The sequence below is a fragment of the Leuciscus leuciscus genome (genome assembly GCF_965113295.1).
Source record: "Leuciscus leuciscus genome assembly, chromosome: 22".
In the NCBI taxonomy this organism is placed as follows: Eukaryota; Metazoa; Chordata; class Actinopteri; order Cypriniformes; family Leuciscidae; genus Leuciscus; species Leuciscus leuciscus.
In genome coordinates this window covers 7,875,661-8,407,906 of record NC_138746.1, presented here as the reverse complement: position 1 = coordinate 8,407,906, position 532,246 = coordinate 7,875,661, and the positions used below count along the sequence as shown (strand labels likewise).

General features: G+C 37.4%; 25 protein-coding genes and 3 long non-coding RNA genes across 56 annotated transcripts in view; 11 read left to right on the top strand and 17 right to left on the bottom strand.

Moving 5' to 3' along the window:
• Positions 1–3,354: 3,354 nt before the first annotated feature.
• On the top strand, positions 3,355–12,575 carry sfxn3 (sideroflexin 3). 2 transcript variants are annotated; one of them, XM_082154696.1, is made up of 11 exons: positions 3,355–3,514; positions 4,266–4,441; positions 5,630–5,800; positions 6,359–6,457; positions 7,730–7,805; positions 8,462–8,547; positions 9,324–9,451; positions 9,630–9,679; positions 9,774–9,823; positions 9,927–9,974; positions 10,054–12,575. In XM_082154696.1, the coding sequence occupies exons 2-11, from the start codon at positions 4,278–4,280 to the stop codon at positions 10,148–10,150; spliced, it is 969 nt and encodes a 322-aa protein (XP_082010822.1). In that variant the 5' UTR covers positions 3,355–3,514; positions 4,266–4,277; the 3' UTR covers positions 10,151–12,575. The 2 variants fall into 2 exon arrangements, with proteins under 2 accessions (XP_082010822.1, XP_082010823.1); XM_082154697.1 differs by having other exon boundaries at positions 3,369–3,514; positions 4,246–4,441.
• An 898-nt stretch (positions 12,576–13,473) lies between these two features.
• Positions 13,474–18,461, bottom strand: selenou1a (selenoprotein U 1a). 2 transcript variants are annotated; one of them, XM_082154692.1, is made up of 7 exons: positions 18,308–18,425; positions 16,748–17,133; positions 15,757–15,936; positions 15,556–15,647; positions 14,741–14,881; positions 14,162–14,326; positions 13,474–14,065 (listed from the first exon to the last, which is right to left on the bottom strand). In XM_082154692.1, exons 2-7 carry the CDS (start codon positions 17,064–17,066, stop codon positions 13,970–13,972), a joined length of 993 nt encoding a protein of 330 aa, XP_082010818.1. In that variant the 5' UTR covers positions 17,067–17,133; positions 18,308–18,425; the 3' UTR covers positions 13,474–13,969. The 2 variants fall into 2 exon arrangements, with proteins under 2 accessions (XP_082010818.1, XP_082010819.1); XM_082154693.1 differs by lacking the exon at positions 16,748–17,133 and having other exon boundaries at positions 18,308–18,461.
• Positions 18,462–19,640: 1,179 nt separating this feature from the next.
• LOC309487157 lies at positions 19,641–27,432 on the bottom strand. Its single transcript, XR_014201788.1, has 3 exons — positions 27,155–27,432; positions 20,815–20,941; positions 19,641–20,655 (listed from the first exon to the last, which is right to left on the bottom strand). It is a non-coding gene; the product is annotated as an uncharacterized lncRNA (long non-coding RNA).
• mat1a (methionine adenosyltransferase 1A) lies at positions 25,871–34,251 on the top strand (the record flags this gene model as incomplete). Of its 2 annotated transcripts, XM_082154690.1 has the most annotated exons (9): positions 25,873–26,226; positions 27,431–27,508; positions 27,799–27,921; positions 28,020–28,132; positions 28,219–28,362; positions 28,865–29,083; positions 30,201–30,383; positions 30,580–30,713; positions 31,788–34,251. In XM_082154690.1, the coding sequence occupies exons 1-9, from the start codon at positions 26,151–26,153 to the stop codon at positions 31,888–31,890; spliced, it is 1,173 nt and encodes a 390-aa protein (XP_082010816.1). In that variant the 5' UTR covers positions 25,873–26,150. The 2 variants fall into 2 exon arrangements, with proteins under 2 accessions (XP_082010817.1, XP_082010816.1); XM_082154691.1 differs by lacking the exon at positions 31,788–34,251 and having other exon boundaries at positions 25,871–26,226; positions 30,580–30,717.
• Positions 34,252–34,490: 239 nt separating this feature from the next.
• On the bottom strand, positions 34,491–67,947 carry LOC309487156 (transmembrane protein 150A). Its single transcript, XM_082154698.1, has 8 exons — positions 67,649–67,947; positions 66,975–67,177; positions 61,685–61,732; positions 59,434–59,520; positions 56,175–56,242; positions 50,708–50,835; positions 38,700–38,877; positions 34,491–37,187 (listed from the first exon to the last, which is right to left on the bottom strand). The coding sequence occupies exons 2-8, from the start codon at positions 67,037–67,039 to the stop codon at positions 36,943–36,945; spliced, it is 819 nt and encodes a 272-aa protein (XP_082010824.1). The 5' UTR covers positions 67,040–67,177; positions 67,649–67,947; the 3' UTR covers positions 34,491–36,942.
• Positions 67,948–71,142: 3,195 nt separating this feature from the next.
• ftr14l (finTRIM family, member 14-like) lies at positions 71,143–75,205 on the bottom strand. The gene is made up of 6 exons (XM_082154689.1): positions 74,565–75,205; positions 74,147–74,242; positions 72,740–72,973; positions 72,480–72,639; positions 71,930–71,989; positions 71,143–71,829 (listed from the first exon to the last, which is right to left on the bottom strand). The coding sequence occupies exons 1-6, from the start codon at positions 74,961–74,963 to the stop codon at positions 71,309–71,311; spliced, it is 1,470 nt and encodes a 489-aa protein (XP_082010815.1). The 5' UTR covers positions 74,964–75,205; the 3' UTR covers positions 71,143–71,308.
• Positions 75,206–76,452: 1,247 nt separating this feature from the next.
• Positions 76,453–81,307, bottom strand: LOC309487149 (toll-like receptor 4). 2 transcript variants are annotated; one of them, XM_082154685.1, is made up of 3 exons: positions 81,188–81,307; positions 78,840–79,006; positions 76,453–78,742 (listed from the first exon to the last, which is right to left on the bottom strand). In XM_082154685.1, the coding sequence occupies exons 2-3, from the start codon at positions 78,992–78,994 to the stop codon at positions 76,525–76,527; spliced, it is 2,373 nt and encodes a 790-aa protein (XP_082010811.1). In that variant the 5' UTR covers positions 78,995–79,006; positions 81,188–81,307; the 3' UTR covers positions 76,453–76,524. The 2 variants fall into 2 exon arrangements, with proteins under 2 accessions (XP_082010811.1, XP_082010810.1); XM_082154684.1 differs by lacking the exon at positions 81,188–81,307 and adding an exon at positions 79,636–79,944.
• On the bottom strand, positions 79,951–82,877 carry tlr4al (toll-like receptor 4a, like). Of its 3 annotated transcripts, XM_082154687.1 has the most exons (4): positions 82,568–82,877; positions 82,319–82,485; positions 81,639–82,233; positions 81,071–81,244 (listed from the first exon to the last, which is right to left on the bottom strand). In XM_082154687.1, the coding sequence occupies exons 1-4, from the start codon at positions 82,634–82,636 to the stop codon at positions 81,212–81,214; spliced, it is 864 nt and encodes a 287-aa protein (XP_082010813.1). In that variant the 5' UTR covers positions 82,637–82,877; the 3' UTR covers positions 81,071–81,211. The 3 variants fall into 3 exon arrangements, with proteins under 3 accessions (XP_082010812.1, XP_082010814.1, XP_082010813.1); XM_082154686.1 differs by having other exon boundaries at positions 79,951–82,233; positions 82,568–82,870; XM_082154688.1 differs by lacking the exons at positions 81,071–81,244; positions 81,639–82,233 and adding an exon at positions 79,951–80,430 and having other exon boundaries at positions 82,568–82,857.
• Positions 82,878–89,489: 6,612 nt separating this feature from the next.
• Positions 89,490–103,362, bottom strand: LOC309486487 (toll-like receptor 4). Of its 3 annotated transcripts, none has more exons than XM_082153807.1 (4): positions 103,164–103,362; positions 94,235–101,438; positions 93,983–94,149; positions 89,490–93,898 (listed from the first exon to the last, which is right to left on the bottom strand). In XM_082153807.1, exons 2-4 carry the CDS (start codon positions 94,301–94,303, stop codon positions 91,687–91,689), a joined length of 2,448 nt encoding a protein of 815 aa, XP_082009933.1. In that variant the 5' UTR covers positions 94,304–101,438; positions 103,164–103,362; the 3' UTR covers positions 89,490–91,686. The 3 variants fall into 3 exon arrangements, with proteins under 3 accessions (XP_082009933.1, XP_082009932.1, XP_082009934.1); XM_082153806.1 differs by having other exon boundaries at positions 94,235–101,435; XM_082153808.1 differs by lacking the exon at positions 103,164–103,362 and adding an exon at positions 102,311–103,157.
• A 1,974-nt stretch (positions 103,363–105,336) lies between these two features.
• Positions 105,337–123,039, bottom strand: stox1 (storkhead box 1). The gene is made up of 4 exons (XM_082153602.1): positions 122,553–123,039; positions 108,654–108,806; positions 106,254–108,549; positions 105,337–105,792 (listed from the first exon to the last, which is right to left on the bottom strand). The coding sequence occupies exons 1-4, from the start codon at positions 122,863–122,865 to the stop codon at positions 105,645–105,647; spliced, it is 2,910 nt and encodes a 969-aa protein (XP_082009728.1). The 5' UTR covers positions 122,866–123,039; the 3' UTR covers positions 105,337–105,644.
• A 9,291-nt stretch (positions 123,040–132,330) lies between these two features.
• Positions 132,331–157,172, bottom strand: ccar1 (cell division cycle and apoptosis regulator 1). 2 transcript variants are annotated; one of them, XM_082154224.1, is made up of 26 exons: positions 157,093–157,172; positions 155,949–156,106; positions 155,497–155,669; positions 152,891–153,040; positions 149,650–149,682; positions 149,292–149,488; positions 148,253–148,379; positions 148,019–148,132; positions 146,505–146,691; positions 146,275–146,416; positions 145,557–145,712; positions 144,616–144,841; positions 144,413–144,526; positions 141,894–142,060; positions 140,962–141,172; positions 139,886–139,969; positions 138,850–139,038; positions 138,572–138,763; positions 137,971–138,189; positions 137,450–137,585; positions 137,220–137,308; positions 136,984–137,130; positions 135,677–135,800; positions 135,387–135,572; positions 133,581–133,786; positions 132,331–133,471 (listed from the first exon to the last, which is right to left on the bottom strand). In XM_082154224.1, exons 2-26 carry the CDS (start codon positions 156,058–156,060, stop codon positions 133,415–133,417), a joined length of 3,738 nt encoding a protein of 1,245 aa, XP_082010350.1. In that variant the 5' UTR covers positions 156,061–156,106; positions 157,093–157,172; the 3' UTR covers positions 132,331–133,414. The 2 variants fall into 2 exon arrangements, with proteins under 2 accessions (XP_082010350.1, XP_082010351.1); XM_082154225.1 differs by lacking the exon at positions 148,019–148,132.
• Positions 157,173–158,188: 1,016 nt separating this feature from the next.
• On the bottom strand, positions 158,189–161,912 carry LOC309486045 (NFU1 iron-sulfur cluster scaffold homolog, mitochondrial). 3 transcript variants are annotated; one of them, XM_082153121.1, is made up of 8 exons: positions 161,763–161,912; positions 161,215–161,303; positions 160,915–161,050; positions 160,655–160,721; positions 160,450–160,561; positions 160,283–160,346; positions 159,400–159,574; positions 158,189–158,808 (listed from the first exon to the last, which is right to left on the bottom strand). In XM_082153121.1, exons 1-8 carry the CDS (start codon positions 161,816–161,818, stop codon positions 158,737–158,739), a joined length of 771 nt encoding a protein of 256 aa, XP_082009247.1. In that variant the 5' UTR covers positions 161,819–161,912; the 3' UTR covers positions 158,189–158,736. The 3 variants fall into 3 exon arrangements, with proteins under 3 accessions (XP_082009247.1, XP_082009248.1, XP_082009249.1); XM_082153122.1 differs by having other exon boundaries at positions 161,719–161,771; XM_082153123.1 differs by lacking the exon at positions 161,763–161,912 and adding an exon at positions 161,620–161,644.
• A 3,051-nt stretch (positions 161,913–164,963) lies between these two features.
• On the top strand, positions 164,964–171,864 carry LOC309486683 (transmembrane protein 150A). Its single transcript, XM_082154061.1, has 7 exons — positions 164,964–165,230; positions 166,355–166,402; positions 166,484–166,555; positions 166,645–166,712; positions 167,026–167,156; positions 169,175–169,352; positions 171,039–171,864. Exons 1-7 carry the CDS (start codon positions 165,166–165,168, stop codon positions 171,224–171,226), a joined length of 750 nt encoding a protein of 249 aa, XP_082010187.1. The 5' UTR covers positions 164,964–165,165; the 3' UTR covers positions 171,227–171,864.
• A 4,124-nt stretch (positions 171,865–175,988) lies between these two features.
• eif4e1c (eukaryotic translation initiation factor 4E family member 1c) lies at positions 175,989–183,814 on the bottom strand. 2 transcript variants are annotated; one of them, XM_082154023.1, is made up of 7 exons: positions 183,698–183,811; positions 182,313–182,416; positions 179,749–179,844; positions 179,593–179,656; positions 179,267–179,380; positions 179,046–179,185; positions 175,989–177,155 (listed from the first exon to the last, which is right to left on the bottom strand). In XM_082154023.1, the coding sequence occupies exons 1-7, from the start codon at positions 183,713–183,715 to the stop codon at positions 177,041–177,043; spliced, it is 651 nt and encodes a 216-aa protein (XP_082010149.1). In that variant the 5' UTR covers positions 183,716–183,811; the 3' UTR covers positions 175,989–177,040. The 2 variants fall into 2 exon arrangements, with proteins under 2 accessions (XP_082010149.1, XP_082010148.1); XM_082154022.1 differs by having other exon boundaries at positions 179,046–179,380; positions 183,698–183,814.
• Positions 183,815–187,190: 3,376 nt separating this feature from the next.
• Positions 187,191–226,173, bottom strand: tet1 (tet methylcytosine dioxygenase 1). 3 transcript variants are annotated; one of them, XM_082153716.1, is made up of 12 exons: positions 225,699–226,173; positions 224,455–224,590; positions 222,357–223,920; positions 199,589–201,704; positions 199,408–199,498; positions 198,307–198,400; positions 198,011–198,219; positions 196,978–197,128; positions 194,767–194,856; positions 194,117–194,254; positions 193,679–193,991; positions 187,191–190,979 (listed from the first exon to the last, which is right to left on the bottom strand). In XM_082153716.1, exons 3-12 carry the CDS (start codon positions 223,746–223,748, stop codon positions 190,063–190,065), a joined length of 5,511 nt encoding a protein of 1,836 aa, XP_082009842.1. In that variant the 5' UTR covers positions 223,749–223,920; positions 224,455–224,590; positions 225,699–226,173; the 3' UTR covers positions 187,191–190,062. The 3 variants fall into 3 exon arrangements, with proteins under 3 accessions (XP_082009842.1, XP_082009841.1, XP_082009843.1); XM_082153715.1 differs by lacking the exon at positions 224,455–224,590; XM_082153717.1 differs by lacking the exon at positions 224,455–224,590 and having other exon boundaries at positions 222,357–223,916.
• LOC309486416 lies at positions 210,241–211,170 on the bottom strand. The gene is made up of 2 exons (XR_014201536.1): positions 211,072–211,170; positions 210,241–211,022 (listed from the first exon to the last, which is right to left on the bottom strand). It is a non-coding gene; the product is annotated as an uncharacterized lncRNA (long non-coding RNA).
• Positions 226,174–226,762: 589 nt separating the features above from the next.
• On the top strand, positions 226,763–234,017 carry slc25a16 (solute carrier family 25 member 16). 5 transcript variants are annotated; one of them, XM_082153598.1, is made up of 11 exons: positions 226,810–226,917; positions 227,856–227,899; positions 228,046–228,167; positions 230,375–230,467; positions 230,592–230,725; positions 231,492–231,555; positions 231,640–231,761; positions 231,839–231,905; positions 231,997–232,159; positions 232,343–232,411; positions 233,011–234,017. In XM_082153598.1, the coding sequence occupies exons 3-11, from the start codon at positions 228,092–228,094 to the stop codon at positions 233,165–233,167; spliced, it is 945 nt and encodes a 314-aa protein (XP_082009724.1). In that variant the 5' UTR covers positions 226,810–226,917; positions 227,856–227,899; positions 228,046–228,091; the 3' UTR covers positions 233,168–234,017. The 5 variants fall into 5 exon arrangements, with proteins under 5 accessions (XP_082009723.1, XP_082009724.1, XP_082009726.1 ...); XM_082153600.1 differs by lacking the exon at positions 226,810–226,917 and adding an exon at positions 226,925–227,234; XM_082153597.1 differs by lacking the exon at positions 227,856–227,899 and having other exon boundaries at positions 226,763–226,917.
• Positions 234,018–235,880: 1,863 nt separating this feature from the next.
• On the top strand, positions 235,881–249,516 carry alox5a (arachidonate 5-lipoxygenase a). Its single transcript, XM_082153572.1, has 14 exons — positions 235,881–236,166; positions 237,063–237,261; positions 237,356–237,437; positions 239,762–239,884; positions 241,476–241,582; positions 241,960–242,132; positions 242,236–242,382; positions 244,185–244,388; positions 244,489–244,575; positions 246,968–247,146; positions 247,252–247,373; positions 248,179–248,279; positions 248,373–248,543; positions 248,641–249,516. The coding sequence occupies exons 1-14, from the start codon at positions 236,017–236,019 to the stop codon at positions 248,818–248,820; spliced, it is 2,025 nt and encodes a 674-aa protein (XP_082009698.1). The 5' UTR covers positions 235,881–236,016; the 3' UTR covers positions 248,821–249,516.
• Positions 249,517–250,716: 1,200 nt separating this feature from the next.
• On the top strand, positions 250,717–271,758 carry washc2c (WASH complex subunit 2C). Of its 3 annotated transcripts, none has more exons than XM_082153976.1 (32): positions 250,717–250,862; positions 252,056–252,195; positions 252,297–252,461; positions 252,761–252,829; positions 252,961–253,134; positions 253,655–253,748; positions 253,840–253,901; positions 254,126–254,179; positions 254,693–254,794; positions 254,892–254,976; positions 255,099–255,164; positions 255,520–255,641; positions 255,750–255,819; positions 256,476–256,526; positions 256,632–256,829; positions 256,911–257,077; positions 257,148–257,255; positions 260,715–260,813; positions 262,532–262,627; positions 262,707–262,808; positions 263,055–263,221; positions 263,302–263,416; positions 265,935–266,150; positions 266,302–266,511; positions 266,610–266,732; positions 266,817–266,915; positions 267,691–267,759; positions 268,109–268,165; positions 268,866–269,084; positions 269,815–270,390; positions 270,483–270,657; positions 271,133–271,758. In XM_082153976.1, the coding sequence occupies exons 2-32, from the start codon at positions 252,067–252,069 to the stop codon at positions 271,279–271,281; spliced, it is 4,188 nt and encodes a 1,395-aa protein (XP_082010102.1). In that variant the 5' UTR covers positions 250,717–250,862; positions 252,056–252,066; the 3' UTR covers positions 271,282–271,758. The 3 variants fall into 3 exon arrangements, with proteins under 3 accessions (XP_082010102.1, XP_082010101.1, XP_082010103.1); XM_082153975.1 differs by having other exon boundaries at positions 250,747–250,916; XM_082153977.1 differs by lacking the exon at positions 268,109–268,165 and having other exon boundaries at positions 250,747–250,916.
• A 148-nt stretch (positions 271,759–271,906) lies between these two features.
• zfand4 (zinc finger, AN1-type domain 4) lies at positions 271,907–289,680 on the top strand. 2 transcript variants are annotated; one of them, XM_082153991.1, is made up of 10 exons: positions 271,907–272,193; positions 273,724–274,024; positions 278,587–278,662; positions 279,417–279,484; positions 280,989–281,178; positions 282,584–282,731; positions 284,139–285,221; positions 286,106–286,151; positions 287,379–287,496; positions 288,646–289,680. In XM_082153991.1, the coding sequence occupies exons 2-10, from the start codon at positions 273,841–273,843 to the stop codon at positions 288,779–288,781; spliced, it is 2,049 nt and encodes a 682-aa protein (XP_082010117.1). In that variant the 5' UTR covers positions 271,907–272,193; positions 273,724–273,840; the 3' UTR covers positions 288,782–289,680. The 2 variants fall into 2 exon arrangements, with proteins under 2 accessions (XP_082010117.1, XP_082010116.1); XM_082153990.1 differs by having other exon boundaries at positions 271,907–272,451.
• Positions 289,681–291,519: 1,839 nt separating this feature from the next.
• marchf8 (membrane-associated ring finger (C3HC4) 8) lies at positions 291,520–394,879 on the top strand. 5 transcript variants are annotated; one of them, XM_082154019.1, is made up of 8 exons: positions 291,520–291,695; positions 317,486–317,667; positions 368,003–368,053; positions 376,602–376,681; positions 376,993–377,823; positions 382,484–382,664; positions 386,908–387,043; positions 391,971–394,879. In XM_082154019.1, exons 2-8 carry the CDS (start codon positions 317,572–317,574, stop codon positions 392,273–392,275), a joined length of 1,680 nt encoding a protein of 559 aa, XP_082010145.1. In that variant the 5' UTR covers positions 291,520–291,695; positions 317,486–317,571; the 3' UTR covers positions 392,276–394,879. The 5 variants fall into 5 exon arrangements, with proteins under 5 accessions (XP_082010145.1, XP_082010141.1, XP_082010143.1 ...); XM_082154015.1 differs by lacking the exon at positions 376,993–377,823 and adding an exon at positions 360,675–360,794 and having other exon boundaries at positions 291,538–291,695; XM_082154016.1 differs by lacking the exons at positions 291,520–291,695; positions 376,993–377,823 and adding exons at positions 292,433–293,546; positions 360,675–360,794.
• On the top strand, positions 349,416–357,333 carry LOC309486646. The gene is made up of 2 exons (XR_014201628.1): positions 349,416–354,965; positions 354,999–357,333. It is a non-coding gene; the product is annotated as an uncharacterized lncRNA (long non-coding RNA).
• A 3,472-nt stretch (positions 394,880–398,351) lies between the features above and the next one.
• vdac2 (voltage-dependent anion channel 2) lies at positions 398,352–406,463 on the top strand. The gene is made up of 9 exons (XM_082154021.1): positions 398,352–398,508; positions 400,827–400,898; positions 400,994–401,043; positions 401,253–401,405; positions 401,496–401,548; positions 403,330–403,557; positions 404,017–404,167; positions 405,204–405,261; positions 405,602–406,463. Exons 2-9 carry the CDS (start codon positions 400,832–400,834, stop codon positions 405,691–405,693), a joined length of 852 nt encoding a protein of 283 aa, XP_082010147.1. The 5' UTR covers positions 398,352–398,508; positions 400,827–400,831; the 3' UTR covers positions 405,694–406,463.
• A 1,403-nt stretch (positions 406,464–407,866) lies between these two features.
• On the bottom strand, positions 407,867–414,799 carry LOC309486620 (uncharacterized protein). 3 transcript variants are annotated; one of them, XM_082153974.1, is made up of 4 exons: positions 413,364–414,799; positions 412,699–412,823; positions 408,830–411,440; positions 407,867–408,694 (listed from the first exon to the last, which is right to left on the bottom strand). In XM_082153974.1, the coding sequence occupies exons 1-4, from the start codon at positions 414,360–414,362 to the stop codon at positions 408,194–408,196; spliced, it is 4,236 nt and encodes a 1,411-aa protein (XP_082010100.1). In that variant the 5' UTR covers positions 414,363–414,799; the 3' UTR covers positions 407,867–408,193. The 3 variants fall into 3 exon arrangements, with proteins under 3 accessions (XP_082010100.1, XP_082010099.1, XP_082010098.1); XM_082153973.1 differs by having other exon boundaries at positions 407,867–411,329; positions 411,414–411,440; XM_082153972.1 differs by having other exon boundaries at positions 407,867–411,440.
• Positions 414,800–415,864: 1,065 nt separating this feature from the next.
• On the bottom strand, positions 415,865–418,247 carry ifit8 (interferon-induced protein with tetratricopeptide repeats 8). Of its 2 annotated transcripts, none has more exons than XM_082154010.1 (2): positions 417,771–418,247; positions 415,865–417,525 (listed from the first exon to the last, which is right to left on the bottom strand). In XM_082154010.1, exon 2 carries the CDS (start codon positions 417,396–417,398, stop codon positions 416,100–416,102), a length of 1,299 nt encoding a protein of 432 aa, XP_082010136.1. In that variant the 5' UTR covers positions 417,399–417,525; positions 417,771–418,247; the 3' UTR covers positions 415,865–416,099. The 2 variants fall into 2 exon arrangements, with proteins under 2 accessions (XP_082010136.1, XP_082010135.1); XM_082154009.1 differs by having other exon boundaries at positions 415,865–417,401.
• A 135-nt stretch (positions 418,248–418,382) lies between these two features.
• On the bottom strand, positions 418,383–423,224 carry LOC309486643 (catechol-O-methyltransferase domain containing 1). The gene is made up of 7 exons (XM_082154024.1): positions 423,067–423,224; positions 422,567–422,679; positions 420,152–420,257; positions 419,955–420,073; positions 419,262–419,316; positions 419,052–419,185; positions 418,383–418,877 (listed from the first exon to the last, which is right to left on the bottom strand). Exons 1-7 carry the CDS (start codon positions 423,101–423,103, stop codon positions 418,725–418,727), a joined length of 717 nt encoding a protein of 238 aa, XP_082010150.1. The 5' UTR covers positions 423,104–423,224; the 3' UTR covers positions 418,383–418,724.
• A 73,755-nt stretch (positions 423,225–496,979) lies between these two features.
• On the bottom strand, positions 496,980–499,815 carry znf503 (zinc finger protein 503). The gene is made up of 2 exons (XM_082154060.1): positions 499,243–499,815; positions 496,980–498,846 (listed from the first exon to the last, which is right to left on the bottom strand). The coding sequence occupies exons 1-2, from the start codon at positions 499,501–499,503 to the stop codon at positions 497,431–497,433; spliced, it is 1,677 nt and encodes a 558-aa protein (XP_082010186.1). The 5' UTR covers positions 499,504–499,815; the 3' UTR covers positions 496,980–497,430.
• Positions 499,816–503,646: 3,831 nt separating this feature from the next.
• Positions 503,647–532,246, top strand: part of lrmda (leucine rich melanocyte differentiation associated) — a 294,340-nt gene continuing 265,740 nt past the window's right edge. Inside the window, exons 1-2 of the mRNA XM_082154025.1 lie at positions 503,647–504,190; positions 504,856–504,956. Coding sequence (XP_082010151.1) covers positions 504,149–504,190; positions 504,856–504,956 — 143 coding nt within the window. The 5' untranslated portion in view covers positions 503,647–504,148. The remainder of the gene's footprint in view (positions 504,191–504,855; positions 504,957–532,246) is intronic.

Here is a 532,246-nt window from a genome sequence, read left to right as displayed (position 1 = left end):
ACACCTCATAAAGTTGATTTGAAAGAATGTCCGGAGTGTGAAAAAAAAAAATCTTATTATCAAGACAATGGTTGGTTGAGTTTAAAAATTCTAAATATTTTTTAGGATTATAAAATGTGTAAAAACACCAATAATAAAGAGTCAGTTGGTGTGACCAGTATGAAATATCTTCCCTCAGAACAGAAGAAAGCAGCCTAGAATCTCCCCAAAATGACAGTGCAGACTTCTCTCTGGAGGAACGAAAAGTGTATAATCAAATTCCTAAATTAATCCATTACCCTTGAAGTAACGATAAAAACAGGATTGGTTCATTTTCCTTAAAGAAATCCACTGTATCCAAAACGCGTCATCCTGACCCCCCTAAGCGTTTGTGTAAGTTTTTGGGTCATGCATTCTATGTTTAAGATTATAACCTGATGTTGTCATGTTGTTAGTTGCTGTCGACTGACTGTGTCATCATCAGCACCTCGGACAGCGACAACCAACAGGTTGCGTAAAGCGCGAACAATATAAGACAACATTCACAGAGATAAAGTGTTGACTTGCTCTTCGAGAGTAAATAGCCTAGTTTAAATGATTCTGTGTGAGAATATCACACAAATGTACAAAGATCATTCTGTGAAATCCTTAAGCAACAGATGCAGTCAACAGGTTAGCAGGAAATTATTTGCATTATCAGTAAGATTCATTCTTAATAAAAGTGATTTACTTTATTTACTTATTATGTTGTTAATATGATGCCTTAATGCAACAAAAACAAAGTTCGATGAAGTAAAACGCCGTTACCTGTCTCCATGTTGTGCCGCATGACCTCACCTGAGACAAAGACAATATTAGCCTTCTTTAAGCCCGCCTCTCAGGGCAGGTGATTGGATTATGGAGCAGCTCAGAAGGACACTGCACAAACTCATTTGGACCAGTGGTTTACAATCGTCACTCATAGCATTATAGTATTATATGAACAGTGGTCTTGTGGAACAAGATCCAATTAGTTATCACGTTGGTCTGCAGTTTAGCGCGCGTTGCCATCAGTCATAAAATGAAGCACATTTCAACACGTTGTATGCTTCTCTTCTTTTTGTGATTACATTTTCTATCTTGATTAAATGTTTGCAATTATGAGTGTTTGATCTACTGCCAGAGAACTGTCTTTTGATCAAATTGTGAATGTGGATTTTTCTTAAGGATAAACTGTAATTGAATCCCCTTCATAGCATCAAGGATATTTGAGCATCTTTCATGACACTATACTGCCATATAGTGGTCATTTAAAAACATTGCTTTAAAGGAACACTCCACCGTTTTTTGAAACAGGGCTTATTCACCTTCTTTCCTACATTTAGATAGGTGGGCAAATGCATTTTTGTCTCAGTGCATGCATTGTTTTAGTTTGACAGAGTCGGCGCTAGCTTAGCTTAGCATAATGAATGGAATCCTTTGTTGCCAGCTAGCATGTCCTGAGTAAAAGTGATATAAAAAATTTAAAAAACCCACCTAATTACTTCTTGTGGCCTACATATTCACAACAAGTACAAATAGCGATGCAGATTAACACTAGGCGATTTCCTATGCAGATATTGACTTGGGACTATATTAGGGGGAAGCACAGGTGAAGCACTGCTACTTGGGCGCAGAGATATCACGCCCAAGTAGCAGTGCTTCGCCTGTGCTTCCCCCTAATATAGTCCTTAATATATAAGTCAATATCTGCCTAGGAAATCGCCTAGTGTTAATCTGCATCACTATTTGTACTTGTTGGGAATACGCAGGCCACAAGAAGTAATTAGGTGGGTTTTTAAATTTTTTTATATCACTTTTACTCAGGACATGCTAGCTGGCAACAAAGGATTCCATTCATTGTGCTAAGCTAAGCTAGCGCCGACCCTGTCAAACTAAAACAATGCATGCACTGAGACAAAAATGCATTTGCCCACCTATCTAAATGTAGGAAAGAAAGTGAATAAGCCCTATTTCAAAAAACGGTGGAGTGTTCCTTTAAAGGGATAGTTCACCCAAAAAATGAAGATTCTGCCATTAATTACTCACCCTCATGTCGTTCCAAACACGTAGCCTAAGACTTTCGTTCATCTTCGGAACACAAGTGAAGATCTTTTTGATGAAATCTGAGAACTTTCTGTCCCTCCATTGACAGCTACACAACTACCACATTGATGATTCAAAAAGTTCATAAAGAGAATGTAAAACTAATTCATATTAATTTAATGGTTTAGTCCAAATTTTCTGAAGAGACATGATCATTTTATATGATGAACAGATTGAATTTAGGCTTTTATTCACATATAAACATTCATCAACTCACTCACACATCAGTTGAGGTAAAGGAAAGTTCAAGGATGTTCGCTTGAGGTGCGAGAACCAATGAGGTTCATTTTCCTGTGTTACACAGCAGTTTGAGCTTCAGCAAGAACCAATGAGGTTTGTTCTCGCACGTCAAGCAAGTTCGGCTGACCTTCTGTTTATGTTTGCTGATCAATGTTTATATGTGAATAAAAGCCTATATTAAATCTGTTCACCATATAAAGTGATCGAGTCTCTTCAGAAAATTTGTTCTAAACCGCTCAATTCATATGAATTAGTTTTACGATCTCTTTATGAACTTTTTGAAGCTTCAAAGTGTTAGTTGTGTAGCTGTCAACGAAGTCAACAAAGGGACAGAAAGCTTTTAGATTTCATCAAAAAGATCTTCATTTGAGCTCTGAAAAAGAACAAGTCAAACGGTTTGGAACGTCATGATGGTCAGTAGGCTAACTAACAGAATTTAATTTTTTGGGTGAACTGTCCCTTTAATTCTTAGCTCTAAATTTGGTTTGAAAGTGGGTATGAAGGTATAAAGATTTTATTGCAGATTTTACACCTACAGATTTTATTGCAGAGCAAACTGAATTCGCCACAGAAACCGAGAATTTATTTTCGAGTATGTATCCATCCATGTAAAGTCAAGATTTCTGATTTTTTCTGCATCTTTTCACCAAATAGACCCACAGCTCTTTAATCAAAATGCAAACAAGGACAACATTAGAATATATTACGTGTGGTTATAGGAATGAAGCCGTCTTTTCAGTGGGTAAATCTGGCGGAAGTTTGCAAAACGGCTAAAGAAACACTTTTTTCACAAAGCTAAAAATCCCCATTAGAGCAACTTTGTCTGTGTACAGGTTAGCGCTCTATCTCAGGAAATCACGAACCAGATAACCAATCATAACGCAGCTCCTATCCACGCCCCGGTTTAGAGCCATCTGCCAATCATAACGCTGTTCTCATCCACGCCCAGTATCTCGAGCCAACTGCAGATCTCTCTGTTCCAAACACCGCCTTTTCACACAAAAAAACGCACGTTCATCATTTCAACCTTCTCGCGCAGGTTTTCAAGGCTAGCTAGTCAAGCAGACCGGAAGTGCGGCCAGTATACTGTCATCACGCAGAGGAAAGCAGTCAGCGCTGAGGTCATCTGCTTCAAGGTGTACCTGAACGTTACCTGTGGTGTTTTAGCAAGGTCTGTGTCACATACTTTACTGAATGACCCTTTGAACAAAAATGCACGTTTGTCTATTTCGATATGATTGTTGTGTTCATGTGAGTGTGAGATTATGCTGTATGTAAAGTTAGCTAGCTAACGTTATCTTAGCAGGTTGAAGGGGATATGGGTGCTTATAATTACACTGCTTATTTTTTAAGCGCAAAAAGCACATACTGAACAGCGGAACAATTCACAGCTTCAATCAAAATAAATGAATCTCATGTCATAGGAAATGTCTTTATTTTACATTTCCTTGTTAGTTTACATCCCACCAGCATAGCAGCTAGCATTAGCTACAAAAGCTGTAATTATGCGGTTTATGTCGCTCGCTTTTCCATGGTAGATTAACGGTAACATTTTCTGTAGTGGTTAAGCAGTTTAGTTATATATTTCTCAAATAAACATCTTTGTAAATTAAACAGTCCGGCTAGTCCTTGCTGTTTTGACATGTATTGCTAATCTCGCATGTTAATTTGTCAGACATTATTGTTTATGGGCGTGCATGACTGCAAGCCTGTTGATATGCATCAATAAAATTGTCTATTAGTACACAGGGTTTAGTCATATTTTTTTTCAGTCATAAATGTTCTTAGTTTTACTTTCACCTTTGACTTGCTTTCACTTTTCACACTAACTTACTTTCATTTTTTTTCTTTAGTTCTAAACCATATTTTGTTTCTCAGTTAATTGAGTGAGTTTCTCAGTAGATCATCTGTGATCTTCACAGAAGGCGAATAGGATGTCTGGAGATTTGCCACTGAATATCAACATTAAAGAACCACGATGGGACCAGGGCACATTTATGGGCCGGGCTCAGCACTTCTTCATGGTGACGGACCCCAGAAACGTGCTGCTGTCCAGTGAGGTTTTGGAGGATGCCAGACTTACTGTGGAGGACTACAGGTCTGTAATCCCAAAGGGCTGAATTGTTTCTAGTCTATGAACTTTTGGGGTGAAATCCTGTCCTTTATGATAATGTGGAAACTGTAGCCGTGCCAATCATTGGAAATGTTTTAGGGAGCAATATATATATATATATATAATAAATGTTAATTCGCTTTTCTAAACGGAACCTTAAAACATTTCAGCATGGATTTGTTGATTGAAACTAAGTGCTTATCCTACCTCACATCTTTGCAACCAGGGTTGCTACATCTGTGCGGAAGGCTCCTTTATGAATACATTATGATTTTTATGATTACTAACTACTATATAGTGTTTTAAAGCGACACTGACTGTAAAATGGCATTTTAAATACTTTAATTCAGCAAGAACACATTAAATTGATCAAAAGTGACAGTAAAGACATTTATGAAATGTAACAATATTACTATTTCAAGTAGCCTATATGCTGTTTGTTTTTTTAATTTTGTTTTAATTTTATTTTGTATTCGTCAAAGAATCCTGAAATATAGTATCAGTTTCCACAAAAATGTGAAGCAGCACAACTCTTTTCAACATTGAGAATAATAAGAAATGTTTCTTAAGCAGCAAATCAGCATATTAGAATGTTTTATGAAGGATCATGTGGCACTGAAGACTTGGAGTGATGCTGAAAATTCAGCTTTGTCATCACAGGAATAAATAAAGTTTTAAAATAAAAAGTTATTTTAAATTCTAATAATATTTTACTATTTTTACTGTATTTTTGACCAAATAAATGCAGCCTTGGTGAGCCTAAGAGATTTCTGTCAAAAACATAAAAAAAATTACTGACCACAAACTTTTATGTGAGTTTTCTTTTTTCTTTTTACCAACTCTAATGCTCTGTGAAGTCTTATTATTGGCTGTTTTCAAACACTCCCCCCTCTCACGTTGGTCAGACAAACAGATCCCAGTCCCACCCCAAATGCCATTGGCCAGTGTTGCTGGTTGATATGCTCAAACAAAAATAGCAATGTTTTAAAAACGCCACAGAGCTTTTCGTAGGAATCAACCTATGAATGGCTTACTTGTAAATGTCTCTGCATATTAAGCAGGGATTTAAAATCCCCCAAATAACACACTTTACCTTAAATATTGTTTCTTCTCTCTATGCTGTTATCAGTTTGTCTTGAATAAAATATCTTTCTGCTGTGCCCTCTTTCACAGGTTGGGAGTCGTGAAGCCTGGGCTAACAGAAGATCAACTATGGAGGGCCAAATACATCTACGACTCTGCTTTCCACCCAGACACAGGAGAGAAAATGCTGCTAGTTGGACGCATGTCTGCACAAGTACCCATGAACATGACCATTACGGGTTGCATGCTTACCTTTTACAGGTAAGAAGAGCACTGTCACTCTTGATCATTCATCGTTCTGAACACCATATGGACAGGAAGTGTATTTAGACCTGAAAATGTTATACATTTGAGCTATAAAAGGAAATGGAGTAAATCTTTCCATGGCTGGGACAAACATCCCGCTCAGTTCAGGGAATATTTCCTGAATGAGTCATCATGGAAAAGACAGCATTCCTACTGAATGGCTAAGTTTGGTGGTTTGATTCAGGGTTAGAAGGTTGACTGTGTTTAACGGTAGTATTTTGTGCTCTTAAAACGTAGAGAGTAAAATAATACTTTGAATAAGATTGAGGGGAAAAGTGCAGTTCTTTTTCCCAGTTTTGTAGACACATTATTACCGTACTTGGATCAGTGAGTCATCTGCAAATGAGTCATTTTTAGTAAGATCAACATGTGACTCAAATTACAGTTTTGTGTGGGAGATTCTTATGACTGCAGGATTGTGCAAGAAGTCTCATAAAAAATGTCTTTTATTTATTTTAAAAAAAATACACGTTACATTTTTCATTAAATTCAAGTTTCTCTCTTTGTTTTCAGGACAACCCCAGCAGTGGTGTTTTGGCAGTGGGTTAACCAGTCCTTCAACGCCGTTGTCAACTACACTAACCGCAGTGGAGACGCGCCACTTACCATGAAGTATGAAGGCTAAGATCACTACTAGAAACAGTCTAGCTGCAGGTTTCTATAGGAGGCCTCATGGCAACCCACCTTTTGATGGTGTGATGGTGTGTTTCACCCACACCTTATTGGTATATTGCACCATTAAAGCCGGGCGTACACGCTATGATTTTTGATGTCGTAAAAGCTTTTCTTTTTTTTTTTCTCGGGAGAAATCGTGTAGAAATCGTTGATGCTCGTATGGTCGCGGCTTGCATTGTGTGAGAAATTACGAGCCAAATCGAGTAAGATACAAAGCACCTCCCGATAATTTTTAAACATGTTTGAAAAATTGGGGGAGTCTACCTGATTTTGACCAGTGCACATAGGCTGTCCCCTATTGCCAAATCAACCATGTCACATAGGCAAGATTTATGAACATTATTTATTATAGTCCATGTGGCTGCAACCACAGCTTGCGCATACACTGACACACACACACACACACACACACACACACACACACACACACACATACAAATACACTCTAGTTGTTTTAGTTAAAAGGAATGGTTGTGCTGTTCGCAGACTCATCTTTTTATTTTATTTCTTTTTTCTATCCAAAGCCATAGCATCAGTTTTGAAAGCTCCTGTCTCTGTTTAGTGCGACAGCTCATGCGATTGCCGCCAGCTCGCCGTGCAGTACAGTCATGCTGTGTACCAGCTGCTTTTACATGATTATCAGGCTAACTGACTTGCAACGTGTGCAATGGCTCACCGCCTCCCGAGTGTCCGAACTCGCACGGTGTACGCCCACCTTTAGTGTCCTGAAAACTGTTGCATGAGCCATATGACACACATGGTGGAGTCTATTCCACCTGCACTTCATGAACTTCCCATGGAGCAGAGATGTCAGTGTTTCATGATCACTACACTTGCTGAATACTTGCAGATTTAAATAGCATGCTCATTTATTTATGTTTCCATTCTGATCATGTGTTTATTAGCAGTTTATCATCTAACGATATAAATGCCTGTTGCATTCTTTCACCAAGCATCAGTTGTTGGATTTAGGAGTTACGTAACGAGGCTTATATTGTTTTAATATTGTTTGTACACATGTTTTAGGGATGAAATCACTACTCAACAACATTGCTCTTTCTGAACTATAGTCTTGGTAAAGGAGAAATTCTGTAATGTCAGTGTGGCAGTTATGAGCTTCATGAGAAATATTTATATAGTGATCTGCTCAGTAACGCATAACAATACATAATACATAATACTTAATGCAAATTATTTTCGCCTCTGCAGTCAGCTTGGTGCAGCCTACGTCAGTGCGACCACTGGAGCTGTAATAACAGCCCTTGGCCTGAAGTCTCTAACCAAGGTCTGTCCTTTCCTTTAACTGTCTCAATATTTATAGTTTATTAGAGTGACTTTTGAACATTTCTTTAAATTCTTTAACATTTTTTAAGATATTTTACTACTCAATATTGTTTCCATTTATATATTTTTGTTCTATATTCCATTTATATGTATGCTAACAAGACAAGAAAAAAATTACAGTGAAATATTATTAGAATTTAAAATGACTTTTCTATTTTAATGTATTTTAAAATTATTATTTTTCCTGTAATGGCATATGAAAGTTTTTTTTTCTGAATTCTTTGATGAATAGAAAATTCAAAAGAGCAGTATTTATTTGAAATAGAAATATTTTCTAACATTATAAATGTATTTACTGTCACTTTATCAATTTAGTGTCTTTGCTGAATAAAAGTATACGTTTCTTTAAATTTATACTGTATATATTAATAAATCTTACTGACCCCAAACTTTTGAAGGATATGTGTATATCTGTTTTTCCCCCCTTCAGACACATAAACAAACCTGTAATACAGCAAAAGAGTTAAAATATTTACTGCTTTCTAGGCTTAATTGTTGATCTTGTGTGTCAGTACCTTTTGAATGACTTTTAAATGCTGGTTTATATTTTGTGGACAGTTTTTGTCAGTAGTCACTCAATGTCTTATCTCTCTCCAGCACTTGCCTGCTATTATGGGGCGTTTTGTTCCATTTGCTGCAGTGGCAGCAGCAAACTGTATCAACATACCCTTCATGAGACAAAGGTTAGTGAAAAAAAGACTGCCTTCCAGAATTTGAATTACTTAAAATTGAACCTAATCTAAGAAACGCTGTTGAAAGTGGATCAGATAGAGCACCAGAACACACTCGTAGCCAATCAGCAGTAGGGGGCGTGTCCACTCATGATGGGGGAGGAGAGAGATTGAACAAGAGGGAGATTTGAAGAAAGACTGGAGAAAGAGAGATGGCTGAAAGACATTACAAAAGAGAAAGTCAGGAATATCACTGGAAAAAGAAGGAAAGAGCTTTAGGACCTGTAGTAATATTAGAACAGATTTCCAGTGCTGGAGACACCAGAGCAGGACGGCCTGAAAACAATGTTGTTTCTGCTCCATACGTGAGGAACATTGGTTTTGCTATGTTTCACGGAACCAAAATATGCTGCTGTTGCAATGTTAGCTATAGTAACAGGACAGTTTTGAGTGCTATTGTTTGTCTGGAGCTGGAGTGCTGCTGGCGACTAACAACCAACTCTTGCTTGTATACTCTTGTATACTACATTTAAAAATGTGTAGTTCCTTGTCGTTCGTCATCTTAGCTTTATTTTTCACAAAGCATTTTTTTTGCTTCGCTCCAGCTATGATACAGAAACATCCATTCTTGCATTGCGTTCGTGCATTTTAGGGGCAGAGTAAAGAAGGGAGGAGTGTGTTTGTTTGTTTGTTTGTTTCTCAGAAATTGCTTACTGCACCTTTAACTGGCTTTAAAAATGTTGAATTGACCATTGAATGAGTTCTCTCTTTTCTAAATACTTCTACAGAGAGCTGAAGTGTGGTATCCCTATTACTGATGCTGAGGGTAAACGTCTCGGAGAATCAACTAAAGCTGCTCAGCAAGCCATCGTGCAGGTGGTGGTGTCTCGTATTGGCATGGCAGTGCCAGCCATGGGTAAGCTTTTGTAGATTTATTTTTAATTTTTATGTTAATAGTTTCTCTATATATTTTTATTTTTATTGATTGATTGATTTTAATAACGTCTTATTCACAGCCAAAAAAAGTGGTAAAATATGAAATTAAGAGTGTTCCCCTTGTATACAAATTTTTTTGCATTGGTTTTCTCAAACAGCTATTCCTCCAGTTATTATGAATGCCTTAGAGAAGAAAGCTTTCATGAAGGTAAAGAATCAGACTCATTTCAAGCATTTCTCTGAATCTGGAAGCAAAATGGATGTTTTTAAAGTGCATCGCAAAATTTCTGTCCATTTCTCAGCGGTTCCCGGTTCTCAATGCCCCTGTACAAGTTGGACTTGTTGGATTCTGGTAAGTTTTTTTTTGTGTGTGTGTGTGTGTTTATTTGCTATACACAGCAATCCTGGTTTAAAACAACGAATGAATGATTGATTTTAAATATCCATCCCCACAGCCTGGTGTTTGCCACTCCGTTGTGCTGCGCCCTGTTCCCACAGAAAAGGTGAGTGCTACTAATATAATCTATTTTCCCCTAGTTTGTTCGATGTGCTGAATTGTGATGTCTTTCTGTCCCTGTGAAGTTCTATGAAGGTGAGCAGCCTGGAGCCGGAGGTTCAAGAGAGTTTACGACAAAGCAATCCTCACACCACCACTGTTTATTTCAACAAGGGTCTGTAGTGCAGTCTAGGTTGCAGCCCATTCTGATGTCTTCCATTGCACTGGAGGTTAGTGGGCACAACTTGAAAGGTAGAATTTTTTTATTTTTTTTTCAAGTTATATATTTTTGTCAATTTTTCCCATGCTATTGCACAATCCTTAATGACTATCACTATATGTACAATGAAGGGCAGAATTTGCTGCTGGATTTAGTTAAGAAGCTTGAATGTTAACTTGCTGCATTGATGTTTTAAACCCCATCACAAACATGTTGACTTATTTACCAATACATTCATCACTTTGATTTATTCTAGATTACCATATGCGTATTGTAAGATTTTTTGTTTCATTAGTGTTCTTTAGTTAGTGTTCTAAGTTTTCCAGGTTTGTGGCTCAAAGGTTTCTCTCACATGCACGTTCTTAATGAAGACAGTTCCAGAAATTGGGTTTTCAACTTTATTCTGCCAGGAGTATTTCCACCTTACATGCTCCATTATGTGCCCAATAAGTGCACTTATGCGGTAAATGCAGTGTGCTTTACTCTCTGTACTGCAAAAGAAGCCCTAAGATGTGCTAACACTCCTTCATGAGCACATCAAAATGCTAATTATTAGGTGACTATCTCTGATGTACATCTTTACTTCCTGCAGGCCATACTTCATCATTTCTGTTTAAGCCTTACAGGCCTGTGTGGTTTTAAGTCATTGCAAAAGTCTCCGAGATATTTGGTTGTGTGGATTGTAGTTTGTGTGTTATTGAAGAATTGTGAAGAGGTCAAAATAATATCTATTATTATTTGCATTTGTGCGATTGTAAAAATAATTCCCCCTAATGGGACAGAATGTATCTGGGCTTAAAGACAGAAGCACTACATCTCTCAGACAGCAAGAGCTATTTATACGAACAGAGTTCACTCATGCTCGATAGTCGAAATATGCTCATTCAGAGGATGAAGAAAGAGTTGCTTCATATGCCCTGCTTTGATCATCTATCATCTCAGACATTAACAGTTATGGGAACAACAATCAGATTTATTTATTGTTGTCATGGGGGAGTCTATAAGATGTTGTATCAATTATATATATATATGATGTCAGTCATAGTGTCTGTAGTGTATGATATAACCTAACCTTTTGTAAGTTAACGGCCTCCTGTAATCTGAGCGAATAAGATCAAACTTGTTTTCCCTGACATATTGTGGTAATGTTACAGTGTGTAGTTTTTGTTGCTTGGTTCCTATTGTTTTTGTGGATGAAGTTAACAAACCTTTACAGTGTTTCTTTGCCATCAGACTCTCGGAACTGAGAATGTTATTCTCATCATGTCCTCTGAGAGGCAACAGAGATCTGTTTGTTTTTGACTTGAGAACTCCATGTAGGCAAATATTATTTAGCCTAATTTCTTAGCACATTATATGTTACATAAGTATGCGGTTGAAAAAAAAAAAAAGTAGTGTCGTGGAAACCAGTCAGGAATTAATGCACAATTTCCCTGTTACTATGATTGATAGAGAGAGCTGTCGGATATGTTATGCAAATAAGACTATGTGATTGTGATTTATACAAAAAAAAAATTCTAAATTTCCTTTTGGAATGTCCTGTTACACCATATCTCACGGAAAAGTTTAACCACATGCTGTCAAGATTTATTCTTCCTATTATAATGCTGTGTACCAGCACAAGTTCAGTCGGTCGTGTAATAATGCACCATCGTCACATAATATAATGATGTACAGTGATGCTCAACATAATAGACACAGAGTTCCAAACTTAAACAAGGGTGTTACTGTCTTTCTCAACAGACATTATGCTGTCATATCCTCTTTAATCACAAAACTGTTTGTAACATTTTACTAGAGGTACACCAGGTTACTTAGTAAGTTCTCTCAGATGTTTTATGATTGTAAATTGCACTAGACCACTGACAATGTTTATTGGAGATCTCATGAAAAAGTGTTTTATTGTGTACAGATGTATTAATTTAGTGAACTTAATGAATAGAAAACCATTATGTTATAATTGTTTGTTAATGAACATACAATGGTCATTGTGTTTTCTATTGACAGTTATAACATTATGGTTGTCCATCAATATGTGGATCATAATTAAATTAAAATTAAAGATTGTCACACCAAAATACATTTGACATGTCACAAAAATGAGACCTTACCAAAGAAAACAATTCTGTTACTGCAACATATTCTTGATGCTTAGAGCACATATTTATTGATAGGTCTCCCATAGCATGGAAAGTGCAGACAAATGCAAGCACAATAAATGGTGTGGTGTCATGCATAAAAATGTCACTCCAGGAAGACCCACTTTAGCACAGTTATTATAGTTATTATTGGTGCTCATTGTGTTTTATTTTTCCAGCATTTTATATTGTTTTGTTAATCCTTGTGTGTATTTTATCTGGAACAATGTAATAAAGATATTAAACTAACTGTCTGAGACTGTATTTTGTCAGCGCTTGCTATAGAGGTCCCTTGGCTCGTACTTAAAATAAACTAAATATTTGGCTTATAACAGTTGATCAGTTAATCAGACGTTTTTCTAACCGGATGGCTTACTCAGATGAAACCCATGTTTTAACAATAAGCTAAATTCTTTATGAGAGCAGTTTCAAAGTCCCTGCCTTTAAAATGCAAGCATAAAAGTATGTGGGCTTAGAAAATAACTGTTACGTATGCATATATACTAATCAGGGATTAGAGATGAATGTCTCAGTAGATGCTTAAGAGTAGTACACAAGTTGTGTTGTGGAGAAATACAATGTAAAGGACATGATACATGCAGTTTCTCATGAGAATAAATGGTTTACTGTACATACACTGCCATTGGAAGATTTGGGTAAGTACAGTTGTTTTAAATGTTTTTGAAATGAGTCGTTTGTGCTCACCAAGGCATTTATTTGATCGAAGAAACAGAAAAAACTTGTAATAATGTGAAATATTATAATTGAAAACAACTTTTCTATTTAAATATAGTTTAAAATGTAATTTATTCCTGTGACGGCAAAGCTGAATTTTCAGCATCAGTAATGATCATGATTCTAATATGCTGATTTGCTGCTCAAGAAACACTTCCTATCATCAATGCTGAAAACAATTGAAATGCCTAATATTTTATCAGAAAACATTTATTTGAAATAGAAATCTTTTGTAACATTAATGTATTCACTGTGACTTGATCAATTTAATGCATCCTTGCTGAATAAATGTATTTCTTCTCTTTTTTAACTTACTGATCCTAAACTTTTGAACAATAGTATAAATAGTCATGTAAATTAATGAGAATTCAAACATCAATACTCAAAAGCATGTAAAATACAGACAAACTGAATATTTGGAGGTGGCATGTTTATTATTCATTGTGTCCACCCGCAGCTGAACCTCTGGCTGCTCACTGACCAAAAACCAGAGGGTATCTAGGCATGTGTTGGCATCAAATCTGCTCTTTCAACATGGAGTTTGGAGTCAGACTATCATTAAAACACATACCAACAAAAACCACGTGGCACATGGCAGCAGGCAACCAAAAGGAACGCAGTAAGGTGAAAAACAACAATACAATGGTTCATGACAAACTATTTCTTAAGTGCAAAAAAATATTACTTAACACAACATTACTCTCATTTGTAAATACTAAAGCACCAGAATTAAAATGAGGCCACATGCAACTCTGTGACGTTATCACTTAGCTCTTAAAGTGTACCAGTCAGTTCTAACAATTAAACATAACCTGAGCTTTTCCACATTCACAGCATTAGTAGAATTAAGTGAGATGAGGTGGATTGTGATGAGGGAGAACTGTATTTTGATCAAACTTTAGACAACATTTACTTTTCTACCACAATTTTCTTAGCGGCTTCCAAAACAGACTCTAAGCTGACTTTATCTCCAAACTCCTTTTCTCTGTGCTCTAGGAGAACCCCCTGAAAGTGGAAAAAAACTGGATGTATGAGGACAGTCAAGTTGCTAAATCTCTGAATTGGTTTGTAATGATTTAATGAAATATCTATATATATTACCTGTTCACCAGATCCAATGACAAACACCCCTCCCAAGATGAAACCTTCTCCATTCATGTTGCCCTGGTAACCCGACTTCCAGGCTCTTATAAAATTTTGCCAAACTCCCAAGCGAATGAAACCAAGCCCACCCATCTTCCTCTGTTGTGGCCCATAAAATGCTTGCTGTGCACAAATAAGACACACAGGCAAAACAATGTATGAATGAATAAAGAATTACTGGTAGTTTTCTGCATTATTCAGTAAAACTTTTCATGCAAGCACATTTGAGCTTCCATTTACCATGTTTGATGTGCTCTATATATGTGCGTTGACCAATGTTTATATATGATTAAAAGTGTAAATGAAATCTGTTCATCATATAAAGTGATTGTGTCTCTTCAGAAGACTTGGATTTAACGGCTTGATTCATATGGATCCTTTTGCAAACTTTTTGAAGCAACAAAATTTTGGTTGTGTGGACTTTCAATAGAAATCTCTCAGGTTACATCAAAAATGTAAATATATGTACCGAAGATTAACAAAAGTCTTAAGAACAACACAAGGGTAAATGATGGAATCCCTTTAATGTTTACTAACCTTTTCATCCAAGAAAATTTCCCCTGCGAACTGAGGCTTGAAGCCCTCAATCTCCGTACCTACATTCTCCTTCACAACGGCATACAGAGGAACCCCGAGCTCATCCAGCTGGGGCTTCAGAGAGGACAGCTCAGAGGCCTCCTGCAGATACACAATCACATCTTCATGTATTCAATGTATAGACTCAGTGTTTCCCATTCATTTCCCACCATAGTTTAATAATGTGGTTTAATAATGAACTGAAAATATTTGTACACTTATAATAACATGAAAGGTCTCTTGATGTTGTATTTTGCACGATTGCTTTGGCAACCCTGCTGAAGAATCCATTATTGCTGGTCACCGGCATATGGTATGTTTGCAGGCTGGTACCCTAGGGATGCTCGATTCTGGTGTGCTGGGGCCTCATTTATAAAACTTGCATACGCACAAATTTGTAACATTTGAACGCTAAAATCCGTGCCAAAGTTCAGATTTATAAGAACAGTCTTTGAAAAGTGATTTGATACATTAACTTCATAGACATACTTCTCTGATATATCCATTCTGCTCTCTGTTTGTTTTTGTGTCACAAGCTCTGTACTGTAAACGCAGCATTTTAATGAGAATGAGCACACAAGCACAGTATCGGTGCATCCCTAGGTATAAGACTAATGTGTTTTCAGCAATTAATAGAAGTGTAGTACTCATAGCTACTTTAACTCAGATTTCCACCCAAAATTAGTGTATAAAATGCAAAAATAGCTCAGATTTTGTTTGGACAGTGAATGGGGGCCTTTGACTAAACTTTATTATGAGGAACATGATCACTTTACCTCTCTGCACAAAAATCATCCAGGTCGCCGGACAGCCATGATCACTGCACCAGATCTCTCCCAGAGAATTTTCGCTTTTAACGTCCTCTCATCTGAACGGATACAGATGGGAAAACATTACAATAAATATAGTGACTGCTTTTCTTAATTATGACAGCAATTGGCCAAAATGTAATTTCTTAATTTCAGTTCATTTCTTACCACTGTCGATGGTTTTGAGGTCAGCATTCCCAAGATACTCTACAGTAGCAGGTGCCGGTTTAGTCAGCAGGAAGTCCGTGTTTGCAAGTATTAAGCCGGCGATGGCGGCCCCCACAGCTCCAAGACCTAGTGACCACATGCCCATGGCAAGAGTCTCACCCTCCAGGATGGATGATGACACTGCAGTGAAAATATATACAGTATTGTAGGTTACAAACATTAGCTGATTCCCAATTCAGAGGCTGCATCCTTCGAAGGATGCGCACTTCAAAGGCCACGTCGGACAAAGCGTTGTTAAATGGGACAGTCTAGCCTACAGAGGATTGTTCTTGTCGCCTAGCAACCGGGATAGCTGTCGTTAACGAGTGGCATTAACGTGTGTACCGGGCTTCACAAACTGTCTAAATATGTTCACCATGGTCCATTCCTGTATATAATAAAGAGTATGAACTATATATGATCGCATCTTAGTAAGATGTCAACATTTGAATCGATTTAAAGGTGGATTTTTTTTACTTTTACATTTGTATTATTAGAGTAAGCTAAAACCCAACAGTTACATTTAAAAGTGAATTGGCAATATCTATAAAAAAAATCCTGTTGTCATTGGCACACAATGAATTCTGGGGTAGGCAAGGCCATGAAGGATCCATCTTTTGTATCCTTCATTGCACGGGAAATGAAGGACGCATTTGGAGGACTGATTTGAAGGAGTCTTCAAATCGGGACAGCCTTCGTCACGCCTCTGTGACTCAATCAGCCTTTGAATGCGGCCTTCGAAGGATGCAGCCACTGAATTGGGACGCAGCTATTGTTTCAATAACAAAAAGTAATTTGTTGAAGCTATATTATTATATATGAGCGTGACTGAGCAACCCAATTGAAAAGCTTTCATTGCACGCATTGAGTTCTCACATTTTTGTACAAAAGGCAAGCATGTAATTGCTATAATACACCAATATACCAAGACATGCTGGGGCAGGAGCAGTACCTTTTGTCTTACTAAAGGAAGACTGGCTGTTCTGGCTTTCCCTCGAGAAGTGCCGGTTTGTCGAAATAGCACGAATGCATATAGTGTTGACAGAAGTGGGAAACACTAATGTCTTGAATGGTGGTTGGCATGTAGAGATGGTCAGTGGGAGATACTTTGGAGGGAGGTTATGCGTTACGACTATCTTATTAATGGCTAGATGCCGGGGAGATTGGGACACAGAAACTCTGTACTTGACATTGCAATTTACACTAAGAGAAATTCTTCCTCTTGGCGACAAATAGGTCAAACACATGGGCCGTAGTCGCATGAGGGCCATTGCAACGTCCAGGGTGAGTTTAGCCAACCTTTCCCAATTGGGTAAAAGTTAAGTTCAGTGGAAAGCCCTGGAGAGGAAAGGAAAACAATGCTTAACCTCTCAATGTAGGCTTTTTTTTAATATTTAAAATAACCCTCAAAACAAAAATGAAGGACTCTGTGAAATGGAAGTACACTTTGCTATACTTTTCAAAAGAGTTCATAATACAGAAAAAAAGAATATAGGCTACTTCAAAACAATATAATTAAGTGTGAACTGAATGTAATGTTTTTGACACTCAACCATGTTAATTGCAATTAAATGAAAATGTATTATAGGCTATTAAATGCACTTAGTTAACAACACATTAAAATAAGTGTAGGCAAGTATTAAGTGTTAAGAAACAGTCATGAAATTGTACTGCAAGTACACCTACAGTTTACTTTTTATTTTATTAAAATATTATCTGCAAGTAGGCCTACAGTTTTTTCTTCTTCTGCTGAATACAAAATAATTTATTTTGAAGAATAATGGGTAACTAAACAGTTGATGGGCCCCGTTGACTTCCCTAATTTGAAGAAAAAGAAAATACTATCGGGCCCATCAACTGTTTGGTTACCCATATTCTTCATAATATCTTCTTTTGTGTTCAGCAGAACAAATAAATTCATACAGGTTTGGAACAATTTGAGGTTGAGTAAGTGATGACATAATTTGTATTACTGGGTGAACTTTCCCTTTAAGGATTTGAAGGACACATTTGCGCTGATTTCTGTCATGTAACGTTACAGGAAAGGTACACACACACAAAGCTACCAAACTCAGCGCTACCGAGTTATAAAAACATCTATCCTGTCTACATTTGGCGTGGAAGTGTAGAGGATTAGAAATTACTACTATTTCATTGAATACGTAATAACTTCGTTGTTAACATTCATTGTTAGCCGAAGTTTGTACCGGTTTCAAAATCGAATAAGATGTGTAACTGTTACATATGCTTAAGTAAATTAACGTAAGGATAACTATTACAGCAATGCCGAGCCAGCATTGAGATTATTTTATATTTTGCACTGCTTGCACAGGAGGCTAAAGTCCATGAAGCTAACACTTGCTGGTTAGCTTGTTTGCCTAGACAGGGAGTTGTTACAATGCAAGATACAAGCACTGACCATTTAAGAATATTAACTATCATTAACTTTAATATCTGCATTAAAGCTCTGCTTTCAAGGGTTGATAACACAACAAAAAGGAATAATACTCACAGCTTGCAGTTCTTCGGTTCTCTTTCAGTTGGTTGTCAAACTACGCGACCGTTCAGTTGGAGGACTAGCCTGTCTAACCTAATCTCTTAAAGAGACAGGCAGCAATAAATCTGTATTGCGTCTGCGCAGAAGTTTTATCCATCCTTCGTTCATGTAGTTTAATAGGCTATAAAAAGGATTAAATATAGTTTTTATTTAAAGTGATTTTCACATACCTCATTGTCACCATTCTTATGATTGAAACGTGTTAGCATCAAGCCTGGTTTTCTCAAAATGTTTAATCACAAGCACTCAAACACAAATTTAGCCACAGAGACATAGGCTACAATGGCTGCAGAAAGGCTCTATACGTTTTAAGTATTCTAAAATGGACAACAAAATGCATAGTCTCTATTAAAACTAAGGCTTATTAGCACTGGGTTGGTATACGTCCTGGTTATGAATTTGCAGAGCAATATAAAAATGTGCTGTATTTCCGTTGTATGGATTTCAGCGGATCCATACAGACCAGACACGTGTCAGGCACAGGAGGATGAGGATGAAGGCTCATTCTGGACAGAGAAGGACAGAGTCTCTTTCTTCCCAATAGGCTCAGTGGCGGAGCCAGGATTTTTTCATAGGGGTGGCCAGGCAAGGGCCAGCAACCAGTCTGGGGTGGCACAGAAATCTGAATTATTTTATCATAAAAAATAATTTGATAATGTATTGGACTGTTTTAGTGCCTACCTACACAACTGAATAAAGCTAATTTGTACTTAATTGTAATTGAGATAGTAGTGAATTGGGAATCATGGAATAATGAATGAATTTTATATTTTTTTATTATTACCCACCACCTCATATTAAAATTAATTAAATAGTAATAAAAGGGCACACACTATAGCTAAAATTCAACTTGCTCAGTTAGCCTGGTTCTGGTTCTCAAAATCTCCAATAGCTTGTTCTACATTGTTGCATCTTCATGGATGAGATAACATGCAGATAACTACTGTAGTCCAAAGATTATTCAACCTTCAATGCGTTTTATATAATCAATGAACTCTTCAACCAATTCTGAGTTTGTCAAAAAAAAGTTTAACTTTCTATATTAGTTGTCATAATAAATAATTGCAACAGTTCTATCATACCTAAATTAAAAAGGAAAACAAAAGTTCTCCTTTGAATCCCCATGTGCAAGAATGTGAACAAGGCGGAAGTCAACAGCACATAATGTAAAATGTTATGTTTTTCATAATGTAATGTTGCCAGAATGTAAAATTAGTTATTTTATGGATTTAAAAATTATCAATTTTTGTTTGTCCTTTACAAATAAACGCAAAATGAATGCCTATCGTCTAGTACAAATGCACAGTGCTCACATTTATTTGGACATTAAAACATTACATATCAGTTTGTGCCTTATATTGTGATCTCACATAGCAGAATATTTTAATCCAGACACATGTGACGCATATATAACAAATACATGCATGCAGTTTTTTTTGACAGCTTTAATCGCCTTTTTGATTCAATCAGTTAATGGACGACAACTAGCCTACGGCTACAGCACGCCGCATTTGCGCGTGATGTGCGTACCGCAAGCACAGGTATGACAGGAAAGTTAGTTAGTTTTACTGACATTTGGCCTGACAACATCTCATCTTACCGAAGATAGCCAACTGAATAAGGACAACGCCCTTTTTCTCAGCATCTGACAGAAGTGTCACAAGCTTTCACACACATCTTCTAAAATAGAAGTAGCATCAGAAAAAAAGAGATGTTGTTTGTTGTTGTTGACTGCACACTATTCGACTTACTCAAAACGGTCTTGTAACCCACCAGTTGAGAAAGATTGACTCTATATTTACTATGTGCATATCACTGTGTCTGATGTTCTGCTGAAGCTCATTCGGCACTTGCTCCTTTCCGCACTCGTTTGACTTGTGCCTGGCGCTGAGGTGAAGTTGGAGTGTGCGTCTGAAAAGTCTCACGTTTTTTGTGGTCTTAAAGAGACGGTTCAGCTTCAGCGTTTTAAAAAACGCAATTTTTGTCAATAAAAAAAGAGACAGAAACAGCAGTTGTGAGAGGTGTGGCCAAAGGGGCGGCCAAGCTTAGACCAAGGGTGGCCCCGGCCACCCCTGGCCACCCCCTAGCTCCGCCAGTGATAGGCATCACTGAGCAGATAAAGCACAAAGCACAGACTGTGAGATTTTAACAAACAGTAGAACATGCATTAATTCCAAGTACAGTATACTCACGCATCCATAATGGGAATGATGTATTTCCCACTGCGGTCCATCATGACTCGCTTTCTGTCAGGATCATCCACCAGACACCAGGCCAGAGACACACAAACCTCCTGGAAGAAGCTGCTTAGTGTGTCATTGTATATAAGAGGGAAGAATAAAAGAAATTAACTTGCATCCTCAAATCAAACCATAAAATATTTCAACATGCAAAACCATTCTATGGTCCATTAAAATTTTGTCTTACACAAATTTTTGTAGCTTTACAATTCTCTTACTTGCCTGTTACAAATAGTCGTGGTCAGTGGATACCTCCTCCTCTGCAGAGCTGGTCACGCCAGAGAGCATCACTGGCTGACTCCAAACCATGCCAAGACATGTTGTGGAGGATGGCACAGGCTGTTATGACCTGAAATTATAAAAAATAAACAAAATTATAATTTCTGAAAAAAAGTTCTTCTTTTTGTTGTTGTTGTATTTTTTAAATGTCTTTTGAAGTCACTTGTACAGTACAAAGGTGTGGTGCACTTCCAGTGCTTGCAGGAAGATGGCCCTGAACCCGGTTTTCATCATCCCAAAAGCACCGCAATAACAAGTCTACTAATGATGTAAGCTCAATGGCTAGACAATACCCATAATGCACTGTGAGGGTCATGCCTGCAGCTGAATCATCCATCCATCAATTTTCCCAACCGCTGGTCCAATGTGGCTACAGCGAAATATTGTATAAATTCTTTTTTAATTGATTAATAAATTGTTTCATTAAGGTTTACACATGCTAGTTTCCATGACAGAGTTCAAGATAAATCTTTTCATTACCACTAGAGCTGCCAGTTTGCTAAGTTTCAAATGATTATTAAACAGCAAGTACAAACTCAGAGTACGAATTCACTTACTCGTTTTAATTCACTCCTTCAAGTGGACTATATTAGTGCAGTATAGGGAATAGTGAATAGGAGGCGATTTCGAACACAGCATTTGTTTGTTCTGAGTGTTTTGAGTTTTGGCAAATGAATACAATACTGAACCGATACTGAACAATACTGTTGCGAAAAGATCCTTTTCTCACCTTTATTGCAACCTATTGTGACAGTAAGGTTATCCTTTTGACAAATAAAGTGAACGTCATACACAGACCTTTTTTTTTTTTTTTTTTTTTGCCCTTCATGAGTTCCTCAGCTCTTTTCCATTACATTACATAGTCAGTCCTGAGTGAGTTTGCTTACAAGTGAACTTGATTATGTAAGACGATACAGTTAGGTTAGCGGATCTGGGCTAGCTCTGTTTTGGTGGTAATGGTTATTTTTAGGGGAGGGGGGCAGAGGCCAGTTGCTTCTGGCTGCTGTAGGCTGGAATGTGCTGAGATGAAAGTTGTCCCAACATCCCACCCTCTCCTGCAGCTGCTGCATTCCAGCCGACTACCGAGGCAATGTGGGAAACCTCCTTTATTTGATGGTGGTAACCGTAGCTGCAGTAAGTCTAGTTGATTATTACAGTAATGATGATGAAAAATATGACAATTAAGTAGTAACACTGTTTATTGTATTTTTAAATAAAATAACTGGTGTACTTCAGATTTAGTTTGAAGGTTCTAAACTGGCAATGAAATCACAGTGAGTGTCGGGGTGGAGACTGCATGAGTTTATTGATCTATTGTGCTCATAGTGAAAGGTCATAATTAGAAGGTACAGGCTCATATCCATCTGGCGCTTAGGTTTCATACCCAGCAGCACCAGCTGTAAAGTTCACCTAGGTCCACCTCACTGGAGCACTCTCAAGAGTTTCTGTCTTACCCATTAGTGTGAGCGTGTCTGTTACGGCCCAATCAAAAGTAAGCATCCGTACCCCACCTACTAAACGTTCTAGTCTCAGTTAGCCATTGGCTGAGGCACTTCACTCCTCCATGCTTATCAAAAGATTTTGAAGGCAGGGCAGGTAACTAGTTGTGTTTATCACTGGACACCAACCAGCAGCAGCCACGTACATTTATACAGAGAGAACTGCTACAAAATATAAACAGATGCATGTCACCTTGACTAACATCAACCTTTCAACCTTTGTATTTCCGCCACAATTACATCACAATCTTGATACAAAAACTGACCTGCCTTACGTAAAAAAGTCAAACAAATCAACAATAAAAGTGTTTTATATATTTTATTTCTACTTAACATAATTTGGTCACACTTTATACTAGGTGTCTTTAACTACAATGTACTTACATGAAGAAAATGTATACAAAATTTTGCATGAACATACTATGATCTTATTGTAGTAATGACACTGAACCCTGAACCTACCCCAAAACCTTAACTTTACCCTTGTAGTTACCTTACACCACTCAGTACTTTTGTGGGTAAGTACACTGTAAGTACATTGAAAGTGCACATACTGTATAATAAAGTGCAACCCAAAACACTTTTGCTGCTATTGAGGTGGGATACGAGGAAGGTTAGGAACAGGTTGGGTGGTCTGGTTAGGTTTAAGAGTGGGTTAAGGTGTAAGGGAAGGGTCAACAGTGTAATTATTACAGACATTATTGAAGCTGTAATTAAGTAAATATAAGTACATATTAAAAACATGTACAGTATGCACACAATAAGTGCATTGTATAAAATTTTTCATTTTAATGTTGGTACAAAGACACTCAATATAAAGTGGGACCTAATATTTTATGCAATAACCGACATAATATGTTTTTAGGATGAAAAAAAGTATTAATTTCCTTTTCTGCTAAAGCAGAAGCAACAATAACACCTTCTGAGGAAACGAAAAAGAAGCACTTCACCCTCACCAACTGAAATTATATTCTGGATAAAGGGATACAACTAAATGCACCGCAATGCCAAGGTTTCTCCTCCAAACTCTTCCAAGAATCAGAAAAACATTTGTAAGCAAAGACACAGAGAATTCACTTCGAACAAGCCAGAAACCGACTACCCTGTAAAGGTGCACCAGTCAACAAAGCTTTGCATAACAGAGGCCTGTATGAGTGAGTGATACAAAAGAAGCCAAATCTGAAGTTTGCCAAAAAGCCCATTAGCATTGCTGGATAAGCCATTGTGGTCGGATAACCACAAAATAGAGCTTTGTAGTAAAAAATCTTCTTAGTCAAAATCCAACAATGCCCAAATGTCTTAATTACAATATGGCATCACATTTCATAGTAGGACTATGTGTCTTGTTGAATGGATGGAAATACCAGAATTAAACAAGGTTCATTAAAATAAGAAAAATGTAAACTTTTAATTTCAGAATTACCTGAATTCATTTATATAAAAAATTCTTTAAAAAAAGGTTCTGTATTGGCATCTAGTTCCATGAAGAACCTTTAACATCCATAGAAACTTTACATTCCACAAAAGGTTCTTTAGATTTTTTAAATGTTATTCACGTTAATAAAAAAAATTTTATTTTAAGAATTGTTCACTGAAAGGTTATTTGGGGTACCAAAAATGGTTTTTCTATGGCATCGCTGTGAAAAAACGCATTTGAAACCTTTATTTTTAAGACGACAACAGGAACAGATCTTTAAATCTATATTTTTCTCCATGTGATTTAAAAAAACAGCTATAGCTGTCGATTTTTGGACATGAAATAACATGTCATAGGTGTATTTAGCAGTGGAACATACATACTATGCATGACAGGGCTGGTTACTATCAGCCATGAACTTTTAAAATAGCTCATTGCCCCGCTTGCATCCGTTCAATTTCTGTATCTGATCCTTTTTGGTCAAGTTTGTTTTCAGACACGATTGGGACAATACTGAACAGCTATACCACTCATCTACTTGCAGCTGAAGGATCATAGTCCAAAAAGTGTGGTCTCACGTGCTCACCTGTTTGTCCATGTGTAGTTTACATGACATGGGGAATCAATGCTATACTGTTCAGAAAAGGTTTAAGTAAAATCCCTTTAATCATTTTGTAATTTAACAATAGTTTAAAAAAAGTTTAAAAACAATTTTCTTTAATTGTTCAACTTCATTAGTAAAAAAATTGTCAATAGATGTAATAATCTGATTTTTCTCTCAGAGTTTATCTCATATGCCACGTCACAGGTTGAGAGTTCAACAAGAAATTGACTTTTGTCTCACCATCTCACTTCATTGACTTATTTGTTCAGTCGAAAATTCTCCCCTAAAAATTCATCCGCCATGTGAAACATCAAATTTCTCCACTTTTACATTATAATGTTTATGTCAAACAAATCTATTCAAAGATAAGCATCAATACATTTATTCAGCATCTACGAAATCCACTATCACATTTTAGCCAATTCAGTAAAGTTATATAGGTCACTCCTGTATAGGTTCCTAAAGATTTTGTTTGTCTTTTCTGCTCAAACACAAATGTTGTAGGTTTAACCCCATGTGGGGGCGCCTAAAGAACTGAAAAGTAACTAAGATCACAATCCTGCCCTGTCACTAGTGCCTTTGACAGAAAGGCATACGATTATTACTTTAGGGGAGGGCCCTGCAATTTCTGTACAAAAGGTTTTGTAAGCATCTATGACAATAAACTATTAAACTTGCCTTTATTAGCCGTTATGTATTAGAGCTCCTCAAGTATTTTGAGAGTGAAACACTCATCACAACCCAGATCAAAGAACGAAGCATCTAAACAAAATATAGGGAAATAATATTCACATTTATTTTGCAATGTTTTGATCCAGTGGATCTGCCTAATTTGACATTTTGACCCTTTGATTACATCCTGGCTTGACCCATATTACTGAATCATGAGGTACCTTGAAGGAGCTCTTTTATTTGAGAATGTTGAAACTGACAGAAGAAAAATAATTATAAAAAGGGGGCATATCATGATACATATTAATCCAAACCTAGAAGATGACAAAGACGTTACACATTATAAGCACCGTCTGAGCAGACAGATCAAAATTTAACAAAGATTGCCACAACACGTCTTGGAATTGTTATATGTTAAACTACAGACAAAACTGCAAAGAGTTTTGCAATGCGTGTATTACATAACAACAACAAAAAACACTTTATGAGAGTAGTGCTGTATCATCCAATCACATCTGCAGTAGACTTCACACCTCTTCAGATCTGACATTTGTAAGCACTCTAACACTGATTCGGATTGGAAGAAATATATGACGAGGGTTTCTAACCCAAAAGTGTCCATTGACACCAGCAGTCGAGTCCATTGACACCAGCAGTCGAGTCCTCCCACCCCACAAAACCCCTTCCAATGACAGAGCTGAGCACACAAGGGGTTAACAGAGAGTTTCTGAAAGTTTGAATCTCCTCCCCCCAAATAACACCCCATGGAATGGTCTGCCCCACTCGTTCACATGACACGTGTGTGTATGTGTGTATGTTTGTGAGTGAGAGAGTGAGTAAAGCTTGGTGTGTGTGTGTTTTCTTTCTGCCATATATAGGGGCAAACTTGCTTCGAGGCGAGGTTGTGTGTTATATAGTCTGTGATCTATCAGCAAACCTCTCTTTCTTTCTATCTTTTATGCCCTCGGGACTATAAGGAGCTCTGCATACTTGGCCTGCTTCTGCAACAATTGGAGGAAAATTAATGAGCCTTTGATAGATTATTTTGTCCTGTTGATTTTGAAGATCTGTTCAGTTGCTGGAAAACATGGAAGGACTGAATGACGTTCATGATGACGGATCCTTCATGTTCACCTCAGAGTCTGTGGGAGAAGGACATCCAGGTGATTTTTCAATCTTTCCCTGAACTTTTAAATGAAACTCTCAGAAATGTTGGCCTACTTTTAAACTATTATACAGTAAAACTATTTTTTACTATGTTGCACTGTTTATTGATTCGGTACCTGTGTACTTGCATGGAGAGAAAAAAAGACATCCACCTATAGACTAATTCACCTGCCTCGACAAGTCATTGGAGCATATACTGTAGAAGTGGGAAGCTGGTTAAGCAACAGTTCAGTAGGGTAGTTCATTCAGTTCATTCACACTTAGTAACAATACTTCCACAGTACCATGTGCTCAGCAGGTATTTCATTGAGTAAAATTGTAGTAGACAAAAATAGTCAATTGGGGTCATGACTTTTACAGGGGGTGTTCAATTGCAGCATATCACTAGGAGGCTTTTCTCAGTTACATATTTATTGTGCAATTTATTTAATAATGAACTTACTGATGCAATGAACAGATTTTGCTTTAGTTTTTTTTCTGTCTCATGTGGGAACTTGCCAGACCTCACATTTCTTATCAACCATATTGAGGTTCTCTCACGTCATGATACAAGGCCAAAGTGCTATAGACAGTTTCAAGAGTGAAACATCAAGTCATGTCAGATCAGATGTCAAGTGTGCTTTCCCAATATTACAAAGCCGCTTTACAGAAAACTCTTAATGATTTTTAATTACTCTAAATACATAATCTCCTAGACAGATTTTGCAACACTGCAAACCAACCTGTTTGGTTCACTTGAACAAGTTTTGAGTCTTGCTAAACATCTCCCATCAGCACATATTTCAGCAGATCAATCAATAGACGCTCATGTTCAAGACAGAAAATTGATTCCATAATGTTCCAGACCTCATAGATTTGACTTGTTTGTTTCGTATTATCACCTGAGATGTTGTTTTTGACAGCATAGTTTCTGATGTAACTCACCTAAGCGGTTGCCTCAGCTAGCAGCCCAAATATAGACTGAGTGAATGATTCTGAAAGGAGAGGACCACTTGTATTGTCCTCCAGCTGCTCAGCTGTGGTTTTGCTTTGTTGGGATTCCTGTGTCCTATAGAGAGTCTTGCTATAGGAAAGACATCAAAACTCTTAAACTGAAACTTTCTGGTGTTATAACACTAAACACACACTTGAACCTTAATCTGAGCCATTACATAACTTTGTTTTTGTAATAGTCTGAATTTATTTTTATTTTTTTTATAGATAAAATCTGTGACCAAATCAGTGACGCAGTTCTTGACGCACACTTGAAGCAGGACCCGGATGCTAAAGTGGCCTGTGGTGAGTGAACTTTTGTAATCCCAAACAAAATAAACATGTAAAGACTTTCTGTATAAACACGACTGTCAAAATATTGTTTGAAAGTTCATAGTCCAACAGTTGGTCACTTATCTCGACTCTTGTTCGGTTATAGAGTGACCAATTTCTTACACCCTTTCTATCCCTAAAGTTTAACGGCATTTAAATGGATAACATCTCCATGTCCAAATTCAAGTTCGGAATAAATGATACAGTGGCGATTTCCCTTTGTCATGGGTTGTTTGACTAATTAAGATTGTTTTAATCATCAGAGACTGTTTGTAAGACTGGTATGGTACTTCTCTGCGGTGAGATCACATCTCGTGCCAACGTGGACTACCAGAAAATTGTGCGTGACACCATTAAACACATTGGTTACGACAACTCTGAAAAAGGTCAGAATCATTATTTGGATAATTATTTGTACTTTAGATCTTTACTGACTCATCCACCAAATGTTATTCTTCCACGCTTTGCTCTTACCTCTGTTCAGGTTTTGACTATAAAACCTGCAATGTTCTGGTGGCTCTCGAGCAGCAGTCTCCGGATATAGCGCAGGGTGTCCATGTTGACAGACTTGAGGATGATATTGGGGCTGGAGACCAGGTCCGAACACAACGGAAGTGTAAAAATGTGTTTGAGCACATCATTTGTGATAAACATCTTCATGTTGCATTTCCGTTGTGTTGTAGGGGCTCATGTTTGGCTATGCCACTGATGAGACGGAGGAGTGCATGCCGCTTACCATTGTCCTCGCTCACAAACTCAACTCCAAAATGGCCGAGCTGCGGCGGGACGGCACCATCCCATGGCTCCGCCCAGACTCAAAAACTCAGGTCAGCAATATGAGAGTTAAAATGTTCAGAAGGAAAACAACTTCTTTTTTGCACACTTACAATTGCAAGTTGATATAATTGTGAGTGTTCAGAGCTACAATGTGCAGGTTCAGACTTCAGAGCCCCTGACTGACATTGACCATGCTATCTTATCAGTGTTCATTGAACCAGTACATTGGCCAATAGGTGTGACGGCTGTTGAGCAAGATAGTGACCATGAGGCGGCCTCTTTTAACACTTATTAGAAAATGACCCCCCGCATGACATCCAGGGCCCCTGATCCTTACTTTTCCCAGTGGGGTAGAGGACACGGCTGTACACCCGTCAATCTCAGGAGCATGCCAGCAACTGGAAGTTGAAACCTCTGGTCTATTTTAGAGTTCTGCCATTTTCAGACCATACAGCAGGAAATGTCCAAAGTTTGTCACATTCCCTATGTTGTACATGTCAATTGAAACTATTACTTCAGATGACTTCGCCTATATGTTTTCCACAATTCCAGGTCACAGTGCATTACAAGCAGGAGAATGGCGCTGTGATTCCTTTGCGTGTCCACACAGTGGTCATCTCCGTCCAACATGATGACTACATTTCACTGGAGGAGCAGAAGCGTATCCTGAAGGAGAAGGTCATCAAATCTGTGGTGCCAGCAAAATATCTCGACGACCAGACCGTCTACCATCTGCAGCCGAGTGGGCGCTTTGTCATCGGAGGGCCTCAGGTGAGCACCCTCTGTCTTTCTATGGTTTAATATGTTGTATGTATAATGCACTTTAACTATTTTCCCGCCATATACAGAAATTTTCCGGTTTTCCGGGCGCTATTAGGGATCTTCTGAAAGAGTACAGAATCTCTAGATCAAAACACAGGCGAAGAAGCAGCAGAAACAAGCGATAGCATATGTAAGCAGAGGCATATGTAAAATAATGCAATCATCAACATTAAACAGCATATGAATCAAAGCTACCTAATGTTACCAAATGATATGTCAGCCCAGGACAAGGTATAGGACTGAGCAAAATTTGGGAGTGTTGATGGACTCGATCTACTCCATCTGTTTTGATCATTGTTCTGAATCTGATCGAGATGTAGTCTTTTTTTTTATTTTTTTTTTATTGAACTTTCATTCAAGTGTTGCTAAAAAAGAATGCATGAAGCTAGAATTTTTTTTTTGTTGTTTAAATATTGCATTTTGATATATTGCATGCTCAGATATTCATACAACAAAATATTCTGAGGGCCATGAAACTTTTGTGAAAATGATCAAAAATACGGGCGCTTATTGGCAACTTTTTTCAAAAACTCTGGTGGGGAAACAGTTTAAAAGTATTTGTTCTCTTAAAATGAAAATTCAGTGATTACTTATTGACCCTCATGTCGTTCCAACCTTAGAATTTTTCATAAGAATCTTCATGCATCTCTTGTCTTGCAACAACAGATCATCATAAAAATAAATCATCATAGTAGAAGTAGTCAATATTACTTGTGCTCTATCTTCCAAGTCTTCTGAAGCAGTGTGATAGATTTGTGTGAGGAGCGAATTATATCATTATTCATAAAAAATATGCACCTGCTATATGTCAAAGCTGTCGTGTCAACGACATTCACTCTAAAACGGCACTGGTTCTCACGTTTGTTGTAGCCGTGGTGTGCCATTTTGCATGTAGGCACAAGCGCAGACTAGACGCAAGCTTCAGTAGAGGTGAAGAGATGTTTCATGATTCTTCTCTTTCTCTCTAACTGCCAACTATTTTGAACATGAGGATCAGATATCGATTGGCAGAGTTTTCATTTTTGGTGAACTATTGCTTAAACCAAATCATAATCTTTGCTTTCAGGGAGATGCTGGTGTTACAGGTAGGAAGATTATTGTGGACACATATGGTGGATGGGGGGCTCATGGTGGTGGGGCCTTCTCTGGAAAGGACTACACCAAGGTGGACCGCTCTGCTGCCTATGCTGCACGCTGGGTGGCTAAGTCTCTGGTGAAGGCCAAACTGTGCAGAAGAGTGTTGGTTCAGGTGAGATGAAAGTGTAGACATCTTCCATAACATCTCACAAAGAAAAACTGAAAAATGCATGAGGTTGTACCTAGACAAAAAAGTTTATCCAAGCAACTCGCCACATTATTGACCAATTTAATCTGATCTGGATTAAAACTGTAATGGATGAGCTGGTGTCTGGAGCAGGGTCGTGAATAATTAATGTGTTCTGTAGGTGTCTTATGCCATTGGAGTCGCCCACCCTCTTTCAATCTCCCTCTTCACCTACGGCTCATCGGCAAAACCAGAGAAGGAGTTGCTACACATTGTCAACAAGAACTTTGACCTCCGACCAGGTGTCATTGTTAGGTAAACAATTAATAAGATAATATGTTCTTATTATTGTTCCACTTCAGGCAAAGTAAACCAACATTTCAAGTTTTTCAGTTTAAAAAAAAACAAATGGTTACGGTACGTTCAGTACTTTGTATGGGTGGGTTAAAATTAAGGCAAATGATTAACATTATGTAGTTTAGGATTCACTCAAATAAGAGGGAATAAAGGGAAATTCTTAGATATTACATTTGTCCATGAGAAATAAATGCCATGTAATATTAAATCCATCTAAAACATCATCTACTTTTAGTCGATGAGAAAGTGCAAAACGAAACCAAATTTTAAAAATATATATTAATTTAAACATATCAACATTTAACAAAAACAACATGTGGAAACTTCTTGTGAAACCTTAAGCTCTTATAATAACACTATAATTAGTACACTGTTGAAATACAATATTGTGAATTATTTACACTTTAGTCATTTATTGTGTTTTAATGTGTTATGGAAAGAGCGTATTTTTTTAACATTTTTAATTACAATCCTATTCTATCTTCATAGTTATATAAATATATAAAGCATGGCATTTCCCAATTTTTCCTCCAGAGGGAGTACCGCTACCATCAATATAGCCTGGCACTACTTTATATTAAGTTTCTCTTGAAGGGATAGTTCACACAAAAATGAAAATTGTCATCATTCACTCACCCTCAAGTTGTTTCAAATCTGTGAGAATTTCTCTCTTCTGCCGAACACAAAAGAAGATATTTTGAAGAATGTCATTAACCAAACAGGTGATGGGCCCCTCCATACTATGGAAGTCAATGGGGCCAGTTTGGTTACCCATATTCTTTAAAACATCTTCTTTTGTGTTCAGCAGAAGAAAGAAATTCATACAGGTTTGGAACAACTTTAGGATGAGTAAATTACAGAATTTTCATTTTTGGGTGAACTATCCCTTTAATTCAAATTGTTCAATTGTGCAGTTGTAGTATAATATTTAATAAGTACTGTTGCACCTAAATTAGGTACAGCTTTGGTTCAAGTAGGATTGAGGTGTCGGCTGTTTGTTGAAAAGCTAAATAACTTAATTTCCACTAACAGGGACCTGAACCTGAAGAGGCCGATCTACCAGAGCACAGCCTGCTATGGTCACTTTGGCCGATCAGAGTTTCCATGGGAGATGGCCAAGAATCTCAAGGTTTAAAGAGAGAGGCGTGCAAGCCCTACCTTCAGTCATTCAGTCGCTTTTTCCTTCTGTGCTCCTCTCCCTTCTGATTTTGGTTCTCCTCTGGCATACGCTATATTTCAGATTAGACAAATATACTGTAAATGTCGTGAAAATCCAGTCTTTTATTTTGAAGTCTGTCAAGAAAAGATCCCTCACAACATCAACACTCATGACAATCAATCATTCCTTAAAGCTGAATTGTCTTTTTTTTTTCTTTTTTTTAAGGCGATTTCCTATCCGAGGTTGGCATATAGAGACAACTTTTAAGTGATCAGTAAACCTGAAAAATGTAAATACAGTGACTCATCTGTAGTGCTACCAAAACACATTACTCTTTCAGCAGCAACACTCTCAGAACATATGAGTGAAAAACAGCTTTTCACTGGGGCAGTACCCTTAAAAGGACATCTTTGTACCATTTTTTTACCCCTAAAATGTGCATACTAGCACCTTAGAGTAGCAATATGTACCTTAAGGTACTACTGTGAACTTTTTAGGAGTTGATAAGGTAACCAAGTTGTGAAATTAAGGGTGCTGCGTGTAATTTGGACTGTACTAAAGCAAAAAAATACAATATTATGTTTGCAGATATTTAGAACACTGAAAAACAGTGATGTGTTATTCTACTTTGAAATTGCGTGCCATTTCGGAATGTCTGTTTTTGTTTTGGTCTGTGTGATCCCACCCACTGCCAGTTTACCCAATAGTATTTCTACACGCCGTGAGTTTGACGCAGAAGTATAGATTGGGGTTAAGGCTCAAAGCTTTCCATTGTCAATTACTTTGTTGCGTGTCCTCAATTTGGCAACCTGCATGAGTGTGGAGTCTGAGAAGGAGGGGGAAGGGAAACAACTCTCCAATATTTTGAATTTGGACTACAGTACCCATTTCAACTAGCCTGGAAATCCAGACCCTGATCTAAAAGATTAAGGGCCTGGCATTGAGTAATGAAAATCGCACAACTCGAGGGGCGGTAACAAGCATGCATTTGAAAATCTCACTGCACGCAATTGGATAGCACTACGACCAATCACTGTTGTGATTGCGCTGTCACTAGCACTGTCGTCATCTGTTTAGCTCGCCTCTGGCCCGCCTATATCAGATACACCGATGTGATTGGTGCAGCTCGGCTACAAGGGCATAGTTAATAAGCATCATTACTCAATGCCAGAGTAACTCGCTGAGCAAATTCAAATTGTGCTCTCGCAAGATTTCTGGATTTCCAGGGCACTTTTCAACCACTAGCTGTCAATATTACATACTGCACTTTTAACTTAAAAATTGGAAAATGGCATAAAACATCAGTGAATAAAGCACCGTTTCCATCCCACGTGTTCGAGAGAACAAAATAATCACTTCCTGGGAAAAATGGAAGTTGCTGCAATCGGGGGAAAACCACTGTGGCTCTTTTTTGTACATCATAAATTAGAGGCCGTTTAGACAACACCGTTGCTAAAAATGGACAACTTATTATGTGTTTTGGCTGTTCATTTACATGACTACAGCGTTTCGGGGGCTTGTGTGAGGCAAAACTTTTGGAAACGGGATTCAAAGTGCACGTTTTTGAAAACGATACCGTTATCGTCTCTGTGTAATCTACAAAAAAGGCAAATTTGTGAAAACGGTGAAGTCATGCGCATTGTGTTTAGTTTATAGGCTTGTAGTTTCTTTATAAAGTGATATCGCCAACTACTGGCCTGGCAGCATACTACAGCAGTTTTTTTTTTTCATACACAATTCAGATTTATATTTCAAATAATTTAAATCATAATTTTCCAGTTTCTTACTACATAGTAATTTCCTTTTCTCTGTCTTGAGCCAAATGAACTATTTCATTGCTTCTTCATCGTGGCTGTAACCTGCTAGCGTTTCAGGAGGAGACATGAAATTGTGGACCATTACAAGCTTTAGGCTTTTTACATGTCCTACGATCCGAGAATCATATTCCTCTCATCACATACTTACAGTCTTAAAAGGGTCTAATTTTTGACTGCATCATCTCATTATTGTTGGATAATGGCAGGGGGATATTAATATGAGAATATTGATGTTTACATGTACAGATCCTATGCTGGTCTTACATTGATTGTCACCACTGGAGAGTGAGCATGTGTATGTGTGTGTGTAAGTACTTCTGTTATGAACAAAGCCAGATTATGTTGTACACTTGAGATGTGTGTGGAAGCCACTGTGAAATCTCATTTGTTCAACAGAGGCATTAATCCTTAAAAACACTGTAAACATTTTATTATTACAGTTTTCTTTCAGATTTTTAGCGTTTGAATTTAAGATCTGACATGTAAATAATTGTGAATAATTAAAGTGTGGAAAATTCTTCATATTTGTCCAGTGTCAGTATGGATGTCTTTAAACACAGACTCATTTATTTTTGGATAGGCCAAACAATTTCACTATGTTGCACATTGAAGTTTCAAATGCATAAAGAATATGTTTACTAGCCTATATTCACAATTTTACAATAGGTCACCAAAATCTGAATCACAACACCTGACAAGTCAAACAAGAATAACCAAATTCAAAGTTCATTGCTCATTCACAGAGAGAAAAAATTAGAGTAATGTTCGATTCTGCTTTATTTCCATACATTTAAGGCAAATTTACAGCACAATCAAATGCATTCTGTCAAAAAAACAAAACATTTCTCCAATGAGTGAGCCAATCCTTGGTTGAAACAAAGGCACATAAGGGTTTTATTTTTCATTTGCAGCATGCCACTTAACGCTGATTTGTGAATGTTTGTTGAATGTAGACAGCAGATTTGCAGTATTACGCTTTGAGCAAACAGGCTAGATAATACATGGAAGAACACGAGTCTATGCAAAAGGTAACACATAAAAGTAACACTTTGGACCTTTTTTAATGGAACAGTCCAAAATGACAATTCTTTCATTTGTATTCTCCCTCATGGTGACCTATTTTTTCCTGTGAAACATAACATGAGAATGTTTGCCTTTTTTTTTTTTTGCTTGTTACTTCAAAAATCCAGTTCATGTCTGTTAAGCTCCAAAAAGCACAAAAATGTGTTCTGTAGTACGACTTATGTGCCATATATTACAAGTCTTCTGAAGCCTTATGATACAGGACGAACCAACTGAAATAGAAGTCATTATTCACAGAAAACCTTCCCTTATTCTGCATCACGCAAATCCCATTTGATGGCACTGATGGAATGATGCATCATCATGGCTTTTTGAATGCTGATGCGAATGAGATTTCAGAGCTTCAAAGGGGAAGATTAACAGTGAAATAACTTAAAATTAACCTGTTCTTTACACATAGCAATTGTATGGCTTCAAAAGACTTGAAATACACCACACGAGTCTTATGAGCTACTTGGTTGTCACTACTTTGAATTGTCATGTGTGGAATAGAGCTGCCTAATGATTTCTTCTTTTGACTTCCACAGGGAAAATAACAGCATGAGTATAATGATTTTTTATCTTAGGATGAACTATTCTTTTAAGCGATATCAGAGGTACATCAGATAATGGTTTAAACAACAAATTAAACCAAATGACGGGGTTAACCCGGTCTCCTTTTCAAGATAATGGAATGGCTACATGAAGGAAATGATCTAAACAAGTAACTGAAATGGTAAAACTTTTTCTCATATCTGGTTGATCAACGCAGTCTTGAACACAGAGGGAAAATATGTGACGAGACAGATCTGAAATTCCTGAGCGTAAAGAAATAGTAAACTGAAATGACATTGGACGGCACTAGCAACTTCAGATGTTGATAAGCATAAATATGGCTCTTATCTTGACAAATGAAATGACAAAACTCCCTTGATAATGATTAAGGAACCATATGATTTTTTTTTTTTTCATGCTGGTAGTATGAAAACATTTGACCAATGTAAACCAAGCCTCATCTGTTGTTGTTTTTCTCTCAAAACAAACAAAAACAATTATGATCTTGCAGTCCGGCTGCATGTCATTTTGTCTGCAAACAGCTCACATGGAACTACTGTACATCTGTGAACACATAAACTAGTCATTCTTCACCTTAAAGGGCATCTTCTTTCACAACTAGACGTTTCCTTGTAACAAACCTTGACAATTCCACAGTGACAGAGAAAGAGAACCTTATGAACACACCGAGCTCAAGACAAACTAGAGCTGTTCTCAATTGTATTTGGTCACAATGTACAGCAATACTCATTGCTTCTAACATGACTTCTAGAACTTAACTTGATAAGCTTATGCGCCGGTTTTGCGAGAGGTTTTTGCTGATCTCGTTCAGCTTAGCTGTTTATACTGTCAGCATAAACTTTTGCTGCATATGAAAAAATACATGCCCCATATATACAAGGCAGTTTTCAGATGCTATGTTTGGCTATCGACATACAGGTCTAATAAATATCTGTATTTGGTTTTCAGTATTAAGGCACGCTGGTAATGACAATCTCCTGAACAAGACGTTTCAGCATTTGGTGATTAAGGCAAAAGATATGCAACAGCAGAGATATGCAACAATAAAATATATGATTTAACCATCTCTGCCTTTGAAAACAACTAAAGGCACAGAAAACATCAGCATTTTTGGATTTATTGTCTTGCAATGTCTGGAATTGGCACAATAACTTTTGTTTTGAGGCACCATGTTAAAATGCCTGCAAAAGGCTTCGGTTTAGTTTACTACAGAACTGATGTAGCGTTCCTCTGGCTTCACCAATGGATGCAGACATTTTAGCCAACTAGCAGTCTGTAGTTCCACAGATACTTAAAAATCCCAAAGAGATCTAACGGAAACTCCAACACATCCAGGCAATGAGCTTTGTTTTTCCCAGCATGGAAGCTGATGGATTCAAAAAGGTCCCCAGAGAGTGAAGAAGTCTCTCAATGTGCAAAATTTGAGCTGGATTCTTTGGCAAAGGTAAGCCGATTGTACGCGCCATGTCCAGTTTTCTGTTCCTTTCCCTCTGCTGTTGTAGTGTTTTTTTATTTCTAGCATAGAAAGAGAGAGAGAGAGAGAGAGAGAGAGAGAGAGAGGAGGACACTGAAGCTACAGTATAGAAAGGTTCTCAGGCTGGTGCTGACTGGCTCCACCAAGAGACTCCATTTTGTGGTCTCGGCTTGCAGACTGTAGCGATTTCCCTCGGGCCAGCACCATCATCGTGTCACTAGATATCCCAGCGAATTCAAAAGCGAATGTCCCGTAGAACAGCATAATGATGACACAGAAGACCCACTCGAAAATGGCTGATGCATGTTGCAGGACAAAACTTTCCTGGACAAAAAACACCCCGCCTGAGGAAAGTTTCATCAAGGAATCATAAGTGAACACTGTAAACTCATGCTCAGGCCTGTCTGCATTACAGGAAGAACATGCATGAACTCAATGACTGAGAAAGAAAAGTAGAGCAAAACCTAAAAGCTGAACACTATGGGATATTCAAACATTCTAGGAATATGTGAGATCTGAGAATATTGTGACAATAATCCTGACCAATGAAAAAAATAACAGATACAGATTAAAGCTGTTAAAATTAAAGCATCTCAAGTATGGGAACACTGTTAAATTATTTAATTACATTGCAGATTAGCAATGTTTGCATTTTTTGTGCATTTTAACGAAGTTAAAACGAATCGGACCGATTTTTTTCTCTCCAAAATTCCTATAGATATTTCAATATTATCTTTATTGTAAATTTGTGTAGTGGAAATGGTAACACTTTACAATAAGGTTTCATTAGTTAACATTAGTAAACTACATTGAACTAATAATGAACAATACTTCTAGAGAATTTATTAATCTTAGCTAATGTTAATCTCAACATTTACTAATGCATTACAAATCAAATGTTGTATTTGTTAACTATATTTATTGCACAGTGAACTAACATGAACGTTTTTATTAGATTGCAATCTGCAAGCAATCACATCATTACCACATGGCACAAGCTGATTGGCCTCTGCTGATCCAGTAACCAATGAGATTGCTTGCTCAAAATTTTCACTGTAAGCTAGTCCTACTATCAGAGTTTCTCTGAAACCCTCCACCTCCCCCAGCTCCACCTGCCTAGATCTGCTACGGGATTTATATATGTTTATGCAGCAGCATTTCTTACGTGCTCACAGCAGTGTGTCTGTGTATCTATTAGCAGTAGCATGTCCATACTTGCACAGCAGGAGCAGTAGCGTAGCACGTCAAGACCAAATACATTAATATCGCAATATTTAATAATATGCTAAAACGATTCTGAGAGTTGTCAGGATTGAACATTAACAAAGGTTAATAAACACTGGAAAAATATATTGCTCATTGTTAATTCATGTAAGTTAAAGGTGCAGTGTGTGATTTTTAGCGGCATCTAGTGGTGAGGTTGCGAATTGCAACCAACAAAAGTTACGGTGGCCAACAGTTACGGTGTATCGTCGTCTGAGACAGCACAGAGTAGCCAGTTAAGCACTGAGGTTTCTTTACAAAGATAAATTGAGAAATGATGTTTACTTTATTATTCAGTAAAACAATATGTTATTGCGAATATTATTGTTACTTGTTCATCGTCTCAGTATTTTAATTTCAATGTAAAAGGACATTCATTAAGTAAGGTCTTTATACACCTCTGAAAACATAGTTATGCATATGATCTTGCATTTCTGTCAACAGATCCTCCTAAATATTACACAATGCACCTTTAATGCATTAACTAATTTTAATAAATGAGTCGTGTTACCATGAAAATCTAATATTGTGACAGCCCTAATCCAAATATATAATATAAAAACAATATGGATGAGTGATACTGTAAAGGATACTAAGCACCAGGGCTACAAAAGCCAGAAGGGTCATAAAGAGGCGCAAATGACCCATATTATATTCTCCCTGAGTCTTTGCCAGGCGATAGGTCAGTGCAGACTGCAGACACACAAACAGCATACTGGTGGGGAAGGCCACTCCTGCTCCAACATAGTGAAGAACCTTGGCGTTATCCACCTGTGAGAAACACAACGACAGGAAACAACAGTGAGTACTGATTCACCAATCAAAACTACAGATGTCACATGCTGGGGAAGTAGTTTAGTGTGTGTGTGTGTGTGTGTGTGTGGGAGGGAGGAGATCCATGGTACCCATTAAGGGAAAAAAAGTTCTGCATTTTTTTCTTTATTTGAAATGGAAAAACCACAAACGAACTTTATGGAGTGTATTTTCCCTATCTAAAAATAGCCACATCTCTAGGAAATTTCTCCTCATTTTAATTTTTCCCAGCTGTGGAAAGATCATATTTACAGAGCCCTAACTGTCCAGTACAAATCAGTTTAGGAAGGACTAATTAAAACCACACAAAATTGCACATATTGCAACACAGACTCATGTCGACATATTTTAAAACATAACCTGTAATCAGTGTTACTCGGTTTTCACATGCATAAATAAGTACATTCAACACATTTTTGTACTTGAAACAATGAAGGCTGGATTAAAAAATATCAAAGGAAATATTTCAGTACATTAAGTAAGTGGATCTGGTCAGTTACAAAATCACATTCCCAAAAAGGTCATGTAACATATTTTGGGAAATTCTGTTTATGCAGTATTTCCACTTATAGCTGCAAGTTTGCTGTGCTCGCCATACATGACTGTGGTGTGCTATTATGGTCTGAGTGCTCACAATGCCACATCACATACAACTCCTGAGCCAGATTCTCACCGCCAGCAGAGGGCAGCAGCGCACCCACAACAATCAAACCCATTAACTCTGTAAGTTATTACTCATTTATTAACCCATAAAGGTCTGTAATACCTGGAGAATGGCAGTCCATAATATCACACTATTATAGTACTACAATAGTAGTAATGTATAATGTTTTTTTTTAAAGAAGTCTCTTATGCTCACTAAGGCTGCATTTATTTGGTCAAAAATACAGTGAAAACATTAATATTGAGAAATATCATTACAATTGAAAATAGCTGTTTTAATATATTTTAAAATGTAATTTATTCCTGTGATGGCAAAACTGAATTTTCAGGATCATTACTCCAGTCTTCATGTGACATCCAGTCCATCACATGATCCTTTAGAAATCATTCTAATATTCTGATTTATTATGAGTGTTGGAAAAAGTTCTGCTGCCTAATATATTTGATGAATAAAAGGTTGAAAATAACTGCATTTATTCTAAATAAATGTTTTTTTAATAATAATATAAATCTTCTTTACTATCACTTTTTATCAATTTAACACATCCTTGCTGAATAAAAGTATTGATTTATTTAAAAAAAAGAAAAACAATTATTGACCCCAAATTACTGACCAGTAGTGTATATTGTTGTTACAAAAGATTTCTATTTTTAAAACTTTTTATTCATCAAAGTATCCTAAAAAAGTATCACATGGTATGAAAAAATATTAAGCCAACTTTGATAATGAATCATTATATTATAATGATTTCTAAAGGATCATGTGATAGACTGGAGTAATGAGCCTGAAAATTCAGCTTTGCATCACAGAAATAAATGATCACTTAAAGTATAATAAATTGAAAACCAATTATTTTAAATTGTAATAATATATCACACTATTACATTTTTTTCCTGTATTTTTGATCAAATAAATGCAGGCTTGATGCAAGCAGAAGAAACTTCTTTCAAAAACATTAAAAATAGTAATGTTAGAGAGAGGGACAACAGACAGATAGACAGACAGATAGACGGATAGATGGATAGATGGACAGATAGAAAATATCACTGTCCCTAGATCTATCCCTTTCAACTTCCTTATAACTTCAGGTTATTTATACTTTTTTCTGTCTTTTTTTTTGACACACAAACAAAAGAAAAGTATCTAGTGTTGCAGGAGGAACTTTGGAAACCATAAATCAACTCCAGGCTTTGTCAGCGAACTACTGATTATCTCAGCAAATGATATCCTGTGTGTTTCCCTAAGGCAAAGACTTCCCCTCCACTTCTGTCCAAATACTGAGCTGCAGTTCCCTGTGCATTAGTCGCACTGTCATTAGGACAAGGTTCTCAGCTCTGTAATGTGCAAGGTTTGTTATGGGCATCTCAGGCTTAAGGACAGGGATCAAAGCCGCCATAAGCTTCCCAGTCATGTGGGAAAAAAGCAGAGTGGATGAGACTGTGATCATGTGACCTGTCTATGGAAATACACTTGATGTATTATTCTGCACAGACAAAATTCTGGCCACTCATTTCACCTTCAAGTGTACACCTGAGTTTACAAAGAAGTTAATAACTTCAATAGTCCAAATAAGAAATCCAGGCAAACACATGGGGCCTCCTTTATAAAACACATGTATGATCGGGTTTAATCTTAAATACCATGGATTTTATCCTATGTCAAAAGAGAGAAACAAATCAGGATTTATAAACTCAGAAACTGACGTGAAAATGTTCTTATGCGTACAACAACTGAAGAGCATGCATGCAAACTTTTTGGTGCTCAACTGCTCATATACCAGTAATTCAATTAATTCAACATTGTTTATAAATGTTTAATAACTATTGTTTAATAGTTAGTCGTTTATATTAATGATTTCCAAAAAAGGGCAGCGGCTACTTGCACTAAGTGCAAATAGCGATAGTGTAAATAGCCACCAAAAAAATATTTCGTGCTAGACAGCTTCAACAACATTATGCAGTGTCTATTTTTAGGCTGTCACTAGATAAAAACTTTTTAACCAAAAAAAGTGTTAAACAAGAGAACTTGTGTATGCTAAATTCCTTGATAAGTATGTAATTAATCGCATACTTATCATGGAATTCAGCATACATCAATTATCTTGTTTAACACTTTTTTTTTAGCGCCAAAATAGACACTGCATAATAAAAGTATACGCCTACACCAACACATTGAAAACGGCAATGCCTACCACACCAGCTTATAGAAGCTATAATACAACCTTTTACAAAGATTTTGTTTTGGGGGTTTACTAGAATAGGTCTTAAAGGAACACTTCGACTTTTTGGGACTTTAGCTTATTCACCCTATCCCCCCGAGATAGTTAAGTCCATACATATCTTTTTCATCTCCGTGCGTGCTGTAAGTCTGTCTGACGCACCCACCGCTAGCCTAGCTTAGCACAAAGACTGGATGTAAATGGCTACAGCTAGCATACTAATCCCAATAAGTGACAAAATAACACCAACATTTTCCTATTTACATGTTGTAAATTGTATAGTCACAGTGTGTACAAATAACAAGGTCATATGAGACACAGCCATTTTTTAAACGTTTAAATACTGGGAACTATTTTCTCAGAAGGCGAAGCACTGCTACTTGGGCGGAGTGATTAGCGCAGCACCCGAGAAGCGCCGTGGTGAGGAGCAGAGAGTTCGCTCAGAGTTGGAGTAAGAGTCAGCAATTACTAGATAGTAAATGCAAAGTTTACAATCATGGGTGTTCGCTGTATTGTAAAGAGCTGCGACAATAAACAGGGGAGACCAGGTAATACCATGATGTTTCATAGAATTCCAACCAAAAACGTCCAAACACACCTGTAGACATCATCAAGGACTATCGCGTTTGCTCAGAACATTTCACTGAGGACGACTATTTTGAAAAAATGGAATTTGCCACACGGACCATGAAACGTGTGCTGAAGGATACGGCCATCCCATCGATAGTAAAGACAGGACAAAGTGGATCACCTGCGGCTGCGGTAAGTGTTCCCTTATGTTTTTAGATGACTAGCCTACTGTTACAGTGCCATTAGCTAGATGTAATGTAACCTTAGTGACACTATTACATGAATAGGGTGCTCACTACTATTACAGTTGTTCCCGGGCTCCATAACGCACTCTATCGCCCCAGTAACAAATAAGTGGCGCTAAAGGCAACTTTCAGGACTGTAGCCTTCAACTTGCTAATGAATTGGAGGGGGGAGGGGCAGTTTTCATTTTTGAGAAACAGTGACCTTGTTTGTGAAATAGTAGGCTACTCCCGTTCTGATTCTCCCCTCGACCTCAGTCTGTTCGGCATCTTGTCTATCAGCTTCCAAAGTTTGTAACTCCTCGTCTGTTATTCTGGCTCAAAACGATATGGTTCTGGATCTTGGTTTGATACCAAATAAAAATCCTCTGACAATTCCTCAAAGTCAGCCATGATCACGAATCACGTTCGCTACTAGCTAGTAAGTCACGTTGGTTTTGTTGACGGAACGGCGCTTCTCGGGTGCTGCGCTAATCACTCCGCCCAAGTAGCAGTGCTTCGCCTTCTGAGAAAATAGTTCCCAGTATTTAAACGTTTTAAAAATGGCTGTGTCTCATATGACCTTGTTATTTGTACACACTGTGACTATACAAATCAGAACATGTAAATAGGAAAATGTTGGCATTATTTTGTCACTTATTGGGATTAGTATGCTAGCTGTAGCCATTTACATCCAGTCTTTGTGCTAAGCTAGGCTAGCGGTGGGTGCGTCAAACAGACTTACAGCACGCATGGAGATGAAAAAGATATGTATGGACTTATCTAACTCTGGGGGATACGGTGAATAAGCTAAAGTCCCAAAAAGTCGAAGTGTTCCTTTAACACTTGAAGATTAAAAAAAACATTACTTTTCAAATATTTTATTTTGTTGCAGCACCTCTCTTCCCAGTCTGTCAGTAACGCTCTGTTTAGTTTCTGTCTCAATGAAGCCCCTCCTTCCGAAAAGCGCAATGTGCTCTGATTGATCGGCTGGATCATGTGTTGTGATTGGTCAACCGCTTCGAGCGTGTTTCAGAAATATCACACCCCTTACCATAACTGCAAGTTTCACACTTATAACGCAAGTCAACCTCCCCCTTTGTAACTTTGCAGACCTTTTTCATGCTCAAACAGCAACATTACACTAAAGAAAGTTAAAAAAAATGTGAAAAAGCATAACCAGTCCTCTTTAAGATGCTGTGAGAAGTTAAAGTAGTTCAACTTTGAAATTTGTGTTCTGCTTTGCTTTGTCTAGCTGTTATTCAATAGAAACATGTCCTTTGTGAAAAGCTCCACCCATTCTGTGTTCTCGGTATGGTTTGGTGAGGAATGTTGCCTGTAGTAGCAGTAATAATAGACTTCACAAAAGCATAGACGCGATACTTTAAACTTGATTTGTTCTGACAATGCCAAAAAAAGAATTTTGTGTCGGGGGGCATGATTAAATTAATAAATGTATCACTTTTTTTAATTAATTTTTTTATAAATCACACTAAATTACTGTGGTAATTTGAGAGGTCTAATAATAAGCAATGGAATCTGAAATAGGTATTTTATTCATCATGCGTATATTTTCCTTCAGGGGCCACTTTCTCTTCTCTGGGAATGCAGAAGAAAAGATCTTTACAGGCTGGTAGAAGGAATCTACAGTTTGCTTTGGCAGCCTGTAGCTGTCAGACCATCAGGACCAAGAGCAAGCAAGAAACTATGCACAGAACACACACAACGACACACACTTAAACAGTCTAACACAGGAGGAGCACCATGCTTCATTTATCCAGGATGATTCATCCAGTCAAATTCGAAGCAAGAAAGTTTGGCTGTAGCTAAACGTTTACAGAGGACCAGCAAGAACACATATGCTCACATGCACACATGCTTACAGGAACTCTAGTAGTTCTCAGGAACTCTTGCTTAAGCATTATTCAGATGAGATAGGGATTATAAAAAATTAGTATGTGGTCTGAAATAACACTTGGATACGTTATAAATATATTCCATGTGTAAATAAGGATAGGACAAAGTCGCAATGTTTTTCTATATTGCGACATACATCAGAGTCAAACGGATTATTGAAAAATTTGAAGAAATTTGATTTTGGTTCTATTGTTTGTAGTTTTGATGAAGGCCGATCTGAATGCAACTGTAAGAAAGCAGTGGGGTTTAAGCAGACAAAAAATTGGTGAAGTCAGGCATATGCCACCAGAGAGAAGTCTGCATAATTGAACAAATTACATTTGTATATGGATAAATTGTTCACATTATGGTCAATGAGATGTTTAAAAAATAAATAAAAATAAACGAATTTCCATTTGATGCCAGCTTTAAGGTGAAGATCATACCTGATGCTGCTACCACAAAGGTTGTTTTGAGAAAATGTCGGAATCTGACTCTTCTTATTGATTTTATTCTCTTTTTCTGATTGATACCCTGCTAAAAAAAATCCATCATAAACCAGTCATGATGTTCTCAAGCAAAACTGAGATGCGCTGGTGTAACTGGTCCACCATAACTCCCGATTCCAATGCTGGGGAACCAGCATTCAAAACATACTATACGCTGTTGCATGAAGCCAGTTTCAGTTCTTACCCTGGTTACTTTGAGATTCGTTTGAGCAAATTTCCGGCTCAATATGGTGGATTGGTTTTTAGCTGTGTTCATTGCCAAAACTGGAGCAAAACTGTGAGCAAAGTGACAGATATCTGATGCAATAAAGCCTGGCCATATGCTATATATGTGCTATATATATGCATATATATGCTAATATATACATATAAATAAAATCTTATATATGCAAATCTTTTAAACTGATTAAGGTTACATTGATATTTTCTTTCAGCTACCTTCTCAAAATTTTGCTCCAGCAGCAGTGTTTATTACTGCCTTGTAAATGCATTTAAATTGATGACATTTTTCTTAACTATCTCTAAATATTCAATAGAGAAGTGAATTGCACTGGTTCTCTCACAAGAAGTGAAACTGACGCCCTCATGTTCCATGTTTCCAGCACGTGTCACACTTTAATGACAAACTCAGGATCAAACCCTGAGTTGACAGAGAACGTTTATACCGAGCGCCGTGAGCCCGCTGAACCTGATTTAAATGAGTTTGGAATTGTATGGTTTTGTCAACTCTAAACCTACACTGAAACTAGGAGTTTGTTCAACCAGCTTTATGCAACAGGCCTCAGCCATGCTATATTTTTCAGGAGGATAGGCTGCCAAAAGTACCACCAACAATTACTTTACCCAGAAAGTTGACAACTGTACCAGGCAGAGCAACAAGACATTTAGTTTTAGTTGCATAATTCTACAAAAATCTAAATAAATTGGGGGAAGTGATGTGGAGAAATAACATACCGCAAATCACAGACAGTCCTGTTCAAACGGAACTTAATTTCTCAGAAAACTCCTAAAAACTGTAGCTAATTTGCCATGTCATTTTTTACCATGCTTATGTGAGAAAAACATTCGATTTGGACAAGATTAAAATGAAAAAGTACATCTGTGAAAAACTAAGGAATACTAAATTCATCTGAATAGGGCTTGAGTTATTAAGAAATACAATGCACCTAAGTATAGCTCTTTCAGCAAGCTCAGACAGGTTTGCAGGAACAGAGTGATCAGACACCTCTACCTATCAAAACAGGACACACTCCAAAAAGCTTTGTTCTTTGCAATCTAGTTCTGTGGAAACACACCATATCATTCCGAAACCAAACTTAAACTCCAAAACCATCAGGACTTTCAAGTTCTATCAAATCTGGGAAACTGAAAAAGCACAGCCAGAGTTACATAACGTGACTTCCCTTTTTTCTGATGGTAATAATGAGAGTCTGCTGGCGCTCTTGTTATCCTACACCGCAGCGGTGGACAGCGCCAGAAGGGCAGGCAGGCCTGCTGATGAGGCGCAGATGTGGCGTTCAGGCCACGTGCTCATTCCCGCCTCTCCTGCCTGTCAGATCATGGTAACTCTGGACTCCGTACACACAGCACATGGTGCACCGTGACTCACTCACCCACATTTCCAGTAAGCTTCCTTCCATTTCATAGAAAACAGGAAGGATGGAGCAATCCCTTTTTCTTTCTAAACGAATGTGCCTATTTTGGTATTGAATGTTGGTGACGGGAATGGAACTAGTACATCTAGATTTTCAAATGTCTTAATAAAACAGTTAAAAAACAAACTACTGAAAGACCATTCAATCATCTGCACTTAAAGTCAGTTTTAAAAAACAGTCCTGCTTATTTTTGTACATTTTCTTGACCTTAATGTGCATGATTCATTGGTGCACATTATTCTAAGAAAACATGTCAAAATATTATAATCTCTGAAACAACTGTCCTTTTTGGTCAAAGATTCCAAGTCCTCTTATCTCTCGACTTCTTCCCTTCAACCATATGGTTCTATTGGAACACCTCACAATTCAATCAATTTCCGATGGATAAAATCCCCAAAGTCCCATACTACAAATTTTTCTTGTTAAATATTACATTCACTTGAAAATATTTCACATTTAGGAAGTAAAATAATTAGCAATTACCACTTCACGACTTTTAGGACCCCATGAAGTCACGTTACGAGTGCAGTGTTATTTCCTGTGTTGACATATTTCCTACTGAAACTAGAAGCAGGGTTTGTCACTTAAAAAACTAAAAGACTTTAGTAACATCACAGCCATGAGCCATAATTTGCAAGATGCTAGTGTAGTGCAGGAGTATATCAATATTTTTGGTCTGTTTTTCCTGAAAGAGAAAGTCTATACATTTAATTAAAATGTACACTACAGTCCTTTAAAAAAAAGAAAAAGTATACTTTTTTTTAAACAAGGATGCTTTAAATTGATCAAAAGTGACAGTAAACACATTTATAATGTTAGAAAAGATTTCTATTCCATATAAATGCTGTTCTTTTGAAGTTTATCAAAGAATTATGGAAATATTTATCAGGGTTCCCATAAAAATATTAAGCAGCACGTTAGTTTTCAACATTGATAATAATAAGAAATGTTTCATAAGCACCAAATCAGCATATCAGAATGATTTTTTTAAGGTCATGTGACGCTGACCTTGGAGTGATGATGCTGAAAATGCAGCTTTTTTATCTGCTTAATTTAGTCAACTTTAAGGAGCACACTAGCATACAGATGGCATTAAAGACTAAAAGCCACAAAACTCTCATTTTGATTTCATTGGTCTTTAACATTTTCTCTACAATCCAGTTAAAAACAAGTCACTACTGCAACAGCTTTTATTCCTCTCAAGTCAAGGGAGTTTTATTTGGCAAACAGCATCACTGTAACGTTTTAGCTCATCTTAATGAAGGCCCGACTGGAGCACAATGTGGTAGGTGGTGGGCAGGAACATTCCACACACATGTTCCTTACAAAAACATAGGAGAAGGGAGGGACTTCAGGAGCAGACTGCTGTTGTTTTATTATTATTATTATAAAAAAAAATGTTTTACCAACTCCAGACTACAGATGGAGGAAAACATCAGAGTAGAGTGGGAGGGGCCTGGCAAACGTGACCTAATGGACTGCAGACCTCACATGTGCAGGATCTCTCATCCCCCAAACATGGATCTCTCTGCTCAGTACACAATGCAGCTCCACACAGCATGGGTGGTCCTCGTATCATTATAATGGCTTAAAGCGAGGCATTAAAGCTATCTTCCCTGCTGAAAAGACTAGGTTGGACTAGCATGAATTTCCATGAAGGCGGGTTTAGGCTAGAGATGCTTCTCAGATATTATGATCTTTCTAATAGACCCAAAAATAAAAATTAAATCATTAGGAAGCATGGGATTAGTTTTCACTATTATCCTGATAAGAGTTTCTAATGATTGGACCAAAAACCTCCGCACGTACTAACCTAGAATACTGTCTAACAATGGATGGCTTCTCTGTCAAGTCTTCGTCGTCGGTTAGGAAACTGGGTGTGCTCTTCGATACCAATCTTTCATTTGAAAGCCACGTTTCTAGCATCTGTAAAACCGCATTCTTCCATCTTAAAAATATATATAACAGTTAGCGAATGCGTTCATGACCTCAAGGCTAGATTATTGTAATGCTCTTATGGGTGGTTGCCCTGCACGCATAATAAAACAAACTACAGCTGGTCCAAAATGCAGCACCTAGAGTTCTTACTAGAACCAGGAAGTATGACCATATTAGCCCGGTTCTGTCAACACTACATTGGCTCCCTATTAACATCGTACACATTTTAAAATATTGCTGATTACTTACAAATAACTAAATGGTTTAGCTCCCCAGTACTTGAGCGAGCTCTTAACGCATTATAGTCCTTCATGTCTATTGCGATCTCAAAACTCTGGCCAGTTGCTATTTAGCACCTAATCTCTGGAACAATCCTCCTAACATTGTCCGGGAAGCAGACACACTCTGTCAGTTTAAATCTAGACTAAAGCACATCTCTTTAACCTGGCATACACAGAAAATTATACATTCCTATTATTCAAATCAAGGGAACTGGCCCCCAACTGAGCCTGGGTTCTCCCAAGGTTTTTTTCTCCATTCTGCCACCTGATGGGAGTTTTTGTTCCTTGCCACTGTCGCCTTTTCCCACCTTTGTTGCCATTGGCTTGGCTTGCTTAGTTGGGGACATTAAATGGACATTTAATTTAATATTCAACAATAATATTGATCTGCCTGCATTGACACTATTATACATAAACTGAACTGAGCTGGACGATGACATCACGGTTTACTCCAGAGCAGCATTAATAACAAAAAAAATAACAAAAAATGAAACATCACTGAACTTACTTAAGCTGGACTGCGACGCCATTTTCTTCTGGAAACTAACTTTTTTGCATTCTTTCCTGTTATCTCTGTAAAGCTGCTTTGAAACAATCTGTATTGTAAATTGCGCTATATAAATAAATGTGACTTGACTTGACTTGTGCATTGATTAATGTTTATATGTAAATAAATGTACAAATTAAATCATATCCACTTTATTTTTAAAGTACAAGTGGGTGCAGCCATTTGTAACATGAATGTGCGAAGCTTCCGGTGTCATTAGCTTACACTGAAAAAAAAAGACTTATGGGATAAGATCGACATGAGGGTGAGTAAATTATGACACAATCCTTTTTGGGTAATCAAACTAACCCTAAGTCAGTCCTCAGGACGTAACAAACAAAAATGTGTCCATGGCCAGCTAGCTGACTAAGCTTAAAGAAATGCAAGGGAGTAGCTTTGCTTGATTTTCAAAACATTTCAAATATGCAAGGGGAGCAGAACCAAAATAACTAAGTGAATAACAAAATTGCTGATAAGATGAGTTAAGTTCATAATGCTGCAATGACGAAGGTTCATGCCTCTTTTATAACACCTGCTGCCTATGAAAGTTTATAAGACATTACTACAGACTGCTTCAGTGAGGGATGGACAAACAAGTCTGAACCTGTGCTGTCTCCTGCACACACACACACACACACACACACACACACACACACACACACACACACACACACACACACACACACCTTCTTATGGAGTACATAGTTAAAATTTGGGTGCTTACATTATCGGAGAAAGGTTTGCCTCTCCCTCTTTCTCTATGGCAACCAGCCCATAAAAACCTGTGATGCCCCCATTGGCCGACCTCCCCACATCGCTAGCAGTCTGGGCACTCAGCCAAACGTCCAAACATATCAACCTGCAAAGACCCTGTCGCCAAGGGCTCACACCGATTCATGAATAAAGGTAAAGGATGTTGGTTTCACAGGGCTTGTGGCTCCACATGAGAGGATTTATGGAGTCTGCCTTTCATCTAAACACTGTGGAGGTGGATGCGAGGTAGAACGGGAGTAAAGTATCACTCATGCATGGATGAAACAGGTATTCGCAAAAAAAAAACACTAATCCAAACAGTCTAATATATACACATACACTCAATTGCAAGCTAAGATACACTCGCAAACACAAACATAAGCAAGCACCAAGGTTTGGACACACCGGACTGAATTTATGTTTCTTATGACCTTAAAATATTTCCTCTTCTGCTGGCACATGTTTAAACTGGGCCGCTGTGTAGTGGAGCAGTTTGTTACAGACGAGTAAGATAGTACGGTTTATGTAATCTGTACCTGGAAGTTGCCGACCATGATGAGTCCTGCAGCACAGATCCATCCAGTGGAGAGACTTGCTGTATTTAACACACAGTTCTGGTGCTTCTCTATCACATGGGCGTAGCGTAGGAACACAATCACCATCACTGAGAGTTGGAAGAGAGAGTGAGAGAAACAATCTGTCATTTATAAAGAAATACCACCATTAAAATATTGCATTGCAAACAATTGACATGCAGAAATTAAACAATTTATTTAAAGACACTGAATATGATTTTTTTAATTATTTTTTTTTATAAAAAGATTACATAAACTCAAATGTTTTTATTTCTTAAAGGCAAAAGCTTAGCAGGCTTTAACAATGTAGTCTTAAAATAAAAACCATCTGGACAACTTGCAACAGTCACTAAGATGTTCCCTGTTGCATGTTATAGCAACATATAGCAGTTGTTTTTCTAATGGTTAAGATTCCTAAAAGTATGTGAGTTCATATTTATGTTCACATTTGGCAAACACCAAAGTTCATTCAAGTTCTGCATGTTATACACTCAATAAGAGCCAAAAGAGAGTAAAAACGGCCTTGGTGAGTAAAAGGTAACTTTATCAAGTACTTCAGCATTTTATATAGTGTAAATGTAAGAAAGATAGCCAGCCCCTCACTGATATAAGTGATGTATGCAATGTAAAACAATAAAATAAAAAAAGCATCTGTTGTGACTTGCCCTCATCTTCAAATTTTCATTCACTGAAAATCTTCCACTGAGATATGATATCTATGAAGTAAATCAAAAAAAATTCTCCAGAACTCTAAGTAGTGACACATATGTCAAATATTAATTTCATAAGCCACCAAAATTAAAACAACAACATAATGATGCATCCTCTCATATTTATGACAGTATGCACTTTCACAGAGAGACTAGCTGGCTCATTTCAAGTGACACATAAAAACAGCTAAGTAGTCAAGTTATCATAATGACAAAAAATCCATTAATCTATTCTTTAAACCGCTTGTCCTCTTAAAGGATCACTGTGATGCTGAAGCCTACATAGCCAAAATATATTAGAATATATTACAACTTATTTCTTTTCATATAAATTTGTTCTTGAATTAAGTATCTTATGCTCACAAAGGCTGCATTTAATTGATCATAAATGCAGTAAAATATTGTGAAATAATTGTGAGTAATCTTGTGAAATATTATTATAAATTAAAATAATGGTTTTATATTTAAATATATATTTTAAAATGGAAATTATTCCTGTGAAGCAAAGCTGAATTTTGAGGAGCCATTTCTCCACATGATCCTTCAGAAATCATTCTAATATGCTGATTTGGTGCTCAAGAAACATTTCTGAAAACATTATTTTCCAATGGTGAAAACAGTTCTGCTGCTTAATATTGTTGTCAAAACTGTGATACAGTGTTAGTTTAAAAGAACAGCATTTATTTTTACATCGCAATATTTTGTAACATTATAAACTGTTACTTATTGTATTAACAATTGAATGTGTCCTTGCTCAATAAAAATATTAACATTTTTAACAAAAATTTGTACTTGCCCCCAAACTTTTTAAGGGTAGCCCATACCTACATATTTTAAAGGAATTCAAAATTCAGCATTAGCTATTATTTTAAGTTCTGAAACAAGTTAATTTGCTCTTTTCATGTTGTTTTATCAGATCTTTGTATAAATAGGTCTTGATGGCATACAGTAGATTACCTTACTATGTTAGTGTGACTACTGAGACAGAAGCAGAATAGTATCTTTACTCATCTCCAAACTAGTCAGACTCACTTTGACAAAACAACAAGTTCAGTATTGTTTTTTGGTCAAGAAAATCTTCTTGTTCTTTCCATTGTTTTTCTGGAAAGTCTAAAGAGGCAGGCAACGTGGAAAGATGAGAAGTGAGAGAATAAAAGAGGGGCTTCATGGTGAGATCTTGAACGTAAATCAAGCTGCTGCAATCTGTTCAACTGTTTTACTGCTGGGTTAATGCTTAATGAAAACTGACTGTGGCAGATGTGGCCTGTTAGAGTGGCAAAGTGTTGGGGAGAGAGGACAGACAATAAACCACCCCTCCTTTCTCAGCCCAATCCACCAACGAGAATGTTCCTGGATGTACTTCTGAGTCAACATTACAGCTATCGTGACACATTTACCAAAAGAAACGCTGCAGAAAGGACCAGCATGAATTTTCAAGCTGGTAAGTGCTGGTCTTGCTTTCGGATCACTGTAGCCATGTTGCTGACCAGTAGCTGATGATGCAGGTCAACCAGCATGGTGGAGGTGGTTGATCAAGAAAGTCTTGCTGGTTAAGCTAGATCAAGAGCCCACTAAGGACCAGCATCCAAAACACAACATGCTGTGTAACCATCCATGCTGGTCTTTTCAGCAAGAAACAAATTTTACATATAAGAGGCTTTATGTAACTTTTGAGATAGCAAATAATTTAAGATGTTCGATACAGCGTGTTGTTGGAGAAGTTACGAGCATGGAAAACCAAACAACATGTCTGCAGATGAAGTAAATTAACTCGGTTTAATAAAATCCAGCTGAAACGGCACAACAGCGACAGCAAACGTGGACCATAATAGTTGTTAACTGCATTAGACTACACTGTTAGCTGCAGTCTTCCTTCCCAAGCATCTACTGTTGCCGTTTCGCTCATGAATAGGCCCTCAGTTGATACGGGCACAGGAAACAATGGGACTTCAGCGTATGCAGCAATCCGCAAATAGCTAAAAATACCTGCTTACTGCTGACTTTAACTTCTTGTGCTCAGGACAAACCCAGATTCCCTAAACGCAGGGCGTAACGAAAGCCCACAAATGGTCTTTCCAACTGCCTATCTGTGTATATGTTTGTGTGTAGGTGTGTTTGTAAGCACAGTTTCCTGGCTCTTGGCCTCAGAATGCAGAAAACAAGACTGGGGACTCAGAAACACATGGTGTCCATCAGACATGTGCAATTATTATTTCTGCTGTGTAACTACCACCACACTTAACAGACAAACAAAGCTATGTTCAACCCCAATCAAACTCACTCCACATTAAATGGCAATGTTTAGCCTATTAGCCCTTTACATTAGTATTTCGTTTTCATTTTCATAAGCTTTACAACAATTTTTTTTGTGTTTTTTTCAGTTAACAACAACGATTGTTAATAGTTTTAGTTTACAATACCAATGTTGATTTAAAAGAGACTCGTTCGCCAAGAGTCCGTGGAAAACCCCTTGATGTGCAGTGAGATGTGAAAAGTACTGTAGCTTGAGAGGAATATTGTATGAGGACTCTAAATCAGCGCTCATACAGTATCTCAGTCACGCAATCTCCCCTAATTTCTGTGTATTCACAGAGAAGGTTCCAGTTTGTAAGGGGTGAAATGTGGCGGAAATACTGCAGTCCAAACACATTAGCGAGACAACACCTGTGTATTTATGGATCACAGGTTTTCACTTTGGTGTAGCATTCCCTCAAGAGAACAAAAAACAGGAGATAAAAGTAAACAACTGCCCTGTCACAAGGTCCTCGGGAGCCTAAACTAGCTTCGGTCAGTTCCTGCTGTGAACTCTCTCCACCCTGTTTCCCTTCTGTTAGAGCGCAACACCGCTGAAAGATGTTTCCTCTAGTGCCATGCTGACTTCAAAAAGAGCTCAGATTTGGGAACACTGAGTATTATATAAGCCACGAGAAAACAATGCAGCCCTGGGGAACTGATGGTCACCCTTGATCGAACAGTCGGCATGCAATTTTTTGGCAGGTGTGCATTTCGTTTTATAAACGTTTTAAGAGTAAACAAGTGCATTAAGATCCTATTGTCCTGGGAACAGTGATGCAATAAATCACGTAGCATACCAGGACGTTTCGTTTGATAGTCGTGTTATGTAAGACGCACTTTCAAAAAAGAACTTTCTTGTATTGTTGGACGAACAACGAAAATGTCCTTGAGCAAACAGGCAGAGACAGAGTCTCCCAGCAGGAGAACACTCTCACTTATAGTTACACAGGGTGGAGGATTGGACACAACAATACAGCCCTTCAGCTCTCAGCATGGACACCGTCACCAGCCCCAGACGCTCAGGTCAGAGGTCACGCTCAACCAATGATTCTCTCTTTTCACAGACCTGCTGTATAGTTTGCACTCGGCTGTAACCGACAGTATCTGCAAGGAGTACAGCACTGTTCACAATACAGCTGAATTTATGTTCGGGGAGCACCACGAGCAAGACTTATGGATATGACTCAGCAGTTCTTTTAAAAGACAAGATGTTTTGTAATTCGATACAGCTCAAATATCAAAATGTTAGCTATTAACATTTGTATTTTAGGGGGATTTCTGTTCTTGTTTATCTGTTTTGAAATAGCCCTCTGGTCATTGTTTTTGCTGTGATGTAATTCAAATTCAATTCAGATAATTTCTGAAGATGATTCATCCTAATTCAGATAATTTCTGAAGATGATTCATCCTTAGCAACTCACTTGGTGTCTGATGACAATGTTTGGTAATGTGCAGTGACCGCATTGACCGTTCAGTTTTATAAATGCTTGAACACGCATATCCACCCACCCAGCTTTTTTGAGTTGTGAAATATCAAAATGACACTCAAAGCTTTTCCGGGCAAGTTTAGAGAATGAGCAGTGTACATCGTCAGCTTTTAGACGATAATGTCTTCCTCTAAAAATCTGACATCAGTGAACATAAACACATCCGTATTGTTAAAGATAGTTGGCCTTGTATAGTTCGTCAACCAGTGGCAGTGATATTCCACATACACAAACGCTAAGCCTGTGGTTTCCTGAGCTGATTGCAGCCCAGACAGTGAATCATTGTGCCACAGATGGGAATCATTTACTGGGGAGTGAATTATAGATTGATTTGAAATTCCAAAATCAAAATGTTCAGGAATGTTGTAATAAATGAGAGGGAAAAATGAAGTTGATGCAGTGAGCAATTTGCAAATGTCAACTTTCTCCTATCCTAGCTTAAAATGCAGAGAAAACTATACAGTAAGTAACCTATCTGCAGGTTGATTTTCCTGCTCTCTATGTTTGAGCATCCCAACCAGCCCGACACAGCCAGTTTTAGGGTGGCACTTTCTGTTTGCAGATTGTGAGAGTGTTTAAAACTTGTTTACATTTTTTGACACCAAGGATTTTTCACAGCCATTATTTGAAATTAAAAGTTTGGGGTCAGTAAGTTTTTTTAAAATAAATTAATACTTTATTCAGCAAGAATGCTCAGATTGACAGTAAAGACATTTGCAATGTTACAAAAGATTTCTATTTCAAACAAATGCTGTTCTTTAACTTTCTATTGATCAAAGATTCCTGTTAAAATGCACAACGGTTTCCACAAAAATATTAAGCGGCACAACTGTTTCAGCTGTTTTAACGTTTTTTTAAAACATTTTTATTTAAAATATATTTCACATTAAACTTTTGAACAGTAGTGTAAGTGGCAGATGCACATTGTAAACTCACCCATAAAGGATCCGGTGCTGCAGATGAGACTGAAGAAGCAGCTCTCTGGAGGAAGTGTGCCGCATTTACTGCAGATCAGAACATCAGAACAGAGGTTAGATGCCCAGGGTTCTCACCACATGAATAAACACACATACATACATACATGCTCATTCCAAAGCAAAGGGTCCTGAGGGATGAACTCCCATTGGCAGTTGACTAAAATAGGACACTCTGGCTCTTGGGAGCACACTGGCAGCTGTGGATTATTGGGAAAAAGACGGATGGAGCTAGAAAAGGGCTTGAGGACCCTTGGCTATTCTCCCACAGCTGTCACACTGTATGGGAAATGACAAAAGATAAGCAGAGATAGGGCCTCCACTGATGAAAGACTGTGCAAGCGCCTCACCATGAAAGGAAATCTTCCTCCTTAATGCATAGATTTACTGAAGACCAGTTCAGCTTTATATAACATGTCACCATGGTATGAAGCTTTCAAAAGAAGATGCAGCTGTAAATATACAGTATGGAGTAAACAAACTTTAATTTAAACTAAAGTCAAGCAAAAAGTTCTGAGAATGGCTGGCTTCCAACTTTCCAACATCTCATTGAATTCACTGTCTTAAAGGGATACTTCAAGTGTAAATTCTGTCATTATGTAATCACCCGTATGTCTTTCTAAACCTGTATGACTTTCTTTCTTCTGTAGGCAGATTGAAGAATCTTCACACAGGTCTTTTCCAAACAAACAATTCATGGTGACAAAATCGTAAAAAATTACCCCCAAAAAAGCATTATAATAGTCTCATAAAAGTGATACATATGACATGTGCACTTTATTTCAAGTCTTTTGAAACCATACAATAGCTCAGTGTGAAGACTGAGAACATACCAAACAACATTCAAATCAACCAATCAGATTTGAGGGACAAGTTTACAGTTTATGTCAAGTTTAGGCTTAAAACCAGGGTTAAGTGCTTCTACATCAGTGTTATGCACCTATCATTTCCCTCTTATTTTAGGGATAACTTATTGGTAGAGTTAGGTTTAGGTGTAGGAATAGGGTTAAGACTAAATTTTCTTATAGAAATGTTGTTCCAGGATCAACAAAATATGTTGGTCCAGGAACATGTCTCGCTTGACAAAATCATGGTAATCGGTTTGCACTAGTCAATTTACTGGTATTTGCACCATTATTTAACGTCCCAAAAAGCATACCAGACACAAATTTGCACTGCTCTTGGTAGATTGCGTTGGTCATTATGGAAATGATCCGGCTGCGTCTGTGATCTTTCATTTCAGAACTTTCCACTCCCATCGGCACTTTTATGGGATTGCGCGCTCATGCTAATTTTCCCTGTTTAGTAAATATGGCCCTTAATTTCTACAAATTCTCTGAAGCAAACTCAGCTACCCTTAACCAATTTTCTGCCAAATGAGCCTCGACTGGATAACATATAGCAGTGCTTTCTATAAATACATCACTGAGGTGTTAAGCTCTATAATGATAAGCTAAAAAACGAGTATGCTGTTCCAAAGTTTTGTGAGTGTGTGTGTGGATTTGACCTTTCACCCACTTCAGATACCTTAAGGCTAAGAACCGCAGACTATGCTGGGTAGCAGTCAAAATAAACCCACACACAAACACACACAAAAACACTCACGCTGCTGGTAGTGGAAATGCAGATCATGGACACACCCAAAGACATTTCGCATATAACTCAAGTTCTCATACTCCATAAACCACACAGCTCTGAAGGCAACGGAGACAGACGGTCTATTGAACAGCTCGGGTCAAAGATCCCACAAGTTATTCCAGAATCCACAATATATGCATTGTCAGATTTCCTTTGATGAGAAAATGCCTAGAAAAGTCAAATATATCTAAACAATCTCAATGTTCTTGACATTTCTGTCAGTATGGTTTTGTTTTTTCCTCAGTAATTTGGGAAATTCCTTTGTGTGGTGGACAAGTGGTAGTTCCTGAAGAGTTTTTCTCTCAGCAAGAAAAATATCTTAAAGGGATAGAATTTATTCTGTCACCATTTACTCACCCTCAAGTTGTTCCAAACCTGTGTGAATTTTGAAAGCTGAAGAAGATATGTTGAAGAATGTCAGGAACCAAACAGTTGTGGGGCACCATTTCCTTCCATAGTATGGGGAAAAAAAATACTATGGAAGTCAATGGTGCCCCACAAATGTTTGGTTACAAACATTCTTCAAAATATCTTCCTTTGTGTTCAGCAGAAGTAAGCCTTATACAGGTTTGGAACAATTTGAGGGTGAGTAAATAATGACAGAATTTTCATTTTGGGGTGAAATTTCCCTTATACTGAAACTGCTTGTTAAAGGTACAGAGTAGGTCACACATAACAATGTTTCAAGATTCCTGTTTCTCCCTGACCCCTCAGTCTTTAGATGGAGGAAAAGAGGAATTACACACCAGAGAAAGGAAGGGGTTGTTGAATGAAGAATGTGCTGACAGTCACAGACCACTGCGTCAGGTAGGGAGGGAGGCTGGCTGAGAAGGGGCACTTTCCAGGAATAAGGTGCACTTTGGAGATTTTTTAAATGAAACACAGATTTCATATTTTTGGTAGTGGGAATTATAAGGGTGCTTTCACACTTGGATCAATTGTCTGGTCCGAACCTGAGTTTGACTGCTCCCCCTGCCCCCACTGGATTGGGTTACCGCTGTATTATTTGGGTCCGAGCAGCAATGCGTTTGCATCATCAAAGCAGCAGCTGTTTACCCCTGTTGCTTAGTAACAACGACGCAGGAGATGATTTCATTGGCTGCATGTGAACAACATCTACTTTGCCCCACCCTTAAACACTGTAGTTGTAGCTGAGACCTGGAAGAGTTTGGTTCATGTTGTCAACATGTCGAGAAGATGCTGTTTTCTGAAACCACTTTGCATGCACTTCCAAAGGTTGAGGACTCAGGCTCGAATTGGTACGGTAAAACTGATGCCACAATTACAGTTCACATCACTGTGTATACAAGTGCTGAGGAAGTGCTTTCTACAGCATGACAAGGAGTCATTCAGCATGGCATGTAAATAATCTCCATAATAACCATTTTCTCAATGCTCCACAAACTGTAGTGTTTCCTCCATTTGTAAAGCTCAAGCAATTCTGTTATTGCATGAAAAAATATTAAACGTAAAAAATACAATACAACTACAAAAGATATGATGTCACTAAATTTTAATTAAAGCTAAATCTACATCCCTGTTAACCATTGTCAGTGTTTTTCTTACAGTTACTTCATACAGACCTTATGAGAGGAACGTTGTCCAGAGTACAGCATAGGGTTTGTCCCCTCTGCATTGGCAGATCCACCTCACATGACTGGTTATACATCCTGCAAGAAAACAAATACACAGACCCCCACATATAAATACAAAAACATATACATTATGGAGTTACAGTATAACTAAGTCCCTCAGGTTTGTGGGAGTCTACTTTAAGATCTTGCTCACTTGCTATAGATACAGTGCTATGCATAAGTTTAGACACCCATGCTAAAGTGGACTAAAAAGAGGAATAAAAAATCATCTTTTGGAAATTGAACTTAATGCCTTAATTAAAAAAATTATGAAAAATCCAACCTTTAAGGACACCAATTTTCTTTGTGAATGAATCATGTATCGTAAATAAATAAATGTTCTTCCTTAAAATACAGGGTGCATAAGTCTGGACACCCCTATGTTAAATTCCCATAGAGGCAGGCAGATTTTTATTTTTAAAGGCCAGTTACTTCATGGATCCAGGATACTATGCATCCTGATAAAGTTCCCTTGGCCTTTGGAATTAAAATAGCCCCACATCATCACATAGCCTTCACCATACCTAGAGACTGGCATGGTTTTATTTCAGTTAGCCTAATAGCTGGTTTGATTTGCATTGAGAGATTATCTTATGGAAAGTACTCCATGCCAATCTCTAGGTATGGTGAAGGCTATGTGATGATGTGGGGCTATTTTAATTCCAAAGGCCAAGGGAACTTTATCAGGATGCATAGTATCCTGGATCCATGAAGTAACTGGCCTTTAAAAATAAAAATCTGCCTGCCTCTATGGGAATTTAACATAGGGGTGTCCAGACTTATGCACCCTGTATTTTAAGGAAGAACATTTATTTATTTACGATACATTATTCATTCACAAAGAAAATTGGTGTCCTTAAAGGTTGGATTTTTCATAATTTTTTTAATTAAGACATTAAGTTCAATTTCCAAAAAAGGATTTTTTATTCCTCTTTTTAGTGGACTTTAGCATGGGTGTCTAAACTTATGCATAGCACTGTAATAGTCAATCATACCAGACAGACCTGAGTATTAGCTGCATCTGTCTGTGAATTTGGACATGTTACACAGGGCTGCATTCCTACTGTACACTGGATGATATGATCAGAGTTACAACTCACTTCCATTAATATAATCGTGTTTTGACATCCGCCATAACTTCGATTCATTCTACACCGTGCAGAACTCAAGGCAAACATAATGTGGCTACACTTCATTACTAAAGCAAACACATCCTTCGCTACAGGACTAATGCTCCTCCCACCAGGAGGAAAAAACTGAAAGACCACTGTTGTTTCCAGAGTGTAAAAATTACCCAGGAATGCAAAGCACCTGAAAAGGTAAAAGCAGCCTTTGGGCTGAATTTCATTAAACAGACCGAATTTGATCTTGTTAGCTCAGCTTTAGCTCCACTATCCAATATCCAATATTAACAAAATAAATGTTTTATTTGATCTGCACATGACACCTAAACATAAAGTACACATTTTTCACTGATATTCTGAGACAGTGGGTTTTATTCATTAATTCCTTTTATTCACAAGCCATATTAATGAGTAATCCTCCCCGACTGCTTCTGCTCATGGACCCAGACGCCATTTTTACCATTTTAAATAATTAAGGTACAGAGTAAGCCCAACAACAGCGCTAACATTCAAGTTACCTAGACACTGCTATGCTCAGTATGCTAATGTTTGACTAAAAGCACAAGTTAACCTGCAATTTTTCATTGGCTGACACGTCCTTGAGCCATACAAGTTAATAAGAAAGGATTTGGACACTCGCTCAACATCTCATATCAAATACATTACTCATTAGTGCAGATGACGCAGAAGTGTATTAGACACAATGCCAGGAGGTCTTTGTCTGATGTGTGCATTTTAAAAAGGTGTTAGTTCAGTATCGGTAAATGGTTAATATCCTTAGAGCTCAAATGAGCTCTCTTCTTTCAAAAGATGAAAATATGCATATTTCAGTTACCAATATATTAATAAACATATACAAATAAAAATACTTGTGTGAATGCTTAATACATTTATTTTTAAATCTTTTTCATTTTTATATTTTATGTGCATTAAAGTGTTATTGTACAGTTTAAAATATTGAATATATTTAATCATTAAATTACATATATTTAATTAAATCTTACAATTAAAAATCAAATAAATAACTTCTGAAAAGTGGACACAATGATATTTAGTTTAAAAAGAAGACTTCTTACCAGTTGTCCACAGGACAGACATGTTGATTATACAAGGCCATGGCATACCTGGAGAAATAGAAATGATGGTACATTAGCAACATAATGTAATCAGCAACATAATAAAAAATTAAAAGGAGGATTTAAACTTGCATTTAATTTTTACTTGCCTCGACTTGTTTAAAATAGATTGTGAAAAGTGAATTTTTGATTCTGTACACCAGTAACACTAATAAGGTCTTATTTGTTAACCTTAGTTAAAGGGATAGTTCACCCAAAAAAGTTGGGGGTTCACCCATTTACTCACCCTCAAGTTGTTCCAAACCTGAATGAATTTATTTTGAAGAAGATACATTGAAAAATGTCAGGAACCAAACAGGCTCAGGGTTTCATTGCCTTCCATAGTATGTAAAACATTATATGGAAGTCAATGGGGCACCTCAACTGTTTGGTTACTGACATTCTTCAAAATATCTTCTTTTGTATTCAGCAGAAGAAAGAAATTCATACAGGTTTGGAACATCTTGAGGGTGAGTAAATGATGACAGAATTAGAATTTTTTGGTGAACTATCCCTTTAATGCATTAGCTAATATGAATTAAACAATGATCAATATATTTTTACAGAATTTTCTAACTAATGTTAACAAATAAAACATTTTGAAAAGTGTAACTGGTGTAGCTCATGAAAACACCACCTAAACAAAATGGACACAAACAATTCATAATAAAAACTGTTTTCTAAAAGAATCTGTCCTTGAATGCACCAATGATCATGTCAAAATAAAAACTGTTTCAAAGCGGACCACAAGAGCAATGTAAACTGGTGTCTGAAATTAAGCAAAGAGATGCAGTATGACTCATGAGCCCAGAGCTTTAAGTGCTGAAACATATAAGTTACTTTATCATTAGGTTCCTCATATGGACATAAAGAAAGGATTATCAAAAATATGCTTCTCCTTCACTACCGCAACAGCCTGTATTCATAGATAAAATCAGAAGTGCATGTCCTTTTGACGTGACTTTCTGTTAGCATAGAACCAAAAACCGGAGAGCTCTGGAAACTTAGTCAACTCAACCTGTGCATCTTCAGCTTACCCTGGCGTTATGTGTCATTCTTTGCTCACACTTATGCAACAAGGTCAGCACACTCGTGGTCCCGTCACACTGACCCTCATAAGATGTCAATGAACACAGGACCATCAGATAACGGTTAAAGCAAACGTTTGCCTACTGACTTTTACAGAATCTGATGAAAGAGAATTTCCAAGCAAGCAAAATTTGCTTACTATGGAAACTTATTTCCACCACTTTTTTTTCTTTTTTTCACAATTTGGACCGTTTTTCTCATAAGTTTATATCTTGCAAATTGCAAGTTTATATCTCACATTCTGCAAAAAAATAAATAATTGTGAGTTATTCTGACTTTTATAACGAGCAATTTTGACTATATTTCTCGCAATTTTGACTATATTTCTCGCAATTTTGATATAAACTCGCAATTCTGACTTTATTTCTCGCAATTGTGAGATATAAACTTGTAACTGCAAGTTCTAAAGTTTGAATTTTGAGATAAAAAGTCAAACTTGCAATTCTGACTTCATTTTTCACAATTGTGAGGTATAAACTTGATATAAAGATATAAAGCAGTTAAAGGGAAGTTTAAAAGTTCAAATAGCAAGATATATACTTGCAATTCTGAAGATAAAAAGAGATTTATTCCAAGATTACATTTTGAGATTTATTCCATGGCGGAAACAAGCTTCCATAATTACAAATGGACAATGAGACAAGAAAAGACTATTAAGCACTCTGTGGAAGGTAAACACACTCGGCACCTGCCGATGGATACGTATTTCTCCCATGCAGATCTCACTGTTGACATACACACAAACACATTTGCATTTGTCCAACGTAACTGCATTTGACAGCACGCAGGGTCAGATGTGGGCTAAGCAGCAATTAGGTTTGTTTTCATCTCTAGTAAATAGTGTGTGTGTGTGTGTGTGTGTGTGTGTGTGTGTCCACAGACAGATCACCTGAGCCTTGCACTACACTTAGCACAACGCTGAGAGAAATTACATTTGGTAAACAAACATTCTGCCATCTGCCCTGGCTGGTGTTGTGAATAATCACGCAGACTGTTACCAGGTCACTTTCAACATCCCAGAGAGGCGCACAAGACATGCACACAGTCTGGCTACAGAGTAACACAGCACAACTGGAGATACTGGAGACCATCTGTTCACCATAAGATTTGGATTCGCTCTCTGAAGTAACTCGTGACAGGAGTCCATCGTGAATTTTTTGGCTGAACATTTGTAATTCTTCATTTTTTATTTTGAGCAGGGCACCACAAACTTCAAAGCATTTAAAGGGATAGTTCAACCAAAAAAGAACATTCTGTCATCATTTACTCATCCTCATGTGGTTCCAAACCCGTATGACTTTCTTTCTTCTGTGGAACATAAAAGAAGATATTCTGAAGAATGTTTGTAACTAAACAGTTTTGGTGACCATTGACTTCCATTGTATGGGCTAAAAAGACAGAAAGTACGTCTTTGTTTGGAGTAAATGATGACAGAATTTTCATTTAAATTGAATTAAATGATGACGGAATATCCCTTTAAATAAAAACTTGGCTTAGCTCATGAATATTTGCCATCAAAATTACATTTTAAAATATATTAAAACAGAAAGAGTTATTATAAATTGTAATAATATTTCACAATCTTGTTAGTGCTTTCACTGTACATTCAATCAAATAAATGCAGCCTTGGTCAACAGAGACAGAGAGAAAAAAATCGTACAGACCCTAAACTTTTGAACGGTATTGTACATAATAATTCAATTTTAATTGTCTTAAGATACAGCACTCCGAATAAAGGCTGTTTAAGGAAGAGTCGAGGATGAATGCTTCATAATCTTGTTTTAATTAACCTTCTTGAATTGCTTACATTTTTACAAACAACCTCCTTAACAGTTGGCAGACTCCACCAGTGTCCATATCCCCTCCATTCCACATCATGTACTCCAGTCATTCACAAAGACACCTTTTGCTGTGCAACCACAGCAAGTGTGAGAAATCAAAGTGTGGAGCTTTATGTCCACTCAAACCAGAGACCAGACCTGATCTGAATGGATAATTAGGTTACATCTCCAACCAGAGAGGCACAATGCTTGTATTGTACCACCGAGGACACAGATGTAGCACTGACAGTTTCAGCTGCTAAAGGCAACAAGCTGTAAAATATAAAGCCTTTGTTATGAATAAATATGCTCAGTGTTGTTTGCATAAACAGTACGTTCAACGTTGCAGGGAACAGCACATCACTGCGGGACTATGCAAGCATGTGCGACGTTACCATAAACAACAGCCTCAAAGTATAGAAATAACGTTCAAATGGAAACACTGGCTTGGAAACTTGCTCTTGCCTAAATGGAAACTTTTTTTTTTTACAATGCAGCCTGAATAATTTAAACAACCATTCCACTGGGGTGTAACTGTGGGCTACATACTCATCAAAAACTGACTCCAATGAAGACTTGCATAACAAAAAACTTGCATTATGAATCAATTCGATGAGAGAAGAACATGCCAGTCAGTTTCAGTCGTGCTTTGAACTGTTGATGTTGTTGTTTTTAGTAACGGTAACAGTTCTTATACAGGTCATAATTAGAGGTTCCATATTCAGCTATGAAAACATGCCATTTCTTGCATAGATACAGGGCACGTTTAGTCCATGTTGTATTGGGAACTTCTCCCAGACCTTCACTACAGGAGTCATGGAAAGAATAAACCAAACATTCTCTCTCTGGCATAATAGATGAGAAGTCACTGATGCTGCTCTAAGTTCTGCTGCTCTCCTCTGTTTTACTCGCTCCTCTCCTCACAGAGGCTTATGTAACCACCCCTGTCGCTTCAAACTCAAGGCTCTACAGGAGAGGAAGGGGATCTTGAACTCCCTGTAGAAACAGGGCGCCTGCAAGCTCTCCACAGGAAGGAAGTAAGGACAACAAGCAATGAGACGCCAGCACCTTCAAGCAAATAAAACTGCATAAAAGGTATTCCACAGCCCCTCGAGTTTTCCAACAACTTCAATCACACATGAAGGCAAAAACCTTTTTTCTTAAATATTACCTTGAACTACAAGTCTTATCAACCGCATGCCGGTTCATGCAAAGCTCTCTTCCTGAAGATCCATTTCTGTACCATCACAAAGTTACTAATAATGACCTCAAAGTCTTCAACATTTTTCAGGCAAGTTCAGACGAGTCAGTTATATGGGCACGCTTGTAGTTTGATGTATAGCCCACTCCCCAAAGAGCAGGTTCAGGAATACTGAGAATGACTGCGTTTCAGATGTTTTAGCTCGTAATTTTATCTTTGCACAAATAATAAACCTTTCCATAATGAATGTCGTCACACTGAAAATGCATGTTTCAGAAGCAGCTTTGAGGTGCCCCAAAAAATTAAACCTTGAGACATAACAGACTTTTCTCCACAGCTAACAAAAATATGTTCTAAACATTTTTTTGCTAACATTCTAATGCTAATAGCTAATGTTCTCAAGGTTCTCTGAAAGTTCAGCTTTTTGAATGCTTTAAAAAACTGTTTTTTCTTGTTTAAGCGAACGTTAAGGGAACATTCCATTTTATCATTTTGAAAAAATTATGGGAGTGTTACTTTTTAATGTTCTCTGTACCTTTAGAAACAAGTATAAACCAAAAAAAATTTGACAAATGTCCAACTAAAACATTTAGGAAAAAACGTTATATGAACGATGAAATAATGTTTTTGTGCTAACGTTTTGAGAACATAATTAAAGACCAGATCGAACGCATGATCTATTAATGTTACTGGAAGAAAGTTTGTTCATAACTTTAAGAGAACCTTGCCAGAATGTTAGCCAAAGTTTTAAGAACGTTAGCTGGGTCTTGGTAGGGAGAGAAGGCAACCATTTCAATGCAGGCCAAACCTAAAACTGTGATTTACTTGCATAAAGTGCACTGGCTTCAACATATTCTACATGTACTGGCTACATCACACTATTAAAACAATCTGTGACATATACAATTACAACTACATCAATTATTCTTCTTATAGACCATAAAGTTGGAATTTACCAAACAGACATATTGTGTCTATATCCCTCCTAGAACTGTTGAATTGGTGTGCATCGAGTTAAAAATCAAACAAGTCTGAAAGTGATGTTATCTTAAATCAGAGCATACATGACATCTGCACAGGTTTTATCCATACCTATTCAAAGCAGGATTGTTTCATTTGATATGAAATAAAATGGACTTACACGACCCATATTCCAGTGATGGTCAGAGCTGGGAGGCTGACAGGTAAGATCATCCACAGAGACATCTCCAGCAACACGATCCTCTACTGCTCCCCTCAAAATCATCCACTTCTTTCGCCTTCGCCAGCCTGTCTCCCTCGGCTCATCAATGTGCATTTATACTTGTTGCATGACCCCAAACCGGCTTATCTCAAATATCATATCTGTGACAAAAATGAATAAATAAAAATCTTTACAATGACAACAACTCTGATAAACAGATTAAACTGTTACCTGTCATTTTTACATGATTTTGTATTGCACAATGCATTCCTGTTTGCAAAGCATTATTTTGCATTATTATAAGCACACTGTTTTTGTTTTTTCACTTTTATACTCTACATATATTGTATTTTTCTATTTGTTTAAGCATTTTTAACTCTCAGTGTATATCTGTGATTCTGTCTATGCTTTTTTCTGGACCTGTAGAAACAACAGAACATTCATGCCTGCAAATTCTGCTCCATGACTAACTGGTGTTTGTATTAGACTATATTGAACACTGTAAAAGCCGCTTTAAAAGCATGTGGAAGAATATCCTTTAGGTTACCAGGCAAAATGGCCGATTGAAGTTGCAGTTTAACGTAAGTGTAATAGCCGTGTGTGTAGTGTAGAGAGTGGACACTGTATCTCACCTTCCCCCCTGTGATAGGGGACAGCAGACGTGTCTCCCACCTTTTGTTAAACCCTCAGACAGAGCGCAGACTGTTCAGAAACGGTAACATCAATCACCAGTAACAGCTACAGGTTTCTCATTAACGTTACTCCTCAAGCGTCCAAATGACCACGGCTGTGTAATCTTCCTTTGCTCTCTGTGTTTCTCTGAGCTCTTCCAGCAGAATTCTAGTGCCTCACTCCTTTCGGAATATAAGCGCTGTCTCTCTCTCGTGTCCCGCCGTGTGGACTCACTGAACGCTAACGTCCAGCTGTTCCCGGAGCTCCGCCTCCCACAACACACGCACTGATGCATCCTGATGCACTGAACAAAATGTTTGTAATTTTGATGTAAAAACAACATACAACAAGCTCTACAGAAAAAACAAACAAACTAAGAGTTGAATTGGTTTACTGTACCTTACATTGAAACAAAAATGTAATTAGTAAAAATCATATAATAGGCCTACACTGTGAATTTTTTTTTTAGATCAATCAGTAATGACAACATATGTTTTTACATTGCTTTAACTCATCAAAATAAGTTAAGCAATTTTCAACTTTTTTATAAGTTATACAATATTCCCAAAAAAATGTAAACTCAGTTTGATGTAATTTAAGTTGAAATGACTTAAACATCCAGTTTATTGTACTTAGAAATGTAAGGTAGCAACTTATTTTTTTTTATTTTTTTTTATTTTTTTTACAGTGTAGTACATTCAACGTGTGTTTGTCCAGTGAAGTGTTGTTACAATTATGTTTTTGTAGGCCTAAGTTAAAAACATTTTTTTTTTATTCGCCTACTTGCTTGAAAACGTCACCAGAATATTTGATCTAAATAACAATTTTATTTTGTATATTTTTGTATCATATCTCTATGTACAGCGAATTTTACGTTAAATGTTGTTCAGGTAATATTTACTTAATTAGTCAAATTTTGTGTGTTACCCAGATGGTCTTTTGTGTTAACACTTTTAAACATTCTTAATTATTTTAATCATGGTTCATAAAAAGCCTAATTTAATAACATTTAAATCAACATGTCGTTTATGTCGTTACATATTAAGGTAGGCTACGTGTATTCATTAATAAGTGTAAGTGTAATTCATTAAAGTAGCCAGATTCATATGTAGGCCTATAAGTGTTGTATTTGTTTGATGGAGAAGCCATTGTACATCATGTGAGATAGCTTGAAGTGATCATTTGACGTAATGTCCCGACGTACTTGCTGAAAATGATCTAAGTTACTGAATCATTGTTTTTGCAGTTCTTATCATCTGTGATAGGCTAATACACAACCCAGACTCTTTCTGCCATCTTCAAATGTTAACCCAAATTCATGTTAATGTTAACTAAAATTAAACTTGTTACACTGATAATATTATTAGTAAACATACAAAATAATTTTTTTTTTTTTTTTTTTTCATTAGTGGTCACAGACTTTGAGCAGTGTCTTAAATAAGATGCTTAAACCAACTATTTTAATGATAATTTGCTTGTCATCAGGATCTCTGCTTATTCTCCTTTCAAACTTATTTAGCACCAGCAATGTTTCTGTTTGAAAACGTGGGCCTGACTGGCTGATGTCTTGAAAAGCTGGTGTCCGATGAGTGCAACAAAGTTGAGATACCTTTACATTACAAAACATTAAATGTAAGTAAATAAAAAATTATAAAATATACAAATAATCTTGCTGTATGAACATATGATTATCATAATAGTTTAACAAAATGTGCTACTTGTATTTAATAAAGAGGTTGTACATGCTGATATGTTTTGCCAGACAAAATGTACTTCCCATGATTTAAAACAATTATATTAGAGTTGTAGTACGTTCTGATATGAGTTCCCTTCTGATAAGATGTGCTACTGTTGTTGTAATGTTCAACACATTGCTCATCTTGTTTAAGAAGCAATTTTTATCCAACAAGCATCACAGCTGGCACTATTATCCTGTTGACTGGGTTGGTCAGATTTTCAGAATAGCTGTTACCAAACGTATTCTGTCTATTTGTCAGTCATATTGAGTATTTATTATCAGAGAGCAAAAAAATGTAGTATAGAGTTTTCACAATGCACAATTTGTACTTTATTCAGAGCTATACATTTCACAGAATAGCCTATAAAAACAAAACTCATCAATAAATTTGGGCTGTATTTCACAAGTAATTAAAAACAGTTCCTTTTTCTACTATTTCCCACAACAGCCAATCAGAAGACAACACACTTTCATAGATGTGCAACTGCTGAAACAGTATCTCAGTCCACTGCTGCATAATAGCAATCCTTATCAATGTTCATGTTTCTGCGTGTTTCTTCACCATCAACATGTTCTTTGTTCTTTTGGTATTCTGACATAACCGGCTGATGATATTGTGCGTATGATGAAAATAATATTCATGGATAAGAAAGAACATGTGGTCAGAAGAATGAGTGATGTATGAGTCATAAAAACAGACTTGTGAATGTTGATATTGATTGTGAAAAGTTTGTCTCGTTCTGAGCATATAAATATTTCTTAAGCCTCACAATGATGTAGACTTAGTCATATCGGTCATTGCAATCAATTTTAAAACGTGCAAATTCAAGATAAAACAACTCAAAACACACGAGTTGCCTAGCTCAGTATTACTGTGAAAATTAGTATAAAAATGTATAACTTTCAACAAGTTTGGAATGGCTCCATCTAGTGGAGAGATATACCATATGTTTCCCACATCTGGACGTTTGACTAAAAACAGAAGGCCAATGCATAGGTTAGGCTACATGTACTTACCATAGTAATAAGATTAAATTATGCATAATCCTAATCCTACCCTAACCCTAGTAAGTACATGTAGTTAATTATTATTACTCATTACTTAAATATACACTGGAACAATGACACCTTAAAATAAAGTGTAACCACGCATTTTTTTGTTTTTGTTTTTTTGTTTAAAATGATTTCAGAAGTGTAATAAAAGACAGTTTGTTTTTTGCCCTATGATAAACATACTGTATTGTTTTATGTAGTAATGGGATCATAAAACAAGTAACACATCATAGTGAAGGATTCACAGGTGATACTTGTCATTGTTAATCCTTATATCTACTATGCACACAAAATATACCCAGTCTCTGTGTTTTTGATGGGGAATGGAGTGGCAGTCCAGAGGGGTGTCCAAACTCGGCCCTGGAGAGTTTAGCTCAACTTGCCTGAACTCACCTGCCTGGAAGGTTCCAGAATGCAAGACCTTGATTAACTGGTTCAGGTGTGTTTAATTGGGGGTGGAGCTGAACTCTGCAGGACAGTGGCCCTCCAGGAGCAGGATTGGACACGCCTGGTCTTGAGTATTTGGAACCAAGACATTATAAATAAATCAATAAGCTAATTTCCGATTTATTTGGTGGGGGAAAAAAATCAACGTTTTGCTATTTTCTAAGTTGGCCCACTGCTGATAGTGATAACTGATATAGCGACTGATACATGTCAGAATGAGGTCAGTGATTCATATTTTATTTCGATGCAGATGTCCAAAGAGGGAAGCAAAGTGACTCACTTCCTGTTCTCACTGAACTGACTAAAATGATAAATTAGATAAGATAAATACGTGACCACCACATGCTGATCAAACATTCAGCAAACAAACGTATCTCTATATTTACAGTCGAACTGTCGTCCCATATCCCCAGACTCCAAGGCCAGGGTAGAGGGGTTCAGTAAATTTAGTTTGAACCTTATACAGAAGCTTCATTTTGTCAGACACACTATAAAATGCCACTGTTCCAGCCTCATAGTCTACATACACCCCTATCCTGGAGGAACTGGGGACAGATATAGTGGTGCTTTTGTTGTTGTGTACAAAGGAGTACTTGGAGTCAGAGCAGTACAAACTCCAAGACTTGTCATTCCCCCCAAAGCTGCCAGCTTTGTCATTTCCTTTCCTCTGAATTCCTCTGTAAGTCACAGCAATGTCTATTTCTGTGCCACTCCAGTCCACTTCCCAGTAGTAGCGCCCGCCGGCCAGACCTTCCTTACACAGCACCTGCTGCCAGAATTGGAAGCGATCGGGATGCTCCGGGTACGACTTCGGCTCGTTGCTCATCCGCACCACTGTGTTTTTGTCTGACAGGTGCAGGTTCGGGTGGGCTGTTGAAGGATCTGTTGAGGGCTGACAGAAATCTAGATCGAGAAAGGGTGTTGTTAAATTAACCACCATAAACAAATGTTTTTCTATATAAAACTACTGTCTCACTGTTGATTATATTGATTATAAACTTACATTCTAAGAAGTCCTCCCTTTTTGCTGGGTCCACAGTCTGGAGAATTTTAACCTCCTTTACTGCAGATGAAAAACACATGTGTAAAAAAAATAAAAAAATAAAAAAATAAAATATATATATATATATATATATATATATATATATATATATTAAATTGAATTTAATGCATTGATTTCTGAAGGATCATGTGACACTGAAGACTGGAGTAATGATGCTGAAAATTCAGCTTTGCCATCACAGGAATAAATTACATTTTAAAATATATATATTCAAATAGAGAACATTTTAATTGTAATAATATTTCACAATATTGCTGTTTTTACTGTATTTTTTTTTATCAGAAAATTGCAGCCTTATGAGCATAAGAGACTTCTTTCAAAAACATTTTAAAAAATCTTACTGACTTTTGAATGGTAGGCTAGTGTATATATACATATACCTGTGTATGTGTGTGATATATATATACACACACACACACACACACACACACACACACACACACACACACATATTATGTGCATATATTTGTAATATAAGAGTTTTAAGCACCTGCTGATGAGATTTTGATCATTTCTTCCTTGCTTATGTCTTCTAATTGCACTTTCAGGTCAGAGATGGCTTTCTTTGCATTGTCAAATGTGTGGTGAGGGGTTAATGTCACCTTGGACAAGTCCTCATATCCAGAAGGAGCAGAAAGAGACTGCCAGCTCTATAGAGGGGGGGAATGTTATTTTATCGTACTATAGTAGGGAACAGTTTAACAAAAAAAGCAAATGCGCTTATGGGTCACAGCACTTTTTCAACAATACCTGTAAGAAGTGGATATGATCATCGGATTGGGACAGCTGCTCCAGGTCATTATGTTTCTTTCTTAGTAATGTAATCTCCTCCTCCAGCCTGGCCAGGTGTCCCTCTGCACGTGTCAGCAGAAGGGTTTCCTGGGCTCGGATCATCTCCTTCACTTCTCCATGCCTCCTCTCTAGCGCCCGCAGCAGCTCAGTGAAAATACGCTCGTTTTCATCCAACACACTCTGAGATGAGTGCTGGAATGAGAAAAACACCATAGATGAGATAGGGCCTGCACATTCACAGATCTCATTTACAATACCAGTCAAACAGAGATGGAACAAGTGCAGAGCACCTTTTTCAAATTTGAGGTCCTGTTAAATAAGAAAATAGCATTTTGAGATCATTTAATTGTAACACTTTACAATAATGTTCAATTTATTAACATAATTAATGCATTAAATATCACAAACTAACAATTTGTAAAAGTATTCATTATTGATTTAATTTATAAAACGTACTATTCATCAATAATTCATGTATATTTAATTAATGTTCATTTATTAAACTAAGATGTTAAATATTTAAGATAATATGTAGAAATGAACAGGGAAACTGTTCTACATTAAACTACATTAGATTTTTTTTTAGCCTACTTCTCTCACTGCAGATGAAAAACATATATGTTTAAATATGTTTTAAATATATATACACTACTATTCAAATGGGGTCAGTACATTAAATAATAATAATAATTAAAGACGTCCATCTAGCGGGTGTTTGTGGAAAAACGCGTTCTGTGTGAACAGCCCCAAAGTATAAATTAAATTGATCAAAAGTGTCAGTAAAGACATTTGTAATGTTACAAAATATTTCTATTTCAAATAAATTATGTTCTTCCAAACTTTCTATTCATCAAATAATCCTAAAAACATGTATCACGGTTTTGACAACAATATTAAGTAGCACAACTGTTTTGATAACAATAATAATAATAAATATTTCTTGAGCATCAAATCAGCATACTAGAATGATTTCTGAAGGATCAAGTGACTCTGAAGACTGGAGTAATGATAGCCTACTTAAAATTCAGAATATTCAAACAGATTTTTACATTTTTATTAGCCTATACTTATTCATTTTAATTTTATATTTCTATGAAAATAATTAATTATTAGTTTTCATCAACTCTCAAGCCCCCAGCAGTTTCCTCGCTGTTTTGGAAACCCTGACCTAAAGTATTAACTAATTGGAATAAATTGAACCTTATTGTAAAATGTTTAATTTAATAATATAAAACAGAAATACACATGTAATATAGTATTGTACATTGCTGTGGGCAAGTCAGCGTAACAGCATTTTATGAGTAATTAAGTGACATAGTAGATATAAACAGAGGATTCTTCCCAATTATTTTCTAAAATTCTTACTTTTATGGATGCCACTGCCTGCCTGAGATCTTGCCATTTCTTCGACCTTTCCTCAATCTTCTGCTGTGAAGTCATCAGTTTCGCTCCAAGCTGTTTCTGTTGAAAAATTCGTGACACACTGGACTGTCAAAGGGATAGTTCACCCAAAAATGAAAATTCTCAAATTTTCTCACCCTTAAGTTGTTCTAAATTAATATCTTCTTTTATGTTCAGAATTCATACAGGTTTGGAACAACTTGAGGGTGAGCAAATGATGATAGAATTGTCATTTTTGTGCTATCCCTTTAATCTTCCAACCAAGTGAAAGCACTAAATATTGACTTCTTCTTTATCAATGATCATCATGATTAAGTTTAAAAGCATATACTACGGTTCTTCATGGCATGAGTCATTTTGTTTTCTCTGTTGATAAGCTCACCTGCTTCTCTGTCCTTTCAGCTGCTGCTGAAACAATATCATGTTTTTTGTGTTCCTCCATGATACACAAAACGCAAACACATGCTTGATCAGTACGACAGAAAACCTCCAAAAGTTTATCATGTTCAGCGCAGATCTTCTCACGCAGTTGCCCTGTTGCTGCCACCAGTTTGTGCTTCATGAGAGCTGGATACTCATAATGAGCCTGGAGATGCGTCTCACAAAATGAGGTTAAGCACGTCAGACATGACTTCACTGCCTTGTTCTTCTTTGCCAGACAGAAATCACATAGCACTTCTCTGGAGCTGTTCCGGCTGCTGGAGCTGCTGTATCTTCCATTGCGTCTGGGTTTCTCCAGAGTGCCGTATCGGCTTTGGTTTGCTGTACTGCTCCGAGACATGTTAAAACTCTCTCGGCATAATCCAAAGACTAGCTTGTGGGGTAAAAAGTAGTTTCAATGAAACTGTACGAACACATTCATTATATAGAGGAATGTGAACCGTGTGTGATAAACCAGTTTAGCAGGTTAGATGATGACATCTCCTGAGACAGCTGATGTCAGAACAAAGAAAAGCAAAAATGTGAATGTTGTAACATAAACATTGTAAAACATCTTTGTACAAAGGCCCTTTTGTTGACAGTAAACCATGAGTGAAGTGTCTGTAAGTTTCCTCCAGTGGTTAAGTAGGGAAAAATTGACGATGGTCCGATTATTAGAAAAATAATGTGACGAGCGAAGCATATGCTGTTTGTGTGTGTATATGTGTGTGTGTGTATGTGTGTGTGTGTGTGTGTGTGAGAGAGAGAGAGAGCTGGAGAAAGAGAGCGTGCTTTCAATAGATTAATAAACGAGATTTTGAGGGTGAAACATTGACATAGCTTGTCATTTGTATCATATTGTTTGTTATAGCCTATATTTGCTTGGTCAGTGTCTTTGTGGGTTTTGGTTATTTTGCTGTTGTAAGCTGTAAGGACCTATGAAATAACTAAAATAATGATTTAGCGAAGTGATATGGAACTGTAATGTGGTCAAGACCTGCCTGGAACTACTTTAGCAGCATTTACTTAAATAATAAACTTCAATAATTGCACACCTTAGAGAACATTCATCAACCAAGAATAAAGCATTCAATAGCCACGTATAGTAAAATAAAAGCTACATTTCCTTATATAAACTTAATAATATTTTATTAATAAAATTGTCCACTTAAATCATGCCTACATGCAACAGTTTAAAGTCATTTTGATAACACAGACCAGAGGCTCTGTAATTTAATTTATTTCCACATCTACATCAAATGTCAAAGAAAATTGAATTTATACAGAATTGCATCCAGTTTCAAAATGTGTGACACGGTTTCCTGTGAGAATCAAAGTAGTTAAATTGCTCACAAGTAGCCTACATCATCATCGATATAATGGACATTGAAATGCCAAAAATGTAAAAGATTTTTAAAAGTTAAAATTCTTTCATTAAAATTTGTATGTGAACTTTGAAGTTCAGATAGAGGTAGAGATATGTGAAACTATTACGTAATAAGGAGAAAAACAACAAACGACAGTCAGAAGATTGGAAATTCAGCTATAGAGTCATCATACACTAAACTAGGAACTTTTCTGTTGCTATTTATAGAATTTTACTTTACAAATGTACACATCAGTGTTTCCAGTAACACATTCATGAGATGTGGGGCTTAAATCTATATTGACCACAAAGCACAGTAGTGTTTGATAAAGATCTGTTTACACTGTATTGTGCATGCAACTTTCACTTCTCCCTTTTGCTTCAAGTGCATTGCCAAGATGATCTAAAAGCCTATATGTGCTGTTTTCACAGCAAACAATAGCGTTACAGCCCTGTGAAAAATGATTGACTACGAAATAAAATGTGACGTCTTCTTTAGATTCTAGTTTATTTGATCAAATTCAATACATTCACATGTACGGTATACATGCACAGATTATTGCTTTATAACAGCTCCCCTGAGCCGTTTCCAGAATCTCATGTTACTCAAAGGGTCCCTGCTCCACTTCAGGTACGTGTTCTTTTTTAGATGCTTATGAAGACCAAACACTTTCTTAGTCTTCGTCTCTTCCACATCTTCCAGAATGACGATGATGATGTTGGCATTGCGTTCCATCATAAACCGGGACTGAGCTAATTCAAACTCAAAGCGACACCAGGCGCTATCAATGAAGTGTTGAGACACAACCACAATGACTTTACGACTGCCCATTATTCCTTCATCAATTATGTTGGAGGCGATAGACTTCCCTGCTTGAAAGTCCCGCATGTGAAGGCAAAGATGAATAGGTGGAACACCGTTCTCCAGATTCTCCATCAGTTCATTCATGACCCAGACTTCATCATAGCTGGAGAAAATCACAAATGCATCGTAGGAACATTCTTGTTGTCCAGGTGATCTGTAGCCTCTCAGTAGAATACAGCAATACTGAAGATAAAACTGGAACCTATAAGCCAAGACTGATAACACAACTACTAATAAAACAAAACATAATGATAGAACAATTGTGAGTCTTTTCTTGTGCACACAGCTGTCAATGTCAAAGTCCACTGCTCTAAAATCTGAGCTTGGTGACAAGGTTTTGCAGAAAATATTTTCTGATTTCTTCAAAATGTTCTGATTTTGGATAATCCACAATATAAAATCAGTCTGGGAGCAGGAACAATCGATGGGGTTGGAGGACAAATCAAACTCTGAAAGGTTTGCAGGCAACTTTTGGAGAACATCAAGTGGGATGCTAGTAACGCTGTTCTTATCGATATAAATTGATGTAAGATGGTTCAGCTCTGGTTGGGTCAGAAAGTCCAAAATCATCAACTTGTTTTTACTTAAATATAAATGCCTGAGTTCCTGTGTGCCGGTAAAAGATGTCCTGGAGATTTCTCCGATGCCACAGTGTGAGATGTCAAGAACTTCCAAATGTGTAAGATTTTGTAAGAGATATCTCAATATATCTCCACCGAAACTGATTCCCGCCATTTTAAGCACAGTCAAATTTTGCAGGTCCCGAAAAATCATGTACCTTGTTAAAGTAATACTTGTGTAGGAAATATCCAAATACTTTAAATTTTTTAGACCTTGTAAAAATCCAAAGTAAAAAACTATGACTAGTTTTGTATGGTGGAGGTCCAACACTTCAAGCAATTCAAGTCCAGAAAATGGCTTATTAACCATCCCTATCTCTGAGTTTTGACTAAGATTCAAGAATTGAATATTTGGTGCCCTTGGAAAAAATTGGTAACAGCAGTCCTTCAAAATCAAAAAGTTTCTACTCAAATCTACATGAAGAAGAGACAGGTCACTGACACCAATACCAATACCAATAAAGGATATAGGCATATTATTATTCACCACCAGTTTTTCTAAGCTTGGTATGTGTGAAACAAATGGTACAGTAGATAATTTAGTGGGACCTAAATACAGTTCCTTAAGACGGTGAAATGGAACATGTTCCATTATTTTGATATATCCAGTTTTCAGTGTGATTTTTGTTGCATTGATCATACAACGGAACAAGTGCATTTCAGAATCAGAGAATTCTTTCTGAACAAGATATATTTCATTGAAATTAACTGAACAAAGACCATCAAGATAATTAGAATCTGACACCTTGATTTTCCATTGCATTCTGTAACTTCCAATGAACAACTTATCCACACTGAGACCAGTAAGAGCATTTAGACACTCATTTTGTGTATTTAATGAAACAAAGGCAGCTTGTATGTGAAGTTCTCTGAGAAAAACATCTTTGAAAGCTCCTGGTTCAATGTGTAATAATGGATTCCTAGAGAGAATCAAAGTCATGTTTCTGCCAATCTTTCGCAACACAACAGTGTGATCAGTTTTGATGATGGATATATTATTGGCATGTAGATCAAGTAAACTGAAATCTTTAAAGGAGCTCATGAATGGAGGGAGAGACACGGACTGGATGTTATTTGTTCCAACTTTAAATTCCTGTAGCTTAGTAAGGTTATTCATTTGAAGCTGTAAGGACGCAAGACCAACATCCACAAGAACTAATCTCTGTAGATTATGTAAAAAATTCAAGCATCCAGGTCCAAAATATGTAACAGGGTTTCCAGTGAGAATCAAAGTAGTCAAATTCTTCACATTGTAGAAAGTATCATTTTCAATGTGCTTGATGTGGCATCTGAAAGCCCAGAAGATTAAAAATGAGTACATAAAAAAATAGTTAACATGTTTAAATTGTAATGCATTATGATTAATGATCAGTAGCATTAGTTTACCTTGTGAGGTCCAAAACTTGCAAATTGAACAATATAGGAAATACACTCTTATCTAAAGAGTTCAGTAAATTGAAACTGAAATCCAGATAAGTCACAGTGAAGGGAAGACTGCTGGGAATGTGAGTCAGATTTCTCCCAGAACATGAGTATTCCATGTTCTTTATTATCTATTAATGAAACAAAGACACAATAATACCCTTTTTTATTTTTTTTAAACATACTTTTGGTATTTCTGATTTTTTTTTCTGTCTGAGAGATCCTAAGGCCTGTTTACTTTTCTATAAGATAAATAGACAGACAGACAGACAGACAGACAGATAGATAGACAGACAGACAGACAGACAGATAGATAGATAGATAGATAGATAGATAGATAGATAGATAGATAGATAGATAGATAGATAGATAGATAGATAGATAGATAGATAGATAGATAGATAGATAGATATAGAACGATCAGAATTTTCCCTTTCCCTTCCCTTAGAAAATGAGGCTAATTATAAATGACTAATAATATAATATAATATAATATAATATAATATAATATAATATAATATAATATAATATAATATAATATAATATAATATAATATAATATAATGAAAAGAACCTGAGCATCAAAAAACACAAAATAAGTTCAGAAGTCCAGCATGTTAATAATACTATAACCTTCAATCAAAATAACAATACATAAACACTCACATAAACAAATAGTATTTTCTAAGAACCTAGCCTTAAAGCACATATATGAACTATATTAACAATAACTATATATAAACTATATGTATTGTTCTTACCGTAGTACATTCCTGTCCTTCTCTAGCATTCACAAGAATCCAGATTGAGTTTAGGAAAATAATCTGTTCACGATATGATAAAATCATTGTGATGTTAAGCACATACCATTTAATATAAATCTGTTAATACTCTATTGTCGAAGTACTGCATGCTTGCAAGCAACTCTCACTTCTCCCTTTTGTTTCAAAAGGGAAGTTATTAATATTCAAAGTGCATTCCCATGGTGAATAGAAAGCCCTTTACTTGCAGTATTTTTAAGGAGCACTAACTTTAATCTGTGAAAAATGGTTGAAAAACATAAAATGCAATAAATCTTCTTAAGATTGTGCAAAAGTTTATTTATTCAAAACATAATATATCCAAAGTAAATGTAAAATTATTGTTTAGTGGAAATAATAGCTCTCCTGAGCCGTATCCAGAATCTCATGTTACTCAAAGGGTCCCTGCTCCACTTCAGGTACGTGTTCTTTTTCAGATGCTTATGAAGACCAAACACTTTCTTAGTCTTCGTCTCTTCCACATCTTCCAGAATGACGATGATGATGTTGGCATTGCGTTCCATCATAAACCGGGACTGAGCTAATTCAAACTCAAAGCGACACCAGGCGCTATCAATGAAGTGTTGAGACACAACCACAATGACTTTACGACTGCCCATTATTCCTTCATCAATTATGTTGGAGGCGATAGACTTCCCTGCTTGAAAGTCCCGCATGTGAAGGCAAAGATGAATAGGTGGAACACCGTTCTCCAGATTCTCCATCAGTTCATTCATGACCCAGACTTCATCATAGCTGGAGAAAATCACAAATGCATCATAGGAACATTCTTGTTGTCCAGGTGATCTGTAGCCTCTCAGTAGAATACAGCAATACTGAAGATAAAACTGGAACCTATAAGCCAAGACTGATAACACAACTACTAATAAAACAAAACATAATGATAGAACAATTGTGAGTCTTCTCTTGTGCACACAGCTGTCAATGTCAAAGTCCACTGCTCTAAAATCTGAGCTTGGTGACAAGGTTTTACAGAAAATATTTTCAGATTTCTTCAAAATGTTCTGATTTTGGATAATCCACAATATAAAATCAGTCTGGGAGCAGGAACAATCGATGGGGTTGGAGGACAAATCAAACTCTGAAAGGTTTGCGGGCAACTTTTGGAGAACATCAAGTGGGATGCTAGTAATGCTGTTTTTATCAACATAAAATGATGTTAATTGTTTCAGGTTTGGGTGGATAAGAAAATCTATAGTCATTAAATTGTTTCCTCTCAGATTCAAAAGTCTAAGTCTTGTAAGATTTTTAAAAGAGCTTGGGTGTAACTCTACCATACGACAGTATGACATGTCAAGGTGCTCTAGAACTGTGAGATTATTAAATAAATATCTTATTACATCACCCTGAAAATGATTGCCAGCCATCTTGAGAACATTAAGACTGCTCAGTCCATAAAAGCAATATATGTTAACAAAAGTGATACTGGAATAAGAAACATCTAGATACCTCAAATACTTTAAGTTAGACAAAAGTGAAAGGTATCCCATACCTACAACCCTTGTATGATGGAAATCTAGAATTTCAAGGGAATCAAGTCTATCAAATGCTGGAACAGAAAAACCGATTTGAGGATTTAAACTCAAGTTTAGATACCTGATTCGATGAGTGTCCAACAAAATTTCTGAGCAGCATGATGTTAATGTAATTTGGTTTGAACTCAGATCCACATACTGAAGCTTAGGCATGTCTATAAAGGATTCAACTTGGGTTGCAACGTTGTGTGTAAATACTACTTTTTCTAAAGTATGAAGATGTGAAAGTAGTTTACCTGGCACAGTATCTAATTGATTGTTAATCAAGTAAATCTCCTTAATTTCATTAAATGGCACATACGCAATATCACGAATTAGACCACCCTTTACAACTACAATTGAGGCGTTAATCATACAGCGAAAGATATTAATTTGCCCACTAGGCCTTTCTTTTATGTAATAATATACCTCACGGAAATAAATAGAGCAAAGGCCATCTAAATAGTCTGAATCTGATGGGAAAATCTTGTTATCATCCCTGTTCTTTCCGAACATCAGCCTTTTGACATTAAGACCATATAGAGCTTTTAGACCAACTTTCTGAGCAGCAAATGAAACAAAGGCAGATCGAATATCCAGCTCTCTGAGATAAACATCTTTGAAAGCTCCTGGTTCAATGTGTAATAATGGATTCCTTGAGAGAATCAAAGTCATGTTTCTGCCAATCTTTCGCAACACAACAGTGTGATCAGTTTTAATGATGGATATATTATTGGCATGTAGATCAAGTAAACTGAAATCTTTAAAGGAGCTCATGAATGGAGGGAGAGACACGGACTGGATGTTATTTGTTCCAACTCTAAGTTCCTGTAGCTTAGTAAGGTTATTCATTTGAAGCTCTAAGGACGTGAGACCAACATCCACAAGAACTAATCTTTGTAGTTTATGTAAAAAATTCAAGCATCCAGGTCCAAAATATGCAATAGGGTTTCCAGTGAGAATCAATGTAGTCAATTTATTTACATTGTAGAAAGTATCATTTTCAATGTGCTTGATGTGGCATCTGAAAGTAAATACATAAATTCAATATTATTTATAGAACAAGACATTGTACAACAAGACATTTAGATGGGAATAACATTGCTTACCTTGACAGATCAAGGACTTGTAGAAAAGACAAAACCGGGAATACAGTCTTCTGTAAGTGTTTCAAAACGTTAAAACTGAAATCCAGAGTTTGAACTGATGGAGAAATAGTTGGTGGTATGTAGCTGAGGTTTCTTCCCATGCATGAGTAGTGCAGATTCTCAGTAATCTAAGTAAATGGTTAAGTAAATGTTAACATTTCACAACAGTAATGCAGAACAAAGATTTAAATTCAGATTTAAAAAACTTACCTCAGTGCATGATTCTCCAGCACCTATGGAAAAAAATATCATGAAAGCACTTACAGTAAAGAAACTCATCTTGAGAGTGATCTCATCCGGTCATAAAAATGTGAGCCAGCCTTGTTTGAGATCATTGAATATGAGGAACAAATGCCATGGTTTTCAATAATGGGGAACTATGGGCAAAAAGGATGTCATAGAGAAGTAAGCTTATGCATAATTAGTTAAATCTTGAATGAAGAAGTACCTTTCTGAATAGATGTATTGTAATTGCCTCTGTAATTCATATAAGTTTAATAAGGACAACTTTATGCATGTATTTGTATAGGCAACACTTTAATTCAAAGCATTCTGGATCCTCTGAGCCTAGAAGGCCAGCAATAACAGTATTAAAGAAGAGTAGGTTTGACAGGTGACAGGTGTGTGGGCCAGTACTTCCGGTGAAAACTTTTGGTGATCTGACAGCGAGAGCGGGAGACAGCGAGAGCGAGAGACAACAGCGACCGAGTTCCATTACCACAGAGATATTTTTCACAATGAGTGTTTTTAGGATTCAAGAGAGGTGACTTGCCTTTCAGAGGCTGACAGCCTCAGCACTTCATCGTTGTGTGCCGTTATGTACCATTTCGTCACGTTACAACAGAGAAGTCAGCTTTCATGCATTCCCCGTTGACGCTGCGGTACAGGCTGAGTGGATACAGAAGATCCGGAGGGATGACTTCAACCCGACCAAATTTTTAAATGCATATAATTTTCAGTGTATTTCACCTGTGCGTTTATATGCTTTCTATTACTGCATTTATTTTGTGAGATGAGTAAAGATCTGTTTCATAAATCATTATCTGTCTGGTGTTTATAAGCAGCACATACAGTATTGTACTACGTGTAAAATATACACAAACTTACCTATATAAAATTGTTTGTGGTACCTACAGTTAAAAATGTAAATGTAAAATATGTGATGATAATATTGATCGAGCAATTGATGCAAGTAAAAATATATGCACAGAATTGAGAAAATAGTATTTATGGAGATAAATTGTAGCCTATCACAGGGCAAACGTGTGAATGTTCACGGTGCATTTTATGCAAACAACTCTAATCGTAGTTGTAACTCTATATTTACAGTAGGCATAATTGTCATTGTGTATGTGTATGCAGCATGAGTCAAATACAATCTTCTGTTCGTGAACAGTTGTATTTCATTCATTAATCTGACTATGCATCCGTGCATTTAATTGCCATTGGCTCGTGTGATAGTAATATGGATCTTAGTAGTATTTTAAGTGATAATTGATTCTATAAACAACTATAAAAGATCATTTTTGGCTTTCTCCGGCTCCCTGCACCGGGCGTAATGCGAAACCGGAAGTGTCTAACCGCACACTCGCTGATCCGAAATCCAAAATGGCGGCCACGTGCAACTAGCCTATTGGAGTGCAATGTATTTAAAGGCATTTTTCCTATCACCGAAAGAAGAAAAATATTCAGCTTTGGGTAAAACACGGTGTTCGTCACTGCCAATTTTTACCCAGCCATCCAATAACAATGGAGGAGGGGCAGGACAAATACCACACCAATCAACTGTCACATTCTACTTGTAAAATGACTTTAATTTAGCAAGAAGTTAATATTGCAGGTCTCAGAGTATCCATGTCTCGGAGACATTCAATATTAATATGAAAAATAATGCTTGGAGGAACATTGTGTTTGCCATCAGTCTACTAAGTAAGCAGCAGTCATGGCAACCAAAGCAATCTTAAGCACCCCTAGATGGGTTGTCAGAAGAGCTTGCTGAAAAAGCTTTGGTGGACATATGGCCTAAAGCAAGCCAGCTCAGTTGAGAATCTTGGGGTAGTATTCAACAACCAGTTCAACATTGCAGAATCCTGTCATGCAGACTCAAGTTATAACATCAGGAAAATCAGGCCTTACCTCTGCACAGCTATAGTCAGACCAGCTGTCACCCATCTCCACCCAGATCTTCAACAGATCTCTGGAGCTGTGCAAAATCCCTTCCTACTTTAAATGTTCCACCATCATCCCCATCCCAAAGAAACCCAAGATTACAGGATTACTGTTGCTTTAACATCTGTGGTCATGAAGTCATTTGAGAGACTAGTGCTGGCCCACCTGAAGGACACCACTGGGCCCTTGCTAGACCCCCTTCGGTTTGTTTATCGAGCAAACAGGTCTGCACTACATCCTGCAATATCTGAACAAACCAGGGAATTATGCAAGCAGCTATCTGTAACCTTAGACTAGTAGCCCACTGAAGCTAAGCCTGGTCAGTACCTGGGGAGTCTTCCTGGGAAAACTAGGTTGCTGCTGGAAGAGGTGTTAGTGAAGACAGCAGGGGATGCTCACCCTGTTGTCTGTGTGGGTCATAACGCCCCAGGCTGGCAAAGAGTATGGGTGTAAGCCTATTGGCCTCTGTCCATCATCATGGCCTCTTAATCATTCCTATTCTGTCCTCTGCATGAGTGTGTGTTGGGCATGCATATGGTAAAATCATCACAGACTCCTCTCACTCTGGCCACAACCTCTTTGAACTGTTGCCGTTCGACTGGCGACTCAGAACACTGGACACTAGAACATCTAGGCACAGGAGCAGCTTCTTCCCACAGGCCATCTCCTTCCTTAATAGTTAAATGCCTCCCAATGCCTCTCTTAGTGCAAGACTCCTACTGTTTAGTGCAATATCTTGTTAATTCACTTCTATTTATTATCCAAAATACTGTAAACTGTAAATATGTTCATATCTGTAAATATGCTTATTCTGACTTATCCTAACTCTGTCTATATATTGTTTCATATTTTTATTCTTTAATTTGATTATTATGGGTCTTCTTGTTTTATTTATATGTGTGCACTGGAAGCTTCATTTACAAAGAAAAATGTCCTGTGTGTGCAAGCATACTTGGCAACAAAGGTCTTTCTGATTCTTCTAGTTGTAAGGTGATGTTGTGCTCAGTTGATGAAGTGGCCCGCCTCATCCTCTGGATCCACCGGCTCTCCTCGGCCCTCCAGCTCTATCAGGACGACCACAGCCTCTTGCTCACCCAGATCCACAGGATTGGGGTCCTCAGAGCTCCAACCATTCGGCTCCACCTTGACCCTCTGAGCCCAAGATTCTGCCTCTGTCCCATCGGCTCAATCGTGGCCTGTTATCCCTCCGGCTACAGCACGGTCCCTCGTCCTACCATCTCCACCTGGGTTCAGCACTGTGGTTGTGCCTGATCCCTCCACTCCTTCGTCTCCACCAGACTCCTTCATCCCCTCAGCTCCATTGTTTTCCTCACTACCTATGGCTCCATCTTAGACTACATTCACATTGTTAGTTCATGACTATTTGTGTATCCAATTGGAGTCTGATCTAAATGATTGACAGTCACTACTCTCTACATCAGATCTGTTCAAATCTGATGTCCAGTATCTCTTTAGTTTTCTGGAATATCTGTGTTGGTTTCCATGGCAATGACATTGTGTTGGTAGGACTACGCCAAAAACAACATGGAGGGTTTGCAATGTTGTCTTAGAATATGACAATATGTAGCCACGGCGCTGGACAACTAATAAAGCAGTGACAGAAACGGAGGCTGGCATGAGCGGCTTTATTTCCGTGCTACCATCTCTGCCGCACAGTGAAAGAAGTGAAGACACCTAATTTACATTTACAGTCATTTAGCAGACGCTATTGTCCAAAGCGACTTACAAATTGGGACTAAATTAAGTACTGTAAATTAAGTACTGTCACCTAATCACTAGACCACAGAGATGTCTCCATTATAATAAACTTTTCTGTGTGACCTGCACATTGACAACAACACAATGCAACCTTTGTTTTCTGTAGGGGTACTGTCACAGATATGTATTTCTGTTCCCTTTGGTTTCTGTTGTTACTTCTCTGTTTACTTTCTGTTTCCCTAATTGCCTTAGAAACGGATTTGTTCCTTGTTTTCTCCCTCATTGGCCTGTGTATTTATTGGTGCGTTCAAGTCCTCCTGGGAAGTTCGTACGTACGAGGTGGGAAGTCGTGTGTTTACGAAGGCAGGTGCGTTCAAGTCACTTTCGTCGGAGTAAGAGATGGCGGAGTACTTTCTCTTTATTAATTAATTACACAAAAAATACAGTAAGGTTCTTAAACTCTTGCTCTAGAAAATGAAGAACAAAGAAATGTGCATCATGAGTACTTTGTTTTTTTTTATGTTTTTAATTAATTTATGAAGCCACTGCCAACTTTATCGTTAGGCTACATGTTGCATTGTTATATTATAATGCCATCATATTCTGTGCAGGCAATTAGCTTACTGCGCTTTAAATAGAAAAGCCTGACAACTAAATACCTTTAAGTATTGTGGTATTCCGCCATGTTTCTCAGTGACACCCCCACAACTCGTAAAGATCGGGCCGAAAATCCCGAGCTCCCCACTGGTATTTACGACATTGTGGTGGCGTTCATGTGCGTTCAACTATACGATCTATACGAGATGAAGTGAACGCACCATATATCTCGTTTAGTTTGGTTCTTAGTCTGTTCTCGTCATTATTTAAGTTGGTTTGGATTTGTTCTTGTTCTTGTGTTTGTTTTGTTTTTGTTAATAAAAGACTGCTGCAATCCAATCCATGGCTTTTTTCGCTTTGATTAAATCAACCGTGACACAATGATTATGTTTACACATCTTGCACAGTTTTTCCCTTAGGCAATCTTCCACCTGAACAGTTAAAAACTGCCAAAATGATATCTTCATTGTTCATAGTGTGACTATAATATAAATATATTATAAACCTATTATCTACCTCTGTACATTCATTCTACTTTCCATCTACTACACTTCCATTTTGCACATAACTGTAAATCTGCATATAGCATATCTGTATATATAGAATTCTGTTCATTGTGTATATTCTAGATTTTTTGATTACTGTATTGTGTTTTATTGTATTTAAATGTATTGCCTTTTAATTATTGTGTGAGATTCCATTTTACTGTCTATATCCCTATGAATGTCTGTACTTTTTTTTCTGCACTGAAAGATCCTGTCACCAAGACAAAATCCTTGTGTGTGTGTGTGTGTGTGTGTGTGTGTGTGTGTGTGTGTGTGTGTGTGTGTGTGTGTGTGTGTGTGTGTGTGTGTGTGTGTCTGTGTGTGTGTGTGTGTGTGTGTGTGTGTGTGTGTGTGTGTGTGTGTGTAAACTTGGCATTAAAGCACATTCTGTTTCTACTGATTGTGGTTGATTTTTGTAGATTAGTTTAAAGCTTCTGCTAAGATAAATAGTCCATTACAACAAGTTGAATGCTGAAACAACATCACAATATTATCAAGGGATCAAAGGCTTTCATCAAGCTATTACAAAACTGAAGTTCTCTTAGGCTAACTTAACTATTGTGATAAGCAAGGTGGCGCCAATTACCATTATAGTTGTGTTTGTATGAGAGAAAGAGGAAGAGGCCGCGCAGTGATATGAGACACTTAAAAGTAGCACCGGTGAGAGATCGGTTTCTGTTTCACAAGCCTACAGCATACCCTGCATCCAAATATGCCTACTTCCATACTAAATAGTTTGGAAAAACAGTGTATACGCAAAGTAGTACTATGTCCAAATTTATAGGATTAAAGGGGTGATATAATGCCCTTTTCACAATATGTAAAATAAGTCTTTGATGTCCCCAGAGTGTGTATGTGAAGTTTTAGCACAAAATACCCCCACAGTTATTTTTATATAGCATGTTATAATTGTAACTTTTTGAGGGTGAGCAAAAATGCACCGTTTTGTGTCTGTTCCTTTAAATGCAAATGAGCTGCTGCTCGAGGCACAGAGGGCGGAGCTTCAACAGCTTGCACTCACACAGACATGCACTGAAAATTTCAAAAACGTTTAGCCTTATGTTCAAACCGGAGTCAGACAATGATGTAGAGACTCAAGAAGAAGTGACAACATGTAGAATGAAACAGGACATTTATGTTGTTGTATGTATGGTTAGTTGATGAATTTATGTAGCTTATGTGTAGTTATCTTCTAGTCATTGATTAGCATATTCTGTCTTGATAATCGTGTTCAGGGGGCGGGGTTTATGTAAATTCTAGGGTTGGTGATGTCACTAACCCAGGAGGAATGTCGTGTACTCCCTACCAGCCTTTGTAGTCCTTAAAAAGCAATTTCTTTAAAAGATAATATCTCCCTTTGGTTTGAACTTTGAATATTGTAACTTTGCAGATGTTTTAATAGCAGCATATACTAACTAAAGTAAAAAAAGTGAAATCATAATCAACCACCCCTTTAATAAAACAATAGGCAAGACGTGCCCGGATGACCTACTACTTCCGGTGAGATTAAGAAGTGTGCATCCACTGGACATTTACTATCCCATGAGGTAACTGGAGAGGATGTGAATAGCAGTGAAGTGATGCAACTGATGCTGTTGGTCACATGACAGTGACAATATGGCAGATGTAGTAAGTCTGGATTGCATTCATACACACATTCATACTATATATTATAGAACACTTATTTAACGGTTGCGAAGCAAGTTTCAAATTAAATGTAATACCTACTAGTAAAAGTATGCAATTTCAGACACAGAGATAATGTGACCACGACTTAAATCGGATGATAAGTGTTTATTCAGGAATATTTTACTGCAAATTACCAATCAAAATCAAGCATTCAAGAGAGCCGTGTTATAAATTAAAAAACTCACAGTGCAGAACTGTTTCAGACATTTAGCACCTGGTTAAACTTTACATTGCTTGTGGTTATGAGTAACAATCTTTGATGCAATGATTGCAATTAAATATTCTGTGCAAAATCTATGGAAAACTTTCAAAAAAGACGAAAAGTGACAAAGAACAAACTACGTAGTCAGGATGGAGGAAATTCAACTATCATAGTATCATCATACACTAAACCATGTATTTTTCTATTACAGTTTTTCTCAATTGGTTTGGCTCATTTCTTGAAACAGAAATTACATTCTCAAAACTCTAAGATCATTTGGCAAAACAGTCTTACAGTTCAGCACAACATAGCTCACTTGCAAAAGCTCATATCTCTCCCAAAACTGTTCACTCATGCTTCAAAACTAAATTTGTTTCCCATATAAAGAGTCAGTGCCACGAAAATGGCATAGATCCTTCCCAATTGCTTTGGCTCATTTCTTGAAACAGACCGGACGTTCTCAACTCTCTTGGTGCTTTTGCCAAAATAACGTGGATGGTTCAGCACAACACCATTGTTGACCTGCAAAAGTTCATACCTCTCCCAAAACAGTTCACTTATGTGTCAAAACTAAATTTCCTTCTCATTTAAACAGTCATGCCCCCAAAATGTTTCGTCCCTTTGGCATTGTGTAAGCACTGCAAGTCAAAATGTTTAGATGTTTTGTCACTATGGCAGAGGACCATTGAAATATCCCTCATGTACACCTTTCAGTCTTGGCCCAGTCCTTCATTGACAATGGTTACTGTACTGTTTTTTGTCTAGCTAACAGAATACAATTGTGTATAAAACTGAAAAAAAAAATATAGGATTTTAGGGTAAGAGTAGCCTCCAAGGTTTGACATCACACATTGCACTCATACTGCCAAGGAAATTGTAACCATTATCATTCACACACATAAAGTAACTTCCATACATCAGAGTAAAAAGAAAATGTATACAGCATAATATACTGAACACACAAACAAAAAACAATGAAAATGATGCAGCCTACAGTGCTGTAAATAAAGCTGGAGTTTCACAACTAACAGTTCTTCACTGGTCGCTGTCCTCACCCTCCCTCTCCTGGCCACCGTCCTCCTCACCCTCCTGGCCATCCACACGCTGCTGTCTGTCTGGCCACAGATTCTCGTCCACATCACAGCGTATATCCTCCCTTGCGATGCAACGAGGGAAGAAATGGTGTGCATGTCGCAACCATCCCCTACACTGATCTCCTGTAATATCCTCACGCAGCGTCCATTGCATGGAGCAGGGACCTCTGATCTTGAGCCCGATGCTCATACACTCTCCACCTCCAAGTGGAGAAATACTCCTCAATAAGATTGAGGAAAGGAGAGTAAGGTGGTAGGAACACCATGACCATCCTTGGATGAGTAGTGAACCAGACCCTGATGAGCGGGCCATGGTGGAAATTCACATTGTCCCATACAATGACATATTGTGGTAGGCGAGGCCCTACGAGGCCTCTCTCATTTTGAGGGATCAAATCAAAACGAAGGCGGTCCAAGAAGATGAGGAGCTTCTGTGTATTGTATGGGCCAAGACTGGGGATGTGAGTGGCCACACCATTCTCAAATATGGCAGCACACATAGTTATATTGCCCCCTCGCTGGCCAATAATATTATAATATATTGTATATATACATATATGGTATTCATGGTATTATGTTCTTGACTAATTTTGACAGTTGAACAGACTATTGTGCATGTAATGACTTATACAATGAAATGACGCTGACACGTTTTGGAGCGAACAACCATTAGACTGAGAATCAACAATCAGTTTAGATCAACAAGATCTATTCACTTGGAAATTGTGCTAAATGTAGGCTACCTGTACTTAATCATTTGCAAAGATGTACTGAGACATTGAGACATGTACTTAGACATTTGCAATTTGATGAAAATAATGAGAAATTCAATTCTGTTGTGAACAATTGCCAAGTGGTTTGGAGGTTTGTCCATGTTGTTTTGAGAATGTCATTTCTGTTTCAAGAAATGAGCCAAACCAATGGAGAAAAACTGTAACAAATACACATATCACTGGGAATGGAGCTTGAATCTGTTTCACTGTAAAGCAAATAGCATTTGAAAAATATGTATACACTCTATTGTTGTAGTTTTTCATGTTTGTTCCAAAAGGGAAGTTGTTCATTTCTGAAGCCCATTGTTTGCAGTATTTACAACGAATAATAACATCTTTGCCAAAAATGGTTGAATACATGATAAAATGCAACAATACTTATTTAAATACATGGCTAAAAAATGAAGCACCAGTTTATTTAATAAAAAATTAATTATTAGAAATGATTAGAAGCTGTTACTAAAGCATCTATAAAATGTATCATGACTAGAAAGCTGTACTGACAAACTATCCATAGGAATGATCTATTTTCGAAACAATATTATTGTTTAGTGGAAATAATAGCTCTCCTGAGCCGTATCCAGAATCTCATGTTACTCAAAGGGTCCCTGCTCCACTTCAGGTACGTGTTCTTTTTCAGATGCTTATGAAGACCAAACACTTTCTTAGTCTTCGTCTCTTCCACATCTTCCAGAATGACGATGATGATGTTGGCATTGCGTTCCATCATAAACCGGGACTGAGCTAATTCAAACTCAAAGCGACACCAGGCGCTATCAATGAAGTGTTGAGACACAACCACAATGACTTTACGACTGCCCATTATTCCTTCATCAATTATGTTGGACGTGATAGACTTCCCTGCTTGAAAGTCCCGCATGTGAAGGCAAAGATGAATAGGTGGAACACCGTTCTCCAGATTCTCCATCAGTTCATTCATGACCCAGACTTCATCATAGCTGGAGAAAATCACAAATGCATCGTAGGAACATTCTTGTTGTCCAGGTGATCTGTAGCCTCTCAGTAGAATATAGCAATACTGAAGATAAAACTGGAACCTATAAGCCAAGACTGATAACACAACTACTAATAAAACAAAACATAATGATAGAACAATTTTGAGTCTTTTCTTGTGCACACAGCTGTCAATGTCAAAGTCCACTGCTCTAAAATCTGAGCTTGGTGACAAGGTTTTGCAGAAAATATTTTCTGATTTCTTCAAAATGTTCTGATTTTGGATAATCCACAATATAAAATCAGTCTGGGAGCAGGAACAATCGATGGGGTTGGAGGACAAATCAAACTCTGAAAGGTTTGCGGGCAACTTTTGGAGAACATCCAGTGGGATGCTAGTAATGCTGTTTTTATCAACATAAAATGATGTTAATTGTTTCAGGTTTGGGTGGATAAGAAAATCTATAGTCATTAAATTGTTTCCTCTCAGATTCAAAAGTCTAAGTCTTGTAAGATTTTTAAAAGAGCTTGGGTGTAACTCTACCATACGACAGTATGACATGTCAAGGTGCTCTAGAACTGTGAGATTATTAAATAAATATCTTGTTATATCACCCTGAAAATTACTTCCTGCCATCTTGAGAACATTAAGACTGCTCAGCCCATGAAAGCAATATATGTAACCAAAAGTGATACTTGAATAAGAAACATCTAGATACCTCAAATATTTCAAGTTAGAAAGTGAAAGGTATCCCATACCTACAACCCTTGTATGATGGAAATCTAGAATCTCAAGGGAATCAAGTCTATCAAATGCTTCTACATCAAGATCAATTTCTGCATTTAGACTCAAATTCAAATACCTGATTTGAGGGGTGCCAGATAAAAGTGTTGTGCAGCATCGTTTTAATGTAATTCGGTTATCACTTAGATCCATATATTGAAGCTTAGGCATGTCTATAAAGGTTACAGTACGAATAAGATCATTGTTGTGTGTAATTACTAGTTTTTCTAAAGTATGGAGATGTGAAAGTTGCAAAGAATCTAAGAAATCGGAAATCAAGTAAAGCTCCTTGATTTCATGAAAAAATACATTCTCCATTTTACCAATTATACCATTCTTCACGACCACATTTGTGGCATTTATCATACAGCGAAAGACAGAAAATGGTTCACTAGGCCTTTCAGTAATATAATAATATATTTCATGGAAAAAGATAGAGCAAAGGCCATCTAAAACATCAGCATCTGAGAACTGAAATGTGAAATCTCCCCTGTACTTTCCAAATAACAATCTTTTGACATTAAGACCATATAGAGCTTTTAGACTAACTTTCTGAGTAGCAAAAGAAAAAAAATCAGATCGAATATCCAGCTCTCTGAGATAAACATCTTTGAAAGCTCCTGGTTCAATGTGTAATAATGGATTCCTAGAGAGAATCAAAGTCATGTTTCTGCCAATCTTTCGCAACACAACAGTGTGATCAGTTTTAATGATGGATATATTATTGGCACGTAGATCAAGTAAACTGAAATCTTTAAAGGAGCTCATGAATGGAGGGAGAGACACGGACTGGATGTTATTTGTTCCAACTCTAAGTTCCTGTAGCTTAGTAAGGTTATTCATTTGAAGCTGTAAGGACGCAAGACCAACATCCACAAGAACTAATCTCTGTAGATTATGTAAAAAATTCAAGCATCCAGGTCCAAAATATGTAATAGGGTTTCCAGTGAGAATCAATGTAGTCAAATTCTTCACATTGTAGAAAGTATCATTTTCAATGTGCTTGATGTGGCATCTGAAAGTAAATACATACATTCAATATTTATAGATCAACACATTATACAACAGCTGATTTTTGGATGGTAATAACATTCCTTACCTTGATAGATCAAGAACTTGCAGAAAAGACAAAACCGGGAATACAGTCTTCTGTAAGTGTTTCAAAACATTAAAACTGAAATCCAGAGTTTGAACTGATGACGGAATACTGGGTGGTATGTAGCTGAGGTTTCTACCCATGCATGAGTAGTGCAGATTCTCAGTAATCTACGGCAAAATAATAATAATAATAATAATTATCAACAGTAATAAAACCAGTAATGAGAAACAGATTTAAATTCAGAAAACTCACCTCAGTGCATGATTCTCCAGCACCAATGGAAAAACAAATCATGAAAGCACTAATAGTGAAGAAACTCATCTTGAGTGATCTCAACCAGTCATAAAAATGTGAGTCAGCCTTAGTAAAGATCTTTGAATATGAGGAACAAATGCCATGGTTTTCAACAATGGGGAACTATGGGCAAAAGGATGCCATAGAGAAGTAGGTTTGGGCTTAATTAGGTAAATCTTGAATGAAGAAGTACCTTTCTGAATAGATTCATTGTAATATATTGAATTGCCTCTACAATTCATGTAAAATGAATAAGGATGATTTTATGTGTCCATTTATTTGTATAGGCAACACTTTTATTCAAAGCACTCTGGATCATCTGAACCTGAAAATCAAGCAGTAGAGATTGCATTGCAGCATTGCAGAAGAGAAGTTCTGAGTTAAAATGTGGCAGGATGTGCAGCATGATCAGGTAAGGCCTGATTTTCCTGATGTTATAAAGCATTGATCTGCATGAACAGGCACTTGTTGAGATTCTGCAAAGTTGAACTGGTTGTTGAATACAAAGTACTATTTTTATTTACAAGTTAAATATTCAGTTATTAGCTATATCTTTTCATACAATCATTGCATCACAGGAAAATTCCTTTGCTAAATCTTGATTAGGCTATTTTGCATGCTGGAAATACGTTTAATTGGAGCATGTGCACTAAAGCAATTTAACTACTATCAGCTGCTAAATGCATGAAACAATCATGCATGGTGAGTTTTTACATTTATTTATTATTTCCAAAGGCCAGCATTTTTATTATTATTATTATTGCTACAATGGGAGTGCCATGTAGGCTATTTAATAAAACCAAAATTTATTTTTCTGGTCGGCTTTTTAACCAGCTGTTCAATCACAGTGGAGGACGGGCGGGACAACTAACACATTACATGGACAACGAATTTATTTGAGCAAGAAGTTAATATTATTGCTGTTCTCGGAGTATGTCTGTACCAGATGACATGCCCAGACTACCACAATATTAATGTGAAAAATGAAGCTTGGAGGAACATTTCGTTCTCCTTTGGTCAACCAGGTAAGCAGCATAGCAACCAAAGCCATATCAGGCGTGCCCAGCTAGATGTTTTCAGAAGAGCTCCTGCCATTTTCAGCAGTGTAAAAACCTGTTTGGCGGACACACGGCCTAAAACAAGCCAACTCAGCCAGGAGTCTTGGGTCAACAAGCCAACACACCGAGTCGACGTCAAAGAATTTGAGTGCAAGTTGTTGCCTGGTTACTAAAAAACAACCAATTGTCGTGTAGCCTAATGAACGACCTAAACGTTTTCAGTTTTAAGCTGAAAACCATGCCGGGTAAACTTTGGGGCCCTAACTTATATTCAGCAGTTTATACGACAAAGAATGATAGTAAGATTCAAAACGAATCTAAACTGAGACAGAATCCCAAACCACTCAGCAGAAGCAGACAGGAAACGGAACTTCCCATTTTATTCACGGCTGCATGTAGTCATTTATTCATTAGTTGCAGCCGCTTGTGTTTAAGAGTCTTGCCACTGCATTAGACGTTTTTGACCAGCAGATGTCCTCATCGTCCTCACATTTACTATTACCATTTCATGACTGTTTTAAATTGACAGCATGACTCCAACATCGTCCATGAAAAATGACTTGTGTTCTGGGTCTCAGAGGCCCGCAGGTAGGCTACATAAATAAATACAATAATAAATACTAAAGCAAAGCCTATGATTTTTTTATTTATTTTTTACATGCTAAGACTTTATGATTGGTTGAATCTGAAACTGCAGAAGTAGCCTACACTGCTACTAACACTTGTTTCATGATAGAACAGCAGTTAAAGATTCATTATTACAAAATGACTAATGGATTTTCTTTAGGTCAGAGAAACAGATTAAAATAATTTGAATGGAAAGTTTATTGTGACTGAGCAGCCTGACTTCCGTTTTAAAGCATTTTACTGACAGAATTCTGCAACAACAACAAAAAAAGAAAGATTTATGGGAAATTTGAAAATCACCTAAAATACTCAGGACTGAAGGTGGATTTTACTGTTCACTGACCATGAATTCATTCAGTTAAAGAGTGGTAAGATATAGGCTAAAGTAAACATTTAACAACTGTTTTACTATTGAAATGTTAAACGACCGACGGTATCCGAGTAATACAAACTAATCATTTGAAGCTTTAAGGACACGAGACCAACATCCACAAGAACCAATCTTTGTAGTTTATATAAAGAATTCAAGCATCCAGGTCCAAAATATGTAATAGGGTTTCCAGTGAGAATCTATTTAGTTACATTGTAGAAAGTATAATTTTCCTGTGTTTCAAAACATTAAAACTGAAATCCAGAGTTTGAACTGATGGAGGAATACTGGGTGGAATGTAACTGAGGTTTCTTCCCATGCATTAGTGCAGATTTTCAGTAATGTTAAAATAAATAAATAACAGCAATAAAAAATAAATAAAATAAAAACACATTCACATTCAGAAAACTTACCTCAGTGCATGATTCTCCAGCACCTATGTAAAAATAATATTAATAATGAAAGCACTTATAGTGAAGAAACTCATCTTGATATTTTCTCCACCTGTCGTACAAAAAAATATATAAAAATAATTCTGAACCAGTCTCGTTTGAGTTCATCTTGTATAACAAACAAATGCAATAGATTTAACATTGAGGGATTTGGGGCAAAAATACAACATCAAGAGAAGTAGGCATGCTATTCTGGTAAAAAGTCATTTCCAGAATATCCCAAATGAAAAAAAAAAAAAAACTGTTTAAAAAAAAAAAAAAACAACAAAAAAAAAAAAACATTTTGTAAAGAAAATTACCTCTGAGATAAATATATAAACCATGAATTATTAATACTGACATGCTGTATATTGTTTGATCTCCAGTAACAATTCCAAACTATCACCAACATAGGAAACATGTGACTGACTGCTCAGTTGAAAAACTAATGGCCCTAATCTGAAATTCAGATTCACAATAACTGTAGAGTAACAGTGTTGATGCTGTGAATTAGTAATACTTCAAAAGGTACACTACGTAACTTTTGGCACTCTAGCAGTTAATTAACAAAACTTTATGCGTCTTGGGATAGAAAATTGAAGTCAGAGCTGCTTCTGTTTATGTATATGACGAGTCACGCAGGTACTAGGCTACTCCGCAGAGGTTCTCATCCCGCCCGGTCTAAAATAGGCAGAATATATACACTTATTCTAGGCATTCCGTGGATTCACAATATACTCGCTCATTATATACATTTAAAAATAAAAATTACATAGTGTATCTTTGAGAATTAAGAAAATACCTACATGTGTAATCTCGTAATTAATCACTGAACAATGATGAACGCTATAAACCAGCAGATGGCCCTGGACACAAATCTAACACGGTCAAATATCAGTCAGAAACTTAAGTACCGCACCAATGAGTCTCTTAATCTGATTTTATCTTCACATCAAAAAAATAAATAACAAAAATAAATAATTGAAGGTACAATTCCTTATTGAAGGTGTTGAGGTTTTAGCTATTTCATTCCCTTTTATTGGATTTTTTATTTGATCCCCTCTAAATATTAAATCATCAATATTGTATCATCCTTAATGACATGATAAATCTCCCTTTAACAATGTTAAATTCACTAAAGACACTACATACAGTAGACCTTGATGGATACAAGAAGGTACTATAAAAAAAACTGTATGAACCTGTTGATAGTCAACAACCTTTATTTATCCATATATGTGAGCCACTCAAAGATGGGGGAAATAGACAGATGGGACAAGAATAGACCATTATAGAGGGCAATCAACATATGGATCAATGGCATTGTAACTTTCTTTAACCTCTAATCTATAAGAGGCTTGTTGACAGTAAATTAAAAGACATAAGTAACAGCGTAAACACTCATGTACAGAGAAGCAAAAAAAACAAAAACAAAAAATTCCAAATTAAAACATTGATTAGTATGTAAAGAAACAAAAAGGGAGCGGGAGCCAAAACCTTAATTTTTTTTTTTTCTATTATAGCTCAGCATACATTTCTACACGGCATGCAATAAGGCACCTAACTAACACAATGAATAAACCTATGCTACGTGATGAAGCAGATTTGTTATCCAATGGAAAAGAATGAGAATAGTTCTGATACAATGTTCACTCCCATAAAAACAATATTCCTTTCATTTCCCTCTCAATTACCCAAACCTTATTAAAAAAATACATCCATTTGTAAAAGATTCTCCATACACAGAACTGTAAATAGAAAGCACAAACCAATGGATTAAGGTGAGAAAATGAATCAAACTATAAAATAAAAAAAGCAAGCTATATTTTGTATTTGCATAAAGTATACACAATCTATTATTATTATTATTATTATTAATAAATGTTGATACTCTATACACTGCTGTCTGAGTTTAACAATGGCTGAGAAAATCTTAAATGCACAGTCAGCCACTGGTAGGAGGGAGAAGCACTAAAGATATTTAGGGGAACACTTAGGCTGTACCAAGTTTGCCTTGTATAACAAAATCAGCTATATAATTCAGTTGTCCATTGAAAACTGGCACCATCAAAAGTTAGCCAAATTTCCCAACAGAAAAATGTACATATTACCTGATTTTATTGGGTTGACCCTTTATGAACAATCTATTTTTCTTGATGTAGAAAATTAGATTTCTTGCTCCTAACCTTTGTGCATGAGCGAACTTCAGGGAGTTATGCCGTTTTAGGTTACAGACTCCGTTGGTTTGCATCGTAAGGGGTTTAATTATTAATACAGCCTTTGTATTTTACAGGACAGCTTGTTTAAAACTAGCGACATCCCCTGAAAGCACCATCCCACTTCACTGACAAGAGATGGATAAGACTAACTGGATCATACATCAAAAAAATGCTCCATTTTCAGAAAATTACAGCACTACTTACCTATACATATCTATATAAAAGAAAATCAACATATATTTACACATGATATCAGTTTCTCAACCCATTAATGATGCAGAGATGGTTAAAAGATACAGACTAGGGGAGTGAATCGTTGCATCTAGACTATTTGCTTAATTGTCTGCCACTCAACCGACTTGACCTAATACTCAATTTCAAGATTGTGCCAGGCTTCGATAAACTTCCAAAACCAGCTTAAAGCACAAGTCAGTGATGATGGAATCTCAATATGTTTTGTCTATGGTTTTAATCAAACACCAAGTTCCAGAATTACATGTGTATCTAGTCATGTGCACATTACACAGGGGGATTTCAGTGTCAATCATACCAAATTCTAATTTATTCCTCTTTAAAAGTCAAAGGACTTGAATTTAGAACAAGTTCCCTTAGAGCAGGTCCACACTGACTTTCTGGATTTTCTTGCATCTTTAGCCAAACCCTTTAACATTACAAGCTGGCCTGAATCATTGGATGAATGGTAGCACACCACTTGTGGTGGAAAGGGAAACAAGCTTATTGATCAATGTGAATTCTGTGATGCCTAGACAGAGAGGACGAATGATTGAAACCCTTTCCACACTGAGCGCACCTATATGGTTTCTCACTCTGAAGGATTCTCTGTTTCAAGATGGTAGTGTGGGGGAATCCCTTTCCTGTGGCAATAGCACTGTAAGTCGACTTATCCTCCAAATGAACCCGCTGGTGCCTTGCGAGAGATGAGGGATGATTGAACCTCTTCCCACATTGAGCACAGGTGTAGGACTTTCCATCAGAATGAGTTCTCTGATGCCTGGATAGTGATGATGAGTGATTGAAGCTCTTCTCACAATGGTTGCAGCTGTATGGCTTTTCACCTGTGTGCATTCCCCTCTTCATGGAAGTATCGAAGGGGAAATCCTTATCGCCCTGGGCATACATTTTGGCCTCCAAGTGGACCTTGTGGTGCCGTGACAATGAAGAGGAATGGTTGAAACCCTTGTCGCACTGAGAACACCGGTAGGGCTTTCCACCCTGATGGACCAGCTGATGCTTCTTGAGGTGACGTTTCCTGACAAAGCTCTTTCGACACTGGGTGCACTTGTAGGGCTTCTCTCCTGAGTGGATTCTCTGATGCTCTCTCAACGTGGCCGCGGCGGCAAAACACTTTCCACACTGGGTGCATCTGTGCGGCTTTTCACCAGCATGAGTCTTCTGGTGCTGTTTAAGATTGGAAGCCGTCGTAAAGCCTTTCCCGCACTGAAGACATGTAAATGGCTTGTCATGGGCATGCAGCTCTTGATGTTTTTTGAGATGGCGTCTGCGCACAAAGCTTTTTCGGCATTGGGTGCATTTGTAGGGTTTGTCATCTGAATGCATTTTCATGTGCTCCCGGAGAGTGATGGCGGCAGCGAAGCTTTTACCACACTCCGAACATCTGTGCGGCTTTTCAGGAGAGTGCATCATCTGGTGCGGTTTCAAGTTGAATGCATCAATGACTCCTTTACCAACCATCTCAAGACCAGTGGTGTAACTTTTCTCTTTCATGTGAATCCTCATGTGACTTCTTAGGCTGGCTTCAATAGCAAAACTCTCACCACAGTGGACGCAAATGTAGGGATGAGTGGCTTTGTGGATTTCAAAGTGTTCGTGCAGATCAGACATACAGTCAAAAATCTCACCACACTCACTGCATTGCAGGCCGTGGGCTTCGTGGATGATAACGCCATTCTCTGACTCCACCGTAAGCTCCCCTCCATGGTCAGACTCCACCTTTACAATATGTTCTCCACCACCCATCTCTGTCTTTAACAGCACCTCACCGAGCAAATGCTCATTGCCTTTTATTTCTGCACTGCTGAAATACTGATGATGATCGTGGTGTATTTCAGATTTAATATAGTCATGGTCCGTCTCTGTTACCACATCCACGCAGGTCACTGCCCCTAAATCACCATGAATGGCCTCCAGGTCAAGTCTTTTGTCCTCTTGAGTCATAATCTCAGTCTCCGCTCCATAATGCAAGTCATCAACTTGAGTATGGGCTATGACACACTCAGATCCCAATGTATCGAGACCTGGTGTGTCACAGTCAGTCTCTGACTCGGCCATCAGGACGCACTCCAGCCTGACGACTTCCGTCTTCCCGGTTAAGTAAAACTTAGCGTTGCTCTACGAGCACCGCTTTCTTGCAAAGAAACTTGAAGGGTCGCCTGCCGCAGGCTCAGTCAGTTCTTGAGTCAGGAGCAGTCCTGCCTGCTGGAAGAAGAAACACCTTTAAACACTGATAATGATCTGCATAAGGATAAAGAAACATTTCTGATGAAAACATTTAGGCTAACTTTCAGTTTGATCTTACTACTTGAGAAACATTAAAGTAAAAATAAGGTATGCAATACATACAGAGACTAAAGTAGTGATTTCACTAATTATCTTTAAAGTAATTAATCAAGAAACGAATTTATGCTATTTAATGTGACAAAGATACCAACAGCTTCAACTAAATGGGGAATAGGCTAGATTAAATGTCTAGCTGTAAACTTGAAAAAACTCAAAGAGACAACAGAATAAAATGATGCATAAACAAATCCAAAAAGCAACATAATTCTAAAGCAGAAAGAGTGTTGCATAGATGAAGAGAACTATGAACTGAGTTATATACATAATTTGCACACACACACAAGAAAACGTTTAAAAACATGAGCCTAATCTAGAAACAACCATACAACTATTTAGCAGCAATATCAGGAGCTACAAATTGGCTAGTTAGCCTATGGGCAGTTTATATTAGGCTAACTTGACAGGCTAAGTATTCAGGAATCTACAGTTGAGACATTTCATTTTCTCAAATGAGGCGCACTGACTCACAGCTAACTCCTTTAAACATGCCTCATATATATAAAACAAACTAATTCCCCATGTTTACAATTTTCACATACTGCTGGTTTGACACTGTTGTTGGCTAGGTTAGCTGGCTAAATAGCTGCTATGTAGCTTCCTTGAGCATGCATTATCAGCTAACTAGCTGGCTAACTAGCACTATAGCGGTATCATAAAATGATACAGGATCGAAAAGCTGACAGACTGCCTTAAATTACGGGACTTAACTTGTAATTTTTTGTCATACATACACTTTTTAGTGCCGTACAGTCACGTAGAGACTTACGCTACAGCTACTAGAAAATACAACGAGTTTAACGGTGGGCATCTTGTCCGCCGGAGGTTGGAACAGCTAACTAGCTGTAAAATGGCCGCCGCGACTAGCTTCCGCCCCTCACGCAGATACAATACGCAACGTGAGGAAACGCAAATAAACCAGGTCAAAATAATAGGTTAGTTTGATTGTTTGCTGCGAAGCTGTGCTGTCGTTGCTCTAAAAAGCAAGATTATCATGACATAAGGCAAACTGCTCGAGTTAATGGCTAATCACAGATGTACGCTATACGCGAAAGCCCGGGAAGGCGCCCCCCTTCTTACATAACGCGTTTTTGTTTTGTGGCGTCGAATTAAAAACAAAATAAGTATGTGCTCAATGTCTTTTGTGGCTATGTGCTATTCTTGAAATCATCCAAATGAATTGACACGAGCACCGCGTTGCTATAAGCGGTGCTTATCATGCTATAGTCCTAGCCCATTTTTAGCTGTGTGAAACAAACATGGCCTGTCGTCCTGCTAAGCTGCCTCGCTAGCGGAACACTAGCTGCCTCCGCCGCCATTGCTACAGACCATCTCCGAACTTCGTGACGTCCACAATTCATCGGTAAAGCTGATCGGACGCCACTTATCGCAGTGTGCTAAAAAAATTGTTCAAGCAGCATTATGCTACAACGTATGGAGTAACGTTTATTTAATCACAACATTGTATCAAATATAGCACGCTAGTTAGCCAGCTAAGTTAACTTGCAACGGTATGCAAAACCTTGACGCACATAAACATTAAACGTCATGTATAAACGTTTTTTTTTTTACAAAAACATGCCCGACCTCTTTGCCCGTCAATGGCCTTTTTGCGAGATGCGCTGCTGGTAGTCGCGGCGTAGTCAACGGCCTGAAGATCTTCGTTTTGTTGCGTCTGTACTGCCTGGTTGCGGTTTGCACTCTGTCACTCTTTCTCTCTCCCTCCCTCCGTACGTACGTAGCGGGATGGCGCCGCGGATCATCTGGCGCCAACTATGTTGGAGCGCATGAGCAAAAAAAACAAAGCAGTGAAGAAACAAGCGCTCGACCACCCCCTATAGTCATGGCGGAAGGCTCCTTTGCCATCAGCCCCAACCAAATTTTTAAAAAGATAAATAAGTCAACACTTTACAATATGGTTCAGTTTGTTGATGCATTAGTATCATGGACTAACAATGAACACTTCTGCCATTTAATGTTTAAATGTGAATAAAAGCCTAAATTCAATGTGTTCAATCTGTCAGAAAATTTGGACTAAACCGCTCAATTCAGCTCATCTGACAGAAAAAATAAAAACCCTGCCCGGTTGTAAACCACTATTAAATGTGACCCTGGACCACAAAACCAGTCACATGGGTAATTTCCTTGAAATTAGATTTATAAATCACCTGAAAGCTGAATAAATAAGCTTTCCATTGATGGTTTGTTAGGATGTGATATTTGGCTGAGATACAACTATTTAAAAAACTGGAATCTAAGGGTGAAAAAAATAAAATAAATCGAAACATTGATAAAATCGCCTTTAAAGTTGTGCATTTATGTTCGCGATTGTGCTGCATTCACTTACAAAAATAAATGTTTTATATATTCACGTTTGGAAATTTACACAATATCTTCATGGAACATGATCTCTACTTTATAGCCTAATGATTTTTGGCATAAAAGAAAAATCGATAATTTTGACCCATACAATGTATTTGGCTATTACCACAAATATACTCGTGCTACTTTGACTGGTTTTGTGATCCAGTGTCACAAATGAGATTAAAACATGGGTAGCACATCTTGTCATGTGGGAAACACCTATAAGGATGCCCTACCACCAGGGCTAGCATATTTTGTGAGGCAGGAATAAACACTAATAAAAGGATGAGAGGATATAAAGTGGCCAAACTGTGTTCCCATTGTGATCAGAGACCACTAGGGTGCGCCCTCTCCCTTAAAAAAAAAAAAAAGTTTAAAAAACGAGTACCATTGCTTGTTGACAATTTCTGATGGAAAAGGGTTCCACTCCACATTGTATTGGTATTTTATTAAAAAGAAAAGCACTTGCTTTAAAACTAGCTTATTTGTTATTCTTTGTCAACATTTTAAAGAATTTAAAACTCTTGTTGAGTGCAAAGAAAACAAGTCAAACTGGTTAAATAATACAGATTCAATGTCAATGACCTCATAAATAACAGTGGTTTGTAGCCTACAGTATTGCCTGTGCTGTCTTTTATGAACACATGCTTCAGGAAGGCTTTGGCCTTTGTTCTCTGCCAGTGAGGCTGAATGAAACATGACACAGTCAGCCATCATTCAATACCTGTCATTCAGAAACCCCATCTGTTCAGCTCCTGCCTGAACCTGTAAAGCCTCTCACCTCAGCCTCCTGGTTAAAGGTGCAGCAATCAAACTGTGTGTGGCTAGAAATTAATCTGAAATAGTCGGATACACGTCCCAATACTTTGTGTCTGTCTCATGCATCTAACAACACTAAGCTATGGCTACCTCTAGTTGCATTTGTCAGTATGAATGTTGGATAAGCTGCAGGTCAATCATGAATTTTTCATGACCGTCAATGGCATTGTAAAGGTAAGCTTTGTTGTAGCAAGTCAACTGACAAGACCACAAGTGACATTTTGATGAATTCAAAGTATTCATCGACCATTCAACTGTACTGCAGGTCAAGCTGTTCATTTGTAGAGTACAGATGAAAACTGGAAAACTTGGAGATTTATAGATGTTTGAATTTATTATTACCATTATTGTAAGATTAAAATGTATTCTTAACAAACATTGCTTGATTTAGAAATTACATTAAATGAAATAATTGGGGAATGATATCTTCATATCATTACAAGAACATATGGCTTTGGTACACATACGCTTATTTGTATTGCTGACAGATTTATTCATATATTTTCACCTAAAAAAAGGGGGGTTTTGACCCCTTTGACTTGTTTATTTCAGGCCAGAAGTGTATCTAACAAGAAGCCATTTTTCAACACTTTTATTTCCGTGAAATACCCATTTGTACATCGATAACAGAGGACTGACTTGAGCAGATAATTCCTTGACATGTTCAAGCTTTCTCTCTAAACAACAAAAGAGCAATGTAAAAAACTATGTTAACAAGTCAAAATGTAAAACTGTACTGAATTAAATATATAAAAAGCACAACCTACATACATTCCTTTCCTAGTTTTTGTGTGTGTGGGGAGGGGGGTATTTACATTTGTAGGACTATATACATTTTTTACATGATATAACTATACCCAGATACTGAGCGACATTTTCATCTGTTTAAACATTCATGACAGGTGTAAGCTTGAGCAGTGAACTCTGAGGGTGAATGCCATTGGAGTGAAGCTTTTCAAGGTTCTGCAGGAAGCCACGATGCTTCAATCCATTAAGAATTGCTGAGTTACTGGAGGGTACACTCATATGTGTCCTGCAAATAATCAGTGAAAAGGAAAATATTTATTCTGGAATAAAAACATCTGTAAAACTTTCTGATATGTACCTCCAAATGTAAGTAAATTGAAAGTGTTTAAATACAGGCAACCATGAACCCTTAAAGGGATAGTTCACGCAAAAATGAAAATGCTGTCATAATTTACTCACCCTCATGTTGTTCCAAACCTGTTGAGCATCTTTCTTCTGTTGAACACAAAAGAAGATATTTTAAAGAATGTTGGTAACCAGACAGTTGACGGTAGTATTTTTTCCTACTATGGAAGTCAATGGCTACCGTCAATTGTTTGGTTACCCATATTCTTCAAAATATCTTCTTTTGTGTTCATCAGAAGAAAGAAATTCATACAGGTTTGGAACAACTTGAGGGTGAGTAAATGATGACAGAATTTTCAGTTTTGGGTGAACCAACTAACCCTTTAGTGACCTTAGACTAACCTTGGAGAGTCAATCCCACTATCTGCTGTGTAACTCTGACTCTCTGCAGTTTCTCCTGCACAGGGCCCTGTCGGGTCATTCGGGTTTGCACTGATGTTCACAGTATCCTTAGATGTCTCTCTTGTGTTCTTATGGCAGTCCTTCAATTCTTGGTGACGGATCCAGTTGTTAGATTTGCCTACATCAGCTTCATCTGCAGATTTATGTATGGTCTCGGAATCAGACTCCACTTCGCTTGTCTGACAGTAGTCAAAAATGCTGCTTTCCAGGGCTTCAGTATGTTCATCATCTGCCAAACTGGATTTATGTAGTCTTTTTCTCAAACACTGGACCTCTTGTCTGGGGCTAGCACCTTTCTGAAGGATCTGGTGATCAGAGGACTGCCACCTGTATTCATGTGGCCTGTGTGTGGTTCTGGTGGGTTTGTGATGAGCATGCTCCTTAGGGAAATGGCCATCCCAGCCACCATCTGCACAGACGGACTCATGGTAACGAGCCATACTGGTTTGTGATAGCTCACAGTCAATTATGCATTCCTCATTTCGGCAGACAGAGCTACAACCATCCTCATCCTCCACTGCCTTCTGATAGATGCAATGTTCATCATCTGTATACACCTCACTCTCAGTCTGGCTTGTGTTTCTCTCCAAGGTTTGACCATCTGGCAGCTGATGGCTAGTTATATTGCCAACTTGCTGGTGTGAGGACAGCAGATCAGGACGGTGATGAGACTCTTCTTTACTGTTGAGTAGATGTAGAGAAAGTCTACGTTGAATTGTAGGTTTAGGCCACGAGAGGGGTACTTCTGTTGTATCACAATGTGAAGGATTATCTACAATGTTATATTGGTCAGGAACATTTCTCAAGTGTCCATCCTGATGTTTAATTTCTTTTAATCTGTCGTTTTTAAACTCTCTGCTTCGGACTTTATTCTCTCTTAACTTAATTTTGTCCTCTATCCTCAATGTGCTGCTCTCAGGGTAGACTGAGCTGTAATCTCCACAAAGCTCTTGCATTGGTTGAACATCCAGAGTGGAGTCCACAGTCTGTGCTCTTTCATTGACCTGTTCACAAGGTGCATCCTTCAGTGTGTGAGGTCTCTCTACGCTGTCAGCTATTGCTTTGGCTCGATGGGGATCCCAGGATTTTGACCTGTGACCTGGTCTTTCCCGCCATCCGGTGGTTGGAATCTTGGCTTCTCTCCTCCTTTGTTCTTTATGGTTGATGTTTGTTTCCACATCTTTTCCTGGCAATCCCAAAAATGGGTTGTCTATCCGTTTCTTGTAGACACATTTTGGATTCAGAATGGTACTCTCTACATTATTGTCAGGTTCATCTAAAGCTGATTCTGCTCTGAGGTGAGGCATAACCTGATCATCTGCCTCTAAATCTTCAGCACATTGGAAAGTCTTATTCTTTGCCCTTTGTTTCTCTTTGGATGAAGGTCCTCTTCTCTTGCTACGAGTAGCTCTAGGAGCCAGTTTCTTCCCCACAGCCTTTGAGGTATGATGCCTCTGCTTAGCTAGAAGAGTTTCGGTGGAAATGCCCTTGTCCACAGCTTTCTCTGTACCTCTCTCAGCTTTCTCCTCAAGCTTCTTCATAAGAACCGTGTGCTTTACTAAATTGTCCACAGTAAGCTCTGGGTTGATCCGTTTGATGATGGCATGTTCTAGATCCCTGGGGAGGTTGTTTAAGTCATCCTCATCCCTGACAGGCCATTCCTCCGGAGGGAATTGCCCAGAGAATGTGGCATACTCTTTCTTTAGTTTGTTGTCCTTCTTCCCTGTATTTCGTCGGAAGAGGTTAAGCCCGAATTTGCGGCCAGCTTTCTCCTTGTCCTTGCGGCTTGTGTTGGTGGATTTGCTAATCTCACTGGCCTGGTAGTCTGCAGCAGTAGATGTGGACTGATGCTGAACCGAGGGTTTGTGTTCTTTGGGCCACTTGAGGCTTTTCCCAGTGCACTCACTGATGCTGATGGATTGATGTTCTGGGACAGATGGAGGTACAATGGACGGAGGGGTGAAGCAGCTGCAGGATTTACAGTGGGCCATGACAGGCACCTCATTAGAGGTGTCCATGCAGCTCTCGTTGCTCACCAGGTACGTGATGGGAGGTGGTGACGGCAAGTCACTGTCGCCAGCACTCCACCAATTCCTCTCTTTCACCATGTTGTTGGTGATGAAGTATGTTTGAGGGGTTACTACAAAGTAGCCCTCTTCAGTGTGATAGATCTTCCTCTCCTTAATAAGCGTTCCCAAAGCATTGTACAGGATGTCTTGAGTGGGAATGGTCATTCCTGAAACAAATATATGTTGGTGTAAATACAGCCATTTCATAATGAAAATGGATTAAAATAAAAATGTAACAAGGTAGTGTACAGGTAAGTGAATAGTGTGTTACCTGGGTGCGCTTTCATCATGTGATTGATCAATGCTTCCTGGTTTACAATCACATGGGTGGAATTCATGTCTGATATGACAGAGCACAATATTTCAGACAGTGGAATAAACTGAGACTGGGAGATTGGTGACATCTGCACAGGGGAGAGATCACCTATAGAAAAAAAAAATATATATATAGAACATGGTTAGTTTGAGTCACTATCATTTAAAAATATAGAAATATATAAAATAATATATTTTATATTTATATAATAAAATATTCTTTAGTGGATATAAAATAAAGAGACTCTGATAGAAACTGTTCATTTAAGGCACATGAGTCAGTCTGAAGTCCGCTTATGAAGACATGTAAAAAAAATTGTCCCTTAAAGCCATCTAAGTGATGGAAAACAACAAACCCTAAAATCGAGGACTAAAGTTCAATCAGGAGCGTAATTGAATGATTTTCACTTAATAGCTTAAAGGGGATGTCTAATCCTATTTCATGAATTCTGACTTATTTACACTGTTAAAGAGTTGGATTCTCATGCTAAACATGGCCAAAGTTTAAAAAAACGAGTTGGACGTATGATGGAGTATTTCTGTGCCAAACGCACTCCTTCAGGGTTCGTATTAGTTTCGGAAAGTTTTTTTCAAGTATGGCCCTGTATGACATCATAAAGAGCAAAATTCCTGAATATGGGCACTTCTTCCGGAAGAGCACACATCAACCAGAGCAAGAGCAAGAGCACACCCATCAACATGCTTCGTTCGGGTTATGGAAGTCATCGGCAACGCTGCACAGCACGCCTCCAGGAGCTCGACTGTTATTATAAATCTGATAAAACTAAAGACTCTTCGGAGATATGAAGGATGCAATACTACTCTATACTCAAGTTCGGACTTGGATCGTTTACTTGTCCTAAAGCATAGGTTGCTTGTCCCACAATATTTCCACAAGTGGGAGTATTAATGTCAAGCCCAAGTAATAATGCATTTTCCACATCCACTGCATTTCGAAACATTTCTGTTCGAACTACAAAAGCAAGTGATTTCTTCAGTTATCTGTGATCACTGAGAAAGCCGAAGTCTTGATTATTAACTAGGGATGGCTAGATTAATTGTTGAACACTTGCCAGCACTGACTTTTCATTCAGTTGTTGATTAATTGACCCCGAATAATAAGACCAGGTATATTCACTCTAAAACTGACCAAACTCACACAAACCTGGAAACATTATTGGTTAGATTCAGATACATACAACAGCATATTTTGTAATAATATACTGTATAATGTGTGTAAGAATGTAAAGGTGAGAATACACTCAATACATTTTATATTTAAAATATAAAATATAATTTGTACTACCGGTATATTACTAGGTTTTCTATTAGCAAAAGTAAATGAAAGTAATATTTTACTAAGAGCAACTCCTATTCCTGACCTACGGTTTTAGCTTCATTCATCTGCTAGTTCCCATTGAATGTCTGACTCTGTCTGCTTAGCAACTAATCCATTCTTCTTTGTTGTAAGAGCACTCAGAGAGTCAGCAGAGTGCTCAGAGTAAGCTGAAACATGCCTTTGCTCATCGCTTTCCACTTTTGACACTGTTTTCCATGGGAAAAACATCCCGTCTAAGGTCTTAAACAGGAAACATCTCATAAGGTCTCTGACCACATGTAGTCTGAGAGGTGTTATGAGAGGAAAACCTGACACATGCACTTGATAAATCCATCCTTGTCTTCCTTTATTTTCAGGAAGGTGGTGTAAATGTGGGACCAGCACATCCTTAGGTTGTCCTTGGAATGTAATTGTTTATGCTTTAACTGCAGAAACTGTCTATTTAACAATAAAATATTTTTATGTGAAAGTGTGCTTCAAATAGTCTTTTCAGAGAGAAAGTGGGAAACATTTTGCACAACAATTGAGAGTTTCAGCTCCAACTGAATGTGGTTTTCGCTAAGGACACATGTACCATTAATTCCTCTCTCCAGGGAAATATGCTGGGCTCATGGTCTCATGAAGCTGCTCTGACAACTTTTTTTTGTCAGAGGAATACCTCACCAGATACCATGGCAGCCGTCACACTGCAAATAGAGGCAAGGAAGAAGTAGAAAGGGAGTGGGACAAGTCTCTTAAATTACAAATCACAAATGAATATAAAAACCAACCAGTTGAGCATAAATTAATTTGAGTAAACAAGATTTGAAAATCACATGTGAATGTCTTGTGCATGTCCTGGCTTCTCAAATACTTATTTTGTCTTTATCACATTACCCTACAGCACTTGCCACTCATCACAAGTAATAGCAGGCAACTTTCATGATACTGAAATGACAAACAAGGTCGCTTGACCACTTTATAACTTGACTACACAATAATAAACCCTAATAGTAAATAACTACAATCAGAAATAAAATCTGGAAAACAAAACAAAAGAATAAAAAAAACAAAAACATTATTCAATATTTTTATATTAGATTTTTTATTTTACAGTCTTTTTTTTTTTAATATAGTGGGTAAATCTATATATAATATATATATATATATATCACTACACACATAAATGGTTTTGATTATCAGCTTCAAATGTTAATAGTCAAATCTGTCCATTTTTCAGGATTGAGTTCATAAAGGATCTTTTAGTGGCTATTTTAAGAGAACCGCAGAAGTTTCAAGTTCTGTTTATGTTGTGTACAGACAAATGTCAGTGACAATTTGTACATAGAAATGCTTAGAGTAAGGCACCTTTGTCAAGGTGCAGATAGGTTAACCAAAACAGCTTAATTATTGTTGGAGTTTCTGTTAAAAAAAAACAACCTGGTCAGCTGTGGGCATCAAACTTCACCGACGGAATCCAGAGGTAATTAACCTGCAAGTGCTCTGTTGATTCAAGCGCACAATATATACACCACATATAAGGCGCTCTTCAGTGATGAATGAGCTTGTACTAATAAATACAAAATTTGAATTTGGTAAGGTTGATTCCTTATCATAGCTGTAACCATTACACACTCTGGACCACCTTGAGTGTCTGGAACAACAAAAACACACAGTGACTGTGATCCTTCGAAAGAAGGTGGGAAAGAGAAAGTGAATTAAAGGTAACTTGATAGTGCCAGACATGTTGTTTAACCCCCTATAGAAAACGTTCTGCCTCTGAGGAATTCTGTGCTTCATGGGTGGCTGAAATCACATGCTTTTCTAGGTGTCACACGTTGGCCTGTCGCGATTATTGATTAATCGTCTGATCATGGTTGTTCGATCTAATTGCAATTATTTGAGAAAACTGCAATAATTTGCAGTTTAAATTACAATCATATTTTCTCATCCAAATTAAGGAAATGCAAGTGCTTAAAGAAATGCCATCAAATAATCGATATTGTGTCTCTTTTTTATTCGATGTGAGGAGTATTATAGAGGAGAATTATACTATATTATATAAATTCTCATAATATTTAGCCTAAGTAAATCATATGTGTATATTTTATTATAATTTTTAATTGTATTATTATTACTATATTTATATACAATTTCAAGTGAAAAAATAACATTAGGCTTATACTATAAGTGACCAGAACAAAACGGAATTAAATCACAAATCTAAATATTATTTATATGACAACTAATCATCACAACATTTTGTGGCACAATTTTGACAGGCACAATAAAAAATTAAAAAAAGTTTACAATACAATTATGCATTTTACTAAGCCATCTCAACACTAAAGAAAGTCCTGCATTTAAAGCCCGGAACACACAAAGCCGACGACCGGCCGTCGGGCAACGTCGGGCCGTTTTTGAGCGTGGCTCTAGTCGGACGCTGTCAGGCTTTTTTGGGCCAATTCAGCATGTAGAATTGGCATTGGGCCGTCAGTGAGAGACAGAACTCTGATTGGCTGTTCAGCGTGAATGAGTCAGTGCACGAGAATAATAGCAACACAGCGAACAGTCAAAACTTCCTTTCTTCTTCTTTCCTAAAAACACAATTTTCTTCCAAAATTTCCAAAACAAATTTCCTTCTGCTAAATGCAAAAGAAGATATTTTGGAGAACAGTTGATGGACACCATTGACTTTCATAATATGGAAAAAAAAAAGTAATACGAAAGTCAAATAGGGTTCATCAACTGTTTGGTTACCGACATTTTTCAAAATATCTTTTGTATTCAGCAGAAGAAAGACATTTATACAGGTTTGGAACAACTTGAGAGTGAGTAAATGATGACAGAATTTTCATTTTTGGGTGAACTATCCCTTTAAAAGACCAAACCCCAACCACTTAGATTTTTATCAAATTCACTACAACAACACAAAACATGATGCCCTCTATCATAACATCACTTCAGTACTTCAACTCTTTAACCCTCAAACCGTATTCACATTACAGCCCTTAATTCCGTAATTGTGGACAAATGTGGGCACGGAGGTCTCAGGTGTGATCCAACAATTTTTTTAAAATAAATGTTATATCACTATCTTCGATAAAATAAAAACTATCCATTTATGGTGTTTTTTTTTATTTTGGGGGTATTTTTGAATTTATTTAAATTAATAATACCATATTTCCTATTTAAAATATGCTTATTTTTATGTTATATTTAATATTTCTTTAACTTCAGTAAAAAACATCATTTCATTCAATTCAGATAGCTAAAACTTAAAAAATGTGGTGACTTTGGTGACATCTGGTGTCTTATGTTGGTATAAAATTTACAAAAAAAGCAATAATATCAATTATTTCAATAGTAAATATGGCTTTAGTACTCAATGGCTGCATATAGGCTGAACTCTATAAAACTGTTATAATAAATGTAAGTTTTTGACTTTATCACAAGTTAAAACTGTAATTTAAAAAATATATATATATCTGTGTTAGGTGAGACAATACAAAAATGCAAAATATGCTTAGACAAATATGACCAAATATGACAAATAAGTAGTAGATCATTTATTGTTTATTTTAAACAAAAAACATCAAATTTAAAAATATAAAAAAAATGTATTGGTACAAAACTGAAAAGAATAAATTACTTTGGTGACATCTGGTGTCTTATGTTGGTATAAAATTAACAAAAAATAAATTAAAAATAAATAATATCAATAGCCACTAGATGGCTCTACTAAAGGGCTGCATGTAGGCTCTATAACTCTATAAAACACTGTTATTATGAATTTAACCACCAAGTTTTTGACTTTATCACAAGTTAAAATTGTAATAATATATATAATATATATCTTTGTTAGGTGAGACTGTACAAAGATACCAAAATATGCTTAGACAAATATGACCCATCAAATATGATGCTATAAGGAAAATACAAAGTAGTTGATCATTTATCATTTATTTTACACAAAAACATCAAATTTCAATAACTCAAAAAACGAATTGGTACCAAACAGGTAAGAATTAACAACAATAACTCAAAAAAGTAAGTGTTAAGTAAGAATAAACAGGTAAGAACAAACAATAATCATAGTTATAATGTGTTCATGCACTTGTGCGCATGTGTGTGCGTGTGCACAGGTGATTTTAGAAAATAAAATACAAATTCAGTCATTGGCTCATTCAATTCTTTGTTTTTATATGAGTGAGTGACTTTTTATAAAAAAAAATAAAAAAAAACGGCTCTGGTATTGGCTCATTGAATGCTTTCTTTGTGTGTGTGTCTGTGTGTTTGTGTGTGTTTTTGTGTGTGTGTGTGTGTGTGTGTGTGTGAGTGTGAGTGTTTGCCACAATGAGATTGTTGTACAGGATCACCCCTTCATTTGTGTGTATGTATGATATGCATTGTGTTGGATCTATTGATTTTTTTTTGACAAAAAAAAAAAAAAAACGCTCTGAATTACAGTTTTTCCCATTCATTCCTATGGGTGCCCATTTTTGTCCACAAAAGCGAGATTAAGGAGTTTTTTTTTTTCACCCACTTAACATTCTTGAATCGAGTCAAATTTTTTTTTGTGTGTTCAGGTGGCAAACTTAGGAAAAGTTGCCAAGTCTTGTACCGCTCAGATTAAGGAAAGTATTTTTAAAAAATTAATACAAATTATTTTGCCCACATTTGTCCAGATTACGGTTTGAGGGTTAAAGCCGAAACAATATGCATGCATGATACATTTTCATGCAGTGGTCAAAGACATGCAAAAACAAGGTCTAAAAAACATAGATCTACGTCTGTCACATAAACCTTCTATGGAGATGGTTCAGTTCCCCTTGACTACTTCTGCTGGAACTGAAACATTAATCCCAGTAATTCTTCATGACTTCAGACCACGACAGTCACTGGCCCTAATGCTGTGACACACTAAATTAACACGAAAAAGAAAGGAAGCAGAATCTTATGTTGTTTTTGGGTTAGCTTCAATCCTTCAGTTCACTATTTACAGTATTTGTGTTCTCATGCACGTACACATTCATTTCAGTCTTTGTTTTCTCAGCTTTGCATGTTGTTGGTGGACAAATTAAAATGTTTTTGTGCTGTCATTAGTTGCTGAATGGGGTTCCTGGTCACACCTTCTTCTATGAAGGCTTTACAATGTTTTTCCTGCCATGACACAAGTAAAAAGCCCAATAAATCCAAAGAGGCCCTAAACATTTATCCCTTTTAACCACTAACAAACATTCTGTGAGAGGCGTGTTAAAAGCATGTGTCTGGTGTAGTTTTGAAATGAAACACCTGTGTTAAATGTTAACCCATGTCAAATGTTACAAGGGAAAAATGCAGCTCTTCTACAGATCCTCCCACAGAGAGGATCTGGTTCGTTAGACTGATTAAAAGGGCCATTTTACAATGTTGACATGCTTCATGATACTCTGTGGACTTGTGTATTGATTAACAGAAGAAACTGTTTCATGCTGATAACACTGCTGATGAAATATCTCCACGTTTATTGTTGTCATCGCAACCAATAGTATGCGACTTGTTACTTTATCATCATTCCGTTACAATGATTGACAAACAAACTTGAAATACAGTGAAAACGAGTGACTAAACCAATATTTTGACTTTGCAAAGAGTCACAAAAAGCCCCAACAGCTCGCTTTCCTGTATCAAGAGAGTAATATTTTGTAGCATATTGTATCAGGTCTCACGAAAGGAGGTCATAATCATTTGGCAATATATCTCAGGTTTCACGGCAAAACTATAGGAACCCTTTTGAAGCTCATGCAAATAGGCCATGTTACCTGCCACAGGAAAAGTAAATGTTCTTAGGCCTTTGGTCTATAGAGCAGGAGTAACAAATATCATAGGCTATATCATGAAAGGTTATGTGTTTGAAATAACAATGTCTACACTACCATTCAAAAGTTTGGGGTCAGTAAGTTTTTTTTTTTTTTTTTTTTATTAAATACTTTTTATTCAGCAAGGATTCATTAAATTGATCAAAAGTGACAGTAAAGATATGTATAATGTTCAATTTCATAAAGGCCTAAATTATGTTCTTAAATTCAAATAATTTCTATTCTTCAGAGAATCCTAAAAAAAAAAAAAAAAAACATTAAACGGAACAAGTTTTCAACATAGTAATAAGAAATGTTTCTTGATCGGCAAATCAACATGTTAGAATGATTTCTGTTGGATCATGTGACTGAAGACTGGAGTAATGATGCTGAAAATTCAGCTTTGCATTACAGGAATACATTAAAATATATTCAAATAGAAAATGAATTCTTTTAAATTGTAATAATATTTCTGTTTCAGTGTATCCTTGATCAAATAAATGCTTAGGCAAGCATAAACGATTTATTTTTCAAAAACATTTTAAAAAATGTACGGATCTCATACTTTTGAACGGTAGAGTACATTATAAAGTATATCAAGTAAAATTAAAAGCTAAAACTACTGCCAAAAATCATCCTGATAGTCTGTCTATTATAGCCAAACCTTTTACTCATCCCTCAAGGAATGTCCAGGAGACAGATTCATGGTTTGCTTGAAGAGATGTTAATGTGTTTCATACTTTTAATCAAGTTCCATGCTGGTAATTTCCACCAGATGAGAATCATTTCCTCTGACCAAGGCTGAGCTACATGAGATTTTAGGCTTGTTAACCTTAGATTTGAAGGCCCGTCACTTAGTGAAGCTTAATCTAAGCTGCAGACAACTTTCATGCCAAAAGCTTTGTTACAATATCTTGACTTCAGTTAAGTAGGAGCATTGAAATGGGTTAGTCAGGTCAGGTCTACTCAACAGTACACCATTTACATCATTTTTGGAAGGAGAGGAATGGAAATATGAGGGAAGTACTGTCCCCTAATTGCAAACACATTAGCTGCAATGCTTAACAGTAGGAGAGCAGGATAATCTTTTCATTTGTTTGTAATGGCCTAGATCTCCAGCTGGCTGTGAACTACTTAAATATGTCATCCAGCTTAGATTTCATCAAGGATTGACTAAATGGAAAAAGGATGCTACAGAGGTCAGATTCGGAAATATATAGGGAGATGCCTTCTAAATCAGGACGGATACGGGAAATCTATTTCAGCTATTCAAGGAGACACGATGAAATATCTCTGGATCACTCATGCACACAGAAAAAAAAAAACACAGACAAGCACATATACATGCCAACACACACACACACACACACACACACACACACACACACACACACACACACACACACACACACACACACACACACACACACACACACACACACACACACACACACACACACTCACATGTGTTCAAAGAAAACAGAGAGTTCCCAACCTGAAAATGAAAAGTCTTATGTGTTGTGTTTGGACAGCATTTACATGGACAGCATGAATTTTTGGATGTGGATATAATTGAAGTCACGGGAAGAGAAGCATTTTTCGAATGTTAAATTGGTGTCAGCAGACAGAGGGACAGAGAAGAGCTCTGTGAAGGAAAAGAGTGTTCTGTCAGGGTTGTTTTGTTTTGACTACCCTGATGGATAAATGACACATGATTTTAATGGGTGAAAAAAGGAGAAGTATGGAAGAAATACACATGGCTGCTCGTGGAAGGGTGTTTGGTTATCTTGGAAAACATTCCATTGGTTGCTTTCTTAGAAACCAGATCCAGCTCTACCTTTATCTCCCAAAACTGGGCATGCATATGACTCTCTTTTATTCTGACCACATGGATTAGTTAATTTACTTAAACAAGAAAAGAAAAAAAGCTTTTACATAAATAAAACATACTTGACATGTTTATACTGGAATGAATCTCTGCCTGTGATGAAACTTTAATTAGATATAGGCTAGTCCAAAATGAGTTTTCTACGGATCTATAAATCACGGGTTTAAAAAAGTAAATAAATATGAATAAATCAGCTTCTGATGATAGCCTACCACATGCAATTTAATTTCAAAGGTCTAAAATGATAACAGTTTTCTTTTGCTTGTGTAACTATAACAACCCACATTAATTATTCTATTTACTAAAAAAAATATTTTTAAATAAATATTTTCACACATCCTGGAGTCTTTGCTTCTGGTGATACTGAATGCCACTTTTGATTTCATTCCTTTAATTTAAGAGTCTTACAATAGTTTCTTTCTGGCTTTTATAGGTTTTTCCTCAAGTGAAAGAAAGATATGCTTTCATGGGAATAAGAAAGCTTTTGTTGTTTTACAAACACATGTTGGCTGAACTGTGCCTCCTCTGTTTACAGTGCACACCTGGAAGTGTTGTGGTCAGCAATGGCATCTTTGAGGAAAGCACTGGGGAGCGATGACCTATGGTGTCTTGTTAACCAAGAGGGCAACTTTCAAAGCACGAGAACTGCAGGGTGTTGACCTCTGGATAAAAGAGTCCAGCACGACGCCATGTCACGGCTAATGAGCTGAGATCTGAGAGATGTGGTCTGGATTGCATAAACCTCCAACAAATCTGTTTGCTTTGGTAGAGGCACTCCAGAAAACATGTATAGAACACGTATCAAAGTTAGGCTTGAAGAAATGTGTACCATCAAACAAAATTAAGTTATTGAACAAATCAGTGATTAATAGTGCTCAACCCTACTGAACACCTCATTACAACTTAGCATAGATGTTATACCCCGCTGAGTAATGACGGGATGATCCAAAGCTCCTCAATAATGCAGAGACTTAAGACTTCAGCCATTGTAAGCACCTCAGATTTCAACAGACAGGCAGAAAAGGGTGAGGCATTCTTGAATTTCTTGTTTCTCCAAATGCTTGTCATCATCCTTCTCTGTCATCATCCTAAATCTCTATAGTTCAATGCACATTATTTATATGCCTCCAATTTTATACAGCTTTACTTATAAATGATGCATAGAGAATTCTCTGTAGTTCAAGGGCACAGGCCGAAGACAGAAGCGTCTGAGCACATCCAGTGAAGTCCAGTTCCTGCACTGCATTACTAACTGTTCAGCTTTTCATTTTTAGAAACCTGTCAATTAACTTGCTTTATGCTTCTTCGACACCTAAAGGGGTAATTCACCAAAAAAGACAATTGTGTCAATATTTTCTCAACCATTTGCCATTCCCAAATGTTATTATTTCTATGGAACATGCCATCTTTATGCCCACTTGTCGTCATATAACATCAGTTCATAGTAACGAGGGGCTGATAAAGAAAAGAAAAGAAAAACTATCATGAAAGTAGTCCATATGACTTGTTCACTATATTCCAAGCCATTTAAAGTCATAGCTTTGTGTGACAAAACAAATTAACCATATTTGCATGTAACCCATGTTAGCATCCAGAATTCAAAAAGCGAGTTACGTATTCGTTTTGGCTAAAACTATGACAACATGGCATTTTTGGATCTGGATTGTGCTCCACTTAAATAATAAGAGCATGATGTAGTCAAGGTTTGGAACGACATGAAGTTGAGTAAATGACATTTAACTAATAAGTCACAAAAATAGTGGTCTAAAATCAATATCAATTGGGATTCAGGGAACATACAAAAGACAGCAGGCTCAAAATGTGAGCTGAAAAGGTCAATGAGTATTACGAGCAAGAGGCCTAAAAAAGCAGTGCAGGCCCCAGTGAACAATCCGTCTTTTCACTTAATGTATACTGATAATCAAGAGGACAGAGAGCGAGGCAGGCTCATTCATCATCCCATCTGCTGAAGGGTAATCACAGCCGCTAACCCTTTCCTGCTGACCAAACACAGGCCTAGAAAAATACTCAAAGAATTCAAAGTACTCAATGTGTGTGATATTTAAGGCCGATTTACTTAATGTGAAATTGAAGAGTAAATTGGTGTGATGTCATTTCAAACAAAATTAGGCCAAAGCAAAGTTCATTTGGAGTTTGTTTCTGAGACCAAAGCAGCTTGCCAAAGCGGACTTTCTTGGATAGTTCGCTCCGGCTGGTAGGCTATACATACCTTTGAACTACCATAGGTCCGTGGTGATTACGTAATAGGTGTGCTCTGAGGCTATTTTTCAGTTTTTTCATGTTTAATGTTGTAAAGCTATAAATTAATGTGACGTGATTTGACAGGAGTGCCGAATTGCAGAGCTAAATCGAACATATCCACATCGCTATGATCAGATGCTTTCTTAACAGCGGTTCTCTCACCGCTGTCTTTGTTATGTGCTTATTTTGTTATTGAGTGAAAAGCGTGCAACACATATTAACATATTCATCTAAACACTGTTCCCAGCATAGTTGGAGGCATCTGGATGTTCACTAACAGTACATCGCATCAAAGGTTTTTCTAACTTCGCTGTGAGAGTATATCAGGGCCTTTAAAGTGATGTTTTGTTTAAAAAAGCTCTTGGAGATGTTATTTTACAGTTATTTACAGTTAGGCCTATATCATTTCAATACTTTCATCAAACCGTACCTAAATCTTATCTAAAAGCTGACATTTCATTGTCAACACAATATCCTGGCGCTGTCTCCAGACAACAATAAAAAGACTCCATGGTATTGTCCTGAGAATGAAACAAGGGACATCGGCTCCAGTGGTCAAGCTATAAACCTGGCTGGAGGACAACCACTGGAAAGGACATAACTCAGCACTATGGGCTCTGGGGAATGGGCAATAAATTACAAAGACACTGTTGCTGGGCTTATTTCACCACAATGGACAACCTGACCTGAGGTCTCAACAATTTGTATGCGTATGAGAGTGTGCTTCCAATTTCCTAGAGAAAATTAAACTAGTGAAAATAGCTGTGGGTTTTAGCTCCCTCTACTCCCAGTCACATTATTGTGTGGTCCTAGCTCAAAAATGCCCCGGTTACACACTATACTACTCAGTGTGTTAACATGCACCTTCATTGCTTGTGACAGCAGGAGCAAATGGAGGTTCTTACAATCTGCGTCATGTTTGTAGTGGGCAAACCAGATGCCTCCCAGAAGCAGCGACACCTGAGGCAACAGAAATCCACAGTCACAAAAGGTCTGCCACCTCAACATGTGACCAACGAAACAATTTCATCCCCTATCAAATCACAATAACAACCAACACAACACTGGGCATGAATTTTGTACCCACACCAAATCACGATGACCCTTTTTCTAGGAAGTTAACTACTCAAACGGAGCAGTGAAAATTGAGTCAGAGAAGACTCACAGCTCCCCAGAAATCATATTTCCTGTCATCTGGAAATAATGCACTTATGTTGCACGCACACAGTTACGCCTAAAGCATGTTGAGGTCTCAGGGGGAATTGTTGGTCAGGTTAGGTTAAGAGGCTACCTCTTACTGCAAACGGAAATTATGTGGTTTTCTATTATAGCTGGTGAAAAACAATCTGGGGACCTTTAGAGAGATGTTGAAGGAAGAGGCATTCATGAGGACAGTGGTATGTGGGTCTCCTATAGAGCATGAGGATCCCTATAGAGATCTGCTGGGAAATGTCCACAATCAAAAATGAAGGTTATATTTGATATATTATTGATTTTCTAATGAAATCTGTCAATGTCAGTAAGGATCTTTGAGACAATGAAAAGGAGAAATCATTTAAAAAAGCACACATGCCAAGTGCTTTGAAATTCATGATGTAAATGTGTCTACAATGCAAACATTTATAGCATTTTCTACAAAGCCATTGGCTCTAAAAATGTCAAAAAAGTGTAACCATCATAGTATACTTTCTGTGCATTTGACTGAACAGTGAACATAACTTAATCACTAATGTTACCTTCAAAAAAAGTTTTCAAACATGTGGTTCAAGATTAAACATGTTTTGATTCATGCATAAGTGTTAGGGTTACTCCATTTGACACAAAATACGTAATGTTCTTAGAAAAAAACCTAATGATCATGACATGAGGGTCTAAAGGGGTCCAACATCTCCGTTTAATTAAAATAAATTGTAATTATTATATTTTAAAACATAGCTTCACTATTTATTTTTTATAAATAATAATAAAACTTAATAATAAATGTCGTATGACAATATTTTTTTTATTAATGTACAAATTTCAGCCTTTTAAGAAAAACTATATTTTTTCCAGAAAATTACACCACAAAAATGTCTAAATGACATTTAATTCAGAAATCAAAACATGTTCATCACAGAAGATATTCAAGTAATTTTTATGTATGAAATAACTTAATAGATCTGGACACAAGAATGAGTCATTGACCATAGGCTATAACTTTCAAGATTGCATTATTGGCCAAAAAAAAAAAAAAAAAAGTGTTACGAATGCATGTCTGCTTTAACCAAAGGTGTTCTTTTCAAATTTCACCATGTCACTCATAAACAAAGAGCTGAAGAAACAAATGTTAAACCTTCCTCAGATTTCGCTCTCGTGGGACTCATTAACTTCTGTAGTGCCATCATCGTTCTGATCAAGTTTAGTTAACAGTTACATCTGCACAGTGAACAATGTAGACAAAGCTTTGGGACGATCATACGGATTATTCATGAATGAATGAGTGAGTGACCCAGCGATTCCACATCATATAATAACACCCCTGCTGATATCCAAATGTTGATCACCTACCTACAGCTTGGATAGTGTATCCTTTGGGCGACCTGAGCGCCCTGCGCATCCACGCTTCCCTCAACACCTCCAAGTTATTGGCATTGCCCTGGACAAGCAGCACGTAATTCTCAAGCCATCCCTGGAATGAAACTTCCGCCACCGCTTTCACGAGTCTTTTATTCCAGAAGCTTCGCGAATTTTGCGACTTAAAATCCGCAAACACGTCCTGTCCGTTAGAGCTGCTCGCGCTGTATTTGATGTCCTCGTCCCGGCTGAGAACAACAGCGAGCGACGCGGCTGACAGTTGGACCAAGCGGTGCTGTACAGACATGTCTGCCTTCACACGAATCTCAATCTACATGTATTTCTGAGAATGAGACATCTCCATTCGGTTTAATCCAACAACTGTAAACCCAGGACTCAGGACGCCTTCTCCCCGTATGTCTCGCGACTAGTCCGCATGTGTACTTCGATGTCCACGGGCTCCCACGGCAACCGACGCAGGGGAGGCGCGCGGTGGCGCACCAATGAAAACGCTCCTTTAATTATACGGGCGTGGTCGCGACTGGACTTCCACTGAAAATAATCTACAGGTAGTAAACAAACAGTGCCAGGGAAATGGGTGGTTAGTGAGGTTTTTGTTTAGAGATTGTACGTTTTTGTCAATAAAACAGCAAGAAAGTGTGATGATCAAAACAATCTTTATTACTTTTTCTATATTCTTTGAGCACTAAGACAATTTTGCTTCAGTTCTGCAGCAAACAAACAAATTACGTCACTTTATTCTATGCTTTCTTCTACCTTACATGGTGCAGTGGAGCTAACCTTTTATTCCAGGAAATATTTCAAGTCTATTACTATGAGCGCAAACCTTACATTTTTGGTTACACAAAAGTTTTGAAACCTTTTCCACAATTATTGGCAAAAAAAAGTAGGCTATATGGAGTAAGTGGTCACAATGGAACCATTAAAGGCCAACTAAAGTGCCTTGAAACGCACAGCATTATTTCCTCTGAAACAGGAAGACAGGGCGGGACATATCGAATAGCTCCTCTCCTTTTTTAAAATAGCCAATAGCATTTAGTTTATATCACAGCTCGGCCAGAGCTGTTGAACTTGGTAAAGATGCATATAATCTCTAATAGTTTTCCCTCCTAATCTCGTCCATATCGCTTTAAAATACCGCATTCTGTGCAGAAGTCAAATCCAAGTCCGCTCTGTGCTATCGTGTTTCTGGAGCGGAGCAGACTGTGTGCGCATTGCGGCGGTTCGCACTAACGTCAAACCATACTTGATTTGCCTCAATGGAAAGCATAGTTACACAGTCTGAATCATCCCATATCTCTTATAAAGTGGACTATGTGCCATTCACCATGTAGAAAATAGTAATTGTGTAAACAAGTGACCGATTTTAGCCGAAGCTTCAGCATCAACTATAGTGTAGGGGGCAGGACGCTTCAGATTCTAGAGCATTTGATTGGACAGAAAATCTGATGAGAAGCTGAAGTGCAGAGTGATGTCATCAAAATCATTGATCCATATTGGCGGAAGTGAGAGAATGCAAGTTTTGATTGCTTAAATCTTCTAAATGCAAATTTTGTCATTGTTTTGGAGCACACACTTATATAACAGTAAGGCTATCATATTCATACTAAAAGCAAAAAAACTTAAAGTTTGATTTCATGGGGACTTAAAAAAAATATTGTGTAAAAAAACAAACATAAACTAAAACAATTCATGAAATATAATATATAGAATATCAACCCATGTCCAAAAAATATTATAATTTCTAAATCAATAATACATTTATTATGACATTTAAAATGTGACAACTTACCCCAGTAAACATTGTACAATTTGTTGCCAAGCTTTATCAAACATATTGAACTAGTTGTTTGAAACCTCTGCCAGAGAAAACCCACTTTAGTGTAACTGGAATAGTTATATGAGATGTAGCTCTTGAGACAACTTTCTCATGTGACAACTATCCCCAGTCTCCCCTAGATCACACTATCATCAGTAATGTGGTGAGAGTAACAATCATGAATACTGTGACTAAAATAAAATAAAAACAATTTTCTGTTGGCAGACCGTTATTTTGAAACCTATACACATTAAAAAAATTCAAATTCAAAAAAAGAATTTGCCATCCGAAATCCTGTGCAGTTTAAACTCAAGCTTTGGCTTTTGTAGGGTAGACAAGAGTAGGTTAGAAGACTGAAATCAAACCTAAAGGTCTGGCATATGACAGACAGATCAAAAGATGGCTGAAATGTATGTATGACCATAGAGCGAAGGTCTGGCAGTGGAACAGGATATTGTGTTTCCTCAGTGTATGTAAAGAATACATTCCCTCTTCCCACCATAAATCATGTTAAAGGTAGACGTGCATGACAGCACACTCTTTGGAAGATTGCCATACAACGCATTTAAGACCCCTTTCCAGTCCCCATGTTCAATGAATAAGACCTTGTGTCTTTATACATCTGTGTTTTAAAATGAGTCAAAGCATCTGTTCTGACCACAACCACATCAGGACTGGTCATGTTCTTTGTATATATCCAGTTTCTCCAAGGTCAATTTGATTCAAAGCTTAAATGCAAAGAATTCAAGATAATATTGTGTATATTTAATACTCCAATTACCCAAGAATATCCAGTTTTCAAATCCTTTATTTTTAAGAGTGTATTATAAAAATCTTAAGTGTAATATAGAGCAAAGTTAGAACATTTACAAATTGCAAAAATAAAGTTCAGAGCCATATTTTGTTAACTTGCCTTTGACAGTGATTTTTTTCTTTTTCAGACTGAAACACGACTCCTTCATTACTCTTTCATTATGAGTGCACATGTACCCTCCTGCAGTAAACTGGATCAAAGACACGTTTCACTGCTTCCTGTTAAAACTTTATGGTGTGAGCTGATGTAAAGGCAGTTAAGAATGCCATTAGACATTAGAGAAAAATCAATGTGGTACTGAGTGCTGCATTAAAATTAGGTTTTGACTGAACACATTTTAAGATGTGTTTTTATGGGAAGGTAGACATCAGTCTACAGGATTTAAACCATTTCAAAGTATATGGCTGGAGGTTAATTATTTTAGAAATAAAATATGACAGTGGCAGTCAAAGTTTATGTAACATGCAAAACGTTTAATAATGGTGGTATATCTTGGGGGGAAAAGAAATCAATATGCTAATTCTATATCACAACATTAAGGTCAAGATAAATACAGCTCAACAACACAGACGCCAGTCCAGTGCTACTCAACATTCTTCACAACTGTGCGGGGCTGTTATTCAAACATGTGTCTGAACATGGTGATGTTCACAGTAGAGTGAGAGTTTAAACCCAAGCGCTAGACTAGAGTAATTGTAGGGTGTACAGCGAGACGGGAACACACACACACACACGCGCTCCACTGCAGGTGCACTTGATGATGTCTGTTATTACGGCTTTACACGGTGTATTGAATGTTTGAAGGGATAGAAAAGACACGTTTTGTGCCATAAGTTAGAAAATGTCTTGGTCATATCATGTAACTCTGTGCCATGTCATCTGTCACCTCATAACTATCAGGTCATTGTTGACCTCCATTTGCTTTAATTAAGTTTTTTTTTTTAAATCACTGCCATAAGGAACAATCAATCTTCCAAATGCCTTGTAAAAACTAAACATCAAACATAGCATGTATTAGAGGTTCCTTAGGCAAATGCCTAAGTTAAAGAACTCCCGCTGATTCCAGTGACCCTGCACCAGGGTGACTACATCCAGGCAGGAACTGCCTCCCTCGGACATCCTGTTTTGTGTTCGTGCTTTTCACATCAATGAGGGAGATATCCGGGTCAGTGCAGTGTATAGGATTACACTAAAACGGCAGACGTCTTTTCAAACATCATGAAAAATTTCAAGACACATTTTTATGTGGCTATGACAATATATATACACTCAAAACTTTACTTCATTTTAAGCTGCTAAATTACTAAATCATCCACTACTGTTCAAAAGTTTAGAGTCAGAAAGAATTCTTTTTTTCATTGAATGAATTTAATAGTTTTATTTAGTGAGGATGTGTTAAATAGATCTGTTCTTTTAAACTTTCTATTAATCAAAGAGCTCAGTTTCTTGCGCAGCAATATTTTTCAACATTGATAATACTAAATGTTGAGCATCAAATCAAATCAGCATATTAGAATGATTTCTGAAGGATCATGTGACACTGAAGACTGGAGTAATGATGCTGAAAATTCTGTATTTTACTGAATTTACTGTATTTTTTTACTAAATAACTGCAGCCTTAGTGAGCATAAGATACTTTTTTTTTTTATCTAACTTTTGAACAGTATAATGTATATCTATGGTGATTATTCATTATTGTTGATGTTGGGGTTTATGTTGTACAAGATGGCTTCCTTCAGACTGTTTAGACTGAGAAATGGTCATGGCGCTCAGAATCAGTCTAGTGACTATAGCAGCAAAGGAATTGTGTTTTCCTGTGTTTGTTTCCATTGTTGCTTGGTGTATAGACTGAAACATGCATGCCGGAAGAGTAACTGTAAATAACACAGGGTGGTTGGTTCCCCACAGTGTGTTTATACAATCCATTTAGCTATATCTCCTTACCATATTAATGCATCAGACCATAATGATAAATATAAAACATACTTAAAATAATAAAACTAAGGACTATTTACTAATGCAGTTACCTGCATAAAGCCATATAGAGAGCAGGGGTGTGGTGTTCCCACTGGGAGATGCCAAAGAGCCAATCAAACACAACCGCACAGGTTTCTCACACTGTAACCCAGTATTCCCTTGCCTTAGAGCCAGGAAAAAGGATAATTTCCTCAACAACTGCTCCACTTTGCTTGTCCCTGGGGTTGTCCAGCTGACTAAGAACTGCATATAAGTGCCTCTCAGACACTGCAGAGCCTAGCAGTTGATAATAATGCCACTGGCACAGATGCCCATCAGTGGTCTCTCTCATGTATCACAGACTCAAAGCATCATAAGTGGGTGGTTTTCTTGTTTTTGACTGTTATGTGAAGGAATGACGAGAAGCTGACTCTATAGCCTACTGGCGTAGCGGTATTCAAAGGTGTGACAATAGTGGTGCGTTCATGCCACGTCAGAAACATAAAAAAAGATCTCATATTGTGTCTGTCTGTCTACAACTCTGCATAGCCTTTTGGAATGCACTGATGATGTGTGATGTCTGTGCGAGCAGGGGGTGCGGTGGTATGGGAATACATACGTTGACAGGCAGGTAGGGCATCCTATTATTGCAATCGGCCCGAATGCAATGATTGGACGAACATTTTTTAGTCCTGAGACTTCTCCTGAAGATATGTACATGTTTAGAAGAGAAGATCACTTCTATTATTGATTGCTATCAGGATGTGAAGAGAGTTTCAAACAGAATAACAAAAAGTGTTTATAAAAAATTGCATACCCTACATTTAAGTCAAGTTTAGTCAAGTTTGCATTACTTGTATTTACAAATTTCACACATGAGGTTTTATTATAATGCAGAAGTTTAAAAATTTGGGGTCGATAATCATTTTTTTATGTTTTTGATTTTTTTTAAGTCTTTTTATGCTGCATTTATTTGAACATAAACACAAATATTTTTGTGGAAACCGTGATAATTTTTTTCACGATTCTTTGATAAATAGAAAGTTCAAAAGAACAGCATTTATTTAAAAAATAATAATTCTTTTTTGGCCACAAAGTCAATTCCATTTCCAAGAAGTCAAGCAAATAACAACAAAAACAGAGAAGCACGACATGTTATGAAAAGCTATCACGAAGTCTCCAGAGGCCGCATTCCATTGTCATGATAATTACACCTTTGCACAAGTGACTTGTTGAAGGCGGTGAGACTCACAGCAGGAGCAATGAAAAGAGTGATATAGTGTGAGGAGGAGGAGGAGCAGCGGAGGGGCTTGGACAAAGTGTGGGGTCTTCTGAAACAAAGCTATGTGCGAAAACAGGGGGAGGGGATGGCGAATGTCAGCGCAGACACACACAACTCAGACAGAGATGAGGGGATAATGGGTCTGACCCCAGACAAAGGGGAAACATTAGCCTCTATATGCCACCCAGGAACGACAGACAACAGGAGTCTTCCAGAAACAAAAGGAGAAATGGTGAAACACTGAACGATCAACACCTTTGGTGATTGTTTAAAAACTGCAGGACAACATTCGCTGTAAGAAAGTAGCTGGTTTGTCCTGAAATAAGGAAAATGAGAAGGCCTGGCTATTTAGAGTCGATTGTTAGATGAGGGGAGAGCTGTAACATAATCTCCCCTCTAAAGCTGCTATAACAGATGCAACCAAACTCTCCACCCAGAAAAGAAAAGAAAAAACACAGCAGCTTGAATTCAAATAAGCCGACTGTTCATGGGTTCGGTGTGAGAGTGTTGCCCAGCCCTCTGAAGCAAAGAGAAGCTGATTGTCCCATGGCTCTCTAGTGAATGAGTGTTACCCAGACTGCAGGGGGAAGGTGGGGGGCACAAAGGCCCTCTGTCTTACCTGTAGCGACTCTGATTTCACAACACCACCCGCTCCTCCTGCTGCAGCTGGCCCCCCGAGTGACATCGGGACATAAACAGTGTCTTTTCAATGTTGCAGTGCAAAGCGGAGATCATAAGGAAGATGGAAGCTAAACCTCGGTGACTGGTGCATATGTTCTAATACAGTGGCCTCAAACTCGGTTCCTAGAGGCCCACAGCCCTGCAGAGTTTAGCTTCAACTCACCTGGGGCCTCATTTATAACCGTTGCGTACGCACAAAGCAAGCCCTAAAAGAGGCGTACGCCACTTCCGACACATAAGTTGTGATTTATAAAAACAAGCTTGATGGGGAAAATGTGCGCACCTGCACGCAGACTCTGACCCATGCGTACGAACATTCTGGAGACGGAGCAGTTTGGCGACACCGATGGTGAGTGAGCTGAAATGACGGCCGATGAAGGAAAACCTTCATTATGAGTCCTAATCATAAATACAGTGCATGTTCACAACAATAACAGGTTGAATAAATAAAATAATTATTATATGTTTTACATCTGATATACACATTTAGATTAAATATGCCATTCTCATTAATGGAGTTAAGCATCAAATCATTACCGAGAAGTTAAAACATTTTTTATATTATAATAAAGAGAAATATTTGTAGTGGATGCAATGCTTTTGAACACTTTTCCTGTGGCATGCTGTGTTTCAATGTTTTAACCACAGCGAGGATTGCTTAGCGCATGATAATAAGAGAAGAGAAGGGAAATATTTTTGTGCAAATAATGATCAATGATGCACAATAAGGCCTATCTGTTTCCATTAAAAATATAAATTAATTAATTAATTTGGCCAGTGGAAAAGATTGAGAAAAACTTTCTCTGAAATGTATTTTATTCTATTTTGATTTATTATTCAAAAACAAGGTAAGGATAGGCTACTAAATAATTTTTAGCAATGTAATGTGACAGCACATCAATATCTCATGTTTTTCAGATGTCTTGTCTGTTAAACATGTTATCACGTGGATGAATATGCATATGCAAATGATATGCAGATGAGGATATGCATGGTAAAACTAGGCGTTGTAAGCTGCATATAGGCTAAAGTGTGCGCATGTGCGCACAATATTTAACTGAATGGGATTTATAAAGTGAATTTTGCGCAGGTTCTGGCGTAGGCTACGCACGTTTTTTTAAGTCTGAATATTTGCCATTTTTGGCTTTCGGGCGCACGTACACTTTTAGTAAGGATCCTACGCACAGTTTTATAAATGAGACCCCAGATGCCCAACTCCTATGAAGACTTCAGATGACGCAAACTCTGAATCAACATGCACCAATGCTATTTTTTTTCTAAATGTCATAATTTGTTAACAAACAAGTATTCATTACTTCAATGAGCTCATTGCATTAAATTACTACATTGTTTAGCTAATTGTGATTTTGTATATGTACATTTCTTAAATACATAACTTAGACCGTTACCTGATAACATAACACTCTAAATTGTAATATGGACTCATGCACTTTCTGTAAAGCTGCTTTGAAATGATGTGTATTGTAAAAAAGCGCTATACAAATAAACATGAATTGAATTCCATCCACACTGAGACTGTTTTTGTCCTGCAAAAGCTGTTTTTTTTAAAACACTTTCCCAAGTGAATAAATTTGAAAACGCCGTTTTCGCGTTGTAGTGTGGACTGTGAAAACGGAGGTATTTGAAAACGATGACGCATATTGAACCAATATATATGTATGTTTATACCACTATTGTGCCAGTTATGTGCTATTTACTTTCAGTTGCTAAACATAACAGATGTCATGCGATATGATATTTGAGATCAGGTTTGTTGTTAAATTGTTGGACCCTACGTAGAAATCTACGTATAAAATCGACGTAGTCGCAGACCAGTCAGAGTGCCCATGATGACCCGTTTACACCGGTGAAAGCACCTACAACGAGGATGTGAGACTCATGGACAACCGGATTATGAAGCATTGGAAGAAGTTGCCTGGTCTGATGAATCACCCTTTCTTTTATATCAGGTGGATGGCCGGGTGCATGTGCATCGTATACCTGGGGAAGAGATGGCAGCAGGATGCATGGGAAGAAAGCAGGCTGATGGAGGTAGTGTTATGCTCTGGGCATGTTTTGACACGTATCACCTACTTAAAGATTGTTGCAGACCACGTACACCCCTTCATGGCAATGGTGTTCCCTGATGGTGTTCCCATGGCCTCTTTCAGCAAGAGACTGCACCCTGCAAAAATGGTTCAGGAATGGTTTGAGGAACACAACAATAAGTTTAAGCCATGATGTTGCCATGGCCTCCAAATTTCCAGTGGAATTTGGAATCAGTCCTATTAAGCATCTATGGGACGTGCTGGACCATGGAGGCCCCACCTCATAACTTGCAGGACCTGCTGGGGATCTGCTGCTAATGTCTTGGTGCCAGAGGTCTTGTGGAGTCCCTCGGAGAATCAGAGCTGTTTTGGGACCTACACCATAGGCATGTGGTTTTAAAGTTGTGGCTCATCAGTGCGTGTTATGATTTGGTTCTTTTCATTCCTATACATCTCAATAAATGAACTCAGCAGTCTTTGTTGCAATCTGGAGTTGCAGGATAACAACACCGATTCCTGGCCCTTGAGGTCCTTCTCAGAGTCCACACTTTGGTGCCGTAAAGACAGTTAAGTTGTAGTCTGCTGTTGAGTTTGCTTGCTTCTTTTTAGCTTTAAAGAAATGTCTGCCTTTTTCTTTTTCATTCACTTTACTGTGTATCTTGCTTTTAAATGCTGTTGATGGCTCCTATAGTGCTTTTTGTCCATATTATAATTATATTAATATTTTACAATAATGTTTATGTATAATACATTATTTTATAATTTTATTATAATATTTAATATCATTTGTTTGAATGTATTTTATTTTATTTTTTATAATATATTCAATTTTCAATTTGTTGTTGTTGTTCAATAGGCTCTCTGCTGCCCTCAACAGCTCTGGAGCACCTATGACAATTATGTGATTTCACTGCAGGTAGAAGCAAGCAATTCACCCTTTTCAGAGACAAACATCCTGCAGTCAACAAACTAAAACGATTTACATATCACAATAAAGTATAATTGTAGATTTCCCTCATAAAAAGAGCATGCACGATTCCTCCAGTCCAGATCAAACAAATGTTGCCATCTACTGGGATAAAACGGCATTGCAAAGTTCCCAAAACCCATGTAAATCCAAAACAAATGGAGAAACCCAAAATTCAACCGTGAAATGTTAAAATGAAGCACTTTATTTATTTTCATTTACTGGGACAACCATAAAGTACATCCAGAATAGAAAAATAATATGCACTTGGTTGCTTTGGGCTCATTTCCACTCAGCAGAAACCACCCACTGTAATCATTCTGCTCTTTAGTGGGCCAACAACAGGAAAAACATAAAAAACTAGAGAATTCACTGCCTTCCAAACAATCCCAGATAACACACTACTGGAAAAACACACAGTATCCAACTCACACTATTCTGACACATTACAATCACTCTGATATAAAGTACCCAGGACTCATGGACAGGACCTCAGTCAGTGCATCTTTAACAGGGTAACTGCCTTGGTTTTGTTTGCAACAACAAAGAACATGGCCCCATTCACACAACGCTACCCTGGTAGGATTACACAGAGATCATAGAACGAAGCATCAAGATCAAATAAACAATAAAAATAAAATAAAAAGTCTGAAAGCATATTCAGGAATTAAACTGATATGCATGCGCTAATTTAGATGCATACGCAGATGAGACCAAAACAAACAAAAGATACTTAACTAACAAAACATATCACTGTTTGTCATGGGAACAATGAAAAGGAATCAAAAAGCAGCTCCTTGTGGATCCCTATAAAATCCTAATTGCAGTTTGATTTAAACATAAATAACACTTTTATTGCTAAATAAACTCTGCTAATAATTCACGTACTGGCACAAGTTATGCATTATTTCAACAAGGAAATATGCCGATAAAGCAAGACATGTTAAAATTACTAGCAACTGCTGAAAAAGGCCAAAAAGCTTAAGTAGATTAACAAGTAACCAAAAACTTTTACATAATTCAAACACATCATTTAAACATAAGCTTGTGAAATAATCATTTGATTCTGAACAAATTAACTTGTCAAAGAAGTTAATTTTTAAATACAGAATTATGACGAAAAGGAGAGTTCACTGTCATTAAAACTTTGTACACAGAAACCAAAAAAATAATAATTCTAAATTAAATTAGCTTCAGTATTGTGTTAGTTTTAAGCTTATTTACATATTCGAAGGGAGATCATGAGTGGATGAGCTGGAGAGGAAAGTTCACTCATCTGAGCCATTAGCTTGAGTTTTTTGGTCGCAGTCTTCTGAAGGGTCACCCTGCATTAAAAAAACAAAACACTTATACATTATTTATTTAAAAATACAGAAGTTTCAAAAGTCCTTCTCTCCATTTACTACATTTCCCACGGTAAATAAAGGTTCATACGTTTGATAAAAGCCCCTGTATCTCCTTCATGATGGTGTCGAGGCTGGACACTGTGCTGTGGAGCTGCTGTTCAAAGCTGCCTTTCTGCTGGTCTGATGATTTCAGGTTGTTCTCCGTCTCTCTGAGATTGTTCTTCACTTCGTCCAGCTCCCTCTGAAGGCTGCGGTTAGCCGCTTCTAGCTCTGACGTGTGCTTTGAAACCTCCTCTACAAAACAAAAAGTTTCGATTAACACATTTAATGGTATCGAGGTTACAAAATTTTGTACAAAACATTGTTACAAAACAATACTTTTCAAATAACACTGTGTTGTCAAGTTTACATTGAGGCTATATATATGGTCAGACACTTGCATGACATTATTATATTAACATTTTACCCAAATCAAGAGTTTTTTGTCCAATGAATTTCAGACATACGTGTTCTGTCCGTCATTTGAACGGCCGCATCTGAGGCAGTTTTTCGTCAACTTTCAGGTTATAAAGTTTATTGCAGCTACAAAGCGGCTTAGTTTTGTCTGTCATTTGGCCAAAATAGCATGTTATTAAAGATGAAGTGCTTCGCACAGGCTGTTTAAGACAGTATTGGCTATGACTCGATGACAAATGCTAGACTAAGACACTCTTCTCCGCTACTCGAATACATAAAACATTAGCCTTTTATATACAGTGTTGGGGAAAGTTACTTTTAAAAAGTAATGCATTACAATACTGCATTACTCCATAAAAAGTAACTAATTGCGTAACTAATGTTACTTTTGCGTTACTTTTCTCACCTGGGCTGGGCTTGCTTGATTGTTATTTAATAATAAAAAAGTTATATTTCTGGCAAATGTAAAGCCCCTTTCACACCAAAAATGAAATGATTAAGCCCTAGGCTGAAGGAAACTTCACACCTGTACAGTAGAGGACATTCGTATGGTTGAATTGGATCGTCAGAGGTCAGCAGCAAAGACATTGGTTAATAAAGTGAGATTAAATACATAAAGTACATTTGTGTTATTTAGCATATTTAAATATTGCAGGTTTGCATTTCATTGTTTGTTTTTTTTCATTTTGAGGAATACTGAATCTGTTTTTGTGCAAGTGAGATGAGTAAATGCATGCCCACATTTAGTCTAGAACTACAATAATCATCATGTTTTTACAGCGCACACAACACCTCTGACTCTTACTCCTGATTTCTCTCAGGAGTGCAGTCCGTCAATAAATTGGAATAGAAAGTAACTTACATTATTTTTATTTTTTAAAATTAACAGATATTACTTAACTAGTCACTTGAAAAAAGTAATTTGATAAAAGTAATTTCCCCCCGAACTTTATTTATTTATTTATTGTTTGTTTGTTTGTTTTATATATAAATATAACTCCATTGGACAGTTTGAGGGTCCAATGGAGTTATGAGGTTTAGTCACAAATTCTCTTAATACTTTCATTGTTTAAATATTTGCAAAACCCACAGACAGACGTAAAGGGTGACCAATGTAATGATTTATGAAAAAAATTCAAATGGCGAAATATGGATAGGTTTGCGCCCGACAGCAACAAAAAAGTCATTTTAGTGGGAAAAAAGTAAAGAAAACCTAATAATAAAAAAAAGCAAAAAAAAAAAAAAAAACTATTAAAAAACCCATTTGTGGGCAGAAGAAAAAAAGTCCTTATTGTTGAGCTCTGCTGATGAATTGTCAAAGCACAACTTGAGTTTTGATATTGACTAAAGGCTCAGCGACCCAAATCAACACCTCTTCATAACAATCAGACACACTTTTTCAAACACACAATGAAAACGAGACAAGTGAGATTGTTACCCATTTTAGTGTCCTGCTGCATGAGCTTCTGCTCAATTTCCTCTCGGGTTTTCTCACTCTTCTCCAGCTTCTGCATCATGCTTCCCACGTCCACCATGGCTCCCTTGTAGTCGATCAGGCTACCTGACCCACCACTCTCCTCCGATTCCCGCTTGATCTTCTGACCAGGCAGCAAGATTTGGTTACCTGTGGGTGCACACAGAGGGTTTCAGTCTACAGTAGACTCATGGACATATGCTCTAGTGTTACAAATAAGCTTGTCTGTTCCAGACATCATCCTCTATGCACACCTAAAAGGTTGTCTATTTGCACATCAGAGGTCAACGTGGGGCTAGGCTCATCCTTAGGCCTGTCCGTCAGCTTGCGATAATGGCAGGACTCTTTAACCAATGGTTTGTTTAACAATTTCTTCACCTGAAAATGAATACAAACAAGAAACGTAGTATCAGATTAGTCTGGTGATAATTATTGTATATATCTTGCAAATACGAAATTGAAGGTGTAACATTGTGTCCTGATCAGGTAGGATGCATTTTAAAGGATCAAGCGACAAACATCATTGCTTACATTATATCTTATTCTCTTATCTCTTACTAATATAATAGTTAAACTGAATAAACAAGAAAATAATACTACTACTACTAATAATAATACTACTACTACTACTACTAATAATAATAATATGATAACACTTTACAGTAAGGTTTCATTTGTTAACATTATATAAAATGAACTAACATGTACAATATATCTTAAGAATTTATTCATCTCAGCTAAACTCACTAATGTTACTAATGTTAACAAACGAGACCTTATTGGAAAGTGTTATTAAAAACAATACTAATATATTTGTTATATTACATTATTATTATTACTATTAAGTAATAAAATGTTACATTGAATAAACAAATTAACAATAAGTGTTATTAATAAGATTAGAATTAATTAACAATATTAAAAACAATAATTTGTTAATATTACTATTACTATTGTTAAAATAATATATTCATGCTATAATTATTATTATTAACTAACAAAAGTTACATTGAATAAACAAGAAAATAATAATAATAATAATAATAATAATTGTAGTAGCAAAAATAATGTAGTGGTAGTAATAATAATTAATATAATGGCAATTAATATCAGATTCATATATTTATATCGGGTAATAATAATATTATATATGTGTGTGTGTATGTGTGTGTGTGTGTGTGTGTGTGTGTGTGTGTGTGTATATATATATAAAAATATATATTCAGATTATTATATTTATTATCATTATTATCCAATATAAATAGAATTTAAAAAAATCTAAAAGAAGACTGCTGTTAATACAAGCAATTTAGATAAGATATGGAATGTGAAAAAATTCGGTGTTTTTCCAATGAAAACATTCAAATCCACTCAATATTTCTCTTCATTTTCCCCAGGGAAATGAATGAGCAAGTTGGGCAGATTTTAAGAAATATATAAGCATTATAATGGAGTTAATAACTGGAACTTTCCAAAGTTCCAAAACTTGGAACTGGAACTTTACAGACTTTCCAAAGTTCCTCCTCAAACCTAAATGTGAAATACTGCACAGAAGCGGCACCTGAGCTCTGGAGAGATGCAAGCCCAGTGTGTACATGATCTCCTCCAAGTCCTTCTCCAGTAGGTAGCCGCAGTGACTCTGGTCGAAGTACACAAAGGCCATCAGCAGATCCTTGTTAAACGTCACCATCTGCTTTTTCTTCTCATCCTACAGACAGAATGAAATATTAAAGCAAACCACTCCTCTCACTATTAGAAATATTTAGTGCTGTAAAAAGAGATCTGTTGTTAACTCACTTTATCTTTAGATGATCTCTCTTTGGATTTTCGGTCATCCCGACGATCGTCTCTTCGGTCCCTGCCATTGGAGTCTTCGTCATCTTTATCTGAAGAGCACAAAGGATTAGTTTGAATATTTTCATGTCACTTTGATTTTGCTTAATGTTAAAACAGATCCATGCAATTCACGATCAAAAGTGTGTTTGAGGATCCAGGTGTATTTGCTTATGAAACAGTGTGACCTTTACCATCGTCATCATAGTCATCTGCTTCTTCTGCCTCCAAGGGGTCATATTCATCAGCGTTGTTGTTGCTGCTGCCATCTTCGTTATCATCGTCATCTTTAGATTCTTCTCTCTTAATACCTCTCTCTTTCTCCTCATCCTTTACCAGGGAGACACAAATTGAAGGGCTTAATGATTTATTCATATAAAAAAATGCTTGAAAATGCAACACATTTGAATAAATCACAACGCCAAAGCGTTTAAGGGACATCTGAATGAATCCCAGAACCAATCCAAACAGGGTCCCCACACTGACAAATCTGTGTGAATATTTTCCATGTCTTTTTCAGTTGTTCATGATGCCCAAAAAAATTTGTATAAAAAAATAAATAAATCAAGTCAAGTGTAACTGGCTCAATGCTGAGCAATCACTGATCAATATCCACTACAGACATTTTTATTACTTTTTTAAGATCTTAATAAATTTACACGACTCTTCCAGGAAACTGCTTTAAAAAAAAAAAATCATGGTCGTTGGAACCCACCTTCCTCTTCTCATCCTCCTCTCTCATTCTCTTTGTGACCGGCTCTCCATTTTCTTCATCCTTCTCCTTCTTTACATCCCTCCGTTCTGCCTCTTTTTTAGCTTTCTCTTTTTTATCTTTCCTCTCATCCTTGGTAGGAAGAGAAGCGAATGCTTTGTAGATCCTATAGCCGAAGTCTCGTTGAAGCATCTCGTTGAACAATTCAGCAAACAAAGACACCTGAAACAGATGCCAATCATTTATTTTTAGTATCATTGACATTCTATTATACTTTTTTTATATTTTGAATTAGATTTAATTTTTATATTTAGTTAATGTTTTAATTATTTTGCTGGTTGATTTTTATGTTTTTTCAAGTTAAACTAAATGGCAATGAGAAAATCTGCCTTGGCAACTGTTTATTTTATTTCAAGTTAAAAAAAAATTATTTTAGTGTAGTTTTAATTGTGGATGAATATTTTCTAAAGGTTACGTGCCTCCTTTCACTGATTTACAAAAGTATAGCTGAAAGTCAAGCGAAATGTCCTAAAACCTGTTTGTAGTTTATAGGTAATAATTATTTTAAACCAATAATATGCAGCAATTACGCAGTGATCCTCACCTCAAAGGAGTGCTCTTTGTTATCCTCCAGTCTGTAGTCCAGGAGCACACTTAAGGACATGATGCTGCAGTCAAATTTGCCATTCTTGGCAGCCCAGTTGGGGTGGACGATAATGGTGGGCTCATCTGGAAGAACGTAACGTCTCTCCCTGCGCTGACGTTCCTGCTCCTCCTGTCGCTTTCGCTCCTCTTCCTGAAAAGAATATTTTTTTTCATGTTTGCATGCGATTGATTTAGACAGGCTCTCAATGAGAGCAGCATCCTCTGGTCTTCTCTCACCTCTCGGTCATCCTCCAGTCTGCAGGACTCATCCTCCTCCACGCAAGGAGGTTCAGGTTTCTCCGGCTCCTTGGACTCCTCCACCTGCTCCTCCACCTTCAGCTGTTTAGTGAGGCGAGCGATCAGCTGTGACTTCAGCCCTTTAGAGCTCAGTGTACGGCTCTCCAACTCTTTACGCAAGTCATTGACCTGTGTGCAATTAAGTTTCATCATCAAATATCAAATTTTCTTAGTTTATATCAAATACACTACCATTCAAAGCTGAGGTTGCTAAGATTTTTTTAATGTTTTCTTTTGTACTCACCAAGGCTGCATTTATTTGATAAAAAATACAGTCAAAACAGTAATATTTAGAAATGGTATTACAATTTTACATAAGTGTTTTAAATATTCATTTAAATTTGAAAGACAATTTAAAATTTCATTTATTCCTTTGAAGGCAAAACTGACTTTTCGGCATCATTTCAGCATCTTCAGTGTCACATGATCCTTCAAGAAATCATTCTAATATGCTGATTTGCTGCTCAAGAAAAATTCTTACTATTATCAATGCTGTGTTATTATTATGCAATTTTTTGTGGAAACCATGATACGTTTTTTTAGGATCCTTTGATGAATAGTTCAAAAGAAATAGAAATCTTTTGCAACATTATAAATGCCTTCAATGTCATTTTTGATTAATTTAATGCATCCTTGTTTGCTAATAAAGCATTAATTTATAAAATGTTCAGACCTCAATCTTTTAAAAAAGGTACTGTATATTGTTTGCAGGGATGTACATTTTTGTCCAATAAAATGCTCAACCATAAAATGTCCACAACAATTACTTTTGCGGGACTGTGACTAAACGAAAAACTATTGGTTATTTTAAAAAACAAGCCTTTCTGCCAAAATTTATAAAGAATGTTTTACGGTGTCTGTCTATAAAATACATAAAGACCCCATGAAATGGAATTTAGAGAATATAGATGTACAAGATGACAAGACGATGAAAAGTTTGGTCTGTAGCAGATAAGCTGCTTGTGGAAAATCTCACCTTCATGGATTTCGGATCAAGCTTCGTCCAGTGAGTTGGCGTAGTGACTTCTTTTGAATCATCTTCGTCCTTATCCTCCTCCTCCTATGCACGTTAAGAGAGAGGGAGAGAGAAAAGACAACAGTGTGTTAACACACCACTCTTGGACAAAGGAGTTTTCTGAAACAAAAGTTGATCCGTGCAAGAAGCAAGGTCACAACTGTCTCTCATTGTCTCCTCCTACTGAGCTCTTGATTGGGTAAAAAATAATTTCCACTGCTAGGAAGCTCTATAGCTTTCAGAAACAGATCCATATCCCACTCATCAGCCAATCAATGCCAGTTCTGTGGAATACAAAAAGATAATCAATGACAGTGGGTTTGAGAGATGGACATGGGACAGATGCACTCAGAGAAGGTCTCCAAACCCTATGTCTACGTTAATTTGGCCCATATATACTCTTTTTAGCTTGTTTTCTTAAACACCTAACCAGAACTGTCCTCGGGTAAACAATCTCCCTGGAAAAATCACATCCACAAAGGGTCTAGACACAGTCCAATCAGAGAAAAGTGTAAATAAAATTAAAAGAGAGACAGACAAGAGACAGAACTCAGAGAGTTCGGCAGATATCGAATTTCGAACAGGAAACAAAACAATCTAAAAAACACACAAACATCATAAACACAACTGGCTCTCCAGATTCCAGCATTATTTTCTCAATTGTTATCATTGATTAAATGTATCAAATTTCAGATCAGATTTGTTTCAAGTTTGTTGGAAGTTTAGAGTCATGTCAATCAGGCGATCAATGGTGTAATCGGCAGGGCTGGAAGCTGTTTTACCAGTTGATGCAGGTGTCAAAGTAGAATCTAAGCTCTTCCGCTGTGTGTGAGACTGCGTGACAGAGGGAGAGCAGGAGGAAATGGGGTGGAGGGTCAGGGATGAGACAGGGATGAGAGGAAGGGATGGTAAAAGTGGGATCTGTATGATGCCTGTGATACTTGTCTGTTTCTTTCTGTGTTTTTTGAGTGTTTTGTTTGTCTATTCCTGTGCCTGTGAGAAGCGGAAATGAGAAGAGAGGGATTAGCGTTCAGTGCCTGTTCTCCATCAGCCTCCTTCCGTTCAGCCAAGAGTTTCTCTGCCAGCTGCTCCTTGAGTCCACGGGACAGCCCCTCCCACTCTGAGCGGGTAGGAAGACAATGCCAAACATCCGGGAGAAATAAAACCACTGTCTCCACATGTGCGGGGACTGTCCGCCCTTTGTGAGTCTCCTCAGGGCGGTGATAGCGTATCTCTGCAAAACGATACCTGTCGCAAAGGAAGAAGCGCGTTGGAAAGAAACATTCTGTGAGACATCACCCATTTCCCCCAACACACACACACACACAGAAAGCTGCGATCCCCTCGACCCCCCGAATGAGACGCATATGAAAATACAGTCTGCGGAACTCCACGGGGGGTTTCTCAAGATGAACGGCAGCCACGCATCAGGGAGGTCGACAGACAATATCGACAGCTAAACAAAAACTACAATGACCCCTCCTCCCTTGCGGCAGGCCCCTCCCATCGGCACCCGTGAATCTGAACCGGTTGCTCGTGAAAGATAGCTTATGAACCCCCGGGGGTGTGAGAGAAGGACAGATTCAGACACAGTGAAAGCAAGTTAAATATGTAAGATATTTAACACAAGGCAAAGGTCAGAGAGAACAGAAAGTAACAATGGCGGCGACGACTCCTCTGGCTCTGCTCTCGGAGCAAAAGAATCAATGCATTCACCACATATATAGATATAGAGGCAGGACTGCCACACACATTAGCATAAACATTGCAAAACAAAATTTGAGAAATAAAACAAAAATCTAAATTTATGAACACAAAAGCATCAAACATGTCAGGAGATACACTGCTGTATCAAAACCATGCAGCGTGTCACAGACTTTAGGACGTTGTCTGCTGGGTCTTTTTTTTTATATTAAAGATGCACACATGGAGATGCGTCGGCACAAATCGAGAAAGGAGCTGTACTTACCACTGGGTACATAAACTCAGATCAATGCCTGTCAGAGCCTTACAACAACGAATGGCTGTCTTTATAAGGACAGAGGCATCGTTTTCCGGGTCGGCCCCATCCAAAGAGGGAGACCAATGACCCCCGATGGCCATGGCCTCGTCCTTGCCCCGCATCCCCACCAGGAACTGAAAACAGAGGAGTTCAAATGGGTTACGCAACACTGGGAAGATGCTGAGCGCTCTGAAGGTGGCGCTTGTGGCGGACACAGGGAGAGACAACATCAGATACGCTTATTCCACACAGCAAAGCATTCAGCAATGGAATAGGACAGACATCACAGTCAGCTCCCCAACACCATTTGAAACAGCCAACATTAAACACAGGAATGGACAAACATCTTTCAGTGTCCAGGGGAACAAGAAATTTAATAGATTGCAATAGAAGATTCTGAAAGTAAAAATCCCATTCAACATTTGATATTTAGCAAACATTTCAACATGAGCTCAGAGGTCAGTAAATGATGGTATACACACTAACGTTTGAAAATCTGGGGTCAGTTTATTTATTTATTTTTATTCAGCAAGGTTGCCAGTTAACACATTTATGTTACAAAAGATTTCTATTTCAAATAAATGCTGCACATATTACAGCACAACTGTTTTCAATATTGATAAAAAATGTTTCTTGAACAGCAAATCAGCGTATTAGAATAATCTTAAGTGACACTAAAGACTAACAACTGCTGTCTGCTGAAAATGTGGCTTTGCCATCACAGGAATACATAATATTTAAAAATATATTAAAACAGAAAGATAAAATAAATGCAGCCTTGGTGAGCATGTGAGATTTCCTTCAAAAATATTTTAAAAATCATACCGACTCGAAACTTTTGAAGAGTGGTGTATGCAGTCTGTGGCCCTTTATTGTTACTGATACTGAAAAACTTTTTTAAAGAATGTATAAATACTAAATAATACATACCAATGTTTTTATCTATGAGTTATTTATACTTATTCTTTCTTATATATTAATTTATTATATAATTTATAATTATTAGCATTAAAATGTAACTTTAAAATAGTTAAATTGGTAAAAGGAGTGATAAAAGGAGTGTTAAAAGTGGTGTTAAAATTGGTAAAAGGAGCTTTTGCAGTGGTATTAAAATGAAACGGTACTAAAACTAAAAAAATGTTAGTATTATGACAACACGTATGACATGTGCGTGATTATGGACAGAATAAACTGGATGTGTTGAACAATTTCACATTTCTCTCTTTTTTTCAGTGCCTGACAATACAGGAAGCTTTAGTGCAAGCAAAGAAATGTAAAGAGATCTTAAACACATATGAACCAGCAGACCTGTCAGCAGTCTTAGTTTCACTTCTCTTTTGTGCAAAGAAATATGCTATAATGAAATTATTACACTATGCATTTCATCATTATCAATCTGCTCCAAATGATAGGAAATGTAGATGTTGCAAATTTCCGCTCAATTCGGAATGAAATGTCAACCGAAGCTGCAATAATTTTTGTACATTGCATGATTTTTAGCCACTTCAATTACTGCCTAACAAGTTGGTCTCAGGCGAGTCAGAGCGCAAAAAGACCATTGGAAACATTATACAAACAAGCCATAAAAGTCATGGACAAAAAACCAAGGCACTATCATCACTGTGCAATTTAAAAAAAACACAGCCTTTTAAACTGGGACAGTCTTCATAAATTTGTAGATCTGAGTCTCATATACAAAGTAACACATGATTTGGCCCCAGCTCCTCTGGTAGAGCTCATCAGCCAAAGAAACAGCTCTAAGCGCGTCACTCGAGGCTCTGTCAGAGGGGACTGTGTTATCCCTCTGCGCAAAAGTGCTTTCAGTCGCTCGGCCTGGTCGGTGAGGGGCGCCGCTGAATGGAACTCAATACCCGAGGAGGTTTAACAGCTCACCACTTACAAGGCCTTTACAAAAAATGTGAAAATTTGGCTCCTTAACATGAATGTCTGCCAACATTAAAAGCAGAGCCTGTTGCGCTTTATTGTATATTTGGATACCGTCGCCTTTTTGAAAATGTGTTTTTTGTGTTTAAATATTGTAACAGGTATTGCGTGCCTTAAGTTATTTTATAGTGTCATTTATATTGTAGTTATTGATTTGCCATAGACTTGTAAATGTATTTTCATGTTTGTATTTTAATGCTTTTTTTACATCTTTGCCAGGTGACTACAGTTGAAAAATAGCCTTTTGGCTAATTCTGGCTTTTTTTAACCATGTTTGTTCATGTGTTTTATGAAATTGCGCTGTCCCCTCTAAAATAAACCAATAAAACACAACAAAAACATAAAAGACAAAGTGATTCAATTACATAATTTGCAGTATTAGAAAAGCTACAGTCCCCGACACTGTAATGATGTCCATCCCTGTGAAATATTACAGTATAAGTGCAAAATAATTTACAATAAATAGCACATAAGTAAGCGATTACATAATGCAAGCTGATTACACAAACCTAGTTTGTTTGTTGCAGTTAGTAATGTAATACCTTGATGAGCCGGGCAGGGTGCTGGAAGGTGTCTCTCAGCTCTGCTGGATCTTCTGCCAGAGCACAGGACTTATGATACAGCTCATCTAGACTAGGGTTGGCCAACAGCATCACCTATAACATCAATATTAATCATGACTGTCAAAAACCACTGAATCAAACCTGGAAAAAAGTATTAAATTTTTAAATAAAAGATGCCTTACCTTTGCACTGTAGGTGTGATTGGCGTCAGGTGGGTCCAGTACGGCCGTGTTCTTCACGAGAGAGTCCACCTCTTTATGCATGATGTGAAAGTTACAGTAGTTTCCAAAGTTGAAAGGTCGTGTTAAGGGGAAGGCATCCACCCAGGTAAACACAGCATCAAAAAAGTCACTGGGGATGTAGAGGCTCTGATACCTCCGCCGTAGCTCCATCACATCACAGTTAAAACTGCAGAGAACAGAAACAGGCAGTCATACACCAAACATACACTTACATACTTAAACATTCATCTGAACAACTCATCTCAAACTTCTGTAAAAAACCACGTCACAATATAGTTAACTTCTAAAAGAATGTCTCAAGACCTTCCCTATTTTGTTTCAGTCTGTTGTGCTCTGAATTAACGTTTAGTGTCCATGCAAGACACATAACATTTTATTTGTACTTTTTTTATTTTTGCTGCTGTTCTAAAAATCTTTCTTTTCGCCAATACCACAAACAAGCTACGTAGCTGCTTGAATCTGATTGCAGGAGCTCTAGGTTACCATAAACGTAAGTGGAAACTTAAACAGATGATTGCTGTTGAATGGCACTGAACATGCACTTTGGCCAAAACAACTTGAAATATATAATTATTCTTAACTTTTCATTAACTTCGGTAGGCTGTTCAATGAAGGAATTGTAATTTGGCTGCTTTTTCTGAATTTTCTGGATCATTGTCAACTAAATTGCTGATATTTGGTACAAAAAATTACCTTTCTATATATTTTTGACATGGTAACATTAATGTTGAATTATTGCCAGGACCTGTAGAGAAACAATTTAATTCTCCCATGTCTGAGCTGAACTCGAGTGAACAAAAAAAAATAAAAAAAAATAAACTGTACCTAATTTGCAACTCAAGATATCTGTCAAGATACTTCCTCTAAAACAATTAACTTACCCATCGAGAGAGAATTTGGAGAACTGCACAGTATATCTTGGGACGACTCTCCGTGGCCGTCTTGGAGAACGTTCTCTGCGAGGAGACCGGTCTCTCGAACGTTTTCTTGTGGGTGAACGTTCTCTTGATCTTCTTCGCTCTCTCTCTCTTTCCCGACTACACAAACAGAGGGAAAATAAAGAATGAGCATGTAGAGCAAAAAAAAAATTAACAATACCCAAATTTTTTTTTGGTTGCACCTCAGAAAAAGCTATTCTAATCTCAGTAGGGATGTAACAGTGAGGAACTTTTCACACCAGTAAATTGACAACACTGGTATTACAGATAATACAAGGCAAGGTGGGGGGGGTGTTATTGAATTTGTGTTCACGTGTTCTCTGTATAGGGAGCGGCGTTACTGACTGCACATTTTACACGATTAGATATTTGTCAATGGCGCTCAGGGTCTGTTCTGCACCAAATCTTCCGCCATCATCTTATCAGTCATCTCTCCTTATGACATTCACGTGATGAGTGAAATCTGTCTCCTGCAGAACTGCACTGTATGGAGCAGAGCTGAAGCTTTCAGTTTATAATTGTAGCGTCCGTTGTCCAAATAAATGGCTTTTATTTCTATTAAAAAGATAAACGATCGGGGTGGCGGTGGCGTGGTTGGCAAGTAATGTAACACAGACTACCGAAGCCAGCCTAACTCTCAGTTGTATGTTTGAGTGCTGACCTGCGGTCGTCCTTTCTCAGGATGAGTTCTGGTCGGTCATTGCGGCTGGGGAAGCGGGGTGAGGGGTCCACGCGCCTCATTTGTTGTGGCTGAGGCATCATCCGCACCGGGGGCTGTAGCAAACCCCCTGAGAACACGGAGTCTACACGCGGCAAAAACAGAGAAACGGGAGATCAGATTTGATTCTGTAAAAGCGTGACTCTGCAGAAGGTCGATGGGGGTTGATGTACCTTTAGGTGGTGGCTGGGGAAGCAGTGGCTGTGGTGGGTTCTGCAGCAGTGGGGCCAGAGAGGCAGCTGAGAGCTGGGCCTGCAGAAGAGATGGAGGAGGTCCCTGGGCCGGGACGCTGAACGTGGTGGGCGGGGGTAGAGACTGCATCATGGTGGGACCTGGTTTCATCATGTTCGGCGGCTGGCTCTGAGAAGAAGAGACGGAGCAAAAGAAATGGGTTTGCTAGTATGTATAACCATGTGCAGAAAAATCCCAATATCATTTTAAAGAACTAGTGCTTGACTAGAGCTGGGCGATACAGTTAAATCTATATCTCGATTTTCCAACCTTAATGATATTTTGACCTAAAAAATCATGTATTTAGCCTGACATGTCTCAATGTATAATTTAAGGTAGTAAATTTCAACCAAACTGACATTGTTTTTGTGGAAATTAATTACATTTACTAATTTATTAAGAAATCGACTAGCTCTAGTTCAGACAACAAATCAACGTATATTAATTCATCAAAAAACCATCAAAATATTTATGACAGCTTTAAACTCGGGGCTATAAAACAAGCCTTTAAATAAATAACATTAATCTGTCTCCAATACAAAGTTTAGATAACCTGTTTTAAAGGATGAGAGGAAAAGGAGCCTAAATGAGTAAGAAGCACTAAACCCAGTAAAAAGAAAATAAATGGTTAGAAATAGCTGGAGACTGAGGAAGTAGAAGCACTGCTGTTACCATTTAACACTTTTGGCCCCTGTTAAAAAAAAAAAAAAAGTTTCTTTCAAGAGAAAATGCAAGGCAAGCATTCTGGGCTTTTCAAAAGAGTCTCAAAATTATTGTTAGTTACATAAAACAAAACAGACAGGAATCTGCATTTGCTTTATTATCATGCACCAGCTCAGTGTGACGTTTGTGTCCAGGTGTAGAGTAGTACAGGTAGCCTAATTCATGATCATGTTAAAAAATAAATAAATAAAAATAGCAGTAGTAACAATACCAGACTTTCTTTGTTTTTTTTATTTTATAAACAGTGTTTGTTTGATGAATATTTGCATGCCATTATTTTAATTACATTTATTAACATTTAAATATATTTTGTTTTGCAATTAGATTAATTAGGGTAAGTAGTGCTGATCATTATAAAGGCAAAATTTCACTGTCTGGTATTTTTACAACTAATATTTTGGAATGAAACTCAGTATATATATAAAAAAAATAATTAATAATTAGTTTGGGTTATTGAAAGAAATTACACTAAAAACAGCATCAACTACAGCATCCCCCCATGAATACAAAATTATTTAAGAGAAAAATGTTTAATTACAAATCCAACAGTTTGACAACAGCTGTGAGCTATAATACAGGGAAGGGGGAGAAAGCAGCAATAGAAACCCAAGGACATGTGACTAAAGCCTGTTTGTGAGACAGGAGAGTGGAGGAGCGGATCAAGCAGAAGATAGAGGGGAGGAGGAGGACAGATTGGGGATTTGGGGCACAGGGGTCAAGTGGCGTGGGTTACATTTTGTCTTGAATCCACCGCAGAATGCATGTCAGAGTAGCGTGGCATTCCTGCATCAGAGTAAAAGCTGGACAGCTGTGGGGAAACCTGAGGTAAGGGCTGAGGCGGCAGGTGCTACATGGAGATTGAGAACACAGGAATCAACAGCAGCATCATGACATCATGACTGTGGACGCAGAGCCATATCAGATTGTATCTGCCAGGGATCCATTCGGACCACGTGGGTTTGCTTACCGTTTGGTTGTGCAGCTGAGGTAAAGTTTGAATGCGCTGGGCATTCCATTTGAAAGGCATGTTGGGATTGTAGACCGCTTCCACCAGAACACGATCACCGACTTGGGGCGTTTTTCCCTTAACAGCACTACAAAAACACACACAGAAATTACACACCTCACCTTTAGGCTGCGTTTAAAAATCCACAAGACAAGAGATCCATTTTTTGTTTTGTTTTAAATCAGATACATATCCGATATCTGGACATCTGTACTACGTCTAAACCCGTATATCCGACACATTTGGCCAGAAAGATAGATTTTTAATGTCGTATAATGAAGCAGACATGCCTGTATGTGCTCACACAGCTTTTTTTATTGAGGTGGAAACTTTATATAAAGGTAAGAAATGGCACACAGAAACATTCAAGAGCATAGAAACCGGTTCTCATCCTCTGCCCTGTGAATTTTATAAATAAAACAGCTTCGCAACTGAAAGCTACATTACATTTCTCAGCAACTAAGTGATGACTTCGCTGTTTTTGTATAAACTCACAGCTTCACCATTGCATTAAGTAATTCTCAGGTAATACACAGGTAATTCTCTCTTGTTGATTCATTCGAATTCATTCAAATAAATCTTACCACACTACTTTATTTTACTCCAGAATTCTAGATCTAACGAACCGTAGATTAAAAAATAACAAACTAATATCTTCCAGTTCAGTCAAATTTGCGCTACAAATATAACAGCAAGTAATCATAGTACCACCTGTCGTGAATTGTAAATCAATTATATTGGCTATATAAAACACGGACATTCAAAACCCAAGGGTCAACCATGTCGCATAGTAAGCGAACACCAACAGACTCATTTTGGGCGGGGATTAATGTAAACACAGATATCGGATAACAGTCGTGTCTGAAGTGCATGTAAATAGGCAAGACATAAAAATTGGATGTGGTCAAAAGATCAGATCTGTGCATTAAGACTTGCAGTGTAAACACAGACTTTAAAAGACTGATTCACAACTCAAACCTGGACATTCACTATAAAGCACCTGAGCTGAAAGAAGACATCCTCATCGACAAAGCCGAAAGTGTCATGTAGCTTGCTGACGACCCCGGTGAAAACACGCTGTTTTTGGGGTTGGGTCTGCTGCTGGTGGCTGGAGCGGGGGGTCGGGTAGGACACGGTTATCTGCGCCGTCTGCTGTGGGTTTGACAGGCTCAGGCTGGTGGGCAAGGCAACAGGGGGCTGCAAAATACACACAGCACCACTTAGGAGTCGGACATATATATATATATATAATATTAGGAGATCTCTTGCTTCGTTTTACACATTTAAAAACGGAGAGATGGGCTTTTCCAGAAAAATTCAACTGTGATGCAAATGCAGAAGTTGGAAACAAGGTGTACCTGTGATAGCAGGGCTTGTTGGGGCTGTGGAAGCTGTCAGAGATAAAGAAAAATCAAAAGAATACATTACACATTAACCATAAACCACAACTTAAGTGGAATGAAAACATCAATGAGTAAATTTTGGATTGAATACAATTTCTACATGTTAACTATAAATTTAAGAACCAAACACTATTCCATTCAAAAGTATGGAGTCAGTATAGATTTTCTGGTAGCACTTTATTTTACAGCACGTGCACTTACGTTTACTTACCCAAGAAACTACTGGGTAATATAAGGTTATAACATGGGTTAAGTTTAGGTTTAGGGGTAGGTTCAGGATTAGTATGTAGTTATTACCCAGTTATTGTAATTACTATAATAAGTAAGTACATAGTATGTACACGGGGAACAGGACTGTAAAATAAAGTGCTACCGATTTTTTTATGTTTTTGTAAGACGTCCACCAATGCTGCATTTATTTGATCAAGAGTACATTTAAAACTGTAATATTGTGAAATACTATTACAATTTAATAACTGGTTTCTATATATTTCAAAATGCAATTTATTCTTGTGAAAGTAAAGCTGAATTTTCAGCATTATTACTCCAGTCGTCAGTATCACAAGATCCTTCAGAAATCATTCTAATATACTGATTTGCTGCTCAAGAATGTTTTTTTTTTTATATTATCAATGTTGAAAACAGTTGTGCTCTATAATGTATATATGTGTTGAAAATATTCTTTGATGAATAGAAAATTCAAAAGAATAGCATTTATTTGAAATGGACATCATTATTTATTTGTAATGATAAAACCACAATTAAATGAAGGCAGTACAGATCAGAAAAAAAATATGATCTGAAAAGTACATGGTATTTGGATTCACAATCAGAACCGACTACATCTACCAAGAGTGAGACAGGAAGTCAGTCCTGAGAACTAAATGCAGAAAGACACCGCAGCACTCTTTCGATTAAATGCTCTGCTGACTGCAGTCCTTTTAGTTCTTCTGTCATGGTGTATACAAATAAAGCACCTGACAGGAGCTTTTATCCAAAGAGACTAACAGTGCATTCAGGCAAATTGAATTCACCAGTACATAAATTCACTGGGAATCAAATCAATGACCTTCTGATTTCACAACGAACAATACTGACAATCTTCATGATAAAACTAGGGCATCAACTAGCTTTAGAAAAGCTAAAAGGTGATGTGAAAGAGGAGGTGTGGATGAGAGTGAGCTAGGGATGCACCGATATGAACATTTTGGCCGACACCGATAATTCTTTATATTTGAAAGCCGATAACCGATATATTGGCCAATAAAGCTTAATCAAAATTTTTATATAATTTTGAGAGCCTGATTACAAAAACAAAAGTCTCACCATTAAAATCCTGTCCCAAGCACACAATTCTAATGTTCTCATTATAATTTTATGTAGCCTAAGTGATTCCAATCATGTTTCAAGCAATTCAAAACCATCATGTTGAACAGTGCGCATCTGAAGTGTCTCAACTGAAGGAAATAATCCATTATTTATCGGCTTTAATATATCAGCCACATTTTCTTATCGGGCCGATAACTTTAAAAATCAACATATATCGGCTGATATCGATATGGTAGCCGATATTAGGGGTCGACCGATTAATCGGTCGGACGATTAATCGGCCGATTTTTTGCATTTTTTAACATAATCGGCATCGGCCAATATCCAGTATATCAAGCCGATTATTAGGCGGGCGCATCTGTGGGCAGCCTTGTGTTGTTGTTGTGGACGCAATCTGCGCCTAGAGTCATTCTCCAGCAGAGTGAGCAGACCTCATCCAGTGCCTAAGGAAGGAGCTAAGTTCCTTGGAGAAAACTCCTTTATATTTAATTAAAACCTTTTGATATGTTACTGCCACCTTCGAGAAAAAATATGAATAGGCGACATGACGTTCGGTGGATATTGATAGCGTAGTTGAGGTTGCATTAGCACAGCAGATTGCTATCGTGTCACAACAATAAGTAAGCAAGAATTTTGCAATTACAGACAGATAATCTGATACTTTTATTTGTTCTGTTTTGTGTGTCTTATATTTGAGAGGGTTGTCACTCAATGCAGAGAATAAAGTAATAAAAAAGTGACCATAGGTTAGTGAAGGACTGGCTTGGCTTTGCTAGCGTCGTCGCTAGGGTTGGGTAGCTACAGACAGACCCGGTGCTAATACGGCACTGGTGCCTTAACGACCGTTATTTACCAGACCGAATATCAATGCGTATTTCTGTGCTACTGTTATGCCTGTGCTTCTCTTGGATGCTCTGAAAACGGACGTTAGAAACGTGACGCTAGTCAGCAGTTAACTTTAGCATACTGTTAGCTAGTAGCTGGATTAAACACGGTTAAAATGCTGGCCAAACAGTGTAATGTGTGACTGTATTTCACTGTAGACTAGGGGTGGAACATGTATTCGTATTGAACCGAAACGGTACGGGCGTCATGGTTCGGTGTATACATTTACACGGAGAATACATGGTATAAAAATAAATAAAACTCGCGTGCAAATTAATTCATGTAATGCGGAACTACTGTTAGATACGCGGGTTCTTTGGGGACACCTAATCTGTAGCCCCGCCTTAGCTCTGAAGCAGGCTGCGATATAAAGATTGCAATGCTGGAGTATTGTGTGTGTGTGTGTGGAAGAGGGAGAGGGAGAGAGGGGCGCGGGCGCGATCGAAAAGTCGCGTGTGTTTAAAGTCGCAAAGTGTTTACTTATATTTGTGTGTGTGTGTGTGTGTGTGTGTGTGTGTGTGTGAGGCGCGGATGCGATCGAACAGTGGAAACATAAAAACATACTCCGTCATTTTGTTTACAAGACATCATTCAAACTGCAAAGTGTTTAAGTTAATTACAATTTTAAGGAAAACAAATATATTAATCTGAAATGTAGCAAATTAATTTAATTCATTCAGGTACAATTACCAAACATATCTCAAGGTCACAACAAGTGCAGATTGGCCAAGTGTTCAATAAATGTTTTTGTTGAGAAATCTTGTCTATCTTAAGTAATTATTTGTGTTATATTTTATCTTTCAAATAGAGGTTAAAAACAAGCACATAATCGGCCAAATATCGGCCAAAATAAATCGGCAGCATTAATCGGCCATCGGCCGACCCGGATTTCAAAAGATCGGCATCGGCATCGGCCTGAAAAAACCCATATCGGTCGACCTCTAGCCGATATATCGTGCATCCCTAGAGTGAGCGCATGTACCTGATGTGGGACGTTGTAAAGGTTTTGAGGTGGAGGTTGTGGCGGGGGGCCTTGAGGTGGCTGCTGCTGCTGCTGCTGTTGTTGTTGCTGCTGCTGATGCTGCTGCTGCTGCTGCTGCTGATACTGCTGCAGGGCTGAATTGATCTGCGACTAAAATAAAACACACCAGTGACTCAAGACTGCTCACTGCAGGCTGGGGGAAGGGCTCAGATTACAGCACTCTAACACTGAGCATGCTAGAAATGCAGATGAGTACAATTCAAAATGGAGGAGGAAGCACTTTATACACTGCAATGAAAGGAATGAGATCAGGTAAGGTTTAGGTGCCACTGTGCGGTATTATGTGCACAGAATCAGAGCATGTGAGCGGAGTGGAGCGGGAGCGAGCGGGGAGCGCGAGCGGGCGGATCTTGGACAGAGCGCAGAGCGGCAATTTCAAAAGGACGGAGCGTCGCACTATTTCCCGCTCCAATTCCGCTCCGCTCACGCCACGCATCAGTCAAAAAATGCGCCATGAAGAACAAAAAACATATATAGGCATAGCCGTCGCACTGGACTATAAGTCGCATTTATTTAGAAATTTGTTTCACACAAAAAAAACTAAAACAATGTTACAGATGGGACAGTTCTCCGTTACGGATGTGAGCGCTCTGACAGCGGCACTAAAAGACTGCTTTAAAACTTTCACTGAGACCTCAAACAGAAAGCACAAAGCCTGTCTTTAAATTTAATTTCGTTTTGTATTAATTGTATCTTAATTTTGATCAGTGTTTCATCAACCAATTTTCTGGATTTAATAAATAAGTAAATATATTAGATAATCACGACACGAAGGCGCCGGCGGGTGAACCTGGAGTTTGTCTCATAAATGAACCGAAACTCAGCGTACTTGCCTGACAGACCTGAGACATATATATAAAGCCTGAAATGTCTACTTTTAAACAGAACAATTAAAAACGAAAGAAAACAGACTGCTCTCTTGAATCCGTATGAAATGTGCATTTCTCTCTGGGGCGTTCAATACTGCGAAGATCGCGAGTCAGCATCTTTCCAGCCACAGACATAAAAAAAAATGGTTTATTAGTAAACAATTAAAATGTCTCCTGCTATATTTTACATATACATAATCATTAATTTTGCCGGTTCGTTGTGACAGCTTTTAGGTGCGTTATTGGCAGCGCCACCCTTATGTTATGAACGCATCAGCACCGAAAACATGGAGATTTTTTTTCTTTTGGGGGCATTTTGTTTGTGTTCAGACTTTCAGTTGTCTTTAGGCGCGATGTTAGAGGACGCTGCTAATAAAGTTGCTAGTATGGCCTACACATATTGGATTCACGTTTATTATTATAGGCTATTTAAAAAAAATACCCCATTTTTTATGCCGTGCGTATCATTTTATTTTGTTGTATTTATCCGCCACACCTTGGCCGGTCCGTGAAAATATTGTCTGATATTAAACCGGTCCGTGACACAAAAAAGGTTGGGGACCGCTACAAGTGATATACATGTAGATTTTTTTCCTTTTTTGGAGCGAGCGGGGGGCGATTTGAGTGGAGCGCGAAGCAAACTGCGTTGAGCGCTGAGCGAAAATGAGCGGAGCGGCCTGATGTAGCTTTGAGCGGGGGAGCGGAGGGGTGAACAGTTCCGTGAGCGATGAGCGGAGATTCTCACCGCTCCACTCCGCTCATATGCTCTGCACAGAATATACTGTATAATTAGAAATTACAACTATTTTCGGAAAATAAGTACTATACTAGCTATAATTCCACAGTAAAATGTCAGCATTGTTGCTTTAAACAGTAGTATGTTACTGTTGTCACATTTAGTAAATAACAGGTACTATACTAGCTATTATTACACAATGAATACTTTAAACAGTAGTATGCTACAATGTCACATTTTGTATTAAAAACATTATTAAAAAAACGTTAAAAGCCGCAGTAATTGCTTCCAGTTCATTCATCAAATACTACCATTTTTGGAAATGAATAGGTACTATAGACCTTATGTAGCCCCGCCCCTTTTCAACGCTGCGCTCGTTGTCTTTTGCTCGTTTAGAATCTTCCCAGTCTACTGACATTTGTTAAGACATCTGCTTTAAACATTACAATCCTCATGATAACTTTTATTAACTTTACAATAAGTAAATCCACTTCACTAGCTAATTACTCCTCGACAGCGATGCCATAGAAATATACAGCGCGACCGCAAAACAGAAGTTCAAAGACAATATTCTAAAGATGGCTGCGCGCCTGTTTCTCTGGCGCATGAGGTCTATACTAGCTATCATTCCACAATAAATGCTTCAAATAGTGGTATGCTACTCTTAACTCTCAAAACAATTAGTCAAAAACCTGTTAAAAGTCAGTGTAATTATTTATAGTTCATCCATCACACTGGAAATCAAAGGGCAAGCATGTTGCATTGTGGGATACAGTATCACATTCTGCTGATTGTTATCTTGTGGAAATCCGGGATAATTTGCATACTGTTCACACAGTTTACATACTGCAGAAATAGTAAGTCTAACATGTTAGGGTGTAATTGTTGTTATTGTTAAATGTCAATGTGTAATTTCTAATTTCTCCAGTGGTGGATCTCACCTGCTGTAATGCAGCGGCAGCGGCTGCGGCGGCCTGTTGCTGGAGTGCTGCGGTCTGCTGCGACAGCTGATAGTTGGCAGCTGACTGTGAGTTGAGGGAGGCTGCAGCTAAAGCAGACTGCTGAGTGTACATCGGAGACGCTCCCAAGAGGGACGGCTGCTGTACTCCTAAAGCTATGGGAGAAACATGTGATATTGTAAGGACACTGTAACTGCTATCGATAACATTCAAACAAGCACAAGCAAACTTTGACCTGCCAATGTAAACAAAACAAAAACATCTTGAGCTTTGACCTTCACAATTAGAGAGCTAGAGCAAGAGAAGCTAGAGAGGAAACACTATCTTTATTCATGCATGTTTAGACTAATAATTAGACCTTTTTATTGAATGTAAAGTAGTGCCAATAATGTAAATCAAAATACGTGTTTATGTAAGTATTTATGATGACGTACAATGTAAACTGTTCAGGTCCAGGGACTGTCCTGAGTGGCCTGGTTGTGATACCGCTGTTGCGGCAAACTGGGCCGCCCATGGAGGGTTCTTCTGCCCCCCGAACTGGGCCATGGAGACCTGCTCACGTTTTCTGCTGGACCAGATGGTGGATTATTTCCTGTGGGGGGGGGGCGTTATTCAAAATTAATAAAATTGCAAGCTCAAAACATTACAAGCATAAAACTGGATGGACAGGAACTAAGATACCGTAGTTGTTTCATGGGCTGCCTGCCAAAGCGCCAAGAAAACACTTCTGATTACCACAAGACATACAAAATCAATGGTTATTGATCTTTGTAACTTCAATCGCTACCATTGCCCAAGACTCAAAGGGCCCTCAATAAAGCTTATGATTATTCTCATGATTTTTTTTTTTATCATTCTAAATTAAGTAGCTGTAAAGAAGATCTGTATAATTTACTGACAAATGAGCGCTGTCTTTGCAAGATTGTTAATTGAATTTAAATAACTTCAAGCTATCTTGAGAGCCAGAGACTCGAAAGGCACATGCTGTCTAGTTAGGGAGTTAACTAGATTTTGAAACAGAGCCAATGCGCCATCTGTCAACTCCACAACACCAACAGACTGTTTACAACTTCTTTCTGCTTTAAAACCCTGTCTAAGTCCAGACCCAGCAGTGAATAAGCCACATTCATGTCCTCCTCACCAACACTGTTTGAAGACTCAGACAGTCACTTTTAGCCAATCTTTTATCTGCACTAGCTTAGCACACCAACGTATTCTCAATGCAAGCTAAGCAGCTAACGGAACAACACTGACCTAACAATTTAAAACCCCGTATTATCACCCTCAACAACTATGAAGTTTATTAACTCCAACTAAGCAGCGGTCTCAGTTGTAGTGTGTAAGTCACAACTGTGCTGACTGCAGTGTTTTGTTTTTCAGCAGTGCAATCTGATTCGGGCCCTCGAATGAGCAGCACACTGTCTAGGTTTCTGTCCGTGCACTTTCTAGTCTCATTTACACCTCAGAAGTGTATACAGTCTACGCAGCATAACACAGTGCATGACAAAGCAATAATAATATAACAAAACTTAAGTCGATATATACGCATGCAAACTAGCTGTTATTGTTGCTGCTTACCCGTCGTCCTCTCTTATTCACCGGTTGAGACGTCTGGATGTGGCGCATGCGCAGATCGTTTGAAGTACATCAGCGCATTACTGATCCAGGGTCGGGTGACAATAGATAAGAAAAACCTGACAGTGGCGCACACTGACGTGAAATCAAATAATAGGCCTACATAACACACACAAATGAAAAATAACACACACACATAATACATAATAATAACACCAACGGTTCAGTTATATAGCTAGCATATAGGCCTATACCATAATCATTATTATTACTGGATCGTTTTACTTCAAATCATGTTTTATCCACTCAAAATGCATGAGTCATTATATGAAATCCAAATTAATTAGTTGTCAGCGTTTTAGACAATTTGGAGCTCTAGGCGTTTTTTTTTTTTAGAAATTGCACTTTTTTTCATTATGCTTTGTTGCAAAATGAAATGAAACCATTTAGTAAAAAAACAAGCAAGTCTGTTTAAATGTCCACCGAAAGGTTCGTTTTTAGCTTTTAAATTACCATTATATTAATCACTTAAATTCCAAGTGACTTTGAGACTTGAACACTCTGGAAAGTTTTGTTGTTGAACATCAAATAATGCACAGAAAAAATAATCCAAAACTGAAAATTGATGCCTGTCCACTAATAGCAAATTTGCATGTGAAGAATTTGTTTCAAAATTCCACCATCTACAGGTGTAAGAACCTGCGCCATGGAATACTAATTTTTTTCTCAGAATTGCGGGATATAAACTCACAATTGCGAGAAAAAATGAGGCCTGCCTTTTTATTTATTTATTCAGAGGCAGAAACAAGCTTCCATTTCATACAGCTATATCACAAGATGATTTAACGTGGTAACTGCTTCTAAAGGACTGTCTCTGGACATTTTTATATCAGATATTCAAATCTCTCATTCTGGAAAAATTCGTGAAAAAACAATTGTTCACAAATGGTTTGAGCTTTTTATGCTGAAACGCAGAATAAAAATGGAGGCTTAAATAGAACAAAATGCAGAAAATTACAAACAAGCTCAATAATTTGTTTCAACCCCTAAAGGGAAAAGTTGTAAATGGTATGACAAACATCTAGACCAAGACAATCGCTGATTTATGCACAACTTTATTTCATTATAAGTCCTCCCGAACTGCTGGATGGCAGTAGATGAATACAATCTTTCACAACTGATCTCATTCTGAAAGACTCTTAGAGCTGTGGTAGATCTACAATTACAAGCGGTCAATTGAGGTTTAAGAATGTATCAGGATCACAGCATTGAATTCATGCCAAAAGAACTGAATAAAGATTGGATTTTAAAAAGCATTACAACCATCTTCAATTTAACCTTTTCTCTCAGACAAGTAACAAACATCATTAACCTTGCAACTCTAAGATCTAAAAAAAGCAACAGTCAGAACACATAACGGTAATCAGGAAAGTGCAGAGCTCAGTTTTCTTGTACTTGCAACCACAATATTGCACTATTATAGTGGAAACAGAACAACTTACGACTTTAGGCTTGGTTAAATATTACAGTATATTCTAGTTTCTGAACCTTAAATATGCAGCATCCTTATGGAGAGTCTGAATCCCACAATGATGATGACACATTGATAGCAATTGAAATATGTTGACAGCAGAGCCGGGTCTCACGCTATGAGTCTTGCAGTTTCTTCTCCAGTTCTGTAAACACCTTTGTGTTGATCTCATCCACTTCATCCTCCACCTTATTAAATACAAAGATATACATAGTCATGTGAATAGTGAAAGTCATATAGTAAAATATGCAAATAATGTTCACATTAATAACTTTAAAGAGGCCATATAATGCAGTTTTTGTCATATTAAGAATTGGTTTTCATGCTTGAACGTTCAAAAGACTTATTATTTTGCAAATATTTTACATTATTGCAGCACCTCCTTTCCCAGTGTGTCACTAATGATCTGTTAAGTTTCCGTCTCTATGAAGCCCCTCCTTACGAAAAAAAGTGAAATGTGCTCTGATTGGTTGACTGTTTCAAGCATGTTTTGGAAATGTCACGGCCCCTTTTTTTTCCAAACATGTCTTAGAATTATTTAAATGAGGGATATTGAAGAAAATATTGCCTGGAAGAAAACTCAAGACTACAATCGAGGCGTTTCAGGGAGTTCAGAAACAGTGCGCACTGATATAGGAAATAACTCCCTTTGGAGTGACTTTATGCTTTGGGCTTTGTAACTTTGCAGACCTTTTTCATGCTCAAACAGCAACATTACACACTAAAGAAAGTTTTGGGGGAAAAAACATAATAATCTTTAATGGATTTATATCTCTCACCTGTTCTACCAGGTCTACCTCGGGTATATAAAACTGCAGCATGTTCTGGATGCCATTTTTTAGGGTAACTGTGGAGCTGGGACAGCCAGTACATGAGCCAATCAGCTTCAACTTCACAGTGCCATCCTCAAAGCCTTTGAATATGACATCTCCACCATCCTCCTGAACCGTGGGTCTTAAGGAAAGCAGACACAGCATTGAGCTCTGGTGGACATCTAAAAACCTTCATTACATAACTAGCTAATAATCTGAAGGCCCTGTCCACATAAACAGCCATTTTATTGTGTCATGCTAAAAGGTTCACTCGAGTGACTAGTATTTATATTCTTAAAATCTCAAATGTATAATTATTGAATCATTACTAATTCAAAAAGAAATATATAAATATAGATTTTTGGAATGTATAAAATACCATTCAAAGGTTTGTTAAACTCTCTTACACTCACTAAGGCTGACAGTTAAAACAGTGGAATATTATTACAATTTAAAATAACTATTTTCTAATTTAATATATTTTAAAATGTAATTGTAACGCTGAATTTTCAGCATCATTAGTCCAGTATTCAGTGTCACATGATCCTTCAGAAATCATTCTAATATGCTGATGTGCAGCTCAAGAGACATTTCTTATCATTATAACAGTTGAAAACAGCATTATATTTTTGTGGAAACCATAATTTTTTTCCAGGATTCTTTGATGAATTAAAGTTTATAATAACAGCATATATCTGAAATAGAAATCTTTTGTAACATTATAAATGTCTTTATTGTCAGTTTAATGCATCCTTCCTAAATAAAAAGTATTCATTTAAAAAAAAAATGTTTTGACCTCACCCCGACTTTTGAAAGGTAGTGTATATGGAATCGAAACAACAAAACATACCTGATCCGTGTGTCTAACAGCTCTTTGATCATTGAGACAATTTCATCATCATCCTCTGTAACACCTGAAGAATAAAGACACATTAAAATGATCAGACCAGTTCAAATACAGTACATAATGCACCATAATTTATTTAGTCAATCGAATCTGTGCAATGTTTGGCTTACTGCTCTCAGCATGTGTTGCTCCCATTGCGATGGCCTCTCCACTCTCAAAGAACTTAGCGATTACCTCAGTCGCATGTCGTTTAATGTCTGTCCATTCAACATCATCATCTGTCTTTAATAAGTAACAATTTATTCAGGAATTTAAAAGCAGTACTTCAGAACACAGGCTAACAATCAAACAGAATGTCTAATCGCCGGACCCTACCTTAGTCAGTGTGATAAAATCGGGGCCATAAAAGACACTTTTTATGCCTTCAATTTGGAAAAGATCCCTGTTGGATGATTACAACAAATGTATTTAATACACAGCAAGGCTATGCACGCCTTTTGAAGGATGCAAGAACAACTGAATACCACAAACTTACAGATAATTCAATGCAGAAGAATTAATGATACATTCAAATCACTATTTGCAAAAGGACACTATGATTTGAAAGTAGTCAATAAAGCCAAAACTGTGTTTACCTGGCTAAAGGGGAACTCTCTGCTGAGTTTGATGTTGGGAAATCGTGAGTCCCTGTCCCCAACACAGGCTTACCAGGAAGAAACTTTAGACTTCTGGGGTTTGGTGTGTCTTGAGTTGAAATTGAAATCTTCCGTACTAAAAAAAACAAACAAACAAAAAACAACAACTAATAAGTCCTCAGAAGGACTACAGGACTGTACAATATAAAATTCAACAGCATTACAAACTTTCAATCACCAAAAGTGATCTGTAATGGAATAAAGAGGATATCTGGTAAAAGTAAAATAACGTTACTTCACCTGAGAATGCTTTGCATTCATACAGTTGAGAATGTATTCTGTGGGAAGCCCACATTGAATAGCACTGATTTCGGTCATTTACAGGCAATCTAAAAGAGAACAAAAGTGATTAAATTCCCCACGCACACTATATATATATATATATATATATATATATATATATATATATATATATATATATATATATATTTAGTCCATTCAACGTATGTATGTATATATATATATGCCAAAATACGACCATAATAAATAACATAACAGTAAATAAATAAAACACATAATACACAGAGGATCAAATGGATAACGTTACATAGAATTTCACTCAAACAATATAAATTATTTAACTTAAATGTATTTGTATGACAGTGGAAGTCACTGTAGTGACTACCAAGGTAACTTAGTCATTACCAAGGTAATCGTTTGACTAGTTCTTTGGTTGAAATTACGGTTACCACTGTAACCTAGAACTATCGTCATTTGACAATATATTATATAACAATACACATCTTGGTTTTTAAATGCTGTGAAAGATGCTGTACGCCAGTTCCAACCTAAAACGATGTGTCCGTATGAGTCGCAATAGACTCCATCTTATAGACGCCGCCATTTCGATTGTTTTGAAATTTAGGACCCCGAAGCAGGCAATAACGCTCCTGTTAAAAAAAAAATCGACTTTGTGTGTGTTTAATGCATGTTGTGAGTGATTTTAAATATATAAAGTGCTTATAAAAAATGTTTGCGCAAAGAGTATAAAATCAGAGTGAATGACGGCAAAACAACTGAACTGCATTGCACCTGCCAGGCACAAGTGGTCTAATGCGAGCTTCATTTCTTAAAGGGATAGTTCACCCCAATATATATATATATATATATATATATATATATATGTATATATATATATATATATATTTATTTATTTATTTTTAAATCTTAATTTATCTAGTCACCCGTATTAAAAATCTATGACTTTAAGTTTTCTCTTTTTATTTTACACAAAAGCAGTTGTCACAGTCAAATATTAGACAGAATGACAGTTCCAGTCACCATTCACCTTTTCTATGGTGGAAAAAACATGCAATAAAAGTTGAGGCAGTCAGTCTCTCACACCCTGTCTAACATTATTGTATTGAGAAATTCAGTCATGTAAGCCTATACAAATTTAACATAGTTTTTTTGTGACTAATGTATGCAGGATGCAGGACGTTGACCATTGTTTGCATGTGATCCGTTCAAATTATAGTCGGCATCAACCAGAAGTTGTGATAGTCTTTTCTTCTTGAATGAGAAAAAAAAAATGTAGGGCGGGATTTTGTCCATCAGGAATTGATATGGTTGTGAGTTGCTATTCCTGTGATCTCATGTGTGACAGGTTGTCACGTGCCAGTAAATACGTCATAAGTAAATATTTGTCACTGTAAGAGGGAGGGGAAGTTATTTTGAACAAAAAGGACACGTGAGGGCCCTTGTCTTAAAAAAAATTCCATAAAAAATAAGAAATGTTAATAGCCATTTCTAATTTCCATCGCACCTAACATTAACGTTTTTTATATTTTATATTGAAATAATTTCACATTTAATCTCCAAATTAGTGTAGAAACAACATTAAGACAGTAGCCTATATTTTAAATGTTTGTTTAAATATCGCATCACCGATACCAATACTGCTACTGATGTTTCTATGAAATAATAGGCATTCAGCATTACAGTATAATTCAAAGATACATTTGAACAGTTATAAGGCTTTAAGAATAAAAAAAAATATTTTAAGTGAACTTAAAACAATCTTCACATAAACATATTATAATAAATGACATTATATCAGGGCTACATTTTTTCTATTGGCCCAGTCAGACCAGTTTAGATTTTTTACTTGCACTGTCAAAACCATAGACTGTAAAAAATAGGTCAAAACGCACAAAAAGTTATTGTTTTCGTTGCTTTTGATCCATGTAACCTTGTAAACAGTGCATTAAGATTTGTATGTAGGTCTAACAGGTAAGACACCAGATGAATCCCTATTAAAGCTACAAAAGTTATTCAGTAAAGAGCAGCGAGTGATTTTCTATTTTTCTTTTGTTCTTCGATTATGTTCAATGACATCACAGCAGCAGGTTTATTTATTAGGCTGCTGTCACTTTAAGACCTGCCGCACATGACGCGGATCTGACATGCGTCACATTTCCTCACAACTCTTTATGTTCATCAAAACGCGCATTTTGGCATAATTTATGTATTTTGTCAGTTCAAGCGCTGTCTGAAGCTGTGCGCATGATGACCAATTTATACTTCTGTGTCGAACTCATGCCGTAGCTATAGGATGTGTGTAGCATGCATAGCCGACGACATATAGCTCTCTAAAAATGTAACAAAAGTCAATTCTACGTGTAAATCCAAAAATGTTATACATATCAATCACTGGACTAATCTTCTTACAGAATACATTACATTAGAAAAAATAACACACAAGAATATTATATCTACATTTCTTGATATCTGGAAACCATCCCTAACTCATCTTCATATAAATCAGTCACCTGGGACCGGACCCACGCACTCTACCAACCACATGTTCACAAACATATAATACATGATCTCTTGAGTGTACATCATTCTACAATTTAGATGTATTTTAGTCTATATAATGTTCGCTAAGCTATACTTATTTTCATTTATTATCTATATATGTAAAATCTGCATATTAGGGTGAATTAAGGGTGATTGGGACATAAGGTCGAATGGGACAGTATAACTATAAAGAGTTTGTTTGAGTTGCCGTAGTGTGGCGTAGTTCTCAAGTAGTGATGGGTAATGTAGTCTTGAGCGCCGGCGGTAACAAACCCTTAAGGTAAGGTGAATAAACCTTTTACAGTCTATGGTATAAACAAGCGTTAAAGTAAACAACACAAAGAACATCATTCCCGTTTGTGATAAGGCGATATTATAACGCATCTCGACTCAACAAACCGATCTGTGTTAAGTCGGACAGGGCCTTAAAATGCGTGTAGTCCATATGTAAATGAACTTGCATGGTTTAATTGATTGCTTTTCAATTTAAGTGACACGAAGATCATCACAAGGTAAGACTGCTAGGCCTACTGTTACTGCCCTCAGATGCGTCACGCGCAATATAATAACGCTGGCTTGGTGTGTTTGCTGCAACACATAATGATAGGGAATGAATGAATTAAGATAAAATGTTGTGTTTCATGCTGACATGTGGGATAGTAAAGAGAGAACGTAATCGGAAATGCCATACCAAAATGACTTGTGTTTTTCACGACCCGAGTCTCTACATGTCTTCAAGTCCAAGTCGCAGACTCCAGTTTCCATCTCTGTGTTTTTAGAGGCTACTCTTGTATGCTCTTTCCACAGATCTACAAAAGGGCAGATCAAGGCACTGGTGAGGCTTTTACAGCAGCATGATTTATTTGACCTACAGGAATATTGATATCAGTCAAAATAAGGCAGAATGTATGTTGCACACAGTCTGATTGCATTCAAAGAGAGTATTTTTGCCTAATGCTAAACATTTAGAGGGAGCATTGTCATGACTTGGTGGGTATCTACAGTAGATGTTCTGATTCGAGTTTGAGAACCACTGACTGCTCTAAACTAACATGCTCTCTGGACAACTATGAGTAAGAGCATAAGTAAACACTGTAAGACTGAGTTGACTCAACCCAAGTTGTCTTATGGCTGTTATATTTTCTTGTAACAGGTGATTAACATTAAGGAGTGGCTGAATGTGGTGGCATGTCTCAAAGCTTTTTTTCTTTTTTTTTTGCATGTAAGAATGTAGCTCGTCTGGTAGAGGAGATAGTAGACTGGTAAGGGCAGAAGGAAAACTGAAAGATGTTAAAGGACGTGTTTAGCTTTTCAAGACCTTCGTGGAAGTATTACTTCTGAGATTGTCAGCACTTTACTTTCATCTTGAAGCAACTGTCTCCAAGAAACATGGCTGTTTGGGTTATTTTACCCATTGTTCTGTGTGCTGTCTCATTCATCGGGTGCTGGACAGTGTGAGTTGACCAAATTATTTGTTGTTCCTCTCAATTTAAATGACCTATTACAAATACATGCTGCTTCTCAAGGTCAGCTAAAACTCAAAAGTTTGTTACTGGTTAAGATGCTTTTATTAGAGTCTATTACCATTCAATGTTTTTGCTTAGACAGACAGACTAGATTCAATCGTTATTTTTTTATATCTACATTATGACATTGGTGATGACGTGTAAAAGATGGTTGCATAACTAGCTTAACATCAATAAGAGGCAAGTAATTCAGTGCTGATGTCATAAGCATCATGGCACATTATATTTTAAACTCAGTAACCGAACATGAGTCAGGATCAGAAAAACTCAAAGACAAGTAAAGGCTGGTCTTTCTACTCTTTGGGAATCTTATCGGGGGAGTCTGATCTGAGACATTTTCACATGCATTGTTAGATGCTCATAATTTTCTGTGTAACTGAGTCATGCTCTATCAACAGGCTCCGGGTTACTTAATAAACAACCCTTATGCATCTTTACCAGTGTTGGGTGTAATTCATTACTTAGTAATCTGATTACTATAATCTAATTTATTTTCCCTTGAAAAAGTAAAGTAAGGGATTACTGTTTTTTTTAATTACTGTTATGTTTACTGTATAGACTAGAACAATTCTATAAAACAATAGTGAATTTAATATCAAATTTGAATGTGAAAATGTATGTTTTAATGTAACCTTCTCCCTTTAAATACTTTGGTCAGCTCAAGAATAATTTAGCCTATGCAATTTTATATTATTTACGGTACTTGAAATAATCAATAGAGCAGTTTCATGTCGTTCCTTGTATTGTTCAATGGTGGAGGTTGATATGGAATTTAGAAAGTAATAAGTAATCCAATACTTTTTTAGAGATACAGTAATCTAATTACACCGTTGAAGATGTAATTAGTAACTAATTAATTACTTTTTTTAGAGTAACTCAGCCAACACTGATCTAGCACAATATTAAATACTGAACAGAATGAATACAGAACAAAAGATGCTGCTCCCATAGCAAAATATTTGAACTATTTTGGTTCTGATTTTAGGATTAGTATTTTTCTCCTAACTTAAAATGACATTTGTTTTAAAGGGTTCTCTTGTCTTTTTCTACAGATATGGACTTGCTTTACGTTTCAACCATGTCTGCTCACTTACTAACTGGTAAAGTGATGAATTCAACCTGCATTATTTAATGTTTCTTTCATTTATGCTTCATAAAAACATTGTTGGATTTCTTAACAGGGAATACAGAAACTCGTGTCAAACAAATGAAACGGGGAATTGCTGCACCCTGGATAATGTCCCCACCATAAGGTTTGAATAACACATTGACCTTTAAAACACCTGCTATTTTCCACTTCATAATACAAAGGAATGACAGGCATTTTCTGCTTATTTTGCAGCACAAGTGGAGCGAATTTTCCAGAAAACTCCCTATTCACAGCAACAATCAATGCTGGTTCATTTTTGTGTGGGTGTATTTGACTTTCAGATAATAGCCTGTACTTCACATCTGTGTATAGGGTGTGCACTACATAATTCACATAATTTAATTTGTGTACCAGTTTATATCTGAAATATTTTAATACATTTTTTAAATATCATATTATTAATTCCATAATTGAGTAGATATTGAGTAGGCATGTCCAAACATTTGACTGGTAGTGTAATAAATTGCACAGAATGTTCATAAGACTCTCTTTATCACTTACAGTGAATTGAATTGTGATTTGAACACACTGCAGAGAAAATATGTGTAATATATCTTCTCTTTGTCCCCACAGTTCTGATTTTCTGCATTTTCCATCATGCGCACATCCTGGACAGGAACAATGTTCATTCTCTTCTCAGTAAGATTGCTATGATCTTAGGCTGTGTGGTGTCTATGGGTGCTTTCATGGCTGGAAACTGCAATGTAAGTACAGATGAATACCCTTCACTAATTTCACTTCTTGCTCACGCATAGTTAATAAAGGATTCAGTGCCAAGACAAGAGCCTTAACAAGAGAGTCTAACAACACTTACTCTTAACAAACACGCAATAATCAAGCTCCTTAACCATGTATTTTACAAGATAATAGGTAGCATGAAAGCATTTATGTAAAGTTGATCATAGGTGGAGTCACAAAGCAAACTCTTCTTAGGCTTGGAAGACAGTCTCCTGTAGGCGTACTCTGTGTAAATATAATAAACATGCATGATGTTATGCACATTACACATGAAATAACTAGTTTCCACTTCATATTAATTAGGGTATAACAGGGCTAAAGACAAACTCTTAAGACAAATTTGCTTTTCACTATTGCCATAGTATGATTGCAGAAAAAATATATGTTTGCATTGAACATTGATGGAGCAACAGATTTTGTGTGAAAATAAATCATAAAAGTTGTTTTCGTTTAAAAATCTTATAAATGTATGAGGTGGCAAGGTGGGGCAAAAGGCACAAAGTAAAGTTACAAATACTTTAGCTTAATACTAGTTCAAAACAATCACTTTAGCAAAGTTTGTACTATTTTCTGTTTATTTGGATAAATAAAAGAAGAATTTTTTGTTCAATAAATATAGTCATTAAAATATGTTAATATATATATATTTTTAAATACAGAAACAAAAAAAGATTCTGAAAGCATTGAAGGAAATCCCATAATAATTTAATATAGATTTACAGTAGTTATAATAAATTATATTTTATTATATAATAGCAGGGGCGCCTTTTACCCCAAATACTTTAGCATATTCTTACGTTATAGAAAAACAGTTGCTTTAATTAGCTTGAACAAAACTGAAAATCATTAAGACGGCCTTTGTTTCCAAATATATTCAATAATTTTAGCGATTCTCATTTGCTATTTAAATCTACATTTTAAAAAACATCATATTGGATCAAATTAGCGCAAAATAAACTTTGCGCTGCTGCCCGCAATCCATCATTTTATGCAAGGATTAGCCAAATTTCCACGTGCATCTTGAAAAGCGGATGTTTTGGAAAGTGCTACGACAAGCAGTGGTTTAGAGGAAAATAAAATCAATGGCGCCTTTTACCCCGGTGCGCCTTTATCCCTGTTGTACCCAATCTTCAACTACTGTATATTTATTTAAATGCATCATTTGATACAGTGCACTTAATGTGTGTACATACATGTTTCACATTGTACTCAGTGGCGTAGCGTCTGGGTATGCAGGTTTTGCACGTGCATATGGCCCCGGGCAGATTGGGGGCCCGCAGCGAGGGAACAGGGGGAATTACAGCTGTAATTATTTACATCTATAATTACACCGTTGACGCTTCCCTCACACCTTAACCTACCCTCAATCCTACACTCTTAGAAAAAATGGCTCAATTTGGTTCAATATAGAACCCTATAAGTGTTCTTGACTCAACTGACTTTTGCCAAAATGTTGCCAATTGCATAATACTTTGATGTTTATCAGGTTACAATAAATGTTTTATTAAAAACAATATTAATTCAAACTAAACCCATAAAATAATCCCATGACTGGAACCTCTAAAAGGTTCTATATATATATGAAGCTCCTGACAGAACCCTTTAAGCTTCTATATAGCCTAGAACCTTTTCTTCTAAGAGTGATCCCCAAACATATATATATATATATATATATATATATATATATATATACATACCATCTCAATGGGAGCAAGTGTTTTGCAATACAACAAAATAAGTACATTACCTATCAATAATTTTGAAGTACATCTAGGTGTACTTAGGTGTTAAAGACACCTAATGTGAGACTGAAAACTTTAATCTTCAATTTTTAGTAAACATTTCAGTAAATTTCATTTTAATTACACCACCATCTCAAACTTGTGATTCCATAGTCCTGTTTGTCTAAAGCAGAATGAACTGACACATTATCTCCTATAGTGAAACAACCAAATAGATGTTGTTTCCTGTGTTTTTCTTGCAGCCAACCGAGCTGATGTTGCTCCATTACCTGGGTGCTGCCCTGAGCTTTGTGTGTGTGTGTCTATACATGACCATCTTGACCTTCCTCACTAGTAAATGTGTGATGACGGGGTGTGAATGGGCTCTCCACCCACTACGCAGCATCTCCACAATTATCCAGGTTTTTGCCACCATCCTCTGTATCCTTGTATGCTCAAAATGTTTTGATGGTAATGCATTGTAATGCTGGGTTTTTTTTATCATAAATTATTGTTCAGTATTTCTATGCTTACAAAAAGCCTAAGCAAGTATGAAGTGCAGGTGAAAATGAAGACCTATAGACCATTTGGGAGTAGATGTCACAGTTACGTTACTGCAGTTGTGCGCGCGCATTGTGGTGGCAGAAAAACTGTCATTTTCTGCTCCGCCCACCAAACACGTCACCGCTGTTTGCAGTTTGGCTATTTAGACACTGAAGAAAAGCTTTAAATGTATGAATGTCATTGCATTATGTAACAAAATACCAAATCAAGGGATGTGTGTTTTATAGAAATAAAGCCTTGACACACATTCAGGAAAACATTTCATAAAAATAGGTTTAATGGGATTCACATTATAAATCAATAGACATAGGCCTACAGTTCAAAATGAAGATAAAAATGTATTTGAATACTTTATGGTTGTCAAGCATCATACATGTGACTGTCAGTTGTCTTCATGCATCCACCAAAAAGTGTGACACCTGCTGTTTCAAAAAGTACATAATGCAATGCAAAAGTTTGTAACAGAGTGTCTATTTACACCAAGTGCAAATAGCTCGCCTTGTTAGTAGAAGCTATTTACACTAACTCCGCCCACCAGTGTCTGGTTGGGCTAGACAAAAAACGGCTGTAATTTGTCAGCCGTAGGGAGTACGTCGCGTAGAAGATACTTTTGACGCGAGTTCGAACCAGAGTTCGAATCTGCCTTTTGCCGAACTCGTTCTGCTCCCTTTTTCCTATCGCATATCAGATTGGAAAGGCATTTATTTTCAATAAATATGAAGAAAATATGTGAAAAGTGGAATTAAAGTCCCTAATGGTTATTTAATAATAAAGTGTTTATCGGATAGGGTTAGGGTAAGTGTAGGGAGGACTTTAATGTCCTAACAAGGCGGCATTTATTTAATAAATATAATCATTTACACTCAATGTTATTATTGCATACTGTTTTATAATGTACCAAAATACTGAGGTGCAAATAGTATCTAACTACTATTTACACTTGTTACAAATAAAATATTTCTATTTTTACAGTGTAAATAGAATCTATCGATATTTTCACTTAGTGCAAATAGCCACTGCCTTTTTTTTTAATGCTTTTGAAAGATACATTTTGGATAAAGTCTTATATACTTCACAATAAGGTTCATTGCATTAATGCATTGACTACCAATGAGCAATACATCTGTTACAGTATTTATTAATCTTTCTTAACGTTAGCTAAACTATTCATTGTTAGTTTATGTCAGCTCAGGTCCATTAAATAATATGAACCTTTTTGAAAAGTGTTACCAAAGTCTGTTATGATCACCAAGGCTGCATTTATTTGATTAAAAATACAGTAAAAACAGTAATATTATTACAATTAAAAATAACCGTTTTCTAATTGAATATATTTTAAAATGTAATTTATTCCTGTGATCAAAGCTGAATTTTCAGCATCCATAATTCTAATATGCTGATTTGATATTCCAGAAATCTTTCTTATTCAGGATTCTCTGCTGAAAAAACCTTCTGGGGCAACCGTAGATGTTTAAAGTTTTATCAAATATTACCATTATTAAATAGTGATTTAGTAATGAAATGTTTTGAAACAGTTTTTTTCTCCATGACTTCTCTTATCAGACGGCATCTTCTTCATCCAGGAGGATTTCTTCTATAAGCACATCTCTGCTGTGTTTGAATGGTTGCTGGCTGTCAATCTGCAGCTCTATGAACTCAGCTACTCCGTAGAGTTCTACTTTTTCTCCTCGTCGATGCTTTCAGTGCTTTTAGCAAAGAAAGATGAAGAGAAATGTTTCATTTTGTCTTAATGTCGAAAAAATCCTTCAGAAGATAGATAGTTTTCTTAATTTTTTCCGTCATGGATTCATAATAGATGGCAACCTCATTCAAACAGTGGGTCTGCTCAGGAGACATTTGAAGACCTTTTTTGTGGCAATACAATGTATGAGGTTGCAAGCACTGGATTTACTTTGGAGCAGGATCCTCTGGATTTTCTCAGAGTGGAGCAACAGGCACTTTGAACTTCCAAAGCACTTTTACTTTCAAAATACTATAGCATTTAACTGAGAAAAACACCTTACAAATACAATATTTGATCTCATATCTAGATTTCCTGTGAGCAAGAGTAACTTGGTTGGTGCATTCAGCTTAAATGATTGTTCAGTGTTTACCTCACATTTTTAATCTAATCACTCAGTCCCAGGAAATGTGGAATCAGCTGCTGGCAGGAAATGTGTATTTGCCAGAACTGAAAATGTCATAAGGTATATATAGAAAAAGATAAGAATAACCCATTAATAGTCACAGGTTTATCTCAAATTAAGTTATTTTCCATTATCCCTTATTATTGTGTCAGAACTTCAATTCAGAGACTCTAGATATAAGGTGAATTCAAGTAAACAGAGAACAATATAGATGGATAAGTGGTTCAATTTACCTAAAATTACCCAAACTATTTATTTGAAAAGGTCTAATTTTATAGACAAGATCATTGTCAAGTTTGATTCCTGATATTTTTTAACACAAATCATTTAAATTAAAATCTTTATTTTACCAAACAAGCAACAAAGGGCTTATTGCCTCTGTATGATAGTTTATTGATATTTCTAGATGTATGTAGTATTCAAAGCTAGTTTTCAGTGTTGAGATGCAGTTATGACAAGCCTAAAAACAGACTTTTATGGGTTAAAGGCACATTCACACCAAGAATGATAACTATAACGATAAAGTTTACAAAATCGTTCTAAATACAAAAGAATTGCAGAGTCCAAACGGCACAGAAACAATATCGTTGGAATCACTTCCAGAACAACTTTTTCCAGTTGATGAACGATAAAAACATTGACTGCCAATCAGAATCCAAGCATTTAAAGCGGCAGACTGTTCGACATCGGCTGCATGTAACCGATCGGCGAGCCGAGAGTAGCCGTGTGCGGGGAGGAGCTGAAAATGGAGACGTGAAGTTGCAGACTTTCTGCTTTCCGTAGTGACCGCTCACGTGGTGTTTGCATATTTTATCACAGCTGAAGTGAAATAAATGCAATATTTGTCAAATACACATACGTTTCCATTCAATACTTTATGTATTGCTTAATACAGCGTCTGTTTGTACAAGAATAAAGTTCAACATAAGCCTATACTATTTAAATACCAATGTAGTGGGATCTACAGTCTACAGTTTTATTTGGATAAGCATGACAATATCGCGACTACATAAAAAGTGATTTTACTGTTATAAAAATGCTGATTTGTGAGCATTCGGCCAATCGTGGAGCAGCTCTGTCGTCATCAGAGCTTGTGCAGCCGCTCTGGAGAAGCTGCGCAGAATGAACCAGCCGGCTGCTCTCGCGGTACTTTGATGCCATACGTCACAGTCATGTGGCGTCGCCGCTGTCTCAAGTCGGACAAACTTTCTAACCGGCATGCACTGCTTCAAGTCAGCCGCCGATCGGTCTGCGCAAAATCAGCAGTGGTGGTCGCCGATCGGTCTGCCTAAAATCAGCAGTGGTGGTCAGGTGGTACTGCAGTCACGTGGCTCAAGTCGTAGCTCTCAGAAAAGTAAGAGTTCACACATTGTAATTACAAGTTCAACAAGCACTTGAAGGCTTTTTACAGTTCAGAATCGTTACGGTAATTACAACATGGCGTGAACACACCTATAATAGAGCGATATCGTCCACTGGTGTGGACGCTAATACAGTTATGGTTCTTGGTGTGAACGAGCCTTGAGTTTGAGTGCAACGACTTACATTAATCAATTTTACTTAAAAATAAAGGTTATTTACTGGCATTGATGTTCCATAAAGAACCTTTAACATCCATGGAAACTTTCCATTGCACAAATGGTTCTTTATAGTGGAAAAATGTTGTTTAGCTTAATAATAATGTTCTTTATACTAAGAAAGTTCTCTACTTAGAAAGTATACTAAGAAAACTACTCACTGAAAGGTTTGTTGGGGAACCTCCTTTTGAAACCTTTATTTTTAAGGGTGTATGCTGAAGGGCTGTCTTGTTTTTAAAAGGGCAGATGTGTTTAATAATGTGTTGCTTAACATAATCTAGAGATGTAACTCCTGTTGCCAAATGTCACATTGAATGTTTGACTGGAATGCAAATGGTTTCACAACTTAATGGCCAGGGTATTAAACACACAATGGTATAAAAAGTCATGTGTGGTGTACAACAATGCAATGGAAGCACAAGTCATTCAACACCTGCTCTCTGTAATTCTGACACACCCCATTTTGTTTAACTAAGAAAACCATTCTAGCATGTAGTTCACCTGGCCAAGTGAAGATTATATCGCTGTTTTTCTATTAAAAGTTGATATGACAGGTCAGGTTTAATCAGGTAATCATCTAAAAACTAGTCCCTTTGTTTGCATATTCATTATTAAACAATGTAGTCTGTATATATGTATCAACCATGAAGACTTTAAATTATTTTGAGAACCAAATAATCTGACATGCATTCATTTATAGTCTACTTTGTAGCAACTATACAATCTTAACTACTGCATCCTTTAGAATGGCAAAGAAACTTCCAGAACAGGGAGGAGAGTTACAGGACAGCTTGTTCAAATTTAACCTCACAGTCAGGCTGAAGGAGTGACTTTGTTTGGAGAGGTTATGTACACACATTAAGAAAGACACTGATGCGGTTTAGGACTTTGGACCTTTGCTAAAGAATACAGCAGCTGTGAACAGAGCTTTGCATAAATAAGCCCTAAAACCTGGAAATTAGTTGAACAATGAACAAGCATATTTGCACTTCCGGTTTCATCGTGCTGAAGTCAATGGGTTTAGGTCTGTGGTTAACACAAGCTCAAGATATTCATATTTTGGATAAGGTGGTTGCTAACAAGTGGCTAAATGGGACAGAGATACTTCCTAATTCACTTTCAATGCGTTTATACTCGTGTTCTTGTAAACTATTCTAACTCAAACTTTACAACTTGTAGAATTTAAATAAAGATTGAAAGTTGTCAGAAGATCAGATGTGGTGCTGTTGAAGTTGTGTGACCGTGGTGTAGTAAATACTACCTTTAGCTTTTTACTATACTTATGACTAGATTTAGGCTTTAAAAAGAATATAAATGGTGTTAATTTTTGGTTGGCCTACAAAAATACATCTATGCATCCAAAATCGAATACTTCCCTACTGTATAGTATGCAAAAAACAGTACACAAAGAGAGTAGTATGTCTGAATACATAGTATTTGAAAAACATAAGTGAAAAGTCCCCGGATGACCTACTACTTCCAGCGAGATTCTAGACACTTTACTATCCCTTGAGGCCACGGGAGAGGATTTATGAATGGCAGCGAAATAACGCAACTGTCGTTAGTAGATCACGTGACAGTACAACATTCATACTATATGGAATGCAGAGGTGGACGAAGTACACAACTTCCTTACTTGAGTGAAAGTATAGATACTATACAAATATTACTCCGTTACAAGTAAAAGTTGCAAAGACCAATTTTTACTTAAGTAAAAGTACAGAAGTACTCGTTTTTAAAAATACTCAAGTATCAAAAGTAAAAAGTAAATGTCAATGCATTGTTTTATTATTGTTGCATTGTTGTATGTAATACTTAAAGTACCGTATGCCTCTGAATCTACGCCTGCCTACCTACCCTCATGTCAATATCACATTTATTTCTAAAACACAGTTCCAGTAGTGGGATTGAATGTGAGATTGAATAAGTGCACTCAATAACGTCCACAATGGTTTCGGACACCCAAATGGCTGTTCCCTCAAATATTGCCCTATTTAATGTTTTTTGGCTTTTAGTATGAATATGTTCGCCTTACTGTTATCTATAAGCTAGTGTGCTCCAAAAAAGTGACAAAAGTCAACATTTAGAAGACCAAACCCAACGTTGAAAATTTAAATCAGGTTTATGTCAGAATCCAATGTCAGATTGACGTTGATCTCCAACGTTGGACAGACGTTGTATTGTGGTTGAAAATGAAAATCGGGTTGACGTCAGAAACCAACATCAGTCGAGTTCTGACGTCAACCCGACTTTTATTTTCAATCAGTATCCAACGTCAATCTGACGTCGGGTTCTGATGTCAATCAGATGCAGGGTTCTGACGTCACCCCAACTTTCATTTCCAACCAAAATGCAACCCCTGCAACCAAAATCATCCACTGACTGATGTTACTTTCTACTCAAGGACCTTGACAGAATTGTAGTGGAGTAAAAAGTACAATATTTGTCTTTCAAATGTAGTGAAGTTTAAGTAAAAAGTTTCCAGAAAAAATAATACTCAAGTAAAGTACAGATACTCAAAAAGTGTACTTAAGTACAGTACTCAAGTAAATGTACTTTGTTACTGTCCACCTCTGATGGAATGTACTTTTTAACCGGTCACAAAGTAAATCCAAATTCAATTGTAGTACCTACTCAGACAGTTCGTGGTTCGGATGCAGCGTATTCGTTTATCTTGAGTGGTGCCTCGTCAAGTGCCTGTTTAAAAGATTAGTTTGTGCTAATGACATTAATTACACAATACAACTGTTTAACTATAAGGAAATGAGCAAACCTTTTGTATTTAGGTGTTTGTGACCTCTGATAAAAGAGTCAAGAGAATGAAGAAATGGAGAAGGATTCAATTGTTAATGCAAAGCACATAACCTTTACTTTGAAAGAAGGTAATATACATCCTGGAATTACAGATAATAAAGATACATTATGAGCAAAATAAATTCACAATGGATATCCTCTCTTCTTTCACTGATCCAAAGAGTGGGGCAAACTAGAAAATGTCTACAGTATCAATGAGGGAAAATGTGGAAGCAAACTTAAAAAGCATGTATGTCCAGGCATTCACTGAATACACTGTATAAAAAAAAGAGAAAAAAAGGAAAAACAGCAAGCAGTAGTCCACGTTGCTAAGAACCTCAAAAAACAACTGAAAGAAAAGAAAGGAGCTTGATTTTCATGGTGTTCCTCTCACTACATAGTTCAACTGCAACGCAAATATCATAAATAGATGGAGGGGAGAAACAAGCAAGATGCCACAATTCCAGCATAGCTGAAACAATAAATGACCACTCCAAATTCCAAACTTGGAGCATGACCAAAAGTAATCCTTTACAAACCTTTAAGATAGTCAGTCTGCAGGCGCCTCTGCAATCACTTCTCATGCCAAACACCTCTAACCAAAGCATGTTAAAACAGTTTGGGCCCTTAAAACGTCCGTGTGGATTAAGTTGTGGGTTCATTTGTTCATTCATGACGTGACGCGTGAGAACGAAAGGTTAAAGCAAAGAATGGTATGTCTCTTTATCTAAGCCTTAGAACCTCTTCAGCTAGGTAAGTCTCGATTAGTCCTTTAAACTCTCTCAAATCACTAAAAATGATATCAGTAACATCTAGCTTAACTGCTATAGTTTTTCTCTCAGGTCTAAACAAGCAGACGTCCCCTGATCCACACGATAACGGTGCTGATCATTTCAGGCTGGAGAGAGCACTACATTTACATATTTGATTTTTCTTTTCTTTTCTTAAAAAGGAAGGGCACTACAGTAGTTGACTCAAACTCAAAAGTATTAATGTGATGCAAATTTTGAAATTTTATAAACCTACAATGAGTTGAAATTAGTTTTCTTCAAACTGAGTACATGTTCTTTGTTGTAGAGCCACTTTTGCTAGAGGTGTCGTCATGTGACTGGTATCCGATGAGGGTTTTGCTTGGGATACTCAAACGCTCTTTGTATTGTTGCCTAAAGGGGAAGAACAACAGATATCACAATGAATAAATCAAATATCAGCTAAACACATTCCACATTTTGGTGGAATTAGGATTATTTATTTTTATTCAGCAAGGACGCATTTCATTGATCGAAAATGACAGTAAAGACATTTATAATGTTACAACAAAATTCTATTCCAAACTTTTATTTCTATTCTATTATCTTGTATCCTGAAAGACTATATATATATATCATGGTTTAAACAAAAATATTAAAGGGATAGTTCACTTTGAAATTAAATTCTGGTATGTTTTAGCTTACCTCAAGGGCATCCAAGATGTAGGTGTCTTTTTTTCCGCAGTAGTTTCAATTTTGATATTTTTAGGTCAAACCGTTCTTGTCTGTCAGTCATATAATGCAGGTCTATGGTCACTGTCTCAACGAGCATGCACAGAGTCCAAATTAAAACAATTCCCCGTCGTCCAAATTAAACAATTCCCCATCGTAAGTACACACTGCGAAACCGTAGCCAATGCGACATCTAGTGTATATATCTATACCCGCCCGCGCTCTCAGATCACTTGGACGTAGCTGTGTTCAAGAGGTAAAAACGATATAAAAACTGTTCGTTTTCTCACACAAACCGCTCGTTTCGTGTCTTAGGCCATCAATGTGTACTTACGATGGGGAATTGTTTAATTTGGACGACGGGGAATTGTTTTAATTTGGACTCTGTGCATGCTCTTTGAGACAGTGACCATAGACCTGCATTATATGACTGACAGACAAGAACGGTTTGACCTAAAAATATCAAAATTGAAACTACTGCGGAAAAAAAGACACCTACATCTTGGATGCCCTTGAGGTAAGCTAAAACATACCAAAATTTAATTTCAAAGTGAACTATCCCTTTAAGCAGCACACCTGTTTTCAACATTGAAGAAATGTTCCTTGAAATGCAAAAAATCTGCATATTTAGAATGATTTCTGAAGGATCATGTGACACTGAAGACTGGAGTAATGATGCTGAAAATTCAGCTTTGCCATCACAACAATCAAATTGAACAAATATTAAAATAAAAAGTTATTTTAAATATTTCACGATACTACGGTTTCACTGCATTTTTGATCAAATAAATGCAAAAAATAGGGCTGTGGAATGTGACTAAACGGTTGCATTTTGAATAAAACGTCAACCTTTTTTCTAGCCTCTTTATCAGCTCGGCTCAAAAGACAGCGCAACGCGAGCTTAGAGTGAATGCGTGTACATGCTGACGTCTGGATCACGCGAGTGACGCGACCACTAAACTGTGCAGTGAGATGCAGTGAGATCCAGTGAGAAGCACTCGAGTTTATATCTGATGCTAACCGAGAGTTCAACAACAAAACAGGAGAAACACTGTGCCACAACAATCAGTTAAAATACTTTTCAATCCACAAGTCCCCAACATTAAGCATGGATTTGTAATGTAATTGTGAATATTAAATATATTAAAGGAGTAATGGAATATATATACTTACCCTACAGCATTTTTGTTAAGCTACAGCAGTTTTTGTGCATTTTTATTTATACTAAATGTATTTAGGCTACTGTTTTTACTGTAGAAATAATAGTTATTTTTTACCAAGGTAGTGAGGTGCTATTCTTTTTTATTTATTTATCTGTGGCTATCATGATCTACAAATGTATGATGCTATCGAAGAGCAATGGTTAATTTGAATAACTTAGCCAGAATATTTCAAATTCTCCCTAAAAAAAATTAGGTTGTTAGAAGTTTACAGATATTGTTTTTGTTATTGAAAATAAATGTACATCCGCATCCCAACTCAAGCTACTGCTACTGTCAAACGTGCATTTCCAAGAGACAAAACATGTAATAAATATTAAATATTATTAATAATTATTAATTAGCAACGCACCCTATCGTCATGATAGCGTCCCTGTTTTGGCAGTTGCCTGTCCAGATGGCTATTTTATCCCCCTTTGGCCTGACATTGACCACAGCTCCACACACGTCTTCACTGGCCTCATCAAAGGACTCTCCGATTAAACATAACAGCTGCAAAACACATGCACAGTATGAAGTTATGCAAAGCACACTGAGCCATCCACAAAACCATGAAAAAAGAAAAACTCTTACTGTCTCCATCCAGTAGCGGTCAAGGTCATTGTGTCGTTGCTGTTTGCTGAGGGTCATTAACCACCTTCCTCCGAGTTTATTCCTGTCATCCTCCCACATGGGTTTAATACCATCCTGAGACAAACACAATCTGGACATCAGTGTTTTCTCATTTTTGCCAAGCTCTATTCATCCCTTTATTTAGCATGCAGATAATTAAATCTGCAGTCACATGGTCAGAGTGATACCCACAGAAACTCAGAAATGCACCTGCTTTGCAATGAAATGTTTAGTTAATAATCAGCCACACATTTCAGTTCGGCCATATACACACTTCCTCATCTTACCTTAAATAAGCAGTAGTCACAGCCAAAACCAAGCTTACTGGGCTGCTGTATGTGATTGTATAATCTGAGGAGTGAACAGAAGTCAAATCCATCATGAAAAAAAAGGGCAGTAATGTCACTTAATGTCAAAATACACGATAAAGGAAAACCACTTACGCCCAGAAATCTTCCACTGTGTCAAACTTGGAGATGAGACGCAGATTTTCTGTCCAACTTTTGCTCTTGTCATTTTTGAAATACCAGAGAGCCCATCTGCAGGGAGGCAAATAAGGACAGTGAGCACGAGAGTCTCCTTGTGTCACTCATATAATATTCATGTAGAAGCTCTCAAAGAGCTGCTTCATCCGAGAGACGACTCTCACGGTCCTTTTAACCAATGGAAAACCACGGCTACTAGGCAAAAATGAATAAAATTAAAATTGAATTGAATTAAAAATAGTACAGGTTATAGTATCATTATTAAATATAAATTGATCGTGTTACTCTGAACAGATGGCCAGATGTCCTTCTGCTGCTGAAGCTCAAGAAGATCTTTAGATCATCTCAAATCATGCTGGAGAACATGATCATCAGATATCACACAAACAGCGAGTGTTGCTTTCATTAAAGCCAATTCTTAGACATTCTTAAATTCATGTTACTTTTTCAATCAAATTTTTTCTACTAATAACTACTGATAATATTTAATTCGTAATGGAAAAAAAGACAGTTTGATGCGTTTGTGAAAACATTTTCACAGTGGAGTCAAGACTTTTGAACCCCATTGTATACACCTTTTAAATACATGAATCATTTTATTCAGCAGGGACACATTAAATTGATCAAAAGTGACCATTATTTTTTTATAATGTTAGAAAGGATTTCTATTTCAAATAAATGCGGTTCTTGTGATCCTTCTATTGATCAAATAATCAGTAATGTTGTAATGTTTAGTAATGTTTCTTGAGCACCAAATCATTATATTAGAAAGATTTCTGAAGGATCATGTGACACTGAAGACCTGTAGACTCTGAGCTGTAGACTCAGCTTTGCTTTCATAAGAATAAAATAGAAAATACTTCAAATCATAATATTTCACAATTTTACTGCAGCCATGGTGAGCATAAAAAAAAAGAAAAAAAAAGAGGAATTGTCTATAAGAACAAAAGTGAATTTTCACCTTTGACAATGTTTCATTCTAACCAGCTGCATAAAAGCAAAAGGATAGAGGAAATAATGCAGCTCCACTACACAAAGAGCTATATTAACAATCATAATAAAGGCTGCTATCATTCTAGAAACCAGCAGTAAGAGCTGAGTACATGACAGATGCACCCTGTCACTGATGCTAGAGTTATCTGTTGCAGCCCTGACCTGTGGTGAACTTTAAACTATCTATAACAGACTAGAAAAAAAAAAAAAGCATAACGAAAATTCTACAAATGACAGTCATTAAACAAAACTTAAACGTTACATCTAGCAATTGCAACACAAACTGAAATGTGAATGCTGTACTTGAGTGAGATCTAAACACCCCAGGAATAAGCCACGGGCTGTGAAAGGGCTGGAATGAGACAGCTCAACATGTAAGCTCAGCACTTCCTGCAGCACACTGGCGGACTGCAACCTCATCACTCATATGACTTTTGAGCTCAGAGTCACACCAAACACTACTGCCACACAAAATGTGACAATGTCATGCAAGACTAGATTCGAAAATGTCACATTATCTAAAGATGTCAATGTTAGGCAAGTAGTACTTTATTTTCTCTGTTTTTGAAGAAGTCTCTTATGCTCAAAACAGTAATACTGTGAAATAGTTACAATTTAAAATAACTTTTCTATTGTCTTATATTTTAAATGTAATTTATTATTGTGAAGACAAAGCTGAGTTTTCAGCATCACTCAAGTCACATGATCCTTCAGAAATCATTCTAATATACTGAATTTGATGCTCACTGCTCAATAAACATTTATATTTATTATCAATGTTGAAAACAGTTGTTCTGTTTAATATTTGTGTGGAAGCTCTGATCATTTTTTTTTCAGGATTCTTTGATACACAAAGTTCAAAAGAACAACATTTATAATATTACAAAAGATTTATATTTTAAATAATCCCTTTACTTTTCTTAAATAAATGTCTTTACTTTGTCTGCCACTTTTCATAAATTTAACGCGGAAAAATGTACGGTCACACTTTAGATTAGAGTCTAATTCTCACTACAAAGTTTTGCCTCAAACTCCTAACTACTGCTTATTAATAGTAAGGTAGTTGTTAAGTTTAGGTATTGGGTAGGGTAAGGGATGTAGAATATGGTCATGCAGAAAAAGGCATTAATATGTGCTTTATAAGTAACTAATAAACAGCCAATATCCTAGTGATATGCATGCTAATAAGCAGCTATAATAGTGAGAATTGGGCCCTACACTAAAGTGTTACCAAATATAAATTTCTTTGCAAAAAAATATATTTTACTGCCCAATAAAATTTAAACGGTAGTTTATGGCTAGTTTTAGATGATCAACATTGGCTAAAAAAATGCACTCTAATTTCTGAGATTTTGAATAAATAGTCTAAAAAATTTATTCAGTTCATTTCAGCAAATATGTACTCTATTCACTTTAATCCCTAATGCACTAGGACTGATCTATGCTATCTGCTTAGTGTGGCATATGCTACACAGGTGATGTATATAGAAGTTCAGATATAAATACACATAGAAATGTATGACATTTACCTGTTTTGCAAAGGGTGTTTGATGTACTGTTCAGGACTTGTCACAAGACTTGTCACAGGAGCCGTAGGACTTTCAGCACGGACTTCTTCATTTTCAGTTCCTCGCTACATAAATGCAAAATGACTTAATGAAAATGGGTTCATGACCTTTTTTCAGTCACAGAAATTTTTATTCTACAAGAAGTGATTTCTATTTCCATGACTATTCCCCATTTTAAAATAGATACCCCCAGGTTTTTCCATGACGGTGGGGAAACTGATTACAGAAAAGTTCAGGGTCATTCCACGCATTCATAGAGAAATACTGACAATCACCTCATTGCACAAGTCATGATCCTCAACCTGAAACTGACCTACAGCACATTCTGTGCAGCTGTCAGCCTGTCTCCACTGCTAAAGAGGCTCTTGGACAATCTGAGATCTTTCTTTGGGCAAATAGCAAAAAATACTAAATGAAAACAGATGTTTCAATTGCAATCTATTGGCTCAATACTTCGAAACCCCAAGATAACGTTACATGGGGCTGGTTGCAAGACTAGTCTTATATCTTTTTAAGTCAGTTTCATAAAAACGTAGATTTGATACTAATTTCATACCAAAAAATAAGATTGACTGCCCCTTGACTAACTGCTAGTGGGTCATGCTAGATCTTAAGACACTGTCTTAACATAATACCTATGTGTGTGCAACTGGCCCCTGTGATCAAACTTACCAGATATGCGGGCTTGTTACCAAGACAACTAGCTAGATTACAGCATGTACTTAATGCAGTGTAGAGCAGATCACACACTATTGAGTCAGTAAGTGTAATTTCCAGTTCAATTTGGAGTCATACACCCTCTACTGTCCGCTAAGGTACAAGCTTCTCTAAACACATGCTGACTTATTTCAGCGATCAATGACTTTGGTGCTATTCACGTAATCAGACTACACGTAAATTCTTTTGTGCACATTGAAACGTCACATTTAGTTGATATAGTGAATTACAAAACGTATTAAGCAGCCACGACTGCACACGCTAGCCGAACACAGTTAGCCATGAACACACGTGTCCAGATGTCTGGAGATATGATCTCTTCACGTGGAGACGAGAGAAAACCCGACACCATCCGCCCTCAAAGCGTTATGGTATCATTACGCCGCTTTGAAATGAGCCGGTAACGGGTGTGAGGACCGGTGAATTGTCGTTGCCCGGACCCTCCCTGTCTCTAAAGTCACCAGCAGCATTGCCGCCCCGAAACCATACTGAACCCCAAAACGACACCTCCAGCTTTTAACACTACTGCTCACTGTTTAAACATGTCCCGCAGACAACACAATAGACGCTGGTTTACCATTGTTGGTCGCGGAGAAGCCCTAAATGAAAAAAAGCCCGCTCCCTCTTACCGGCTCCGAAGTCGCCATCTTGCCTGTAAAAATTCTTCTGACCGTTGGACGCTGCTGCGTCACGCACGCGCTCGAGAATCTACGGAAGCTGGTAGGGCTCCCGCGAGCTGAACGCACTGCATGCGGGAGACTGAAACGCAATTTTTATTTGTATTAATTTTTTTTAATTTTTACATGTTTTTTAGTTTGTTTTTGTTATACATACAAACAAAACAAAAAAGAGAAATCATGAAATGTTGAAACAAGTAAAGATTAGGCCTACTTCAAAAGTAAATATATGAAATTACATATTCTAAAAAGAAAGAAAGAATGATGATGCACCGCTGAAATTTAAACTTGTAAAAACATACCCTTCCAAAAATTATACTTAAAGTTAAAACATAAGTTCAAGTATATTTTCCAAAGCTATAGCCTATGTGGCAAGTAACTATAGCCTACTAATATTAGTGTACTACTACTTGTATGTGTGGTGTAGTCTAGTTTTTTGTAGTGAGTATACTGTAATCTGTAATGTTTGTGTGATATTCCCTTAAAATAACGTTTTAAAAGATTGTATTATTATTATTATTATTTTAAAATACATTTTACTGTGCAATTTCTTTCTAATTTCTTTGAGTTGGACCGAACTTTTATTTTGGTGGGTTGTACACATTTGAGTTTCTGTGTGTTTTAATAAACTATTATTATTATTATTATTAGGCCTACTTGAAGTATACTCTACTGTGCAATAGTAATATATTTCTGTTATAATTTCTTCAAGTTATACCGAACTTTTATTTTGACAGGTTGTCGTAAAGACATTACAGTTTCTGTGTGTATATGAAACGAATGAATGACGATAGTTTTATTAAATGAAATGGTGAAATTCTCGTGAAGTGACTTTCACAGCAGCTCTGCGATGAAGTGCACATATGCAGTAGCCTACATCATGGGTCAATACAGTGAAACGCTGAAAACACCACGAGCGTGAGTCACGCGTGCTTCAGTATGTATGTGTGTGTATGTGGGGCACACATTGAGCGCTCATTCCCAGAGACGCGTAGAACAATTGCAGTCTCTTTTTACTTTAATATTCACAGACACTACTAGTCCATTTCGAGATTTGATTCATTGTACAGCCCTACTTTTGATTTATTCATTAAAAAATAGCCAAATTCCGTTACTGGATTCCGCGATTCTACCCGTGTCGCTTTGCAAACACAGACGGGGTGAATTTATGAATGAAAGTGTGAAAGTTCTGACACAAAACGAAGTTGTTACGTATCCTCACGCTTTTTTTTAAGTGGGTATACCGAAATCATTGGCCTTTTCTAGTGGGTATACGGCGTATACCTCCGTATCACGTAGACTACACCACTGCTTGGGACTAAATTGGCCCACTTTTTGTTATTAAAGTTTACTTTAAGTGTAATAGTGCTACATTTTAAGTAGGCTATAGTTTACATCTTGTTTTAGTGTTTCTTTAGTATTGCAACAAGTGAACTTCAGGCAATACTGTTAGTTTACTAGCTATATACTTCTAGCTGAATTTTCAGTTGATGAAAGTATACACTCCTTTTTTTCCAGTGCATACTCAGTGTAAAAATAAAGTAGTAAACTATGATTTTAAGTTCACTTATACAAGTTCAAGAAAACTATTAGTTCACTGAGAGTAAAAAATGTATTGGAAGTTAACAATGCCTATACATTTACTTGTAGTATAGTTGTTATATAACAAAACATTAAAACTAAAAACTTAGAAAAATAGTTAAACTAGTTTTATACTCAGAGTTTACTACTGTTACACTTACAGTACACTTTAGAGTAGGCTACACTTTTATTATCTAAAAAGTGGGCCAGCTTACCCCCAATAAGAAATACACATACAACTAGTGCACTGATATGAGTATACATATAGTACATAAAGTATGGTTGGAAAATATAACTTAACTTTGCTTAATTTTACTTAATAAACTGAACTTTGTAAATGAAGCAATTTCACCTCAAAACTGACTTGTTACTATAAACCTAAACATTTAAGTTCATAAGATATGTAATCATATGCTGGAGTGCTTCATCAAAGAAGCCAATATGACAAAAGTATTTAATAGGCCACTCTATCAAAAAACTATATACTTTCTAATTGTACCTTAAGTATATTTTGATCAAAAGATTAAGTATAGGCCACAAATACTTAATCTGAATTGTTATATTATATACTAGAATGCAACTTTTACCATATTTTCCTGTGATAGAAATAGCGGGATTATGTTTTTTAATTCAGCATACACTTTTGTATACGCATATACGTCAGTATAAGCCAAGCATACTTAAATATAATTTTGTTAAGTATATCACTGATTAGCACATAAAAAATTAGACTGAACGTATACTCTTTTAGTTTAAAAGAAGTATACTAATAGCCCAATTGAAAGCTACTTCTTGTAAGGGTATTCATCCAATATTCACAAAATTGGGTGAGTATTGGAAGTTTGATTATTGAGTTTGTTTTGCAGATACATGTCAATGGAATTTTTGGGCATTAACCTGCATAACATAAAAACTTAGTACACATGTGCATTAGAGTCATCTGAGGATGCACATCAAAGTTAATCAAATTCTGCCCATAGAGGGCACTAAAACTGTTTGTTGATGTTATTATTGTCAAGAGTTATGGTGCACTGGTGGAGCACATGCTGGTGACATACTGCCAGAGCCCTGCAAGTGCAAGTACAACTGAATATGTGAAACAATTAGGTCAAACAAATTTCCTGTCAGGAAAAAGTAACTTTTAAAAAAAAAAACTCATCTGACCTAAAGTAATTTCATTTAAATTTCCAATGTATCATCACTCTTTATAATAAAATATTAAGGGTTCAAATGACAAAAAATGTCTTTGGTTCTAATCTGACAAATGCAAATTCCCTAATATTTTTAAATGATTTTTGAAAATATCATGAATATTAGTCAACATGGATCATCCATGTTGACTAAAATTCATATTTTCAAAAATCGATTTAAAATATCTGATATTAGAGATATTTTATCTTTGGTACTTTTATCAAAATGTATGATAGAAAAGCAAAATAAATGCTCATATGCTTGATGAACTATTGCTAATTTCTCTTTATTTCTCAAACACTGCGGAAAAAAAAGTTGCTGCCTTAAATTTTTAAGTACAATCAACTTGGTTGTTTAAGTCATTTCAACTTAATTTACATTAAACTGACTTAAAATATGTGTTGAATCTTGAATAACTTATAAAAAAAGTAGAAAATTGCTTAACTTATTTTGATGAGTTAAAGCAATGTAAAACAAAATGTTGTCATAACTTATATAAAAAAATTTATACTTTGTTACTATGTCTTGTAGGATAGATTTCAATGTGTTTGGGTTGTGCAAAACTGCTTTTTTTAAAAACACTTTTTAGTATTATTTATAGACTTTGCATTAATTATAAGGATTTAAAAATCATTTAAAAATGTGCAAATGGAAAAGCCTCACGCTTCACATGTACTGTACAACTACTGTGCATTTTATTTTCTAAAAGAAAAATCTCAAAAGCTGGTGTTTTCTTTCCTTGACAAACCATTTCAAGTCACATAAACAAGTCTTCAAGTCATAATTTGTTCTTGTTTGTTTTGAAGGTATAAGAGGTTTAAAATGTCCACATTGTACAACAGTCCATATGAAGGCTTACATTCATACTTGTTGTTGAAGTGTGTAATTTTTTCGATGCTAAAATAAGTTTAATGTGCAACAAATAAATGAAACATGAATGAAACATCCGAATCTTTGTGCTTTATGAACACATTATTCTGTTGTTTGAGCACCTCAACCAGTCAAACATAACAACTTTGGATCAATCAAACTATCTGGGAGATTGTTGGGAAACCTGTTTGAAAACAGTGATTATTTATGCATTTCTGTTTGGTGACACTAGTGGTGCAGAAATTACACACTTCAGCAGGCATACACAGAAGAGAATTGTCCAACTGATAATATACATGAACAGGTTTTAAGGGGAACCACTTTTCCATTTCACAAAATATAAACAAACATTTTGGAGAATTTAATTGGAAGACAATGCGAGAGAATCCTAGAAGCTTATGTCCAAAGATACACACAAAGACCTGAGAAAAGGGAAAAAATACAACAAAGAAGGAGAACAAAAACATGCAAAAGACGTCTAATGTGAATATATTAACTTGAAAAGGAATGTAACAAAATGAATTGACTAAAGTTTTACTATAGACTGTTGCTATGAGGGCCATGTTCAATCATCTGAACTCAAGAAAGATCCTATGAGTCAAACCTACAAAATGTCAGATAAATCCAACGTGAAAAATGAAGGTTTTGAACAGCAACATGAAAACCAACCCATCATTGATGTAAATCAAAAGCTTGGAAAACAAAAGCTTAGAAATATGCATAAAATCAGTGAGCTTCGAATCGAATTGCATTGGTAATTCCCTTAGGCTATTTGATGTTCATAGTACTGACATTTCAAAGTCAGTCAATTACCATCAGGGGACTGTGAGGTCATAGTATTATTTGTGCCACATAAAGTCAAGAAGAAAAACACTCAATAACATAGCATGATCTAATGATGTTCAAGCAGAGTAAAACATTCAGCATCCCCAAAATGAAAGATCCAACTAGTGCAGCACCTACATGTGATTTGTCAATGCCAAGGGACTCTGGTACTATGAATAAGCACCACTGAATGAGCACTAAAAGCCTTTCCCTGAGCTACAAACCCAGGCTTTTTTTCTTCCACATGATGGTTTTACACAAAAACAACAGTTTAATTGTTCAGCAAAAATATATTTAATTGAAGAGACAGTAGCGTGAACGTACAAATGCCACTCTGTGACTTCAAGTTCCCCAAAACATTGGGTTATTGTTGAGCTTTTCTATCTTTGTTGCAGCTAGAGTACTAGTTAAAACAGGTTTTCAGAGATAATGTGTAAAATTTCTCACAACCTATATGAAAAGATGTTGTTTCAAGTGCTGAAGTGAGAACAGCATTTTGGGTGCACAATGGTTTTGAACACTGACATACACTCTTTAGCACCTTGAACAAGAAATTAAAATGAATTTTTTTTTAGCCGTATATTCACTTTAAAACTCGTGTAAGAGTAATGTAAACCTTTTGATTAAGCCAGTATCTTGACTAGGCCTCTGGGTACATATGCAATTACGAAGTAATTCCTCCTTTTAAAGTTGATCTTCTCATTCAAAGCACCTAAATAAAACCGAACAAAGTTTTATGTGTACAAAAATGCACAGACACTGATCCATCCCACCCTCCGCACCAAAAACGTGATTGATTTTAAAAATAAAAATGCACCATGTAGCAATAAAAATATATAAAATGACATATTAGGAGGTGTGATGGGATCACTTTAAAAGCACCGGTGAAAACGTACAGTAAATTTGTTGGAATATAATTTAACACGCTTGAATTGTATAAAATGATTAAGCTGTTTTCAAGTCATGTTTCAACCTCTTTGGGAGTTACAAAAAAGAAAAGAAAAGACAAAAAATTGGGACCAAATAATATAATCTTTCACACAAGTGCCAGAAATTAACCAGTTTGGACACGTTGCCAAAATGCAGCATAAAACCTTCCATGATTATTGCTTAAATATGCAAAGTTTTATAATCATGACTGAGTCGACACCAAGCACATGCTGACTGTAGATACTAGAGTGATGGATAAACCAAATGTGCATATTGGAAACTTCAATTGTCAAGTTGGTCTGAAGATACAAAGTGCTTTTTTAAAGGATGCCACATACTATGTCTCACAATGCCGAAACAATGTACCTTCAAAACCAACACGAATACCCCTAAAAAACTAACGAAAGTTCCTGTAATAACCCATGTGGGTTTCACATTGGTCATTTAACCTTACTGTTACAATGGCACCATAAAATAGCAACTAGCAAGTGTCGGCCAAAAGAGCACCCAAGGCTGAGACATGAAAATAGAATTCACATTTCACAATGTCAATTCGGAGTGTTTACTACACACGTCATTTAAAGGATGACAAACTCCTATTGCAGTAAACAGGCTTGGACCAGAAATTAAATTACAAAATAGTTTTTGAAAATGATCAGAATAAATAATCACATTTACTATGCACTAATTTCATCTATATGTATAAAACCAGTTTTATAACATCTGTTCTGAGCACCATCTCTTTACAATAAAAAAAACAACACAGACATACACACCAAAACTCACAGTTAAAAACCCACAAACGGTAGTCGTAAAAGCTGAGATGAAGAGCACAAATTAAAAAAAGGGCATACGTAAAAACGGGCGTGAAAAGATGAGAACTAGCTGAGGTAAGGCATTAGCTAGACAAGCGGAGAATGTCACGTCCAGCGGTTGTAAGGCCCAGTGACGTGCGTGAGGGAGTAGGGTGATGACATGACGACGACGTCACGAGAAACTGTTAGCGATTGACGGGTAGGGACCTGAAGCTTGTGTATCTCTTTCGCGCAAGTCTCGTTTTCGCTCTCCGTATCCGAATCCATCGCATTTGACCTATCGTTGAGTCCCAGGCGCTCGGCCTCCTCTTTCTCCCTGGCCTTCTCGGCCATTTTAGCCTCCCACTGCTGCAGGCCGTGGCCCGGGGCGTTCAGGTTCTTGTGCTGGTAGAAGACCAGGGAGATGCGGGTGGGATGAGTGCGGTCGGGACGCAGGATGGGAGTGGTGGCGTGCAGCTCCCGTCGAGCGCATTCGATCAGGATGGAGCCGTGGGAAGGAGCCACCGCGACCCCGCCGATATTCCTGTCGAGGAAATTGTGTTCGCTGTCCGACCACACCTCCTCTGCTTTAACCACCTCTGGGGTCAGGGGTTGTGCCGAAACGGGCGGACAGGTCAAGCGGCTGTGGAGACCCTCAGCCATCGGCGGGGAGAGCGGGGTGGGAGCTGCCCCGCCCTGGAAGCACCGCATTTCCTCAGGCTCAGATTTGATCTGGGGTGAGCATTTCGGATTCATTCTTACAGGGTCGTTCGGATACGGGTTTCTGCACGGTTCGGTCATCTGCCTGATGGCCTCGTGTCCGTGTCTAAGGGGAGGAGGACCACCATTGCTGTGGCCCGTTCTTCCAGAGGGATCATGCTGAGGGAACTTTGGGTGTGTGGACATGCCGTGGGTGTACGGGACTGTAGAGTGGAAGTCTGGGAATTGGCTTCCTATGTCTGGAACCCCAGACAATCGCACGGTGGAACATAAATTACGAGTATCCTTTTCTGGTGAATGTTCAACAGAGGTGTGTTTGAATGCTGTGGACAGAAAAAAATAACAATAATAAGAATTTAATACAGAAACAAGAAGTAATAATAAGAGCTCCTCTACTTTAGAATCCTAAAACCACCAAAAGTTTTAGCGAATAAATTAGTAGATTACCAGCCTCTTCTTTATGATCAACTCTCAGGAGAAATGTATACTATTTTACCAAAAAAAAAAGAAGCAAGTATTTAATTAACAATATGGATTCTGCAGTTAAATTAATCTCTATGTATATCCATATAAATCACATGAAAGTTTCCATTGTATGCACACTTCAGAATCTCAGTGGTCATCTGGCTAGTTTTAGCTGCTTTTAGGAATAAAAAGAAACCCATTTCATTTTTAGTTATATTCGTTTTGAAATTTAATAAAGATTACATTTACTAGTGTTGTTAAATAATTAATTTAATAATTAAATACAAATTCATTTTACTAAAGAATTCTTAACTGTTTTTAAAGATTAACTTTAAGTGAGTGTTAGTGTTATTTTAGTATCGCCGAGATACTATAATAGTTGTTTATTAATATTTTGAATTCGTTTTTTATTGTTATATTTTCCATTTTCATTTTCATTAAAGTTTTAGTTATTTTAGTACATGAATGTAAACTAAATGAAAATGAGAAATGTATATTTATATTTTCATTTAATGTTCATTTTATTTCAAGTAACAAATGTATTTTATGGTTTTAATGAACTATAATAACCCTGGTGTTAAATGATAACAAACTAAAACTAAAAAAAATATACATGTAAAAAACAGGAGAAAATGAGAAAGCACAATCAGTATGCACCAACTGATACATAAAAAAATGCTAATATTGTCCAATAACAGATATGGTACTGATCATTCCTAAAACAATACTACACAACTAACTGACTTTTCAAGGAACAGACTGACTCACACTTTGGGACACCTAGCTTGAGTGCAGTGGTTCCCCACCCTGGCCCTGGAGCACCCCATCACTGCACATTTTTGATGTCTCTCTTGTTTGACACACCCATTTAACTTCTTAGAGCCATTACTAATGTGTTTGATTAGGGAGACATCTAAAATATGCAGTGCTAGAAGGCATAGGCGGAGGGTGAACCAATTCCAGGGTAAAGCTAAGAAGTTGTGCTTCCCCTTTAAAAACATACATTTCCCTATAATAGTTTCAATTTATGTGCTGTTGTACAACCTACACAGCCCAGCATAAATGCTCCTTATAAATTATTTGTTATTAAAGCATATACAAACCACTGTTAATTTTAACATAAAAGCTAGCATTAGGATGCATAGGATTAGCATAGGATTAGGCATGGCAGAAAACGAGCAAAAAGCGTTCCCTTTATAATCACTAAAAAGCTGTCATCTTCATCAAGACCTCACAAAGTTCTGTTATGATAATAAATGAAGCTGTCTGCAAAATTAATTTCTTATTTACATAATGTCTACACTTTGTTTGTGATTATGAGAGGATTTGCTATCGTGCAGAACTCACTCATCCACTCACTACTCAAAAGGCTGGAGTTTTAGAAACCTTTGACGTTCTCCAGAGTGCAAACATAGATACGCACTTGATCATTTGCCAAACCCATTTCACCAATATGCTAGAATTACCACAAAAAAACCCTGATCCTAGACCATCAGTTATGGGCAGCTTTTTTCCTCTAAAAGCAATCAGAAGCAGCAGGAAGTGGTTTGAGTGAGAAAATTCCACACTAGTCTCAAGTCCATGGCCAGGGCCAGGGAAAGGCAAAGCCTTGCCTAAATTACACAGGCATTACACTACAGCTGGGAGTACTCCAGGACCAGGGCGAACCCTCCTCAGCATTGAACGCTAGAATGAGATGCTCTATTAAGGCCTCATGGCTACGTCACACATGTTCCCACGCCCCACGGTCAAACCATGAAAATAATGAGCTGAATGAAGGATGCAAAATGAAAGCTGTCTTCCAAGGATCCTTCAAATTGAGATGGCCTTCGGTGGTGCTTGATGACGTGGCAGCCTAAATATGCAGCTTTACTTGGACGCAACTTTCCATTTGAGAAGCACCCTTAGAAACAGATCCTGGAGCCTCCCCAGCACTGCACATTTTGGATGTTTCCTTTATTGGACACACCCAGCTCATGTCATGGAGTACTCAACAAATCAGCTGATGATTTAATTCAGCTGGGTTCATTTAAGGATCCAAAACATGCAGTGCTGGAGAGGCTCCAAGAACGGATTAAAGCCCCATTTACATGAAGGGAAGATGCAGATATTTCCCTGCGGTTTGGCCTCTCATTTACACGGAAACCCAATTTTTATCACAGAAAATGATTATTTCTAAAAACTCCAGCCAAAGTCGAGATTTCTGATAACGCTGGTTATGTGTTGCCGTGTCAACTTGGAGAAACGGGGTTTTAGGTTCTCAAACGTCACATTATGTGATTCTGATTGGCTTGCATGGCTTTATCCTTCTCCCTACACTGCCGCCCATAGGCTTGGCATAGTTATGATGGCGCTCGACGGCGTATTTATGCGGGGTTGATGTAAATGACAACTTTTTTGAAAATTATGTTGTGTGGACGATGTTATTATTGAAAACGGAGGGGGAGAAATATTCGTTTCTCTAAATACCCGGCTATGTGTAAATGTGGCCTAAAACCCCCTGTATTCATTAAGAACATGGCATGGCTCCAAAGAAAGAAGACTGAACTGTAGATACCTTTAAGAGGCTTGTTCTTAACTTTCACAGGGTTGACCTGCTTACTATGCAGGCCGCTCAGTTTCTCAGCATGGGCTCTTTTAGCCTCCAGCCTCCTCTTGCGTGCTGACTTGACGGGCTCAGCCAACAACCGCACTTCTCTTGGGAAAGCAGAGAGGACCTGCAGTGCCCCAGTCTTTATCTTGGCCCACTGGCCCTCAACATGGCCAAACTCATCCGTGTCAGAGATCTTGTAGAGCGGCAGGACATGCAGCTGCTCGTCCTCTGGAATGTTCCTAACTGCACGGTTATCCTCCTTGGTTAAAGTGCATACCTGCAGTTCACAGGAAGCAAATGCATATGAGTTTTTACCAAACATTTCAATCTGAATGGTGTCTTTAAAGAAAATGGAAAAAGAAAGTATTAAATTGACAATGTGACGGTAGAGGTGAGCCTCACCACAGTGCTTCCATTGGTCATGTTTTGTGTGTCTCTGTGGGCATGAGCACAGAAGTCCACACAAGCAGTCACACCAGAGAATGGTCGACCTTCCCTCCTGCCCAGCCGACAGTTGTTCCCCTGCTGATCCTGCTCCACCTGATGGATTACAGATCATTCCCATTCTTTTCTTACAAATGTACACAGAGCTCAGTTTGCTTTTTCTAGGATGCTATCCATCTTATTTTTAACATAAGAGCAGGTGCGGCCATTTGTAACTTGAATGTGTGAGGTTTCTGGTTTCATTCACTTCCAGTTATTTTTGCTGTACAAAAAAACTTTTAGCTGTACTGCGTAACCGTCCATTACAACGCTTTATATTGCAAACTTGTGATCGTTTTCATATTATTTTAATTTATTAGCATAATCGTAAACACACTGATTTGTGGCACAAATAAATTTACAGCACTTTGTTATTCTTCTGGTTATTTACTGATAGCGGCTAATGAATCAGAAGTCTCACGCATTCACGTAAAATAGCTTACTTGCAAAATAAGGTGTCTCGAAATCACAACATTATCAAGTCACATAATCAACATACATAATTAACATGTTCTGCTGTTGAGCCATGCTTAAGAGCAGCTTTAACTTTGTTGTGACAGAGTTCATACCTGGTTGTGAAAGGCCTGAGGAGCAAGTCTTTTGTAGACAGGTGCCAAATCTGATGCCAGATTGTGCAAGTTTTTCTCCAACTTCTCCTCCTAACCACAAAATCAAACAATGTTTTAAAGGCTGATTTAAATTACTATAAAGCTGAATAATACACTACTGTTCAAAATGTATCTTATGTTCACCAAGGCTGCATTTATTTGATCCGAAAATAAAGTTAAAACAGAAATATTGTGAAATATTATTACAATTTAAAATCACTGTTTACTATTTTAATATATCTTAAAATGTAATTTATTCCTGTGATGCCAATGCTGAATTTTCAGCATCATACTAGTCTTCAGTGTCACATGATCCTTCTGTCAGGGTTATTTGGTCATGTTTATTCTTAGTTTTCATCACATGGACTCTGTTTGTATTTTTCACCTTCCTGCCTCAGTTAGTTTGTCGTCATGGATGTTAATTTGATTCTTTACTCAGTTCAGGTGTGTGTCATTGTGTACAGGTGTTTGTGTCATTATCCTCTCTCTACTTTAGTTCAGTTCGTGTTCATTGTTGGGTCTCATTTATGTTGGTATCAGATGTACGTCTGCATGTGAGTTGTATTGCTATCACTTTTGGCCTTTGCACGGTGTATTATTTAAGATTGTTACTCTTCATTTTCTTCGTTGATCGTTTGTCTCACCACACAACTCTGTTACAGAAGACCTGACCCAAAGTGAAAGTAAGCAGATTATAGCTTGTTTATTTGATCGTCTTCAGTCTGTGTTTTGTTATGGTTTTGTTTGTTTTTTTTCTCATGGAATTCCCTGCTGTCAAGCTGCTCTGCCTTGATCAGGGAGATCGCTCCCTCGAGGAACATATGGAAGAATTCCTGGATCTGGAACAACCTTCCCGGATGACTGCCTCTGCACGTTTCTACGTGTGGGACTTAACAACGCCACTCAAGCGCAGTTGTCCGGGGAATCTCCTCGAGGGAGCTTTGCCGATTATGTGGAGTGGGCGCTGGTTTCCTGTGGATCAACCTTCACTGATGAGGATGTCACCAGCCCCACTCCAGACCCAGTGCCCAACCAGGACCCTACAGTCGGAATAAAGCAGTTTGAGCCCACCGCAGACTGAGGATTGAGGACGTGTGTGCCCAACATCAGCGCGGAGCCTGAGATGCGCGAGTCTGACCTGGTGCGCGTGCTGGCTGCGTCATCCATCGCTGAGGGAGCTTTTGGGAATCGAAAGGGCAAGGAGGAAAGCACCACTTTCAGCCCTTCTATCCAATGATTCTTCGTCGTCAGTCCCACCCAGCCTCCCTCTTCCTACCACAATTTTTAGCCTCAGCCCTCAGCCATTCCTGCTACCCACTCGTACGCCCTGTGTATCATTAAAAATGTTACTCTTTTTCGGCGATTGTTTGTCTCCCCACATAACCTGGTTACACCTTCAGATACGCTGATTTGCTGCTCAAACGTTTATCAGTGTTGAAAATGGCTGTGCTGGGTTTCCTGGTGTCATTTTTCTTTTTTTAATAGAAAGTTCAAAAGCATTTATTTGAAATTGAAACTTTTTTTTTTAACATTATAAAGGTCTTGTACTTTGATTAATTTAATGCATCCTTGGTAAATGCAAGTATTAATTACTTAGGGAAACAAATCTAAGAGTGTTTTAGAGGCTGTTTCATTTAATGGATTTTACATTACATAAAATTTCATGCAGCAAATGCTCTGTGCATTGTGACCACTTTTATTGTTTGTTTGATTTTTCAATCTTGCAGGATGTTTCTAAAACCCTGGTTGCAAAGGTACAGTGTCACTTCACTGCAAATCAGGCACCTGTTTAATATTAAATGGCACAGCACTATTTCAATGCATGTTTTGCATCTGGTTAAACTTTATTGGGAATTTTTGTATGAAAAGCCACAAAAGAGTCATGCAACTGTTCTATCGATTTAGTGCGAGTCTGAGTGATTTACTATTAACTTTTTAACTAAGTGCCACTAGACTGCACCTGCTTCAGATAAACAAGGTAAATCAGGTATGCTCCCACAGGATATTCTCATGAGAGTTGCACATCTCATTTAAAGTTACTATGACTTGTTGACAGGATTTTGAAAAGCATAATGATCCAGAACAAAGCCTTTCTTCCCACATATCCAGTGTGCTGGTGTTTAAAATCAATGAACTGAGAATATATCTCCAATGAGCCTATCTAATGCTCACCTCCTCAGGATAGTCCCCCTGCAGTCTGAACTTCCGGGGTGTTTTGCTGCGTGCAAACTTGCAGCCATTGAAGTACATACTCCAGGAGCAACCAAACGAGAAAGAGGCACCGGAGGTCTCTGGGTCCAGACCCTGACACGCACAGGTACGACTAACAGGAGAGATGAAGAAGATGAGGTAAGTTATAGTGCAATAATATACTATATTATAGAACTTGCTGGTGATGCTATTATTCAACAGAAAATGAAACATTATTTCAAGATATTACAATTATATTAAAATTATTGCAAAGTCTTGATTTTGTTTTTGGGGTCTACTAGAGTAGGTTTTCATGCTTGAATGTTCAAAAACACATTATTTTTCACATTTTACATTGTTGAAACACCTCTCTTCCCAGTCTGTCAGTAACAGTCTGTTTAGTTTCTGTGTCTATGAAGCCCCTCCTTCCAAAAAGTGCAAAGTGCTCTGATTGGTCGACTGGACCAGCGTGTTGTGATTGGTCAACCACTTTGAGAGTGTTTTGGAAATGTCACGCCCCTTACCATAATCACTACTAACTCAACCAGGCCTCAACCGTTCTTTTGCGTTTGCCTTGGGTGGGAATTATTTATGAATAATTATTAATGTGGAATACTGTGACGTGTACGTTCTCAGTAGAAAACTCAAGACTACAATCGAGGCGTTTCAGGGAGTTCAGAAACAGTGCTTATAGTGATATAGAGAATAAATTCTTATCGAGTGGACTTTGTGCTTTGTAACTTGCATTCTCAAACAGCATGAAAAACACAATAAAGAATGCTGAAAATGTAAAAAAGCTAAATAATTGAGCTTTTATGACATACAACTATACTAGCCAGCTGTTTTTAGCAGGGAATGTGCAGTTACAAAATGATGATGTGAAGGAGTTGGTGTAAAGGCTTCAAGAAAAGTACTTCATCAAGAGCAACCTCCAAATGTTCTTTTGTATTTTTGTGAGGGAGTGTGTACGTGAATCATTCCCACACACTCTGTCCGTATGTTACTTGTGACTCACTCCTCATTGCGGTCACAGCGGCGGCTAGTGGGCGAGCCATATTTGCAGAGAGTCTGTGTGAGCTCCTGGTACAGGCTGTCAGCCACACTGCGTGGGATCCCCTCCCAGGCCAGGATGAGAATGACTACCACTGCATTCTGACAGCAGTGACCAGCACGCTGCCGCACAAGACACAACAACTTCTCTTCCTCACTTCCTCTGCGTATGATCTGCAGAATTTAACACATGTGCAGACAGTATATGAAGGAACAGACATTTCAACAAGCTCTTCTTCGTATTTCATATAGGTCACTCACCCACTTAGCGATTGGGCAACCCTGTGAGCTCCTCCCCTCTTTACCAGTATACACCACAACCTCCATGCGGACTGCATTGCCTTTCTCGCCATATCTGTGATGAGAACAATGCATTGAGTTCTGTGTATGTTAAGCACTATAACACTTTTCAAACTTTAAGGTTTTCAAACTTTTTATTGCAAATGACCCCCAAATTTGATGAAATGCAAAAAAGAAGAGCAATCAGAATTCAGTATGCAGATAGTAAGATGGGTTATATTATTTATAATATTTAGGGTTAGGGGTCTGAAACAAACTCTAACAAGAAAGTTTGAGAAATATCAATATAGTGTCATACTTTTGGATGCACGGGTGATGGGAAATAGTATTGCCAAAACATCAGACTGCAATAATTATGGCAGTTCAGTAGTAACCTCTCAACCTCTGAGGGGAGAGAGAATCACTCTATGGGCCCCTTGAACCCAGTTATGGGCTTCCTGTTTCAACTTCTAGAGAGCATGAAAGTGTGTTTCCACTAAAACGCATCTGTGGTTGCAGTCTATAGCTACATGTATACTTATCTGTCAATGTCAAACACATTACACAACAGTATGATTTGGTTGTCCTGTGCTAGAGTTATAGTTTTTAATGTTGCAAACACATTGCTACATTTCCATGCAATCTAATAATTAGTAATTAACTTTACTAATAGATCAACAAGAAAAGTGTGGTTATAACAAATTTTCTTTGTAAAAGAAAACTGTTTTATAAAACGTAACTTATCTGTAAAAACTACACTAATACTTAAACAATAATAATTAATATTATTACTTTTTTTTAAATAAAAAAAAATTAATATTAAGCAATAAATGTTTCTCCACATATTACAAAGTTTCCCAACATTTTCAAATACAGTTTGTCAAAATAGACTATGTAGAAAAAATTATAATAAGAAAGATGGGAAATTTGACACACCCAAGATAAAAGGTAAACATGTTAAAATTATACATTTAAAATAAAATGTAAATATAAAATAATGCATTTAAATGAATGAAAAGTTTTATATTGTTTGTGTTGGAGCCAGTGAAAACATGTAAACATAGCAGTTGAGATCCACGTTACCTGTTCTCCATAATTTCTCTCACTGCTGCTACATTCGGGCCAGATCCAAGGTGAGTGTAGTACGGACCCTCCTCTTTCTCAATTATTTGTTCTGTAGAGGAAAATTGTGGTCGTAGATGAATTGAAAGAACTTCCAGCAAACTTGTATTTCAAGTTATGATATACACAGTCACAGACTTACCCACACAGTCACAGGAGGGCAGCTCTGTGGATTGTTTAGAGGGGGTGTTGAGGAGGTTCTTGGTTGGTGTGTCCAAAAACCTCATTGGAGACTCCAAAAAGTTGTTGAGCGTGTGCTTGGTGGGAGTCTGTTCTTCAGCGTACGCCTCGTCACCATTCTCCAAATGTACACTGGGTGTGGACAACACTGTAACACCTCCAGACTTCTCCACTTTGTAAAATCCATTTTGATTCGTGTGCAAGTGCTGATGATCATTTAAGCCGTTTGCTTTACGGTACATGATCCCTGGGCTTTGCGGCAAGTCTTGACAGGGTTCACTGGCCATGGTTTGCTGAGGTTGTTGTTTAGCACCATGATTTAGCACATCGTAGTTTTTCGATACCTGAGAAATCATTTGTTGTTCACATTCATGCCTCGGCCACTTGCTAGCACCAAGGTGGTCATTTGTATGACTGTGAAAGAGTCCGTTTGGTGGCAGTAAAGAATGACCTTGAGCTCCATGCTCGTATTTAAAGTTAAAGCCATTCTGCTTACCAGAACCTACAAGGTCCAAATGCTCTTTTTTCAGAGAATTGTTGTAGTATAAGAGTTGCCTGTTCTCATGATGAGCCTCTGCAATGTATTTTTTCAGGTCAATCTGAGCTTGTGGAAGAAATGGACTCCTCTTGTGCTGTAACCTCATCTTTTGTTGCGAAATGGCTTTCTGAATTGCAGCCTTGAGTGGGGTTTTCCTGTTGGGCGTCCTCTTGGCCAGTGGAATCCTACAATGATTGCCCTCAATCTCTGCAGCTTTCTTCTTCGACATCCTGGGTTTTGCTGGTGTCATTTTAGGATTCTTTTGCTTTTTCAAGTGCTGCCCCAAATAATTATGATTGTATTTTATTGTCTGAGTAGGCATACCTTTCGGGGGACTGTTTTCCGAGACTTGCATCTGCCTCGATTCAATCATGAACGCAAGCTGCACCAATTGAGCCGCAACTTCCTCCTCATCCCTCTTTCTCGAGATGGGATTCGCTTCTCCATGCTTATACTTCTTAAAAGTGCCTTCTAACCTATCAGCTTTAAAAAGTGCTTGGCCGTTTCTTCGGTTTTCCGCGGTATATGATAGCTTTTCACATTCTGAGCTGGCCACCAGAAGATCCTTCAAGGAAAGTTTTCTGGGGGTAGTGGCACAGCGCTGACTTTGACTTTGGGTGAAGTTGTCCGGCAAGTTCAGAGGGCTGCGGATGACAGAAGTCTGGTTCAATGATGAACTGATTACCGAGACCTTGTTAGAGAAAACATCTGAAACTGGTTTAGCCTCTCGAAGAGGTACGTGGTTGCTTGAAGCGGAGTATGTAGATGTTTCTCGCTGAGCGTCCTGACTCAGGTTTTCTGTTTCAAAGGGCACTGTTTGTGGGGTAGCTGCCAGTTGGGTCAAGGCCTCAATAGCTATAGCCTGATCAACGCTAATATTCCTATGGTGGACCAGAGACTGGACACTGGGTAAAGATAGTGCAATATTATCATTCTGAGGAGGTTCTTCAGGACTTAGTCCTTGATCTAACTGACACTGATATGGTTCTTCTTTTGGCTCAGTTTTTAAACACATGTCTGAGGCCTGAGGTCCGAAAAGCCTCTTCTCTAAACTTTCCCTATCTGTACTGGAGAAGCAGACCACAGCTGCTAGTGTAGATAAAGCATCCTCGTAGCACTCGCTAGATTCTAAGTGCTTTGAGTGCTGGTCATCAATCTCAACCCATTGCTCCTCCAGTTTGATCTTCTTCAGAGGAACAGTCTGTTCTTGAACTGCCTCTGGTTCGTGACTTTTGTTATACGTAGATCTATGGAATATGGCATGTGGCTCGGTGGGATCCACATGTCTCTCAGTGTTTGGTTTCATGTGTTCAGCACCGTTATGAGAGGTTAGAGAGATGGTGTGAGGGAGAAGTACATCAGTGGTCCTGGGATCCTTTCCAGGAGGTTCCGGTGACAAGCCATGCCCGAGAGGTGTGGGAACATCAGGTGGAACATTGTGTGTTAAGGATATGTAATGCGCCTCTTCCTCTGGTGCCGGACAGGTCTCTTCCATCTGCTCTGAGCTTGTGCCATTTACTGAGTTTGCCTCTGACTCAACCTGCAGTGGAAAAATATAGAGATGCTTCAGCATGTTTTGGCTGTGGTGTGAAGCAATACATACAGCAATTGGTCATTGCAACTTATGACAGCTGGTGCCACAGTGGATCATCGCTCAGAACTGTGAATAAGCAATACATTAAAAAAAATAAAAGTTATTCATTATATTACAATCAAATAAATGCGAAATGTCCACTGAAACTCTGAAAGTTCACAAAAGTCACTACTTAATACATTCTTAGTATTACATTAGCAAATAAACATTCTATTACTGATCAACACTGTCCCATCCTTGCTAAAATACATTTCTCCAATATTCACACCATGCGGATCAATTAATTCACCATAATAACAACATTTGCTGAGGAATGTATATACGGATCAGGGGGCATGATTAACGTCATTATTTTTTTTGCGAATTAGCCATGGCTATAAACACTGTGATACATGCATTGGATTGTTTTGTAATAATCTATGTTCATTTTGTATCTGTCCCTATTCAAATAAACAACAAATAAAAATAAATAAATTTTATTATGATTTTATTATTGTTTTTTAAGTTACAGTATCTAATTTTTAAATAAATAAATGTATTAATGAAAGCGTGCAAAAAAAACATTTTCCAAACCATGGCTTTACTTTACCCAAATATGCTGATAAAACTATAATAATGATTTATATTTTAGACCTGATACGTCATATTCGTACACACAGAAAAGTAGCATGAAAGCCAAAGAAACCCCAAATTTACAAAAAAAATGTAATCTCTGCCAGAATGCCTTATGTGAATGTGTTGGTTGACAGCGGTTTGTGTTCATAAGGGTGTTTTGCTTCATCACGACATCCAATGTAAAACCAAACCTATGGAATGCATGTACATTTACACATTTGACACATGTTTTTATCAAAGCAAGTTAAGCAACTTATGTTGAATTCAAGATATACATTTTACCAGTTCATGCATTCCATGGGAATCTAACCCATGATCTTCGTCTAGCTATTGACAGCACTAATTTAAATATACCACAATGTGAGCATTATTGGAAGCACTCATTATAGCCTCATTATTGTTTTTCCATACCGACCAGAAAGTAAAAAACGGCAATGAAGAGAGAAAAAACAGCACGTGAGAGTCTTCACAGCACGCCTGCCTTACTGTAACGTAAGTACCTCTCATAAAACAATTTTACTACCCACGTAAAGCAGTGTGCATTAGATGATTAAATACTTGCAGGAGTCAGTCAGTCACTTTGTGTGGAACTGTGGTTTTCATGGTTTTTTTTTGTATTTAGGCAAGTTAAATTTTTCGCTCAGTGCAGTGTGTAAATAATTTCAGCAGCAACAACAATGTAGTATTCAGGAAAACTCCTTCATATATCATTAACACTTATGCCAGGAGAGGGCTGATGCAATAGAGGGGTCGAAACAACAGTGAGGCAATAACTTGGCAGCCGCTGCAACTGTTATTACTAGGGGGAATAGGAAGAGAATGGTAATCGGCTCCTCTGATGTTCCCATCTAGTACTGAAACAAAAGCGGTCAGCATCAGATGCTGAGTAAACTACTTTCAATAACAAAGTAGTTTAGATGGGGACTTAATAGGAGGCCTATGTGAATGTTTAGATCTTTTGCTTCCTGCAATGCAGAAGCCCAAATGTTTGTTTTTATCAGCAACCTGCTCACGCCTGCTGATCATCTGAGGTTTAATTAGTAGAACATGAGCAACACTTTAAAAGCACAATGAAAACGAAACTCTGCACACATGAAGGCTGCAAATTAGATGTCGTTTGTTTGTGCAAATTCTGGGTAAACTTGCAAAGTAAACGACAGGAAAGACAGCACTGATAGACCCGAGCTCTTGAGTTTTCAGTCTCTTCCAGGAAAAGCTTGCAGACTTTTGTAGATGGATAATAAAGATAGATGATAGATAGATAGATACTGTAACAGTTTCAAAACAGTTGAGCCAATTATTCCATCTTATTTAACATAAAAATCAGTAGGCTAACTAATTACAGGTCAAATTAAATACTGTGATATCTTTTTTCCTCGTTGACTGGACAATGTAATATAAAAAGTGAAAATGTGCCATAGGGAGCTATCTGGATCTGTAATAACCTTGGCGAAATGTAATATTGCTTTGATTAAAGCAGTAAGCCACTTGAGGCTGTGCGTCACAGTGATGTGTAAAGAGGGTAAACATGGTAAAATCACTGTAACTCACTGCTTTAGGTGGCTTATTGCAATAGCAATAAAGTAAAAGACACCAATAAAGAACATGCAGTCCGAGTAAATTTATCAGCAATTTACAATGAAAAGCACTTTAGACTTTAGAATGGAACTATTTGCTTTATAATGATTATAAGGTACATTTTTAAGGTTACCTGACAAAACTTTTTTACGGTGTACTGTAAATGTGTATTAAATCGTTTATCAAAATAAGTTTTATTAATCAATTTAAGTAAAAGATGGGTAAATTTGATATCAGCTAGTGATAAGGGTGCAGTACTCTCAACACATTTCATCTTTAAATCCATTTAAATCCCCAGAAAATTCAGCAGAAAATGTGGGAAAAAACCCCCCACAGATTGTATCTAGGCTTGATTATAAGCAGACCTACAACAAACAACTGCTCAAATTACAGCATCATGGTAACGGTGTACAAAACTTTTGCTTATAAAAAAAAGCAAGAAAGTATATCAAGAAAGCAAATCAATCTCTAAAACAACTGTACATTACAACGTCCTGAAACAGTGCAAAATGTGCTTTTTATTAAAAACATCATTAGACATTTAGAGGGACGGTTTGCTCATTCTCAGCACGTCAAACGTTAGTCTCTCACGGCCGTGCCTCTAGCGGCTTTGTTCTTGATTTGTTGTGTCTGAAGCCTTGAAAACTCAAAAAAGTCACACTTGACCTTGTCCCCTTTTCATTATAGTAACCGCTCCCCCAGACACACACACACACACACACACACCCCTAGCAAAAGCACACGTACTGCCAAAATCCTAAGAAGCCTCCCTTAGGAAGCGTTACCAGGGAAAGTTAGAGCAGAAGGGGAGTTTCCAACCCAAACAGAGCGAGAGGAGGAGAGACCTGACACCCCGCGCATCTCACTTCCATACCACACGCTCATTCAAAAACACAAAACGAGAGAATAGCACGGAGGGTAGAAATATAACACGCTGCAAAATAACATCTTTTATCACGCCTTTATCATTAAGCAGGTACCCGGAGAAGTTCACCATCATCCCGAAAGCCAGAACGTGCATCTTAACGCCAAGTTGCTCAGTTACGAACCCCCTCTGAACACATCAAAGGCCAGTAGTTTTGCTCAAACTGCTTTGAGTGCACTCTTTCACAGCGCCGAGCTCTCGCGGTTACGCGATTTCTAAAAACGTACGCTTCCTTCCTGGAGCGCGTGTGTAGTTTCTCTGAAGTTATGAGGTTTCTTCATTCATACGCTGCTGCTTTCCTGTTTCAGAACTTCACTACGGAGGAAAAAAAACTCACGGCGCAGGTGAACGCACACTCACGGCTGCGCCTTAAGCCAAGATAAACTCTTAAGACACTGATTTCAGATTCTGTATCAAAAGTCCAGTGCCTAAAAATTAAAGAAAGGAAAACAAAACATAGAGGTCTATTACCTAAGAAACCTTGTTTTTTTCCCACGTTTGGAAATATCCGTGCACCCTACCTGAAATAAGAACCAAAGCATTAGCTGAGCCACATAACTGATGCAGCAATAACAACAAGAGCATAAACACACACACACATACGAGCGCACAAAGCACCCAGCGCACACACTCTCCTCGGAGCATCTGTTTGAGACAATAGCCATTAAAAGCCAGTCTGGGGTTGTACCTTCTCATTCCTCAGAGGCAGACCCTCAATTTTGGGCAGCATAATCCTAAAAGGTAGCCATCTTGCCTCCCTCAGCTTCAGAAGAATGAGTGGCCGTAGTGGCAGATGCAGCGTGAGCAGCACAGGTTTGCATGATCAGTGCAGAGGACAGAAACCTGACGCATGCCTCTCGCAGACGCAGACAGCAGCCCGTCAGCCAATCGCGTAGGGACTCTAGCGGCTTGTAAATGTATCAGCCATGCCTAGACCCTCCTAAACAAAGGATCCCCTATGTGGTTTCTTACTCTACAAGTAAGCACGAGGGAGAGCGTTAAGCTGTGGTTCGGACACTCACGACACCGGACTGGAGTTCAAAGCCAGTGGAGGAGGGAGGAAAAGGGGTCTTTGAAAGCAAACGCACTATTTTTAGAAGCACACAAAAGTTCCCAAAGAACATTACAGGAGGCATTTTGATCTTATTATATTACTGGCGCATTATGTGAAATAACTAAATATAATTTATTTCTAAATATTATATCATTTTGAAATGGATTAATAATAATGAATATAAATAATACATAATCTAATTAAAACAGTTAGAATTCAATTTTTATATTTATTTTAATTGTATGTTTTCTTTCTAACAATCTTATATGTAGAAAGACATCATAAATACAATAATTATAATTAATATATTATATTATTTATAAGTATAGGAAAAAGGGTCTTAGCAAGCAAACTCACTATTTTTAGAAGTACATTAGAAGGGATTTTGATTTCATTATATATATATATATATATATATATATATATATATATATATATATATATATATATATATATATATATATATATAAATATATACTTATAATACATAATTATTAACATTAAATAATAATTTAAATAATAATAGTAAATATAATGATAAATAATAATCTAAAAAATAGTTCTGTATATGTACTGTATATTTTTTTATATTCATTTATTTATATTAAGTCTATTAACTTGCTGTCATTATTCCAATGACAAACTCAGAGCTGCAAACATCATATTTATGTCTTAAATAAAATAAAATAAAAATCAATAAAAATCATACATAACCTGTTACATTTATGGGGCATTTAACTCTATTCTAGCAATTAAAATAAATCTAAAATAAAATAATATAAAAAAAAAAACGTATAAAACAGCTTAGCCCCTCCATGATGCAATGCAACATGGATAACTTGTTAAAAATAACACAAAGAACAAAGCTAAAGTGCATATGACTAAGCGTGGTGCCACACAGCTGTTTTTGTAAATGACGTCACGGCTACGCTCGTCACGCTCTTCTTCTTCTGTGAGGATGTCAGCCGCTTTAGGGCAAGCATTCGCGCTCTCTCTCTCCATGGAGACGCTTTTAGAGTGGATGTGACAGCGCAGCCGCAGACCCTCCACCGCTGCACTGCAGCTGTCACACCATGTACTGTTCAGCCCAGTCTGCAGGCACACACAAACATATGGCTGAGGAGGTCAGATGAGGACAAGGGAACGAAAGAGCTACTTTTAGCACGAGCGCAGCTATTGAATACAAACACCAGGGAGCTGCATACAAATGCAACTGTATTATTTCATATATCTTAGATATATTAACTATTTATGCATGTGTGTACATACATTAGGTTTCATAATTACTTCTATATATGTGTGTATGTGTGTGCGCCTGAATTAAGCATTGTAGACGCAATGCATAGTGCATTGTTTTACTGAAAAAGACAGTATCAGGTGTCTGTCTTGTTGAGTCAATATCAATGACTGTTTGTAGTAACTGAGGGTGGAAAGACTTGAATTAATGGCAGTTGAATGTTAAACTGGTCCGTCTGGATTACTTAGTTTCTATGAATGAGACCCATTCCTTTTTTACAATTAATAGCAACAAATCTACATTGATCACTATACTTTTTCCATGGTTTTTATATTAGCAAAAACTGTTTCTATTTTATTTCATTTGTTAAAAAAAATAAAAAAATAAATGAGAGTGAATCTAGTCCATGTGTGCCTAAACTAAGACATTTCAACTAATCCTCACTCTAGATGAAACTTTACTCCAAAGCGTAACCTGGATAATAGGCTGACCGTCTCTCTGTGAGCATGTGTCTAAAGCAGCCATCCATAATAAGTCTTCCTGCTGTGCCCTGTGATAGCTGAGTATTGTTGCAGCGCTTTGTCTAATAACAAGTGCGGTGGCTGATGGAAATCGGTTTGAGTCGTGCAGTGAGTCAGCGGCCTTGAGACAGTTTTCTTCACGCTTGCATCAACGGACAATGGAGTTGTGGTATTCTCATTGACAATGGACATAAAGGCTGAATCTGGTTAATATTCTGATGACTGCTGAAAGCTTGATAATAGTACAAGTGACAGTGCATTTTACAAGTAAAATCAGTAGTCTTCTTTAGACTAATACAAATATTAATCCTAGCATGTTTCATCATGTCCTACCCGTTGACGAATCATTTTCCTTACAAAAAAATTAAGTACTATCCCTTTAAATCTTAAAGGGATAGTTCACCCAAAAATGTAAATTTTATTTACTTGCTTTCCTGTCATTCCAAACCTGTACAGTGATAACAGCAGTCTCTATCCACTTTCATTGGATGGAAAAGAGCAACCTGGACATTCTGCTAAATTTCTCCTATTATGTTCCACAGATGAAAGAAAGTCATACAGGTTTGGAATGACATGAGGCTTTACAACATTTTTGGCTTAACAACACTTCCCGGAACTGCCCCCCTTCTTGGTCTTCCCTCACGTGTACCTGATTGCCAATTGCAGAAACTTGTCCATATGGTGAGCTTTTAAAAGCTGCCCAGCCCTCATTAGTCACAAGCAACCCATCCATAAAGTGCTGGCAAACAACCCCTACGCCACTGCAATGTTTTTCATCTTTTGGAGAAAAAGCTGGATAAGCCTCGAACCTGCTGACAGAATCAGTTAGGCCTAGTTCAATTGCAGTCAATTTAATGAAAAATTTAAATTTAAAGAAAAAAATATTTCTAAAATAAAGTGATTTGTTTCTGAATTAAAACATTTTCAAATACTGACTGGTAATGATTCAACTACCGATTTGGTAATGGCAGAAAGTTTCCCCTAATCAAAGAACCACCAATATATGGTGATTATAATGGTGGAAATATTCTCTCTTTCAGGAAAGCATGACTCCATGCTTGGATATATCCCTAAAGTCATACACATTAAATTAACCCTAGACGACAGGAAAAGTCAGGCTGTGCTCGAGGGGAGAATCCTAATCCCCTCTAAAAGGCACCAAGAAGCAATAAAACAATGTATTTATTGAGCGCATACAATCCTTCATTACATGATCCCTGGAGCAGGCTAATATGCACTGTTTATTATGCAGTGTGAGAAAGTCTTGGAAAGTGTGTTCTCTTAATAAATTCACATAATGATCAAGAAAAAGCTCAATTCTGGCCATCAAAGTAGTGAACTTGCTGCTAATTCTGCCTGCATACATCCTATACAATCAGTTTTGAATGTAATGCAAAGTGTCATGCATTTCTGCATACGAGACAACAGAAAATATGTAAAACATCTCAGTAGCAGTTTGCCCTATCTCACTCAGAGCGGATAGATTTGTTCCCCGAGATTTCCTCAGTCAGGAGGGAAGTGTGTCTGAACACAGGAAGACTAACTGGTGGTTTGCTCTGCACTCAGATAACAAGGGAAAAAACAGAGGGAGAGCCGACAAAGTCCAGCAAGGACAATTTAACAGATGGACTTGGCTCCTGAAAATACAAATATAACACGAGGATAGATGCCTGATCACCATCATTGTGCTTGTGTCATGACTTTATTTTAAGCTATGATGATTCATATCACAAACTAAAACCTGTCCAGCTCTTAGGGAAGGATTAGCCTGAGTGAATAGTCTAAGAACACCTGGGACTCCTCAAAAGAAACTGCATGATTCAACCCATTCGCTCGCTCAGAGGGCTGACATTGAAATTTAAATCACTATTCAACTGTAAAGTTGTGAGGACTGTGGAGAAATTTTCCAGTACTACAATACTCCTCCATGGCAACTAAGATGGTAGTGTAAAACGGTTTAAGTCTTCCCATTTTCAGTATTGACAGACATTAATCTTAGGTTTGCTTGGATGTGATGAGATATTTTGAGATGAGACATGCTGATTGCTTTATAGTTTGGACTTGAACAAGTTTACTAAAATCTGTTTATATATAGAAGGTGCACATAAGCCTAACACAAACACAAAACACCATCATGGTAACACATGACTCTAAAATAATGGAATAAACATTCAATTAACAACATAAGATGAAACATAAAACCCTAATGTAGCATACATAACTGATAAGAAAAACTAATAAGAAACATAGTTATTACAATGAAAAAAAACATCAAATGTGAGCTGCCACAGAGAATTCTGGGATTTGTCCCATTAGATCTATTACAGTTTTCCATTATTACAGTAAGGGAAAGGTTAACCAATTAACAGGTTTTTACCATTAAAATTTAAAATACTTTTTACAGTATATATCTCACAACATGACTTTATATATTTTAATAAAGTCATACTGTGAGATAAATCATTTTTCCCTATTATCAGAAACAAAGTGCAATATAAACAATATAAAGTCACATATCCTTTAATGTGACTTCGTATTTTGCAATCGTGACATCTTTTCTTTCTCATTTAAGTAATTCAAAAAAGAAGACAAGGCCTGGTTGAGTTGCATTAGTAGTGTGTTGAAACATTTCAGAAAAATGCTCGAAGTGGTGGACCAATCACAACACACTGGTCCAACTGACCAATCAGAGCACACTGCACTTTTCAGAAGGAGGGGCATCAAGTGGGCCTTTCCAAATACCTACACTTCCAGTCTTTGCACTTAACCACTTGTCTACTTGCATGACGTATTTCCTGTATGTGGCCCAAGTGTTCAAGTAGGCGTGAAGACTTGCAAGTGTGTGTAGAACGTTTGATTACGCAATGGGACACACTTTATTTGAAAAAAGAGTTTACAGAGCTTTATTTTGAGTTTCAATACTTTGCATTTTAAAATAAACGTATAAATGTCTGGTCAGTAGTCCCTATGTAACAGAAGACACAATTTAAAATTGTGGTGCTTTAAATTAAGTGATAAAAAATACACATAGCCTACTCATCTTTGCACCAATAAAATGACACTTTAACAATTTGTTTTTCTACCAAATTACTACCAAATGTAATATCTAATTAATTTAGATATCTAACTTACAGTGGAATGTTTTCCTCGCTATCTTGCGATTTCGGGGCATGCGATTTTCCAAATCTAATGCCTGATGGGATACGCTTAGCCTCGAATACCGCTCCGATATTCAAGATAGTGTGGGTTTAGTGTGCATTCAGTGCACCATACTTTGGCATTTTTTAGACATGGGACAGTCTTGTGCACTTACTTCTTGTTGTGTGCACGCGCTCTCAAGTGGCCAAGACCGCAAATGTGGGTATTTAGAAAGGCCCATCAACTAAACCGAGCGTTACTGACAGACTGGGAAGAGAGGTGCTGCAACAATATAAAATATGTGAAAAATTATGTTTTTTTAGAATTCAAGCATGAAAACCTACACTATACCTTAAAAACAAAATTAAGACTTTGAAAAAAGGTATTATATCTACGATAAAATAAGAACTATTTTATTACAATAGTGATTCTATATCTTATTTTAACTTTATATCACAATTACCTTTTTTATTTTTACTCTGAGATGGAAACAGGCTTCCATAAGTTGTACTATATTTCAAATCAAAACAGATTTATAATAATTTGAGCAGCCACTTGCTGGTTTATTCAAGCACCAAATTAAACCTATCTGATAAATATACAAACACACACATCTTCATTTATTGAACATTCTTCATTTGTTAATAAAATGCACTTTTAGAAAGAAAATCTGTGCAATCAGATGTCTGTGGCCCAAATAAAATAATAAATGAAAAAGGCCATTCACTGTGTCATGATGCATCAGCATGAACACAAAGGTGGCTGATAGTGTCATATGATGTTCTGGGCTTTGATTTTCGCTGTTTGAGTGTCTGATGGCAGCATTACAAGGTGTTAAAGAAGAGCAGAGATCGTATCACACTGATCAGAGAGAGGGCTGATGCAGAGGCATTCACTCATACTGATATTTCACGATTCGTTTGCTCACTTTTCTCACACTTCAGCCTCCTACTATAGCTGTACTCATGCTAGCTCCTGCCAATGGTCCTACACGGGTGCATCATTACAGACCCTGCCCCCAGGCTCCAGGAAAATCTTTCAAACTTTTCACTGGAGATTTAAATACATGAACATAACATTAACATCATCCTACCTTTTTCTCAATAGTTTTTATAATAACAGCTCTAAAATATGACTGCATGAGCCACATTTCAAAACACACATCTGTGATTGCAGTTGAATTGTATACCAAGTACACAGCCATTAAAAAGGCCATAATATTATTAATTAAATGACACATTATTAAAATGAATTTGCTATAATGCAATTACACCTTAAACATTGAAGACTTCACAACAGATTTTATTTATTTGAAGATTTAATGAATAGTGGGAGGAGACCAATTAACTTGCTGAATTTAATAATACAGAAACAATTAGCAAGAATTATAAAAACTATAGACGTGGGCCATTTTCTGTTTTCAAACTTGGTATACTGAGGAAAATTTTGTTCTGGATTTCAAAAAGGTCACCTAAAGAGAGCTAAATCAATCACTGAAACAGAAAAATGAGAGCCAAATGGATTCAGTATAGTTATGTTGGTTATTTTAGCAGGGCTGGACTGGTAGCCGTATCAAAAGATCCCAAATTCACTACCTGTAACAATGTTTTCTTTGGACTAGTGAAACCCAAGTTTGCTTTAGGCATCCCAAGTTTGAGTCCCAACTCGTGGTCCTTTGTCATTGCCGTCTCTCTTCCCATTGCTTCCTGTCTCCTCTATACTATACTATCACAGGCAAAATGCCAAACAAATGTAAACACAAACCAAACAGACCAACACGCCAAATCCAAACATACCAGAGGGGCTTGTCAATAACAACTTGCTTTGACATGCAGCTGCATCTGGAATGGAGAGTGAAAGGGGGAAATAGCCAACCCAAGTAAGGGGAAGTAGGGATCTCACCTATAGGTCACCAAAATGGTCAGAAACGGCATTGAGAATAATGTCCTGAGGCATGAGTGTGAGTTTTGGTGATTTACTTCTGATGTAGTTTATTGACAGATTAAGTGCCAGTCATACAGAGGTAAAACATACAGTGTGTTGTTTAGGTGTTCTCTCCATAGCGATAACACAATAAAACTAATAAAAGTCAAGTCAAGTCAAGTCAAGTATATTTGTATAGCGCTTTTCACAATACAGATTGTATCAAAGCAGCTTCACAGTATTAAATTAAAATAATACAACAAAGTTTGTTTCAAGAGGAATTTATTGATTGATCAAATTAAATTAAATATCCCCCAAAAAAGGATAGAAGCATTTTTGATAATCATTGAGTCAGTCTATTTGACATATTTGTTTTTGTTTTTTTCATGAAGAACACAAAGGGCTAACAGCGTGGGCTAGCGCAAACCCTCTTTTGCCGTTAAAAAACTACCGTCAGGATTTACTGAAGACATGCAGTGAAAAATTAGCACTGAAAAAAGGTGTGGACAGGGTTATTTTTGCGGCTGACCTTATTGTATATGCATTTGTAGGAGTTTCACTTTTTTAGAAGCAAAATTTATGAGAGGAGAGTATTTAAATGAATCATGCAAGGGTTTAGTAAATCTGGCCCAAAGCCAGGAGTTTTACTGCTCAAGCTGTCAAGGTGATGACTATCTGAGACACAGTTAAAAATACATCCAGTACTTATATCTGAACATTTAAGAGGCTGTTAAAACATAAAATATGTGTGGACCACTCATAGTGTTTTAATTGCCCATGTCTTGGATATGACTGTGATTGTCAACATTTGATCTTAAATCCTCCAAATTTCCAGAGTAATATTTCCAGATACATCATGAACCAGATGCTCAGTGAAAACATCAGAGGCCAAATGGGCAGATGCTCTTGAATTTGGCATTAGATGTCAAGGTGATAAGCTGATATCACGGCAACCATATCAGCTCAGTTCTTTGGCTAATCAAGTAGTATATGGCAAGAGCTCTGGAAAAGCAATGAAAGACACCATGGGAAAACAAAACAAAAGACACACTATTATGAATAATATCAGGGCAAAAAAAAAATCTAATTGGCAAATACATAATATACAGGCTATCAACTCTCATTCTTGCACCCAATACACCAACAAGAGAACCATTGATTAAGGCAGAACTTGGACGTTAATAAGAAACCATGGTTCTTTAATATCATAAAAATAAAATGAATGTAATTTCCCGTTTGCAAACCCTGTATCCTACGCTAATCACATATGCTACCCAAGTTCTTAGCCTACACAATAACCTCCTCACATAAAATCCTCAAAAAAATTTGTTTAAAACTTGGATAAAAAAACTAAATGAACATGGCCTATAAACCACAATATTTACTAGCTTTGGTCTTCAGTGATGTTTCCTTGAGCAATGTAGAGTAGATTCAGAACAATAATGAGAGATCTGTTTGATACCTTTTGTTAACTTGACTCACATGGATAGTCTGCATCGATGGTCCAGTAATTTTCCTTGATCTGCTGTGTTGATTTTGTGTGTGAGATCTGGAAAGTTCAACTGTGTAAATGGTCATTTGGGATGTCACCACTGAGCTCCATCATGTAGATCAGTTTGAACTGATTTTGCTCCACACACAGACAAGATTTCTATGGTACATTACTTTAGTACTGTGTTAAACCCTTACTTAAATTTAGGTCTTTTCTTTAAAAAAATAAATAAAATAGGTCCCTTTATTCTCAAAGAAATGCATGTGAGGAAGGAAACATTCAAGGAAACATTCTGCCTGAATGTGAAAAAGTTTTAGTCACATGCAACCGCTGGCTTAGAGTGACACTAGTGGTCGAACGGTTACCGTGCAGGGCTCAATAATAAGGATTTTTTTTCTACTGGCCCGATTAGGCCAGTGGTTCAAATTTTTACTTGCCCAGTTAAAATTTTCACTAGGCACTGATACCAGCACTGACCATCAAAAAACCCATATCGGACTACTTTTGTCCACATTATGGCCAATATATTCTAAATTTCAGATTCTGTCACTTCACAAACCTAAAACAATGTCATTAGTAGGAAGTCATTAACTCTAAGTTTTTATCAGAGAACGAAAAAATATGAGATTAGGAGATTGGATTTAAGTGATACATGCATTGCATGCTTGACATGAGATGGATACTCACAGGTACTGATTCTACAAAATGTCCTTTACCAGTGTTAAGGGATACTGATCTGTGTTCTGAAGGGGAAGCAATTAAAAAAAAACGAAGTTTGAAGTTTGTTTCCTGTCAACGGTTCAGTGCACACAACTGCCACAGACAGCCGGGTTCATGGATATTAATTACCCTACGTGCCATTCACCCAAACGGATTTGCTATAAGGTGGATGAGTGCTATCATTTATCGCTTGCAGCTCACGGGCCAGAGCAACCAGTTGGCAGACTCTACTGATAGTTTTAAAAGTCATAATTTCAAGACATTTCTTTTCCTTCACAATGCAGCCAAGAAAAATAAACCTCTTAAAATAGAAACGATTAGGTCTCAAAAAATGAGGAAGACCAATTTGGTCAATTCTAAAAGTGACGTGGCATGTTATGATGTGGGTTAGGGGTCAGTTATAATAATTGTTATACCCTTGTTTCTCAATGTCCGGAGGATTTGACAAGCCAACAAAAATACAGGTAGAATTTATAGTTGCATGGATGTCAAAGTAATTTATTTTCCACATAGCCAATTGAGTCTGGACATTATAGCACACGGAATTAGTAAAAAACATCCGGTGTTCAAAGCAAATCATCTGTGAACAAAACTAGCAATATAAAACATGTGTTGTAGGCCACAGCTTTAAAACAAATGGAGAACTTGAGGTTGCCATCTTGATAAGCATACTCAATCCAAATAAACACTTCCTGGAGAAGAGAAAGTCACCATGGTTTTCTGAGAAACTAAGTAGAGTTTTCCCAATATATACTGTAAATATATACAGTTTGCCTGTAACACAAAGCAGAACCCAGGGGAGGATGGGCTGCTGTATCTACCTTTGGGACTGGAGACACAAATCCTCCAGCTACAGAAAACTTAAGGCTACATTAATAATCCGGATACATTTGAAAAGAGCGTTTTCGTTTCCAAACGCTCTCCGTCCACACTAGTGTTTTCCAAAAGTTTCTCATCCAAACTGAAACGTTGAAAAACACTAAATTCACCTTACTGCGCATGAGTAAACCTTCAGGAAAGCTCACTGAGATGATACAGACAGAACAGGACATGATAAAGTTATCACGCAATTCTTCTGGCAGGATCATTTTATTGAGCAAAATGTCCAGGTTGCACTCGCAACACCATTATATGTTTTGCCGCAGGACAGCAATTGCGAGTACATTTTCTGTCATCTTTGCAGGACTGTGATATGAAGAGTGCGCAAAGTAAGATATTTTAGCAACTGTGTGTAAGTGAATAGCACATAACAGGCACAGTGCAGGTATAAACATGAATCGGTTTCAAATACCTCCGTTTTCACAGTCCAGACTACAACGCGTAAAATGGCATTTCGAATTCATCCACTTTGGAGAGCGTTTTCAAAAAGATTTGTATTCATTAATAAAAACATTGTCTCAGTTTCAAAACAGAGAGAAAAAACGCATTAGCGTGGACAAGGCCTAGGAACTTTCCGATCAGCGTTTAGTAATACCTGAACTCGAGCTGTGGTCAAAACACTTCTTGAAAGCAAATCAGGACATGTGTGACACAAACTGAAGCCACTGTATTCTGAAGCGTTACCTCAGCATCCTGCCTGGCTTCAGTGTGCTGTCAGAACTGATTAAAACCAGACCTAACTGAACCAACAGAACCTCTTACCCTTTGTTTTCCCCTGATTTCCCTCTTCCTCGTCTGTGCCAAGCCAAGCAGACCCCTTTGCCATTCACAAGGACACGGCAGTAGCTCCATCTCTGAGGCGTGCCAAAAAACAACATGCAATCATAGGTGAAACATTTTGAACCGATAGCTCATGGGGTGTCTTTGTAGTTGGAAGTGTCACAGCTGGCTGGCAGATGTGCACACCCAGCAGAATTGGTTTTTAGTATGAATATGTCTTATAATTAGGAATGGAACAAACATGATCACAAAGGCCTGCTGATGTTAATGAGAACAGACATGAAGTTACTGAGATTTAATCTGAATCACAAACCCTGCATAGTTCAACCCTCAGCAAAAGCTACAGTATGAAAAGTAAACAAAACACACATCTCTTATAATTGTTATGACTATTCCACAGTGATGAAGGAGACATGTTGCGGCACAGGCTGTGAGATGTGGTATGTGATCGCTTCTAGCCCAGAGGTCATTTTGTTCAATAACACTAATTTAAGAAAGACACCGCAAAAACACAGAGGATTACCTCAAAGTGACACCTTATGTCTCGCACTGGATCGCATATTACCCGGCATGTTGATTTCTTCAAGTAATTATTATTGCAATAGATAAACTTCTTGTTTACAAGTCAGAACACATGTAAGTCTTACCCATAACCACTATCAGGATCATCTGATCCAGTTTGACAGCACCAGTGTTTCATGTTTGTTAACTTTTGACTTGATGGTAGGTGTGGACACAGGCTGATCCTGATCTTCTTGTCTGGAAAGCCTCTTTTACAACCAAACAGACCGGATTTAAACTGTTCAAGAGGTAAAGTAATAATATAATACAGAACAGTTTTGAAATATCTTTTGGGGTCCAAAAATATGACTGATATTTAAAAAAAAAGAAATCTTATATTTGATGAAAAATTATACTTTATTGGTGACAATTCTAGTTCAATTTATTTATTTTATTTATATTAAATAAGCATTTTAGCTGAATCCTTATGGTATATGCTACAAGCTTAGGATCGGAATGGGTAAGATATTTTAATGTTTTTGAAAAAAGTCTCTTGGTTTTGCTCACCAAGGATACATTTATTTAATCAAAAATATAGTACAACCGTAATATTGTGAAATATTGTTAAAATAACTGTTTTCCTCTTGACTATATTTGAAAATGTAATTTATTCCTGTGATGGCAAAGCTGAATTTTCAGCATCATTACTTGTTTTCAGTCACATGATCCTTCAGAAATCATTCGAATATGATGATTTGGTGCTCAAGAAAGTTCTAAAGAACTTTTTATTTGTACCATTGTACCATTATAAATGCCTTTACTGTCACTTTTGATCATTTGAATGCATCCTTGCTGAATTAAAGTATTATTCAGAAAAATTTATAAAAAACAAAACAAAAAAACATGTCACTGACCCCACAACTTTTGAACGGTAATGTATATGTAACTAGAATACTCATTGTTTATCTTACATCAAACAGAGTGTGAATTATATCACTGAAGTGAATATTTCGTAAGCGTCAACATTTCCTCTTGCACTTATTACCACTTTACCCATCATGTTACACCCATGGGCAGATGGATACACAAACAACAACTGCTTATGTAGTTAATTACATAATCACAGATGGCCTTTCCCATCAACCCTTTAAAGATAAGACACACAATCCCGAGCGAAATAGATATTCAGCCCACAAACCACCCGCTTGCATCCAGACACTAATGACAAGCTAACTAAAGTCTGACTACATAACTATGGCAGATGTGACCCTGGCTGAACGCTGGCCTAAATTTTAGGGAAATGACTGATATGTTTACAGACCTCAATCTGGTGTAATCCCGTCATCATCCCTGTCCCTGACAGACGACTACTAACAGACAGACATTAGAAAACAGACCCAAACACTCACAAACTGACAGCAACGAATATATAATTGTGTGAGAGTGAAAACAATTGTGTGACTTTTTAACAAGTTCAAACATTTCAGATTGAACAAAACTAGCAACTATATGCACAAATGCCAAAATGCTGTGATTAGTTACAACGTCATTTTGCATTTGGCAGACACTGTTATCCAAATTGACTTATACTGCATTCAAGCCATACATTTCATAATTTCATGCATTCCCAGGGAACCGAACCCATGAACTTAGCGTTGTTAGCTCCATGCTCTAACTTGCAGGAACGCTGACTAAAATTACAAAAACATGGAAAGATATATTCTCACAGTTCCTTATTGGCAAATTTGACAAAGGGTCTAAAAATACAACTTTATAAAGTTTGATAATTAGCGCTAATAACAGCAATCCAATTTAACAGCAACTAGAACGTACATTTAATTGGGAAAACTTTTATGTTGGCTTGACAAAGCCTTGTCGTTACCTTAAGTTCGGTATTTTACACTTAAAGCCCTGTTTACAGATCGTATCTGATGAAATAGAACGGTTAAGATTAAAATTTGGACACATGCTGCTGTCCTGAGAATTTTAGGTTTATTTCGCTTCCCCCCCACCACCCCCACAATGGTTGTCTATGTGCACTGGAAGATTCCGTCCTAAAAACACATTAAACTTTCGTTTACAAAGACGTGAAACTCACCGAGTGGTCAGGGGTGTTCACTGATATGTTCACTCAAAAATCGCTGAAAAAGATGCATTCCAACAGGTTTTATCGTAGTTTTTGTCCAACTCCATTGACTTAATAGGACGTGCTGTGAGACCGCAGCACCTTTACGGTATTACTCCGCCGCTTCTTCTTCTGCTTCTTCTGTGTATTCAATGAAATGCCCGTGGTTTGCTTGCAATTGGCAAAGGTGCATTATCGCCACCAACTGGGCTGGAGTGTCTATTATTCAAGCTCTCAACGGAAGAATCACGGGTGTGACGCGTTTGGCAAAATAGGTCCACAAAAGCTAAATAAACCTAAAATTCTCGGGACAGGAGCATGTGTCCAAATTTTTATCTTAACCGTTCTATTTCATCAGATACGATCTGTAAACAGGGCTTTAAGTGTAAAATACCGAACTTGTCCTTTAAGCTTCCTAACATGACTCATCATGTTGTTGATATGACTTAGCATGTGTCTAGCATTATTTTACATTTTGTTAACATGTTTTGCTACCATGAATTAGCATGTTGCAAGCATGTCTTACCAAAACAATTTAACACATTGCTAGTATGTTTTACCATGTTTCTAATATGTTTTAGCATGTTGCAAGTAAGTTTTTTTTATTTTTATTTTTTTTTTAAGTTTATCATTAGCATGATTTGGCATGTTGCTAGCAGGTTTTAGCCAAGGACTAAAAAAGATGGACGATGCACCTTCACTCTTCTCTACTTGAGAAAAGTGATGCCGCCAATGCCACAAGATGGCACTGACATCTTGCACTAATTATATTGTTTGGAGCCCGAGTCTGCACAGTAATGAGCGTGAAGTGGAGCCGCGGTATCAAGGTCCCATCCTGCGCCCATACTCCTGCAGAATCAATCACAAGCACACGCCCCTGAACTTTTGTTTTTAAATAGCCAGACTGCTCCAATTTTGAGTATGCTGATTGTAGTACAACTGAAGGTTTGTTAAAATAAGGTAATACAACTACTATCCACATAGTCATATCCTTAAAAAAGCCCATTGGTGCCTCCATGACTACTTAGAAGCTGTCAATCACAGCTGTCAATCATGATGTCACACCCCTGTTATAAAGCATCAAATATAAATATAGCATCTAAAACCAAACTTATTTAAAAGGTGAACACTTAAAAACTGCCTAAAATGACAGAAACCTATTGTAAGTTATTGTAAGTGTAATTTGATTGTTTAATTTGGCTTACATCCCATTTGTTTACATGGAGAGGTTAGGGTTTATGACCTATACTGCATCCAGCCACCTGGGGGCGATCAAAATGCTTTGGCTTCACTTTTCAGGACGTGAGCAGCACCCCTGGTTTTAACACGTTGTTAGCATGAATTAACACATTGCTGGCATGATTTAGCATGTTGCCAGAATGTTTTATGTTGGCTTTGTCAAGCCAACATAACTAAATGAACAGCTAGACTCAAAAAAGACAGAAATTCTGTCTTAATCTATGTCTTACAATGACATAGTGAAAACAATTATCATTGTCTGAATCGAAAATGCACAAGACATACATCCAAACTGTCAAACTACTGAATTGTCTGTGGGATTTGTCAAACACACCACTAAGGGTAGGACACGCTGTAACATGGAGACTTAGCATATGTAGAGTGCCATTCATTCTCTCACACACAAATATGCACACGCATAGACACTTAGGCCACGTGCTATGTTCACAGTGAATCATGTGATGGGTTTTGCCTAAAACAGTGCTCATCTATTTCTTTTATATTTTCTCGAGTCACTGCAGTCAGAAGACAGTGATGATGATAAGTGTATGATCAGTAAGTCAAATTGAGATAACAAAATGTCCAAATCTGTTTCAAAGTCTTTATTTAAACCTCTCCAGCCTAGTAATGTCATTAAAGTCCCCATGAAATCAAAATTTAAGTTTTTTGGCTTTTAGTACGAATATGTTCGCCTTAATGACAAAATTTGCATTTAGAAGATATAAGAGGTCAAAAACGTAGTTTCTCACTTCCACCAATATGGATCAATGATTTTGATGTCATGTTTGCAGTAATGTCTGATAGTTTTAAACGGCCTTATCCTCCAATAACAGCCTTTTTGCAAAGACTCAATCAATATTTAATTCTGAGCCCTGAAAATGCAAGGGAGTCATTCTGTTGAAGAATGCAGCTGTCAATCTTTTTCTTAACCAAACCACGTTTGAACAGAACCATATTTAGCACTCCAAACAAGACTGACACCAGTAATCCTGCTGCTATGTGAAAGTAGATCACCAGACAATCCCCACTGACATTTCTTGGAGTGATTTAAGTAATCAGGAACCTTCAAAATGAACTTTATCACAACTTTTTTAAGGCGTTCTCCTTGTTACTATCTCTGTGACTGGGTGGAAGTTTTGCATCACCCCATAGATATTATTGATGTGTAAACTGATGCATTCATCTGTGTGACATCACAAAATGTTCAAAATTAATTCTAAATAAATTGTTTGTTTTTTACTTGGACTAATAAAGGAAAAGCTGTTCTTTTAAATGATATGACCATTTTAATTGATTGACATTTGAAAGTAACTCTAAACAAGTAAATGTTGTACAGAGCATCCTTTGCCTTGACTTGAATTAAAAAAAATGTTATGGCAGGGGTCTCCAGTCCTGCTCCAGGAGGACCACTCCTTTAGATCCAACCTTAATTAAATACACCTGAACCAGTTAATCAAGGGCTGAATCCGAAATCGCTCCCTATACCCTCAAATAGGGCACATATTTGAGGGGTCAGCCATTTGTAGAGGTGTCCGAAACCATAGTGGACGTTATTAAGTGCACTCTTTCTATCCCAATAACGAGTGTACAGCCGATGTACACTCAACGGCTGTCCGAATTCGCTCACTCGTTTTCATTCACTCTTTCAAGTGAACTGTATTAGTGGACTAACGTAGGGAATAGTGATTGAGAGTTTAGGGATAGGGGTGATTTCTGATTCAGCCAAGGTCTTACTAGGCATACAAGAAACTTCCAGGCAGGTTGAGGCAAGTTAGAGCTAAACTCTGCAGGACGGTGGCCCTCCAGGACCGAGTTTGGACACCCCTGGGCAAGAGAGACATATCAAAAAGTTGAAGAGTCAGGTGCCTTACCTCTCTCGTACAGATCATGAGGGACTTTTTCCTCAGCTCAATACACTTCCTGAGCTTACAGATCTGATGCCCCGTTTTTCTGTTCAGGCAACTCCTGCATTCCCCGCAGTTCATCTTGCGCAGACAAGGCACGCAAACGCAGCAGCGACTTCTCTTCTTCCTCTCCCTCCTCTCTTGAACTCGAAGTAAACGCAGCTGAATATCCTCAACTTGGAGAGGAGGGTTTCCTGACGCCATGTGGTCAAGAACCGACTCTGACTCGCTGTCAAACGAGGACTGGGTGCTTTCTGTGCTACTGGAGAGCGATGCCGTCGCCTGAGGCCTATGGCCCATTTCACAAAGAGTGCTGTTGTAAATGGTTGTGCTCAGCGAGAGGAGAGAAAGCGCTCCCTCTTTCTTCATCGACATTTCAGCATCGTCAATTTCATCTTTGGTGTCTACATCATCTACAGTGCTTTGAAACTCACTTCTTTCCTTCTGGAGAGCATTTGCAGTGTTTTCAAGTGCTGGAGATCCATTGGAGGATTGACACACTTGGGAGGCCACAGTCTCACCTGCTTCTGTAGAGTTTTCTGGAGTGGTTTCAAAAGAACTGTCAGGAAAGTCCATGTGTGGAACAATGTGTTGAACCTCCTCAACCTGACCTAAAACATGCTTATCTGACTGTGAAGGGGAGGGAGTCGTTGGGCCTGAGGTATTATTGTTGTAGGCAAAGTCCACGTTATTGACGGGGTCGTGCCTCAGAGGGTCATGCTCCTCAACAGATGCAGTGTTTGAATGCTCGTTAGAAGCAAGGCAGCTTTCGTTTTGTACATTTTCTGTGTTTGCTTTTACCTTCTCCTCCTCTGCCTTGTCAGTGTCGTGAACAACAGTCTCTATGTGCTCCTCTGTTTCCTCTGAGCTTATATTAATGCTCTGTCCCTCTCCAGTGGGAATAACAGCACCCTTTTGTTGTCCATCACCAGTAGGATCCTGAACTTCTGACCTTTTAGCATCGGTATCCTGTTCCCTGATCTCCTGATCTCCCTTTCTTCTTGTAACCACCCTCCTGTAGGACTCAACTTCCTGTAGGACGCTCGATACACTATTCCTTGGTGTCTTTCCTTTTCCATTAAGTTTTGACAACAAGCCATTTTGTTTCAAAGAACCACGAGTGTGCCTGGGTCCTTTAACGCTATGAACATTCTTGACTGTCCTCTTGCTGGGCTTGCCGTCAACAGTCCTCTGGGCCCTCTTTAGTGCTTGTTTTTTGTCTATGGCCTTCTTGATCTCACCACTGGCTTTGAGCGAGTTGACCGTTTGCCTCCTAGTCGTGGAAGCTTTCACCCTCCTAACATTTCGCTTTTTGGATGCACAAGATGACTTCTTGGGTGCTTTGGGAATATGAGGCATAGCTGAAGTTAGTGAGGGTGAGGGAGGAGGAGTTCAGGATAGCCGGCATGGAAAAGAGTATGAAGATGACTCTGGACAACAGTACTTTTCAGATCTTTCAGGTAATGTTCCCAGTTTCAAATAAGATCACACTGACATTTTTCCACCGTTGGCATATGGATGTATGGGCTACCTGTGGAAAGGACAATTCATTATTGAATTATGTAGCATGTAGCCTCTGATTACATAAAATCATGCATGAAAATCTTGAAAATCCAAATTGGGGATTGTGGCTTTTAGTGCATATTATTTATGGGCTTTGAAGCAATCTATATGCTGGTGTACTCCTCCATACACATTTAAAATGTATAGTTTTTCTCTTCTGGAAAACTGGAAAAAATATTGATGGGTGTATTGCAATCAGCTCCCTAGTTGATCAGATAACATTTATCTTTAACTAAGTTGTTCCCTTAACAGACATTGCATCACATTTTTGAAGTGTGAAATATAAATTGCACGAGCCAACTCAATACATATCATGACGCACGGCATACGTTTTTAAAAAGCCAAATCATTATTTAACTATATTTCGACATAAACGTTTGACAGCAGTAAACATAATCTAGCAAACATTTATAACATTTTACGGCTGAAATGTGGTGACATTTTTACATGTCGCTGGAAATAGAGTCATCAGTCTCAATATGTAGTGAGCCAGGATCCTTACCAGTGCCCAAACTGATTCACCACCTAGAGAGCTTATTGAGATGCACCTGATGACACATTCTGCACTATGCAGATTTTTGTCCAATCAAATGCTCTCTAGAATGAGAATGCCCTTCCCCAGATAGCACCTGCACAGACTAGCAAGTAAGAAATCATGAATTATGACTGTGATTTGTGATGTGACTGTGAAGACCTTTGCCTATTTAAAAAAAGGATGTTTCCATCAATGCGTTTCAAATAAATACATAAACACAGTACAGAACAATGTGCTGGTCAAGCCATTAAAATTGGGTCATTAACTTAAAGCTAATCAAGTGTAACGTCATCTACAGATATCATGATGCCTGAAGTATGATTTATTTTGATGACTGTGTGTGCAGGTGCAAAGTATATGCTATATTAATCCGTCCTATATTAGGGAATATCCTCACTAGAGTCCAAGCAAAATAGAGGATACCATGAAATAAAATATTGGTATACTAAAGGAGATATGCAGCCTTTAAGTACAAATGTATTTAGCTCACAAAAACATTAGCGATTGAATTGCTAATAAGACAAATTCTGAATCTTGGCGAAACGTCCCATAGTATTACATGGTTATTAAACAGTACCATAGTGTTACAACAGCTTTTGGACATTGGCATGTTTCTTTTGACATGTTCCATTATAGTTCCTTAAATATTATGGTAATCGCTTAGTGCCATAATATGGTAATTATTAAGTACCACGGTACTTTTTGTAAGGGATCATCTAATTTAAGTTACATGTTCATTGTTTCCAATTGTTTGTTTTCATGTGTCAACTCGGAATCTCCCTCAAGGGAATCAAGTTTCACTACCAGCCGTGAGTTAAATGCAAGCATAAATTAGGCAAGTGTGAGGTGTTTATATCCACAAAGTGGATCTAAAGACACAAGTTTACACACTGGCTGTGTTTAAAACCTAGTGAACTCCCTACCTACACAGCATTTCTGTGCGTCAGTCACAGACGAGTCACGCGCCTACGATTCCCAAAAATGCTGTCTAAGTAGGGGACTAACTAGGTTTTGAGACATCCGTTGTGGCTGACTAATCGCTTTTAACGTTCTCACACGCTTATCTCTAACAACAGTTTGTTTCGTTTTCTATAAACTGCCCAACAAACTTTAAATGTGATATGAATCAAATAATAAAACAAGAGGGCTTTAATCCGTGGGCTGCTGCATTGTTATTTACACTTTGAAGGGAGTTGAAATACTTTACATACCGGAGAGACAGATGCACTGTCTGAAGGGCTAATAATATTCCCCGCCTGTACGACACGACCGATCCTTCAGCATTTCTCTTCGATGGATCTTCCCTAGGCACGAGTGAATAACGTCTTTACAATGTAACTATGAACTGTGACACTGACATGCTGCCACAGAGACTAAAGCACCTGATAGAAGGCAAATCCTTCTTATGCCAATCCATTCACGGCAGCCCTGCCAGACTCGACCTGCACTCTCCAGTCAACTTCAGGATATTTAATGGACGTCGGCGTGAGGTGGCGGGAAAACCCGGACTGGATTTCTGTTCTCAGACTAGACAATCTGTGCAGCAATCAGATCTATACATAGACACACAGTATATATGTATCTATAATAATAATAAAATAAAAAAATCTACTGCTAACTCTCTGCGCTGTAAGCTAACTGCTAAATGCGTGTACCACGTTTCGAGATGACGTCAGTTTCACTTTGACATCGTCACTTCTTGACTCATCAATCAAACATTTGTCTGTGAATGAGCTACCTTTATCTGTATTTACCTTTACAGTCTATGGTACTTACAGTGAGGCCCTAAATTATCATAAATGTATTATTATTGTTCTTGTTGTTGTTATTATTATTACTTTTAATTACGTTATTATTACACAATTTCCACATACTGGAAACAAGTCAATAAATGATCATCGTCATGATTATTAATATTTTTTATAATATTATTATAAAGGCACAACATTGTCCGGTGCAGACAACTCCAATAATATTTATGTACATCCATAATAATAATGATAGTAGTCTTAGTTAGTTTTTTTTTTTTTAAATAGTTTATTTTATTAAGTAGTTTATTTTATAAGTAAGTTCATTAAATTATTATATTACGCAATGCTCATTTACAGATTACATTCTCAGAAAAGTTAATTCATTTTTAATTAACCTTTTTTTTTTTTGCCAATACTGCGTATTGTCAGTTTTTAAATCATATAGAGACAATATTGTATCATAATAAATCTGCTAAATAAATGTAATGTAGTATCATTTGCAATATAAACACAAAATAAATAGAATAGATGCGGTGCTGTCAGGGTGCTGTGCGTTGACACGCAATTACGTATTAATTCTGCGACAGGAACTGAATCAGTGAAGGACATGAAATGGACGAAACTGCAGACAAACACGTGAAAAATAAAATGCATCACTGTGCCTTGGTTTATGTTTTATGTAAGTACACAGTCTATATTCGTAGAATAGACGCATAGACCTAATGTAGAGCGAATAGTTTGTTGTCGTAGACGTAAAGTGTTCACGCTGTGTTTGTAACAGGAAGAGCTGTCAGCTTCAGTTTCACACAGGTCCATATACAGTTGTGCAACCGATGACCTTGCTTTTAGGCCGGATTTATTTTTTCTGTGTACAAGTATTCAGGTCAGAGCTGCTGAAGACGTTTCTATTTGTGAATGGTGCAAAAGTTCGCTGTAAATTGCATGGGGAGTGAAATCTGTGTAATATTATAGCTGGAATAAGCAACAGTAACCAAGGTAACATTATGCAAACATCGTTATTGTGTATTTTAATATATTTCGAGTTGCTGCGCGTTACGCAATATGATTTAATTTAGCCAAAGTTATGAAAACAAGCAGGCCAGACATCGAGGCACTAAAAGAAAGTAGCAAAAAGTACCCTGCAATTACCATCGTGTTTTGTACATTTAGCCTACCATGTTTTTGTTTTTTTACGTACTTACCATTGATACCATGGCCTGGTTATAGGGCTTATATTAAGCCAGCATTAGGCTTTAGTTCAATTAGGACATGAGACAAAACAATAGCAGTGATATTTATTTAATAGATATTTCAGTGCAAGTTGCTTTCAGTTAAAACAGCTCAAACGTGCATTTTAGTCTGGGACTAGGCTTAAGCCTTAATTGTCTGTGAAAAAGTTAGGAGCCAGACTAAATAGTTTGTATTGACTATTGAAGGATTTATCTTTATATAAGTATTTATACAATAGCCAATATCAATTCATTTTCATATGAAAATGCTCAAACTGTTCTTATTAAGGCTAAATAAAATTCATTATATGGTTTGTTTCTTAGCCCAACCTGTAACGCATTCACTTATCCTGATGGCACCTATACATGATTTGGTTTGTTTTTCCAGTTTAGATTTAGAGAACTGAATTGGTTAACATTTCCCCAAACCAGGTACGCATAAAGTAATAGGCTACATTTACAACCCTGTCCAACTGTTTATGACTTATATGACTTTCCTGTGCGCATAGTCCAGCCTGTGGCACAGATCAGCTGAGACATAATAATATCAATGCACATGTTTGCTTACCTCATTCCAGAGTGTGCTGAAGACATGAATATACTGCAGTCCTGATAGCAGCCATCATGACGACAGAGGCTGTGATCCCAGCTCCTGTGCAGAAAGACTACCACTACTGGTTGCGCTCTTTCACAGCTGGAGGTGATATTTCAATCACAAAATATTTATGTACTAAATAATCTACAATCAGCTGCTCTTGCATATCTTGAGCATTATAGTATTGGAGTTAAATTACTTGTATAGGGCATAAATGTGTGTTGCTCCCGGCCCTTATTATTTTATTTTAAATAAATTGTGTTTGCATTAATTTATCAAGTCTTTTAAACCCCTTTAACATAACAAATTTTCTTGAAGTACCCCCTTAGATTTTAAGTTAATATTTCAATAATTTATCAAATCATTAGCATATGTATGGTTCTCTGATGTCGGTTAATAGTCACATGCAGGGCTCCAGACTAACTTTTTTCACCTCCGTCCTGGAACCGTCCTGAAAAACGATTTGAACCGTCCTAAAGTGAATGTCAACCGTCCCAAAATAAACATGTTGTTTCTGTACTTTGTTATTATCATCTATAGTTGTTAGTTACATAATAAAAACACCATTAAAATGTTTATGATATATATTATTATATTTATTTAGCTCCATTCAAAGTAGTTATCTGTAAACAGGTAAAAAACAGATTTAATAAAAAATAACTGGAGTTAAATGCTGTTTTGTATTCATGCAGAATGTTTTTTTTTACATATACGAAAAATAAGAAAAATACATACAGCTCAAAACGTTTTTGAGTTGGTTGGATTAAAAAATAACAAATACATACTGGTGACTACATATCTAAAAAATATCATTCTTTATTCTTTCAAGCAGCAGACATATTTATTTGTATGAATTAAATATAATGAATCATTATTAAAGCTATTAACGAGCAGTGAATGCTTTTCTCTTTTTCTTTTGTAGCTTGATCAATATTAAGGACACAGACCGCATTAGGTTTATTACCCACTGTCACTTTAAGACATCGGCTCATGTCCAATGACATGCGGATCCAATGCACTGATGCACATAGATACACTCAAAACTGTTTAAGACATAACCAACATAGTTTACGTGAATACTCTCCAAAACGGACATTTCGACATAATGTTGTGTGTATTTGTCCACAGAAAACCGTACCGAATAGAGCTCTTTTCTTGCGTCGTCACTCTTATTCAGATCTATATGTCTGCTCTACTCATTCTCCCAGACGTTTAAGTTTTTTAACGTTTTATGAGACACGCAGCGCATGTAAACCCGCTGGGTAGATCAGCACGTCACAGTACAAATGTGCGCATCTGCCACAAACGCAGGACATCAGTTCTGACTGGATCGCTTCCCAAATCGTCACTATCTAACATTTTTGTCTAGGTTTTATTCGTTGACGAAAATGTCAATAGATTTTCGTCATGGTTTTTGTCATTCAAAACTAGTTTTATTTAGTTATCGTCTCGTTTTTGTCTGTGAAAATAAGCCATGTGATAGATGTACCGCGAAACAAGTCTCCGGGTGAGTAGCCGGCCAGTGATAGTAACTATAGTAACAGCACGAGAAGACGCGCTCCGTTGTAACTTAGTCAGCGCTTGGTCGGTTAATTTTGGCATTTTCTAAGTAAGTTACCCTAATAGGCTAGTAATAAATGAACACGCATACAAAAATGTCTTTCGTCCTGTAGGCGTCCTGGAGAATATTTCTGTTCGTCCTAAACACATTTTCTATCGTCCCCAGGACGATAGGACGCCGTTAGTCTCGAGCCCTGGTCACATGACATGCAAATGAAATATTTAATCCTTTTTAGGAAGTGTTTTATGATTGTTTGGTCCCAAGCACTTTATATTAAGTGTCTTTAACTATGTATTAACTTTTAAATTGATTATTTGATTATTGACTTATATTTCAAAAATACCTGCTTGTAATTTCAGCTGTAATTAATTTCTGTAATTTCATCTATAATTATTACACTGTTGTTGACCCTTCCCTTTTCTTAAACCTAACCAGACCACCAAACTTGTCCCTAACTTTACGCATATCCCTCCTCAATAGCAGCCAAAGTGTTTTGCAATACAAAATGAACACAATAAGTACATTGTGGCTAAGAATTTTTTCAATGTAAGTGTATGCATACATAAAGACACCATTAATACAGCATCGTTTTCACATATCCAAGTGAATGGTGATCATTTTGATAACATTGATTCTAGTACATCAATGGCGTGTAAATGTACCCTCAATTGTGACCGATTGTTCTATTTTAAAGTTATTTATTTATTTATGAATTAAACTTTAATTAACAGATATTTTTTTGTTCACAAAGGTATTGCTGGGTGCTGTGCCAAGTCCACCATAGCGCCTCTCGACAGAGTGAAAATTTTACTACAGGCTCAAAATCCACATTACAAACACCTTGGTAAGTTAAAACCAAAATGTTTTTGATGGATAGATATTATTAAAGGAACTTGGAATACAAATGCATTAGAATACAATTAACCAAATGGTCCAACATGTGATGTTATGTTGTGTGTTTTTTGCAGGAGTTTTTGCCACACTTAAGGCTGTGCCAAAAAAAGAGGGTTTTCTTGGACTATACAAAGGAAATGGAGCTATGATGATCAGGATTTTCCCATATGGAGCCATTCAGTTTATGGCTTTTGATCACTACAAAAAGGTTTATTTTGTCTCATAGTCATCATTTACTAATGCCAATCAGTCTTGGGGAATAACAAACTAAACATAGCGACATTTACTGACTTAACAATATTTTTAGTAGTGTGACCGTTGTTCAGATGTTCAAAATATTGTTGCTTTTCCAGTACTAATTTTGTGAGTTTTGTCACATCGTACAACACAAGTAGTGTAAAAATAGTAAATAATCAAACACAATCTCCTAAACTGTCCTCTCAAGTGAAGCACTAGTCTGCTTCAGTTAAGAGATTCGGTTCATACAGATGATTCATTTAAATGAACCGTTTCAAGAAAAGGATTCACAGATTTGTTTTAGAAGTTGAGGTAGTTTGTATGGGATGTTTCTATGTTTTGTTTTGGTATGTTTTTTTTATAATTTTTTGGGTTTTTTTTATTGGTTGTATCCATTGTAAATGTATCTGTACATTTGTTTCACCGTTTTTGTTGTTGTTTTCACTGTAAACGCATCTATACAAATGGTTTGCATGGATCAATTACATAATCTAATGGTTATATAGTTTCAATTAAAACCTTAAAGAGCTTCAGTGTAGTTAACTCCTTTTTGTCAGTAGTTATTTTTTTATTATTATTCTTTTTTTTAACTTAATATTGTAAGTAGCTTGAGAAAACTGCAGTTTAAAATGAGCTTACATTGATGTTAACAGAACAATGATTTGTACTAAAGCCGAATGCACGCTCTGTTTAGGTTATGTAATGCTTGTAAAAAGCTGTTTCGGATGTACTTTCAGTTCCTTAACACCCAACTTGGAATATCTGGGCACATTCATCGGCTTATGGCGGGATCTATGGCAGGTTTGTGATTCTTTTCCATGACTCTTTCTCAAGTTACTCCAGGATGAGTGTTCTGTCTTTATCTCCATTGCATTCCTTCTGCAGGGATGACCGCAGTTATTTGCACCTATCCACTCGATGTTATCCGAGCACGCTTAGCATTTCAAGTGACAGGAGAGCATCGCTACACTGGCATACGGAACGCCTTTCAGACTATTTACCTGAAGGTATGAAGGGTGGAAAGGGGTTTACTTGAGAAGCCATCTGTGCTTCCCTTTTGTGTGACAGTGTTTTATCTTTAAAGGAAGGAGGAATCTCTGGGTTCTACTGGGGTCTGACCCCCACAATCATTGGCATGGCTCCATATGCAGGTTATTGTCTTGATTAATTTATGTGGAATGTACAGTACAATAGGCAAAACTGAGCCCACTTCCTCATGTCACGGTTTTCTCTATATTCCAGGCTTTTCGTTTTTTACTTTCGGTACATTGAAGACTCTGGGACTGACTCACTTTCCAGAGCTCTTAGGCAAGCCGACTCTTGACAACCCTGATGTTCTCGTGCTGAAGACTCACGTCAATCTGTTGTGTGGTGGAGTCGCCGGAGCAATTGCTCAAACTATATCGTATGTTTATTCTTATAAATCCCTGGATTGTTAGATATTGTTTTTTTGTTTTTGTTTTTACAGCTGTTCTGTAGTTTATAAGTTAAAGACCAAAACAAAATTGTGCAACATATATACATTTGTGTTACTGTACATACATTCTACATTTTGTGTAGAACATTCTGTCTTAATATTTATGCGCAGGTATCCACTAGATGTTGCCCGGAGGAGAATGCAGTTGGGTACATCACTGCCTGATTTTGATAAATGTCGGTGAGTATTTTAAGTTTTTGTTGCCTTAATGACAACAGTGAGGTATTCATTTATTAATAGAGATGCATCAAGAGTCAAATTTGGCTGATAATTTTTTTTATATATAATTTGATACCTGCGATAAAAATGATGTATTTCTACAGATATATATATATATTAATAATAATTATAATAATATAATAATAATAATAATAATAATTTAAATTAACTGTTTTCTATTTAAATTTATTTTAAAATGTAATTTATTCCTGTGATCACAAAACTACATTTTTAGCAGCCATTACTCTATTCTTCAGTGTCCACACACACACACACACACACACACACACACACACACACACACACACACACACACACACACACACACACACACACACACATCTTGGACACTCTTGAAAATGAGATGTTGCATCTCAAGGGGCTATCCATTAATAAATTGATACTGAAATACACATACATCATATATTATTTGTTTGTGTGTGTGTTGCTAATATATCATGTTTTACTGTGTAGCAATTAGATCTCCACAGCTTGGACTCAGTTCTCACCAGCTTATATCTGTCATCACTAATATGTTTTTGCTTAATTCTTTTGAGCAGCAGCCTCACACAAACTCTGAAGTATGTGTACACCCAGTATGGCGTTAAGAGAGGACTGTATCGTGGCCTGTCCCTCAACTACATCCGCTGTATACCGTCACAAGCCGTTGCCTTCACCACTTATGAGTTCATGAAGCAAGTTTTTCACCTAAACTAGAAAAAGCAGTGACTTGAAGCCCAAAAGGAACAAGCTGAAACGACCCCTGGCAACATCACAGCACCTGCCATTGCCATTGCCATTCCAGTCAGCAGTCATGTGAACTCCAGTTCTTACGAAACACCCACACAAATGGTAAACCTGTGGCTTTGCACGCCCCAGCAACAGTCACTATGGATACAGAGACAAAAGCTTGCTTTTCCATTATGTGTGGATCAGGAACATGCCCCCTAACAACAGACACTGGAAATGCCATAGACTTGCGTCTGAAACTTGCCTGTATGAAGCCATCCCATCTCATATTGAACAATATGACTTAGCTTATCACTCATATACATTAAGCAAAACACAAAATCACAGTAGATTTTATCTATGTGGACAGTTTCAATAGGTATATCACAGTGCTTTTAACTATGACTGATGATGACATAATTTTTTTTATGTCAGAAACCTAAATATGGAAGTTGATTTTTCTTCGCTAAATTTGATTTATATATAGCTGTTTATTTCAGTCACCTCAAGTCTTATTGGCTGTTATTTGTCTCTTTTAGTGATCAATATGACTTACCTCTACAATTCAGTAATATAGCGAATGGGAGACAGTGTATGTAATGTTTATGCAGTATTCAGTCATGTTTGCATGCCGTCGTTTCTGTGGCTCAAACTATATCTGATCGATGCCTTACAGTGCAGTTAAATTCACAAGAGAGCAATCAAGTGAGATTGTGTGTGGTGATAAGCATATCACAGCTGATATGTATATGAATCTGTTAAATTATTGTTCTGATTTGTGATGGGGGAAAAAAATGGGTACCTTAAATAAAATAATGACTTTGCCTTTCTATATGCACAGGAGTTTTATCAAATAATTATTTCTTGCCTCAGTTATGAATCTCTATTTACTACTAGTATACGGTAAAATATTATAACCGCTATATACTATTATTATCCACTAAAATTATTTTAAAAACATTTAAATTGTTTTTTTATGTATGTATATATATATACACACACACATACATATATAAAATGCCTTATTTTGTGTTTAATTTTTTTATTTTTGTGAAGGGAAATGAGCACCCTCAAACTTGCATCATTTTCCTTCCTGTGGTAGTGTTTCTTACCGTGTGGTGGCAGTGTTTCAGTAATTCGAGTCCTAAAGCCTCTTTGAAATTGTGCTTTTGGGTTCATGTGCATTGATCGTTTTGCTGCATGTTTCCAAAGATAAAGGGGAACTCTTATGAATGTGCGTATGAGTACATTCAACCGAGACTATCGTTTTATGACAGATCGAATACGTGTATGAGTAGCGAAGGTCATGATTCAACTGTCACGTTCAGGTTAATCTTCACCAAGTGTTTTAAGCTGAATCACTAGAATATAAGGTCTGTTCTTTTCTGATTCTTGAGAACCGAGTCGAAAGTTCATCTTGCTGCTTTGGATAAATCACCTTTATTTATTTGCGTCATTACAATGTATTATATTTGTATAATGAATGGATACAATGCCAGATTGAAATGTTATGCATTGAACAAATTAACATTTAAAGAAATAAATACATTTTAATTTAAAACTATTTTCTTTTACATGAAAATAAAAGCTTTTAGTCTTGTGCTGGAGTTTAACCCCTTTACAAACTTGACATCGAGTGAGATTTCCCTATCGTTCCCTAATTTATGCCTGGAAATGCATTTACTATGGTACAGGCCTACCTCCCACTTAGCATTCGATTTGCATTTCCTCTTTTATTTGTAAGGTACTGTTGTTTGATAGCTTGTCTTATTTGACTGGAAAATATGTTATAAACAAAACACTGCTTATAGCAGATATGCCATATCAATGTTACCGTCCAATTAAAAAAAAGAAAGAAAAGTAGAGCCCACTGGCATTAACCCACCAGTAAGATTTTTTTTTTTAAATACTTTATTAAAGAATCCTGAAAAAATATCAGTGTTTACACAAAAATATAAGGCAGCACAACTGTTTTCAAAATTGATTATTGAGTAGAAAATCAGCATATTAGAATGATTTCTGAAGGATCATGTGATGAAGACTGGAGTAATGATGCTGACAGGAATAATACCTTTTAAAACATATTAAAGTAGAATACAGTTATTTTAAATGTATATAATATTTTACAATATTTCTGTTTTTACTGTATTCTCTGATTAAATGGTTTTTTTGTGTGTGTGTGTTTGTTTTTTTTGCACAAGAGACTTCTTTTAACAACATTAAAAAACATCCTACCAACCCCAAACGTTTCAACGGTAGGCTGTTAATATACATTTTATTTATTAAATATAACTTAAACAGTTTTTAATGGTATATTATTTAAATAAATAAAAAAGAAAGTAAGAAATGTATTTCGCAAAACTCAACATTTGGATGTTTTTATCAGCATTGTGTCAGCTGGTAAACCACAGGACAAAAAAAAAGTCAAATTCAAAGATAAGCGTGAAGTAAACACCTAAGCCTTTAAGATAAACGAGAACTAAAATATCTGATAAGCATGCCTTGCGGGACATCTTAAAAACTGGTTCCTGTATTATGAAGCATAAAAAGTGATTTGCCGTAATATGTCGAGATGATTTAGAATAAATATAGTGCATGATGCAGTTCACTCATACTTCTTAATGCAAGTAACTTGGTTGAAGCCTACCGCAAAGCTAACCATGATTCACATCTACATATTTCCGTGTGTGATATGTGCGAAGTCGGTGGCTGGCTTGTGTGAGTCAGTTAAAGAGAGAATGGGAGAGAGAGGGGGGAGAGAAGAGGAAATGCTGTCTATGTGCGACTCTTGAAAAGTCCATTCCATTTCACTTGCAGAGCTCATCTCCAGCTTGACAATGCCCAACTACACAGTGACTATCGCCACTGGCACTCAGTGGTTTGCTGGAACAGATGACTACATCTACGTGACCCTGGTGGGATCTGAGGGATGCAGTGAGAGAACCCTTCTGGATAAACCCCTCTATAATGACTTTGAGAGAGGAGCGGTAAGAAACGAATGGTCTTTACATGCAATGAATATGCGGTAACACTTTATTTTACAATATCTTGTAATAATTATACATTTAAGTAATTAGCAACATCTACTTACTATAGGGTTAGGGTTTGATTTAGGGTTCAAACCCTAACCTTATAAGTACAAGTTGCTAATTACTTAAATGTATAATTATTACAAGATATTGTAAAATAAAGTGTTACCGCATGCATTGGGTTTAAAGGGTTAGACATTAATTTAAGGTGTATTTTTTTACATTGTAACATTGTGTACTGAGTTATATTAACTACATGTACTATAGGGTTAGTGGCATGTAATTATGCATCATTTATGTATTACTATGGTAACTACATGTAACATATTTAACAATGACACTGTAAAATAGTGTTACCCAATAAAGTGTAGCCCTATGTGCAAAGATTATGTATGACTTTATATTAGACATTTGAGATCGTTTTAAGGAGTTTGTTCCATTGTATCAGAATTATATTTAATGTATTGTGCAATAAAAAAAAATGCATGGCAGAAATGAATTGCCTTTCTCTTTGTGAATTAAATGTGCAAACCTTTATAGGCTTATATAGACCACACGATTAATAAGTGCTTGGAAAAAAAAGGTGGATCAAGATGGAAATTGCTATTTTAAAAATGGCGGATCAAATTTTGGGCATGTTTTGTCCCATATTTAATGATTATGGCTTCATGACTAATCAAAAACAATCAAAATCTCTTCATAACAACATAACATCTTTATTGTCACAGTTGAAGTCCACTATTGCATGTGTCATTTAGAGACGTATATGTACTGTAAGACTGTCTATTGAAACTATGCATGTCTTTTTTGAGCAACTGTTTTTAAATAACATCTTACATATGGTGTAATTCAAGGTGGACTCATATGACATCAGTGTGGGAGAGGACCTGGGTGAAATTGAGCTGTTGAAAATCGAAAAGAAGAAATATTGGGTCCATGATGACTGGTACTGCAAATACGTCACGGTGAAGACACCCTATGGAGATTACATTGAGTTTCCCTGCTTTCGCTGGTTAGTTGATGACAAGGAGGTGGTCCTCAGAGATGGCAGGGGTAGGTTCTGATTGGCTGTGCATATTTTTTCCTGTAATAGAGCGCTAGCTAAACTTTACCATAATATAATGTTTCAATGTTTGCTGTGTTTCAGCTCGATTGCCACAGCATGACAAGACCGGATTGGCGAAACAACACAGGCACAAAGAACTAGAACAGAGACAGAAGATATACAGGTTTGATGCAACTTTTAGAAAGAGGTTAACCACTATACTAGTTCTGGTCTCCAGGAAAAATTCTTTCCTCATAAATGCACATGTGGTCAAGTCTACAATTTCAAAAGACCATTCGTTTTCCTCTTGTCACAGCGCTTGCCTCATATTCATAGAAATTCATAGATATATACAGTCACAGAAACTTTCACGCACTGCATTTTGTTTTAGAGTTTGAGGGGAAATCAAAACATCAAACAATGACTGAAAACGTGTTGGAGGGATGAGTGGGATTCAGGACAAACTGGATGATACAGTCAGGATTATAAATTATGAAAAATAATATTTGTGATATATACATATAGTATAGTCTATAGTACACTGTATGTTTGCATATATATTTTTACACTGTTTAATCTTTACTCTGGTAATAATTCTGTGTATTTCAGAGTTCGTACTGTGCACTCTTAAAAGGTTCTTTATTTGCATTGATGGTTCCATGAAGACCTTTTAACATTCATCGCACAAAATCTTCTTTATAGTGGAAAAAGGTTCTTTAGATTATTGATATGTTCTTCACACTTAGAATAAAAGTATTATTTTAAGAACTGTTTAAAAGGTTCTTCTTTGGGGAACTGAAAATGTTTCTTCTATGGCATCACTGTAAAAAAAAAAAACCTGTTGAAATTCCAGGGTTAACTTTCTTACACGCGACCTGTTTAAAAGGGTCAAATTATGCTTTTCCATTTTTTCAACTTTAGTTAGTGTAATGTTGCTGTTTGCGCATAAAAAAAATCTGCAAGGTTACAAAGCTCAAAGTCCACTCCAAAGGGAGATATTTTATTAAACAGAATCCCCTTTTCAAGAACTACAACTCGATGAAGTCATAAGGTTTACTCATTTCAATAATTCCCACCCACGAAATATGCAAAAAAGGGGGACGAGGCATTAGGGAAGACAGTGTTGTCGCTATGTCAAAGAGACGCTGTTTTGTCCACACCATTTCCAAATCAATTTTTTTTACCTTCCTAAGACTGATAAACTTAGAGTGGTTTAAATTTATTTGAAACACTGTTCCTGAACATTAAAACCCAAATTTCTATATGTGCGCTGCACATTTTTATGGAGAACAGCTTGTTTGCTAGCTTCTGTAAGCTCTCGCTTTTGTAAGACGGTTCACCGCTCATTAGGAAAATTAACCTTGGTTTAGTGATCGATTACTGTTTGTATTATCCTAGTTTTCCGACAAATATCACGATTAAATGGTACATAACATCGTATCTATAATGTATAAGAAAATTACAAAAAACATACCACTCTGAAACGTCCTGTGAAATCCGTGCTTGCAAAGTCTATGCATGAAATTCGTTCTGCACAGTCCTCTTGTTCGTTAACATTGTCAGGGTCTGAATCGGGCTCGAATTGGTTTGAAATTGACGCCATCATTAATATTTACACTAGAGAAGAACTTGCAGTTATGGAGAGGCCAGCTAACCAATCACAGCACATTTCGTATTTCGGAAGGAGGGACTTCATCAAAATCTGTGTGTTCGAGCCAGACTGGGGAGAGAGGTGCTGTAATAATGCAAAATATGTGAAAAATAATGCGTTTTTTAAACAAACAAGCATGAAAACATATTCTAGTACATCCCAAAAATAAAATCAAGACTTCGTTAAAGGGCATAATAGGACCCTATTATTATTCTGACCATAATCGTAAGAATAAAGCACTCTCTTCACTCCAAGTAACACGTTTTCCACCATTGTTTGACATTTTGGGTTTTGAAAGCAAAATACAGAACGTAAACATTTCTGTGACTGTACAAAGTGTTTGAATATTTCATGATGCAAGCGCTGTTCAGTTTGTTGCTAAACAACTGGCCGTCATTTTCTAACTCTGCATCATTTCACACCTTTATAAACACCTTTATACACCCTCATGTCGATCCAAACCTGTAAGACCTTTTTCTTCTGTGGAACACAAAAGAGTAGACCTAAATATTTTGTTTTGATATATTTAGATATTTTAAAGAATGACATGACAGAAGTTATATTTGGGTAGACTATCCCTTTAAAGAGAGAGTAAAAAAAAAAACAGGGTTAAGTGTGAAAAGCCTACTAGAGAACACTAATTATAGGAACAGAAATCTGCATTTGACTCACAGGACTGAATCTGGGATGTCTGCCGATGACACCATCACTACCACATATCTGACCACACTGCCCAGGAAATCCAGTTTTTAAAAGCAGAACCTTATATTTATTTCATAATATTGACAATAAATGATTTGGTGCTGATGTAAAAGAGTTTTACATTTTAAAACATGATTTTGTTCTTCATGTTGAAGATGGAAAGAGTGGCATCCTGGCTTCCCTATGAGCATAGATGCCAAAGCCCATAGTGAGCTTCCACGAGACATTCAGTTTGACAGCGAGAAAGGAGTGGACTTTGTGCTCAACTACAGCAAAGCGTAAGATTCATTTAGTTTTCTGGTCTGTTCAGTCAGATAACTGTTATTTACATAAAGGGAACGTCTGTTTGTATTTATGCACATTTGCATGTTTCTTTTAGAACTTTGTTTGTGTTTTGCATGTATCTCTAACAAGGTCTGAATACACATGCATTGTTTTTGTGGTATTATACATTTGCACAGGCCTTGCCGAACTGTGTTAGCCTGTAGCTACTACTATAAGAGTGTGACTGTTAAAAGGGGGAAATAGCAGATTCAGTAGATGGTGTTGTTGATATAAATAGTTTTGAGAAGTGTCTTTCTCAGTCACAAGCATGTACGTGCTTATCAACCATATCTGCAGACACACTGACAGTCAGATTATTAAAAAAAATTATAATAAATGTGTCATGCATTAGGTGCAGGAACTCTCTGGTTCAGTACGTGGGTGTGAGAAACTGCCTTGGTAACGCTTGTGAAAATGAAGTGCACTTAATTGTACTGAATGTGCATTTGATGTGAACATCACATCTTTAAAGTGTAATAAAAAAAAAAACTAGACTTTCAGATAAAATAATATCAATGAAATAAAAGTCCACTTGAGAGTATTTAGAGAAAGTACACTTTTATGACTACGTTTCTTAAAGGGATAGTTCACCCCAAAAAAAAAATTCTGCCATAATTTACTCACCCTGAAGTTGTTCCAGACCTGTGCGAATTTCTTTCTTCTGCTGAACACAAAGGAAGATATTCTGGGTAACCAAACAGTTGATGGACCTCATTGACTTCCATAGTATAAAAAAAAAAAAAAAAAAAAAAAAAAAAATAATACTATAGAAGTCAATGTAATCAACTGTTTGATTACCAACATTCTTCAAAATATCTTATTTTGTGTTTAGCAGAAGAAAGAAATTCATACAGGTTTGGAACATCTTGAGGGTGAGTAAAATGATGACAGAATTTTGGGGAGAACTATCCCTTTAATACACTTAGTACATTTGAAATCATTGTTAATCATGATCTTTTGTTGCACTGTAAAGAAGTACATGTATTGTGTTGACTAACATAAAGCACATGTAAAGTACTTGATTATAATATCAACTGTAGTTTGATATTCAATATTACATAGTATAATTATTCATATATTTTAAAATTACTACATTTCAGTTTCATCATTTGAGATTTGTAATTACAAATATATTGAATACATGAAATGACATTAAAGTATATTTTTTGTTTAACATAAATACTTAGTCAGTACATTCAGTATTACATATAAAGATGGGTCAAAAACTGATTGCATTTAATACAATTTAAACTATAATACATTTTCAAAATTGCAAATTAGATGCAGTGAAGTGTACTCTTTTAAAAAGTATGCTAAAGTGCACTTCTTTTTCACAAGGGTAGACTATCCAAAATCCTGAGTCAAATTTGAAAATGGCATAAAATTGGCCTAATATTAATTTACTCAACTAGCTAAAAATTTCTCAAAATAATATCACCAAATACTGTATCTCTCTTTATATATTATTACAATATATAATGCAATATAATATATCATTGCCCATATGTAATGCGTTTTTATATTTGGCTGTGTTCTATTCCTTAGGATCGAGAACCTTTACGTAAACCAGTTCATGCACATGTTCCAGTCCTCATGGGGAGATTTTGCAGACTTCGAGCGTATATTCATGAGAATTAAGAACACAATATCAGGTTTGGGCAGTCAGTTATTAACATGTAACGATCTGTTGAAGATTTGCTCATGACACAATTATCCGGCTCACAAACACTTTCATTGCTTACCATGCATGAATCACCTCTTTGGAATTTGAAGCATTTCTTTTTGTTTAATCATTAATAACTGTTAAATACCTAGAGTACAATATTTAGTTTTTATGTTAGGTTTAATACTCTTTATAATTTAGAATAATATACCAAATAGTTCTGAGTGACAATTTTAAAGCACATAGCTGCTTCAGAATTTCATTTTTGATATATGAATGTGTATAATTTATGTAAGGTAAAAGTATCTTCAGGTATATATTAACCACAAACACTCTTTTATTTGCCTGCTTGTGTCTCTTGCACAGAGTATGTGATGCAGCATTGGAAGGAAGATTTCATGTTTGGATACCAGTTCTTGAATGGCTGTAACCCAGTGGTCATCAGGAAATGCACAGAAATTCCCGACAAGTTTCCAGTCACACAAAAGATTTTGGAGAACAGTCTGGAGAGAGGTCTCACGCTGGAAGAAGAGCTCAAGGTTTGCAACACACATGAGCCATGCACAGGTTGTGTCAGTTCAACATACAACAACCAACATGATAGAGAATGGGTTTAGTGCAACCTAATGTCTTGCTTTTCAGGAAGGAAACATCTTTATTGCTGACTATGAGTTGTTAGATGGTGTTACTGCCAATGCTACGGACCCATGCACCCTTCAATACTTGGCTGCACCCATCTGTCTGCTGTATAAGAACATTCAGAACAAAATCATGCCAATTGCCATCCAGGTATCTACACTTAAAAACAAGCACATATGCTGGAAACATACCAGACAGTTATGTTCCAGTTATGCAGACACACAATGCGTGATAAGATTTCAGCTTCTGCATTTCTTTTTTCACACTCTCAAGCTACCGTTTGAAATTAGACAAACTGTTCAGTTAGTAGATGCTTTTGTTAAAGGGATACTCCACTGAAAAAAGAAAATTCTGTCATCATATACTCACCCTCATGTTGTTTCAAACCTGTATGAATTTCTTTCTTCTGCTGAACAGAAAGGAAGATATCTAGAAGAATGCGAGTAACCAGACAGTTTTAGATACCATTGACTTCCATAGTATATATTTTTCCTACCATGGAAGTCAATGGTATCTAAAACTGTCTGGTTACTCACATTCTTCTTGATATCTTCCTTTCTGTTCAGCAGAAGAAAGAAATTCATACAGGTTTGAAACAACATGAGGGTGAGTATATGATGACATCATTTTCTTTTTTCAGTGGAGTATCCCTTTAAAAGTTATTTAAAACAGGACGAATACAAGCAATTTAACATAAAGGAGACAAATGTTTTATTGAAAACAGCTATAAAAAGCTCTTTCTATTTCACTTTTTCTCTCAAAGAATGAAAACAGCTTTAGTGATGAAAAACACAATGTGTTTAGCTTTAGCCTACTCCTAAAATGCATGTTTTAGCTATTTTAACTCAAAGCAACTTGCATTGACATAAGTCAGAGCCAAAGTTTTGTCTCAAGATGCACACCATTAAAGTTTTTGCACACAAGCATGTTTATAAAAGCTACTTAAATAACCTAACTGAACTAAGGCCTAATCCTGGCTTAAATTAAGCACTGTCTGTGAAACCAGGCCTATATGTGATACACTCTTCATTGATAAAATGGCTTTTATTAGTAGGTATACTATGCTTTTTGCAAAAATATTTTGCAATAAATGTTGATAGAAGATGAACTAAGAAATGGCATAAAAACATGTTTGTGGTGGGCCACGGGAGGAAACAGGGGCGTGTTTTCAAACCACATTATTGAGACTTTATTCAGCAGTTTTAAGGATAAATTACTCATCAAATGGTCTTAACTGATGAATTTGCTAATGGTTTTTCTCAAAGCATATTAAAAACAAATAGACATAAACAACATTTAAAACTTGATTTTCACCATAGGAGTCTTAATAAAATGATTATTTCCTATAATGGCAAAGCTGAAAATCTACATTTTCAGCATTATTATCAGTTTTTATGCAATGACTGTAATGTGCTGATTTGGTGCTTAAGAAACATTTCTAACTATTATCAATGTTGAAAACAGTTTTGCTGCTTAACATTTTGTAGTGGCAACCGTGGTAGTTTTTAAAAAAGAATTACAGGAAGTTTGTGGATGAGGAGGGGGGGGGGGGGGGGATATGGTAATTGTACTGTCAAGCACCAAATCACATTCAAATATACCACATGGTGTATGCCCGGGTTCCTGGCATAAAACCTGAACAAGTTAATCAAGGTAATTACAGCTAGGTGAGTTTGAGCAGGGTTTGAGCTAAACTCTGCAGGGCAGTGGCCCTCTAGGGCTGGATTTGAGGAACCTGTATGCGCTACATATAACATTTTTCTGAATTGTCATAGCTTTGTAAGGTAAATAGGGAAGGAAGTCATGCAAGTCATATATTGATTTTATTGAGTGAATGGAATATGAGAAATAGTGAAGTCTCACATGCACACCCTTGCACAATTTGAAAACCATGGCTTATGCGATTGTCTATAAAATGACTTATGAAAATGACCTCTTTTTCATTTGGATAGCTGGGTCAGACACCAGGAGAGGATAATCCTATCTTCCTTCCAACTGATGATGAGTATGACTGGTTGCTGGCCAAGATCTGGGTGAGATCTTCAGACTTCCACGTACACCAGACAGTCACACATCTTCTCAGGACACATCTGATATCTGAGGTCTTTGGCATAGCCATGTTCAGACAGCTGCCGGCAGTTCATCCGGTTTTTAAGGTAATTCCTTGTTCTCTCTATGGAATTTATTCTATAACATTGGTTTGAATGTATATGCATGGTTGAGGATACATTCTAAAGGCATCTTCTGCTCTTCCAGTTGCTCTTACCTCACATCCGTTTTACAATTGCCATTAACACCAAGGCTCGTGAGCAGCTAATCTGTGAGTGTGGACTTTTTGACAAGGTTAGTTTCTCTCTTTCTCCACAGTTCCCTTAGCCTGGTTAAAACCAGACCATTCTCAGTAGTAACTGAGTTATGGTCTGGCAAAGCTTCATTAATAACTCATTTCCAAAGGGGCGTCACCAACGGACGTCGCTCAAATGCCTCTGGGTGCATTTGGATAGACCTAAAACCAATCAGAGCGATCGTCATCGTGTAAAGCCATATGCTGCGTCCCAATTCGCCTAAGTTACACTTCGCCATAAAAGTATGTACTCTTTTTGTGAAGAAAAGGTATTTACTTTTGAATGTGTAGCAAAAAAGTAGGCAAGCTTTGGGACATACTACTTCGTCATCTTTATCGGACGGATCTGTCGGGTGCATCCTGTCACGTAAACTGCCCTGTCAATCATCTTGTCACAGTTAAAATCCTCTATTAAATCTAATTTAATTTCCTACCGTTTCGGAGAGACTGTAGTAGCACGTTCATCTGCCAGTGGGTCTTTCATGGAGACGGTCCTCATGTGTTTGCAATTTGAATATAATAATGCATTTAAAAGTTGGTGCGCTTCACCAACGGACGTCGCTCAAATGCCTCTGGGCGCAATTGGATAGACCTAAAACCAATCAGAGCGATCGTCATCGTGTAAAGCCCGCCCCAACGTTTCTGATTGGTGCCGCGATTTCGACGGATTAGAAATGGGCTTGAATGAGCTCTTTGCCAGACTACTTGCAGAGCAAATCTAAATTTGCCGGAAGTTGTCTGGGTTTTCCCAGGCTACAGTTCACTTCCTCCATAAGCAAACTCTGTCTAGAATGTTCTCTATATGGGCCATATTTACTAACAGCTTGCGGCTGCACAAAGCCTACTGTCAGGATTTCCTAAAGACACACAGTGAAGAAATTACACTGAAAAGGCGTGGGCACAGTTATTTTTGTGGCTGACCTTATTGCATGTGCATTTGTAGGAGTTTCCCTTTCAAGCGCAAAATGTATGGGAGGAGAATATTTACTTGAATCAGGCAAGGTGGTTTACTAAGGTTTGCGCTAGTCAATTTACTGGTATTTGCACCATTATTTAATGCCTTAAACCAGACGCTAATTTGCGCTGCTCTTCACGTCGTCAGTAGATCACGCACAGAACTTTCCACTCCCATCTGCGCTTTTATGGGATGGCGCTCTCACGCCAATTTGCCAATTTAAATCTGGCCCAATAATTTTTTTTTTAAACAAATTGGTTTAATAAATGTTTCAATGACACACTTATAAAGATGGTTACTTTTTTCATTCCTGAATTCATCAGTATTGATAAGCGAATCGGCTGAAAGATTCAAGACTAAAGGCATAAATTCATAAAGACGGGCTGCATCCGAATATGCCTATTTCACTACGCAGCATGCAAAAAACAGTATGTGAAAAGAGTAATATATCCAAATTCACAGTATTCATAAAACAGTAGTGAAAAAGTTCCGGATGACATACTACTTCCGGCTAGATTCTGAAAGGCGCATCCAAAGGACACTTTACTATCCCATGAGGCCACGGCAAAGATTTGTAAATAGTAGTGAAGTGATACAAATTACGCTGGTAGGTCACATAACAATGACAACATGACGAATGTAATACGTCTGGTTTAGTAGGCCTACGTACTTAGTGAGTATGTGATTTCGGAGAAAGCCAGTGTTGTTGAACAAATTGGTTGATTGAATAATTCAATAACTCACTCATAAAGACAGTCGTTTGTATTGTTCCTGAAAGAATCAGTATGTTTGAACAAATCAGCTGAGTAAATGATTCATTGATTCACTCAAAAAGACAGTCACTTCTCGCTACCTACTGATATAATTATCTAACATCCAGAAAGGGTGACTGAAAAAAATCGCATACTCTCTTGAGTAGGTACTTATTTTGAATAAGTAATTACTTCACGACCACTTAAAAATTATGTTCTATATAGAATTAATGTGTGTAGTATGAATGTAATCCGGACGTACTACATTCGCCATGCTGTCATTATCATGTGACCTACCTGTGTAAGTTACGTCGCTTCACTGCCATTCATAAATCCTCTCAGGGAAGAAGTAGGTCATCCGGGTACTTTTTGCCTACACGTTTATGAGTTCTGTGAATTCGGACATGCTTCTTTTGTCACATACTGTTTTTCGCCTACTATAAAGTAGGGAAGTATGCGATTTCAGATGTAACCTTACAGTCTGAATACGCATAACCACATACTCTTAAAAATAAAGGTTCTAAATGAGGGTTTTCACCGTGACGCCATAGATGAACCATTCTGTTCTCCAAAGAACATTTCAGCGATCAGTTCTTAAAAGAACCATTTTTTTTTTTTATGTGATGAACATTTTATTAATCTTTAGAACTTTTTCTGTACTCTATCTTTGTTTGTGTATCACAGGCTAATGGGACAGGTGGAGGTGGCCACGTAGAACTGGTCCAGAGGTCCATGAAAACCTTCACATACAAGTCCTTGTGTTTCCCAGAGGCCATAAAAGAACGAGGCATGGACAGCCAGGAGGAACTGCCCTACTACTTCTACAGAGATGATGGATGCAGTGTCTGGGAGGCTGTGAAAAGGTATGTTACATAGCTGATAAAAAGAAGAAGAAACATTCAGTTGTAAAAAGGAATGAAAAAGACTACTTTGTTAAGTAATTTGATATTGATTTGCTCTCTTTCTAGTTTTGTGAGAGATGTAGTGAACATCTACTATGACAAAGATGAGACAGTTCAGGGTGATGAAGAGGTCCAGGCATTTGTGAAAGATGTTTGCAGCTTTGGAATGCAAGATTTTGACAAATGTGGTAAATATATTCTTAAAACAAATTAAAAAATTGCGTGATGCGAAGGGAGGTACACTTGAGTAGACCTTTATAAAGAGTACTTATAGAAAGAATATACTTACTGTAAGGTGGAACTGAATATAACGTTGTCAGACAAGTGTACACTCTTTAAGTACACTTAAGTGGCCTTAAGTTAATTTACATTATATTATCTGCACAAACAGTTTAAAAAAAATATTTGACTTCAAATAAATTTGAAGTCCACAAGTGCACATTCAATACATTTAACACTTTCCCAAGGGTGAGTATGTTCTTCAAGGGTTAGTCTCACCCTCATGTTGTTCCAAACCAGTAAGACTTTCGTTCATCTCAGAAAAACAAATCTTTTTGATGAAACCTCCATTGACAGCTACGCAATTACCACTTTGATGCTTCAAAAAGTTCATAAAGAAAAAAACTAATCCATATGAATTGAGCGGTTTAGTCCAAATTTTCTGAAAATGAACAAAAGTCTTGCGGGTTTGGAGTGACATGAGGGTGAGTAAATGATGACAGAATTTTCATTTTTGGGTAAATTATCCCTTTAAATGGCTTTCTTAAGAGTATCCTGGTGACAGAATACGTGTAAGACATCAGTAACTTTCAAGTTCTTCTTTCAGTTCACTGTTTTATTTCTTTCAATCTTTTAATTAGCAAATATTTAATTTATTACTAGTTAACTTATAGGGCTACTGGCCTTAAATTTCCGGCCTGAGTGCATTCTTATGTAAATGTCTCTGACCTCTATATGAACCCTATATTGATGACAAGTTGTCATTGTTTGCAGAGTTTCCCAAGAGTTTACAAACCAAAGAGCAGCTAGTGGAGTATCTGACTATCGTCATATACACTGCTTCTGCACAACATGCCGCAGTAAACTTCGGCCAGGTGACATTACACACTATGATGTTTCTGGCATATTTTGTTGTAAAGTGAAATGAACAGCAAAACTAATATCCATGTTCTGACTCTTTACTCCAGTTTGACTGGTGTTCATGGATTCCAAATTCCCCCCCAACCATGCGGAAACCTCCTCCTACAAAGAAGGGCGAGGTGGATATGAAGTACATAGTGGATAGTCTGCCTGATCGAGGACGCTCCTGCTGGCATCTGGGCGCTGTGTGGGCCCTCAGTCAGTTTCAAGAAAATGAGGTATGAAATAAGTGCATATCTACATGAATACACACAAGCTCAGATGTGCTACGTGAACAATGTCAATGACAGATTCTGAAATGTATGATTTTTGCAGCTGTTTCTAGGCATGTATCCAGATGAACACTTCATCGAGAAACCTGTGAAAGAGGCGATGGTCAAATTCCGCAAGACTCTTGGAGAAGTGACCAAAGTCGTCAAGAGCCGAAATGAGGGGAAGAAGCTGCCTTACTACTATCTGTCTCCAGAAAGAATCCCGAACAGTGTGGCCGTGTGATTCACCAGTCACACAGAACCATGCAGACGTGCCATGCTAGTAGTAAAAAGTGTTTTATCAGAGTGTTTTATGGGATAAAAAAGAAAAAAGAAAAAAAAGAAACATTTTTATAAATATATCAAGGTTGCTACGTGTAATGTAATAGAAGTTTCGTAATAATAAGAAAATATGCAATAACAAAGTTGTGGCCAGAATTGATTTTATCTTAATGTCAGCCATTTGCTATGGTTTTTTTTATACTGTTTATTTTACCCATATGCATATTTCAGCAACAGTTTCTTCATTCTTGATCATCACAGGGGGAACTTCTTGAGTTTAAAACAGCTTGCTTGTTTAAAAATTGTGTGTAACAGATTAAGGTACCACTTTATTTTAGTGTCATTGTTATATATGTAACATGTAGTTACTATAGTAATAACTATAAATTATGCATAATTACATGCAGTTAACCCTAAACCAAACAAAACCCTAACCCTATAGTATAATAACAGTGTAACAAGGACACATTCAAATAAAGTGTAACCCAGATTAATTGTATCTTTTTTTAATTTTAAGATTGATTGTTTACTTTTAAAGTCATGAATGTCTACTAGTTAATACTCTATTGGATAAAACATGATACATTGAGAGACACAAGCTTTTATGAGTCTGGATAAATTGTCTTCTGTGAATAAATGGGCAGCTTGTTTTACAATATAGTTTTGTCGAGTTGTCACTGGTTATGTATTAAAGCCAAATTATATCAGGTCACTAGGATTAATTTCTTTTTTTTAGTTTTTCTTAAAGTTATTTACTTTAGTTTGGTAGAAGAGAAAAAATCCCACTTTGATTTATATTTTCTTTTAATTGTTCCATTAGCATTTGCACATTTTACCTCCGGAGCAGTCTACACCATTTCAGCATTTAGCAATTGCAGGAAGTTATTGCAGAATTGATTGGTTCCGTATTTTGCATGATGTAAGATAGAATCCAGCACCGGGTTTGTATCAATAGCCTACATAAGTGGCTTATCATGTCCAGTAGCATCACATCTCAGAATTTTAATAAAGGACCCTTTCAGGACTGAATTTATTTCAATTCAATTCACATTTATTTGTATAGCGCTTTTCATAATACATAGTTTCAAAGCAGCTTTACAGAAAATGCATGTCTACATTACAATTTAGTGATCTGTTATCAGAGGTGACTGTGTCCAAGTACATTCAGTACAAGCACAAAGTACCAAGTACAAATCACTGTCAGCTATCAAAGTATTAATTTGAGACAGAAACAATGAGCTCATTGTTACTATTACAAGTTGTGAACATAATGATTACAATATTTGGAAATTTAGCATTGGTGCATGTTGATTCAGAGTTTGTGTCATCTGTACTGTACTGTTCACAGGAGTGACCCAAGAGTGGTCAGGAGGACAGGGAGTGACTAAAAACGGGAAGTTCTTAGAGCACTGATGGCTCAACCCTGTAGTTCTTATGAGTAAGACTCAAAGATAATCCACAGGATTGGATGTTCCCTACTAAAAAAATAATATTTTCAAGATGTGTTTTGCAACATAAATAGTCAAACAGCTAACAATCACCTCCAGCAGGGTTTGCATTCACTATAAAAGATGGTATTGATTCAGAATCAGCCTTTTCTCTAGAAAATGTTGACATTTTATGGTTTACAAGATTTATCCACACAGTATATTTTATGCTTCTATTTTTGTCACAAGATTCACCCATTCATGATTTAAGCCGTTAAAAATGGCATGTTTTCCTGCTTTCAGGAAGTGCTGCATTGAGATCAGTTTAAGTCCGCTTCATTTATGTGAAACGCTATACAGTCTATAGTGAAACGTCATTCACGCGCATCAGAAGCTGTTCTCAGATCAGAGGGACTCTAGCGTGGGTGTCGCGCGCCTCTGTCAGGTGACTAGAATCAGCTGATTCTCTGCAGACGGAACATGGCCGACCTCTCAAAACACTGAACTGATGATGGGACGAATGACAGCGCTAAGCTGCCCTTGACTTCTCTCACTGCTGGATTTGTGAGATTTTGAGGTGAAGGAAAACACTACAGAAGATATTTTACCACAGTAACGTTACATATATAAGGTAAATCAGTACGTCAAATGACATCAGCAGAGATTCAGACTATAAGTTGCTAGCACAGCAGCTAGCCTTGCATGACAGCAGGGAGAGCAATCACATATAAATGCATAAAGCAGGAAAATAACAGATGATTACGGATCAAAAGTGCATTCAGGTGTAGCAGCTATGTACTTATATTTCTAACCGTTTAAGATTTGAGGAAGAACGAGATTATCGCTTCTGCATATGCTGATTTTTCATTGACACAGTTATAACGTTTTAACTTCTGAAAGTTTCCTCCTCAGGATTGTAATTTGAGAGATAAGTAACTATGGTTTTTACTTTACTGTATATCACTTGTTAGATAAATACAAAAATGTCTAGCTTTAAATAAATAAGCATTTATCAGCCTCTTGTGAAAAAGAAGTACACTTTAGCTTATTTTAAAAAAAGAGTACTTATTATGGAAAAAAATATACTTGAAAATAATACTTACTTAGGACACCTAATTGCATGCAATTTACAAATAAATAAAAATGTGTTTTATTTTCAATTTACCTTGAGTGCTTTTTGGCCTGCTGAAGTAATGATTAGGCCTAAGTAGCTAAATCTTTATTTGTAGTTTCATAGTTATTTCTATTGTATTTTAAATATGGTTAAAGTGTACTGCCAAATTTAATGACAAGCATTTATGGTAAACTAATATAATCTTTAATTTAACTTTTACTGAAACTTTTTTGTCATGCGTTTTAAATATATTTACAATTACACATTTGAAATGTAGTACATTTAAAATGTATGTAATGTCAAATAACACTAAAATGAATTATAATCAAGTATTTTACACAAGCTTTAATATGTTAGTTAACCCAAAGAAGTGTATGTTAGTCATCAAAAATAATTGTACTTCTTTAAAGCACGACAAAACCATTATTAAAATGAAAAAAACAAACAAAATTGTACTCTCTTTAAGAGCACTTAAGAGTTTCATTTATATATTATCTGAAAGTATGTTTTTTAAATAATATTCTTTTAAGATTTATTAGTCCACCATCATTATGTGCACTTCTTATTCACAAGGGACAGTGATGGGTCCTATATAAGTCATAATGTCCATTGCATCAGATACTGTATATTCAAGTAAAACTTGTGATCTTCTACAGATTAAACCAGCATGTCTAATTTTATGGAGAATGGCCCCAGTAATCATAATGGGGAGGCTGAGCAGGTGTGGGAGAGACCTTGGACAATGGAAGAGATGCAGAAATCCAGCACAAACTGGTCACTGGCTGCAGATTCAGGGGTATGATGTGGAATGCATTCATATTTCATATTCATATTGTTTGTGCTTGCTGCCACGTTGTATAGATGGTTTAGAGTGACTGTTTGTTTGTATCTTTGCAGTTATTTCTTTTTCTGCAAGACTTCTCTCAAAGGATGCTGTCCAAGACACATGAGATTGAGAAGCAGTTGGATGGTCTTATCCGGGACACTAAAGCCACAGACAGCCGCCTACATACAGTGTTTAATGACTTCCTCATGCTGTCCAACACACAGTTCATTGAAAATGTATGTAAATCTTTTCATGATTTTAGCTAAATGAGAATTCACTTTGTATGTGGATGCAAAGCAAAGTAGTTCAAGTTTCACTAACTGAAATATCACACTTGTCCTGAGAGAATATGTGGGAGAGTTTGTCAGCTTATGATATTTATACATTTCCAACGTTCCTCCCTTGAGACTCAAAATGGCCCAACTGTGAATTCTTTATTCAGCATTTTTTTTCTGAGCTCATGTCAGTGAGATTGTGAAATTTGATAAAGAACAATAAGAGTGTAAGCAATTTTTTTCCCTTTTTTTTTACTCAGAGGGTTTATGATGAAGAGGTGGAAGACCCTGGACCAAAGCCAGAAACCATGGAGAGACAGCCTGAACAGGTACTGTTTGGGGACGTTTATCTGGTTATTTCTGCAGTGGACCATTGCTATGATTTCATATTATGTATTATTTTGAAAATGTCTCTTGACAATGGTTTCAAGCATTCCTACCATTTCATACACATGTAAAGGAGAAGACAAGGGAACAGAAGGAAGCGGAACTTATTCCCAAAGTCCAAGAGGCCGTCAACTATGGCCTGAAAGTCCTGGAATCTGCTTTCGAACAGCTCGACATTAAAGCAGGAAACTCGGACTCTGAGGATGAGGAGGCTCTGGAAAAAGTAGAGCCCATTTTGGAAGCAAAGGTAAAGTGTTTCCTAGAGCCCTTGAGCACTTACTTGATTATTATTACACATGTAATTAGTGGTGTTTGGATTAGTGATGTTAATGTGCTAAAAAATCCCAAAGACTCACGTTGAAAGAGCAACTTCAGTCTTCACCAGTGTTAAAGTTAGCATGAAACGGAAGTTGCAATAGTCTTTTCTTCCCTATTGTGACGTATAGCTGAGTGAAACGGCTTCTCAAACAAGTAAAAATGTAGTTCAGGACTTGAATTTGTCTATCTGGAATTGATTGGATGGTTGTGGTTTGCTATTGCTGTGAGTGACATGTTGTCCCGCCCTTGCGCAAATAAACACGTCATTGGAGAAGAGATGTCGCTGCAAGAGGGAGGGGAAGTTAATTTTATTAAAGATTCCAAGGGTACATGAATAAAAAAAAAATTGTGATGTGCACTGATAAATAATTTATAATAGATAATGCAGTATTCCTTACAAAAATGTAATGGATTTTAAGGTTTTGAGCCTAAATGTATTTTATTGGTAGGACCTATATGTGGACAGGCCTTTGCCATACTTGATTGGGTCCCAAGCCTTTATGGATCAGGAGGATGTTGGCCTGGGAGATCTATCCAGTGATGGTGACATTTCCCATTCATAATCTTTAGTAGGTTTATTGTTGTTGTTGTTGTATGTTGCTTTTAACTTCTTTTGTTTGCTGTGTTTTTTTAGAAATGTCTGTCGGTAGTGACAGAGACAGTGTCATTGAGAGTGATATTGAAGAAGGTGATGAGGTGAGAGAGGATAATATATATAGTTCACATACATTTACATGAATTGCAACATTGGCATTTAATGAACATTTGGCCGAGATACGTTTTCTTTACATATTTTATTTATTGAATAAATATTCTATTTTCAAAAACATTATAACCACATTTTTTGACAACATTACATAAATAAATAAATAAATACATATATTTATATGTAATCTTCAATTTGGATTCTATTCCAAAAGCTCTCAGATGAATATTCTGACCAGGATGAGGAAGTCCATGGCAACTTCAAGAAAGTAAGACTTATTTTATATAATAAAAACAAAAATTATTTTCTACTATTCTGATGGTTTATTTACAGGTAAGGGATTTACACTATATTAGGATATAATGCATTAGGTAAAGGATATATGTGAAATATATTTATGCAGATGCTTTTACAGGAGTGGTAATTATGTTTTATAGATATGGAATGCCACATGTAAAACAACACAAGTTATAAATCAAAAACAACCCACTATTTAATTTAAGAAATACAAAAAACGATTTCATTTAAATGTGAAAGGTAAATATAAATCTTAAATCTACCATCGACCAGGACATTTCTAAATAGCATGTTCTCTAAAAGTTTTCTATTATAACATTTTTTACATTTGATAACAGCACTATTTAAAGCCTTATTTAGAAGTAAAATAAGAAGTAAAGATGTAAATGAGACAAAATTGGGCTTTTTTTTTTTCATAAAAAGCTTTATTTTACATCCAGCCCACCATCTATAGAATGCTGTAATTCTGTAATTCATCCCATAGAAACCATCCGTTGCTAGTTATGATGATGCTGATGAAGAGAATGAAGATGAAGATTCTGACATATTCGGAGGGTCTGATAAGGATGAAGATGAACTCAGAAAGGTTAGCTTTGTATTTTCTGAGCACCTCAGACATGCCAAGCAAATTAGTAAAAATGTGCAAACTAGAACTTCAATTTCCTGTGTCCCATGTCTTTCAGGACACTGGTGTACCATCCTTTGCTGATGAACTAGCAGCCAGAATCAAGGGAGAGACTCCACATAAGCCAGAAGCAGATCGCACATGTATGGTCACTTAGAACATATATAGATTTGACTGTTTTATTATTTACCACATTTCCATCTTTCCATTCAGTTTGTTTTCTTTCTCAAGTTTATTTGTGTGCATGTACTTGTCTGTTCTCAAGCATTATCATCAGGCCCATCTATCACCCAGAAGAAGAGTAAAACAAAGAAAGAGCCAAAACCTCAGGGTATGAGTGACTTCATACCATGTTTATTCATTCTGCTGTATTTTGCACCATTTAAAAGACTGGGGTCGGTCGCATATTTCTTATGCTTACCAAAGCTGATTTTATTTTTTACAATTTAAAATAGTTTTTCCTTAATGATCTTAATGACCCCAAACTTTTGTACGGTAGTGTACAATATATACACTTATGAATCATCAAATTATATTTGTATTGTTTTATTCAAAACGACTACACTGTTACACATTTTTGGGATGTTTCTGGCATAATATACCATAGTTTCTTTGAGAAACGGTAGAATTCTGTAGGGTATGTCTAGTAAAATAATGGTATATATTTTATGCATATGTAATTACAGTGGAAGATGATCAGGATGAGATGTTCAAACCACCAAAAATGGAAGATGAGGAATATTCTCCATTCGGTGGGAAGGGTGGTCTCTTTAGTGGAGGCAAAGGCCTGTTTGATGATGACGATGAGGTTGGTTAGAGCAATATTAATGTAGTCAACATACAAAATCATACAAATGCAACTAGAAGACATGGTTGCAATCTTTGAAAAAGTAATTTCATATGCTTTGTTCCTTAGGGAGATCTGTTTTCTGATGCACCCAAAAACGAGCCGTTGGAAAAGGAAAAGACCGTGATCCAGGCAACAGGTGAGACTTACTAATTGTCACTCCTTTGGACTCTTATGCTGTCTTTTATTCAAAGTCAAATGTTGGATAGTCCTACTTGATCTCTCAGACTTATGACCATATAGTATTTTTTTTGTTTGTCTGATGATATTTAAAGAAACAGAATAGCAGTACTAGCATTACATTTTGAAGTTGGCATGAAATGAAAATTCATTCTGTTTTCTAAATGCATGTTATTGAGATCAATTTGTCCATGCATGTTTTATTTCTTAAAAAACAACAACAGTTTTGACCTTGTAATTTTTAATTCAAATATCATAACTCACGACACATGCCATACCCTTTTTTTTTTTTTGACTTTTTTTTTTTTTTTTGACTATTTTTGTATAATTATCCGTTGTTCTTGCCAACTGATTTCCTGCTTTCACTCCGCAATCTCTTTCTTCTCACAAAAAATTAATTAAATAAATTTTTTTTAAATTAATTTCTATTTATTAATGTATTTTGTAAATAGTCATTTAACACGCTTTGTGTAAGGATCTTGTTTTTCTATAATGACTGGCTGACTGTGTGTTATCTTTTTCTCACAACCTGTCTTGTGTACCTTCTGAAACCCACTGTGTTGACAACTCATTTACCTAATAGTAATCTTATATTTTTCATTTGCTTTTTTACAGAGCCCATTAAAACTAAGAAAATCCCTACTGGCGCTGTCTCCATCTTTCCTGGTAAGCATTAACTACATTCAATTTGCATACTCGCACATTGTTTTGCATAAAAGTTTGCTGTAGCTACTAATGAGTACGATATTTTCATGCCCCTCTCACCCACAGAAAACAAACTGTTTGGCTCAACAAATGATTCAGAGTCACTAGAGAGCAAACACAGTCAGAGTCCAGTGAAGCCCAAAGTGCAGGCAGCTCCAAAACGTGCCTCAGTTGGGGGTGGGCTCTTTGATGATGATGATAATGGTGGTGATGACGATGATGATGACTTCTTCAGTGGAAAGACACATAACAAATCTACCCCTGGTAAACCTCTCACATTTGCCCTTCAGTATGTAAAATGACTGTTGTTTTGGGGGATTTTTAAATGCGTATCTTTGTGATTAGGACTCGAGAAGAAAATGCCAAAGAAAACAGTAGACTTGTTTGGGGAAGCTGATGAGGAGGAGGATGATGAAGATGGAGCTATATACACTGAGAAAGCCAGTGCAGCTCCTCCCCTGCAGGAAAAAAGAGTCGAGGGGGAGGAGGAGACCCGTCCTCCAGAGAAAAAGGTCTGCTTGTCAATCATTATTTTATTCTGGTTGTTGTTACTGCTTCTATGCTGATTGTGCTTGCTTGCAGCCTCCTGCTGGAGCCATTTCAATGTTTGGGCCCGGCACTAAAAACATACTGGAGGGTCTGAAGAAACGCCGGCCTTCCACCAGTGAAGAGTCCTCCAAATCTGAAGAGGTAGAAAACTCTTTCTCTCTTAGAGTTCACACTTGTAGTTTGGTTCTTTTTGGTCCGGATCAAAAAATAAATTGGTACATTGAGTCCTGGTTCGCTTTGCATTCACACTGTCATTTTTAACACCTGACCTAAAGATGTATATAAAAACATACATTTTGTGACGCAACTTATCGAACATCCAAAACAATGCGCTTATCGTGTACTAGGGATGCTCCGATCTCCGGCCGATAGGTTCGATTTATTTCCGATATATATATATTTCTCAGGTCTGTGAGGTAGCTTATACACTGAGTTTCGGTTCATTTATGAGACGAGCTCCAGTTCACGCGCCGGCGCCTCCATGTCCTGATTATATTGTCTGCTATATTTGCTTCTTATTTATTAAATCCAAGCAATTGGTTGATGAAACATTGATTTAAATTAAGATACAATTTATACAAAATGAAATTCACTTTAAAGAATGGCTTTCTAAAAATCAAAACTTAATTAAGTTGCCAAAATCATGTCTGACCAGAGGTGTCAAGTAACGAAGTACAAATACTTCGTTACATTACTTAAGTAGAAATTTTGGGTATCTATACTTTACTGGAGTAATTATTTTTCAGACGACTTTTTACTTCTACTCCTTACATTTTCAGGCAATTATCTGTACTTTCTACTCCTTACATTTTAAAAATAGCCTTGTTACTCCTAGTTCATTTCGGCTTGTTTTCATTCCATCTTGTCGTCGTTAAAAAAAAAAAAAATTTGGCCAATTACACAAACGGTTAATAGATCTGAGTCCCGCCTCCTGAACACACATCGCTAAACTGATTGGCTTTGTGTTTTCTTTCTAACTTGTGAGAGGCTGTAGTCACATTTGGTTGTGCGAAGCGCCAAAACTCCTCCGAGTTCTAAGGAAACCTAGATGCGGTAAGCGAGGGAGAAATCAACAGTTCTGTGCTCAAGAATACGGTGCAAATCGCGTCAAATATTGATTTGGGGACAGACGTTTTTACAATATAATGACAATCGTAACATAACACTAACATAATCGTTAGTGTGTGTGTGTGAGCGAGTGAGCGAGAGAGAGAGTGTGAGTGTTGTGTGTGTGTGTGTGTGTGTGTGTGTGTGAGCGTGAGCGAGAGAGAGAGAGAGAGAGAGAGAGAGAGAGAGAGAGAGAGAGAGAGAGAGAGAGAGTGTGTGTGTGTGTGTGTGTGTGTGTGTGTGTGTGTGTGTGTGTGTGTGCAACTCTACATTATAGGGTCAAAATATCCCCACAAAGATGTCGATATTCGAAATCCTTGTCCTTTTTTTTTCTTTCTTTTTTTTCAGAAAACAGCTTATAAATCAGACTTTTGTTTTTTGAAAATGTAAAAATGCAGACAGTTTTCTGTAATAGGTAAGGTTAGTCTATAGGGGGGTAGAATACACAGTTTGTTTGTACAGTATAAAAATCATTCTATGGAAAGTCCCCATAAAACATGAAAAAATAACATTGCTTGGTCTGTTGAAGGCTGGTCTTGTTGAAATGAGAGGCCTGTTGATCAAATCATCCCAGTCTCATCAGCTGGACTGAAAGAAGTTTCAGTGCTCTTAGGAAACTGAAAACATGGCTCAGAGGTCACAAGTGACACTTGACAGTATTGCTGTGTGTCGTGTCCAACAGGACAAACTGGACAGTATTGATGTGAAACATATGCCAACAGTTCATTTCTGTTAAATGATTAGTTCACTTAGTTAAAAATGAAAATTCTGTCATCATTTACTCACTCTCGAGTTGTTTCAAACCAGTTTCTTTCTTCTGCTGAACACATAAGAAGATATTTTGAAGAATGTCGATAACCAGACAGTTGATGGTAGCCATTGACTTCCATAGTATTTTTTTTTCCTACTATGGAAGTCAATGGGGTCCATCCACTGTCTGGTTATCGACATTCTTCAAAATATATTCTTTTGTGTTCATCAGAAGAAAGAAATTCATACAGGATTGAAACAGTTTGAGGGTGAGTAAATGATTTTCAGTTTTGGGTGAACTATATCCCTTTAATGAAAGATGCAGACATCTGTTTGGCTTCTTCAAAAAGCAAGGAACAAGGCAGTATTGCACTATTGCATTGCACTATGAGCGGAGTAAAGTTAAGTCTCTGTTAAACTGCCACCATGTCTTTATTAGTTATTTGTAACATTACAGAATTAATTAATTTACGTATTGTTAAGGTCAATATAGACTAAAAACCTTAATACATTATCCTATTAGTTTCCTGATTCCTCCGCTTATTTAGAAAATTATTTTTCTATGGGCATACATATGGCTGAAACAGGTAGCCTAGTGCATCATCCCAAATTTTTCAACATCAACATTTTAATATAATTATAGTCAAATATGGCCTTTAGAGAAATGTGTTTTTTTGAGGAGGGGGGTAGTGCACTATATAGGCCCCAGTGGCGCGGCCTAAGCTTTTGTCCTTAATGGCATTTTTTGTCCTTAATGGCATTTTTTTCCTTACATTACTTTTACTTTTATACTTTAAGTAGTTTTGAAACCAGAACTTTTATACTTTTACTTGAGTAAAAAGCTTGAGTTGATACTTCAACTTCTACAGAAGTCTTTTTAAACCCTAGTATCTATACTTCTACTTGAGTAATGAATGTGAATACTTTTGACACCTCTGTGTCTGACCCACTCCAAATGATGTATTGGGCATCTTATGATCCTATATTACCCATCTCATGCGGTTCCCTTTTCATATAATCAACATAGATGAAATAAAATAAAAACATTATATTATTTAAACATAAATATAAAAGTTTTTAAAGTTATATTTAAGCGTCACACACACCGCTCCACTTTTCTCACATGTGTGTGGCCTATACATGCATGTGTGCGTGCATATGGGGGAGGGGTGTGATTTTCGAATAATAATCGAAGTGATCTTCGAATATTATTTTTGCTTGAAATACGCATCCCTACTAATGAGTTGCATCAAACTACTCCAATTTGTTCTTTTAGGAGTTTAAATGTTGTTGATATTTTTAAATATATATTTTTTTATTATTAATTTTGTCCTGCTCAGACTTGTATTGGACAATGTTTAAATAAACCTTGTGGGCTGCATCAGACTGCTCCATTTTCTCCATTTTGTTTGTATTTATCTTTGTCTTGTATTAAGTATATTAAGCATCGGAATCACCATGACAAGAAATCGGTACTCTGCATCGGCTGCAAAAATCCTGATCGGAGCATCCCTAGCGTGTACATATCTTGGTATTTTAAACAGCTGAGAACTCACAAAGAGCTCAGAAAATGTGTAAAGCAGTCAAAACAGTGGCAGGAAGTCCTCTGTTGCACACAAACGAAGATCTGCTGCAAGGAGGCAGCGTTTCCAAACCTACCACGTGTGAACACTCCCTTACTCTCTCGTTGTATTATCTCGTTTTTAACATTTAACAATTATTAATATTATTTTTTTTTTTCAGAGTGGACCTTCACCTGAAGCTGTCAAATCTTCACCTATTCTGGGAGCATCGGAGAAAGCACTTAGCAAGAGTCTGTTCTCAGACGAAGAAGACTCACAAGTACAGCACTTTTCTATAGTCATCATACAGAGTCTATTTGCAGTTTTCTGATGTATTACAATTAGTGCTGGGTCATATTTAATATTAATATTAATATTGCAGTTATTTTGTATTACTTTATTGCTATATTATAGGATATTAGTAAATCTTAAGGCCCTGATATGGTTCGAAATCAAAGAACGAACTGGTGTGACAAAATTTCGGGGAAAAAAGGGCCTGTTTATACCTGTGTTTACTCTGATCGGATAGTCATCTGATCGTGAAAAGACCAGGTTTAAATGCCCTCCGAAATGCTTTCGAGTCGGATTTAAATCTAACCGCTCAAACCACTTTACCACTGAAACCGAACAAGTGTAAATGCATCTGTTTGTTGAAGCGACATATGAACATTTTATTCCCAAAATAGTAAAAAAAAATCTTATAGACTTCCGGCTCCATATGACAGCGCTACTGCAATTCGTTTCACCACTGATATGGACCACAGCAGATGAGTATCTCTTCAGCAAGCCAAAACTGACACAAATGAAACTGAAACATCCTGAAGCTCAACACAATCATATTCATTAAAAGTAATGAGACTAAATTATCTTTCTCTCGTATTGCCATCTTTGATTTAGATATCTTGTTGTTGATGTGAACTGATGTTAAACTTGCATATTACGCGGGAATTGAAGATTGGATTTATATTTGTTTTGCGGAGACACATTTATGTGGCTAATTGTAAATGGAACAATTTGAACAAATCTGATAGCTTTCCGATCAGTAAAACGCATGAAGTGACCAGGTGTAAACAGGCCCTAAAACAGCTTGCCAAAGGTGTTTGTCTGGTAAACACCTACTGACTACCATTGGTCCGTGGCGATTACATAATAGGTAGGTGTGGTTCTCGGGCTCCGCCTTCTTTGACGTAGAACTCTTCTCCGGTTAATTTCTTCTGTTCAGTCCGTTGAGGTCAAACACGAGTAAAACATAAACACACTAAAGAGCTACTTTATAATATAAATTTAAGTTGTATTTAATTAATAGACCAACTGACACCTGTTTTTCATGTTTAGTCCTGAAACATTGCTTGCTTTAAAGCAATCTATTGTAAAGTGCTCTATAAGTAAACGCGACTTGACTGGAGTGTCAAATTGTAGAACCGGTGTAAACAAATCCACATCGCTATGATCAGATGCTTTCTTAACTGCTGTTTTCTCACCCGTAGACATTTTATTTTGTTATTGAGAGGAAGGTGCAGCACATATTTACATATTATTAATCTAAACGCCATTCCCAAAAGCAAAAAAAAAGAGCCATTTTCTTTTTTCAATTAGTGGTGTATGAAGCACTGCTCACACAGAAGTCACTTTTAAACCAAGCAGCTTTCTGTTGGTCCAACGTGGTCGCCTGTCCAACGTGGTGTACCCTATGCGAAATCTGTATAGGAAATTGTTTCGCTCTCGTGTAAAATGTATTTGATTGAATGATTGGATTTTCGCCAAACACGGTAAATGTGATGTTCAAATCAGTGTTGATTTAAGTGAATCAATGCGTTTAATAAAAATTATTAATACAATTGATGACGGATGTTTTAGGGTACTAATGTGAGATAAACCTTGAGATTTATACCTTTTAAAAATATTTGTTTTCGTTTTATCACCCAGCCTTAATTACAAACTGACTCCTGATAGTTGTCACTGATGTATTTGCTGGTCTGTTTTTTATTTATTTTTTAGATATTCCCAAGTGAGACTACAAGTAAATCAAAGCCTACAACTCAGAACAAGCCCAGTAAAGCTCCGCTCTCATTATTTGATGATGAAGAAGAGGAGGTGATGTTAAGCAAGTTTAGTTTAAGTGATAGATTGTAGGGAAATCTGTATATATTTTAAGTCTGTTTTGATCTTTTAGGACCTTTTTTCATCAACACCAAAGTCCAAGTCAGTTCAGGTAAAAAAAACATCTCTACCAACCAAGAAACCTCTATCCAGTTCACTCTTCAGCGATGATGAGGTAATAGTGAGTTTTAACACCAGTAAAACAATTACAAAAGAGTCAGTACAATTATAAAATACAGTAAATGTTGAAAACGCCATCAGAAAAAAATGATACAAAGTTGTCATTTTTATTTGTTCATTCTGTTTTATCTTGTCAGTTTTTCTTATGATGCATGCAGATATCACATGACATAGCACAATATTTGCTTTATTTTTTGTAAAATTTGCAAGGCAAAATATTTGCAATATTTGTCTATGTCAGGATCATTGGATGAGCTCCAAGCCCAGCAAAGAAAGCCCAGATGTAAAGCCCAGTGGAATGAAGTCAAGCGTTAGCGCCCCCTCCAGGCTACCCAGTGTCAAAGCACAAAAAGATGGCCTATTTGGTGGTGATGATGATGATCTGTTTGCAGCCACTAATGAGTCGAGGTTTGTGGAGCAGTGAACATACTAAAGTAGTAAGAGAAACACTAAATCATTATGCTGTAAAGTATTTTTTGTCCTTGCAGTATCAAGCCATCTCAGAGAATCTCTCTCCTGTTCGAGGATGAAGGTGATGATGAGGACAAAGAACCTCTTTTTGGCTTCAAAACACCTGCAAAGAAAACTCCTTCTGAACCGAAGGTAAGTTGCCTTAAGTGTCCAAATACTTTTGGAGCTACCATTTGTGCTTTTTTTGGAAAGAAGTCTCTTATACTCACCAAGGCTGTATTTATTCGATCAAAAATCCTGTAAAAACAGTAATATTGTGAAATATTTTTACAGTTTAAAATAACTGTTTTGTATTTAAATATATTTTAATGTTCAATATTTAATATTAACATATATGAAACCATTAATATTATTATCAATATTGAAAACAGTTGTGCTGCTTAAATAGGCTATATCTAGAATTCAGAAACCCTTGTTTTTAGCGACACTGGTGGCCGTTAAATGAACTGCAGTCTGCAGCCAGCAACTTGTTGCTTATCCTCGCACTCATGCACACGTAACATACATGAGACTGAATGTGATTCAAGGCCGTGATATACTCACGGTGAGATTCTTTTTCGTCCTTAGAAGTAAAAAGAAGTTTGAAACATTTGCAACAATATTCTGTTAACGAACATCCCGAGAGACATTTAGATGAATATGTTAATATGTGCTGCGCTCTTTCCACTCAATAACAAAAGCAGTTTAGAAAGCATTTAAGAAAGCATCTGATTATAATGATGTGGATATGTTTGCACCAGCTTTACAATTCAACGGCATCATGTCGACAGATGAGATAATTAAAATTACACTATTATGATGTTTGATTATAAAGTATATTTGAGACTATAGATCTGGCTCTGTGACACTATAGTTTGAATAAATCTCCTTTTTTTTGCATGACACATTGACATTACATTACAGAATGGCTGAACATTGTATAAGCATTAATTGTATGTGTCAGTGCCATTGAATGGAAAAGAGTTTTTCGGAAGTGCATGTAAACTTCACATCCTTTTGATTTTTCCGGCGAAACCGGCCCGAAAAATCAGTCTACAGGCTTTCATAGACAACCAAGGTCATCGGGGAAGGTCTAATTTTTTAAGTTTCATTACAAGCTTGTTCACAGATTCGCAAAAAAAAAGCAAATAATAAATGAAAATTCTTACATGTAGCCCCTTTAATATTTTTGTGGAAACCATGGTGCGTTTTGTTTGGTCAGGATCAGTGATGGGAATAACGGCGTTATAAATAAACGGCGTTACTAACGGCGTTATTTTTTTCAGTAACGAGTAATCTAACTAATTACTGCTTCCTCCATTACAACGCCGTTACCGTTACTGTCAATAAAAATGCGGCGTTACTTTAATTGAGCTCACTGAAGCGGTTTTCAGCCGAGTAGGCTCTCTCTCAGCCATAGGAGCTGCAAAGTTTTTTCTCTGGTGTGTGAGTGTTTATGAGGCGCGGGACTCGACAAAAACGAGGCGAATGCCGCGAGCATGCACGAGAGAGACCGAGTGTGTCCGAGAACGCGCTCGACAGTGCGCGACAGAGACCGAATGTGTCCGAGCATAAATACTTTATTTATAAATAAATTACACATATCAGCATTTGAATAATCTCTGTAGCATATTGGTATCATATGCAATGTTTTAATTAGTTTATATAACATAAACTCCAAAATAACCTGCAGGGAACGTTCAAACATATTTGTTTGACGGTTGTGAGCACGTGCGGCAAACACGACCAGAATTTGGCTAAAATAACCTCTGATGATGACGTTCTCTGTAGGTTATAAAAATAAACCCCCAAAAGATTATATTGTATTATTATCATTTATGTTGATACATTGTTCAGTATTATATTGAAAGCACTTTTTGTTAAACTTACTATTGTGAGGAAGAAAATACTTCAAGTAGGCTATACAGAATGTCTACCAGTTGTAAAGGTGTGTGAGTTTTATCATTTTAATTATATGCACTAGTGTATGTGTATGTATATTTTTATTAGGCTACTATTTATTTATTTTTGGTACATTTCTTAAGAAGCATAATTTATTTTTAGACTTATTTGTTGGCCAGTTGTGGTCTGTGCAATAAATATTAAAAGTTCTAAACCATCTATTGTTTTATTGTTGCACTATAGTAATGATAATATTTTAATATTTAAGTTAATAGGTGTCTCTCACATTGTCCCACAGCAACATTAAAATAGTGTAGATTAGTGTACAATGTTTTATAATAATAAGATGTTCTATTTAGTGTCAATTTCATTCATTTAACATTTCATATTGGGGGTATCCAAGAAATTTCTTATATTTAAACTTTTTTTTTTTTTTTTTTAAGTAACGCAATAGTTACTTTCCCTGGTAATTAGTTACTTTTGTAATGATGTAATTCAGTTACTAACGCAGTTACTTTTGGTGAGAAGTAACTAGTAACTATAACTAATTACTTTTTTTAAGTAACTTGCCCAACACTGGTCAGGATTTTGATGAATAGAAGTTTCAAAAGAACAGCATTTATTTGAAATAAAAATCTTTATGACCATAAAAATGTCTGTCACTCAGTTTAATGCATCCTTGCTGAATAAAAGGATTGATTTCCTTTCAAATAAAATATTTTATTTGCCTTGTCATTAGTTAGTAGCTGAGAATTGCTCTGTGTTCCAGGCTTCTGGTGTTCCCTCTCTGTTTGAATCTACGGAGGAAATTGTGCCCAATGTAGCTAAAGACAAGATAGCAGAGGAGAAGTCGTCTGTGGAGAAGAAGCCTGTGGAATCTGTTCTGTCCTCTGACGACAGCACTGAGATTAAGAAGAAGCCGGTTGGAGCAGTAAGCCTTTTTGGTGGGATCGATGTATTAGGAGACAAGCAAGATGCAAGTAAAGTGAGTAAAATGTTTGCAAAATAATTCCGTTTTTTTTTTTTTTTACAATTAACAAAATAAAAATGAATAGCATAAAATAATAAATAATATATTTACACCTATTATGCTCACAAAAAAGGGTCATAGAACTGAAGATTTGTCTCTTCCACAGAAACGGACTAAGAATCAAGAGGATATTGCTGATGTCGACGAGCTGCAAAAGGAGGGTCCACCGCCCATGGAGAGTAAGGGGACCAAGGCCAAGAAAACAGCACTGAGTCTTTTTGATGATGATGATGACGATGAAGATGAAGATATGAACGCTGATGAAATAGTTCCTGCCCCTAAAACATACAAATCAACAGAAAAGAACGCACTAAAGGTTAGCTGCTTTAGATTCAGCGCTGTGAGGTGTGAATTTGAATGGAACTTTAAATAGGTAATTTAACGTTATTTAATTGATTTCGCTTGTGATCTCAGGATCATGGGCCCCACATGAAGAGCACAGGTGTGTTCCAAGATGAGGAACTCCTTTTCAGTCACACGCAACAGAGAGACAACGACCCTGATGTAGATCTCTTTGCCACGTCTCCTAAACCAGCTGTAAGCTTTTAGACTTTCCATAGACTTTGCCACTTTACGGTGAGACGGTGGTTTCTTACTGATGGAGGTATTTTCATTTTACAGGAGTCATCTCAGAGCTCTGTGAAACCAGCTGACCCCATACTGTTTGGGGATGAGGATGAGGATGACCTCTTCGCTTCAGCAAAGCCTAAAGCTCCACCGGTACTGTTTTTCCCTAACTTGTACATTAAACCCTCTGGTGCTCATAGTGAGGCAGTCAAAATTGTTAATTTTTATTAATTTTTTTTTTTTATGTACTATATTTTAATTTGATAATTATTTTATTTAATATTTTGTATTTTTAGGGGATTTTATGGTACTAAATTATATTTATGCAGTAGTTTGAATCCATTTATTACCTGTTAACCACTTTGAGCATAGACATGAAACTTAATCTGTCATAAATCTTGAACGCTTTGCAGCACAAACTTAAGTTCTGTCTTTTTTAAAAGAAGATACTTGTCAGATTATTGCTGAACTTAAAAAAAAGTTATAGAAGTTTGTTTATTATTGTTATTGCACAAAAAAATACTATTTTACATTTTTACATGAAATATATACTGTATGTTCTAAAACATGTTTTACAAGTGGTGTTAAAAATTTGACGTTGATATCACAAAAAATGAGCGTTCAGAAAGATTTTTTGGTGGGCGCAGTATACCAAACTTTCTACTAGATGTTTCTACTTGTTTCCCATTTATTTCCAATGCGGCCATTTTTGATCAGTGTGACTATATTTTTCAGGACCATTTAAGCTTTTCGAATCATGTCCATGATTTTTTTTTTTTTTTTTTTGTACCATTCCGATGAAGGAAAGAAAAAAAACCATAATGTTTTTCAGTCATAAATGACAGAAAAGCACGAGAGGGTTAATGTTTTTTTTTTTATGTAAATAGTAATACTTTATAAATGCTTCTACAATATTATCCACATACAGAAAGTACCAGAGAAGCCCAGCAAGCCTAAAACGAATGAAATGGACAAATCAACTCTGACATCAAGCAAGGTATGCAGAGAAATAAATCTGCTTTGATGTTTTTTTAATTCATCTTTATTCAGCAACAGAACATTTATGCGAAAACCATTCTTTTTATATGTAGCGATTAGAAATGTAATATATTGTAAATATTAAATAATTATTTTTATTTTATTTTGATGCATTTACATTTTTATTAATGATTTATATATTATTATATTTAGAATTAATTACGTCTGGAGTAATAGAATACTTTTTATTTTATTTTATACATTTACCACATATAAAACATATTTTGGAAGACTTCCAGAACCTATAAAAGTGGTTTTTGGTTTTTATTGGTTGACATAAATGTAATTGATATTATTTAATTGCACAGGACCCTACAAGCCCTCTAAAATCTAAAAAAGCTTCCTCAAGGATTGGAGAACTTCAAGTAACGTTTTTGAAAAATAAAATCTCTATACTTTTTATGCTCCATTTCTCTCATTGTTAAAACAGTGTTTTTTGTATTTCTATATTCTGTGTTTTTTACTTGACATCCTGGCATGATCTTTCTTAGAAGTCTAAGAAAAGCAAAAATCTTGCTTTTCATTGGGCTGTTTCACGACTCACCTATGCCTTTATCTGTTTAAAATCTATATTTCTGCACACCATATATTTTTGCCTGTTAACATTTTCACTTATTCTGGTATACCAGAACATTTGTAGCTTTGCCATAATATTGTTTCGCTCTATGCCAATGCTGTACATCATTACTGCACCAATAGGAAAACTAGATGCAGCACTCTGTCAATGTGCTGTTTACAGTATTTGCAAGGCAGCAGTATATTGATACTTTCCTTGTTACCAACATTGATGACATAGTCCTAATATCTGCGTTCTGAATTGTATTTCTTTCTTGCAACAATTTAAAGCCATGTTGACTTATTTACACAGACCTAAAATGTGGATTTTTTAACACTATTCTGTTGCTGCCTTGCAAGCACTTCTATGTGCTTCAGGAAATGCAAATCTAGTGTACTTCTAAAATAGTACAGACCAGTTCCTCTCTGATCTTGGCATGTGAGCGAAGGGCACTGTGTGTATTCATTAGGTTTGTCACAGATTTAAAAAACATGCTTTGTTTCTTTCAGGCTAGCTTAGCTGTCAACCCTGCCAGCCTTCTGCCAGGCGCGGTGCCACGGATTCCAGGAGCTGTCAGCGTAATCCCTGGCCTGGCACCAGCTTCCCTCCCTGCAGCTGCCAGGCCGCTGCCAGCTACCGATACTATCCCTGATCATCAGACCTCCAGTGAGGGAGGTGTGAGCTTTGACTCGCCTGCTCAGGTCAGCACGCTACAGAATGCTAACAAGGTGGGTAAGACTGCAAGGATGTATGTTTCACACTTTGAAAGGTGGCATGAAAAATTGGTTGTGTGTGTAGGGTTGCACAATTGGCTCGATACCACAATTTTGCCGTTGGTACGATACCATGTAATACCTTGGTATCGATACTAAATTGATACAATAGGGGACGAATAATGATCTCTAGTTTTCACAGGCCACATTTCCACTGTTTTTGCCAATTTAATATAACTAAAAATAATACAAATTATTATGGTTTTATTGTGATTGTTTTTCAAAATAAAAATATTAAACTAAATAATAAATATATTATAATAACAATATTGTACTGTCAAATATTTTTATTTTTATTTTGTATCATTTATTTATTCATTTATTTATAATTAAATTATTTTACTGTAAAATTACAATGCTAATATTTATGTTAATTTTTCAAACAGTAACCCATTGAGCTTTGAATTTTGGCGAGTTGCTGGCAAATAGAAATATGCTCTGCTGGTTTCAGAGTGAAGCTTGGTACTGTGTGTTTATTTACACTGATGTAGCTCATGATATCAGGTGTGTAAATTCCGCAATGATGGAATTTTGAAATTAATTAGCCTGCGCGATTTGACATTTGCTTTAATCCATATCGCGATATCGATTTTATTTCAATTTTGTGCAGCCCTAGTTGTGTGCCATTGTGATGAAAACTGCTGTTTTTGGTAGTGTCCAATCAGTGGCTTTTTTTCTAATGCAGGGTCGTGCTAAAGGCGCAGTGCGACGGCGGCCGCAGACAAGGGCAGCAAGACTTCTTTCAGCGCAGTACTCTGAGGAAGCTGTTGGAGAGAGCACCTCTTCACAAGCTAATGAACCAGTTATGGCTGCTTCACTCCCTACCTTTAACCCCGTTTCTGTGCGACCCACAGCGCTCACTTTACCCGTCAGCACCCCCGCTGCAGCCAAGAGCCCAGATGAAGCAGTCAGGCCAAAGAGATTTCTCGATTCTGCAGACGATCTGTTTGAATCGGATGATCTCTTTGCCACAAAGCCTGTTCCCTCCTCTAAACACAAAGAAAAGACCCCTGAGGAGGGCCAAAAGAAAGCCCCTAAGACGGAGGCCGTCATAACCTCAAAGAAAGACCAGGCCTCGTCTATTTTTGACAGCCACGAGGATGATCTTTTTGCCACAGTGAAACCGAAGCCTGCCCAGAAAACCAAACAGATGTCCTTCCTAGATGATGATGATGATATTTTTAGAGCAGGAAAGGGTAAAATTACAGATAGTAAAAACTCCAAAACAGAGGCCAGTCCTGCAAAACCAGACATTTTCCAGGTAAATATCATACAGTCTTTAGTTTGGTATAAAACAATTTTGGAAGTGGTATGACTGATTTATGCTTCTCTATTGACCTTAAATGTTTACAGGATGAAGTGAAAGAACCCCTCAAGGCCCAGAAGAAGCCTAAGGAAGTGTCTTTGGATGCAAGTTTGTTTGATGACAATGTTGATATTTTTGCTGACTTGACTGGCGCCACAAAGCCAAAGGAGAAGAAAGCAAAGAAGAAAGTGGAGGCAAAATCTATATTCGATGATGACATGGGTTAGTTATCTCTGCTAAACACACTTCACTATGATTCTTACCAGGGGCCTCATGTATGAAACTTTGCATAGATTTTATCCTAAATGTTTTCAGATTTGTAAAACCGTACATCCCAGCATCCCAGAACCTGAGAAAAATTACCCAGTCAGCAAGCATTTCTCCTCCCCAAAATATTAATATATGGAGCTTACAATGCATAACATCATCTGAATATCATTTCCACATGCATATTCCCATCCATTTGATAGTACTGTGTTTGATGAAAAATAAAGTAAAAATATTAATATTGTGAAATATTATTACTTCTAGTTCTTTCACAAACTTTTGACGGCCAGTGAATCATGATTTCATATATCAGACCCATGTCATTTTAATTTGATAAACATTGGTTTTGAAGGTAAATATGGCCAACTTTAAATAATAAGACACTCTTAAAAATGCTAACTGGTATCTGCTTCCTGCTCTCATCTCACAGATGATATCTTCTCGACTGGGACTGCGAAACCAACGGTAAAGCCGTCCTCCAAGTCTAAGAAGAGCCAGCCCGCCGAGGATCCCGTCGCAACTGTGGAAACGGGCCACAATATTTTTGACGATCCCCTGAATGCGTTTGGGGGAAACTGAGCCTCCTTCATAACCGCTGTTTGTTTAACTCTGTAGCGAAGTTCATGGCCTAAATGAAGGTAGATGTAATCTAACACTGTTGTTAATAATGTAAACTCTAATGGGTAACTTTTACAAAAAAAAAAATATACAGGAAAAAAAGAAGATTGTAAGTGTTTTTACCTCTAATGCCATCTGTGAAGTCATCTGATTGGTAAATGATGTAGCGGTCATCAATTGGCATTGACATCTACAACGGTTAATGTGTCTTTTATTAGCACTTTAAACATGAGAATTGTCTGGTGATGTGTAAAAGACATTCCTCTTATATTGTCAACTGTATGGTTAAATTCTCAAATGTGGTGCCATAACTCCAAGCCTATGCGCCAACATAAGTGCTTTTGTTGTTGATGGTTTTTATAACTTGAGCTAAAGTTTTCTTGTGTTGCATGTGAAATGATTTTTGGAAACTAAAGAAAATATATTTTATGAAACGTACTCTTGAGTGTGAGTGCTTGAATTCAAACACATTTATAGAGGGCCAAACATCTTTCTTAATTTAAAATCTTTAAAGATTCCAATGTTAAACGTTGAAAATGGAACCAGATACAGTCACAAATTGTGTTGTTTGACGCTGCCAGGGTGACCGGGGTAACATCCGGGAGATGGAAAGGGGAGTCGCGAGTATGGTCCCGCCCACTCTGCGTTACCATTGGACGAATTACTCTCTTTTTTCTACAACGGCTAATGTCATTCGTTCTCCTCATTGTCAATCAAGAACATCACAATAGGCTGCCTCCTTTTCAGTTTTTTTGTTTTATTTAATGGGGCCTTTGAGCCTCATAACATCGGAACAAAAGCAATTGTTCCTGGCTCGAAAAAAAGAAGGAATCGTTTTGACGTTTAGAAACGGCAAAGGTGGAGGAGGAACTGGTAAGCATCAACGGCAACCGCGAGTAGTTTGCTGGGCTGACTGTGCTGCTTTGCTAAAACTAGCTAGCCACTAAAACAGAATTAAAGCACCTTTTATTGTAAGTTTCTGTCGGATAACAGTTCAGAGACTGTGGAGAATCGGTCGCGTTTACCTTTAGAGGTAACTACCGTTACCTAGCTTTTGGCGTGTGTTGTGGCTGGGACTCTGATCCAGCTGTCCCTCCCTGCAGATCTCCTGATGATGATGCTGCTGTCAAGGTAAGATGGCAAATAGATGTACGAAGCGAAAAGACCGAGCTAGTCGACTGGACCTTTTGAATACATCATTTATTAGTCGACTCATGACGAGAATACTTTGGAAAAACATTATTTGTAGTTTTAAAGGCACTTTTGTGTTGTTTAGACTAATTTAAAATAAACATTCTCATAATATCCATTGTTCAACAGAAGTAAATGGGCATAAAGTGCTTATTCAGTATTCAGTGTTATAGATAGATAGGCATATATACAAATGTTTGACACACACACACACACACACACACACACACACACACACACACACACACACACACACACACACACACACACACACACACACACACGTATACATATCGTACCGGTCAAAAGTTTGGAAACATTACGATTTAAAGAATTTTTTTTTTTGAAGAAGTCGTCGCATTATGTTCATTAAGGATGCATTTATTTGATCAAAATACAGAGAAACAGTAATATTGAGAAATATTACAATTTAAAATGATGGTTTTCTATTTTAATGTACTTTAAGATATAATTAATTTCTGTGATGCAAAGCTGAATTTTCAGCATCATTACTCCAGTCTTCAGTGTCACATGATCCTTCAGAAATCACTCTAATATGCTGATTTATTATCAATGTTGGAAACAGTTGTTGTTCTTAATATTTTTTTATAACCTGTAAAACTTTTTTTCAGGATTCTTTGATGAATAAAATTGTAAAAAAAGAACAGCATTCATTGAAAATAAAAATATTTTGTAACAATATACAGTATCGTTCAAAAGTTTGGGGTTAGTAATTTTCTTCTTTTTTTTTGTTGAAAGAAATTAACACTTTTATTCAGCAAGGATGTGTTAAATTGATAAAAAGTGATAGTAAATATTTATATTGTTAGAAAAGATTTCTATTTTCAATAAATGCTGTTCTTTTTAACTTTTTATTCATCAATGAATCATGAAAAAAGTATCACAGGTTCCAAACTGATGAAAACTGATCAAAATTCAGCTTTACATCACGGAAATAAATAATATTTTAAAGTATATTAAAATAGAAAACCATTATTTTAAATTGTAATAATATTTCACAATATTACTGGGGGTTTTTTCCCTGTATTTTTTATCAAATAAATGCAGGCTTGATGAGCATAAGAGACATCTTTCAAAAACATTAACAAACAGTATTACATAGGTTTGTATATTCACCAGAACATTCTTAAATGCACCAAGTCACGTTCTTTGTATAAACTTTGCTAATAAAGAGATTGTGATTCTCCACAGCCCAGAGCTCCATGCATGATGTGTTCCTGCTGTGACCGAGGCAGCATCTCAGCCTTCACTCCTCCACCTTGGGCTGGGTTCATTATTGTCTCATCCTGAGTTCTGTCCTTTGCGGTAATGACTGACAAGAGAAACCCACCGTTTTTCAATGATGACAACATAGGCGTGGTGCACTACAAGCTGCCCTTCAGCGAGACCATGGAGCTGTTCATTGAGACTTTGACAGGGACCTGCTTCCAGCTACGTGTCTCTCCATTTGAACAGGTTGTCTCAGTCAAGGCCAAGATTCAAAGATTGGAGGGTAAGCTATGTGTCCTCTCTTGATTCATTACACCACACGATGCTTTGATATAAAGGTGACGTTACACTTGATTGGACACCATGATTTTGGTCTCATGATGTTAGCATGAGTTTTCTATACTCTGTGCTTTAATGTGACATACTATACTGTTTTAAACTGCAAATTTCTTACTCCTAAATAATTAGTACCATATACAGTACATGCTGTTTTATGAGCTCATATTTAAAGGGATAGTTCACCCAAAAATGAAAATTCTGTCATCATTTACTCACCCTCAAGTTGTTCCAACCCTGTTTCAATGTCTTTCTTCTGCTGAACACAAAAGAAGATATTTTGAAGAAGGTCAGTAACCAAACAGTTAATGGGGACTTATTTTTTTCTCTCCATAATATGGATGTCAATGGGGTCCATACATTTTTTGGTTTCCCATATTTTTCAAAATATCTTCTTTTGTGTTCAGCAGAAGAAATAAATTCATACAGGTTTGGAACTACTTGAGGGTGGGTAAATGATGACAGAATTTTTATTTTTGGGTGAAATATCCCTTTAATAAGGGATTGTGTCAAATATTTCAGCTTTGATTTTTTTTTTTTGGTGACACTACATGACCCTTCATCACATGATCCTTCGGAAATCATTCTAATATACTGATTTGGTGCTCAAGAAACCTTTATTATTATTATCAATGTTGAAGACAGTTGTGCTGCTTAATATGTCTGTGGAAAAAGAGACATTTATTTTAGGATTCTTTCATGAATTGAAAGTGCAAAAGAATAGCATTTGAAACAGACTTTTTTATGACATTATAAATGTCTTTACTGTCACTTTTGATCATTTTAATGCATGCTTGCTGATTAAAAGTATTTATTCAAGTAAAAAAATAAATTTTACTAAATTTAAATATAATATTAAATGATTATTATATAATATATAATATAATATAAAAAAAATCTTATTGACCCCAAACTTTTGAGTGATAGTCTTGGTTTGACCAGAAATTAAAAAAGGGGGTGGTCATTTCATATTATTGTAGGTTTTCTAATTCTAATGACATCAAAAGTTTTGTTATGTAATATAAGTAATGTTATGCATTACAATATAACCACACATTTTATTCATCTGAAACAATCTTTATCCATTACAATCCTCATTTATGTTCAGCAAAAGAGAAAAATGTATGCATTGTAATAAGAAATGCACCTTAGTCTGTGCTGATTGGATAATGATTTAGAACAATTTGACAGTAAATATCCATGAGTAGTTTTGAAGACAGGATTTATTCCAAGTATTCCTGGTCTGATGTTTTCATTCTGATTTAGAGCTTCAGAAGAAATTGAGTCGTTTTATTAACAACTGGCACACGCCGTAATTGCGTTTGTGATCCGCCCATGCAGTTACAGATGAAACATGTCTTAACAGTTTAACACATGAGCAATCAGAAAAGGAGAAGAGAATAAATTGATTCTCTTGCTATCAAAAGCTGCCAACTAAAGTTGCTGTTCCTCTAAAGCATCATGTGGCATGGTTGAAAACAGCTTTGTTAGAACAAGAAATGTTAGTATTCTTTGAATGAAGAGCTTTTATTTGTTTTGGGGGAACAGCTAGTTTGTCTCTCACGGCTTGCGCGTTCCGTGAGCAAACGTTGGGCTTAAAAATGTAGGACTGAGAGTGCTTCATTTATTTCATTTAGATCACCTGGTTGACTTGTAATTTTGAAATCAATGAAACAGAAAAAACATTAGTTGAAAACCGAGATGGGACATTGCCATTCTAGACAACTGTACATCAGTGGGTATGTAAACATGCCAGTGTTAACATAGAGATGGTTTTCCTCTCAGGATCACTTTGATATGTTAGACAGCACTAATTTCACCAGGTCTGCTCTCCCCTGCAGGAGTTAGCTTTATTAAAGATGAGTTTATCAGCCCTGTGGATTACAGGTGAGGAATGGCCTAGTTTTAGTTCTGCTATGTGCTGCTTTTGTGGCTAATCTTAGATTCACTATGCTTTGCATCTGGAGCAGAAAATTCTGACTTTTTTTCTCAGAATTGTGATATATCTTGTAATTTGGACTTTATAAATCGCAGTTACTAATTTTATCTCGCAATTCGGACTTTTTTTCTCAAAATTGCGATATCTTGTATCTCGACTTTTTAACTTATTGCGAATTTCTATCTTGCAGTTCTGACTTTTTTTTGTTCTCTCAGAAGTTTTTGTATCTCAATTCAGATTTTTTCTCTCTCGCAATTACACATTTTTCTCTCAGAATTGACAAAATATGTATCTTGCAATTCTGACTATAAATCACAATTGCGAGTTTATATTTCGCAATTCTGAGAAAAAAGGTGAGAATTGTGAAATATAAACTCCCAATTGTGAGAAAAAGTCAGAATTGTGAGAGAATAGTCCCAATTTACCTTTACTGGAAACAAGCGTCCATAAGTCCAGTTTCGGTGTGTTGAGGAAATCCAGATTTGAATATGAAATGTTTTTTCAAACTTCTGATTAAGATTAGACACATGGAGGTGGTGTAGTTTAAAAAGCATGACTAGGCATGTCTCTGAACAGTGGGCAGGCCGCACACACTAACCACTCTGACTGTCACACTCCTGTCTAGAAAACTACCCCTTCTGGGAATGGATACCAGTTTTGTGTTGCATGGGTGCGTTCTGGTGTCTTATTGCACTTAACACTCGATGGACACATCTATTCACTTAATCACAGGCCAGTGCAAAAGTCTGAAAAATTTAAGTGGTAAGCTTATCTTCATGTCCAGGTATAACATTCAAAGAATGAACGGCAATAATGACTTTAAAAAAGCTTGTTATAAAGCAATTTCAGGCGTTTAAGGTGCTTTCTTGTGTTATTTATTTTCTGACCACTGTGATATTTGCTAGATCTGGATGTGACATGATTGTTGGTTATTTTGTGTACACAGGGGGGCAGATCTGAGTCGTATTTGTCCTGCTGCTGTCTGAGTCACCCTGCCCCATTGCTTTTGCATAATTATTTTGAATTGATTAATTTGTTTCAGTATACACCGTTAAATGTTCCTTGGTTAAACTGGTCACATGTGATGACTCAAACCTCTGGTTAAAGAACAATTGAACTAAATAGTTATATCAGCATTTCTATAAGATTCCCCATAATTAACAAACATTTGTTAGCTAAATAACATTAGTCATTCCACACAATTATATTAATAACCACAATTGGTTAAACGTCCTCGGTTCTGTCTCACTCACTAGCCATAAATAAATGGGAGCAGAGAGAGAGAGAGAGAGAGAGAGAGAAAGAATAATAGTTTTATTCAGCAAGGAACCATTCAATTTATTGAAAGTGACAGTAAAGACATTTATAATGTTACAAAAGATTTTTAATAAATGCAGCCTTGGTGAGCCATGAGACTTCTTTCAGAAACATAAAAGAAATCTTACTGACCCCAAACGTTTGAACATTAGTTTACGTTCTGTGAATCTCAAAGGCAAAAAATTACCTTGTTATGAAAGGTCAGTAATTATACCCTTATGTTCTTCTAAATTTCTCTTTCTAATTTCTCTTAAAATGGGGATGGAAGCTGTCAAGCTCTAAAAAGGCACCATAAAGTGCAGAAATAGTGGTCCACATGACTGAGTTTTTTGAAGACAGTCTCATTGAATGGCTGTAACTCTCAAATCTAATTCCAGTACATTTAAATACAAGATGTTTTTGTGGTTTTATTAATCTGTGCATTTGGTTTACAGTTGTTCACGATATGCAGTCATAAGGCCTTACAGGGATGGTTCGGAGTAAACCTAGGGTCCTTTGCACCATGACCTTGAGCCAAACACCCCCCAGAAGCCTTTTCTGATATACTTACAAACTTTCCAATGCCTCGTTTTATGAGTACAGAACCTATTTGTACTGCTGTAGAAGTTTGGTACCATTCTGGGCGTTATTAGTGGGGTAATTTACGAGATACAACCTAGGCTCCATTAGCGCCTGCACTAAGCCATTCGGCTGATATCTCTAAATAAGCTCTAACTTTAATAGTGTTCGACCAAGGGAAAAAATGTTTCTGGGGGGGTGTTTGGCTCTAGGTTGATTTTACTCTGAACCATCCCTTTGACAAAAGGCCTCTATATTGAACTAAAAGGGCATCTTTAAGTTATCCTTAAAATCTCTGCCTGTCTAAAAAAAAAAAAAAAAAAAAAAAACGTTTGTGAGTACTCAAGGGTGTGAAAGTTCTGAATGCCACCGGACATTGATTTATACTACACATAAGATTTCAATGGCCAGATGTTATTTTCTATGCCTTTTCTGTACTCTATTTCCCTCAAATGATTGCAGTTCAGAAACATTCCATTTGGTCAACCATTAATAAATAAATACAAATAAATAAATAAATAAATAAATCAGATGCTCCCCTCATGCTCCTATTCTATTTTACAGTTGGTCTTTTGTTTGTTCTTTTGTCAGATGTTGCTGTTAGATGCCGTAATTGCTTGTTGAATGTTTATTATAGTTTGCTTTATAAAAAGATGTCTATACGTACTCATCTTACGACATCTTTTTGGTCACAGGCATCCCGGTCTCTCAGCAGCATTTGATTTGGAATGGCATGGAGCTTGAAGATGAGTACTGCTTACATGATTACAGGTGAGTTTTCAAACTGTTTTCCAGCTTTACAAAACAGGATCCAGGATGTTATATTACGATAAGTAAGCTCAACTACCGCATGTTCCACTGAATCTGGCAAGGTGCATTTTGAAAAATGAAATTAAAATGATTGAATCACCCTGGGTCGTTCTAAACCCTTTCTTCTGGTACACAAACTGAGATGTTTTGTTGAATGTCCTAGCTGTTTTTAATTTGTGAAATGAAAGCATATTTTGACCCAGGCAGCACAAAGGTTTCATAAAAGTAGTTCATATGACTCATGCTCTGTATTCGACGTCTTCTGAAGCCATACGATAGATTTGTGTGAGGGACAGAGTAAGTTGTTATTCGTGGAAAACCTCTCCGTCGCGGCTCTCGAATCTTATTTGCTCTTGAGCAGCTTGGACGTTCTTCAAAAAACATCTCCTTTTATGTTCCATAAAATAAATGAAACCATATGAAAGAGTAAATAATGACAGCATTTGCATTATGGGTGAGCTATTCCTTTAAATGCAGCCACTTCTCTCAAGAGCAGACTGGCTCAGTCTGGAGGTCACAGATGGTGGATTTCTCAGAAATTCTTCTCAGTTAATGTTCCACATGGAGGCTTTCTGGGAAGATATTGTGTGGCTGGATGGCACTCATTGTGCTTCAAATGTTAAGTGAAGCAAATATTTATAAAGGCAGAACTGTAACGGTTTTTGGTTTGTTATGCTACTGCATGCTCTGAGTTTTCCTATGCTTGTGTTTTCAGCATCACAGAGGGCTGCACTCTCAAGCTGGTGCTCGCCATGAGGGGAGGGCCTGTAAACACCAGACGAGGTGCGTTTCCACCGCCGACTGGGATTTTCACAGTTGAAAGTGTGTTAAACCTGTAGTTCTGAACCCCAGGTTAATGTAATCCTGATTCCTGGCTTTCACACTGTTTATAGTAATTTACCCTGGGTTAGTAACTCATCATGTGTGATTTCACACTTGTGCATTCGAAAACCCCAGATTTGCATATATTTGAGTTTAATAACATTGATCTGAAGCTCTGTCTGTGGAAATATCATAAATCTGCTCTGGTTGTCTTAACTCTATAAAGCTGTGTGTATCATTTTTCAATCATTGCTTTCCAAGGCTTCTGCATCATTAACATGATCAATACCTTCCCCAAAAAACGATCTACCCCCTGGTGGGTTATTTACGACCTTTAGGAAGTAGAAGGACTAAGAGTTGCAATGTAACAGAACTTTTTTTCCGTATTGTGACGTACGTCCAAATGAAATAAAAAAATTGTTGAGCGGGACTTGGTTCTATCCATCAGTTGTTGATTGGATGATGACAGATGATGATCTGAATGCAAAATTTTTTTATTAGATTTAAAAAATAAATAAACTGCATGCTTTGATGAATTGGTCACAATAAGATCATTAAGATGCATTTCGATTTTTAAATTTTTTATTTAATTCCGACATAATATCATTTCCAAAATGTCTGCCTTCCTGTTACAAGATTTTTTATTTATATTCCAAGTATATATATGCTATATATAGCACTCTATGTATGTGTGTGTGTGTGTGTGTGTGTGTGTGTGTGTGTGTATATATATATATATATATATATATATATATATATATATATATATATATATGTATTATTATTTTAAATTTTTTTTATAACTTGGTTTTATTTATTTTTTGGCACTGAAACTAGGTTTCCTTTATGAACAAAAAAGTTGCTTCAAAGGTGCATTGGAATATATTTTTGCACAAAAAAGATCATAAAAGCCTGATATATCAATTATGGTAAATATACTTAATATGTTTAATCTAATAAATATATTTATTGATGTATATTATTTGATTAGATTTTTCAGTTTCTAATCTTCTATTCTCTATTATGTTTTTCTTTTTAACAATTTATTTGTATGTCAGGATTTAAAGAGTTAATCTTTAAAAATATATTACAGTCTATTCAACACTCAAGTTAATGTGTTTGCAATCGCTGTTCAGCACTGTTTTCCTAAGATGCTGATATAAAAAGCAGCACAGAAAAGTAACGCAAATCACATGAGTATTTAATGAGGTAACCACTGAAATAGTTTATGAATGGCTTTGGAAAGTCTTGACAAGTGCTACTGCAGTACAGGCCTGCAACAGTTCTGTGAAAGCTGGGTTTGTTGCCACTTTCTAATCCTTCCTTTGTGCCACTATACAATGGTTTTAAGGTCAAAAACAAAAGCTGCTCATTACCATTCCAGAAGGTGTGCAGGCACACAGTTAGTTAACAATCTGATATTGATTAGTGTGACCTGCATCCTGTTTCTTCTCGTTACCTGCAGTGACAGTGACAGATGACTCGGCGAGGGATATCGCTGACTGCCTTGATGCAGGGAGAGAGGAGATGTGGGAAAAGTCTCTGCCTAATAAACAGGTCACCTTCCTGGTGTACCGTGAGGGAGATCAGCTCAATTTCTTCCGAGTGGTGGATAGGGGAGATGGAACGCTCACACCTGTGTCGGAATCATTGAGGTCAGTTCAAAAGAAGAGAAGTTACTTGCCAAGAGGAACACACTGAACTTTGGTTCCCTTTTTTTAGATGAAAGCAGATGTTTCCGAACTATAGTTTTCCTGTGTCATGTTGTTTTACTAGTGAAGACATGTATCAGCATTTACTGGCAAACTTCACAGTCTGTTAAGTCTGCATAATTAGCATCACCAAATAGACTTCCAAAAATAATTTCCCCAAAATAATAATTTAAAGTTCCCCTTTTTCAAATACTACCTTTCATGCAGTGCGTAATATGGCTGCTTGTGAATGTAAAAGGTCTGTAAAGTTTTAAAGATCAAAGTGCACGACAAATAAAATTATATGTCTCCTAAAAGAAACAAAACGAGTCGTCAGTAATTCCAGTCTCTCTTCCTGTTACATACCTACGTAACATCAAGTCACCTTTATTTATATAGCGCTTTTTACAAAACAGATTGTTTCAAAGCAGCTTTACAGTAATAACAGGAAAATAATGCAACAAATTTTGTTTCTGCTGTACAGCAGATCTAGAAGAAAATAGCGTCATAGTCCAGCTTTAGTAGGTTCAGTGATGGTTCATTTTTTCATTGTTTGTTAAATCATAAAAATGATGAATTTAGTTCATTTATATACAGTATATAAAGCTGCTCTAGAGAAAACAGTGATGTCATAATCCAGCTCAGTTCAGTTCTCATATATTGGTGTCAACGCAGGCAGATCAATAATATTGTTGAATATTAAGTCCCCAACTAAGCAAGCCAAAAGCAAAAGGGGACAAAGGCGACAGTGGCAAGGAACCAAAACTCCATCAGGTGACAGAATGGAGACCTAGGGAGAAACCTGGCTCAGAAATTTGCATAATGCCAGCCTTTGGTCTTCATTGACTGCCCGTGACCAACAACATATACTTTAACACAGTAGTTGTAGCTGAGGCCTGGAAGAGTTTGGTTTGTGATGTCAACTATTTTTAGTGCTGAGAATCCACTTTGCATGCACTGCAATTGATACGGTAAAACCGACGCCATCGTATCTATTCGTAACACTGTGTATTCAAATGCTGAGGAAGCCTCCGGAGCTGAAATTCAAATATGATAATAGGCGTTTAGTTTCCGACATGCGCTGTAAGTGGCAGACCAATCATATCAGACTAGGCCATCTGACCAATCAGAGCAGAGTAGGCTCACAGAAAGGAGAGGTTTAGAGAGACTAAACCAGACTCTTTGAGAAATGAGGTCATGTACAATGTATATTATAAGAAAATGCTGTTGGTACATGTAAACCTATTGTAGGAGACTTCCAAAACAAAATAAGGAACCTTTAAAATAGCACTTTAATAAAACTGTAAAATGTAATCTTTTGCAAATCTCAAACAATCTAAGAGTTCCTCCTTGTATGTGCTTGTTTCAGCGGTGCCTCGGTACACAATGTGTACACGGAGGAGGAGGAAGAATCAGAGAGTGCATCTTCAGAACAGCAGACTCTGGAGAACTCCATCACAATGAGCAAGATGAAGCTGCTCAAGGCCAAGATGGAGAATATGAACCTTAACAAAAAGGTAACAAAATAGACGGACTAGAAGTGCTATTCATCTTTCTTTTTTCCTCCTCCACACATTCTAGCAATATTATTTTATCATGAAGTGCATGAACCTTCTTACAGTCGAAGACATCTGATTAGATTTGTCAGTGGAGAAGTATGGAAGTGCGCGCAGTTCTCCAGCTGGCTTGAGGGAGTGTCGCCCATCCCACGCTGTGTCTGATTAACTGGCGCAGTAATAACCACAAGCTCAGCAGATTGGCATATGAAGTTAATTATTCATACTCAAATATGCATAGTTGTCAGTAGACATGTCTTAGTAGCAGATATTTGTTTTTATCTGTCTAGGAAACCATTGCTGTTATTGCTTGCACTTTTACCGTAGTTGATAAGTTTGCATGTTTATGTACTGTATGCATTGCTCCTGCCAACATCATAGAAATGTTTTGATGTATTAAGGTGTAACATGAAGCACAGTTTAATTGGTTACAGTTACAAGCAATATCGCAGCTTGACAAATTAATTGGGATTCAACTGATGTGCTATATTTAGTTTTTCAACATGATTAAATGTGTGTACAAAAATAATTCAGAGCTATTTTTTTAACAATAATTTATTAATATTTCATAAATAAACACTTTTTTTTTTGTACAGTTTTGAGTCATTTGTAAAGCTATTTTTGCAACAATGCCAGACTTCAAATTATATATTTTTGTTTAAGATATATTTGGTTTACCAAGTTCCAAAAGTGTTTATATTACAGATTCCGCAAGATTTTCCAATAATAGTCAGTACCACAGTTATTATAATATGAAATATTTTTACGGATGCACAATATATTTGTACCATCTTGGTTATCAGTTCATTTTTATTTTTTTAATATAGTTTTTATTTATCGGTATTGGATATATAATTGTGCATGCTCATGTCACCTACTTTTGCATTGAGATTACCTTTGCTATCATCTAACCTTAAAAAAACACTCATAATTTAATAACGCTCTTAAATGTAGTCTTTAGCAAATCTCAAAATGAACATGCATTTTCATACCGTCCATTATAATGTTGTGCTGCATAAATTCACATATACCATTTATAGCAGTTGATTTTCGTTTTTAGTGTTTCATTTTAAATTTATTGAGACAAAAGTATAAATATTATACAATTAATAAATGCCACTGTTTATTGACCATAACTAAAAATCTGTTTTGCCTAGAATTTTAATGATGCATTGCGAATTTGTAAATTAAATTACTTTGTGTTATTCTTTAAATGAGATATATTTTTACTGTGGTCCACTCCGCTATATAATATTTTGGTCATACCGCCCAGAATCCTGATCAGAAAGGAATGCTATCAGATCTTCTCTGTTTATGTGCTTTCTTTGGCATGATATGTGTGTGATTGTTTTCTTGTGTCTTTGTCAGCCCAAGAAGACTGCTAAATTAAAAGTCAGACCTCCAGTGGGTCCGCGGCCCTGCAGCGGTTCGTTTGGCTCTGCCCGACACCACCGAATGTTTCGTGTCCTTCCTCAGATAGGCCACGCTTCGTCAACGCATCTACCTCCGATCGGAAATCAGCAGCAGCCTGCAGTTTCATCCCCTGCTGCTGGCACCTCCCGCCAACCATTCGCATCTCTCTCAAGTCCCACTTCCTCAAGCCGCGCTCATCCTTCCTCTGCAGCTTCAGGCATATATATGCTTCAGGCTGAGGAACCGTGGGATAATCCGGTGCCCAGGAAGATCAGACTCCCTCCCAAAGTGTCCAGATTGGATATGAGAGGGCCTAAAGTCATGCGAGACTGCGTGTACCCACCTGTATCTCTTCTGTCCAGCCCTGGAGTTCAGGATGAGGTGGATCTCCAGAATGACAGACTAACGGTAACCGAGAACTCTGCTGTAATGGATCCGCCTAAAGCTGTTCCCTTCAATCTTCCTGAGCCCCTGAGCCTGGACGTATCCTCTCAGCGTGAGCAAGGTCTGAACTCTATAACTCTGCCGGAACCCAACGCCGCAGCTCCTCTTCTTTCCCAAGCCATCAACTCAAACTGGAGGCTGGCATCCCAACCTGACCTACACTTCGCCGGTGACTCCCTAGCTCCTCCTCACATACCGCAACACTTTGAGTTCACGGGTTCCGCCATGCAGCCCAGTCCAACACACGCTCTCCTCAGAACCAGCAACAGCCCGTCGCTTCCGGTCGGCTCCCCCTCACGGACCACATCTGTATGTGGGCTCAAAGTCGACAAGCGCTCAGAGGTGATTTCCAAAAGCGAGGCCCGAGATATTACAAAGATGGCCAATAAAGCAACTAAAGAGCCATTGGGCACGGTGAGCAACGCAGAGCTTCTGGCCTCCCTGGCGGGCGGCGGAGGTCAAGAGGCCTTAGCTGGACCGTATTCTCTGGGCAGGTTATGCGCTACAGCCGCCCCCCTACCAACCAACATCCATCTGTTGCAGGAAGACCTGCTGAGAAGGATCTCCCCCCTACAGAGAACAGCTGGCTACACGGTGAGTTTGCAACCTTGACTTCTGCTTCTGCTTTTACAGATCTCCCCTTTTAAACTGCTGATGTTCATTTGATCTCAGTTGGTTGCAAGGAGAAACGATGTTTGCTTTAACTCAATATTACATGTGAATGCTGTCATGCAAATGAATGCTACTAGTAGAGCGTGTGTCCTGTCACAAAAAGACGCTTGTTGCACATTATAAAGCGTGATTCATTCATTTCAGCTAATGAGAATAATGCTATAACAATCTCACGAGCGCTTTATAATGCAAAATCTTGTCGAAATTGATAGAGGAGTGTGAAATTGTAGTATCTAAAATTTTGATATCATAACAACCTTATATCCAGCTAAATAAATTTGATATATAGGCTATCAGTATCGTATAAGGTCTTGTCATATCATACATTGTCAGGTCATATCGTGTTTATACTGTGTTAAATAATCGTGATTACAATATTGACCAAAATAAGTGAGCAATTTTACAAGCAATTTTGCAACTTGACACATTAGTTAACTGATGTGCTGTATTTTATTTAACAGTTTTGTTCAAACGTGACGTGTGTGTGTGTGTAAATTAAGAATTCAGAGCTATCCATTTGAATAATTTATTAATATTAGTATATTTAAATTATTTATATTTAAATTTTATTTGATTAATTTATTGTAAAATGAATTACTTTAACTCAAAATGACATGCAAATGCTGTTGAGCAAATTGGTACTACTAGTAGAGCGTGTATCCTGTCACGAAAGACGCTTGCTGCACATTGTACACCATGCAAGACAGATTACAAGTGCGATTCATTAGTTTTGGCATTTCAACTAATGAGAATAGTGCTGCAACAATCTCACAAACGCTTTATCACACAAAATCTTGTCGTTGCAGCCGTCAAGCTCATCAAGCGGCCTCTCCAATTCAATAAAGAGATTAGGTGAGTGGCTTGACTTAAACAGTGTGCTGTTCATGTGAAACGACCCATTCAGAACACCATCTTACAGTGCTGCCCCATGTCACTGAGAAACTTTTTGTTGTTGAGAGTAATGCATTCGTGGCAAGCCTTGGCCATTTGTTACACTTTTTCCACTCTTCACTGCTTCATTTTTACGCCTGTCTTCCTCAGGCTTGTGAAACCCATTTGTAAATGCACAGTCCACTGCTTTATTGTCATGCTGCATATGTCACTTGTTTTGGGAAACTTCTGAGTTCATAGCTGCCTTCGTCCTAGCTCAGTACGAGTGTTCAACTTGGATTGAGCTTGTGATTTAGGGGGGCGGTATTTTGAAAATACTCTTTACCCTACCGTTCATTCAGATTGATTTTACAGGATGGATTAAATAGATGAAAAGTGGCAGTAAAGACATGTATAATGTCACAACTCTTTTCAAGATTGAGAAAATAAGAAATGCTAGAACTAAAATAAGAACATTTGCTTGAGCAGCAAATCAGCATATCGGTTGATGAATTCATCTGAACAATAAATCAGTCTATTTTTAATTATCATTTCCTGGAGGTCAGGAGGTGTATTTTAAATGAGCACAGCAATGGACTGTCAGGCTTTTAAATATTCACCATCATAAAGAGCAGAGCATAACAGCTGACTGAAATGATGAAAGGGGAAATGAACACCACAACTCAGTCACATAGATAAATATTCACATGATCACATGTTTACAAAAGCATGCATGCATGCAAAACACACAAAATAGAAGCACATCTTCACTTAGACGTTTGATGCGTAGAGAGACTTCCTGCGTGATTGTGCACTTAGGAGCCTGGATGATGGTTTTGCAACAGGTGGTGCTGATACATTTGGGAAATGTTCCCTGACATTTTACCGCCAGTGTTTCAGAGCATCTGACTGGTTGTCTCAGATTGTCACTGGCTCAAAAATGCAACAGTGATGGCAAATAACAGAATAGATAGACCAGCAAGTACATGACTGGAAATCCAATCTCATGCCCCAGTGCTTGGTACGATTTTGTCACAATGTGGGTCTTTCTGTAGATTCTTATCGTTGTGACTTGTGTAGAAATAAACAGGGAGGTTTTGAAGGTACATGGGTAGTTTTTCCCCTTTGAATCCATATTTTATTGGTGTTGAAATTGTCTCTCTTGTTCAATTCCTGTCATTGTCTGTGTATGTGGAAATGTTGTTTTAGGCACTTCAACACATCACTTGCCCCCGGTGAAGGCTCCCACTGGAACAAAGAAAAAGAGTTCAAAGCACTGCTTCCTGTGTGGGAAGAAGACTGGTTTAGCCACCAGCTATGAATGCAGGTACAGTGCATTCTCTCTACGTATCCCTCAGTATGAGGTTTATTTTTTTTCTTTACAAGAGGGTAGTTAATGTGTATCTGCAATCTAAAACGGAGGTATGCACTTCATTTTGAGCATTTGCACTTGACATAACAAGACCGAGCTATTTCTGTTCAGAGGTGACAGTAGTTCTCATAAATGTCATACATCATTATTGCAGATAACACCATCTGTGACTTCAGTTTCTCTATGTTGACCTAAAGCTTTGAATGGTGCAAAGTCTTATATGATGCATCTCTGCAAAGGTCTAATTAGAAAGCTGTGCTTGTTATTCTCTCCTGCGCCGTATAGAATCCATCAAGCTAAACTGATTAAAAATTAAAAAGGGCTTTCTTTTCAACCTGACTGATTTGTTTGTTCATAGCAGGGCCGTAATCACCATAAACACTGAAAGGGAAACATCCTCCAATATTTAGTTTGGTGGTAGGCCTGTATGAGTTTATGGTTTATTCTTAAATTATTACATTTTAGAATGACTTCTTACTTGTCCTGCTGTACATTTATATATATATATATATATATATATATATACTATAGGCACTTAAATTGTTTCAAATAAATGCTGTTTATTTGAATTTTCTAGTCATCAAAGAATCCTGAAAAAAAATTCAGGATTATTATCAGTTATTATTATCAGTGTTAATAATAAACAGTTGCTGTCATATTTCTGTGGAAACTCCGACAATTTTTTTTCAGAATTCTTCGATGACTATATATATATATATATATAAATAAAAATAAGGTTAAAATACACACCGTAAAACTATGCATGTATGTATGTATGTATGGAAACTCAAGCATTATTTTGTCAAGATGCCGGGTTTATAAGAAAAATAAGACATGGTCTTCTAAAAAATAAAGATACATGATCTCTGTGTGGGATGTTTAGAAACAATTCCATTTGGTCCCTCTATGAGCTTTGTTCTGTGTAGTTTTCTAACAGCTTTAGTTCCATTCTGAAAATCAATGAACATCCGGATGGACTCCAAACACCATTTATTCAGCTCTGAGGAAGAAATAACCGGAGTGCATTTTCTCTCACATCTTAGTAAAAGCGTTGGTTGTCTGATTATTGCAGTTCTCATAAAGATATGTTTATTTTTGTCTAAGGTGTGGCAACATCTTCTGTTCCATGCACCGCTACTCAGAGACCCACGACTGCACCTACGACTACAAAAGCGCAGGCCGGCGCTTTCTACAGGAGACCAACCCCATCATAAGTGCACCAAAGCTGCCCAAAATATGAAGGCACTGCTTGGGTGAGAGAAAAAGAGACATGATATCCATCAACTATTAAAAGAGTGAAAATCCTTGATCACCAATCTGTGCTTTTATCACCATGTTTTCTTAAAAATATAGTAGTTTAATAAAAACAAAAGGGAAAAACAGTGCTCGCTCATTAGCCGTTGCCTTGGAAAACACACCTATGTTTGCTGTCTGTAAATTACTTCATACTTCACACAAAAAAAGTACAAAACCCTGCATGTAAATAGTTTTAAAAAAAACATTTCTACCGTACAAACAAACTTTTAAAAATAAGTCAAATACTTTTAAATAAGCAAAATACACAACTACGTATATCTATTTGCATATGTTTTTCTGTGTGTTTCTTTTTTTGAAATAGAACCAACAATCACTTTTCATGACAAGTCTTGCAGAGATGCACTTTAGTAATGAAAATATCTCTTGTGGAGATTAGGTTCTGTATTGGGGTTGGGGGGGGACAGTGTGCTTGAACTCTGTGCCGTTTGTTTTTTGTAAGTTTCCTATTAGAACTTTCTTATATTTCTGACACATTACTCCTCTGTCCAGTAGCACTCTACCGAACACCTCTTATCATGGAAAATGCCAAGCACTGCATACTCGTGTTATAAAAAGACTGTTTAACCTTGATTCACTTTGAATATGAAGTATATATAGGCTCAATAAGCCGTACACACTACACTATGCAGTTTGACCATGTAGCATTCTAAACCAACTTTATAAGGGCTTGGCATGATAAGATGTGAACAATTGACTGGTTGCCATGATGAACGATCCTTTTTGTACCTTAGTAATTAAAAAGCTGCTCAGAAGGCAGCTGTTGTTATTTGCATTTTTCTGTAATTGTCAGTTGATGAGCCTAATAAAATATCCTTGTGTTTCCTTTGATTTTTTTTCTTTCTTCACTGTATTGAGTTCTGTTGTGTTTTTATCTTCTGTATCTTTCATGCCTTCTTAACATTGCATTGAGGTGTTTGTTTTTGTTGCATTTGCTTCATAACAGCAATGTTGTTTGGGATTCCATGTACTAGAATGAGTATATAATTATTATAGTACTATATTATAATATAGTACTATTACTTTGACTAAGTTGTGATCATACTTCTACAAGTATGAGCCCATTTAGATGAGTACAGTTTCTTGACTGAGTAGCTAAACCACTTCTGAACTACTTAAAGCTGTCCTATTATGATTTTTTACATTTTCAACTTTTAGTGCGTAATGTGGCTGTTTGAGCATGAAAAAGATCTGTAAAGTTACAAAGCATAAAGTCTACTCCAAAGGGAGTTTTTCTCTATATCAGTGTGCACTGTTTCTAAACTCCCTGAAACGCCTCGATTGTAGTCTTGAGTTTTCACATGGAACGTACACGTCACAGTATCCCTAATTTAAATAATTCCCGCCCAAAGGTCTGGTTGAGTTGCGTTTGTAGTGTTTTGAAAATCCCGGGTATGATAAGGGCCGTGACATTTCCGAAACACTTGAAGCGGTTCACCAATCACAACACACTGGTCCAGCCGACCAATCAGAGCACATTGCGCTTTCAGAAGGAGGGGCTTCATCATAAAGACAGGAACTAAATAGAGCGTTACTGACAGACTGGAAAGAGAGGTGCTGCAACAATATAAAATATGTGAAAATAATGTGTTTTTTAACATTAAAGTAAAACCTATTCTAGTAGAGCCCAAAAAGAAACTTAAGGCTTTGAAAAAGGGCATAATCCCCTTTATAATTTTTTTTTTTACCTAAAAAAGGAATAACCTAAATTTTGAGTCCTAAACTAAAAAAAAAAAAAAAAAGACTAATTTGTGCAGCAAACAGATGGTGTTAGAATGGTTCATGCAGTTCTTCAGCTGAATTATGCGACACTAAATGAAAGGAAACAGGCGTTGCTCAAAGCAGAATGTGAAAGCTGTGGTATTTGTGTAGGAGCTTTTAGTAGTTACACATTTTTATTTTACAATTCTATGCTATTTCAAAAGAAATCACCTTTAAGTACAGTATCACACCATAGAAGAAAACAGATCTCATTTCCAAATGAATTTCTTGTGCTTCTCCTAGTCCAGTAGCCCTTGAAGGAAACATACATCTTTTAATACAAGAATATCAAGAGGAACTTGTTTTACAGGTTGAGTTTTACACGTTACATGACACGCACACAAACATTTTACTGTGGGTCTTTCATTCAAGTGGCCGAATTGTTCAACTTTATTCATGCATGTACAATTCATAACCACAAGTATTACAAAACAATGAATCAAAGCATGTTTAGGCAATGCTCTGATCACAAAACGTGTAAACCCTTTCAAAGCATGACAGCTTTTAGCTGTTCTCTCCTCTATCATGACACATAGATCATCTGTTGTGTTTCTTCAGAAGAGGCAAGGAGGAGCAGGGCACAGCACACCCATCCCTCTTTAATCAAGACTATTATATAGTCTTTATCCACTTTGATAATGATGAAAAAAGGAGCATCTTTGAATCATGTTCATAAAAAAACAAAAACAATGTGAACTCACACCCGGTGCACCATTGTAATAATGAAATCACTGTATGGAGACATGAGCCTCAGACAATGAGAGGAGAAAAACAAAGGAATCATCAGCTCCTCCTCTAGCACACACAAAAAAGTTCAATTTCTCATATTTGAATATGACTATAAGGGTAATTAATGAACCCACATCACCGCATCAGCTGTGTATATCATTTATTTGAACACTCGAGACATTAGCGCTAGTACATGATAGCACGCGCATGCCCTCTCCGATATTTTTTTCTTTTCTCAGCCCTATTTTTCCACCCCGAACGCGGAAGTCGGTGGACGTGACGCACGCTAGCAGATGGGGACTATGAAATAAAAACAAAAACATCGCTTTATACAGTCGGGGAAAGACGAGGTAAGTAAATATTTGAGCGAATCACGTAAACCTGCATTAGAGGATAAACACTGCACCGCTGTCACTGCAACACCACACACGGTCGTCCTTAATACGCCGAGAAATAATTTGTATCTTTATGGGGGATTTGCATTATCAAGTATAGGAAATATATGCTATCTTAAATATATATTTTACATATATCAATCTCATGACTTTTTCGTTCAGCACTGCGGAGGGCACTAATAAAGACTTGGTTTATTGTATTAGCTCGAGTCCCTTCGTTATTCCAGTGCTTGAATACAGTGCCGAACGTTCTCTATTGTAATGCGTGTTGCCTCTGCCTGGACAGTGTTAATGAACAGACCAAGAAAATGCAAAAGTATTTGTTTTAGCGAGCATGTTGCACTTCGTAGAAATGAAACTGTCCTGAAAATGAGGGAAGAAAAATAACCGTGGTGGTCTGCATGCAGCTGTCATCCTCCATATCGCGCCATCAGCGAAACTACGACTGAACTATTGCCACTGAACAAAAGATAAGGCTGAGATGTAACCTTAGACTGCAGAGAAAACTAGCGCTTTGATTGCATTTGGTCTGTTGTATGCATAATTATTATTACTGATTGAAGGACTCGTTTTCGCAAATCGGTTCTTTTGAACAGATCTTTTCAAAGAATCAGTTCAAAAATGATTCTATTTCGCCATCACGCGACCCTTTAACACCCAGTGTGTTAATAGCTAGCACTATTGCTGTTTATTACTGGTCGATTTTTTTCTATTTCGATTATGATTTCATGTGTTCCAGTTCAGTTCTTTTGCAAACATGATTCAGCTTTCGAAATCGCATACTTCACCCACTTATAAAATCCCCAAAACTGCTATACTGGCCGTGTACACTAGACTAGTGTATATATCTATGGAAGAATCTCTCACGAGATTGGCTGTTTTCTTGTCACTTCCTACGTTGCTAGGTTACCAGAGAGGGAGTGCCTTTGTTCATGCAACCAAACTTGCTTCACAACCTCTGGTTTCTTCCGACTAAGAAAAAAAATAAATTATCGAGCGTTTTATCAAACGCATTTTTTATTGATATTGATTACGTGTCTATCGCGAGACATATCGTTATCGTTTTATCGCCCAGCCCTAAAAATAAGTATGTCTGAATTCACAGTACTCATAATTTAGTAGGCAAAAAGTACCCGGATGACCTAGGCCTACTCAAGTTACTATCAGTGAGATTCTTAACTGCGCATACGATGGACACGGGAGAGGATTTGTGAATGCAATTGAAGCAACGCAACTGACACTGTAAGTCCAGGTTACATTCATACTATACACACACTCATAGCATAGGCAATATAGAACATAGCCTACTGTTTTGTGAAGTTTTTCGTGAAGTAATTATTTAAAATAAGTAGCCTACCTACTCAAGAGAGTATGCGATTTCAGACGCAGCCAATGAGTTTTTCACTGGAGAACCTCTCTCGGACCGAATCAGTCCGATTTATGAATAAAATGTTCAAAACTTTTTGAGAACCGATTCAATTGATTGATTTAAAAGATCCGACTCCAAAGAACGATTCATTCCAATCGGATCGGATGCCGCTGCTGCTGCCCAGTGCGCTTGGATTGCTGTAGGTCTGTTGATGTATCGGCTCAATGCAGTATGGATTACAGCGCTACATAGGCTAAGTGCGTACTGTAAACATTTTGTTTAGCTTTTGCTAGCATTAGTATCTTATGCATTAGTAGGTTTGAAGGGTGGATCAGTCAGTGACTGTGGTGTCAGTCAGGGACATTCATGCGCGCCTAGTCTTTCACATTAGAAGAATGCTTTCAACTGGCAGTTTTGTTGAGATGTTGATATCCACGGTAAGCGCATAATTTTGTCTCTATGTTTAGATCAACTGTAAAACACTTATAAGAGAGTCCGGGGCTAGTTGTCATTCTATTTATTCCAGTGAATACTTCTCTCAGTCAGTAGGCTATGTTTGTTTTTGAAAGTCAATTTCTGTATAGACATTATGTACCTCAAAGTCTTGACAACAAGTAACAAAGCTGCCCAGCAATACAATTATTGAACACGTTGTTGGGACATGTTGTCACACTGTGGGGTAAGTTGTCACACAATATCCTACTTATTAAAGACTTTTCGCTAAATTAAAACACTAAAATAATTATAGCATGACACGCAAAACAATTCATGAAACGGCAAACGTAAATAATACAACATTTAGTCCTAAAATGCATGTTATAACTTGCCCCAGTAAAAAAATGTCACAACAACAGATTTATCAAAAAAATTCTTAAACAAGCACTTGTTATAAATAGTTACTTATAAATATAGAACTAGGACTGGTCTATCTCTTTGATTGAAATAATATTTTCTATACTCTGAATTATAAATTACAGTAATAGTATTGGCAATTAAGGTGGTAGTTATAAAATGCAGACATTTAAAAAAAAATAACAACTGTATTTGCACCATTAGTCTTGTCACAGCTTGCTGAACAGCCTGACTTTTTTTTTTTTTTACACCTTCTTATCACTTTGAAGGCATCACTGTTCTCTTAACAGAATGTCACAATAGATAAAACAGTAGATGGCTTTGTACTCTCCAAGTTTCCACTTCTCCAAGTTTGCACTTTCTGATCCTGTTTGCTTGTTTTTTGAAGTTGCATGACGAGATTTCAAGAACTTCATATGGAGGGATGTGGAGGGATGTGCTTCAGGAGTTGCCTCCCTTATTTTGTAGAGAAGGAAACCATTTCACCAATGTTGTTAATCAAGAAAGACCTTTGTGGCTTTGCACTGTATCAAGATTTGGCTGTGACTTCCATGTTGTGAAATGCCATGTGTTTATGGTTTTCATGGTCTCTGTGCGCCCTGTTTTCTGGTTGCGGTGAGTGTGAAGTCTTTTCGTATGCGAAGCTGTAAATGTAAATGAATATGTTAAATGATGCTGTACATGCATGGGTAAAACTTGTTTATTCTATATTGTACGATATTAAAGTGCCCCTACAATAGATTTGCATGCATCAAAGGTCAAACTCTTTTTCTCAAAAAACTAATTTTCTCATAATATACGTTGCACATCACCTCATTTCTCAAAGACGTTTAAAAACGGTTTGTTCGAAGATTCAGTCTCTCTAAAACCCCACTTTTCACCAGCCTACTCTGCTCTGATTGGTCAGATAGCCCAGTTTGTTCTTATTGGTCCACCACTTACCACTTAGGTTATTGGTGTCAGAAACGAAACTTCCATTACCATATCTGAATTTCAGCTCTGGATGCTTCCTCAGCTCTTATACAGTGATACTAAAGGAATGATGGCCTATTTTTTTCTGTATCAATTCTAGCGCGAGTCCTCATCCTTTTATAGTGCTTGCAAAGTGTGGAATTTAATCCTAACGTGTATTGCATTGCTGTCTGCAATTTAAACAGATAGCCTATAGCAAAATGTGTATGAACACAATTGCTACAGCATAGGCCATTAACACTATGGGATTAAAATGAAGTTGTTGATTAAGTATTGGACCACTTACGGTGTTATATCTTGAAATGTGTTTCTGACAGAAAAATAGAGGCTGCTGTAGCTAGTTAAGTAATTAGATTCTTGAAATTGGTTCGACCTCAGAAAGCCATTTAATTACAAAAACATGTTTGTCTAAATTACTGCTACATTGGAAAATTCTAATAGAGTGAATGCCGGTAAAACGGGCCACCTTTGTTTTGACAGTCTGTGTATTCATGTGCATGCTTTTAAGACTATTCACATCCGCCTTTGTGCTCAAATGTGCTTTGTGCACTTTACAGAGCTCCAGCATTAGCCAAGACACTTAATGGTATATTCTAAGAATGTAGGAAAATCCATTATAACATCTAATCTAATACTAATAGATAACAATATAATTTTTTTTTTTTTTTTTAATACCACTTATTTGTCCTCTCTGGGGACATTAGTAATTAGTGGAGTTTGCTACGGGAAACATCAGTATCATATTGCTCATACATACATTTTTAAGATGGTCAAGAGAGCCATGTATTCACAATGACTTTTCATGATCTTCAAATGGATGTGCTGTGATGTGGGGTTTTAAAACAGCATCATAAACTTGTGTGATCTCAATAATATAGCCAAGACACGTCCCCAGTCAGTGGTGCTATTTACAGATGGGAGAACATTTACCTTGTTTGACTAATCTGGACACATGCTGCCAGGCTTTGCTGTCTCATGACACTTCTCCCTCAGCTTCATGGCCTGTGTTTGGAATAGCATACTAACATACTATCTCTACATCATCTGCAGTATATAATAACTATACTGTGTGCAGTATGCTAATTTTCTGTGTGCATGAGAGTATGTTCAGTACTGCGTCCCACAATATCATGCACTTGACAGTTCTCTCTCAATTGACAATTGTCAATTTGACAATTTTTTGATCAAACAGTCTAAAGCTTGTACAAAAAAAATCTATTAAAATGCAAAATATCTGTATTTCACTTGGATTGTGATAGGAAGTTAAAGGTACCCAAAAGTAGAGGTGGGTTTAACTGGGAGCAACCATGTTTTCGTAGGAACCCCTTTGTACTTTTTATTCATTATTCACTACATCCACAATTGCAAAATCCCAGCAACAGAAGCATGTAAGCCATATTCTTTAAGGAGGCAGAAGGAATTAATCCGAGATGCCTCATTCAGATCAACAGCATGCGGCTGTGGTTGTTAAAAGAAGAAAAAATACAGTCAGATGGTCGGTCAGATGCAGTTTCTCTAACATTTATTTTGCCTGAACATAGTTAAATATTAACAAACTCTCTTTCCAACAAGGGGCAAGGGCAAAAGTAAAGGACGGATATTACAGAATAGCAAGTGGCATTACTCAGACATCATTTAGAAGATTGCACTTAATACAGGCAAATACTAAACTATTCTAAACAACCTCGGCTAGGAGACAGAAAAAAAAAAGAAAGTTCTTTCAGAGGCTATAGGAATATTGATTTCATTGGGACTTATTAAAGACCACATGAAACAATTTTTAACTGTTTCTTTCAATTATTTCCTTTTGAAAAGGGAAGTTTGGGCGGGATATATTGAAGGGGCTTGTACATTTAGTTTTTTATTTAAATAGGTTTGAGTTACATCAAATATATTCTCATTCTATCTAGAGATTATAGAAAACTATCTATTTTTTACGTTGTTTTTCGGGACATGCACTACTATTCAAAAGTTTGGAATCACTATGGAATTAAATAAATTGGTACTTTTCTTCACTATGGACAGATTAAATTAAAATGAACTAAAATATTAACTAAGAGGGTTGCCAAACATAAAAAAGTTGATGGTACTAGCATTTCTGCAGTACCGGTAGTACCGACAGTAGCGACAGTACCAAGTACTGGGTCTATTCGGTACCCGCTGACAGATGCTGCTTTCAAACGCTCTCATTAGTGTTTGTCTAAGCGCTCTCCGAGTGTCAAATGTTTCTATGCAAAGCATGTTTTTACAAGCGTTAAGTATTGTAGCCAAACTCAGTCATATCTGTTGACTGCGTGAACGCAATGACTTATCAGAGGTGCTAGTCAGTAAGTTAGTCAGAATCTGCGTAACACGGCTGAATCCTTTCATTGTAACCTACAAAGTGTTAACACAATGTAAATAAGAGATTCGTTGTCCAATTAACAATTCAAAATTATCTTCTTTTTTTTTTTTTTTTGTTACCGCACCGCCAGCATTTTTTTGATCATTTTCAAAAAAATGTCATTGCCCCCAGAATATTTTGTTGTATGAATATCTAAACATTCAATGTTAAATGTTTAGATCTAAACACTCAATATTAAAGGGATAGTTCACCCAAAAATAAAAATGCTGTCATCATTTACTCACTCTCAAGTTGTTCCAAATCTGTATGAATTTCTTTTTTCAGATGAACACAAAATAAGATATGTTGAAGAATGTCGGTAACCAAACAGTTCATGAACCCCATTGACTTCCATAGTATGGAAAATAAATACTATTGAAGTAAATGGGGTCCATCAACTGTTCTTTAACCCTCTGGAGTCTGAGCGTTTTTTTGGGCCCTGGAGGTGTTCTGACATGCTCTGACATTTGTGCTTTTTTCAGTTGCTTATAAACATATTAATGGCAAAGGTGTAAATTCACTCTATATAGCACAAACAGGACTACAATAATATGTGAGCCACATGTATGTACATGTTTTCATTTTTGAGAGAATAATGTTTATGCGTGGTTATCGAAAAAACTAAAAATTAAAGTTTTTGAAATAAGGCCACAAAACACATACTAAATATGTGGCAATAAGACTTTTGACTAATGGATGTCATCGCCTATAGTTTTTTCTTCAAAATTATGTGAAAATAGTCTTGCTTTATCGTTCACATAAAACCATACATTGATTTAAATTGATGTAAAACAGGTTTTGCTTGGAAAGCCAATATGCGAGGGGGCGTGAACGAGGAGTGGTTTACACCTTAGAATACACCCACTCTGCATAATTAGCCATTCACTCAGGTGTGACACTGACTGAGCCACAATGCAAGGACAAAAGATATATTTAGAAGAAGACTTATATTGACCATTTAAGATTTTGCTTACATCTATCTTGTAAATATGTTTTGCTATTTTATTAAAACGGTTACAATTACAACAATAATTACAATTTCAACAATATTTCAAGTGTACTCTTTCTTTGTAAAAAAAAATGATTAGGCCTATAGGCCTACATTTTATCTATGTATTCATTAGTTTGAATATAACCAACATTGGCACAGCTAACATCTTAGTTGATGACTTTATTTTTGACAAAAATAGTATTTTATATATAGAAATTGCTAAACAAAAGCTTATTTGATGTGGCAGTATATTCTACAGTAAAAACTGTACCCAAATCTAGTCAACAAAATGTTGTCTTTCATATTTCGTCTGACTGTAACGTTGTTTTCATGAAATATTAGAGCATATTGTTAATTTGCAGTTTAATACGTTGCTTATACAAATAGCCTACATTTTATTTCAACATTCAGTCGATGTTTACTTATCTCAGTATAGCAATGCAGTTTGCTAAAACATCATCATTCATTCACACACGCGATTTAAATTTAAACTGTCTTTGCCAGCTGTGGTAAACAGCGCGCATCTGTGCCGTTTATTCATTCATAAACAGAAACCCACGTGAAGAAATTCACGTGAGAAGGAAAAAACTTACAGTATTCCTCAGCTCGCTCCTCGATATACCCGCACTTCTGAGGGACATTTTCCATTAGTATTATTCCTCACAGCGCTGCAAGACGGTGTAAACAATTATCTAAATAAACTTGTGTGTTTTCTCGAGCTGATGGGGGCGTTCACAGGATCGTCTCAGTCATTTGCTTTTGAATAGCGCGCGCTCTCCGTGGGCGTGGCCGATTATAACGTAATGAGATGAGATGAGCTCGACTGGAATCGCTCTCTTTTAATACAGATTTCACAAGATGAGAATATTAGCTTTTTATATAAATTACTTCATTTAAAAGAAGAGAATTCAAGCTTCATGCCTGTGTGCCTGTATGTCTGTTTGACTGAGTATTCGCTGAGTTATTGTTAATTTTCGGACGCGTTTCAGAATGGACTTCACTGGCAGAGAGAAGGCAGAACTCGCTTCGTGTTTATTTTTCTTTATTTGGCAAAAAGCACAACACTTTGTTTTTATTGTGAGTATACACAAAAATAATACACATTTAACAGAATCGATTGATGTATGAAACTCCTATGGAAAATCAAAGTCAACAGAGTATTTATGAGTTTCTTTTACACTAATAAAAAAAAAGCGAGCTGGTATCGCCGGCGATACCGTAGACCTCAGGGGGTTAAAATATCTTCTTTTGTGTTCAGAAGAAGAAGGAAATTCATACAGGTTTGGATGGAACAACTTGAGAGTGAGGAAATGATGACAGAATTTTCATTTTTGGGTGAACCTTCTCGGGTCTGGCCTTGACGAGGCGAGGGGGCTTGCGTGTTCCAGTGACCCTGGAGAGCGATACCGTCGGGAGCTCGCTCCTGGTAGGGTCACCCTAGGCGGGCCGGTCTCCAGGGTAGGTTCCAGACAAACAAAGACCCCAGCATGTCGGTATGCTGTGAGGTGGCAGCCCCACCAACCGGCTATCCTGCGGAGGGCTAACAACCCACCCAGGAGAAACCCTTTTGTTACGAAACCGATCAGAGAAAGTAGCCGGACTGCCCAACACGGTAACGGACCCCAGCCTGCCCCCGACCAACGAGTACAGATCAACCTTCGTCGCAGGACCTGAGTCGCCACATGGAATGTCCAGACACTCCTTCGCCCCGGAGCTGCCACCCTGCTGTCCCGAGAGCTCTGCCGCTATAACATCTCCTTGGCAGGGCTCTGTGAAGTTTATTGAAACAACAGCAGGCGACCATTGCTATTTCTGGAGTGGCCCCGAGAGACGGACAGGCCTTTATGGCGTGGCACTTGCCATCCCAAAGGCCCTCCGCAAGTCCCTCATCAGCTGGACACCCCTGAGCGACAGATTACTGTCGGCCCGCTTTCTCCACCAACACGGCAAGATGACAGTAATCGTTGCTTATGCCCCCACCGATGTCGCTGATGAGGATGCGAAGGATGCCTTCTTTGACCAACTCCATCAGGCTGTTGGCCAAGCCTCACCACACGACATCACCATCATCCTCACCGATGCCAACACCACTCTGTCTAGCAGTGATCGGTCCACAGGCTCACCTGTCGGCACAACCTTTGCTGACAGGTCCACAAACGACAACGGTAACCGCCTTCTCCTTCTCTGCCACCACAACAACCTCTGCATTGCTGATACCTGGTTTCCCCGGAAGCTTATCCATCACTGGACATGGTACAGCCCAGATAGCAGAACCAGGAAAGCGCTGGACCATATCCTCATCTCTCGACGCTGGAAGCCGTTTGTCACCAACTGCAGTGTGTACCGAGGAGCAGAGCTTGGCAACACAGACCATCGCCTGCTGGTGGCCCAGCTCAAGTTAAAGCTGCGAGCCAACCAGCACACCAAGACTCAGCCTCGCCTGGACTCCTACCTACTCAGTGATCCAAACATCGCCACAGACTTCAGTTGCGCCATCCGCCGCACCTTTGATAACCTGGCTACCGACAAGGTGAACAACTGGCAGACCTTCAAGGAAAGTGTCATCCAGTCAGCTCACAATGTCTTCGGATGCTTTCGACCTTCCCCGAAAAAGCCTTGGATATAGGAGAGGACACTCAACATCATCGACCGGCGGCGTGAGGCCCGGCTCCGAGGTGACCTGACGGAGTATCAGAGATTGAACCGCCAGCACAATGTGGCTATAGCCGAGGATAGGGAGAAGTTCTGGCAAGCAGAAGCTAAACACCTAGAGTCCGTGACCAATAACAACAATATGAGCCGTGTCTTCAGTCTGCTGCGCCAAGCCCGTAATGGCCCACGCATCAAGACAGCCCTGGTGAAAGATTCTGATGGCAACCTTATAGCAACTGAAGCAAACTGCCTCGAACGCTGGAAAGAGCACTTCAGCCTCCTCCTGCAGCACGGTACCTCCCCGGCTGATCCCGCCATCTCATCGGCCACTAACGCTGCAGCCCCTAGTGCTGTCTGCAGTACAGACCCTGTCACACCTGAGGAAGTCAAAGCCGCTCTGGAAAAACTTAACAACAGGAAAGCCCCCGGCATCTGTGCAATAACCGCTGAGATGCTAAAATCAGGCGGTGAAAGCATCGTCGAGTGGCTTACCCACATATTCAATGAAGTGTGGGAGACAGAGAGGCTTCCCAGCGACTGGACCAGAAGAGTCATCTTGCCCTTCTGGAAACGTAAGGGTGACAGGCTAGTCTGCGGCAACCACAGAGGCATTACCCTTCTCTCCATCCCCGGCAAGCTCTTTACCAGGATCTTGCTCACTCGTGCTCTCCCAGCCATCAGAAGCAGCCGCCGTCCCCAGCAGGCTGGCTTCATGCCTAACCGCTCCACAACAGACCAAATCTCCGCCGTTCGCTTGCTGATAGAGAAGACCTATGAATTCCGTAAAGATCGCCATCTTTACATCGGGTTCATAGATCTGAAGGCTGCCTTTGACACCGTTTGCCACACTTCACTGTGGAGTATTCTACATGCCCTTGGAGCACCACCCAAGATTGTTGCCCTGTTCAAGCTGCTTTATAGCAACGCTCAGAGCTGTGTCCGCATCAACGGCAGAGACTCAGACTGGTTTCCCATCTCCAGTGGCGTTCGCCAGGGCTGCGTGGCTGCTCCTGACCTCTTCAACTGCATCATTGACCATCTGATGTCCAGGGTTTGTGAGCGGGTCCCCGGAGTGTCCTTCGGCAGTTACCACCTGACTGACCTGGAGTATGCTGACGACACCATCCTGCTCAGCACGTCCTACAGCCAGCTGAGAGACGCTCTGGGTATATACAATGAAGAGGCTGAGAAGCTTGGCCTTCAGGTGAGCTGGACGAAAACCAAGTTCATGTATGTCGGTGACAGACCGCATCCACCTTCCCTGCGGCTTGGCAATAACATTGTAGAGCCTGTCAAGAACTTTGTATATCTGGGATCCATAGTGACAGACAACGGGGACCTAAAACCAGAGATTACCCGCAGAAGAGCCCTGGCTGCGTCAGCCCTGCAGTCCCTCTGGAAACCACTCTGGCGGCACCAGACCATCTCACGAAAGACGAAGCTCCGGATTTACAACTCAGCAGTACTCTCCATCCTGCTTTATGGCTCGGAGACTTGGCCCTTAAATAAGACACTGGCTGCAAGATTAGATGGCTTCGATAGCAGGGCTCTCAGAACCATCGAGAACATCAGGTGGCCCCAGCGGGTTTCCAATCAAGTGCTTAGAGCCCGCACGTGCCAGCCCAGAGCATCCTGCCTGGCTGCGCAACGTCGCACCCGCTGGTTCGGCCATGTCCTCCGGCTCCCTCCTGACCATCCGACAAGAGCCATTCTCCAGTTTGATCCGAGGGCCGCAGGCTGGAGACGACCACGAGTTGCTGTGGAGGATACAGAGCAGCTGGCACAAGACCGTCAGCACTGGAAACAACTGGTTCATCTGGTCGGCTCTACGCACAGGGATGGGACACCTCCCTACCCATAGCAGGAGCCAAAATAGAAATAGATAGGGTGAACTATCCCTATAATAACTAATAGATATGGTCTAAAAGCCACAAAACGTTTGATAGATTTGTTGAAAATGTCACCTCATAGGTCCCTTACTTGTAAAGTTTGGACCACAGACAATTGAAAGAGATGACTTTTGAAGTCATATCAGGATTTGTACATATTTAAAGCTGATAGAACATAACAAAAATGACACACAAATGTCATAGTGGCAATTCAGATTATTAGAGGCTGCAGATTTGAGAGAATTGAGAAACATGAAGCAGACGAACATATCCGCTGTACTTCTTCGCCTGAAAGACATTGTGTGTGAGAGAGATTTTGGAGCCGCACTGGTTTGTTTAAATTCCGATTTGCTGAATAAATAAATGATAATTTTCTTCCACAACACTGCTTTCTATTTTTGATGTAAGAGCAGGTGTGAGCTTCATTAGGAACTTAATTTCAATTAGATTATTTTAGCTGTACAAAAACTGTCTGTTATTCTGCTTGATGTTGCAAACTGGTATTTATTATCACATTATTTTAATTTTTGAACATAATAATTTACAAAGAGCTGAATTAGACTTTCCATTACGGTTTATTTGCTTTTTTGCTCTTCAGTTCTGAATTAGAGCATTTGGCAACAGAAAACGAGTTTTAATAGAGATGGAGTGTACAGCTATTTGGGCCACTCAAAGAAAAAACAATTATAATCCACTTATGAAATGATGAATTGCAGTGCTGTTCAGTCATCATCACTTGTGTGCTTATGATGATAGCCCATTCCTGATTAGTTTGTACACCACCAAGCAGTAAGTGTAAGGTTATTTATTTCACAGTTTGGAGCAGTTTTATTAGTCATATTTCATATAAAAAGAGAGACCTAGTCAAGTCAAGTCACCTTTATGTATATATAGTGCATTATATAATAAAGTTTGTTTCAAAGCAGCTTTACAGGAAAATTATGCATTTTTGCTGTTGTTCAGCTGAAGTCAGTTCAGTGTTGATTCAGTTCCGCTGTAAAGATCATCAATTATTAAGTTAGTTAATTTTATCTATAAAGCAGTTATGCAAAAAAATGATGTCATCGTCCATGCTCTGGACTTGGATTCTGATTGGATTCAGATTGTCTTTCCTTGTATTCTTAGGTATTTTCCAAGCAAATCTACCCAGCTTCTCCAAAGTGTTTCCATCTTTCATGTTAAAACTTCAAGAGGTCGTGACATAGATTTTTTTTATTATGTTCCTTGAGGTTCACTTATAATGTTAATAAAGTTTCTTGTACAAAGAAATCTAAATATAGGCTATATGCATGCAGAAAAATTATTAATTTTAACTTTCATCCTAACCCTCTTTCTGAAATGATCCATTTTGAAGGAGCGGCTCCTTTAAAGTGTCCCTATTATGCTTTTTTTGGATATTACCTTTCATGTAGTGTGTAATATAGCTGTCAATGTAAAAGGTCTTCAAAGTTTAAAAGATCGAAGAAAGAACCAATTCTGAATTGCCTGAAATGAGTCGTCAGTAATTTCAGCCTTATTTCCTGCTCGAACTTACCAGTTCAGTTCTCACACGCTTTATGAGCAGCGGCTTCATGTGCGTGCGTCTCTCAGACAGCGCTGAGAAACAGTCTCTCTGACAGCACGCGTATATAGCGAAATTAGTTGTATTTTCGCTGCTTACTACGCTTCAATGGTTTAAAATCACTTGTTTTTAAACCGCAAAACTTAACGCATGCTAACGATAAGTTTTCGTAACTGTGTAGCTCAGCAACGTCATGTGAGCGTAACAGCGATAGAGACGATAGTCCAAAATCTCTACCGGCTGAAAAATGTCTACCAGTTAATCGTGTCTACCTGTATATTGCCCACTCCTAATACTGTTCCATATATAATTCTTACTAGGTTTCTATCATTATGAATGTGCTTTCTGCTTTGAAAAAGAACAGCTTTGGCTTTTTTGATAACTCCTTTTTGTGTTCCACAGGAAGCAGATACAAGTGCCAATAACCACTCAGTATTTTAACTTGGGTTTAAAGTAGTAATTAACATTACTGCTTGCAGCACATGCTGTGTTTTTATTTTGTTATTGTTCTGTAAATGGCATTTTCCTCTGATTGTGGCAGTAACCTTAAGTTTTATTAAGCGAGGGAGCAGGAAATTCAAGAAAAGATATTTCGTTCCAGTGTATGATGAAAAATCAATGATCCTGATTTTTGCACTTTCGTCTCAGTGCTCAGTGCCCTCCCCGCCGTCCCTGCTAGTGTTGGAGACCGAATGACTGTGGACCTGTGGATTGATTCGGGCAATTTTCTAGAATCACACATTACTTTATTGCATTTCTTTTTATAACAAAAAGATTTTCTCGTTCTCGGTCTCCTGCAGTTGTGAAAATGACTATTAACCGGAATATTATTTAACATTGTAAAATGTTTTTTAACAGACCTTAGAGTAGGCCTTCTACTATTATTATTTTAATGAAATAATGTGGGTGCAGATTTCGTGTGGGTCTAGTCCAAGCATAATGCTTAACAGATCAGTAAACATTCAAATATAAATGAAAGTATATAAATCAAAAAATATATAATATGTACATCATTCAAAAGTTTGGTGTCAGAAAGATTTGTTAAGCATTATGCTTGGACTAGATGGTGCAATGGTGCAAACATGGTTTCATAAACTGTTTTAAGTTGCTTGACTGGATACTGCCGGAAGGTTACTAGGAAACCTTTGCATGACCCAATTTAAATTCACGCATTATGCTTTGATTTTGCATCTGAGCATTTATGCGTTCAGAAACAAGAACACATCCTGAGCGCCTCCTTTTGCACACTAACCATCCATTAACATTTTGATAGAAGAAAAAGCAGTTGCTGAAACCTAGCCGCTATTTGAATTTTCTTCAATTACAATCAGCGAAATCACATAATAAGATAGTGACACCATCTGTGCTCTGTTTTATACAAATTAGAAATTTTTCACTACCTCCTTGCTTTTTAGGGACTCTTTTTGATGTTTTGATGCAGTCTGCAGTTTCACCTTCCTCACTACATTTTCAAGGCGTTTCATCTCTTCTTGCAAAAGATGAAGTCATCCACCATCCAGTTTCGTCCTGTGCTCTGCTCTGAATCTGTGTGGAATATGGTGAGACGCTTTGACAGAAACTACAACTAATGCTGAAAATCTGGGATAGTCTGCTGTCTCCATTAAATTTGCAGGATTTGTCTTCAAAGTGTGAGGCAGGTTTACTTTCTTAGAATGCTCTTCCTCTTTGAGCCTGCAGAGAGCCTGTGAACCTGTGTGTGTGTGAATGTGTGTGTTCAAAACTGCATGTACCCTGAGGTCATGTGTTCCTTAGTCTCACGAGCCCAAACTTTCACTCTTAGCATGAAATTCAGTTCAGTTTTCAGCTTGTCCTGATCAAGTACCGCCTAAAAAAGGTCTGATTGACACAAAAACCACCAATCACAGTTTGTTTTGTTGTGTTGTTTAAGGGCGGGTTTGTCTGAAATAGCTTTACTTTACAGTTGAATTCAGGATTAAAGAAACTGTTAAATACTGTATGACATTCTGACGTTTTGCTAATATTTCCTTTCCACCGCAGATGCATGACAGAAATCCATGTTTAATAAACCGACAATCATGTCAAAGCTAACATACAAATGTCACATGTGATAGTAATGACTTTATCTTATTCAGATGACTTTAGCGACAGCAGATCTGACAGCATTGAGGAAGAAGCCGGTCAATGGCGTGACACTTCACTCCATAAATTACAGCGTCCCAAAAGGACAACGTGTTTACGTGCAAACATTATGATAATTTATTCTTGAGCTTGAATGTGAAATGAAGGAATGAAAGTACTGCAGCACAGAGTGTGTGAGGATCAGCAGACTTTCATCAGTACACATCAAGTCCGGTTTATCCCGCTCTAATCTCTTAACAGTCTGTGAGGATGTTCCAGCACTGGCAGAGTTTGTGTCCCGCTCTGATCTTGAGGTCATGTAATATAGCACACTGTTGAGGTTTAAGCCAGTAAGCCACTTTTTAAGCTTTGAATAATTATCTGATATCATCACTCCGGTCACATATGACACAACCTGACGTTATCCATTTGGTTAAAATCCACTGGATGTTAGATAATAAGGCGTGTGATTGTGCAACTGTTCAGAGAAAAACAGCAGAGATTAATCCTGTTGTCGCTTGCTACTGGAACCAGAACATTTAAAAAATGCAACTAAGGTGTTTTATAAAGTGCAAGACGGTAGAGAGATTTCTGTCAACACGATTCCCCTTCAGACTGATCTGCGAAAATGACTAAAAAGGCTGTATTATGCATGGCAGGCCAGTAGTTGGCGATGTCACTTTGTCAAGAAAAACCCTGCAAACATGTAATACGTATGCGTGAATATGCACGCGCATGATGTCACTGTTTTCACAAATTCATGTTTTTGTTGTTTAAACGGAGAAGGTAAAGGCATCGTTTTCAAAAGCTTGCATATTCAGGCCCCCAAAACGCAGCTGTCGCGGAAAATTCAAGGAAAGACGTTGAACTTTTTCATTACCTCTGTATTTTTTGGGACTCTTTTTGATGTTTTGATGCAGTCTGCAGTTTCACCTTCCTCACTAAATGTTCAAAATGTTTCATCTCCTCTTGCAAAACATGAAGTCATCCGCCATCCAGTTTCCTCCTGTGCTCTACTCTGAATCTGTGTGGAATATGGTGTTTTATAAAGTGCAAGAGAGTAGAGAGATTTAGGATATATTTACATGACAATGGTGTACTAAAAACAGTGTAAAAACAACGCTGTAAGCACACAGATCTGCGAAAATTACTAAAAAGGCTGTATTATGCATGCCAGGCCAGTAGTTGGCGATGTCACTTTGTCAAGACACACCCCACGAACAAGTAATACGCTTGCGTGAACACGCAATGCGCATGCACGGACACATAATACGCATGCACGGACACATAATACGCATGCGCATGACGTCACTGTTTTCACAAATTCACGTTTTTTTTGTTTACACAGGGAAGGTCAAGGCATCGGTTTCAAAACCTTGCAGTTTGAAACCCGTTTTCAAAAGCTTGCTTTTTCAGGCCCCCAAAACACAGTTGTCGTGTAAATGAATAGCCAAAATGCATAAAAAGTTTTTCGTTTACAGTTGAAAATGGTGTCGTGTAACAATACAAAAAACACCTGAATAAGCAGATCATGGTCTTCGGAGTTACTAAATTATAGGTGGATGAGTTTGATTAGGGTCTGAACTAAACTCTGTAGGACAGTGGTCCTCCAGGGCTGGTTTTGAGGAACCCTGCCCTAAACCTAACCCTACACCTAAATCTAACATTTAAAAATAAAAAAACATAGATTTGTATAATTTGTAATTTTGACATTTTATAAAAAATTTCCCCACAAGGTAAAACATTTCTGATATTACTAGCCTTGTTGGGACATTTGGTCCCCATAACATAAGGGCAGGTGTTCTCAACTCTGGAGCTCAAGATTGACTTTCCTGAAGAGTTTGGAACCAATCCTAATCAATCACGCATAAACAAGCTAATCAAGATCTTCAGGATTACTAGAAAGTTAAAAGCAGGTGAGTTTGATCAAGGTTAGAGCTAAACTGCAAGAAAGTGGACCTCCAGGGCCAGAGTTGAGACCACACACACACACAAACACACACTGACCACTGAAGTGAATAACATTGATTATTAGACCATTACAATGGCACCTGTCAAGGGGTGGGATATATTAGGCTGCAAGTGAACTGTCAGTTATTGAATTTTATGTGTTGGAAGCAGGACAAATGGGCAAGTGAAAAGATCTGAGTGACTTTGACAAGGGCTAATAGCGATGGCTAGACAACTGGGTCAGAGCATCTCCAAAACTGCAAGTCTTGTGGGTTGTTCCTGGTATGCAGTGGTTAGTTGGTGAGTACCTACCAAAAGTGGTGCAAGGAAGGACAACCGGTGACTCAGGGTCATGGGAGCCCAAGGCCCATTGATGCACGTGTGGAGCGAAGGCTAGGCCGTCTGATCCGATCACACAGAAGAGCTACTGTAGTTTACATTGCTGAAAGATTTAATACTGCCCATGATAGAAAGGTGTCACAACGTGCAGTGAATCACAGTTTGCTGTGTATGGGGCTGCGTAGCCGCATACCAGTCAGAGTGCCCATGTTGACCACTGTCAACCTCTGAAAGCACCTACAATGTGTACATGAGTGGAACTGGACCATGGAGTAATGGAAGAAGGTTGCCTGTCTGATGAATCACGTAGTAAATATAGTATATTAAAATATATCTTAGGAGTTATATAAATTACAGTGTTATCTTTGCATTTCTGTGCCTCTGATAAAAAATAAAATAAAAAATAAAAAGTATATCATCTGATATCTACTCTCGGATAACCTCTTTTTCAAATGGGTATCTTGACTGTGGTTTATCTTTAAATTTAGAGTATGTTATGGCTTGACAAGCTTTCCCAACGGACCGTTTCTGTATGTAAACACAGATCATACATGCAGAAGTTTAGCTGTTTTCAGTCTGGAGGAATGACCATTGGGAACGTCTAAATGTGTCACCTTTACAGTTGCATGGATGAATAAATCTGGGTTAGAGTCTTGGCACTCAGCGTTATCTCACACACTAGAGACCACAGCAGAACGATTTTCTCGAGAGGGGAAACACACAGGCTCAGGCCCATCTCTTAGATGGATCCAATGCTGTATCGATCTCATACTGTATATTTTCCAGCGCCAGCTGCTCATTGATGGATAGTCCTTTCTGGAAGCTGGGTAATTTACCAGCCTGATCAGTTCAGTGCACAGAGCAGCTTCTCTCTCTTACTGTCGTAGAGTTAAGGCCTATTCACAACAAGATAACAATGACGATAACCATGTTTGTGCCCACACCAAGGGACGATGATTTTCTACAAATTTGACTTTATTCTATAATTAATTCATATAACTATAAATCCCTCTAAAAATCAAATGAAATCAAAATCAAAAAAGCAACCAAATATGGCATTGTTACTGATACACATCTACTTACAAGCAGTTTTGATTGGTTTATTTAAAAAATCGGCAGTCACACAAGATTTGAACTTCAAACGACTACAATAAATAATACTCTGACACTCATCCTCATAATCTCATGTTCAGATCCTGATCCCCCCTAAAAGTGTGTTCACATTTAATGTTCTGTGAATTTTCATGTGCGAAATGCAGGCGTTTCAATAGGAATCCACACAATTTGCAGTGGTTTCAAGTTGGTAACAAGTATTTGGTGCTTGTTTTGAAAGTGATCTCTGTGTGAGCTGTGCTTCAGACATCACTATTCTATTGACGATAGACCATGGACCCTTTTTGCCCATGAAATTACAATGTATCCGCACCTTAAAGTTGGCATGAAACAGAAGTTGCGATAGTCTTTTCTTCCCTTAATGTATTTCCAATTGAAATGGCTTCTCAAATGAGAAAAACTGTAGGGAAGGACTTAATTTTGTCCATCGGAAATTGATTGGATTGTTGGATTGATTGTCCCATCCTCGCGCCAGTAAACGCATCATCAGAGAAGAGAAGAGATGTTGTTGCAAGAGAGAGGGTAACTTATTTTGATTATTAGGGCACATGAATAAAAAAATAATGATGTGTACAGATAAATATTTTATATTAAATAGTTCAATATTCCATAAAAAATGTGTTGATTTCATGGTGACTTCAAGACTGAAGTCCCTGCTTTGGATCCTGTGAATGCTTGGATGTCGTGAAGCATACGGTACACTTCATCACATGCTGCCAGCAGGGATCCATTGCTGTTCCTCTCAGCCCTTTCATGAGCTTGAACTTGATGACAGGAGTGTTTCTGATTTGAGCTGAGGCAAATATTCTGATCTATTTGTTATTCTCTTTCAGTTTGTATGTGGGTTTTACCTCTGTAATCAAATCCAATGCATATTTCTCAACTATGCACAGTATAAGACTATACTATGTCCATGACGACCTTTAAGACTATGCTGCTAAACCATCTTTTAGTATATTATTTATTTTTTAAGTATATTATTTAGTATTTTATCTTTATCAATAATTTATCCCAGTTTTGCGCTCTGAAACTCCACAAAAATAATGTGTATGCTCTTTGAGGCATTGCAGCCAGAGAGAGACATATTTCCCTACTTAATGTCCAGATGCTAACCATGACAACTAGTTTTGAATGTTTTTTCTTCTTTCTTTTTTACAAAATCTCAGTGGTGTTTGTGCAAAACTCTCTAGGTGTGTCCCAGTTTGCATACAAAAATTCCAAAAAGAAAAAGCACTTCAAATCCCAGATGATGCACTTAATTAACCGCAGAAAAAGTCTGGGATGTTGGACACTTCATACACTCGACTGTTGCAGATTTCTTTACTTAGTGGAAGGGAAACGGCTATCAGACTCAATGCTGGATGACAAAATAACCTTCTAAAATGCATACACTTGACAAAAGAGTTCATAGTGCATTGTATAAGTACTTAGTGTATAGTGGGTCATTTTGGGACACAACTTCTTTCGCTATTTAGTTGCTAAAAGGTTCTGAGAGGTTTTTAGTCAATTGCTATGAAGTTGATAGGGCGTTGCTAGGTGGTTGCTTAATGGCCCACTCAAAATCTCTATAATATTCTGTTCTCTAGATGGTTAGTTTCACTTGCATTGTTAGATGCCATTCACACAGAACAAGTTTTTATGGTTAAAACTTGCATTGTTAGGTGCCATTCACACAGAACAAGTTTTTATGGTTAAAACTTGCATTGTTAGGTGCCATTCACACAGAACAAGTTTTTATGGTTAAAACGTGAGATGGAGGTCAGTGGACTACAGGTCTAGAGACACACGTTTTTTAAAAGTTGAGCTTCTTTTAACTCAAGCACTGCATGTTTAGAACACAGTGTCATGCATGAGACACTGCAAAAGACATGAGCGCAATGGTCAAACACATCCGTCATAGAAGAACAATGGAAAAGTGTTGTGTGAACAGCCCTTTAACCTGCAGGGGCGGTCAGTTAAAGTTTGGTGAACTCTTATCTGTGAATTTGTATCACATGAAGACGTGACCAATAAATGATTGATAGGTCATGACGTGACCTTTTAGCTAAATTAAAATAACATACATTTTAAACATGCGGTCACATTTACCATTGCTCCAATTGGAATTCACATGAAGGTAAAAAAGTTCACCACGCAGATTATGTTTATGTTCAAGATGGTTATGTAAATTTGCCGCATTGACCAACAGAAAACTGCTTGGTTTGAAAGTGACTTTGCAGTACATCCATATGACACTGACAAAAGACCATTTTTGCTTGAAATATGGCTAATATGGCCGCACCTTAAAGATGCAGGTTTCCAGAGTTTACATTTTTGATTTGTTTATAATTGGAATTTATTATTACATAGAATTTATGTTTTTAAATAGGCACCACAGAGTGTGACATCATATCTCATGTATCACTAATATCTTCTGTAGCACAAATGCTCTGGATAAGTTACACGCCGAAGATAAATGCTTATGTTTATGGGTTTGTTCAAACCCGAACAATAATCGTAATAATAGTAGTTATACTTGCTCTTTGCACAATACACACAGTACGTGGCATGGGACGTCAGACAGACATTCTACCCTGAAGTTTCTGGTCAGTGCATGCATAAAATAGACATATTCACTTTGCACCGCTCATTTAGATCCAGAATTGGCAGAGACCTCATGCATTAGTCATCATTCCGCAGGCTTCAAGACCATGATTATTATTATTATGAAATCAGATTTCAGGAAAAGCTCAAAGGGCCACTAGTTGCTTTTCAGTAAAGCAAAAGCCATGAGATTGATGGTTTTTTGTAGCCTGGAAATCCAGACCTAAATCTAAAAGATTAATGGTCTGGCGTCGACTAATGAAAATCGCCCAGCTTGAGGGGCGGCACCAAGCGTGCATTTGAAAATCTCACTGCACGCAATTGGATAGCACTATGACCAATCACAACAATAAACCCCAGCTACCAGCGGAGCTAACTGGTAGATCATATTCTTACCGTATCCGGTCGGCAAAACAGCAAAAACGTCCTTCTTGCAAAGGAACGATTCGAGCGGCGTCTTCTGTTCCTGTTTTAGATAAAAAGCCAAGTCTAACTCGTTCATTGTACCGGCCAAAGCCGTTTCAAAGAAATGGTGTTCATCCATAGCCATCTTGCAATGTTTACTAATGACTTCGACGTCACTGCGCTGTCATCATCTGTTTAGCTCCTCTCTGACCCGCCTATATCAGATAACCCGCTGTGATTGGTGCAGCTCAGATCGAGGGGCATATTTAATGAGCATCATTACTCGACACCAGAGTAACTCGCTGAGCAAATTCAACTTGTGCTCTCGCGAGAACTCTGGATTACCAGGGTCTTTTCTTCCATTGACACTCAAGATTTGCCTTAAGCTGTTTTACTGATCGTGACATCAAAACTCCATGTATACCTACAAAAATGACACAGTGAACCAGGATATTGTAGATCCATCAGCATGTCACACGTCTCATGTGCTTGGCAGTAAACCATATCTTGCTGCCTTTGTTTTAGAGAGCTGAAAATGATTCTCGCTCGGCCTATTGATCCGACGGCGCATGAGTGATTGCAGTCACATGCCCTCTGCTTTAATGCGGTGTGATTAGCGCAGGCTGTTGATCAGTCATGTGGAGCAGTTTCTGCTCAGATAACTATCCTGCTGTGAACCCTGGATCCATATGAACTGACCAGCTGTTCTGTGAGCAGCTTATGAATTAATGGCACTTTTGAAGCCAAAGAGGGAGGATTTTATTCGCTCCTCCCCCATGTGTTGACCATTATAACAATATCATAATATTAGATCATAATATGCATGCACTGATAATCACACAACCAAATGTGAAAACGACTTCAATCTGTTGTGCATACAGTAGGATCATAAAAACTGAGACTAGTTTCCACTTGTTAAACTTCTCCTTATAAGTGGTTTTCTTATTTAATGCAATATTTTTCATTACTTATTATAAAGTTTCAGCATCACAATTTCAGTGATTGGTTAAATTAGATTCTGAAGAGTGTCTTCACTTCAGTGGAAGCAAGAACATCTCATCCTTGCTGATGTCACATGATCAGTCTCAGAAAGGTGCTTGTTTGATCATGATAGTGATGTGGAAATAGTTTTATATATTTTTTATAGATCATTAAATTTACACTATATATATTTTATATTATATATGTAATGTTATATATGTGGGTTATATATGTGTGTGTGTGTGTGTGTGTGTTTAAAATGTTTTTGAAAGAAGTCTCTTATCTTCTTATCTTCACCAAGGCTGCATTTTTTTCATGAATAATTTTGATGAAAAATACAGTTAAAACAGTAATATTGTGAAATATAAAAAAATATTTAAAATAATGGTTTTCTTTTTTTTAATGTATTTTACAATGTAATATATTCTTGTGATGGCAAAGCTGATTTTTTCAACAGTTTTGATCCCTCGGGATCCTTCAGAAATAATTTAATATGCTGATTTAGTGCTCTAAATTTAATGTTCTTCTTATCACTGTTGGAAACGGCTGTGCTTCTTAATATTTTTTTGGAAAGCATGATAAACATTTTTTTGCAGGATGCTTTGATGAATAGAATGTTTAAAAGAACAGAATTGATTTGAAATAGAAATCTTTTGTAACAATCCAGTGGTAGTGTACATTTATATTTATTTAATTTTAATAATTTTATTTAGTTAATCATTTCATTTAATAGTTTACCAAAAAACAAAAAATCAACAACAAGATTTTCAGTTTCAGTTTGAGATTCTCTGAAACAAGATATTCAGTACCATCATGTACTATTTGTCACGCTGCATGCATTTGTCTTTTAGGCAAACCATTTGAAACAGTAGACAGGGCTTAACGGTACGTCTTCATTGTTCAGTGCCAAACTGGTGGATTTGGTCTGATGCCAGTGGTCACTGTGGAAATATAGATGTAAAGTCTTACCCACACATCACAACCGTTGGCATGGTCACAAAATAGGGAGAAACTGAATTGCTGTCATGGTTGCAGCAGATGGTGGTAGAAGTTAAACTGCCTTTAGAAGCTGATTTTGCATTGTCTCAGCATGGCATGAGCTCTTTGTTCTCCTTCAAGGAATGCGTTTCATTATGGAGAATATTGGAGCTGATTTGTAATTGGTGATTTAACTTTTAACTGCTGCTTCTCATTTCCTTGCTTCGCTGCATGAGACTTGATGTTTTTGTAGTTCAATTAAAATGCAGCAGTGTTTCTGACTGCTTAACGGGATTTCACCAAGTGGGAAGTTTTTCTGATCAACATCCTTGTTGGTCTTAGATAGAAATTCCTATTAACCAATCAAATTTCAGTGTTTGGATTAGACTCCAACAACATTTTTATCAACCCATTATTTCATTCCATTTGCCATCTGATGATTATTGCACACATAAAATGGATAGCATTTTCTTGATCTGGCAAGCTCATAGGATTTGACAACATCCAGGAGTTAAAGGCTTTATTTTATTTGTTTGTTTGTTTATACAGTCCACCATAGTATGTCATAAAAGTTTTGTTTTCAACATACTTAATACAGTGAACACTTATGATGATGATCGTTGGATTTGCCAAAGTAGGTGACATCAAAGGCGGAACATTTATGAGATTTATAAATGTATAAGATATTCATTAAAAAATAGAAATAGTGGGTCTCATTCATGAAACATTCGTAAATATACGAGTAAATATGTGAGTGATTTGCGCGTAAAGAGACATTCCCGAAAATTCTTCTCCTGATTCACAAATACTTCGTAAACGTCAGATTTGATAGTGAAATGTGTGTGTGGGTTAATAAATTCCAATCAGTCGTAAATGGGACGCGCGTACACGTTCATTCCCTCAATTACCATAAATCCCGCCCATTAAAACCGACTGACAACTATATATGGGCATTATATTATGACACGAAACGAAGGATTTCATATGTCTTCTCAAAAGCGAATGAAGAAGATACATTTCTCAGATGCAGAAATTTAAGTTTTATTATCAGAAGTTCATTCAAAACGCCACATTTTATTTTCAAGCGTACATAGTGGCGTATCAGGTCCTAAAAAAAAAGATTGCTTTAGGTAAAAATGCTTGGCAGATGCAGTTAATGGAGTTTCATCTGTTAATCGAACAGTCCCAGAAGTGAAAAGAAAATGGTTCGACATGAAGCTTGACTGCAACACTTGTGACTTGCGGACTTAAAAATGAATAAACAGCTTGAATATAAAAAAATAAAAAAAGACTTGCGGATTTGTGTTCCGTTTGCAGATGCTATTACTGGCTCTCGTAATAAAAGTAAAAAGAAAACCCTTATGTAATTACTATATATAATATTTTTTCAAAATGCTGTGTAAATATGTACCCGATTAAGGTGAATTAAAATGCAGCCTTATTAATGAGCAAAACGTTCGGATGTTAAACGCACTATTTACGCGTGGCTGGGAGCAGGTGTAGATTTCTTTCGTACCAACTAACATTTGGAAAATACGAACATTTTAATGAATCCGAAAATTTACGCCAGAACCACTTTACACATGATTTACACAAAAATTCGTTCTGCTCGTGTTTCATGAATGAGACCCATTGTATTTAAATTCGGCCATGGTAATTTTTTTTCACACCTTTAGATTATGCTTTATTCACAAAAGTCGGCACTTTTTACCATGCTCAGTTAACATTGCACTATTACTGTCCACAGAAAATGGTTAAAATTGTAAGTTCACAGATTTTCAACCCGCTCTGTAATGTGACAATTTCGGTAGTATATGTAAATAAACAATGTTTACTCTTTCTCTGGGGCGAGAAATTCCTGTTTATTTGTCAGCAACAACTTTTGACAGCTCCAGGGCTTTCGTGAAAACTACAGATTGTACTTTTGCAATTGTGTATCCCCGCCCACGGACAGACGGATAAACAGAGGGTTATTAACAGAAAAGTCCATCAAACTATGTCTACTCTATAAGCATCATTATGGTAAAAATACTAAGGCAACAGCCTTCTTAAGTGTATGCGAAAGCATTTTTCTTCAGAGGATTGAGCAGAAGGTGCTCCACGTTCCTTTTTCTTCCTAATTAACTGATGGAATTAACTGATCTCGTTTCATCAGAAGTACAACTTCATTTTCTTCTGTAAAGCGGCTCTCCAGTGTGTTCATGTTTTAACTCACGGACGTCTGACCGCGACCGACTGAACAGGTCTAATGAACCAGAAAGGATTTCTGCGTGAAAGAAGGTGGAGCCTCCGCGCACACCTACCCATCACGTAATCGGCATTGACCAATGGTAGTTCTAATGTGTTTAGCAGCCGGAGCAAACTTTTCCGGGATGTTCTCTTTGGCAAGCTGTTTCGAAGTCCCAAAACGAACTCCAAACGAGCTTCGTTTCGGCCTGATTTTGTTCGAAATGACATCACATCAGTTCGTTCTTCGAAGTATATCGGAGCCTCTATCTCTTTAATGACAATTTATTTACAAGAGATATTTGTGTGCATTTTCTGTTCATCATAACAGTAGGAATTCATAAAATGATGATTAAATGTTTGGAGTATTGACTTCTTATTTCTTTTTTCCTCTGTGTCAGATTTGGATTAGTGGTTCTTTCCATCATGCCGGTGCTGGTGGACAGGCTTCAGCTTCAGAGAGTGTGAGCTCCACTGAACTGCGGGGATGAACATGCCATTGCACCAAATCTCTGTCATCCCTCGTGATGTCACTTCCTCCCGGGTGTCCAGCAGCGGGAAGGGAAAGGAAAAGGACAAACAGGTTTGTCTTCCACCTGATAGACATAGAAAAACAGGCAGCACTATTATCTGTGACCCTTAAACCTTCATCCTCATTGTGGCTGAAAGACAGTATCCTGTTTTCACAGTTCTGAACATTTAGTTTGCCCTCTCAGAACTCGACATGGAAAAGAATGGCGTTTAGAGACAAACCTTGTACGCACACATATTCCTCTGTCTGGGCTTTAAATGCTTGTTTCTGTGAACTCAATCTCAAGTACTGTTTATATTGTGCTTTCGTGGAACGCCCCAAATTTTGCAAACTCCTAACACAAATGGTAATAAGGGAAGTGGGCAAAGTAGAGGAAGTCGCACATACACGAGTGGGTGCTCTTTCCAGTAAGTAATGCAGATAGTAATCTTATGTGAATGTGTGAAATGTTATTAGTGAGGAGAACTATTAACCCTAAAACAGGCAAGTATATGGAACTCATATATCTCCTTTATATATTTTCTTTATAAAATTAATTTTATGGAATGGATATGATGGTTTCATGCCAGTGAGAGACTTTTGGAATCATTGGACGATTCTATGTTTCAAATATGGGGAAGCTCATCTCATCAGTATAATGAGAGATAAACTGGTCGATAAACTGAAGCCTGGACTGGTGTGATGTTGTCCAGCCTTGTGGCTCATGATATTTACGTATCTGAAAGGTATTTGGCACTAAGATTTGTTCTGAAAACTGAAGACTTATCTTACTGAGAAGTCTGAGTCATAAACACTTGGACCCAAAGGAATCTTAATATTTACCCTCATCATTTATCAGCTTGTGCAGCTGTGCCAGAAGCTCTTTAGCAGTGCTCTTTCGCCCTCTTCTAGCCCAGCGTTCTGTTTGAGCAAGGCTGGACGGTGACACTAATGAGTGTTGTTTCGTTGGTGGGCCTGAGACCGGTGGCCCATCAGCTGTTTGTTTGTCAGAGCCAGGCAGGAAACAGGAGACAGGCTGTTTTTATTCTCCTTTTTCTTTTTCTTTGGCTAAACGGCCTCAAGTGACTTAGGGTGCAGGAAGTCTGTTAAATTCTAAATGGCATAGTGTCAATCATCATTCCCAGACTACTTTTTAAGAATAACTTCAGCAAAGGCTCTGTATGTGTAAATTTATAGCGTTTGGCAGTTGAGTCTGACTTAGAGGCATTTTGATTATTTTTGTAATAGAGTTGCAGTCCTGCGTGCTCTGTCCAGGTCTTGGCAGTCTGTCAGATTGGTTTGTTGCAGTTTTATTTGCTGCCTCACTTTTTTGTGACAGGACCCTCACAAGTTTCTGCCTGACTGGCAGTGGCAAAGTGCCACCCATTATGTATGTTTCTTTTATTATGCATCTGTAGACTAAAGATGCTACTGCAGGCATTTAGGCAGGTGTTGTAGAGTCTATGAGTGAATATCATGAAGAACATATCCAGGTCAAATTGTTTTCTAAAATCAGAAGAAAATTTGTAATATTTATAATTCTATATAATAATATTAATTAATTTTAGTAATGTGTCTGAATATTTTAATTCTTTAATTCTTTAATTCAAATTTTTTTGTTTGTTTTATGTTTCTTTAATTATTATTCTCAGATACTCCATGTAATGTATGGGGCACATTGATATATGTGCAGTATACAATTTTACTACACACACACACACACACACACACACACACACACACACACACACACACACACACACACACACACACACACACACACACACACACACACACACACACACACACACACACACACACACACACACACACAGAAACACACATATATATATTAGTATTATTTATATACTATTATAGTATTTATTATTAAGAATGAGCTTTTTTATATTTTCAGGTTTCATTTTAGTTTAAGTAATTTTAGAACTTTTCAATTTTTTTTAATAGTTTTAGTTAAAGTTGTAGTTAACAATAACAACACTGGTGTATATAATATATTTTATATTAAACATATTAAAGTATATTATATATAAAATACAATATATGTTATATAAATTACAATTCTCATATTAAAATGAGCATAAATTAATAGCAGAATAATTTATTTTACAATTTATATATATATATATATATATATATATATATATAAAATATATATATATATATATATATATATATATATATATATATATATATACATACAGTATATTGGTAATAAGAATTGGGGTAGAAATGTTCTTAATTGTCATGAAAATAATATCACCATGCAAAACAGGTTTCATTTTCTTTATGCAAAATGTACTTTCCTATTTCTTTCTTTTGATTTTGGGCTGAAATATGATGGTCATGTTCCTGACAGGCTTCGTGAGACTCGCCCTATATCAGTCCTGACACTCAGTGTAGTTTATGAGGCTCTTTTGATTGATGTTGATTGGTCAGATGCATAGAGACGGTTGATGGGCCATTAAAATTATTCACCAAGACACGATAATCAAACCCCACATGAATTTAATGACCATAATCTTTCAAAGCTCCATCAGTGGATTATGCTGCGTTTAGTATGACCCTTTTATACATAAACACAAAATGTTTTTCAGCAGGTTTGAGGAGATATTTCTTAAATTGTGTTGCCTAATATAAATGATTATGTTTCCCTTCTTTCATTAATAATATCCTAGAATTGAGCTTCACACTAAATCTCTTGGAGTCTAGACAATTCTTTGCTCTTAACACCTAGAGTTTGTCTTTCATGCAGACTGAAGAGTTGGCACCAGCCACAGTATGGTTTACCTCTCGCTCAGCATACAGATCAGCTGGGAGGCGTATCGCCATTAGGAAAAGAAAGCACAGCCCATCTGCCTGTTGCAGACAACTCCTCCTCTGTGTCTCAGTGGAAAGAAACCCTCATTCCCACTGCTTTAGATTCAGCGCCAGCTGCCATTGCGGATGCAGTGCTGTTGAATGATCCGAAATGAACAAATGTCAGAAATATCAGGTACATAAAGCACGCTGTTATTTCTTTTGCTGGTACAATCTGTTCAACCTCACATCGATGTCATGTTGGTCCTCGCGTCTAAGGCTGTCAGTGACTGGTAAAATCTGCCACCATCTTTCTTAAATGGATGTCAGGAGGCATTAGTATATCTCAATGCCTTAAATACACCATTAACAGGCACAGATGGAGCCTGTAAGCTAGGGTCCTCGTTTTTGCCACTTTTATCGAGAGGGAGCCAGACTCAAACTTTGATTACCCACACTTAAAAGGGATAGTTCACCCTCATAGTCATAGCATTCCACAACTGTATGACTTTCTTTCTTCTACAGAAGACAAAAGAAGATATTTTGAAGAATGTTTCAACTGTTTTGGAGTTAATGGAGACCCCATTGATTTATATTGTATGTATCTTAGTATCTCTATTTGTATTCAACAGAAGAAAGAAAGTCATACAGGTTTGGAATGGTATGAGAGTAAATAATGACTTGTTTTAAATTTTGGACTAGATATTTGCATGTGCACTAAACATCAGGCCATGTCGCAGAATTACATTTTTTATTTATTTGATGAAGGTACACTACTATTCAAAAGTTTGGTCGGTTTAATGTTTTTGAAAGAAGTCTTTAATTCTCACCAAGTCTGCATTTATTCGATTAAAAATACAGTAAAAACAGTAATATTGTGAAATATTATCAACATTTTCAATATAATTTCCTATAATTCAATGTAATTTTCAAATTAGTCATCTGTCACATAATCCTTCAGAAATCATTCTAATATGCTAATTTGCTGCTCAATAAACATTTCTTATTATCACAGTTTAAAACAGTTGTGCTGCTTAATATTGCTGCTTATTATTTTTCATATTTAAATTTTTTTGTGAAATCTTGTGTGACATTATAAATGTCTTTACTGTCACTTTTCATCAGTTAAAAGCATTATTGCTAAATAAAAGTTTTTTTATTTTTTTTTATTTTTTTATTAATTACTTACCCCAAACTTTTGAACTGCAGAGTACACTTATAAAAATGTTTGGTTACACTTTATTTTAAGGTGTCATTGTTACAGTGTATATATACATGTAAGTACTGAGTAATATTAATTAACTACATGTACTTGCTATAATTTAGTAGTTCAGTTATTACAATGGTAAGTACATGTAACATATGTAACAAGGACACTATAAAATAAAGTGTTACCAAATGTTTTTATGAACGTATACCATGGTAATACCATAGTATTGTTTGAATCACCTCAGAGTCCAATGTAAATACCATCATATGTGATAATTATCCAGTTGTATAGTTTATATCAAAGTACCATGATATTACCATCCTACACAATCACTGTGATCAAACACTAACCCTAACCTCTGGACACAACAACTTTTTGGAAGCTGTGTGCTGTACAGCATGACACTTTCATGAGCAGCTGCTGTGCACAGTAATCTCTCATATAATAATCTGACAGACGTGAACAGAAGGAGACAGAAATTCGCCTGCCAATTTGGCATTAATGCAAACAACTGTATTTAACTGTGAAAAAATGCAAATTTGCCTGTTTTGCAAGTCTCGGTATTTTGAAAAGGCATTTTGTTACCCGGAGGGCAGGGAATCTGGCCAAACATTAACATGGCCATATTGTCCAAATCTGTCTTCACTAGAATGCTGTGGTTTGGAGGGGTTTTGGATGTTAATAATATGCTAATAAAGATCAGAGCCTAACAGCTCTGTAAAATAACATGAAGCCACCAGGATGCTTCGAGGGAAACGACAGGATTCTGAGGGAGCGACAGGATTTTAATGCCAGCGCTATCTTTGTAGGATGCTTTTAAGCTTCGTCAACACTCTAATCTCCTCGAGAGAGACCTAGGTGCCATGTGATTGCTAGAGCAACTTGTTTGTGTCAGTGTTTGACATTTGCTGTGATATCAGCATAACTCAGAATGTGGTGTTTAGTGCGGCTTCAGAGTAAACTGTCAAATCTGGAATTTTCTTTGAATCAAGCGAACTGCACGCTTGACTGGAATGCTTATTTTCCAACATCCAAAGTCTAAAAAAGCTGTAAAGTTGTAAATAGAGTACATTGTATAATAAAATACTATTTCAGTCTTTCTACTTCAAAAATGTAGTTTAATTCAATGTTACTTGCCATTTCTTTGTAATTAATTGTAAAAAAAAAAAAAAAAAAATATATAAACAACATTTAATTGTAAAAAAAAAAATATATATATTGTTGGTTTAACTTAAAAAAGTAAGTAACCTGGTTGCTTTAAAAGTTTGAGTTCATTGAAATAAATAAAATTGAGTTAATACAATGAAGGAGATTGGTTTAATGAACAGAAACTCAAATATTATGTTATCTGAACAAAAGTATCTAAGTTGATTTGACAAAAGAAAAAATATTCTGATAACAAATCATGATTTTTTTTTAATTTTTAAAAATGTTTTTACAGTGTAGCAATTTCTGAATGAAATGTGTTTCTACCAATTTGTTTTCAGTGTATGCAGGCTCCCTAACTTCCGGTGCAGGATCCTTCAGGGAAAGAGGATAACATTCCCATTTGAAGGACTGTTAAAGCGAAACTTGACCCAAAAAGCGAAAATTGTTGTCAATTACTCACCCTCATGTTGTTCCAAACCCATAATACTTTTACAAAAGAAGATATTTTTAATGAAACCTGTGAGATTTCTGTCCATCCATTGAAAGTCCACACAATCATAAATGCGGTGCTTCAAAAAGTTCATAAAGAGATCGTAAAATCGCATATTAATTGAGCAGTTTAATCATATGAAGAGAGATCACTTGATATGATGAACATATTTAATTTAGGCTTTTATTCAAATATAAACATTGACCACCGCACACACATAGATCTCATCATACAGAAGCTCAGCCGTACTTGCTTGACGTGCAAGAGCAAACACCTCATTGGTTCCTGTGCATGAACTCTAAAAAAACATGAAATGCAAGAAAAACATTCTTACTGCCTTTACAGACAGGATAAGTTGAGATAGACAGGAAACTATTGGAAAGAGAGACAGGGAATGATTGAATTTGCATTCTGTAAAACGAAGACTCTTTCACGCATCATTAATGAGCTCTACCCACAATGCTATGGCTGTGATTAAAAAAGCTTTTATTTTTGACCATTTACATTTAACTTAGGATGGGAAAAGAGGATGAAACCGAAACATCCATTGATTTTACCACACTTCCCAGATTGCGGGCTCCTTCTCGTAATTTTGACATAGCTCTCATGATTGTGTCTATGAGCAGAGAAACTGACATCTGAACGCACACTGCTGGAGGGCTCAGTCTTTCTGGCCCTCATAGTTCACATCGTTCAGAATATTCTCCCACTTTCAGCACAGCCTCCGGAGGAAACCTTCAGATGTTGCATGTTGCCTTAGATAAAACAGGTGGAGGTTGTGCTTTCAGAGTATTTTTTAACCTAGGGCAGGGAGCATTCGAACTGTGTAAACCCGTGGGAGGATGAAAGCACATTTGGTGTGCTAATTATATTCAGTGATTTAGATGATGGCATGTTTGTTAATTAGAAAATTAAAGTAGCCTTCATGGAACTAGCTAAGTGCACAATTAGGCTCTGTTCCAAAGCCCAGTGAGCTAGCATGAAACAGCATGAAGAAATATTGGGTAAATTGTCCATTTATCATTAGATTAAACCATGGGGTGCCCAATCCTGTTCCTGGAGATCTACCTTTGCACCCCTGGATTAAACCATTTTAATCAATAAAAAGTGACTATAACGTTCAAATTTTCGGGTCGGTACAATTTTTTTTAATGTTTTTGAAAGAATCTATAATGCTCACACAGGCTGCAGTTATTTGATCAAAAATACAGTTAAACAGTAATATTGCGAAATATAATTAAAATAACAGTTTTCCACTTGACCATATTTAATTTATTCCTGTGATGCAAAGCTGCATTTTCAGCATCATGACTCCAGTCTTCAGTGTCACATGATCCTTCAGAAATCATTCTAATATGCTGATCAGAAGCTCAAGAAATTTCAGTTCAATTCACATTTATTTGTATAGCGCTTTTCACAATACACATGGTTTCAAAGCAGCTTTACAGAAAATACAATAAAGAGTAAGTTGTTATCAGATGCGACTGTGTCAAAGTAATGTCCATAATGTCAGAAATATATAGTTCTAAGATAATACAAATCATTTAGTTAGCTAACATGTATTCATTTAGGCAGAAACAATGAGCTCAGCTATTATTACAAGTGATCTTAATGATTACAGTATATGGGAAATTTGGTGGTTTTGTATGTTATTAATATTTTTGTGGAAACTTATACACTTTTTTCAGGATTCAGTGAATAGAAGGTTGAACAAAAACAGCATTTATTTGAAATATAAATCTCGTTTGACATAATAAATGTCTGTACTGTCACTTTTGATCAATTTAATACATCCTTGCTGATGACAGTAATCATGTCTTTAAAAAAAGACTGACAACAAACTTTTAAATGGTGGTGTGACATTTCTCTTGCTTCATCGGCCATCTTGAATTTTTACTTTGTACTTGTTTTTTTCACTGTTTTGGAAAAGAAAATTCCTTACTGATATGTTTGTGTTCTGAATATTGTCAAACTCTTTTTGGTTGGCGATTTGCTCATCCTTGGGGATAATTGGGACAAAAAAAAACTGTAATTATTTTACAGTGTTAGTACATAACATTCCCTCATGTTCCCAATATAATCACTTGAGATTTCTGATGTTGAAAAACATAATTAACTTGTAATGAAGTAAACCCTCTTGGCTCCAAGCCTCTTGGCAGTGAATTATTACAACAAAATGACTTTAAATATAGGTTGTTAAAGGTTTATTACAGAAGTGGTAGTTTTGCCTTTCATTCATTTGGTGATTGTCTTGCAACACTGAAAGTGAGAATTTTGTGAGATGGTGAAAAATATTTCCCATCATGTCTGAGAGGCTAAAGAAGGACTGCCAGTCATGCAAAATCAAAACTATTCATTTGGTCTGTGTTGTCAGGCCCGATTGAGCTTGATGACATCACTGAGGCAGTCAGACAGCAGGGGTTTCTGAAATAAACCACATGTGCATTGTACCCTGTATTTTTCCCAGGCATCCTAAAGAAATGAAGTGTGAAAATACCAATGTTGTTGTCAGCATGACTTGTCTGTGTTGTCCATCATTCTGTTGGCGAGTTGCTGCATTGCTGGTGTTTCTTTCTTTCTCACACTCCCTTACTTTTACTCTTTTTCCTCCCTTATTTTCGTGGTGATGTGGGCTGAGATGATAATACCCCTTAATTAACCCCAAAGCATAATTTTCTCTGTCTCCTGCTTTTAACTCGTGTTAATGTGAGATGTGGCGTTGACTCCTGTTGCACTGCCTCAGTCCTAGTGTCATATTGCCAGGTATTTGGCTAAAAGTCATCGTAGCAGGTTAGGGTTAGGGTTTGGGTTAGGGTTCGGGTTAAGGTTAGGGGATATTTTCTGGCCAAAAACCAACCACTTAAGGCGCTTTTCCACTACACAGTACCAGCTCGACTCGGCTCGCCTCGCCTCGACTCGACTCGGCTTTGTTTGGTTTTCCACTGTGTAAAAGTTGTACCTGTACCTGCTTCCAGGTACTTTTTTTCGTACCACCTCCGGCGAGGTTCTAAGCGAGCTGAGGCGATACTAAAATGTGACGTGAAAACACGACAGACTGCTGATTGGTCAGAGAGAATCGTCACTATTCACTGCGTCATCATTGCACGCGCCAGACGGAGTATCCTGAATAAAAAACAGCAAAAACAAAAACATCCAAAAACAGCATACACTCGATTTCCTCCATTGTCCTGTGTGTGTGGGTAGCGGGTGTGTGTCGCGTAGAAGATTAAGTCACGGCAGTTTCCTGCGGCGTCGCTATGACGACCAGGTACTATTGTGGAGGTACTATCTGCAATGGAAAACGGAGCGAAAAGCGAGCCGAGGCGAGTCGAGTCGAGTCGAGCTGGTACTGGTAATGGAAAAGCGCCATTAGACATGTTGTTATGTTCAGAGTTATCTGAAATAGACTATTCAAATTCATTGTACTTACATTAGGAATGCACTGATAATAAAAATTCTACCACTTCAAAGTCTAAATTAAAAATAAATTTCTAAAAACTAGAAACTATCATATGAATGTATTTGCTTTCAGATTTGTATGTAGTCTTAACTCTTTAGTTATATTGAAATATTTCATAAAAAAAATATGAATAATTTTATTAACAAAATATGAAAAATGCTATTTCAATGATACAAGTGAATTTAGGCATCTTAACAGTATTATGCGCAGAATGAAAATTAATGTTAATTTTTCGATTTTCTAAAGATTATATTAACAGTGTTAGTGTTTTTAAAGATTAACTTTTACGTGAGTGTTAGATGAGAGCAAAGGTAATGTTAATGTAAAAGAATTTAGCATATGCAATTATATATTAGTATTAATCAGTAATAATTGTATAATTATATTATCAAATTAATACAATTAAAATATTAATTATAAAATAAAAATATAGAAACAAACTACATATCAAAATTTGTGTGTTTAAATTATGTAATTATTATATTTTTATAATAACTTATATTTAATTTTATTATCTTTACAATATGCTATTATATTTTAATTATTCATAATTATTTATTTAATTTAAATATTGAATTATTGAATCAGTAAAACATATATCAGTATCGGACGATAACTGATATGAAACCGATATATATCATGCATCCCTAACTTCATTGCCTGAAAGTTGCATAAAGTCTGTCAATCAGAGATCAATGAACTTTTTGCAGTCCTTGTGCTTGCTTTCTCAGGCTGAGACTAATTCAGTCCTGGCCTAGCTGATGTCAGGAGTCTGAGATAAGACAGCCAGTCCTGTCCAATCTCTCGCAGCTCAGGCAACCCTCCAGCTCTGGCTCTAAAAAAAATGCATTTTGTGCTTTCTTTTCCACCCTGGCTAAGCAAGCACAGTTTCACGGGCATCTCCGAGTGGCGCCTAATTAACAGTGACACGTTGATTGCCGTTTTTTTAGACTCCCACGACCTAGCTGATTTGCTCACTCGGAACTCAATTGCTGTGTTTCTGAATGCTGTTTAAGAGGGACTCTGCCAAGACAGGGGAAGAAGGAGACGCTTTTAGACGCCCCCTGCCTCTCTGCCATCTTCAAACACTTGCCTCTGAGAGAGTGTGCCTCGGAGGTCCATCATTTTCCCAGCGTATAACTATGATTATTCGATCTAATTGAGAAGATTAGGGTCGTTTTAAGAGTCTCGCATACGTAAATGTTGCAGTGTCAACTGTTCACAGATACAGATAGCCCTCCTACTGAACAGTTATATAACTTCATGGCAGAACATACCTATTTTATTCTTCAACTTTTAATCTGACTTCCATAAAAATTATGCTTTCGATAATGACTTCTTGTCCATTCTCTCCATTAAGCTTGATCTTACGCCCTGAAGAACGGTTATTTGTCCTTAGCTGCCTATTTATCAGCATCACAACATATTAGACATGACTGAACATAGTTTCTCTGCACTGCCTGTTTTTATCAAGAAACAGTTTATTCTGTAATTTAATTTAATTGAATTTGTTACTTTGAAACTCTTGTGAAATCACAATGGTTGCTATTTATGTCCTCTGGACGTGATGCTGGGTTAGAACACTATGGATGGCAGTCAAAATTTGATCTGTGCTCAGTTTGTGCCTTTTCAGTCTGATTGTAGGTTTGCTGCAGGTCCAGGACTTTTAAGCAAAAGAAAATGTCAGCAGGGATGACTATACCAGTATCAATTTAATATGCAATCTTATCTAGACTTATCACAATTCTGTATGCATATACGTTACGGTCAGAATTTTTGGATCAGTAAGATTTTTTTTTTTTTTTAAAGAAATGAATACTTTAAGGGCCCTGTTTTAACGATCTAAGCGCATGGTCTAAAGCACACAGCACAAGTTCACTTAGGGCGTGTCCGAATCCAATTTTGCTAGTTTAACGATGGGAAAAATGGTCGGCGCTCCAGGCGCATGGTCTAAAAGGGTTATTTTTATGAGTAATGGGTGTGTTTTGGGATTTACATGCGTTAAACCAATCAGAGTCTGATCTCCCATTCCCTTTAAATGCTCGCGCCATGGCAGATTCGCTATTTGCATGACGGAATTTGATAGTGGAAAGACCGAATGCGTCTCCAGAGCGCAAACGGAACTGCTCGTGCGCAAGGTAATAGTGCGCAAGCAGACCATCTACGGGACAAGCCGGATTCCACCATATCATTTACATTGTAATCCTTTTATTTTAAATATTTGGCATGTTTGTGCGCTGCTGTGCGTCCCTGTGTGTTTAATAAGCAGAGTGTACGCGCGTTGTGGACCCGTCTATAGGCGCACATTACTAACGTGCTCATTAAATAACAAAAAAAATATTGCGCCTCTGCACCATTGAACAACTGAAACCTGGTCTAAAGTCAGTCTATTTCTGTTGCCTCAAAATAGCAACGAGCCAACAATGTGCCAGAACACACCTCGTTTGCAGACCAGCACGCCCATTGGCGCACAAATGGGCATTTGCTATTTAAACAACGTGGCGCAGGACGTGAAAATGATAACTGCGTCGGACTTAAACTAGCAAAAAACACTTGCGTTGCACTTGGCGCTGCATTGCGCCAGATGTAAGATAGGGCCCTAAATCAGCAAGGACACATCAAATGAATCCAAATTGACAGTAAAGACATTTATAATGTATTAAAAGATTTCTATTTCAAATAAATGATGTTCTTTTGAATGTTCTATTCATCAAAGAATACTGGAAAAAGTATTTTCATCATTGATAATAATAAGAAATGTTTCTTGAGCACCAAATCAGCATATTAAAAGGATTTCTGGAGGATCATGTGACACTGAAGACTAAACATTTAGATTTTGCCATCACAGGAATAAATTACATTTTCAAATACATTCAAATGGAAAACAGTTATTTTAAATTGTAATAACATTTCACAATATTACTGTAAATATTTACTGTGTAAATATGTTAATGAGGGAGTTTTGAATTTGTTTTGCCATGTCTCCCTCATGCTAAATATTCTCATCTGTTATTCAATGATATTGTAGTATTCGTTCTTCAAATCCACATAATCCTGAGTGTGTCTCTTGCTGGATCAGGACAGTTGATTAAAAACTTCTGTTTGCTTCGGGAGGCTGGTGTGTTGTCATGAAGAAAGAGGGAGTGGGAAGGTGCGGGAGAGAGATAAAGAAAGAAATGAGAAGAAGGCAGACAGACATTAACAGCTTCAGACACGTGACTTTGGTGGTTGCTGGAGTAAAAAAAGGTGTGAATTTTTACCCCCTTGAAGTCAGCATGAAATGGCACCTTTCTTTACGAGGATCAAAAGTTCAACTTTAAACTTTTTTTGTTCAAAATGAACAACATTGATATAGTGAGTCAATACATCATCAATCTTTCTTCTAAAACGTGTTTCCAAAACGTTGATGGTAAGCCTATTATAAGTTTATATTTTAGACCGGGTGGACTGGTTTTCATTGGAAATTGCATAGATACGTCACTCACCCATGTGTGTCTCGTCATATGCGTCAGATACTTGACGCGTGTATGGTGTGGCAGTGGCATAAGTTGGCTGTCACAACAAACGTGTCAAAGGTTGATACGGAGCAGCTAAATCTCAAACCTGATAATCACCTGTTTAAAAAAAAAGCAAAACAGAGGAGAGTCTGTTGGAAAAAAGAGAAAGCGATAGAGCTCGTAATAAAACAAGAATCAACATGGAGATGGAGAATTGAGGGATTTGAAAAGCGACACTTTTTTTGTAACTCAAATAAGGTATTTTATTGAACACAATAAGTTGTCATATGTAGCTCTCTAACAGAGTTCATTGTAAAGCATTATCTATTGTGTGAAGGCTCATTTCATTATGGTTGTTGTAGCACTGTGCTGGGAATTATTTTCAAGGAAGTACCGTTTCTATTAATGGGCAAAGTTACAGTAATGTCTTCAGATAGTCAGCTTGAGATCATTTCCACCTAAACTGATTATATCTCTTAAGCCTAGTTGTGAATGTTTTATGAGCAGTAGTATAATCTCTTTTTTTAGTTATGAGAAAGAAACATACTCATCCGCACAGTCACGCAGAGCCGATGCACACCCAAAACAATGTTCTTCCAGAAAAGGTTTTTAATGCTAGAGGGCCAAAAGTTACATAGTGAACCTTTAAAAAAGGAATATTGTTCATCAAATTATGTCACTAGCATACTAATATGACTGAAAGACTGATTTGTGTTTAAACATTCGTGTTTTCCCAGTTATAATTGCTTTAGACAAAAAAAAAAGGACATTCAGTTAACCAAATGTTGGTACTTGATTTTAGTAATTGGGAACAGTCTGGATGATGAAAAGTGGGCGTCACATAGCAGAATGGAGTCGGATGGTTGGAAAATAGAGGGATTCATGGCCAAGCTTTTTTACAATGTGTTTTTATAATGTACACACACACACACACACACACACACACACACACACACACACACACACACACACACACACACACACACACACACACACACACACACACACACACACACAGTTACAATGCTCGGGACTCAGGTGCATTCAGTGAATTCAGGATTAGTGCATAATTTGTAAGGACATTAATAGATGATACTTTACAGTAGTATTTTATAGGGTTTACCATAGTTGTTTTTGTTTCATTTAAAATTGATCCCCCCGTGCTCATTACTGCTCCTCTGAAGCAGTTTGGATACTCGCTGCTTTTCCCCTTAGAAAGCAACTGCCATAGAAATGAAGGGTTTGTGTGTCTGGTAAATTGGGTGAACCGGGCTGTGATGCACATGCTGCAAGGTCTCCACATGAGAAATGACAGCAATCAGGATGTTACAGTCCACTCTGCACATAAATGCAGTAATGGACAAAGCTGCTGCCAGGCCTGAGAAGTATGAATGTTTCAAAATATCATTTTGGAAGTCGAAATATATCAATTTAGGAGCAAGAATTATGCATTGCAGTGGAGAACTGAATTACCATGGCAACCACTTCCATATCTGTCACATAAATTCTTTGGAAAATGGTTCACCAGAATAATAAAACAGCTTATTTTTCTCTCACGTTATCAAGTGGCCAGACAAATCTGAAATTTATTGTGAAGAAAGTGTTGTACTTGCAACACAGTTTGCAATAATAACTTTATCGTCCGATACTGATATATGTTTTACTGATTCAATAATTCAATATTTAAATTAAATAAATAATTATTAATAATTAAAATATAATAGCATATTGTAAAGATAATAAAATTAAATAGAAGTTATTATAAAAAGCTTGTACTAAGCAAGCTTACTTAAACATTGCACTGGTGTTTGGGTGGATGCCAATGAGTTGCTGTGTGGTTGCTATGGTGTTCTTTGCGGTTGCTAGGTGGTTGCTTATCAAAAGAGCCTTCTGGTCTCTTAATATGGTCTGGGTCTTCTTCTTCAATGTAAATCTATAGGATTTTTTGAGCAGTTTAATCGGTTTTGTTAACCAGATGAATTAGAAAAATAATATCACACATCTCCTTACACATGTACATAGAATAAGTGGTGCAGGATGAGCTATTCACCGAAAGTCTGAAGTCTGAGTTTGGTGAATGTAGCTTGATAGCTGGAGCTTTAATACAAATCTTTTGATGTAACTATCTGAGATTTTTGGCAGTGTTATTTTCAACGCAGGCTCATGGGAAAAACATGCCCGTGGTGACATTATGTTGCTTTATGCATGTTTCGCAACACTTTAAAACTGAAATGTCCAGCGCATTTAGTTTTTTCCAAGACAGATGAACGTAAAGTTGTTGTAAGTATCATGGCATTTGGTAAATTAAATGTCTGGTGAGAGGCACTAAAAGGTTAATGCTCATGTTTGAAAATATGTCCCACCTAAACCATTCCCTTAACCTAACCTTTAGTGTTATCAAAAGCAAATGTGATATAAAGTGCAATGCTGTACCAGGTGGGTTACCGAACAAGTTAACTATGTCAAAAAGCCACACATATGGAGATGGTTATGTGATGCAAATGTCAAAATGTTTCGTTTATAAAACAGACACTATGGTAAAAGTGTTTTGAGGTCAAATCATAGTGTTGTGCAAGGATTTTCCCCCATAATCATAATTTGCTTGAAAAGGAATAAAAGTGGTTGCCGTTTTAGTTCCTCTAGTGTTTATTTTAGCTGTAAAATGTAGTGAATTTGATACATTATAGAATTTTTGCAAAAATGTAGGTTGAGGCACGTTTTCCAATGTTGGTTATTTTACTATTATTTATACATTATAGTATGTATTAAAGGTTTGAACTAGCTTTTGTTTTTTATATTTTCAGTTTTCAAGTTCTAGTAATTTTGTTGTTTTTGTCATTTTTATTAGTTTTTTTCATTTCTACTTAACATAAATGTTTTATTTCAGTTTTAATTTGAGTAATTTTAACATTTAAACTTAAATTTATTTCAGTTAGTTTCTAATTTTCAAGTTTTTGATTTATTTTGCTTTCCATCTAATAATTATATTTTATTTCATCTTAATTTCAATTACCAAAAACAATTTTTTATTAGTTTTTATTAACAACACTGAAAATGTGTATCATCCGCTACAGGAAAACCGTAAGTTTGATCAGTTAGAAAATATACAGCACACTGAACAGGCTGAAAGCTCTAGGATTTTACATTTTAAAATATTGGTCTCGGTGTAGGAATTTTGAAAACGCTTACAATAACAGTATGTTGAGTTTGTCTTGTGAGCATAATTACCTTCAGGTTCTTGTTGGAACTATTAGGCTTGAGACTCTGAGCTCTCTTACTTTCTAATTTCCATTCTGAATATGCAGACAGATTCTTCTAAAAGGATTTCTGTTAACGTCATAATGCAAAAGTGCAGCACAGTCTGAAAGCTCTGATAAGCAGTGTGGAACAAATGAAACTGAGGCTGACTAAAGAAGAGCTTTCAGAAAGATGTTAGAGCCAATGCATAAAGTAGAATGTATTAGACCCAAACACAGGCACTCAGAGAATAGTGTCCTGGAAAAACTTTCATGCTTAATTTTTTTCTCCTCACAATCTCCAATGCACTTTGAAGTAAAACATGTAACTGGGCAGCAGCTATCACAGTGTTTCCTGGCATCACTTGGACCCTGCTGTGGCGTTTTAGGACAGCAGACACATTGTAAGGTTTAGTGCATGATGATGACATGACCAATTATTTTAGTGGAAGGCCCTTGAGAATATGCATGAAAAAGATTGAACTTTGAGACTGTATGAATGATAATGCAAACCCTGCAATGATATTTTAAATATTGATGCATTGCGCAAGCAACATCTTCAACATTATGTCTTTCAGATTTCTACTGAATCAGTTATGTGATGATTATCAAAGCTATTGTTGACCTGAGAACTGAAATCACTGCCCTTTTATCTTTTTTTATACCATTCTAAACCATACACAAATCACTGCGTACGTGAGTTGTTTGCCAAACCCGACATGTACCAGGAGGAGACGCATTCCTGAATTTTGAGTTATGAAAGGAAGACATCTTTATTCTAGTCTCTTGTCTGGCTGCCTACAGTTCTCTGTCTGCACCAATCGCTATTCAACCGAGACAAGACAATGGAAGTCCTTCACAGCTTGCTCGAACAAGATTAGCAAAAGGACTAACCACCCAGAGGATGCCAGTGCGTGTCATTAGGAAAACATCACAATCTGCTCTGGCTCTTGATCGAGATTGTTTAAAAATCTAATAGGAGTGCTGAATTAGAAGTGCTGTTTGCAGAAAGGAAAAGGCAGGAAAGTATAGGTACAGTTATGGATGGGTTGCAACAAGGTGTTGCACTTCTCTAAGGTAAGGGCATTGGACATGGAGTAAAATTAAAACAAAGTTACCGCAGGTCTCATGTAGGGAGGGGCCCTGAATGCGACTTCAACCGAGGAGGAACCCTGAACCAATAATATTTAATAATAATAATAATAATTTGTTACATTTATATAGCGCTTTTTCTGAGACCTCAAAGCGCTTTACATAGAAGTGGGGAATCTCCTCAACCACCACCAATGTGCAGCATCCACTTGGATGATGCGACGGCAGCCATATTGCGGCAGAACGCTCACCACACACAAGCTTACTGGTGGAGAGGAGACAGTGATGAAGCCAATCAGTATATGAGGATGATTAGGAGGCCATGATGGACAGAGGCCAAGGGGCAAATTTGGCCAGGATGCCGGGGTTACACCCCTACTCTTTTTCGAAGGACATCCTGGGATTTTTAATGACCACAGAGAGTCAGGACCTCGGTTTAACGTCTCATCCGAAGGACGGGTACACAGAATCACCCACAATCCCTAGCGATGCCCCTGCTCTCAGGCCTGGTAACCTCTTAACTGACTTCTTGACATAATGCTATGGTCTCGATCCAACTGTCCGTGAGCAGTGGTACAAAAACGAGGAAGCACAAAAGTTTAGTTGACAAATAAACAGGGAAATCTGGTTGCTGGTAACATGGAGGAAGAGTACATATTGTTAATTTACATCTATAAACCGATATAACAATAAAAAGTAGGGGTGGGAATCTCTAGGCGCCTCACGAATCGATTCGATTAATCTCGATTGCCATTCAGACGGCTGCAATGCGATGATAAAACCCTTATCGATGCATCTTGATGTATCTTTTTTTTTCTCAATACATGATTTCTTTTTTTCTCACTATGTGACTACTTTGTACTTTCAAAGCAAAGTATTTATAATGATCTATAATGAATTTACTTCCAAAAACTGGTTGAAAAACAGCAAACTTGTCCTTTTAAATATTCAGAGCAATGTTCAATAAATTGCACAAAAGGCAGTTGCAGTGAAGCGCACAACTAAAGGAGTAGATAACAAAAACTCTTTAATGAAAAGTTTTTGATTAGTCAAAAAAGGGAACACGCAGGAGAATCTCCAAAAAATATAACTCTCAACCAAACATTGATGATACCGGACAAAGGAAGAGAATAAAACTCATGGCTTAAATACACAGGGAACTTAATAAAGGTGAACAGCCAGGGAAACAGAACACAGTGAAAACAGTCAAAACTGCCTATACTGTACATTACAATTACATTTGTAAAGCATAAAACACATTATTTTAATACTGTAAAAAGCTGTACTATGGGGAATGCAACATTTCCATCAATTGGTCCAAAACTCACGGTGGCTCTGAGCCATCAGGTCTTTCTTATTATTGAGGTGTGTTTGTGCATGGCATCAGTCACGTGCCTCAGAGACAACAGCTCAAACCAGACAGACCAGGAGAGCTGTTTCATAATGGCTGTGAGGCGTAAACCTGTCATTGAAAGAGGGGGTGTGAGTGCACATGTTAGAATGGATTGTCCATGGGGGGCCATGATGAACCTCCTGCTGCGACGGAGAACAATTTGTGTTCCATGAAGTCACACGCAAGATTCTCAGCTCAGCCTTTATGGCTAATCAGGCACGTGCACAGATAGACCTCAAGTGGTGCTCAAGCACCTGCCCTTCTGTGACTAGATAAGTGATACTAGATAAGTATTTTTATGACTAGTTAAGTGCCCTTTTCTAAGTCATAAGGGCATTTTTTTGAATACTTTAGTTTTATTTAAATTTGACCCATGGCATCAATTCTCAATTACTTGTGTGCCCAAAAAACGACATGAAGATCTAACTGTGCGAGACCGCATGAGCCGTCTTTCCCTCCCCCTCTACATCCCTCATCACAGCCACCGCGCAAATAAAGCACAGCAGCATTCACTGGTGACAGCCAGCTAGGAACCATAGTGTTTACCCTAAGTTTCGCTTTGTTTGTCTCTGCTGTCAAATTAAACCACTGTTAAAATATCTACATAGAGGCAGCCTAACTAGGCAATAGTCATACATAAGCTTTACAACAAAAAGCAAATCTGACGTTGGTGTAAAATAGTGTCGTGCTGGGTAGAAAATGGCACCAAATAAGAAAAAAAATAAGCAAAATTCAAGATTTGAATTTATGAAATTTTTATAATGAATCATTCTAGAATGTTTGGGAATTAAAAAAAATCTAAAAAAGGACTTACTCTGAAGACTTTGAGTATGAATAATATAATTTTTATTTTTAATATTATTAAACATATATACACAAAATATGACAATAATACTACTTGACTTTAAAATAAAAATCATTTAATAAAATAAATAAATAATGGTTACATTTTATTTTAAGGTGTCACAGTGTAATTATATATTTAAGTACTGAGTAATTTTAATCAACTACATGTACTTGCGGCGTAGCTACGTTGTAGGCTGTGTGTAACGCGCATACCCTTCAACATACCCTGACGCGCACCTCTCCAAAAATGTAACAACGCGTCAATTCTACGCGGACCGCAAGCGCTGTGATTGGTCTGCTAGAACCCCTCCCTCGGGTTTCACATGCTCCCTCACGACGCAGAAGTATAAATGAAAACCAACGCGTTGCCTTCAGCCTAGAGGCTCTGGCGTAGGTCTGACGTATAAATCAGCCTTTAGTTGCATGTAATTATGCATAATTTATTGTTATTACTATGGTAACTACATGTAACATATGTAACAAGGACACTGTAAAATAAAGTGTTACCAAAATAATTTATTTTATAGTACAACTGTAAAGTTACAATACTAATGTTTATGCTTAAATTTTTTTCATTTTCAAACATTAAACTATTGAGCTTTTATTTTGGCGGTTGGCCTGCAAAAAATTAAATGCACTTCAGGTTTAGAGATAAACCTGCCTACTCTCTAAACCTTCAAACTGTGTTTATTTATCAAGCGAATCAAGCCGCTCTGAGACTCTGAAACACTGTGAGCTGCACGCGTGTAAATGAACACAGTGCTCCTGCTAATATTGTTGCTTGTTTATATTAATATTCTGTTCATTAAAGTCACATCAAAGGCATCAAGTTTTCATCCATATTGCAATAATGATTTTATTTCAATATCATGCAGCCATATTACTAAATGCAAAGCAACATTTTCGCAAATTCCTAGAGCATCTGAAACTCTAAACAGAATGCTTTCATAAACACCTTTCATTTGCACGACTTATCTTCACAGTTTAAACATCTGGGATGTGTTTAGGTGGGACGCACCTGCACTGTGCTGAGGTCAGTCGTTTGCTGCGCCCCAATGGGAGTTGAAGGGTGAAGACAGCTGCTTGAGTCTGCAGTCATATGTCAAGTGGCTGAAATCAGCGCCAAGATCAATAGATGAAGGCACGCCAGAGTTTACGCCATAAAGAAAAAATGAGTTCTAGAGAATGTGACGATCATTCATATCCTGATAAGTTACTGAGAAGTTTGTCATTCACTGAAATGTTGTTTCTTCATCTAAGGGAGGATATGGTTTGATAAGAAGATTTTTTTTTTTTTTTTGAGATATTTATATACCAACAATTATAATGCTAATGCATGTGTTCCTCAGCAGTATTACAGTATTTTAATATGCTTGGTCTTAATTCAAATGTATGTGTAATGGTCACCAGCTTGAGTGCCCTTGAGAGCCACCAGAGGGCACTCCACAACAGACTATTGTCATTCCCTCACAAACTACATCTCCCATAATTCTCTGCCTGGATTCATTAGCACTCATTGTTTTCACCGGTATCTCATCTTCTTGTTGCTCACTCTATATAAGCCTGGTTCTTTCTGTCATTCCCTGCAAAGTCTTGTTTAGTGTCACCCTGCAATTCCAAGCATTCTCCTGGTTTTCTTTATCTTGGTTTTCGATGTTCTTTCCGGTTTTCTTGGTTTCCTCTGTTTTTGCCTGTGCCCCTTTGACCCTGTTATTGTTTGGACTGATTACCCGGTGTTTATGACCTTTTTTCGTCTATGATTGTGGATTACCCTTTCAATAAAACTGCATTTGGATGCTCAACCTTCGTGTCTCGGAGCAGTTCGTGACAGAATGCACTGCAGATGATGTATTTGAGGAATAGTAAATGAGAGTGGACTACTTTAGGAGAGAGATGACATTTTCATTACCACTCTGTTAATTTATGGAGGCTTGGGTCTGGATGGAGTAAAGTACCTGTACAAATCCAGGTGTCTCTCTCTCTCTTAGTTTTCTCTCTCCTGGAAGAGTTTATTCTAATTAGACTTTTTCCTGGATAATTCCACATATTGCAGTGCAATCAGTTACATTTATGACATTGGCTTAGTAAGCCTCATTGTTCCAACCACTGGTAGCTTATGGCACCTCATAGATTAACTCATTATTTTCATTAATTGCAGCAAATGAGGCGTCTGACCTTTTTTCAATAATTTATGCTCCTTTTTATTCACCAGATACTTTAAGTCTGTTTCACTAATGTGTGAAAATGAAAGAGTAATGGTGTCTTTGTCTGTAATAGGTTCCCTTTGTAAAGAGCATTTTATGCACGAAAAAATGTCTTGTGCTTGATACATTTCAAAATTATACTTGTGTGAGAGATACATTACTGGTTAAAAGTACTTGACTGAATTTCTATTTCATATCTTAAAACAATCGTTGAATCTAAAAGGTTTGTGCATAAATACAGCTCTTGAATTTTTTAGACAAATGTAAATGGTGCCTGTGCATGTTTTTCTTTAATTGTGAGACAATTACATTTTTTGTTTGATTTTTATTTATGTTTTTCACCCTAGCTGGATAGCCGTTTTGTTTTGTTTTGTTTTTTGTTTCATTTTGTGTATTTTTTTTACCTGATAGTGAAAGAAAAGCAGCTGAGCTGGAACCTAGTCAAAGGGTGAAGCCTTTTGTCTCTATGCAAGGCAAGGCAAGTTTATTTATATTGCACATTTCATACACTATGGCAATTCAAAGTGCTTTACACAGAAAGGAATTTAAATAATCACAAAATAAAAGCAAGGAATTAAAGATATATGTGGTACAGTTATACATAAGTTATACATAAAATGAATTAAAAGAGTAAAAAGATGATACATACCGGTAGATAAACTTCTCATCTGGTAAAACACCAGTTTATCATATTTTTCACAACTCCCAGTTTTTCTCTGAGATTTTCCCATGGTGATTACACTGTCTCTACATAATTCCCATACTTCCATTTGTGTTATTTCATAGTCGAGCAGAAAATAATAATAATTATTGAATGAAAATGCTTTAACTACGTGTTTGGATTTTAGTGTACAGTAAGTGAACTCAGTGGGAACGAACTGACTGGTAGAATTAGTAATGGCAGAGACAGATGGAGGCAGCAGTATTGGCGTGTGGGATGCTGGCATTCTTTAGCAGTGTGCGGAGAAGACATCTGCATGAGATGTGTTGTCAGCCATTTCATAGAGGTTCACGGCTCTATGAAGCCTTGCACAAAGGATGATTAGGCTTGAAATGACTTGTATTTAGTGACATGAAATGAACTTCTGAAATGAGAAGTCCCTTTTTACCTTTGAGTTTATTCACATCAATTTGTTCATGTTTCAGCTGCATTTGATGTTTATGGTTTCCTGATTAAAAGCTTATCCAACACCATTTATCTTATACTTGGGACTATCAATAAAAAATGAATACTTTAAAATTCTTTCTTGTTTATATTAACATTATATCCACATCGAGTCACATCAAAGGCATCAAGTTTTCATCGCATTTAATGAGTGCTCATTAAAAACTCACCAACTCACTATGTGCTGCAAGTCATTTCAGATTCATTTTGATGTGCCTGAAAGTGGTGTTGAGTTAATTGTTTGCTCTCTAAGTCTGAACCATTTAGCCCAATTTGTGGACCTGTTGTACACTGCCTCATGTCATGTGACTTTTAACCTGTATTTTGCTGCTTTTAGGAGCTCAGTGAGAACACAGTACATCAATTCCCTCTCAAACTTTATTCACAAGTGGAAATATTAATACTTTACTCAGTATTTTTTTCATTTATTAGTCATTTTCTCATCCTAATGTTTTTGAGAATTCACCAGCTCTTGCCTTTTTATAGAAAACACCTCAGGTCTTATTAGATGATTTACAAACATTGCACATTTTATTGTGGTTCTTACCATATAGAAAAACCAGTAATATAGGAACTGAAAATCACTGATTTAGTTTTTACAGTAAATGACTGTTTGGTTGATGGGAAGTGAGTCTAGCTATTTCCACTCTAGAGAGACACTGTTCGATTCTCTCTCAAGGCCTTTTCATTTGTGTGGCCTTGAAATGATGAGCAATTTCGCCGTATTTAATCAAAGGAGTTCCTTGCCGAATCTCCCTTGTGAGTCTCATGACTGATCTTTATTAATGACCCAATCTGGATCCTAAAACGCTGCCCGCAGACTGAAGCGCACACAGTCCCTACCCGGCTTTCTAGCGTAGTCATTGTAGCGAAGTTAAAATAAGGAATAATGTTAGTAATGATTTGAGTTCTACACTCTAGGTGCAGATGACATTGATTTCATCCAGACAGCCTCAGAGTTTCTTGTCTTTGCTAATGCAAGTTGTTTCACTTTCATTCAGCCTGAATCAGTCAGATAGACAAGCTTGCACAACTACAGTACGTGCTATTTCACTTCCTGTTGGATTGTTAGCCTAGCCCTAGAAAACATTACTGGCAGGACTCAGTTACAACATTTCAGACACAACATCATATCACGTTTAAAGGACAACATGTTCTGAACATTTTGACCCTTAATCTTGCCTTAATGTCATCAAAATTAATGTGAATCAAAACTGTGGCTTTTAATCTATGTCTAATGTCTAATTCATGTCTACCCTTACGAACAAGAAGTTTATTCAAGTATTCTATTAGTATTCTTCTTTTAAACTTCTCAGAAATATACTTAAAATTACACTTAAGTGTACGTCTTGTACTATGTCTGAGATGCGCCACGCATTATGCCATCACATTGGAAAGGTCACGCGTGACGAAGTCGGAAGTACCGACCCAGTGTTTACAAGTTTGGAGTAGGAGGACCGTTCAAAGTTATTGTATGTTGAATGACACAGATTTATATGTATTTGTGTCAGTTTATTGTTTAAAATGGTCCTTATGTGTGCATATCCTGGATGTTTAACGATGTCACGCATGACCTTTCCAGCGTGATGACGTAATGCGTGGCGCATCTCAGAGATGGTACAAGACGGGCATTTGTGGTTAAAAAGTATATCTTTTTTTATTTTATTTTTTTAAATGACCGATCATTTCGCTAGCTAAGATCCTTATTTCTCGACTGGGATCGTGTCAAACCTTTGAAGCTACATTGAGACTGACATTTGGACCTACAAACCGTTGGTTGCCATTGAAGTCCATTATATGGAGAAAAATTCTGGAATGTTTTCCTCAAAAACCTTAATTTCTTTTCGACTGAAGGAAGAAAGAAAGACATGGACATCTTGGATGACATGGGAGTGAGTAAATTATCAGGACATTTTTATTTGAAAGTGAACTAATCCTTTAAGCCTTTTATGGGAATTTAAAGTCGACATGACTTTAGTATTTTCTTCTGTGTCCTGCCCTTGTGACTGTAAACGCATCATCAGAGGAGTAAAGAGATGCTAGAGGGAGGGGAACTTAGTTTGATTAAATATTACAAGGGTACATGAATTAAAAAGTAAAAATAATGATGTGCACAGATAAATCATTTATTATAAATACTGCAGTATTATAAATCATTTTGATTTAATTGTGAATTTAAGGGTTCAAAATGTTACATCAGTTTCTGTTCAATTTATAAAGTAAGGAAGATTAGGTGGATGAAGTATTTTTGGTAACTTGTCAGACCTCTTTTTTTATGTCATTTTTTAGTTTTGCTTCCCCCCCCCAAAAATGAAACAGTGAAAATAGCTAAGAATGAGTCATAAACAATGACAAGCATCTGACATTGAGGAAAGATTCAGGCTCTATACAGTAATCGACCGCATGAATAACAGCTCCTGACCTCTTGACCCCTTTAGCTTGTATTTGTGGACGTCCTTCAATCTGCCCCCTGTGCGGATTGGCTGCATTCAGCCCGGGATAGTGAAGATGTCCATCTGTGTGGGTTCAGCGTATAGACACAATCTGCCAACCACTAGGCCAGCGCACAGCAAGACCAGTGCCACAATCTTCAGTGGAATAAGCCATGTAATGCCTTAAGTCTGATTACAAAAAGCTTTGTCATACAGTTTCAGTCTGCATTACTGCAGGAATCATCATCATCTGAATGGAATGGAGGGGAATTCCATCCCGAGCCCATATGCAGTTCCCGAATGCTCTCATTACTCTGTGCTGGCTGCTCTCAAAGATCACAGTCTTGAGTCTGTGAACCCAGTCTACAACCCATTCCCATCAGCGGGACTTTGAAAACTTTCATTCTCTCCGCCATAAAGGCTTTGGGATAAACACAGCCTACCCTGGGAATGGAGATGGAACGGCTCTTTAAACTTTGTTTATGCTCATCTCACTGAAGTAGGCCATTTAATAGTGTCTAATCTCCCTTAATTACACTTATAGGCTGCCAAGGTTAGACATGCAGACAGAACTGTCAAAGGCCCTTATTGATTTCACTTTAAATTAGGGAAAATGCATGCAGTCAGGCCAGTCTGTGACTTAACAGAAATCAGCAGGTAAAGACACTTCAGAGATGTTATCCATTCTTTGTGATTTCACCTCAAAGATGCCCCAATAATTTGCTGTTCTCAACAATATTGGCATTGTTTTAGAAGCTTGTGAGCTGTTTTGATTTCTGCCTTTATTGTAGGCAGTCCTAACGGAAATGTAATCTTGTAAGTGAGGGTTTTGGAAAATTCTATCTGTGCCTTGTTCAAATTGCTTTCCTCATGTGATGCGCACAGGAAACGTGATGCCCAATCCATTTCAAGTTTGATGTAGCATGTTGCTAAGCTAACAACAATTGGGAAATGGGAAAATAGTATAATAAAATGTATTACATTTAAAAAATAATGAGAATTAAACATTTATAAAAATAAAAGATTTTCTGTAATTCATTATTTTGACATTTTACATAGTGTACATTTGCTTTTCGCTTCGTCTGCCAGTGTCTTTCGCAATACATTCTGGGATTGATTTGTGAAGGGTGCATGCAAAACAAGTTATCTTAGAAGGGAGGTTTTCGTGCAGAACCGTAGTGCCTCACCTTTTGCTAATTATTTCTCTGAAATCTAAATAACCTCAGCTAACCCCTGTATTATGCATGGACTTTTTTTATAGATTGTATAACAGTGAAACTTCAGAAATGCATTGATTAAAAAAACAAGTTCGAAAAATGTTCAGCTCCTGTTATAGATAATCTCTGTATTAAGCTTTATAGTGTGTTAAGCTTTTTCATGTTATAAATGGCAAAAATAATGCTTTTTGCTGAATGTTAAATGTCAATGTGGGATAGAAAAGAAAACAAACATCATTGTTCACTTTCCTGTTCTGTTGACGGGAATCTCTTCCCTATTTAGTTTGATTAAAAAATACTTGTTTCACATCACTTCCCATAACATCAGTTTCACTTTAATATACACTGCAAGCTTTTTGGATGGAAATGAGCTCTCAAGAGACCTCATACTGGATTAATGTGCCTATAAGGCCATGAAATGAAACTGTATCATAGAGAGTCCAGCAGAGACACCTTATACATCCTTAAACAGCTGCTTATTTATTATAATTACATTAAAATATTAAATTAAAATACATTAATTGATGCTCAAAGAGTATTAATACTTTTTTATATATTTTAGTATTTAAAATTTAGTATTTATAATGTTATTTTGATAATATTTCATGTTTTAAAAATGTTTTATTATATTTAATGAATATATTTATATTTATATATTTATAATACAATTTAATATCAAAATTAATAACATTAACATGTTTAAAGTTCATGAATTGCTGGTCAAAGATTATCAGGGGCAGTTTACACAACATTATTTTCAACTAAAAACTGAAAACTTTTCATGAGTATGGGCAGTTCATTTACATGACAATGGCATTTTGTGTGCCTGAAAGCGCAAACTTTTGGAAACGGGTTTCAAAGTATACGTTTTTGAAAACTCTATTGTTATTGTCTCTGTAAACTACAAAAATGGTGACGTCATGCGCACGTATATTATATATTCAGTCTATAGGCGTGTAGTGTTTCTGTACAAAGTGACATCGCCAACTACTGGCCTGGCAGCGTAATGCGATGTTTTTAGTCGTTTTCGCGGATCCGTGTGAACGGGGATCGTTTGTGAATCGGGAAAACGCAAAGGAAAAACTTTTTCCATTTTTAGTACATCGTTGTCGTGTAAATGTACCCTTAGTGTTAATTTCCTGGTTGAGCTGACTAATCTCTCTGATGTTGACGCTTTTGATGAGAACGGATTGATGGGAATTGAGTGACTGGCATTGATCCATATCCTCGGCTCTTAGTAAACCAGTCGTCACTGGGATGTAAGTGGGTGACCTGCTTCACATATGCTTTCCCACTCTGTCCTGCAAAAATAACATCCTATTATTCATCTATTTATTGAACGGTAATACTCTCCCAGATTTATGCACCTCTGCGAGTTACTTAAATATTAAAATCCACACACGCTCCCTTCGCATACTCCCAGCCTTACTTTATCAATACATATGTAAATGAGAGCTGAGATTAAAATGCAGATTTCAAAGCTGCTGATGTAAGAAGTCCATCCAGCTCTTCCTTTCAGTCAAACTTAAATGAGTTTGGGCTTATATGGCCGTTTTGTTGATGGTATACACAACCTCATCTTCAGTCTCCTTCTCAGTTACTGTGTGGATTGGCAACCCCTGGACCCTGTGAGAGGGTTTCACTTTCTTTTTGAATATGAGCTGAAAGGACTATTACATCGCAATTTCATGCCCCAGGGGTTATCTGATATCCTCTTCACTACATTTAGCTCAAAGTGTCTCAGTCTCCTCACCTTCCCCTGATTCACTCAATGCCTCATTTCACTCTCTCTTTGCCACCACCCTTTATTTTTCAACAGTCTACTGAATGACTTGTCTCAGTGCTTTTAGCACCGTCTCTCTTGTGTGTGTGTGTGTGTGTGTGTGTGTGTGTGTGTGTGTGTGTGTGTGTGTGTGTGTGTGTGTGTGTGTGTGTGTGTGTGTGTGACCAATAGCTGAGCACAGAGTCCGAAGTGTACTTTTTTGTACCTGCTGTATCTGCTAATTTCATGGAAATCTGATTTCAAGGAAATCAGCAGGTAAAGACACTTCAGAGATGTTATCTGTTCTTTGTGATTTCACCTTAAGGATGCCCCAATAATTTGCCGTTCTCAAAAATATTGGCTCTGATATAGAAACTAGTGAGCTGTTTTGATATCTGCCTTTATTGTAGGCAGTCCTAACGGAAATGTAATCTTGTAGGTAAACGTTTTTGAACATTCATCATCATACTGTAGAATAGATAATTCAAATTGCATTCTTCATGTGAAGTGCACAGGAAACTTGACGCTCAATTGATGTTAGCGTGTTTCTAAGCTAACAACATGATGCTCTGATTGATAAGCCTAAAAATTCATTACACACAAATATTGGTTAAATAGTAAAAATAATTTAAAAATAATTACATTTAAAAATAATGATATTAAAAATGTATAAAAAGAAAAATAATGTATTTATATCGTAATGTATCCACATAACGTAATGTATACACATAATGTATCGGTATATTTGCCTTTGCCACTCACTAGAAAAATATTATTTCGAAAATAATACCACACCAACCAGGCTTTACCATTTCTAGTATTTACCATTATAAATAATGCTATATTTTTTTTTTACTCACTAGAAAAATTATATTTTAAAATGAATATTATTTAGAGAATAATAACACACCAATTGAGGACATTTCTGGGTTTAAAATATTTCTTACTGACCATGAAACGGCGTTTTTCTTTTTTTTAAAAATAATTTTATCATTATAAATTTATTATAATAAATTATATTGCTGCTCAAAACTCCTGTATGGATTTTTTACTGCAAATTTATATTTTTATATTAGTTAGAAAATTATACCACACCAACTGAGAGAATTTACCAGCCTTAAATTTATAACAGCTTTGAAAGTGCATTATATTAAATTAAAAAATATATTTTATTTCCCATGACAATGGATTATTTAGGAGTTTCCTCCTTGTGACAAACAGTACAGTCATTATATCACTCTCAGCATCACGTGAATGGTGAACCACATCTCGGTGAAACTGAACCTGTTACAAAAGCATTGGGAGAGACTTTGTGATTTTGTTCAGTTTTGGGGGATTTATGCAAGGAATACTTCACATATGTGTCATCACTTGGAGCTCAGGAGCACAAAAAAAAAAAGCCATCACACTGTAGATTATCTTGCTTATAGATAATCTTGCTTGAAATATATACTTTCAGCGGTCATTGTGATGATAACAACTCATTTAGTGTATTTTTAGCTCTTTAAATTGCATTTCTAGTCATCATAGGAGGTCTCATTTATTTTGTTTGAAATCTTTGATTACAGGTTGTCACATTATATGCAAATTTTGCTCAGCACTGTATGAAACCTGAAAAATAAAGGATGAAGTATTTTATTTTGAACTGTGACTCATCTGAATGTAATTATTTTCATTAAACCCCTCACAGTATTGAAATAACACCGCAGACACATTTAACGTTTTTCTTTCAATCACTGCAAAAATCTCAGTAGCTGTAGTCAAGTATTTGAGCAGTGTTTACCAACCTCACATGACACAAAGAAAACACTGGACGTTTTTCATCCAGGTTCTTTAATGACTAATCTTCACTGTGTTGACTGAGCAAAGTCCATAAGCGACTTAAAAAGCGAAAAAGCAGAGCCATTTAGCAGGGCAAGCGAATGAAAGTGAAAGGTACAGGACGCCCTTGGTTCATTATCCAGCTTATTAAGGGCTTGCACTTAAATAGTGGACCTCAGGTGAACGCACGAGACCCAGCCAAGAGCAGCAGCACCTTACACCCACTTTCTCACCCTGAACCTCCCTGTGAGGTATTTTAAGCAGGATTTTCTTAGTACTGTGCGCACAGCTCTTTGTATAGTATGTCCTTTGTACCTGCTTTACTGGAAAGTGCATGGTCATTATTAGTCCAGGGCGGTCGTGACCACAATTTCCTTATTTCAGTCATGTATTTCCTCCTCTAACCCTGGAGGGTAAGATTGTTCACTTCATGAAAGTTGTATACACTTATAACTTTACAAACCCCAGTTTAAAATATATATGTAAGAGATGATAAAAATTGAGCTTGTCAATTTATTTAGTACTGCCCAGAGCAAGTTGCATAACAGATATTGAAGCATATTTAACAAGACAAAATAATTACTGAAATTAGGCTGTTGAACCGGGCAATTTGTGTACATTTTAAATTAGCTGTGTAAATTATATATATATATATATATATATATATATATATATAAATAATGTAAATATCTACAATGTTAAAAAGCTTCATCAGTGCTAAATTAAAGAAATAATAATGCACTTTTATGACCCTTCTTATTTTTATTAAATTATAATTATTTTTTATTTTATTTCATTTTATTATTTATATTTAGCTTCATCAGTGCTAAATAAAATTCAAAATGCATTTTTAACCACCCTTCTTATTATTATATTATTTTATTATATTGCAATTTTTATTACCCTTCTTTATTTTATTTTATTTTATTAGCTTCATCAGTGCCAAATAAAAACAAAATGCAATTTTTTTATCACCCTTCTTATTTTTATGTTAGTTTATTAGCTTTATCAGTGCTAAATAAAATAGAATAATAAAAAAATGATGTCATCATTTCACTCAAAGTGATCAAAATTGCAGTTTTTATTTTATCAGTGCTAAATAAATAAATGCATTTTTTACTACTCTTTTTTATTTTAAATATAATACATAATCTTAATGACAGTGAAATGAATTCCTAATGTAAGAAACCTGTTTTTCTGGCACGGTCTCCTCAGCTTCAGCAGAATTTATTTCTCTTACACTTTCGATTCTGCAGTTTGTACTCCCTGACGTGGCGCCCTAATGACCCCAGCCTCTCTACGGTCTGTCTTTGACTTTGTTTTTCCCTGTCTATCTCTCTGGTGCTTTGTTGTAAGCGAGCCCTTATAATCAGGGTTTCTGGCTAAATTAGAATAATTGCTGTGGGTGAGCGTCTGAGGTTCTTGACCTTTTCTTTCGGGAGCGTGCAGTCTTATAACTGCATTACAGCCAATGAAGTGAATCCACTGAAGGATGAGAAAGGAAGGCAGGGTGCACATTTACCAAGCATAGAGACAAATGACAGTTTGGAGGGGGAGGGACTGTGTTTTAGGAGGATGGGGGTGGGGATTTGAAACCCGGACAGCCAAAGAGCACGCTCGGCTCCGCCCCCTCATAAATAATGCACAAAGCTTCGGGTTGTCCCTGCTGATTGGAGTCAGCTGGAGGAAGTGGCTGGTTGCTGTGTTTACCGGCTGAGAGAACAAGTCTTGGCTAGTATTGTCTCATTCGCTCTGTGAGTGTGTGTGTGTCTGTGCGCATTTGCCTCTGTCTGTTCCAAAGAAGGAACTTGGATGTAGGACAGTTGGATCTTCATTGCATCTTGTTCCGCACCACTTCCGTGTATATCAGCTTCACCTCTCCAACAGGATTTACACAGGGGACATGTAACCTCTCCAGCAAGGCTTTGTCTGTCTGTCTGTGTGTGTGTGTGAGTGTAAAGGAGGGGACCACCTCCTCCTAAAGGATTCACCAATGCATTCCTGTTGGAAAATGAAGATTCAGGTACAAATGCTGCAATGTTTTGATGTTGTCTTTCCTCTGTTTGTCTGCCTCCTGCGGCCGAGGCTGTGTGTGTTTGTGTGTGTCATTGTGCTCATGTGAAAGGGGAGCTGTGCGATTGCTGTCTCCATGGTTGCTATTGAGAGGCCTGTTGTTGTGTTATGGAGATTAGGCAGCTTCTGTTCACTAGTCCCAGTTTCAGCATCAGCTGTGAGCAGAATGCTGTTTTTCTTAAATAAGCAATGCCAACATTTATTGTGCATTTTTGTGCTTTCTATTCCCTGGTTGTGATTCCCTTTCTGCTCTCTACTTCTTGCTGTAAATGTGTGCTCAGTATAGGGCTTTTATATTTGCTAGCAAGACAGCACTACTGTTGAATTTGTTTAGTTTTTTTAATATCATGTTATACTGACCAACCAGATGGGCTGAGCTTATGTTTAGCCACACATATAGAGCACTTCCTTTATTTTCAACTCTGTGTCTCAATATAGGAACTGTAATTGCATGTTTTTTAGTTTTTTTTTTGATGTGCAGACATGCAAACAAACTCAGTAATCAATCATAAAGTGGCCGGGTAAGATTCATTAGTTTCTGATGCAGATTAGTGTATGGTTTTGGCACTTATGAACTTACTAACCAGGCATATATTATATTGAACCTTAAGTGGTGACTGAACGCAGCGCCTCATTTTTTTTAATCATACAAAAATATCCTTAATTTTAAGCATTGACATTTATAAATATTACTGTGAGACTAAAAGGCCCAAATAAAATGATTAACATGACACAGGCTGAATGTGCCTTTTTTTTGTTTGTTTTTTTGGTTCATGTAGGGATGCACCAATATTAATATTCTTGCAGAGACTGATCAGCTGATAACTGATTTCATGTTATGGCTGATAACTGATAAATGACTGCTATTACAATTTTTAAGACTTTGTATAGCTTTCTTCTGTCATGCACAAAAGAAGATATTTTAATGAATGTTGGTTTCAGTTCCCATTGACCTCCACAAAAAATACAATGGAAGTCAATGGGAAATGAAACGATTAATAGTTAAATATTGACAGTGTGAGTTCATTTAATGTATATGTATATTCATTTATATCTCAAATATCCTCCGATAACTAATATGGTACTGGGTTATCTTGCATTCCTAGTTTTAATGCATTTGGTAGCCAATAACTCATCAATCAAAACACACTGTTTGCGTCCTAAAGCTTAGGCACCACACCAGGCAATGGCTTCACAGGCAGCAATTGTGCGCACAGGTATCTCACAAAACTTTATTTTTGTACCTTAACTGTTGCAGAAAGGAACGCACAGGATTGTGGGATAGCAAAATCAGTGGGGGCCATATCTATGCTGCCTTCATATATTGATCAGATGAAGGTATCTCATGAAACAGGAAGTGAAGCTAACATTGGATTTGAACTATGTTTTACAACCTGTCATACTACCTGTACAATATGGCATTTGCCTAATTTGGCTTCTACCAAGTGACTAAGATGAATTTGCATCAGAATTCTGTAGAGTTTGATTGGACATCAACACTAAAATATATAGGACAAGTTTTCTCCTTTCTTTTAAAGGTTGATAAGCCTATTTTGTCATATTTATGCTCTATTATATGATTAGTTCTATTTTATGATTTCCATTAAGCATTGCTGTCCACGACCGTAACTTCAGAACAGACCTGCGACCCATTTGCAACCAACTGCTTTATGCGTGTTTGCAATGACGGACACATTAGTTCGGTGATTGTACTTTCTCTCATAGCCATTATGTGTCATTAAATCTCAATGATGGTCTGTTAAATGAGGCCTGTTAATATACTGGCTAAGTTCATCATTACACTCAGTACTCTCTGACTTCGATTTTTGAGTTGTTTGGACTGAAACATCCCAGCAATAGAGACACACGTGTCTGTGACAGTGCACAAGCAAATCGCATCATTGACAGACGCACAAAATCGTAGGCTTTGTGTGAAATCCCCTCGTTGGAGGGGGCAGACTGAGATTAGCGGTCACATGCCCCACCGCCCCGCTTAAATCCCGTGGGATAGAGGAAGTCATGAGCGAACACAGGAAGTGTGCCTGTGTCAACAACAACACATTTTTCGGCCATCTTTGTTCCAGACACAGAGACAGACACAGGCAGATAGACATTCTCATTAGGGATGACTCAGTGATTTAAGGGAGATGTGACTGAAAAGCCTGAGGGTTCTGCTGTACACTACAGATTATCCCTATTACTGCCATGCTGTTTCTCTTCTACCACTCTGCCATCTGATTCACAGGAGCCCTACATAGTGCTCAGTTCTCCCTACACACTGAGAAGATCGATCTGTAGAAGATCACTGCACTTAGCAAAATCTGTTCGATTGGGATGACCTGCAACATCATCAAATTTCAACATCAAGACAGTACTTGAGTTGTGCAGGGGCTCAAAAGGCGAATTTGATAACATTATCGCTCTCTCTCTCTTCTCTTTTACTTCTATATATGACCTCTGAAGGGTAGGGCTGGAGTCTATCCCAGTATCTTAGGCCGAAGGTAGTGGAAAGCAACCTTCAGGTGGCCAGTCCATCACAGAACATATAAATAATTGAATGTGTATATCAACCTGTATTTATATAATAAATATATATATATGTATGTATATGTGTTATTATACATTTAAATTGATACAATTTGTCATACCCCTGAATTTAGTATTACATTTCTGGTAAGTTTTAATCTGTAGTTTAGAGGGGAATGTTATCAGTGAATAATGGCTTAAATTTAGCTCACGCAGAGATATTGTATGACTTGGAATATAGCGCACAACTTAAAGGGTCTAGCCTATGTACACTATACTTTTCAAAAGTTTGGGGTCGGTAAAATGTTTTAAGGTTTTTGAGAGGTCTCTTATGTTCACCAAGGCTGCATTTGTTTGATCTAAAATACAGTAAAAACAGTAATATTGTGAAATATGAATACAATTTAAAATAGCTATTTTCTATTTTAATATAATGTAAAATGTATTTTTTTCCTAATATAAATACTAATGTCTACATCAATATGTATAATATGTGTAAAATATAAATCATTATATAATCCATCATACCCCTGCATTTAGTAATAAATGACTGTACGGTTTAATCTGAAAATATGTGAAATATTATGCAGTAAATAATGACTTACATTTTGCTCATTCAAAGCTATTTTGTCACTTGAATTGATATAGCTCAATTTATATGATCTATTTTTGTTGTTTTTGTCATTTTTGGAGCTTGACATGTGTGTTAACTGAACTTGCAAAAAAGCTCTTTGTGATCAATAGGAATACATTACAGGTTTAGAACGACATGAGGGTGAGTGAATAATGACAGCATTTTATTTTTTGAGTGAATATCCCTTTAAGTTGAGCTGAGGCACAGCAAATGCACAACAATGTCATTTATGCACTCAAACCTCATTATCATAGATATTTGCATTTTTAACTTCCTTATATGTCTGATTATGTTTGCTGCTTTTCCAGTGTCATCGTGTTGTAGATAATTATGTACTACATCATGTGGTTTGAGAGACTGAAGCAGATTGTTTATCTATGAATGACCTTACATTTGCATTTAGACATGAGGGAACCGTCCAGCGGGACACTGGGGAACACAGAGGTCCTAGTGTCAGAAAACTAATTAGTCTTGACTAGCCTGAGTTAATTAGGAGTGGATTTTATTCCAACATCAGAAAATAATAAATAATCTGAGTGTTTTTTTACATAGGAATGTAGTTTCTCTTTGAGATTCGAACAATAACTGGACTGCAGTTGTGGGCTGTTATATTTGGACGTTATATTATAGATGGATTTTCAATATTACTCATACTTCCTTGCATTCTCTTACCTTCACTTTAATTTCACTTGCTCATTCTTTCGGAGGTTTAATGTTCAGAATTCCTAGTTCTTGTACACTAATGTATGCAAGAAATATAACGTTTAGTCCGGACCAAAAAACAAACAATTAGTCGTAGTCCGCTTAGCGTTCAAATTGCCATTTTTAACACCGAACCTAAAGATACCAAACCTAAAAGCATAGGGATAAATTCACAACCTTAGCTTTTATGACTGCCTATTTTGAGACGGAGCTTACCGAACATCCAAAACAACGCTGTGTGCTGGGATAAATGCTCTCGTTGTATATGCATAGCCTACATATGATGGTATTTTGACCAGCTGAGAACTTGTGAAGAGCTTATAAAATGTGTAAAGGAGTCAAAACAGTGGCACGAATCCCTCCATGACACACACAAACGAAGATCTTCTGCGAGGAGACAAAGTTCTGAGACCTTTACCGAACTATGATTGGCAACATCACGATATGACGAGAAAAAAAACACACACTCACACTCACACACACATAGAAACATACATATGTGTGTGTGTGTGTGTGTTTTTAACTGCAATAAGTATTATCTCTTATAGTTGAACATTTACTATCTTCCATGTAATTCTCGCTGCTAAATATAATTACCAGTTATAAATACCACTGGTTAATCCAGCTGTATTTAACAAATCCACATTTACAGCTTAATGCTTTAAGCGTACTTCTAAGTCATTCCTCACTCTGGTGTAAATGTAGTTTGTGGTTGAGTATGGTTAAGTGAAACAGATGTGTGGATGTTACATTCAACCCTGTTCCCCATTTCAGTTGCTGAGAAATGACCATTTCCTGTGATTCAGTAGAGCTAGTGCTGCGGTGCTCGGCCTTCAGTCAGCTGAGCTGATTCTAACTGTTCTTTTCGGATCATGTGATCTCGGGTTCATGGGCCTCAGAGGGCTGGCGTTTGTTTGACAGGTCAGATGGGTAAACTGCTGCTCTCAGCTGAAAAGTGACCCATAATTGTTGTCATTGCCCAGTATATGAATCCTTCTCTGCCTGTGTGCTGATTATTTGATATGGAAATTTGAGCTACCATTGTGTAAATTATGAGCTCAAACAGGAAAATGCTTCCAAGCGCACTTCCTGTAAGATAGGGTTACATTCCCAGTGTCCCTCGGCATGAAAATCGTTCCAGGCTATTTCGATCTTTCCTGCAATCACATTATCCTTTATAATACATTTGAATGTTATTTAGGTTGTAAATGAATCCTATTTATGCTGACATGTGTCATTTTTGAAATCATAGATAATAGAAAGCAGATTGTAATGTGTGTGTGATTCAAAGCTTTTGATTAGTTTAAATTATATGTTTGAATGGGGTGCAGTACGCTGAATTGCAAATCTAATCACTTGTTGAAGTTAAATACTGCATGAAATTCAATGCAGAAGTGGATGATCCCAGCATGCTTTGCTTGCGCGTGACATGACAGGATTTGAAAGTTTCTTGTTAAGGCTGGTTTGACTCTCACTACTGCTATTTGTGAAATCGCTCTGATCAAGATAAACAAACAAACAAACAAACTGTGTTTCAGTTTCAATGTGCACGGCATAATCTGAACTAAAACTAGATAAAAATAAGACAAACTTTGATTTCTTGAGAGAGCCTGACCAGAAAGTTTGAAGTTTTAAAAGCTTGAAGTTTGAAGGTTTTGAGTTTGAAGTAGTTTGGAGTTTAATGTAGTTTGTAATGTTGCTTAAAGTTTGAAGGTTTTGAAGGCAATAGTATATCAGAAAAACAGATTGTTGCTAGAATGTTTCTACCATGAATTAGCACATTGCTAAAATGTTCTTAGCATGAATTAGCACATTGCTAGAATGGTTGCTAGCATGATTTTTAACACATTGTTGAATTAACGCATTGCTAGCATGTTTTAACGTGGCTAGCATGTTTCTACCATGCATAAGCACATTGTTAGCATGAATTAGCACATTGCTAGTATGTTTTAGCATGTTTCTAGCATGAATGTGGCCATATCTAATTATTATACAGCATCTATGGTGGTTACGGCCCTGCTGTGATATATGCCGAAGGCTATTTAAGCCTATATGTCCTATTTCAACTTCCTGTTTCAGTGGGATTTACGTCAACACGGGACAGAAAATTGTATTAAACTATTTCATGGCCTTTAATGCTGTTTTGCTCTCTGTCCCTCTGGACTCATTGTTGGCATCATAATCAGAACATCTATTTTTCCTGTATCTGTTTACTGTGCATGGCTTAATTTTGTTGTGGTGGAGGATGCTGCTGTATTGCAGGAAGCAATAATATGAAATATGACGTGCGAGTCGCTTGATTATTGTCTCCTGAAAGGAAATATCTATAACTAAATGTGAAAGCCGAAATTTCATCAGCCCGATATTCAGGCTGCATTTCACCCTTACTTCAGATCGTGATGTTTGTTCTTTTGATTTAATTATCTCTATCTCTATCTCTATCTCTCTACACACAGACAGTAATAACTCTCTTAATAATAAGTAAGGAATAATTGACACCTAGGTGGTAATGTGGCCACGACGCAAAACGGAGTGTGCATTATTTTCTAATAATTCAACGGACCGGAGTCAATTGTTCTAATGCTACGGTTACCACATCTTAAGACATTGTTCAGAAGTTGTATTTCAAGACATTTGTCAGGTGCACCTGAGACCCGCAGTGACGGATTAAAACTGTAATTCAGTCAAAATCTGCCTGGAATTACTTTAGCAGTGGGTTTACCTGAAAATAATTGCACTCCTTAGAATGTTTCAGATTTCAGAACCAATCAGATTCAAGCATTCAAGAGACCCGTAGTATAAGAACCAATAATCTCAGCACAGATGATTTGGTAAATGCATAGCAGTTTTACTCTTAAGGAACGAGTTACCTTTTAATGCAGTAATTATTAGTTAATTAATGATTAATAATATCATATTAAAAATAATATTAGTAATAATTAACAGCCATGTCCCTGTCACATCAGCAATCTGAACGTTTATACTCTGTGAACTGTTACATTTTCAGAATACTTTACAGTAAGATGGGAAAATTATACTATGCAATGTCTTGGAAATTGACCAGGGTTGAGTTTGTTATATATCATTCATTGCACTTACAGTTTCTCAAATTATTACACTTTGTACCCAAATGATACATTAGAGCCACTCACATTTTCTTCAAACAATGCAATCCTTTTTTTAAACTGTGGTGCTATCCTGTCAGTCAGAGTCAGTCTTTCTCCTTTTGCTCCAGATGGCTTAGTATTCAAAGATTGAATTAACTGGTCTAAATTTAGTTTATTATATGTTGTATTATCTTTTATACTTCCACAACCCAACTGTTTGATTTTGAAAAGTGTACAATAATTTACATTAGGCATGTATAGTTGTCACTTTCAGGGGATTTTTTTTTTTTCTCAAGCCTTGCTTAATTCGTGACGCTGGTACAGATGCTGTTTATTTATGCTCCTTAATCTCCATAGCGAAACCATGATCACATCCTTTTACCGCAATGCTTTGAGGAACCATGCGTTTCTTGTTTTGATTATGAGAAACCAGTTCTGGGAATGTCCAATGAATTTGATTGTGAAATTAAGGCCATTCAAACATTAACTGGCAGGAAGTGCCGAGTAGAGAGATGAAAACAGAAAGACCGTGATGGGGGTGATGTTGTAGCAGTGCTGTCTCATTTGCGGTCTGTTCCCCTGACTGCCGTTGTTGCGTTGAGCTGTCTGCTGAGGCAATGAGACATGGATATGGGGAATCTTAGAGATGGAGCCAGTCAGCCAGCTGAGGAAGTGTTAGATGGCCATCTGTCACAGGTCTCCACTCACTCAGTGCTGATAACAACCTCTGCTCACCCAGTAGGATAATTCAATCTTCTCCATGAGCCAGTCATGGCCATCACTCTCTCCTCGGAGATGGCCCAGAAACCAGAAACTCTCAACAAAGCTTTACCAAAGTGTGATTGTGCAAATCATGATGTCACATTGCTGAGGTATTGATGTGCATTCCACAACTGAGACTTAAAGGGATACTTCAGGATTTAGCATTAAGCTTTGTATTAGTAGAAAACCTGTAGTATTTTCGAATTACCATGCTTTCCACCCTCATATCCCCCTGAGACAAGAGATTTATGTATTTTTTGTCTGGAAAAAATCCTCCGATGACGCAAAAATCGTCATATTGCGTCATCTGAGGATTTTCTGGCCAGAGGCTAAAGACTACAGCCAGTAGTAGGGGCTGTCCCGCATGTTTTCAACCTGCCCAGAGGGTGGGATCTCACTCACAGAATGTGCACAGTGTCAGCCGTCTTTCTTTGGAAGCTAAGCTAGCAGGCTCTTGTTCTGTGGAGAAAGCTGAGTATAGGAGAAAGCTGAATGGGTTACCATCCTCCTTTTTCCTGACATGTCCGGCGGGCGAGATCGTTCAAAATGTCCGTGATTCGGGATTCAGCTTTTTGCTTTCTGCAGCCGCCATTCATTGTTTACATGCACACCTTTTGTTTCAATCTAACGTTAACTGAATTCATTCCGAACCGATTGGTGAATCTGAATGTAGTGTTTACATTAGACATGTGCCGGTATTCGGTAATGCGATAAATCGCGGTAATGAATATGCACGATATTGTTATCGCGGGCACTTCAAAATACCGTGAAAAATAATAGATCCGAATTTAGATTTTTAGAACGCGCATTAGCTTATTTTCCATCAACTGCTTAAACAAACTGCGCGAAACACGTGCGCATTCTGATGTAAACAATCGCCACGTGTATAAGCATGCGGCCGGTGCGCACTTCTAGTCTAATGTAAACAGTCCTCACATGGAGAAGCAGCATGGCGGAAGGAGGAACGCCGCCGCCGATCTATCCGGATCCATCCCGCTTCTAAAAGCAGAGCTGCCAACTCGACGCATTCAGCGCGAGACTCCTCATACGCTCACGCGTCACGCCACACATCCGTTTTCTCACGCAGAGAAAAATCGCGGAGCAAAGAGGACACGAAGACCGTCAAACAAGACAGAGCAGGTTACTTTTGATATGAAACAGTAGAACAATTGCGTCACAGAAAGTTACATTTAAACTATTTAATGACCAGCAGCATGTTAGATGACTAAAACATATAGATAAAGAGGAGTATTTTGCTGAATATGTGCACTGCACTTTACATATTTATTATATTTTTACTTGTGTCATTACATAATTGTTATTATAATGAAAACCACATTATATTTGATTTAATTAGTTATTTGTAACCTTTAAAAATACCAGCTGATAGGGTTCTATATGGTTACATAGCATTATGTGAGATATTTTTTTTCATGAGAAAAAAATAACGTGGGCTATCTACTGTAGCCTTCCTAATATTTATCCAAAATAAGTCAATATTGAATCAAGATTTAAATCAAATCCCAAGTATTGAATTGAAATCGTAAAATTTGTGTTAAGCAATACAAACAGTAGCCTACCAGTCATTGTACCATGTAATCATTGTAACATGTTGTCACTAAACTTAATAAAATTCAGTTTAGTTACCAAATGTTTTGACAATCACAATTACACCTTGTGATGCAAGTTTTATTTTATTTTTTACATCCCCCCCAAATCCATCTGTTTCTCATGTGCAATTCAAATACCGTGATAATACCGTATACCGTGATAAAAGATCACTCAATTAATCGCAGCATGAAAATGTGATACCGGCACATGCCTAGTTTACATGAACGCTAAACAAGTGATCGGTTGATGTGCGTTTTACCATTGCTAAGAAAATTCCCGCTCCTCCGTGAGAGATGCGAGACCGGCGCGTCTCAGTAATGACGCCACCGGCCTCGCGCCGTTCTCCCGCTGCCGTCAGCCTCGTCCTGCTCGCCACAGTAAACATGATGAATGGCGACTGTTGAACGCAAAAGCCGAATCCCGGACATTTTAGGCGATCTCGAAATCCCTGGCAAACTCGTCACGGAGACTCACTAGTAGCCTAGCCTTGTTGTTGTCAGCTGCCCTCTCTTACCGGTAGGCGTGGCTTGGGAGTGGCCTCCTAGGGCAGTGAAGCAAGTGCATTCTGGGAGTTGTTGTCTTTCATCCACATAAGCCAAAAATAAATTTTCTGGATTTTCTCAGTCTAGAAAGCTCCAAATTAAAAAAATTCTTCACATTTCTTCTACATAAATGACCTATTTTAAATACACATTCATCTTTCCAGAGGTGAAGTATCCCTTTAAAAAAAAAATGTACCTGGCATGACACAAAGCGACAAGCGATAAAAGCTAGTCTTCTAGAGTTTCTGTTGACGTATTCTTGCTTTTTACCTATATGGCCTTATTCAGAGTAGCCCCGTCCTGCTTTTCATAACTGCAAGGAACCATGACAAGGGACAATTGTTATGTGTGTGTGGGTAGTTTTCATTTTGGGGTTGGGGTATTCACTCTTAATCGTATGCCTAACATTGCTCTGTTTGTTTCTTGTCTCTAACATTCAATTGCGAATTACATTACACAAATAGCATACATGATATACAGTAGACTGTTTTCATTTAAAAATGTAGAAATTTGGCAAAACTGAAATAGTTCACACCATTGAATATTATTTGCAATTCTCTCTCAAAACACATGGTAAATATTAAATGTTTAACAACTTACATTTTACCCTGCTCTCTTTTACTGTTAAAACTGATGCATTGCATTGGAATTCGCGCTTGTCTTCTGTAAACAGTAAAGCCCGCCTCCTTTGATTTGATTGGTCATCTCACCATTTTGACATTGAGAGCTATTAGACTGCTGAAGCAGGTAATCCTAAAAAAATTACTTTTAAAACTTTGTGTCCTGCTAACAACGAACATAGTGTTGTTTAAGGAAGTGCAGCAGAGCAGCATCAAGAATATCAAATATTGGGGGGAACATTTGGTCTTATTTGAATATTGGGAAGAAACTCATTCCTTTCAAGTTAAGGGGATGATTCACTGGGCAACTTTTTGAGCAATGTTGCTGGGCAAAGTTGCAAAGTTGCCCCGTGTATCATCACCTTTAGTCTCGCGTAGCCAGACCTTCAGACTGATGACAGAAGGTCAGGACTCCATAGCAGCTTTTATTGGCCAAGGACCGCAAGAGTGACATGTAAAGCAACCTATCATAGTTAATTTTGCTCAGAAATGTTGTTAAAGTCAGTTATTGCATACTCCTATGTTAACAGACCGGCATGCAATTCATTCAAGAATGTAGTGCAAGTTAACTGACAATGGTGCTGTGAGCTTCACATACTTTTGAAAATCCAGCGTTTAGCTGATCCTGATAACTTCTCATTGTCACAGTTGTACATGCGACGGCTTTCTTGTTCCATAAGGGGTTTGACGTCATGACTGCTTTGTTTCCAGGCGGACCGTAAAAGAGTGCAACACACACTTTTCCCGGAATTCCTGGAGAAATCAACCAATCAGATGACGACTTCGTTGATGATGTCTGAGGCTGAGACTACCCTAAAGTTGATGTCTATGGTAGTTACTGCATAACTGTGGTTGAAAAAACTTCTGAAAAACTGGCTGTGTTTGTGTAGCTCCACAAAGCATATTTATGTTTGATGTAGACAGACCGATTACATGTTGCTTTTATACTTCTGGGGTGCGTTTCCCATACAACGACATAACTCGCTGCTGACCTGCCATATTATGATGCATAGTTGAAGAAATCAAATTTAGCTTGTCATGACCGTTTCCCGAAACCTTACTGTCACAAATTTGACTTTCAACCACGTTGGTTAATGATGTCACGCATATGGTGGAGTAAACTTATTTTAATGAATCCGTTTGAGATGTTATTAATGCTAGATTTTTTGCTATAAATTACAGACATGGCATCTGAGGAATAATTCTCATATTTCTCAGTTATTTTGCTTTATTTCCAAATTCAATCATAGGCTCGTTCTTACGTACTAAAGCACATACGCACATGCGCACTGTTCAAAAACTGAACTTTAAATCTCTTGACAAACTAAAAGACGTAAATGGCATTTGTATACAGTATATTCAAAATAAAAGATATAGATTGCACTGAATGGCAGCTGGCTTATTTGTCTCAAGATATGGATTTATTAAGTCCACTTGTCATGCAAACAAGAAACTATGCTTCTAACCACAGGTCGAGAGCTGTCATTCCAACCACACAACTGTGTGATGCTGTTTGCGAATGTTCATTGGAACTATGGTTTCGGGAAACACAGACTCGTTGTATCATGCTGATAACGACGGGACATGCGACCATAGATGGCTAACGATGCTTTCGGGAAACGCACCCCTGGTTAGGACACAATGAGTCAGGTAAATTTCCCAAACAACTAAATTCAGGACTGTTATTAGCAGTGTAACCTAAGACAGTAAACGTCCACAGACAGTTCAAGGACCATTTGATGTACACTGCACTCCAAAACTGCAAGAGTAACCTGAAATCACCCTTTCCAGTAGATCTGAGGCCATCAATGGCAATATGATGATATCCTTTTGAGGACTCTCTTACCTAAAATATAAAGCCACAATCCTTAATGTATTATCCTAAATCAGTTTAATATAATTTATTGTACTAAAACCAAAATAAATTTTATTAGTATGCCTATCTTATAAATAAAAAAAAGAATAAAATATTTGTTAGTAATCTCAAGTTGCACTCGCATACGAGTCACAAAATGGAAGAAAAGATCTGTTGCTACTTAGAAGCGTTTTCCCCAATATGACAGATAGAGTATTGCAGTAAACACTGGCACATTTATATCCACGGTTATATCTATCAGTTCCTCAGGTTTCTATGAATCATATGCCACAAGAGTGAGACTAAATGGGACAGGATGCCTAACTAAACCTAATTCATTGTAGTCTGAGAGCAGGAAGACGCCTCACACGTTGATAGGAGCAGACAGAAGCCACAGAGACTGCTGCCATGTTCACTGTACCCTGCACTCTTCTTTAAAAGCTTGACAGTGTTATCAGAGGCTTATGTTAACATGCGCTCACTGAGATGGTGGAGGGGTGCATTATTTGAACACACTGAGTGATTTGTATATACCTCAAACTTCACTATGCTGTTTTCTCCTCTAATCGTACCCGTCAAATTACATTCAAGCACCAGGCATGCATTTGTCATCTCATTATATTATCCGTGCACTCATGGCAGCCTTGGAGTCTGGCTCATTATTCTGGATCTGCCCACACACTTGATGAAGCCTGTGCAGATCCATAACAACAATGTATTAGCACTTGATTTCTGCTGTTGCTGTTTACACAGCCACACACCTGAAGTGCTTGTAAACATCCAGCCACATATTCTGAATTTTATGACTATTTTCTTGTTAGTTTATAGTTGTTTTAAATTTTTTTTTTTAAATCACGTGCTGTCATGTCCTGTTGTGTATGGGGAGACGCCAAAAGCAGGACGAATCAGTGCAAATCGATTAACCCAAACAGAACGGACAGTGCAGAGCGTGATGTGAGCACCTCGAGCATGTGTATTCTTGTGTGGCTCAATGGATTGTGTTGCCCGGAACAATCTGAACACCGCTGTGCGAACCAGTTTGCAGTGCTGTGTGACCCATTTCAATTCGGCACGATCTCTGTTATGAAAGCCTATGGGAACCTCAAATTACTTTACTTGTTGAAACCACATCAAGCGTGTTGAGGAAAACGGTTAAATTTACACTACCATTTTTAGGTTTGGGACCAGTATGATTTTTTTTTTTTTTTTCTAAAATGAATACTTTTATTAAGCTAGGATACATTAAATGGATCAAAAGTAACTGAAAAGCACAATTTAAAAGCATTTAAATAACATTTCAAATGCTGTTCTTTTAAACTATCCATTAATCAAAGAAAAATTATGGTTTCCACAAATAAATTAAGCAGCTACTGTTTTCAACATTGATGATAAGAAATGTTATAGCATATCAGCATATTATAATGATTACTGAAGGATCATGAAAAAATTCAGCTTTGTCATCACAGGGATAAAGTACATTTCTTTTTAAATTGTTACTATTTTTACTGTATTTTTGATGAAATAACTGCAGCCTTGATGAGCATAAGAGACATTTTTAAAAATGTAATGGAATAGTGTATGTAGTTCTATTTAGTTTTTTTTTTAGAAGCTATATAGTATATTTAATTTCTGAATGAGGTAGGCTATTTTTTTTAAAGAAACACCATGATTTGTTTTATAATTCTATCTTACCATGTTTATATGGTCTCATGAAACATCCTGTCAAATATGTGTTCCTTTTGAGACGATTGATATTGGCAATTGCACTTGGGTTATTTATATTAGTAATCAGTACTATTATTGGTTTTAGTACACATACATGAGAAGTGTTTCTGGTATTCAGAGCAGCTGGAAATGACTCGTCCTCTTATGTGTAACTGTAGGGCTCTCGACTCTCTCCAGTGTTCTGTCTCACCAACTGATACTGACTGATCTCAACATTTCTTATTTCCACCTTTCCATACAAATCCTTCATGCAAGGTGATTTGTGTTGTCACTAACACACAATAAAAACAATTCATCTTAAAATTGTCATAATTTACTCCCCCTCATGACGTTACATATCCACATGACTTGGTTTTTCTGTGGAGCAAAAAAGGTGAATTTTTGAAGAATATCGTGATTGCACATTTATAATAAAAGTGAATGTGGATGTGTGCTATTGAGCTCCAAACTGACACAAAAAGTACCATAAAAGTGGTCCATCTGATTCGTGTGCTTTAGTCCATGTTTTCTGAAGCCAATCAACATTGTTTAATGAACCAGATAGAAATTTAATTTATACATTGAAAGCTCTCAAATCATTAGATGTTCATCAGTTTCATCAGGTTTGACGTCAGTGACATCAAACAACATTAGTTCTCAACCTTCACCGACATGAAACTATTCCTTTAAAATCAACTTCACATCCAGTCATTTTCTAATAAATATCCCTTGTGTATGATGCATACAATCCTGTACCCTTTAATTGTAATGCATTTCAAGTGCATTTAAAATGCATAATGCAAACATTTTAATACAGTAAAAAAGTTGCACATAATAAAGACATAATTTTAGTCTGAAATACAAGTTCACAAAAGAGGGAAAACATGAAACAAAAATAAACGAGGAAAATCCACACAGTTTAACTGTAAACAAGGAAAATCCACATACTGTTTAACTATAAACAATAAGACATGTTGCGATCAATAAAGATATTCGTCATAAAAAAATAAAATAAATGTTTCCTGGTTTAAATGGATTATAGATGGTTGATGAAATTTCAGTGTGGTTTTAGACTTTTGGTCTTTTTTTTTTCTTTCTTTTTTTGTCATGTGGAAAAATGTTGAAGTGTTTTGATGTCTAGAATGGCTGATATTAATAACTGACTACTTAATAACAAAAAGACAGTAACCAGTATGGATTTAGCGCTCGCCTCTTCCTCTGCCATCTCCATGGTAACAGCACAGGGCTGGAGACATGAGTAAAAAGCACAGGAATGATTAAAGATAAAGTGCATGTCCTTCTGTTGCTGCACATGCTCTCACACATATTGGGTCCCCACACCATTACAGTTCAGAGGAAAAACAATGAGCTCTCACACACGCACACACTCGCTAATCATGGCACATTGTGCCAAAGGGCTCTTTGTTGCAGAGCTTTTCTCTGCCAAGCACTGATATTAGCACCATTTCTGCCTCATAATTCACACAGGACTGGAAATGCTAAACGAGCATGTGCTAGTTTTCTTTTGTTCTAAATGTAATGCTGCTGGTTGTTTTGAAGTGGGTGTGTTTGTGCTGTAAATGCAAGACTAAAAGAAGTCTTGAACCCTCTCACTCTAATGAACCCTCTCAAGAACATGACTGAATCATATAAGAAATTATATTTGGTATATAGGCCTGTACACCATTCAAAAGTTTGTGGGCAGTAATTTTTTAGGAAATAAATTACTATTTCTTTTTTTATTCCAGATGCATTAAATTGATTTAAAAAGTGACATTTAAAACATTTATTTGAAATAGAAATCTTTTGTAACATTATTGAGACTGTTCAGTTGACTTTATATTCATGAAAGTACTTAAGGAAATTGGATTAGAACAAGATGTTCCATCAAAATTTTTAATTTTTAATTGATTCGTGTAAGTGATTTTCTGTGTAGGAATGCATTCAATCAGCCTGTCTGTTTCCATGAGCCACTATTTCTAGACAGTCTTACAATCTAGAGCTTAGTCTATTTTTAATTTGCGTGATTTGATACAAGAATAAATATGGCAAAGACTGAAAACAATGACAATTTGTACATGAATAGACATCATTTCGTGTCATGAAAGGGTGTGTTTGCTCATGGTTTCTCTGTTGTAGTTATTTGAGTCTAACCACAATGTAGCCACTTAAGGGGAGACACTACAGACTAAAACTGTTTTTTCATGCATCTGTCAATTTTGAGATTTTGGCCTTTTCATAAAATGTTTTTTTCAGACTAGTGGACAGAAAACATCCAAAATACACTTTTAACTGTATCTTTTAGAGCACTTTAAAGATATAGACTGTAATTGAAATCTACAGATGCAAATCGATAAAGGCCATTTTCTCAAAATGAGTTTTTCCTCCTACATTGAGCATCTATTACATAGAAATCTCCACTTCAGTAACACTTACATACACCACACTTTAGTTTTATTCTTATCTATATTCTGAAGGTTTTTACAAAGGGGTTTGTTCATATATAATTTTCCTGATTAGATACAACATTTTATTCCTAAAAAAAAAAAAGGCGAATATTTAATTATTTTTGGCTGTTGACAGTATTTTCTGATTTGTGGAGTGATAAAGATACCATCTGTAAAAACCTTAGGCTCTGATATATCAAATAAATGAAACATTAATTTTTAACCTGACTTCATCCAAAATTCAGATTTGTGTTCTAGAAATGTATGCAAATTTAGTGCATATTTAATTAGACAACACCTCATTTGCATATCTAAACATAACATTTCAGAAATCTTGTAATACAAAAAATGTTTGCTGTTATTAATGTAATCAATCAACTGGTGAAGTATGGTGATATTTATTAGGTTTTTTTTGTTTTGTTTTTTCACCTGGGGGTGTCTCGCCCTAAGAAGGAATGTCAGTAGAAATACAAAGGCCGCCTTCAAGCTTGAGCCCAAGTTTTTTTTTACAGTATTGTCTCATTGTTAACTTTCTCTGCCAGCGTTTTTGATAATTTTCACAACAATTTCATGGCCCCCAGAATATTTTATGAATATCTGAACATGCAATATATCAAAAGAACAGAGAACAGAGCCTCTGCTTTAAAAAAACTAAAAATTAAAAAAACTTTTTATTCTAGTTTTATACCTTCTTTTTTTATCAACACTTGAATGTGGGTACGTTTTTATTAAAAATGCAACATTCAAAGCAAGAATATTTGAGGGAGCAACATTTTTAGCAAAAAGCTCAAAGCTCAGCTTTTTTTCTGATTTGATCGGTGATTCACTATTCTTTCAGAAATCGAATTGTTTACTATCCATTGATGAGGCTGTTGAAAAACTGTTGCAGGAGAACAACATCTTCTGTTATTCTAACAAGTGTCCCAAAACGGTGAAATATCAGCCATTTAATCAATCTATCACTATTACAAGCCTTTCTCTGCCCTTCTTTAAGCACTTAAAGGTGCAGTAAACCGAGCACCACAACACACTTGTAGCCAATCAGCAGTAGGGGGCGTGTCTACTCATGATGGGGGAGGAGAGAGAGTGAGATATGAAAAACTGTAGAAAGAGACATGGCTGAAAGACATTACAAAAGAGAAAAGGTCAGAGGAATATCACTGGAAAAAGAAGGGTTTTGATCAGGCAAGAGCTTTAGGATCAGTGTTGATATTAGCGCTGGAGGGACCAGGCCTGAAAACGGATGATGAGGTTATGTTGTTTCTGCTCCATACGTGAGGAACATTGGTTTTGGTATGTTTCACAGAATCAAGATATGCTGTTGTTGTAATGTTATCCATAGTAACAGGACAGTTTTGAGTGCTATTGTTTGTCTGAAGCTGGAGTGCTGCTGGCGACTAACAACCAACTCTTATATGTGTACTGTATGTTAATTTTTGTTCTTCCTTGTTATTTGTTTGTCATCTTATCTTTTTTTTGCAAAGCAATATTTTCCTTCGCTTCAGCTTTGATAAAGAGACATTCACTCTTGCATTGCGTGTTTGTGCATTTTGGGGGCGGAGCAATGAAAGGAAGTGTGTGTTTGTTTGGGTTTATTGATTTCAAATATCAAGTGTTTCTCAGAAATCACTTACTGCACCTTTAATTTTCATTATATTGCAGTTGAACAAATCAGTTTCTCAGAGAACAGCTGTGGTAATATAGCAACCCTCTTACATTACAGTCACAACTGACATATAAATTATATAACACAGCAGGAAAAAGACATCTCTTCTCAATGCTTAAGGTTGGAATTAACCAGCTGAGAAATATTGGGCATAAAGACCATTAATTAACGCAGTCATATAGTTAAATCACACAAAATGTATTTTCCTTTCTGTGTAGGTGTATTTTATCCTTTTAAAGATTCTCAAATTTGCAGTGTTATTAAAAATCTTTTAGCAGTCAGTTCCAGGAGACTTTGTACTTGTTATCATAGTTTCTTCTGAAAGAAATGCTAAGCACTGTTCTCAAACTTTTTCTTTCTTCCACAGAATGAGAAAACGCTTGGGCATTCTGCAAGCAGGTCCAGCAACATTTCAAAGGTATGAAAATCCATTTCCATCTCTTCTACTGAGTCTGAGCGAGTGGCTTAGCTTTCTAGGGGGTCTGCACCTGATATCTAAAAATACTTTTTTCATTTTCCTCAAACTTTGTTCTGTCAGGATTTCTAAGCATTTCATACTGAAATATATTTATTTGCCTGATGCAAAGGAGATAGGAAGGACATTCTGTCTGACCTAGAAGCAAGAAAAAAGTGCAGCAGACAATAACAAAATCTCAAGAGCTCATTTTATGCTTATGTAGACTTTCATTGTGGTTATTTTTCAGGTTGAGGAAGCTTTGTACTTTATTATCCAATCTTGAATTCCCATTTTCACCTGTTTATCTGTCTGATATTTAATGAATACCATGTGCCGTAGGCTTAAAACATTCAATGCAACTGCAAATGAGACCTGAATGCTTGCAAGTCCTCATTCCCACTGTATATTTTAATACGAGTTCTTGCGTTGTTGTAATAAACCTCTGTACTAAATGGGGCAATAGTTGCCCTTAAATGTCTATGCCACTTAACTGGATGTGTTATGCAGGTAGCCAAGTATAAACATGTTGACAGTTTAACTAACTCCCACTTGCTCAGCAAGATTCTCCTCAAATCTTTGCCCTATAATATGACAGTAGTTGATCTGAAATGGAAGACTAGAATGTTTATGGTAATGCACTACTATGGCCTTTGCACCCATGTTGAGAATATAGTGCGTACTTGCATTGTCACATTTCAGAAAGCGTCATTAGGTAGCTAGAAGTGTCCCTGCACTTATATACTTGTGTTGAGTATTTCCACTCTAATGAAAAAACAATGCCACTTTTGGTCTTATTTCTTAGTTTATATATAAAAAATTGCCTGTTACATGTTCTTGCATTGCAAAATGATCTGCATTTGGACACATTTTAAAATACATTGAGTGTAATCCAGCTTATATTGCTAGCATTCATGTTTTTGTTGTTTTTTATCTAGTTATGTAACAGTGTTCCTTTTTGGCGTTTATTTCTTTTAATATAAAATAACTTTGGAGTTGGATTCCGACTAAAAACGCAAACAGATTTGCTCTCACCCTATTCAAATAAACCCTACCCCACATTGGTATTGATTTGATTATTTATAGACAGGACTCACTATGTTAGCGAGTGAGTTCATGTTGGAAACATATCTGTCTGGCATTTTCACTCTAACATGGTTCTCTTCCTCTTAGTGGAGATTTACTGCACTTCTGCGTAACATTGAGCCTCTTAACAGATAAACCCTTCACATGAACTAATAGATGTCAGGGTCACCTGTTCTGAAAAACGCTCCACTGGTGTAGCTCAAGACATTCAGCTACTGAGGACTTTGGGTTAGTCCATAGGCTGTTTTTACATTTAGTTTGAAATACATTTTCAGCAGAATATCAGTTCGCAAACCTCCCGACGCCACCCACTCTGCTTGGACCAGCGTGTAGATGAAAAGTGCTACTCTTTTATTTTATTTTACTATTATTTTTCTTCCTAAAAAAACCCCCCCAAAAATGACAGTGTTGAGAAAACATTAGTTAAGAAAGCATCCGGTTATAGCGTTGTGGACAGATTTCCACCAGCCACTCCAGTCAAGTCACGTCACGTTTACAGTATTTATATACCTCTGCATACAAAATATTGTTTTAAAGTATCTTTATAATATTATACATGAAAAAAAGTGTCAGTGTGTCTTTTAAGTAGAAATTAATACTATAAAGCAGCTCTCCACAGTCCAGTGTGTTCATATTTTCTTGCGTCTGAACTGAGCAGGACTGAACAGAAGAAATGAACCGGTGAACATTTCCACGTCAAAGAAGGCAGAGCCTCAGAGCCACACCTACCTATTACATAATCGAAATGACGTCCCACCAGTTAGGGAAAAGTTTGTCTTCATTTACTTTTAAAACCTCATGTTCAATTGACTGTTTTGCACCCAGGAGCATCAGGATGATCTGCATTCATCCCCAGCGGAAAGAAACGTTTCATCATTCCAGAGCTCATTTGTTTCCGACAGGATTAATAACATAAGAGGTCCCATTACAGTTGTTATCATTTCAGTGTCCGACACGCACTCATGCTGCATGACGAGGTTTTGACTGCTGAGAAACCCAAAGGGTCCTAAAAGGGGTCCATGGGGTGTTCCGGTCAGCTCTGTCATTTCAGCCGCACATTAAGCAATCAAACACAACAACACACTCAACTGATCCATGTGTGTGTTATTATTATCCAGAATCTTCCTGGTTGAGTCAATCTCCCCAGCCTTAAAGGAATAATTCATCCAAATATGAAATACCTTTTTTTATTATTCATGTTGTTCCAATCCCATATGACTGACAAAGATGATCTTTTTTAAATGCATTTCTTGCAAATCAATGGGGTTCAATCATTTTACGTAGATACTACAGTTAAAATATCTTGAGGGTGACTAAATAAGTTAAATTTGTTCTATTATTTTTTTCTGTTTCTAGAATCACTAGATGAAACTAGTGATTTTTTTTTCTTTTTTTTTTTTTCAATCTTAAAATAAAATGAAATGCAGAGAACTTGGCAAACTTCACACTGTAAAAAAAATACATGATCAATAAGTTATGACAACATGTGTTTTACATTGCTTTAAACTTGCTTTAAAACTTTATAAGTTAAGCAATTTTAAACTTTTTTTTTATAAGTGGTACAACATTCAACTTTAATGTAATTTAAGTTGAAATAACATAAACATCCAAGTTCATTGTACTTAAATTTAAGGCAGCAAATTTTTAATATATTTTTTTTTTTACATTGCTCAGCAACACTAGCTCAAAGTAACAATGGTGTGGGTTTGGGGCATGAATATCTGTCTGTCTGACATATAGCAGGCAGGAGGACTGTGTAGGTAAAATATACCTAGTTTAAGTACGTTTTTAAAGGAGGGTAGAACATCTGTTGTGAATCCCTCTGCCTCATCACATCAAGTGTCAAATGCAAGTGATTGACAGACCTTTTTTATGGCAGCATCTGCGTTCATTTCCATAATCATTCTCTAGACATATGCCTCAAATTGTGCAGATGATAATGTACAAACAATTAGCTGCAGAGTTGCTTCCAGAAAATTGGTTCGGGTTGAACAGTCTGGAAACAAAACCTTGCTTATTTAAAGGCTTTTGTATTTAGTGCTGATTATCATTCTGTTTCTGTACGCAACTTTTTCCTTATTTCCTTTTGATTGCTTTTTAGGTTCAATCCAAAAGATCACAAGCAACTCAAATCCACCTCATTATGAAACATTCTTAACTGCGTCACACTGGGTTTTTTATCATTTATGCAATAATGCTGTCAACGAAAAACCTACAGTGTGTAATTATTTATTTCCTCATTCACATTAACAGTCCATGAACTGACCTTTACTGCCAGAGTTACAGAGTTACCAAGTTAATAATATAATCTTCCGTTTCACAAGTTCATTCACTACATTTTATACCAGTGGTTCTCAACCAGGAGGCCTTTATTCTTATCCAGATAATCTGGAACAACTGGAAAAGTAATTGGATTTTTGAATATTGTGAACAAAGGGGGACACTGGAGTCTAAAAGGTTGAGAATCACTTTTTTACATTACTGATAATGACTTGTAGGCATCTACAGTATGTGGATAATGGGAAACAGTAGGTGCTCAGTATATGTAAAACATAAGTGAGCGATTTAGTGATATCTTACGGCTAAGGGCCAGGAGACCATGAAAATGGGCTGAAATCTATTTTGTACATTGACATTTTCACATTTCGCAGATACAATTTAACAGTATGAACATGTTATGGTTTTGTTTGTAATTAAACTCTTCAGTTTGTGTATTAACCTTACTTGTCTGGCCCTTTGCACACTTGTGCTTGATGTTGTCGGCTGAGCGAAGATTTTGGAGCGTGTAATCTTGGCCCAAGTTGCTAGGTCACTGTGCTCTGTGTGTGTGATGAATGGAGCCATGGAGAGAGGACAACTCCCAGAATAACACTCGTCACTGGGAGCTATTTAGTCCTCCAGAGGCGGATGGCACACGCAGACTTTACAGTAGCTTTGTGGAGAGAGAAAGAGATCAGAAGGTCTTATGAAGGCTTGCTGAGCAGTTTTCGAGGCATGGGCTTTACTCTCCCTCTCTTGTTATATATTCTCATTCTTTCTCCTTTCTGTTCGCTGATAACAGAATTGAAGTCACAAACATTTACTTTGAAGTTTGGGTGATGGTCCTTTCAGAAAGCCTTGTCTCTTATGCTCATTAATGCTGCATTTATTTGATAAAAACATAAAAACAGTAATATTGTGAAATATTATTACAATTTAAAGTGCCTTCTATTTGAATATATTATTAAATGTAATTTATTCCTGTGATTGTAAAGCTGAATTTTCAGCATCATTACTCAAGTGTCACATGATCTTTCAGAAATCCTTCTGTTTTTTTTTTTTTGCTGCTCAAGAAACATTTCTTACTATTATCAATGTTGAAAACAGCCGTGCTGTTATTTTTGTTACCGTGATATGTTTTTTTGTTTCTGTATTCTTTGTTAAATGCAAAGTTTAGAATTAAAATATTATATAACAATGTTTTAACTGTCACTTTTGGTCAGTTTAATGCATCCTTGCCGAATAAAACTGTTAATTTCTTTAAAATTTAAAACCAAAACCTACTGACCCCAAACCTATGAACAGTACTTTCTCTTATATCAGCTTAATGTGCATGAAGTATTTTACAAATTCATAATAAGCCAATCGTAGGATGATTCCTATGAAAGGCGTTAACATTGTGCATTGTTGGGCCATTGCTCTGTTTGTTATAAGCATCCCAACTAGTCCATCATACTACCATTGGCATTCTTATTTGAGTCTGGTGGAAGTTAGCACAGTGACGAAAATTGCTCTCAGCATCTGAAGGCTAGAACACATTATATACCAATAATGTTGTCTCTAAACTGCGTCTGTGCACTTCTGATGTTTTTCCTGTGCTGACCAGAAAAAAAAAACATTCAAGTCTCAAAAATATGTGGGAAAGAAGCTGGAGATTTCTTGAATTGCTGCCCATTAAATTGAGCTCTAACATAAATGTGACAGCGACTGTTGGCGATGCTGTGTGGGCATGTCTAGAAACTCAACTCAACAAATATGAGTGCAACTTTATGCAAATCAGCAGCAACTTGACGGGGCGGTCGGCTACCAATAGGAGTGAAGTCAGTGGAGATTATGTGATTCATCTCCTCTGAGACAATCAAGTGGAGTAAAGGGATAAGACTGAGAAATGAATGTGACTGTGGGTGATTTCACTGTTCAGTTTGTTAAAAATGAAGCAGGGAAAACCATATCAGAAATTCAGTTTTCTCAACATTGAATTCATGCATCGATAATCATTCATCTTGTTATATGAACAATATGATGCATCTTGCTCTGCTGTAGTTCATATATAAACACTTTCCCTTGCATCTTGATATTTTGAGGAAGACAAAAATCTGTCAATCTGACATCTATTTTTTTTTTTTTTACTGGAAAAACATTTCATTTAAAATCTTTAAATCTTCTGGCATCCAGCATCAGGAATGCCTGCTATCGACCTGGCAGCTTCCAGTGATAAAATTGCTTTCAGTGTGAGCTGGGCATTAAAACATGCTGTCAACATCTTAACTAAAACCACATGCAGTGATGAGCCTTGTTTATAAAATGTCTGTTCTGCTTTCAGTAGCACTTGTCTCACAGGTCTGAGCTAATGTCAGTTTGATGTTTGCAATTGAGAATGAATGATTTTCCATTATCTCTGAATAACTCCCATAGTGTGACAAGCTTTTGGCCTCCACAAACAAGTTTTTTTTTCTTTTTTTTTTTCACAAATTTACTCACAGGTAGATTAAATCTACACTTTAAAATGTGCTGGAGGCAAATTCCATAACTGCAGGACTTTTTTTCCATTTGCTATTATTTTTGTTGACGCGTGTTAGACTCTGTGCCTCATCTCTTTCCAATTTTAAGCAGTCGCTATGTGGTTTTACCAAGGGTTTGTGTGTTTTTTTTTTGGTTTGTTTTTTTGACTCCGATGACTGTGTGTATATCACATCTCAGGAGGAGTCTTCTCTTCACAAACACACACTCTGTCAAGCTTGAAAATTCACCTTATCTTGCTGACTGGGGCTGCATGGAGCCCGAGTTACTCAGTTAATCACGTTCACGCTGTCGTCACAACTTGACTGTGCAACATAGACATAAACACATTTGCCACTTTCCACTATTCTTAAGAACACCACATCCAATGTGTTTTATTACTAGATATATTAAGTAAATGTGTATACTGTACGTACATAATATTTTTTTTAAATACCAAAAACACTAAAAAAAACAGTGTAAAAATGTGGCTACAAAAAAGTAACATTTGTTTTTTGTTTTTAATCTGCAAATCTTTTTAATTGTCTGTGTAATATTTTATTTAGATTTTTAAATATGGCATTTAAATGTACACACATTTTAAACGCATTAAACAGCACATCTGTCAGAGCACCTGACGGGGCAAGCCGCTTTAAACTTTACTGGTGAACTATATGTTACGTGTGAAGCCCTTAATGTAATGCATGTCTTATATTTAGGGCAAATTGAATTATGCACTTTCCGCGCAGCTGTTCACTTTGTGTCTTCCGCGATTTTTCAGGTGCACTCGTAATATCAAACTACTGAATATTGATATAAACAATATTGCCTCGATAGCTGTCATTTATTTAAAAAAAAATATTGATGTATCATATAAACACGATATACTGCCCAACCCTAGGCTCTATTGTGTACCTCATTTGTGGAAAGTACCATTGAATGTTTGAAAATGTTACAGCCTTACTAAACAAAAGGGTGTGTATGTTTGTGAGTGTAAACTATATGAAATCATGGCTAAGTTTTAATAGAAGTGCTAATGTTAAGCACAGTTTACTCGGGCATACTTCCACATTTGTCGTGCCTGAACACAATATTATTTCCTAGTTTCTTTAAACATTATTCATCAAAGATGTGAATTTGTGTGACTGTGTGTCAGCTTGTGTGTTAGTGTAGAGGGCAGTTCCGGACACTCTATCCTGTATTGATCCCTGTCAGGCTCAGGGCTATAAATTCTTTGTTCGTTACAGATAGAATCGATATTTAATTAGTCTGGGACATAAATGATGGAATCAAGCATTGCGCATGCGATCCATGCTGCTCTGATTCGAACGGCCAGGTAATATTAGTTTGTCTGTGTGAGAGAGAAATTTTCAAAAGTTATTTATCTTTAATGTAACCCCCACCTCCACCCCACTTTCTTTTTCAAATCTTCCATTGAAGTAGATAATGTTCAACATTTAAAAAATGTACTTGCATCAATGTCATCTTTCTTCAATCTGTTTACATTTCTTCCTTGCATATATTTAACCATACACCTATCACCCAAAAGTTTTTTTTTACTCTTCACTCTTACCAAGGCTGCATTTTTTTAAATAAAAAAATACAGTAAAAACAGCAATATTGTGAAATATTATTACAATTTAAAATAACTGTTTTCTATTTTTAAAAAAAAGCTTATTTTTGTGATGGCAAAGCTGAATTGTCAGCATCATTACTCCAGTCTTTAGTGTCACATGATCCTTCAGAAAATATTCTGATATGCTGATTTGGTGCATCCTTGCTGAATTAAAGGTGGTATCAGTGATTTCAGGTCTAAAAATATTTTTGGCACACACGGTTTTTGACGGCATGCTTATGGGGCGGGCAGCTAGCGGATCGTTAGGAAAGATTAGATGAATGTGATAAAAATATTTTTGGGCCTGAAATCACTGATACCACCTTTAAAGCAGAGCTCAGTAGTTTCGGGATTTCTTCGCTGTATTCTCGCTTTTTGCTCGCAGGTTTCTCTCTAGAGCTCCCCCCACAGCTTCGGAATAGATATTTGACAACACGGTTGTAAAAACTCGTTGGCGATTCTCAGACACCAGAGGCTAGTAGATTAACGACATCAAAGCAGATGGGACATTCTTTAAAACGTCTTCTTCATTCGGGTTCGGACAGCGTGAGGGAGCGCAATAATGACAGCATTTTAGCAGATTTCTTTTGGCCGTAAAGCAATTGTTTACATCGCGAGACCTGATATCACGCGATACTTCCTGATGCGGTGGCCGGCGCCCCGCCGGCTCAAAGTTGCAAGTGCGTATTTTCCGCTCACGGGCACCAGGGGGGTGCGAAACGACCACCATTCAACCCGAAATATGTAATATAACCATTCCAATGACTCCGAAGCTGTTCAGTTAAGGTAAAAAAGTTACTTAGAGCACCTTTAAATTTAATTTCTTTCAAAGTAAAATCTTTTCTGAACTTTAGCATATATTTAAAAAGATGTGCTATATGTTGTGACAATGGCAAAGTGGCTGTGATGCATTTCATTTATGCCGAACCAAAAACAAAAAGCTAACTTTACTTAAAACATTTTGATGCCTTGCAAGGACTGGGATTTTTATCAAGAAGTGCTGATTAAGTTAATGTTTCTAATTTGCTGCTATGGTCTCTGTTTTGCATACAGGCAGGAAGTCCGACCTCTGTGAACGCTCCCTACAGCTTCCCCAGGACTTCAGTGACGCCCTCAAACCAGGATATATGCAGGTAGGTTTGCCCTCTCTCAATCCTGAAGTGTCTTTACACTTCTGCAGTCTGATCATGTACTGAAAGAGAAAAAGATCGAGAGAGAGACTGAACTGTCAGAGCATCAGTGGGCAAACATTGCTATCCATCTTGATTCTGCCATTTTGTTTTCTAACTTTCCTCTTGGTTCCTCTCACCTGTCTTTTTGTAATCTTTCTCCATTTGTTCTCTAATGCATGTTGCATGAATCTTTACGTCCGTTTTCTCTCTTCCCATCTCTGTTTCTGCACCTCTCTTTCTGTCCCATCCCTCTCCTCTCCTCTCGAATGCAGTTCTAATGACCTCACTCAGGACCTGGGCTCACAGAGGCCCTTACAGGCCACTGTAGTGCTGTTGAACTCTAATGGTAAAAGCTCAGCATCTCAGTGTGTCACCATGACCACGCTCTGCCTGGCCTCTCCCACTAAACCCAAAAATAGGACCTTGTTTGGCACAGAATGGCTCTCTCTACTTAAACCATCAGTCAACTTGAAACCAGAAGGAGGCAGTCTCAAGTTCTCAAAGTCTCTGAATGATGTGGGACAGAAGATGGACAGCCTATGCAGCGGTCTTCACTTTATAGACCGCACTTGTTCGGACGGGGAGCTGGGAGTGGAGAAGGAACAACTCATGCAAGACGGCCACATCAAAGCCCTCAATGGTCAAGCCAACTCTCCCCCTCTGTTTGCTTCTCAGCCTCCATCCTTCCTCAACAATTACAAATACGTCTCCAACCCAAGGCCTGAGAACTGCCTGGCTCCTCCTGCTCCTCCACATTCAGACTTTCAAAGAAGCTCCAAATTCCTGCGCCTCATCTTTCCACTCACCCGCTCTTTCACCGCCGGAAGTCTGCAGGCGTCTGAGATGGGAAGTTTCGCTTCAAGGCTCCACATCGCCAAGTCATCCAGCGCCATGCTGGACGTCGGTGAGTCTTGCTGTATGGAGGAGATGGGAGACGACGAAGTGTTTGAGGACAATTCGTCTCGGTGGAAGCTGAAGACGGAGGGGTTAGAGGCTCCTCTTTGCTCTCTCGAGGAGGACAGCGACTTGGACCAATGCTCCTCTCCGTTGTCGGACAAAAACGGGCCGCTGTCGCCCTACTCCCTGTCGGGGGACTGCTGCAGGTTGGTGGGGCTTACTCACTCCCGCCCAGCTCCTCTTACCCATGGGCTTCACCTCTAAAGTTATTCATCCTTGTAGTCCCTCTACAGCCCTCATCTGGATATTTATTTCCTACCAGTCCCTGTTTACCCTTCCTGTTAGAGCCAGAGTGCTGTGATCGTTTTGCTAATGGCAATCGATGATAAGGCTCGTATATGGGGGGAGTTGTGAGTGTTAAAGATCCACAGTGTGGAAGAGGAAGTGTCTAGCCTGCTGTGCAGGATACATATTGTCACACAGCACTGTCATGGATAATCCAAGCAGATTTCCTCTGAGAGATCCAATCGATACTTATGGTATTTTCTCGAATGATGAAGTTTAGGTAGAATGGAGATTGAGATCTGATTGCAGTTTTGGTTGTGGCTCTCTGGCTTTGGTATTTGAGGTGAAATAACTGTGATTTTTCTCAGTATTCATCTACAGGGCCTCATGGATGCCTCAGGAAACGATTAGCACGCAACTTGTGAAGCAGTAAATGGCTTTGCCGATGACTAACTAAAACAAAAATACCTTAGAAGTCTAAGTACTTAAGAATATACCTATTGGTTTTCACAAATACTTTTTGACATCTCAGATTTCAGGAAGTAATTTTCAATTTAACTCCTCTGTGCCTTCTATAGAAAAATAATGTGGCTGCGTCAAATTCGTAGGTACTGAATACATTCATCACGTTGTCATTGTCATGTGATCTACCAGTGTCAGTTGCATCGCTTCATTACCATTCACAACTCCTCTACTGTGGCTTCATGGGATAGTAAAGTGTTTATCAGATTCACATTTCGTCAGAAGTAGTATGTCATCCTGGTACTTTTCACCAACTGTTTAATAAATACTGTGAATTCAGACATGGTATTCTTTTCACATACTATTTTTCACATACTTAATAGTAGGGAAGTATGAATGTTTGGATTCAGCCTGTCTTTGTTTGGAAAGTGGCTACATCCAACAAGGTTTTGGAGAAGATGATCTTATGAAAATTAAAGCTAAAGTTATTCCATGCACTTTACTAGACGTCTTATGTTATACCAATTGTGTACATCTTTCTTAAGGGTGAGGTGAGGTTTCTTCCCACATGTATTACCACTCTCACGCGGTGCTGTGAAAACACATGTGCTCTTAAAATAGCTGACATTTAGAGATCAGCCAGCAAGACTTATTGGTTTAAACCAACCAGAGCTTGGAGATCTGCCACAAAGTATGCTCAGGTGTCTTGAGGTGTGACCCATGGCAAGGACACATTTTATGTGGGAGGAACATCCCATGTACCGGTGCATTTGTATATTTTAGCAGCATCTGAATTTTTTAGTTTATGAGAGATCTAGTTTTTGATAGATAGATAGATAGATAGATAGATAGATAGATAGATAGATAGATAGATAGATAGATAGATAGATAGATAGATAGATAGATAGATAGATAGATAGATAGATAGATAGATAGATAGATTTTTCATGTATTAAAATGATTTGGTGATAATATACAGCATGTTGAAAATGTATTGATAATATTGGTGCATATAAAGGAAAATAATATTTTTTTCCCATATGTTAATTTAGTGAAAACTACATGGAAAATGTGAAAAAAAAAAAACATTACTTGTATTAAACATTTCAGCCATGTCACTGCAAATACATATCATGTACCATACATATCAAATATCATAAAAAGGATTAAAAATGGTTATAGAATTAATCATATAGGATCTTATCTGCCAGTGTATCTACTTGAATACAGTGCTATAGAGAGTGAATGTTTGTCTAATGAAATAATTTCACTATTCCAGAACATCAGGTCAGTGAACTCATGGGCCAAATCTTGTGAAAAGGCTGGATAGAATGTCTTAAATGTGGTAATTGGATTGATTCTTTCTGTTCTAATTTAATCTAATCTAGCTCTACGTGGTGGTTTAATACAATCTGATTTAAATAGGAAGTGAGAGAGTGAAATTAATCTAGCCTTTATAGTAAAAAAAATAAAATAATTATATATATATATATATATATATATATATATATATATATATATATATATATATATATATATATAGATAGGGCTGAAGGCACATCGCTTTAATGGGCTCCTTTTGTTTATGATCGCTCATATATATATATATGAGCGATCATAAACAAAAGGAGCCCATTAAAGCGATGTGCCTTCAGCCCTCGTGGAAGTTATTACACACTGTGCTCAGATGGGCTGTAATGCCACGTAAAAGATGATGGAGATGTGACAGGCTTGGTTTTTCTCCTTGTCTGTGCTGTTTACTAATCTTGTAGAGCCTTGACTGGATCAGGCATTTCTGAAAATAGTTATTATCCTGGTCATTCAGTCTGAAAAGCCTCCTCTGGACGCTGACACGGAAGCAATCTTCCCTCTCATTTGTGCCCACGGCAGCTAGTTAACATTTAGAGGGCCAGTATCGTGAAGGATATGATTGTTACATCCATTACAATTCTAAACCGTGTGCTGTTCCCATAATGTCATTTATTGTATGTTGTTCTGTCAGTAAGTATAAACATCAGGGATTCAATTTATGGTTGTCTATATAGTTTTTCCTTGTTCCTCTGGAAAGTACTGCTGCTTGAAATGCTTGGAATGTTTAATGAAATCAGCCAACTCTGTTTTATTTAAAGTGACTTACAGAATTGAAAGTGTGCATTTTATCACGAGAAGCAAACCCATGACACTGACACTGTACTTTGAGATCTGCTAGCACAGAAATGTAGTCCCCCCCCCCCCACCCCCCCCATGTAGTACATGAGTAAATCTTCTCAAAATATATTCATTTAATTTCCACAATTCAGTTTCTGTCTCATTACATCTCAGTTGCAGCTGTCATAAATAAGTTGTTGTAGTAGTGTTAATTCAGGTAAAATTATTTTAATTTTTAATTTTATATAATATAGTATACATTTTTTTTTCATCTGTCCATTTATCTTAGCCTGACTACGTCAGACTTCGTACTTCCGCTCAATTTCAGTTCGCTTCTGTACTCAGTCTGAGATAGCGACCTATCTCCCAGTTTTCCTATCCCTCCGGCCTCAAAACAGCCGGCCAATCAACGAATAGAGGGCGGGCTGAGAGCCGTGACGTAGACGCTAAGATTGTACCGTGGATGCGTAGATTTACTTCACATAATCTGCAAAAGTCGTTCACAGCCATGTTCACTCCGGTATTTCGCTCGATGGTTTTGTTTTCGCATCATACATGTGTTTACAGTGGAAGTTCGATGCGGCTGAGCCGGCGCACAACACACGCCTTAACCAAACGTTATGTGATTGGCTTACGGGTAACCAATGATTTTAAACTTCAGACAAGCGCCCCCCCCGCGAGAAAGAAAACGCTTTTCAATTATGCCCTTCCAGACTCTGTCTACGAAGCAAAGCGAAGTAGCAGAGTTTGGTATTACCAGGCTACATTTTATCTATCCATGTTTTCTCCAAAATTGTATTGTATTTTATATATATAAATATAAATATAAAAATATAGTGGTGTTAATGCAGGTAAAATGTATCTTTTTTTTTTTTTTTTTTTTTTTTTTTTTTAGTGTTATAATTCAGGTCAAATTAATATTGACATTTTATTTATTCTTATTTTATTTTTAATTTATTGATCATCTGTCTATTTATCTATCCATGTATTCTCCAAAATTCTATTATTATTTGTATTATATATGGAGTTGGTCATTAAAATATCAGTTGATCTCTATTTTAAAATGATGTCCTTTTGAGATTACCAGTCATGTGTGGTGTCATCTGAAGAGCACCAGTGAGATGTGAACTCATCTGTGATTCACTTTGAACTGCCGCTTACATCAGCGGGACAATGGCGCTGACATCCTCGAAATATGAATCTTGACATTTGGCACACAATTGTTTGAACATGTTGCTTCCCAGATGACCTCTAAGCTTATTAAACATTGACTGAGTCAGAAATTAAATTCAAATGCATAAATGCCCACGAGTGACAGAAAAAGCACAGCAGCCCATAGGGAAGAAAAAGACAAATCCAATCTCAATACATCTCATTTGTTTCTCAGCAATGAGATTACATGGAGAATAAATTGAGCCTTCGGCTTAGATCTTGCTCTCCCTCTGGACAGTCTCCACAAATCCAGCCTTCCTTCCACTGACAAACAGCTTTTGCTTTTCCTTTTCCCCCTTCTTATGTGATTACGGTTGTACGCTTCTATAGGTTCTGTTGATGTATTTGTTGAGAATTACTTTCCACGAATCCTTTAGGAAAGAGACATTTTAGATTTATGTGTACAGTGTGGCACTGACATGGTAAATAAAACAGAAACAGAGTATGTAATTCCCAGCCACTGACCTCTGATTTAGTGGTATGTTTATCCTGCAACAGCTTTGGTCCTAGTGTCCACTACATAGTCAGTCACTTGAAAAAGTGTTTCTTCTTTTTTTTTCTTTTTTTTGAGAACGGAGTTATTGTTTTATTCAAGACTTGAAAGTCTTCACAAATATTAAACTAAGATTCGTCACAAGACAACCAGTATTATAGGATTCCAGTGTGTGTGTGTGTGGTTGCTCATGTTGCTCTGCAGTGGTTTTAGGAGGATGACCGAGTGTTTCTCCCTCTCTCTCTCTCTCTGTAAATAAACTGCAGGATTTGTCACTGTGAGGGGGATGATGAGAGTCCACTGATAACCCCCTGTCACTGCACTGGGAGTTTGCGGTTTGTCCATCAGGGCTGCCTGCAGCAGTGGATCAAGAGCTCCGACACACGCTGCTGCGAGCTCTGCAAGTATGACTTCATCATGGAGACCAAGCTCAAGCCACTCCGCAAGGTAATGTCACAGACATATACATATATAGATGCAGAAATATATGGATTGAGCACCTGTTCATACTGTACATACACAACATTACAGACTCTACCAAGTGACAAACATGCTATGAAAAGCCTTTATATGGGGTAACACTTTACAATAAGGTCCCAGTAGTTAATCTCAAACCTTCGGGGAATCATCTGTTTAAAAACCAAAAAAAGGCTGAACAGAGGAGAGTCAGCTGGAAAAAAGAGAATGCGACAGAGCTTGTGATAAAAGGAGAATAAACATTGGCTTGGCTTTTTGAATGGAAAACTGGGGGATTTTTCCCTCTCCCTCTCCCTCTCCCTCTCCCTCTCCCTCTCCCTCTCCCTCTCCCTCTCCCTCTCCCTCTCCCTCTCCCTCATAAATTATTGCATTTACATGCTCAGATGACACCATAGATTTCCATGTGTAACTGGTGCAGGTAACAAAATGCATGCAGTTTTGTTTTTAACTGCTAGAGAGTTACCTTTAATGTTTGTTAACATTAGTTTATTAAAAATAGAACTGTTCATTTTTAGTTCGGATGGATGGACTTTATTTTAGATAGTCTAAACTCTCTATTGAAGAATTCAGTTGAATTCTTATGGAGAAAATGATTGGAACAAAAATAATTTGGAAACTGCAGTCACTGTGTCACTCTATGAATGATACCGTTGCTGCTTGTCAATCATAAATAGCCTGAAGTTAGGCTAATATAGGTGCTTAATGGAAGAAGTGTTCATTCTGGGTATTAAAAGTGTTATCTATGATCACATAGTTGCATAAATACAGTAACACCACTCAAGGCCATGTATAATGAAGTAATGAGCCACAAGAGGCTGTGAGTGACTTTAATTAATATATTAATAAATATTTAATTAATAAAACCCTATTAGGTCTAGGGGAACTGGGTTGCAACATTTTACACAATTAAAACACTGTACATGTACTGGGAGGCAATCAAGCAACAATAATTGAACTAAGGTATTTTAAGGGTACTCTGCTTTGCGTTATTGTATATGCAGATACAATAGCTGATCAGTGTAGATTAGAAACAACCTGTCCTTTTGAGATGATTGAAAACAAGTTCCTCCATGAAGCCTGCAGGAGGTTGTTATAATGAATTGTTTTTGAGTGGCATGAACTTTTTCAGCATGAAAAACAGCCACTTCAGTCTTTGTCCACTGCTTCCTCTTTTTAATTAAATTTGATGATGCTGTGTGTCTCAAATGGGGCTTAAAATAGGACATCTGTAGGACAACCTTTGTGTCACCATAGAGATTGTGCTTAAGCAGACATACGAGAGAGAGAGAGAGAGAGAGAGAGAGAGATTCCCAGGTGTCTTCAAGAGACCTCTTGAAGACACAAACCCAGCTGACCATTAACCAGCACATTCTGCTGGTTGGATTCATTTCCCTGTTTGTTTTTTATCGCTGACTGTCAATTGACATTTGAGCCATTGTTCTGTTGAATAGATTATGAATGTGGTTATGTTGGCAGGTGTTATTGTTGACAAATGAACACGGCATGTCAACGTCAGCATCCTTCCAGAAGAAATCTCAACTAGAATTAAATGTGAATGATCACAGCCATAGACGCTGAGGGAGAAACATCCCCCAAGTATTCAGATTATTCATTTACTGATGTGGGGCTTTTACAATGGTTGATTGTTAAATAAGTACTTTTGGTCTAACTTAATCCTCAGTACTTGGTTAAATCGTTGCTCGTGTCCCATTTAGTTGTTGTTTTTCAGAACCTATTATTGGGTCGTCATGTGATACATTTTTCAAAACTGAAATAGCTTAGTTTTAACATAGACGAAATAAGAAATGTTGAACATTCCATCCGTTCTCTCTTTGAAAAACTCCAAGGTATGTCAACATTGTAAACATGTTGTCTGCTCTTTTAATAGAGTTTCCTGTTTTATAACATAATTTTATGAAATGTTTTATGGCTGTGTAAACAAAAACTGACATGCTTATATAACCATACAAAAACTGACAAGCTTATATAATCATTTGCCATTGACTATAACATGGCCAAAAGTGTGTGCACAGCAAAGCACCACATCCGTATGTGCTTGAAAGCATTTCATTTCAAAACCATAGATGTCACAAGGGAGTTTGTCCTTTGCTGCTATAAAAGTTTCCAGGTTTCTGGAAAGGTTTTCCACTAGATGTTGAAATAAGTTTGCGGTTGTTCACTCCCATTCAGTTGCAAGAGCATCAGGGAGGGTCACAGTTGACTCTGTTCAAGTCTGGGTTTGTCATGTTTTTTCACACCAGTAAATCATTTCAATGAGAGTCACGGAGCTAGTGGCACTTCCTATTCTGCTGAAAATGTTTGTCTAAAGATTGAATGGTGATATGCTTGAGTTTATACACCTGTTAGCAGTATGTGTTAAAATAGCCACATTAACACATTAATTAGGGATAGACATTTTTTCTCCCTCATGTCTTTCCAAGACTTTCTTTCTTCCTTTCTTCTGACATAGATTGATAGTTTTCTTTCATAGATTTCAACATGAGGGTGGGTAAATGATGACACAATTTTTTTTTTTTTGGGGGGGTGAACTATCCCTTTTAACAGGCTTTTAACCATGTAATATGTGTATAGGGCTAAACTTAAACTGTTTTAAAGGGATAGTTCACTTTGAAATTAATTTTTGGTTTGTTTTAGCTTACCTCAAGGGCATCCAAGATGTAGGTGTCTTTTTTTCCGCAGTAGTTTCAATTTTTATATTTTTAGGTCAAACCGTTCTTGTCAGTCAGTCATATAATGCAGGTCTATGGTCATTATCTCAAAACACAAGCACAGAGTCCAAATTAAAACAATTCCCCGTCGTCCAAATTAAACAATTCCCCATCGTAAGTACACATTGATGGCCTAAGACACGAAACGAGCGGTTTGTGTGAGAAAACGAACAGTATTTATATAGTTTTTACCTCTTATACGCAGCCATGTCCGAGTGATCTGATCTGACGTGTACGCAGACTGGTGCATATATATATACACTAGATGTCGCCTTAAAGACATTCGTTCCAATGAACTGCCGTAGACAAGGCGACATCTAGTGTGTATATATCTATGCACCAGTCTGCGCACACGTCAGATCAGATCACTTCGACATGGCTGCGTATAAGAGGTAAAAACGATATAAATACTGTTCGTTTTCTCACACAAACCGCTCGTTTCGTGTCTTAGGCCATCAATGTGTACTTACGATGGGGAATTGTTTCATTTGGACGACGGGGAATTGTTTTAATTTGGACTCTGTGCTTGTGTTTTGAGATAATGACCATAGACCTGCATTATATGACTGACAGACAAGAACGGTTTGACCTAAAAATATCAAAATTGAAACTACTGCGGAAAAAAAGACACCTACATCTTGGATGCCCTTGAGGTAAGCTAAAACATACCAAAAATTAATTTCAAAGTGAACTATCCCTTTAACTAATAGTTCCATTTTTACATTTCATTAGATTTATTGTACTTTCATATAAGCACAAATCAAGAGAACATACACTCGCATGGTTTATAAACGGTTCGTAAACGGCCGTGTGAAAGGAATCAGACTTAATACAGTGATCACTAAAATTTCACAGAGATCTCCAAACAAACAACATGCATGTTTTCTGGTGTTTTAAGGTTATCAGCAGAGAGAATGCGTGCACATGGCTGCCAGGTTGGGAAGATAAAGTATAAAGCACTGGACAGAAAATGTATCCACTTAAGAGTAAAGCTCTGTTTGGGGGATTTAAACACTTGACATTTGGCAACCAGGCTTGTTAAAAATACAAGATATCACAAATGTCAAATCAAATTGAAAATAAATAACCAGCGGGCAAATATCGCAGACAATTATGCTTAATTGAGAGAAGCAGAAATCGTACATGCAGCCCTAACTGTGTAGTATATTTGTCTTTTTAATTGGATTAAATGTGTACTACAGTTTAAATAAACACAAATGAATTGATTATTCTTTGTTAATATAATGCTATTCTGGTAAATGTGGAAATTTGAAATGGATTCTGGCTCTTAGCTTGTCATAGAGACCAGAGATCACCCTCACTAACACACATGAAATATTTACTGAGCAGAAAGGCCTGGTCACCGATTTTGTTTGTGCTGCACTCTGAAGAATATAGACTATTATATTGGTTATAGTCATCAAAGTTCTTTTTTTACAACAACAATTAAAGATTAAATGTGTTTTTAATATGTCTGTCTGCAGTGGGAGAAGCTTCAGATGACCGCCAGCGAGAGGAGGAAGATCATGTGCTCGGTCACTTTTCACGTCATCGCCATCACATGTGTCGTCTGGTCGCTCTACGTCCTCATTGACCGCACGGCGGAGGAGATCAAACTAGGTTAGTCACGCCCACCCTTCACCAGCCAATTAAACACTACTGTACCTCCCACTTCCTCATCCAGCACCGTCTGCCTGCTTCCCCCCTCCGTACCATACAGCTGTCCTTATGTTCCCCCCGGATTGTTCTGTTGCTTATTGAACAATCACATTCCTCTGACTGACAGCTACATCTTGTACTCAGTGATGCATATCTTGATGTATTCATTACCTATATGCAGATGGTTTATCCGTTCTTTGAGATGCGGGTAACTTTATATGGGTGTCTCGTTTTAATTATGTGTGAGCTGGTGCGCTCATAGTCTCATTCTCAGATGGCACATTTACAGCTAGAGCACAATTCTTTTACTGATCGTCTAATACATATTAGGGGCTGTTTACATGACACAGTTTTCAACTAAAAATGGAAAACTTTATGCGGTTTGGCCGTTCATTTACACGGCAACAGCGTTTTGGGGGCCTGAAAATGCCTCTTTATGATGACTCGCTGAATTCAGTCCTAATTTGTAAGTCGCTTTGGACAAAGGCGTCTGCTAAATGACTAAATGTAAATGTAAAACGCAAACTTTTGAAAACGGGTTGATACCGTTATTATCTCTGTGTAAACTACAAAAACGTGAATTTGTGAAAACGGTGGCGGCATTCGCATGCGTTAAGCATCCTTCTTAAAATGCATAGACAGACATATAGCCTGTCTATAAGGGTGTAGTGTTTCTTTACAAAGTGACATCGCCAACTACTGGCCTGGCAGCAGAATACAGCGCTTTTAATCGTTTTCACGTATCCGTGTGAATGGGGATAGTTTTGACAACGTTGTTGTCTGAATGCGAAAAATGCAAAGGAAAAGCTTTTCTGTTTTTAGTACATTGATGTCATGTAAGCGTGCCTTCAGACACACAACTGGAAAACTCTAATCTGATTGGCTGATTTTACGAAACTTCCGATTTTTACTTCCCCACTCTATAGTATTCTAAGAGCAATACATTAAATACATCTAAATATGCAGTTGGTGGACAATACACGGATAATGTACACTTTACTATCCAATTAGACCACAGAAAAGTCACAAATAAAGGTAAAACATTAAAAGCATAACTTTTTTTTCAAGTTTAAGTGCTAAATGTACCAAGAAAGTTGTTCTTTGTAGTTATAGTGTACTTGTTTAACAAAACTGGTTTTACATCGTAGGTCAAAGAACATACGGTAAGGGTCAAAGGACAAAGCCAATATATGGTAGATGTAGTTTGTTCAGGTAGAATTTTATACTCTATACCTACATAATAAAAGACGCACTTCTTCAGAAGTTCTAATACAGTGTTAATTATTTTAGTAGCGGGTAAAAATGTATAATCTGCTTTGTTTTCTACATTCGTCTTTTATTTTGATACTGTCTCAGATTTAACTGCTGCTAAAGGACCAGACACCAAACCGATATCAAAGACGTATCGATGATTAAAAGCCGACTGTGGTGTCGTCTGCGTTTGGGCCAAAAAGTTGCGCTTGAACACATTGCACAGACTACAGCCAATGAGCAACTAGCATGTATGTTATGCGCGTGAGAGGAAAAGACTCTTCGTACCAGCAGATGGCAGTAGTCCATATTCTGCATTCTAAAAGAGAAATTATAAGAGCTAGGACTGCGGATATTTAAAACCGAAACACAACCTGAACAGCCAGTCAACATGTTCAATCAGCCGAAATGCTTCTGATGAGGGTCGTTGTTCAATTATAAAGATAACTATAATGAGATAACTGTATTAGCTTTCACACCAACGGGTAATAATGTTCTCAAGCATTTCAAGTGGCAAACAACATAATTGCTGCACGTACTTCTAAAATACTGATCTTTAAAGTTAGGCTGTCAATGTTTTTATCATTCTCCAACTGGAAAAAAAAAACTTTCTGAAATAGATTACAGATATTGTTTCTCTATGTTGTTATAGTTGTGGCTGGACTTACATATTCTCATAGAATTAGAATGATTATTAAAACTTTATATTTATAATTGTCATTCTTGATGCGAACTGGCCTTAAGCTACATGGGAGACTAGTACACTAATAATAGAGTAGATGTACTCCCAGGTCATCTCTCAAACTCCACTGAATCGATACCATTAGGGAGCTGTGGAGCGCAGGGACCGGATGTCTTCAGTGAATATGACGGCAATGGATTTTATTTCCATATTGGATTTGAGCTGTGATGCAAGTGTGTGCTTGACTAAAACACGCCAATCCTTTTACCGCACTCTGGGTGAGTTTTGACACTGACCTCGACCCGTACGCTGATGGGTTTCTGACAGCAGGCACTTTACTGATTTGCTCCTAACATTAAGAGCCCATTCACACGCGCCTCATTGTACAAGAACTGTAGCTTCAAAGGGAGATCTTTGATCACTGTTACCATGGTTACACCATTGACTTTCCTTCATCATGCATGGTAAGGCTTGAGCAGAGTCAAGAGGCAGTGCATGCACACACCTGAATGTTTCCACGTGTCATTCCTCATCTCTTTTGCCATTCGTAACCAGCAGTTATCTTAAGATATGATTCCCACCCGCCTGCACCCCTGACCCTCCTCCCCCTATCAGTGGCTTCACCTTTTGCCAATAGTGAAATAGTAACAAACTCTTTTTAACCATGCAGCGGGGAGAATACCAGGTAAACGCTTTTACATTTACCATTCTATCCTCCTAACTCTTGCCTCTAACTGTAATTATTTCTTTGAAGGTTTCTCTCTCCTTCTACATCAGCCATCTCTAGCATGAATGCTAGTCGCAGCCTGAATGAAGGCAATAATGCTTCACAGCGAGAACGCGCTCCGAACGCAGTGTGCACGGCTGCCCCATACTGTCAGTTGCGAATATGCTGGACAAAGGCAATTTCAGGCTTGATGGCCACTTATCACAGCCTGACCTCTTTTTTTCTTAAATCTATTTTCTGGATATATTCAGGCACAAAGAAATTAAAGACAAAGCAATTGTACGTGACTATGGAGGTAATGCGTGGAACAAAGAGGCGAGCGCTGCATTTGAATGGACTGTGGCGTGTTTTCATCGAATTCGAAACTGACATAAATCTGTATCGATCTGCTCTCCTCTGATATTGCAAAGGCAAATGTGTAGTTGTCAGTGTAATGAATGAGATGGACCAATCAAATCGGTCCTTTGTATATAATTAGGTATATTGTAATACACAAGATATTGATTTTGAAAAGGCCACTTCTATCAATAGAATATCAAGCAGGTTTGCAAAAATGCTTAAGACTGTCCCGTAATTGTGGCACTAACCAAATTTTTTTCCCCTTTGCCTTTGATAATCATGTCAGGTGGACTAAAGCTGCACCCCAGCCTGACTTACGGAGCCTCCGAAAGTAGTACAGTATTCCTTGTCCAAGGCCTTGTGCTTGAACAGACCGTAGCATTTAGAGATGTACTGTAGCACATGGCAATTCCCTCACACTTGATCTTTCCTGACATTTCCAAACGCTTAATTCCAGAGAGGAAAGCAACTGTAAACAACTCAAAGGTTGGCGGAATTTATTTCCACTGAAGGTGGACTGAAAAACACCTGAAATGTCTTTTGCTCCTGCACTTTCTCAGACATTTCTAATGATTTTGGTAAAATGGTCAAGGGTGAAAATGCTGTATTTGCAGTCTGAATCATAGCCCTGTGTCCATTTCTGGCTCTTTAGAAGCTTGGGTGGGATATCAGGACTCCAGCCGCCTGTCTTTGCATCCCTGCTCCTGTGTTTGCCCCGGTGTTGTGCTTGACGCATATTTTAGATTTTGTGTTGTAATCCAGAATCACTTCATATGCACATAGTTTATACAATATTGCTGTAGGTTAGGGTAATGTATTACTTGCATATTGGGTCAATGACATGAGGATCTTTTTGTTTTTGTTTTTGTCCAGGACAGGTGTTTTAATTTATTCAGAAATATAATAATTTATACATACAACCACCTGAATACACCTCTTCTATGATGGGGATTGTTTTAAAAAACATTTTTAAATGTTAAAATTTTTTGGGGGAAATATCAAGATGGAACCTCCTGAAATAATGAAGTAAAAGCCTCATTAAAAGAATGAAAGTCTTGAAAAGAAACCTTAATGTAAAAGAAAAGTAGTTTGAAAATAATATTCATAGGAAAGAAAAAAGTTTCAACAAAACTGTTTATTAATATTTAAAAAACCTCCTTAGACAACCAAATCAGTCATCTGATGTGACAAACAACAACATTCATGTGGTGTCATTAACATTCAGAAGAAAAAAACCATAAAACAGGAAATTATATTGCAGAGGAATGTGTCAAAGTCAGCAAGTTCCTTAAAATGTCTGATAATATGATTATTATTATTTTATGACAAGGCAAGGTTTTAAAAAATATGGTGTGGCTCTTAATAACAAAAAAATGAATGATATTTATGATTAATTCATAATATTTGTAAATATATACTTTATTTATTGAAAACATTTTTAAAATAAGGTTTAAGATGTAAACATTCAAATGTATTCGATGGATACTAAAAATAAAATGTAATTAAATGTATTCCTGAATTTGTTTTTGTATTACTTTTTTCTGCATTTATTTTAAACTTATTTATTTGTATATGTGTTCATTTTTTTTTTTTTTTTTTTATTCATAGTATTATATACATTATACATTTTTACTTGACAGATACACCAAATTTCTTTTAATTAAAACATTTTAAAATCACTTGAAATCAACATGACAAGCACATAAAGTACACATTTCTAAGAACTTTAAAAAAAAAATGTCTTCTTTGTTATGGACCATCTTATATGTCATTGACCCTTATGTTTGATCCTTGTAATATAAACAGATATTCATGTCACAATGGAAAATAAGCATTGTAATGTGTGTGACATACTTACAGCGATTTACTCCCTTTCGTTTATCGTACAGGACTATTGGAATGGCCTTTTTGGACCAAGCTGGTGGTGGTGGCCATAGGCTTCACTGGCGGACTGGTGTTCATGTACGTGCAATGCAAGGTCTACATCCAGTTGTGGAAGAGACTCAAGGCCTACAACAGAGTAATATATGTGCAGAACCGCCCAGAGACCTGTAAAAAGAATGTTTTTGATAAGCCCTCTCTTCTGGAGCCCAACTTGGAGAATAAAGAGGCGCTCGGGCCGGCGCAGTCGGACACAAACTCTTCCCAGTACACAGAGACAGAGGACTACAGTATGGAGATCCTGCACGTGTGATCGCTCTTGGCCCACATATACCCTCCCCAACCCCCCTAGAGGACCGGCTGGGGCGCCGCATGCTCCGGGACACGTGGATGCCACACAGCACTGGGCAAGAGGACTGAGACTGGACTTGTTTTGTCGTTTAGATGTTATTTTCTCTTCGTTCGTTTGTCCGATCTGTTCCTGTAAGTTGTTGGCTAACCATAATGAATCAGTGTGCGCTAGATCTCGGATCATTCCAACCACTGCCATTGTACTGCTGTCGTACAAGAGTTGAAATCCACCGTTCGAGCTGTGTATGTGTGGACGTGTCTCCGCTGGTTCTGATGGAGTCGATGCATATAAGCACTTTTTATTTCCCTGTCCTAAAGACCCCTGTTTTAATATATTCAGTTACTTTCTACCTGGATAAGACATTAAAACAAACTTGAAGTTTTGTGGGCGACATCTCACGTTTTATAGGTGCATTTGTATCTCCACAGACCCCCTCGGATGGAACAAAAAAAAAGGAATATGAAGGAGCAATGAGGGAACATTTATGTACGGTTATATATCTTCTTTAGAAAACCATTTCAACATTCTGAATTTAGTCATTGTGAAATTTACACGACATAGGCTTTATTTTATATCAGCTGATAACTAAATAATCTGGATCATCTAATTACGATATTTATCCGATCAAGGGCTAGATTTACTAAAGTGCTATGCTACGGTTCTTAGCATGTGCAGAAATGATACCATACGGTGACTAGTCACTGGCTATGCTGCTGTTTTTGGCATTTGCTGAAGACTTGAGTACATTAGTGAAAGACTTTAGTAAATCAGGCCTTAAAGTGTATGTTGCGAATGTAAAAAATTACAATTTCTCACTGAGCGAAATTAACTCCATTGTAGCATCTTGAGTCATGAAAGAGATTTACCTTCATTAGGAATTTGACCGGCGGGAAACTTGGAAGTTAAATAAATCCAAGTTTTCTGATTGATTTAATTTCTCTTTTCTTTCACGAAATGGATTATCAAAGATCTGCCCGCTTCTGGCATTCCTGCACTTCTTCTGAGTTTATTTTTAACTATAACTTGAATAACAGAAATGGTGTTTTAGCAATGATGACATGAACCACTTAGCAGGACTATTAAAACGTTCTGCTTGTTTTGGTTTTAAAAACAATCATAGCAAATTTCCCATAGGTGTAATTTCAGGTTATATTTATTCTGAATATTGTATAGCTTTTCAATGGCTTTAAATGTTGGAAAATAGCCATGTTAGTTTTGGCCTTCATTCTAACATAATACTTTTTTTAGCGACCTGAACACATGACTTTGATTGACGTCCCTGGCAGTGATCATGTACATGGGCTGTGCTTCTTATAAACTCTATTGGGAATTAATAATTTCATGATCTTATATGTTCACAAGGTATAGGATACTTCTGCCATCTAGAGCTACTGCACAGACAATGCACATTCAAATATTTTTTAATCTCTTCTGACTGGCTTTGTGCCGTTTGACCAATAAAATATGCTCAATGTTCACAGTGCTAATTGCATAGCTTTTGTATTCCTTATCAAGTCTATCTTTTTGTGAAGCTCATCTTCTTAAGTTGGGTCTGTCTGTGTGCTACCAAGCATAATGTCACATATGCACTACAACAATGAATTAATGCAACCCTGTCAGCTCTCATTTTGATATGTGAAAATACATGGAATAAAACTACTGTCGTTGGGCTCGGCACTTAACTGGTTTGCCAGGCCTCATGTAAATCCTTACCATCTGGAATTAAATCCCCATAGCTGCAGAGATATTTCACATTTTCTCAAGATTCAGTAAAAACAAGTTTTGTTTCTTTGATAGGACATTTGTAAAACAATGGGAGCTGGCTCCTTTAACTAGCTAGTGGTGTAAACACCTTAATAGATACACATTTTCCAAAATCTCTTTTTAGCACTGCACTGCATCATATTTTGATGGACGTGTTTTAAAGCGCAATCATTTGTTCGTTTTGTTTCATGGTTCTTCATAGAAGTGTTCAGTGCATCAAACTGCAGTGCATTACTACTGAATTGGCTTGAACATGAAAAACATGACTGTTTCTTGCATCTCCTTGTAACTTTTCTCTAGTAGTAAATAGTTTCTCTAAGCATTTTTGAGGATAAAAAAAATAAATAAAAAAATAAAGGAAATGTAGAGTTTTTCACCAGCCTTGTGTTGTATAAGATGTTTTTTTTTTTTTTTTTTTTAAATGACTGTAATAACAGTGATTAAAGGTCTGAAAACTGCCTGGATATGTTAAATTATTTCCCATAGGAAAAGTAAATGAAATTCTCAGTTTATGTGTGTCGTCAAGGCCTTTTATAAACACTGTGTCAAATAGATAACATCAGTGGATTTGATCAATTTCACTTAGTGGCTTTCTCAGTGGATAAATACTGGTTTTGTGAAACTGAAAAGGCTGTAATTTACATGTATAGTTTTGTATTTTATGTATGTTTCTCTTTTTTCTCCTCAGTATTACCACCTTTATCCGGATGATTTTAGTTCCTTCGCTGAGATATGAGTGACTACATTTGTGCTGTGTTTTTAAGGGAGACTGAGTGGAGCAATAAAAGAAATCTTAAATTAGCCAGTGTCGAACTACACAGTTTATTTGTCACTGACTCGTGAGTTTTGTTTTCTCTGCTGTGAGATCTCAAGTTCTTACCTAATTTTATAATTACATTGACATATGCTAATTCAAGTTAATTGTCATAACAGGGCCAAAGTCTCTTTTTTTTTAACCAGCAATTTAAGAAATTGAATATTAAATTATCATTCACTGTGCATGAGTCATATACAGAAAGAAATAGAACTTATTGAGTGGATAAGCCCAGGGGTCATAAGGTTCAATCAGCTTACATATATAATCCTATTAGCTCCATGTCTTTGTCTTTAGCTCCCCCTTTGACAGGACACCGAAAACCGTAAATTTAAGTCACATACACAATGACTAAGACATTTTCAAATTAAGTTTGGTGTGAAAAATCTATATAAACATAATGTGCCTTACCGTAAAACTCTTCCCAGTACACAGAGACAGAGGACTACAGTATGGAGATCCTGCACGTGTGATTGCTCTTGGCCCACATATACCCTCCCCAACCCCCCAGAGGACCGGCTGGGGCGCCGCATGCGCAAAACACAACATGACAACATCAACATCAGTTGAGGGCTGCAACTTCAACTTTTAAATGACACTATCCTGGCCGGACTACTGTTGTCAGTGATATAAGTATTTGAAATGAACATGATTTCTTAAAGGTATAGCGGAGGATGTTTTACTTCCTGGTGGGTAGCCTATACTATTGGTCCTCCTAATTGTCAATCATTCTGGTGAATCAATCAAACTTTTCAAAAAGTGGAGAGGGCGGGTCTTAACTAAAATTTGGAAAGATCCTCCGCTATACCTTTAACGTCTAGTGACATATCAGGGCCATTTTATAATTAATTGAAATACATTTCTTACATACGGTTCCTTTAATATTTTTTAATCTATCTTCGTGTAGATAAAAAAAAAAACTGGATGACGCTTTCGTCAGAAGCACATGCTGTCATGCGTTGTACTTCTCTAATTGATGCGTTTGACCTCAGCTCAAGAGGACACAGCAGAAACGGCAGCTCTCAAGGTCATAGCAGGGGTGTGTGTCCTTTCTGCTGTCCTCAGTGTCTTCACACAATCATCTGCAATTCAAAATGAGCCTGCCAACATCAAACATTTGGAAACAGCGCTATATCAGCACTATACTGTTAATTACTGGTATATGAACAGGATGCTCAATGCTCAAAAGTCAAAATTTTTGTCCACTCTGCTTCTTCTACATTAGCGTAACTAATGCAAAGCTGCACTGTAACAAATCAATTAAAGGTCATTTATTATTTAACTCATATGCTGAGCATGAAGGACCACCTTTCAAATGAAGGTTTACAAAAACAGTTACAGTGATAAATCTGGCAGTTATCGGGGACCAAGCACTCATGCAGACAATTATTGTTGATACAATGGAAACAGTCCATATGGAATCAAATGGTTTAGTTGGTGTCAAAAGAGACAGCCAAATTCCAAATGAAATCCATCTGTTGTGTGGATTAATGTTAAAATACTTAGATTTAGATGAATTGCATGTCATATTTAAATTAGTGCAGTTATCATTTGCTGCTCAAAATTTTGTAAGGCCTTTTATTATGATTTTATTTATTTCTATAATAAATACATGTGGCCTTCTAACCTTTAAAACTTTAATGTGCAATGTTTTGTAGAACCAATTTACCAGTGGAGTAATTGCATTTAATCAACCCCACCCTATTAAATATGTTATCAGGGATAAAATACCACATAGAATCTGTTCCAAGCATTCATCTTTCCAACCAATTAATTTTAAATGTGTTGTTAGTATCATCAAAATTCAGAACTTCAAAGTTTATTATTCCAAATAAATCTTATCAGTATTTTTGGAGGTGTGATTAGGCTATCTACTGTTAAAGATCTAAAGGTACTGTCTTGGATTAAAAAAATTATAATAATAATAAAAAAAGTTGGCTTCTCTCTGAAGCCAACTATTATATATATTTTTTGTTTTGGAAAAGCGAGGTGCAAAATTCAGGTGCTGTCTACTAATAAAAAACAATGTTAAATGAATCTCCCATGTACTTTTAATTGGAATATTCTAAATCTCATTATACGTGTGGTTTAAGCAAATAATTTCACAATTAGAAAAATTAAGATCCGTCTTGTTTACTTTTTTTATTAACCAGAGAAATTTAGTAGTAGCCTATACAGTACATAGACTGTAGACATAATAAATACAAAGAGTATTGAATTTATTATGTCTATGATATAGTGGCCTATATACAAAATTTACATAATGATCAGTCTTCTTTTCTCTTTACTTCCGTGCTCCATTCATTACGCAACACTTTTCAAAATAGTAGTCCCAATTCACGCATGAATACAACAAAATACAATAGCATTTTAGCGCTTTTCAGATATTATGTGTCATTTAATTAATAACTAGATGCAGAAAAATCGTGTAAAACATCACAACATAAAGAACAAACTAGCTGAATGTATCCCCCCCCATATTTTTTTTAATTTATTTTTTTTAACATGGACAACCCTGGAGAATAGAGATGCTTTAGCAGCCCCAAGAGGCCAGTGAATGCATTGCTCGTGCTCGTGAGTCATCGAGCTCTAGAATCCAACTTACTTGAAAGTTGAAAGTGAAATGAAAGACACTCAAACTCTCTGGAAACACAAAGAAAACCCTATGATTTTAGCTGAGTAAATGGCAACATGTTCTCTATTTAAAATAGCTAATATGTAAAGCTAAATAGCTAAATAGCAATGTTTATAGCTTCAGGAATCAGAATTGTAACTCAAGTTCAACAATCATTTCCATGTAAACGAAGCACACTTTCGTTTTTTACCTTCATTGAAATGAAAGCCAGCAGTGCTATCACTGACTAATACTATTAAATATTTAATTAAATAAATACATTAAAATAAAGCCGAAACAAAGTATAAATATCAGATTTAATAAAATTCGGTTTGATTTATTTAAACATACGTTTTATTAAATTTACTCGAGCAAACTCGAGCAAAATGTTGTCTTAACAATTAGGGTAACATGGGGGAAGATGCCCGCCTATTTGGGTTTAGCATGTGCAGTATATGATGAAACATTTGCACAAAATGTGAAACGATTCAAAGAGGCCATCTTACCCCACAACTGAGGTTTTACCCCATCCACCCTAACTGAAATAAGTTTTTAAAGAACTTGAATTACTAAAACGGAAATGAAACAAATCCTATTCAAAATTGTATTAATATTGTTTCCCTTATGTGATCAAAAAAGTGATGTTCAGTACATATTCTCATGGATTTTATTCTACTGAATAATAATAATAATAACAACAACAAATGTTTAAGGGTAATTTTGTATTATTATTATTATTATTTATGTCAAACAAGCAATGCGCAATAAAAATAAAAAAAGTATACAGTGCAAGGCACATGTGTTCTTGGCTGTTGACATTTACCGTCAGGCACCGATGAGACAGCCTGGGGTCCTTTGAGCAGGAGGCTATCGGCACGGGTGTGTTACATTACAGTCTCCTTCATTTCGCCCTCCAACTGGCCAGACTCTTCACATAGGCTCAGCGCTGGGAATAACTTAAGCAGGCGTACTTGAATAACTCCACTGCACTCATTTTGACAGGTAAGTCAGTGTGAGAAGCATGAATATTTATTACGGACATATCAGCTTCGGAGTTGTTAATTTGCTTGCTTTCTACTTAGTGCTAGCACATTAGCTCGCGTTAGCCGAATCACTCCAAGCTCGGACTATCGGCCTGTTCTAATGTCACACAGCAGCACTCAGCCTGAGATCTGCCATAGCGTGACATGAGCTCGACTCAGCAGCTTTACAGCCTCCTCTACAGTGTAGCTTTGAGTAATCAGTGTGTGTGAGCTTCCGCAGACTGCCATGAGTGCAGCCTCACACTCACAGTACTAGAGCCGCCGGACCCGTCTCAAACTGATCCTTTTTGGTGATATTGTGTCTCTGTTTTGCTTAAGATTTAACCATAGTTCGTGCTGTAAGTTACCATTGTCTGGTTTTGTTCTAAGTGTTACATGCGGGTTTCCTTCGGGTAGTTAAAATGGGGAAGGAGATCCGCAAATAGCCTTGCCCTTACTTTGCCCTTTATAATAAAGCAGTTCTCAAACCTCAGCTGAATTTATTATTAATCGATAAGATTCCTGCACGTACATTTTCCACCCTAGGCTTTCCGATTTTACGTTAGAAGGACTAGTATGGAATTGTGTCTATGCTGGAAGAATATTTCATCTGCAGCAGGAATACAGCCTACTACTTCCTGAACAGAAAGGCATAGAAACGCCTGTCATGTCTCCAGGACCAGACATTCCTGCTACATTACCTGTATGATAAAGGTCACAGTGATCATTTATATGGTGACATGAGAAATATTGAGCTCTTTTTGGATGTATACTTGTAGTCTATTTCCTAATCTGGTTGTCTTCACATTATTGACAGTGCTTGCCAGGCGTAATTGTCCTGCTATTCTCCACCATTCTGGTTGGATGTTTTTTCCCATGAGTGTTAAAGCCTGGGAGAACGGATTAGACCAGATTGGTCAGTCAGGGGAAATTGACACCATGAAATCAGAATGAACAATTATTTTTTTTTTATGGTATATTGTATATTTATTATAAATGAAATTCATGTGACCTCGTGATCTTTAAAATAACTTCTCCCTCTTGCAGCGACATCTCTTCTCTGATGATGCGTTTACTGGCGTGAGGGCCAGACAACCTGTCACCCGCATGACATCACAGCAATAGCAAACCACTACTTTTCCCCCTTTTTTTTTGTCAAATATGGCTTTTTAGGAACATACATTATGGATAATTGGTCAAAATGAATCTGTTAAATCTGATTGTTGCATAGAACTGAATGAAGAATAATATATTTATTTAATATTATTTTTATTTATTTTTTTTTTTTTTACTTTATAAAAATAGTTTTTTTTTCGGTTTTCAGCCAAGTGCATCCTGAAGTTTTGGTTTCGGCCCGTAATTCTCATTTCGGTGCATCCCTACATATTTCTAATGTGAGCACAGCTTTACAGGGGTAGAAATAAAAAAATTCATGTAATCAATGTCTACATAATTTTGCATGCTGAGTTGTGATCTTTTATTTTATTTATTTATTCTAACGCATTGTGAGTGGTCTCTTCATTGGTATTCCATGATGAAATTAATTGATCTCTGTGCATTTATTCAACCATTTTGACCAGTGGTGTCCAGACCTGCTCCTGAAGGGCCACTGTCCTGAATTAAGCTCCAGTTTGCCTCAACACACCTGCCGTGAAGTTTTCAGTATGTTTAGTAAGACCTTGCTTATCTGGTTCAGGTGTGTTTAATTGGGTTTGGAGCTAAACTCTGCAGGACAGTGCCCTTCCAGGAGCAAAATTGGACACCCCTGATTTAGACACCGCCTTTATACTGCACAGTGTCTGTGTGTTGTTCCTCATACACAGCCAACAGAAAACAAGCATTTGAACATTTGTTTTATGCAGTCCTTATACCAAAAACTAAAGCCTAGGCTTGCTGTTTTTTTTAAGGTGTCTCCACCCCTCACCTCCAGTCACATAATTGCTTCTCATGCTGACTTGCGCACACATGTTGCACACTTGTAGGTCACTGTGGAGTGCGTCACTTCCGTCTCAGTGACTCAGTTAGGTGTGGCCTGCTGTCAGTTCAGATTAGCTTGAGCAGAGCAGCTGCATTCAGGCTGGGGCATTTATCAAACTGATACGACACTGTCTCTCGACGATTAACCATGGAAAGCTAGAGATACCGTAGACCACCCAAAACGTCCGAAAACTATTGAATGGCTCAGATCAATTGTTACCATTTAAATGTGTTGGTCTGCTGTATTCTGAACAGGTGCATTAATGTTACGATGTTCTCCTGACCCACTAATTATTCCCACATGGTTGTTTTTTTAAATAGATAAAATGGCTGTTCCCCCAACATATGCTGATCTTGGCAAGTCTGCCAAAGACATCTTCAACAAAGGATATGGTAACGTTTTTAAAACTCCACTGCTTCATGTGAAAAATTACCATTAGTTTGGTCTTTTTCTCTGCAATCGTTTCCTTTGGTTTATTTTCTGAAAGGTTTCGGTATGGTGAAGCTCGATGTCAAGACAAAATCAAGCAGTGGAGTGGTGAGACTTTTATTTTCATTTAATATGTAACCACTGCTTTTGTCACTTCCTGTGTGTTTAATTCAAAACACATTAGTTAATTCCATTTACATCATGTAGCCTATTCCTTATGTTGGCATTTAACACAAAACCACTATGACTTATTGGATAAAACAAAAAGCCTGCTCCCTGAATATGATCTGAAATATTTCTCTTTCCTGTCTCTATAGGAATTTAAGACCTCTGGTTCCTCCAACACTGACACCAGCAAAGTGGTGGGCAGCCTGGAAACCAAATACAAGAGGTCTGAGTATGGTCTGACCTTCACAGAGAAGTGGAATACTGACAACACCCTGGGCACAGAGATCACCATTGAAGACCAGGTCTGAATGCAGTTTCATTCATTGAATGGTCACCAATCATGGTGTATTTCTTTTAGCGTGGATAATAATTTGGTTTGTCACTTTTTCCAGATTGCAAAGGGACTGAAGCTGACCTTTGACACAACCTTCTCACCAAACACAGGGTAAATAATTCCTTTTCTCCACTGGCACCAAAGCTTCAGATTTGGATGGAAACACTGATTTCTCTGTGCACGTGTTTAGTTGAGTCATGGGAGATGCTATATTGTCTCTCACGGTGGACTGTAAATCAATACTGTATTGAGCAATTCAAGTGCCGCCATGTGACAAAGTTAGCTGTTTTGTTGAGCATTGATGCATATCTCAAGGTTACTTTCACACAAGCTGGACATCGCAGTCCTCATGTTCTGAGAACTGTAAATCGTTCAGGAGAGTGGCATCTGTCTGGTGTCATTAGGGTCTGTGCTCTCAGATGACAGTCGCGCTGACATGGCCTTTGCTGATGTATAGGCTCATGTAGCTCACGGTAGGGGCTTTGTATCGTGTAGCAGAGGACTGAAGAGCAGTGTGTGTCTGAGCAAGTTGTTGATTTATTCACCGTTATACATTGTTCAAAAGTTTGGGGTTATAAATAACCTAAATAATACACATAGAAATGTCTTTACTGTCATTTGTTTTTATCAATTTAATGCATCCTTGCTGAATAAAAGTGTTAATTTCTTTAAAAAAACACTCCAAATTTTTAATGGTAGTGTATTTCACCAGCACTGCTGTTTGCTCTGTTTTATTGTGCAGACAATGCAAAATGGGCTGGTTTTTGCTAGCCTCAGTATAAGCTGTGACTTTAGCTTTAATGGTGCAGTGAATGAAATGGTATGACCAAGGCATGACTTTATGTCCTTCACTACGGAATCTGGATTTGGATTTGAATTGTCTTGAAATCAGATGTTTTTTGGATCATGATGGAAGCAAATTATTATTTTACATTGTTGGCCTAAATAGATGATTTATGGTGCAGTCCCAAATAGTATTTGAACTGAATAAGTATAAACGCGTATGAATATCACACCATGTGGCATTTATTTTTAAACGATCTCGTAAGCACACTTTTCAAGCTAAATATTCACAAAAGTTTGACAGGTTTAAAAAAAAGAAAACATTTAATATGCAAAATTAGGACAAAGTGTTGTAACTCTTTCTTGTTGTCAAATGTTAGTAGATCATATTTATAGAAAATGTGATGAACTACACTGACTTTATACATCCACTAAAACCACCTGGCCATCAGCTGGGTAAAAAAATGGCTTAAATTCTGAGTAGTATTGCTATTGTTAACTAAACGATTACAAAATGAAATGTTTTCATTAATTGAAATTAAGCTGAAAGAAAATATTAAGAATATAAAAATTTGAAGGAATTTTGCTTTGGCCGTTAACTGAAGTAAAATAAGTTTAATTACTAAAATAATAAAGAGATAAACAAAAAACAAAGCAAGCAAAACAAATAAACAAAAAAAGATTAAAGCATAAAACTAAAGTTAAGATGAAAAATAAATGGAAATATAAACATAAAAGCCAATTCAAAATATAAATACTGTAATAGTATATCAATATTACTAAAAGAGGTGGTCTAGAATTTAGTTATTTGCTGCTTGATTTGGTATGTTATCTAAAGCAGTGAAATTTATATTTTTAGTGTGGTTTTATTATCCAAATGCTTTCCGAGAGAACTGCTTGATTATTTCAAAGTTATTTGTTAAACAAATGTATCACTTGTTTGAAGGGAGGGAACATTAACAATCTAAACAGTTTATATTTCTGCAGATCAGAATTTTAGTTTATGGCTAGTCAAAAGGCAAATAATCCATATGTTTAAAAAACATCTTGTAAACAAATGTAATTCCACTAAAGAAGATGCTAAATTGTTTATTTTCCTTCATTTTCAGAAAAAAGAGTGGAAAAGTCAAGACTGCATACAAGCGCGAGTACGTGAACCTGGGCTGTGACGTTGACTTCGACTTTGCCGGCCCGACCATTCACGGCGCTGCAGTGGTGGGCTATGAGGGATGGCTCGCTGGTTACCAGATGTCCTTCGACACTGCCAAGTCCAAGATGACCCAGAACAACTTTGCTGTAGGCTACAAAACGGGAGACTTCCAGCTGCACACTAATGTGTAAGTCCTGAAGCGTCACTACATCATTCTAAGTGCATGTGACTTGGACCTGGTTTATTTTAGTGGAGGGAAGTGTTGATATAATGAGAAATTATCTACACAGAGCTGGCTTAGACGTCAGGAATTTTACTATGTTTTCCCTGGAATGATGCATTGAGTTTCTATAAATATGCCAGGCCATTGGCAACCTGGACAAATGAAAGGATTTTTTAACATTAAAGTCATGGGAACTTCTAGTTAAGATGCAAAACATTTTCTCTCTCTTAAATATTTTATGTCTAGTAATTATTCTTTGTGAGTGCAATCTTTATAAAATCTGAATGGCAAGAAAAGCCCTTTGTAGAATTGTCCTGAGTTAATGTGCATTTATGAATTATTCATTTATTGCAATTTAAAGGTGCAATGTGTAACTTTTGGCCCTTGGTTAAACTAAACTGCATTAATTTTGTCTCCCTCCAGTAATGATGGTTCAGAGTTTGGTGGCTCCATCTACCAGAAAGTGAGTGATAAACTGGAGACAGCGGTGAATCTGGCCTGGACAGCAGGAAACAACAGCACTCGCTTCGGCATTGCTGCCAAGTATCAGCTGGACAAAGACGCCTCCATCTGTGTGAGTAACTCTTATTGCTTTTACAGAAATCACAAGTTAGGGCACCTGTTTGTTTCTGCATTTGAACCAATAAAACAACATTTCGAAGGGGCCGTTTATACTACACCATTTTCAACTTCTAACTTTATATGCATTTTTGCCGTTCATTTACATGACAACAGCGTTTTGAGGGCCTGAAAATGCAAACATGTGTTCAGTCTATTGGCATGTTGTTTCTTTACAAAGTGACATCGCCAACTACTGGCCTGGCAGCAGAATACAGCATTTTTTGTCGTTTTTGCAGATCCGTGTGAACGGGGATCGTTTTGACAATTTTTCAATTTTTAAGTACATCGATGTTGTGTAAATGTACCCTAAATGTACTTTTCTCCATAAATGGAAAAGGTTGTAGGGAGCATCGAATTACTAATGCATTCTGTTGGTTTCTCCAAATTATTATTTTTCATTATTATTAATCTTCGCTGTCCTTTATGCCATGAAAATGTGCATTTGCACTGCAAATAAATTCATACAGGAACCTTTGGATAAATTTCACAGCCAAGGCCAAAAAGGCAGAGCTTTATTTTATAGCATCTTACAAAACAACCACGCAGTGTTTTTCATCATGACCTCTATATTTAGAGGAAATGGGTGTTTACACAGGAATTACAGTAAGAGGACACAGCCAAAGATGTGTGATGATTGACCATGACAAAGTTTAATGCCGCTATGATGCAACAAAAGAAAGCCCCAGAGTCGCCTCTGATTTCCATTGGCCATCAGAGTAGACATATTTTAGTACAGCTTTTATATCGATTAAACAGAATTTGGCATCGACCCATTGCCAAAGATCTGTGCCCGTGTGCTGTTGAGGATCAGATGGCAACTCTGTGAACCGAAGTGCCATTCATGAGGTGCTACTAAAAGTACAGCTTTTGTTTAAGAGATGAAGTCAGGCTCCTCATGAATGTGTTTGTGATTTGAATGTTTCATTTGACTTTGCATGTGCACACTTATGTCTTCAGAAATGAGTCAACGTTTTCTCTCATTTCAACAGGCTAAAGTGAATAACACCAGCCTTGTCGGTGTTGGTTACACTCAGACCCTGAGACCAGGTACAGTCTTGCATTTCCTCTCTTATCACCACAAAATATGCTTGACTTCAGCTTCGTAGGCTGATAAAACAAGTTGATTTGGAAACATGAAACATCACCCTTTTAATAATTTTGTTTTTATATAGACTTCTGCATTTATGTAGGATGCTGTAAAACAGGGTTCCTCAAATCCTGCAGAGTTTAGCTCTAACCCTGATCAAACTCGCCTGCGATTTCCTAGTAACTCTGAAAACTGTGATTGGCTTGTCCAGGTGTGTTCGATTTGGGCTGGAACTAAACTCTGCAGATCAGGAACCCTGCTGTAAAAGGTCCTGTGATTAAATCTGTGGTGGTTTTTCAGGCATCAAGTTGACCCTCTCGGCCCTGGTTGATGGAAAGAGCATCAATTCCGGTGGCCACAAGCTGGGCTTGGGCCTGGAGCTGGAGGCCTAGACCTGCTCCTGCTTAACATCAGGGACAAGGGAATATCAGAGAAATCTGGCCTTAAATCTAACTCCAACAGCAACCAGCAGGGGGATTCAGAATGGGATGGGAGCAAAGGCTCATCAAAAGCGATCATGTCATGGTGTTTCTTTTTCCCCCCTTTTGGTCCAAATGCCCTTGTTTGTATCTGTTTGTAGTCCTCTTATAGACATTCAGCTACAAATCAAGTTCTTCATCTGTCTCCAGCACTGCCGCAGTAATTCAATACTCTCTGGGACGGAGGGCATCTGTGGCTTCCTGTTGTTCTTTTCTCAGTTAGACGGTGGTGGGTTTGTGACAAAACTGTCCCTGATTTCATCATTTGTATTGTATCTGATATTCCTTAGTCGTCTGAATGCGAATCATGCAACTACTTAACTCTATATTAAAGGTTATACCTGCTATTATTTAAAAACTGTTATACCGTTTTCTTCTTTCCATGCACGCAAGGACGAGCTTAAGCAGTTTACTTTTCCTTCGGCAGCCATCCAGAGTAACCGTTGTACATGAAGTCTGCCCTTGAACTGAGCAGTTTTTGGGTAGGCTAATGGGGAGATGAACGCTGGTGCTCCTGAGCCTGGCATGGCTGGCCTTTTGTTTTCATTTGCAGCACAGACGAGTTCAGTACCTTTTGCTCCCGGTGTTGCATTATGACCCTGGTTCCCTGAGGCCAAGCTTTCACAATACCTCAGAGGTCCTCATGTGTATGTTTGAACTTTTCAATAAACTATTTAAACTCATTTATGATACAGTTCTTCTTGATTACAAAGCAAATGTGTTTTCATGTATAAACTCTAGCTCAGAAATGTGTTAGCATCCCTAAAAATGGTCCTGCAGGTCTGTGTTTTAACAGGATTGTGGACATGCAGCTGAGGAAAAATAATGCTAAATGTTCACAACCGTTATTGGAAGCAAATTTAACTGGCTTATTCACTTTCGAAAGGTAGAATAAAAGCTTCTCGTATCTTTTGCGGTTCGGTCAAAAATATTCCGTATTTGGGAAAAACATGGTACACTGCTTGATTTCTGTCTTAAGTTTTCACATCTGATATTCTCCACCCATTTGTATTGACCTATTGAACAAAACTTGATTAAAATGGATGTTTTATATTCCTGTGTAATTAGGCGAACAAGGACAGGTTTAGTTTAAAAAACAACAACCCAGGCTTCATTTAATGTGGGTTTACAGTTACTATTGTGCATTTGAAAATTTTTCAGTTTTCCTTATTTTATGTTATCTACATAAATTTCAGTTTTGAGTCTATACAATTCATGGTAATAGTAATTATATTATTTTGTAGAAGGTTTACTTTTTAATACTTTAAAAATTATACTGTCTTTGGTCACCATCTTATACTGTTCAAATTTTTGGGGTCAGAATTTTTTTTTTTTTTTTTTTTTGAAAGTGTTATGCTCACCAAGGCTGCATTTATTTGATAAAAAAAAAACTATTGTGAAATTGTATAAGTTTAAAATTGCCGTTTTGATGTTTTTTAAAGTGAAATTTGTTCCTGTGATATAAAGCTGAATTTTCAGCATCAATACTCCAGCCTTCAGTGTCACATGATCCTTCAGAAATCATTCTAATACGCTGATTTGCTGCCTAAGATTACAACATTTCTTACCAATATTGAAAACAGCTGTGCTGCTTAACATTTTTTGTGGAATCTGATACATTTTTATCAGAATTCTTTTATGAATAGAAAGTTCAAATGAACATTGTTTGAAATGGAAATCTTTTGTAATTACAAACGTCTTGACCGTCACTTTTGATCAATTTAATACATCCTTACTGACCCCAAACTTTTGAACAGTGTTTATGTGGGACTTCAGATTAAGATTAAGCTTCAACAAAGTAGAGACATCTTAAAATATTAAGCAGTCTTGTAGGGTTTTTCTGGGTAAGTCTTAAGTGAGTTTTTAGGTAAACACGTACAATAATTAAATGCCTTGTGATCCTTTATAGATGAATAGCTGCTATGTTGACTAAAGAGAATATGTAAGTGCTGGTTGGCAAGTGTTGGAACCAAGGATAAGAAGTGGAGCATCACACACCCCATTAAACAGTTTACAAAACTCAGTAGGGCCTATTGTAGTTCCTCTGTAGGAACATCGCTTGAATGAATACACTTGGAAACACTGATATGCTGGAATATTTATTAAGTTAATATATAGCACTATTTTAATACATACATATGTCTGATCAGATGTAGCAAAATAAAATCTTATACATTCCTCAAGATTCACACATTCATCATGTACACGTAGATCACAGTGTACGCATGCATCTGCATCGGAAACATCAGACTTCCAGAAAGCAATTTCTAAATTTCATGCTCAACTGAGATCATCTGCGTAATTTATAATGCATTCATCAAGGAAGCTTATTTAAACAGTTTTCTCATTCTCTTTTCTCAAGGCATTTTTTCTTAGTGGTTTTATTTTTTGACCACTATTTTCTGCTGTTATTCTACACTACATTAGTGGGTTTAGTTGTTTCTTCTGGACCTTTGGTGTCCATGCTGTCCTTCTTGCTGCTCTCTTTGACCTGCTCTGTCTTCTCCAGAGCTTTAGCTTCTGTTTTGATAGACGCCTTCACTTCATGTTCACCACTGTCTGATTCTTTGTCTTTTGGGACAGTTTCTTCTTTGCTGGTTCCACTGCCGTTGGTCATCACACTCTCCTCTTCTTCAGCTTTCTCAGATGTCTTCACTTTGTTTTCTTTAGTATCCTTTTGCTCAGGCTTTGCATCAGATTTTGTTTCCTTGGCTTTGGGGGATTGATTACTCAGAGTTTCATCAACCTGTTTCTCTGTGACTTTAACTTCCCCTCCGCTTGTCACACTTTCCACACTGCTGTCGCTTTTGCTGTCCTCCTGTTTCTGTGACTTTTCAGGTTGTGATTTTTCTTCTGAAACTTTTGAAAGGTCCTCTTGTGCCTCTTCTGTTTCTTTAGGCTTAGCAAGTTCAACCTCTTTTGTTTTTACACTGTCGCTTTTGCTGTCCTCCTGTTTCTGTGACTTTTCAGGTTGTGATTTTTCTTCAGCAACTTTTTTTGAAAGGTCCTCTTGTGCCTCTTCTGTTTCTTTAGGCTTGGCAAGTTCAACCTTTTCAGTTTTGACGGTGTCTACACTGTCGCTTTTGCTGTCCTCCTTTATCTGTGACTTTTCAGGTTGTGATTTTTCTTCTGTAACTTTTGAAAGGTCCTCTTGTGCCTCTTCTGTTTCTTTGGGCTTAGCAAGTTCAACCTTTTCAGTTTTGACACTGTCTACACTGTCGCTTTTGCTGTCCTCCTGTTTCTGTGACTTTTCAGGTTGTGATTTTTCTTCTGTAACTTTTGAAAGGTCCTCTTGTGTCTCTTCTGTTTCTTTGGGCTTAGCAAGTTCAACCTTTTCAGTTTTGACACTGTCTACACTGTCGCTTTTGCTGTCCTCCTGTTTCTGTGACTTTTCAGGTTGTGATTTTTCTTCTGTAACTTTTGAAAGGTCCTCTTGTGCCTCTTCTGTTTCTTTGGGCTTAGCAAGTTCAACCTTTTCAGTTTTGACGGTGTCTACACTGTCGCTTTTGCTGTCCTCCTGTTTCTGTGACTTTTCAGGTTGTGATTTTTCTTCTGTAACTTTTGAAAGGTCCTCTTGTGTCTCTTCTGTTTCTTTGGGCTTAGCAAGTTCAACCTTTTCAGTTTTGACACTGTCTACACTGACGCTTTTGCTGTCCTCCTGTATCGGTGACTTTTCAGGTTGTGATTTTTCTTCTGTAACTTTTGAAAGGTCCTCTTGTGTCTCTTCTGTTTCTTTAGGCTTAGCAAGTTCAACCTCTTTTGTTTTGACACTGTCTACACTGTCGCTTTTGCTGTCCTCCTGTATCTGTGACTTTTCAGGTTGTGATTTTTCTTCCGTAACTTTTTTCGAATCGTCCTCTTGTGCCTCTTCTGTTTCTTTAGGCTTAGCAAGTTCAACCTCTTCTACTTTGATGATGTCTACACTGACGCTTTTGCTGTCCTCCTGTATCGGTGACTTTTCAGGTTGTGATTTTTCTTCTGTAACTTTTGAAAGGTCCTCTTGTGTCTCTTCTGTTTCTTTAGGCTTAGCAAGTTCAACCTTTTCAGTTTTGACGGTGTCTACACTGTCGCTTTTGCTGTCCTCCTGTTTCTGTGACTTTTCAGGTTGTGATTTTTCTTCCGTAACTTCTTTGGAAATGTCCTCTTGTGTCTCTTCTGTTTCTTTAGGCTTAGCAAGTTCAACCTTTTCAGTTTTGACGGTGTCCACACTGTCACTTTTGCTGTCCTCCTGTTCTTCTGACTTTTCAGGTTGTGATTTTTCTTCTGCAGCTTTGGAAAGGTTTTCTTGTGTCTTTTCTGTTTCTTTAGGCTTAGCAAGCTCAACCTTTCCAGTTTTGACAGTGTCTACACTGTCACTTTTGCTGTCCTCCTGTTCCTCTGACTTTTCAGGTTGTGATTTTTCTTCTGCAGCTTTGGAAAGGTTTTCTTGTGTCTTTTCTGTTTCTTTAGGCTTGATACTTTCACTTTTTTCTGTTTTCACATTGTCTACCAGTTCAGCAACTTTGCTATCTTTAACAGACTCCTCAGGTTTTTGTTCCTTTTCCTCTTTCTTTGATTGAGCCTCTTGCTTCTTCTCCACAGGTTTCTCTGTTAGTTTGTTGCTATCCTCTTGGTCTTTTTCCAAAGACTCAGATTGTTTTGTTTCTTCTTTTACAGTCTTAGAATTGTCTTTTTTTGCAGAGGTCTCCTCCTCTGTGTCCTCTCCAGTAGTCTGTTTTCCACTCTCAGCATGTTCAGCAGCTGCTGGTTTATCTGGTTTGGGAGAATCTTCGTCTACAGGTTGAACTGGAGTTGTTTCTTTCTCCTCTTCTGCTGATTTTTTAGTTGTGGATTCTCGAGGTGAGATTTTAGCATCTTTGTGTTTATCATCTTCAGTTCTTGGAGAAGTTACCTCCACAGTTTGTCCACTGGGCTTAGCGTTTACTTCAGTTGTTGCTTCAGGACTTTGTGGCTCCTGAGTTGGTTTGTCTTTTGGTCCAGTTTCTGATTTCTCTGGCATTTGTTGCTTTTCTAACATATCTGGTTTGGGGACATCTTTCTCTGTCTCTTTAGCTGGTTTATCTGTCTTTTTCACACGTTCTTCTTCAGGTCCATCAACTTTTCCATTCACGTCATCCTTCAGGTCTTTCTGCTCTGTGTCTTTTGTGTCTGTTTCCTCACATTTATCTTGTTCATCAATGGCCTTTTCTGTAGAGCCTTGAGTTGGTTCAGAGTCAGCATCTTTTTGTACCTCAGAATCAACTGGAGTAATTTCAACTGGTTCATCCTCTTTTTGATCACTTGGTTTGACTTCAGTTTCTTCTGTCTCTATCTCGATCTCAGGACTGTGTTCATCGCTGCTCTCCGCAGCTGGTTCTTCAATATCTCCAGCTTCTTGAGGAGTTTCATCTTTCTCACTGCTCTCCTCATCTGGTTTGTCACCCTCTCTCCCCTCCCCACTCTTCTCAGAGCCAGAGTCCGATATCTCCACATCTTCTCTGGTTGTCTCTGTTATAATCTCTTCAACAAATTTGTACTGAGGCTCTGCTTTTCGAGTTGCTCCCCCCTGCCTTTTGACACAAGGGAGAGTATAGATGGGTGACTGTCTGTAAATGTATGGTGCTGAAATATGTGCATCTGAGTTTGTAGAGTACCTTGACTCTTCACCCTCCAATAGTTTCCTAAAAAAAAAAAAAAAAGAAAGGACACAAAACAATTCAGAATAATATTTAGATTCATTATGCTCAACTAGTGACAACCCGTGCATTTTACATCTAAGCATTAAGAATCTATAAATCGTTTTTGACAACATTCATTACAGTGCCGTCGCAGACCCTGATTTCACCAAGTACAAAATGTTCCTGCATCAACATCTTTGTTGATTCTGGAACAACATTCAAATAACCAATCAGATTTGAGGGACATGTTTAGAGTTTATTTTTAAGTTTAGGTTTATAACCAGGGTTAGATGCTTCTACTACATCAGTGTTAATCACCTATCATTTCCCTCTTATTTTAGGGGAAAGTTAATGGTAGGGTTAGATTTAGGATTAAGGTTATGATTACATTTTCGGACAGGAATGTTGTTCCAGGATCAACAAAATAAGTTGACCCAGGAACGCATCTAACACGGCAAAATTGGGACGTGCAGTGCCGTCTCAGTCAAATTACAGTATTGCTATTATATGGCAGTGACACTGGAATGAATGTTATAAAAAAAAAAAAAAGCTAGTTTCCATGATAACTGTTGCAGAGTTCTGTATTTATCACAAGGGCTCATGAAGTAAAACCTCAGCCAGGTCATCTGTCAGTATCTCCTCTGTCATGGGATCAGTGACATGGATGTGGAGACGTTTGACATGTCTACCCTGAAGCCCTGCCAGTGTGTATCGGACATTTCTAGTAATGCTATAATTTGGTTCTGATGGCACTATAATGAATCTTGTCAAAAATGTGTCCTATTTATTGTTTCTTAATGCAGAGGCTAACTCTCACAACACGGAAGCCGCCAACAAAATCATGAAATGACACCTAATTCTGTTGAAACTTAAACTCACTGTAATCAAACAACAAATTAACTCATGAAAACTGGAATAAAAAACACTCAGTAATGATTATTTGAAATACAAATTAGCATTCCTGTTTAATAAACATTTCAGTTATGTAGAACATATCTCACTTTATTCACTCTCTAATTCTGTATGTCACATAAGAAGTGAGTGTGCTGCAAGAAGGCTTCTGCAATGACATATCAAGACTAAACCTTCCAGGTACAAATAAAAAAATATGAACAAATAATGATAAATGAGATAAAGGAATGTTATATAATTTTTTCTTCAGACCGGTTATGAGGACTTTGTTGGTCCTGAGAGTTTGCCATGAGGTCAACAGTAAAACGGTTTATACTGTATAATCAAAATACTGTAATCAAAGACGTACCTGTAGGAATAAATTTCAGCATCCAGTGCCACTTTGACATTGAGAAGGTCCTGGTACTCCCTCACATGACTGCTCATGTCATATTTAGCATTTTTCAGCTCATATTCCAACTCTCTGATTGTGTCCTGCATCATGGACAAAAGAAGTAAACACAATGGAAGTGCATTAGAAAGAAAAAAAAGCCACATGACATGGTACTGAATATTAGATTATGTAGAATTGATGTATAGTGCTCAGTGTTGGGGTAGCGCATTAGCATTACAAGTAGCACGAGTTGCGTCATCAGATTACATTTTTCAAGTAACTACTAAAGTAACATTACTTTTAAATTTAAAACAAAATGTCTCAAATGAGTAATTCAAGTGGTGTGCTTTGTATTCAGTATTCCTCAAAATGACTAAAAACAGTGAAATGCAAACTCGGAATATTACGCAAAGGTGAGAAAAAGTAACAAAAATGTAACGTAACACATTTCTTTCCATAAAAAGTAACTAAGTAATGCGATTACTTTTTTTAGGGAGTAACACAATATTGTAATGCATTACTTTTAAATGTAACTTTCCCCAACACTGATTTAAAAAGAATTGCTCTTATTTTTAGATTTCCGCACACTGAATGATTAAAATATTCTAGGCTGAACAGTGCATCACATTATATATTCATACCTGGAAGTGATGGATTTCAGCATTGTGCCGTTGCTCGAGGTCATACAGCTGCCTCTCCAGTGTTTCCCTCACACCTTTCACAGAGTCCAGCTCGCTGTTCTTGGACTGCAGCTGTCTCCGGTGTTCATTTATCTCTGCTTTAGTGGCCATGAGAGCTTCTCTGTTGACCTCAGCAGCTTTGGTCAGTTTGGCGAGCTGAGCTCGAAAGCGTTCCTCAGCATATCGGATGTCAGAGTCGGTGTGACCTTCAAGTTGCATCCTGATGTCCCTCAGAGCTGCAGTGACATCACTTCTACTAAAATCACTTATTTCTGCTGTCACATGACCCTCTTGGACTTGGGCCATCATTTCTGCTACCTCGCTTTCGTGGTTTTTCTTCAAGAATCCGATCTCCTCTTCGAGAGTTTTGGCTTTTCTGTCCATGTCTTGCTTGGTAAGGTATGCATCATTAATGCATTTCTTCAGTACTGAAATGCTGTCTTCAGCATCAACTCGACCACGAGTCTCTCTTTCATACTTCTCTCTCAAAGTGTCAAACTCGTCCTCCAGATTCTGACGGTTTATCTCAATCTGATGCTTTTGAAGGCCAATCTCATGAACTTGCAGCCTCAGACCATTAAGTTCTGATTCATACTCTTTGGACAGAGACGAAGAGGATTTTGCTCTGAGGCGAATGGCCTCAATTTCTCTCTCTAGAGCTATGTTTTGATTTTCCAGGTGATGAACCTTGTCGATGAATCCCGCGAAGCGATCATTGAGCCCCTGCAGTAATTCTTTCTCACTAATTTTCCTCAGATTCATTCCACTTGCATATTTGTTTGAAAAATCTAAGCTAGCGGCCGGTTTCGCGGCGAATTCGGTAAGGGTTTCATTACCTCTCAGTGGTGCTGTGGACTCAAGGCTAAAGGCAGACCTTGAGATGAGTTTCGATGAAGGACGCGGCGTTTGGTGCCGGTACTCTTCCCGTGTCCGGCCAGGTGAATGAAGAAAACGTTCCATTGTGAGGCTGGTGCGTTTTCCTTCGTAGCGTTCAGTGAAAATGCTTCCCTTTTTATACTGCAATAGATGCTAGGTTAGCTGAATAGAGCTGTCCATAGTACAGGTTAAAAGCTCAGAATCAGCTGTTCAGCTCAGCATCCTGCGCATTCACTCACTCCTCCACTGATCTCCAGGGAACTGATGTGACGTCACACGAACTCCATCGTCCGCAGATTCACAACTCATATTATTTCTAATATTTTGTTTAAGTTACCGAAGCTGGAATAGATATACAATATGTTGTGAAATGTAGCCTACAGCCTTAATGTCATATTTCAAAATCAGAAATTCTGGAAAAAAAGAGGTCTATTATTTTTATCTGAGAAAAATATATGACTGTTAAACTAAATAACCTACAAGGATAACAGGCTCATTCCACGAAAAATTTACTTTTTGTGCAGCGTGCGAATTATGGAGGTGGTCTTAAAGTACGCTATAGCCTATATAAGATTCAGATGCAGGCAACACACATTTTAACTATTTAATTATTATTACTTTATATGATACAGTAAAATTGTTGTTTAATGTGTTTATTAATCTTTTCACAAGCAAATGTTTGCTCCACAGAGTATACTTTCCCTTATTACAATGATGTAGGCTTCAATTACATAAAAATGGCATAATGGCATAATCATCCTTTAGGACTTTAACTCTTCAAGCAAGTAGGCTAACTGCCTCATGTATGTATTTATTTATTTTTTAATCACATTATCAGTATAGGGGCTGATCTGTAAGTCAACCCTTACCACTGAAATATCAGCATTACATTCTCCTTATATTAAAGACTTTGTAGTCATGACCTTCATCACAAGTAATGGCTATAAACATTAAAACCCTGTTGCTTTTAAAAAGGCATGTAATCTTAATGGCTATGCTATTTTTATGATTTAATATAAAAACATTCATATTACTCAAATTCCTACATTCAGCACACACTCTTTGATTTTCAGCTGAACTGTGACAACTTTATTATATGTTGGTGTTATTTAACATTTCTTCTTATTGTAAGATTTGCATATATTTTACTGCAGTAACAACATTCTTCAAGCTATAAAGTACATGTTTGTGCAGCAGAAAAGCACAAGTCAGCTCTCCACTTTCAGTCATGCTGAGCGGTCACTGTGAGCTGGACTGAATCCAATCCAATAATAAACACACCCGTCTGCCTTCTCATCTGAATACTTGTGACTTTCAATTTTAACACTTTATTTTTATTGTCTGATATCACTAGTGCTTGTTTCTATTTAGCATATTTGTCATTTTGGTATGTCATCCATTTGCTTTATGACAGCAGCATAAACTGGAATAGAAATAGAAAGGAGGCCCTGCTCAATGATGGGGGAAAACATATCCTGGTAACAATAGTGACCCTATTAGTGATTTTCTATAGGGAAAAATTAAGAGAAATATTCAATAGTTTTGGACCTAAGTAAGTAAGTAAGAAGTAAGTAAATCACCTTAAAAAGTTTTTTTTTTAATTTAAATTTCAGATAACGCAAAATTCCTGCTAGCCTATTGAATAAAAGATGACTGTTGTAAAGACAAGCAATTCAGCAACTATATAATCTAAATGTCTGCAAACTTTACGTATTTTAAATAAAGATTTACAGTTGTGTTTTCATGTTTTATGGGGACTTTCCATATACATAATGATAGCTCATTGCATGAATGAAGCCTATGAGTTGAACTTGTTCTCTCTCAATTATCTTTGTTCTCCGTTCCAAAGGAAGCAAAGAACATCCGGATCTCGTATGTGTCCCGTCTGTCACGCTGAAGGACTTTTCTCAGTCTGTTTCTGCAACTGATCCATTCGGTGGACACTCGTCCCAGCATCATGCCTTGCTTGTAATGCTCGACCGCAGCTCTCTCTGAGCCCAGCCTGTATAGTTTGAAATCCCCATACATGCGATGCCAGGCTTGACGGTCAGCTGGCTTTAGGTCGGGAAGGGCAAACAGCTCAGTGAACTTCTGCTCTGCTTTAGCCGTCTGCTTTAGTTCTGCATACCTCAGTGCCAACTCCAGCTGTGGGTATATGTGACCTGGGTTTAAACTGGCACCCTTCTCTAAATGGTGAACGCAAAGGCCCAGCAACTCCGGATTGTGTATGTCTTCAATCTGCATGGCTTTCCACCGGTAATTGTTGGCTATCTCGTGATGTAAACGTGACGAGTCTGGCGCTTTCTTCAGCATTTTCATCAACACCTCCAGGGCCGTGTCATAACGCTGCTCTTTCTTCATGAACTTTGCAACACGCAAAACAACGCTGAGGTTATCCGGAGCCATTGTGATGGCTTGAGTCATGTACTGCCATGCCTCTGCATTCTTTTCATTCTTGTAGCACTTGAACCCCAGATACACGTGAATCATTGCATTGTTCGGGTCCAGTTTCAGAGCTCTCTTTAACTGGAGCACAGCTGGAGACTCTTCAAAACGCACACGCTTGTGCTGGCCAATCTTCAGTCCCTCCAGACGGAACAGAGAAAAGGCAAAGCCTGTGTTCCATTCCTTGTCATCCGGCTCTTTCTGTAGAGCTTCAAGGAAACTCTCCTGTGCCCTGACGTAGGACTTTCTAGAAAACTTGAGAAGCGACCAGGCTTTTTCACTCTGAACTTCTCTGTGAAGCTCTGTTGGAGATGAGGTGGGGAAAGCCTTAAGGATTTCATTTACTTTCTCTACATACTTCACAGCCTCAGTCGCATTGCCCATGAGACTGTGCACCCAGGCCAGGTTTCCATACATCACTATCACATTCCTGTCATCGTCCGGATGTTCCTCCTTTGCTAGTTGCAGGTTCTTAAGCGCCTCGTCGTTAAAACCTTGCAAATGTTTAATGAAGGCCAAGAAGTTTAAATCTCTTTGTTTCAGGTTTCCTACAAACTCGCCTTTCACCGAAAGTTTTTCACGAACTTTCACTTCGAGAAAGTTAAGATCAGCATCGTCCTTTAGCAAGCCCCATGTAAAGTGGCAAGACAACAGTTTAAGATCGTCCTCAGCCATTTCCTTATTGTTTAAAACACAAAATAGATGCAGATGTTTACACTCTTGCAGTTTTCATTTCTCAGTTTCCTTTGAATCCTTTCGTACAGTAACCTACAGTAGACTGACCACTTGTTTTCAACTGGATCTAGAAAAACAAAATTAAATGATCAGTCAAATATAATTCTTAAATCTTAAGAATCTTAAATCTTAATTTTAAATTCAATCTTAATTAAAAGTTATTTTTTAGATCAAAAGTAATCACTGATAGAATTGCATTTAAAAAAAAAGTTTTAGCAATATAGTTTGTTATTGTTGTAAAGCAGCCTATTTTATCTGTAGGCTAGAATACAATTATTAATGCACATTATGACAACAGATACAAAGTCTTACCTTACAAATCTGTGAGCTCATCTGGTGTTCATCTGGTGTTCATCGAAACAACGTTCCTGTTTTTATATGGTCTCGTTAGGTTACCTATCATTGCAATAACGAGTTAAGTTTCACTTTCCACATGTTGCTCTGATTAAGAATAAACGAAACTTTTAGGGTAGCCTATGAGTCAGACGTCAACAACACGTTAAAATGTAGCACTACTTCCTTTATTCATGCTAACGAACAATTCTTGAGTAGTTAAGGGACATTTAAAATTGCTATAGCCTAAGCAACAAAAATAAATGTTTAAAATGTATAGCCTATCATAGATCAAGATTCAGATATAGGCCTACGTTTATTTAATGTGGATTACATCAGTTGTCACTTTAAATATAAATTAAAGATAGTACAGTACAAAAAAATAATTACGTTGCTCACAATTAAATAAGTAGGCTAGTATTGTTTTTCTCAAAGGAGAACTAACTTGAAAGGGAAGAGTAATGACGCCATCTAGTGGCCAAACCTTATGACGCTGCAAGGCTTAAAAAAAAAAAAAATGGTTTCCGCTTTATAAAATATGTTATTATTTGTTTATGGTTACAGGCCATAGTTTTCATGAACACCAGACAATTCGTTTGACAATGCGATTATTTATTTATTTATTTAAAATAAAAAATAATAATGAATTTTCAACATGTAAACCAAGGGTGCCCAATCCGGTTCCTGGAGATCTACCGGAGCGGGTCAGTAGAACCAGTTGCATACCTACATGCAAAATTGAGCTCCAACCCTGATAAAACACACCTGAATCAGCAGCACTAGATAATTAGAGACAGTTGTGTTGAGCAGAGATGGAGCTGAACTCGAAGGTAGGAAGGTAGATCTCCAGGAACAGGATTGGGCACCTCTGGTGTAAACAGTCTTTCTATAGATAGACTATTTATTGATTTATTTATTGTTGAACAATCTAGGTTATCTTTTGATAGCCAGTGTCAGGCCATCTCCAACAGTGAGCATACAGAGATCAATCCGCTCATCTTTGTGTAACTTCTTGTTGAGTTTGTCTATGGTCTTTGAAGAAAGGTCATCTTCAGCTGGGTTGATGACCTTACCACCCCAGAGAACCTGAAGAGCAGAAAGACACCAGCTTACTCTCAACCAAAGAGCAAAGGTAGGAAAATATTTGCTTTATTTATCTTCATATTTTTAGGACTACTTATCTAAATTAATCTGTAAAATGTAGCATACAGCATATATTTACGTATGGGCTCGTTTCAAAACTAAATACTGCATACTTACATTATCGATAGCTACAATGCCACCCTTTCGAACAAGCTGGAGTGACTTTTCATAGTATGTGTCATAATTCTGCTTGTCAGCATCAATGAACACAAAGTCATACGTTCCAGCTTCACCAGCACTTAGGAGTTCATCTGTAAAGACACAAAGATGTTTTTTTCTATATCTTGAAAACTTGAAAATAATAATAATATTGTATTTCATCTTTACCCAAGGTTTCAACTGCAGGTTTAATGCGAATATCTATTTTATCTTCCACTCCAGCCTAAAACAAAGAAAGTTTGCAGTTATTTGTTCTAACTTCTAAGTTTACTTTGTAAATCCATAGTGAATAACAAAACATTTCTTATTCCGTTATCTTTGTTTTTCCAAGACATGTAAGTTTGCTTTATGATTGGGTGTTATTTTTATGGCATTCTTAAAGAATAAAAAGAGAAAATTGTAAATAAAGCACTTTGCTGATTGGCTTTGTGCAGATATCAGCACTTAGATGTACAGTTACATCAGTCTCAATCAGCAATCAGTGCAAAGTCTGATGGACATTTCTGCATCTCTGGCTTCAATCGTTACTGGTCAGCTGGACTTTATACTGATGACTGTGTTCTTGCATTGGCAGGCAGTAATCAGTAAAAATTGATATGTGTAGGTGTATGTGGAGGAGCAACTTCATAGATACGGTTGTCTAAAGCAGTGATGTGTCCTACTAAAACAAATGACTTCAGCTGCATAGCCTGCATTAAAATGTAGCTACTATACAGGGCTGCGTTTCCCAAAAGCATTGTGAGATAAGTTGATCGTAGAGAACATTGGTCTCCACGATCAACTTGGGCTTACAATGCTTTTGGGAAACGCGGCCCTGAATAATTTTGCAAACTTGGTGGATTGTGTTTTGCTTTGGTTTACCTCTATAAAAAATGGTTTGCCTATTTTCACATATTCCTCAGAAATTTCGCAGGCCACCACGCGCCCATCCTCTGGAATTACCAGAGCCAAATTTAAGGTGTTGTATCCTGTGTACATACCTAAGACAGATGCAAAATGTGTTTTATAGGTAAGCAGTAAATTACATCATTTTCATGAATTATATTGCTTGTACTCACCGATCTCAATAGTTTTATTGGATTCTATTAGTTTTGCAAGATTAGCCATAAGCTGAGCCTGTTCAGATGCCACCATCATCAGGTTCCTGGAGTCGTTCATAGTTCTCTTAAATCAGAAATACACAGATGAAAAATGCAGACATTTTCCCTTCTACTGACCTCTAGTGTAAGTGTGTGATACTACACATGAAGACTCCTGTAAAAATATACAGTAGAGTTTAAAAGGCACATGAACTGAATGAACTTTAAAAGGAAATGAACTGAATTTTAGATTTTTGAAAAAAGGACATTTATACATTTAAATATCTACATTTTTAAGATTAAAATCTAACAGATTTGTATCACTGCGTTTGTGAACTCCTTTGAAGCACAAGATGGAGCTCATGCCAGCTCAAGTGTTTCTAAAGCAAAAGAGAGACTACTAAATACAAAATATGTGTTTATATATATACACACACTCACCGGTAACTTTAGTTACACCTGTTCAACTGCTCATTAATGCAAATTTCTATTCAGCCAATCACATGGCAGCAATTCAATCCATTTATGCCTGGTACACATTGTACAATTTTGGGCTGTCCCAGACGAAAGGTGACCAATAGTGGTGATTTCTGTGGTTGTAAACAGTGGTCGTACAGTAAGACAGGGATAAAGACGGCTGTTGGCATGGTTTTGCAACCAAAGATAGCATTTTCTGACAGTTTTAGAAATTTAGCAGGATCATCTCACAGTATGTTTGCTGATACAAACTACGTCTACTGACTAGCCAATAAAAATGCAACATTAAATGGCGTATAGGTCAACGCAACTTACCTCAAGCTCCATTAGCAAAATTGACATGCCAAGTTGGCCTCTGTTACCCAGCCATGATGACCGCGTCCATATTCTCCTCTTTCGCTTCCTCCTCTTTTTTTAGCGCACGTTAAAACCACAATTACTTGTTTACCACTAGCGTATGCTGATGACGTTTTATTCTTCTATACTAACTTGTTTCGCAGCCTACGATTCAATAGGTGTCATCATCGTGCAGTCTACATACATGTCGTACCCAAGTTTATTATATTTTCGTCGTACAGTGTGATTTGTAATGATCTTATAGGATTGGAAATTGTACAGTCTGTAGCAGGCATTAGGCATTAGGCATGTAGAGATGTTCAAGACGAACTGCTGAAGTTCAAACTGAGCATCAGAATGGGGAAGAAAGGTGATTTAAGTGACTTTGAACATAGCACGATTGTTGATGCCAGATGGGCTGGTTCTGAATATTTCAGAAAATGCTGATCTACTGGGATTTTCATGCACAACCATCTCTAAGGTTTACAGAGAATGGTCTAAAAAAGGAGAAAATATCCAGTGAGCGGCAGTTCTGCAAGCGAAAATGCTTTGTTGATGTCAGAGGAGAATGGCCAGACTGGTTCGAGCTGATAGAAAGTTACAACCGAACTGCAGAAGAGCACAACACGTTGAACCTTGAAACAAACGAGCTACGGCAGCAGAAGACACACCTGTGCCACTCTTGTCAGATAAGAACAGGAAACTGAGGCTACAATTCTCATGGACCAAAATTAGACAATAGAAGATTGGAAAAATGTTGCCTGTTCTCATGAGTCTCGATTTCTGCTGCGACATTCAGATAGTAGAGTGAGATTTTGGCATAAACAACATGAACACATGGATGGATCCATCCTGCCTTGTATCAACGGTTCAGGCTGCTGGTGGTGTAATGGTGTGGTGGGTATTTTCTTGGCACACTTTGTGCCCCTTAGTACCAATTGAGCATCGTTTAAACACCACAGCCTACCTGAGTATTGTTGCTTACCATGTTCATCCCTTTATTCATGATTCATGGATGTGCTGCTGACAAATCTACAGCAACTGCGTGATGCTGTCAGGTCAATATGGACCAAAATCTCTGAGGAATGTTTCCTGCCCTTTTTACTGCACTGTTAAATCTCTATATATAAAATGCATGAAATTAAAAGAGAATGCAAAACATAAGCATTTTCACAACTGGTTTCTAAGACTTTTGAATCCTGCCTTTACACATTTATTTAATTAAAGGATAAGTTCACTTCAAAATTCTGTCTTTATTTACTCAAACCTGTATTAATTTATTTCTTCTGCTAAAAAAAAAGGAAGATTTTTTAAAGAATGTTGGTAACCAAACAGTTGATGAACCCCATTGACTTCCATATTATTTATTTTCTTCTATGGAAGTCAATGGGGTCCATCAACTGTCTGGTTTCCAACATTCTTCAAAATATCTTCCTTTGTGTTTAGCAGAAGAAAGAAATTCATACAGGTTTGAAACAACATGAGGGTGATTAAATAAAGACAGAGTTTTCATTTTTTAAGTTATTTTTTTATTTCACATGATGAATTTGCTTATTTTGTGGCACGTGCTTTTCTACCCACCAGTCGTAGTTTGGTCAGTACTGGGTGTTCTCTCAGAGAGTTATTCACCACATACTGCAGCAGAGGATCATCTCCTTTGTGACTCTTGCTGATTAGAGCAGACTGGCATAGTCCTACACATAAAGTGAACTAACATTAGTTAAATAGAATTAACAACTGCTGGGGAAATTAATGCACATCATTTCAGAATAGGAGAGCCAACAGTATTATGAAACAGCATTTGTAGAGTTGGTTTATTAGGTTGGCATTTACCTGATGCAAAATTTCATCTTATTAAAATGCTCATTACCATAACACGCACTAGGTGGCCTATAAAAATATGTCTTTATACAACTTCTAGGCACCCAAATTAACTTTAATCAATGAGAAGCAGTGTTACCTTCAGGCCAAAGAACTCCAAAATGTCAAGTAACTGCATTTATCAAGCAAAATATTTCAATGCATTGCCAAATTTCTCATGTGAGCGTAAATAGCCATAATGCAAGCGGACATAAACATACCTGTTAATGCCAAGAGGAGGATAATAGTACAAAGCATCTTAATGCCAGGTGCCAGACTTAATCAACAGAAACAAAAGAGAAAAATTAAATTGTGACTTGTGCAAGTGAGGCACAAATGTAGACTAGCTGAGGTGGAAAGTCCATGTTTTGTTTGCTTTGCTTCCTCAGATAAACAAGATACTGCTGTTTGCATGGTATTGATTTGATCAAAGTTTTGCTTTCAAGCACTTTTGTTCAATGGCTGTTGGGTATAGAATGAAAATAACCTGAATAGAAAGCTTGATGCAATCTAGGAAATTGGGGAGTATGACATATAATTTGCAAGAGCTGTGATTTTGAGACATTTCAAGAGGCTTTCAGGCTGGTTTAAATTAATTTCCAATGTCATCACAGATTGAATGGTGAAATGACACAGTAAATCTCTATATTTGCCAAGAAGCCATTGATTATCACGAATTAATGATTTGTCGTCAAGTTAATGAATATTTAATCAGAGTGGACGTTCCAGCATGAGGACATTGCTTTACCACACATCTTATGATGTCGTAAAATCAGTATCAACTTAAGAGTAATAGCTTATGTTGACAGTATGACAAAACAGAAATTAATGTAGCCCTGGATATCACTCAACATCTGTAAAATTATATTATATTATATTATATTATATTATATTATATTATATTATATTATATTATATTATATTATATTATATTATATTATATTATATTATATTATATTATATTATATTATATTATATTATAAACCAGGACCCAAAAGGGATTGTGTTTAGAATAAAAGCAGTGTTATTTTAGTATCAGTGAGATAGGCTACTATAGTTTGTATAGGGCCTACGGGTTAATGTATTCTGTAAAACAGGTTGCATTGTTTCTGGTTCAGGTCTTTTGTATGTGCTTTGTTGAATAGAGCTGTTTTACTCAAGATGCCTTCAAAGGAGCTACTAAAGATGAGTCCAACGCATATGCAGATTGATATCTAAAATGGTAACAATAAAAATAACTATTTATGTCATAGATGCTGCTGTCAGTTCATACTGCAGATGTGATGAGATTTCCTTGTACAAATTTTGTACATATTCTATAATTAATAAAAAAGAGGAAAAAACAGACCTGTTTTCTTGTCTGTTCATGTGACGTTCAACATAATTAATATATATATATATATATATATATATATATATATATATATATATATATATATATATATATATATATATATATATATATATATATATATATATATATATGTATGTATATTTCATTTTAATTTGAAAGTTTTAGCACTCTTGTACTTGGTTCTCCTCCTTTCATTGGTCTCATCGATACGTTCCTCCCAGGGAACTGTAAGTTCTAAGAGGACAATCTGTTGGTATGCTTCTGAGATCAGAACCATATCTGGTCGACAGTTTCTGGAAACTTCAGTTGCTTCTCCAGGTCGACTTTCAGCTCCCAGTCCTGTGCTGTTGTTAGCAGGCCAGATGAGGTGGCAGCTGGTATTACCTTCTCCCTAGCCCTGACAAAATGATGTCTTCTTCACAGGGCGTAGGTGCTTGCAGTGGGTGATCCTGCTGGAGATGGTGTCTGCTATGGCCTTCAGGACTTTGTCATGATGATAACGCCCCTCACTCAGGCCTCTTGGTGCTAAATTTTCCTATTTAGCACCAACACTTTGGAACAGTCTTCCTAACATTGTCTGGGAAGCAGACACACTCTGTCAGTTCAAATCTAGACTAAAAACACATATCTTTGGCCTAGTATACACATAACACATTATAGACTTCTGTAATTCAATGTTAGGCTGCATAGTTTAGGTCAGTCGGAACTGGGAACACTTCCCATAAATCCTGATGTACTTGTTACATCATAAGAAGAATGGCGTCTACGCTAATATTAGTCTCTCTGTTTATCCCGAGGTTTACCGCAGTACGCCGTATCCAGGCTGTATCCAGATCTGATGAAGGACCTGCGCCTGAACACGACGACAACACAGTCCTGAAGTGTCAACTAGTCTCTCCCCAATGAAGGCCTCCTTCCCTTCCCTTTACTTCTGTACAGATAAAATGTTGTCGGGATAATTCCGGTTCGCGTGGCTGCGCGGAAGCGATAACAATTCTGTATTATAAATTTTAAGGCCAGACAAGTAGTTTGTTGAGGGTTGGTTTGTAGGGAAGGACTAAACACCTGGGCACATATATTCAAACGCGCATATAGACTAAACTCATAATACGCATGTGCACGCCAAGTTTGCGCAGAGAGAACTTAAGGGTTTTCTGTTAGAACTAAGGGTGTCACGATTTCGATTTTAAATAGAAATTAATGCTCAATCTCGATTATCGAATCAAAAAATGGAATCGTCGATGCTGCCACGCCCCATATGTCACGTCAGCTCGGCTTGCCTGTAATAGGTAAAACTCCTTTTCTCGAGAATATTGAAGCCTTTATTTTAAAACGCATTGCAGCTGCACAGCGAGAGCATCATAGCTCGTCTGAGCGAGCTGATTGGCTGTGCTGCGGCAACTGCACAAACCTATGGCGAGTAGGAGCGCTTGGCGCCCTGCCAACCTCGAGCGCGCCAATTTGGACGCGGCTGAAGTGTATAAATTCAGAGACAACTCGCCCCAAAGGACTTTAGGTTTAAATTGACTGAAGCGAAGTACCTGATATGAGCGAAATAGCACGGCAAGGCAACGCAGTAGGCCCTACTCGTTCCCTTATCTCAAAGGGAACCCGAGGTTACGCAAGTAACCAAGTACGTTCCCTTACGAGAACGTTCTCTCATACTGCGTTGCAAACGCTGTGGGAACCCAATTTAAAACGCCGTGCTATTCGCCTGTGACTGCTCTGAGGAGTCCAGGGAGCCCCAGGACTATAATAGGTAATAGGTTATATTGTGTAAAGTCCCCGTGAACCGGAAGTTGCAAACGACTTTTCTCCAGTGTTGTGATGCATTTCCCAGTGAAACGGAATATTGAACAGAGGGCAGGGTTTTACTCTAGCGCTCCTCCTCTCCATCTCTGCTCATAGCAGACTAACGGTTTGAGGGGAGTGGTTAAGCGTTTTTCAACCCAAGCCGTCAAGCCTATGTCATCAGAGCCGCCATTCCAGACTGGAAGTAACTTTTCAGACTTTGATTAAAGATTACCACGGCAAACTATTTTTTTCTGTGTCTTAACTTGCACGGATTAATTGTTCACCACAAGACTAGTAATATGCGCCAACAAGTAAATAGGTTCAATTTTGATTTCATGTCGACTTTAAGTTTCCAATTGACTGAAGATATAAGTTATTGTTACATTATATTGTTAATAAACGTTTTAAATTTGACAATGTAGTGTGTTGTAAATTGCGAACAAAGGTCAGATATTATTATATTGCATAAAAGTCTAAAAATGGCATAGCTTGTGCTTTAAAAAAAAAAAACTTTTAAATCGAGAATCGAATCGAACCGTGACTTTAGAATCGAAAATGTAATGTAATCGAGGATTTGGAGAATCGTGACACCCTTAGTTAGAACGGTGTCGTGTTAGCAGCCCCTAAGTTAATAACTAATGATCGTTGCGATGGAAGTGAATCAATCAAAACTAACTTTAGCTGGACAATAACTTTATTCTAAAGCTGCTGTAAAGCCAAAACAATCTCTGTTACTTTAATTTCCTATTATCACTGTAAAGCTCCTTTGAATCAATCTATATTATTAAAAGCGCTATATAAATGAAGGTGACTTGACTTGACAGCTGCCTTCCCTCAACAGAACAAGTTGGATGGGCTTGGTAGTACGTCGTAGACAGCCTGGATTAAGTTTATTTGATGGGGCTCGGATTTCCAGAGCTCAGCCCAAATGATGAAATAACAACCATCCTGCTGGCTCACACTTCCTCCTTCCTTTGCTATAGCGAGATGACGTTGCTAGGCCTGCTCTTCCTAAACTAAATGAGAATGAGAAACGTTTCCTTGGCTGAAATTAAATACATTTAATTTTGAAAAAATATTTTATATTATTAGGATAAGGAATTATAAGGAATATGCTTTTTTATGGCTGAATAAAAGTGTTTTAGTACACATAGTGGATGACAGAATGTCTATGCAAACCCTCAACAAAGTGAGAGCATGAGAGTGCGTCTCTGGCTTGTTTTTGCCTGTGTAGTTCAGAGCATGTTCATTTCAATATTGCCCAACTTAATGAAATGCGTTTTAATTGTCAGTCTTTGTAGAAATGTGCACGCACGTTGCCCGTGGAACATTGCCTCCCACACACAGTAATGAACTGAAAGTGTAAGTGTGTCATATGGTAAAATTGTTTACTTCATCTCATTACAGGCATTTCGAATGGTACATTTGCCTGTGTGTGTTTCACAATGAGAGAACCAAAGCACAATGCTAAGAACACCACATTCCCAGTATCAGAGACTGGCTGGTGGGGCGTTCTCAAAGGAGAGGCCTACTTCCTCTGTCGATTCGTTAATTAGGTATTCACGGATGCAAACAAATCTCCCTGCCCACACATAAGTCATCAGCAGTGAAATATGGGGCATGATGACTACCGCTGTCTTTGAGTCTTGCTCTTGCTGTGTTTAATGACAAGAAGAGATGCCTGTAAATAACAGTTCAAGTCCGCCCGCAGAAAATAAGATGCCGTGTTCTCGTATCCTCTCTCCACCATTGCTCCGGGAATCTTAGGTGACGCTAATTGTTCCTGCTACTTGTGCCAAGTACCCACTGTTCTTCGACACAATCTACAGACAGGGCCCGGTCCCTCGGCTGCTCTCGTGTCTGTTTAAGGACTGAAAGAATGCGTCTTGCCATCTGTAGAGAGTGCTTCTCTTCCGTTTCCCGGCCCTGATTGTATTTGCTCTTCCTTTGACTGTCAGTGCATCATCTTGATATATGCTCACAAACCCTCTCGGAGGCTTTGAGTAAGGAATACATGAAAAAAAGCCCTCCGCTACCGAAAGAAGAAAGGAAAATACATACGAAACTGTTAATATGAAACAAAATAATTCAAGAGGTTGCTCCTTTGGTTTCTTCAAATGTAACAAATAAATAGAGTTATATTTTTTAAAAATGCATTACTATTACACAGAATCTGTTGCAATACTTTTCTTATTTGCAATTAGAGCTGGCTGCCTAATATAGACAAAAATACACATTTCTATACAGTTGCAGTAAAGTTTTTGTGTCTGTACTCAGAACATATTTCAGTTGTGTGTGTATTTATGTATATATACAGTATACACACACACACACACACACACACACACATACATTGTTTCATGTATAGATACACTTTTTAGTATATTGTTTCTGGAAGCATAAAATGCGGTACTTGCTGTCTTGCAGCAAGTGGCAGTGTTGTCTACATAATGTCATAGAAAGAAACAGCATAAAATAATAACTATAATATAGTGATCACAAAGACAGATAACACTAACAGAGAGTTTATGAAAGCACAAAACATGTTCCTGAATAATTGGATATCAAGAATTAGATTATTATATACATTGTATGTTTTTTTATTTAATAAATAAATAATAATAATAATATTCATCGTCATCATCATTATTATTATTATTATTATTATTATTTAGTTGTTTTGTTCTGGAATATTTGTTTTGAACCCCAAAGGCACAGTAACCTTACAAGGTCATGATTTTACTTTTGTATTTAATTTTAATTATGCTCTTATAAAATAAATGTAATAGTGTAACTAGAATAGAAGTAATGATATTAATCAAGTAAGCAAACAGTACAAATTAATACAAGTGTTAGATGAGGGCTTTTATATATCAGAAATAAGCTGGTACATTGTAGCAAAGTGCTGAACCTGTTCTGCATAAAATTACGGGTGAGTGGCAGGTGCAGTTGTTTGACTTTCAAATCACTTAGGCATCTTTTTTTTATTAACCTTGCATGTAAATAAATACAGATTTCAATTTCTATGGAGTTGCACGTGGAAATGACAGTCCTCAAAACATCAAACAAACTGCTTCAGGGCAATCGCACCATCGCAAGCCCTCTAATGTGAAAGGCACTGACACCTGAAGCAAGGTGCAAAAAAGACAAATGTCATTTTTTCAGAAACAATTAGTGAGAGAGCCTTCAAATTTGAGGACGGCTCGTCTTTCCATGCTGTCGGCTCCTCTGTATGGCAGTGCAAGGATGCTGTGGAGCTCAGGCTTATATCACTCGCTGCTGACATCTCCCTGTCTGAGAAAGGCAGGCCTCTATTGTGCTACATGTACACACACACACACACACACACACACACACACACACACACACACACACACACACACACACACACACACACACACACACACACACACACACACACACACACACACTCCTTCACATACTGCAAGAAAACCTTCCTCACCTGAATATTAAACAGTGCTGAGATCGCTGTAGCTTTTAAAATGGTGTTGTTTCTGTGTTTTCTGCTTTATAGGCAGCGGTATTCAGGACTATGCAAGAGACGTTGCATCTCTTATTATATTACTGACCTTTTCAGAACAACATCATGAGTCCATTCAGATTTAATTGCTTCAAAAATATATTTTGATATCCATTAAATGTTTAAAAACAGTAATATTGTGAAATTATCTTACTATATATATATATATATATATATATACACACACAGATTAGAATATATATATACAGATTAGAATATATATACAGATTAGAATAGATACAGATTAGAATAGATATATTCTAATATGCTGATTTGGTGCTAAACATTTCTTATTATCATCAATATTTTTGTGAAAAATATGATAATTTTTTTCAGGATTCTTTGATGAATAGATCATTTTTTAAAAATCATTTATTTGTAAGAAAAATCTTTTTGGAAAGTCTTCACTATCACTGCCTATAAATGCAGCCTTGCTGAATAAAAGTATTAATTTCCCCCCCCAAAATTTTTTTTGAATGGGAGTATATATATCATATATAACTTTAACAGCCATAAAAAGTAGATACATTTGAAAATCCTATTTGAAAACCCCAGATGTAAAGTATATTTTTGATCTAAATTGTCCCACCCACTTGTCTGTTACAGAAGCGCTTCCTTGCAAAAAGCCGCTAACATATGTGATAGGAAGCTTCAATTCCTTTATCTCCATACTGCTGACACCAGGGCTATTTACACCACCCAGTGCGTCTGAAATGGATGTCCTTTTGTACAAAGTCACTTCATTTTCCTTCCCCATTATTCTTGGTTCTGCCTGTGAATGTCCTGTAATTGCCATAGTTGAAGTGCTAATGATAATGTTATAACTTGGATCAATTTGCTGTGGCAATTGGACCTTTTTAATTGAGTCGATTATCAAGCCTGTGTGTGTTGAAGCTTACAGAGCCAGTGCCAGAGAGAGCGCACCCCAGGTCAAGCGTATGTGTGTGTAATGTGGGGTTTAAGTGCCCCGGGCCGCAGATAAGTGTTTGGGGCAGAGATGGAGGAGAAGACGAGGAGACGAGGGCAGATCATAGAGCCTCCGCTGTAATATTCACTGACACTCACCACATATGAAGTTAATCCAATCATGAAGAGATGCCTTACTTTCATCAGTCCCAGACACACTAGCATGAGGTCAAGAGCAACTTGTATTAGCACAATGATGTCAGAGAGAAATGGTGTAGATAATTGACTTTCAGTTCCTTTCAGAAGAAACCCTGACAGCCAGTCGGCCTTATGCAAAACAAAAATGATTGCCAACCGTGCGCTTAACAACGTCCAAACTCATGGGATGTCGGCTCCTATTCCTCAGTTGTTCTCCGTCTAGAGCAACGGATAGCCTTGTTGAGTTATCTTAAACGGAGCAGGAATGCCAACATGTCGCTATGGTGAAGTACGTCTGAAGACTTGCAGAAGACTCAGAGGAAGCATGACTGCAGGTCTTTGTCATGTCACGCTTGCACTTGTCTGACGAGTTCCTGCTTCGGAGAGATTGCCTGATGATTTGATCTACTTGATTAGCAACTAGAAACGGCTATTCGAGATCATATCCATCAGCTTTATGTGCTTTTGTTAAAGCTGAAGTGTATGATTTTTTTAAAGGGTTAGTTTACCCAAAAATGAAAATTATGTCATTCCAAACCATTAAGACTTTAGTTCATCTTTGGAACACAAATAAAGATATTTTTGATGAAATCAGAGAGCTTTCTGTCCCTCCATTGGCAGACTACGCAACTACCAATTTTAAGCCTCAGAAAGGTAGTAAAGACATCATTAAAATAATCCATGTGACTCCAGCGGTTTAACCTCAGTTTTATGAAGCAACGCTAGTGCTTTGTTTGTGCAAACCACCCCCCCCCCACACACACACACAATTTACCACTTTATTTACTAAATATTAATCTCCGACGCACGTTCACGCAACAACGTCTGCTCTCGAGTCAACACAACACATATGCGCTGTGGTGCTCTCATGAACACGGGTTGGAGATTAATATTTTGAAAAATAAAGTGGTAAATTGTGTTCTTTTGCACAAATAAAGCACTTGCATCACTTTGTAAAATTGAGGTTAAACCACTGGAGTCACATGGATTACTTTAATGATGTCTTTACTACCTTTCTGGGGCTTAAAAGTGATAGTTGCATAGTCTGTCAATGGAGGGACAAAAAGCACTCAAATTTTATCCAAGAAATCTTCATTTGTGTTCGGATGATGAACGAAAGTGTTACGGGTTTGAAATGACATGAGGGTGAGTAATTAATTAATGACAGAATTACATTTTTTTGGTGAACTATCCCTTTTAGATTATCTCCAGCTTAATGTGCAGAATATGGAGCCCGCACATGACATGCGGGGGGAAAAACAAGACATCCATGAATAAAGAATTTGTTCCCTCATTTTACTCACGTTTTGGTAATTCATTCCCTAATTTGTGGATTAGATTTAACTAATTTAAAATAAAGGAACAAATGAATACAACGTAGCCAAGATTGAAATGTCACCACAAGTTAATAAAGGTGTGGTCACATTAGCGAAATTTTTCACAGGCAAAAATTGTCCACTATTGTCAATAGTGTAGTGATGTGACTGCTCAGTGCGTTTGATATTGTGGCTAGGAATTACAAATTTGTTCCTACAACTTAAGGTGTTTAGTAATTTTTAGATCAATTGTCCAAAAAAGTGTACTGTGATTCTGAAGCAGGTCTATAGCTGGAAAAAGCTTTCTTTTAGCATAAATGCTAATCGTCCATGTGAAACAGTAAAACCTTGAAAAAACAGCCTAACTGTGTGTAAATTTGAGGCGCAACTATCTGTTTGTTCTACCAATGGCAGACATTCAATGACTCATGGCACAAATGTTATGATTTACAAGTGGATTGATATGTTACATTTGTTACACACATACAGTGACGCAGGACTTGTGAAAGGCAGTGCTCTGAAATAAATGTTTTATGGCCTATTAAGAGCACATGAGTGAAAATATTCTTCAAAGGGACACTTTCATGATTTCTTTTTCTATTCCGTCATTCACATCCGCAGCAAAGAGGCCTTTGTAAGGATACCGGATTCCGCCTAATGTTCCATGAAGACCATGGTGAATTTATATTGATGGGACTGTTGACTCTGAACTCCATCGGCATGATTTTTTCATAAGCCACGGGGAACAAGAAGTCAGTCAGCTGACAGGTGTTAACACCGAGAATAGCGCTGTGAATAAGAAATGGGACACGCATAAGAATGCGGCTGGATTTTCTCTCTCTGAACGCCCCTCAGAACTTGTGTTTTTCTGCACGCACTGTTAAGAGTATAGCTAGAGGTTTTACTGGGACTTTGTAAACACCACAATGCATGTCAAATGGGATGAGTCTTGATAGCTGTAAAACACAGGACCGTTCCTGGCTTATTATCTTTTAGTCAAGCTCCGGAGCGACACACGAATGCGTTCCTGCACAGCCGAGCCCGCTTGGGAGAGCATTGATTATTTTGCCATGAGCCGAGGAGAAAGAGAGAGAGAGGTGTGATTTTTCTTTTGTACTCCTTGAAAAAAATCAAGAAAAATAAATATTTGTGCTCGCATGTCAGAGGGGGGCAAATACAGTATGTGTTTATGAGGGTTAGTGTCACAGCAGCGCTCCTCTGAGGAACAGTCTGCCAACCCCAGGCTGAGCCGCATTCTCACTAGTCAACTTTACTGCCTTCATTTGGGCTGACGAATGGCTGGCTGACTTATCAGCTCCTCGGCCTGCCGGCTGTAGTGAGTCCCAGGAGCTCCGAAGGACCCGCCGCCTCTGGCCCGATACATCCGCCTTGCATTTGGTTTTCTCTGGCTGCAGCGACAGGAAAGGGGGAGGCCGGCGACTTCAAGAGCTGGGCTTCCTGCAGCTGTTCTGTCATTCAGCGCCTACCCATGGGCTCTTGCTTTCTCAGCAAACATACATCAGACAGATATTAGAGTAATCCAAAGGTAATATATTACCCGGCGTGCCAGGGGGACGCTCTGCCGGTAATGGATGCCTGTGCCGCACATCCCCTCTTGTCAGCCGCTCCACGACTCCACCAAATTCCACCGCTAAACCTTTTTGCTTATGTCATTACCTGAATTTATTTGGAAGTAATGCAGCCGGTATTTTATTCTTAATCACACTGCCCAAAGGATTGAGACATATTTTCGAAAGGAAAATACAGCTTGCATGCTCTTATGAAAGCAATATATTACCTGAGCACTTAACAACCCAGAGAGAGGAAATAAAACTAGCCGCACGATTCTTGTAGTATGTTTATAAGACTATATTACTATCTTGCCGCAGCCCCCTGTGGGCCCGAGGCTATGCGTTATGGCAAGTACTCCATCTGCAGTTGCATATTTTACCCTCAGGTTATTACAATTCAGATTTGTTTGCACCAATTTACCGTTTATTGTGTTTTATGGTTCACTCTCTGTAAAACGCTCTTAAACATGCTCTGAGGACTAGTTTGTCTCTCGCTCAGAGAGGTGTTATCAGATGAAAGTTGCAAATTGGGTTGCGTGCGGTGCGTGCGAGCGAGAGGCTAGCGTTGTTTTCCGCACGGCAGGCAAATAAGGGGATAGCAAACTCGGAGTCGGGATTCGTAGTCAGCCGCAGACTCCAAAAGGAAGATGATTGCTCTGAAAGGCCCCCATGACATCTCCACATATGGGGGGCCATATGTTTCCTAGATAGACAAGCAAGGGCGAGTGCAACACTGCAAAGCACAAACAAGATCTTGGCACTTGGAGCACTCCGCCTCTGAACAAAAGGAAACACAACAACAACAGATTCGCAAGTATGCTGAGCATAAAGCTTAAGGGTGGGTTCATTTCCACAGCCAAAGTCTACTAGATCAAAGTAGACAGCGGAGAAAACGAAACGCTTATTAAAGAGACATGCGTTTCTAATGAGTGTGTATCTCATTAGTAATCATATAGGTATTTGTAAGTAAAATGTGCTTCTGAATTAATTTTTTATTATAGCTCAAAGTAAGGTTTATGACAGGTGGGTTAGGGGTTCAAAACATAATTATAAAATATAAACGCATTTAAAATCGAAATATGAAATACTGTTCGAAACTATTCAAAAGTAGATTTTTTTTCATTAAAAGTAATGCATTCATTTGATTAAAAGTGACTTTTAAAAAGATTTTGGTTTCAAATAAATGCTGTTCTTTTTGAACATTCAAAACAACAACAAAAACCAGTATGTTTAATGGAAAACAAGGTTTAATCCAACAGCAGGTGAACAGAATGTAACAGCGTGTTAGCATTCACACGAACAATCACCAACAAGGGACAGAACTGAACTGGAGAATATATACACAGGGTAAACGAGGGAACTAACTAATCAGGGACAGGTGGGCATAAGAGATTTCTTTAGAATAAATTAAAACATGTTACCAACCCAAATCTTTTGAATGGTAGTGTAAATTATTCATAAATATTTTTACATTTTAGATGCATTATGTCCATATACATTTTAGTGTAATTAAAAAAATATTTTTTTTTTAAAAAAGAACAACAAACCTGGATTAAAATGCAAAATTACCATGTTTATTTCAAACATGATAACTGTATGCCACTTGCTGAAATAAACTTGCACATTTTTTTTGACAAATATACAGAAAAAAACCCTGTTATTCAGAAAACTGAGCTCCATGGATTTGAAATTAATTGATTGAATTCAAGTAAAAAATATTATTCAGCATCACTGAATCCACCTAAATACATTAGGTTACAAAAACTTTAGGTAACCAATAAAAAAATTTAAGTAATGGTTATCATGTATAACAGCTCCTTAAAGTAACAATGGCAAGTTACCATTTTTTACATTGCAGCTTATGTGTTTAAGTGTAGATGTCCATGTGTGACACTTCTCATGGTCCTGTTGTCCAAAAACAAAAACTGGGTCGAAAATAGACAGTGTGTGAATAGACAGCTGGATCACTAACATCTATCCAAAACCTCAGCACTTGTACAGGCTGTAGAGAGCCAGTCTGTTGTCTCCTGCTCCATATGGGGGGGATGCGTTGGTTTCCTCTCTTTCCCATGTTAGTTCTCCTCAGAGCTGAGTAGAGTCTACGAGACTGACAGCCCTGCTGATGAGACGATGGCATCAGAAAGCATCGTCTGACAGCTTCTGCTTGACAGGCTTCCTGTCTGAATTTGTGGTGGCTCCCAGTTCTCCTTCTCTCAGCCCTCTAGAAGGAAGAGACATCCCTGGACGAGGGGCAAGGTGAGGCTGTCACTACCTGACAAGTGTTTGGTCATGATGAGCAGGAAATCATAATTGTTCACAGCATTATTGATGGCACATGTGCATTTAAAGGTATTGTATGCTGTATATTAAGTCAGGTCAACTTGAAGCACTGTGTCAATAACCTAAATAAATGATGTCCAGTTTTCTATCAGTGTAGAAAATGATGAAAGAGACAACCTAAATCATTTCCTGGTGATTTTATAAAAGCATGGGTGCGCCATGTGTACTGAGACAGGATGTTTATTTTGAATTCGTTTTGAGTGAGATCTGTCAATTGGCATCTCAGTGCCATATGTTAAAATGACAGGCCCGGAGAGAACAAATACATCAATCACAACGCTGTCAGGACAGAAACACACTCCAAAGCAAATACTTTCTTTATACATGTTGCAGCAACACATACAATCCAGGAGTCTACAAAAAAAGCTTTAAAATGTCCATATTTCCAGGGTCCAGATGCAGGCCATGCCACAGCAGAGAGCTTGGGTTGTGCCTTCAAATCCCAAAGCATCAGCCCTGTTGATATCTTAGTCCACCAAAGACCTCATAAACCATTAAATGGCTTATTTCCTTTTAATAAATTCATAAACAAATATTTTTAATCTGAATTGAGAATGTATTCCTCTTACCCATTATGGCACTATACATACATACATACATACACATATATATCTTTTCACACTGAGGACAATTGAGGGACATATATACAACTATTAAAAATCTCTTATGCTCAAGAAGGCCAAACAATGCATAACGGGCCAGGGGGTGAAAACTTTTAAATGTAACAATCAGGGTAAATTGTACTTCTGTCTTCTGGGAAACTGAAGGTCAGTACTAAATGAAAAATATGATCTTAAAAAAGAAAAATTTTCACCCCCCCAGCTCTTAATGCTTTCATGCACAAGAAGGCAACACACTGAATTAAGACCCGGGGGCTGTACATTTTTCTTGTTTTGCAAGAAGTATCCAAGCAAGAGATGTTTTGTTCCAAAAGACATATATATATACAGTATAATATGAACTATGCACTGTTACTATGCACTATAGTCTAGTAGGCTATATGATTTTTATAAGGTTATTTTTGTAACCCTTATGCTACGGAAAGCTGGCAACATTTGAGTTCATGAAGTGTCCAACATTCCAGCAATAATTATTGAGTGCATGAAGTGTCCAACAATAATTCAGCATCTGTTTTTCACTTCCTAAGGCTACAATATGATTTTCCTTCCTGTGGTTATCTTTATGCTCATGCTATTTGCGTGCTGCAATAGCTGAGACATTCGATATGGCGGCTATAGCAAAGTAAGTTCCACCTTCTAAATTAAAAAGGCAATCACCAGTCTGCAATGGTCTGTATGTGAAACTTGAGGACTAGACTGTACATGTGTAACGGATGTAGGCCAGTGTGAGTAAACCTCACTCCCCTGGCTTCAAGAGGTGTGCTAGCGACTGATGCTAGAGGCTGCGGTCTTTAGCGTCCTTGTTAGCGTGCCAACCTCCCACACCGGAGATGCCGGTTCGAATCTGCTCGGAACAGGTGGAGTAGGACTGGTTTCATTTGGTGCTGTTACCTGGATGGGAGTGAGGTTTAGGGGGGTGAGTGTAACGTAGGCTAGTAAAAGCTGTGTGTGTAAACCTCACTCGCCTGGCCTCAAAAGGCTCCCAGATACCCTATTTTGAATCCCTCTTGCACACTGTAAAAAATGATTTTTTGGTGAAGTAAATACTGAAAAAAAAACAATGTAATTTACATGAAAAAGTTAGTTCAGGCAAGAATTTAAAAAAAACTAAGTAAATTCCATATCAGTACTTAATTCAAGCGAGTAGAAATGAAAGCGTAAATATCAACTCAATAAAATTAAGTATAAATTACTCAACTTTTCTGATACTGGGGTTCCCATCATGCACTGGACCTTGAATAATTAATGAGGTTCATTTTTCACTGGTTTCCAGCTGTATTTACACTGTTTTATCATTGCTTTTGTTGTCAGGATTAGTAACTTGCCATTTTGTGACATTTTGAGTAAATTTTCTGCTCAAAATGCCACATTCAAACACAAAAACGATCCATCAAATGTTACCGTCATTGTGTATTGTCTACCAAGTATTGAGGTCTTTGCATTCACATGATGCTTAACATCTGACATGATGTAGTATAAATTAATTAGATAATCTAAGTAAAACACATACTATAAATGACTGGTATAATTCAATATTATTGTTTGAGTGAAATGTAGTGCAAAGCAAATTTCAACTAAATCGATAATAATCAACCTTTTACTAGCCAAGTTAAAATGACTTATTTTCTTTGTTACTTTCACTCAACTAGGTTAAGTAAAGTTTACTTAATTCCATATTCCAAGTAAATTTAACTGAAAGATTTCTAATTAAAGCTACTGATAAATATGTTTAGGTTTTTACTTGGCAAATCTTTGTAAATTTACTAGCATTTTCTGAGTGGAAAAAGTTGCCTAGCTTTTTTCAAGTAAATCCTACTCCAATTTTTTTTCAGTGCAGAGTCGAGTAGGACCGGTTACACAAGTACATTTTCATTGGCTGGATCAACCTGAACTATACAGTATATTGTGGTATTTGAGCGTAGTGTGCCCTTCAAGTGGAGTCAGAAATATTGTAATTACGAGTTATCAGCACATGACCAAGCGAAGTCGTGATTACAAGTGGGAAACTCAGACTATTTGAGTGTGATGATTTGAAAATGGCGGAAACACTGTTCCGTTATATAGCTAACATAATATGATATACTTTATATAGAGTTTAGTGAGTTAAGCAAGTCTGTAGCAAACTGTGTAAAGTTTTAGATACCATGCCATGTTTATAACACATGTTTATGATAGCCTACCATTCATTTCAGATTTTATTGCTAATTTAAAATGTTAACGAAATGTGACTAAAATGTTACAAAAGTAGTTTTTGAAATTTAGGTAGGCCAATTTACCCATTCAATTGTACAGAAACTGTATTTGTATAACAGACAATAGCTGTCCGAGTGCGTTACCAAGATGATCACCGAATGAAAGGATTTGACCAGAGTCTTATTTAAACAGGAGAGCAGATGACAGGGAAACCATATGGAGCTATTTCTCGTAAATAAAGGCAAATCTAAACGAGGCATTAATTATTATGGGTTAATGAAATTATTGTTGTGCGTAAATTGAAATGAAAATCGTGTTTGTAATTTTTAATGACAGTCTGATCATTTGCAGTTTGCTTACTATTTAAAATGATTCCAATATTTTGGTGAACTGCTATAATTAGTATTTTTTTATCCTCAAGATTGAAAACAAATATTTAACAAATGCATTGGCAATAAAAGTATTGATAGTACTTAGTAAAAAAAATGCCATTAAACAAACCTATTAAATATACTTTATGTTGGTACATTAATTTGGGGATTCAATAAATATTTCAGTAAATTTGATTACAAATGGTATTATGTGAGGTAACTTGTGATTAATCAGCATGATTTATACTTTTTTTATGAATGCTGTATGAATCATCAACAATTAACACAAAATTCTAGAACGTATAGCATCTTTAATGGATTTTAGCTTCTTCATTTCAGGGGAGAAATATGCTTTTAATAAAAACATTTATATGCCTCTAAATGAACCTTGTTGATGATCGTAAACATTTCATTAACTACTTTGCTCTAATAAAATCAGTCTAATAAATAACTGATAAATGTACTCACGTGTCACAATAGGAGGTGCTGGCATTTTCAGACAGCAGAAACCATGCTTTGTTCACTCTGTTGATCTTAGACTCGCTAATCTTCAAGGCAATTTATAGCAGAGATTGCAGCTATGCATCATTTTACAGTTGTGCATTATACATAGAATTATTCAAATACATGAGAGCTTGTCATTATTCACCATCTTTGGGGAGTTCTGCCATGGGGAGGAGGCTCAGAATTGAAAACATGTAACCTGGCCCAGACCTGCTTATATATTCTAATACAGAGCTCTGAATTTCTCTGATTGTTGTGAGATTTCATCATCTACGTTCTGGAAAAACCTTCTCAACACCCCACCTCCTGGATGCCACCCCCCCCCCCCCCCCGTCACATCACTTAGCACAGTTCTCACATTTCATATCAAATCTTAAGAAACGTTAAATGGGGTCTTTCCATTTTTGCCCTTCTCATCACATTAATTAAAGCTAAAAAGACAAGTGTTGTGTATATAACCCTAGGCCCTTTTTGCTGAAAAAAAGGACCATGTCAGCTCACATATAGCGTTTGAGGTTGGACTTATGAAATATTGTGTCTTTCACTTCCAAAAGAGAAAAAAATCACTTTCATTACTCATCACCACATCCGCCAAGTTGACAACCTTCCCAAAACGACAACATTCTCAAGGGAATTACGGCAAGGCTAAATTTGTTTATAATTTGGGCTCTCATATAAAGGCTATTTATGCTTTAAGATATATAGGGTTGTTAATGTCTTTCATCAAGCTGCCAAAGCTGGATTTAAACCATCAAACAATTAATACCAAATTTTCAAATCACTCATTGAGTCAATGTATCGATTTACTCGGAGTGTGTTAGTCATCTGAGAGCCACATGCAGCTATCATCCAAGAGTTATTGCAGGCAGCTGAAGCCTCAGATATAGCACCTTCCCGTCCGCTTCTTTCAGTGAAACTCTCAGTGTTTGCAGGCCTTTGAAGAGCGCATAGGTCCCTCAACTCAACTCAAGTGCTCTATATTTCATCCAGAATGACAATTCTCACTGTACAAAGTCCAACGACAGGATGCTGGAAAGTGTTGGAGACACAAGGGAAATATCACATTTCTCTTTACCCTCCAGAGCGATGGTCTCTTAATACAGCTAATGAGAAAGGGGTGCTATGAGTCCTCATGAAACAGTAATTGTCAGGCCTTCTCTTTAGAAGAACAGCTGTGTATGTGTGTGTGTGTGTGTGTATGTGTTTGGGATATTAAAGTGCCGTAACCTTCTGCCTTCCTGCCCTCTGGGTTGACACTTTTACTTGATTACTGAGGAATCATTAGGCCCGTCTGGTTTTAAGTGCAACAAAATGGTGTGAAAACTATCCCAGGTTTGCAAGTTGTTGGAAATAGCATAGTCTCAAGAGCCGCAAAACAATGATGTAACAGTTTGTTTAATTCGTCTCCTAAAGTTAAATTCGTGGAATTAAGAATATGCAGTTTTAAGAAGCACTGTGTGTTTTTTTCATTTAGGGTTTCATCATAACATGTTGACAAATGGTCCATTAGTTAAGGGAGTGATGATGAGTAGTATTTATGACCTATTGAGGAAATACAATATCCAGGAAATTACAATAAATGATCCAACAACTTCTTCACGAGAAATCAAATATTACTTGATCTTTTGAGATAAAAGAGTTCATTGTACTGTGAAAACATACTGTAGTTTTTCCTGGAACTCAAAACTTCCTCTCCAGTGAAGAAAAAGGATCATTCATTGAAACTAATGCCCATTTTATGTCACATGCACAAACCCCATGTCAGCGTACAGTTACTACATTACAAAATTTCTACATAATTTATAAAATGGCTATTTGGAATGTGCCATTGATAATTATTACAAATTTCTTTGTCTTTTTACATGAGGAACAAAATCACATTTACATTCCAAACTGCAAAAATGTAAAAGGGATGGCAGAGAATGTGGGGGAAAAGAAAAGAAAAAGAAAGGCTTATTACTAAAAAAAAAAAAAAAAAAAATTCTTTTACAAATAAAAATAAATAGAAAAGTATGACCCTTCAACAGCCCTTCCATGTAAATAATGGACTCGTAGAGAAGTGTACGTTCTTCCATGAAAGTGTGTAAGGGTTTCTACTTCATTGCTTGTGTCTGATGTGAGAGACATATGAGTTGGCAGTGATAAAAAGAAGGACAGAATATCTTTCTTTTTAGACTGATCTGATGACAATGTTTTAAAGTTTGCTGAGACAAATGGAATAAAAATAAAGTCACTTCATTATCACTCTCATGGAAGTCTGAAACATCTCTAGATAGTAAATGCAACTGGGTAAAATTTTAGTATGTAATAATTCATTGTTATTTCACATATTTTATAGCGTGTCTGCACACATTTGTAATCATCTGTAATCTGCACTGCAGATCAATTTTAGATTTTCTCTATCCTTTCTGAAGATAATTTAGAGCTTCACGGGTACATCTTTTGGAGAAATCGGTTTTATTGCCCAGAGTCATTACAGGAAAAACAAAAGCTCTCAAGGCTTCATTTACTAATTATTAAAACACAATTACATTTATTTTATCACCATTAGCAATGTGACTCAAAATCAGTTTGTGTTAGGTCAGTAACTCCTCCCAAATTGGAGAAAACATTAATTTAAATCCTTATGATGTGCCCAGATTCTATTTTCCAATTTAGCTAATAAAGTGCATAAATGATTCATGGCAGACACATACATAATTCATAATTAGATTACCACTTGATGGAGTGGAAGTTATTAATTGTGAAGATACATGTGCGGCCGCTAATTCTTGAATTCATTTGTGTAGTTTTCTTTATTGGCACAATGCTCCGTGAGCTGTGCTGCACTGCTGAGTCTGATTACCAGGCAGCATTAACACATTGTTACAGCAAATTATCTCTTTCCTGGGACAGGACAGACATTAGTGATGGCTGCAATATGCATTTGCCTTTAAAACTTAAGGGGGTGATTTAATTTATCGAAAGTGTCAGATGGCCCCAGTAAGTAATTATTTCAAACACCCTGAAGATGGCAGCTAATATATTCCAGCACTGTAGGGAACGCATTGTGACTAAGCTGTCCTCTCCTCTGTCCATCCGAATAAACTGTCCTCATACAATCTGAGCTCTGCAAACCATATGGAGCTGTACGCCAGAGAGATTATTCAAAAAGCATGAGCATGTGCTAGTGTAAACCTCTTTAAGTCAAGTAGCATTGTCTTAAACTAATAGGGGCATAACTGGACACTATTGTACAGTATAGTGGAGTATTTTTGGATATGTAATTTCACATATGGACAAGTTTGACATTTGCAACCTTTCTCAATGCTTTCATCCACTGCAGGACTATGTAATATGTAAAATGATGAGCATTGCTTAATATTTAAAAATAGTGATGTTAATGGGATAGTTCACCCAAAGATTCAGTTTTTTCCCACTGAACACAAAATGCATTTTTTTTTTAAGAATCTTCAGTCACACTTTAGATTAGGGTCCAATTCTCATTATTAACCATGACTTTTGCCTCAATAAAATCCTGATTATTAATAGTTAGTAAGGTAGTTGTTAAATTTAGGTATTGGGTAGGATTAAGGGATGTAGAATATGTTCATGCAGAATAAGTCATTAATATGTGTTTTTTAATAACCAGCCAATATCCTAATATGCATGCTAATAAGCAACTAGTTTATAGTGAGAATTGGACCCTAATGTAGTGTTACCAAATCTTCCAGCTGTTCTATAAAAACATAGTCCATAATGATCACATTTTTGAATGCTCCAAAAACATGAAATTATGTTTCTGAAACCATATAATAGCATTATATATCTCAATCACACATGGCACGTCACATCTTGCCATGAAAATTTGGCTCATGTGGATGAAAGACAACAACACATGGCACGTCATGTTAGGTTATGACACACGCGAGACCAATGGTATTGTGGCGTCATCAGATTATAATCCAAGATTTGGCATATATGGTGCGTTCAAGTCTTGTCAGAAAGATCGTATTTCTGAGTGGAAAAGTCTGGGTTTTCTTTAAGGCCAAAATTTTAGAGTTGAAGATGTGTCAGTTGTGGACATAATTGGACACAATGGATGCATTGCTAAGTCTGTATCGACGATACATTTGTTCAAATGAATAAAATTATTATTATTATTTCATTTACAATAAAACTACCTAAATTGCATGTACAGAATACAATAGTATTGTTACTGCACCTTCATAAATTGAAAAGAAAAACATAAAAAAGCAAGAACACACCTGATGCATATTCTTTATATATCATTTTGTAGAAGTCGAGTTTAAAAATCTTGCTATATTTTTTTGTTTAATAGCACATCATCATCTTGATCTGACCAAAGGGATTTGAATGCACATGACATCATAATTGCAATTTTCCAATTAAAAAATATGAACTTCCCAATAGAGCACAAAATGTACTTTTGTGGTGTTTTACGGTCCTTTTTAGGAGCATACCAGATGTGATCACAACGATCTGTCGTTGGAAAACATCAGCGTGACGATTCTTCAAAAACTCATCTTATGTGTTCTACTGAAAAATGAACAGCATACGGGTTGGGAATGACAACAACATTTTCATTTTGGTGTGAAGTATTTCTTTGACAGTTTCAGTTTTTATGAGGATTTTGCTGAAATGTGTTTGTGCTTTCATGAATTTGTGTTTTGGTTTATCCCTGCAGGCATTTTCATTGCACACTGTCACCTTTATTTCTGCACTTATGACACAACAATATTTTGTCAGTCTTGTTGCAGGCTAAACTTCATCTGGACAGCTGGAGACCATAACTCATGCGTCATCTCCATCTAACTCCAACAGATCTTAAATTAATCCAAGCTGTCTGACAGTTAAGTCACCCTGCTTTGCTTCACACATGACATGAAATAGGCCTTCCTCACCTGTCAATAACATTAAAGTGTCTATTTCCGCCTGGCAAGCCTTGCTTGGAGAAGATAAACAGGGTTAGCTCTTTTAATGGGCCCAATAATAATGGTCCCTTTAACATTCATGAGAATCTCCTATTATCTATTGATTCAGTCGCACCCAGCATCTTGCTGACTTACGCCTCTCCCTAATTCCCATTACCGGGAACACTGTAGCCTTATCAAGCCAAACAATACGGCAGTTGTCAGTGAGAGCAGAAAATATGAGGAAGCATCTGCTCGGTCCAGGAACTCATGACACTCCATTGAAAAAAAACAAAAAAAAACAGAAGAGAGCTTCAGCCTCCTCCTGTGGAAGTCCTCTCATTGACCTCCGGCTCCATGTGTGTGTGAACACTAAAGTAAATATGATGGTCGAGCAGATAAATCAGAAGACTGAATCCACCTCATCTCATGTGGGATGGGATGGGGTTTCGAAGGTTGAGGGGACAAGGGAGGCCCAAAATAGAGGCTGGCTCTTTGCCTATAAACCTGTCTGTGAGATATGTCTCTCACCATGATGGCATCCGATTCTTTTCCCCCCACTTCAATACCGACTGCTATCTCCTTCCTCCCGCTATGTCTTTGTGCTCTTTAAGACAAAGGGTAATAAAGCTATAAATTGTGTGTCCTGCAGAAGGTATAGACATTCTGTCTCAGAACTGCTGTTAGAACTGCCATAAAGCACCCTCAAAGTCATAGATAAAGATTTAGAGTTATTTAACATCCTCCTCCAGCACTAAATCAGAGTGATAAGAGAATTAAGTGATGGCCATAGGTTCTTTGTCCTTAGTCTATTGATTTTTTACCTCCAGAAGGATCCAGTATGTTATAATTATTGAGCTTTGGATTTGATTCAGGTGTACAGAGCGGAGAGGGTGACTTCTTCGATTTTAACCGGGCTAAATGAAAAAGCACCTAATCTTTCCATTTGCAAATGTGCTTTAAGTGATCCTTTGGGTTTAGATGTGTAATATTATTATTTTTACTATAACAAGTGGCTTGTTAGCAGCTCTGCTGTGAGAATGGCTTCATCCTATCTCAAACCAATTTGAAGACGCAATTGTCCACAAGATATAGAGATTGTGTTGCCCAAAAGTTTTCAATTCTCAAAGTCATTAAAGTAAAATGGAATTGGAATAAATCTTATTGGAGTCAAAAAGATTTTTGTTTAAAGAAATTAATACTTTTTATTCAGCAAAAAATGCATTACATTTCTCAGAAGTAATTGTAGACATTTTTTAATGTTACAAAAGATTTCAGTTTAAATAAACACTGTTCTTTTGAACTTTATTCATCAAAGAATCCTGAAAAATAATAATAATTGGTTACCCCCAAGCAGCACAGCTGTTTCCAACATTGATCATAATCATTAAAAAAAAATATTGATCAGCAAATCAGCATATTAGAATGATTTCTGAAGGATCATGTGACACTGAAGACTGGAGTTAAAATGCTGAAAATTCAGCCTTGCCATCACGGGATAATACATTGCGTTTTAAAATATATTAAAATAGAAACAGTAAGATTTAAATTGCAATAATATCTCACAATATAACTTTTTTATATAGGCTATATTTAACCCTTAAACGCATACCTTCATTCACTACACTCCTCCTCATTCATTTTAAAGGGATATTTCACCACTGGAAAGATGGATGTGTATTTAAATTGGGTCATTTATGTAGTAGAAATGTGAAATTATTTTAGAAGTTGGTGCCTTCTAGACTGAGAAAAGCCAGAAAATTTGTTAACAGTGAGAATTGGATCCTAATCTAAAGTGTTACCAAATCTTCCATCTGTTCTTTTTCAATAAAAACATAGTTCATAATGATCACATCTTTGAATGCTCCAAAAACATGAAATTATGTTTCTGAAACCATATAATAGCATTATATATCTCAATCACACATGGCACGTCACATCTTGCCTTGAAAATTTGGCTCATGTGGATGAAAGACAACAACTCCCAGAATGCACTTGCTTCGCTGCCCTATGAGGCCACTCCCAAACCACGCCTACCGGTTACAGAGGGCAGTATTGGAAGAAATGATACAACAAGGCTACTAGTTGAAACTGAAAAGACGCCGTTTTATCGAGAGATTAACATGCGGAACTAGCTCCTACTACTGGCTGTAGTCTCTAGCCTCTGGCCAAAAAATCCTCCAATCACGCAAAATTACGATTTTTGCATCATCGGGTTTTTTTTTCCCCAGACACACAATACAGAAATCTCTCGTTTCAGGGGGACATGAGGGAGGGAAGCACGGTCATTCAAAAATACTACCGGGTTTCTACTGATACAAAGTTTAATGCTAATCGGTGAAGTATCCCTTTAATTTAATCTTTGATGACTGAATAATTGCAATTCACCTTGTTTCCACAAGGTGGCAATGTCTGATACACAATGCAGGCAGAATTTTGCAGAAAACAAGAGAAAGAATAGGAAGTATCATCAGCAAAACTTGAAATGTCTCATCGATTTACTGCAGAGCAAGTAGGCTACTGAACGCAATCAAATATTAGTGTCACTGTCACTTGATGGTGTATCTGGCCAAGAAGCTGTCAGCGAAATTATTGATTTTGAAGTTGTTGAAAATGATAGTTTTGAGAATATGTTTGAGCCTATATGCCAGATGCTGATGTTCTGGGAAATGATCTCTGACGAGGACGGTAATGATGGAATAAAACATCTGTTCAAACTGAACCCTTCCAAGCTCCAAAAGGTAACAAAATATGCTTTGTTTTATTCTTCTGTAATTTTTACTCTTAAACCAGGAGAGTTATCGCGACCGAGATCCGTCCATGTTAGATATAGATCCGCGGGTCTCTAAAGACCCGAATATGTAATAGCCGAATGATTGGAGAAACATGTGCTTGTGCATAAGACATGACTTTCAAAAATATTACAAATCCTTACAGAGCTCATGTATAAAATCTGTATAGTCCATCAATGACATATAAAAACTTTATCATAAATGAATCTGAAAACACAGTCATGTGCATAAATGTCACATACAATATAAAAGAAAGCTAACTTTGCAAAAAAAACCAAAAAAAACAACAACACACATACACAGGAGTTGAGTGTAGGTATTCAGAGGTCTTCATGTCTCAATAAGTACATACAGTAGGAGTGATTAAGTATACCGGAGGCCCTGCATTTCACATGCATTTAATCTCCATAAACAAGCCCATTATATGTGATGGCCCATCAATACCAGTAGCACTGAAATAAATCGACACTGAAGAGTGATGTCATAAACGGAAGCCCATGCAGGCGCTCATTGACGGATTGAGGATAGCAGTCACGACGATGACCTCAATCAGAATTAGTGCGCTGACAAACGGAGTGATCAGCAGCGGTCATAAACTCGCGACAGTAAATCAAGCGTCACTTCAACTCCACGTCTCCCACACAGCTAGTTTATTGCGTCTACTGTCAAGTGGAGCTCATTGTCTTCAGGCAACAGGGTGCCCGTGTGTTTTCCTGGCTGCAGAATAAAGAGAAAGAGAGCTCTGTTGTTTGGCATTTGGAACTGTCAGCGATGTGCCACTCACAAGAGTGTGTTCACCAGGGAGAGACTGCTATCCAACTGTCTTCATGTACCTGCTAATTCCTGTTTCTCCTGCTCGGCTGAGCAGGACTCCCATCACCGGCGGCCCCGGGCAGCTCTGATACTCAACCCCCACTTAATGCTTGACAGTTGGCTTCTTAACAAAGATGCCAGGAATATAATTAAATCATATTTACCTTTGATTCCAAGCCAGCTTTGTAATTAATTAATTCACCCAGGGTGTGTTTGAATTACATCGCTGTGACAAGCCCGCCATACATTGGGGGGCAAAATTTCGACTTCTGTTTTCGTTTCTGTTCAGAGGATGAATCGGTGGAGCAATAATGACCTCTGTGTGCAGCTCGGGTTGAGTGGCTCTAGCTTAGAGGCTAATGTCTATAGACAGGGGGTTTCTTACACATTCATGTAGCCTTTAATTTTCTCTGACCTTTTGCTGCGAAGTGGGAAGAGTATTCCAGTTGACGCTGTCATCTCGACCGTCCAAAAATAGCAGGAGAGATCCACAACATCTGCATGATGAGTCAAGACGCAGGCCGAGGAGCTGGCCAGACCACCCGCTCTAAGCCCGCTTTCAGTCATTTTCAGAAATACAGTGTCTCAGACATAGTCCTCGCATGACTATCATTTATTGGTCAGGAGAGAGATCGGATGCTGATTCACTATACTCACTCAGAATCTTTTTGTGTGGTTTTACCTGTTCTGGATACGGGATTTGAACATAAACTGTACGTAAATGTCTATTTAGCTCTTTTAGATTATAGTAATCTTCTTTCAAACACATTAGCCATGACTTTACAGTATATATTGGATTGATGCTTCATTCTGCTCTGAGATTGAAACAGGGCTGAATCTAGGCATAGGCCCAACCAATTAGACTTTAGGCAAAGATAGCGTTGATCTATTTTATGATTTGTGCATTGATTAAAAGTAATCTGAGGTGGGCTGTGTGTTGAGAAGTTTGAGGAAGGGCTGAAGACTTCCATAACCAATCATAACACCAGAAATTGGAGGCTGACTACAGTAGGAACTGTCCTGCAATGAAAAAAAAAATAAAAATGGTGTAGGATTTACTTTGAAACATTTTTCATTCAAAATTTGCTAGTAAATTTCACAAATAATTACAAAGAAATGGCAAGTAACACATTGATTAAACATAATTTTTTTAAGTGGAAAGACTGAAATAGTATTTTCTTGTAAAATGTACTCCAATAATCTTTGTTTTATTTACAACTTCCAAATGATTTTAGTGTGTGTTTTGGTTGACCGATGTGCTTGTATATCACTCAGTGCACTCCATGAACACTGATCTTTTCCCATGTAATGCATGAACTGGCAAAAATGTATAACTTGAATGCAATAAGTCGCTTACTCGCTTTAGATAAATATTTTCCTTGACAGTTCATAGCGACCATGACTGCCAAGCTCTATAAAAACACTATAAAGGTTGTCCATTTTCATTCACTATATTTCACAAAGCTATCATATGGCTTTAGAAGACTTAAAGAATACAGCATATCACAAAAGCCATACGGCCTTCATGTATTTATCCTCACCAAAGCTGCATTTATTTAATAAAAACTACAGTAAATGTATAAAACATTATTACAATTTCAAAATAACTGTTCTATTTAAATATTTTTTAAATGTTATTTATTCCTGTGATGGCAAAGCTGAATTTTCAGCATCATTACTCCAGTCGTCAGTGTCACATGATCCTTCAGAAATTATTCTGATATGTGGATTTGGTGCTCAAGAAAGAAATTTAGTGGGACTGCTTATAAACAGTTGTGCTTAACATTTTGGTGGATATTTTCTGAATAGAAAAGTCAAAGCATTTATTATAATATAATTCTTTATTAAAATGTCTTTACTGTCACTTTTGCTCAATTTAATCTCTCCTTTAATAGTATTCATTTCTTACTGAGCTTTTGAACAATAGTGTATATATATATATATATTTTTTGTCCTTTTTGAAGCTTGACAGATTAAGCTCATGTCACCATAATGTAGTTCTGCAAGGTCAGTAATTTGTAATCCAATCATAATTTAAAATCTTCTATCTTGTATTTTTATAAAACGTTCATATCATTTGACTTCAGTAACATTTCCACACATTATCTGATTAAAGCGGAGACATATTCGGCAGCCCACTCATTAGAAACCGTCCTGTTGGTCGGTTTAAGTACCTCTGGCATCAACACAATAACAAAGACTTCTCTGTAATGGTTAGTGATATTTGTATCAAATGCACACAACAATTAGTCAAGGGTAGAAAGAAGATGAAGCCTTGACTGTCTGCCCTTATCCCGAGGATGTGGCTCCCACCCCCAACGTCTGAGCTCTTGTCTGTGGGCGCTGTGGAAGTGATTTATCTCAGCGTGAAAAGACTTGTGATAATGCCCCAGTAGGATGAGGCCCAAAGCCCTGCGTATTGAATGCTTCAATGCTGTTTGCATGAAGTTCATGGCCCTGAAGCAATGATAAATGTCAAGTGCAACAAATGTCCTGTAAATAAGGGCCTCCAGCACTAAGCCATGGCCCTGCGACTGTCAGAACGAGGGAGATGTGTGTGTCCAGACAGACGCTTATCTTCCCGAGGAAAACAGTAATCCACTCCCTCTCGTACACAACAGATATATTCACTGTGTTATGAAGGCTTTGTCAGAAGACATCTTGAAGAGTATGCGTGTCAGTGATGGAGGAGAAGTTGCCATCACCTTATATTGTGTAATGCTGTGATTACCAGCAGATAGTATGTGTACTCCAGGGGGTACTTGTAAAGATTTGGCTTTATTAAACCTATTAAACATAAATTGTGACAAAAATATAGCATTGTCGAAAGGTTAAAATAATTCACTGCTGTTATGATTCCCCCCCACAGTTTTTTTCCACCTAAACGCATTCAGGAAATCCTTGATGGAAAAGGATTGGAAAACAGTGTTGTAGTGAATTATCTATCTAAATTGTATAATATAGATAAAGGTATTTCAATAGTCCACTTTAGACATTCTAACTATTAATACATTTGCTACTACATGTCGACTTGTTGTCATTTGAGTATTAGTGGACTGTCTGCTTAATATCGGCTAACACTTAATTTTAATGGAACCCCAACAGACACTCTATACTGATTATATCGGTGTGTAACTTTGCAAGCACATCAACTTATTCTACTAATATGAACCCTAACACCTAACAGTCTACTAATAAACTAATGAGAGTTAGTTGACATGTTGCAAAGTTACTTAGTAGAATGTCTAAAGTGGACCATCAAAATAATTGTTCAAACGTTGGGGTTGGTACAATATTTTTTTGTTTTTGAATGAAGTCTCTTATGCTCACCAAGGCTGCATTTATTTGAGCAAAAATACAGTAAAACAGCAATATAGTAAAAAATATATTTTTTTTTACCATTTAAAATGTTTTCTTTTTGAATATATTTTAAAATGTAATTTATTCCCATGATGGCAAAGCTGACATTTCAGCATCATTACTCCAGTCGTCAGTGTCATATGATTCTTTAGAAATCATTCTAATATACTGATTTGATGTTCAAGAAACATTTCTATTTGGTTGATTTTTTTTTTTTTTTTTTTTTGTGGAAACCACAATACATTTATTTCAGGATTATTTGATGAATTGAAAGTTTAAAAGAACAACATTTATTTTAAATAGGTATCTTTTTTTCTTCTTCTTTTTTTACATTATAAATGTCTTTAGTGTCACTTTATGGAATTTAAATGTATGGAGTTTAAATATAAATATGCATTATATTGCACTTAAATGTTTTCAGTCTAAGACACAGATCTTAATGCTGCCATCTGATGGTTGATATGTGAATGGCACAGGCTCTGTCCTGTCACTAATCGCAGTATATTGGCATTCAGTGCAGAATTAGGCTACATGTTGTGCATTCATATCATGCACTGACGGTCTTATTGAGCAGATCCGCATGTAATCCGTTTTCATATATAAATTAAATGAAATAAAGTCAGTAATAACAAATTATTTTAAGCAGAACCAATAACCTATCAATCATCTCCTTCTAATTACTACACAGCATGCCAATGCAGTGGATTTTTCTAGCCATCCTGGGATTGTGTTGTTACTGGAAGCAATCCAGGCCACTACTATCAGAAGCAATGAGTATAACTTGCAGTAGTTTGTTGTTTTAAACTAGTGATCCCACAGAGTAAGAATGTATTTGTAGGCCTGTTAAAGCGAGTAGACAGAGACAGTTTGTGCGCGAGTCAGAACAGTTGGGTTGTGAACATGCCTTACCCATTTGCTCACTAGGCTATAAGGGAACAACTTCAGCTGCCACGTGTCCTGAGAACACAGATAGTGAATTCTTTCATTAATACCCACATCAAGATATCACTCCGGTTTAAACAGCTCAAAACTAATTTCCAAAAGAAAAATAGCCCTATTTGCCACAGATTACCCCGGCCCACCCTTCAACCACCCCCCACCCCCCATTGAGGCGCCTTTATCTAATTTTGAGATGTTATCTAAGGACCTAAGTCGTTTTGGGATTCAAGTGCGCTCACTTCAAAGTATCATTTCATTTATCGATTGGCTCCCTGCTGGCCTTCTGCTCTCGGCTGTTAGAGCTGCTCACGGCTCTTTGCTATTAGCCATGTTATCTGCAGATTAACAATGTCATGTTAGGTTTACAAACGAGCTCTGGTGTCGACAAAATAAACTAGAGGTTCACAAAACCTGTCAAGAATATGTGAGTCATATTTTAGTCTAAAATCAAAAGAAAGAAATAAGGAATTATAGTTTACTCGAATATGAAAATAATGGCTAGTTTTTAGGAGCTTAAACAAAGGTACTGATAAATAAACTTTACAAAAGCTTTTCTTTATAAAATCTTCTTTTACCTTTCTCTGCTTTTCTAAACTTTTACTTACTATTCGAACTTCTTTACTACTTTAACTCTTATTGCAAAACTTGAATATTTTGATTATTTTTAATGATAAACTGCTTTTTTGCATTAACCATTATTTTCATGGCCAATTTCTCATAATCATAATGTGAATAGTATCATTCTCAATACTGGTAAAATATACAATATATGAAAAATACTGTTTATGAGGCAAAAGCCAGCATACTCACCGGACATGTCACCCAATGAGCATGTTTGGGATGCTCTGGATCGGTGTATACGACAGTGTGTTCCAGGTCCTGCCAATATCCAGCAATATCCGCTGTCTAATCAGCATCTTGATATGCCACACCTGTGAGGTGGATGGATTATCTCGGCAAAGGAGAAGTGCTCACTAACACAGATTTAGACAGATTTGTGAACAATATTTGAGAGAAATAGGCCTTTTGTGTACATAGAAAAAGTCATAGATCTTTGAGTTCAGCTCATGAAAAATGGGGGCAAAAACAAAAGTGTTGCGTTTATAATTTTGTTCAGTGTATGTTTGTACTGTATGTATTTATTTATTTGCTAGAAAATGAGACACTGGCTGAAGGAAAAACATATCTATGAAGGAGGAGTACGTATGACATAAAACGGACATGGTGTGCGGTATGCAAACATACGCATGCACTCACTTTGTTGGATTAAAATGGTAGCATAAATTATTGCAGAATATTCTGTTGACTACCGTCAATCACATGACTTTGCTTTACAAACAGCCCTGACAGTATTGCCTCTCTTTGGCCGTATAGATTCAGCCGTATATTCATTTCCTCAGTCCCGCTGGTGACTGCGCTCAGCCGACGCAGGCAGGATTTATGGGGCACTGGCTGCTAGCTGATTAGGATACTGCTTGTAAAACGTATTTTGGCATGTACAGAGGTTTTACTGGAGCTCTTCCTGTCAGGCAACTGCAATACATCAGTGGCAGGAGAGGTAGAATGAGAGGCGCAGAAACATCCAACCCGACGCCATGTTTAAACTGCTGCCACTGTTTGTCCCTCACGGGGCAATACCGCAGACCTCTGACAGTACCCTCTCAGTGTAATATACCCAGCGATCCTGTGCAACTGTCCCATATTTCAGTCTCTTCTGTATTAAGCCTTTGTGCGTTATTCATTGGTGTATATGCACTTAACTGCTGTCTCGGTGGCTACATGAGACCTGTTTTTCCCAGAGAGCTTCTCATTCCCATCATCTCCTGTTTCATAGCTAGTGTGAAAAGCAGTTCGGCAAAGAAACATGACGGTGTCTACACCATGCACAGGAAATGAGGCTGACGTCTGCTACCTGTCACCCCACCTCCACTGTGATTTGTTCCATAGTCATTTGGACTAGTGCAATCAGGATCTCACAGCACCAGAAGGATAAAGATGTCACAGTTGCTCTCAGCATGTGAGATCTTTAATTAGACTTAATCGAAATCTCACATACATACATCTCTCACATGAAAAAAACTGTTTTCTGCTTGGGTATGGAGAAGGGTGTGGAAACTGATAAGCTTGACCAAAAAACCTGTTTGGAAATAATTAGATAAGGACAGGGAGACCAGGTCAGAACCTCAGAAGGCTACCACTGCTGGGTAGGACTTAAGACACTTTACTAGATACATTGTAGTGGAGTAGATGGGCTACTGATGGGTTAATGATGTATACTGTGCATACAATGACTTGTGTAAATCTCTTCTTTGATGAGCATTGAAATAACACTTTAATTCGATAGTCCACTTTAGACAATCAACTAACTATAAGTAACTTTACAACTACATGCCAACAAGCAGTCATTAGAGTAGTAGTAGACGGTCTGCTTCATTTTTGCTAACACTTTATTTTGATGGACCGCCAACAGACATTCTACTAACTTTCTACTAAGTAACTTTGCAAGTACATGTCAACTTATTCTACTAACCCTAAAAATTCCTGGGTTGTTTCCACCCATGTTTGGGTCAAATATGGACGAACCCAACAGTTGGGTTTGTTCATATTTGACCCAAATATGGGTTGAAACAACCCAGCATTTTTTAGAGTGTAACCTAACAGTCTACTAATACTCTAATGAGAGTTAATTGACATATAGTTACAAATGAATGAGAGTTAGTTGACATGTAGTAGCAAACCTTTTACCTTTAATAAAACTTTTTTTGTTGTTGAAAATAATGACAAGGTGATGTAGTTACATGTTACTACATGTACTTACTATAGTATTAACAGTAAATTATGCATAATTACAAGTAACTAACCCTAAACCAAACCCTAACCGTAACTCTATAGTAAGCACATGTAGTTAATTAATATAACTCAGTACTTATTTGAGTAAGACCAATGTAACTACATCACCTTAAAATAAAGTGTAACCTTTTTTTAAAATGGTATCAATAAAGCTCCAAAACCATGTCAAAGCAACATGAATTAATGTAATTGATGGCTTATATGAATTGGTAAAATTGCAATGCTCAGTATTGCAACTGTAGGAATGGAAATCTCGATATGCATGCACATTAGCACTGACCAGCTTGAAAAATACTGTTTCATTTAATTATTCAAGCTAAAGAAGCACAAATACACAACAGAAGCACAACAGTTTTGGATGCAAAGAGCTGAATGGAAATCTTTATCAAAATGGCTGCCGGGTAATCTGACTTGCCTTCAAGGGAGTTTGACGGCACTCTCAATCCTGCAGTGTAGAGAAGTCGAGCAGAACCTCAGATCAGACCTGCATCCACTACAGCCAAAGCAATCCTTTAAAACAAGGCTGCTGGTTGTTTATCAAGAATATTGTCAAGCATGTCCGCTTGGAAGTGGATAAACAATTACTCTCAGCAATCCGCCGAGGTGCATTAAGATTATTTATGGCCAGCATGTAAATATATAAATTGGGCCACACACCAAATCAAGTCCTCTCCTGGGTGCCGTGCAAGCCATGCTGTCTCGCATTAAATCACTGATGCAGTTAACAACGGGCAGAGTGGGCATATGATAATGCCCTCACTGTAAAAAATGCCTCCTACTTAGCAGCCTATGAGTGCGTGAGGTGACATACGCTGAGAGGTACAAGCGCTCCTGTAGGATCAATAAACTCAACCAGGTTTTGGGATTTACGATGACGTGCCATCGATCAATTACGAACAGAACCGCTTTAAGTGCTCGGAAAATACCAATGGGTATTATAACCAAATCAGAAGTCAACTATTTCAGACAAATATTTCAGAGGTACGGAGCGGAACTGCAATCCACCAGAGTGAAATGACTACAGTTTGTTACCACATAACTAGCAAGGCCTCTGAGAAAGAGAGAGAGATGGAGGAACACTGATGGCTGTTCGGCGCTAGAGAGAACGAATGGAAAACTGCTGGTGTGGTTGCAGGAGATGAGATTCATAACTCTATGAACAATCTGCAGGACAGTGCGCCGATGCTGCTCGGTGCCGGAGACTACAGTCGTGAAACAAACGAGCTCAGTTTGCTGCCCCTGCTCTTCCCTTCCCACCGGGGAGATGGAGTCATTTGCTAGATCACTCTCCCTTCGCTTATCACTCAAAAGAAGTAGCTTTCAGTGTGCCGCAGATAATCATACATATTCTATGTGCTGGCAGGCCATAAATCTCAGTCGCTATTTCGTCTTCCAGTCATTCATCTATCACCCTGGGAGCTGGATAGAGCACAGGCTGCTTCACAATATATCAAATTAGTACCTGGGATGTTTACCAAGATAATGCAAGACACCAGGAACGGGTGAAATATAGCACTGCCGCATTCCTCAAATTAAAAGGCTTCCCGGTCCTGCGTGTGGAAAGATAGTTTAGAGCTGTTAGCCTGTTGTTAGCTTGTGTGCTTTATCCCGAGCTGGTTGTGTTGACACCACTAACACAGGGACATTGTTTGACACAATGCTTGGGATTGTTCCTTTTATGTAAAAGAAAGAAATATGTGATGAGAAAATGAAATTATATTGGAATTTTTGCAATATGTACAGGGCTCAATAATGCAAACGCGCCACGTTTTCTGTGCATATTATCCAGAATTAAATTTGGTCTAAAGCTGAGGTCGGGGAAGAACTGCTGTGTCTGTTGAACAGACTTAAAATCAATAGCAAAATCCAATATCTAATTTTGTTACAGTCTGGCAATAAATAATATGAAATACTAAATTCAGTTTAGCTAAAGCAGCAGCATTATAAAAAATGTCCTTAATTCATATACATCTCATTTTATCTTTAACTGTGATGTATGAGTTTGCAGTCTTTGTTTGTTTTTGCAGGATTTGTGTCATGGTTTGCAGTGTTTAGCAGTTTGCACTCCTAATATATATATATATGTATGTATGTATGTATGTATGTATATATAAAATAAAGATTAAAAAGTGTGAAAGAGAGTGATATAATATTATATTTGTTGAATATGATGGTTTTATAAATATTTCTAAGGTGGACACCCAGCTTAATAAATTATTCTGACCATTTGAATCTATCCATGTCATATCAAGAGATGGAAAAGTCAGCCAGCAACTATCACGTCAAATATTGTGTCCCAACAATAGGGGCATTGTTTATTCTAAATACCATACTATTACATATTCAGTTATTGAAAAACGAATGATTTAATTACCTTGAAGAAAGCTGAAAATAATTTACAAGACTCAAAACGTATTGCAGGGATTAGCCAAATTTCCACATGCATGAACCTCCTACCTACTTGAATGGGCTTGACACAAATCACCAAAATTTGGATTTCAATTCAATTCAGTTCACATTTATGTGAATAGCGCTTTTCACAATTCATATTATTTCAAAGCAGCCTTACAGGTTTCAATATTACATGTAGAGTAATCTGTTATCGGAGGTGATTGGGTTGTAATAATACATTTAATGATATATTTGCATTTTGCCCCCTTTTTTGTTAATGAAGAAATAGCGTAGCATTTAGCCATTTTTATAAGCAGCTTGTAGTGTAGCTACATTTTCATCAGCTTGACTGTAGTTTAACCGAATTTGACAAGCTACAGTTTTTAAAATAGCTTCCTCAATGCTGGTGGTTTGTGTACAACAATTAAATGGCAAATTGCCCTGTCACATTAGAGAAAAAGACAAAGCGATGCTGTTATGCTGACTCATGACAGCCCTGTAAGTAATGACAGCTATGAGAAGATCAAATGGTTGTCTTGTAATTAGCAAGGCAGATAATCAGGGCAGTGAAATATGGTGGCTAATTGAAAGATTGCCATTTAATACAGTTATGATCTAGCTGATCAATACGTCCTCTCATCACCACAGACATCTTTGTCTTCATATCCACATTTCATCAGACACTGAGTACATTTACTGAATAGCAAAGGTGCGCTATCATTCCTGGCTTCCTTATGTCGCCATGCTTCACTTTTGGATTAAATGGATGCTTTCACTGGCACTGTAATCCATTCTGTCCTGGCTGAATTCATTAGGGGCGGTTAGCCAGCAATAATTTTTGCAGATTACTGTGCATAAATCACAGCGCAGTTCTGCAGTTGATGCTGACACACATTTTTTACCACCACCAACCCCCTTTACTGACATTGGGATGTTTTTTTGATGTATTACATGGAGGATATTTATGGTGAGGGTTTGTGGAGGACCTTGTGCTGAACTGAATCTCTCCTACACCCTTCCTAATGCACTCAAAGTATTCTGCTCTCTCTGGAGGCCGTTCTGTTCGCTTTAATAGTGTTAGCCTAAACCAGAACCGAAGATGAATAGCTGAGAACAGAAGAAAGGATTCCCAATAGAGTGAGCACGACATACTTTGAATTTAAAGGCCAAATTGACTGTTTGTTATCACTTACCATAAAAGCTGGGATTCGCCTCTTTTTAAGAACATAATAACATCTAAATTTGCGATTCTCAAACCTGAAAAAAAAAAAAAAAAAATGCAGACCTAAAATCTGGAGGTGATGTCTGTTAAAATAATTTAATTTGTCTTAGCTTAATATGCAGAGACATTTATAACTGACACAGCAACATTGGCATGAGGAGGGTGTTCAGGAAACCTGATTAAAAAATCATTAGTTTTGCAATACCGTTTGCCAACACTAGTGGCAGAAATGACACGTTTAGCTTTAATAAGTGGCCTGTTGCTAGTAAGAAATTTCCCTCAGTCAATAAAGGCCCTGCTTTTCCATAACTCTCTCATGAACCTGCACTCGTACTACCTCTGCTTTGACACATACAGAGTGAGTGCTGTTCAATCTGAACTAGCTGTTGCACAAGTCAATGAAAGTCACATAACACTGTGTCTTCTTTCACATTAAGGACACTTATACTATAGGATTCCAATAGATACCCACGGGGTGCATATTATTTGGAAAATCATTAGCAGCCGACAGCAGAACTTCTTATCCTGAACACACTCCGCTCAGCAAACTGAAAAAGTTAGGATTTAAATGTTAATAGTAACATCATTTGCATGTGCATTTCATAGAATAGCTTTCCTGTGATATTTTTTTTTTTCATCTTGAGAGCTCCTCTCATCTGTAAACCACCAATTTGCAGTGTAAATTGCAGATGCAGATTTTTGCCTACAGATTTTGTTAATATTATGTTCAGTCCAGTTCATTTTTCAGCTATATAGCTCCTATGCAGCCTGCAAGAGAGGACGCACACTGGATCCCTATGTATTGCTTTTCAGATTAAAAATCTAATTTAGGGAGATTAATGTATTTTATTTTAGCTTGCTGTGATCAGAAATTGCTGTGCTTGAGAGTGGAATCGCCTCTTGATTATTGAATTTTTATGGCCGTGTAATTAATTACAGATTCCCTGTTTTGTTCTATTTCTTTCTCTCTGACATTTTAATTTCGACAAAAAGCCACGCTCCCCATGCAGCCTTTCTCCAGAGATCCCTAATGGCCTATAAAACACAATGACTTATAGATATGGGGCAGACATCAGTTCGCCAATGATTGTTTGAAACCTTGCTGATCACATGAAATTTAGCCCACTCCTCCGTAACCCCCTGGATTCATTCCTCGTCAATTAAATTGTGGCAACAGCGTCCTTTCAGACGGATGGAATCTATCATTGTGTCATCGACCAGGAATTCATTATTGGAGGCAACCTGGAAACTTTTCAAAAGCGTCATCGAGGCCATTATTTCTTAAAGACTATTGTCATTACCTGAGAAAGGGAGTGTCCTTGGTTCTCCTTGCATAGGCTGCATTTAAGAGCCGTGAAAATCAATCCTGCTGTCAGCCGAGCCATGCTACATCTTTGAGGAGACAGGTTTGAAAGCTTATATCAAACTAGGAGCCTTAGCTGCCATCAGAGGCAGCAGTTACCATGCCATTTGGTGAACGGGTGATATAAATCAGACATTGCCTGCTGCAGTCACCTCGTCCAGATGAAACCAACTGTGATTGGTCGCTTTAGGTTGCTATTCATCTCTTTGGTTTTGATGCACAGAAGACAGCTTTAGTGAAAGCTTTATTGACTGATTAGATTGTTGGAAATGTGTCATGTAGATCAGAATAAGGAACTAATACACCTTCATACCTTTGTTTCATAAACATCTGAGGATTTTGTCTGTTCACTAAAAAGATTTTTCACTGATTCGTTCAGGTTTCATCACAAGTGGGTTCATCATCAGTTCATTGAAAAACAATTCAGTCACTTGAAAGATTTGCTTTCACTAAGAATACACAACTACTCAGCCGGCCTTCAGTGTCATAGTGCCAGGTTTAGTATTGCTTTGAAAACAGTGACTCTATCTGGCAAAGCCACTGAAACAGACCATACATCACCTTTATTAACCCAGTCACTTCAAAAGTACTTCCAGCCAAATATTCCTCATAGTTCATTGTGGCATCGCTGGTTGGTTGCCCTAAAGAATAGGTTTTGTCGCGTCACGCATTGATTTCCCAGTGCCCACTTCATCTGCGAGACACTGATCTTTTCTGTTGTATTTGCGAGCGGCGTAATACATTTCCTCAGGAGACATATCCATCTAAGAGTATTTATTTATTATCCTGCGGCTGTGTCGAACTATCCCTCGTCATTGCGCTCCTTTTCTGCTGTGTAAGCACAAATCCACAAACCACACATCTCTTCTGAAAACTACTCCTTACCTCCAACTTCTCGCACCCTCTTTGTACCCCTTTTGGTACACAATAATAGCTACGGCACTTACCATATTTCAGGCCTAATTGGATGATGGTTGAAAAGGCAATTTAGGGCACACACTTTAGAGGGAAGAGTTCCTCTGTGACATTGTTAGGCATCGGGATGCCACCTTCCATCTCGAAGAATGAAGTATAATTGCTGTTGAATGAAAAGAGCAAATCTGTTGATGTATGCAATGCAGAGTGGCCTGGGATAGTGAGTAGATAGTTTGTCCAGGTTGCTGTGCATCTCACTAAGGCCTTGGCAGAGTCAGCAAAAAACTGCTCATTGCAAAAGCACAAAACCCCCACTGACAGAGAGTGTTGTTCATGCTAGTGATATTAGCACCATATGCACAATGCTTGCATGACAGAATAAGCTGGCAATATTTACACAGGCTTAACAATAAACACCAGGGGTACAACTGAATGGGCATTCCCATGGTGGTGAAAATGCACTTGTTATCTACAGTTGCTATTGGGTCAATGACACGATGCTAATTTTCTTCCACTGGATCAAATAGGCTAGTTAAGTTAAAGATGCAATTTATATATACATTTACTTGAATAAACCTCTTCTATGATGAACAATCTTTTTTATTTCTTTATTAATAAATTCAATTTGGAGTTTTTTGACAAGTAAAAAAAAAAAAAAAGCTTGATTAGAAGTATGAAATTATAGTTAGGCATGATCTTTTATCATTGTTGAATAGAAACAATCGATTGGTGCAATCCTTTATGCAGAATAAAAGAGGAAATTATATCATAGAGAGGACAGCTGAAGACCCTTGTGACTGTGTCAAGATCAGTAACTCTCTTAAAATATCAAATAGTTTGATCTTTATTACAAGGCAAGGTTATTTCATGTGGTCAACTCCCCTAAAACATATTGGTGTCTATTAATTAATAATTCATGATGTTTGTTAACAAAACTTTTTGACAATACATATTAGGATGTGTACACAACAAGGTATTCAAAGTGTAAGTAAAACATTTTTATTTTTTGCTTTAACTGCAAAAAAAGATTAATATAAATGGAAAAAAAAATTCTTACCCCAGCCAAACAGATATTTGATTTGATTGATATTAGATATTTGTACTGGAAAACAAGACAAAAACACTGAGGAAGAAAATATTGTTTTGCAGTATATTGGAGTTAGACTTGAGGCATTGAATTTAAACCTTTGGTGAACATTGTAAAAAGTTATCCCAAACCAACATGAATACTATGAGTATGTTTCTAAGAACTTTTCACATGTGCTTTAAAAGATTTTTTATTTTCTGGACGGTGGACGCTCTTATATGTCACTGATCCCTATGCCAGTAAAGAACTTGAATTTCTGAAGAATTTCTCTTGCATCTGGTCGTGGATCAATGCTGAATTTATTATTCTTATATCCTCTTTATCAGAGACCTGAATATCAGGCAGGATTCATAAGTCAAGGCGGTAAATTGGATCCGGTCTTTTACTCTAGCACCCCTCCTCAAAAGGGAGATCTATGGGCCGATTTCCCAGCCACCCAGTCATGAAGAACCAGGAGATGTAAATGTCAGTCTGGCTCTCCTTTACACTCAATAAAGGCTGGAATTGGGCTTTGCTCTCCCTCAGTCGATTGCCCATCTAATGAGGAAAGGCTTAACCATAACTCTAAAAGATTCAGTACTGTTTATGTTGCTGTGGGAGGGCCTTGTGGAGTAATAATTCCAAGTGGATAAATGCTTTCCCGATAACAAGCTGAAATAACCTGTCTGGACGAACTTAAAGTACACAAGAGAAATCGCACAATTAGCGATTACGGAGGTTATACCTTAAGACAGAGGCGAAAAGGTGCTTCTGACTCTTCTCAAATATCCTGCTGACCAAAAAGAATTTTCCTTTGTGTTTTTCAGACAGGTCAGACATTAGTCATCGGCAGACCTCTACCTCAGCCGTGGCCCCTGGCCTGTCCTTAACTGTGTTTTAACACTAACATTAAGCTTGTTAATGTAATTGAAGTCACATGGAGGCCCCGGTGATAGATGGCACTTTTGGAATGGCAGAGAGGGGTAATCTCAGTTTATCTTCCCTACGACTGAGTGCTCTTTGGCCTGAGAGTGTAGTGTGGGCCACAGGAGATCTGGGAAGCAGATACTAATGCAATGGATTCGGCAGATGAGACCACCAATCACTATAAGCATGCAGACACTCAATGAGGCCATTTTCTCCACCCTATCCGTTCCTACGGAGATGCTCCGAGAATGTGAATCCGAGCTGGACGGTGGCTGTTTGCACCAAGCAGTGCATGTAGTGTGTGTTTTTCCCCCTTCATGCAATTGTAAGGGATAAAAACTATGTCCTTTAAATGTGCTCAATACTAATATAGACAAACATACTTAGATGCTTTATTTTACAGTACAGGACAGTTTTTGATTTAGATTTTGTGTTTTTTTCCACATACTGTATATATACACTCACCAAAATAGGCATGCACAGATGCAGTGACATCACTGTTCAGTTATATGGTGAATGATCTTGTTTTGGCAAGATCTTCCCAACACATTTTCCTCAGTGCAAATGCATCATTTAAGCCATTACCAGCCGCAAGCTCTTTCATTAGAATGAACTATATCATACTTTCCCCAAGAGGCCTTGGGAGCGCTCAGCTCGGAGAATATATCTCGCTAAGAGAATGTATCAAAGGTAGCAACATGCCTAGGTAAAGTATTACTTAATTTATACTGCTAATGCATAACATTGATTCTCTGCGGAGAAAATAAAGAACAACATATTTTTGGAGCCTGCATCATTACGTTTAATAATTTAAACCCAGTTTGTGGTAATAAATATACTAAAAGAGCTTTAGTTGGGTTCGTAATAGATGTGCGTAGGAAACCTGGCACTTATATAAAAGAATAATATGAATGCGTGTTGGAATTAATTAAAGTCGGGTCTACGCTGTTTCTTTCAAGGAACAAGGCTAAAAAAGCTCTACCCAAGAACTGAGAGGAAACAAACCAGTAAGTACAAAGCCCTTGTTTTATCACCCAAAATCCACAATGATGCCAGCACCAGACCTTGTTTTTTTCCCATCCAGAGCCCACACATTAATGGACACACATACCGATAAGCCCCATTTCATTATATCGGCTGTTTGGATGCATTACCCCTATATATTGGCTTTGGTGTTCTCAGCGACTCATTAACAGGGACATAATGGGGAAAATAAAAGCGCTGAGGAAGATGGAAGGTCTTTGATGTATCAGCTCTTCTGGGCCAACACAGCGCTCTGCTGGTTTTATTCACTAATTTCTAGTCACGACACCTTGAGGAAAGAAACTGCCTTAGGGGTTACATAGTCATTCTGGCTGCCTTATAAAAAGATTAGTTGTATAGATTGAAAGACTTATTAACATATTTTTTTTCATCTTACGTCCATTTTTGCCAAAGAAGAATATATATTGCTGAAGGATGATGCTTTAAGTTTATCAGTGAACAAGGTTTTCAAAAGCTCACTGACCTCCAAACAGCCTTCAGTGTCATGCTGCCCCTCCCTCGACAGAGCCGTTTCATTTGTGCACTGTAAATCACAAAAGTTTATTAGTACCATAAGTCAGGCCAACAGCTTAACCTAGGCATCTCAGTCCTGCATGTGTAACGCACTTTCAGGCCGAGAGAGAGAGAGAGAGAGAGAGAGAGAGCCCTATTCTACAAGCCTGACCTCATACTTGATGATTCTTGTGTGCTTTGTGGATTTGTTCATATTTAAAGCAAAGACCTTGTACCTGTAAACCGCACAATGGGTACAGTCTCTTAAAGAGCTTCCCGGAGCAGGATTTAACATCCTGGCAAAAGATTAATCGCATAACCTTGAAAATTGAAAATCAAACTGGGTGTCAGAAAAGTTGGATTAACTACAAGAGCCTGATATCGGGTTGTACAGACGGTTTTATTATGTCATTTTCTTTTTATAGACGGAAGGTATTGAATGCAATATACATCAGATACTCAGGGTTGTGTAGTCTGCTGCATATGACATAAATCTGCTCCAGTGATTTCCAGAATCTTCTACATGGACAAGGAACTCTCCTTTGAAAAGTGATAAGTACGTCTCTAAACATTTATTGCTGTCATTCGGTCTACGTGCCCCCTGGTTTTAGCATCATGTAACACTTCTACGTGTGAGTGAATGCACAAATGTGTTGGAGATCCTGCTGAGTAAGTTTACGCTGGCTGTAAATCACACTCTGAACCAGCTGACCATCCGTTCTGGGCAGGTGGAGCTGTCATAATGGCAGCTCAAGTCATGCAGATGGGCAACCAGATCCAGGAAGAGGCATGCAGTGGGGTCTTTCAATTCTCACGTCAACTGGTGCTTACAGATTGCTATTTTGACTGATACTTTAGATAAGAGATTAGTGTGTTTAACCTTTGGAGGCGCAAAAAATAAACCCCAATAAATGAAAACATAAATATAAAAGAAGATGTTAGAATTTTATAGCTCTGTTTACATCCATGCTGTCTGGATAAGGGCCCATCATATATTTCCCCCTTGACAAACGGATTGTGTTTCACTCAAAGCATCTCACCTTGCAGAAACACTTGACAGGGACGAGAATTCAGAGGGGAATTTAGAGAGCCAATAAATGGACTCAAGCAATAAATCAATATGTTCAACAAATAAGCCTTTAAAAAGCTTTAATGGCAAGATACAGAAGTAATAAACGAACTGAATGGTAATGGTTGATTTATCTTAGTATTATATTTGAAAACAGCACTATTGTTCTGGAACTATGACATGTGGCTCTGTTGACTATTAGAAATGATTTTACACAATTTATATTTTACACTCACAATTTGACAAAATTAGAGCTTAAATTGATGCACAATAAAATTACAATGATAATGATATGCCTTGATTTTTCATGAAATTTCTTCACACATCATATAGTTTAAATTTTTATATACATTAGGTACAAAAGTTTGGTATAATATATATATATATATATATATATATATATATATATATATAAAGATTGAAAGTCAAGATTTCTCTCAAGGTTAAACAATAAAATAACTTAATGTCACCTTTGTGTAACAAGAAAAAAAAACTGATAAATGTTATCTGTTAGTTCAAATAAAAATTAACCCTTGCCGCATTAAAGTGCCTTTAGTTGTTCCTATATGAACTTTATAAATGAAGATAAGACTTCAAACGCTTAACCAGGTTTTCTTCAATGATTTAAAATCCACTCTATTCATAAAAAAACTTTGCTAACAACAGCAATGTCACTTCCACTGAAAGACCGGCAAGCAAGTTCTGCATTTCATATCTCATCCAGACCCTCTTCATTCAGATTTATCCCATACATGCAAACACTTAAGTTCTCCTTAAGTACTCTCAAAACAACATGATGTGTTTTTCCAGTGTGATACATGACTGTATCACACAAGCTCTGTGCATTATAAAGCCGCTCTGACAGCTTCACATCTGCACCTCTGAGATCTGACAAGCGTCCAGTGAAACAGAGAAGAATACCAGAGCCTTGGATTAACACCTTCACTGAGGCCAAAGGTGCTCCTGTTGGGTTAAAGTTTGGCCGGATCACTGGGAAGAAAATGGACGTGGTCTTTTCTGAGCTTTTTGGAAACCCAGGACTAAAAGGCATCACTTTTCATATCCATCTTGCTCCTTAAACTATCATTTGCTACAGTAAATATTTGATGATCACTGATGTTGACAAACTCTGCCCAAGACTTGCCTCCTCACCAAGTCCATTTGATATATATTCTTCTCTCTCTCTCTCTCTCTCTCTCTCTCTCTCTCTCTCTCTCTCTCTCTCTCTCTCTCTCTCTCTCTCTCTCTCTCTCTCTCTCTCTCTCTCCCATTTTTTGAGGAGACAAGAGGCTTATAAAGTGTGTCACCAGGCTTATGCCAACAGCATTGCTTATATTTCCCCCAGATCATCTGTTCACTTGATGTAAGCATATTATCCTTGGTAACCTCCTGGATTTATTTTGAATGAATGTTAAAGGGAGTCCTAAACACAGCAAGCCAGTGAAAGTCGAAAATTCATGCAGGTGCACAACTCACTTTCACAGACACATATTTTGCTGCTTTAACAGTCAACATTACAACCTATGTGTTTGTGTTTCCTACCACAGACTGGGTGGTTGTTTGGCATGTTGAGGTGAAGAGTGCTAGGAGATGTAAATATAGTAGTTGGGCCTTCATGCTCTCATGCCAAACAAGTTCTCAACAGCAGCAGACAGATCTGAGGGCCAAAGGGGGATTGGGTGTCGCACCACTGCGAGACTGCAGAATCTGATTAATTATTAGTGAGTGGTGATCCTGCCATCACAATAGATCTGTCTCAAGCCTGCACACAGCCAGAGCATTGAGATGAAATGTAAGAACCAGGGCTCAAACAAGCTATGGCGCCCTCTCTCACAATTTCAGAGTCTCCTTCCCTGGTTATCTCTGTCATAAAGTCTTATTCCAGAGCTAATTATTGAAAATCTGTATATTTCTGATATCACTGAAAAATACTGGGTATCATATTTCATATCGTGTCACCTTCTGAAAGTCTGAGGCAGTTTATTTACTGCACGAAAACAAACCAGAATGATCTTTCTCTGGTTTCAGAGGTCAATCAAACTGTCAGGCTGAGTTGTGCCCTGGTCCTCTCCTGTATCCCTGTATTTGGAAACTGTAAATTTTCCCAAGAAGCTATCTGTCGTCTTCACTGCACCTCTTTCATCAGTTTGACAGCCAGCTTGTCTTAGACCCGATCTGTTTCTACTTGTGCAATGATTCCTCTTATAAAAAGCCAACGTGACGTTAATTGGCAAATCAGATGTGGCGGTGACATCTTATTTTAGGACTCTTCTAATGAGTTTTATAGAGTGAGACTCAACAGGGTATTGCGTTTAAAGTTTAAAGAGCTGAAAGTCACTCAACACTACAGGGCTGTTGTTCAAATCCAATATGGCTGCCATCATGTGTCTAGCTACTGCAACGCTGAGGTGAGGCAGAGAGGGCACCGTTTCCCACGTCAAGAGCGGTGTCATGGTGGCAGCGGAAATTACAGTCATATGTTGGTACTATTTTTGGCTCGCAGGGCTCTGTTTTCTCCCCCGTTTAATGGCACATTCCTTTCGGCAGGAGTTATGAAAACACCGGTGACAACATGTTCTATCTCCTTTAAAGAAGTGCATGACTGGCTGGCTGTGCAATAAAGCAGTCAGTTATTAATAGTTGGCATGGGAACATGTGTAAATTATTGTCCCCTTGCTTAAAATGACATCCTGATTCTCTGCTTATCAGTCCTGTGACACATAAGAACAACTTGAACTGTCATGTGTGAACGTGATTGATTTGTGCTCCGATTTGGCAGCTCTCTTGAGGGCAGCGTCTTTGTCTTTCAGGAAAACATCCCTTTACGTGCACGCGCTTGGAAAGAGGACAATTTCTTCTGAGCACTAGTTGTCAGATCGTGTTATTTAAACTGTCACTAAATGTCTAGCAGGGTCATTTTGATCCTGGGTGACCTCGGGGCCTGGCACAGAGACGGAGAAACGCGCCGCGTGAGAGTGCCATGCATGAGTTTGGGCGCTGCTCTCCCCGAGGCTCGTCTGAATGCGTTTTTCCAATGCAACATTACGCCTCTGAGTAGTCTTTTGAGTAATGCAATTCTGTCACATAACTGCTTTTGCAATCTGTGATTCTCATCATTTACGTTTTATTGAGAGAAAATTCGCTGGGCTGTATGAAAGGTTGAATATATAAATATTGCCTAAGGAATGCAATTACCCCCACTAGCACTGCTTTATCCAGTCTGTAGGAGCCAACTGTGTGTTTTAAGGGGTATGGATGACCCCCATGAGGCTCCTTTTATTGAAAATATGATTTACAAAGAAAACACAGTGAACACACAATTGTCCTCTGATCTGAGTTCAGAAGCCACGGGCAAATGGGGGAATGGGTCATAAAGCCGAGGTTGGAGTCCCTGCTGATCTCAGAACATCTGCTCAGCCATTTACCAGTCTAATAGATTAGCCCAGAGAATAGGTGCAGGTGTTTTCTGCCCTAGCCAAAACACATCAAAACCAGATTCCTGTCCAACTCGCGCACCGGCATGCAGCCGAGCCAAAATGAGTCATGGCCCCTCACAGATAATAAAACAAGCATAAAGTTTGCTTAAGATACAGGTGGGGGTGTTTTACACACTTCTGGAGAGAAACAAATAGGAAGCGTGTTCGGGGATACAGTAATTGAATGCAGATGGGAGGAGGTAAATGAACAAATATCTCAGTGGAATACCTAATAAGAATGGGACAGAAAGGGAAATTAAAAATTATTGGAAGCAGATGGACTGTTCTTTGAGTTTTTCAGGGAAATTTATTAGGGCCATGAAAGAAATGTGTCTGTTTATTTTGCATTGCCATGAAATTAATGGCCTGCTGAGTTGTGTTGGTGTTAGTTTATGACTGCTATGCCATTAGTCATAATTTAGCTGGTATTTCTTATTGATTTGTGATTTAGCTTGATTTATTGGGGGCTGTCGGCTTTGATTTTGAACTCCACCACTTTCATTTCAACAGCGAGAACAGATTTCGGCAAACAGAGAATAATGTGTTCAACAAAGTTTTGATATATGGGGAGTGCTCTTTTTTTTGTTGTTTTGTTACTTTCACCCCAACTTGTGCCTCTTGTTTGCTGAATAAATGAATTGCCTGCAGTGGATTCTGGCATTATACTACATGTCGCTTTAATTTAGTTACATTTTAATTGCTATACATTTTTACTATTTTATACATATAAAATTGCTACCAATTAAAGTAAAATGTAGTATAATGTGAGATATTATATTATATCATATTAGACTATATTATGTTGAAATGTATTATGTATCAGTGATGAAAAAAAATAGTCTGTATTTTATTTGTTAAATGGATAATTTTATACATATCACACAAAATTGCTGTTGGGGTCAGGCGTTAACTCTCTGTGCAAGCATTTTGTGTCTCTTTTTGTCAATTAAGCATGAATAAAGCTGCTTTTATTGGTTCGTTAAGCATCGCACTGGCACTGTAGTGGTTTCTGATGCAAAAAACAGAGGCTACATGCTGACTGCAGCGCAGCAGCTGCCCCACTGTAAATACAGGCTCCAGATGGGTATTAATCAGAGTGATGGGTAGTGAGCAAAGAAAATGGAGTCTGATTATTATTCCAGAGGGATCCGGTGAGTGTACTAACATGGTCTAAGAAGTACCGCACTTCCTGTTTCCTCTGATCAATGGCAGGAAGTAGCATGGAAACGCGATGCATGGATGAAGTACGCAATCCAGGTTTTCTGTCTGCAGAGAGCCAGATGGGTTTTTAAACACCTCTGCAGCAAAGCTTAGACTCCTCCTGCGAACAACACACACACTTTTATTTCTCTCCCTCTGTGAGACACAGCTCAGCTAATGTTTGGCCTCAAAGCTGAAAGACAAAAGATGTTGTGTGAATTGTGAGAACAAAAACAATTCTCACCTTGAGGGAGACGCAGCAACATAGGGTCTGTTCAGCTGGGCTACACTTATAGCTTCATCTTTGCTCTAGTCATCTGATGCGCTTAGTGTGGGTTTATATTGTTTGTATTTAATGGAAAAAAACACTTTAAACAAAGAATGACTTGATCAGATTTGAATGAAATAAAATAAAATAAAATAATCATCAATAGATAAAACAAATCATTTGATTTATCTTATCAAAGAGAAGGCATGAGCCTATTTTTGGTATTTCTATATTTTATGTTATTTTATTTACAAATAATTTCTCACATAAATATGTGAAATATTATTGTTGAATAATTCAATAAATTGGTAAAACTTTACTATAAGGTTAGGTCCCATTTCTTAACATTGGTTAACTCCATTAGTTAACGTGAACTAACAATGAAAAATATTTTTAAAGCATTTACCAATATTAGTTCATGTTAATTGCAACATTTACTAATATATATTTTTTTATTAAAAGTTATATCTGTTTATATTTGATGGACCTGAGCTAACATGAACTGATAATGAAGAGTTGCATTTTTATTCACTAACATTAACAAAGTTGAATAATTACTGTACCAAATGTATTGCTAATTGTTAGTTAATGTTATTTAATACATTAACTAATGTTGACGAATGGGACCTTTTTGTAAAATGTTGCCAGTACATAAATCATAGGCTGTATATATATATGCTTATTCACCTGGAGCAACACATTGTATGTCTACTGTATCGTACATGGTATCATATATTGTATGTTGTAAACTGAGTTGTATATTTATACATTGTATGTAATGTCACATCATAAAGAACTGATTGATGTGAACAGATATCAGAATGACAAACCAAACCAAATTCCTTGTAAGTGTAACAATAAATGAATTCTGATTAATATAATTGCACTCACGGAACTCTTCTAATCAAATTAGAGGACTGGAACTAACTGTTGTATATCATATAAGTTATTAACATGAACAGCAAGACATAGGGCTGATTTTCTTCAACAAAGAACTTCTTGAAACCTATTATCCCTGACAGCATTGTGGTTGACTCATGTTGTTCATTCTGTGTCAGCTGGTTAGGTAGCGAAAGAAAACAAAAACTCCACAAATGGAACTTCAACAGGAGTATGTAGCGACACACTTGGAGAGGAAACAGTTGTTTCATTAGTAATAGGTTCAGAGAACCTCACTGCCATGCTGAGCAGTATTAATGGGCTTTGGATTCCTGCTTGGATAGAACTGAATTATGTTAATGGCTGACAAAATAGCTCAATGATGTGGTGAATCTGAAATCTTTATGGTTTCTTGGCACTAAATAAGGGTTTTGACCTTCTCTTCATAAAGAGAGACTCATTATATTTCATTTACTGATTAAGTCCAAAGAAGAATTATTTTGTCTAATGAGATGAAATCTGGATAACATGACATCTTCACATCCACACACCCTCACTCCGGGACCTATTGTGCAATAGTGGCAGTCCTGTATTAATTCATGCCAATTATGACTTGACCAAAGGAAAAATAAACCTAAAAACGTATTAGTATTTACTTGTATTATGTAGGTGATAATATGTAAATGTAGCATGCTGAGAACCTAGTTTGAAATGAACCTTGTTTTACTGCTCACCAACATCAGTTGATCTTCAGATATGTGATTTTTCCTCAACAATCGTGCTACATAATTATCAAAGAAATAGATGCTTTTTTTGGATGTTACATGGCTCAACAATCTGAGGGGACACGTTTCCCCTTGGTATGAATGGCCGTGACGCTTCTGTCCTTCTTTCAGCCTGAACGAGAATGTTTCAGTCCAAATGTGCTGGCTGTCTTGTATTATCCAGGGCTAAACATGACAGATCTTCCACCAGCGTGCTGCACTTCCTCTATATTAATGTGCGATCCTGTGTCGAGCTCCCCCCGTGCCTTTCCCTCAGGCCCCTCTTACCCACACAGCCCTGCTCTCAGGGAGTCACAAGAGATGTTCGGTACCTGTCCAGAAACACCTGCATCTCCACACCGTGCAGCCTCTGCTGGGAATGTGGGTTTTCAAGCAATGCTTGTTAATGCTGTCATACCCCAGAGAGACACTCCTGGAAATGGAAGCGAGATGAGAAAAGAGACAGTGAAGCAAGAGTGAAAATCCAGAGAAAGAAAGCAGTTTTATCATTGTCAAAAAAAGACCCCTCGAATCGGCCTTGGAGAGTTGAATAATTTGGTGGCGAGGAGAGCCCTGTTTTTGCGGAGAAAGTCAATTTGTTTTGATCATACTCCACCTATAGGCCGATAATGCAGGACTCGGCTATGAAATATGGCAGCAACAAGTCATTCCCCATCACAAAAGCTCAGCCACAGTTGTCTTGCTGTACTCACGGATAAGTAACTGCTTTTATTTAAGTCGACTAAGCATCAAAAGGAGCTGGTAAGCTTAGGAGAGGAAGTACAATGTCAAGAGGTTTTGTTGAAATCCTAGCAGGAATTTTTTTGCCTTGGATACTGGGCCTGAAGAAAGGCGCACAGTGTAGGGGTCTACAAGTCCCCCTCCCTTCGGCCTGACAAGCACAGAGCTGCTTAAATTGAATTGACATGTCAGCAGGAGAGTAGCGCTTTGTCCCTGCTCTGGATGCCAGCATACTTAACCTTACCATTTAAAGCATTAGCCACTACCGTTGGCACTCCTGACAAAGAAAGCCCTGGAAGCACTCTTCATACCTCTTACCTCTGCTTTTTTTATGATTTCTTTCCCCATCTTGGCAGTTTTATCTGTCACGTGATCAACTGCTTTTATTTTACATTGTAATCCAGCCTTTCCCTTCTGGGTTTCATTTACAGTTAAGTGCAGGACACGGGAAAAGAGCGGAGGGCGGAGGGCGACAGAGAAAGAAAGGGATGGAGTGAAGGAGAAAGGAAAAAATGGGGTTTGAATGAGTCCAGCAGTGAGATAAAGAGAGAACCAAAGAGGGAGATGAGCGAAAAGGGGTCTTTCATTGACGATCGAAGTGAGAGCGAGAGAGAAACAACTATGTTTGAAGTGGGGGCCTAATGTAGTGGAGATGGAATCTGTCACTCAGCTTATTGCATGTTGATGACTCAGGGCTGTTTGAGCTGTAAGCAGCCTATGATTTATGGACAGCAAGTGAACTCCTGCGGGCGAAAAAGCAAGTCGGGGATCAGAGCGGCAACAGGGCCCTTTTTGGGCTGGAGCCCGGCCCTGCATTTTTTTCATTCATGCCAAACTGCTTTGCACGGCAATTAGCTCTGTCCTCATTTAGTCTCCCCAGTCCCAAAGGGTAATGAAAGTCATATATCATCTTCAAGGCTGCTAATTATCCAGCATGGTTGCAGGTAGGCTTTGTAACAGTGAGAAGGGCCTGTCGCCCTGATATTTATTGCTCCTCCAATAAGCAAGTAAAAAATACACTCTTGAAAGGTTGCCCACAGCCCTTGCCTCACATCCTTGACATACCTTTTTGCAAATGTGCTAGTCAAAGGGGAAATGTCTTCATTCCACATAACTCATTTTTCATGCTGTAACGAAGCGTTCTGCGAGAGCCTCTGCGCAAGTGCCGGAAACTTGAGACGAGACATGTAGCGGGGGTCAGCGTGTCTCCGCTGATTTACACGTGGGTTAGTTAGTGCCAGGACGAGATAGGAAAATCAGGAGAGAGAGAGAGAATGTGCAGTAACCGGAACGCTGGCCGCTCAGTTGTCATTTCCCAAAAATTGTTGGAATAACTACTTGCCATGTTGTTATGTGTCCAAGTGTCCAGTATACAGAACTGATTTTTAATTATTGTTCCATTTTTACATTACATTTTTATTGTATTTTTTTTACTTAATTATGTTTTATGCATTATGCTACAACAATAAAACATAAGTGTTCATAAAATTATAATAATAATTGTGATTGTTGTTGATGTTGTTGTTGTTGTCGTCATCATCGCTATCAAAATTATATTGTGTATAATAACACAATAAACAATGTATATTTTAAATATTTATTATTTTAAATTTATCTATTATATTTATGCAAAGATGCTGTTTCTGGGTGGTATTTTTTAGAAACGTACCAAATTGTGCCAGTTTTGTAATTTATTGATGAACTGATAAATTATTAAGTATAGGAAAAATGAATATTGGTAAAAAAATAAAAATAATTATAATTATATATATATAAGTAAATGTTTACTATTTGAAAAGCTCTAAAGTAAAAACTCTAAAATAATAATAATAAGAGTTTGAGCACAGTCTAGAGACAGCCTTAAAAAGGTTGTTTTTGTACTGTCCAAAAGGGTATTTATTGCTTGGGTATATAACTTATTGCTAGGGTATATATTTATATAAGGGTATATAAAGGGCAATAAAATACTTTCACTTTTTAAATACAAATATGACAGAGACGTACACTGCTAACAGTATATACATTACATTCAGCCCCAACTTTGATCTCTAGAAATATATGTAGTGATCATTCAGTGGTGTCTTAACTTTGGTACTTGGTAGGAACATACCCCTACTGTCCATACCCAAAACTACACCCATGTTCACACCACGTCGTCTTCCATGATTTATGAGAGGAACATGGAAAATTCAGCTGTGCACTTTCAACAAACACTTCACCAAGCCAAACTTCCTGGGACTTAATTTATTCAAGTTTTTCCCTCTACCCTTATTTTCAGTATAAATTCATCATGGTTGTGACTATAACATACATGAAAGATGTTTGTTGGGGCTTTTGACATGTCGTGTTAGCCTCATCTCAATAAAGAATGACTGCATTTTCCCGAACCTCCCTTCTGATTGAAAACATGTGATTTAATGGCAGATTAAGAGGAGCTATTGGGCTGAGACTGTAATTCATGTAGTCTTGTTAAGCAGCGTTATGAGGCCCCTTGACAAATTATGTTTTGCAGCATGGGTTGCTCCCTCTTTCCCTCTTTCCTTCTTTCTCTGAGTCACTAGAACACAAACGTGAGGGGCGTCTCAAATGGAAATATTTATATGGTTCCAAAACGCCTGAAGGGCATCATTAATGCCCATATTCAGAGATCTATAATGTATGCAGGGTACTGCAATGATTTTTGGAGCTCAAACATCCACATATTTTCTCAGGCTAATGACTTTATATTTGTCTCATTCCTTATTGCTTGGAGACACAGGAGAAAAGGAAACAAGCCTGAAAAACACAAGGGGGTTTGGGGGGTGGATAAGGATAAATGTACAGCTTATGGAGATCAGATTTTTAATTACACTCAAGGCTATGATGACAATCCCATGCAGCTTAAAGCTTTGTACAGTAAACGAATGCCCAGCCAAACGCCCACTACAACATCACCACCCTTATGTCTAAGTGAGGAAAAAACAAAAGGAGACAAAATGGCGTCCTGATCTCATCTGGTCTGATGATGATGATATTATTACATGTAAAGATGATCACAAATTTATTTTCACCTTTGTTTTGGTCTATGTCCAAGTGATAAGCAAATCATTTTTTAAAATTGTGAATACTGTATAGTCTGTATGGGCCCACCAAAATGATCAGTAAAGCCGATATTAAAGAATGAATTATTAAAGGAGTCCTATAATGCCCTTTTCACAAGATGTAAAATAAGTCTCTGATGTCCCCAGGGTGTGTATGTGAAGTTTTAGCTCAAAATACCACACAGATATTTTTTATAGCATGTTCAAATTGTCACTTTTTGAGGGTGAGCAAAACACAAAAGTTTTTGTGTGTGTCCATTTAAATGCAAATGAGGCACAGAGGGCGGAGCTTCAATAGCTCATGTTAGATTACCTCACACAGACACGACATGCACTGAACATTTCAAAAACTTTTAGCTTTTTATGTTCAAACCGGAGTCGGACAAAGATGGAGAGACTCAAGAAGAAGTGACAACATGTAGAAGTGACAACATGTAGAAGCAACAGGACATTTCTGAATGGTTAGTTGATGAATTTATCTAGCTTATGTGTTGTTATCTTCTAGTTATTGATTAGCATATTCTGTCTTGATAATCTATAAATTGTGTTCAGGGGGCGGGTTTATGTACATTTTATGGTTAATGATGTCACTAACCCGTGAAGAAGCTCATTGTAGTCCCTACCAGCCGTTTGTTGTAGTCCTTAAAAGTTGTTTATGCTCAAACAGCAACATTACACACTAACTTAAGTAAAAAAAGTAAAATTAAAATTAAGTTATCAGTTGCAAATATCAGTCAGAGAGATAATCTGTCTTTCTTTATTCTAAAATGTATATAGGATATATATATATATATATATATATATATACTAAAGATGCAAAGATGATTATGGTAAGTACGTAACATTTCCAAAACATGCTTGAAGCGGTTAACCAATCACAACACACTTTTCCAGCCAACCTATCAGAGCACATTTTACTTTTCGGAAGGAGGGGCTTCACATATAAAGGCAAGATCTCTGTTTTAGAAAGTTGATCTAAATAAGTAAATAATCATTTGTCCACTACCTGAGGCTCTAAAATATATACAGTATGTACCTATAGTGCAACATCCAGGAGAAAAAACAAAAGGAGACAAAATAGAGACCCGATCTCATCTGATACACCTCAGATGAGCAGGATCATACCGGGCAAGCACACGGGTTAGGCCTAGTATCAGAGAAGAGACTAATTGTCAAGGTTATGCCTCTGTAGATGATTGATGTCAGCTCGGGCTGTTCTGTCAGCCTGTCAGGAGGCAGGAATGTTTAATGTTCTCATTATTGGTTGCGCTGTTGTGTATATTTCTCTGTCAGCGGCGTGGACCCATCTGAACTGCCAAAGCACTTCAAAGGCCTGCAGGTCATTTATCTTCCCCTGACGCGGTGAGTGTTCAGCCTCAGCTGAGTGCTAGTGATTTGTTATGACTTGAGAGCAAGCTGACAGACAGCTCTTCTGGTACAGAAAAAAAGGATTCCTTTTTGTCACACCGTGAAAACATCAATGTCCCTGTAATGGGCTACAACTGTCAATGGAGGCCAGCACCTGACAGTTGTGTGGTCGCACTAATTTGCAGCCCCAGTGGCTCTCTTCCCCAACTTTAGATTTGGTTATGGTGTCACAAACAAACAGGCCACCATCTGCCGCGAGGTGCCACGGGGCCCGGCGAAGGGAAGGGGAGAGGTGGCTCGGCTAATTGAAGTCACGTCGCAATTTCATATTAATCGGCCGCGCTACGTACGTAGCTCTTCGGCTTTGATGTCGAGCCAGAAGAAAAAGCCCGACGTGACGAGGCGAAGATGGGCCGCGCACCGCGGGCCGGAGTCAGGAGGGAAAAATCAGATCTTTGTTTCCTTTCCCAGGCCATGACATGATTAATCGTTCTCTTCTGATCTAATTTTGGAACATGAAAAACAGCACATTTGTCTTGAAGAAAAATGATGTGCTGTACTGTGCAGATGGAAATTTCCAGCCCTGAAAAAGATTAAAGTGAAATTCCACTCCTTAGACCTAATCATGAGTTGTAGATTATTCTGTCGTTTTAAGCAGATGGTGGGTTTGATTCAGAGGCCCTCTCCTTATATTAATGAATACTAGACTGGTATATTTGACTTAGGTAAGTGAAATGTCTATCACGCCTAATGGACTGCCGGTCGACGGTGCTCGCGCCCTACCGCCGCGTGCCCTTGCTACATATTTCATGGTTTGTAGCCTACTTATGCAGAGCATTTTGTTTCCTTCGATTTTTCACACTTGTCAACAGTTTGCTAAATATTTTCACACAGGAATGAAGAAAAGAACAAACTTGTGTCCACAGCTAATTTCCATCCATAGGTCACTGCTATAACTCTGCAACTAAAACTGTCGCCATGGGCGAGAAGAGAGCAGAATTCAATAGTAACTTGATTAAGTTCCCAGTCAACATGACTGCATACACAGCAGTATGTTAACCAACCTAATTATAGGAGCGGCGAGGAGGGGTGATAAAACCGGTTGAAAGGAGGTGCCTTCTGAGGCTGATCATGTGACCTTCAATACTGACTTACCCTCAGGGAGCGGTTGGAGCTCTTGTCACACCTCTCTCCTCTCCTCTCGCTCTATCTGTGTGTATTTGATTCGGAAACTCGTGCCATTCTTCACTTAGTCTAAATTAGGTTATGTGATTAAATCCCCAAGGCACACTTACCACACCCACACAGCTAGTAAAAATAGTGGAAGAAATGTTTCAGATTATTGTTACTTTTTCAGTGCTTTATTCAATTTGGACTGTCCTAGAATCTCACATGTTCTATATGAATATTCATTGCAAGAATGTTCAAGAATTAGTAATGCTGATTAGCAGTTTGCCTCCCACTATTAAAACAAAGCAATCCTGAAATATGTGTAATGCAATATTTAAGCAATAAATTGTGCAATACATAAAATGCTAAATTGTGAATTTAGTCATGACTAAAGGGAACAACGGACAGTTTAAGCTGTAATTACTATATATTCACAATATAACACAAGTATGAGTGCCTTATAGCTTTCAAAAACGATTATAACATAATCATTTACATGATCATTCAAAATATTAATAACAATATTTTAATTAAAATAATCACATATTTGAAAAAAATATTATTAATATTAATAATATATAATTTACTATTTTATATTATTAATTTAATTATATTATTAATTTAATTATTTTATGGCTCCTACTTTTATTTTAGTTGTCCTTAACTACTATGTACATATGTCAGTTAATTGTTAAGTACAATGTATTTATTGTATCCATATTGTATTGCAAAAAAAATTAAAATCTTTATTTTAGTGTCCTTGTTGCATATTAGTGTCACCATTATGATCAATTTAGCTTTAGTTTAATTTTCATGGACTTTTAGTTTGTTTCTCTTCAGTTACCGGTTTCCTTTTTTCTAGTTTCCCACCACTAATCAGTTGTTGTGGACATTGATTTAACAAGCACAACTGTTTGTATTTAATTAATTATCTCTGTGTATTTAAGTTCCTCCTGGCATTCAGTTCTGGGTCCTGTATTGTTTGTGTGTTTGTGATTGCATGCTGTCTTGCATTATTACGTGAGTTTACTTTGTGTTCATAAATACGCTTCTATTTGAATCTTCTTTATCATCTTTGGCCTGGAATGTGACTTATACATGTAGTTATTATAGTAATCACTATAAATTGTGCATAATTACATGCAACTAACCAAAAGCCACACCCTAATCCTAACCCTATTGTAAGTACATGAAGTTAATTATTATTACTCAGTACATAAATGTATAATTGCACTGTAACACGGACACCTTCAAAAAATAAAGTGTAACCAAAAACACTTTTGCTGCTATTGAGGTGGGATACGGGTAAGGTTAGGGACAGGTTTGTTGGTGTGGTTAGGTTTAAGGGTGGGTTGATGTAATGGTGTAATGAAAGGGTCAACAGTGTATTTATAGATGTAACCAAGAAAACAATTACAAGTGTAATTACATGCAGTTTTTTTTTTATATAAGTGCAATGTAAAACATGCACAGTATGTACACAATAAGTGCGTTGTATCAAGTAATTAATTTAGTTTTAAGTACATAATATACACTTAATATAAAGTGTATCCAAAGTTATTCAGCAAATTCATTAAGTGCATTCCTTATACAAGAACATCTGCCTAAAAATGGGTCTGTTTTGATATGGTTGTGGACAGCAAGAGAAAAAAACTGTGCTAAATGCAAATAATAAAATGCAACTGACCATATAATTGTATACATAATCATATTAGAGAGAGAAAAAAACAGGCTTAGGAGGAGAAAATGCTTCTCACATGTCTCAAAGCTTTCCACAACATTTTGTGTGAATTATTGGCTGCTTGAAATCATGACACCTTCAAAACTGAATTTAAGACCGTTAACAATTTTTTAACTGCATCAAAATCATTCAATGAATTAACTTTAAATAATTAACTTGCTATTCAACAAACTATCAGGTTTTTCACAATCTGCATCAAGGACCACAACTACCCATTTTAAAATGACCATTTTAACTCTGTGCTCATTAATGCCATGTTTACATTCTATCGATCAAGAATATGACGAATGATTACGCCAAAGACACCCCAAGGGATCAAATTATACATTCAGCACTGGAACTTGACGTCAAAAGCATGGCATTGGATTGATGCTGGCAGTATATTAGTCTCTGCCCCATCAGTTTGAGTTAGCAAAATAGCCTCTTCCTGGGGCTCCTAGACAGGAGTCTGAATTCCTGTGAGTCCTTTGGACATTTGGACCTGATGAATGCTCCTCGGTCATGCCTTGGCACTAACTAATGCATGATAACATTTATATTTAGAAACATACTGTCCTGGCACTGTCAAAATGTGCCTTGTGCTCATGTTGGGTGCATTTTTAGTCTTGGAGTGATAGAGGTTGACTGAGGTTCTGTGGCTGAATGCTACTGGCTTGTGCAGAAGGATAAAATGTAAATGTCTGCTTCCAAAAGAACAATCGACAAGGAAATAATCAAGAGCTGTGATTGCCAACGCGTAAGAGTACTCATGAAAATGGCAAGTATAAATTATAAAACAACAGTGCCGAAACATATCTTGTAAACCAAGAACACAAGTGGAGTGAAAGCAGGAGCGCTGTGCCAATATGTCATACACTAAATAGTTCTAAATTAGAGTCTGTATACGCCTGTTGGAGACGCCATTCATCATACTCAACTTTGGTCTGTTTCTTACAATTTTGGCAGTAAGCGCTTCCACATGCCAAGTTTGTGCAAGAGAAATGGGAGGAGGGGGGAAAGCGCCAAGGAAAAAGAGGGAGAAAATGCAGGTTATCAGCAAAGTTTACATGTCTTTAATCAGTCTGCAGTTAATTAGCGGCTTCCACACAATGTGGCTGCGAGTCATTAATCATACTAGCGTGGAGCAGTCAGCGGCCAAGACATTTGGAAACAAAAGTTTTGTTTTCCATGAAGGGTTTGAGCACGGCCTGGCGTTGGCTTTCTTGGCCATTAGGCTGGAAATGAAAGGCCTTGTCATGGAGCTGACAGACAAGGGCCCACTGTTCAGCTCCCTGTTGGTCTTTCCCTAAACCTCGCTCAACAAAAGATGACTTCACCCCTTAAACAAAGCTTACACACATGCACACACTCACACACATTTGGGCACATTTGTCTGCGTGGAGCACCATGTGAAATGTCACGTCACACAGCCGGCCAAAGCTCTGTGATACTGCGCAGCGATCCTGCCAGGTCCCGAGTCTTTCCTCAGCCTTTCCTGCTCTTGTGCCCAACTTTTTCCTGCTCTTGCACTATATATATTTAGGGAAGGGGATGGGGTGGAAATGTAATCCGACGGATAGCTTTAATTCGTCATCCAGCCCAGCATGCATCATTCCCCGGAGCTGACCCGAAGGTCCGAGGCTCTCCTTGTTTATAATAGCGCAAAGATGTAGGCTGATCCATTCCCTAAACTCCTGACATGCACATTTTTAATCTTGGCTCAAGATGGGTAAAACTGTCCATCTACCTGTCTGCGGCAGATAAATTCATTGGCTGAAAATTTTCCGCAGTTACTTCCAATACGAGTTGTAAATCTATTAAGAGGCGAGCCTTCCCAGGCCTGTCACGCTGAATGTTCCGACAGCTCCATTTACCATTCCTGATCATTCTATGACAGGAATATTTCCTGCCACTGACTCTGTTTCCCCTCTCAGCTGAGACGGGAGGCCAAAATGTATGTTTCATTGTCAAGAAACGAGTAAAAAGTCTGAGCAGGCTTGGCAACTGCAAAAAGAGCCTTTCAACTGCTTTTCATGCTTGTGCATAAATGTAGACTTTGGCAATTTAGTGAGTGACTGAGGGGACAGAAACGGGAAAAAAAAACACTCCTGCGGGTACACTAAGAATGTAATTGCCAATCAGAGGCGAAATGCACAAGTAATGTCATTCGGGGGTTAAGGTGTATATCAAGTACTGTTAAAACACATCAAATGCCTATGTGCCGACTGGCCTTTTTGGCGTGCCGTGTTTGCCTGTTAGAGCACTTCAAAGCTCCACAAAAGGTACAAGTGACATCAAATGAAAGATTGTTTAAAGTCAGAGCTGCTGAAGTTCTCTGGCAATCATTTATCTTGTTACCGATAAATCAAGCTCACTTCATAGTGCAGTCATAAAAATGTATGAGAATGTAAATGCTTGAGTGACCCATTAATCTTGTTTAAAGTGGCAAATGTAACATGTTCTTCACTCGTGGTGATAAAGTTAAACTTCGCACCCTTATGAAGGATTGTTGATGGCAGAATGTTCTGCGTATCAGTATAATAAGCTGGAGAGGAATATGTAAAGAAGGGCTGCCTTGAGGAAATCACTCAAGATCTCATTGTGGTGTGAAATTTCAAACTCTGTGTCGGAGCCATTCTGGGGCAGGTGTCACTTAGTAAAGGATCACTCAATTTCGTCTTGTCATTTTAATATGTGTTTCGACTTATTTTAACAACACAGTGAGGAGTTTCACCGTGGATATGCGGCCCCACACACACCTCTTGTAAAAGCAAACAGTAGGTCTGGCCGGTCTGCCTCCCGTTTCATATGTTTCTCTCAAACATCATTCATCATTTGTCTACTGGGAGAAACGTCCAAGTGACACAAGCCCCGTAGTGAGCGCGGACCTCCCTGCATTAGAATATTTCCGTTGGAAATGAAGAAATGCCTTTAAAAAGTGAGAATGAACAAGACTGTGACCCATGTCAGGAGAATGGAACAAGGCTAGCGCTCTCTGAGTGAGGGGTAAAGTGAATTAAAGTTTTTTTGGGTGTGATTAAGCACACATTCAGCCCTGGCACACTACGGAATTTATTCACCTTGTCTCACAGGGGAAGTGATGAAGTAATGATTAATATGAGGGATGTTTGGAAATGTAAATCCCTGCTGCAACACAAACAAACCAAGGGGCTTTCTCGGGATGATTAAATGCACATTTCACAGTTGATTGAGCGTGCAAGAAGTCATCCATTTCCCCTGAACTCTGTAAACAGTGATGCAGGTCCTCTTTCCACTCAAGTATATGACCGTCGTCGTGGGTTTATATGCACATACAGGCCATTGAAGACGAACGACTGCCGCAATTTATATAACCGCCGGGATCTCTTGATTAGGTAACTTATATGGAGGACAGGTTTATAACCACTAACTTACCGTCTTGTCCCAGAACAATTATTTCAGAAATCTGGCTGTAAAAGCAGACGATAAATTCTCGATTTTTCTTTCGCTGTCATCGAATGTCCAATAACCTGGGATCCAATTCTCAGTAAATCGTCCTCTTTGAAAGCGAGAGCAATTAAATCATGAAAGTGATTTTCCTGAACTGTTTTTGGTGAACAACAGGGTTTGCATTCATGGACTGTGGGGAGCCGAACGTCTGGGTCATATGGTTGTGCAAATATCATTCCCTGGTCAGAGGCCGAGGCATGTGCACAAAAATGTAAATATTACAGGAATTAGGACATTAACGCTATATATTCCACCAATGTAACTTCCTAGTGACTTCAATCTGAAACATAAAATGACATACAGCACACAAAGATTCTAGCAAACAATGCCCTGGATTTATGAGTGTTTTGCTGTTAGTGCAAAGCGTTTAGCGGGACACATGAAAGACATGCATCATTGCCATAGTTTGCATATCATTAAACATGTATTACCCCCCTTGGCTACAGTCTTAGAATGACATTGTGTAATGTAAGTATACCTCATTCCTAGTTGCACCGTGACCCAGTGATAAACGAGTGAATAGATTTGTTTTTGATAACTTCATCAAGGATAGTCACATTATTAAGTCTGACTAAATGTGCTACATGAGAAAACACTGGTAACTCGTTAAATGAAAGAATGTAGCCGTAATTCATGGATGGAGTTAATATATTCTAGCATGCGGTGACACTGTTATACATCACAGTATACAATGGAATATTTAGAAGCAGCACCAGCTTTATACCAGAGAAAAGCCAGCACCTCACAGAACAGAGATCAAAGCCTAAAACCAAAAAAGGTGAGTTAAAATATTTTAAAATATTTATTATTTAGTTGATGTTTTTTGGCATAGCATTACACCTGAGTATATATAAATATACATTTTTGTAATTAAAAATACTATAATGAGAGACTTAAGTTTAGATAGATAGATAGCCTATAATAATAATAATAATAATAACAAATATAGATAGTTATTGTTATTATAAATATTGTGATGAGAGACTATATGTATTTTGTTATATATACATTTAAATAAATAAAAACAATTGTATAAGTTGTTATTATTATTATTATTATAAAAAGGTACCGTGGCTTAGAAACCTAGGATTCTTGCCTCAATTTAAAAAAATGTTTTATGCCAAAGACGTTTCTATATAAGACGAAGTGTCTTAAAAGATTGCATAATACTTTCATTTTTAATGTGTTATTTCATTTTCTGTCTAATGATAAAGTACATTCACAAGCTGTTTAACTCATATAATTTAATTAATATAAATATTTAAATTAAACAAAATGAATTCATTCAAACTAAATCCATAAAATGATCCCATGAAAGGACCTCCTAAAAGGATCTACATAAGTGCCTTGATGGAACCCTTAAAGCTTCTATATACTGTACCTTTCCTTCTAAGAGTGTAAATATACTTGCTTTCAATTAAAATGACTAATGAGTGTCCATTCATGTGTCATGGTATCCCCCAAAAAAACATCAACTACATTTTAAATTTGATTGCATTTTTAAAATATAGGCTGATGAGTAACTATAGAGTAATTCACATTAGATGAGCTGATGTCTGTCTCCGTATAGTATTTGATGGTCGTAGCGTGCTGAGCATCTGGTGCCATGTGGATGGGGCAGATTAACAAGTCCACAGTTTGCAGCCTTCTCCCAGCATGACTGCTTGTAAATGGTACTCTCATAGCAAAAAAAAAAAAAAAAACGTATTCGCTCCATTCCCTTTGAAAGAGAGCTAACACTAACGATCTCCAGCACTGGTGACAAATTAATTAATTGTGTGATAAGATTTTGCCTTTTCAGGTTTTAGCAGTGAACAGTGTGTGCTGGTCAATAGCTCAGCTGGTCGAGTGTGCAGGAATGCTGAAGGAGTGTTATCCACTGAGGTTTATATAAGAGATATATAACAAATCACAGTGTGTTTATGTCTTGACAACATTGGTTAGGATCCATTTGAAAGATACTGCTCACTGACTGTAAGTTACTGTTTACAAGCTAAAAGTATTCGGAAAATGTTGACCTGGATGAGAAAAACATTTTACTGTAGGCAGATATACAGTATCTGCGATGTAAGATGAAATGCTGACTTCTACAGACTTACACTACATATTTTACTCTGATAGTTAAAAAGCAATATATTTGATTCACTTCTTAAACGGTTAATAAAAATAGCATTTTCATTGTGTCGCCTGTATTCATGAATAGCAGTATTCTGTTAAGAGTGTTACAAGTGTTAGCCAGTAAGGAGTCTATTTGAGTGTGAGTTGAAAACATTAACACAATCAGAGTATTCATGATTTCACTCAGTAGGGGCCATTCAGAATTATAAATGTATCTGGACACAGTTTGAGCAACACTGGTGGAGCAAAATGACATTTAAAAACATTGAAATATGCGCTTTTTTTAAATGCACAGAATCAGCTGGGTGTGTAAATGCACAGACTAAGATAACTTTAAAACAGACATAGTCTCCCCCATTCGTTTTATACTCTATCTACAATTGAAGTATGCCGTCACTGAAAGGGAACCTGCTTATGACAATGTGATGAGAAAAAAACATGAAAGGCGGCCCCAGTGGGTCAACCTACAGAACAGTCTAGCAGGTGTGCCTTTCCACTGACTGATGTGTTTATGATCACCTGGTGATTCACTTTGCCTGTTACCACAAGCCATTCCTCATAGCACAACTCCTACCAAGTGAGGTTAAACATTAGCCGAGAATATATGCCATTAGACACAACAACAGCTTTTGACTGACATGTCTATGAAGTACAGTATAAATGAAAAATATGAAATGGCTTTATTAACCAAGCAAACACCAGAGTCCTACTGTGAAGTGGCCATATTTTTCTTTGAACCGGCATTAGACTGACAAAAACAAACATTCACAGAAAACAACCCCATTAATATTTTATGATATGGCTCCCTTGTGAACGCTGAAGGTAAATCATGCATCAAATATTAAAAGAGATGATTTTTATGTGTGTGCTCATATGCTACATCAGACATATCTTTGGTTCTCCGCACGAAAAGTTCTCCATCTTTGTAATTAGCGATACATACTGTGTTTATGAGGTACGGGACACATTATTAATCACATCTGAAGTCCACCTCTTCACCTGACCCTGCCTCTAGGACAATTTAGCACCTAATACACTCAACAGAAAACAGTCATGCTTCTGGAAAAGCACATACTAGTAAATTATTTAGTAGAATGTTGCAAATTAGAGAGCTTGTCCCATCCATCACTTATATTTAGTGAAACATGTATACAGGGCAAGCGTGCACACTGTTAACATTGAGTGCATTACATGCTAAAAGCCAGAGGCCAGCTAAAACCTCTCTGTATTTTACTGTTCTGTCACAAGTAATTCGTCAGGACTAATTATGAATGATCTTCCTTGGAGTGTTACGTGTGCTCTCCATGAAGGCTTATTCTGCTAAAGGTTATTGGCATGCTTCATTGTGCCTCGGCCCGCATTACAAGGTACAAATGTCGTTGTACTTTTTGGCTTGGTGGGAATGACACTTGAAAGGGTCCTGTGTTCACCTTTAAGGAAAAATCTGTTTGGCTCAAAGCGGATGAAGACTAAAGCAGAGACAGAGTATATGTGACATTAACACAGGAGAGGCCTCATTAAATTTGCATTAAATTAAATATTAAATTATAAGCAGCAGAACCAAACATTACACTTCACGAATATTATTCTCTTTTATCGCGAGTGTTCAAATATTACATTTATAATTTGCTCTGATTTATTCCCGTACCATGTCAACGCCTCAACATGACAACCTGTCATCATCCGCTCCATTTGAGTGACAGCCCATCAATCTTTTCCACCCACCCATAGGGGGAAATGTGATGCTTGTCAAAATAGAATTTGTCTTTGGACATTTTTCAAATCTGTGCCACTGCAAATGCAAAATAATAACTCTAGACATATGATGTAAGATTGACGTGGTTTTAAATTGAAAAAAAAAAAAAAGGCGCATGACTGTGTAACTAGATTAAAATGATTCATGAGACTTGAATTAACAAATATATGTTTCTTCTTTCGCTTCTTTTATTAGATTGCCTAAACGCTTATGTGCTCTGGGAACACCTTAAAAACAACAACAAAAATCGCACTTTGCCTATAGGAGGAGCTATTATGCCCCCACATCTTCAGTATGACACACACCTTATTTACTCTTTCTCCATTAAAACGTGAATTCTAGCAATAAGATGCAATATAAACCTCAAACTACACATATACTCCCATAATGCATTCTTTTCATTACTTCAAGGTTTTATATGCCCATATATGCCCACTTGAGCAGCAATAGAAGCTTCCAGATCCGGCTCCATATGGCATGCAGCTGCAGATGACTGCTCCGAGTGCCTATGAATTGTGGCTGTACTCTTCAGAGAGACGGCTGCTATCTGTGGGAGGTCATGGTACAGAGACATCCTCTGAGTTCCATGCTGAAGTACGAGGGGTGAGCGGGGTCAAGGATACCATAGCAGGTGGAGGCTCTATCACCTCCCCCTGTGAGGGAGACATGTCAATGATGCATGGAGGGCAGATACCATGTACTCCCTTCAGGTCATTTTTCAAGCATAAAAAGCTGAACAATTTACTTTGAAATATTTAGTTTATAAATGAATAATCTGACTAACTGAGAGAGATTTCCTGAACACTACAGCTCAAAAAATTTAGGGTTGGTAAGATTTGTAAATGTTTTCGAAAGAAGTCTTTTATGCTGCATTTATTTGATCAAAAAACAATAAAACGGTAACACTTTACAATAAGGTTCCATTCGTTAACATTAGTTAATGTATTAATTAACATGAACTAACAATGAGCAATACATATATGTTACAATATTTATTCATATTTGTTAATGTTAGTTAATAAAAATACAATTGGTCATTGTTTGTTCATGTTAGTTTGCAAAGCATTATCTAATGTTAACAAATACAATTTTTGAATTTGATTAATGAATGCTGTAGAAGTATTGTTCATTCTTAGTTTATTTTAACTAAAGTAACTAATGTTAACTAATGAAACCTTATTGTAAAGTGTTACCAATAAAACAGTAGTATTATGAAATATTATTACATAAACATTTTTAAATATATGATACAAAAATGTGATATATGTTTATTCCTGTGATGGCAAAGCTGAATTTCATTTCAGTCCTCCGTGTCACTGGTCCAACTCGACCCGCTCCGGGCCGGATTCGAACTGTGGTCTCCGGCGTGGGAGGCGGGCGCTCTAACAAGGACGCTAAAGACTGTAGCCGCCAGCATGCCTCTTGAGGCCTTTGGAGTGAGGTTTAAACACACAGCTCTTACTTGCCTATGTCTGTTACACTCACCCCCTAAACCTCACTCCCATCCTGGTCAACAGCACCAAATGTAACCGGTCCTACTCCACCCACTCCAAACGGGATTAGAACCGTGGTATCCGGCGTGGGAAGTGGGCTTAATAACAAGAATGCTACAGACTGCAGCCAATAGTGTCAGGCGAGTCCATTATACAAACTAGTGAAATATTTCTTGAAAATGCTGTAATACTTTTGTGGAAACCGTGATACATTTTCAGGATGCTTTCATGAATAAAAAGTACAATAACAACCCTAACCCTAACCACTTTTTTTTTTTTTTTTGAAATAGAACTTCACTTTTAGCCAGTCATGTCTTCATTCTTTTGGGCTCATCTTGTACTCTGATGTATTGAGCATATGACCTTTTAGTATATATGTATGCGTGTGAGAGTATGGCTGAGGGCTGATGGATGTGCACATGGAGACACTGCTGGAGTTGTGATCTCCCACCAGATGTGTCCGAGCCGAAGGGAGAAGCTCCACACGGCCTGTCAGAAGCAGACTCCTTTAAGAGGAGACACAGGTGTTTGCCCCCAGAAATCCGAGAGAAATAAACTGTCAGGAAGATGGTCAGAGGCAAAAAGCATGGTAGGAGGAAAGGATCCGACTGCCAGATGATTCCTTAAAATGGACTAATTTATTCAGTAATTATATGACGTGATGCTAATTCACTCCACTGACTTTGGTGAATTGACACAAGCAGGATTTTAGTGATATTATAAAACAGCTTGCTTTAAAGTTTGGCAAAGCCACCATAAACTATGATTTCATTTTCATGACACTTTTGATTGATAGACCTTTAGCTTTTGATGAATTACCACTCATGTTGCTCAAAGTACAGTTATGTATCAAGTGTCAATTTCTTATCCCTTACAAAACACAACTCATACACTAATATTCTCAAGCAAATTTGACCTTTTGAATAGGCATAATACTTTGCCCCAGGAAGCATTGTAACTGCTTTTCATTGCATTGTTGAAAGAATGCATTAACATTTTCTTCCCGGTTGCACACACAGAGCTCTGCCAATTATATTACAAGAGATGAGATAAGTAATAACATATCAAAGTCTTCCTGTACTCATACAATGCTTTTTCACAAAGGTAATTGCTTTATTTTCATGCAAAACACCCGTGTGGCCTGCGTGTTATTTTCATCAAGTTGCGTCTTTGTCTGTAGGGCACAAGTAAAGCAGGACTGAGAGTAATTTTGAGCTCCTACTTTGCAGTTAACACTAAAATGCATTAAAGCAATAAAAATGATGTGAAGGTCCATATTTCCTCGGGCTGTGTTGCTGCGTGTCTGGACCCATTTGTCTCTTGGTCAGATCTATTAGTTCGGCTGTGCAGCGATCAACACGGCCGGAATCTTCAAATATTTCTTTGCAATGTGTGATGTGTAAAGGCATCATAACCAACACCATGAAAACAAGCTTAACATATTGTCTAAACTGTTTCCTTTGAATAGATGCACTGTTAGCATACAAAAGCCATGTCTCGTAAGTGAGGTCAAGAGTCAGGATTCTGAACTGCCAGAGAAATACTGCTGTTTGTTATAGTTTAATGTCTCACATTGTCTTGCCAGATAAAGCTGTCAGAAATCACTTTAGTCTTTTGAAATTTTAATTCTGCATATATCTGAGCAGATCAGAAAGATCATTCCTCACAACATATCTGATATTAGCATCACCAGCGAGGCCTGTTGACAGTCCATCATTAGGTCTGTCATGGCATCCGTCCTGAATGGAAATTTGGTTGCTAATATTATTCAGTGTCTGCTCAAGAAAATGAACTTTCATCGCTTTGTGCACATGTTTTAACAACCTCACAAAGAGCATGGCATGTAATTTTATTAAAATCAGAAGTGTGCTTAAAAAAGTGCTCCCAAGAATGACAATGTGCATGAGTGCAAAGAACAGATTCAATGAGCTGTTACATTCCTGTTTGAGTGCCTCTACAGTTCACAGGATCATTCCGAAACAAAGATTAATATCTACACTGCACCGTCCAAAGAGTGAGCAATAACATATACTTATTATGCATATAGCTGTCAGTGTTTATGAAGCCTATATCCTGCTTATTACATGGCTACTCGACAAATATACCTAAACATAAAATATTGATTTGAGTCATTAATATAAAAAAAAGAGTTAATTAGAATTTACGAAACAAGCGACGTTGCAACAATACGAACACTGCAACAATATTACAGAAACATTAATACCCAAGTAGCCTGAGTTTTGTGTCTGAATTAAACAAGGGACAGTGAGTCCATGCTGTGGTGTGAGAGCTGCTTCTTAGCATTGTGTCTTACGCTCTTATCTCGCTTAAAGCCACCATGAATTCATCATTTTCATGGAATATTGCAGATTTTTTTTCTTTATATTTCAGACAGAACAAGTAGCAAACATAGCATAGCATACAATATTACAAAACAACAAAACAATGTGTGGCATTAATTGGTGAATATTGCAGTATTGTTTATTATAATTAGATTTTATAAAAAATTATTTATCTCTGATGATGTGTTTACTGGTGCGAGGGCGGGACAACCTGTCAACCTAGCAAATCACAACGATCCAATGAATTCCTGATGGACAAAATCAGTCCTGCCCTATTTTTCTTGTTCAAAAAGAAGTTTCACTTGGATATACATCACAATAGGAAGAACAGTCTATCGCAACTTCCATATAATGCCGAGTTTAAGTCATCATCTACCTCTGAAGTTCAGTTCCAGTACATTGATGTGACCGTCACAACAGGAAAACCGCAGGACATCTCGAAACACCCATAAATTATATCATCCAGTTACTGCGAATTCATTCTTTCAAAGTAGCTACGAAATACAAGTGCATTCTTGCGTTAAAACATCCATGAAAGTAGCTTCGCCCGGTTTCGGTTAATCCAGAGTTGCAATGTCAATGGTTGAATGCAGTGACTGACCAATAAGAATCAAGGATTCCATAAGTAAATTATTCTAGCTCAAACAGTAGCTGGTGCAAGCAATACCAAAAACACGGGTTGAAAAGTAGATTGTCTGGATAAAACTGGCCACCAAATTCATAAATGTGAGTAGGACGTTTGTAGATATTGTGTAGATATTCAAAGTCTAAATGAGACAAAACTAGATGGTACATTTCAGATTATGACATCAAACTATCAATACATTGAAATTAAATGGAAACGTCCAATAGTGTTATATTATATAGCCCACAGCATCATGACGATGTGGAATATTCTTGACCTTCAATAATCAGCGAGACCTTGCAGAAGTTTGGTCAAGCAAAATAAAGATATGGAGACTCAGATAATTGCAAACACAAGCACATTGTCTCACTACTACAAGCTCATCTTAGAAATCTCAGCTATTTATCATCGACAGACATCCGAGCCATCACTGGGCTCTTTACGAAAAAACCCATTAAGTATTCTCAGAGAATGGTCTCATTTCCATAAAATATTCTTTGTCAAAACCCCAAAATGTGCAAATGAAACAGGCATTGAGATATGATAGCAGAGCCCCGAGAGCTGCCGTAAATGACCTCAATTAGGCACTTAAAGCACAAGAAGGTGCCTCGCATCGCAGGCCCTTTGAATGACAAGCCGTCACGGAAGCCATTTTTCTTTGGGCCTTTCTCACCTTGATGAGCACTTTGAATTTGTAAATCAATGAGGAGAGAGAGCGAGTGTAAGCGCCAAGAGATACTAGGAGCCCGCCGTGTTCAATGAGTGAATTGTTTGCCTGGGTCTCCATTACCACTCTCTCTGGGAGCCGTGGCCGGGATTAATCTGTCAAAAGGGGGCAATTTAGCATTGATGAATATGACATGTGACCATTGATGATGTTGATTTTATCTCTGGAGATTAGCAAGATTTACTTCAGATGGGTAATAACGTCATTGGCTTGATGCAGTGGATCTGTTTATGAGCTGATTAAATCGTGGAGCTCCTGCTTCATTTCATGCCATTTGGTTTATGGCTTCATTACTGCAATCACAAAAGCTGTGGTCATTTCCACCTCCTGTGTCAACATAAATCACTCTTGAAGATTGCTGCTATTTGACTGAGTGGAGCACCTTTGGGTGAAGACGATTATCTGAGCTATGCGAAATAAGTTTTGTACTTTACAAGGTTAAAATTAAGCTGTTTTAAATGGTCTAAACAACTAGAAGGCCTGTTGCTAGAATGTTTAAACCAAGCTTTCTCATTTGAAAGATTGCAATGATAATTGCCCTTATCGCAGCTAAAAAGGATTTTGTCTCAATCACATAATCCCATAAATCAAGCCACTCTCGTGAGAGAAAGATATAATTGTCTGTGACTTATGTCTAGAAGTTTAGCATTTGCGTGGCACTCACATATTGACACAGCTGTTGCTCAAAGCATAGGATTGCTATGTCAGACTACAGCGTGTCTGTTTATTTTATCACACGCCTAGTAATTACATTGGTGTCAGTAGTAATTTTGTGCTATTTAATAAAAGAGTGAAGTGTAAATCAGTGGTGGCAATCCAGGTGTCCTCTAAAGTCCAGCTTTGAGTGGTAAGTAGGTTTATAGCAGCTCCAGTAAAAGGGTAAATTCAGAGCAGGAAGGCCTTGTGTGTCAGCATACCTTGGCACAGCCTCCTCAGCATGGTCTATAAATCAGCCATGCATCTCTACCAATGCAATTAGTTTTTTAGCACCTCTGGCATGAAACCTGAGGTGTGGCTATGCACTGTACACATGATAATTATTAACCATACTTATGTTTGAAGTCCCAGAGACCCCAGTACTGTGTGTGAAATAATAATGGTATAGTTTTAATATGAACTTAGTTTTTTTTGCTCTTCCAATTATTTAATATGATCCTCTGACTTAATACAATCCCAGACATAGTTTTAAAGACATTGCTCTGTTTTACAACAAAGCTGTTATTCAGAAAACACTTTGTAGAAAAAAACAATTACGCAAATATCTGGAAATTCCTTTTAAACTGATTTTTTTTTTTATGTTTTATAGCTGGGGTGTTTGAGGCCCCAAATGAAACATTTATCATGGAAAATATATGTTAAACTTTATTTAGCTTATTATAAGTTAATAAGATTGAAAGAAAGTAAAATAAAAAATAAACTTTGAATACTTTTAAAGTATGTTTTTGAGCTATAGCAAAAGAGCCTTGGTGTCTTGTAGTAGACCCCTAACAAAACATGAGGGTGAACACTTTCAATTGTATAAAAAATCATGTGGCATGTTGTCTTGTTGATCTATGAAATGTTTCCCCTCTCAAATAAAGGACTCAAATTCATCTCCTATAACAAGCCGTTGTTGTCACAGGTTAATAAGGCATTCCAGTCCTCCTCTTTTCCATATTGTGGTTGCCTGGCACCTTACACGAGACCACTGTGGAAGGTATTCACTTTATTTATCGCCCTTATAAACATGCTCATTGCAGGGCTGATCAGTAGTGTAAGTCATGCTTTACTACCAGGCAGTGGAGTTCTGTTCCTCTTTATACTCCTTAGCCACAGTGAACAGCAGTGGAAGAAGGCATGCGGGGTAATTTATGCACACATGTGCCTGCTAGCTCCTCTGATGACAGGCCCGGGAGGAGGGGCACATGATGAATGGCTTTCCATCGGGGACCTCCTCACAGCCACCATGATGTGGGTAAAAATGGAAATTGCTCTCTTTCACCGTCATTACATCAGTTTAAAGCTTGTGTGGGCCTCCAGAACATAGTCTAGTTGCTTCGCGTCTATGACATTTCTGGGCGGGTTGAAGTTTTCCATCTTTAATGAACTGCTTTAGGAGTGTAAATACAATCATTAATTAATCTTGTGTCATTATTCATAACTTTAGTTAATAAAACTCATGTAGGCCTAGTTCGTAAATATATATAGGCCTGGCTTATTATTTTAAGTTCCTATATCCGGGGTTAATTGTTATCTCTCCCAAAATTTAAATAAAAACATAAATAAAAACAAAATTAATAAATAAACTATTGGATATTCAACTTAAATGTTGTTAAAAACGATATATAGGCTAAGTTTAGTCGACTCATATGTGCAGTTTGTTTCGCGAAACAGTTAGCCTAACAATGGACAAAAATACGCCTAAAATGTCGTGAGTCGATTTGTAGCCTAGGCTATTATATTTAATATTGCTATATTAAATGATATGTGTAATGTAGGCTGCTTTGTGAATTTATGTAGGCTAGTTAATGCAGTTAAGTATAGGCCTATTGCCTTATTCGTTACCTGCGCATATTTCAGTTCTCCATGAGTAAAAAAACAAACAATAGCCTATAAAATCACTTTTGCAAGAGTAAATATCCACGTTTTTTTATTCGTCTCGCAAACAAATATATCAGTAGCCTACATTTTTTTCTGTTCTTATGCGTTATCCTAGTTCTTTTATTAAATTAAATTGAGCATGCGATAAAGATTTCTCTTATTTTTCTTTTTTATTACACGTTTTTTAAACTAATTACAATCGTGTTGATTATAATTTCACATTTTTCAGTTTAAATATAGCCTAGTATATGGGCTACTTAAATAAAAGCTATTGTTGAGGAAATAATTTGGCGATCAAATATAGATGGGCCTTTAGAAAACACAAACCCTGCTTTTTTTTCTAAGCTGGAAGCCGTTAGTGTTTCATTAAATGACAGATAGATTTACAAGTCTAGTCGAATGACAATGTTTGTGTTTGCTCACTGAATGAAAATATTGCTGACCGTTTAAGGCTACTCTGGTATTTGACAAATAGTGTAGCTACTTCTACTCCTTGTGTGTAGCCTATAGGCTATCTGTAAAAACCTCGTAAAAAATGTTTCGTTAATTCACATAAAACAGACTTAAACCTGATATTGGGTAATCTATAACGAATAAGATGTCCTACAATTAGGCCTATATTAAACTAAAAATGTATGGTCAATCGTTTTTTTTTTGTTTTTGTTTTTTTAAATACAGTCTGTTTCCTATAATAGGCTATTTATAAACAAAGCACTCGCAATGTTGTCTCTTTAGCGTTTCTCAAACATAACTCATTGTCCACATAAACCATTGACGGCTGCAGTTATAACTTATCCTACTGCAAACGAGCCTAGCATTACAAAATAAAATCTTGTTCAACAAAACCACAACAAATGCACGTTCAGAATTCAGCATAGCCGTTTATATTCTGAAATTATTATTCGATATATGGTGAGATGATGGACTGACAAAATGATAGAGTATAAGATATTGAAAAAGAAAGTGAACACCGGTCGTGTCATTCACCTAAAAGTTGTCCTGAAAACATTTTCTCTTTGTAAAAATATGAAAAAAGATGGCACAACCCCTTGATTAATTTATCGTCGCCCAGTAAGAAATAAAGTGGCAATTTCTACATTTATTTTTGTATTTAGAAATAATCTATTTTTTATTTATAAACTTCAATGCATAACCTGAAATTATTTCAAACGTGTTCTGGCGTCATTTCTTAACATCGTTATACCAAACTTTCAATTCTGATGGCTGGGTCAGTCATTAGAAAAATAAGAATAATAAAATCTCAGACACCGACGAATTTTTTTTTTTTCTTATCTTATTCGAAGTTAAATCGTTTAGTAGAACTGTAAAACCTGAAAAAGGCTGCAACCATGGAAATAAGCTACATGATTTGTATTTAAAACGGCAAAATCAAAATAGGCTACTCAAATGACAGAATTTAGTTTGAGTTGAGTTTTGGTGATGTTTGGTTAATGAATAGTACTGAAGACAGAAATATGGAACAGAATTGTTTCTTATTTTTCCAGAATACATACAAAAAATACCAATTCTCTCTCCGTGGTGAACACCTGAAAAATAACGGCAATTTCAAATCATGTGGACAATTTGGGATTTAAGAAACAAACATGCATGTAAATTATCTTCTTTTCAATGAGACATTAAATAATAACGAACAATACAATCATAGCAATTCCAAATCAACATCCAACTGAAGACCCCTATTTTATTAGTACTCTAACATGTGTTTCACGTTATCTACAGAGTTCATGTAATGCACTTTTGAGTTTCTCAAATATTTTCATTTGTATTATTGTCCGCTTTAAGCTGACATAAATAAATACAGTGAGTCCACGGATCCAGTCCTTCAGTGGCGCGATGATATAAAAGTCTTTATATTTCAATCTTTATAATCTATAAATTTGGACAGAGTCTGTTTGTTTTGTTTTTTACTGGTATCCAAGCGCTGCTGCTGTGGTGAGTCTTTGACCGTACAGTGCATAGGGAGAATAATAAGGACCGGTCGCGGCAGGTACTGGAACCGGTGCGCCGGGAGTAGGCAACGGACTCTTTGAATACGGGTGATAGCGGCTGCTTAGTCCTAACGCATGATGCGGGCTCCTAAGTGTCAGTGTCCCGGGGCTCCCAGGGGCTCCTGAGGGCGGCATGTGCATATGGCATGCCATTGCTGCGGCGGCAGCATTAGCTAAAGATGATGAACTGGGATAACCCGATATAAACTTTTCGGTCCCGGTGAACGCGGTGTGCGTCCGCAGGTGGTTAAGAAGTTCTTCGGAGGATGAGAAACGCTTGTCACAAGGTCCGTTAGCTGACACCCAGTTACACACATGCGGAAGAGGGTCGTTGGGCAGCATGAACCCATAGGGATACAAAGGGTGTCCACCAAAAGATGGCGGCGATGAGTGAACCCCGTGCAAAGGGTGTGTTGGGTACATGAGTTGATATCCGGACTTCAAAGCAGCCGCCGAGTCGTGTGTGCAGGAAGCTCCGGCCGCACCGGCCAAGTGGCTGGCACAGTGGTAACTCAAGCAGTAAGGGTCTCTACAAAGGCTGGCTGACATTATGGATGGAGGGGATGCCCCGGCTAGGGGGCTTGAGCCAGCTTTACTGCAGCCCAGCTGGCTGGCGAGCTGTGCATTGACCAGACTTCCACCGTGGGGCAGGAAGTGTTGGGGATAGCCGGCGTAGGCCCCTGCTAAACTGCCAGGGTACGTCATGCCAGCCGGGGGTAGAGGGAAAACTGTCTGGCCGGGTTTGTACGGAGAAACGGGGGCTACAAGTCCTGACCCCAGGACGGAGGCTGAGGATGAAGAGGTGACACAAGAGGACTCCGACGTCGCTGCTTTGGATCCTGATGTGGTCTCCTGGTGCTGGTTGACCTCCACGTTAATTCCCGCACAGCTCACGCTTATCCTGCTATGGCTGATGCTGGTCGGTGCAGATCCGTCCGAGGTGCAGTTTTTATTACAATCAGACTCTTTCTTTTCGTCTCTCTCTCCCTTTCCATCTGACGGCATCGGGGAAGCCGAAGTGCTGGAATTCGGGCTGCCAGTCCTGGGAGTGAATGGCTGGCAGGTGGCGCTAGGCACACGGAAACCAGATTTCTCTCCGTTAGACACCCCAGAAGACGAGTCCTTCTTATCCGATGGCTTGGAATACGGCTTGAAGCTGGATTTGTCTTCCACACCGATGTCACTCAGTTTTAAAGGGCCAGATTTCGACTCTTTATCGTTAGATCCGTTTGATGTAACCGAGGAGAGTTTGGAGGAGGGTGGAGGGTCCGGTTTGCCGATCTGAGAGCACGTTTGCGCAAGAAGAGCCAGAGGACTTTTCTTGGCATCGAGCTGCGAGGACAGATAAAAATAAAGGACGTAAACACCACAAATATGTAAAAGCACAATCATTACAAGGCATTTGTCTAAATAAACAACAAATAAACTTCCCTAAACGACTCGTCGCTTCTATTTGAGCGTTTTAAGCGAGTCGATAATGTGCGCATCGCGCGAAACGGACTGGAAGCCCGTGCCAAAAGCGCGTTTACAATGTTAGCTGGATTAAAGAGAAAATGTGTCAAATTAAAATACGATGTTGGCTATTGGATTTTATTCATTTTATCCACCCAGCCCCGCAACGTCTAATCCAAGATTCTCGTAATGCTCCGTCATTTCTCCGACAAAATAGAATGCGGACTTGTCAAATATCATGAACAGCTTATGAAACAGCAAATATACGCATCTTACCTCAATTGGACTAATCGGGGTGGATGGCAATGGCTGAAGATATTCAGGGTGTAAAATGTGTCCTGTGCGTGCAGTAAGCATTTTCAAAATCTTTATGGGAATTCGGTTAGCTTGCCGTAAAGGGTCCGAAGGAGGGACGGAATGGAGAAAAGGCTTGCAGACGACCGCGGAGTTGTTATTCCGAGAGCTGCTGCTGGTGCTTTCCCAGACTAGATCAGTATCACTATTTCTTGAAGCAGAAGCAGAAGGCGATGTGATCATGACCCAATTCTCATGTATTTTGTTGGTATTTCATTTATCAGATTAATAAATAAAAAAACACTATGCCGTAATCTTCATTCAAATAGTAGAAATAAAGATAAATAGTATAATCCGCATGGAGCAAAGCGCGAGGCTATTGCAGATCCGGAACCGCGTGTGACACCAAAGGCATAGCGCGCGCTCTGTCTCTTCCCGTAGGTCCGCGCGCTTGTCCTCCCAAACCAAGAACTGGTAGAAATTTTCACTTCAAAAGCAGCTGAATTAGTCCGAGATTAAAGCCCTTGCCGCCTTCCAATCAAATGGGACCCCGAGGTGATTGGAGGGTCAAGGGGATGTGACGTTCCTCCTCCTGCAAGCGCCTCTATTTTGACAACTTGGGGGAGGAGATTTTGCACAATATGTAGGTTGTCGTTCACGCCGATGTCTCTGTTAAAAATGAGATTTAAACTGCTCGCTATTCATTTTCACGAGCATGCTTCCATAATTTTGCCATTTTTTAAAAGAGTAAATAATTCTCTCATGTATTTACTCTTCGTCTCTTTTGTAGGCCTTAATAAGATTAAGCTCCATATTTACCGATGATGATTAACACCATCAACAAAAACAGAATTAAAACATTAAAGTTTGGGAGATTCCTTTTTATTATTTTTATTATAGGCACTTAGCTCTTTGTAGGCTATAAGACCTACATTTTTAGTAACCATTTTTCCTTTTGATGTTATTTATTGTATGATTTTAAATGTAGCCTAGTCTTTTTTTTTCTAAGATGTTGTGTGCCTTTAGTCTTTTTTCTTTTTCTTTTTTTTTACCGTTAGCCTACCTTATGTGAACGGGCTAAAACATCAGACTATAAACACAAGATCAACGTGTAGTGTTTGAATTCCCCAATCAGACAAGCGTTGACAAGAGCAGACCAATGCAGTGATAGAGGGATGTGAATGTCACATGTTTTCAATATAATATAGACCGCCCTTCTATTTCTATCCCCACCCCTCCGTCAACTGTCAATTCTGCTCGACCACAATCAATCAGTTATTTGTCAGTTGCTGTCAATCCTTTTCTTACTTCACGTCAGCTTTTGAAGCTGATTATGTGCCGCGAGTGACAGAGAAAAGGGCAAAAGAAGCATCCCGGAGAACAGTCACTTAATTTGAGGGGCAGCTTCTCTGTTTGATTCAGTTTGGAAAGGTTTTGTTTAAAACCTGTGGTAAGACAAGAACCCTTTCCCCGTGTTTCTTTTTTCTTTCATCTTTTTCTTCAATTGAAGTAGAAATAGAAAATCAACAACTGGACATTAATCATAGCCTATAGTTTATTTAGAAATACAGCTGCTGAGTGTAAAAAAATAGTAAAAAATATATATATTTTGAAGTAGCTACTTTTTGAGAGCGTCATAATTATTTTACTTTTATAGGACTAACAAAAAAAGTTATAAAATAAAAACACGAGGCAAGCAATTAATGTAAATATTTTGCTTACTTTATAGGCTATAGGTTAGCCTATAACATGTGTGTTAGCTAATTTTATTTTACATTAACAAAACAATTTCATGCCTAACCTGTTGTCATTTTTATGTCCATTACCATTTGTATAATTGTTTAAACTTTTTCTGTTATTTTACGGATTTATTTTTTTACAGGCTAGCCTATATAGCCTAGGCCTATGTGTATAACTTATTTTCCTCTGCAAGTAGCCTAGGCCTACTATTGAATTAAAAAGAAAGAAAAGTCGATGTGTTGTGAAAACCAGTTTTAAACATGCCGAGGCTAAGTTTCAGACAGGTGTACATGATATAGCTACTTCAAATTATATTTTCCTTGTCTCACATGCAGTTTCAGGTCTTTCCGGACACTACATGTTTTGCACAAATGTAAACTTCACTTGTAGGTTATTGCGTTGCCTCAAGCAAAACCCAACAAAACTTTAACTCTGAATGTTAAAAGACACAAGAATACAATAATAATAAAAAATAGTCCAGACGTTTTTTCCATTCATGTCAACTAAATTTTATTTACACACAATAAAATTATTCATTTTATTTGACAATACCAAAATACATAAAAGAAAGAGAAATGATCTGTCAGACCTTTGAGAAAAGAAGTTTAAAAAGCCTTGAACTATTCACCGCTGAGACGGCTAATCAGTATTGAGGCTCCGGGGCAATCGGGCAGCTTTTCAATGCGCTTTGCCTTTCATCTCTCACTGGATGGAGGCGCTCAATTAAAAGCCTATCAGTTTGTAAGTAAATCAACGCCTATCAAAGTTGTCACATCAAACAAAACGATTATTATTGCAACCCGCCTCCACCATTAATCTCTTTCTGCGGTAATCCGCTTGACAGGTCATCTTGGAGAGCAAGAAAACCTGGAGTGGACAGTCATCAGCGTGAAAGAAATGTATATTTTGCTGGAGTATCTCAGACACCTCATGAAACAGATAACCCTGGTCCGTGACAAACAATACATTTTACTGGTTTGCTAAACTTGGGAATTAAACCCCAGAACGCAGTTTTATTTAATACACTTAAATAAAATAATAGCCTCACCCCCTCCTTTAAAAAAATCGCATTAATTAAATTGGCCAAGTAGCCTACATCGTACTTTTAAAATAAAAAAATAAAAAAATAATTGTAAAAGTCTATAAACCAATAAGAACGTGTAAGGTAATTATTCATCACATCTCGCTCTCTCTTACACACAGCTCTCTCTCCAGGAATCAATATTTAGGCTACTGATTGCATTTGCCTTTTTTTTGTAGTTTACGTGTTCTAATATTTAGAAAAGTTCGAATTATTTAGCCACAATAAGTAGGCCTTGCTCAAATACATGCACATAGGCTAGTCTGAAAACCAGGCGATCTGAAAAACGTAGGAAAAACCCTTTTCATTATTGATTTACTACATTAACAATAGGCTATTTGTAGGCTGTTTAAGTTTTTGAAAGTGCAAATAGTGTTAAGATTTTGCTGTAGGCTATTATTCCCTATTCTAATACAACACAGACACTAGTGTTGATACCGGCCATTTTTAAGATGAACGCAGAATCTTTCTTAAGCATGGAAAGATGTGTGATTGTTTTCTGCTGAGGCTGTCAGCGCGTGACACACTGCGTGAGAAATTAGGGCAGAGAAGGGTAACCATAAATTTCAGCATCGGGCAAAATTCTTCTCTTTATTGTCTGCATGACGAATGAGCTTCTGAACCAGACACCAAACACTCGGTATTACCCTTAAATGGGAACATATTTTGGGGGGTCATAATTGATATTATTTAAATGCAAATGTATTAAATATATTTCATATCGTCATGTTTATGCATGACTATAGGCTACCTATATAGTCATTTATAGAGTTGACTAAAGCGCCCGAAACCCCCGCGTTTGTTCAAAACATTTTCTTTAGTTAAATTTGAGTGCCGCACATTTACTATTTATTAAAATAAACAATAACACTAGGTCACATTTCACACAGTTTTTTTTAACCCCTCAAGTTACAAATATATTTGAAAGGGTTGCTTACTAAGTGATGGGTAAAGCAGTTTAGTCAGAGTGCAACACAAAATCATTTAAAATAAAAACACAGTAGGCTATTCATTTTACTTTTAGTGCTTAGAAAAACTCGCACATTACTACATTACGGAAATTCAGCCAACTCGAATAGTTTAAAAAAAACAGCGTCATAGTCCGCTTCCTTTCATTCAAAGCGTAGGCTAGCATATACGATATAAATAACAACAACAATAAATAGTAATAATACAAAAACTCGGTTATTCTTTTACATCTGTTGAACATGCATTACAAAGCATTTTCTATCATTAAGTTTGGCAAAAGAGACCACAACGAACCACTTTACCTTACATTACACACGCGCTCCGATGTGATACGACAGGTATGAACATTTACTGACACAATTCCTTTATTTTCTAAAAAGATGATAATATGAAAAGATTTCCAGTGGCGTCTAATGGAGCACATTTTAGTAGCCAAACTAAGTCGTTACATTATTCTAGTATTCGTGCGCTACCGCCTGCATTAGATCAGAAATCCTAGTCGTCTCCACACTGTCTGTCTGCGCGTCCAAAACTTCCGCCTATGGGAGGATCCGTCGTGACGTCATGCTCTCGAGCCCTTTCTGTATGTCATACAACGATAACAAAAAAGCTTTAATGTGTTATTTTAACATAAATATATTAATTGAACACACGAATGTGAAGAAATACAGTAAAATATGATTAGTGAATTTATAATACAGTGAAATATGACTTCTGAATTGTAACAATACGTCGTATACTATGTTAAACACATTCTTTGAAGATTCTAACTTCCAGTGATTAAAACGGTTGCTTTTTTCAACAGAAAGCTGTCCGCATTGCTAGTAATAATGCCACTCATCATTATTTTTATGGCAAAACATCCTTAGGAATACCGTTTAACCAGCTAAAACTGATTTGAGAAATTGAACAGTGGCGCGTGCTTCCGTCTAAGATCAGCTGACTCGAGCACGCGGAAGAAGTAAAGCTTCATACGGAGCGTAGATTAAAAGTTTATTTTGGAAACATAAAGGAAACTTTCCAGTCTTATGAGCATAAAAAGCTTTGCGTTGGTCCTCGTTAGAAGTTTATTTCTTTCTGAACTGTCATTTGACTGCAATGGCATACAACGAGTCAATGGTTGTAGTGAATGGAAGTCAGGTAAGTGAAATATTGCAAACACGTTATCCTGTGACCTATATTATGGATTCAACCAGTAGACACCAAACGCCCAGAAGTGTGCGTTTGTTTTTGTCTTTTTTGTTTGTTATTGTAAGTCATGAAGTGACATGAAGTTGGATATATTTATAAAATAAAAATACATCTGTATCGCGAGACAATAGTCAAAAATATGAATACAAATATATTATAAACTGCTTACATAGTTGTTGATTAACATAATAACAGTGGTTTAATTCACACAATAGCTGTGTATGAAGTATTTGCCTTCACATGTTAATGCACAGCTGAACAGCTTCATAACAATTTAATAATCTCACCAGCTTTTATGTTTAAGAAGGTCTATTTCTTGAAAGAACATTAATTCAAAGTACCAACTGTGTAATAAAACTGGCATCTCCTCCTGGTAACACTTGATTTTACAGCATCTTTGTAACACTTTACATGTACTTACAATAGTAATAACAGTCAATTATGCATTTGAATTACATGCAACTAACCCTAAACCAAACCCTATTCCTAACATTATAGTAAGTAGGCTACATGTTGTTAATTGAGATTACTCAGTACTTATATGTATAATTTTACTGTAACTAAGACACCTAAAAAAATGTAACACTCTTCCTCTCTCTGATGCATTGATGCAGGTGTCCTGCATTGGGCTTGATTGGGAAGACATTCCAGATTTTCTTGGGGCAAAATATGGAGAATTGGCAAGAAGATTAGACCTCAGCTTCAACCAACTGAGGTAAGTTACTGTTTTTGTCTGAATGTAACACTTAACAGGCCATGAGAATAGGAGGTCCATGATGATGGAAGACAGCAATGACATGCATGGCACCTATTATGCACATACTGGATTCCCATATGATTCTGAGATGGGTGAGACATCATGTTTTTTCCCCTATGTTTTTGCAACAGGATTATGTTTGACTTTATCCTCTCTGTAAAGATGGAAAATAACCATTATAGGTAGTTTTCACATCTGTTGTGTTTTTGATTTTGTGCTTCCGTTTTGGTGTATTTCTGTTTTGAGTACACCTCTGTTAGGCCCTTTAAGATGCTGCTTGACCACAGATGCTGGCAGTGCACATTAAGGAATTCATATCATATATGGCTATTAAATATGTAAGATAGACTCCCTTTGCCTAGAGAAAAACGCTTGAATTGGTTGAGAAAGTTCTTGCGTGAAGGATGTTTCTATCATGTGAAACGTTCTAGAACATTGCCATAAATGACAGGATCCCAACCGCATACAACGTCTCTGATTCAATCTACCTGTCGCGTGGACAGTCACACCTTTGCATTAAGCGCAATTTAATACATGCGTTATGTGCATTACATTGTCAGCCGTGTCATCGAGACATCAGAGAGCGGTGGGTACAGTAACAGCGTGCCATGCTGTGGCCAGATAAAAAGCCTGATCAATAAATGTGACATGTTAATGCTGAGCAAATAGAATAAAAGAGTCCTTTGACAGGACATGAAGAAGCACCTTGTGGCAGCTGGGGAGGGGGATGCCATTTCACCAGCAGGACTAGCAAAGCTGATCTGACAACTAAAAGAGAGGAGATGATGGTTATAAGGTGCCTTTGTTTCAGACTTCTTTTCTTGACCTGTCAGGCCTTGAAGGACTCTGAATGGGCCTCTTTTTGTCATGTGAAAATTGTCGTCTTGAGGCAGTTATCTGTGCTGAAAATGTGGATTCTTCCATTTAATTGATTCGCTTTGCACTGGAGTCTGTCACATTAATAATTGCCAAATCCTGCGCTGCTTCAATGTGTCGCACATAAATGTACGCTTATCGGCGTATTAATATTCCTAATGAGCATTTGTGACTGGCAACCCGGCATAGGTTGAACACTGTAGAACCCAGAATTATCTATGTTTATTGTTTAGATATCATATTTGATGTATTTTTGCATCATGTACTGAATTTGGTCAACCGTCATGTTAGGGCTGCACAATTAATCGAATTTGTAATCGCGATTACAATTACGGATGCCACAATTATGTGGTCGTTCATAAGGTGCAATTACAAAAAAAAGTCCACTTACATTATTCTGTGCTTAAGATGTTTTTCTTTCTACAGCTTATCTTAAGGGCTTTTTCCCCATTGTTTTAATTTTGGTTTAGTTTTGACATTTGAAAGTTTTAAAGTTTTTCAGGAAGAGTGTTTTCAGATGTTTATTTTGATATAACAATATGGTATAAATATGGCTTCAAACAATGGTATAAAGCTATTCAAAACATCATTCAATGTAAATTTTGACAATCGTAATTAATAATCGCAATTACAATTTCAAGGGAATAATCGACAGTTATGATTTTTGTCATAATCGTGCAGCCCTACGACATGTGCATAAATTATATAAAATGCTATACAAACAGATATCTGATCATGACTGAAGGAATCAGTACACCTACTCCATCCATGAATTTATAAAGTTAATGGTTCAGAGGTTTTTTGTGTTTGTTCTTTAATGCAATGCTCTTTATTGCATCAGTTTCATCCGTAATGCTTCCTGATAGTTTCACCATACACATAGTAGCATTGCTACACTGCTTGCACTGTGGTTTATTGCCTTTGTTGAACCATTATGCTATCATCAAATCATTTATAACTTTTTATGAGTAAGATAATTACCAGAATAGTTGGGAACATCGATAGCCTATTAATGGGAATTCTTAGAACAATGTCAGGTTTATTGTTTTTCCATTAAAACCCTGCAGGATTTACATTACCGATGCAGTGTCGTACACACAGAAGAGTGAGGTTTCACCACTTATGTTTTGTACTAACCCCAGTCTTGTTCACTCGGATTCACACTTCCAATAAAGATGATATTTGGGAGCAAGGCTTGTCAGCAGACACCCCCACTCTCTGACGTCTGTATGTACGTATCAAATGCAGAATGTTAAAGCTGGCTCTGAAATATTTTTTTTTACCACTTCACAGAGACTTTGAGCAGAACAGAAGATTCTGTTACTGGAGCTGTTTTGGTCATATGCTTTGTTGAGGTTAGGGTTACATTCAGTGTGAAATCTAATTTATAAAGAAGCATGTGATCAGAATAAAGTGAGGATGTGGCCTACAGTCAGGATTTCACTGCCTCTTCTGCCATGTTCACACAAAGACCCCACAGTAAGAAGTTAATAGACAGACATCCTGCCCTCTAGCATGAGGACTTAAATATGTGAACATGACAAAGTGATGGAAAGGTTCTTTCATGGTCCTCAGGGCTGCCACAAGACAATTTAGGTCATCAAGAAATGAGCGTTTATTCGGGATGGGTTATGATAGTTAACTAGTCATACGTTTTAGATTCAGTTTTTATTTAATTTTTTTCATATTTTTTTTTAGTGACAGTTTGCAAGGTAAATCCCTTTGTGAGAAGTCTTTTAAAGAGATACTCCACCTAAAAATGATAATTCTGTCATCATTTACTCATTTACATGTTCTTTTTTGGAAATAACAGAGAATTGTATCCTTTTTCATTCAATAAAAATAAATGGGCTCCAGTGTTGTTTGGTTTCCAGCATTCTTCAAAATATCTTTTTATGTTCCATAGAAGAATGCCATACAGGTTTAAAACCACATGAGGGTGAATAAATGACAGATTTTTCATGGGTGGGGTATCCCTTTAGTTCATCCTTTTATGCACTGCTGCTACAGCCATACATGCGTTGCCATGAATGTTGCATTTTAGTGCTTGTCAACTTAAAAAGAGTTCAGATTTAAAAAGTATGTCTTAAGACCTCCGCGTCTTGTTGCTTCTGTCCTGTTCCTTCCATATTGTTCATATTGTTTCCTTCCCAAAACAAGCCTTTTGTAAAGAGATATTTAACTGAAAAATGAAAGTTCTGTCATCATTTGACAGAATCTACCAATTCTCAGACTGCCAAGTTCAGTGAAAATGTATCATAATATATATTGTTGTACATTAAGGATTACATAATGATATTTTATTTATACCTGTGAAGAGCAATTGATACAATCTAAAGTTTAGTCACCATACATTTATTTGAGATATTATTTTGAGAATTCGCAAAATGATGTTCAGTAAGCAGACAAAGTCGTCACAGTGACTTTGCGCAAAACCATTGAGTGCACTCACAGGCTATGTTACCTGATGTGAGAGGTGTCAGAGAGAATCTCTGCAAACACGCATGTAAAATCACATTCAGTTTATCAGACTTTTGGCTAGGTGCCTTTTGTGTGGTTTTAACGTTGAGTTGGTGTGAAGGTGAAATGATACCTTTCTCAAGACTGGCCATGAAGTGGTATTAGATCATAGACAGGAGGAGTAATCCCAGGTTGGGGACTGCTGTCAAAGTGTCCCCTCCAGTGTCCTAGACATGCATGTCTTTGTGAGAAGTGGATGGTGAAAGCAAAGGGAATGTTATTGTCTTGTCTGGTCCTGTCCAGATGAGGGGTAAATATGATGGCCTTCAGTCATGCAGAGGTTCAAAGCATCCGTGAATTCCTCTCTCCGGTGTCACTTTCTGTCTATGAAGTCCGACAGTCTGTCTGTCATCAGATTCAGTTTATTACGCCACCTTACATATAAGCCAACAGCCAAATCAAGGAGAATATATTTCAAAGGGAAACTGTTATAAGTTGTATAAACCTTGAATGTAACAGCCAAACATCCAACAGAATTTAAAATGATGCTCATAACTACACAGCTGGACTGAAGTTATCGTGAAATCAGAGATTAGTTGTAGTTATCATCCAATGCATAGGAGTTTCCACATTAACTCAAACAAAAACCAGTGCTCACCTGCGTATTATGTCTTGAAGGCAAATCAAATATGCTAACTTGCATTTTAAAATGGAGCCACTTTAAATGTAGACAGCCTGTCACATTGAGATGCAAGTAGTCTGATGAAAATGGAACAAAGAAGACAAAGTATGGTGGCTGGGTACACCGAGAAATGAAATATAACCTTGTATGGACTGTCAGCAATGTCGTTTTATATTCATATCTAAAGCACATTATAGTATTACACTCCAGCTCATGCTTCACTCATCTGTCTCTCTTCATTCGTCACTGGCGAGACTTTGTCTTTCAAGCCCCCGCGCACCAACACCAGAAGGCTCCTGTTAATTGACAAATGAGAGCCTGCGACATGAAGTGCTCCCTCAACATCAGAGCAAGGTGGAGTCTCCTTTTTGATGGGGCTATTATTGGCATAAGCCAGTAAAACGCATCACTCTCCACCGAAATGAGAAGTGACAACGGTAGAAGGGCCTGTCATTGTCTTCCGGGTGTGTTCAATCTGCGGCTGTGCCAGTATGTAGATAAAATGTCAGTTAAGAGTACGAGGGAGAAACTGTCGAAATGAAGTCGTCAAATCACTTAGCCTGCCGAGGGTATGGAAATTGATGCTTTTGTAGAAATGAGAATTTTCCATATCTGATCTATCAGGCTTATTTAGCACTAATATTTGGGAACAGCCCGGACTGTTTGCCTTGCATTAGAGGAGGATGTTGCCTTCCTTTAGCCCTGTCTGGTTTGTTAGACGGGCGCAAGTGGCAGAAATGGAATTTATGCATTTCCATTCAGGGCGTCGCTCTTATAAATCAAATATGAAGCAATAAAATCTCATTTAATTTCTCTGAGCAAATTTGTACCTCTGTGATTGCTTCAAGAGGGGATGAGCTGACAGGCAAAATTGTGAGAATACAGAGAAACCATTTTGGATGCATTATAGTTGACATGTTTTTTACTTGCTGCTTTTCTAATGGATAATTTAAATAAGTTTAGTCTGCGGTTGTTGTGCGTCTTTGTTCCACACTAAAGATATGACCCAGTTATGCTAAAGCAAGTTATTTTGAGGTCAAAGCAAACATGACATTTAGGGTGTGTTCACAGTTGGCATGTTTGGTTCGATTAAAACGAATCCTGGTGCGATTGCTCTGTTAGTGCGGTTCAAGTGTGAACGCTGCCATCCGAAATTTGGTGCGTACCAAAAAAAGTGGACCGAGACAGTTGAAATGATGGGTCTCGGTCCGCTTCCAAATAAACTCTGTTGCGGTTCGAATGAAATATGAATGCCACACAGACCAAAGAAATGTAAATGAACCACACAGCATTGTTTTAGATGTTCGGTAAGTTTCGTTGTGAAATCTATGTAAAAAAAGCAGACCAGTCAGGTTGTGTAGTACATAACCCTATGCTTAGGGTTCATAATCTTTCGGTTCGGTGTTAAAATGCAAATATGAATGCTAAGCGGACGCGTACTAAATTATTTTTTTTGGTCCGGACCAAACGCTAGCTTAAAGGAGCATTTCACCCGTAGGATCATTAATCTTTATTGAAAGTGGGTCATATATGTAGTCGAAATGTAACATAAATTTCGAATTTGGTGCCTTCTTGACCGAGGAAAGACAGAAAGTAACTTTAGGGTGCATTTGTATGGAAGACAACTCCCACAATGCACCACATTGCACAGCTCCGCAAGCCACTCCCACTAATCCAGAAACTAGGATGGTTCACAACACAAACGTCCGTGTCCTCGTCTGATTCAGAGATTTCGTCCGGGAGAAATTGGCATTACTGAAATTCTTTGCAGCAGACGGATCTCTGTGTCAGTAGGCGCACAGTGAGAGCACAGGCACCGGGCTCCTTGTCCGCGACAGGCAGATCTTCTGCCTCAGCTACAGAAGCCACAGCAGCCACCTGCTCTTAGCTATATTGCGGCTCATGAAGGTAGCCACGAACATCTGATTCAAGCGTCAGACTTTCGAAATCCTCTTCTTCCATATCATATTGAGTACCTTCCGCCGTTGTCGTAACTTCACATCTGGCTCCACAGCACCTGTTAGCTTATCTTCCAAACAAGATGGCGGATATTGCTTTTAGTTTCTGCAAGTGAAGTCCCACCCACTGATCTGTAATAGGTATGTAGTGTGAGTGGGTCCCACCCACTGGAAAAATGAGGAACGAGTGTTTGTAGTCTCAACCACTGTGATATGGGACTTCCTGCTTAGAATGACGCAAAATTACGATTTTTACATCATTATAAGCAGGAACTGCAACACTGAAATCCGTAGTTCTCCTGTCTCTGGGGAAAATGAGGGAATAATGCACGACCATTTAAAAATATGACTGGGTTTCTAACGATACAAAGCTTAATGCAAATGGGTGAAGTGTTCCTTTAACTACGCAAAACCCACTGTAGCTCAATTGTAACTCACTGGCATACCTCTATTTTCATAGTGTTATTTAATTACAATTATCATTCATCTTCATCTTCGCTTTTTTAACAGCAACAGAAAGGCTTGTCCTCGTCTTGTCTTGGTATTTCCAGCCGTTTCTAATGTAGGTGGCCTTCACTTGAAGATCCACACATCCTCGCCTTTTTTTGCGTGGCAGTGTTTCCTGCTCTATGTATAAACAGATCTGTACTTGATTGCCCCGGGAAGAATAAAATCCAGTTGATGTGCTATATCTATACACCGCCACAACAAGCACTGTCATCTGACCGGCCGGCCAACGAAAGGGGAAAATCATCAAGTCCTACCAAATTAGTTTTGAAAAGTTCTTGCGGGCAAATCATGCTTTCTGTATTTTGCTAAGATGACAATCTTGTATCTGATAAAAAACATTTTTCTTCTACACATTACTGCCAAACCGCAGCAATATGGTGTTCATTTAGAGGTCTGTCCTTCTTTCCCGTCTGGCTGGCAGAAGTTAAAGCACAGGTATGAACGCACAGACTGACGCTAGTGTTTGGACTTGAACCACAGGCTTATGAACCCACTAAATAAAAAAGCTTTCAAGATGCTTTATGGTACATGTTGTTATAATAAGATGTCTCTAAATCTCATTTCTGATTCAACTTTCCAGGAACATTCTGTGTTTGAGTGGTGGAAAGGTCTCCGCTTTGTCAAACGATCACTAATCACCCTGTGTTTATCTCACAAACCACCTAGATTGTAAATGTCATTTCTGACTGCTGACTTGTGTACTTTGGTTTTGAAATAATGCTCTCAAGACTGCTTCTCTGACATCTTAAATAAACGAATGGCTTCATTGTTGTAGATGTTTATTCCAAAAATAAATCCAGTTAAGTACAAAATGATTTTATATGACTTTCCAATTTCGTCTTTACCTATCGGTAATGCCAATAAATATTCTGCAGCCTGATGCCAAAAAATCTTTCTATTCCACGAGTCCAGTCTCAACCTTAGCATATATCACAGTTCCGGAGCAACAAAAGAGACCTGATGGCAAAAGAATTATCTTTAAATCATTATCAACATTTCCATCAGCCAAATATCTTTTCAGACACGCTGTACGGCCCCTCCAGGCACATCTCAAACCGTTGGTCTTGAATTGAAGGGAACATCTTTATGTTCTCTTTTTGTTCAAATTAAATATATATTGGGCACGGGCGTCATTCTCTCTATAACTGCATCCCTGTTTTATTGTATACCCGAAGACGGATGGTGTGCCTGTGACATAGTGATTTACAGGCCCTCAGTTTTCTGTGGCAGGGCTTTAGAGAGGATAGCTGACATCCAGCCAGCACTTTGGAGGGGTAGAATAAAAGCTGACGTTTTATTGGCTTTAAGGAAGAGAGAATAGGAAGGCCGGTCACACAGGGGAGAATAATAGTTTCTGTACTTTATTTTTCTCAGGCCCTGCCAGCTGTCACAGAGCCCCCCAAAAACGGAGGGGAAATTTATAGGGTATTATTTAGAGACATGTCAGTGGTAATGACTACAGCTATGATTTCAATTATCACCCACTAAATGTAGCTTAATTCACTGTGTTGCTGATCTTAATGAGTGAGGTTGACATAACTTTTCAAAAACTCGATACTGTGCTATTTTAATATTTTATGTTGACCGTTGGTTTAATTTTCCTCCCTCACGTTTGGCATTCAGGAAGGGTCGGTCCCTCATGGGCTGTTGTACTGTCAGCGTTATGTAGTTCAAAGTCTTCCCAGGGATATATTTTTCCATTGACAGAAATCCAATTAGTTTTAGTACACAGTCTGGCTGAATAAAAAGGCCCTTAAAATCTACAATATGTTTCCTTAGCGCTTTAGCAGAGCACAAACCCGGTGATGGATTTTTATAGCCTGACCTGATGGGGCCCTGCATGGCAGACATGCCTGACTCCCTTCCTCTGTTTTGACAAGTTTAGAAACAAACGAGTTAGACATCATTCTCTCTTCGCTTTCGAAAGCGGTCCGTCAATATCGCTGCACGTTTAGGTTCTCATTCATGTTGATTGATTATCGTAAAACTTAATCCAGAAATGGCTTTAACATCATGCTAATGAAGAAAGATGTTTAATTCATCGCTGACATGTTTAGTGAAACGGTATTTTCGTTGTGCTGATGCATGGTTGACCTGTGACGGGAGCGCTGGAGTATGAGCAACGACTGGCATCTGGGCTGCTGGTATGATGTGGGCTAACCTAGCTACAGGTCTGACGTTAAATCTGTGTTAGTCCGTGGTTCGCTGCCAGTTTATGTCCTTTATCACGCAAAGCCATCTCCCTGATTAATGATGTAAGCAACTCGGAGGCATGGAACTTATTAGTGCTTTGAAGCAAAAAAGAGCCTGCCATACTTTAACTTCCCCCTGGACGTTTCCCAAAGGGAAAGAGAGAGAGGGGGGGGGGAGAAGGTTAGCAGTTTGGAAATGGAACAAAGGATTCCCTCTCGGTACTATCCTCTCATGACACTTGCTCCATGACACTTTGTCTCCCACAGTGTCTCCTAGCAAGCCTGTTCTGAAAAGCGAAGACAGATACGCTGGCTTTATCTTGCCAAGATTTGAAAAGAAGATTGTAGCGCCTTCTTCTGTTTTGAAGTTTAGGGGCAGTTCCTCAACCAGGCGCTGTGATAAATGTTAACACTGTGTGAATTTGTCCAGCCACCATAAAACACACTATGAACCCTGTCATTAGGAATTTACTCTTCCAAGTGCTCATCGTTATTAGAAAATATTTGCCGTAACAGTTTGCGGATAGATGCTGCCCAGAATAATAAGTCAGCCTCAGTGTTATGATTTCTGTTAAACAGTGGTGTGCCACCTGGAGAGTGATGAACTAGAGGGTACTATCCAAATCGCTTGCTTTGCAAACTTGTACCATCCCAGTTTTTTTTTTCTCTTGGCCAGCATACCAAAACCATACAGGGGTTTAAACAGCTGCTGCAGATTTTGAACACAGCTGCAACACATTTCCCCCACACATTTCAGAGTCACTTAGAGCTTTTTCACAGCTAAAGCACGTAACAACTATGTCTGTCCTTAAAAAAGGCAGCTTTGTGCTGCACAGTAGATTCTATGGAAAATAATATGCATTTTTAAATTGGTGTATCATAAGGGTCTTTTTTTTTACAGTTTCATTTTTGTGATCTTATCAGTTAGCAGCTCACATTTTTCATATTCACATTCTTAACCTCTGCTGAAATATATTTTTGTTAATTATATTGATTATAATCTCAGCAATTAATCAGATCAGAATGCTGAATGAATTTTAACATGGATAATGTTAACAACATTTTTTTGCACATATAATGTGCACAATTATTTTTGTTTTTTTCTTGACAACTGAAAGTTTGGTATTTTTAATTTATTTTAACAGTACAGAACAAATTAACACTATTGCTCTTCATATTTAAATTGACAAATTAATTATAATTTAAAGGATTCTTTTGACTGATGATATTTCCAACTTATTATGAATTTATTATTTTTAAAACTTATTTTAAAATTAAGTTTTATACTGTTATAAATTAAGTTTGAAGTTTTTGTTGTTTCTTTGTAGTTATAACTAAAATCCAGTCAACATACTATGATGTGATTAAGTTATCATACATTATGACATGCAAAATGCAGTCTCATCAGAAGATTTAATGTCAGTAAATTATGTCTGTGGCACTTCTATGGCAAATCAGCCAGCATCTGAGACAGCAAAGATTTGTAGTTTTTAAATGGCCAATAAATACAAAACGTATGCCACTAAAAAGTATTAATCATGAACATGAATTTAGAATGACTTAACTTTAATAAACTTTAATGGATTAACAATACAAATACATTGTTGGATAGTGTGCTACCTTTATACCACATCATGTTAAAAAAAAGTCACATCAATCACCTATGAGGCAAACAGATATTGTTTACATGCAGGCAGGAGTCTGCTATTATCTGGATATTTGGTGATGTTTAAGGCATTTTCCCCCTCGGCTCTTAGACTGCTTTGGTCTTGAGTAAAGAGTTGTCTTTTTGTGTCTGGGTCTGTTGGTCTTCAGAGTCTGTTTCAGAACTGAGAGAGCGTGAGGCTTCAAAATGCCTAACATAGGAGGAGAGGGAGGAGGTGGGATATCCTCATGAGCCTACTTTCTCAGACAGACAGCCTAGACTGCCCCTACACCGGCAGTATGCGTCTGATCTGAGGAGAGTTTGTGTGTCAATAAGATAAAGGGGTTCAGGTGAAATCCCTTTACCGGACCTTTCTGCAAGAGCCCTTGCTGGCCCTGAAGGGAAGGAAGGGTTTTCATAGACCTGTGACATGGACCATCTGTTCCGGTCAGCTCTTGGTTTAGAAATAATTGCATATTCATAGTTTCACAACATAGTGAGCTGCCTACTACCCTACATAGTCATCTGTCTTCTAAGGCAGCATCCTAATCATCATCATCGTCAAAAAACAAAACAAAACAGTATTATACTTTCTGGTTTTGCTTCAGAACCCAGATTTTACTTAGGAACCAACACTGTGCCAAAAACATAACCCAAATGTGATCTGAGACTATATGTGTTCTAAAGACAAATGTGTAAATTCCTGAAAAGAATGTTCTTAGAAATCACCGTAAATAGTTTGACTGCTATTTAGATATTTGGCCATATACATATTTAATTTGAACACAAAAGAGAACATAAAGATGTTCCCTTCAATTCAAGACCAACGGTTTGAGATGTGCCTGGAGGGGCTGTACAGCGTGTTTTGAAAATATATTTGGCTGATGGAAATGTTGATAATGATTTAAAGATAAAAGGTAGGATAAACTCCACCTTATCTTAAATGGCCAAAAGTAATAATCAAAAAAATAAAATTAAAAAATTAAAAAAAATTACCCATTACAACATAACATTAGCTACAAATACATTTTAGTTTCTATGTGCACAAATACTGTGATGCCTTTGACAAATAATGTAAAATTCATAAATGCCTTGACTGAATTTGAAATTCTGTAACTGAAATAGGGAGCTCAAGAAAAATGGAGCGCAAATGAATGCAACAGACCGCTCCATCTTGAGACACGTTAAAAACAACTATTTAAAATACACGGCACATTAAACGCGAACTCCCATCAAGCCAGTCACAACGAAAATTGTGTGCCTGCTTATTAGGATTATTACGGTAGTCTGCAGGCAGCGCCTTTTGGGATGTTTTTTGAATTGATCAGCAAGTTTTCGGTACCTCCATGCAATCAGACAACCAAAAGTTGTCATTTTCCTCTTAAGAAAAACAAATAAGATGTTCCTAATATATTTTAGAACATAAGTTTTAAAGAATTCCACATATGAATGTTCTTATGAACAAAAAGATTTTCATGAATTTGGCCTCTGGGTCATATTTTCTTTTACTTTGAGAGCTACTTTTCTAGAACTTATTCAGTAGATGTAACACCCATCAAACAGAGGTCTAGGCCTAAGAAAGCTCTACCTCTTTGTGTTTGAACTGCACTGCGGTGCTCTCAGCCCTCGATAAGACCATGCTGAGGACATTATGGCTTCAAAGCTTGTCACCCGGTGTACAGAATTGGGTGCTTTGAGCTGTTTGGGGTACGACATTGTGTTCAATTCCATGTCATGTCAGTGTGTTAGAAAGTTCAATACATGTTGTTCTGTTTTTCTTGAATCATTTGTAGTAGGGATGGGGCCGATCCGATCCAGTATCGGTATCGGGACCGATACCAACGTAATTCACGTATCGGATTTTCCCGATCCAACCTGCGGAGATATCCGATATCCTTGAGTCATGTCTGCGCTTTAACGTTGTCTGCTGAAATGACTCCAAAAGTGATTCCCGCCGGCTAGTCTGCTAGCTGGCTGCAAACTGCGGAATGGATTTCCTGAACGGAGGCGCGGCTCAATGAGACACAGAGTTATGAGACACGCCACCGCTCAGGAAATCCATTCCGCAGTTTGCGGCCGCTGTGTGGAAATTCTTCACACTGGAAACACCGCAGAGCAAGACAGCAAAATGCAATGTTTGCAAAGCCGTAATTCAGAGCTCGTTGAAGCTCCCACGCGTCGTACAACACAACGAATGCAATCAAACATTTAAAAAAGCACCACGTTACTGTGCGTTCACACCAAACGCGAATAGCGCGTCAAATTCGCGTCTGCCGCGTCTAGTTGGACGCTTGAATATTTTGAATCCATTCGCGCGCCCAGAGCGAAATTGACGCTCGTAAAAAGCAAAAGTTTGAAGCGAAATTGACGCGCGTCTGAGGCGAAATCCGCTTGTCTGTTTGCACATGGCTGATGTTGATCGAGCATTCATCGAGAGAGTTACAGCATCGGAGCGAGGATCACCCTTTAGATAGTGTGTGTGTGTGTAAGATGTTTACACTTGCACTTTTCTTATATTTCAAGACTCAAGTATTTGACATTTTGGGAATGTAATAAATATTGACATGACCTACAGTTGCATATTTGTTTTCAGAATGGGATTTTTCCTGTTAACAGGATTTACTGTTTTTCTGACTTCCTTTTCTGACCTTATACTTACCATACATGCATAAATATGTAGGCATAAATATGTAGGCCTACATATCATACTTGCCTGTTGAGAGGAGTTTATTTCAGCATCATATAAAATAAACAATAATGATAATAATAATATTAAAGCAAACACAGCTCTGGTATCGGAATAGTATCGGTATCGGCCGATATCCAAATTCAGGTATCGGGATCGGATCGGAAGTGAAAAAATGTGGATCGGTGCATCCCTAATTTGTAGAGTTTAATTCAGTGTGCAATATGAAGAATAATAGAGTGGAGTTGCATCTTGATTTATTTCGAAGGCCATTACTGCCTAGAAAATAAGTCATGCTGTGCATCACTAGGTCATTTTGTGAAGTTACGCATCATGACCAAACATCTTTGTCCAGTGTGCTAGAGATATAAATGCCATGTTCCCTCTATAGAATTGTAGTCACAACCGGTTGGTGGTGTGTTGCAAATGTGGATCCTTCGACAGACCAGGCAGGCAGTTTAAATTAATTATTAGCTTTATAGCAGCCCCTCAGGCCGTGCTGAGGCAGCTGAGCCCTAAAGGGGGCTAATCCGGCCCTGCTTTACAGAAAATCAATGCTGGCCTTTGGTGTTGGCATGCCATCCGGGTAGGGGGACACATGTCAGATAACTCCTGATTTTTTCATGAGGTGTGTTTTGAAGTTGTAAAACCAATGGGAGGTAGCTGGAGGTGCTAAAAATGAAAAGAATATCCGGAAGCTACGAAACGACGGCCAGATTTCTTATGAAGGCGTGACAAGTATTAATGAAACATGCAGAATTAATCAAATAAAAATGGAATTTTGCTTGAACTACGGGTGATTGGAATTGGCATGGTATCAGATGACAGTATACTGAGTGTCTTTTATATTCCACTTCACTTTGCTCATAAATTCATTTCTTACAACCTCTTATTTTATGTTTAGAATATTTGTACTTCTGTTGCTAAATCATTTATTTAGAAGGAGAGGATCTTTCTCCTCACTTGGAGGTTACTGTTGGATGACTTGTTAGTGCCATTTTGCAGTTGCTAAAGTAACTGTCTGAAATGATAATGCATTTCATAATGTGCTGCATTGCATTACCGCTTTCTCTGTGGAAGAGAGTGCTTTCACTGTTTCATCAGAATAAACTTTTGCTGGCATAATCTCTGGATCAAACGTACATGGAAAGACTATTACATCAAACATTTAGTCAGGAGTGATTTGCGATTCATGTGAAAGTCAAACAAGAGACCATGAAAGTGTCCTATGTGTTAAGAGTTCCATTTTTAAAGGGATATTTCCTTTCTTCTGTGGAATACAAAATGAGTTATTTACTGCAGATGTCAAAGCTGCTCTTTTCCATACAATGAAAAATTATATCCTTTTTTTAGCGACTTACATTCTAATCTGTTTCTCAATCAGAGCCTATTATATGGCTTTAGAAGACTTGGAATATAGTAGTTGAGCCGTACGTACTGTTTTTATGATGCTTTTTGTCCTATGTGGAGCTTGACGGTCACTGGTCCCCATCCACTTTCAATGAATGCGACAGAGTAGCATGGACATTCTGCTAAATGTCTTTTTTTGTGTTCCACAGCAGAAAATAAGTCTGGGTTAACGACATGAGGGTGATTAAATGATACTCCCAACCCTTTCAAAAGACCAGAGTATAACAAGAGACAGTTACAACTGTATTCATTGTATCACTTTATTCATGAGTCCTCTTATCCAACTGTCCACTTCAGGTAAACAGACTCTCAATCTGAGTTTTAAGCTTTGAGCCCCTACCCTCAAATCTGACTTGTGTTCATTGAGAGGTGTTATTTCTCATCCTGCCCTTCTCTCACCATGCTGAAAGCTTTCTGGCTGTTGCTCCTGTGGAGGTGCTGTTATCCTTTGGACACATGCGGTGGATGTTTCTCCCAGCGGCTCAGCAAGAGGCCTCTCGTTATCTCAGGGGAAGCCCTCCAGCTCATCTGAGGGGGAGCATCCTCTCAAATCCCAAATGAGGGTTCACTACATCCCCTCCTCACCCCAGCTCTCTTCACAATCACTACCCCCACTGCCCTGGACACCTCCTGCATCTCTAATCCCTACACACACTGTTTGGTTTTCCCCAGTGTGTCTTTGCCCATCAGTAGCAAAAATGAACAGAGGGAAATTTGTGTTAATTTTTTCTCCCTTTCTCTTGAGGTGAAAGGTGACATGTTGAAAGTGCGGTTACAAGGCAGGTTGTGCACTATTCCGAATTGCCGTTTTATTTAATTGCCTACAGAGGCATGTTTACAACTGTGTAACATCACCTTTCTAGAAACCACTCTGTTTTTGCCTGTGCAGAATGAGGCATTGTTTTGCTTCTCAGGAAAGAGGACATCTTGAATGGCAATATACAGTAAGTCTCTGTACAATACTCCTATACGTTAGTGGTACCTTCACACATTTGCAAGTCACCCATGCCGTTTGCACTGATGCACCCCATACCATGACAGATGTTTGCTTTTGACCTGTCGCTGATGACAATCTGGATGGTCTTTGGGACTGAGAATCGTAGTCAGTTTTCCCCCCAAAACAAGCTGAAACATGGATTCATCTGACCACAGCACTCATTTCCACTGTCTTTTCGACCATCTGAGATGAGCTCGGGCCTGGAGAACTCAGCAGCATCTCTGCATTGAACAGATGTATAGTTTTCTCCTTGCGTAACAGAGATTCAAGTTGCATTTCTTGATGCAGCAGCAGACTGTGTTAAGTGACAACAGTTTTCCAAAGTACTTCCGAGCCCATGTGGCTATATTTAACACAGTAGCATAGTTTCTCATGTAGTGCGATCTGAGGGCTCGAAGGTCACGCACATTCAACGGAGGTCTCCTGCCTTGTCCTACACGGACTGAGATTTCTCTGGATTTCCTGAATCTTTTCACAATAATATGTGTGGTAAATGGTGAATGATCTAAATATTTAGCAATCTAGCATTGAGAAATGTTATTTTTGAATTATTTGACAATTCTCTCTTGAAATTTGGCACAAAGTGGTGAGCCATGACCCATTTTTGCTGGCAAAGTCTTTGGTGGATGCTCCTATTGTACACAAACATGATCCCCTCACCTATTACCAGTTCACCTGCTAATGTGGACTGTTTCAAAACAGTTTAACTTGCATATTCTATCATCTTTTTATATCTTTTTAATCTTTAACTTTTTTGGAGTGTGTTGCAGCCATCAAAACCAAAACAATTATATTTACAAAATACAATTAATTTGGCCAGTGAAAATTGTACAAAAATGTCTTTGTACTTTTGTCAGTTAAATAAAGGTTAAAGAGAATTAACAAATCACACATTCTTGATTTTATTATATTTTACAAAATGTCCCAACTTTTCCTGGAATTGGGGTTGTATCTTAATATAAATATTAAATATAAATACTTCTTTTAAACAAAGGAATGTGTTGAATATCATTGTAGATTTTGCTGTTGTGTCAGAATTGGAAATTGTATTTATACTATCAGGTACAATATATATACAGTATGTCAACTAATTAAATTTTGGAATCATCACAACGACAGTTAAAAGCAAAGAAAAATCTGAAACAATGCAGTTTGTAAGCCTTGGCTGTCTTGAGCCATTTGCCCACATTGATGGTCTTGGATCAATATATAGGTTATTCTATGTATTCACATTAAGCACATCTAAATAATGTTCCTTTGTTTCAACATGAAGATAAATTTCATCGCCTGCCCTTGTTCATACACATTATTATGTGCTACTCCCTTTAGAGTGGAAAGCTGGAACTGATGCATTATCCTAGTGAATCCATCTTTCACCCAACACAATGAATAATGGAGAAATGTGACAAACGGCCAAAAAAGCGAAGGGGAAAGGCTCATGAATGGAATTAAGGGGAATGATGCAACAAGGCTCTCCATCAAGAGCACTGCAGCCCATAGATCATTTTATATTTAACTGAAAATAGAAGAGCTTTGGATATTAAACAGGACTTTGAGTTTGTTCAGCTGGTCCTCTTCCTCCACATTCAACTGTGGGCAAAAATATGCGTTTGTCTCCTTTGTGCAGAAATATTCCTGAAGAGTGATGTCATAATTATTTTAATATGTTCCGAAGATGTGATGCTTAATGTTTAGTGACTGGAGTCCATTGAGTGAGTGTGAAGGGTGTCTCCAGGCCTCGCTCAGTAACAGAAAGGACAACATTGTTCGCCAGGGACGAGGATAGACACAATAACATATTTCATGACTGCATGTGAAGTGCTCCCTCACAAAAGGAGATTTTCACCAGATTACAAGTAAGATGAACTGGGCATCTTTTGTGCAGCTGTGCAGTATTGATGAGTTGCCTGGAGCGACTGCTTTGCACTGGGATGGAGAGCGAAGAGACGGAATGGGCCTCACTATTTATAGAATGCTTTTGGAAGAGGCGTAGCTCATTGGCTTTTGGATTAATATCTTGTTTTCCAAAGCAGATGTGTGAGATTTAGATGTGTAATCAGATTATTTTAATGGCTGTACTTCATCTGCTCTTCATTTTAATGTTGAAGTGGATAATTTATGCCCTGCTAGAGGCACAAAACAAAATTGCATGAATGATGCCAGTTGAAGTTTCAAACTATCATCAAGTTGCCATTGTTCAGAAAAACAAGTAATCCCGTCCCTAAACTCATTGGTTGAGATGATTCTGGCCCAATCAGGTCGCTGAAACAAACAGATGTGACAATTAAAAGAGCAAAACTAAACAAACAAACAAACCTGAATAAAAAGAAAAAATATAAATCATCAATATAGTTTTTATTACTATAAAGTAAGTTTTAATATCTGTGTTAGTGCATTTGTCCATTGCTCTGGATCTCTGTATTTGGAACACCATTACTGATTAAATGCTGTAAAGGAGAATTGTTCAGTGTATTTATAGTGTATTTGCCAGTTTGGCTATAGCCGTAGCATTTAAACATCCATTTACAAGCTTTTAACTGTCAAGATCCATTGAATTACGGATATTTACTTTGCTCACAGTTCTGCAAACCACTAAAATGACTTTTAATGGTACAAGTGGTAATATTAATGTTTTCTTATGAGCACCATTATTAGCATATCAGTCCGGTGCCTGAAGAGTTGGCTATTGACTTTTGATGAGGAGAGCACGTTAAAGGAGATCCAGTAGTTCATAACTCTCCGCTTTACTCGCTGTCATTTTTTTAAATGCAGCAATAGATGAATCCAGGAGAGATTTTGCATCTCTGTAAATCTGACGCTATCGGCCTGTCACTGAAAGTGTTGACTTATAACACCTGGTGCATTTCTCAAAGGCTAAAGCGGCTTGTGCTGTTGACTGGGAAGTCATTTAAGAGGGAGAGGGAGACTTGTTCGAGATGTGCATTTTAATCCTGGTCTGTTTAATGTTTGCCCCTGACAGTCTGAGCCAGACATCATTTTAATGGCATGTACAGTGATAAAGCCAATAAAACGTCAAGATGATTGATAATATGAACATTATACCAATATGACTTTCCTGTCCGCCTCTCTGCAGCTAGATGATGGTTTCCAAATTGAATTTGGTGTGTGTGCGAAAAACAGGCAGGGAGTTGTGTATGTATATGTGTGTGCTTATGTGTTTGTGTATGAATATGAAGATGTTTTTCTTTCGTAAGCCTGTACGTTTGTAATATGGAGCATTTGTAGTGGCGTTTCCAACTGTGTCTCTCGGCTTGGAACGAACAGCGTCACTTTGACTTAGCGAATGTTTTCTTTGCATTGCCGCTGATAGACTCAAATCTAATGGAAAGCTTTGCGTGTCACCATATCAAATAAGTGGAGGCCCGGGTCCAAAATCTACACAGACATCCTTATAAATTAATGAACACTCTCAATATTTGTCCAAACTGTTTACAGTGAAGCATGGAGAAGCGCCGGTTGGCTGCGTACCCGAGCGCGGCTTTATGTCACGGCTCTGTGTGATGTCATGAGATCAGTGTGGGAGGGTTGGACGTTATACAAGCATGGTAAATCACTCATCAGTCATAGATGGTGTTAAAGTGCACATTCGGCGTGACAAACATCTGAAGCGCTCCACCACAAGTTACAGCCAGCGTGTGTTTCATATCAAATAAGGCTTATTTACAGACAAATGTGAATGGGTTCGAGAGCCTGCAGAGAGCTGAAATATTTATTTCCCCCAACTTTCTGCACTTGTCCAAACATTGTGAGGCAGGTCCTGGCTGAGAGGACTAGGGGAGCCATCTTTCATCCTACGTCTGTGGCTATCTTTAACACTGAGCCTTGTTGGATTCTCTCGAGAGCTTGTGTTGAAACTGCACAGATACTCATGAAGTCTTTCTGAGTGAACTAATCATGATTGGTATAAATTTCTGACATTTGTTAATATGTCATTTTCCTCTTTTCATTCAAGCCTGGTTCAGTTTTTCAGTTCTGCTTTAAACAGTATGACATGTCACCATAAACATTGGGTGAATAAATATAGTTTGTGCAGTTTTCTTTTAGTATGCTTAAAAACCAGCGATGAAAAGCTCTTGGCACAACATAGAAAGCAAACTGACAGTAGTAGTTTCATTGTGAATATACAGATATTTTTTTAAAGTTATATATTGTTGCCCGTGACTGACGTTGTTGACAACATTTCTCTATTTGCTGTCTGTCAGCACATGCTGACCCATGTCCTTAGAAAAGCTTTCCAGGTAAAATCAACCTCTAGCAGCCTTGCCTACGGAGAGCCTTTTTTGCGTTTTATGTAAATAGTGATTGATGGTGCATCTTACCTAGTGTGCAGCTTTTGACAAAAAGTATTGATGGGTGCTCTCAGTAAGTGTTAGTGGAGGTGACAGAGCAATCCATTTTAAGATGAATTGCAGCACAAACTCCCTCCATGGCAAAGTCATGGAGTCAGTTTCATCTGCCGTTGAGGGACTGGCTGCATTCATGAGCGCTTTGCTGTCATTTTCCCAACTCACAGCAGATCACTGTTCGAATTATAAATCCTACATTTTAAAGTTTGACGAGGACACTGACAACTGACTCAAATGACAATTTTAGAAAGCCAGACGTCATAAAGGAACATACTTTTAGCTTCTCAAACATGTGTGATTTGTAAATTTAATCAGAGATCATGTTTTCTTGGCTAAACCCTGACTGGATCATATGGTGGCACGCACATACAGGAAACATATTACACACTTATTTCATCATTAGTTTACTGAAATCGAACCTTTAAATATGCATAGGTGTTTTTTTTTATAACGTTTTAAGGCCCGTACACACCGGGACGAATTTCGCGCGAGATATTCGCTGACGTTTAACGCCTCGTGACTAAACAAAGGGCGCCAATGTGAGTGTGCACACCGACGCGAAAAACGCCACGCGTAAAAGCGTAATTTTTTTTTAAACGCCTCGGGTTCGTTTTTTTGGTTTGACGCGCCGCGTCAAAAACTATCCGACCAATGAGATTGGCGCTTTTGCTCACGTGTCTGGAGCTTCTGAAGTTACAGTAAAACACAACTTGGGGGCGCTCAAACACAAAACGGTCTTGCCGAGCACACATACGTAACAGCGAAGAAGATATACACCAAGTAGCGTCTACACTGCCCATAGACAGACACTGCCGGGAAGAAATAAGACGAGGAAGATGCAAGGCAAGATGAATGTAGAGCTGTTGGTGTCGGAATAAAGAACTATATGACAAACGCGACAGCGACTACAAAAATCTTGTTATGGAAAAAAGAGAACTGTTATGGAGTGGTATTGCAGAGTATATACTGTTATGGAGTGGTATTGTATTTCTGTTTTACATTAAGCGCCATCTAATGTCAGGGAATGAATTTGCATGTTCACTCGGCTCATCAGCGAAAATCGCTTGGGTGTGAACATTGGCGTCGGAAGAAGAAAAAAAGTGGGTGGGTCCTCCCCCAGAAAACTGTTACTGGAGTAAATACCATTTCATTCTGGTGCCTTTTAATTAAACAAGTAAACTAAACTCCACTTAACGTCGGGCGGTTCTTTGCCTCCACGTCGTGCATTAAATGCACAGCTATCCGTGGATTATCCCCCTAATACGGTAATTTGCCAGCAATGACAACTTAAAGCTGTTATTGATGTTTGCAATGCAATATTTGACTGGAAAGGTACAACGGGCGGTTACTTTCGTCAGTTGCGGCTCGTTGAGAAATATAATGTAGTGATTCAGTGGAAATGGAGTTTAATTTATTCATTTTAATTAAAATTTTTTTTTATTTTAATTCCTCAAGTGGAATGGATTTGACTGACGGCGCTCTGAAAAGCGAACAGACAAATGCGCTGAATTAGAGACGGTAAAAGTGAGTGGGTATTAGGGATGTCAACGATTAATCGACGATCGATTAATTGTCGATAATACATTTAATCGATACAACTTATCGATCATCGATTAAGCAGGTCTAAATGCGCGCGCGCGCTGCTCAACCGCGAAACATGTAAAGCCAGCGCGCCGGAGTTATGTTTGGGACCATTTTACACCTTAATCATGACTATAAGTTTGCGTGTGCATTCGCAGCCTTTTGTTTTGTGCAAATGTAAGTTGTAATACTGTTTATTTTCTGTAGGCCTATCTATATCTGATTGATCTCATATTGGATGCATTTGGTTAAGAATTAACTCTGTAGTAAAGCGTCAGCTTCAGCGCGAGCAGCTCAAACGGCAGTGCACGACTAATAATGACTATTGAGACTGTAATATTACATAACATTATAAAGATTACAATATTGTAATAAAACATTGTGAATTATTTTGGTTTAGTTGCCGTGTCGCGTTGCTCCAGGAAGAGCGCGTCCACAACATGAGTAGTTCTGAATGAATGGCACGTAGTTCAAGTTCACTTGTGCATGAATTTGCGTCATTTTGTGCAGATATAATTTGTAATATTGTTTATTTTGAATATATCTGATTAATCTCATATAGGATGCGTTTCTTTTAGATAAATAACGTGCTAGCAAAGTGCTCCAGTTTAACGGTAGCAGATTCATTCAGCGCGTGCAGTTGTTCCAGGAAGAGCGCGTCCACAACAGTCACACATTCTAAGCGCATATGAGGCGGCGTTGGTGACACGTTGTATTAGTAGTTATATTTGATTATTAAATAATTAATTTAATTATCAATCACATCGAAACATTTTACAATCCTACTAGCCCTTTATTTATATTTAAAACCATTCTCATTGATTTGGTGAGGAACATAGCGTTTTGAGCAGCATTTGCAGACCCTGTCATGCTGTCATAGCCACTGCAGTAGACGCATATCGCAGTATTAAGGCTAACGATTAATCGATTAATTGATCGTTAATTTAAACGACGATCGATCATGGGAATTTGTGAAAATTGACATCCCTAGTGGGTATAATATCATTGATCTTAAAAAGTGGGTGGGTCCTGTCCCACCCATATACAATGGTTCCGACGCCCATGGGTGTGAACACAAAAAACGCGTTGAAAAACGCTGGTGAATAACGCGCGTCGAATTAAAACAAATCTAAATTAAGTTAAATGTTTGTTGCATTTTTATCTATAGATAATATCAAGATATTATCAAGTTGAATATAATGTAAAAACTACTTTTATTTATGTAATTTTTGTGGATATATATACACTACGGTTTAAAAGTTTAGGGTCAGTACAGTATAAGTCACCTAGGCTGCATTTATTTATAAAAAATATTATTATTTATATTTATATTATAAAATTAATATTTATAAAAAATCGGTTATTTTGTAAAATATTACAATTTAACTTTTACAATGTAAAAATGTAATAAAAAAAAATCTGTCTGCCTACTTTCAAACAGTGTATTTTTTGTACTTTTAACTTATAAACGTGTGTGTGTGTGTGTGTGTGTGTGTGTGTGTGTGTGTAATATATAATGCTCTTACCTGCTTGTATTAAAATAGCTCACTATACTCTGTCACTGGCTTTTCTCCCTCTTTTTGTTTAAGTGATAAAGTAATAGTCATCTACAGCCAATCCAAATATATATACAGTATAACCTGTGTTACCATTAAGGCTCATTTAGCCAGTCCACGCTTCCTGCCTGGTGCCTGCATGGTTTGTTTGAGTTGGATGTTGTGAGTGATCCATGCACTGGTCAGTGTTGTGCAAGACTCTGGTCTGGTGATAGATGTACTCACACATTTCCCTAACCATGCGCACCAAGCAAATACATTTGCCCTAATTGGAACAATCAAGTTAAACTGCTCCCCTTTCTGGCCTTTGTTGACAAATGCAAGAGTGGTGTAGGGCTGCTTGTGAGAAAGGCAGAAAGGTAAGCTTAAGGTGTAGCTTAAAAGAAACAATAAGTTCTCTTATGGATCCAGTGCAGACATGGGGTTGACAGAGGCAGATTTTAACAGATGCTTCAAGGGGACCTCAGCCCATGAAATCATGCTGTCCTGGAACTAAAGCCCCACCCTCTAACTGCTGTATAAATAGATTCTCATGACAGGGCAATTCATCTCCAGCCATAAAAACATCAACTTTAAAAGACAGCTTGTAGAGACCTGGCGCTTGTTAAGGCCAGATCAGCAGTGCAGATGCCTGGGATGTAAACTCATGAAGAGAAGATGAATTTGTCTGTCATCCCTGACTTTGACAGTTGCTGTAAATCTGATTCAGGCCTGTGTATGTTTGTGTGGGGTTGATGGCAGGGTGGATAGAAAAGGGGAATGTCTGTGGAAGTAAACATTAAAAACAAGAGGAACATTTAAAGAAATCCCCCTCGTACCCGCTGCTGAAGTCCACCTTGGATGCGTCCAGGCTTCTTATCCAATGATGTGCTTTGAGTCTATTGTTAAAAGGGAACATTTGGCAGTGATTTTAAAGCCCTCTGCTCTCCCCTTCTTTTTCACTCTTGTTATTTTCAAGATGGTGGTCACGTAAGGCGCCCTGGAAAATGAATTGTGGGAGTGTCTGAAGAGCCATTTGCGGCTTGATTGATGGGAGCAGGCGAGCTGTGGTGGCCATTTTCTGTGATCTGCCGCATATGAACCGTGCGTGGCATTCCCCTGGAAACAGTTAAAGTTCTTTAGTGTCACTGGCTTTTAGCAAAGCGCCACACTTGTCAGCCGATATGTGACAAACTCTCAGAGAAGTAGATTTGATATTATAATGTGACACATTATGAGGTCTGCCTGGAAGCACTAGATTTCTCTTTCTCTTCTGAAAAAGAAGTCTAAGTAATCGTAGAGTTATAAATGTTCATATTATCTGATATATGTATATGTGTGTGTATATATATATATATATATATATATATATATATATATATATATGTGTATGTGTATGTGTGTGTATATGTGTATATATGTATAGGTGTATATTTAATAATAATATATTAATACATTTAATAATAGTGTTTAATTTATAAATAAAACAGTAATAAAATATATAAAAAACAAAAACAAAAAACATATATATATATGTCAAATAAAACCAGTTTTAAGACATTGATTTATATTGTTCATTATTATTATTATTATTATTATTATTGTTATTATACAGTATATTTATAGATTACCTTTCCCAAGCTCAAGGTCACTGACCTTGATTAGTAATAATATAATATACACAGTTATTTACCGATTTTTTTATATCCCTTTTTATTTAACAAACATTAAGGTTAGAAAGTCCTGTTATTTAATTCTGTTATTTAATTCAGTTATTTCTCACACAGAAGAAAGGTGCTGAAAAGATGTGGATGTAGTTACAAGCTTGTCTGCTGTTCTTGAGGAGATTATGGACAGATTGCATGTGCTTGAATGTTCTCTTATTTTCATCTGGACATTTTCCACCACTCTCACTTTTAACTACCTTCATAAAACTGAATCACCACAATGAGCAATCCAGGTAGTCTGCCAAAGTAGTCCTCCTAGAATAATTTTAAGACACTGTTAAATAGTTAATTGGAAGCGATAACATTTTATATAAACTTATCAATACTGCTTATTTAGCATAAGTGAAATTTCTTACAAAAAGGTGACAAACGTGGGTTGAGAGTTTTCCTTTGATCTGAATTTGCATGCAAATAGCTTTTGCCTTGATATGTCAGCCCTTGTCCCGAAGCAAGATGAGGCCTTAAGCCAAAGAGAGAGAGAGTTTTGGGGGAAGGGACAAGTTGGAAGGGGGGTTGAGAGATAGTGGGAGATGTTAATTAGCATGCAGAGGAAAAATGCTTCAGACAAGTGGTAAGTGGCTCCTGATAATGTGGTGACTAAACATTTCCCTCCTCCCTTTTGTCTGTCAGATCCGTAGCTCGGGAGTTAAAACTCCTTTCACCTGAGAGGAAATCAAAGATAATCCAGAGTTTGATGTTGGAAAAAACTTTTCAGTTTCTGGAAAAAGGGGTCACCAAATGTATAGGGCAAAGGGTTTAAGCTGTAAACCCCACACAAAGGCCGCTGACAGCCTGCGTTTCCCTGCGCTTCAGAGGAAAGTCTTTGGGAAGGTCTAAGCACCTTCTCTGTGCATGACTAAACCTATTGAGGGATGGAGAGATAAAGGAAACCAACGGCTTAAAATCAAACTTTAATTTTCTATAAAAATAAAATCCACAGGATCAATAGACGAGAAAATGCAAGCAGGCAAAAGTTCGCTATACAGGTGCAAAAAGAGAAGGAACTAAATTTGATTGATTTTTTTTTTCATGACTGCTATCTTACAAAAGCTACTGTTACCATGGCAATGATGAAAAGAGAGATTATTCAATGTTTACTTACCAGAAATGACATCCTATTCTACTAAACAGGCAGCAACGGTCTTCGATTTATTTTTAAGGGTTTTTTTCTATAGTTGAACAGTAAACTTTAGACAGATTTCCAACCCACAGTGATTGCATTACATTACAGTTGAACTGTTTTATGTTTGTCTTTAGTCTTTAAAGGGATAGTTTATCTAAAAATGAAAATTCTGAAAATTAAAAAGCCATCATTCACTCACCCTCAAGTTGTTCCAAACCTGTATGATGTTCTTTTTTTCTGCTGAATACCAAAGAAGATGTTTTGAAGAATATGGGTAACCAATCAGTTGATGGACCCCATTGACAAATATTATGGAAGTCAATGTAGCCCATCAACTGTTTGGACATTCTTTCAAATATCTTATTTTGTGTTCAGCAGAAGAAAGAAATTCATACAGGTTTGGAACAACTTGAGGTTGAGTAAATGATGGCAGAAGTCCCACCCATTTTTTGGGTCAACTTTAAACTTTAATACCTATGATTGGAAGCAATATGTACAATACACCAACATTTGGGGTTTATTAGAATTTAGAATAAAAATTGAATTCTACTTATTTAATTATTTCTCTCTATTCTCTTGTTATGTATGCAGACATCCCACCACTCTCCTGTATATTGATAGCGGCTCCCTGACACCCGCAAATTCACAATATCCTGAAAATCGAGCAAGCGAGGGAGAAGCCCTGTTTCCACCCTGTGTTAAGATGTGTTTGCAGTGGAGTGTGCGCTACCTTTCAGAAATGAGTTTTTGCAGGCTGGGATGTCTGTATATGAATGTATGCATGCATGTATGTATGTATGTATGTAAGTACCTAGAGATAGAAACCATACAAAATTCCTTGTGTGTTTGTGCACACTTGGCAGTTCTGATTCTTAAAGGTTAGTAGCTTTTAAAAGTAAGGAAAGGAGAGGCTATAGGTTCTGCATTGCATTAGCTGCTTGTATAACCGTATTAATGTGTAGACATGCATTCATTACATTCGTCTAAACAGACCAGGCGTTTTGACTTGCAGGGTCATTCTCAGAACGAGTCTTCCTTTCCTGACTCTGAATAATGACCTTTTCCAACTTCCTCTCTGATAGATTCATGCAACTTCGCTATTGCTTTACTGCACATTTGCTTACCATAAGAATGCAATTTTCAGCCATAAGGTCCCAGGACTTGGCAGGGGACCGGGGGGAAAATGGTCCATTTCTTGCCAAAGCAACAGCCCTGGATGATCTAGAGGTCTGCCCTAGGGGATGGGTTATCCACATCAGGCCAAAGTGCTGTCACGCTGTGGAAAAATGATTAATTTCCCCATGCTCCCTTTTATCCCTGAAGGATGCGGGGTTACACAGCAGCACTTGTTCGGATAAATGCTTCATTGATGCATATGCAGATCTCCATATGCAGATCTCCATTTGATACCCTCTGATCAATAATTGACTGTGTGATTATCATTTAAAGCAGGGCGGTGGGAAGTGTGCCTCGTGCTTGCGCATATGAGCAGATTGTTT

Coding starts and splice junctions, on each gene's coding strand:
- sfxn3 (XM_082154696.1), top strand. CDS start 4,278: ATGTCTGGAGATTTGCCACTGAATATCAACATTAAAGAACCACGATGG. Junction 9,452..9,629: donor CATGGCAGTGCCAGCCATGG/GTAAGCTTTTGT, acceptor TTTCTCAAACAG/CTATTCCTCCAGTTATTATG. Junction 9,975..10,053: donor GCCCTGTTCCCACAGAAAAG/GTGAGTGCTACT, acceptor GTCCCTGTGAAG/TTCTATGAAGGTGAGCAGCC.
- LOC309487156 (XM_082154698.1), bottom strand. CDS start 67,039: ATGTCTCTGTGGATGATCTTACCTGTCAGCCTCCCAGCTCTGACCATC. Junction 56,243..59,433: donor GACAACGTTCCTCTCATAAG/GTCTGTATGAAG, acceptor TCTGATCTGCAG/TAAATGCGGCACACTTCCTC. Junction 37,188..38,699: donor TTTTGTAGCCCTGGTGCTTA/GTATCCTTTACA, acceptor AACTTTCCTCAG/GCGGGGTGTTTTTTGTCCAG.
- ftr14l (XM_082154689.1), bottom strand. CDS start 74,963: ATGTCTCGGAGCAGTACAGCAAACCAAAGCCGATACGGCACTCTGGAG. Junction 74,243..74,564: donor CTGAAAGGACAGAGAAGCAG/GTGAGCTTATCA, acceptor ATTTTTCAACAG/AAACAGCTTGGAGCGAAACT. Junction 71,990..72,479: donor GATCAAAATCTCATCAGCAG/GTGCTTAAAACT, acceptor TTTCATCTGCAG/TAAAGGAGGTTAAAATTCTC.
- LOC309487149 (XM_082154684.1), bottom strand. CDS start 79,722: ATGATTTTATCATATCGTGAACAGATTATTTTCCTAAACTCAATCTGG. Junction 79,007..79,635: donor AAGGACAGGAATGTACTACG/GTAAGAACAATA, acceptor TTTCATTAATAG/ATAATAAAGAACATGGAATA. Junction 78,743..78,839: donor CAAGTTTTGGACCTCACAAG/GTAAACTAATGC, acceptor CTGGGCTTTCAG/ATGCCACATCAAGCACATTG.
- tlr4al (XM_082154686.1), bottom strand. CDS start 82,636: ATGAGTTTCTTTACTGTAAGTGCTTTCATGATATTTTTTTCCATAGGT. Junction 82,486..82,567: donor CTGGAGAATCATGCACTGAG/GTAAGTTTTTTA, acceptor CCATTTACTTAG/ATTACTGAGAATCTGCACTA. Junction 82,234..82,318: donor CAAGTCCTTGATCTGTCAAG/GTAAGCAATGTT, acceptor ATTTACTTTCAG/ATGCCACATCAAGCACATTG.
- LOC309486487 (XM_082153807.1), bottom strand. CDS start 94,303: ATGAGTTTCTTCACTATTAGTGCTTTCATGATTTGTTTTTCCATTGGT. Junction 94,150..94,234: donor CTGGAGAATCATGCACTGAG/GTGAGTTTTCTG, acceptor ATTTTGCCGTAG/ATTACTGAGAATCTGCACTA. Junction 93,899..93,982: donor CAAGTTCTTGATCTATCAAG/GTAAGGAATGTT, acceptor ATTTACTTTCAG/ATGCCACATCAAGCACATTG.
- stox1 (XM_082153602.1), bottom strand. CDS start 122,865: ATGTCTGTACAGCACCGCTTGGTCCAACTGTCAGCCGCGTCGCTCGCT. Junction 108,550..108,653: donor CATGATGAAAGCGCACCCAG/GTAACACACTAT, acceptor TATTTGTTTCAG/GAATGACCATTCCCACTCAA. Junction 105,793..106,253: donor AGTGGGATTGACTCTCCAAG/GTTAGTCTAAGG, acceptor GATTATTTGCAG/GACACATATGAGTGTACCCT.
- ccar1 (XM_082154224.1), bottom strand. CDS start 156,060: ATGGCCCAGTTCGGGGGGCAGAAGAACCCTCCATGGGCGGCCCAGTTT. Junction 155,670..155,948: donor GGACCTGAACAGTTTACATT/GTACGTCATCAT, acceptor TTTCTCCCATAG/CTTTAGGAGTACAGCAGCCG. Junction 141,173..141,893: donor CTGAGTTTATGTACCCAGTG/GTAAGTACAGCT, acceptor CCTTTGCGACAG/GTATCGTTTTGCAGAGATAC.
- LOC309486045 (XM_082153121.1), bottom strand. CDS start 161,818: ATGGCGGCGTCTATAAGATGGAGTCTATTGCGACTCATACGGACACAT. Junction 161,304..161,762: donor ATACGGACACATCGTTTTAG/GTTGGAACTGGC, acceptor GTTCTCTTTTAG/ATTGCCTGTAAATGACCGAA. Junction 159,575..160,282: donor CTGTTAGACACACGGATCAG/GTATGTTTTGTT, acceptor GCTTTCCTTAAG/ACCCACGGTTCAGGAGGATG.
- LOC309486683 (XM_082154061.1), top strand. CDS start 165,166: ATGGCTGTTTGGGTTATTTTACCCATTGTTCTGTGTGCTGTCTCATTC. Junction 165,231..166,354: donor TTCATCGGGTGCTGGACAGT/GTGAGTTGACCA, acceptor CTTTTTCTACAG/ATATGGACTTGCTTTACGTT. Junction 166,556..166,644: donor GATAATGTCCCCACCATAAG/GTTTGAATAACA, acceptor CTTATTTTGCAG/CACAAGTGGAGCGAATTTTC.
- eif4e1c (XM_082154022.1), bottom strand. Junction 179,845..182,312: donor AAACACCCTTTGCAAAACAG/GTAAATGTCATA, acceptor GCCTCCCTGCAG/ATGGGCTCTCTGGTATTTCA. Junction 179,657..179,748: donor ACAGTGGAAGATTTCTGGGC/GTAAGTGGTTTT, acceptor TTCACTCCTCAG/ATTATACAATCACATACAGC.
- tet1 (XM_082153716.1), bottom strand. CDS start 223,748: ATGCCTCATATTCCCAAAGCACCCAAGAAGTCATCTTGTGCATCCAAA. Junction 194,857..196,977: donor AGGGGGACTATCCTGAGGAG/GTGAGCATTAGA, acceptor TTTTGTGGTTAG/GAGGAGAAGTTGGAGAAAAA. Junction 190,980..193,678: donor TAAGAACAAGCCTCTTAAAG/GTATCTACAGTT, acceptor TTCTGTCCACAG/CATTCAAACACACCTCTGTT.
- slc25a16 (XM_082153597.1), top strand. CDS start 228,092: ATGACGACAGAGGCTGTGATCCCAGCTCCTGTGCAGAAAGACTACCAC. Junction 228,168..230,374: donor GCGCTCTTTCACAGCTGGAG/GTGATATTTCAA, acceptor TTGTTCACAAAG/GTATTGCTGGGTGCTGTGCC. Junction 232,412..233,010: donor CCTGATTTTGATAAATGTCG/GTGAGTATTTTA, acceptor TCTTTTGAGCAG/CAGCCTCACACAAACTCTGA.
- alox5a (XM_082153572.1), top strand. CDS start 236,017: ATGCCCAACTACACAGTGACTATCGCCACTGGCACTCAGTGGTTTGCT. Junction 236,167..237,062: donor ATGACTTTGAGAGAGGAGCG/GTAAGAAACGAA, acceptor GTGTAATTCAAG/GTGGACTCATATGACATCAG. Junction 244,576..246,967: donor AGTGTGGACTTTTTGACAAG/GTTAGTTTCTCT, acceptor TGTGTATCACAG/GCTAATGGGACAGGTGGAGG.
- washc2c (XM_082153976.1), top strand. CDS start 252,067: ATGTCTAATTTTATGGAGAATGGCCCCAGTAATCATAATGGGGAGGCT. Junction 255,165..255,519: donor GAAAGAGCCAAAACCTCAGG/GTATGAGTGACT, acceptor ATGTAATTACAG/TGGAAGATGATCAGGATGAG. Junction 266,916..267,690: donor CAAAGCCTAAAGCTCCACCG/GTACTGTTTTTC, acceptor ATCCACATACAG/AAAGTACCAGAGAAGCCCAG.
- zfand4 (XM_082153991.1), top strand. CDS start 273,841: ATGACTGACAAGAGAAACCCACCGTTTTTCAATGATGACAACATAGGC. Junction 278,663..279,416: donor TACTGCTTACATGATTACAG/GTGAGTTTTCAA, acceptor TTGTGTTTTCAG/CATCACAGAGGGCTGCACTC. Junction 286,152..287,378: donor CAATTCAATAAAGAGATTAG/GTGAGTGGCTTG, acceptor ATGTTGTTTTAG/GCACTTCAACACATCACTTG.
- marchf8 (XM_082154019.1), top strand. CDS start 317,572: ATGAACATGCCATTGCACCAAATCTCTGTCATCCCTCGTGATGTCACT. Junction 382,665..386,907: donor AGCTCAAGCCACTCCGCAAG/GTAATGTCACAG, acceptor GTCTGTCTGCAG/TGGGAGAAGCTTCAGATGAC. Junction 387,044..391,970: donor GGCGGAGGAGATCAAACTAG/GTTAGTCACGCC, acceptor TTTATCGTACAG/GACTATTGGAATGGCCTTTT.
- vdac2 (XM_082154021.1), top strand. CDS start 400,832: ATGGCTGTTCCCCCAACATATGCTGATCTTGGCAAGTCTGCCAAAGAC. Junction 401,406..401,495: donor AGATCACCATTGAAGACCAG/GTCTGAATGCAG, acceptor CACTTTTTCCAG/ATTGCAAAGGGACTGAAGCT. Junction 404,168..405,203: donor ACAAAGACGCCTCCATCTGT/GTGAGTAACTCT, acceptor TCATTTCAACAG/GCTAAAGTGAATAACACCAG.
- LOC309486620 (XM_082153972.1), bottom strand. CDS start 414,362: ATGGAACGTTTTCTTCATTCACCTGGCCGGACACGGGAAGAGTACCGG. Junction 412,824..413,363: donor CTGAAATCCATCACTTCCAG/GTATGAATATAT, acceptor TCCATGATGCAG/GACACAATCAGAGAGTTGGA. Junction 411,441..412,698: donor GCTGAAATTTATTCCTACAG/GTACGTCTTTGA, acceptor TTTTTTTTTTAG/GAAACTATTGGAGGGTGAAG.
- ifit8 (XM_082154009.1), bottom strand. CDS start 417,791: ATGAGCTCACAGATTTGTAAG. Junction 417,402..417,770: donor TGAGCTCACAGATTTGTAAG/GTAAGACTTTGT, acceptor TTAAACAATAAG/GAAATGGCTGAGGACGATCT.
- LOC309486643 (XM_082154024.1), bottom strand. CDS start 423,103: ATGCTTTGTACTATTATCCTCCTCTTGGCATTAACAG. Junction 420,258..422,566: donor TACTGACCAAACTACGACTG/GTGGGTAGAAAA, acceptor TTCTGATTTAAG/AGAACTATGAACGACTCCAG. Junction 420,074..420,151: donor CAATAAAACTATTGAGATCG/GTGAGTACAAGC, acceptor CATCTGTCTTAG/GTATGTACACAGGATACAAC.
- znf503 (XM_082154060.1), bottom strand. CDS start 499,503: ATGATCACATCGCCTTCTGCTTCTGCTTCAAGAAATAGTGATACTGAT. Junction 498,847..499,242: donor CCCCGATTAGTCCAATTGAG/GTAAGATGCGTA, acceptor CTGTCCTCGCAG/CTCGATGCCAAGAAAAGTCC.